This window comes from Budorcas taxicolor, chromosome 3 (genome assembly GCF_023091745.1).
Source record: "Budorcas taxicolor isolate Tak-1 chromosome 3, Takin1.1, whole genome shotgun sequence".
Lineage (NCBI taxonomy): Eukaryota > Metazoa > Chordata > Mammalia > Artiodactyla > Bovidae > Budorcas > Budorcas taxicolor.
Window position 1 is genome coordinate 67821226 of NC_068912.1, and position 576716 is coordinate 68397941.

Sequence of the window (576716 nt, forward strand, 5' to 3'; positions counted from 1 at the left end):
TATATGCTGTGGAGCAACTAAGCCCGCATGCTATGATTAGAGAAGCCGGAGCGCCGCAACTACTGAGCCGGTGGGCCCCGAGAAAGACCCAGCCTAGCCAAAATTTTAAAGAAAGAAAGAAAAGAAAATGGGCTGAAAAGACAAGTCTCCCTCTGTAGAGTTTGCACAGCAAACTCCAGTGTCTAACGTGCCCTGCTCTAATTTCACTCACTGCCCTGCTCAGCCCACACCTTGGACTGTCATTCAAATTTCAACTTGAGGTTTGGGTCTGGGTTCAAAATAATATAATGCTTACCCCATTTACTCTTTGACTTGATTTGCTATTAGATTTTATTCCCTTGAAATAGTTGTTGGTGTTTCCTTGAGTAAACTCTTTTATTTTGGTATGCAGTCCCCACCTCCCTACCTCTGCAATCTAGAAAGAGGGCCTAAGAGTGGCCTTGAACTTGTGCTTCTTGACAAGGCTCTGCCGTGTGTGAGGACAGACAATAGGAGAAAGGGAAACTGTTAAGTGGTTATTAATTATATGGTGATTATTAAGATGGGAGAGGAGAGGGGGTGAGGGAGGAGGGTACTCAGTTGACATGTACACAAAAGTCTTCAAATTTAAGCTTCTGGCTTCTCACATAAGACAGGTTAGAAAGAGGTTAGAAACTCAGGTTAGAGAGAGGGCAGCCTTTTAACAATTTGACACTTCTGCATTATTTCATATCACAGTGCACTGAAATAATTCTTTTAAAATATTATAATTATCTTATGAATAGTGCAATTATATTGCAGCATGTGTGTGAAAATTGTCAATTTTTTAAGTGAAAACATTTATGTCTAGATTTGTCACTTTTTAATTTTTATGTACTTAGAGCCTCAAAAAAGAAAGAAAAAAATACCTGAAGCCTGAGAAGCCCTGGAGAAAGAAAGAAAAGGGGAAGGAAGGGAAGAGAAAATTGGGAATAGAGAAAAAATAAAACAGAAATTTACTTCTAGTTTAGATGCAGAAGAGACCTAGTCTACCTTTTTCCTGCTGTCCTTTCCATTTCTTCTCACAAAAATTGAAATACTCCTCTCCCTATTGCCTGATGATGAATATATGCAAATTAAAATATGCAGAGGCCATGGTGTGGCTTCCATGAAAATATCCTCAAGGATTTTATTAGATGCTAAAAAAGGAAGTGCCAAAATTCCCTGTCTCTGTGACTTCACAAATTCTCTGTAAGCATTTGTTATATTGAAATTCAAGTGAATAAGTTCTGAGATCAGTATTTTTTCAAGTTCCTCTGCAACGTCTGTTGCAAATCAATGAATAGCTTTGCCTACAGGTATCCCCATGAATCACTTGGCTAGTGAATGAGCCTCCATTCACTCATGACTTGTCTTGTCAACCCTCTGCATTGCACGCACAAAAGAAATGTTGGACTATTTGAAAGACCTAAATTTCTAGCCCCAGATCTGTCTCTGACTAGCTATGTGATTTTAAATAAATCAATTTACCTTTCTGAGCTCTGTTTCCTTCTCTGAAAATAAAGGCATTGAATGATGACAGTGTAAGAGATGTTTTCCAGATCTAAAGTTTTGTGATTTTATGATTTTAATTATTTTCCAATATGATGCTATATGACCCAAACACTCCATCCTACATATTTTGTTGTCTGAGTACACTGTATCAACATTGCTCAAGCAAACTAATATCTCTTTCCATGTATACAAATTGTGAAGCCTTTGTTTTTCTGAATACATCAACAGCTTATTTTCATTCGGTGTGTCATTAAAGAGGTAATAGAAACTTGGTTTGAGGGACGATTGGAGAAATAAGGCTAGTGATTATTAAGGAAGTTATGCAAATTTCTTCCCAGAACCTGGTCCCTTCCTAGATTGCCATGATGAGATTTTTAAGTCTGAAGCCAGCCTTAGCTAACCTCTGGAGATTATGATTACGTGTTTAAACATGTCTTATCGTATCACAGTGGGAGCTGGTTGAAAGCACCAAGCAACTGTGCTTTCTTGCTACACAGAAACAGCAACAAGCTATTTTCTTCAGGAAGTGCATTTCACTGATTAGAAAATACAAAAATACAGCCAAAATCTTGCAAACAAGGAGCTCAGAGAGGTGATTAATAAGAAAGAGGAAATTACACTGCAAGAACATATCTTTATGAATGTGTACTCCCTGTAGCTAATATCAGAAGCAAATATTTAGGATTTTGAATTGGCTCATAAATGCAGCTATCAACAGACTGATAGCAGCAAAATTCTTAGAGAATACATGTATTACTTAAAGAATAAACATAGTTCTTTCTTAATAAGTAGTGAAGCTTTGCTGATTATTGACAAAAAAAATTAAAAAACAGTAAGGGAAAATTTTCGGAAGAAACCCTTCCAGCTTATGCCACTCTAGGTAAATTGTATTTTACCAAAAAAAAAGAGAAGCACAGAAACTTGTTTATTACTATGTAGTATCATGTTTTCAATATTTTCTTTGGCAGCATTCAGTGTTCATGGTAAAGAAAGCAGTTGTTTGCATCCAGTGTACTCTGTTCTTGACTTCATTCTCTTTAGCAGACTTTGAGAAGGGAACCTATTTCTTTTACAAACACCATACAAAAATTCCTGCACTAGGGAATAGCTCTAACCCTCTCAAATCTACAAATTGATGCAAAGCCTTTATTGTTTTCTCATTTATTCTCCCAGTGGCATATCAGTGCATATATCACTACTGATATATTAATAATATTTAATGATAATTACGTTAGCAACATTAATAAAGTATTTTAATTCTCTTTCCCAGTTAAATCAATTCCCTTGCGCTAGAAAGAAATCATTAGTAATTCCACATCGACTCACAAAATTTTCCAATTATGTTAATGTTGGAGTTTCAGACTTCCACTGAGATGTGGTAAATAAATAAGTCCTTTGTAACAGTTCATCTTCCATTTCAGCTTCTACATGTGGCATTTTTTGTTTATTTTAATTAATTAATTTTTATTGAGGATAATTACTTTACAATATTGTGATGGTTTTTGCCATACATCAGTGTGAATTGGACATAGGTGTACATGTGTTCCCCCATCCTGAAACCCCCCCACCTCCTTCCCAACCCTAGCTCTCCAGGTTGTCACAGAGCTCTGGCCTTGGGTACCCTGCGTCATACATCAGACTCACACTGGTTATCTATATTACATGTGGTAATGTATATGTTTCAGTGTTATTGTGATCAGTCATATGGAAAGGAAGAGCAAACCACTGAGGTATTAAGAGGGGACTGGGATCTGCACCTTCATTTGCCAATTTCAACAGAAGGCTTCTTTAGGAATATACAAGTGAGATTGAGATTGTACTTTTTTCCATGTTTTCCTTTCTAATCTTTTAATAAATTGCATTACCTTTTGCTGTTTTCCTTTTTCTGAATACATAGTACAGAGCCTTTTATTTATAAGGAAGAAGTTCTTTAAATAAAGCCCTAAGTTGAGTTCAGTTCAGTCACTCAGTCTTGTCCAACTCTTTGCGACCCCATGGACTACAGCATGCCAGGCTTCTCTGTCCATCACCAACTCCTGGAGCTTACCCAAACTCATGTCCATTGAGTCGGTGATGCCATCCAGCCATCTCATCCTCTGTCATCCTCTTCTCCCACCTTCAATCATTCCCAGCATCAGAGTCTGTCCAATGAGTTAGTTCTTTGCATCAGGTGGCCAAGATATTGGAGTTTCAGCTTCAGCATCAGTCCTTCCCGTGATATTTAATACTGATTTCCTCTAGGATGGACTGATTGGATCTCCTTGCATTCCAAGGGACTCTCAAGAGTCTTCTCCAACACCACAGTTCAAAAGCATTCAGTACTTTGGAGCTCAGATTTCTTTATAGTCCAACTCTCAGATCCATACATGACTACTGGAAAAACCATAGCATTGACTAGACAGACCTTTGTTGGCAAAGTAATGTCTCTGCTTTTCAATATGCTGTCTAGGTTGGTCATAATTTTTCTTCCAAGGAGGAAGCATCTTTTAATTTCATGGCTGCAGTCACCATCTGCAGTGATTTTGGAGTCCGCCCCCCCACCCCCGCCCCACCAATCGTCGGACACTGTTTCCATTGTTTCCCCATCTATTTGCCATGAAGTGATGGGACCAGATGCCATGATCTTAGTTTTCTGAATATTGAGTTTTAAGCCAACTTTTTCACTCTCCACTTTCACTTTCATCAAAGGTTCTTGTTTGTCTTCACTCTCATCCATAAGGGTGGTGTCATCTGCAGATCTGAGGTGACTGATATTTCTCCTGGCAATCTTGATTCTAGCTTATGCTTCATCCAGTCCAGCATTTTGCATGATGTACTCTGCATATAAGTTAAATAAAGAGGTTAACAATATATAGCCTTGACGTGGTCCTTTCCCGATTTGGAACCAGTCCGTTGTTGTTAAATTAATACAATCAATGTTTATTTCTTACTTATGGCACAGTTCAATGCAGGCCATGTGGCAATCCTGTGTGGCTCTCATCTGAGCTATGACTCAGGGACCAGACTGTTTGCATCTTGCAACTGGGGAATCCCAGAATCTTTTGCTTTGGGCTTCTTTTTTGGAGAGAGAAAGTATGTGGAGAGGGCACATCTGCCCTTCTCTGCCTCAGGTTAGAAAAGAGGCAGACTTCTTTTCATTTTCCACTAGCGGGAACTAGTCACATGCACCCACCTAAATACATGAAGACAGAAAATTAGTGAAGCTCATTTTGTGAGTGAGGATATTTTTTGATAACAACACTCTCAGCCATATAGTTAAAAAAAATAGAATTATTTTTATTGAGAGGAGGGAAAAGGAAAGTTCAAGGTGAAGAAATTGCCCTTCCTCTCAAGAGTGCGGAGGGTTTAGGGGATTAATGAATTCTAGTTTAGTGTTTAGTCACTCAGACATGTCTAACTCTGCAACCCCATGGACTGTAGCCCTCCAGGCTCCTCTGTCCATGGGATACTCCAGGCAAGAATACTGGAGTGCTTCAGTTCAGTTCAGTCCAGTTCAGTTCAGTTCAGTTCAGTCACTCAGTCATGTCCGACTCTTTGCTACCCCATGAATAGCAGCACGCCAGGCCTCCCTGTCCATCACCAACTCCCGGAGTTCACTCAGATTCACGTCCATCGAATCAGTGATGCCATCCAGCCATCTCATCCTCTGTCGTCCCCTCCTCCTCCTGCCCCTAATTCCTCCCAAGGTCCAGCATCAGAGTCTTTTCCAATGAGTCAACTCTTCGCATGAGGTGGCCAAAGTACTGGAGTTTCAGCTTCAGCATCATTCCTTCCAAGGAAAGCCCAGGGCTGATGTCCTTCAGAATGGACTGGTTGGATCTCCTTGCAGTCCAAGGGACTCTCAAGAGTCTTCTCCAACACCACAGCTCAAAAGCATCAATTCTTCGGCGCTCAGCCTTCTTCACAGTCCAACTCTCACATCCATACAAGACCGCAGGAAAAACCATAGCCTTGACTAGACGGACCTTAGTTGGCAAAGTAATGTCTCTACTTTTGAATATGTTATCTCGGTTGATCATAGCTTTCCTTCCAAGGAGTAAGCTGAGCCATTCCCTTCTCCAGGGGATCTTGCTGACCCAGAGACTGAACCAGTGTCTCCTACATTGCAGGCAGATTCTTTACTGTCTGAGCCACCAGGGAAGTCTGTTATTAATTATTGAATTCTAAACATTCACTAATTCCAATATTATAATACTGGACATTTCCACTTTGGAAGGTACTTTTACAACCCTTATCCTTAGAACTTTTACAGTTTCCAACACATAGTACATAGTAATTGCTCAATAAACACTTTTGCTGAATCCATGAATTTATGTCAATTCAATTCAAACTCTTCATAACCTTACATCTTCTCCCTGGTCGGCTGTTTAGCCAGTGGTGATAATACAGCTTTAGTAACAGACAGCTATGCCGCAGTTTATAAAGATCACTGGGCAGCAAATGATCAGAGTTGCCTCCCGTTAGACTTTTGCCCAGCCACTTGATGTACATGGAACTGCTCTAGATCTGTTCTCTCGAGAGAAGAAAAAGATATCCACCTGCTGCCTTGTCCTCTGTGCTGGGCTTAGTCACTCAGTCCTGTCCAACTCTTTGTGACCCCATGGACTGTAGCCCACCAGGCTCCTCTGTCCGTAGGGTTCTCCAGGAAAGAACACTGGAGTGGATTGCCATGCCCTCCTCCAGAGGATCTTCCCAATCCAGGGAACAAATTCAGGTCTCCTGTATTGCAGGCAGATTCTTTACTGGTTGAGCTACCAGGGAAGCTCATCCTTCTCCTTTTCCCTTAAATAGCTTTCCTAATATTGATTAGGATAAATTCTAACAACTGTTACAGATAAACGCCAACATCTTTGAAGTATTTTATCACTGAACTTATTCTTTACTCATGGCATCCAGGGCAGATGCTCCTGGTCAGGTAAGCTTGTTTGCAAACTATGTCACAGTGACTAAGGCTGTTTTCAGCTTAAAACCCCACTGCCTCCCACCTATGTGTCCAGGTTATACTGTGGGGTCACCTTCATTCAAGTCAGCTGGAAGGGGAGGTTCTTATAGTATTATACCTGGGATACCTGGGAGTATATAAGTAGTATACCTGGGAGTTTCTTATAGTAGAATTTCCATAGACCTAGAAATTGTGTACATCACTCCCACCTATATTCCACCACCCACTATTCAGTTTTACAACCATATCCAGTTTCAAGGGAGGTCAGGAAATGTTTTTGAGCAATTATTCTAGGAGAAGAAAAGCAGGTAGTGTCTGTCACAATAGTCAACATAGATTAAGTAGACATGGTATTTTTAAATTATGAGCATGTAAGATACTTATATTAAGAGGACTAAAATTTTATTCACACTATACACAGATATATATGTTATCTATTAGCTATTCACTCTCTTTCACAAGCTGCCACCCACTGGTAAAGGAAAAAGAAAAGAAACTAGATTTTAGTTCAATTGAGTGATATAATACCACAGAAGCCTTCTTATCTGATGTTCTCATTATCCATATTTGGTTGGCTACTTGAAAAAGCTTAGCAAAGCAGGAAATCACAAAAGTAGAATCATAAATATGTTAAGGATTGCAACTTGAAACATATAAATAGGTGTAGTTTTGCCTAGCTTTTGATATAAACTCAAGGACTTTCATTTGTGTGTGGATTATTAATTCGTGAATCTTATCTTTTTTGCATAAAGTATACCCTCTGTGTTTTCTGTGTTTTTAAGTTTCAATTTTCTTAAAAAGAGCAAATTTCCAACTCCCTTTCATAGTTGTCTCTCCCACATCTAATTTGATAGTCATTTTAAATGTCATTTATCTTTAACAAGATTTTCCAAGACATTCATATTCATTTCTTTCTTGTATGGTGAAATGCTTCAAAGAAATAAAAATATTGGGTTGGCCAAAAAGTTTGTTCAGTTTTACCAGAAAACCCAGATGAACTTTTTGACCAACTCAAAATATATCTACAATTTTAAAATGCACCTACCATTCGGCTTTGGACTATAACATTTGCTGTATCCTAGAAGCCCTACTGATTCCCCTTTCCAACAGGCTACTCACTTTTCTCCTGCTTCAGAGATAAACTTTATCTTGCACACATGCTACTTACTTCAGAGTCTCACTCTTTGCAACCCTGTGGACTGTAGCCCACCAGGCTCCACTGTCCATGGGATTTCCAAGTAAAGAATACTGGAGTGTGTTTCTATTTCCTTCTCCATATTGCTTGCGCTTTACATACATGTGATAATAAACCCTATCAATGACTTACTTTTTTTCATTCAAATTGTTCTCTTAAAAACCATCCATGTTCATATGTACTCTGCTGTTCACTCATTTTAACTACTGTATATTGTTTTCTATTTAAAATACAATTATCACAATTTATCCATTCTGCTGTTGATGGAGAGTGAATTGTTTCTAGGTTTTGCTACTATAAATATTCTTGTACCTGTCTCCTCATACACATATACAATATTTCCTTGAGTACATGTGGAAAATACATGGTCACAGATACTGGTCATAGATGTTCAAATTCACAGTAAAGTCAAAGAGTTTTACAAAGAGGCTGTACAAATTTATAATCCTACCAGCTCTGTCTGAGAGTTCTTACTTTTGCACATTATCATCTACATTTGATAATTTCCTATTATTTACTTGGGATACTAATCCATTGTTGGATAAATGTAATAACATCTTTTTTTCAGTACTAGGAATCTCATATCTCTATTCATTGTATCTTTTAGTGAACAGGGACTTAAAAATTCCATTTGATGAGTTGTATTACTTTTAGTTTATAAATTGAGTTTTAAGTTTTGTTTAAGAAATCTTTATTGCCCCAAGTCCTAGAGGAATTTTCCTATATTCTGTTTTAAAAGTTTTATAATTTTCCTTTTACATGTAGCTATTTAAATTATTTGAAGTTGATTTTTGTATCTGGCATGAAGTAAGAATCCAATTTTATGTTTTGCTCAGTGAAGAGCCAATTGTCCCAGTGCCTTTTATTAAATAATCTGTCATTGTCCCCACTAATCTGCAATGCTGGTTTTCTCATATATTGTGTTTCTATATTAAATGAGTTCATTTCTAGACTCTTGCTGTTCTGTTATTTATCTATCGCTAAGCCAAAACATGGAGAAGACAATGGCAACCCACTCCAGTACTCTTGCCTGGAAAATCCCATGGGCAGAGGAGCCTGGTAGGCTGCAAACAATGGGGTTGCTAAGAGTCGGACACGACTGAGCAACTTCACTTTCACTTTTCACTTTCATGCACTGGAGAAGGAAATGGCAACCCACTCCAGTGTTCTTGCCTGGAGAATCCCAGGGACGGGGGAGCCTGGTGGGCTGCCGTCTATGGGGTCGCACAGAGTCGGGCACGACTGAAGCGATGAGGCAGCAGCAGCAAGCCAAAACAAACCTCATAATTGTTAAAGCTTTATAAAACATTTTTAAAATATATTTTAGGAATCTTGCCTTAATTTCCCTTTGTGGAAAAGTAGGCAACTGTATGATATTGAATTCTCTTATTCATAATCATGGTAAAGTTCTCCATTTTATTTAATATTTTAATATCTCTCAATAAGAGTTCATACTTTTACCTTTAAAAGTCTTAATTTTGTTTCTTGCTTTATTGAAATGCATTAAAGTAAATTTATTCTGTAGTCATTGAGATGTTTATATCATTTTTTTCTCTTTGTTATTGTAGTCAATCATATTTATCAATTTTCCAAAGTTAAGTCAGTTTTGAATTTCTGAGATAAACACAACATGGTCAATCATGTTTGAATTTGGTTGGCCAATAATGTAGCACTTCTATATTTGTGCTCATAAGAAACGTTGGAATGTAACTTTTCCCTCTTGTGCAATAATCATCAAATTTTGATATCCAAGTTATATGAATCTTAATAAATTAAAAAGATAATGTACTCTTTTTTTTCTTTGCTGGAGATATTTTACGTGAGGTTAGAATTATAATTTGTCTCTAATACCTTACAGAAATATCAATAAGACCAGCAAAAATATCTGGTCTTGTTTTACTGTTGGTTATGTGACTATTAAAGGAGTATGTCAAGGCTGTATATTGTCACCCTGCTTATTTAACTTATATGCAGAGTACATCATGAGAAATGCTGAACTGGAAGAAACACAAGCTGGAATCAAGATTGCCAAGAGAAATGTCAATAACCTCAGATATGCAGATGACACCGCCCTTATGGCAAAAAGTGAAGAGGAACTAAAAAGCCTCTTGATGAAAGTAAACGAGGAGAGTGAAAAAGTTGGCTTAAAGCTCAACATTCAGAAAACTAAGATCATGGCATCCGGTCCCATCACTTCATGGGAAATAGATGGGGAAACAGTGGAAACAGTGTCAGACTTTATTTTGGGGGGCTCCAAAATCACTGCAGATGGTGACTGCAGTCATGAAATTAAAAGACACTTACTCCTTGGAAGAAAACTTATGACCAACCTAGACAGCATATTCAAAAGCAGAGACATTACTTTGCCAACTAAGGTCTGTTTAGTCAAGGCTATGGTTTTTCTAGTAGTCATGTATGGATGTGAAAGTTGGACTGTGAAGAAGGCTGAGTGCCGAAGAATTGATGCTTTTGAACTGTGGTGTTGGAGAAGACTTTTGAGAGTCCCTTGGACTGCAAGGAGATCCAACCAGTCCATTCTGAAGGACATCAGCCCTGGGATTTCTTTGGAAGGAATGATGCTAAAGCTGAAGCTCCAGTACTTTGGCCACCTCATGCGAATAGTTGACTCATTGGAAAAGACTTTGATGCTGGGAGAGATTGGGGGCAGGAGGAGGAGGGGACGACAGAGGATGAGATGGCTGGATGGCATCACTGACTCGATGGGCATGAGTCTGAGTGAACTCCAGGAGTTGGTGATGGACAGGGAGGCCTGGCATGCTGTGATTCATGGGGTCACAAATAGTCGGACACGACTAAGCAATTGAATTGAACTGAACTGAACTGAACTGAACTGATGTGACTATTCAATTTTCTTATTTATTTGTGAGTCAATTTGATAAGTTATAAGTGTTAAGGAATTTGTCTAATTCACCTTAGATTTCCATTTTTTTGGCATGAAGTTAATCTAAATATTTTCATTTCCTAATCTCTCCACGTGTTATTATACCTAATGCCTTCTTAAAGTTATTCGTTAGTCAATCTTTCAGTTTATTCTTTCCATATTTTTGCCTCTTTTAAGGAACTTACCTTTCTTAAAGAACAGATATTTGGTTTGTTCACACTGTTTAAAGTACCTTTTCTCTTCTCCATTTCATTGATGCCTACTCTTATCCTTATTATTTCCTTTCTTCTGCTATTTTAATGTTTACCTTGGGTTCTGTTTCTAACCAAATTTATTGATTTTCAGTTGTTCTTATTTTCTCATAAGGCATTTAATGCTGTAAATTCTGTAAGTATAACACATTAGCTGCACACCACAAGTTTTGACAACTGTTGTTCCAAAAATATTTAATTATAAATATTGCTTTATTTCCACTGCATTTTTTTTTATTATGAATTCTTTTAATATTTATTTGTTTGCTTGCTTGGCTGCACCGGGTCTTAGTTGTGGCACTTGGGAATTTTAGTCATCACAGGTGAACTCTTAGTTGCAGCATGTGGAATCTTAGTTCCCTGACCAGGGATCACACCCAGGACCCCTGCATTGGGAGCCCAAAATCTAAGCAACCAGGGAAGCCTTACTAAGAATTCTCTTGAGATATAATTTCCAAGCATTTAGGCTTTCTTTAAATTTTTGTTTTTATTGTTGTTAACTTCTAACTGTGTGCATTGTAATCAGGAAATTATGTTTGCTACTACTTGAGAAATCTGTATGCAGTCAGGAAACAACAGTTAGAACTGGACATGGAACAACAGACTGGTTCCAAATAGGAAAAGGAGTACGTCAAGGCTGTATATTGTCACCCGGTTTATTTAACTTATATTCAGAGTACATCATGAGAAACGCTGGGCTGGAAGAAGCACAAGCTGGAATCAAGATTACCGGGAGAAAAATCAATAACCTCAGATATGCAGATGACACCACCCTTATGGTAGAAAGTGAAGAGAAACTAAAGAGCCTCTTGATAAAAGTGAAAGAGGAGAGCGAAAAAGTTGGCTTAAAGCTCAACATTCAGAAAATGAAGATCCTGGCATCTGGTCCCATCACTTCATGGGAAATAGATGGGGAAACAGTGGAAACAGTGGCTGACTTTACTTTTCTGGGCTCCAAAATCACTGCAGATGGTGACTGCAGCCACGAAATTAAAAGACACTTACTTCTTGGAAAGAAGTTATGTCCAACCTAGACAGCATATTAAAAAGCAGAGACATACTTTGCCCACAAAGGTCTGTCTAGTCAATGCTATGGTTTTTCCAGTAGTCATGTATGGATGTGAGAGCTGGACTATAAAGAAAGCTGAGCACCGAAGAATTGATGCTTTTGAGCTGTGGTGTTGGAGAAGACTCTTGAGAGTCCCTTGGACTGCAAGGAGATCCAACCAGTCCATCCTAAAGGAGATCAGTCCTGGGTGTTCATTGGAAGGACTGATGTTGAAGCTGAAACTCCAATACTTTGGCCACCTGATGTGAAGAGTTGACTCATTGGAAAAGACCCTGATGCTGGGAAATATTGAGGGCAGGAGGAGAAGGGGACGACAAAGGATGAGATGGTTGGATGGCATCACTGACATGGGTTTGGGTGGACTCCGGGAGTTGGTGATGGACAGGGAGGCCTGGCGTGCTGCAATTCATGGGGTCGCAAAGAGTCGGACACGACTGAGCAACTGAACTGAACTGAACTGAATCCTTTAAAATGTATTGAGGCTCTCTCTATAGCCCAGAACATCATTAATTTTTATGATTATACAACGTGTACCAAAGAAGAATATGTATTCTGGAGTTTGAGCGTACAAAAACATTCAGTGTGCTATTTAAATTTCATCTATGTGTGTATGCATTGTATGTATGTGTGTGTGCTTCAAATCAGTTACAGATCAGTCGTCCCCTTCTCCTCCTGCCCCTAATCCCTCCCAGCATCAGAGTCTTTTCCAATGAGTCAACTCTTCACACGAGGTGGCCAAAGTACTGAAGTTTCAGCTTTAGCATCATTCCTTCCAAAGAAATCCCAGGGCTGATCTCCTTCAGAATGGACTGACTGGATCTCCTTGCAGTCCAAGGGACTCTCAAGAGTCTTCTCCAACACTACAGTTCAAAAGCATCAATTCTTCAGCACTCAGCCTTCTTCACAGTCCAACTCTCACATCCATACATGACCACTGGAAAAACCATAGCATTGACTAGACGGACCTTAGTTGTGTTCAATTCTTTGCAACCCTGTAGCCTGTTAGGCTCCTTTCTCCATGGGATTTCTCAGTCAGAATACTGGGGCGTGTTGTCATTTCCTTCTCCAGGGCATCTTCCCAACATAGGGACCAAACTCAGGTCTCCTGCATTGCAGGCAGATTCTTCACCATCTGAACCACCAGGAAAGACCACTTTACCTTCTAAATTGTCAATATCCAATTTTAGTGTAATGACAGACTTTCAGATAAACTCTTGAGTAAGCAGATGCCTAGACGAGCCTGGAGTTCAGAAGAGAGGTCCAATGTGGAAACGCAAATCTAAGAATCCTTGCATATATGTGATCTTTCAGGCCAAAGCGCTGAATGAGATCACACACAGATTGAAAACAAGAAAGAAGTGTAGACTTCTGAAGACTGAATCAAGGGGAACTCTAATGTTTATGGGATAGGGAGATGGGGAAGAACAAGCGAAAATGACTGAAAAAAAGAAAGAAACTAGTGAGATAGGATATAAAATAAAAAATCACCTGCTGAAAGCTCATGAAAAAGCTTTTCAAGGAGTAAGGACTTAATTAACGGTGTCAAAAGTTACTAAGTTAGATGAGGACTAAGAATTGAATAACAAACCCAAAGGATCTAGTGATTGTATATTTCAGTTGATGGGAGCAGATGTAAATGAATGAGTGAGAGCAAAAGCTGCTACTGCTAGCTTCCAGTATTCAGGGCACTGGGCTCTTGTCCTACTGTCAAGGAGCCAAGGAGAAAGGGAGTCTGATAAGAACATTCAGGCTTCCCCTTTCTGCTAACCTTAATGGCCATCTATGATGGGGCCATCCCCACTGTGGTTAGCACAAGCCTGTGAAGTAGCCTCCTCAACACTACTATAAAGGGAGTGGGATGGCAGTCTTTGTGCCTTCAGAGCTCTGGTCCATAATCCAAAGCCCTTCCCCTTCCTTCCAGGGTGGAGCTCACAGCACAACACTTTCACTGCCAACCCTTCTCCTTGCTCTGCTGGACTCCTGCCCACCTTCCTTTCACACAGGAGAGGCAAGGCTTTTTCTATGTCTACCTTGTATTCTTTTATTCCCTGTCCAGTCTCAGTGGTGAAAGAAGGTATGGTTCTGTGGACTAGTGGGAAGCACAGGGTAAACTATGAGCTAAAGAATTTTGGAAAGTGCTTAATGTTTGATAATAATCTATCATAATAATTTAGTTTGGCCTGCAAGAAAGGTGAATCTTCCATTCCACTCTTCTTTCCCACACATACATGCACAAACTGCCTGTTAACTCTTACTTGGAGGAAGATGGTTGCAATAGATAGCCCTTTGTTGTCACTGCTGTTTAGTCGCTAATTTGAGCCGGACTCTTTTCCAATCCCCTGGACTGTAGCCCTCCAGGCTCCTCTATCCGTTGGATTTCCCATGCAAGAATGCTGGAGTGGGTTGCCATTTCCTTCTCTGGAGGAACTTCCTGACTCAGGAATTGAACCCACATCTCCTGTGTCTCCTGCTTTGGCAGATGGATTCTTTACCCCTGAGTCACCAGGGAAGCCTCAAAGAGGCCTTTAGGGAGACATTAAAATGTAACAGTTGAATGAAGGAACCATTTTATTGGAAACTTTAGTAACATCAGCATAGAAAATCTTCAGTTGTCACCATCAGTGCTGTCCTTAGAAAGGTAAAGGACTCAAGATAACTCAACCACTGCAAGGTGGATTGGGGAAAATACCACCCTTAGAACTGAGAGAGAGATCTCCCTACCCTTCACCCCTGTGTCTTGCACTTTAGGGAACCTAACCTTGGCCCTGTGTGTCTTTATTCTTCCCTACCCTGGGAAGAAGTACCAGGGGCAAAGGAACAGGCCCACCAAGAACCTGAATATCCCCAAACACTGACTCCTAGGCTTCACTCTGGGGACTCATCATCCATGTCTCAAAGCCCATTACTAAGCCTTATGCAGAATTCTACCTTGACATTATGCAGAATGTCCTCCCAAGAGTGGACCAAACCTCAGGTGAAGATCCCTCTAGGCCTTGGTGTGACCAGTGAGTGGCTGGTTTTGGTGGAGGAGGGAGTGTGATGGAGCTCGGCAACTGACAGAACTATTCAGGTATATTTGACCATCCCACAGTGTGAGATGGAGTCAAGGATGGAAGAGTTAGCAGTAGGCTATTGATGAGATTTTCCCAACCACCAAATTCCAGCATGGAACTTGGAGAGTACCAAGAACTCTTAAATTCAAAGCTGATCTTTCAGATTGTTATGAAGTCATATTTTTCAAGGTAGAAAGATAGAACAACTTTCATGTGACATTTTGTTACATTGATTTATGAATTATAAATATTTAAACATACTGTATTACTTGGTCTGGGTGCTATAGATATTAGGATTGCAGTACAAGGGGTAGAAGGATATTATTAGGGCTGGTGTATATATAAAATCATGTCACAAAACAATGCAAGAATATGTAAAGAAAAGTTATGAAAAATAAATGCTTTAGGTATCTCTTTTAAATATTATTTAAAAAAATTTTATTCATTTACTTATTTATTTTTGGCTGTGCTGAGTCTTTGTCGCTATGCATGGGTTTTGTCCAGTTGCTGTGAGCGGGGTTGTGGTGCACAGGCATCTCCTGAGGTGGCTTCTCTTGTCGCAGAGTATAGACTCGAGGTCTGCAGGATCAGTAATTGTGAAGCACGGGCTTAGTTGCCCCAAATCATGTGGGATCTTCCCAGATTAGGAATGGAACCCGTGTTCCCTGCAATGGCTGGATTCTTAACCAGTGGACCAACAGGAAAGTCCCCACTTTGAGTCTCTTTTAGTGAAGCACAACTTCTTGCTGCAAGTTTTCCCAACACAAGGTCCTAGGAACACTGTAACTGCTGAATCCCTGAGGTGGGCCTGCGAATCAGGCTGGCTTCTCACTCCTCTGCTATGTAATCCCCCTGTAAATAAAAAGCCACTTCCCTCCCCAGGCTGTGTACCTTACCATCCTCCTATATTTCTCATTTCCTCCTGCTGAACTGAACTGTACCATCTCACTGGCTCCTTTCTTCTCTGCATCAAATAAAACCCTACCCATCTTTCCAGGCTTAACAAAAAGCTTGGATTTCTGTTCATGGCATAGTGGTTTCTGATCATCTGTTTATGTTTCTCTCTCTCAGGAGCATTCACGCCCCTGAGGTCAGGGAGTGTATCTGATTCATCTTTGTTTCTCCAGGCTTCCTCCAGAATCCTACACATGCAGGCATTCACTGGCTGTCTTTAGGATAAATGAATAAACTATGTGATTCATATGGCATATGTATCTAGCATGGTGGGTTCCGTCCTGGAAGAGATACTGAATATATCAGTAGGAGGGCTGTTCCCTCTCTGTGTAGTCTGCTTCACCAACTGATTTAAAATTCTGAAAAGAATAGTGTGGCTATCTTTCGATGACTCTTTCAGTGTAACTTGGATAGTTGTAAGATCATAGTTGGTTTCTGATAATAACCTGTAACATTGATTAAAGAAGAAAGGATGTGCAAAACATGATTTAAGATGGAAATGGAGCCCAGTACTTCTTGGTAACAAATGTGTCTATAGATATATTTTGGTAAGAGGAAAGGGAAAGAAAAATTGGAGAAGATTAGAAATTATCTCAAGATCCTTCAGTGAGAATTCTATTTTTTCCCTTATCACTGTCCTTATTTTTAGGATTCAAAGTGATCTTTGAGGTGATCTCCACTGTCACTACACCCTTCCCTCTTAGTACAGGCTGTCATACCACTTGACAGTTGCATATTTCTATCTGGTTTATACAACTTGCAAATACCTTGCTAAGCATCAGGCAGTCTTGAAAAAATAATGCTGGCAGTTTTGACTTTGTATCATCCCCTAGACCAATAACAGAGCTTTAAAAACCCTTCTACTTATTCACATTGGCCTTTGGAATAATTTTTTTGAACACTATTAGTTTGACAGTGAATTAATTTCATTATGGCTTTGATTAAGCTTTTTTAAACCATCATCTCAGATGATACAGTTGAGATGGCTAAAAAGAGTCACTATCAAGCCAAAAGCTACACTATTATTAGACAATATATCAGGACAACATCTTTCTTCACAATTCAAGTCAAATAAAAATGAGGAATAGGGAGTGAGGTGGCTGCTGAAACAAGGCAATCCTCTGCAGTCATGCCCTTTTCACATTAGTGTGGAGACCAGGGCTTGAGCAGGAGGCAAGTCAGAAACAGATGCAGTGAAAAGCAGATCTGGGAGCAAGAGTGAGCAACTGGAGTGTGCATTTTTTAAATTTAAATTTTATTTTATATTAGAGTATAGTTTATTTAGAATGTTGTGTTAGTTTCAGGTGTACAGCAAAGTGATTCAATTATGCATACACATATATCCATACTTTTTCAGATTCTTTTCCCATTATAGCTTATTACAGATTATTGAGTATAGTTCTCTGTGCTATACCATAGGCCCTGGTTGCTTAGTATAGTAGCGTGTATATGTTAATCCTAAACTCCTAATTTATCCCCATTACCACCACCTTTCCCTTTTGGTAACCATAACATTGTTTACTAAGTCTGTGAGTCGGTTTCTGTTTTGTAAATAAGTTCATTTGCATGTGTGTGTGTGTGTGTGTGTGTGTGTGTGTGTGTGTGTGTATGTAAGTTACAGAGAAATGAAAATGAAATGAAATGAAAGTTGCTCAGTTGAGTCCAACTGACCCCATGGACTATGGAATTCTCCAGGCCAAAATACTGGAGTGGGTAGCCTTTCCCTTCTCCAGGGGATCTTCCCAAACCAGGGATTGAACCCAGGTCCCCCACATTGCAGGCGGATTCTTTACCAGCTGAGCCACCAGGGAAGACCAGAGAACTGGGTGCAAATTCCGCTTTCTAAATCCTTGGGCAACTTAATCTCTCTAAGCTTCGATTTCTTCCTGTTTTATTATTTAATAACATGAACCCAGCAGTAGATCTCAATAGGTTGCTGCAAATAGGCTCAATTTTGAAAGAAATTTAACAAGGAAATATAAAATTCTATTCCTATGATTTAAAAAAATTATATCTCCAAACACACAAATACAGTGGTAATTAAATACAGACTTGGAATGAGACCAATAGAACTCACAAAAGAAAAAAAAAATACCAGCTTTTAATTGCAACACACAGAAACTTAATGGAGAACTGACTTAGAGATTAAGTCACAGAGGAGAAATTTGAATTCCCAGGAAAAGATTTTTAACAACAGACAGATTAAACATTTTTATTACTCCAGAGGACTCAATGGGTAGAAATATTAGAGTCTTTGGAAGACATGTCCAACCACCATAATGGACAAGAATGAAGGAGGCTGTTTCTGGGGCTAGTAAACTCCCCACTTCTGCAAGTGGTCTAGCAAAACCTGCATTTAAGTCAGGAGAGAGTAATGAGTAAAGACAGATTGCCTGGGTTCAAGTCCCAAACTCTGTCCCTGACAAGCTGTGCCTTTTTGTGCCTCAGTGCAAAATGGAGATAAAAGCAATGCCTGCCTCATATGGTTGTTATGAGGATTAAATAATTAACAAATGTAAAGCACATTAGTGCAATGTAAGCTTTAGACATTATTAGTCTAATATTTTAGACATAATTAGTCTATTAGTAGTAGCATTTCATGGAGAGATTGTTGTAGAAGAAATCCATGCTTTAAATGAGTTTCACTGGACAATCAATAAGGGATCTGCCTCTTCTGAGAGTCCAGGATCCCGTGTTTCTATATTACCTATCTTTAAGAGATTAAAATTGCCAATCAGTTGAGCATAGACTGAGACACTGTTGAAAAACAAAACAAAAACAACAATTCATGATTCTTTAAAACAGTTTGACTACCTGTGTTTGAATATTAATGAATAGTATGTTGGAACAATTGCTCATATAATTATTTTATGACTCTCAAATAAAAAATATAGCTTTCCTCAAACCAGTACTTGGGCACCTAGGAGCATCAGGGATAGAAATGGAAAGAAGAGGGAAACGGGTGTCAAAATCAAATTCATTTCTAAAGAAACCAGGTTATGCAATGACTTAACAGTGTGATGGATACAGAATGAAGGATGATTGCCTTGGGCCATGGTGAATACATCCCTTTACTGTGAATACTGAGCTTTGTCGGGCATCAGGATGGCAGCCTTAATGGGTGCCCCTACTTTGAGATAATGTAATAATTCCCTTTGGCATTGCAGCTTCCTCACTGTTCTCACTCTCTTTGACTTCTCTGTTCCCATCCATTTGTGTACTACTGCTTGAATATTCCTTAGAAAATGCCAGTTCATCTCTACCTAATGCCTCTTACTGGCTTCCCTCACGTCTAAGGTATGACATATACTTTGTCTAGTGACTCACCAGCAACCATGGTGAAGTCTCTGCATCTTAATTCCTGTTTTCCAGCTGACCCCCTGTAGTGTCTGTTAATGGTGGCTCTGTGGGCTCCACCTAGATGTACCAAATCAGAATCTCTGCAGAGAAACCCACAGGTTAAGCAACTCAAATCAACCATCCATCCATATTTGGTCTGGCTGCCACTGCAGGCCTTGTGTGTGTTGGGGGAGGGGGGTTTCTTTTCCTTGCAGTTTTAATGGAAGGATGGTTGGCCCCAGCCTTCACATCTACCTCTCTTATCAATGGCAGAAACAGCAAGCACTTAACAAACCTGAGATTAAGGCAAACAGCCAAAGACAGCTTAGCCCTTTTTCTCCGGCACTGTGTCTTCCAGCTGCACCAGAGATATAATTCCTGGCAGCAAACCTGCAACTGCAACTCTTGACAGATTAATTCCATAACAAAAATCAATCATGGCACTTGTTGCCGGCATACATAATATTTTGAGCTTCCTGTCTAGCACCACCGAGAAGCAGACCTCCTTGACCTTGACTACATTAAATGAATGCACTGATACATTAATGCAATCAGCTGCTCATGCATGAGCCGTCATCCAGGTCTGCATAATGGTGATCAGCCTTGAGCTCTGTTTCCTATGGCACCTCCTAAACCAACCAAATTGCCATCCTTCCTAGCAGAAAGGATGTCTCTTCTGGCTGAAAATAGGAGTTTTAGCAACATCCTGAAAGGTCTTATTTTTCGACTGGACACCTCAGGCAGTATATGTCAGCTGATTTGTCTGCTAGCTTTTCCCTGAGCAAATATAAGCCAGCCAAGAGAAAAAAAGAGCTCACACTGGAAATTGCGGTTTGACCACAGATAAAATACTCTCTTGTTCAGAAAACACCTTTGTTCCCTCCTAAAGCCAAAGAGGGCTTTCTGGTGGCTCAGCAGTAAAGAATCCGCCTGCCAGTGCAGGACACACAGCTTCAATCCCTGGATTGGGAAGATCCCCTGGAGAAGGAAATGGCAACCCACTCCAGTATTCTTGCCTGGGAAATCCCATGGACAGAAGAGCCTTGCAGGCTACAGCCCATGAAGTCGCAAAAGAGTCAGATGCCACTTGATGACTAAACAACATGGTCAAAGAGGCTGAACAGGAAAGGTTCAGATGGTTGGCTGAGCACATCATTTGTATAAGGAGGAAAACACAGACTGGAGCAGAGGACAGGGGTGACAAGGTGGGCTGAGTGGAGGGAAGTTCTCCTCTTTAACATTAGAGCAGTCAATGGATTAAATTAGACCTGACAACATGAACTGCGTTGGGGGGCAGAAGAACCCTCCAGAAAGAAAAGTTATTGACTCTCCAACTGGATTGCCCACCATGGAGTGGTCAAGGTGGGTGAAGACTTTCACTGTCAATGTCATCTGAGAGACAAATCTAAGTAGCCAAGAGTGAACTTCACTGAAAGTATTTTCCCAGAAACCAGAATGACTCCATGTGATTTGCCTCAGTTGGTCATTTACAGATAAAGTAAGTGATTTTCAGGCTCCTCAGGAAGCAGAGCTGGTGTGGCCACTGTCCCCAGCAACCCATGCCTATAGAGAAGCCTGTCTCTCCATGTGGGACAAGAAGCAACCCTGCGTGATTATTTCAACTAGCCAAAGGTAGCTAAAGGACACACCTGGCCCTTGATACCTTTGTGCCACATAGAAATGTCTCATTTTCAAAGCTCTTAATTTACTGTTTTATAAAATGATCCTGTGGCAAAAGGAAAGAGCTAATTAAGCATTTCATTATCTGACTGATATAACAAAGCACACAGTGACAATGGAAAAAAAAAAATTCAGCATGAGGAAACATCTGTCCCACTTGAATCCTGAGAATTTCCCTGCCTAGGACAGCATCTACAGATGGAGGTTTTTAAAAATTGAAAGGGAGGAATCTTCAAATAGCATATTATAGAAATACCTACAGGGAATAAACTCCAGGTAAAGTTTGCTCTTCAAGCCTATACATAGAATTTACTGTTTTTAGAAATGATAGCACACCCTCTGTGCTAAGGAAATCACGTTCAAGTTGGCAGTGATTTAATGAATACAAGGAAATTATACTGAAATTTACAGTGTGTTATCTCTCCCATGCTCAAGACTTTCCAAAGTGTCTTACTAACAAGCAATTAAAATACGAGAGACCTGGGTTGGTAGACAATGGGAAAATGTCTGCTCTTATCCCAGGAGCTTACAAATTGCTCAGAATATCTCCTTGGTTGCAGGAGGAATGTTGATTGCTGATGTGATAGCTGTCCTTGCAGCTGTTTGAACAGGCAATGAGATCTGGGATTCTCTCTAGTTAGTGGAATTTAAGAAGAAACTCCATTTGTAGCCTTCCCATGGCTGCTATAGTAAACCAGTATGCACACAGTGAGTGTACTCTGAAAATGTGCTTTCTAAAAACAGCCACTAAAGCACATCAACAAACAAAAGCCCTCAGTTTATTCTTAATATAAAATTAATAAATGGCTAATGTAGAAATACAGACAAGCAAAAAGAAGAAATAAAATCAGTGTATCATCTCACCCTAGCGAGAGTTAACAGGCACAATGCCTGTCTGGTGCATAGTAGGCATTTCAGAAGTATTGGTTAAATAAATATTTCCTCCCATTCTTCTCTAAAGAAAATATACACATCGCTTAAATAAAAGGTAGATCGTATTGTACCTATTTTCCTGAAGCCTGATCATAAAACTTTTAGTACTAGACCATAAATAGCTTTCCAAGTCATTAAATATTCTAACAGTTTACATGATTGCTTGGTACTACCTTTGGGAACACCTTTAAAGTAAAAATAAGTCAACATTTAGTAGCATCTTCTCTTTCCTTCACCCATTCAATAAATATTTTTTGAACACTAACTGTGTGCAAGATTCTATTCCAAACACTTTGACTTCATTAGGGAAAAGACAAAACTCTTGCCTTCAAGGAACTTACACTGTAGTCGGGGGAGACAGACCACTAACTCAGCACAATAGCTAAATATCTGAAGATGATAAGCACTGTGGAAAAGAATAAAACAAAGTAAAAGGGACAGAGTATATCAGGGAAGCAGGGAAAGAGTGTTCATTTAAAAAAATAAAGTTGAAAAAAAGTCTTGAAGGAGGAGAGTTAGTCACATAGATGTTTTAGAGGAAGTGTTTCTAACAGAGGAAATGGCCGATGCAAAGGCCCTGAGGTCACAATGTAATTGTCATGTTCAAGGCACAGCAAGGCAGCTGGACAGGAGAAGAGAGTAGGACGTGGTCTGAGAGGCAAAGAGGGAAGATCAAGAGTTTTGGCTTTTTCTCTGAGGGAAATGGGGATGCCCCAGAGTGTTTTGAGCAGGGGAATGACACAGCCTGACTTCTGTTTTCACAGGATCTGTTGAGTGCTAAATCAGAAACAGACTTGTGTTTGCCAAGGGGGAGAAGGGCCATGGGAGGGATGGAGTTGGAGTTTGGGATTAGTAAATGCAAATTATTATATTAATATATAGGATGGATAAACAACAAGATCCTATTGTATAGCATAGGGAGCTACTTTCAATATCCTGTAATAAACCATAAGGGAAATTACATGAAAAATAATTTGTAAAAAGAGCAGAGATTGGTACCGCATTGTAAATTTACTATACTTCAGAAAAATAAAATACTTAAAAGAAAAAAAAAGAATGTATGGGGACAAGGTGGGAAAGGAAATGAGTTAGGAGGCTAGTGTAAAGCAGGCACAGTGCTCGTGGCTCGTCCAGGGTAGGATGGTGAGAGCTAAGAAATTCCATTCTAGATGGATTTTGAAGGTGGCATCAGCAGCGTGTGCTGATGGGTGAGATAAGGGTGCAAAAGAAGCAGCTGTGTGAGAGTCACTCGAGGTGCCTGGGTGCAGCACATGGAGGGGTAGAGCTGCCCTGTACGAGGATAGGCAGAGTGGGGGGTGGGCAGCCTTCAGGAGGCAGAGGCCAGGGTTCAGTGTGGGTCCATGCTAAGTCTGACGTGTTTATAGACATCTAAGTGGAGACTCTGAAGATGCAGTTGGATTTAAGAGCTGGGAATTCAGTGAGAGTGCAGGAAATATGTTTGGAATTGGAGTTATCATTTTGGGTAGCAAAGACATAAAGATAGCATTAAAGTCAAGTGACTGGCTGAGCTCACTTCAGTGTAAGTGTGCAAAAAAAAAGAGAAGAGAATCAAAAATGCTGAGAGGCATTCCCACATTAGCACATCCACCAAGAGAAGGTGAAGAATTAGTAAAAAGAGATGGAGAAGAGCAACTGGTGAGTTGAGAGAAAAATCAAGATGTGCGGTTCTGGAAGCCATGTGAAGAAAGGGTAAAAAGGAGAAAGGCACAATAAACTACGTCAACTACTGCTAACAGGCTTACTGCTGTTGATCAAGACAGTGCCTTGTACGAAGCTCATCCGGGGAGTCCGGTTCCTACCAACCTGCATCTAAACAGTTGCTGTGTGGGTTCAATTTCACCCCTCCATCCATTTTCCAAGCGTCTGCATAGGCACCACCTGCACATCTGTACATGGCCACCCTTGTTTTTGATGGGTAAGATAAGGACCAGGAACTGATCACTGAGTGGAGCAATGTGTGTGCCATGAATGACTTTGAGGAGGAGTTTCAGAGGAGTGGTGGTCATAAAAACATGAATGTTAGGAGATTAAGAGACAATGAGAATAGAGAAAGTGAAGACAGTGAATCTTCTCTGCTTTGGAAGATTTGGTGCAAAGAAGAGCAGAGAACTCAGGCAGTGGATGCTGGGGATGTGGAGGTTGGGAGGAACGGAAAGAACAGCAGTGTATTTGTAAGCTACTGGGAGCATCGTCAAAGAAGGCAATGGCACCCCAATCCAGTACTCCTGCCTGGAAAATCCCATGGATGGAGGAGCCTGGTGGGCTGCAGTCCATGGGGTCACGAAGACTCGGACATGACTGAGCAACTTCACTTTCACTTTTCACTTTCATGCATTGGAGAAGGAAATGGCAACCCACTCCAGTGTTCTTGCCTGGAGAATCCCAGGGACGGGGGAGCCTGGCGAGCTGCTGTCTATGGGGTCACACAGAGTCGGACACGACTGAAGTGACTTAGCAGCAGCAAGGAGCATCGTACAGCTCCATCCTCTCTTGCCTTGACCACTGCGGTGGTTTTCTCTTTGGTTTTCTTACATCTGCAGTCCTACAGACTTTTCTCCAAATATCCCCTGAGTGTGATCCTCTTATACCATAAACCAAACAATGTCATGCCCTCTTTCCTACCACACTTAAAATAAAATCCAAAGGCCCTTTCACAATTTGTCCAATTCTGCCTAACTCACCCTTTGCCCTTTTTTCCTACTACTCATCCCTCAGATAAGCAGCTGCAGCCATGACAGCCTCCTTGTTTTCCTTTGGAGGCACCAAGCATTCTTCCTGTGCAGGGCTTTGCACTTTCTGCTCCTTCTTGCTGGAACTCTTCCCCACATTTCTGTAGGACTTGTTTTTGTACCTCACTCAGGTCACTACCCAATGGTCTTTTCCTCAGTCCTGGTCTGACTCCCTTATGATCTCCCTGTCATTCACTATTTTTTAAATATGCTTTTTGTTTCTTTCATAACGTTTGTCAGTACATGTCTTTCTATAATTCTTTTTTAAATTAATTTATTTTAATTGGAGACTAATTACTTTACAGTATAATGGTGGGTTTTGCCATACACTGACACGAATCAGCCACAGGTATAATTCTTTATTACCATGTATCTCCCCTCCAAAATTCAAGTTCCATGAAGATAGGGACTTGATCTCATTTTATTCATGTTTCTTCCTAGTTGACACAGTAGCAGCCAGTACTTAGCAGGCACTCAGTAAGTCCATTTTAAATATATGAATAATTGGAAGAATACAATAAACACCTTGATTCAGTTGGCAGTTGAATGTCATTAGTTTTGAGTTCTGGTGGCCTTTGCAGATGAGTAGCGAAAATCCAGTGTGTATTTTATTTGCTGCATACATATGTACCCTAAGGATATTCTGTCCAAAGGCAAAAGACTTTTGATTCAACCTAATCATCTATTTATAGTATTGATTTAATGGAGAAACTCTGACTGAAAAAAAATTTAAGAAAAATTTTTAAAATTAGAGATGTCCTAGCACTGGACATACATCAGAAGACCTGGATCCAGGTTTCTGCTCTGCTTTTTGCCAGTGCTGTGTGACCTTCTGTAAGTCACTGTCTCTCTCTAATTTTATATTTATATACAAGATAATAACTCTTGTACTTCCATCATCTCTTTGCTTGAGGACCAAATGAAATATCTTGGATAATGCCAAACAAATGTGCATAAATATTTTCTCTGAATAGAAAGGAAGTGTTTGAAGCTAAGCTAAGGGGGTGAGAGAGAGAACACAGACAGTTCTGCTGCAGCATACGTACCATCTGGCTGTTTCAAATGTGTCCCTCAGGAAGAAAAATGAGACTGTTGTCAAGACTGCAGTAAAGAATCATTGCAAAAGGGATGTTTTCCAGCTTTAATAAGTCTATGATCAAGCAATAAGTTTCTGGGTAAAGGCTGCCACTTCCCACCAGCTGACCTGGATGCAGGTACATTAAATAGATGTATTTAATGTCAAGAGTGTGCAAGCAAAAGCGCTTCTGCCTGTGAATAGGTGGGGGAAATCATGTCCTCTAAGAGTCTGGACACTCCATTTAGCTGAGGATGGAAAGAGAAATGTGCCTTCATGGACCACCCTGATGCAACCCCTGGCAAATGCCAGCCTGTCCCTGGACTGACCAGAGGGGTATTGTAAATTCAGCATTTGTGTGTGTTCGTGGCAAGAAGAGAGGAGTTGCCTGTGAGCACATGCAGGTCAGGAATGGCAGGGAGGAGAATAGCTCAGGGTTCCCTCTGTGATCTTTCCCTCCAGGTAGCGTTCTGTTTCTGCTCTTACCTACTCCGGGCCCCTCTTCCACCATTACCTTCCTTTGCTTACTCGTGGTTCAGTCCCTGTTACCGCAGACTATGTGTATCCCACTAGGCTTGCCCTGAACCTGTGTCATTCTATTTGTGGTGGTCCACATAACAGAATGAGTCTCTCAGCTTTCCAGTTCCAAACATTTACAGAGAAACCTCGTTGGCCCACCTCACCTAAACACTTTGATCCTGGTCACAAAAGTCCACTTTGCTTTGGACTGCCCTTGGAAGAGATGCTTACCCCTGGTACCTCGCTGAGGTGGTACAGAGCCTGGCTGGACCCATAGACAAAGAGTGTGGGGTTGGGCAGATTCCCTGAGAAGGGGATTGGGTGGCACAGGCATTTTAAATGATACCTGGCATAAGTGAGAGCATGTTATGTGTGTGGGCTGCCTAGCAGTCTCTTTTAGAATCATTGTTTATTCAAAGAGCAGAAGGCTGTTACTGAGAGAGACAGGTTGAGTAGGTTACTGAATCTCCCACTTGGAATCTTTCTTTTCATCTTGTCTATCAATCTAAAATATTTTTTGTCACCTTAATTTATTTTTAAGGCTAACAAACTGGTTTCTAATGTGTCAAAAAGAGGTCCAACACTAAACCCCATTAAGTTGTAAGAGCTGTTTCATGGTACACATCTTATCCTGTAGGCTTAGGCTGCCCAGTGTATGAACTCACACAAGTATAGAACAATGTAGGATCCTCAGCGCCATAATACCCCTCCTTTGGTAACCAGCTACCCAGCTCTGATTCAGTTCTAGGCTTTTCCTGGTTCCCAGTGGTGAGAACTGGACCTCAAACCATGACGTATTATTCCCAGGAATATCCTTTTGGCTGTGCAAAGCCAAGGAAGCAATCACTGTGACCTAGGAAATGCTATAACCTTTTTCACCAGCCATATTAAATGAGGAGGATTCGTTGGCCAGATGGGGACTGCCAGGACTCCTTGCTCTGACCTTCAATGCCCCTGGTACTATTTTTTTGGAAAAATTAAATTTTGTGTCATCTCACAGAGATGGGATCTGAAAATGTTCTCCCTCTGGGCACTGAGCTGCCAGCACTGCTTGAGTGTACAGCTGCTCCAGGGCTTGGATAATCACGTGGCCTCCCGCGAGAGGTTCTCAGGATGAGAGTGGGGTTGGGAACTCTACTATCAGCTTCCTGCCAGAATCTGAAGCACAAGGAAGCACTCATCCTCCCCACCCCCACACCCCAACAAACTTCTCATCATTACAGCCAGGGGATTGAGCCTTTCAGGACAGTCTTGAAGCGGGGCTCCTATTACTTTGTCAAGGCCAGTGACAAACCCAGTTGGGTTTATTAAAAGAATGAAGATGAAGAGCTCTATGGGTCTATGAGGCTGATTGTGTAAGGTTGCCATGGCTCCCTTTCATTCCTAAATGTCTGGATTGGTTGTGGAAGGCAGTCGCATAGACAGGTTTCTGATGGGCAGACAGCCTTTCCATTTTTGAGAGATCACAGGTGAAAGATGGAGTTTCTCACCCCATCCAGGCAGTCTGCCTACCCACAAAGGGTGTTGGACAGCCTGAAGGGAGAGTCTCCCAATCATGTTTTCTCTGATAAGGATGAAGAAAACAATGAAGATAATATCAATAAAATCCACGGATACTCAGGGATATTAAATGACTTGGTAGGGTAATGTGGTAAATGGCCCCAGTAGTAGAGAGACAGATTTCCTGTTGAGAATAAATGCAGCTGTTCAAGAGTTTCACATATGTAGAGACTGGTTCACTCCCAATTTTTTCTGCCCCATTGCTTTTGTGACTAACTTTTAAAAGAAAGAATATTACATAAATGCTGTATCATATCACTTGGATGTGGATTATACAAAGTAATACAAACAGAAACAGACTCACAGATACAGAAAACAAACAAGGGGAAGGGAATGGGGGAGGGGACAAATGTGAAGTATGGGATTAAGAGATACAAACTACTATATATAAAACAGATAAGCAACAAGGATATGTTATATAGCGTAGGGAATTAGATATATTACCTTGTAATAACTTATAATGGAATATGATCTACAAAAATACTCAATCACTATGCTGTATATGGAAAACTAATATAATATTGTAAATCAACTATAGACAGTCTGTTAGTGTTAGTCACTTAGTCATGTCTGACTCTTTGCTGCCCCCATGGACTGTAGCCTGCTAGACTCCTCTGTCCATGGAATTCTCCAGGCAAGAACACTGGAATGAGGAGCCATTTCCTTCTCCAGGGGATCTTCTGACCCAGGGATTGAACCTGAGTCTCCCACATTGCAGGAAGATTCTTTATTGCCTGAGCCACCAGGGTACTTCAATTAAAAATAGATAAAGTGTGAACACTGTCATGGATTCTAGATACTTAGGGGCTAAAAGATTCCACCTTCTTTCCATCTTGAACCACCCTCCATGTGTTTATAGGATGTATTGGGAAGTTTGAAAGAGAGATTTACTAGCAGGAAATGCCCTTGAGGGCTGTGCCTGTGTTTACTTTTCAGATGTGTGACAATGGCAAAAGAATGCACACATCTCTGCAGAAAGGATGGCATCATAGGTTCTGAGACTCGGCTGCCATGTACGGGTAGGCAGTTTGGCACTGCAAAAACTAAATGAAGAATGAGCATATTAAATATCATGCCCAGGTCGTAAGTGTCAGAATTCCTGGCATAGTGCCTGAAAACTAGTAGACTATCAGTAAATACTTACTGAATGAATGAAAAACAGAGTCCAAATCCAACTTTCCATTCCAAGGACAAAGTTGTTTCCATTTGGATAGTGTCTGGTTCCACCTTAAAAGTCTTTCATTAATATCAGCATTGAGAGAACAGGCATTTTTAATTTTCCATGTTATCTCTGAAACAGAAATGTCATGTTTTGACAGTGAATAATCCCATCAGAATCATGCTAGTATGAAGCTGGTAGGCATTTTGTCAATCTGAGCCCCCTCCCCATCGTGGGTAAACAGCAGGCCACAGTCGGCCTGGCATTTCTTTTACTTGTGTCAATGGAATAACAAGTGACTGTAAAAAGAATTTCAGTGAATATTGGGGGGGAAAAAAGAATCCCACCTGAAATGATTGTGTTGCTCTGAGTATTCTATATGGACCAAAGTGTCAGTCTTCCATGCTGAGAAGAGCAGTGTGATCAGATAAGGAAACACAACTTATAATTGAGTGGGATCATTCCTGAGATTCATCAGGTAAGTTAATTTAGGATGCTCCATGGTTTAAAAACCACTGATCACCATGGAATATCACTCTAATGCAACCTGCCACAGCTTAGAGTTTAGCATAAAGTTAAATAACCTCTCCAAGGATGTTATCTTAATCAAGTAGCATAAGAGAACTTATTTACTAGTAAGGCAGGCCCTGAGCAAGGGTGGCGAGAGCACTGGATAAGCACTCTATTTAGTATTTAATAAGGGGAAAATGGCTTAATAAAGTCTCTTTTGCATTTTAAAAATCTGAGAAATTCTCCCTATTTCTCTGTCTTACTCTCAGTCTTTCTGCCTCCCACCTTTTATTTCTCTTCCCCTTTCTTGTTTTTTTTTATTGAGCTCACTGTATCAGTGGTCTCTCATGCAACGCTTCATGCAAGAAATGGAGCCATTGTGCCCACTGAAAGTTTATAAACTTCTTCCCCTTGGTTTATTTCAGTAGCAGTCACTCTTCTCCTCATCTTTTTGAACAACAGAATAAAATTTGTTTCTTATGAGTGCAGGCAAATGCTTTAATACTTACTTGTCTTCTGGCTTGCCTATGGATTTTGGGAATTGAGGTGGGGAAAACTTTGACATAGAACATATGAATGGGCAGAGGCAGAGGGTGCCAGAAACATGCCCTTTAAAATCTATGTTTCTGCTTCCCAGGCCAGAACTGATTTATCAAACCATGTAGGTATGCAAGAGGCCATCACAGCTCTAATGTGATATGTTAATTCTGACAGGTGAGAGAAGGGTTCAGTTTCATTCCACATCTGTTTCCTTCCATCTTCCTTTCATTATGATAACACATAGCCAACAGCAGGCAGCACATAGATGGGGACCAGCACCAAATGATGCACCATTCTCAGGAGGCCTGTATCCATGAAGGGACTCATCACAGCTGGTGGTCTGGTCCAGATTGGGATTAGATTTTTCAGTTTCTCAAGCTTCAGCACCCCTCTTGTTTAAAGTAAAGGAATTGGTCTAAAGTGTTAAAAGACCTCCAAGGTCTTTCTAGCTCTTCAAAAATCTATTGAGCCTGAAGTATGATTTTAATTATTCTGTTCACCTAGCATTCATCACCAACCCAGTGCCTCTGATTTTCCCTTGTATGTATTTATTGTCTTAAAGCTCCTATCTACCCATAAGTTTTAGTAACTTAAAATGGAGTAAGTGTTGTCAGATATCACATTTGAATGGTGTCTCTGTCATATAAAAGCATACAGTTCTCTCAATGGGGTAGGATGAAAAATAATTCCTTTATTTAGGTTGTAGTTGTATGTGAGGGTTTGTGAAGTGTGTAAAGGAAGATAGGAGTTGAGAAGTGTTAAAGAAAATTTGACAGGGACACACTGCTATATTTAAAATGGATAACCAATAAGGACCTACTGTATAGCTCAGGGAATGCTGCTCGATGCTATGTGGCAGCCTAGATGGGAGGGGAGTTTGTGAGAGAAGAGGTGCACGTGTATGTATGGCGGAGTCCTTTTGCTATCCACCTGAAACTATCACAACTTTGTTAATTGGCTATACTCCAATATAAAATTTAAAGTTTTTTTAAAATTATTAATTTAAGCAAAAAAAGAAGTTTCTGGTAAGGAACTTATTTCTTAAGATTGTCACTTTTTTGAGCAGTTTATTATCAGTTATATACACAGACTTCAAAATGACAATTCAGTAGCCACATTCAGGTAATTTTACTCTGTAAATGAACTTGAGGGCTAGGTGAAAACTAGATCTTCCCTGGAACCAGGCAGAAGTGCCCTCATTAACCCCACAGCCTGTGGGTGATGAATTTCAACCATGTCCCACATGAACAGGTCACATGGAGAAAACATCATCTTGTTTAGAGCGATTTTCATAGTTTAAACAACAAATCCTACAGCCCAGAGGTTACTTGTGGGGCATAAGGTCAGTGAATAGAATCTAGAGAGACTTACAAATCTGGAGAAAATTACCGTCAACTGCACAAAAAGCATTATGAATTTCAAGAAACACCCTTCTTATTTTTAGAATTCTATGACTAACACTCTACTTAACCTTGAGATGCAGATATTCCAGGAGCTATGGTGTGGTCCAGCATTGGCATATCTAATGATAAAGCTGTTTGTCAGAGACAGATTTATATGAGAGCTATTATGTTATTCTGATATTAAGATTAAGAAAGAGAAATATATGTAGGCGAGAAAGCAAATCAAGCTTTGTATTTTGATCTGAGAGAGATTGAAAGACATTTTCTGAGGCAAAGAATTCCCCTAAGTTCCTTTTGTTTGAATGAATTGTCCTCCTCCTACACTTTTGAAGCCTACTTTGAGTGCCAATTATCAGTTTAGAAAAGCTTTTAAGTGTATGGTTTTTACTTGATGAGACTGACTTCTGCAACCATCTTTTTTCCCTCTGGTTTTTGCTTCTGACACACATGTATGACCGTTCAGGTTAAGTTTTACAGCCTTGTCTGAGATGTTCAAGAAGGTGCTGCCTCCAGCCGGGAGTGAGCGGGTCTCTGGCCCTGCCCTGAATGACTGAATGACGTTGTTGTTGTTCAGTCACTAAGGCATGTCCAAGTCTTTGTGACCCCATGGACTGCAGCAGGCTAGGCTTCCTTGTCCTTCACCATCTCCTGGAGTTTGCTTAAATTCATGTCGATTGAATTAGTAATGCCATCCAACCATGTCATCCTCTGTTGTCCCCTTCTCTTCCTGCCCTCAATCTTTCCTAGCATTGAGGTCTTTTCCAATGAGTGAGTTCTTTGCATCAGGTGGCCAAAGTATTGGACCTTCAGCTTCAGCAGCAGTCCTTTCAATGAATATTCAGGGTTGATTTAGGATGGACTTTAGGATGGACTGGTTTGATCTCCTTGCAGTCCAAGGGACTCTCAAGAGTCTTCTCTCCAGCACCACAATTCTTTGGCACTCAGGCTTCTTTATGGCCCAGCTCTCACATCCATACCTGACTATAGGAAAAAACCATAGCTTTGACTATATGGACCTTTGTTAGCAAAGTGATCTCTGCTTTTTAAATATGCTGTCTAAGTTTGTCATAGCTTTTCTTCCAAGGAGCAAGCGTCTTTTAATTTTCACTCTCACCATCCTCTGTGATTTTGGAGCTCAAGAAAATAAAATATGTCACTGTTTCCACTTTTTTCCCATCTAGTTGCTATGAAGTGATGGGACTGGACTTTTGGCCTTTTCATACTTTTCATGGGATTCTCAAGGCAAGAATACTGGAGTGGTATGCCCTTCCCTTCTCAAATGAATAAGATTAGAACTCATATTTGGAGTCAGTTTCAGGAGAGCGCTTGTGTAGTATGGAGAGCATGAGGGAAGGTGTTATAGCTGGAACTTCCTTATCTGATGTGAAGTAACTTGGAGTTGTAGGCTGTTAATATCTCTATGAGCTTATTTTTCCTATTCACTTCCCTCCCTTTTAAAGGAGGGACATAAAAACCAGCAATGCATCCAGTACCCATGTGAGATCTCCTGGTAATTCCCCCAGGTCCTTTAAGATACCTCCTTTGTTCCATTTTAGCTCTTTCTAGGCCCTCAGTATCAGACTAAGGAAATCAGAAAGAAGACTGAAGGTATTCAGGGTCATTTCCAAGGATAGAAAATATGACTCTCCAACAAGATAAAGAAGATCAGAAGAGAAAGAATGTTGACCCAAGGAGACAGTGGAGAACAACAGAGTTAGACAGAGGCTAGCTGGAGGCATGAGGAAGTAGAACATTTAGACAAGAAAACAGAAAGAAATCTCTAAGAGAATTCTTGTGTTAGAGATGACCTCCCAATATTCTGCCCCCCTGATTAGTACTGCATTTTATCATCATTAATCCCCAAAACTGTTACCAGAAACCTTTGGGGTATTAAACACTGCTTTTATATAATTTCCATTTACTTAAACTTTTTTTGTATTGGTGGTGGTAAAATGTATAGAATATAAAATTTGAAATTTTAATAATTATTGAGGTACAATTCAATTCAGTGGTATTAATTACATTCACAATATTGTGTAACCATCAATTTCTAAAATGTTTCATCTCCCTAAATAGAATATCTAATGATTAAGCAATAACTTACCATCCTTCTTCTTCCCAACCCCAGTCTCTGGTAACCTTTAATCTACTTTCTATCTCTGTGAATTTGCCTATTGAAGATATTTCATGTAAGTGAAACTATACATCTGTCCTTTTGCATATGGCTTATTTCACTAACCAAAATGTTTTCAACTTTCATCCATATGGTAGCATGTATCAGAACTTCATTCTGTTTTATGGATAAATAACATACCATTACATGTGTATACCACGTGGTACTCATCTATTCATCTGTGATGAACATTTGGGTTGTTTCTACATCTTGATGCTTGTGAATAAGGTCAAAATTAACCAAAATTTTAAAACTTATAATAGCCATTTGCTAACAAGTTGTTCTTCCTTGCAAGTTTATTTCTTTAAGGAACAGTTTTATAATACCTTTTCTGGGGAAAAGAATTTCCAGATCATCCTGAATGCTTAGTATGGTGGGAACCACATTCTTGTTTTGAAGTCAGCAAAATCACTTCTGACCCTGTCCTAGTTGTACCAAGATGTGGGATATCACACCACAAAATTACTGTGCTAGAACCCCAAATGAAACTGGATGATAAACAGTGCTCAGTGTTGAGTCCAAAAACAGAAGTGAGATTCCAAGAAAATAGTGATTGGCTGACTTATACCTGAGAGTTAACTGGGTGAACTATGTGGCTTTAGAGCTAATCATGAGTCAGTCAGAGATTCATACAGGAGACAGAACTCTCAAAATACTTAAAGCAAGAAGGAATTTAAGATGGAGAATTGGTTCCTTTCAAAGTTCCCCGAAAGACTTATGGGGCGGGTACTAGAAGGTTCTAAAGTGTTCTCAAACCATTCTCCAGTGATTCCCAGGGTCACTACTATCACTGGAGGAAAGAATTCATGCTTTTGTCTCCTGTGATCCAGGGTTCTAAACCTAGATTCATTGTAGTTGGTGCCGCTCCTGCCTTGACCATCTCTGTGACACTTGTCTGCAATGTCTACAGAGTTGGAAAAATGGATTCTGGGTAGTATCTGCAGGAATTCTACAGCTTTTTCACATTCTATAACTTTGTTTGCCAGCAGAAGCAGCAAAATGGACCATCTGTCTCACTTTCACCTAAGTTCCTTTACTTGGATCTTGGGAGCATTTGCTCAGACATAGTAGAACAAACTGGGGTAACATTGCACTTTTCTCTCCCCAGATAAGTCTGATGAACACCAAAGACAATTTAGGCTGAATCAAAGGTTATTCATTGAGGGATAAATTGGGAGATTGGGATTGACATATATTCATACTACTATATATAAAACAGGTAACTAGTAAGGACCTACTTTATAGCACAGGGAACTCTTCTTCTCAATACTCTATAATGACCTAATGGAAAAGAATCTAAAAATGAGTGAGAAAAAAGCATGGATATACATAAATAACTGATTCACTTCACTTTATAACAGAAACATACAACATTTTAAATCAATTATACTCCAATAAAAAATATTTTAAAGAAAGGTCATGCATCCCCTGATGTAGTTTTCTTTCTTTTTCAACAGAATAAAAGTAGAAGTAGGTTGGGAGTTCCCTGGTGGCCTCGTGGTTAGGATTCCCAGCTTTCACTGCCATGGCCTGGCTCAGGGAACTGAGATCCACAAGCCACACTGTGTGGTAAAATAGAGTAGAGATAGATTGGATTCTCTAGGGCTGTTCACTGTTATTTAAAGTTTGGAAAGGAAATTGAAAGCTTAGAAAGGGATCTCATTACTTTGTAAATAATTTTTTAAATTACAAACTTAGAGATGGTGATGATATATAGTAGTATTTCCACAGTTCAGTTCAGTTCAGTCGCTCAGTCATGTCTGACTCTTTGTGACGCCATGAACCGCAGCACGCCAGGCCTCCCTGTCCATCACCAACTCCCGGAGTTTACCCAAACTCACGTCCATTGAGTCAGTGATGCCATCTAACCATCTCATCCTCTGTCGTCCCTTTCTCTTCCTGCTTTCAGTCTTTCCCAACACCAGGGTCTTTTCAAATGAGTTAGCTCTTTGCATCAGGTAGCCAAAATACTGGAGTTTCAGCTTCAACATCAGTCCTTCCAATGAACACCCACGACCGATTTCCCTTAGGATGGACTGGTTGGATCTCCTCGCAGTCCAAAGGACTCTCAAGAGTCTTCTCCAACACCACAGTTCAAAAGCATCAATTCTTCTGCACTCAGCCCTCTTTATAGTCCAACTCTCACATCCATACATGACCACTGGGAAAACCATAACCTTGACTAGAAGGACCTTTGTTGACAAAGTAATGTCTCTGCTTTTGAATATGCTGTCTAGCTTGGTCATAACTTTCCTTCCAAGGAGTAAATGTGGTAAAGAATTTAAAATGAGTATCTGGGTCTGCATAAGCAGATAGAGAACTCTGTGATTTTGGAGAGGAGTTTTTCCTGGGGATACTTGGATGGAGTTTTTCCACAATAGAAGACTTAGCATTTCAGTCAGAGCCCACCAAGCTCTGAAATGAACCTCACAGTTTCTGGGGAAGAGGTTCTAAGTCAAGGGCTCTGAACACAGATCGGCCCCTTTCTAAAAGGATGCAAATTTTCCTTATGTCAAAAGGGCTTGAAAGTACCCCTTCTACCTAACTTTCTCTCAAAAGATGTTGAAAAGCCCAGGTGCAGTAAGTGCTTTGATAGTATTTTATAAAAACAAGAAAAAGCTATCCATATAGATGCGAAATTCCACATGAATCATAAACTTATCTTTATTGCCTACGTATAAAATAGCAGTCTTGCTGCAGCCCTTCTGGGGGTTGGTCTACTGCATGTGTTGTAAGTGTGTCAGAGGGAGGAGTACTTCTTCCTTCCTTGGGGACATCTGCTAGAGTTTCACTGGTTAGTGAGTTTGGAAAGAGCAGGGCAGGCATGACTGAGCACTTCCTCTCTCTCTCAGAGATGGCTTCCCTCAGGAAACACACAATCTGCTTTGTTCCTCCATGTTTATAGTTTTGCAGGGAAGAGGTAAGAGCCTTCAATGTTCAGTTGCAGTCCATCATTCTTTGGGACTTTATTCTTTGAAGTTCAGTTTCTCCTTGGGAATTCACAAGGGAGATGGCTTAAGTTATAATATGTGGCAGTGTTTTTTGACTGGAGAGTCTTTAGGTTGCAGAATCAGTAAAGAGCTAAATTAGCCATGGTGATGGAAATGATTTAGGTTGGGGAACCAAATGACAGAGCAAATCAGCCTTGGGTATAGAATGACCTTGTACTGTCCTCTCCTATTTTGTTCTAGCCAACTTCAGAGTTTTCTGGAACAAAACTGAAACTGCCCACTAGTGGTTGGTAAAGGGTGATTTCTTCCTTCCATGGAATAACCTCAGCCCTGATAGACCCTAGGGTTAGGGAATATCCAGAGAGAAACTAATTTTTCCAGCTTCAGATTTCTGTAGAATGAAACCTCAATTAACCAATACAGCTGGGGGCATTAAGTTCACAATGTTAAGTCCCTTCCTCTCCCTGGAGTGTTTGGAGGCTGTAAGTGACTGAATGTATAAATTATGCTCTGATTGGCTCCTCCCTTCTAGGACAAGCCTGTGGCTATTCATCAATTCCAATGATTGTGTATGGATAAATACGGGAGTGTTAGTCACTCAGTCCTGCAGACTCTGAGACCTCATGAACTATAGCCTGCCAGGCTCCTCTGAACACGGGATTTTCCAGGCAAGAATCCTGGAGTGGGTTGCCATTGTGGATGGATAAGTCTGTTTAAATCAGGACAAAGTATGACAAGACTCACTTGGCCAGTAGACCTAAATCCCCAGTCTCTAATATCAGCTTTCATCAATAATCTGCCTGCCTTTTGAGTCTCTCTTATTTTTTTTTTCCTTTACCTACTTATAAGATTCTTTAGAATAAGACCTGAGTGTCCATATGAAAATTTTAATATTCAATGGTGGCTTTTGAGCATAGAAAGAAATTGGTTTTATTTTTATTTACCTGAGTTTTAAATTAATTATTAGTTGATTAAAACCAGTCATAATTTTAAAATCTGGTTTTCTTTCAGCCTTTAACTAGCAAGTCTTGTTATTCTAGTTATTAACTTAGTAATTTTGGCATAAAATAGAAACAATTTATCAATGTCCATTAATTCAGGATAACAGACTAAATTTGCTGTGACTGTTGTCAGTTGGACCACTCCATCCATCATTATTTGCTCTACAAAAATCAATCCTAAATGAACTCTTGAAATACTGTGTTTTTTGCCAGTGGCCTGGCATCAGCAGTGGGCTCTGCAGAGACACTGCAGCAGGAAGGGGCTTTTCCTCTTGAAAGGCTCCTGCACAAATGCAGTTTCTCCATGTGCCCATCTACCGTGCTGTGAGTGGCTTCTCCAAAGTCTAGAAATTTCTGTGAAGATTGATTCTCCACGTCCAGCTCCTCCTGTGTGCGTGGTTCCTCCAGCGCCCGCTGCCCACTGTGCACACCTGGAAGCCAACATCTCTCCTCAGAGCCCCCTCAGGTTTCCTAGCAGGATGCCCCTGGTACGATATCCCTGTAAACAGCTTTCCCTGGTATCTTAGAGAGTGGATTTCTGGAAAGTTTTACCAGTAGAGCTCCATAGCGACTTCTCTTCCATCCAGTGAGACGTCTTCACCAAGGTCTGGATCTCAATCCAGGGTAGGCCTCTTCCAGGGTGCTCTTCCTCATCTTGGTGGCCTGTAGTCCATGGGTTGAAAAGAGTCAGACACGACTTAGCGATTAAACAACAACAAAGGATAAGACTGCCTCCTGTATGTGCTATTCCTTTATTCTTTAGGGTGCTTTTTCCTTCTTACTAGACAATCCCTTCTTCAATCTCCCTTTGTAGATATAACTCTTTTAAACTTTGCCTGCAACTATTTCTGTACGAACTTTTTCTCTTAATTGGACCCTGACCGATACATACCCTTTTAAACAAGGAGTCCTCTTTACAGGCTTAATTAATAAAATATGCTTAGACTTTCCAACTTCATTTGTATACCGAAGACATTTAATTTTCTTTTATAACCTTTAAAATGCCTGATAGGGAAAACTGAAAATCCTAACCAGCAAAATCTTCTCAAATACTTAAGCAATCCTTATAAATTTAATAAGTTAAACTTGTATAGGAAATTTTGAATTCACATAAGCATTCCGATTTGTTGATAGCCAACTTCTTGTAGAGATTTCAATTTAAATCATAATTCTAAAATCGATTACTAATTTAATTTTAGCAATAGAAGGCTAATCTTCCAGATATGATATTCCAATTATCTTCAATACTATAATCATTTTTTTCTAGTACACTCTTTTTTTAACCTTTTAATCAAGATATAATTGACATATAACATATTAGTTTCAAATATACAATGTAATGATTCGATATATATATGATCATTTTACATAAAAAATATGGATTATCTTGAACTAGGCAGCAGTATTTACACTGCAGTTTTGAGTTGCTTATTCATTCTTTATTTATTTCCAAACCTTCTCAGAGTGGAAAAGATATTTAGTTAGCTATGAGACAATTTAATCTCTAGTTAGCTAAGGTTATTGTGTTGGTAATTCATATTCATGTTATACTCAACATTTTAGACAGGAAAAGCTTTACTTTTTTTTTTTTTTTTTAATAATTTTGGCTGTGCCAGGTCTTAGTTGCAGCTGGTAGGATCTTCCTTTGTGGCATGCAAACTCTTAGTTGCCGCGTGAGAACTCTTAAGATGCCGCAGGCATGTGAAATCTAGTTCCCTGACCAGGGATTAAATCCTGGCCCCATGCATTGGGATTGCTGTGTCTTGACCACCAGGGAAGTCCCCAGTCTTATTTATTGATCAAGATTTTGAGACCACAGGGGAGATATAGGGGCTAAATTCACCCAAATTATTCTTTCTGAAGCATATACAGATACATTTAGTCCTTTTAAAAAATTATTCCCTATGTCAATAAAGAACTTGAAGGTCATACCTCTACCAATTCTTTCATGTGATTTGGGTGGCAGGAATTCTATATTTTCACTCAAATTTAAAAAGTGCGTGTGTCCTAAGTTGTTTCAACTCGTGTCCAACTCTGCCACCCTATGGACTATAGGCCACCAGGCTCCTCTGTCCAAGGGAGTCTCCAGGCAAAAATACTGGAGTGGATTGCCATGCCCTGCTCCAGGAGATCTTCCTGACCTAGGGATCAAACTTGCGAGACGTAAGAGACAAATCCGCACTGGCAGGCGGGTTCTTTACCTTCTCTCAATTCTTGATTGAGTTCTGAATGTCTTTAGTAATGAGTCATAATTTTGAAGATATTTTCATGCTATTTGTTTAGATTATGCATTCCCTTTTATAGCTTTTCATTTTTTTTTTCTTTTTCTGGTTTCTTAAGGCCTCAGTTCCAAAGTGTTGTTAATGGGACCTTAAAGCTGACACAGAAACCTGGAATCCTGCCGCCTGAAAAAAAAGTAGTAGGACTGTGAAGTGAGCTGAAGGAGAGTGTGTAAACATTTTCCTCCATTTCCATTATATCTGTATTTCTGAAATCAGGTGAAACACAGTGAGCATCTGGAAAGGCCCCATGAAGACTGAGCGTTCAAATCTCGTCATTATTACTCTTTATGCTATCTAATCTGTTTACATCTCACCCTAAGGTAAGACTGCTTCTCATATCTGCTATTTCTATATTCTTTAGAGTTCTCTTTTCTTGGTTTCCTGGGTCACACTAGTCTTGGGGACCACTGAGAGCTTCTGTATTTGACTTGTAGCCCCTTGGTTTTGTCGTCAGGATCCAAAACCTGGCCTCATCCTTTTCCCAGGGTCTCAGAGTAGCTTACATATCTTTACCTTTTTAAATTGCCATTTATTGAATACTTTATCTTCTAGGCTCTGTGATAGTCACATGACATAAATTATCTCATTTAACTCTCACCACGAGGTAGGTATTTTCACCACATTTTTATAGATGAAGAAACTGAGACACACACACACACATACATGACTACATTGTGCCAGTACTCTGCAAGGTGCCAGGAGTGGAGAGCTGAGCACACAGGTGTCCCTGTCCTGTTAGAGTTTATGGCATAGTGGAGGGGGGGAGGGTGATATATATATACACACACATATATGTATGTATTATATGCATTATATATATATATATACAGATGTGTGTATATATATATATTCTGTAATCAACATAAAATTCAACCAAGGACCACAGGGTAAAGAAGGCTTCTCTATTTTAACTCAACTCCAGTATGTTTGCTAGTAAAGCAAACATAAAGTTCCAATTAGTTGAGAACTGTTAAAAGTATATGAATCCGACAGAATTGGATTAAAATCCTAGCTCTATTTTTCAATATCTGTGTTAAGCTATCTGAGCTTCAATTTCTGCATTTGTAAAGTGGAAGTTATGATGACAGAGATCTCATAAAGGATTAAGCGAGATGATATATATAGATATTTAGGACAGTGTCTGGCATCTAGATTTATTTCCTTTTCTGTTCCACGTACTATTGTCCAATTTTGTCCTTCATCTTTGTTGGGAAGTCTTATCTCTTGATTTCCAGACCCCTTCCTTTCGGAAAGACCTTGGAACCTGCGTGCAAATAAGATTCCTACAGGTGCATTCTCAAGCCCAGACTCCCTAAATTGGGTATGTAGATTAGATGCCCCCTCACAAAGGACCCTTACGACAAAAAGTTCCTCACAATGAGACAAAGACTCACAAACGAACAAACAGAAAAGCTTATCTCCCACTGCACCCTTGCCAGTTAGCTGGCTTTTTGCAGCTGGGACTGATTGCTTGGGATTCTACCACTTTTAGAAAAGTTTAGAGGTTTCTGCTCATTGCCATTCATCATGCAGCGCCCTCTGCTCACTGTGCAGGTTGTAGCAACCTCGCAGAGCCTGCCAGCCCAGGACGCAATTACTGCCAATTGCACTGGGACATTTTGTGTGAAAGAATACCCGGTTAGAGAACACACAGAGGGAAGCAAAACACTGATTATTTAATTTGCATTGTTTTTCCATGAAACTAAAGAAACTCCCTTCTGCAAGGAACATGGAGACAAAATGATTAATATAGAACAGCCAGAATAGAATGAAATAAACCTAGCTGCTTAAAAGAGTGAGGGAAACTCAGGGAAGCAGAAGCAGTCATAAAAAACCGTGTTATTTAAATAATACTATATCTCTCCTGCCTTATCATTCTGATTACATTCAACTAATCTACAAAATTGAAAGGTAATGAGCAGTATTTCCTTAAAGCGCATTAAATAATAGTGCCAAGATGCAAATTTATTCATTAAGTATAGATGAGTGTGTTAAATATTCATGAATTGTTGCTCACAGTATATAATTAATCCCATGGTCTTTGTGTCCAAAGCACTGAGAGAATAAAGGGGTTGTACCACCACTATTATAAAATGATATTGTTCCTCAAAATAACCCTCAGGACAAAGGTCAGACACCTAGCAGATCAGAGTCTGGAACTTCATTCGATCAATACATTACACTGTGTTTTAATAGAAACACAACTCTCTGATGACGTACGATTTATATTTCCAACTCCTGCTGACTGAATATCTAGGTGAAAAATAAATATTTCAGGCTTGAAAAGGCTCTTATTTGGTAAAAATATACTAGATCTGAGATTCTTTTTGTTTTTGACCTTGGGCAAATGGAAACATTTTATGGAAGTCCCCTTCTTAAGGAGAGAATTTTATGCTTCTATCTCTTTTTTTAATCCTTTCTTTCAAAAAGAAAAAAAAAGACTAGTCCTTTCATTTGGAATGGAGCACTCTTGGTTTTAGAATCTCTTGAAATTACAGCTCAGTTCCTCTACATGGTCCATCTCATCTAAGGCCCTATGGAGTCTGAAAATCATTTCTCTCCCTAAATGGCTAATATATCTTTGTAGGTTCTGGGAAGTTAATGACACCTGTTCCTTAGTGTTCCTTATTTACTTTCTAAGTTACTTGTATCACTATTTAGATTCATAAGTATTGTGGTTGAATTCTGGGGAAACTCACAGGTGCAAAGTAGCAAAAAAAAAAAAAAAAGGAAAAAAATTCAGATTTCTACCAAAAGTCAAAGAAGTTGTAAATATTTCTCTTTTTATGTCTAAGTTTAATAGAAAATTTTGTGGGCTTTGAAAGTTTTAAAACTAGGAACCAGATTATTTCAATTATGTGATTTATTATGAATGAGCTAGATATACAGGATGTCTTTTATGTAAAGATACACAAATATATCTTTATGTCTGAGTGTAGACTGGCTTCTTGTTCTTAAGTCTTTACTTTCACTTTTGGTTATACATCCAGAAGTGAAATTGTTGGATTGTCCAGTAATTCTATAACTAATTTTTTTTCCAGTATTCTTATTTTTATTTATTTATTTTTAATTTTTATTTTTACTTTATCTTACTTTACAATACTGTATTGGTTTTGGCATACATTGACATGAATCCGCCATGGGTGTACATGAGCTCCCAAACATGAACCCCCCTCCCACCTCCCACCCCACATCATCCCTCCGGATCATCCCTATGCACCAGCCCCAAGCATCCTGTTAAAATTAATTTATTTTAATTGGAGGCTACTTACTTTACAATATTGTGGTGGTTTTTGTCAGACATTGACATGAATCATTTTTAAGAATTTCCATACTGTTTCTACAGTTGCTGGACCATTTTACACTCCCCACTGGCAATACACAAGGGTTCCAGTTTTTCTACAACCTCACCAATATTTATTTCCATTTTCTTTTCTCTTTTTTTTATAATAGCTTTCTCTCTGGATGTGAAGTACTATCTCACTGTTGGTTGTGCTTTACTTTTCCCTTTTGCATTTCCATAATGACTAGTGATATTGAGCATCTTTTCATGTGCTTATTGGTCACATATGTCTTCTTTGGAGGAATGTCTATTCAAGCCTTTTCTTTAATGCAGCACTAGCTGTTTAATACAATATCTATGAACAACAGAAAAATATGTATTAAAAAGGCATAGTAGTTTTTACTTGTAGATATTCCAGTACATTTCGCTTTCTCTTTAATTCTTTTTGTGCTTTTTGAATATTTGTATATCAGCTGACCATGGACAACAAAATGTGGTTAATGCTTTCAAAGCAATGCTACTTCATAGTAGATAGAAACAGACTCTTGGTATGTAATATAGCATGAGTGAATCCCCCAAATGTATATTAAGTAAAAGAAGACAGACACAAAAGATTACATATCATATGAGAGTCAGTATGTATGAAATATCCAGAAAAAGCAACTCTATAATGACAGAACATAGATCAGTAGTTGTCTGAACTGGTGGCAAGAGAAGATCCTGGAGAAGCTTGTTGAGCTGATGGAAATGTTAAAAAACTGTACTGTGATGATACAGGACTTGTTAATTTATGTTAATTTACTGAAAGATTTTGACCTCTACACTTAAAATGGATGAGTTTTCTGCTTCAGTCATGTTTGACTCTTTGCAACCCCATGGTCTATAAGCCCACGAGGCTCCTCTGTGCATGGAATTCTCCAAGAATAATACTGGAGTGGGTTGCCATTTCCTTCTCCAGGGGATCTTCCTATCCTGGGGATCGAACCCAAGTCTCTTATGTCTCCTGCACTGGCAGGTGGGTTCTTTACCACTAGCGCCACCTGGGAAGCCTGACAGTATAGAAAGTGAAAGTGGCTCAGTAGTGTCTGATTATTTGTAACCCCATGGACTATACAGTCCATGGAATTCTCTAGGTCAGAATAGTGGAGTGGGTAGCCTTTCTTCCCAACCCAGGGATCAAACCCAAGCCTCCCACATTGCAGGCAGATTCTTTACCAGCTTAGCAACAAGGGAAGCCCAAGAATACTGGAGTGGCTAGGGTATCCTTTCTCTAGCTGATCGTCCTGACCCAGGAATCCAACTGATTGATTACCAACTGAGCTATAAGGGAAGCCCTACAGTATACAAATTGTATCTAAATAAAGCTGTATAAAATAATCAGCAAGAGGTTTGAGGTTTGAGGTACAGTAAAACAAATTAAGCAATACATTGAGAATTGATGAACTTGGGTGATAGGTAATAAGGGTTCATTACACAATTCCTTATACTTTGTGTATATTTTAAATTTCTCATAATAAAAACTTTCTTAGAAGATTTTCCTATGTGCTGTGTTGGATAAAAGAAAAGCTACAGAAAACAAGGCTGGTTTATTCTTAGGTAAACGACAATTTTGTAAGAAGGATGAGACAAATGATTCTAGTAGAAGGTAGAGAAGCCTAGCAATGATTTTCAAAACAGAATGGGGCATGAAGAAAGGCTTCACAGTGGAGATGACCTTTGAGTTGCATCTTGGGGGAGAATGGCTTTGATATTAGCCCAGGGTCAATATGGAAGTAAGAGTGTGAGAAGTTTCAGGGCATATGTGAGGGCTGCAAGGTAAATTAACTGGATAGTGTGATGCTTAGTGATACTGTGAGAACAATGATTTCATTTACTCACTATGTACTTCTTCCTTTTAATCTAAAATTTTTTCCTAGCTTTATTGATGCATCATTGACAAATAAAAATTACATATATTTAAGAAATACAAGGTGATTATCTGAAATGCCTGTACATTGTGAGATGATAACCATGATCAAGTAATTAACACATCACCTCATATAGTTTCCATTTGAGTGTGTGTGTGTGTGTGTGTGTGTGTGGTGAGAACACTTAGCAAATTTCGTTCATTCAGTATGTATTCTTTTCCCCACCCCCTGGCTTTATTGAGGTATAATTGACAGATAAAAATTATATATATTTAAAATGATCAAAACATCAGGAACATTTGTATACATTGTGATTACTACAATCAAGCTAATTAACATATTCATCAACTCATATAGTTATTTTAGTGTGTGCAGTAAAAATATTTAAGATCTATTTTCTCAGCAAATTTCAAGAGCAGTTTGTAATACATTTTTACTAACTACAGTCATCATGCTGTATATTAGGTCTCCAGAAAGTTTTCATCTTATAAATGAAAATTTGTACCCTTTGGCCAGCATCCTTCTATTTCCCCCATCCTTGTCCCCTAATAATCACCCTTCAATTCTCTGTTCTTAAGAGTTTGACCATTGTAGATTCCACATATAAGTGAGATCATATAGCATTTATCTTTTTGTGTCTGTCTTATTTCACTCAATGTAATACCGTCTACTTTTATTCAAAACCTAGTTAACCACATATATGCATCATTTTTATAATCAGAAAAAACAATATGCTTATCAGTTCAGTTCAGTTGCTCAGTCATGTCTGACTCTTTGCGACCCCATGAACTGCAGCACGCCAGGCCTCCCTGTCCATCACCAACTCTTGGAGTCCACCCAAACCCATGTCCATTGAGTCGGTGATGCCATCCAACCATCTCATCCTCTGTCGTCCCCTTCTCCTTCTGCCCTCAATCTTTCCCAGCACCAGGGTCTTCTCCAATGAGTCAGCTCTTCGCATCAGGTAGCCAAAGTATTGGAGTTTCAGCTTCAACATCAGTCCTCCCAGTGAACACCCAGGACTGATTTCCTTCAGGATGGACTGGTTGGATCTCCTTGGGGTCCAAGGGACTCTCAAGAATCTTCTCCAGTCAATCTTCACCACAGTTCAAAAGCATCAGTTCTTCAGTGCTCAGCTTTCTTCACAGTCCAACTCTCATATCCATACATGACCACTGGAAAAACCATAACCTTGACTAGACAAACCCTTGTTGACAAAGTGATGTCTCTGCTTTTTAATATGCTGTCTAGGTTAGTCATAACTTTCCTTCCAAGGAGTAAGTATATTTTAATTTCATGGCTGCAATCACCATCTGCAGTGATTTTGGAGCCCAGAAAAATAAAGTCAGCCACTGTTTCCCCATCTATTTGCCATGAAGTGATGGGACCAGATGCCATGATCTTCGTTTTCTGAATGTTGAGCATTAAGCCAACTTTTTCACTCTCCTCTTTCACTTTCCCAAGAAGCCCTTTAGTTCTTCTTCACTTTCTGCCATAAGGGTGGTGTCATCTGCATATCTGACGTTATTGATATTTCTCCTGGCAACCTTGATTCCAGCTTGTGCTTCCTCCAGTCCAGCATTTCTCATGATGTACTCTGCATAGAAGTTAAATAAGCAGGGTGACAATATACAGCCTTGAAGTAATCTTTTTTCCTATTTGGAACCAGTCTGTTGTTCCATGTCCAGTTCTAACTGTTGCGTCCTGACCTGCATACAGGTTTCTCAAGAGGCAAGTCAGATGGTCTGGTATTCCCATCTCTTTCAGAATTTTCCACAGTTTATCATGATCCACACAGTCAAAGGCTTTGGCATAGTCAATAAAGCAGAAATAGATGTTTTTCTGGAAATCTCTTGCTCTTCTGATGATCCAGCAAATGTTGGCAATTTGATCTCTGGTTCCTCTGCCTTTTCTAAAACGAGCTTGAACATCTGGAAGTTCATGGTTCATGTAGTGTTGAAGCCTGGCTTGGAGAGTTTTGAGCATTGCTTTACTAGCGTGTGAGATGAGTGCAATTGTGCGGTAGTTTGAGCATTCTTTGGCATTGCCTTTCTTTGGGATTGGAATGAAAACTGACCTTTTCCAAATCTGTGGCCACTACTGAGTTTTCCAAATGTGCTGGCATATTGAGTGCAGCACTTTCACAGCATCATCTTTCAGGATTTGAAATAGCTCAACTGGAATTCCATCACCTCCACTAGCTTTGTTCACAGTGATGCTTTCTAAGGCCCGCTTGATTTCACAGTCCAGGATGTCTGGCTCTAGGTGAGTGATCACACCATTGTGATTATCTTGGTCATGAAGATCTTTTTTGTATAGTTCTTCTGTGTATTCTTGCCACCTCTTCTTAATATCTTCTGCTTCTGTTAGGTCCCTACCTTTTCTGTCCTTTATTGAGCCCTTCTTTGCATGAAATGTCCCCTTGGTATCTCTAATTTTCTTGAAGAGATCTCTAGTCTTTCCCATTCTATTGTTTTCCTTTATTTCTTTGCATTGATCACTGAGGAAGGCTTTCTTATCTCTTCTTGCTGTTCTTTGAAACTCTGCATTCAAATGGGTATAGATTTCCTTTTCTCCTTTGCTTTTCCCTTCTCTCCTTTGCTTTTCCCTTCTCTTTTTTCACAGCTATTTGTAAGTCCTCTTCAGACAGCCATTTTGCTTTTTTGCATTTCTTTTTCTTGGGGATGGTCTTGATTCCTTTTTCCTGTACAATGTCATGAACCTCTGTCCATAGTTCATCAGGCACTCTGTCTATCAGATCTAGTCCCTTAAACCTATTTCTCTCTTCCACTGTATAATCATAAGGGATTTGATTTAGGTCACACCTGAATGACCTAGTGGTTTCCCCCATATTTCCTATTTAAGTCTGAATTTGGCAATAAGGAGTTCATGATCTGAGCCACAGTCAGCTCCTGGTCTTGTTTTTGTTGACTGTATAGAGCTTCTCCATCTTTGGCTGCAAAGAATATAATCAGTCTGATTTCAGTGTTGACCATCTGGTGATGTCTATGTGTAGAGTCTTCTCTTGTGTTGTTGGAAGAGGATGTTTTCTATGACCAGTGTGTTCTCTTGGCAGAACTCTATTAGCCTTTGCCCTGCCTCATTACATATTCCAAGGCCAAATTTGCTTATTACTCCAGGTTTTTCTCGGCTTCCTACTTTTGCATTCCAGTCCCCTATAATTATAAGGATATCTTTTTTGGGAGTTATTTCTAGAAGGCCTTGTAGGTCTTCATAGAACCGCTAAACTTCAGCTTCTTCAGCATTACTGGTCAGGGCATAGACTTGGATTACTGTGATATTGAATGGTTTGCCTTGGAAACAAACAGATCATTCTGTTGTTTTTGAGATTGCATCCAATTACTGCATTTCAGACTCTGTTGTTGACTATGATGGCTACTCCATTTGTTCTAAGGGATTCTTGCCCCAGTAGTAGATATAATGGTCATCTGAGTTAAATTCACCCATTCTAGTCCATCTTAGTTTGCAGATTCCTAAAATGTCGATGTTCACTCTTGCCATCTCCTGTTTGACCACTTCCAATTTGCCTTGATTCATGGACCTGACATTTCTGGTTCCTATGCAATATTGCTCTATACAGCATTGAACCTTGCTTCTATCACCAGTCCCATCCACAACTGGCTGTTGTTTTTGCTTGGCTCCATTCCTTGATTCTTTCTGGAGTTATTTTCCACTGATCTCCAGTAGCATATTGGGCACCTACTGACCTGGGGAGTTCATATGTAAGTGTCCTATCTTTTTGCCTTTTCATACTGTTCATGGGGTTCACAAGGCAAGAATATTGAAGTGGTTTGCCATTCCCTTCTCCAGTGGGCCACATTCTGTCAGACCTCTGCACCATATAGTTATGTAGATTAATTAATTACCAAGACTAGAACTGGCAAACAAATTGTTCCAAATCTATGTTTAGGATCATAAATCATCTTTTGAATGGCCCATATTTAAAGTTTTAAAATAAAGACATTTTATAAAAACTTTAAAAAGTAGAAAATATCATAGATATCTGACTTCTCTTACAAAAAAGCCCAAGCAACACCTGTCGACCTTCTGTTTTGTCTGTATTAACTCAGGACTGAATAGTGACTGCTAACTTGCTTTTCCTCCCATACACATCTCTGTCATGGTAGCTCTATTGGAATTTGTATCCCCTGGGCAAGACAAAAATGTGTGAAAATGTGGAACACTTAATTCCCCAAGCTTGCAAATTCCATGTAGAGGAATGGAACATAGCTAAGATTTGAAGTTAAAGAAGCCTGAAGTCAAATTATGTTTCTGTCTTAGACTCTTTACCAACTGAGCTATCAGGGAAGCACCTTGTGGCTCAGCTGGTAAAGAATCTGTCTGCAATGCAGGAGACCTACGTTCGATCCCTGGGTTGGGAAGATTCCCTGGAGAAGGGAAAGGCTACCTACTCCAGTATTCTCGCCTGGAGATTTCCATGAACTATATAGTCATTGGTGTCACAAACAGTTGGACACACCTGAGCGACTTTCACTTTCACTTAGACTCTTGGTGACTTTGCAAAAATATCTCAGTTCCCCAAAGTATCTGCTTTCTTCTCTATAAAATGGAGTTACCTGTGAAAAGTGAAAGTGTTGATTGCTCAGTTGTGTCCAATTCTTTGTGACACTTGGACTGTAGCCCACCAAGCTCCTCTGTCCATGGGATTCTCCAGGCAAGAATGCTGGAGTGGGCTGTCAAGCCCCCTCCAGGGGATCTGCCTGGCCCCGGGGTCAAACTCAAGTGTCTCACATCTCTTGTACCAGAAAGCAAGTTCTTTACCACTGTGAAGTAATATATATATATGGAAACACCTAGATAAATGCCATCAAAAGGAAGCCCCTGTATACATGCCTTCCCTTCTCAGACTCACAGTGTTTAAAAAGGACAATAGTAACATTCAGTCCAGTTCAGTTCAGTCGCTCATCATGTCGAGCTCTTTGTGACCTCATGCACTGTAGCACGCCATGTGCATTGAGTTGGTGATGCCATCCAACCATTTCATGCTCTGTTGTCCCCTTCTCCTCCTGCCTTCAATCTTTCCGAGCATCAGGGTCTTTTCAAATGAGTCAGTTCTTCGCATCAGATGGCCAAAGTATTGGAGTTTCAGCTTCAGCATCAGTCCTTCCAACGCATATTCAGGACTGATAACATTAGCAATAATAAATTTAATCTCTTAAATGCTTGTTAAATGCTAAATATTATGTTAAATACTTGATGATTTCTGCCTCTGTATCCATTATTTCCAGTAATGCCTGGGGTAGTCTTCCTTTGGATATCATGTTCCTGCCTCCTTCATATTTTTTGTTTAAAAATCAGTGAGATCCTTTCTGAGCATCCCTTTGTTTATTTTTTCTCTCCTTGTTTCATTTCAGATGGCTTTTGTTGCTATGTCTTCAAGCTGACTAGTTTTATGTTTTCTTTCCATAATTATCTACTGTTAATTTCATCCTATGAAAAAGGAATGAAAGTGTCATTACAGAGACATGGGTAAACCTAGAGACTTTCATAGAGAATGCAGTAAGTTAGAAAAAGAAAAACACCATATCATTTCCCTTATATGTGGGATCTAGAAAAATAATACAGATGAACTTGTTTGCAAAGCAGAAATAAAGACCTGGGTGTAGAGAATGAACCTACAGTTGCCAAAGGGGAAAGGGGAGTGGGATGAATTGAGAGATTGGGATTGACATATATACATTACTATATTTAAAATAAATAACTAAGTATACCTACTGTATAATTCAGGGAAATCTATTCAATGTTCTGTGGTGACCTAAATGGGAAGGAAATCTAAAAAGAGAGGATATATGTGTACATATAACTGACTCACTTTGCTGTAAAGTAGGAAATAACTCAACATTGTAAAACAGCTATACTCCAAAAAAATTTTTTTAAAACTTTCATCCAGTTGTATTTTTAATCCCATATGCTAAAGTTTTCGTGTCTAGAAATGTCAGCATAAGGAAAACAGCTATAATAATTTAAGAAATATCTTTGCTAATTCTAACATCTGTGTCAATTTTGGATTGGTTTTAGTCAATTAATTTTTCTTCATATTTTCCTATTTCTTTGCATTCTTAGTAACTTTTTGTTGAATGCCAGATATTGCAGATTTTACTTTGTTGGGTAATGGACATCTTTGTATTTCTAGAAATAATCTTGACCTTTGTTTTCGGACATAGCTAAGTTACTATTAATAAAGTGAAGTGAAGTGAAGTGAAGTGAAATGAAAGCCGCTCAGTTATGTCCGACTCTTTGCGACCCCATGGACACAGATTCAATCCCTGGGTGGGGAAGATCCCCTGGAGAAGGAAATGACAACCCACTCCAGTATTCTTGCTATGGAAATCCATGGACCAGGGAGCCAAGAGGGCTATAGTCCGTGGGGTCACAAAGAGTCAGACATGACTTAGTGACAGAACAGCAACAACACTTATTCCTCATTATTCAGTCAAGAACTTAAGTCAAATATCGTACTCAGAGCTTTATTAACAATTGGATTTTCCAGTTTTGCTAATGAGAGTGGGCAGTATTCATGGCCCTGTGTGAACTTTTGCGATTGTTCCCTCTAATACTTTTATAGTCGCTTAGTCATGTTAGACTCTTTTGCAACACCATGGACTGTAGCCCACCAGATTCCTCTGTTCATGGGACTTTTTAGGCAAGAACACTAGAGTGGGTTGCCATTACCTCCTCCAGGAAAGTCTTCCCAACCCAGGTATTGAACCCACATCTTCTGTGTCTCCGGCATTGCAGGCAGAATTTTTACCACTGAGCCATCCTTTCAAAGGTGTGTGTTTATAGCTTTCTGAAGACTCTAGGGGGCCTTCTGCAAATCCCTGAAGTTCCCTCTCTATGCATCCTTTTCCTTTCTGGTGCTCTGTCCTCCCCCCTCTAGTCACCTTATCTCTGTAGAGTCCCAGCTTATTCTCTGTCCATGGCATTCAGCAGATTTTTCTTCAGTTCCCCTCCCTGAGACACAGCCTGGAAACTCTCAAGTAGTAAGCTGGAGCAGTCATAAGACTCATCTCATTTATTTCCCATTTCTCAGAAAGTTACTGTCCTTGCTTAGTATTCAGTATTTTGAAAACTAAGGTTTTATATATTTGGTTTATCTTTTTGGTTGTTTTCAGGCAAAAAGCTATATTCAGCCTTTTCTTGTCATAGAAGAGAAACTCTTTAAATTTTTTTATCAAAGAAAAATATTTGTTAATGTATGTCTCACAAGAAAGGTCAGCTGGCTTGAATTTATTTCTGTCATTTATTGATTATGGAAATCCCCTTTTGGCATGTGTGCTGGCCAATACTATTTTACTTTTTTAATGACAAATTTAAGAATTCAAAACCAAAAATCACATGAAAACATGGAATTAATCATATTTTCTGAAACTACTACACCATTGGGCTTCCCTGGTGGCCCAGAGGGTAAAGCATCTGCCTGCAATGCAGAAGACCTGGGTTCGATCCCTGGGTCAGGAAGATCCCCTGGAGAAGGAAATGGCAACCCACTCCAGTACTCTTGCCTGGAAAATCTCATGAACAGAAAAACCTGGTAGACTGTAGTCCATGGGATCACAGAGTCGGACACGACTGAGCGACTTCACGACGACACGACTTCACGACGACTACACCATCAGTAATACAAAGTAAAATAAAGGATACTTTTATTTTCCTTTGAATGTGTCTAGAAGTAGACAGGGCAGGAAAACATCTGGACATAATTGGAATCATCAGACAGCAAGACCACAGACAGGCAAGCTGAATCTCAAGCCATCTTTTATCATCAGTCAGGTTATTAATGAGACAAAAGAATACGTTTTGTAAAGCATTAGAGTAAGATGGTGTCATTGTGAAGGACATCCCTTTGAGGTGTCATGATAGATGGAAATGAACAGTGACTGCATTGATTCTTCCCTCTGGAGTTGTGAGAACTCAGATGCCGGAGTGATAAACGAAGTACTGCGCTAAGCGAGAGCAGCAGCATTTGTGTGGTGCTTGAAGGGGAAGCTGAGCTTGGGTTACTTGGTATGACATAGTATAGGCGATGAAGTGGGTGGAGAATTGAGGCATCTGGAATTTTCTCAACTATGTGAATGTGGAGATGGTGAGGAGGCAGGTGGGAAGGGACATCTGTCTGCCTACTTATCACTAGATGATCCAGGGACCTTTCTGGTATTTTTTAAAGTGGTCCCAGATTATGTGCTTATCTTTAACCTGACACCTAAACTCATATGTTTATATCTTAAATGCTGCTTTGATAATGCAAAATGAAGTGGATATTTCATGAAACTGAAGACTTTGGTTGGAATAATTCAATTTGGTTGCAACTCTTGGAACTAGTTAATATAAGTTTTTGCTTTTTTCATATCGTATATAAACAATTCTCATAGGGGAGAGTGTAGGGTAACATAATACTAGCAGATAATACTTATTTGGTTCAGTCTAGGCCAAGTTCTTTCTATGCATCCCTATTTAATCATGTCAATGGCAACAGAAATTAGATATTTTAGCATTTGTATATGAGGTATAGAAAGATTAAGTAACTTGCTCAAAGTCATGCATTTTATGAGTAGTGAATCTGCAAAGCCTCAGATCCTCATCTGACAACGTAGGTACTTACCGAATTTTCTTGAGTTGTTAGTGCTAAGTGAGGTAATGTGGGAAAAGTGCCTAGCTACAGTGCCTAGCAGAGAGTAAGCACCCAACACATGATAGGTAAGCATCGCCTTCATTATCTTCAGTGTTTTGTTCAAGACTACACACTTGAGTAAGTTGGAGGCTGGATTTGAAAACTAAGTCTTCTGATTCCAGAGGTTAAGCTTTTTAATCCAATTCATACAGGCTTTGATGTGGTTAGAGGCATGGCTTCAACCCTTGGCAGGAAGACCTGACAACAGGAAAGTTTAAAGGAAGAAAGGCTTGATAGAATCATAGAAGAGGGATCCATGGTTTCCAGAGGAGCTGGTTTCTTCATGAAAGTCTCTCTAGAAGCTTTTCCTGTCTACTCAAAACCTAAGGCAAGATAGTGTGCTAAAAACAGACAAGCGGATGACTTGCCAACCAAGGTAGAATGCATGGAATGCCACCAGAAATTCCTGTGAATACCAGTCAGATTGGAAACATGAAAAGATCAGATGAAACTAGTCTACTGAAGGGGAACAGTTCGTCACCCCAAAATCTGCCTCTTTGGCATATGCAAGCAGAAGAATCAGGATTGCTAAAACAAAGAGGGTTGCTCACCACCCAGTTCTACAAGGGTTAAGTTGTTACCTACTGCAGTTGCCAAATAACAGTGCATTCAGCGAAGAAGTTAGATGATATCAAGATATGACACTCTGCGCTTTGAACAAGTAGGCCCCTTAAATGGTAAGATGGATATCTCAGGAAGAATTTTAGTGACTCCAGATTCTTGCATCTTTCCATATATAGAAAAGGACTAAAATCATTCCCTTGAGATATCTGTTTTTTTTTTTTTAATTAGCAGTAGTCTTTAACCAACTTATATGCTTGACTACATGTATTCCTTGCCAAAAATCATATATAAACTGGCTTTTCCCCACCTCTTTAGAGCAGTCTCCTCAAAGCTGAGTGGCTGTCTCCCAGGGTACAGTCCTCAGCAAGACCCTGAATAAAACTTAAAGTCACAACTTATGTTGTGCATCTTTCAAGTTCAACCTGATTCTTCTCTGTCCCTCCAGGTGCTTTCTTAACTCTCCCTCTAGACCTTATGCTCCCTGGTAACTTGAGAACAGCTCAAGATTTGAGGTCCATCAGACCTGTAATAAAATTCTGCTCAGTCGCTTATTAAGAAACTTTCTTAACTTCCCTGAATTTCACTTTCTCCATCTATAATGGGGGAATGATGATAGTACTTAACCTTTGTCAAGGAGCTGCCCAGAATGTGGATCTATCAATCCCAGGATGAAAGAGCTGTAGGAGAGAGGGACCTTGTGGGAACCTTTAAAGAACTCTGGTAGGAGAGTCAGCTGGTTACCATCCCCCTAACCTACATTCTGGAGGCTAGCTAGCCACATAAGAACAGGCTTATTTCTTTACTTCTCTTCTCTTCATATACCCAACTCCAAGACTCCAGTGGGGAGCCAAAACACATAGCAAATGGATGTGGAGACTAACAAGATAAAAATAGAGAGTAGAAGCCTCTAACCTAAAGCTCCAAGAGCTGGGGAGAGGAGAAGACTTGATTCCTAAATAAATATTCAGAATATTCACTGTTATATGGGACAAAGTATTTTCATTTCTGATTTGAGCCTTGTTTTTAATGACCAGGTGGTGTTATAGTACCTGGAAATGACCAGAAAAGTTCAATTCTTCCTCCTATGGAAAAGAAAACTCACCTCCATTCAATAAAATTTAAAGGGACTGTACGAAGCACAAAGTTGTGTGTTACTCATAATCTTAAATTGCTTATTCAATGTACGGTTTACCTCACCATCACAAATCATTATGACCATGGATAGGATAGAAGAAAATAGAAGCATTAATGCTCTGTGAGTGATGAGGGGTTACTAATAGCCAAATAATCCTAATAGCCAAAGGATGACAAAAATTAGAAGAAACAGTCAAAGAGAGAGCCAAATAGCATGGATTTTATAAAAAATGGAATTTTGCTTTACTATTTGTCTCCCTACTGAGGTCTTGGGGTTAGGTATGTTTCCAATCTTTTGCTTCCCTTTCATTTATTTTTGCTGTTCTTTTCTCACCTTCCTTAAATGGATGCTAAGTTCACAGTTTTTCAGCATCTCTCTTTCTCTCTTTTTTATATACACTTGAAACAACACATTTATCTCTATGGATAGCTTTAGTTGAGTTACATGTATTATTATGTCATATCTTCATTATCATTCAGTTTAAAATATTTTTACATTTCCACTGCAACTTTCATCTTTGACCCATGGGTTATTTGGAAATGTATATATATTAATTAAGCTCCAAATGCTTGGTAATTCTCTAGGTATCTCTATTTTTAAAAAAGTAGCATTATTCCACTGTGAGAAAACAACACTTGGTACAGTTTCCTGTGAAATATTTAGAGACTTGTGATGTGGTTCATCATATGCTCAATTCTAGAAAAATTTTCCATGTGAACCCTCTTACACTGTTGGTGGGAATGCAAACTTGTACAGCCACTATGAACAGTGTGGAGATTCCTTAAAAAACTGGAAATAGAACTGCCTTATGACCCAGCAATTCCACTGCTGGGCATACACACCATGGAAACCAGAACTGAAAGAGACATGTGTACCCCAATGTTCATCACAGCACTGTTTATAATAGCTAGGACATGGAAGCAACCTAGATGTCCATCAGCAGATGAACGGATAAGAAGGCTGTGGTACATATACACAATGGAGTATTACTCAGCCATTAAAAAGAATGCATTTGAATCAGTTCCAATGAGGTGGATGAAACTGGAGCCTATTATACAGAGTGAAGTAAGACATAAAGAAAAACACCAATACAGTATACTAATACATATATATGGAATTTAGAAAGATGGTGTGGTTAACATTTTGCCTTCTAAGGCAGGTGCGAGTTCAACCCCTGGCCAGAGAGGTAAGATCCCACAGCTTCGTGGCCAAAAAACTCAAATATAAAACAGAAGCAATATTGTAACAAATTCAATAAAGACTTTAAAAATGGTTCATCTCAAAAAACATTTTTTAATGTATATTCTGTTATTTTTGAGTGCAGTATTCTATATATTTGTTATGATAACTTTGTTATTTACATTAATCAAAAGTTCTAAATTCCTACCTGTTTATAAATTGCTTTTTTAAAAATATCACTTATTGAGCATAGTTTGTTAAAATTTCCCAATATAGTTGTGTTTTTTTTTTCCCCACTTCTCAGGTTATTTCAGTCAGATTTTGCTGTGTATACTTTGAGGCTCTATTATTATGTGAACACAAATTTGAAACTTTTATATCTGTCTAGTGAATTGACCATTTTATGATGAAATGTCTTACTTTATCTTTAGTGAAGTTTCTTGCCTTCAAATCTGCTTTGATGTTGGTCCAGATGCGTTAGCTTTCTTTGATTAGTGTTTGTACAGTTTATCTGCTTTTATCATTTAATGTTCAGTTATTCTGTACATATTTAAGGTGTGTCAGCTTATTTTACTTGTGTCATTATTTATCAATTCGTACATTTAATTTAGGGCTTCTCTGGTGGCTCAGTGGTGAGAGACTCTGCCTGCAATTCAGGAGATGCAGGTCTGAAGGTTTGGTCTCTCGGTCAGGAAGATCCCCTGGAGAAAGAAGTGGCAACAATACAAGAATATTCCAGTATTCTTGCCTGGAAAATCCCATGGACAAAGGAACCTGGTGAGCTATGGTCCATGAGGTCGCAAAGAGTTAGACATGACTTAGTGACTAAACCACCACCACCACATTTAATTTATTTGCTGATATATTGGACAGTAAGAGAGCAGGTTTTACTATTTGGATTCCATTTGTTTCATATGTTTGATACTTCTTCACTATATTTTATTGCCTACTCTTACATTAATTATTCTTATCATATTTTCTATTTCTCATACTTGTTAGTAGTATCATCTTTTATTATTTTTCGGTGGTTAGCTCAAGATTTCAATCCATCCTTCCTTTATTAAAGTCTGAAATGAATCTGTGCTTTTATCATTTCCTAATTAATATAAGGGATTTAAAAATTTTTATTTATCCTTTTCATGCCTATTAGTTTTGTGTCATACATTTCTATTTAACATATTTTAAATTTCACAACTTGATCATATGCTATCAATATGTATTTACTTACACATCAATCTTTCTATTGCTTTGTGTATCTAATACTTCTGATATTTCTTTATTTCCATTTAGGATAGATTTCTATCTTCTGTCGTAAGAAATTCTTTCATCTCTTTTTCATCCTAGGTTTACTGGTGAAAAATACATTTTTGTGAAAATGCCTTTGTTTTGATTTCATGCTTATAGGATATTATCACTGGTTAAAAATTTGAAGTTGACAGTATTGAAGATGGCATTACATTACTCCTGGTTTTATTATTTCTATTGAGAAGCCATCTGTCAGTATTATTGTTGCTCCTTTGAAACGATTGTTTTTTGTTTTAACCTTTTTAAAGAATTTCTCTTCCTTTTTTCCCAGCTGTATTATGAGATGTTTAAGTGTTGGTTTCTTTGTGTTTATCCTTCTTGGAGTTTAAAGTGTTTCTTGAATCCATGGCTTGATATCTTTCTTGTTTTAGAAAACTTTTGACTACATATCTTCAAATATGTACATTCTTTTCTCCTTCTAGGACTTCAGTTACATGTAGGTTAAATTTTTCCTATGCAAACTTGGATCTCTAATACTAACCTATCATTCAGTTCACTGGTCTTTCTTCTCTTCAGCTATGTCCAGTCTGCTATTGAACTCATTTCTTGAGTTTCATTTTCAGTTTTGTAATTTGCTTGTTGTAAAATTTCTACTTGATTTTTTCTGGTGGGGGGAAGAGGGGGTGGTGCTGATCTGTGATCGAATAATTCAGTTTCACTCTTTAGACACAAATAGTTCTTTCTGTACCTCAACTGTTTTCCTTCTTTAAAAAAAAAACCCACAAATTTATTTAATTTTCACTTGGTTGTGCTGGGTTTTAGTTGTAGCCTGTAGGCATAAGGTATCTCATTCCCTGTCCAGAGATTGACCCAGGCCCCCTGTATTGGAAGCATGGAGTCTTAACTACTAGATCTCCAGGGGAGTCCAAATTTTTTATTGATCTGTTGAACTGTTCATCTTGCCATATTTTTCTTGAGTTTATTGGTCATAGATATTTTTGTTTTATATATGATAACCACAATATTTGTATTTTCCATAGGTTCATTTCTGTTATCTACTTTTTTCCCTTATTGGTCTCTTCTATTGATTTGCCTATTAAAATTTTAATAAAAACTTTTTGGATCTTACATATAAAAAATAACTTAGACATAATTTGATTTAGGGTCATATGAAATATTTTCTTTAAGAGGTTTTGTTTTGTTTTCCCTGCTAGAAGGCAGTTAGCCTGGGATTACTTTAATTCTCTTTGAGAAAAGGGATGATTGGAATCTGGTTTCATGTGGGGCTGGCCTATTTCTTGTTAACCTTTTTTCTCCTGAGTGATCCTTTCAAAGATATCAACTGGAAACCTTAGATGTTTACCATAGTCTCTTCTCTTTGAGGGCCTCAAACTTGAATTTTTTTACTCCAAGCCCTATTAGTCTAAAATTTTGCTTAGCTTCTCAGCCTCTCAGAGGCTGCCTACAAATCAGCCAATGCTTTGAAGGGAAAAGCAGAGCCAAGTGTCAGGCTTATATCTTTGTACTTCCCTTCTCTAAGAATCTTGCTCCCTTGATGGCTTCCCAATGTTTTCCAACAGACACTTTTTTTTTTTTTTGGTTCATATTTTATTCAGCTTTCCCAGTTTTTCTTGACAGTAGAAGTTAGTCCTGTACAAGTTAGTATGCCATCACTAGAATCAGAACCTCTTATCATGCTTTTCAAATTGTAATTTTTGATGTACATATTTTATCTTTACTATTAAGTGATAAACTCCTAAAAGACTGGTTGATCTTTTATTTATAACATCTTTCCCTACATATAGTATATATATTACTGACTGGATGAATTAATAAATTTTTATTGACAGTCTCCCAATTAAAAAAAATATTAAACTCATTTTCTTCAAGTTAAAATTTTCCATAAAGATGCTATTGAAGAGTTATTGTGATAGGTGAATATAGACGCAGAAAAGTGAGCCAGCTAAACTACATCAAAGTTTCAAAATAATGTCAGAAAAGTCAGACACAGAAATTCTGAACACCTTTAACTCCCCAGGATTTATTCATCTTACACGAAATAGGTATTCTGCTACTGACACTTTGATCTAACATCCTCGTGTTGTCAGAGTTCAGAAGCCTTAAGGCCTCAAAGTGCTCCTCTGATTTTGATCCAAAACCATAATCACATTTTGATCCATTGCAGAAAAGAGGTCTAATCTCTAGAGTCCAACAGCAGCTATGGCACCAGAGGAACCATAAATACATAGACCAAAGGCCCAGTGAGGGGCAAACAACTGATAAATGTGTTGCTGAAAATGTCTGTCCATTTCCTTCTTTCCCTTTGTTCAATGACTCGCTATAAGAATATTTATTTTTCCTTTTCTAGTCTTTTGAATTATGGTTTTTATTATTGCTACTTTTAAAAGAAGTATTTTAATGTTAGTGAAAGTGAAGTCACTTACTCACGTCGGACTCTTTGCGACTCCATGGACTGTAGCCCATCAGGCTTCTCCATCTATGGAGTTTTCCAGGCAAGAGTACTGAAGTGGGTTGCCATTTCCTTCTCCAGGGGATCTTCCCCACCCAGGGATCAAACCCAAGTCTCCCGCATTGCAGGCAAACGCTTTATCCTCTGAGCCACCAGGGAAGCTGCAAAGGTAGTTGCAGACAGGGATATGAAAAGTATTGAAAAGAATACTTATTTCCAAAATAGGAGTGACAGGAGTGTGTGTGTGTGGTGGGGGGTAGAGGGGGGTGGGGTTGGGGGGGGTGATATATATGATGAAGAAGGTTGACAGCCTAGACAGGATGAAACCAGAACATCTTCCAAATTCCAGATTTAATTCTTACTGTGGAAAATGCATAATTATTGAATTAGTAAATGGATTTCAAGAAAATTGTTGAAGTGTAGTTCTCAGTTGCTACAGGAAATTCTTAAATGTGAGGTGCTTGTTCACAGGATTTAGCAAAGGTTATTTCAAAGTAAAGGCACCTCTGAAGTATTGCCTTTTTTTTTTTTTAATTAAAAAGGCATTCTAATACTCCAACAGATTGCAGTATTAGAATCTGATATATATGATGGAGTGTTTGGGAATTCAGAGTCTTCAAAACAAGAATTTTAATCTAAATTGAACAGTCCAGGAAAATGTGGACAGGGATAACACCAGTCAGAGTCCTGGAAACCTGAGCCAGGAGAGAGTTTGACAGTTGTATTTAGATTAAATAGCTTTAAATCAGCTAACTGGATTATTTCATATGGTGGTTCCATAGATACAATGCTTGACTTTATCCAGGACAGACTCAACTAAATCCATCATCTTACCAGGGAAGAATATGATGATAAACACTTCTCTTTCAACTCATTAGTGAAATGGTTTTAGCAATATGTTATTGCTTGCCTAACTGAGGAATATAGTATTTTGATAATTAATTGGTAACATTTCATTTAAAGTAATCTTTATTTGCCCAATAGTTATTTACTGAGTGCACACATTGTTAGATTTGGGGGGATCATTAAATGAAAGATACTGACTATATTAATTAGAATAGTTTTGACTGCTGCTAACAGAAAATCCCAAAATAATATGCAATAGAGGTATTGCTTATTTCCAGGTAATTTCCACCATCCATGCTGTCATGGTCCAAACTGGCATTCATGTTCCCAGGACAAAGTAGAAGGGACAAAGTTTGGGTATCAGCTGTCCAGTTTTGAAAGCCTTTTAATTATCATTATTTTAGTTTTCATATTGAAAAATCAACTTTTTGCATACAGTTTTGAGTTTTAGCACATATGAAGATTTGGGTAGCCACCACTGAAAACTCGGCCTCTGTGCACTGCTGCTGAATCAAATCTCAGAGACAGGTTTTTGGCCTAAGTAGAAAAGAATAGCTATACTGGTTTGCCAGGGAAAGTGAGTTCATGTCCCTCAAAAAGGTGGGTCTCAACTGGGAAGATTTGGTGAGGAGTTTTATAGCAATGGTTGAAGGGTGGAGTTGCTGATAAGAATCAGGGTGTGTGCAGGGCCTGCACTCCTTTAAGGTAGCCTCAGGTGGTCTCTTGATGAGTTCTCTGGAATGAAGAATGCTAGTATCTTCCATTCCGTGGGGGTTTTAGTTCTGTGAAAAGCTCAAAGATAAAGTTTTGGGTATCCCTTGAGGTGGAAGTAGGACCCTGCCTCTAGGGTGCTTTACTGTTTCTTGGCTGTACTCCCTTTCTAGATTAGCAACTGTTTGAAAGGCTTCAGGGGGCCCCAAAGGGTCCTGCTCAGTTTCACCATCACAGATAAAATACAGAGTAATTCCATCAGCCCCCAAATTTCTTCATACTACCTCTTTGTAATCAACTTCCTCAACAAACTCAGCCCCTGGCAACTGCTGGCCTGTTCTCCATTTCTATAGTTTTGCCTTTTACAGAATGTCATATAAACAGAATTATATATCATAAAGGCATTCAACTTTTTAGCTTTGGCTTCTTATATGTTATATGTTCAGTCACTCAGTCGTGTCTATTTGTGGCCCAATGGACTGTAGCCCACCAGGCTCCTCTGTCCCTGAAATTTTCCAGGCAAGAATCCTGGAGTGGGTTACCTTTTCCTAACTCAGGGATTAAACCCACGTCTCTTGCATCTCCTGCATTGGCAGTTGGATTCTTTACCACTTGTACAACCTAGGAAGCTCCTTCTTCGATATAGTATAATGTAACTGAAATCCATCCTATTGTGTGAATAATAGCTATTCTTTTTATTACAGAGCAATAGCCCACTGTGTAGATATACTGCAATTAATCCTTTCACCCACTGAAGAATATTTTGGCTCTTTCCAGTTGAGGTGATTTTAAATAATATTAATATAAATATTCACATACATGTTTTTGTTCTGAATAAGTTTTTTTATTTAAATGCCTAGGTCATAAGGTAGTTACATGCTTAATATTATTAGAAATAGCCCAGGTGTTTCTGGTGTAGCTGTATCATTTTAACTTTAGTCAGTGGGAGATAGAGTGGAGTGTGTTTATTCCTTAAATGATATTAGAAAACTGTTAGTTATTCTTAAAGAAAGTATCAACCTCATGTTTATACAATATCCATGTTTACATGTCACTGACCAGAATTTAATATGCTTATTCCCATCTGCAAATGTATGTGACTATATTCCCAGTCAAAAATTAGAATCTTTGTCATTATGGGAGAATGGAAAAAGCATATATTAGGGGAAAGATAGCAATTTTTGAACCACTCTCTATTTCCCAAAATTTGAAGGTCTGATAGGGGATATAGGCAAGGAAATCATGTGTTACACTGTTATATTGTAAATGCTATGAGAGATTTATCTTTGTGAGTATAGTTTCCACAGTGGAGTGTCTGGAATCTCAAGCACTTTGAGGATAGTCATGTAGATCCCAAAACTTTTGTGATATTTTGAAAAACTTCACAGTAATGGTATATTTACCTTTACTTAAACTTCCAAACTTTAGTGAAGCATTACATTTATTTTCTTTGGTTGGAATTTTGTCAGCTCAATTAGTAATTTTTGTTTTCTTATTCTTATTAAAAGTTTAGAATAGATGTAAAGTTTCTCAGTTATTAAAAATGTAAAACAAATTGCTTTTACTTAATAAATGCAATGTAGTAGACAGTATCTTTCAAAACATGGGACCTTCATGTTGTTGGTAGATTTTATTAGTCTAGATTGTTTGACAGCAAATAACAAAATAGCAGAAATACAATTTTGTTTTCATACAGTTTCTCAGAAGCTAAAGAGAAAAGGGGGCATTTATTAACTCATGTAATCCTGAGAAACATACTGGAATGACATAATTCGTGATTTTTTGAGGGTTCAAAAGTAACATCAACCAGAAAACTTTTATCTCTTTTCTTATATGCTGCTGCTGCTGCCAAGTCGCTTCAGTCATGTCCAACTCTGTGCGACCCCATCCCTGGGATTCTCCAGGCAAGAACACTGGAGTGGGTTGCCATTTCCTGAAACATGGGCATTTTTCTCATTAAAGAGGTGACAGCTATTGGCCAGATAGCCTGTTAGCATAACTTTGTAGTAACACCATTGGGAAGAGTTAATTTCATTCTCCCAGAATCTATGCATCAGTCATGAGAAAGAGATCTGATGACTTCTTCTTGGGATAGATACCCATACCAAACCAATTATCATGGCCAATGTGATACAGAACAAACTTTGGTCCATCATGGACTCCTGGCCCATCGTGGACTACAGGTCCATCCTGGAGTACCTGCATGATCACGATTTGCTGCTGCTGCTGCTGCTAAGTCACTTCAGTCATGTCCGACTCTGTGTGACCCCATAGATAGCAGCCCACCAGGCTCCCCTTTCCCTGGGATCCTCCAGGCAAGAACCCTGGAGTGGGTTGCCATTTCCTTCTTCAATGCATGACAGTGAAAAGTGAAAGTGAAGTCGCTCAGTCCTGTCCGACTCCTAGCGACCCCATGGACTGCAGCCTACCAGGCTCCTCTGTCCATGGGATTTGCCAGGCAAGAGTACTGGAGTGGGGTGCCATTGCCTTCTCTGCATGATTTCTTACTGGCTGAATATACAAGGAAAAGAAAAGCTATCTAACCTTAATATAGTGGGCAATAAGAGAACCCAATGTTATACCTGATGTAATTTTCTTATCTTTTCTTTTGGTTGAGTATTTTATTTTTTCTTCAATTTCATATCTATATCATTCACAAGTTTTTCCTTTGAGAAGGATAACAGAGAAGTTCCTGAAATTATTACTTATAGTAAAATATTCTAAAGTTAACTTTCTTCTTTCTGCCAGGAGTTCTGAAATGTCACTTTGTGTTCCCAAATCAGGAATATTTTCTATCATTTGAGCCAGACAAGAAACCTCAACTTTATTTTAGCCATAGGTGGTATAGATCTGAAAGATCTTTACTATTTTTTTTTTTCCTATCGCTTTGCTACATTCCAGCTGTGATATAGATAACCTAGCACCAGGCTTGAGTACTAATTTGAAATATTATAGTTTCCTACCTTAAAAATGCCCCAGACTACTTTTATTTAAACTTCCAACAATTACTTAGTAAAAATTTGTTAAGTAAATGCATTTTAAATGAATAATAAATGTTGTCCATTCAGAACATCAAATATCAAAGACATTTTTGTCTTTTTTGAGATCTTACAATTTTCCTTCTATATATTGACATTCATGATGCATGTTTCATCTTAACTTTTTTTAAATTAATTAATTTATTTATTTTTGGCCATGCTGGGTCATTGTTGTTACACATGGGCTTTCTCTAATCGCAGCGAGAAGGAATTACTCTAATTTTAGTGCACAGGCTTCTCATTGCAGTGGCTTCTCTTGTTACAAAGCATGGACTTTCGGGTCCACAGGTATCAGTAGTTGTGGTGTACAGGCTCAGTTGACCCATGGAATGTGAAATCTTCCTGCATCAGGATTGAATCTGTGTCCCCTACATTGGCAGGTGGATTTTTAACTACTGGACCACAAGAGAAGTTCCATATTACATTATTACTGACTATATTCCCCATGCTGAACACATTGATTCTGTAGATTGCCTTGGGCAATATGGTCATGTAGTAATATTAATTCTTCCAATTCATTCTTCAAGTTAATCCATCAGTGTCTTATAGTTTTCTGAGTACAGGTCTTCTACCTCCTTAGTTAGATTTATTCCTGGGTATTTTATTTTTTTTGATGCAATCCTAAGCTGGATGGATTTCGTAACGTCTCTTTATGACAGCTTGTTGGTAGTATAAAGAATTGCAACAGATTTCTGTATATTAATTTCATATCCTGAAACTTTGCTGAATTCATTTATTAGCTCTGATTTTTTTGGTGGCAGCTTTAGGATTTTATGTGTGTAGTATTACGTCATCTGCAAATAGTGACAGTTTTACTTCTTTCAAATTTGGATTTATTTTATTTTTTTCTATACATTCCATATGTTGTTTTCATAATAAAGTTAAAATATCTTATGACAAGATATGAAGACTTATGTGGTCTGATATCTGATTGAATTGCTCATTTATCTCTTACTGCCACCTTCCACCTCTCACCCCTGTGGTTTTTCTCCAACCATCTGTAGTAAACTTCTTTTAGATTCTTGAACTTGTGCCTTCTCTCTTCTCTTGATTTTCTGCATTAGACTGCTTCTTGTCTGCTAGTATTCTTCATACCCCTTTTACTCAGTTTGTTTCTGTTCATCTTATTGATATCAACTTAAATTCACGTTTATCAGAAAGCCTGGTTTGATAATCCCTTTGTCCAACCTGTTATCTGTGATAAGATCTCCTCTGTCATCTTCTCCAAAGCACCTGTATTTTTTCTGTCTCAGCACTTATCTAATTGTTTGTGAAAGCATATTAACTTGTTTGTCTCTATCATTATACTATAAACTCTATAAAAGCAAAAACTATGTTGAATTTTTTCACCAATATGTCCCTCATCCCTAGTAAAGTGTTCAGTTTTAATTGATATTTCCTGTTCACTATAATGTTAAACACCTTTTAATGTGTTTATTGGCCATTTTTACATCTTTTCTTGTGAGACACATGTTTAAATCATTTTAAAATCAAATGTTTGTCTTTTTATTATTTAGTTTTAAGAATTCATATCTATTCAGAATGAGTCATTTGCAAGTATCTTTTCCTCTTTGTGGCTTGTATTTTCATTTTCTTAACAGGGTCTTCCCAAAAAAGTTTAAATTTGTGTCTCATTATTAATATTTTTCTTTTATGATTTTTATATACTTAGAAATCTTTATTAACCAAAAGTCATGATGATTTTATACTTTATTTTCCTCTAAAATTGTTTGCTTCCAGTATCTTCAAAGCTTAAATCAATCATCCTTTTTAGGTTAATTTTTGTGTAAGGTGTGAGGGAATAATTGAGATTTTTTTTTTTCCATGTAGATATCCAGTTATTTCAATACCACATGTTGAAAAGACTGTTCTTTTTCCATTAAGTTACTATGGCATCTCTGAAAATCAATTAATCAAATATATGAAAATCTTTTTTTGTATTTGGACTCAATGGCCATAACTCATGAGAGCTGGTATGTAATGGAGAAGGAGAACCAACCGTTAAAAAAGAATGTAAGATAACCACAGAGACTGAGAAGAGATACGTAAAATTATTAATATCTGGTCTTGCAACTACCTCTCTCCTCTCCCTCTGCCCTATTCCCCATTCAAGGTAACTACTACACAGGACAGAAATGTTTCCCAGAGTAAGTAGGTTATTTAGGTCATGAAACTTAGTTAATCAAAGGAAAAATTGTGATTCCTTCATTAGATTTTCTTTGGAAATTGTAGACAACAGCTGACAATCAGGACAGGTACATGTTATGATTTCTGCTTTCCCAGTCTGCTTCTTAGCCCTGTGTAAGTCTTCAATTAGATGCATATTGCTACATTAGAAAATTTTCATTCAAGCTCAGTAGATAAGTATAGATGAAACCATCATGAGAAAAAGCATAATCAGGGTAATTCACATTCATGGTAACTCCTAAAGCTGAGAGTGAATGCATATGGAGAATAATAATAAAAGACTAATTGATCTACATGGATAAATAGGATAAAATGGATCCATATTTACCTACACTGGTTCCATATCTGATGTTATTTGAATTTACAGCTTACTTTGAAATGTCCTTTAAAGGTGTTATTTGCTCAATGAATACATTTAAAAATAGTACCAAAGCCTTGACTGGAGTCAAGGCTAGCAAATTTCAGACAATACAAGGGAAAAGATATTTTTATTGTACTGTATTGTGGATATATTTATTTCATTTTCCAAAAATAACCCATACATTTTCAAATAAACATTGCTATTCTACAAGATACTGCTATCAAGAAGCCTCATCTTGTTTTAGATGAAAGCATCTTTATGTCTTGGTGGCTATCTCCTATGTTAACGATTTCCAAAAGGCATTGCTAATAGTGGTTCAAAATGCTCTTCTTGAGATCTAACGTGATATAGTCATAACATGTGGTATATTCACCCTATAGATGTATTTGAACATTACTTGTACATATAATGGGCTTCCCAGGTGGCTCAGAGATTAAAGCATCTGCTTACAATGCGGGAGACCTGGGTTGAATCCCTGGGTTGGGAAGATCCCCTGGAGAACGAAATGGCAACCCACTCCAGTATTCTTGCCTGGAAAATCCCATGGATGGAGGAGCCTGGTGGGCTACAGTCCATGGGGTCGCAAAGAGTTGGACATAATGCAATGACAGTTTTTATAACTGAATCATCATTTCCTTATACTTCTTATTCTTCTATATAACATATGTTTTTGTTTACATTATTCTTTTGTTTATTTTCTTGTTCTGGGCCATCTGGTATTACCGGAAATTTTGATTTATGTTTCTAGTTCTTCAGTAAACTCCATAAAGATAAATACTACAGGCTACCCATTTCTGTATTTTCCAAAGCTTGAATGAAGTACCATGAATTTGGTTATACTCAGTGTATATTTGTTGAAATAATTTTTTATAGATATTAAAGATCAGGACTAATTCCTTAGTTATATACCAATTATATTATAGACGTTTCTCTCTAGTTACATTGCCAGGAACACAATCAAGCTTATGGCCTATCCAAGTCTCAGTAACAAGGAGACAGATTTGATGGTGTGGGATGATTAAAATGCTTAATGTTCAATTAGCCTTTTTGGATTAAGTCTAGTAAAGGAAAAGGCAGGTAATTTAAAGTTGTATCATGGAGAACATTATTTTACAAAAATCTTAAGAGGGCAATTTGAAAAGGGCATTGATGGCTCAAAACTTAAAATATCCAAGGCATCATTTTGAAACTACAACATCAGACAAAAAGACTATAAATATACTGAAAGTGAGTGGTACAGATTAGAAAACTGAAAAATGAAACTAAATTCAATATGAAGAATTTATTTAATCTAGCAGTAATAGGAAAAGGTGGACAATATAAATGACTCCTAAATCTACAGTAATATCCACTGTAATAAGTTACCAACATGAGGAATGCTATGATACTAAGTGTAATTTTCTTGAGTCATTGCATTTCAAAGACATAGCACAATACCAAGTATATAAAAATGTGGATATATAAAATGTGAACAAATTTCCCTCACAGGGAAGCAAAGGAAATTATGGCTCCTTGCGAAGTGTTACCAGAATGAAGTCAGTGTTAGGCAGTTGTAAAGCTGGGGGTGGTAGAGATGTACAGTGTGTCTGTTAGGGTGTGTGAGTGAAGAGAGTGAGAGTCACTCAGTCGTGTCCCACTCTTTGCAACCCCATGGACTATAGCCCGCCAGGCTCCCCTGTCGATGGAATTCACCAGATCAGAATACTGGCGTGAGATGTCATTCCCTTCTCCAGGGGATCTTCCTAAACCAGAGAATGAACCCAGGTCTCCTGCATTGCAGGCAGATTCTTTACTGTCTGAGCCACCAGAGAAAAATCTGCCCAAAAAGCAGATTTTATTTTTAACTTTATTTTTTTTTGGTGAAGAGGCTATGTCATGTGGCCTGTGGGACCTTAGTTCCCAGACCAGGGATCAAACTTGTGTCCCCTGCAGTGGAAGCACCCCAGAGTCTTAACAATCAGATGATCAGGGAAGTTGTGTGTGTGTACTTAGCAGCAATTGAATGTATCCGCAGAATTCAAGAACCAACTCTGAACATGAATTTGGCGACGTTTGCCATCATCAGAAACAACTTGTTTTAAAAGATGTTTTCTGAATACAGTGCTGGTAAAGCAAGGGCCTCCCAAAATACAGTCACTTTAGGCTAACTTTTACACAGCTTCAGTTTGAAAACTTCCCACTCGGAGTTGCATCCTATCTCATAGAATGTGGGCTTTGAAGGGAGTCTGGGGTAGGGTCAGTAAGTCCAAATTTCTAGTTGGGTGAAACACTGAACAAGGGGATGGTCTGATCTATCTGAAAAGATGTCACACAAATCCACTCATTCTAAAAATCCACACTTTACTTCGGGACTCTTCTGAATGTTCTCCTGAGATATAATCTGAAATTTCATTCATTGGCAATAGTTCTGTCCAATAGAGTCATAGAGTTTAACACTAGTTTTGCACCTCCATTAACTTCTAAAATGTTTGAATTTAGTTCTCCTTTAAACATTCTATAAATCCAGATAAATGTTTTCAATTCCTGGTATGATATGACTTCCAGTTCCCAAGAGATCCTGGTTCTATCTCTTTCAAATAGATTCTTATTTGTCTGTATCTTCAAAGTGTTGTGACTCTCACTGTGATAGAAAAATAGACAAAATATTGGAATGGCTAACTCATGAAAGAAAAAAATATAAAGTGTCAAAAAATGTGCAAAAATATTTACCTTCCATGATAATCAATTAAATGCTAATTAAAGCTTCAGTTCAGTTCAGTTCAGTTCAGTTGCTCAGTCATGTCCGACTCTTTGAGACCCCATGAATCGCAGCATACCAGGCCTCCCTGTTCATCACCAACTCCCGGAGTTCACTCAAACTCACATCCATCGAGTCGGTGATGCAATCCAGCCATCTCATCTTCCGTCATCCCCTTCTCCTCCTGCCCCTAACCCCTCCCAGCATCAGAGTCTTTTCCAATGAGTTAACTCTTCACATGAGGTGGCCAAAGTACTGGAGTTTCATCTTCAGCATCATTCCTTCCAAAGAAATCCCAGGGCTGATCTCCTTCAGAATGGACTGGTTGGATCTCCTTGCAGTCCAAGCGACTCTCAAGGGTCTTCTCCAACACCACAGTTCAAAAGTATCAATTCTTCAGTGCTCAGCTTTCTTCACAGTCCAACTCTCACATCCATACATGACCACTGGAAAAACCATAGCCTTGACTAGACAGACCTTTGTTGGCAAAGTAATGTCTCTGCTTTTGAATATGCTATCTAGGTTGCTCATAACTTTTCTTCCAAGGAGTAAGCGTCTTTTAATTTTATGGCTGCAATCACCATCTGCAGTGATTTTGGAGCCCCCCCAAAAAAGTCTGACACTGTTCCCACTGTTTCCCCATCTATTTAAAGCTAGTCACCCTTTTATGCATGGGTAAATTTGGCAAAGATGAAAAAATACCAATTTTGACAAGGATGCAGGGAAGCAGACACCACTGTATGCTGGAGCAATAAAAGAAAAAGATCAGAGGAGTGTTCAAAAATTCAAACACAAACTTATTTATCATATAGAGGAATAGTTAAATAGATTATGGCAAATAGAGGAATGGTTAAATAGATTATGGCAAAATGTAGCAACTGAAAATGTTGTAGGGTAATTTAGTGACATTGAGAAAATGTGATTTCTTACTAAGGAGCAAAACAGGCTATAAAATAGCCCATTTTATATTTATGTAATTTATCTAGTATCTATAGAAAAGTACCAGAGAAATACCAAGCAGTATGATAATGAGTATCATACCTTTCTGTCTTTTCAATGTTTTTGACAGTGGAAATTTACTACTTGTCCAATTAGAAATCAAGTAAAAATGAGTTTTGAAACTATTTCAGAAGTGATCTGATTAATCCTGAACCTTGCTACTTGTTCTTAGACTCTCTTAGCATCTTAGGTCTTAATGACCTTTTAAAATTGCTACATCTTAGATTGTTCTAAGGGAGAAGGCAATGGCACCCCACTCCAGTATTCTTGCCTGGAAAATTCCATGGGCAGAGGAGCCTGGTAGGCTGCAAACAATGGGGTTGCTAAGAGTCGGACACGACTGAGCGACTTCACTTTCACTTTTCACTTTCATGCATTGCAGAAGGAAATGGCAACCCACTCCAGTGTTCTTGCCTGGAGAATCCCAGGGACCGGGGAGCCTGGTGGGCTGCCGTCTATGGGGTCGCACAGAGTCGGACACGACTGAAGTGACTTAGCAGCAGATTGTTCTAATGCCTCTAAATATTTTTTTATAAATACTATTGTTAAGTCATGCTCCTTTCTCTTTTGAACCTAAGTGCCTGGTTTTACGTTTGTTCCTTTCAAATGTGATTTGGTTTCATTGAACCCATACTTTGGACTGTTAATATATATATATATATATATATATATATATATATATATAGTTTATATATATATAGTTGTTGTTGTTTCTATTGCCCCATATTGAAGAGCCATCCATACCTCTGCATGATCCACAGATGAATTTGCATGGTATTAATGTCCTCATCCAACTTTAACACCCTTTTATCCATCAAAGACTGTAGCATTTTATATGCCCTTTTTAACTAGAGATGAGACCTATTATAATCATTGTCACCAAAAGATATGTTGGACAAGTCATTTTAATTTGAAGCAAAACTGCCACCAAAGATGGAAGACCATTCTGAGTTTGTTTCATTGTAGGTGTTGTACTATGGGAGAAATTCAGGAATTTGGAGGAAAAGAATTTGGAGAGATTACAATGATTTCATAAGCATAGAAAACAGTATACTTGAAAAGTTTTACCAATGTTAGGTGCAAGAACTCTTAACAGTGCATGGTATAACATGCTACTGGTGTACACTATACTTGTGTTATTCAAGAATGTTAGCCATGGGATTAGGGTTAGTGAGAATCTTATTTTATTCTTGTCAAACATTTTAAGGTATTCTTATCACCAGTTACAACTGTTAGAAATTCCAACTTTTGTCATTTACCAATTAGGTGCTATAGTTTCTTGTCCTGAAAAGGAATTTCACATTGACCCAGAAGAAGGTAAACACTGGCAGATTCTCTTCTCTAATTATTTTGTTTTTAGAGCCTCAACTAATCTGCCTTGATAGACAAACTAGGAAAATCTATATGCTTGCAAAGTATTTTTTTTCTCAAGAAAACAGTTTCCCATTAAATGAGAAAGAATTTTAGAATGTGAAATACAATTGGTATTTGGAGAAAAAGGCTTCTATGTGGCTTATAGAAAGTAACATCAAAGGATAGAAAGTACTGGGAAGGGAATAGAAATACTGGGAGTTGAAGAGACAGTTAGAGGGGCTTCTCTCCATGAGAATATACCTGTGCCATTTTGGTGATGGACAACCCTTTTATGCCATATTTGGACCTTTTCCCTTGAACAAGTTCACATGCCAATGTGAACAGAGAATGGGAGGAAGATATGAGAGAGATATTTGTCGTTTTAAAATATTAAAACCAGCAGTTTCATTTTTTTTTTTTAATTTTAACATGTCATTGCAGCACCGAATAGATCTGAAGACCAAAGGAAAATTGAAAAGAGAGGCTAATCTTTGCAAAGGAAATAGGTGCCCCAAAAGATGAGATGATCAAAGGCAAGGATCAATCCCTATTATTTTAACCACAGATCATTAAGACGTTAAAAGTCATGTTTCTTCTACTGTTGGTAAAGTTACTTAGATATGTTCCTTACTTACTAGTTTCCCTTTTCACTTCCTCTGGAAAAGGAAATCATATCATCTTGTGGCATAATAGAATCTAAAACAACGTTTTGCTCCCTAGTTTATTTTGTCTGAGGTGTGGGTACTGACATCCATGTAAAGAAATTTTTTTCTTAAGTGTTCCTGATAAGGATCATCAACATAGATGAGTCATCCATATATCTGCACAAAATTGAGTGATTTTCTTAAAGGCTATATAGCAACATGTCTATGAATATTATGGCAGAGACTGCTGAATGTCCTTTTTGTTTCCCTCTTGGGCACACAGTTAAACAAGTTGCCAGGTCATGTGATTGAGTCAGGCCAATAGAATGTGGATGGAATTATGTACACCACTTCTAGACTTGCCTGTAAAACAAGTTCCCCATACTTTCCCCATTGGCAGGCCCATACAGAGGTCTCTAAGTATGCAGTGGAGGGCATAGCCACATGATTGAAGGAGCCTGTGTCTCTCTCTGAGTAATTCTTGGAGACAAGCTGGTTAGAGCAGATCATCTATAAGGGACTCATGTTTTAGAAAGAAAAAAACATTTTATTGTCACTGAAATTTGAGGGGTTTTGGTTATATTTATTAGCTTGCCCCAATTTGCCTCCCCAAGGCAGGAGGAGAAGGGGAAGACAGAGGATGAGATGGTTGGATTGCATCACTGACTCTGTGGACATGAGTTTGAGTAAGCTCTGGGAGTTGATGATGGACAGGAAAGCCTCGTGTGCTGCAGTCCATGGGGTTGCAAAGAGTCGGGCATGACTAAGAAACTGAACTGAACTGATTAGCTTGTCCCAACTAGGTATTGATTCTGGGTCAAATTGCCTAGGTTCAAAATCTCATTCCATTTCTAACGAGGCAACCATGGACATGTTAGTTATCTGTTATTCAATTTTCTCACATATGAAATTAAATTAAAGATTTCCTGAGAGCAGCCATGCCCATCAGAACAAGAACCAGCTTCCCCCACAGTCTCTCCTATCAGGATGCTTCCATAAGCTTCATGTCCTTATCCATCAGAGGGCAGACAGAATGAAAACCACAGTCACAAAAAACTAATCAAACTAATCACATGGATCACAGCCTTGTCTAACTCAATGAAACTATGAGCCATGCCATGTAGCACCACCCAAGACAGACGGGTCACGGTAGAGAGTTCTGACAAAATGTGGTCCACTGGAGAAGGGAATGGCAAACCACTTCAGTATTCTTGCCTTGAGAACCCCATGAACAGTATGAAAAGGCAAAAAGATATGACACTAAAAGATGAAATCCCCAGGTCAGTAGGTGCCCAATATGCTACTGGAGAAGAGTGGAGAAAGAAGTCCAGAAAGAATGAAGAGACAGATCTAAAGCAAAAACAATGCCCAGTTGTGGTTGTGACTGGTGATGGAAGTAAAGTCCGATGCTATAAAGAACAATATTGCATATGAACCTGAACTGTTAGGTCCATGAATCAAAGTAAATTGGAAGTGGTCAAACAGGGGATGGCAAGAGTGAACATCGACATTTTAGAAATCAGTGAACTAAAATGGACTGGAATGGCAGAATTTAACTCAGATAACCATTATATCTACTACTGTGGGCAAGAATCCCTTAGAAGAAATGGAATAGCTCTCATAGTCAACAAAAAAGAGTCTGAAATGCAGTACTTGGATGCAATCTCAAAAACAACAAAATGATCTTGTTTGTTTCCAAGGCAAACCATTCAATATCACAGTAATCCAAGTCTATGCCCCAACCAGTAATGCTGAATAAGCTAAAGCTGAAAGGTTCTATGAAGACCTATAAGACCTTATAGAACTAACAACCAAACAATATGTCTTTTCATTATAGGGGACTGGAATGCAAAAGTAGAAAGTCAAGAGATACCTGGAGTAACAGGCAAATTTGGCCTTGGAGTACAAAATGAAACAGGGCAAAGGCTAACAGAGTTTTGCCAAGAGAATGCACTGGTCATAGCAAACACCCTCTTACAACAACACAAGAGAAGACTCTACACATGGTCAATACCAAAATCAGATTGATTATATTCTTTGCAGCCAAAGATGGAGAAGCTCTATACAGTCAGCAAAAATAATACCAGGAGCTGACTGTGGCTCAGATCATGAACTCCTTATTGCCAAATTCAGACTTAAATTGAAGAAAGTAGGGAAAACCACTAGACCATTCAGGTAATGACCTAAATCAAACCCCTTACAATTATACAGTGGGAGTGACAAATAGATTTAAGGGACTAGATCTGATAGACAGAGTGCCTGAAGCACTATGGATGGAGGTTTGTGACATTGTACAAGAAGTATTGATCAAGACCATCCCCAAGGGAAAAAAAGTGCAAAAAGGCAAAATGGTTGTCTGAGGAGGCCTTAACAATTACAGAGAAAAGAAGAGAAAGAACGAAAGGCAAAGGAGAAAAGGAAAGACATACCCATTTGAATTCAGAGTTCCAAAGAATAGCAAGGTGAGATAAGAAAGCCTTTCTCAGTGATCAATGCAAAGAAATAGAGGAAAACAATAGAATGGGAAAGACTAGAGAGCTCTTCAAGAAAATTAGAGATACCAAGGGAACATTTCATGCAGAGATGGGCACAATAAAGGACAGAAATGGTATTGACCTAACAGAAGCAGAAGATATTAAGAAGAGGTGGCAAGAATACACAGAATTATACAAAAAAGATCTGCATGACCCAGGTAATCATAATAGTGTGATCACTCACCTAGAGCCAGACCTCCTGAAATGCGAAGTCAAGTGGGCCTTAGGAAGCATCATGACAAACAAAGCTAGTGGAGGTGATGGAATTCCACTTGAGCTATTTCAAATCCTAAAAGATGATGCTGTGAAAGTGCTACTGCACTCAATATGCCAGTAATTCTGCAAAACTCAGGAGTGGCCACAAGACTGGAAAAGGTCAGTTTTCATTCCAATTCCAAAGAAACGCAATGCCAAAGAATGCTCAAAGTACCACACAATTGCACACGTCACATGCTAGCCCACTTCAGTACTCTTGCCTGGAGAATCTCATGGACAGAGGAGCCTGGTGGGCTGTAGTCCATGGGGTTGCTAAGAGTTGGACACGACTGAGCGACTTCACTTTCACTTTTCACTTTCATGCATTGGAGAAGGAAATGGCAACCCACTCCAGTGTTCTTGCCTTGAGAATCCCAGGGACCGGGGAGCCTGGTGAGCTGCCACCTATGGGGTCGCAGAGAGTCGGACATGACTGAAGTGACTTAACAGCAGCAGCAGCAGCACATACTAGCAAAGTAATGCTCAAAATTCTCCAAGCCAGGCTTCAACACTACATGAACCATGAATTCCCAGATGTTCAAGCTGGATATAGAAAAGGCAGAGGAACCAGCGATCAAATTACCAACATACCCTGGATCATGGAAAAAGCAAGAGAGTTCCAGAAAAACATCTACTTCTGCTTTATTGACTACACCAAATCCTTTGACTGTGTGAATCACAACAAACTGTGGAAAATTCTTAAAGAGAGGGGAATAGCAGACCACCTGACCTGCCTCTTGAGAAACCTATATGCAGGTCAAGAGGCAACTGGACATGGAACAACAGACTGGTTCCAAATAGGAAAAGGAGTACGTCAAGGCTGTATATTGTCACCCTATTATTTAACTTATATTCAGAGTACATCATGCAGAATGCCAGGCTGGATGAAGCACAAGCTGGAATCAACATTGCCAGGAGAAATATCAATAACTTCAGATACACCGATGACACCATCCTTATGGCAGAAAGTGAAGAAGAACTAAAAAACCTCTTGATGAAAGTGAAAGAGGAGAGTGAAAAGTTGGCTTAAAACTCAACATTCAGACAACTAAAATCATGGCATGTGGTCCCATCACTTCATGGCAAATAGATGGGGAAACAATGGAAATAGTGAGAGACTTCATTTTGGGGGGCTCCAAAATCATTGCAGATGGTGACTGCAGCCATGAAATTAAAAGATGCTTGTTCCTTGGAAGAAAAGCTATGACCAACCTAGACAGCATATTAAAAAGCAGAGACATTACTTTGCCAACAAAGGTCCATCTAATCAAAGCTATGGTTTTTCCAGTAGTCATGTGTGGATGTGACAGTTGGACTATAAAGAAAGCTGAGTGCTGAAGAATTGATGCTTTTGAACTATGGTGTTGGAGAAGACTCTTGAGAGTCCCTTAGACTGCAAGGAGATCCAACCAGTCCATCCTAAAGGAGATCAGTCCTGGGTGTTCATTGGAAGGACTGATGTTGAAGCTGAAACTCCAATACTTTGGCCACCTGATGCAAAGAACTGACTCACTAGAAAAGACCCTGATGCTGGGAAAGATTGAAGGCAGAAGGAGAAAGGGACAACAGTGGATGAGACGGTTGGATGCCATCACCAACTCGATGGACTTGAGTTTCAGCAAGCTCTGAGAGTTGGTGATGGACAGGGAAGCCTGTTGTGCTGCAGTCCATGGGGTCGCAAAGAGTTGGAGATGACTGAGTGACTGAACTGAACTGATATGTGAAATGATTATAGTAACATTATATACCTCCTAGTATTTCAGGTCACTGAATGCAATATGACAGCTCTTTAATAAACCTGACATATCAGTTCAGTTCAGTTCAGTTCAGTCGCTCAGTAGTGTCCGACTCTTTGCGACCCCATGAATCGCAGCACGCCAGGCCTCCCTGTCCATCACCATTTCCCGGAGTTCACTCAGACTCACGTCAGTGATGCCATCCAGCCATCTCATCCTCTGTCGTCCCCTTCTCCTCCTGCCCCTAATCCCTCCCAGCATCAAAGTCTTTTCCAATGAGTCACTTCTTCACATGAGGTGGCCAAAGTACTGGAGTTTCAGCTTTAGCATCATTCCTTCCAAAGAAATCCCAGGGCTGATCTCCTTCAGAATGGACTGGTTGGATCTCCTTGCAGTCCAAGGGACTCTCAAGAGTCTTCTCCAACACCACAGTTCAAAAGCATCAATTCTTCGGTGCTCAACTTTCTTCACAGTCCAACTCTCACATCCATACATGACTGCTGGAAAAACCATAGCCTTATCTAGTGGGACCTTAGTCGGCAAAGTAATGTCTCTGCTTTTGAATATGCTATCTAGGTTGCTCATAACTTTTCTTCCAAGGAGTAAGCATAGGTTATTATTACTTTTTTCCCTGAAAGATTCTCATTTTAAGATCATATTCAAATATGGATCTCTTATAGCAGGGATTCTCAACCTCTGGGATCTAATGACTGATGATCTATGGTGGAGCTGATGTAAAAATAAAATCAATAAAGTGCATAATAAATGTAATGCACTTGAATCATCCTGAAACCATCCCCCCTCCCTAGTCTTCAAGTGATCTTCCATAAATCTGGTCCCTGGTGTCAAAAAGGTTTGGGACCGCTATATAGGTTTGCTAAAGTACTCTAATTTGTAAAATGAGAAACGATCCATATATGATATTCAAATTCAAGACTGCTGAGTTTTGTAGAAAGGAAATAAGGGAGAATGGAAGAAATGAAAGAAAAGGAAGCAATGAAAGAGAGAGGGAAGAGAGAATGCAGCCTTCTCTATTTTAAGCAGCTTGTGTACTAACTCAACTTTGCTAACAGGTCTAACATAGCAAGATAAGCAATATACCTCAGCATCAGATAGTTAATGTTGACAAAGCAAATTTTGGAGGCTGACCAACATCTTTGCCTGCCATTGTCTACAGTAGTATCCCAGAAGTTTTTCTGCCTTGGATATTGAATCTCTCCCCCCACTGCCACTCAACATTTTTCCCCTCCTTCAACATTTTTCCCCTCCTGACATACATTCTCTGGCTTTGTTCACCTCTCCTCATTTGTCTTGTCATAAAAGTAAACCAAACTGAAATATACCAGTAGTCCTCTGCCACTTAGTAAACTTTATTCTAAGGCATGATGCTTATAAATAAAGCAATATGAAGCCAGTGGAAAATAAATCCTCACCAAATGCACAACTGTGCATTTACAGTTTCTTCTATAAATAGATGAAGATTACAGGTTTTTAAAGTGAATGAAAGACTACAGCAAAAATTGTGTGAACTCAGAAAAATGAGTGAAGCATAAAATATACTGTATGTAATAGAAATGGGTATTTACTCAGTAGCAATGACAACAAAGTCAAACACAGGGAAGTGATTGCTTTGTAGGTTAGATAACAAGAAACCATGGAATGCCCTGCTTTTAGTCCCTTTGGAGTTTCTTAGAAGAAACTGCTCACTAGGTAGGTAAATATTGGCTATTTATTTGTCAAGATGTTCTTCACTTTTATGAAAGTGAGCTTCTATTTTTCTGAAGTCAAGGCAGGAACAAAAGGAAACCTATCCATGGAAAAAGAGGAGCTTTTTACTCCATAAACAAATCTTGCCTATTCTGAAAAGAAAAAAAAAAAGGTAGAGAACAACCAAAATAATAGATGTATTCTGCAGTGTTACGATGCCCAAGGACAGTTCTGACTTGATGCCTTACCAATTTACATGGAATTTTACTCTAGTGGATTCTCTAAGATTCAGCAAAAATAAGCAATAGCACAATATGCTGTCTCTGAGCCATTTCAGAGCCTGGTGCATATATTTCAAAATTCTCCTCTTCTAACAATATCACATGAATGGGCTGTAAAAAAAAAAAAAAAACAAAAAACAAACAAACAAAAAAACAACCTTTCAATCTTCATGGTGACTGAGTCTTGTGGGGCATTTGATTTACCATCCAGAGAGTACATAGACTCAAAGGTCATGTATAGTACAGAGATGAGTGTGAAACCAAAGGGTAATATTTCACCTGCCATTGTAGATGTCTTATTTCATTAACCCAGGCAGCTGAACTGCTGCCAGAGATGAGGCTCTGGGGACAATTCAATAGGACCTGCCAGTTATACCAGGTAACCTCTGTATTCAACAGCCCTTAAGAGTATCAATGACTTCATCATCCTCAATAACAAAAGATGACACAGACTTTTATCCAACCATTCTTTAATCCTTGAATTTTATGACAATAGGACGTGGCCTATAGTTACCAACAAACATCGATGATAGAAAGTGTTAGTTGCTCAGTTGTATCCAACTCCTTGTGACCACATGGACCAGGCTTCTCTGTCCATGGGATTTTCCAGGCAAGAATACTGGAATGGATAGCCATTCCCTTCTCCAGAGGATCTTCTGACCAGAGATCAAACCTGGCTCCTGTATTGCAGCAGATTCTTTACCATCTGAGCCTCCAGGGAAGCCCATATAGATAACAGAGAGTATTAACAATTACTGAGCTATTACTTCAGTTATACAAATATTTCTATAGTTCAGTGGAATAATTATTTTGATCATGAGTAGAATCAACACTAATTAGAGCCTGTGGCTTCCAGGAATAGTCTTCCAATAAGTCAGTATGCATTTTCCAGCTACTATTCTCTGCTAAAACAAATTCAACATAATGGAGAAAGTACTAAAGAAAGAGACATGAGATTAAGTCTGCTGCTATTAGTCTGGTTTATAGCCACTGGCAAGTCGTTTCACCTCCACCAGTCAATTTCCTCAAATCCAAGATGCAGGAGTTGGATGGTTTGGTCTCTAAAGTCCGTTGCAGTTTTACAAGTCCAGACAATGTACAAAGGCTGGCACAGGCTCCTTCAGTCACAGGATCTATGTATACTATGAAAATGATGAGGTCTTGCCTTTTAAAACTGCAGTCAAGGAAAAAGCATTTTCCCCTCTTGGCCCTGGGACTATAAATTATTTATTGTGCTAAGACATGCTAACAACTGACACTGGGCAACAGAGTTTGTTCTTTGCATTTGACATGCCATATTAAACACTACTTTTTTTTTTTAATGAGTCATCTGATTATATTTTCTTGCTTATTGAAATTAAACTGAGCTTATAATTAATGTCCAATTAACACCACCAGGTGAAGTATTTTAGTGTTTTTTGTTTTTGTTTTCTAAGGAAGTAATGAGTGATTCTCTTCTAGTGGCTTTATACTTCTGGAAAGGTCAGTGAGGTCCCCAGTTCAGACTCTTGTTCCCACGTGAGCTGATTCATTCCAAATCTTCAAGGAGCAATCTCCGTATACAATTTTCTCTTTTTCACAATGGTCACAGTTCTCTAGCCATATAATAAAAATCATGCAAATCAGAGTTTGCTTATGGTAAAGACAGGCTTATTTGAATAAGGGGACCAGTGTTCATTCACGTCAGTGTGAATGGAGCTTGATGCGATGTTTTTCAATGTGACTTTAGCTGAGCTGCAATTGGCAGAGCCTGTGATACAGATTGCTGTACTTCCAGGTCTGATTTGTGACTGCCGTGGCATATAATTGTGTCCTCAGTTCTGGATGTAGCAGCTTCTCTAGTTTTATTCTTTTGGCCAGCTGCTGATTGTGTTTTACATACTCTTAGCAATCAGTACACTTAATCTGGATCTTCTTTTTTCTTCAAGATTCAAATTGTAACCCAACAAATTTCAGATCAAGTCTAAACTAGATTTTCTGTAATTCATACACATCAGTGAGAAATACAGGTTTGCATGTATACCTTTGTATACACACAAACACACATGAATACACATATATACACAGAGACTCTATGTGCATATATACAAAACATCCTTCCAAATTGTTTTTTCTTTGATAAATTTGATAACAATGTAAAATCACATATTTTAAAAGGTTTCTAACATTACTACCATAAAAATATAAATAAATACTAATCATTAGACTAACTTAGAAAGGATTCAAACATTAATTTTAAAAACCTTTTAAAATTTTCTTGCTTTTCATCAAGGATTCTGCAGAATTAAAAATAACATTTACTTTATTATTTTTAGTTTGCACATTTTTATGTTCATTTCAGAAAATCATGGCCATTTTCCAGAATCCATTTGCCTAGAGCCTTGGATGATATGGAAATATTTTTACTTTTTACAAATATTAATTAACTTCTGAGATACATACATATCATTGATAAATGAGTTTAGTCAAATTTTTCAATGTTAAGATGCTGGGAAAAACCCCTTTTTAGTTAACTAGAACCTGTGATGTGGACCAGAAATTCGCACAAAAAGTTCTCTCCTTGAATTTTGCTCCTTTACCATTCGCTTCTCTATCAGTAAACCTTAGGTGGAAAGTTTCTCAACATAGGACAAATTAGACTTTGTATTTCCACTAGCAGTAGAAAGCTGAAGGTAAACGGGACTTTTCTGGTAGCCCAGCATTTAAGACTCTATGCTTCCAATGCAGGGCATGCAAGTCTGATCACTGGTTGGGGAACTAAGATCCCACATGTCATGGGGCATAGCCAAAAAGTAGAAATAAATAAAATAACAATAGGAATGATAAAATAATTTTAAAAAGAAGAAGAACAGGAAATGGAAGCAGAGAATGTTAAGACCGCAAAGAAAAATAAGTCACATAATTCTATCAAAATGATGATGGCACTGGAAGTCATTCAATTAGGCCTACACAATGAGAATAATCTGATTTTTGTTTCCCAACCCTAGAGGAAAAAGGAGATAAGAGACAACAATAAAAAGTGTAAAACTGGGGTTTAAGGGAAAAAAAAGGGAAGGGCAGGCCCCCCCTTACCCCTCCAAAGGAAACACTGCCTATTCTACACATATCTACCATCACAGAGTGAGGGATACAGGGCTTTGCAGAAGTCTCCATTAACAGAGCACCACAGTGAGGCAGGAGAACACGGATGTTTTTTGAAGTTTCTCAGTAAAACAAATAGGGTTGGCCTTCCATTTACCAGAAAACGAAATCAACTACATTATGTCATTCCTTGAAACACCCTGATAACCAAGGTTTCCTTTTTATTTAAATGTGGAACTTCTATATCACAACAGGGGGGAAAAACAGTCTGTATTACCACCGTGACATTTTCATCTGTTTATTTTTCTTTGAGTGGGCATTTCTATCCATCATTAGCTTGCAAAAACTAACATATATACAACTGAAAATCACATGAAGAAACAGCAAAAGAAAAACAACAATAACAATTTCAACAATGAAAGTGGCACTTGGTCATTTTTGCTGATGTGAGTACTGAGGTATTGAAATGGCAGAAGAGAACAGGAAAGAGGATTTTGTACAAGAGGAGCCATTTTAAGGACAGCTAATGGTGGGACTTAGCACTGGTGGAGACCTACAGAGAGCTCCTGAGGTGAAAAGTATCATCATTTGCAGCCTCTGGAACAGGCTGTGAGTTGAGCCCAGCTTTGTCCTCTGAATACTGGAAAGGATGTCTTTGGTCTCTGAGCTCCTCTCTCAGTGATTCAACCCTCTAATATTTGACAAGCAACAAGTGTCTGGAGAACAATGTACTCGTAAGATGGAGACAAGAAACTATATTTCTTGACTTCTATTCCTTCCTGTTGTCCCTTTACCTCATCTTTTCCCCAACTAAATGGAGTCATGGGGAAAATATCAAAAATACCCCTTGTTCACAGGGTTCCTAGTCTATGGCCAAGACCATCCTTGGGATACTTTCTGCATAATCTTGATATAATACATTTATTTGGCACTGAAATCACTTGGTTGCTAGTCTACACAAATGCTATTCTATACAAATATTAGCAAGGGGAGCAACCTGGAATATATTAGAGCAATTAACAAATTATAGATCGTCTGCTAATATGTCAGAATGTGTAGGCAATAGCCCAATGGAGTGTTCACGGTGTCACATGAGACAGCATACGTGAAAGACTCTACATGACAAAGCACTTTGGACATCAAGGTCATTATTATTGTGTTATTGTGGTATAGCAATTGATATACCCTGGGGAAAATAAACCCCCAAGAAGGCAAAAGCTCCAGTCAAATTAAACACAAGAAATCATTTCCTCTCCATGTCTAACAGTTGGCACTTGGCAATGATAATGTAATGTGTGGAGAGATACATCTTGGGTCTATAAAATAGAAATTTGAATATACAAATATATATTATGAAGTATGGTAGGATACAAATTGATGTAAAAATATGCTTTGCTTTCCCTGTTTCATGATTTTAAAAAGCATCAAATTTTGTGTTGTCGGATGTTGTAGTAGAGTTAGTAAACCCTTTTGGTTATGTTTTAAGAATGTTTTCACAGTATATGTTATTACAGTGTTGGTATATTATATGTTAAATAGCTTTCTGAAATATTTAGGACTTGACCAAAAATAACCAAACATTAATACAGGTCATTCTAGTAATGTGTTTAGTTATATTTGGGGGGGTAGTAAGAATGGTGATGAGAGTAGAAATTCATCAAGATTTGCTAGTTGGCCCATTCTGAACGAAGTGTTTGAGATAGTCAAGTAATCCTGATGGGTAGGGTATCCATGGTATCTTCCTTGTTAATAAGGAAATGGCCTGAGGCTTTATCTGTTGGAGGTACTGTAGGAAGAGCGGAAGTCAGAAAGAGATTTCTTCCCTGCCCCAAAGCCAAGCTGTCACTGTGGCAAGTTTACCCAGAGAGCATTTCTTGGGTCAGTGTTTGACAATCAACCATTCTTCAAGATGGTGGAGCTGCTCAGGCTCAAGAGACTAGAGTCAGTAACCTTGCCTCATGAGATCAAATCCCAGGGATTTTGGAAGTTATTCACCATCCAAGAATCCTGGGCAGCTATCTTGAAGGATAATCTTCCAATTTCTTAGGTCACTGTTGTCATATTACTGGCCTTCATTTCAATTCCAGTTAAATTATAAAGTGCAATATGTAATGTTGAACCTTCAGAAAGAACGTAATGAGCACAACCAGCCTCCACAAAATCCCAAGTTCAAATTACAGGTAGAATCACCATCCATATCTGAGAATGTACAGAAACTTGATCATCGTTTTCTTTATCATCGCCGTCATCAGTATCAGCATTGTTAGCATCACAATCTCAGCATCATGATCATGTCAGGTGGTGTGGCAAGGTCAGAAAAGCCATCATCAAGACACTGTCCAGTTTGGGTGTGTAAATATTATCCTGTGTTTCTTGGCCCATTTAGCAAACACTTTCTTTTCAGTGATAAACCTATGCCCCCCATATGGGGCATGTTCATGAAGAAAATATTCATCACATTCATCTCTTCCTTGTTCATAGTAATGGTAGGGGACTTTTCTATACCCTTCTGTCCTAGAAAAGAGAAAAAGAAAAGGAGAGAAAGACAGAGATGAAAAATGAAGCACTCATTTATTAGAATCCATTATGTGCCCAGTAAATGCATTACTTGCAAACCCATACCTTATTCTTGTCCATGAACTCAGTTAAAAGCTATTATACACAAAAGCTTTTAGAAAGACACACTAGGTCCTTAGTGCTTTAATAAATCAAATAAAATTTATGCATCACACCAATTATACGCAAACATAGAGCCATTCTTTGAGGGAGGAAATGGTGTATAATGGAAACAAACTTTGGATAACCTGATTGCTTTAGCAGAGCTTGAGGAAGCTTAATGATTTTCAGAATAAGATATTTGGTTCATCTGTACTCCATTATGCTTATAGTTAAAGTAGAAATATTTGATTATGAAGACTGTGGCTTAGGTACCATTTGACAATACGATTAAAACACTCTCTGAATGATACTATGCCAATTGTTGGTAGGGAAATCTATTTCATTACCTTGATGAAGCATGGAAGGTTTGTTTTATTATCTAATTAGAAACTATCCTACCAGCAGGGATATACTGTGGATAAACACACGCATTTTAAATAAGGATCTGACAGATTACTCACTTAGCAGTGAAATATAATTTCCAGGAATTCTTGTTAAGGTATCAGCTTCTCAGAGGCTTCAGGACATTTCGTCCTTCAAGATCAAATATAACCATTGAGTAGATAGCCATTCATCAGCCATTAGAGCAGCAGAAACAACAAACCTGTTCTGCAAATTAAATAACCATTGAACCTGTTCTGTATTTTCAAGCCACAAGTCCCTGACATGCCACAGACGAAGGGAAAAATGTTCCTTCTGACATTTGACATTAGACTGTGGTAAATATTTTCCTTTTTATCATCCCTAAAAGTCACAACTTGATGCACTGACAATAAAATGTCATGTCAGCAAAGAATGCCAGGAAAAAATTTTTGCTTTATCTGTTTCTCAGATTTATGGTATTAAAATGAATTGTGATATTTTGACAAGATATCAGAATTGGAGATGCATAAAAATAATTTCCTGTGATCTTACTTGCAGTAGGTGTCATTTATCATCCCGTAGACGTGAATGCCGTAACAGGCATCCATGGCCAGAATGAAGGTGAACCACCCCGTGCTGAGATAAGAGCCAGACTGGACTCTGTGGGGGGAATGAAAACAAACAAACAACAAACAAAACAACACAGAAGACACACACAGAGCAACAGCAAAGTGTGATGAGAAATGAGCAACCTTTTATCAAAAACATAGCACTTGTTATCAGGCAAAAACATAAGGAAACTTGACGATCTGTCAAAGATAACACACTTATTTTGAATTATCTCTGAATAGTTTATAGGCATGCTTTCACTCTTACTACCTTAAGCCTAGAAGCTATGTTGTATGGAAGAGAAGCCATATGGCAAATATCTGGAGTCAAATAATCCTGCTCCCTTCAGGTGAAAAATAATTTATTTGACTTTCCGTAAGACACAAATTAGTGCTGTATATCAGAGGACAGGTTTTCTCAAGTTGCTTGGAGCCCTGATGGGAGCTGAATGGTGTTATCTTACTTACCTGGACATATCACTTTCTTGGAGGCTTGCTGGGCTTCTAAGTGAAAAATTGGATGCAGTGTAAGTGAATGACTTGGTCTGTGAAAGCGTTTGAAAAGTTTTCCTGGCATCATGAGACAAGATTTTTCCTTTATAAGACCTGTGTTACCAATCTCCTGAACATGTTTTAACTGAGTACCAACTATGTGCCCATCACTGCTGTAGATGACACAGATATATAAACACAGTAAGTATCAAAACAAGGCTTTTTGTCTTCACAGAGCCTAGAGGATTGTATCTGAAGATGGCTATGTTATAAAGGTTGATCAGGGAAGGCCTTTTTGATAATAGACACAAAGATATGGGGAAAAGAGAGGGCAGGAGAGGTGAATGGGAAGAAACCACATGGGCCTACTGGGAAGGCAGCCTCATGGGGGCAGTCTTTCAACGCCCTCTTGGTCACACAAGAATAGGCCTTGGGCCTGGAACACTTCCTTACCCAGGAGTTTTCACAGCCTGTGCGGGACTTACCACCTTGTGTGAGAGGAGCCTCTTCTGTTCCACACTCAGCATGTACTCCTTTGCTCTGCTTATGTGACATATAGCACCTGGCCAACCTCACTGCTATAACTGTTCCCTGCAAAAAGGGGATGGGATCCTTTGTTCTGTGGTACAAGAGGGGTGCACGCAGGCCAGCAGCCCTGTGTCAGCTGCTGGGAGGGGCCTGCTGACTGCACTGACGTCCACTCTTGCGGCCGACCTTGCTCTGTCTGTTCTCTATATAAGGAGAGCACTGTTCCAAGCACTGCTTGACTGTGTTGTGTTTTCTTTGGTGAGTCCAATACCAAGACACAGTGGGCAGAAGTGTTTGGACTTCTACTCCTGATGATGAGCAACAGATGCCACTTGCTCAACAGACCATATGATGGAAAAGTGTTCCAGGAAGTGTTCAATATCACAGATAGGAGGATGTGTGCTTGTATGTTTAAGGAAGAGATGGAAGTAGAATAACTGAAGGGGTAGAGAAATTAGATCAGTGCTGATTTGAGGAGTCTGTCAAGTTGCAAATGGTTCAAGGGAATGTTGGGTGAAAAGCTGGATCTCCATATTCGTCGTTGGCCAAGACAACCCAATCCATCCAAAACAGATGACTGCCCATCTCCTTAAAACGTTCCCCATAGGGGCATCTGGGTCACCCCAGGTTGTTTGCCAACTGTGTAGCACCACTTTCTAAAAAAGACTAAATTTCCAATCTTCCACCTAGATGTCTTGGTGAACTGGCGCATTGTCATCTCTCCTCCTCCACCTCACCACTGGTACGGCATTCCCGCCAGTAGTGTTTCCCACTGCTGTCCAACATCCTTGCTGCAGTTCTCCAGGACTACAGTTAGCACTATAGTGCTACAGTTAGGACCCTGAATCCTTTTATTCTTTTATAAACAGGCACCACTTAGTATCAAATCTCAACAGGGAAGCATTTCAGGAGCAAGGAACTCACAGCAAGGGTTGGTAACTGGAATTTTAGTCTTTATTTTCATCAACTTTGGTTGATTTGCAAAGAGAAACAAACCCAGCGCATCTATATCCACCCCCTCTGCCTATTTGTCACCGAGTCTGAAATGCCAATATGTAAAATGACTTCCTTTGTATCTCCTGGTGTGTCTTCTAAATGGAAAACATTCCAGAAATAGTACCACATTGAGTTACATGCACTTTCCTCTGTGACAGGAACAGTTGCAACAGCATGGGTTAGGAACAAGTGCCAAATGGGTGGGAAGACATACCACAGGGAGGGGAAGATAGAAGAGAGCGACTTTGCCTATAATACAATGCAACCTGCCGTCAATCCTGCAATTCTGGTGTCTGAGGAGGAGCAGCAGTAACGAAAGTGCTTAAAGCACCATCTGCTAAAAAAGTCATTTGAAAATTGGGAGAGACCAGAATAGACAAGAGTCTTGACCAGAAGCTCCTAAATCAAATCTAGAAATTTTATCTACATACTAAGTTTTTTTCAGTTATTCTTCCTGTTGAATTGTATTTTTTCCCCTCTTCTTGCCTTTTCCTTCTACTTTTCTACCTTCCAATCCTCCCTATCCATTCTTCATTACTAGGCTGACCAAGCATTAGTAATGATCATAAAAAATTACAGCATTTATTTGCACATGATGAGAAAAGACAGGTCTCACATATTTACCCACTTATTCACCTTTTTTAACAAACATTCATTGGGATCCTATTATGCGCTACTGACTATACTAGAAGTTGGTGATGAGTATCGAACATTTTCTTAAAGAGCACACAGCCTAGTGGGGGAGGCCACACATGTTAAAGCAATTAATCACAATATAGGGTAACAAAGCAGAACCTGTGTGTTTCAGAGTTAATACCAAGCACAGTAAAGAACTGAGTGAAGGTATCTGGTTTCCCATTCCAGCTGTGATATGACTGGAATGTGAAGCTTTGGACAACTCAGCTTCTTTGGGGCATCTTAGTTTCCTTTTCCCTAGAATGAGATAGTTTAACTAAGGCTTATCTAAGGTTTACTCTCACTTTAAAATCAAACGATTCTGTCATCATCATCCACAATAGTCGATCTGTTTTCATCTTTAGCCATGTGGCAGTTCCATGCTCCATGCATGTAGGGTGTGTAATTAACAAGCATATAACACAATTGGTCAGGTCACAATAAATGCACATTTGCAACACGGGAATGCCTTGGAGTGCCTGAGGTATATATAGAAAGGGTGTACAGTTTTATCTGGCAGTGGTGGTGGCTACCTTCCCTCAACTTTTGGAGAGAGAAGCTCCATATTTTTCTCTTTCACACAATTGCTCATAGAAGGTGCTGGAATGGCTATCTAAAACCAAATACACTACCATTACCATTGAGGGTAAAGATTAATTCGAGTGAGAAAAAAAATCTGAATTAAGTCAAATCGGTTTTCTTTTTAAACGAAATTAAAAACAAGTCGGTGTTTTTCTAGGAACTGTTCCCTCCACATGGTTGCTGTCAAGGACCAAGATAGCATCAGAGCCCCGAGACAAAGGGAGGATCGCTCATGAGACATATGGACCCCTACTCGGCAAAATGAGCTCCCCTGGCTCTTTCTGGTCCAACCCACATAGTTGTTTCTGACAGTCCAACAGCCAGGCTTCCCTAGCAGAACCCTCAAAGGATAAATAGGGTACAGTTGTCAAAGTGATTTCTCTATGTGTTTGTCTTCTCTTTACCACAGGAAAAGAGGGTCAAAAATTTCAGGGTTTGGCCTCTGGTCAAAGATCTTTCCATCTCTCCACCTAATAAGGAAATTTTTACCCCATTTCTGATATCGATGGCTTTTAAGCTTCAACTGATTTATTTTGTTTCTGGAGAGACAGCATAATAATTAGCTCGAAAGCTCTTCCAGCAAGCTGTGTTGCATTTGATTCAGACTAGGAGGTTCATACTGCCCAAATGCCCTGTCCTACAACCATCATTTAATTAACGAGTTGCATTTTTTTTCCCCCTGGTGCCTCTGACTTATTTGGGATGTAAAATCATATGAGGTTTCCTACCCATAATACTTGCCTGGGCTAGCAAAGTGGTTTCTTCTCAATACTTCCAGCTAATATCCATATAATGATACTTTCAGTGGAAGAATGGCAGCTGCTGGATTAATAGAGGAATTCTTCCAAATAAATAAAGGGGCTTCCCTTGTGACTCAGCTGGTAAAGAATCCGCCTGCAATGAGGGAGACCTGGGTTCAATTCCTGGGTTGGGAAGATCCCCTGGAGAAGGGAAAGGCTACCCACTCCAGTATTTTGGCCCAGAGAATCTCATGGACTATATAGTCCGTGGGGTTGCAAAGAGTCGGACACAACTGAGCAACTTTCACTTCACTCCAAATAAATGCCCTGATGATCTGGGTTCCTAAGGGAATTCGTTGGCCTGGATGGCACTGCATCTGGGAATTCTTGCAGCTGCACCATTTCTAAACTCTCCTGCTGTGTGGGTATACTAGAAAGGAGGAAGTATAAATTTTACACCCCAGTTGACCTTTTGAAGGTTCAATAGAATCAGCGACAAAAAGACTTGAGCTGATATATGTGAAATTGTTTATGCTTCTTAGCTTGGAGAGACCTAGTGATAACTATCAGATGCCTTAAAAAATTCCAAAAGGGTCACCTCTTGGGCCAAATATTGTCTTGTAATTTGTCAGTCATGCACATAGCACTATGTACCAGCTGGCCATCAGCCATGGCACTTTTTATACCTTCCACAATTGGGGATCAATAAAAACAATTATTGTCACCTACAAATAAACAATCAAGATTCCCATAGGGATGATAAGAGAATGTTAGCCCCTAATTCAGTACAATAGGAAAGCTTAAATTAATGCAGCAGAATAATGAGCCATGCAGAGGAGGAAAAAAAGGCAAGTGTTAAAAGAAAGCTATCAATCATTTGTTTTCACCAGCCAACTTCGCATCCCACTGCTCCTTGGTAATCAAGATACTTACCACTTGGAAACTGCTAAAATTTACTTGCTCATCTCTTGGAAAAATGATGCTGTCAACACCTTGATGTAGCACATGCTTGAAGGCATATCATTTAAAATATGATTTTTCATTTACTTTATTACCAATAAAATATAAGCTACCATGCCCCTCAATGTTTACCCCTGTTCCTCGATGATAAAGGCCATCACATGGCCACAGGTATATGTTGTCTGTCATGCTAGCCTTATTATTATTATTTTTTTTACCAATCCCAATATCTTCATTCACCTGCACCCTTGCTTCTGAGCATGTTCCCTCATCTTCTCATTTCTGGAAACATACTGTGAAGCGTTTTTCTCCTAATGCCAGGCAAGCTGGAACTTTCTAGTGAGTGACAAGTCCCTTTGGGGTAATTTCGAAGGAGGAACTGAGGAAACAGAAATGGTTACTTTTCAAAAGAAAGCTGACTTACATTGAATTTGTCTATTTACAGAATGCTCTCATCACTGAGTGACTAAACATACGCATACACACAGGATGCTCTAATTACTGAGCACCATTAGCTCAGTGACTTGGATTCTGAACTCAAGAAGCTTATACTTTGATGGGCAAAATAATAGCACTTTCCCTATATCAGGGTTTTTCAAATCTTGGCCTGCTTTAGATGTGATAATTCTCTGTTGTGGTGTATGCCCTGTGTAATAAGTTCTCTTGCACATTTCACCAGATTCCTCTTTGTTCCAAGCTCCTCTGAGCTCTAAAAGGACAGTAGACTTCTCGACTTGCTGGTGCATGGCCTTTGGCTGAGAGAGATTTGCCATGGGGATGTCTCTGACCCCAATCCAGGCTCTCCAGGCTCTCCTTATGTACAACTCCCATACTTTCTGCTCACTGTCCCACTGGCTTTCCTTACCTAGCCAAGCAACTTGACAAGTCTATCTGAAGCCATTCAGGTTTGGTGTATACTGAAGTATTATCTTACCTTGCAACATAGCCCTAAGAATCAGCATACTTACTTGGCCTAAACCCAAAGGGAAGTCCCTAGCCTACAACGGGGGCTGTGCAATGTGGAAGGGAAACCAGTGTCAGGGAACAAGGATGAGGAGTCCAGTTTCCTCCACCTCTGTGGCTGCTGCCTCTTCACAGAATGGTTCCTTTGTTTCTACTGTTTCTAATCCATTTCTTCTATGATCCAATGCAAACAAGGCCCAGGACATTCCAAGTGAAAATTTCAAAAGTATAATAATCATTTATCAAAGCCCAAAGGGGATCCAAACCCTTCCAACAATGAAGGTTTATTGGATAGCACAACTGTGGCAGCAGTTTCTGCTGAAATCTGCTATACTCAGGAGCAAAAAGGGAATTTTTAAAAAGACTTAATCAATATTTCATATCTTATTTTAACACTATTGGGCCTCAGTTCTCTCATCAATATACTACACTGGCAGGATAAATAAAAATAGTAAAGTAAGTTTCTATATACCTTCCTAGGGAGAAGGAGTATCTGGCAGAATACAGATTATACAATTAAAAACATTCTTCTATTTTTTTCAAAAGCACATGGATAATGAAAGAATATATTTAAACAAAGAGACTGGCCAGGAAAAACAGCCGATGATTATCAGTAGCACCTTGGGATTCAATCTAATATTGTGAACCAGTCTAATGGAAGCAGAGCTCAAAGTGTGGAAACAATTTCAGCTGTCCCCAAGTCATATATTTTTGTATATCATTCGATAGTTGGGAGCTATGGTAATACTCTGGGGTTTGCCCATTATATTAACAGTATATATTTGTACTATCTATCAATGGGACGTGCCCAGCAAATCTTTAGGCAGCAACAACTTTCTGCAAATCAGGTGGCAGAATTCTCCATCTGGGCTTGAATCATTTACAGATGGACATAAACTTTTCAAATGGATAAACATGTCATACTGTGGAAGATTCCTAAAAGAATGCACTGGACAAAAGGAGTCTAGGTCTGGAAAATAATGAAATATGGACCGTGAGTAAATGGAGAAAGCCATAAGTCTTTTAAGACTGTACTACCATCCTGATCAGCTAATGCAAAAATGTCTGAGCTAATCAGTAGACACTTGGACTGTAAATATAATAAATAGTTTTCCTGCCGTAGAATCAACAGGACTCTGACTAGTGATGAATGCAACAAAATTGTACAAAAGGAGCATAATAAGAAATGACTGTGCTCTCTGCAAAATGTACATTTAAAAGTAAAATGGTTCACCTCCCAAAGGTATGATTTATGGCTGCTGTAGAAATAGAAGATACCACTCACAAAAATTACTTTGTTCATTCATCTCAGAAATTAGAAGGTTATTTTGCTCCTGCCCTTGGGCTTTAAAGCCCCTTCAATTGGAAATGTTGATTTCTGGGATTTCATTCAATTTTTTAAATGAACAATGGAACCTCAGGAATAACAGGGATGGATAATGGAGGTCTCTTTGGACCACTTCATTAAAGCAGGACTGGATCCTTAACCATTCAGTATTGGCTGAATTGTATCCCCTCCAAATTTTTATGTTTAAATCTTTACCCTCATGTTGATGGTGTTTGGAGATGGGGTCTTTGGAGGTAATTAGGTTTACATGAGGTCATGAAGTTAAGGTCCTACTGATGGCACCACTGTCCTGATATGAAGAGGAAGAGAGCAGAGCTCCCTTCATGTTACACGAGGACGTAGCAAGAAGGCCACAAGCCAGAAGGAGATTCTCACCAGAAACTGACCATGTTGGCACCTTAATCTCAGGCTGCCAGCTTCCAGCACTATTAGAAAATGAATTCCTATTCTTTAAACCACCCAGAGTATGGTATTTTATTATAGGAGCCCAAGCAGACTAAAACAACGGGTACCTCTTGGGGCTCTCCCCCAACAAACGTAACCCCCCTACTCTTTCTGAACTCCCAAGTCTAGTCACATGGGTCCATTTATGGCTCCTTAGTACATCTTGTGCCTATCAGAGTCTGCCTTTTTTTCTCTTGGCTTGTGTACATTTTCCTTCTTCCTGAAATGCTCTCCCCACATCCCCTCCAGTTTCTAATCTTATCAAGAAGCTTTGGTTCTGCTTACCCTCATCCATTCAAGAAAGATTTGGTGAGTGCACTGTAGGTGTGAGGCACTGTGCCAGGCACTGAAAAGACCAAGCCGCCCTTGATCTCAACTCAAGGTCAAGGCGGGGAAACAGACTCAGTGACTGTTTTCAAAAATAGGGCTATCGAGAGAGTAATCCCCTTACAGGTGTTATGAGAATACTGAGGGAAGAGCAACAGATCGTGCTGGAGAGAACTGGGGAAGGTAGGAGGTAAGAGCTGAGCTGCAGACTAAGGGTAAAGACTAAGCAGATAAAGGAACAGGAGGACACCTTTCAGGCAGGAGGAACAGGCTATGGGACTGCACTGAGGTATGCGAGTAACCAGAATACAGAATAGTTCTGCTCTGCCTTCTAAACTGGAGCAAACCTCAAAGCATCATCAGTACTTAATTTCCATAATAAATTATTGGTTAGAGACAGGGTGCACAACTAACGCTGATTTATTTATCTTCCTTACATTATGTTTTGAAATATTAGAGATACCTTGATGTTTTATATACCTAGTTTTTTCAGCTGAAGGAAATTTATGGATCTGGCAAAAGTATCCAGGGGAAAAATGGCAGAATTATATTTTTACTTCCTCATTAAATTCCTCATTAATTCAGAACTGAGAAAAATGTAAACAATATATGATGAAGAATAAAAACAATTTAAAAATGTGTGAGGCTATTGGAGGTACCCAGTGGTGTTCAACTGTGTTATAAACTAAGTTACAAGTCATGAGCAAATGCATCTAATCTCCATGTAGTCTCCAAGCAGACTTCTTCAGTATACACCCAAAGGCTCTCAACTTGCTGCACTTAAAAAGGAAACAGTTTTTACATAAACATTTAACTTACCAAGGGTTTTTAAATTATTATTATTGGACATGAAAATGGATACCATTGCTGCTTTAAAGACATGAACACTTTGCAGTTGCTTTCTGGTCAAGAAATGCTGAACTAAATGTTCTCTACAGCAACATCTCCTCTACTCGGTGAAGCTTCTTGGAGACGGGATTACATCATGTGCCCAATCTCTACTCTGAATAACTGTTGCCTTCCCTGGACCTGTGGTTTTTCTAAATGGCCCATAATTTTGAGGATGTGAGGTGTTATGGATGGTCCATGTGCTTTCTAGTTTCAGATTCTTCAAGCTACCATAGAGGCCTTTGTCTCAATGACCAAAGTTTTTCTATCAGCTTTCCTGTACTAGATTGTTTTGATTGTTTCTTCCTTGCACATGGCTTGCTCATGCACCAGTAACTTTCCTGCCTCACTGTTTTAGGCTTGGCCAAATGACTTGCTTTGACTCATAAACTATTAGTAGAAGTGAACAAGGAGACAGTTCTCAGTAGAGATTTTAAGTATTACATGCTTCCCATTTCTTACATTTCTTCCCTTCATCATGAGAACAACACATCTTAGATAGAGAGTGCTCATGCAGTCCGGGTCCCAGGCTGCAGATCTGAGCCCTAAACTAGAGCTAGGTTCATTGAAATCTAGCAGAGTTACAGCTGATCACAGATCTATGAGTGGTAAATAAATGTTCTTGGAAGCCACTGAGTTTCAGGGTTATTTGATAAGCAGCAAAATGCTAAGTATATTTTTTGATAAATAATAATTGCTATTATTTATGGAGAATTTATATGTACTAGACATTGTGCCAAGGGCAATATATAGGTCATTTTGTTTAATTCTCACAACAACCCCATCCTTTGGGGAGAATTAATATCTCCATTATACAAATGAAAGTTCAGGAACATATAAAGGACTTGCCCAAAGACTGTCATACCAGAGAACTCAGGTTCTTAACTAAGCTCTCTCTTGTTTACCATCATTCTCAGCATTGCCTGAGGCATCACATGTTTGACAGTTCAGTTCAGTTCAGTTGCTCAGTATGTCTGATTCTTTGTGACCCCATGGACTGTAGCACACAAGGCCTCCCTGTCCATCACCAACTTCCAGAGTTTACACAAACTCATGTTCATTGAGTCAGTGATGCCACCCAACCATCTCATCCTCTGTCATCCCCTTCTCCTCCTGCCTTCAATCTTTCCCAGCATCAGGGTCTTTTCAAATGAGTCAGCTCTTTCCATCAGGTGGCCAAGGTATTGGAGTTTCAGCTTCAACATCAGTCCTTCCAATGAACACTCAAGACTGATCTCCTTTAGGATAAACTAGTTGGATGTCCTTGCAGTCCAAGGGACTCTCAAGAGTTTTCTCCAACATCACAGTTCAAAAGCATCAGTTCTTCGGTGCTCAGCTTTCTTTACAGTCCAACTCTCACATTCACATATGACTACTGGAAAAACCATAGCCTTGACTAGATGGACCTTTGTTGGCAAAGTAATGTCTCTGCTTTTTAATATGCTGCCTAAATTGGTCATAACTTTCCTTCCAAGGAGTAAACATCTTTTAATTTCATGGCTGCAGTCACCATCTGCAGTGATTTTGGTCTGACAGACCAGCCATCAAAAGACCTCAGTTCTTCTGGTTCTACTGTTAAATATCTAGGAAATCTTGAACATGTTGCTTCTTCTTTTGGGGCCTTATTTTTTTTTTCTTGATGGCAGAATAAGAGGATTGACCTAGGTAGGCTTTAGGTCTTTCATCACTAAAGTTCTGTAATGTAGTTGTATGTAATAACCTAATCCATGTTAGAGAGATTATAGCCATCTAGCTATATTTTTAGCACAAGAATTATTATCACCACTTTATAGATAAGTGTTAATAGCTTTAACATTCAAAACACTTTTTAAAATTTTAGCTGTGGTCATGTTCAAACAATGGCTTTAGGCCATTGACATGGATATGTGCATCAACTTTAAAAAGAAATAAAGGGGTAAGTCCTGAAAATAAAGATCAAGTTCCTAGGTTTACTTCATTCCCCAGGCACGACTTCCTTTCAGCCCTAGGATCTTAACATTTTAATAAATTGTCCTCTTCGGCTTGTGTCAGCTGAAGGAGGCATCTGTTCCTTGTGACCAAAGATTTAAAGTTGGATTGGTTGACCTCTAAGATCCTTTCTAACATAATGAGTCTACTTAATACTCTGGGTATAATTAGGGAGTCAGTTCTACCAAATCCTTAATTCTTATTAGCTATCGCTATTTGATCTGATCCTAGTTCTATACTTAAGCTTAAATAAGTTGCGTCTTTCTAACTTACCCTTCAACTTATCTTGAAATCATGCCCTTCCTAAATTGGTGTAGTCTTCAGTATTCTGAATGCTAATCACCTTTCTCTACCTAAGGCATAGGTGCCTGTTCCCTGCTAACCTGATAAAGGTAATTAAAGGAAGGTTTTGACTTTCTCTCCTAGTTCTCTTATCAGGAATTCCTTCTGCATATACTTTCCTTAAGACTAAGGCAGAAAAAAAACATGAAAGGTTATAATCAGGTAGGAGAATATCTAAGTAGATAAGAGATTTTTTTCCTGCCACTTTTAGTTTTTAGAAGAGAAAAGAAAGGTCTCACTTTCCCTTAGTTTTTTAAGTTAATTGGAACTTGTGTTAAACCAAGCTTTTCCTTTAGAAATTGTTCTAGCACAGAATCAGACTCAAACTTGTTTCTGATAAAAATGCTTTCTGAGCCTTGTTTCACTTTCAAAGTGAAAATTTCTGTTTAAAAATAACTTTTTGAAAAGTTGAGGTATAACTGACATACAGCATTATATTAGTTTCAGTTGTACAACATAATGCTGTGGTATTTGTATATACTTTGAAATGGTCACCACAATGTCTAGTTATCATTCATCACCACACATAGTTACAGATTAAAAAAATAATTTTTAAACAACTAAAAGTTTTAACATGGATTAAGACAGAGACTTGAGATGGTTTCACCCCACTGGAAGAGAACTGGGAATCCAAGCTTATTGCTAAGGTCTCCAGTACCATTGGGATCATTACAAAGCCAGCTCCAGCCACAGCCAAGCAACCAGCTACACATAATAATGAAATTTCAAAAATACAAAGCAGTCATGAACTTCTGGTTAAAATGATGAACTTTGCTGCAATTTCTTGCCTATCTGAATCTACTTTTTCTGAGTAACATGGCTTAATAAATCCTGAGGTAAATTATTTTGAGGGGAATATTGGACTTTAAAACCTATTTATTTCTGCTTTATTGACTATGCCAAAGACTTTGACTGTGTGGGTCACAATAAACTGTGGAAAATTCTGAAAGAGATGGGAATACCAGACCACCTGACCTGCCTCCTGAGAAACCTGTCTGCAGGTCAGGAAGCAACAGTTAGAACTGGACATGGAACCACAGACTGGTTCCAAATAGGAAAAGGAGTACGTCAAGGCTGTATATTGTCACCCTGCTTATTTAACTTATATGCAGAGTACATCATGAGAAATGCTGGGCTGGTGGAACACAAGCTGGAATCAAGATTGCTGGGAGAAATATCAATCACCTCAGATATGCAGATGACACCACCCTGATGGCAGAAAGTGAAGAAGAACTAAAGAGCCTCTTGATGAAAGTGAAAGAGGAGAGTGAAAAAGTTAACTTAAAGCTCAACATTCAGAAAACAATGATCATGGCATCTGGTCCCATCCCTTCATGGGAAATAGATGGGGAAACAGTGGAAACACTGTTTATTTTTGGGGGCTCCAAAATCACTGCAGATGGTGATTGCAGCCATGAAATTGAAAGACGCTTACTCCTTGGAAGAAAAGTTATGACCAACTTAGATAGCGTATTAAAAAGCAGAGACATTACTTTGCCAAGAAAGGTCCGTCTAGTAAAGGCTATGGTTTTTCCAGTGGTCATGTATGGATCTGAGAGTTTGACTATAAAGAAAGCTGAGTGCTGAAGAATTGATGCTTTTGAACTGTGGTGTTGGAGAAGACTCTTGAGAGTCCCTTGGACTGCAAGGAGATCCAACCAGTCCATCCTAAAGGAGATCAGTCCTGGATGTTCATTGGTAGGACTGACGTTGAAGCTGAAACTCCAGTACTTTGGCCACCTCACGTGAAGAGTAGACTCATTGGAAAAGACCCTGATGCCAGGAAAGATTGAGGGTTGGAGGAGAAGAGGCCAACAGAGGATGAGATGGCTGGATGGCATCACTGACTCAATGGACATGGGTTGGGAGAACTCTGGAAGTTGATGATGGATAGGGAGGCCTGGCGTGCTGCGGTTCATGAGGTCACAAAGAGTCAGACACGACTGAGTGACTGAACTGAACTGAACAGTTGATACAGTGGAGTTACCCTGATAACTCAGTTGGTAAAGAATCCACCTACAATGCCGGAGGACCCCGCTTGATTCCTGGGTCAGGACGGCCCGCTGGAGAAGGGATAGGCTACCCACTCCAGTATTCTTGGGCCTCCTTTGTGGCTCAGCTATTACTCTGCCTGCAGTGTGGGAAACCTGGGTTTGATCTCTGGGATGACAAAATCCCCTGGAGAAGGGAAAGGCTTCCTACACCATATTCTGGTCTGGAGAATTCCATGGACAGTCCATAGGGTCACAAAGAACTGGACACAACTGAGCGACTTTCACTTTAACTCCTTTTAGGTGGCGCAGTGGTAATGAATCGGTCTGCGAATGCAGGATTCTCAAGCTGTCAGCTCTATCCCTGGGTCAGGAAGAGTAGGAAATTGAAACATGCTCCAGTATTCTTGCCTGGAAAATCCCAAGGACAGAGGAGCCTGGTGGGCTACTGTTCATGGTTTGCAAAGAGACATGACTGAACACACATATTTATTTTTATTAAGAAAAGTTATGCTGTACCCCTTTATGCTCATCTATTCAACTGCTTTTATGTAGCTCACTAAAGAAGGACAATTCAATTAGTAAAGGTCAGAAGCAACAACTGACACATAGGTCTTCAGGGACTGAGAATTTAAGTATCTAACTTAGAGAAGGAGGTTTTATTTGTCATTTTTCCAACATGCTGACTTTCATTGACTACCTTACGCACAGTATCTTTGCCAAATTATAGGCTATCATCAATGTGTCAAAGGGCACACTGATCTAATTCTTCTACTCCAGCACCCAGGGATTCCTAAGGGGGCGGGGCGGGGGGGGGCGGGGCAATCTGTTTGCTCTAGTGGAACACCCAAAGTCAAGTGACTCAGTGATGGAATCTTCCTTGAAATAATCAGAGCTAATGGAGTCTCACTTACTAAACAAGATTTTTGTCCACTAAGGTAGAATGCTATTCCAATTTAATTCTGCCCAGGAATTTTAGTCCTGAGAAATCCATTTTCATCTGTATTCTTGAGATGGGATAGGGTTTGAAGTCTATCCAGAGTTTTCCAACTGAGCAAGACCCCTTGCTTAGTGAAGAGAAGAATTTCTTTCATGGAGGTATGTTTTCCCCATAGTGTTGATACACAGGTTGGCTGGCAAACTGCAGAAAGGAGCTGTGTGTTTGTTGTGTTTACTTACAGTAAGTTTGTTCCTGGGAAGAAATCCTTCTAAACACATACCAAAACTTCTCCTGTACTGGGTCTTTTTATTTAAGGACCAACTTTCTGATCAGAGAAAAGATAATGGTAATAATTTCATTCTTTCCAGCAGAAGAGATGACATTTATGTGTCTCTGGAATTCTTCCAGGCCAGTAAATTTTTTCTTATTGAGGTATAATTGATTTACAATATTGTGTTAGTTTCAGGAGTACAGCATAGCGATTCAGTATTTTTGCTAGTTATTGCAAGATATCGGGTATAATGCCCTGTGCTATATACATTTTATCCTTGTTGCTAATGTATTTTACATACAATAGTTCATATCTGTTAATCCCTTACCTATACTTTGTCCCTCCCCTCTTCCCTTTCTCCTTTGTAACCACAGGTTTTTTTTCTATGTCTGCCAGTCTATTTCTCTTTTGTGTATACATTAAGCTCAGTGACTTTATGACTCCAGAGTAGACAAAATTTCATAAAATGGGAACTAGAACACAGAGCAAAAGGAATATATCTTAGAAAATGCCAAAAGAAATATGAAATATAACTTAGAAAATGCTTCTCTTTTGAGAGCATCTGATTAAAATGTGAGTGTTGTTTTCTCCACAGACTTTCCTACATTGAAACAATCACAGAATGTCAGCAATCTCTATGCCTCGCTATATAAATGAAAAGGACATAGGAAAACAGTTGAGACGGTCCTCCACCTTGCATCTTTGTTTTCACCAGTTGGTGATAACACTTTGTGCCTATGTTTCTAACTAAAGAGGCTGCAAAGAAATGACAAGAAGAGCTACTGAACTCTGAAGGCTGTTGAACAGCAGCAGGAGATGAACAGAATTGCTCCTATTTTAGGAGCCCACAAACTGGCTTCCCTTCATTCCTCCTCTCGTCCCCTTCCTTCTGCTTAGTCTTAAGTGTCCATAGTCATGCCAAGAGGATGAAAAGAATTGCATCGTTGCTTTTTGTAGAGAAGATATGTGAGGCATGAAATTTTGTGAAAGCCTCACTCCCAAATAAGAAAGTAGATTGAAGGGAATTTAGTCTTCCTGCCTCATGAACCAGATAAAGGGAAGTGGTGAGTGATGCCAACTAACTGGCCTCTTACCAGCTCCCTCCCCATCATCACAGCCCCAATCCTTGGGCTGCTAGAGCACAGTATTCCAGACCCTTCCACCATGTTCTCATTCTGAAAAACTCTTTACTGTCATCAGAGGCCAACATCTCTGATGTGATGATTTTGACTCCACAATCCTATCTCCAGGGCTCCTCTCATAGCTCAGTCAGTAAAGAATCTGCCTGCACTGCAGGAGACCTGGGTTCAAATACTGAGTCAGGAAGATCCCCTGGAGAAGGAAATGGCAACCTACTCCAGTATTCTTGCCTGGAGAATCCCATGGACAGAAGAGCCTGGCAGGCTAAGGTCCATAGGGTCTCAAGAGTCAGACATGACTTAGGGATTAAACCCCACAACCCAATCCCTTCCTCCTCCCAGGGATATCCTGTCTTCCTCTTCAGTACTTGGATCCCACTCTCTACCCCCAGAGCCTTGGCTCCACTTCCCAGACACAGCACTGATCCACTCTCTGTAGAAGCCTTGTTTCCATCATCTGCGCCTTTTCCCAAGCTCCATTTACCACCACTGCTACTGATAATGGATTCTGATTTTATTTTCCTAGGGGTAAAGTCTGGTATTCGTACTTAGGAAAAGTTATTTTGAAAAATAAAAAGCTTTCCTGGGTGATTATAATGTGATGTGTGTAGCCACGGTTGAAAATCACTGCTATAAATGCTTGTTAGGTTTGAGGATTCTATTAGAAGTTGAGTTCCATTTTATTATGAATTAAATTAGCTTTTGAGGATTAGCCTGAGAATCTAACCACCACTTAAAAAATTTGTTTCTTTAGGAAAATGTTTCCCAATTTATAAATAGCTGACTTGCAAACTGACTGGCTATTTGCCAGTGAAGGGATGATGGTCACCAAAAATATCTTGGCCTTTTTAAAAGTTTGTTTATCTAATTGAAGTAGAGTTAATTTACAATATTAGTTCATTTCTGATATACAGCATAGTCATTCAATACTTTATAGTTTATACTCCACTTAAAGTTGTACAGCAGTGACATTTTATTTTCATGGGCTACAAAATCACTGTAGACAGTGAGTGCAGTCAGGAAATTAAAAGACGTTTGCTCCTTGGAAGGAAAGCTGTGGCACTTAAACAACGTATTAAAAAGCAAAAATATCACTTTGCTGACGAGGGTCCATATAGTCAAAGATATGGTTTTTCCATGGTCATGTATGGATGTAAGACGTGCACCATAAAGAAGGCTGAGGACTGAAGAATTGATGCCTTCACATTGTGGTGCTGGTGAAGTCCCTTGGACTGCAAGGAGATCAAACCAGTCAATCCTAAAGGAAATCAACCCTGAATATTCACTGAACTATAGCCATTATTTGTAATAACTTGGTTGTTCAGTCTCTAAGTCGTGTCTGACTTTTTGTAACCCAATGGACTGCAGCACACCAGACTTCTCTGTCCTTCATAATCTACTGGACTTTGCCCAGATTCATGCCAATTGAATCAGTGATGCTATCTAACCATCTCATCCTCTGCTTACTTTTCCTTTTGCCTTCAATCTTTCGCAGCATCAGGGTCTTTTCCAAAGAGTCAGCTCTTCGCAACAGGAGGCCAGAGTATTGGAACTTCAGCATCAGTACTTCCAATGGATATTCAGGATTGATTTCATTTAGGATTGATTGGTTTGATTTCCTTGCAGCCCAAGAAACTCTCAAGAGTCTTCTCCACCACCACAATGTGAAGGCATGAATTCTTTGGCAGTCAGCCTTCTTTAGGATTGGTTGGTTTGATTTCTTTGCAGCCCAAGAAACTCTCAAGAGTCTTCTCCACCACCACAATGTGAAGGCATGAATTCTTTGGCAGTCAGCCTTCTTTAGGATTGACTGGTTTGATTTCTTTGCAGCCCAAGAAACTCTCAAGAGTCTTCTCCAGCACCACAATGTGAAGGCATGAATTCTTTGGCAGTCAGCCTTCTTTATGGTCCAGTTCTCGCATTCATACATGACTACTGAAAAAACCATAGCTTTGACCTTTGTTGGAAAAGTTATATCTCTGACTGTAGGCAGGCAATTGGTTCAACTTAGTTGAATAATTTTGGAAAGCAAGCTGTTCCTAAGTAAGAAATTGCTAACATTTTCCCCATGGAACTTTAAATAGTTTATATATATATATATATATATATATATATACACACATAAATATATATATATAAATGATATAATAGAGACGTGTATGTGCGCTCAGTCATGTCCAACCCTTTGTGAGTCCATGGACTCCTCTGTCAGGCAAAACCCTGTCCCTGGGATTCTCCCAGCAAAAATACTGGAGTGGGTTGCCATTTCCAACTCCAGACGATCTTCCCAACCCAGGGACTGAACCTGCATCTTTGGCATCTCCTGCATCATCAGGCAGATTCGTTACTACTGAGCCACCTGGGAAGTTCATAATAGAGATACTTACTGATATATCTGAGAATATATTATATGTCAGAGATACAACCCAGATTATCATACAAAATTTGATAAAACCCATACGTACCTCTTGTATCTGTTTACCTCCAGAATCAGATTTCCTCCCAGCTCTATTGAGATACTAATGACAATTAGTTGCTCAGTGGTAAAGAATCCACCTGCCAATGCAGGAGGCATGGGTTTAATCCCTGGGTCAGGAAGATCCCTTAAAGAAGGAAATGGCAACCCACTTCAGTATTGTTGCCTGGGAAACCCCATGGACAGGGGAGGCCAGCAGGCTATGGTCCATGGGGTTACAAAAGAGTCGGACACAACTTAGTGACTAAACCACAACAATGACACATATATATGAAAGTTTAAGGTGTACAATGTAATAATTAGATACATGAACACAGTGCAAAATGATCACCACAATATGGTTAGGCAACATTTCCATCCCTTTATATTATTACAGTTTGTGTGTGCTTGACATTTAAGATTTATTCTCTCAAAAATTTTCAGGTATATAATACGGTATTGTTAATTATATTTACCATACTGCACATTAGATCCCCAGCTCTTAGTTATCTTGTAGTTAAGATAGAAAAAAAAAAATCCTTTTTTTTGGTCAGTTGAACCATAGTTCAATAAAAAATTCCTATTTCATCTATCAGGATTAAATTGTGCTCTGTATTTTTTTTTTTAATAAATAACAAATCACAGCACAGGGGTGGCCATATATGGTGCTCCAAAGAAAAGAGAATAAACAAATATGGGGCTCTAGAAGGTGGGAATATATGTTTTTGTAATTGATGGGACCCACAGTGGATTTATCAACATCAAGGGGTATATTCATTGTTAAATTCCAGCAATCATGAGATAACATATCAAGTTACCTAAGTTAATTTTAGTCTCTTGAATTTGTCACTGCAAAGCAAACTCTCAGAAAATTAAGTGTCATCTGTACCTTCCTGAAGTTATAAAGCACATATTTAATAGAATCTCATGGCAATTAATGTCTTAGGTCATTCTGCAGACACAGGGAAGACTCTTTCTCCCTGTGACTGCTGTCCTGTACCCCTCTTGTCACTGCTGCTGCCACCAGTTTTGCAATTAACAAAGTCCAGAAAGTGACATTTGCATACTGGTCTCCCCTTGGCAGGAAAGTTTCAGTCTTCTTGTCAGCACAAAGCTCATTCAACTATGAGCTTTGTTCAGTCTCAGAAGTGCCATTTTATTTATCAGGAGGCCACTTTCTAGTTTTTAAATGGCTTTAGACCTGCCACTTCTTTGAGCAACCCTACTGTAAGAGTATTTGCCATTCACCTCGGGCTGTGCTGGCAATCCTCCATAACTAGCATGCTGCTAATAGGACTAATAATGCATGTAGGATGTGTCCAGCCTTACTGAGACACCTTTCTAAGACCCAAGCTTTCCATGGCCGATTTGCACATTGTAAGAGAGGAAAATCTAAGTGCTCAAAGCTGTGGTGCTGCGAGTACTGCTTCCTTCCGTTCGTGGTTGGAGAATTAATGGCGATATTAACACAGCCAAGAGAGATGTCAGATGGTAGATGGCTCCAGCTCCCAAATCATCTCATTTAGTTTGTTTGGATGATGGCTCTATGATTCTCCAGGATATGTGCATCACCCTTGACTCTGCCCTCTTCCTCATCTTTCACATTCTGTTAGTTACCAAGTTGTGTTAACTCTTCATGTTCTCTCTCACATCTGTTTCTTTGTATCCCTCTACTACTTTAAAGGACTTCCCTAGTGGCTCAGTGGTAAAAAAAAACCTGCCTGCCAATACAGCTGATGCCAGTTTGATCCTTGATTTGGGAAGACCCCCTGGAGAAGGAAATGGCAACCCACTCCAGTATTCTTGCCAAGGAAATCCCATGGACAGAGGATCCTGGTGGGCTATGACTCATGGGGTCACAAAATAGTTGGGCACAACTTAGCGACTACAACAACACACTATTTTGAAACCCTGGGTAACAAAGCAGCTTAGATGCAGGCTTCAGATTAATACAGCGAGCCACTGCGGTGCATCGCTGAAATCTGTGTATACATTTAACAGAAGGGAATGAGGTAGTGGCTGGGCTAGTGGCAAAACAGTGGATACAAATGCAGCCTCAGGGAGCCCCTACCAACAAGCAGGATGTCCCTTCACAATCTTGGCATTTTCTTTATAATCACAAAAAATAAGAAGCAGGGACAGTGGCAAAATTTTTTAAAAGGGAAACATTTAAGCACTGCTGTGGAGAAAGATATGTTTTCCTATCTCCTTATCCAATAATTTTCTCTAGTCACTGGTGACTTTATTGTGGAAACAGCCTCTCCGTATTTCCTGGTGAGGTGTTGAAACTGAAAAAGCACAAGCTGGGCTAGACACAAAATCAATATTCTTTGATTCGGTTTCAGCTCTTCACTGTGGCACTTGCCCTCATCATCTCTTTCAAGAAGGCAATGCAAAGGAAAATCAGATTTTTCTCTAATTAAGGGTAAGGAATGATTGCTAGCTTTGTTTTAATCAAGGCACTTCAAAGAACTCAGAACATCATGACCATTCAAGTCTTGATTTCATATTACAACATACCACCAAAAACATTTCGATTATGATCAGTTTTTCCTTTGTACACTAATACAAAAGTAACTATTTAATAAGCATGTTAAACATAGGCTGAGCACTATTAAGTGGAAGGAAATTTGAGTGTATGAATGGATGAATTAGTTCCTCCCAACAAGTCACCTAGACAAACGTGCTTTTGTGAAAAGTGGGATGGAGCATGGAGAAGGAACCATTTTTCTATTGACAACCATTATTTCCCTCTAACACACATACTTTCTTTCTTGGCATTCATAATATTATAGAGGGCAACTCAGGGATATGTGATCTTAGCAATTTCTTTTTGTCTTAAAAGAAATACATCCAGGATTTGGTTAGAGAATTACATCTCATGCAATTTGTACTTTAGACAAAGGTACACTAGTTTTATTTTTAGCTATCCAGCATGTAAAAATACAAAGAGAAAAAAAAATTGGTAACTTACTAGCTTATTTAGAAAGAATCACTTTTGAATATTAAGTCCATTTGAATATGCTGAAATATCTGAAATGATTATTGCACCTTGAAAGTACTGAGGGAAAGAAAACTGAAATTTAAAGATACAGTGCTAAGAAAAGCACCAGTTAATGAAGGATTAAAAAACAATATATGTTTAGCAATTAAGGAGTTATTTGATATATGTGTGTGTACATTTAAAAAGCCTGGAAAAAAAGATTCATTTTTCTCAATTTATGACCCACATTGTTTCAGGAGCATATCAGTTGCATAAAAACAGGGGAAGACAGCACGAGTGCATTTATTTAACAAGCTCTATGCAGCTACTCCACAAACACCAAGCACAGCAAGGTGCCTGCCATGAGCATGGCCCTGAACAGCTAAGGTATTTTGCTTTTTGATATTGAGTAATTCTTGTATCAGGAAGGAAAACATATAAACATCTTTGTGTGTTTTCATGCCCAAGCCCTTAGAAGATCGGTGAAGTATTTTTTTCTATGCAAGTATGGCATTTTTCTGAATAAAGGGTTCTGTGGCTGGGTGAGGAACTGGTTTCAAAAGGGAACCTAACACCCCGTTTCTTCCCTTTCAGACCATGAATGCCCAACACTGTCCCAACAGTGCTTCAGAGGAAGTGCTTTTAAAAACCTGATAGATACTCTTCGATGCTCTTCTAGGGATCCTAGACCCTCACAATCCAGCTCGCTCTGTTTCTTCTCTCCCCCTTGTCAGGGCTTCGTCCTTGTCAGCTCACTTTGTTCCTAGCATCAGGGACAAGGTGCTCATGGAGAAGTTTGATCCTCATGGCTGGGGTTCTATCATTTCCTGCTTCTCTGACCTGTCTTTGATGCCCTCCTGTTCTATGGTGAACCGGAGTGACAAGAGCAAGGAGTTATTGCTTCTAAGCAGAGGAGGCTGTCTGAACTGCTAACCCTCTGGAGCAAAGAGCAATCATGTTTACTCACAGTGAGGAAAAAATGGAGACGCTTGAAGCATCATCAGTAGAGAAAGCAGAGCTAACGCGGCGAGGGCGAGGGTGGATTCTACAAGCTTCTGACAACCAGTTAGCACAGTGTTTGGCTTCATCTCTCTTTTGGCCATTTCATAGAAAATATTTCAAATGAAGAAAATAAAATCCTATGATAATTCCTATGTTGTATAAATTGTTTTATAAACCCCCCCCCAAAAAATATGGAACAGAATTTCCCAGTTTGTATAACCAATTTAACATCACACTGATAATGAAAGCTAGGAAGGAACCAAAAGAGAGTCAGGGCAGAAAATGACAGTACAATCCCATTTATAATTACAGATTCAAAAATCCACAATTAAAATCTAAACAATATAGGACTTTCCTAATGGTCCAGTGGCTAAGATTCATCGCTCCCAATACCGGGGGCCTGGTTCAATCCCTGCTCAGGGAACTAGATCCCATGTGCCACAACTAAATGATCCCGTATGCCACAAAGAGATCCCATGTGCCACAACTAAGACCCAGCAGAACCAAATAAAAAAAGAAATATTAAGACTAACAAACAGACACAGCCAACTGATCAGAGCACTAAAATAAATAGACATACTCTATGACCAAACAGGTTCTGTTCCAGGAGGGCGGGGACAACTTAATACAAAGAAAACTATTAACATGATACTTCTCAAATGTGTTATTTTGAACACTAAATCAGTGGTATACTAACCAGTATTTTATAAGGGAAAGAAGGACAGGTAATATTTGGGAATGGTGGGTTTAACAGGTAACTGAACTTCTTTTTTTATTATGTTGAGATATAACTGACACACAGCCCTGTATATAAGATGTTCAGCATAATGATTTGATTTATACCTATTTTGAAGAGATTGCCACAATAAGTTCAATAAACATCCATCATCTCAAATAGATAGAAAAAGCATGTGGTTTTTTTGGTGATAAGAACTTTTAGGATTTACTCTCTCAGCAACTTTCAAATACAGAATTACCCTACAGCATTACGGTGTATCTATATATATGCTGAATTTCTTGACTGCTGGACTTATCATCTTCCATACGATGAGTTAATATGTCTCTAGGAAGTGAATATATGAGGCAACATTTCCCCAAGCTATTTGACCAGATGACAATTTCCTCCCTTCACATTTTTTTTCTTTTTTTGGATGAACCAGCTTGAAGAAAATGTGTTCTCTGGGAAACATCTATGGTGGATCCTATATTAATTTAATGCATTGTATCAATCATTCAAGGAGATACTGTATCATTTCTTCAAGAGATGTTAGAAAGAATTTGATACAATCCAACATTCAATCCAATTAAAATTGTTTTAATCTACGACTAAAGGGATATCTCCTTAAGGTGAGAAAAAAATCAAAACCCTCTCTCTTAGACTAAGGGCTGGAATCATAAGTAACTGTAAAATACTAAAAGGAATGTGCTGCTGAGATCAGGAATAAGAAAAATGTGTATGCTATTATTTTTTTTTCTTTAACATTGTTCTGGAAATTTTAGAGAATGGAATAAGATATGAAATGTTAATGATAAGAAGAAACAGAGCTCTTATACTTACATGAAATAATTGTTTAAAATTTATAGAAGGAAAGGACATCCTGTATAACACAGGGAACTATACTCAATATTTTTAATAACCTATAAAGGAAAAGAATCTGAAAAAGAATATATGTATATACGTACACATAGATATCTGAATCAATCTTCTGTACATCTGAATCAATATATATTGTATTTGACCATTTTATCAAACTCTCTTATTCTAATAGCTTTTAACTTTCTTCTACACTTTTTAAAATTTTTTATTTTCTTTATTGAAGTATAGTTGATTTATAATGCTGTGTTGCTGCTGCTGCTGCTAAGTCGCTTCAGTCATGTCCGACTCTGTTTGACCCCATAGACGGCAGCCCACCAGGTTCCCCCATCCCTGGGATTCTCTAGGCAAGAATACTGGAGTGGGTTGCCGTTTCCTTCTCCAACGCATGAAAATGAAAAGTCAAAGTGAAGTCACTCAGTCGTGTCCGACTCTTCGCGACCCCTTGGACTGCAGCCTACCAGGCTCCTCCGTCCATGGGATTTTCCAGGTAAGAGTACTGGGGTAGGGTGCCATTGCCTTCTCCAATAATGCTGTGTTAGTGTACAGCAAATTGATTAAGGTGTACAGCAAATTGATTCAGGGGTATAGCAAACTGACGTGTGTGTGCATTCTTTAAAATATGGGAAAATAATTTGAAAAAGATGATTATATATCTCTGAATCATATATATGATTCTGAATCACACACACACATATATCTGAACCAATTTGTTGTACACCTGAATCAATTTGCTGTACACTAATACATTTTAAGTCAACTATATGTTAATAAAGAAAATAAAATTTAAAAAAAGAAGGAAGTTAAAAGCTAATAAAATAAGAGTATTTGATAAAATGATCAAATATAAATGAGGTTTCATCTTCTTATTTTTTACCTTCTCTTTTTACCTTCTCTTTTTTACCTTATAACCAGAACTAATATTTAAAAATAAGAAGTTTCATCTTCTCATTTTTTTACCTTATCTTTTTTCCCTTATAACCAGAACTAATGGGTAGAAAATATAATGTACTAAAATATTCCTAAAATTCATAATAATGGCAAAAATATTTTAAAAATACAAAATAACAATCTTAATTAAAACTTATGGAGTATTCAAGACTGGACTACCAATGTCACTCACTGGAAAGACTGAAGGCTGTAAGTATGTCTATTCTGCCCAAATCAACACATTTGAATGCAGTTCTGATCAAAATTCCACTGATGTGCCCTATGTTCATATAGCAATAGCAGCACTATTCACAATGGCCAAGACATGGAAACAACCTAGGTGTCCATCAACAGATGAATGGATAAAGATGTTGTCGTATATTGCTAGGCCATAAAAAATAATGAAATAATCTCATTTGCAGCAACATGGATGAAACTAAAGAATATTATACTAAGTGAAGTGAAGTCGCTCGGTCGTGTCTGAATTTTTGCAACCCCATGGACAGTAGCCTACCAGGCTCCTCCGTCCATGGGATTTTCCAGGCAAGAGTACTGGAGTGGGCTGCCAATTCCTTCTCCAGGTGTGAAATAAGGCAGAAAGACAAATACCATATATCATTTACATGTGGAAACTAAAATACGACACAAATGAACTTATCTACCAAAAAATGACTCAGCCATAGAGATCAGATTTGTGGTTGCCTAGGATGGTGTTGGGGGAGGGATAGATTGGAGTTTGAGGATACAAATACTATAGATAGGATGATAAAAAACAAGGCCCTACTGTATAGCAAGGGAACTATATTCAATATCTTGTGATAAACCATGATGGACAATAATATAAAAAAAAGAATGTATGTATATGTATAATTGAACCACTTTACCTTAGAGAAGAAATTAATACCACATTGTAAATCAACTATACTTCAATAAAAAAATTCCTCTTGTGCAAAAATAATCACAAAATTAAAACACATTGACAAAGTGGAGGAAAAACATTGGTGATACACATGGAACACAAAGGGCTAATGTTTTAAAGACTTCTTTTTAAAATGATTGGAAAAAGGAAAGCACTGAAGAAAATGGGCACAGTTGCACATGTTCACACATTTCTGGCTAACAAATTTTGGTTTTCTCTCTGACAAATGCTCCTTCTTGGTGTGCTTTCTCCTCACCAACCTGTTATCAATAGCAAATTGACCTTTCCTCACCCCTAGTCCCCTCACTCAGCCTCATTCTCCTCCACACCACTCATCACCACCTGGCAAATGCCCATAGAGACTTGTTTACTCTTCTCCTCCCATTTGACTGTAAATTCCATAAATGTCATTTATTTGATTAATTTCTGCTTTTCCCAGGGTCTAGAGTACTTGTCATATAGCAGAGACTCAATAATAGCTTGTTGATTGAAAGAATAAATATCATTTAGTCTCTTCTATTTACTTAAGTATTTCCTAAATTCATTGGATGATTTGATTAATTTGTTTTATGTGTGACTGCCTTTTTCTTTCATATCAGTATGTTCATGCCTTAGGTTCATGTACTTAGGGTTACCTCACTGGCTTAAGCTAGACTTGCTATTTTGCAATGAAACTGTACTTTATATGAAGCAGGGAATTAAAGCTTTGGGTACAAACCACATTTCAATTGAAATCTGTCACAGGCCTATGAAAATTCCCATTTGTGTTGGCTGATTGGCTCATCTCAGTGTATCAGAAGATTCTTATAAACGAGGTAATTTAAGAGGCCTGTTACCTAGCAGCAGGCTGGCTGCCAGGGTTAATTAGGCAAATGTTATGCTTGGTTAGGGCAGTCGTGGGACCATATAAGGTACAGTGTTGCTGAGTCAGAACCAGAGCTGTAGGTCATGGCTGGACAGTGTGTCCCCTATACAAGGGCACAGGGCCAGGAGAGAGGCTGGGGCATGTGGGGCCTGTAATCAGCCTTTATTCTGCTTGCTAAAACTCATGCTTTGGTTCTGGCTGCATCAGCCCAGAGAAAGAGATGCCCTTCAATATTCCCTCACCTAGAGGGTGCAACTTTCTATTCTGTAATGAGGGGATATGGTAGCGTTACCTTTCCTTGTGGCTCAGCTGATAAAGAATCTGTCTGCAACGCAGGAGACCTGGGTTTGATCCCTGGGTTAGAAAGATCCTGTGGAGAAGGAAAAGGCTACCCACTCCAGTATTCTGGCTTGGAGAATCCCGTGGACTGTATAGTCCATGGGGTCCAAATAGTGGGATATGACTGAACAACTTTCACTCACTCACTCATGATAGCATTGGGTCTAAGCATGCTGAAGACTTTCCTTAGTAAATTAAGGACCAGTTCAGAAGGCAGAGAAAAAAGGAACTCACCAGCAAATCCACAGATATATTTGTTGCCAAAAAAAAAAAAAAAAAAAGGAGCCCTAGAAAGAGCCTTCCACTAATTAGCAGTTAGGAGAGCAAAATGCTTCATTTTAATAAATCCCAATAAGCTTAACTAAAAAAAAAAAAAAAAAGTTTTTAAAAACAAAGAGATCTAAATGAATAGGTTCTAAGTACGAATTCCACTAAGAACCTGTTATTCCAAAGCCTGAAGCCAAATAAGAGGCCTAAAGCCCCTCCCTGTCTGTGGAATACTCTTATAAAATCTGATTTAAAAACCTGCTTGGGATTTCCCTGTAGCTCAAAAGGTAAAGAATCTGCCTGCAAGGCAGGAGACCAGGGTTTGATCCCTGAGTCAGGAAGATCCTCTGGAGAAGGGAATGGCAATCCACTCCAGTGTTCTTGCCTGGAGAATCCCATGGACAGAGAAGCCTGGTCCGTGGAGTTGCAAAGAGTCAGACACGACTGAGAGACTAATACAGACATAATTGCATTACAATGTTGTGTTAATTTCCGCTGTACAACAACAACAACAACAAAAAAAAAACTGCTTAACTTTCTACATCATTAAATCATTGACCAAAAATTTTTAAAAGTTAAAAATAAACAGAAAAATAAAGAGACCAAAGTGAGAACAATCCTGGAAACATGACCTTGAAAAAGACCCTGAATAAGTTTATACCCAAAATTAAGTGCGGTAAGATTGATAACAAGAAAAATTTAACACACAAGTACCATCTATCCTTCTTTACATGAATTCATATGTTTAGTGACATTTCTTCAGGTGCTATGAAAATACAAGGAGGATGGAGGTAGGTGAGGAGATAGTACAAGGTGTCAGGTGTTACAATGAAAGTACAAATTGAGAATGTTGAAGAAGGTATTCTTAGGAAGGTGATATTTCTGGGTATTAAAGTATGAATAGGAGTTTGTTTGTTGAATAAAAAAGGTGAGAGCATTCCTGACAGAGAGATGGTCTATGACAAAAGACAAAGAAGTTAAACTGTGGCACCTTCAGGGGATAAGGAGTTTACTATCACCACACAAGGGAGTATACACAAGAGAGTGGCAGGAAATGAGGTGAAAGAAGCAGATTTTAAAATCTGAACTGTAGAAGAGCCTCTTTGCCATGTTTGTGTGTGTACATTGTACATTTTAACCTACAGAGAGCTAACATATGTTTGCTAGGAAATAACTTGGTTAGATTTTTATGATAAATCTGTGTTAACTATGAACTGCATTTGGGAAATAATGGTGATAAAATGACAAGATAGGAAGTCCAGTTAAGACATAATGAAGATGGTGATTAAGGTGTGACAAAGGATTAAAGAGAAGAGAGACTAGAGCTAAAGAACATTCCAGAATAGCAAAATGAATGCACGAGGATGCAGCAAAGAGTGAATTGAAGGTATTTTTAATATGAAGATTAGGTGGGATGTTGATGCCCACCTAGTAGAGAATGGAGAGTGGAAATGAAGAACCCAGAGGCCACAATATTTTAGGCTGTAATTGAACAGGGTTTGGTATAGATGTGTTAACTTTGAGATACCTCTGGGACCTGAGCCTGGGAAGTTCGAAAATGAATTTAGGATGTTTGGACAAGTCAGGTTTAGATAGAGAAGTCTTAACATAACCAGGTAATGGACTGTAGAGGAAGAAAAGAGATTAAGGAGAGAACAGGAACAATAATGAATCTTTAAGGAACTCTAACATTTGAAGTGTTGGAAGAGGGCAAGAGGTTGAAGACAGAGATGGAGAAGACACCACAAGAGGTTATCTGATGCATGATCCTTTTAGACTTGGCTAGAGATTACACTTATATTCTCTCTCCATCTCTCATATTTAAATTGTGCATAGGGCTCTTTTCATTAAAGTTTTTAACAGAAAAATTAATATAACAGTCATAGTCAGTGTTTACTTCTGAATTTCTAAGAGTGAGTATCAGTTCAGTTCAGTCGCTCAGTTGTGTCCGACTCTTTGTGACCCCATGAATTGCAGCACGCCAGGCCTCCCTGTCCATCACCAACTCCTGGAGCTCACTCAGACTCACATCCATTGTGTCGGTGATGCCATTCAGCCATCTCACCCTCTGTCATCCCCTTCTCCTCCTGCTCCCAATCCCTCCCAGCATCAGAGTCTTTTCCAATGAGTCAACTCTTCACATGAGGTGGCCAAAGTACTGGAGTTTTAGCTTTAGCATCATTCCTTCAAAAGAATACCCAGAACTGATCTCCTTTAGAGTGGACTGGTTGAATCTCCTTGCAGTCCAAGGGACTCTCAAGAGTCTTCTCCAACACCACAGTTCAAAAGCATCAATTCTTTGGTGCTCAGCTTTCTTCACAGTCCAACTCTCACATCCATACATGACTACTGGAAAAACCATTGCCTTGACTAGACAGACCTTTGTTGGCAAAGTAATGTCTCTGTTTTTTAATATGCTATCTAGGTTGGTCATAATTTTCCTTTCAAGGAGTAACTGTCTTTTATGAGTATAGCATCCAGAGTTTCCTGAACGCATCTGATTCAGTTCAGTTTAGTCACTCAGTCATGTCTGACTCTTTGTGACCCCATGGACTGCAGCATGCCAGGCCTCCCTGTCCATCACCAACTCCCGGAGTTTACTCAAGTCCATTGAGTCAGTGATGCCATCAACCATCTCATCCTCTGTTGTCCCATTCTCTTCCCTCCATCAATCTTTCCCAGCATCAAAGTCTTTTCACATGTCAGTTTTTCATATCAGGTGGTCAAAGTATTGGAGTTTCTGCTTTAGCATCAGTCTTTTCAATAAATATTCAAGACTGATTTCCCCTAGGATGGATTGGTTGGATCTCCTTGCAGTCCAAAGGATTCTCAAGAGTCTTCTCCAACACCACAGTTCAAAAGCATCAATTTTTCAGTACTCAGCTTTCTTTATAGTACAAGTCTCAAATCCATACATGACTACTGGAAAAACCATAGCTTGGACTAGATGGACCTTTGTAGGCAAAGTAAGGTCTCTGCTTTTTAATATGCTCTCTAGGTTGGTGATAACTTTCCTTCCAAGGAGCAAGCATATTTTAATTTCATTGCTGCAGTCACCATCTGCAATGATTTTGCAGCCCCCCAAAATAAAATCTGTCACTGTTTCCATTGTTTCTGCATCTGTTTGCCATGAAGTGATGGGACCCAATGCCATAATCATAGTTTTCTGAATGTTGAGTTTTAAGCCAACTTTTTCACTCTCCTCTTTCAGTTTCATCAAGAGGCACTTTAGTTCTTCGTTGCTTTCTGCCATAAGGGTGGTGTCATCTGCATATCTGATGTTATTGATATTTCTCCCAGCAATCTTGATTCCAGATTGTGTTTCCTCCAACCCAGCGTTTCTCATGATGTACTCTGCATGTAAGTTAAATAAGCAGGGTGACAATATATAGTGTTGATGTATTCCTTTCCCAATTTGGAACCAGTCTGTTATTTCATGTCCAGTTCTAACCGTTGCTTCCTGATATGCATACAGAATTCTGAAGAGGCAGATGGTCTGGTATTCCCATGTCTTTCAGAATTTTCCAGTTTATTGTGATCACCACAGTCAAAGGATTTGGTGTAGTCAATAAAGCAGAAGTAGATGTTTTTCTGGGAATTTCTTGCTTTTTCAATGCTCCAAAGAATGTTGGCAATCTGATCTCTAGTTCCTCTGCCTTTTCTAAATCCAGCTTAGACATCTGAAAGTTCATGGATCATGTAGTGTTGAAGCCTGGTTTGGAGAATTTTGAGCATTATTTTGCTAGTGTGTGAGATGAGTGCAATTGTGCGGTAGTTTTAGCATTCTTTGTCATTGCTTTTCTTTGGGATTGGAATGAAAGCTGACCTTTTCCAAAGGCCCACTTGACTTCCCATTCCAGGATATCTGGCTCTAGGTGAGTAATTACACCATCGTGGTTACCTGGGTCATGAAGATCTTTTTTGTATAGTTCTTCTGTTTATTTTTTCAACCTCTTCTTAATATCTTCTGCTTCTGTTAAGTCCATACCATTTCTGTCCTTTATTGTGCTTATATTTGCATGAAATATTTCCTTGATATCTCTAATTTTCTTGAAGAGATCTCTATCTTTGCCATTCTATTGTTTTCCTCTATTTCTTTGCATTGATCACTGAGGAAGGCTTTCTTATGTCTCCTTGCTATTCGATCAGGTGGGTATATCTTTCCTGTTTTCCTTTGCCTTTAGTTTCTCTTCTTTTCTCAGCTATTTGTAAGGCCTCATCAGACAACCATTTTGCCTTTTTTAATTTCTTTTTTTTTTTTCAATTTTTATTTTTACTTTATTTTACTTTACAATACTGTATTGGTTTTGCCATACATTGACATGACTCCACCACGGGTGTACATGCGTTCCTAAACATGAACCCCCTTCCCACCTCCCTCCTCATAACATCTCTCTGGGTCATCCCCGTGCACCAGCCCCAAGCATGCTGTATCCTTCATTGGACATAGACTGGCGATTTGATTCTTACATGATGGTATACATGTTTCAATGCCATTCTCCCAAATCATCCCACCCTCTCCCTCTCCCTCTGAGTCCAAAAGTCTGCTATACACATCTGTGTCTTTTTTGCTGTCTTGCATACAGGGTCATCATCGCCATCTTTCTAAATTCCATATATATGTGTTAGTATACTGTGTTGGTGTTTTTCTTTCTGGCTTACTTCACTCTGTATAATTGGCTCCAGTTTCATCCATCTCATCAGAACTGATTCAAATGTATTCTTTTTAATGGCTGAGTAATAGTCCATTGTGTATATGTACCACAGCTTTCTTATCCATTCATCTGCTGATGGACATCTAGGTTGTTTCCATGTCCTGGCTATTATAAACAGTGCTGCGATGAACATTGGGGTACATGTGTTGCTTTCAATTCTGGTTTCCTTGGTGTGTATGCCCAGCAGTGGGATTGCTGGGTCATAAGGCAGTTCTATCCAAAGAAGACATACGGATGGCTAACAAACACATGAAAAGATGCTCAACATCACTCATTATTAGAGAAATGCAAATCAAAACCACAATGAGGTACCACTTCACTCCAGTCAGAATGTCTGCGATCCAAAAGTCAGCAAGCAATAAATGCTGGAGAGGGTGTGGAGAAAAGGGAACCCTCCTACACTGTTGGTGGGAATGCAAACTAGTACAGCCTCTATGGAGAACAGTGTGGAGATTCCTTAAAAAATTGCAAATAGAACTGCCTTATGAATTTCTTTTTCTTGGAGATGGTCTTGATCACTGCCTCCTGTACAATGTCATGAATTTCTATCCATATCATTTCTGTCCTTTATTGTGCCCATTTTCCATGAAATGTTCCCTTGGTATGTCTAATTTTCTTGAAGAGATCTCTAGTCTTTCCCATTTTATTGTTTTCCTCTATTTCTTTGCATTGATGACTGAGGAACACATCTGATTATAGAACATTTAACCTCTGAGGTTTCATGTAATATATTCTGGAAAAAATATACTATATATTTTTAGTAATCTTGTGTTATGTACAGAAGTTAAATTGATAATACTCATTATAATAAAGTACTTCTTACCTATTAAAAATGGAACACTGAGTTGATCTGTCCTGATAATTCAAATGGTCAACCACTCTTTCAAAGAACTGTGACTTTGCTAGGACCAGTCAATTCTTTATATTGTTCATGGTGAAAGTCACAAAAATTTACACATTAAACCAAACATGTATGCTTATAGACTAGTACCAAATTTTTCCTATATATTTGAATTTTCATTTCCAACTTAATTTTGTCCCCAATCTACATCCACTACTATGAAATAATTCATATAGATGAAAGACTAGAGGTAATGTATTCATCAGTACACAGAATAATAAACTGCCAAGCTTAAAAAAAACTCAGCATTAAGAATTCAGACTCTAGTATTCCAGTCTTAGCAGGAGTAACCATTATTTTGGTTTTTGGATTTATTACTCCATTATTTTTAGTATAGTTTTAACCTACAATGGAACCCCACTCCAGTCCTCTTGCCTGGAAAATTCCATGGACGGAGGAGCCTGGAAGGCTGCAGTCTACGGGGTCGCGAAGAGTCGGACACTGACTGAGCGACTTCACTTTCACTTTTCACTTTTCACTTTCATACATTGGAGAAGGAAATGGCAACCCACTCCAGTGTTCTTGCCTGGAGAATCCCAGGGGTGGAGCCTGGTAGGCTGCCGTCTATGGGGTCGCACAGAGTTGGACACGACTGAAGCGACTTAGCAGCAGCAGCAGTATGTGTCCACAAACAGAATATTATTTGGTTTTGTGAGTTTTTCAACTTTGCATATTATATATATAATGCATGGCATCATTTTGCATGCATTTCTCTGTGACTTGTCTTTTTCATTCGACATTTTGTTTGTGAGACTCATCTCTGCTATGCTTGTGGGTATAATTCATTCATTTTTACTATTATAGTAAAATTCATTTATGAATACATAACAGTTTATTTATCCATTCTTTTTTCAGTGGATATCTGAAATGTTTCCACTTTTCTTTTTTCTTTTGCAAACATTACTACAATGAACATTCACACACCTGTACTAGTGTTTCTCTAGGGAAATATGTAGGGAGTAGAATTGTTAGGTAGAAAGGTAAGCAAATGTTCAACTACAAGGTAATTCCAAATTGTTTTCTAGAGTCTGGGACCAATTTCTATGCCTATCAATAGTATATAATCATTCCTGCTGCTCTTTGTACATCCTCAATAATACTGTATATTTTTAGACTAAAATTTTGCCAATTTGGTGAGTGTATAATGGCATTTATTTTGAGTTTGAGTTTGCATTGCCCTGATTACTAATGAGGTGTAGAATATTTTCACATGTTTATCAGCTATCCATGTTTCCACTTCTGTGAAACTGTTCAGGTTATTGTTTATGTTTTCCAGTGGGTTCTTTTTTCTTAATGATTTTAAACTAATATTTTATGTTCCTCCTGTCTGTATGAATTACATGTATCTCCCCTCACCACCATGGCTTATCTTTTTATTTTTTTTCTTTGAAAACATTTAAACTTAAAATTAATCAGCTAAATTGATGAAGCTTTTACAAATAAAATTAGAATATTAATTAAGTAATATAATGAATACGAGTAATCAAATGTATCAAACTTTTCCTTTACAGCTTGTGCTTTGGAAGCTGTTTTTAGGAAATCCATTCCTAATTGGATATCAAATTTAAGATTCTTTAAAAAGCACATTTCCTTTGCTTGCCTTACAGTTAAAAAAATCACAAATCTGTTATTATACTTGGACTTATTATGCTAACAACTTACAAACAAAATGATATGGGTGGCCTCAAGTGTAGCTTTGGGTGGCTTCTCCTGCTGATTCCCATCCTCCTCTCTGCTCATGCATCACCTCCCACGTGGACTCACACATGTGTGAAGCACACGGAGAAATAGTGCACCTGTGCATCTCTTTCTCTCCTCACTCTCAAGTCTAGAATTGCCATGCCACTGAAGTGGTCCCCAGTCATAATTTGGGTGCACTGCCAGCATGGACAGGGAAGCCTGGTGTGCTGCAATTCATGGGGTCGCAAAGAGTCGGACATGACTGAACAACTGAACTGGACTGAACAACTGAACTTAACTGAACTGCCAGCACCAAACTTTCATACTTAAGCTTGTTTCTATACGTGCTTGCTATGCGCAATTCTTAACCAAGCTGTCAGTAGTCGGGGCTGCCATTCATTTTTTTTGCAATCCTTTTCTCTCATTCTTTCTTTTTTTAATTCAAGAGCATTGACTTTTATTAATTCATATTAAGTCACTCGAAATTATACTTGTTACATTTAAATGCTTATTAATGCAAATGGCTGAACAAATCCATTTCCAAGGCCAGTCAATATAGTTGTCACTTCAATACAGCCTTATGACGACTCCCATATCAATGTAGTACTTTATTTTCTAAATTTTGACCCATTTGAACTATGTTGTATTTTTCTCCAGCAGTCAAATGTACATTTGAAAATGTTTTTTTACTCTTTCTACATACCTTATTAATGTCCTCAGATGATGTCTTCACCTCTTTTAAAAGCAATTAGAGATGGTTAAGTCTCTGAATATTTCTTTCTTCCTATCTTCCCACTACTGAACTTTCTTCATTTGGTATCTGTTTTCATTCATTTGGATTGAGAGCGCTATCTCCCACTGCACTTGGGACCTGGTATTTGGATACTGCCCCTGCCAACCTCTAGTTAGACTTCCTCCTATTCCTTCAAAATCTCTCCATTCCTGATGTTTTCTCCTCTGTATACAACTGTACTCTCCTGCCTCCCTCAGTTGGTCACTTTCACTACTGCCTGTGGTAATCCCCTTATTCCCAGCCCATCTTTAAAAAATTATTTATTTTAATTGGAGGTTAATTACGATATTGTAGTGGTTTTTCCCGTACACTGACATGAATCAGCCATGGGTGTACCTGTGTTCCGCATCCTGAATCCCCCTCCCATCTCCCTTCCCATCCCATCCCTCTGGGTCATTCCAGTGCACCAGCCCTGTGCACCCTGTCTCATGCATCTAACCTGGACTGTTGATCTATTTCACATATGGTAATATACATGTTTCAATGCTATTCCCTCAAATCATCCCACCCTTGCCTTCTTCCACAGAGTCCAAAAGTCTGTTCTTTATATCTGTGTCTCTTTAGGTGTCTCATATATATGGTCATTGTTACCTAATATAGCTAATATACTGTATTGATGTTTTTCTTTCTGGCTTACTTCACTCTGTATAATAGGCTACAGTTGCATCCACTTCATTAGAACTGATTCAAATGCATTCTTTTTAATGGCTGAGTAATATTTCATTGTGTATATGTACTACAGCTTTCTTATCCAATCATCTGCTGATGGACATCTAGGTTGCTTCCATGTCCTAGCTATTATAAACAGTGCTGCGATGGACATTGGGGTACATGTGTCTCTTTCAATTCTGGTTGCCTCAGTGTGTATGCCCAGCAGTCAGATTGCTGGGTCATGTGGCAGTTCTATTTCCAGTTTTTTTTAAGGAACCTCCACACTGTTCTCCATAGTGGCTGTACTAGTTTGCATTCCCACCAACAATGTAAGAGGGTTTCTTTTTCTTCTCATCCTCTCCTGCATTTATTGTCTGTAGACGTTCTGATAGCAACCATTCTGAGAGATGGCTGAGATGGTACCTCTTTGTGGTTTTGATTTGCATTTCTCTGATAATGAGTGATGTTGAGCATCTTTTCATGTGTTTGATAGCCATCTGTATGTCTTCTTTGGAGAAATGTCTATTTAGTTCTTTGGCCCATTTTTTGATTGGGTCATTTATTTTTCTGGAATTGAGCTGCAGGAGTTGCTTGTATATTTTTGAGATTAGTTGTTTGTCAGTTGCTTCATTTGCTATTATTTTCTCCCATTCTGTAGGCTGTCTTTTCACCTTGCTTATAGTTTCCTTTGTTGTGCAGAAGCTTTTAAGTTTAATTAGGTCCCATTTGTTTATTTTTGCTTTTATTTCCATTACTCTGGGAGATGGGTCATAGAGGATCCTGCTGTGATTTATGTCGGAGAGTGTTTTGCCTATGTTCTCCTCTAGGAGTTTTATAGTTTCGGGTCTTACATTTAGATCTTCAATCCATTTTGAGTTTAATTTTGTGTATGGTGTTAGAAAGTGTTCAAGTTTCATTTTTTTACAAGTGGTTGACCAGTTTTCCCAGCACCACTTGTTAAAGAGATTGTCTTTTCTCCATTGTATATTCTTGCCTCCTTTATCAAAGATAAGGTGTCCATAGGTGTGTGGTTTTATCTCTGGGCTTTCTATTTTGTTCCACTGATCTATTTTTCTGTCTTTGTGCCAGTACCACATTGTCTTGATGACTGTAGCTTTGTAGTAAAGACTGAAGTCAGGCAGGTTGATTCCTCCAGTTCCATTCTTCTTTCTCAAGATTGCTTTGGCTATTCGAGGTGGTTTTTTTTTTTTTTTTTTTTTTTTTGTATTTCCATACAAATTGTGAAATTATTTGTTCTAGTTCTCTGAAAAATACCATTGATAGCTTGATAGGGATTGCACTGAATCTATAGATTGCTTAGGTTAGTACACTCGTTTTCAATATATTGATTCCTCCAATCCATGAACATGGTATATTTCTCCATCTATTTGTGTCCTCTTTGATTTCTTTCATCAGTGTTTTACAGATTTCTGTATATAGGTCTTTTGTTTCTTTAGGTAGATTTATTCCTAAGTATTTTATTCTTTTTGTTGCAATGGTGAATGGAATTGTTTCCTTAATTTCTCTTTCTGTTTTCTCATTGCTAGTGTATAGGAATGCAAGGGATTTCTTTGTGTTAGTTTCATATCCTGCAACTTTACTATATTCATTGATTAGCTCTAGTAACTTTCTGGTGGAGTCTTTAGGGTTTTCTATGTAGAGGATCATGTCATCTGCAAACAGTGAGAGTTTTACTTCTTCTTTTCCAATCTGGATTCCTTTTATTTCTTTTTCTGCTCTGATTGCTGTGGTTAAAACTTCCAAAACTATGTTGAATAGTAGAGGTGAGAGTGGGCACCCTTATCTTGTTCTTGACTTTAGGGGAAATGATTTCAATTTTTCACCATTGAGGATAATGTTTGCTGTGGGTTTATCATACATGGCTTTTATTATATTGAGGTATGCTCCTTCTATGCCTGCTTTCTGGAGGGTTTTTATCATAAATGGATATTGAATTTTGTCAAAGGCTTTCTCTGCATCTATTGAGATAATCATATGGTTTTTATCTTTCACTTTGTTAATGTGGTATATCACATTGATTTGCAAATGCTGAAGAATCCTTGCACCCCTGGGATAAAGCCCTCTTGGTCATGATGTATGATCTTTTTAATATGTTGTTGGATTCTGTTTTCTAGAATTTTGTTAAGGATTTTTGCATCTATCTTCATCAGTGATATTGGCCTGTAGTTTTATTTTTTTGTGGCATCTTTGCCTTGTTTTGGTATTAGGGTGATGATGGCCTCATAGAATGTGTTTGGAAGTTTACCTTCCTCTGCAATTTTCTGGAAGTTTGAGTAGGATAGGTGTTAGCTCTTCTCTAAATTTTTCATAGAATTCAGCTGTGAAGCTGTCTAGTCCTGGGCTTTTGTTTGTTGGAAGATTTCTGATTACAGTTTCAATTTCTGTGCTTGTGATGGCTCTGTTAAGATTTTCTATTTCTTCCTGGTTCAGTTTTGGAAGGTTATACTTTTCTAAGAATTTGACCATTTCTTCCATGTTGTCCATTTTATTGGCATAGTTGCTGATAGTAGTCTTTTATGATCCTTTGTATATCTGTGTTATCTATTGTGATTTCTCCACTTTCATTTCTAATTTTGTTGATTTGATTCTTCTCCCCCGCCCCCCCCCCCTTTTTTTTGATGAGTCCCAGACCATTTCTTCCTATTCCACTGCAAATTGGCTTCTCCCATTCAGTCTCTAAGCCACGGACTCCAAGTGATTTTTCTTAGGAGATCTAAGCTTTAATCCTGGTTTGGCTACTGACTTCTAAGGTTGGGAAGAAAGACAACGAATTTTTCTCAGCCAGTGTTCTTGCAAATGGAGTAATTAGCCCTACCTCACTGAATTGCTGTGAGGATTAAATAAAACAGTATTTGAGCTTCATGCTAGCACGTGATAGAAGTTCTGAGTGTAAATTCTTAAAAAAAAAAAAAAAAGTTTAGTTGCCTCTTCTTTAATCTTCTCTTTTAACACTGAAAAATAAATTTCTGTTGCTTCTTGAGCTAGTGATTGAAATTCTTTTACCCCATAATTAACTCTTTTAACCAAGACCCAATGTCCTAATTCCTTTATTTACAAAAAATAATTATACATTTCCCTCAAACTCCATTACACATTTTATTTTTATTAATTATTCAGTTATATCTCAGTGAATACTAGAAAATAAGAAAAGACAACTGAAATTAGTGAACTTTAATGTGTGTTGTTTTCCTGAAAAAAAAAAAAAAAACAACAAACAAACCTGAAGATGGCCTCAATATTTTGCCATTTTGTAGATGACCATTGCCAGGCAATTTTTTAGTGAAATGGAATTGGAAAAAATACATTAGATAAATGGCTTCTAAAGTAGTGCTCTAATCTGATTATTAAAGCTAATACATATTCATAAATTGAAAGCTGGCAAAAAGAATGTTGCTTTGATGCATTTATTTGAGAATAGCCCTGACATGATTTAAAACATACCAAGTAGACTTCTTCAAGACACAGCACAGCACAGTCTCAGCACAGTGAAATACCACAGAAGTGGAAGATATTTATATTCTGGGTGAGATTATATACTGGATAAGATAGATTTATATGCTGGATGAGATGTATACTCAGTTCCATGAATTTCTGGTGGGGAAGGGGACACAGAAAAATAAGCAGAAACCCTTATATCCCTATATATCCTGGATACTTATATCCCTAGCTCCCCAAGAATGTATGTAGTCAGAGTAGGTCCTCAGAGAATGTTGGACCCAATAATAAGAGTAGGTTGAAATAAGACTCTTCATTTGAGAGCAGTGAAGGTGATCCCATTTTCAGATTAGTATACCTTTAAATTAACTTTTGATCAAAAATGGATTTTTAATTCCTATCTAGTTCTCTCTTCCCACAAAATCATTTTTCCAGATGTAGAGAATAGAACACAGCACACAGGCTATCAAATTCTGTGTCCTGAAAACTGCATAAATGATCATAATTTCATTGACATGCACTACCAAAAATAATAAAATATGATAGAATGGAAGTTTTTTTTTTAAGCAACACTATTTCTATCACACAAACACACTAAGCTAAAAAAAAAGTAATACAATAAGGAAATAACCTATTTTATCATAATTTCTTGGATATTCATATGTAGACATAGCACTCAGCTCTTTTTCACCGTGAAATGTTTACTCTACAATTGTTCTTTCACAATAAGTTCATACTTTAAAACCTTAAAAAGAAAAAAGAAATCTTACATAAACAAGTCAATTATTTTATGTACAAGAGAATGATAAAAGATGATTTATTTTAATGCAAATAGATGAGGAAAAATAAATGTATTTTTTAATCAAATTTATGGCAATAAGCAATTGTAAAAATATATGTAAGAAAAAAGTGATGCAATGAACCTAAAATCATGGGGGAAAAAGCAAGTATACTAATAAAAATGGATTATTTTTGAAAAATAAATATTTTAATATTCAGTTCCATAAAGTATTTTTGCCTTTCATGAAGAATACAAAAGTGCAGTGTGAAACAGATTTACTTAGATTTCACATATTTTTGTCAGAAATTTATTTTTTGTATAGATATAGAAAGAAGTATATAGTAGATATTAGTATTATTGAAACATATGCCCTAATTACTCCCCACTTAAATACTTATTAAAAAACAATCCTTCTTTTGGTCTTCCAGAGGTTGCCCATTTATTTTTTATTTTGTGAAGTATTTAAGATAGGAATGAACAGTGAAGCTCAGTGCTTGTCTATAAAAGCACTCCTGAATCAAGGGTATAGTAGGGATCAGAAGAATTAGTGGAGGTTTGAAAAGGTATTTTACTTTTTTCCATCACTGAACACAGTGGAGTCGATACAAAAAGTTTCTAGATACAGAAAGATTGAAATAGGATTAGAATTTATATTTCTTTTCCAAGGCCTCATCATGAGTTTAAATTCTGAATCTGTAAGCAACATTTTGCAAAACAGTTCTACTTGGCAGCTTGAGTCCAGTCATTCCTTTGGTCCCCAGGGACACTCTATCCTTCTGAAAGCTCTGGATACATACCATGGGGTGGGCAGATGTGCAGGGGTACATGGGATCCCTGCCCTTGGGGAGTTTGACTGGCACCCTTAGGGCTTCCCTGGTGGTTCAGATGGTGAAGTGTCTGCTTGGAATGCCAGAGACCCAGGTTCGATCCCTGGGTTAGGATGATCCCCTGGAGAAGGAAAAGACAACCCACTCCAGTACTCTTGCCTGGAAAATCCCATGCACAGAGGAGCCTGGTAGGCTACATTCCATGGGGTTGCAAAGAGTCAGACACGACTAAGCAACTTCACTTTCTTTCACTTTCACATGAAGAGTCTCCCATCCATTTTGTGAAGGCCTCTGGTTATGTGGCATCTGGTCCCATCACTTCATGGGAAATAGATGGGGAAACAGTGGAAACAGTGTCAGACTTTATTTTTTGGGGCTCCAAAATCACTGCAGATGGTGACTGCAGCCATAAAATTAAAAGACGCTTACTGCTTGGAAGAAAAGTTATGACCAACCTAGATAGCATATTCAAAGCAGAGACATTACTTTGCTGACTAAGGTCCATCTAGTCAAGGCTTTGGTTTTTCCTGTGGTCATGTATGGATGTGAGAGTTGGACTGTGAAGAAGGCTGAGTGCAGAAGAATTGATGTGTTTGAACTGTGGTGTTGGAGAAGACTCTTGAGAGTCCCTTGGACTGCAAGGAGATCCAACCAGTCCATTCTGAAGGAGATCAGCCCTGGGATTTCTTTGGAAGGAATGATGCTAAAGCTGAAACTCCAGTACTTTGGCCACCTCATGCGAAGAGTTGACTCATTGGAAAAGATTCTGATGCTGGGAGGGATTGGGGGCAGGAGGAGAAGGGGACGACAGAGGATGAGATGGCTGGATGGAATCACTGACTCGATGGATGCGAGTCTGAGTGAACTCCGGGAGTTGGTGATGGACAGGGAGGCCTGGCGTGCTGTGATTCATGGGGTTGCAAAGAGTCGGACACGACTGAGCGACTGAACTGAACTGAACTGGTTATGTGTTCCTAAACTGAGCCTGGATGACTGCAGTCTGGGCCTGTTGGACAAGAGGTATGCCAGACAGAACAAAGAGAGAGGGTGAGAGCACAGAGAGCAGAGTTGCATTATGTTAGAAAAAGCACAGACAGATCCCAGGGTTCCCAATTCCAACTCTAACACTGGTTAGTGTGAATATGCATGCATCACTCAATCTCTTTAAGTCTAAGTTTCTTCATTAGTAAAGAGACAATAAAAATACAAAAGCCCTTTACTTACTAATAGTTTAAGTTGTCAACAGCTGTTCAGAGATCCATTTGCTTGTTTGAAAGTGAAAGTGAAGTTGCTCAGTCGTGTCCGACTCTTTGCTACGCCATGGACTGCAGCCTACCAGGCTCCTCAGTCCATGGAATTTTCCAGGCAAGAGTACTGGAGTGAGTTGCCATTTCCTTCTCCAAGGGATCTTTCCAACCCAGGGATTGAACTCAGGTCTCCTGCACTGCAGGTAGATGCTTTTATCATCTGAGCCACCAGGGAAGCTCCAAAGTAGTCAATTTTTAAATTTGCTTCAAAATGGCAGTCTGAGCTGATCCTTTAAAGCTGAAAACCAGGAATATTTTCTCTACTTCTTATATTATCAGGATACCTTTTTGAAAAATAGAATCCTTTTGCCCATTGCAAATCTGGAGAGAAATGCATACAGTTTCCCCATTGCCCTCCCACCAGAAATGATGCCCACAATTGTTAGAGGGAAAACTGCCTTCTCCAGAATCTATCCTGAGTGCCAAGTCCACTTCTTCATATGGGCTTCCCAGGTGGCCCTAATTGTGAAGAACCCTCCTGCCGATGCAGGAGACCTGAGACACAGGTTTGATCCCTGTGTCAGAAAGATCCCTTGGAGACCTTAGAGAAGGGCTTGGCAACTCACTCCAGTATTCTTGCCTGAAGAATCCCAAGGACAGAGGGGCCTGATGGGCTACTGAATAGTCTACTGACCTTTGGGACCATTCTCAGAACAGGGGAGTAGTTTTATCAGCAACTTCCCCAGCTTTATATGGAAAGTGTGAAGTCAAGTAGGGTGTGTGTGTGTGTGTGAGTGTGTGTGTGTGTGTGTGTATCTGGTTTCCATTAGAAAGGGAAGGAAACTCACCACTGCCATGACCAGGACCCTGCAAATGGTAAGTAAACAACTTACATTTATTGAATAAATGAAGAGAAGATGACTGATTAGTCAAATTGAAATACCCAGACTTTCTGCTGCTATATTAGAGCTTTTCCCCATGCCCTGAAAGTTCTGGGTAGGAGTGTCTTTGGCAGGCCTCCTACACACATCAAATGGGAAAACTAATCAGTAGAAAACTGCCTACTATCTCTGTGCTTTATGCCTCCAGACTCAGACTAAACTATGGATTTTCTTTCTTTATTCTTTCTTTTATTAATGTCCCCAGAAATCTTTTAGACTAGTAAATCTCTCTGAGAACACAGCAGTGGTTAGCAAGAAGGAAGAAACAGAAACCTTTTTAACCATCTCTTAAAATGAACTCAGAGATAATTATAAGCTTACGAGTATAAACATGTTCAATCAAAATTGAATTCAGTTCTAAAGAGACTGACTAATAGCATCCCAAACATCTTGGTGTGTGGAGATCCAGATTGCGGCTGGCCGAGTGTACAATTCATTGAAAGCATCAGTTATAACAAATGTTCTGACATGAAACACAGTGGGGACGTCCTGGGCTGATGTCATTTTGGTTTTGTGTGGCTTAATGGAATTAGTCATTCACTTGTTAGCAATCCCTATGTCACTATATGTTTCTTTGTTTTTTAAAATGAGATGCTAGGCTAAACTATTTAAATAAAAGGCTTGATAACTGCCATGTATCTTATAATTATCAACGACAATACAAGTGCAGATTTGTCTATATTGAACTCCTTGGAAATTGAAATCAGTGTTGTCCAAGAAGAATTTTTTCAATTCATAATAAAACAACACTTTATATCTTTTTTTTCCAGATTTACACCCACCCTCACTTCCTAGGAGCTCCCCGGGTGGCATAGTGGTAAAGAATCCACCTGCCAGTACAAGAGACACAGGAGATGCAGGTTCAATCCCTGGATCAGGAAAATTCCTGGAGAAGGAAAGAGCAACCCTTTCCAGTATTCTTGATTGGAAAATTCCATAGTCAGAGGAGCCTGGTGGGCTATAGTCCAGGGGATCACAAATAGTTGGACACAACTGAACACACACACACACACACACTTCAATTCCTAAAGCTCTTATTGAGCAACTAGTATGTACCAGGAGCTATGTTAAAAGATGAGACTATCTCACATAGACTGTAGATGGTCTCTACTTCAGAGACTGACTATTTAACTGGAGATATAGGCATTAAAACATAACTTCACATGATAAATAAAATAAAAGAGGCATGCATAAGTTATTAAGGAGGGAATAATTAATTCTTTTTGGGGAGGCAAAGGGGAAACAAAAAGCTAAGCAGGAAGTCCTTGAAGAGTTTTGCAGAAGTCCTCCAGGCCTCATATTAATAAACAAAGCCCACATTTCATGTGTTTATATAAATTAAAAAGATAAATTTTACATTTTTAAATGCAGTGGTTCTTAGCTTCAGTTGTCTATTAGAATTACCTGGGGAGCACTTAAAAATAGGGATAAGGAAACTACAAAAATCATTTAATTCAGAGTCCCTGGGGTAAGCTTCAGTCACCCATCCCATATAAAAATTTCTCAAAGTGATGTAAATTATCACTAGGACTGAGAACTATTTTTCCATAGTAAACAGCTACAGGACAGCTTCTTTGCCCTAAGCCAAGGGGACCATTATTTTGGGAGGAAGGTGGACTAGAAATATATATATTTCTATATAAGAAATAAATAGAAAGAAAATACAATAAAAGCCAAAGGTCTTAATTACACAACTTCACTTTTGTATACCTAACTGCACTCAATGTAAAAATCAGGTCTAAAGTGACTTAATACTCATACAACCTAGACAGCCATATCCTTGTGGCTCAGCTGTAAAGAATCCTCCTGCAATGTGGGAGACCTGAGTTTGATTCCTGTTTTGCAAAGATCCCCTGGAGAAGGGAAAGGCTACCTACTCCAGTATTCTGACCTGGAGAATTCCATGGACTGTATTGTCCATGGGGTCACAAAGAGTCGGACATGACTGAGCAACTTTCACTTCACTCACATGTTTATTGATAGATACTGGGCCTTGAGAGTTACAAATCAGTGTGTGGACCTGAAGATTCTTACAGACTAAACACTTTGGGATTATAAGTACTTAGAATGATTTCTGTCTCATTTAACCTATCCTGGGTAGTTTTTGACCATTTTAAGTATGCCGTGGTGATATATTTACTGCACGGGAATTTGAACTTCAGCTAACTTTCCAGTTCTCTGCCCCTATAGCCTAATAAGGTAGAATATCAGCTATGTTACTAGGCCAACATCGCTTCTGATAAAAATGTCATCTGGTTGATAAAATGCATCTCAGCTGAGAGAACAATAAACACCTTATGGGAAGCCACAGCTTTAGGTTTACTTGAGTGTGTGAGTGTGGGGACTCCTTATAATTGGTGTGACCCTTGTGGGGGTCTTGGAAGCTACACCTATGATGTTGTTATAGGAGATAGAGGCTCCTGTGAAGCTTGAGGCTTTTAGACCAAGGTACCTCTCACATCTGCCTGGCATGAAGCTTATTTTCTTATACTTCATTGTCACCTGGATGCCAAGAGGATACCTTCTGGATAGCTGTATGGATTCTGCAAGGTGTCCCCTGAGAGGAGAGCCTGATGCTGCCCTTCTGGCAGGCTGCATTTCTTGTCCTATAGTTTTCTAAGCAACTAAATTGTCAAATGTAGCTTCTGGGAGAACTCTGAGTCTGTTAGAAGAACACTGCCTGGTGGATACTGACTATCTGTATCATTACCTTCTCAGAGAAGCTGTAGATAGATGAGAAATGGTGTTATATTTTCTCTGACACCCAAATCCACTTTCACACTTCTATTAAATGGTTGCACACATCAGTACAAAGATCAGTGGTAGTATATGTAACTGTTCAGGCAAATTATGTGCAATCATAGCTAATTCAAAGATAATCAAAGAAAAAAAAAGGGTACAAAGGGGCATATTCATCTATCTATCTTTCTGTCCATCCATCTATTCACCATTCATCCACCCATCCATCCATCTACCCATCCATTCATCCATTCATCTGCCCACATGTGCATCCATCTAACAATTCCATCAATCTATTTACCTAATGTTATTGAGGTTTCCCTTCCTGAGAAGACAATATCAGGACATAGTTAAAGACAATTTATTATAGGGTACAATTTGATAACTCAGGTCTTCTGAAAAACTAGATGCAACAAGAGGGATTACACATCTTCCGTACTTTTGAAGGTTCCAAAGGTCAAGGATATTAAGGGACAAGTGTGTTTTTTGTCCTAAGAGGAGAGTGAAAATTTTAAGAATTGGGTAGATGTGTTATGTTTTTCTTCTTTTCTGTTTATCCATAAATCATCTTGCAAATGGAAATCATGGGATCTCATGTTTGTAATACTGACTGTTGAGACTACTAGCTTTCTGTTTAAAAACAAAATCAGTTCTAGATGTGTTTAAAAAATAGCTGTTAATAGCATTTGTATGTCAGTACTTTTACATTCTCTATATTTCTTAGAAAAATATATTCATTTCTAAGAACCACAACTAAAATCACATGACCATATAACGACTTCTGCAGCCACTGAAAGTTACCCCCTGCTTTCCAGGTGGTGCTAGTGGTAAACAACCTGCCTGCCAATGCAGGAGATAGATATGGGTTTGGTCCCTGGGTCAGGAAGATCCCCTGGAGAAGGAAATGGCAACCCACTCCAGTGTCCTTGCCTGGAGAATCCCATGGACAGAGGAGCCTGGCGGGCTACAATCCATGGAGTCACAAAGAGTCGGACACAACTGAAGTGACTTATCACACATGCAGCAACCCATGTTTAGAGTCAGGTCTTAAAGGAATCCAGGAGGCCCTTCTGGATAAAATGCAGGGTGAAGGGGCATCATGAGGGCACCTTCCACTCCACGTTCTTTCTTATGCTGACTGTAATGGGCTTTGTGTGAATCAGGACAAGTCTTAAGAGATTTCTGCAGGTGAGTGGTTGGTGTATTCTATAAGAGTAAGTCCCACCTCTTTGCCATCAAGGCACCAACCCATGACCTATGACATCAGCACACTTATTCCACTGTAATGAAACCATTTATTTAAGGGCTATATTTCCCTTAGACTCCAGATCACCTGACCTGCCTCTTGAGAAATCTGTATGCAGGTCAACAAGTGACAGTTAGAACTGGACATGGAAAAACAAACTGGTTCCAAATCAGGAAAAGAGAATGTCAAGACTGTATATTGTCACCCTGCTTGTTTAACTTATATGCAGAGTACATCATGAGAAATGCTGGGCTGGATGAAGCACAAGCTGGAATCAAGATTGCTGGGAGAAATGTCAATAACCTCAGATACAGAGATGACACCACCCTTATGGCAGAAAGTGAAGAACTAAAGAGCCTCTTGATGAAAGTGAAAGAGGAGAATGAAAAAGTTGGCTTAAAGCTCAACATTCAGAAAACTAAGATCATGGCATCTGGTCCCATCACTTCATGGCAAACAGATGGGGAAACAATGGAAACAGTGACAGTCTTTATTTTGGGGGGCTGCAAAATCACTGCAGATGGTGATTGCAGCCATGAAATTAAAAGATGCTTGCTCCTTGGAAGAAAAGCTATGACCAACCCAGACAGCATATTGAAAAGCAGAATTACTTTACCAACAAAGATCTGTCTAGTCAAGGCTATGGTTTTTCCAGTAGTCATATATGGATATAAGCGTTGGACTATAAAGAAAGCTGAGTGCTGAAGAATTGATGCATTTGAACTGTGGTGTTGGAGAAGACTCTTGAGAGTCCCTTGGACTGCAAGGAGATCCAACCAGTCCATCCTAAAGGAAACCAGTCCTGAATATTCACTGGAAGGACTGATGCTGAAGCTGAAACTCCAATACTTTGGCCAACTAATGTGAAGACCTGACTCTTTGGAAAACACCCTGATGCTGGGAAAGATTGAAGGTGAGAGGAGAAGGAGACGACAGAGGATGAGATGGTTGGATGGCATCACCAATGCAATGGACAAGAGTTTGAGTAGGCTCTGGGAGTTGGTGATGGACAGGGAAGCCTGGTGTGCTGCAGGCCATGGAGTTGCAAAGAGTCAGACACGACTGAGCAACTGAACTTTCTTTTTCCCTTCAGTTCAGTCACTCAGTTGTGTCCGACTCTTTGCGACCCCATGAATTGCAGCATGCCAGGCCTCCCTGTTCATCATCACCTTGAGAGCAGAGGCTGGGTCCCATTTAACTTTGATTCCCCAGTAAGTATCATAACTGGTAGGAATTCAATAATTAATTATTGTAATGAAAATAAACTTTGGGGGAAGTAGAGCAAACAGTCTCAGACAAAGTGTCTGGGAGGTGATTTTGAAACTCTGGACAGTGTTGTTACATTCTTTACTGAAGAAGGAAAACATAAAAGTAGTTTACAAAGATAGTTTATAAAATATCTCTTTATTCTGCCAAGTTTAATTTATTAACACCATGCCCTGTTAAAGGCCAGCAGAGCTTTGGATCTCTTTTTATTATCTCTTTTTTTTTTCATCTAAATAAGATGAATAGTTATTTCAAAATGCTCACCATGCCATGATTTTGTTATCTAGTTTGGGCACTAAGAACTCAAGGTAGGAGCTAATAACGTTGTTGCTAGTAAGGAGATCAAATTAAAACTTAACAATGTGATCACATAAAATTCCAGCGATAGCATCACCATTAGCTCTGGAAAACAATACAGTTCTTTACAGAATCTTCCTTTGTTTCTATACTGCATTTTGTCTGATAATCACTTGCCAACAAAGACATCATACTAATTACAATATGTTATACCAGGGACAGGAAAACTGATAAATGATTCATTGATCATTTTCTTTCAAAAATAATTCCTCTATTCTTGTCCTTAAGTTACATATGGATTATAAATGGAGGCTTTAAGTGCTTTCCCAGAGAGTTGTTTAGAAGAAATCATGTTGACAGTTTTAATTCTTAGCAACTTAGCAACTGTGAGTGGATACCCATTGGGGGGAAAAAAAAGAATGAGGTCAACACACAAAATTAGAATCTTTTGCATGTGAGGAAATGAGTAGTTCTTTTCAAAGGAAATCTGCTGTATGAAACATTCTTTGCTTCTCTCTATGATATTTTGAGTCTTCTGAGGTGGCTCAGTGGTAAAGAAGCCACCTGTCAATGCAGGGGACACAGGAGGTGTGGGTTCGACCCCTGGGTCAGAAAGATTCCCTGGAGTAGGAAATTGCAATCCACTCCAGAATTCTTACCTGGAGAAGTCCATGGACAGGGGAGCCTGGCAGGCTACAGTCCATGGGGTCACAAAGAGCAGACAGGAGTGAGCCACTGAGCAGACATGATACTTCAGTCCCCACCTTGCCAAATCACATCAGGGGCATCTCCCTCTCCTCTACGTCCCCAGATGGATGGCCAGCAGGGCAAGATGGCATCCTGGTTTTCCTGTCTGGAAAAGGTCAACACATAGTAGCTAATTTGTCTGAGGACAATGGCTGGGCAATAGCAAGAATTTGGCTGAAGAGAGGGTGTAAGCCAGTTCACAAGGTCTTCAGTGACTCAGAAGGAGGGACCAGGAGGTCTGGGATGAAGAAGAGTAGAGAGAGGATGGATTGAGACACAGAGGTTCCAAGGTTCTGTTTGATGCCTTCTCTTCCATAAGTGAGTGAGGGAGTGAAGAAGTATGTAAGTTTATAATCTCTCCTGTGTGTGTATCGTGCTTCTCGTCGATAACAGGCCCTGAACTGTTCTTTGTGTATTGTCTCAACTGTTTTTGCATTTCTGTACCCTCATCTCAGTTAAGGTTTGTCAGCAGTCATGTAGCCAGAAACATTTCCTTGTTATCTCCATCTCTTTGTTCTCTAACGCCCATGCTCTTGCTGGATTTTTCTTTGTTTCTCAAATTCATCCTCTTTGTCTTTCACTTAGAACCTCATCATCCCTGTTCTGGACAGCTATCATCACTTCTTGACCAGTCTCTCTGCTTGCAACCTTTTCTCCCACTTATCTATCTACTAAACTGCTGCCACAGTGACTTTTCTATAATGAAAAGCTTTTATGTCATTATCTTTGCTTACAATACTTCCATTGCTTTCCACCACTAAGACCAGAGAACCAAGACTAGTATTCTTTACCTTGTATTAAGAAAATCTTCACCAATTTACTTTTGTTTACACTTCTGGCTTCGTACACAGAAGTTGACTCTCACATGATATACATGAACCATTTAGAATAACTTATAGAGCTCTGTACTGTGCCATTTGTAAATTAAACTGACATTTATTGTTTAGATGCAAAGCACCAGTCACTTTCTAGGTTCTGGGTATACAGATGTGGTATCTTTGTACAACCTGTTCTGGAATACATGTCCTGGGGAGTCTTCACTGACTCTCTCAGGCAGAGGCAGCCAGGATCTTTCTGTGCTCCTGAATATATTGCCAAACACAAATAGCTCTGATATGGCATATTATAAATACATATTTTGGAATCTCTTTTCATCACTAAACTCTAGGGTTGAAGTCCTTGAAGACAAGGGCTGTGTGTCCTTCATCTACATATCCTCAGCATATGGAGTAGGGCTTGGCAGGAGTAGTTGGCTGGAAAATGTTTTCTGAATGAATGACAAATACTGTCCATCATATGTGTCCAGGATATATGGACTTCATGCGCATCAGCCTCACACTCTACAAAGTACAGACCCCTTACCAGAGGACCCACATAAATACTTACAGCCAAAGTGATACCCTAAATTTCCAGGTAAAAATAAAACTTGTTTTGGTGAAAAATAAAAATGAACAAATCTAGAAAGAAAACAATAGTTTTCTCAGGGCGGGTGGGTTCCCAGTGGGAACCTGAGTACAGGCTTGAAATATCACTCCCCTACACACACACACACAGACACATGGACACACACACACTCCACCTAGTTAACTCAATAATCCCCATATCTTCACTCATTTGCATTTTTTCAGAAAATCTTCTGGAATCCCCCACCTCTCCCCAGATTAAGCAGTTCCCCTGTCGTGTATTCTTATAGCATCAGCTATCCTCTTAGCTGTTCAGTTCAGTTCATTTCAGTCACTCAATAGTGTCTAACTCTTTGTGACCCCATGAATTGCAGCACACCAGGCCTCCCTGTCCATCACCAACTCCCGGAGTTCACTCAGACTCATGTCCATTGAGTCGGTGATGCCATCCAGCCATCTCATCCTCGGTCGTCCCCTTTTCCTCCTGCCCCCAATCCCTCCCAGCATCAGAGTCTTTTCCAAGAGCCAACTCTTCACATGAGGTGGCCAAAGTACTGGAGTTTCAGCTTTAACATCATTGCTTCCAAAGAAATCCCAGGGCTGATCTCCTTTAGAATGAACTGGTTGGATCTCCTTGCAGTCCAAGGGACTCTCAAGAGTCTTCTCCAATACCACAGTTCAAAAGCATCAATTCTTCGGCGCTCAGCTTTCTTCACAGTCCAACTCTCACATCCACACATGACCACTGGAAAAACCATAGCCTTGGCTAGATGGACCTTTTTCAGTAAAGTAATGTCTCTGCTTTTCAATATGCTATCTAGGTTGGTCAGAACTTTCCTTCCAAGGAGTTGTACTCTTTCATGTAATCATTTGACTAATTTCTATTTCCTCTTCCAAACCATAAGCTCGACAAGGACAGGCTCCATGCCTGTTACGTAGGAGATGTGGAATGACAAACAAACAAAGGATCTGATTTAATCCTCATAATAATTATTCAAGGTAAACACCATTAGCATCTGCGTTTTCCAGAAAAAATATAGACACTGAGAACAATATCCTGACCAAAGTCACACAATCAGGGATGAAATCCTGGGACAGTTACTGGTTTCCTGTGTCACAGAGAACTAATCTAGAGCTAGTTAAAAACTTTAAGTGAATGAGCTCAGCTTTATTATTCAATGTTGAATACCCAAGAAAATTAGTAATTTTAAACATGAGTTTTTAAAAAATTGAGTGGACCCACAGAGAGTTCATCTTTTTTAATCTTTCAACTCTGATTGGAAATAACTCAGTATTAAGCAAGCTGCTAAAATCTCCACCACGAAGAGCCATGTGGGTGCCTGGAGTCTGACAATTGAAAAGGTAAGCCTATTTTCTCCTCTAATGTATGGTTCTTATATAATTCCCACCGTGAGTTTGAAATAATTAAAAAACTAATCTGATATTTGCAATGTAGTGAAACAGATCTGACTACTGGGTATTGAAAAATGTATTGTTGCATTATTTTAGAGCCTTCCTAAAAATCCTAATCCTATTCCTTTATAAAATGGATAGGTCCTTTCCTAGTAAAAGACAGACATAATGACAGGTGAACGATGGTCACAGTAAGCGGTTGCTCAGAACCTCAGTAAAGTGTGGGTCTTGATTACACAGGATTCCATGAACCCCAGGGAATGGGGAGTGGAAATAGAGGCACCTCTTGAGTATAGATACACCACATGACATGACTTGATGTGAGAGATGTGAGGCATGCGTGCTCAGTCCTGTCTGACTCTGTGACCCCATGGACTGTAGCCCACCAGGCTCCTCTATCCATGGAATTCTCAAGGCAAGAATCCTGGAGTGGGTTGCCACTTCCTCTAGGGGATCTTCCCAGCCCAGGGATCAAACCCGCATCTCTTGCATCTCCTGTATTGCACCAGCTTGGAAGCCCATAATACAACTTAGCCACACTGAACACATTTTTCAAGGTCCCTTTGCTGATCCTGCTCTTAGCTGCCACTGGATTCAGCCAGAAATGACTAAAATACATGCCCAGTTTTCAGGATACTTAGCCCAGTGAAAAGGCAGGTGCCGCAATACAAAATGGACTATAAGAATAAAACTGGAATCTACCTACTACCCCTCAGAGAGAAAGTACGGAGTATTGTTGCCCCCTGTTTGCCAAACTTGGTGTGGATAAAAAGCTATATGCCTGCAGGAGTGCTGGTCATCAAGCAAGAACTTGTTTCTAAGTCATTAAATACCTGAATGTCCAGTTTATCTGTTTCTGGTAGAATTTTGCTATCTTCAATAATAATTTAAGCTACCCTTAAGCCAGTCTTTAGTTCCCTTTGCTTCAGGTGGATTCTCTGAATATTATTCAAGCAACTGTGCAGTTAGGACCAGAGCTCTGAAAAGGCAGCCCTAGCCACCTGACATGTTGCTTCATATTAATGCTGAATTTCAGACATGAATTATTTTAATGGCCCATTTTATTAGCTACTGTCTGAATTCTTACAAAAATTACCCAGTTTTATTCTCTAACCACTTAATAAAAATCTCCAATTTTTCTCATTCAGAAGGAGAGAGTGAAAACCAGGTCAGGGCGCTTTGTCCTGCCTACCAGGCAAATCCCTTTACACCAGGGCAATGGGCAGGCAGTCTGGTGAGTAGGGCTGAACTATACATTAGAAAGCACTGGGGGAAGGGAAACCTCAGTTCAGGGCTATTTTCCTCACCTGGAAAAATACAGAATTCTTACAGGCTCCTGTAGAAGTGTCTGACTGTCACGTGAAATAGTTTAGCCCTAACGATAAGTCCTCAGAATAACAAATGGATATTTGCCAATAGCAGGAGATATTGGAGACCAAAGCAGTGCTTTGTTATGATAGAACATTTCGGTGCATTATTCATGCATTTTTGTTTTTATTCAGAGCTTTGCAGATAGACATCTACTACATTAGCTTTCCCATTCTAATGGAATCACTGTGGGCAGAAGAAGGTTCCTATCACCACGTGCAATGTATCAGTCAGGGTCTAGACACAAAAAGAAACCACTCTGTACTTCAAGTAGAGAAAATTTAACACTGGAATTAGTTACACAGAAAGACATGAAAAGCCAATCAAGGGAAGATGAGGCATCACAAATATAGGCAGCAGCAGGAAGCCAATACCCCAGGAAGTGGTATTTCCAGAAATCAGTATACTCAGGCTGGAACAAGTACCATTAGGGAGGCTGCTGAGCAGAAGCTGGAGGCCACGGAGGGAAGGGATGCCCCCTGGGGAGTGGGTAGAGCTAAAGGAGAAACAGCTTCTATTGGAAATACCCCCAAAGGCACTGGGAGAAATACCTTGCTTTCTCAGCCCTCCCATCCTCCAGTCTTCTGCTAGTACCTCTTGCTGATGAAAATTACCCAGAATTTGGTTGTCAAGGGAACCTGAAAAATGGTGTTTCCTGTGATTAACAGTAAAGCAGGGGAGGGAGGGAAATGGACCTAAGGACAAACAGGCAAATAGCCAACCAGCACACATGTGCTGCCCTCCAGCTTTCCACCCACGGCAAGTATCAAGCGCATTCCTTCTGTGCTATCAGCCTTGCAATTCAGTTAACTTTCTCTTCTCCTTAGATTTCTATTGACTATTATTGACCTATCTCTTGTGTCCTGTATAACACACAGATGCCGAAGTTTGCTGTGATAGAAAAGCAGAGATCAAGAGGGAGGTACCAAAAGTGGAAGACAGTGGCATTGTACACTTTATTTGAATATAGTTTCATTAAAAAAAAAATTCTAAGGGAATGTTTTATTTTTACTATTTAAATTTGTTTCTTTTGACAGACTTTTTTTTAAAAAAGGTACTAATGACCATTGAGCATTTACCAAGTCCATCCTTCATTTTTAGGATGGGTGTCTAGCAAGGAGCAGAATATCTATAGGTAAAAAAGGAGAGGAGCAAAATGTGTTCGCTGCATCAATCAACCCTGCTCCCTACCTCCATCCCCTTCTGGCATTCCTCAGGCTGGCTGGAGCACAGCACCCCTGGTACCCTTTCCAGGTTCCTGGAGGCCCAGGTAAATCATCATGGTAGATGCTCTTGATGAGCTCATGCTGCCACAGCCAGCAATGGGATCTGTCTGTACCTTTTGGTGCTGTGAGCCTGCCTCTTGTTAATCCCAGCCTTCCTTTCTTGCCCACCTGCCATTTCTCTTGTGCCACTGAAACTCAATTAGATTTGAATCTCATTGCCAGAAGGTTGGGGTGTCTTCACAAATTCCATTCATCAAGAGTCCATTATATGTCTGGAATTGAACCAGACACTTTTTCTGGATTATTTCATTTAATCCTCATAGGAACTCCCAGTTTAGAGATGAAGAGACTGATTCGGAGATTAAGTTGTTTGCCCAGATTCATCCAACTGGTACGTCAGAGAAGTGTGATTTGAACTGGCTTTTGTGTCCAAGCACATACTCCATTATACCTTCTGACAGCCCAGGGCCAGTACAGAGCAGCAGTACAGCAGGCTGCTCCTCATTTACACCAGGTGTCAGCATCTAAGGAAAGTGGCCTTTTAACCAGACTTCTCAAAGCCAGCCACAGCTCTGTACACAGATAGGAGCTGAGGAGAACCGGATGGGCAGTAAGGCCTTTGTGGACACCTGGCCAGCCAGCGACATGTACAAGTCCACCATGTACTGACTAGGATTCACACAATATGCTCTCCCAGTGCCTGGACTTATAATCAGCCTTCCCTCTCACAGAATGAATTGGTGTCAGATAAGCAAATACATTTCTTTCCTTGTCTCTTCTCATTTAGGGGGCTGTATCTACTTCCTACAGCTTATTTTGTACCATGTATCAAGACTAATATAAAATCATTCTAATAATAATCCACCCAAACTGGCCTTCATATCTGGTGCCTGCTGGAATATAACAGAAATCTTTCCATTTTGGTTTAAAGAATTGCTTCATCTAACCAACTGAGAGCAAACTTACACACTTTCTAACATAAAGTCTATGGGCCAGCAGGTAAATGCAAAAATTCTATTAGTTTTCAGACCTAAGGTTTATGATATTCATTTTAAATAAAATAAAAATCCTATACAGGGATAGGAGAAGTCCCAGGGATAGTTTCAGTTTTAAAAGCATCCACTTAGCTATTATATAAGGGCCAAGAAGGTAGTAGTCCCTGAGTTACCATGTAGATACTTTTTTTCCTGCTCATTTACTTTGACAAAGACAGTAAATAGCATACAGAGAATAGATATATTTGAAAGAAATATTAAAACACTGATTCATATAACATTAAGATGTATAAAGTCTCTTGCATAGATTGAGAGAAAAATTAAAGTGCTTTTGGTTCCTAATGAGACTGCACCAGGCTCATATAAATCTAAATTCCTTACCTTAACCTGAGCTTAAAATAATGGGCTAACTGACAGAGCTTTACAAATCCTAGCAATGAACATTATCATTTATTACCAGAATGAGTGATAATAGGAGTAGCAAGGAGGTATCACATATTGGGAAGTGTCCAAAGAGTTTAGCAAGACAATATTTCTTTTTCACAATACAAAGATAAAAGAGTTGTGAAACTCAGAGCTCATTTCATTCACTTGGAAGAGAAGGGCAGGTGGGTGTTCTCGTTAAAGAGATTGCAACCCTTTCCTCCAGGAGCGTAAAGGAGAATGAATAAACACAGGAGGTAATATTCACTCCACAGTGCAAGAAGGTACATGGATTTAAAGTCCATCTCAGTAATTAAATTTCACTGTTGACACAGTACATCTCAACATTCAGAGTTCTAAATATAGTTTATACAGTGCCTGTGAGCAAAACGCAACACACATGAATATTTATCTCTGTAGTGGTGATTCTTCTGTCACATGCACAGAAAAAGAAGTGTTGAGATTAGGACAGACCAGAACAGAGTCCACAGAATCTGATGATAATCATTTCACATAGCTGAAATGATATCATGGCCTTCTCTGAGGCCATGGTTTTCTACACATTTTTGGTTGCAGAACCTTTTGTACAATGAAATTTAATTAGAAGCCAAATATTTGAAGTGGATTGAAGTGGAGTAGGCCTGTAGATTTATGAGGGGCCAAGGGATGCTCCAGAACCTTGACTTCTTAATGCCGCAGCCAACCTTGAGACACAAAACCTAAATCTATAAGCCATAAATAAGTAAAATAAAAATTCGTTTGGTATCTGATTGATTTTAAGGTACTGTGGTGATTTTGAGGTGCTCACAGGTTGCTCACAGCATCATTCCTTCCACAGAAATCCCAGGGCTGATCTCCTTCTAATGGACTGGTTGGATCTCCTTGCAGTCCGAGGGACTCTCAAGAGTCTTCTCCAACACCACAGTTCAAAGCATCAATTCTTCGGTGCTCAGCCTTCACAGTCCAACTCTCACATCCATACATAACTGCTGGAAAAACCATAGTCTTGACTAGATGGACCTTTGTTGGCAAAGTAATGTCTCTGCTTTTGAATATGCTATCTAGGTTGATCATAACTTTTCTTCCAAGGAGTAAGCGTCTTTGAATTTCATGGCTGCAGTCACCATCTGCAGTGATTTTGGAGCCCAAAAAAATAAAGTCTGACACTGTTTCCACTGTTTCCCATCTATTTGCTGTATCAATAATCTTAGGTAAGGCATGACGTGGTAACAAACGTAACAAACAGCCTCAAGTACTCAGTGACTTGTAACAACTTAACAACTCTTGCTGGTATTACATGAGCATAATGGGTTTGCCTTTCTTTGGGATTGGAATGAAAACTGACTTTTCCAGTCCTGTGGCCACTGCTGAGTTTTCCAAATTTGCTGGCATATTGAGTGCAGCATTTTCACAGCATCATCTTTCAGGATTTGAAATAGCTCAACTGGAATTCCATCACCTCCACTAGCTTTGTTCATAGTGATGCAAGTCCTTTGGACTGCAAGGAGATCCAACCAGTCCATCCTAAAAGAGATCGGTACTGGGTGTTCATTGGAAGGACTGATGCTGAGGCTGAAACTCCAATACTTTGGCCACCTCATGTGAAGAGTTTACTCACTGGAAAAGACCCTGATGCTGCAAGGGATTGGGGGCAGGAGGAGAAGGGGATGACAGAGGATGAGACGGCTGGATGGCATCACCGACTCGATGCACATGAGTTTGGGTGAACTCCGGGAGTTGGTGATGGACAGGGAGGCCTGGTGTGCTGCGATTCATGGAGTCGCAAAGAGTCAGACATGACTGAGCGACTGAACTAAAATGAACTGAATGGATTTGCTAGACGTGTTCTTTATTCTGGGACTCAAACTAATGGAATCCTCATATTTAGGACATTGCTGACCTTGTCACGGAAAAAAGGCCACATGGCGGTATGCTCCATAAGGATTCTGAAAACTTTCTGTTGGAAGTGGCACACATCACTTCTGCTCACATGCCACTGGTTCAAGAAAGTCAACTGTCCAAACTGGATATCAGAGAAGTGGGATGTGGGTTTGGGAGTGTATCATTTTTCCACAGAGAGGTGTCCCATAGGAAGGAGTGGCAATATTTTCAACAATCTACTACAACTAATTATTAAGATTCCCTCCCTTACTCCACCTTTGAGGAAGCTCAATTGCATAATTTGGCTTTGTTTCTTCTGACATAATTTCAGTGATGGGTATCTTACTTCTCTAAAGTTGGCAGGACCCACGGTGCTTTCCACTGAGAGTCGGAAGTAGGATTTCTTGTATGCTCTGTTTTTCAAGCTTGATTTTCCTTTTAGGGCTGCCCATTAAATAATTTCCTGTCTGAGGTTGCTGCTAGCTTTTAAAATATTTGGAAAGCAGAGACATCTAACATGCCCTGAAAAAGAGGACTTATCTGTCTCAGTGCTGCTGACTCTCCCAGAAGGATGTTCTTATGGAATTTTATAATTATGGAAGGGCTTTTCTGGTGGCTCAGCTGGTAAAGAATCCTCCTGCAACGTGGGAGACCTGGGTTCGACCCTTGGGTTGGGAAGATCCCCTGGAGAAGGGAAAGGCTACCCACTCCAGTGTTCTGGCCTAGAGAATTCCATGGAGTGTATAGTACGGGGATCACAAAGAATCGGACACAACCAAGCCACTTTCACTTTCCCAGGTGGCTCAGTGATAAAGAATCTACCTGGGTTCAGTCCCTAGGTTGGGAAGATTCCCTGGAGTAGGAAATGGCAAACCACTCCAGTACTGTTCCCTGGAAAATCCCATGGACAGAGGAGCCTGCCAGGCTATACTCCATAGGATCATAAAAGAGTCTGACATGACTTGGTGATTAAACTGCAACATAATTATAGAATCATAGATTAAAATAAATAATTTTCATTACACATTAAGAGTGACACACTTGATTTGCATCAAGAGGAACTGGAGTATCATATGCTTTTTAGTGGACTCATGGTTGACTGACTCTTAACATATTCATTCATTCATTGGTTGAGCATTTCTGTCTTTCAAGCAAGAAGTGTCCCACATAAAGTCGTGTCCTTCTGGAGTTTATAAATATAACCCAACCTGGGAGGGATAGTTGATGTCATAAATGGCATGTTCAATATCTGATATCACCACAAGTGCTATACTGATCCCAACTCTGCCATTTGCTGACTGTAAGACCTACCTGCCTGGCTTCTATAACTTTCTCCATACCAAGGTGGGGAGAATATAAGTAACTGCCTCATAGATTTGTTGTGAAGATTTCCTGAGATAGTGGAAAGCACTTAAATGTGCCTGGAGCATGATGAATGGCCAGTAAACATTAGTCCTGGGTTTTGTCATCACCACAATCACATAAAATGTTAGAACAGGGCTGAGGAAGAGAATCTGGCTTTGCAAAATTTCATCTGAAAAGGATCGGGAAGTCTTCATTGAAAAAATTCATGATGGGTCAACGGTATAAAGTAGCTATTAAAAAAACCTAAATCCAACTGAAATAATAGATGGAAAATATTAATATTTTAGCAAAGTCAATTCTCCTTCAGCTTTCTCTGATCAAAACTCACCTAGAATATTGAAATATGCTTTTTGGTTTGAGGCCTGTATTTCTGAAAATGAATTACCAACTGAATCACACAGGTTCCTAAGAACATAGCCTCTATGAAGATGAGTTCTCGGCATTTTATGCAGGCAAGCAGTCTTCCATTTTTGTTAAATCACTAGGAGTTATTACATGCTCTAGCTTTGGTTTCTTCTTGGAATTTTTCAGACAATTGTTGGTCAATCCTACAGGGAGGCTTTACAGTGCCCTTCAGAATGTCAAAAGGACTTGCACCAATCCCTAATTTCCTGCTGATCTTTACCATCTGCTACCTTGACCTTTTAATCAAAAGCTCCTCAAGCTGCTAGAAGCCCTGCATGTTAACACCCAGTATGATACTCTTCCTGTGTTTCTTTGCCTCATCTGCAGCAGACTTGCATACATTTTGTCTGCCATTATGGTTTGAAGCCATTCACCAGAACACAAAAATATATGGCAAAAAGAGAGACTTCTGAGGGGTATATATAACGCACATTGCTAAACACTTTCAACTCAATATGATGCTGTGGCATGTTCACTGGCTGAGATTATTTGCCATATGGGGCATGAATATTTGCTACATGGAAGCATATAGAACAGTCTACCACACCAGCTCTCACTGGCTTAGAGTATGCTGGCATTCTGAGGATCTTAAAAATTATGTATTAACAATGTGCTTTAATTAATTCTTCAGTAAGTACATATGTTTTCTTTGGGAAAACCAGTTCATATGCAAATAACTTTGTAGCAACGGGCAAGCTCAGTTGGGTCTGACTCTTTGCGACCCCATGGACTGTAGCCTACCAGGCTCCTCCCTCCATGGGATTCTCCAGGCAAGAGTACCGGAGTGGGTTGCCATTTCCTTCTCTAGGGGATCTTCCTAACCCAGGGATCAAACCCGGGTGTCCCTCATTCCAGGCAGACTCTTTAACCTGAGCCACCAGGGAAGCCCAATATTAAATGGAACATGTTCAAATTTAGAAGCATTTTAAAAAGGGTTAAGAATAAACTATTGTTGATTAAAGGTCATGAGAAATATAGGAAACTTGGCTAGAGCAACTAAGAATGTGAGCATCCAAAGAAAAAGGTTTACTTGAAATCTACTTTCAAACAAAAAAGGAAACTGACATGCTCTGCCCAGTTAAAGGAGGACCAAAAACTGATAATTGTGAAACAGTATATTTTCATTTAACTTGAGAAAAGTTTTTCTAAATTTCATACTATCCAGAAAAGGAATAGTTTGTCTTCTGTAATAATGAGCTTCTTATCACGAGAGGTAGTAAACTTGGATGACTATTTGTTACAGACAAAATATATGGGACTCATTAACTGGATAGCATGGTGGTTTATAAACAGTGGCCACAAATTGTCAATTGGACAAATTGACATTCCTTCCGTAGAAATGTGGGGTCTATGTTTCTCTCCTGAATCTGGGTAGACTTGTCATTGCTTTAATTAATAAAGGATGGTTGCAGTGATACTATAGCACTTCCAGTGCTAGATCATAGTTACACAGCATCTGTCTTGTGTTCTTGGAATGCTCGATTTTAAGAGTCTCTCTCAGAACCCAGGCACCATGCTGTGAAAAATCCAAGCCATGGGGAAAGATCACATGTGGGTGGAAAAAAATTCTGATTACATTTAACCTTTCATTTATATCTATTTTCTATTTGAAAAATTAAAAATGAAGTTCTACTAAAATGTAACATTCTACATCACAGTGGCAGCATCACACATCCATATGTTAGAGAGTCAATATATTAACATTCAGCATACTGTGACACACTCTGATTTAGGTGGTCTAGTCAAATTGCGTTATACGTTTATTATTATATTTAATTTTGTATTAATTAGCCCTATTAAGTGCACAATGGGCTTAAAGATATAACTGAAAAGAAACCACAGATTGACAAAAATACTACCAATGCAAGCACAGGTGTGCAGCAGAAACTGGACAGAGCTGACATATCCCCATCCAAGGTCAAGCTTCTTGCTAGTCACAGTGCCAGGATTAAAGCTGTAACTATCTGAACAGAACTAACTAAACAATTTAGAAACTAGGAGCATATATAAAATACAGATTTATACCCACTATATTATTGGCCCTCACCTTAAGAGTTGTGCCTTGGTATATTAGTATTCATAGCATATATGTGCTTATTTGTAAATAATAGATACAAATATATGCTTAGTTGTTCAGCCATGAATCTGCCAGGCTCTTCTGGCCATGGGATTCTCCAAGCAAGAATACTGGAGTGGGTTGCCATTTCCTTCTCCAGGGATCTTCCAGACCCAAGGACGGAACCTGGGTCTCTTACATTGCAGACAGATTCTTTACCTTATGAGCCATCAGCCATCCTCTTCTTTAGGTCCTACTTATCTCCAGGGTGACTGAGGGTTCATGAAAGACCACTCAGGTTGGAAAAATAGAAATTTGCCAATGTTCAAATAGCTTGGACCCATAAAATATCCATTTCATATAGATGGCCTAATTTAACTTATTGAGATTAAATGCTCAAAAATCACTTACCTTCAGAGTGAAGGCAATAAAAAACTGTTTGTAAAGTACAGATTTAAGGAATAAGATGTATGATAAGCATGGATTTAGTAAGTACATGGGAAACCATTCAAGATTGCTCTCCAACTTTATACGTAAGCACTGACACATGACATGTTACAAAATTATTGCTATCTTTGTCTGGGGGGATAGATAACTTTATTATAACACATTGACTCGTTCCAATTAGAGTGGCTCTTAGCACCCGGATATATTGTGAAGCTCTGACTTGAATGACAATGATTATTCTTTGCCCGACTTCACTCTGCAGAGATCTATGTAGAAAATCAACATTCCTTAGAAAGAAACAAGGCTTTAAAAAGAATGATCTTTATGGGAGATGGTGGTTATAGAGAATTTTAGTGCCAATAAAAAGAAGATGAGGATAACTTGTTCCTTTGAGGCCGTGAAGTAATTAAAAAACAATATTTAGTGGCTTTTAGAACACCTATTTCCATGAAATCTCGGCACTGAACAATTCAGGGAAATCAGAATAGATAAATCACCTAAACAGAGCAGAAGAAATGGATAAAGCAACCATAATTCTAGTCTATCTCCACCCCCTTCAGATTCACTAAATTATTTCAACCTCTTGGCACAAAGTCCCATAACACTCCAAAGCATGTGTCTTGCTTTGGTGCTTGTCAAAATTAGCATCTGAAAGGCTGCACAGGGAATGCTTCTCCTACAAGGGATAGTTTCCCGTTGAAGCCCTCCTGCCAAATGGCTCAGGAAATCCATTCTCATCCTGCTCAGGTAGTATCAACTCTCTCTCATCAGGTAATATTGTGCTGTTAGCACAATATCTAAAGCTGAATTTATTCTTGAAAGTAAAAGGAGATCATGGATCTTTTTCATCTGTTTTTTCATCATTGATTCATTCAACAAGTATTGCAGTGGCTACCAGGTGCCAAGCAGTGATGAAGGAGACACAGAAGACCATAGCAAATTGCAGTCTGGGACTGAGGGATCAACAAAAGGAAAAAAAAAAAAAATCAGAATTCTAAACACCAGGTGAATTTACTTCCCTAAGATAACATGAAAATGCGAGAAGAATAAGACATGTTGTTGAAAACTAATGTGTTCTGGCACTTTTGTGTATCTCAGTCATTTACATTTAAAAACTAGCTCCTTGAAAAGCTATCCCAGAGTTGAAATCATGTGGCAGAACACCTGGAATAAACTGAAAGTGGGATGGGGAGGCTGAATAAAATGGGGAGGGAGCAGCCCATTTCCAGAGTCTCTGAGACACAAAATTGCAAGAGAGTGAATAGTGGCCATAAATGTGTCAAAGGAGCAGAGCCAGTTTTAAGGAGCTCCTACTGGGCAAAGATGGGACAGTCTGAGCATCAATAAGGATAATAACTATAACAGATAGAAATACTTCAATATATTTTAAATGCTTGTGTTCTTCATGATGTAAAAAAAAAATAATGGGCCCTGATCAAGAATGCCAGGGAGCTAAGTCATTATTTTGAAAACTATAAAGGAATGAAAATTTTATCTCTTTTCAACACTAACTGTACCACTATTAGACAAAGAGTAATTAAGGGGAATTTTTTTGATTGTAGAAATATTACATCTAATAAATGAAGAATGAATGACAAAATAAGAAAATCACTAATTTGGAATCTCTAATGAATTAGTGGATCTGGACTTTGAGCTCTAACAGCTAATATCTTTCAAAGAAAGAACTAGACATTATTGAAATATGTGAACGTGAAAGTTGCTCAGTCGTGTCCGACTCTTTGTGACCCCACGGACTATACAGTCCATGGTATTCTCCAGGCCAGAATACTGGAGTGAATGCCCTTTCCCTTCTCCAAGGGATCTTCCAAACCCAGGGATCAAACCCAGGTCTCCCACATTTCAGGTAGATTCTTTATCAGCTGAACCACACAAGGGATGTCCAAGAATACTAGAGTGTAGCCTATACCTTCTACAACAGATCTTCCTGACCCAGGAATTGAACTGAGATCTCTTGCATTGCAGGTGAATTGTTTACCAACTGAGCTATCAGGGAAGCCCTTTAAGTGTCTTAAACAATGTAGTAAGTTACTTTCATTGTAGTAAGTCCCCTACATATGAATGAGTTCCATTCTAAGAGCATGTTCATAAGCCCAACAAAGTTAGCCTAGGTACCCAACTAATGCAGTCGGCTATATAGTACTGAACTGCAATATGTTTATAATACTTTTCATAGAAAAAATGCATAAAAACAAACACAAAAAATAAAACATTTTAAATCTTAATACAGTATCTTTAAAAGTACAGTAGTACAGTTCAACAGCTGGCATACAGAGGCTGGCATCATGTGAACAGGTAAGAAGAGTTATTGACTGGAGGAGAAAGAGGAGATGGGAGATGGTAGAGCTGAAGGATCATCAAGAATAGGAGATGGAGGGCAAGCTGCAATTTCACTCACATCTGACATTGATGGCACAGGTTCTGGTTACTTGCTGAACTCAGTTCTATCTACCTCTTGAAAAAACTATACAGTGATGTCTGGTAGTAACACTTCTCTCATCATAGATGGTGACACAGTAGTCCTGGATTGCATTCTGAATGGCTGCTGCAACCTTCATGTGCCATTCTACTTTGGATCCTGTGCCTCAGAAACTAACAGTGGGGCCTCCCTGGGGGTCTAGTGATTAAGAGTATGCCTGCCAATGCAGGGGACACAAGTTCAATCCCTGGTCCAGGAAGATCCCACATCCCACAGAGCAACAAAGCCCGTGCTTCTCAAGAGAAGCCACCACAATGAGAAGCCCATGGACAGCAAGACCCAGTGCAGCCAAAAATAAATAAATAAATCTCTTTTAAAAAGCACACACAGAAAAACTAACAATGCCTCCTCAAATGAATAAATTCCCCTGCCATTTCCTGCATCATGAATCTCTTTGGCTCTTCAGTTAATTCTTTTTGTCTCTCTTTTTCCTTTCTCTGGACCTCTAATTCTATCAGGTCTTCATTAGTGAGCTCCTTGTGTTGCACAGCAAGAAGCTCAAAGTCATAAGAATGAGAGATGTCTACCATTTTTTCCACCTCACTCCACTCTTTCAATTATTTTCACTCTATTTCCATTGCTATTTCTTGGTGCTTCTTAGCAGTATCATCTACATCATCAGTGCTTTTACATTTGCTTCTGGGCATCCTGGGCTTGAAGGAAAGATACTGTACTACTGTACTCTATATACTACTATAAAGAACACAGAAGCACAATCACAGGTCAAGGATGAACACACATGACAATGTATGCCAGACATGGGAACTAACATGTGATTGGACATGAGTGCTCATGTTCACATCTTTGAAAGTTCACAACTTGAAAGTTCATATGTAGGGGACCTATTGTATATGTTTTCTATTAAGTAGACAATATCAGATATGTAGCTATATTATCCAAAAAATCATGGTCAAATCTGAACATGGTCAAATCTCTAGATCCAACTACTAATTATAGAAGTAAGAGGATCAAAGGACAGTTTAAACTATACTGTGAAGATGCAATCAGCAAAAGCTAGACTGAGAGAAGGTATAGGACACCAAGTATCTTTAATAAATGAACTAAAATGAAAAAAAAAAAGGAGAGGAGTATATATCTATTTCTAAGAATCTTAAACTCATATCAATCAATGTAATAGATGAACTTTATCTGGATCCAGCTTTTTTTAAGGTATAAATATCTATGACACATGAAATAATTGAAGACTTAAACATTGGCTGGATATTTGATAATAGAAACATGCATGGTTAATTTTTTACTGTGGTATTACTATTCTGGCCATATATAAAAACTGAGTTTTTATCTTCTAGAAGTAATACCAAACCATTTGGGGCTTCCCTGGTGGCTCACTGATAAAGAATCCACCTGTGATGCAGGAGACGTGTATTTGATCCCTGGGTCGGAAGATCCCCTGAGAAGGAAATGGCAACCCACTCCATTTCATGCCTGAGAAATCTTGCCTGGGTATTCTTTCTGGGAAATCCCACAGACAGAGGAGTATTCTTGCCTGGGAAATCTGATGGGCAGAGGAGACTTGCAGGCCACAGGCCACAGGGTTGCAAAAGAGTTGGACATGATTTAGCCACTAAGCAACAACAACAACTGAACTATTTAGAAATAAAATAATGAAAGTATACGACCTTGGATTTCCCTCAAAATAATAGAAAGTGGGTTTGGGAAATGTGACTAATGGTGAAGATGAGTTAGGATAAATTGTTTAGCTGATGTTTTCTGGGGCCAGTGATAGATATGCAGAGGTTCATTATAGTATCCTGTTCATGTCTGTGTATGTTTGGAATTCTCCACAATAAAGAGAAAAAAATAAGTGGGCATAAAACTGCATATACCCAAAAGACCACAAGGAACTGATAATTTGAGCTATTAATAGTTCAAGTTTTTCAGTCAAGTTAGCATACACCTAATGGTCTGGTTTTCTCAGGGCCAAAGCTATACCACATGAAGTATATGAATACATGTAAACATGACAGAAAAGAGGAAATTTCTCTCAAAGTGTATTGTGTAGAATATATAAAATATGTATGTCCATGTAAACACAAATATGTGTATGCATAGATATCTCCTGAGATGCATTATTTTGATATATTCTGCTTGACAATGTATTTCACCTTGCTGAAGAAGGCTGAGATCAGGCTGAAAACAAATATACCAATATTCCAATTAGCACAAAGTCACATATCAGATTATGTACTAGACAAATGAGGCATGGGTAGGTAGCATGTATGAAGTGTGTTCACATAAATGTGGACAACAGGTCTCAACGATGAAGGGAATTCTACACTACCAAATATTTGTGTCTAGGTCAATTCCAGCCTGGAGAAAAGGCACTAGATTTGGGAATTCACACTGCAGAGCAGCTTCAAGTTTCCTGGGGCTAATCTTTAAAACTGAATACATATACAATCTTCCAACAAATCAAGCAATAAAAAGATGGTTCACCTACTTTTCATATCACAGGTCAAAGCATCTATCTTAATACTGCCCTATGAAATGCTAACACAATAAAAATTTTAAAAGGAAACACAAGCAAGCAAAAACCACCACTCCCTAAACTCCTGAAAAGCAACAAAGCCCAGATTATTATATCATAGCCTCTTGCATCTGATTGCTTACCACAACTAGTTGTTTATGCAACATAGAAACTCTTAGGGGCTTCTGCATTATTCGGGCAAATTAGCATGTGTGCCATATACCTCCTGGAAACACCTCAAGGTGGCTTTCCTAATTTCCACCATTTTGTAAGAACAAAGGGATTTTTATCCAGGCATAGCCAAAGATAATTTTCAAAAAACTGAGTAGTAAACTAGGGCAAATTATTTCTGTAACTTAAATGATTGTCAACTTCCCATCTGCTACAACAAAAAGAAGCGTCTGTCATTTTTTGAAATGTTGCAAATGTTGACCATCTACTTAATTAGTCTACTGTGCTTACCACTAAACATATTGAAATTTTATAGAAGAGAAACTTGGGGAGAGTAATAAACAGTCTCTTTCTCCATCTGAACAGAATATTGTCATAAAAAATTGAGAAAGCTGCCCTCCTGGAATTGCTTGGCCTATGAATACAGCTCTGTAGGGCTCTATCATTCTGTGGAGGCAGGCTTGCAGGTTAAATCACAGTGTGTTTACAGGGAAAGGACAGCACCTTGATGATCTTAGGGTGTTGATACAAAATATCCCCCTCCTTTACCACAGCTTTATTTTTCACAATTACTAGTATGTATGCAATGAACTCTTAAGCAGCAGCTGGAGGAAGGCATGCCTATTTTTCAAGGTCTACAGGAAATGAATGCTTTTATGACATGATTTATAAATGATATTATATCTATGAAATTTTAATGCTTCAATTTTGGCCCACATGGCATGAATTAGTGAGCCAAGATTCTATCAGGCCCCCTTTTCACAAGAGAAATTACCACTAAAAGATTAAGAGGCCACAGCTCTCACTAAAGGTTACCTTCCCAGCTGAAGGATGCAATGGCTATGGAAACCTAGCATGGCCTTTCTACAAAACAATTCCCTTGGAGGGGTCAAAATGCATTCCATGTGACAGTTTTGTCATCAAAATCAAAGTAATGGGAAGATGAACAAATTCTGCTTAAATAAGATTCAAATGAGGACAAATTAAATAAAGCAAAACAGATCAGAAAAGAAAGAAAACCTCTAAAAGCATTTACCTAGGACAATCTTCCCTCCTTTAAAAAAATATTGGCCAGAGAACCAGATAGTGGAAGAGTAGGTGGACGTGGAGTACATCTCTCTCCATGGGTACATCAGGAATACACCTTAAGACACAGAAGTGCCTGCAGAACACCAGCTGAGAGCAGACAGGAGTACCTGACCAGAGGAAAGAATATATAGAACCACGCAAAACTCAGCAGGATGAGGGAACTCAGGGGAAAACAGGAGTGTTAGTAGGACTGGACCTGCCCTCGGTGGGTGGGGGAACTGAAGCGGGGGTCTGAGCCCCACATTGGGGCAATTGTCTGAGTCAGAGGCAAAACATTTAAGGCTGAGAGTGAAACAGCTGATCTGTGACAGCCTAAACGGAATGAGAATCAGACAGTCCTTGCAGCATCATACATACACTGGACTGGAACGCTGGTCCCCTGGAAAGCGCAATGGCTGGGAGCTGGAGTTTAGGGATTGTGGAGCAATCCCAGGGCGAGGGCTGCTGTTGACTGTGGAGACATGGATTGAGAGGATGTGAGGGAGGAGATCGTGGTGGAAAATGCCAGTGGAGGAAGCCAGGCAGCCATGGAAGCAAGGCGATACTGCTGAGTCACATGTAGAGGGTGGAGCCATCACCATAGCCTCTCTCTCCTCACAAGCCCCACCTGCAGCTGAATAATAGCGAGGCTGGCCCATCAAACACCTGACACACTGAACTACGGAGTAGGACCCCACCCAGGGTTCTCCTTTAAGTGACTGTTGCACCAATCTACAGAGTAGGACCTTAGTTAGGGGGGCCCCTCTATGTGCCTGACGTGCTGAACAACAGAGAAGGAGCCCAGGCAAGGGAGCCCTCTAAGTGCCTGAACATGCAGAGCTATGGAGAAAGACTGGCTGAAGAGGCCTTCTGATCACCAGCTACAAGAGACTCAAAAAAAGACTCTCATAACGCCATGATTCCTGCAGTGGAGGCCGTCTGTGTCCCTGCACACTTGGCACCACCAGGGTCCCCACAAGTCAAGCAGATGTGCCCCCTTCGTGCTCAACTCTCCCTGTGGCAGAGCCGCCACCGGCAAAATGTCTTCAGTCCATGCATGCAGGGTAGCCATGTTCATGTCCGACTCTTTGTGACCCTGCAGACTGTGGCCTGCCAGGCTTCTCTGTCAGGGAAGGGGGTTCTCCAGCCAAGAAGACTTGAGTGTGTTGCCCAATACTAGCTGCCATACCCTTCTAGAGCACTGTATTTCCTGCTGCTCTAGCTGGCAACCCCCCTGAGTACCTGGTGCTGCCAGAACCCCTGTGACCCAGGCAGCAGCACCATCTCCACACCTTGTCCTCACGGGGCAAACCCAAGTCCTCCAGGGCAACCTCAGGAGCAAACCCCAGTGGACGACCCACAGGCAGAAGTGGAAATAAAACCACAATTGAAACCCAGGGGCGGTGAGGTTAAGGAAGAAGATACAAAACCTTCCCATCAGCTGTACAAGCTGCAAATTAAGTCCTCACAATCAACTAGGCACACTCTGTGTCTATGGAATGTATAAAAGGCCACTGAGAGCTCCCACAAAAGAAAACACACTAGTTCTAATAGCTGTGGACATTGGACACAAAACACAGTGGAGTAGGACCAGATTAGAATCTGAGCTACCCCACAGTAGGTCCAGAGATCAGCAGTGTTGGAGGACATCCTAGAGAGGTAAGGTGGACTGTGACTCCCAGCAAGAGAAAAGACTGATAGCAGTGACTCAAGAAAAACATTTATCATTTATTATTCTTATTTTTTCACTTGTTCTGTAGATTCATTTGGACTTTTTTTTCTTTTCTCCCCCCCCCCACCCCATTATAGTTGTTGATTTAATTGGCACTAAGAAATCCAATTAAGTTTTGAACATTTTTTTTCCCTCTGTCACAATTTTTATTGTTCTTATGAACCTCTGCCTCTATGTTGGGCTTTCGCAGTTCTGTGGAGTTTTCCTCTTTTTTTTTACATTTTAATTAAAAATATTTTAAAACTATTATTTTTTCTACCCTTATTCATTTGTTTGCTTTTCCTACTGTTCTTTTCCCCTTGTAGTTAATCTTTAATGTATTCTTTATCTACCTCTATTTAACTTTGCATATCTATTCATTTTTTTCTTTCTCTCCTTTCCTCTCAACATATTTGTTAGTTTTATTTCATTGGTTTATTCCCCAAATGGCACCTTGTTTTAGTTTTGTTTTCCAGTTTGTGCTTAGTTAGTTTTGTTCTGGTAAACATAATTTTTGTTTTCCTTTGTTCCGCGGGTCAATCTATTGTTCTTTATTTCTGTTGGACTGCTTTGATTTTGCTTATGGGTGTATATGTACATGCTATATTCAGTCACACCTTTTATTGTTGTTATAAACCTCTGCCTCTACATTGCACTTTTGCAGTTCTGTTGAGTTTTCCTCTTTTTTCCCCTTTTATCTTTATTCTACCTTTTTTTCTTTTCTCTTTTTCATAATTTTAATTTTTTAAAACCTGTTATACTTTTTCTACATTCATTCATATGTTTGCCTTTCCTGCTGTTCTGTTTCCCTTGCTATTAATTTTTAATGTATAGAAATCTTCTTCATCTACGTCTATTTAACTCTGCATTTCTATTCTTTCTTTCCTTTCCTCTCAACATATTTGTTAGTTCTGTTTTCGTTGCTTTATTCCCCACATGGCACATTGCTTTAGTTTTGTTTTCCAGTTTGTGCTTTAGTTAGTTTTGTTATTAACTGGTAAATAAAATTTTTGATTTTTTTTTCCACTGGGTTAATCTGCTGTACTTTCTTTTTGATGGACTGTTTAGACTTTGTTCATAGCTGTATATGTATATTCCATTATTTTAAATATTATTTGCTTGATTTTGTAACTGCGATTTGTCTGGGGTTCATCTTTGATTTCTCATTTTTGGATATTTGTTTTAATCTCACTTAATTCCATAACAAACCACTTGTGGAATCTTCAATCCTGACCAGAGATCAAACTCTGAGCCTTTGGAGTGGGAACACTGACTCCAAGATCCTAGACTACTAGAGAACTAACCCTAGGGAGTATCAAATAGTGAGAATTCGCACAAAGGAAATCACTTGACTACAAGACCCCGGCATCACCCAAACACCAATAGCACCCTGTGCAGCACTCCTCCTCTAAACAACAAACAAACAAAAAATACAAGCCTAATTATCAGCAGACAAGATTACCACCTCACTCAGCCTTACCCGTCAGAGGAAAAACAAACAAACAAACAAAAACTCAGCACAAATCTCACATATTGAAGCTTACACAGACCACCAGACCAACCTTAAGAGGGCAGAAACCAAAAGGAAGAAAGAATTCAACCTTCTTCAAGGAAAGAATTCAACTTTCCTTGAAGCCTCTGACAAGGAGACCTCAAACACAAATTAAAAAAAATAATAATGAAAAGGCAGAGAAACATTATACAAATGCAGGAACAAACTAGAAACACAGAAATCCAAATAAATGAAGAGGAAATAGTCAAACTACCTGAAAAAGAATTCAAAATAATGATAGTAAAGATGATCAGAAACCTTGAAAACAAAATGGAGAAAATGTAAGAATCAATTAACAAAGACCTAGAAGAATTAAATAATAAACATACAGAGACAAACAATTACTAAAATTAAAAATACTTAGAAGAAATCAATAGCAGAATATCTGAAGCAGAAGAATGAATCAGTGAGCTGGAAGATAATGGTAGAAATAACTTCTGAAGAGCAGAATAAAGTAAAAAGGATGAAAAGAACTGAGGATAGTCTCAGAGACCACTGGGACAATATCAAATGTACCAGCATTCGAATCTTAGGGGTCCCAGAAGAAGAAGAGAAAAAGAAAAGGTATGAGAAAATTTGTGAGATTATATTTGAAAATTTCCCGAACATGGAAGAGGAGAGTAAATCAAGTCCAAGAGGCGCAGAAAGTCCCATTCAGGATAAACCCAAGAATAAACATTCCAAGACACATACTAACCAAACTAACAAAGACTAAACACAAAGAAAGAATGTTAAAAGTAGCAAGGGAGAAGCAACAAGTAACATACAAGGGAAACTGCATAGGCTTAACAGCTGATCTTTCAGTAGAAAATGCAGGCCAGAAGGGAATTGCAGGATATATTTAAAGTACTGAAAGAGAAAACTCTACAGCCAAGATTACTGTATCCAGCAAGGATCTCATTCAAAACTGATGGAGACATAAAAAGCTTTTCAAACAAGTAAAATTAAGAGAATTAAGTACCACCAAACCAGCTTTATAACAAATGTCAAAGAGACTTATATAGCCCAAGAAATAATACTTGAAAAGAAAAAGATCTGCAAGATCAGCCCCAAACAATTAAGAAAATGGCAATAGGAACATATATATCAATAATTAGTTTAAATGTAAATAGATTAAATACTCCAACCAAAACACACAGACTGGCTGAATGGATACAAACACAATACCCATGCATATGTTGTCTACAAGAAACCCACTTTGGACCTATAGATACATATAGACTGAAAGTGAGAGAATGGAAAAATATATTCCATGCAAATGGGAAGCAAAAGAAAGCTGGAGTAGCAATCCTCCTATCAGACAAAATAGACCTTAAAATAAAGAAGATTGCAAGAGATAAGGAAGGACACAAACTAATGATCAAGGGATCAATCCAAGAGGAAGAGATACAATTGTAAATATCTATGCACCCAACATAGGAACACCTCAATACCTACAACAAACACTAAGACATAAAAGGAGAAATCAACAGTAACACAATCATAGTAGGAGTCTTTAACATCCCACTCACACCAATGGACAGATCATCCAAACAGCAAAGTAATAAGGAAACATGTCTTAAATGATAACATTAGATGAGGTGGATCTCATTGATATCCTCAGGACATTCCATCCAAATGCAGAAAGAATACACCTTCTTCTCAGTTGCACGTGGAACATTCTCCAGATAGACCACATCTTGGGTCACAAATCAAACCTCAGTAAATTTAAGAAAATTGAAATTGTATCAAGCTTCTTCTCTAACCACAACACTATGAGACTAGATATCAATTTCAAGAAAAAAATTGCAAGAAACACCAACACATGGAGATTAAACAACATATTTCTAAATAAGCAACAGGTTACTGAAGAAATCAAAAGGGAAATCAAAAAAATTTCTAGAAACAAATGACAACGAACACACAACAACTCAAAATGTATGGGATGCAGCTAAAGCAGTTCTAAGAGGGAAGATAATAGCAGTGTAATCCTGCCTCAAGAAGCAAGAAAAACGTCGAGTAGATAACCTAACTGTACACCTGAAACAACTGAAAAAAACCCACCCAAAATTAGTAGAAGGAAGTAAACTCTAAAGATCTGAGCAGAAATAAATGAAAAAGAACTGACAAAAACAATAGTAAAGATTAGTAAAACTAAAAGCTAGTTATTTAAGAAGATAAACAAAATTGACAAGCCGTTAGCCAGACTCATCAAGAAAAAGAGAGCAAAGAATCACATCAACAAAATTAGAAAAAGGAAAAGGAGAGGTTACAACAGACAATGCAGAAATACAAAAGATTAGAAGAGACTATTATGAAACACTATACGGCAATAAAATGGATAACCTGGAAGAAATGGACAGATTCTTAGAAAAGTTCAATCTTCCAAGACTGAAAAAGGAAGAAATAGAAATTATGAACAACCCAATTACAAGCACTGAAATTGAAGCTGTGATTAAACATCTCCCAAAAAACAAAAGCCCAGTACCAGATGGCTTCACAAGAGAATTCTATCAAACATTTAGAGAAGAGCTAATGCTTATCTTTGCAAAACTCTTTTTCAAAAAATTGCAGAGAAAGGAACACTTTCAAACTCATTCTACGAGGCCACCATCACCCTGATAAAAAAACTAGACAAAGACAACACACAAAAAAAGAAAACTGCAGGCCAATATCACTGATGAACATGGATGCAAAATCCTCAACAAAATTTTAGCAAACAGAATTCAGAAACACATCAAATATCTCATACACCATGATCAAGTTGGGTTTATTCCAGGGATGCAAGGATTCTTCAATATATGCAAATCAATCAACGTGATACACCATATTAACAAATTGAATTATAAAAAGCATATGATCATCTCAGTAGATGCAGAAAAAGCCTTTGACAAAATGCAGCACTCATTTATGATTAAAACTCTTCAAAAAATGGCCATAGAAAGAACCTACCTCAACAAAGGAAAGACATGTATGATAAGCCTACAGCAAACATCATTCTCAATGGTGAAAAACTGAAAGCATTCCCCCTAAGATCAGGAACAAGACAAGAGTGTCCACTTTCACCACTGTTATTCAACATAGTTCTGGACTTCCTAGCTACAGCAATCAGAGAAGAAAAAGAAATAAAAGGAATCCAGATCAGAAAAGAAGTAAAGCTCTCACTGTTTGCAGATGACATGATACTGTGCATAGAAAACCCTAAAAATAGTATCAGAAAACTACTAGAGTTAATCAGTGAATTTAGCAAAGTTGCAGGATACAAAATCAATACACAGATCACTTGCAATTCTATATGCTAACAATGAAAAATCAGAAACAGAAATTAAGAAATCAATCCCTTTCACCATTGCAACAAAAATAATTAAATATCTAAAAATAAACTTACTTAAGGAGACAAAAGAACTGTACACAGAAAATTATAAGATGCTAATGAAAGAAATCAAAGATGATATAAACAGATGGAGAGATATTCCATGTTCCTGGGTAGGAAGAATCAACATTGTGAAAATGACTATACTACCAAATGCAATCTACAGATTCAGTGCAATCCCTATCAAATTACCAATGGCATTTTTCACAGAACTAGAACAAAAAATTTCATAATTCATATGGAAACACAAAAGACCCCAAATAGCCAAAGCAGTCTTGCAAAAGAAGAATAGAGCTGGAACCAGCTCTCCTAACTTCAGATTATACTACAAAGCCATGGTCATCAAGACAGTAAAGTACTGGCACAAAAATAGAAAATTAGACCAATGGAACAAGATAGAAAGCCCAGAAATAAACCCACGCATCTATGGGTACCTTATTTTTGACAAAGGATGCAAGGATATACAATGAGGAAAAGACAGCCACTTCAATAAATGGTGCTTGGAAAACTGGAAAATACATGTAAAAGTATGAAATTAGAACACTTACTAACCAAACCCAAAGATGAATTCAGAATGGATTAAAGACATAAATGTAAGACTAGAATCTATAAAACTCTTAGAGGAAAATATAGGCAGAACACTCAATAACATAAATCAAAGCAAGAACCTCTATGACCCATCCCCTCAGTTCAGAACAGTTCAGTTCAGTCACTCAGTCGTGTCTGATCTTTGCGACCCTATGAATTGCAGCATGCCAGGCTTCCTTGTCCATCAAGTCAGTGATGCCATCCAGCCATCTCATCCTCTGTTGTCCCCTTCTCCTCCTGCCCCCAATCCGTCCCAGCATCAGAGTCTTTTCCAATGAGTCCACTCTTCGCGTGAGATGGCCAAAGTACTGGAGTTTCAGCTTTAGTTATCATTCCTTCCAAAGAAATCCCAGGGCTGATCTCCTTCGGAATGGACTGGTTGGATCTCCTTGCAGTCCAAGGGACTCTCAAGAGTCTTCTCCAACACCACAGTTCAAAAGCATCAATTCTTCGGCGCTCAGCTTTCTTCACAGTCCAACTCTCACATCCATACATGACCACTGGAAAAACCATAGTCTTGACTAGGTGGACCTTTGTTTGCAAAGTAATGTCTCTGCTTTTGTATATACTATCTAGGGTGCTCATAACTTTTCTTCCAAGGAGTAAGCGTCATTTGATTTCATGGCTGCAGTCACTATGTGCAGTGACTTTGGAGCCCCCCAAAATAAACTCTGACACTGTTTCCACTGTTTCCCCATCTATTCCCCATGAAGTGATGGGACCAGATGCCATGATCTTCGTTTTCTGAATATTGAGCTTTAAGCCAACTTTTTCACTCTTCTCTTTCACTTTCATCAAGAGGCTTTTTAGTTCCTCTTCACTTTCTGCCATCAGGGTGGTGTCATCTGCATATCTGAGGTGATTGATATTTCTCCCAGCAATCTTGATTCCAGCTTGTGTTTCTTCCAGCCCAGCGTTTCTCATGATGTACTCTGCATATAAGTCAAATAAGCAGGGTGACAATATACAGCCTTGACATACTCCTTTTCCTATGTGGAACCAGTTTGTTGTTCCATGTCCAGTTCTAACTGTTGCTTCCTGACTTGCATATAAGTTTCTCAAGACGCAGGTCAGGTGGTCTCGTATTCTTATCTCTTTCAGAATTTTCCACAGTTTATTGTGATCCCCACAGTCAAAGGCTTTGGCATAGTCAATAAAGCAGCAATAGATGTTTTTCTGGAACTCTTGCTTTTTCCATGATCTAGCAGATGTTGGCAATTTGGCTTCTGGTTCCTCTACCTTTTCTAAAACTAGCTTGAACATCTGAGGTTCATGGTTCATGTATTTCATGCAAAGATGATCTCGATAAAGGACAGAAATGGTATGGACCTAACAGAAGCAAAAGATATTAAAAAGAGGTGGCAAGAATACACAGAAGAACTGTACAAAAAAGATCTTCATGACCTAGATAATCACAATGATGTGATCACTCACCTAGAGCCAGACATCCTGGAATGTGAAGTCAAGTGGGCTTTAGAAAGCATCACTATGAACAAAGCTAGTGGAGGTGATAGAATTCCAATTGAGCTATTTCAAATCCTGAAAGATGATGCTGTGAAAGTGCTGCACTCAATATGCCAACAAATTTGGAAAACTCAGCAGTGGCCACAGGACTGGAAAAGGTCAGTTTTCATTCCAATCCCAAAGAAAGGCAATGCCAAAAAAATGCTCAAACTACCGCACAATTGCACTCATCTCACACGCTAGTAAAGCAATGCTCAAAATTCTTCAAGTTAGGCTTCAGCAATACGGGAACCGTGAACTTCCAGATGTTCAAGCTGGTTTTAGAAAAGAGAGAGGAATCAGATACCAAATTGCCAACATCTGCTGGATCATGGAAAAAGCAAGAGTTCCAGAAAAACATCTATTGCTGCTTTATTGACTATGCCAAAGCCTATGACTGTGGGGATCACAATAAACTGTGGAAAATTCTGAAAGAGATGGGAATACCAGACCACCTGACCTGCCTCTTGAGAAACTTATATGCAAGTCAGGAAGCAACAGTTAGAACTGGACATGGAACAACAAACTGGTTCCAAATAGGAAAAGAAGTATGTCAAGGCTGTATATTGTCACCCTGCTTATTTAACTTATATGCAGAGGACATCATGAGAAACGCTGGGCTGGAAGAAGCACAAGCTGGAATCAAGATTGCTGGGAGAAATATCAATCACCTCAGATATGCAGATGACACCACCCTGATGGCAGAAAGTGAAGAGGAACTAAAAAGCCTCTTGATGAAAGTGAAAGAGGAGAGTGAAAAAGTTGGCTTAAAGCTCAATATTCAGAAAACGAAGATCATGGCATCTGGTCCCATCACTTCATGGGGAATAGATGGGGAAACAGTGGAAACAGTGTCAGACTTTATTTTGGGGGGCTCCAAAATAACTGCAGATGGTGACTGCAGCCATGAAATTAAGATGCTTACTCCTTGGAAGAAAAGTTATGAGCAACCTAGATAGCATATTGAAAAGCAGAGACATTATTTTGCCAACAAAGGTCTGTCTAGTCAAGGCTATGGTTTTTCCAGTAGTCATGTATGGATGTGAGAATTGGACTGTGAAGAGAGCTGAGTGCCAAAGAATTGATCTTTTGAACTGTGGTGTTGGAGAAGACTCTTGAGAGTCCCTTGGACTGCAAGGAGATCCAACCAGTCCATTCTGAAGGAGATCAGCCCTGGGATTTCTTTGGAAGGAATGATGTTAAAGCTGAAACTCTGGTACTTTGGCCACCTCATGCAAAGAGTTGACTCATTGGAAAAGACTCTCGTCCTGGGAGGGATTGAGGGCAGGAGGAGAAGGGGACGACAGAGAATGAGATAGCTGGATGGCCTCACTGACTCGATGGACGTGAGTCTGTGTGAACTCCAGGAGTTGGTGATGGACAGGGAGGCCTGGCGTGCTGTGATTCATGGGGTCGCAAAATCGGACACGACTGAGCGACTGAACTGAACTGAGGGAGGAGAGAGTAACTATTGAAGTGCAATTTTTCAGAGTGGATGATGACACTGTGTTATGTTACAGACTCTAAATAGTTCGGGGAGAAGAGAATCAAGGACACTCATAGGGATCAGGAAAGGGCTCCATGAAGGAGAGATGAGGAGTAGGGGCTTGAATGGGACACAGAAGATGGTAGAATTTTTGTGGTTACAGTGGAAGGGACACTCCTCCCAGGCTAGAGATCCTCCTAGATCAGTAATGGAGTAATGAAGCACTAGATAAGTAATGGATTTTTTGGTCTTACTTATCCTCCTATATAAGTAATGGAGCTTCTGGCCTCCAGAAAGATTGTGCATGATAGATTCAGAAAAATACACATTATATATATAGATATAGGTATATACATATGGAGAAGAAGAGAAATACATCTATTTATGTACAGATTTATCCCTATATTTATGTATCACCAATCTATTTACATGTATCTACCTATCAATCATCTTTTTATCTATCAAGAGACTGAAGGGGATTTGTTACACAGGCAAACCTACAGTTCAGCTATGAGAATGCTCTCATTTCCATGACTACCGTGGAAAGGGTGAATCAGGCTCCTCAGAGCTCATCCTTCTAGTCTTTCTTTAACATGTTATCTGTACATTCCAGAGTTATTAGACAACTTTTATGAAACTAAGTTCTATAATCCAGGCTCTAAGTTGTGACTTATGTCTCTTTCTTAAGTCAGAGAATTTGCACAGCCTGTGTCTCAGGAGACTAATATTTCAGCTTTTCTTGGGGGCATTATTACCTGTTTGTGTCTGGCTTCCACAGCACGAGGCTGCCAAGAGTCCTTGGTCCAACTGCAGCAAGGGAAAAGGCTATCATCAATTATGGATTGGGAGCAAACAATTAACTTTCCAGGAAGCAATTTAAATGAAAGCCAAATTTCTTTTTGGACATTCTGTGACATAACACCTTGGTTTATCAGGAGATACAAATATATTTCATTTTCTATAGTGTCTGTGGGTTCCATTAAGTTCTATCCCTTGGCTTTTCCCTGTGTTGCTGTAAGAATAAAAACATCATCATGAAGAAAAATATCCCTTGCCAAATAGCTAATAATCCTGTTCTCCACTGCATCTGACAGTCTCTAGGGGAGAAGGAGAGAAACTCTTTGAGCAGAGTTGCCTAAGGTTTCCCGAGCTGGCCCTGACTACGCTGGCCACCTGTTCCCTGTTTAAAGAAACTGTCCTCCCCCCTCCAACCTTCTGTTCCTTGTCTCAGACTAACGATGATATATGGGGTTCTGTGTTCCTCCTAATTATGAAAATTGCTTTCCATAGGTTCCAAGATTTTTATTTGATATCTTCTCAGAATCTTGGCTAGCCCCTGTGCCTTGGAGTCCTTATGTAAAATTAGATCTTAGAGTCCCCATATGGGATCTGACATACAACTTTTAACCAGGAGCTCTTATTTAAAAAATGAAAACTGATGCTTCAAAGAAAAGATACCAGCTATTCATCACATAGTCCACCATGCCACTGAGCCTGGGCTTCCATACCTAAAGAAAAGTTACTAGACCCTGGTGCATGAATATCATAATTGGTGAACACTCCTTGGCTCACAGCCTTTTCCCTGTAGGTCTACATCAGTGTGCTGTTGCTTCACGATTCCTCACCTATGTGGTGGGGGCACCATCATCCCCTTAACACTCTGAGTCAGAAACGTGAGTTACTTTTGTAACCTTCCCCACTCCTATATTTTGTTATCATCAAAACTCTCTCCTTGATATCTTCTAACCTAGTCTACCCCAATCCACCCACATTCTACTACTTCATTTTAGGCTCTCACTGGAATGAAACAGATGGCAATCCACCCTTGGTCCCATGTGCCCTCTTTGTTTTAGCCTTATTCCTGTTTAATTGTTTCTAGCCCCCTGTAGTTGGAATGATTGCTCCCAAATACAAATGTTCTATTATTATTCCCTTCCTCCAAGCCCTTCAGTGGCTCTCCACTACCATCAGATAACACACAAGCCAATGATGCCCAGAATGTCCTACCCTTTCTTTTTCTATTAATAAGTGATTCTGATTTGTCCTCTGGAACATGCCTTGTAGATGTTTTTCATATCCTTGTGCATTTCTCTAAATAACTTGTTTATTTGTCTCTCTCCTTGAGCTCCTTTAGGGGATAGGAGAATGCTCTGTTTGATTGGTCTGTGAATCCTCAGCACAATGATAGTGTCTGACACAGTCTAGGTTCTCAATATGTTTGGTGAGTGAATCAATGATGCAATTAATGATTCCCTCCTCCTAACTGGCCACAAAGGACATAAATGGATATGACCATAGTTTTAAGGTGTTATTAAAATCACAAGATGGAGAAAAAACTCAATTGTTCTATTTTTACCCTGAAACTGTTACTGTGTTTGTCATGGATGTTGAAAAGAAACCTAAGAATGATTATCTTTCCAATGATAATTATAATGGAATTTAATTTCCCCCGCACATCAAGATTAACATTTGTTATGGCTTAAACCAAGATATTTCATCACTGGCTTCTCCATGACATACACTGCATGTTAGAGTCTCTTCTCAGCTATAAAAATAGATATTTGGGCTGCTTCAAACTGCAATTCCGTGTTCAGAGTTTCCACTAAAATAACTCAGCTATTCAGATACCTTTGACCAAAGAGAAGTCCAGGTAGAGCTTAAAAGATCCACTCTTTTGCCTTGGGATGCAATGTGAGGCAGGCCACACATGGACCCGTGAGGGAGGAGCGTGCCACCTTTCCGACTAATTAGACAGATAAAGTCAGCTCTGCAGACAGAGGAGTGACAGATGCCAAAGCCAGACGACCTCAGTCCTAGAGCTTCCATACCCCACTGGTGTTTCCTTGCTCCCTCCACGGACTTCCTCACTTGTTTTATGGAGAGAATCTAGCACCTGGACACTTTCAGGGCTCTTCCTGGTTGCTTGACCTTTGATGCCTGAGAAAGAAATCTGCTCCTGCCTCAACTTCACTGCCTGAGACAGTTCCTGAGACGTGCACATGACTTTCAACAGAAGAAACTCTTGGTTGTGGATTTCAGCTTCGTTGAAGGAAGATCATTTTTAAAACTAGAGCTAGTGGCTGGAAGAATGGGTTGCCCCAGGAAGCAGAGAACTTCCTGTGCCTAAAGATTTCAAAGAGAAGTGAATAATGGCACCCCATTCCAGTACTCTTGCCTGGAAAATCCCATGGATGGAGGAGCCTGGTAGGCTGCAGTCCATGGGGTCACAAAGAGTAGGACACGACTAAATGACTTGGCTTTGACTTTTCACTTTCATGCATTGGAGAAAGAAATGGCAACCCACTCGTGTTCTTGCCTAGAGAATTCCAGGGATGGGGGAGCCTGGTGGGCTGCCATCTAAGGGGTCACACAGAGTTGGACACGACTGAAGCGATTTAGCAGCAGCAGCAGCAATATGCTGGGGAGAGGGTTCAGCCACGCAGTGTAGAGCAAGTAAAAACAGAGAGGGTGAACCATAAAACATTCAACTCTTTTCCCTCTTTAAGATTCTATGAACTTATCATATCATATTCTATAGATATGGCTCAAGTTATGATAAATTCTATGTGCAGGCTTAAATAACTATCAAAAGACTATAAAACACCATCTCGAAATAAGACTGATATGACTAGCTCATTTTTATGTAATCCACTATTTTAGACACAACAAATAATATACAAATTTTCCTGATTATGAATTTAACACGTCATCACTCAAAACATTCCTGATACAAGGTCCTGAACGTATTTATTTAAAACAGTTTGGCTGAAAATTATTTACAGAAGTTTCTAGGTTTGCATTAGTGTTTTCATCCTTTCCTGTTTACTTTCTGAGCATTGTTTTCAGTATCCAAAACAGTCCTTGGTACATGGTAGGCATTCAATTATCATTTATTAAATGATGAAGATTTTATTACCCATGAGATTAGACAAAAAAGACAAAGGTATCAGTTCAGTTCAGTTGCTCAGTCATGTCCAACACTTTGCGACTCCATGGACCACAGCACGCCAGGCCTCCCTGTCCATCACCAACTCCTGGAGTCTACCCAAACCCATGTCCATTGAGTCAGTGATGCCATCCAACCATCTCATCCTCTGTCGTCCCCTTCTCCTCCTGCCCTCAATCCCTCCCAGCATCAGGGTCTTTTCCAGTGAGTCAGCTCTTCACATCAGGTGGCCAAAGTATTGGAGTTTCAGCTCAACATCAGTCCTTCCAATGAACACCCAGGACTGATCTCTTTTAGGATGGACTGGTTGGATCTCCTTGCAGTCCAAGGGACTCAAGAGTTTTCTCCAACATCACAGTTCAAAAGCATCAATTCTTCAGCACTCAGCTTTCTTTATAGTCCAACTCTCACATCCATATATGACCACTGAAAAAAACAGCCTTGACTAGATGGACCTTTGTTGACAAAGTAATGCCTCTGCTTTTGAATATGCTGTCTAGGTTGGTCATAACTTTCCTTCCAAGGGGTAAGCATCTTTTAAATTCATGGCTGCAATAACCATCTGCAGTTATTTTGGAGCCCAGGAAAATAAATTCTGCCACTGTTTCCACTGTTTCCCCATCTACTTGTCATGAAGTGATGGGCCTGGATGCCATGATCTTAGTTTTCTGAATGTTGAGCTTCAAGCCAACTTTTTCACTCTCCACTTTCACTTTAATCAAGAGGCTCTTTAGTTCTTCTTCACTTTCTGCCATTAGGGTGGTGTCATCTGCATATCTGAGGTTATTGATATTTCTCCTGGCAATCTTGATTCCAGCTTGTGCTTCTTCCAGCCCAGCGTTTCTCATGATGTATTCTGCATATAAGTTAAGTAAGCAGGGTGACAATATACAGCCTTGACATACTCTTTTTCCTATTTAGAAACAGTCTATTGTTCAATGTCCAGTTCTAACTGTTGCTTCCTGACCTGCATGCAGATTTCTCAAGAGGCAGGTCAGGTGGTCTCGTATTCCTATCTCTTTCAGAATTTTCCACAGTTTATTGTGATCGCCACAGTCAAAGGCTTTGGCATAGTCAATAAAGCAGAAATAGATGCTTTTCTGGAACTCTCTTGCTTTTTCCATGATCCAGTGGATGTTGGCAATTTAATTTCTGGTTCCTCTGCCTTTTCTAAAACTAGCTTGAACATCTGGAGGTTGACAGTTCACATATTGCTAAAGCCTGGCTTGCAGAATTTTAAGCATCACTTTACTAGCATGTGAGATGAGTGCAATTGTGTGGTAGTTTGAGCATTCTTTGGCATTGCCTTTCTTTGGGATTGGAATGAAAACTGACATTTTCCATTCCTGTGGCCACTGCTGAGTTTTCCAAATTTGTTGGCATATTGAGTGCAGCACTTTCACAGCATCATCTTTCAGGATTTGAAATAGCTCAATTGGAATTCTGTCACCTCCACTAGCTTTGTCTGTAGTGATGCTTCATAAGGCCCACTTGACTTCACATTTCAGGATGTGTGGTGAAGTGATCACACCATTGTGATTATCTTGGTCATGAAGATCTTTTTTGTACAGTTTTTCTGTGTATTCTTGCCATCTCTTCTTAAAATCTTTTGCTTCTGTTAGGTCCATACCATTTCTGTCCTTTATCGAGCCCATCTTTGCATGAAATGTTCCCTTGGTATCTCTAATTTTCTTGAAGAGATCTATAGTCTTCCCCATTCTGTTTTTTTCCTCTATATCTTTGCATTGATCACTGACAAAGGCTTTCTTATCTTTCCTTGCTATTCTTTGGAACTCTGCATTCATATGGCTATATCTTTCTTTTTCTCCTTTGCTTTTCACTTCCCTTCTTTTCACAGCTATTTGTAAGTCTTCCTCAGATAGCCATTTTGCTTTTTTGTATTTCTCTTTCTTGGTGATGGTCCTGATTCCTGTCTCCTGTACAATGTCACGAACCTCTGTCCATAGTTCATCAGGCACTCTATCTATCAGATATAGTCCCTTAAATCTATTTCTCACTTCCACTCTATAGTCATAAGAGTTTTGATTTAGGTCATACCTGAATGGTCTAGTGGTTTTCTCCACTTTCTTCAATTTCAGTCTGAATTCAGCATTAAGGAGTTCATGATTTGAGCCACAGTCAGCTCTCAGTCTTGTTTTTGCTGATTGTATAGAGTTTCTCCATCTTTGGCTGCCATGAATATAATCAATCTGATTTCGATGTCAACCATCTGGCTGTGATGGAGCACGAGCGTGGGCGGCTCTGACGGTGCACAAGTGGGGTTGAGAGGAGCCACCCCACACCCGAGGTAAGGAGCAGCAGCTGCGCTTTGGTGCAGCAGCCATGAAGAGACACCCCACATTCAAGGTAAGAGAAACCCAAGTCAGACGGTAGGCCCTGAGAGAGGACCTCAGAGGGCAGACAGACTGAAACCACAATCACAGACAACTAGCCAATTTGATCACATGGACCACAGCCTTGTCTAACTCAATGAAACTAATCCATGCCCGTGGGGCCACCCAAGATGGTCGGTCATGGTGGAGAGGTCTGACAAAATGTGGTCCACTGGAGAAGGGAATGGCAAACCACTTCAGTATTCTTGCCTTGAGAACCCCATGAAGAGTATGAAAAGGCAAAAAGAGGACACTGAAAGATGAACTCCCCAGGTCAGTAGGTGCCCAATATGCTACTGGAGATCAGTGAAAAAATAACTCCGGAAAGAATGAAGGGATGGAACCAAAGCAAAAGGTGTCTGTCTACAGTAGATATTTTCCTTGTATCCTTCTCCACTGCTTCTACTAGCCATTCAGTCCTCTAAATAGTCAGAGAACATAATTATTGTAACTATTAAATATTCAAAGAACATGGCCAGATCACTCTTTATTTCCTAAAAGTATAAAACCAGAGGATAAATACAAAATGGTAACAGTGTGTATATTATGAATACGTTTATTTTTCTTTATGCTTTTTCATTTATAATGGGTTTTCTTAAATTATTACCAATGTGACCCAAAAATAAAAAGAGGTGGAACAGGAAAAAGATCCCACCCTGGCCATGCCTGAGAACAAATCTGGGCAGCATCTCTTTAAATGTGGAATCAGGAGGATGTTTTCCCTTTTTCTCTGTGTTAGTGAAGCACAGGCAATGTGACCTAATTCACAGTCACACAAAGGTGTTAGCAGAGACAAGCTGTCCAATTGGGTTCCCTGGATCAGGACAGGGTCCAGTCTAGAGTTGCCCCCTATTGTGCAACTTGCATGCAGAGCCCTGCTTCCCTGAAAATAAGAACACTGCCTCTGAGTGTTTGAAATATATGTGATAGATGCTGCTGCCTGTCAATCAACAACAGGATTTGTAATGTGAAAGGAGGAGGCAGGAATGTCAGAGGGTTTGTATTGCTTTGATGCCTCAACAAGTAACTGGATGCTTGTGAGAGGACCTGAAAGGCAGTTTCACTGAAAAAGACTGGTAATTACTTTTTAAAAGTGCCTGTAGAAATCATTAGATGCCTTGCATGCTCCGTGGATGAGACCTGGCCAAGTGACTTCTAAGGTTTGTTCAGCACTGCTTTCAGCCAGAAGTACAAGTAAAACAATGAAACCTATTTCCCCATAGCTCCCGTGGCAACACAGTTCTACTCTTGCTACATCGATCACTGAGAAAAGATTATCCACTTCTACAAAACTTAGTTAACTTTCCGGGCTATGGTCTGAGATCAGCCAAGCTTCTCTTAACTGATAAGACAAGCAATTTCATTTTCTTCTCTGGTGAGCTGAAGGTAGTAAGTCACTGCCTAGAATTGTTTAAAATGGTATCTTCTTGTCTCTTTGCCAAGCTATGAGACTAACAATACTTTTGACAAGATGAAAAATTCTTTAGCTGCCTGCTGTCTCTGCAACAAATTTCCTTCATCAACTAATTCACTAATTTGGGCCTTCTTGAGAACTCGGCTAATTTGTAAGAACAGGTGGCTCATTCCATAAGTGTTCAATAAAGATTTGCACATGATTACACACACAGCATTGCCTCAGAAACAAATGAAGAAATGTGTGTATTTATGGAGAAGCTAAAGAGACAGACAAGAGATTCTTCAGTAGCTAAGAGTGCATCTGGTGGTCTGATAAAATTATTTCAAAAACTGGTGGGGGTAGGGAGTAGAGGCAGGTGACATAAGGATATAAAGTTCTTGTCACATGGACAATTAACCATTCTTGGGAAACTACCAAGATGTGTTGGATATGAAAACAAAGAAACTAATCACAGCCTCATTCTGATTTTTTCTTTATTCTTTTTCCTGGATTTGAGTTCATTCATTCATATAGCATTTTTGAGCATCTACCATACGTCAGGCACTGTTTCAGCCACCTCAAAGTCACCTATTTTCTTTTATTATACAGAGAGGAGAAAGTATGTTATAAGGCTAAAAATATCTTAATTTTGTTTAAACTGTAAATTAGATGTTGGGCTATTACTGGAACAGGTTAAAAAAAATAAGTTCATGTCAAAAAACTGTAGAGCCAATCAATCCACTGGTTATTTGGGATAACATTTTTAAAAAGAGGGAGTCTGGATCAGCATGGTAGAGTAAGAAGGTTTTTGCTCACTTTCTTCCATGGACACAGCAAAACTACAAATACACAGAACAACTATCTCAGAATGAGCTGAAGACTAGTAGAACAGATATCATTTTTTTACAACTAAGGATATAAAAAAAGTCCACATAGAGACAAGCAGTCAGGGCAGAGGTGCAGTGTGGTCAGAACCCACAGCCTTAGCGCAGCAACGCACACTTGGGAGGGACATCAGAACTACAGGCGGAGGTCCTCTTCGAGCAGCAGGGATCTGAGTCCCACACTGGGCTTCCCATCTTGCAGGACCTGCACTGGGATGATGAGCCCCCAAAACATCTGGCTGTGAAAACCAGCAGGGCTTATGCTGGGGAGATTCAGAGGATTGTAGGAACCCGAGACTCTGCAATTGAAGGGCTTGCTCACAAGCTCACTGTCTCCAGTCCTGGCGCATATGCAGTGACTTGCAAAGCACCTCAGTCATATGAGATGGAGATTCATTGGTTACTCTTAGGGCATATGCTGGATCTGGTAGATACAGGGATATGATGAAACTTTCTCTGCGGACAGAAGCACTCATGGGTGCCTTTCTCCCCCTTTCCTTCCACCTTGCTGGCCTGGAGCTGGTAGGCACCATTTATGTTACTTTCCATTAACCTACTTACCACCATGCACCCTGCCCTGGCATTCTCCTGAGAACCTACCCCAGCCAGCCCTTTCAAAGAAGCTTCCTTCCACCAACCCACCAAACCTGGGACATAGCCCTGGCTGGCACTGGTGCCCCTATAAAGTGACTTCTATTCTGGAGGGTGAGTCCCAGCCTGCTCAGCAGTTAGCTTCACCAGCACTGGTACTTCTCTAAAGCAGCTCTTGCTCTGGGAACAGGGGAAGAGGGGCGGGGGTGCAGCGCCTGCTCACAGCAGTTGCAGTTGGACCTTGAAGACAGCCAGCCTGGAGGACAACCCTATGCCTCAGCAGGCTCACAGCAATTACAGACTAATCACAACAAAATAATTCACACAGGAGATACCACTGGAGCACCAAGCTCTGGAGACCAGGGGAATTGTGCCATTGGGTCCCTCAGGACTCTTTCTACAAAAGGTTTCTCTTTCAGGACTGGGGGGGACACAGGTAATAAACTTCATATATGAAAACAGAGAAAGTTAGGCAAAATGAAGAATAGAAGTCCTTGCTGTAGCAATCAGATAAGAGAGAGATGAAAGGCATCAAAATTGAAAAGAAGGAATAAAACTATCACTATTTTCCAAAGACGTGATGTAGCAGAAACCCTATGTGGAAGTGAAGTCGCTCAGCTGTAGCCAACTCATTGCGACCCCTTGGACTGTAGCCCACCAGGCTCCTCCATCCATGGGTTTCGCCAGGCAAGAATACTGGAGTGGGTTGCCATTTCCTTCTCCAGGGAATCTTCCTGACCCAGGGATTGAACCCAGGTCTCCCACATTGCAGGCAGATGCTTTAACCTCTGAGCCACCAGAGAGGCCCATATAGAAACCTTATAGACTCCATCAAATACATTATTTAATAAATTATTTAAATTAATAAATGAGTCCAGTAAAGTTTCAGGATAAAAAAATCAATAGACAGAAATCTGTTAGTTTTCCATACACTAACAATGCACTATCAGAGAGGGATAATTAAGAGATAAATCCCATTTACAATTGCATCAAAAAGAATAAAATACCTAGGAATATATTTAGTCAAGGAGGTGAATAATCTGTACTTTGAAAACAATGACATTGATGAAAGAAATAAAGATAACACAAAAAAATGAAAAGATGGACACTTGATCATTAATTGAAAGAATTATTGTCATTAGAATACCCATTTGAGCCAAAGACTCTTTGCAACCCCATGGACTGTAGCTCACCAGGCTCCTCTGTCCGTGGGATTCTCCAGGCAAGAATACTGGAGGGGTAGCCACTCCTTTCTCTAGAGGATCTTCCCAACCCAGAAATCGAACTCAGGTTACCCACGTTGCAGGCAGGTTCCTTACTGTCTGAGCTACTAGGGAAGCCCAAAGCAACCTACAGATCAATGCAAGCCCTGTAAGTATACTAATGATAATAGTCAAATAAATCTTAAGGCAAGAGAACAAAGTTGGAGATATCATACTCCCTGATCTTAAACTATACTACAGAACTAGAGTAATCACTAGTACAAAAACATACAGAACAATAGAAAAGAATAGAGACCCCAAAAATGAATCTATATTTATATGGTCAATTCATCTATAACAAATGAGACAAGAATATACAATAGGGAAATGATAGCCTCTTCAACAAACGGTATTGGGAAAACTGGACAGCTATATGCAAAGAATTAAACAGGACTAGTTTCTCATAGTATATATATAAATAAACTCAAAATGGATTAAAGAGCTAAATGTAAGACCTGAAACCAAAAAGTTGCTAGAACAAAGCATAGGTAGTACACTCTTTGATACCATTCTTAGCAATATTTCTTTGGATATCTCTCCTCAGGCAAGGGAAACAAAAGCAAAAACAAACAATGGGACTTTATCAAATAAAAAGTGTTTGCACAGCAAAGGAAACTGTCAATAAAACAAAAAGGCTGCTTACTCAATGGGAGAAGATATTTGCAAATTACATATCTGATAAGGTGTTAATATACAAAATATACAAATAACTCATACAACTCAATAGCAAAAAATAAATAAACTGATTTTAAAAATTGGCAGAGTACCCAAATAGACATTTTCCAAAGAAAATACACAAATGGCCAACAGGTATATGAATAGATATTCAACATCACTAATTATCAGGAAATGCAAATCAAAACCACAATAGGTGAAATGGGTGTAGAGGATTAAGAAGTACAGATTTCATGTTATAAAATAAATAAGTCATGGGACTTCCCTAGCAGTCCAGTGGTTGACTCTGAGCTTCTGGTGCAGAGGACGTGGGTTTAATCTCTGGTTGGGGAACTAAGATCCCACATGCTTCATGATGTGGCAAAAAAATAAAATTAAATTGAAATTAATAAATAAAGTAAAGTCATGAGACATTATGTAGAGCATGAAGAGTTATTCAATAATATGGTAATAACTGCATGGTGATAGATGGTTACTAAACTTATTGTAGTGATTAATTCATACTATATATAAATGTAAAATTACTGAGTTATATACTGAAACTAATATAATGTATGTTAACTATACCTCAATTAAAAAATGAAAAAGAAAAAAAGAAGAGTAAAGAATTACAGTAAAAATTCTGGCTGATTTCTTTTGTTGAAAAGAATCATTTTTCAATGAGAAAAATATAACTTGCTTAGTAAATAATGCCTGGCATGATGATAAATAATGCCTAACAGGATGAGATGGTTGGTTGGCATCACCAACTCAATGGACATGAGTTTGGGTAAACTCCGGAAGTTGGTGATGAACAGGGAGGCTTAGCTGCAGTCCATAGGGTCGCAAAGAATTGAACATGACTGAGCGACTGAACTGAACTGAACTGAATATGATAACAGTAGAAGATACAAAGTGATGTTATCATTATGTATTTTTATTAAAAGGGGAAGAATTTCTTCTAAGAGAGTTACTACAAGAGAACATAGAAGTGTTTCCTCTCTCTCCATAATAGGAGAATTAGGAAAACCCATGTGGAATTTGCATAGATCATTGCCTTACAAACTAGCAGAACCAAATAGTATAAACTACATAGTGAGAGCCACAACAGTTTTGAATTAAAATGTACATAATAGGATGATAATTCAGCCACCCTTTATGTACGGTAAATAAACAGCACCAACTCACTCATGCACAGTGGACCTTTCTTTCCTGTATAAAATTCTAGCTATTCTTTTATTCTTCTAGCAAAGAAGAAGAATCTTTTGCATTTCTAAGACAGTAAACACTTCTAGTCCTCTGAAGGTTTAAAACAGAGGTTAATGGAAGTGAAGAATTAAGCACAGTCCTCTAACAAAACACATTTTTTTTTTTAAGAAGAGGATTCAGTTCTACAACCTTGAAAAAATCATGGCTATGAAAATCCTTCAACTGTACAAAATTCAGTTCAGCTCAGTCACTTAGTCATGTCAGACTCTTTGTGATCCCATGGACTGCAGCATGCCAGGGTTCCCTGTCCATCACCAACTTCTGGAGCTTACTCAAACTTATGTCCATCAAGTTGGTGATGCCATCCAACCATCTCATCCTCTGTTATCCCCATCTCCTCCAGCCTTCAATCTTTCTCAGCATCAAGGTCTTTTCATATGAGTCAGTTCTTTGCATCAGGTGGCCAAAGTATTGGAGCTTCAGCTTCAGCATCAGTCCTTCCAATGAATATTTAGGACTGATTTCCTTTAGGATGGGCTTGTTGGGTCTCCTCACAGTCCAAGGGACTCTCAAGAGTCTTCTCCAACCCCACAGTTCAAAAGCATCAATTCTTTGGCATTCAACTTTCTTCATAGTCCAACTCTCACATCCATACATGACTACTGGAAAAACCATAGTTTTGACTAGAAGACCTTTGTTGGCAAAGTAATGTTGCTGCTTTTAAATTTGCTGTTTAGGTTGGTCATAGCTTTTCTTCCAAGGATCAAGAGTTTTTAAATTTCACGGCTGCAGTCACCATCTGCAGTGATTTTGAAGCCCCTCCAAAATAAAGTCTGTCACTGTTTCCATTGTTTCCCCATCTATTTGCCTTGAAGTGATAGGTCTGGATGCCATGATCTTAGTTTTCTGAATGTTGAGTTTTAAGCCAACTTTTTCAGTCTCTTCTTTCACTTTCAACAGGAGGCTCTTTATTTCTTCTTTGCTTTCTGCCCTTAGGGTGGGCACTGAAGAATTGATGCTTTTGAACTGTGGTGTGGGAGAAGACTCTTGAGAGTCTCTTGGACTGCAAAGAGGTCCAACCAGTCCATACTAAAGGAGGTCAGTCCTGAGTGTTCATTGGAAGGACTGATGTTGAAGCTGAAACTCCAATACTTTGGCCACCTGATGCAAAGAGCTGACTCATTTGAAAAGACCCTGATGCTGGAAAAGATTGAGGGCAGGAGGCGAAGGGAACAACAGAGGATCAGATGGTTGGATGGCATCACTGACTCAGTGGACATGAGTTTGGGTAAACTCTGGGAGTTGGTGATGGACAGGGAGGCCTGGTGTGCTGTGGTCCATGGGGTCGCAAAGTGTTGGACACGACTGAGCAACTGAACTGAACTGAACTGAATAAGGGTGGTGTCATCTGCATATCTGAGGTTATTGATATTTCTCCTGAAATCTTGATTCCAGCTTCATCCAGCCTGGCATTTTGCATCATGTATTCTGCATATAGGTTAAATAAACAGGGTGACACTATGCAGCTTTGATATACTCCTTTCCCTATTTGGAACCAGTCTGTTGTTCCATGTCCAGTTCAAACTATTGCTTCTTGACCTGTATACAGATTGCTCAAGAAGCAAGACAGGTGGTCTGGTATTCTCATCTCTTTAAGAGTTTTCCACAGTTTATTGTGATCCACACAGTCAAAGGCTTTGGCATAGTCAATAAACCAGAAGTAGATGTTTTTCTGGAACTCTCTTGCTTTTTCCATGATCCAGCAGATGTTGGCAATTTAATTTCTGGTTCCTCTGCCTTTTCTAAAACCAGCTTGAACATCTGGATGTTCATGGTTCATGTAGTGCTGAAACCTGCTTGGAGAATTTTGAGCATTACTTTGCTAGTATGTGAGAAAAGTGCAATTGTGTGGTAGTCTGAACATTCTTTGGCATTGCCTTTCTTTGGGATTGGAATGAAAACTGACCTTTTCCAGTCCTGTGGCCACTGCTGAGTTTTCCAGATTTACTGGCATATTGAGTGCAGCACTTTCACAGCATCATCTTTTGAAATTTGAAATAGCTCAATTGGAATTCCATCACCTCCACCACCTTTGTTCATAGTGATGCTTCCTAAGGCCCACTTGACTTTGCATTCCAGCATGTCTGGCTCTAGGTGAGTGATCACACGCTCATAGTTATTTGGGTCATGAAGATCTTTTTTGTATAGTTCTTTTGTATATTGCTGCAGTACAAGGATTACCAGCCTTTATAAATGTGAATGCTACTTCTTTTAAAAGCAGATGGCTACAGAAGTAGCCCACATTTTCTGATCTAAGAAATCAAGAATGGGTCAGTCATTTATTAACTTTTCACTATCTTTTGTTCATTTTTCTGAAATAATTTATTGAACATCTCACAAGAGGTAGGTAGCATGAGAAGTGCAAGGCTTAGGAAAGCAAATAGAACATTACCATTAATGACTGCAGCAAAATTTAGTAAGTGCTAAGAGAAGGATACATGAACTGGAGAGGGAGTAGATCAGACTTTCAGTGGAAGTGATAATGGGTGCAGAATAAGATAAGATAATGGTTTGAAGAATAAGTAGGACATAGCTATCAGAGAAAGAGGGTGGGTTCCAGGAAGTTTCTCCCGTGCAAAGAGAAGGCACAGACTGATGAGAAAAACAAAAGCAAAAACATAATGTATGTGTGAAAGTAAAAGTCGTTTGTTGTAGTAGCAGAGACAGGAGAGAGCCAGGTAGGTTGGAGATAAGTTCAGGACAAGTTCAAGAAAAGTCTCATCTGCTAACCCAGGGTTTAGAAACAGTGGGTGCACAAGAAAAAAGAAAGAAAAAGAGTACAAATGGCTTAAGGGACTTATGGGATACCATAAACAGATCAGTGTACATATTATGGATGTATAATGTGTTTATTATTTAGGAGAAGAGCAAGAGTGAAAGAAATCTTATTCTAAAGAATATTGGCTGGAAAATTCCCAAATTTGGGGAAGGAAATAGACACTTAGATCCAGGATTCTCAAAAGATCCCCCACCACCCAAAAAAGATGACATCCCCTCCCCACCAAATCCACACAAAAGTACAGTATAATAAAATTGTCAAAGGTCAAAAACAAAGAGATAAGCTTAAAACAGCAAGATAAGATTGACTTGTCATATAAAAGGGAACACCCATGGGACTATGAGCAGATTTTTCAGCAGAAAACTTACATGCTAGAAGGGTGCAAGATGATATATTCAAAGTGCTGAAAACAAACAAACAAACAAAAAGCACCTGTTGACCAAGAATTACCAGGAAAAATCATTCAAAAATAAAGGAAAGAAAAAGGTTTTCTCAGGCAAATACTAGACATGCCTAACAAGAAATGCTAAAGGGAGCTCTGCAGACTGGAACAAAAGGACACTAAACAGCAATAAGATAGCACAAGAAAGTATGTAACTCATTGGTAAAAGTCAACATATTAAAAAAATACACATTACTGTACTACTGAAAGAATGGTGGATAATCCTCCTTTAATTCTAGTATAAGAGGAAAAAGCCAAAGTATCAAAAATAACTATAAACAAAATTATGTTAATGAATATACAATAAAAATGGATGCAAAATGTGATATCAGTAACAGATAATGTGGGGGAAGAGGTAAGTGTGTAGTTCCTGTATTCAAGTGAAGTTGTTATCAGCTTAAAGTAGATTTTTATATTTTAGGTAGCCCCAGGGTAACTGCAAAGAAAATGCCCATAGAAGTTATACAATAGATATGGTAAGTGTGATGGTTAATTATATGTGTGAATTTGACTGGACTAAGGGGTGCCCAGATAACTGGATACAGATCATTTCCAGGTGTGCCTGTGAGCATGTTTCTGGACACAAAGAAGCAGCGGATAGTCTGGAAAAAGTGGATAAAGTCCTAGAAATATATAACCTTCTTATACTGAGTCAGGAAGAAATAGAAACTCTGAACAGAACAATTACCGGTAATGAGGTAGGACAGATAAGATCTGATGTAACATTGGATGTGGTAAACAAGGAAGAAGGATCTTAAATAACTAAGATTCTGGCTTTAAGCCTGAAAAGGATGGAGCCTTGTTCATCACCAAGGATGTGCCTCATCTTTGCTCTTTTGGAAAAATAAGCCAAGGACATTCTGGGGAGAAAAGAGAATATGTTCAGTTTCAGGAAGTTTGAGTTTTCTTCAACAGTATTGAAACAGAGACATCTAGCAGATAACTGATATTTGGGTCTCAGCAAGCATAGGCTAAAAATACAATATCTAAGTGGTACCCGAAGACACGAGCATGTCCTTAGTCCCCTAAGGATTACACATAAAATGAGAAGAGAACCGAGGGAAAATAAAGTCCTAGGGAGACTATTTCTGGATTAAGAAGAAAATCTGTAGAAGGAGATGACAAAAGAACAAAGGAGAAGAAAAGACAGTGGTGTCCTCAAAGGCAAAAGAAGAGAGCCTTTTGATAAATGGAAATGTGTCAAATGCCCCAAAAGAGAAATAAAACAAAAGAAAATGTCTGTGCACTTTGGCAACATAGAACATCACTGGTAAGTGTATTGGTGTGGCAGTAAGGAAAACCAGTTGAATGGTTTACAGAGTCAATGAAAACTTAGGGAGAGAATGTGGAAAGTACACACCTCTTTGAAGTACTTTAATATGAAATATTTTAGAGGTTTATCACAGTAAACACAGGGGAATATGAGAATGAGAAAATAAAAAATAAGAAAAATGGATGGAATTAAGCAACTTCATGGGCTGTATGGAGAAAAATCAGTAGTATAGAGAAATAACTGAAGGCATTAAAGGAAGAAAGAGGGGTGGGGAAGGAAGGAATGGAAAGAAGGAAGGGAAGGACAGAGGGAGGCAAAATAAGAACCTTTGCTCTGAGGGCATAGGATCAAAAGCACAGAACTGCCCATTTCTATACATATGTTTTAATGATATTCCATAAAGTTTTATATTTTGTAAAGATAGTCCATAAAGTTTTAAATTTCACATTGATTTAAGATGGACATTATTAACTCAACCAATATAAGTGCACACTATTCAGAAATGACTGAATTAACTATTAGATCCATTATTTCCACAGTTCAGAGCATAGCTCAGCCCTTCTTTAAGGGCTGCTTCATTACAGAAAGTGGATTTGGTTTATATTAACCTCAGGCCGAAAATGATCAATGATTTGAACCACCTAGACATGGCTGAGACAGTAAGTCACTTGATATCTTGAGATGTTAGGAACTGATTTCCCTAACTTTAAGGACATCAAATCCAAGAACACAGAAGTTTCATGACTTAAAAAAATCTCTGATGCTAATAGCAGAAGTGATAAAATATGGGTCTAATCAAAATGAGTCAGTACTGAACATTAAGCCCTGCAGCATCCAATTACTCAGCGCTGTTTCTGGTGAGAAATATGATATTTAGGGATATAACCTAACCTGCAGGCATAAATAATATACAGAGTGAAAATAAGCAGGAAGAAGCTCCCTAAATGCTGTCCTACATGATCTTAGTTGTAGTCTTATTAGGATAGTAATTATTTGTTTTTTCTCCCCAAGCAATCAGGTTTTCACATTCAGACTGCACTTCCAAAGTTGATTTGGTAATAAAGCTGCATTCGCAACCCATATTAACATGATTTTATTTTGAAAGTGTCATTTTGATTTGCCTGGGAGTCTTGTTTTGATTTGCCTGGGCTAATTTTGCAGCAGAAAAAAAAGAATTTTCTTTAGTTGTCTCAGCTCACATAGGGTTAATTTGGCAGCCCCCTGGACTGGGTTAAATAACTGACTTGCCATGTTTCCATTCAATCATTTTTGCCAGGCTGAAATCCCTTTTCAGGCTGGAATCCTTCCTCCTCCTTACAAATACATTAGTACTGATACAATAGGACTTGGAAGGAAAAGGTAACTTGAAAATAGAGAAACCCATATTTTATTTTTTATTGTCTTGTTTTTGCTGCCTTCACCTCAAACAAGTGTATATTTGGGCAGCAGAGAGAGTAGTATATGCTCTTCATTCATTTCCCTAGAGAATGATTTCTCAACTGAAAAAAAAGGAGTTATTTTATTCTGTATAATGTGTATCAGATTCTTCGACAAGCAGTACTCATTATGGGCCATTCAGTATACCTGGGATGTGTCCGTGGACAAACTCCCCTGGGGCAATTTAACCTATTTATTCTTCTCAATTTACCTCTAAGTTTCCAGCTACAACAGGAACACAATAAATTAAATTAACAAAATCCATTTGGAAAATGAACCTTTTGTAATGGGTTCCAGGAAATATTTAGGCAGGAATGAACATTACTAACATTTCCACTCACACCCAAGATGACTGCTTTGATACATGAGCAAGAGACTCTTGGCAAACCTGGGATTTGAGGCAGGGCTTATTAATGCACTTGCACACTAAGTAATGTACAGCGTGTCAGTGTTTGCACTGTGCCTTTCCATTGTCTCCTCTCCATATGCAGAACCTCAGTCTGCTATTGTTTGGTTGGGTAAAAACTGCCAGTGTAGGTGGGGAATGGTTGTGTGTGTTGAAGTAGGTGTTAATCCATGCATCAGTTCAAAGTAGTTGGGCTCCTGCAGAGATTCCAAATTACAATGCGACCGCACAGGGTTTATAGACAACTCTCATGCTGGGAATGAGATGGTCTGAGTGAGTGCCAGAAAGAAGGTACACATACAATACAGAAGCAGGCTGGGGCACAAACCTTCTATAACATTTTTGTACACGAGTTTTGGTGTGTTAGAGCAAGCTGAAATGCTTAACATATGAATCAGTTCAATTGCTGGAAAAAGTGCACAGGTACCTTGGAATGTGTACCAGATGATGGTTGGAAGTACAGGGTTCGAATTGTGTCTCTACTTTTTACGTGCCATCTGAGCTGTGGACGAGCGCCAAACCTCTCTGAGCTTCATAGGAGTCGGTGGTAACACCCACTTCACAGGAGGGCTTATCGGATGGAATGACATTACAGATAAGCAGTCTCCTAAAACCCACTGTGAGTTATCCAGGCATTCTGTGAGGCACCCGGGATACGAATGATAAGATGTGATTCCTGTCTTGAGTTTCAAGTGTTCTGTTTTTTTCTTTAACTTCTAAAGCATCTTCTCTCATTGTCATAAGACCTCAAGGGACAATAATCTTATTTTTACCAAACTGATGCAACCACTGAGAGATACATGACTATTTGTTTAAAGTCGAATACAACAGATACTCCATAGAAATCACGTGGTCCTGATACCCAACTGACAGTTCCAAGCTGAGGAAGGCAGGTCCTCCCTTATCACATGCCACAAAACTGATTACAGATTTACACACCCACCTAAGAATGACTGGAAAATTGTCAAGGTAAATAACTGAAACGCACCCAGAAGAGACAGACACACAGTAGGTTCTTAGAGCCACAGCATAAGGATTCATGAGAAACATTTATTTCCATAAGTACCTGTTTACCTTGATTTGGGCAGTTCAAAGGATATCTTTGTAATATCAAAGGAATGTAAACTGTAATATTAACTACCTCACATCTAGATATTATTGTGTCTTATGGAGTGACTGCTTAGTGGTGCAGCTTTAAAATGTTTTATTGCACAAAAGGAAAAAAATGGCATTTTATAATATTGTTTTGTTAGTTTTAATACATCATTGGAAACAATCTTTTATTTTGCTTGAGTTTTTCTAGTAAAATGTCAGAGGTAAATAACAATTGGTACTTCCCCTGTTTCTTTGATTATTGTTCTTTTGTTGGTACCTTACTTTGCCAGTCATATCAAAAGTAAGGTCATGATTGTGCTCATGAATATGCATAATTGTAGAGCCTACACCAGCTTGCATAGTATATTAAACCTGGAATTGAAATTCCAATCAGATGTGTTATGGTACTGTGAAGCATCAAAACCAAGAAAAAAGGGTCTCAAGGCTTTAAAAACATATTTAATTTGATCCAGGCATCTCCTAAAAACTGTGCAAAAACATATTTTACTTTCCACAAAAATAAGTATTAATATCCTTTTCCTCTCTCTTTTTCTCTCTCCCTCCCTCCATTTCTTCCTAGTTCCCTCTCTTTTTTCCTGTCTTCATTCTTTCCTCTTTTCCCTTTCTTTCATTCAACATTTCTTTTCATTTCCTTTCTTTCAGCTCAACACATTGAGAGTGGGGTGACCAACTGTCTGAGATTTCCTGAGACAGAATGGATTCCGAGGATGTGAATTTTTCACAGATAACCGTCAGAAATTTCCAAGCAAAGTAGAATGAGGTGGTTTCTTCATTGACCTAGAGTGGCTCCTAGCCTGATCTATTCAGGTACTACCCCCAGTGCTGGGCATTTACTAATAAATAAAGCAGATTCCTTCTCACGCTGCATATTTTCCAATGAAGAGAGACCAAAAATTAATTCTGACAAAGCAAGTAAGTGTTAGGAAGAAGAATGAAACAGGATAAGAGAGGAAGTGATGGGTAAGGCAAGGAGAGGACTCGTTTTATTTCTGGTAGTCTAATAAAAACTTTTGGGTTAGGTGACATTTCAACAAGGTGGAAGGAAATAAGGGAGGACTGCAGAGGCAATAGAGACTCCAGAAATAGGAAAGGCCCTGGGGCAGGAGTCTGTGGAAGGGTGGGAGGAACAGAAGGAGACCAGTGTGGCTGGAATGGAGTGAGAGGACGCAGGGAGTAAGAGATGGGGGACCGGCTGGGACATCTACAAGAAGGTGAGCTTTTACTCTGAGTCTGGTGAGAAGCTACTGGAGGAGTATCTGAGTTTATAAGAAAGGTTCTGGCTTCTGTGTAGAAAATAAACCATAGGGAAAAGGGGTAGAAGGAAGACTAGTTAGGAAGTTCTTGCCATAGTCCCTCTATTATTGGGATGTTTGAGTATGAATTATTCTTTACCTTCTAATTATTAAGCCACACCCCTTTGAAAGCTACTTTATATATCAAGCCAGACTGGGATAGTTAGATGGATGGATGGATGGATGGATGGATGGATGGATGGATAGAATAGATAGGTGGATGGATGGATAAATACGTAGATATAGCACACCACTATTTTGATTCTGAATTGGGGAGATACTGCTGTTTGTAATTTAACCTTTAAGGATCTCAATGGTACCTGTCATTTACTATTACCTCATTCCTACTCTGTCCATGAGAGAGACTGACTATCCAAAGAAGTCATCTTTTCTTTAAAAACAAAGTTATTTATTAGCCAAATATAAACATGAACTCACGTGACTAGTTTCTAAGTATGTCACAATACCAAACTCTCACTTAGAACAATAACTGAAATAAAATAAAAATACAACACTGATCAAAATAGAAACACTTTCACAAGAAAATCTTTTTAAAAATGACTTTTCACAGTCCATTGGGAGAGATAACAATTATGATTTAATGGGCTCTTTTCCTCTTCATTCCTTTGTGCATACCCACATATTGTTCCAGAGGCATCCATTTGCTCCAGAGAGAATTAAGATTTTTCTTAGAGCAGGATTGCAAAAATCAGAGGAAAGATGAGATGGATATTCAGATCTTTGGAACAGGTGGCAAAGCAATAATTTTTTTTTTACTTTATTTTACTTTACAATACTGTATTGGTTTTGCCATACATCAACATGAATCCGCCACGGGTGTACACGTGTTCACAATCCTGAACCCCCCTCCCACCTCCCTCCCCATACCATCTCTCTGGGTCATCCCAGTGCACAAGCCCCAAGCATCCTATATCCTGCATCAAACCTGGACTGGCGATTCATTTCATATATGATATTATACATGTTTCAATGCCATTCTCCCAAATCATCCCACCCTCTCCCTCTCCCACAGAGTCCAAAACTGTTCTATACATCTGTGTCTCTTTTGCTGTCTCGCATACAGGGTTATTGTTACCATCTTTCTAAATTCCATATATATGTGTTAGTATACTGTATTGGTGGAGAAGGCAATGGCACCCCACTCCAGTACTCTTGCCTGGAAAATCCCATAGACAGAGGAGCCTGGTAGGCTGCAGTCCATGGGGTCGCTACTAGTTAGACATGACTGAGCGACTTCACTTTCACTTTTCACTTTCATGCATTGGAGAAGGAAATGGCAACCCACTCCAGTGTTCTTGCCTGGAGAATCCCAGGGATGGGGGAGCCTGGTGGGCTGCCATCTCTGGGTTCGCACAGAGTCGGACATGACTGAAGCGACTTAGCAGCAGCAGCAGCAGCATACTGTATTGGTGTTTTTCTTTCTGGCTTACTTCACTCTGTATAATCAGCTCCAGTTTCATCCACCTCATTAGAACTGATTCAAATGTATTCTTTTTAATGGCTGAGTAATATTCCATGGTGTATATGTACCACAGCTTTCCTATCTATTCATCTGCTGATGGACATCTAGGTTGCTTCCATATCCTGGCTATTATAAACAATGCTGCGATGAACACTGGGGTACACGTGTCTCTTTCAATTCTGGTTTCCTCGGTGTGTATGCCCCATTGCTGGGTCATAAGGCAGTTCTATTTCCAGTTTTTTAAGGAATCTCCACACTGTTCTCCATAGTGGCTGTAGTAGTTTGCATTCCCACCAACAGTGTAAGAGGGTTCCCTTTTCTCCACACCCTCTCCAGCATTTATTGCTTGTAGACTTGGATTGCAGCCATTCTGACTGGTGTGAAATGGTACCTCATTGTGGTTTTGATTTGCATTTCTCTGATAATGAGTGATGTTGAGCATCTTTTCATGTGTTTGTTAGCCATCTGTATGTCTTCTTTGGAGAAATGTCTATTTAGTTCTTTGGCCCATTTTTTGATTAGGCCATTTATTTTTCTGGAATTGAGCTGCAGGAGTTGCTTGTATAATTTTGAGATTAGTTGTTTGTCAGTTGCTTCATTTGCTATTATTTTCTCCCATTCAGAAGGCTGTCTTTTCACCTTGCTTATAGTTTCCTTTGTTGTGCAGAAGCTTTTAATATTAATTAGATCCCATTTGTTTATTTTTGTTTTTATTTCCAGTATTCTGGGAAGTGGGTCATAGAGGATCCTGCTGTGATTTATGTCGGAGAGTGTTTTGCCTATGTTCTCCTCTAGGAGTTTTATAGTTTCTGGTCTTACATTTAGATCTTTAATCCATTTTGAGTTTATTTTTGTGTGCGGTGTTAGAAAGTGTTCTAGTTTCATTCTTTTACAAGTGGTTGACCAGTTTTCCCAGCACCACTTGTTAAAGAGATTGTCTTTACTCCATTGTATATTCTTGCCTCCTTTGTCAAAGATAAGGTGTCCATAGGTGTGTGGATTTATCTCTGGGCTTTCTGTTTTGTTCTATTGATCTATATTTCTGTCTTTGTGCCAGTACCATACTGCCTTGATGACTGTGGCTTTGTAGTAGAGCCTGAAGTCAGGCAGGTTGATTCCTCCAGTTCCATTCTTCTTTCTCAAGATTGCTTTGGCTATTCCAGGTTTTTTGTATTTCCATACAAATTGTAAAATTATTTGTTCTAGCTCTGTTGACAATGAGCTTCCCAGGTGGCACTGCTACTGCTGCTGCTAAGTCGCTTCAGTCGTGTCCGACTCTGTGCAACCCCATAGACGGCAGCCCACCAGGCTCCCCCATCCCTGGGATTCTCCAGGCAAGACACAGCGGTAAAGAATCCACCTGCCAATGAGACATGGTAACAATCCCCGGGATGGGAAGATCCCTTGGAAAAGGAAATGGCAACCCACTCCAGTATTCTTGCCTTGAGAATCCCATGGACAGAGGAGCCTGGTTGGCTATAGTCCACAGGATCACAAAGAGTTGGACATGACTAAGCACACACTCTGTTGACAATGAGAAGGATTTTCTAAAATCTGTTAGCTTCAGTGAACACATCAAGAACTGGACCTGAGGTACAAAACAGAAATGCTTGTGGTTTTTTCTGAAATGTAGACAAGATACCCTTTCTGATACCTCAGCTGAACTGTGAAGCTATATGTTCCAGGAAGAAACACATGACTTAGAAGAAGCTAGTTCAAGGGAGGAAGAGAAAATGGAAGGGGCTTCCCTTTCTCTCAGGAATTTAGAAGAAAGAGGAGGAGAGTGCTGGGGAAACTGATGGGAATGTATGTGTCTTGGTTTCTCCTGGGAGACTGCTGTGTTCTGGGAGGAGACTGCATAGTGGCCCCGCCAAAGCAAAACAGCCCATTTCAGCTCTCCAGAATCTTCCTCCACTCATGTTGTTGTAGATGCTGTCCAGAAACTTCCTCCTGTACTCTGGAAGATGGCAGAAGGAGGATGTGAGATAAGCTCTGAAGCAGGAATGCTTTCAGTTGGATTTATTTTGTTCACAGTGTGGCAAGTCCTGGTGAAGTTTACCCAGTGTGAGCCCAGAATAAAGTGCTGACATCATCAATGAGATCAGAAGAGCCCTCCGCCCATCCCAAACCAGGAACGGGGGACCCTCCACCCCACCCCCATATACCCAGATCACATCTTTGGGAACAGAATGAGGGAAAGGAAAAATTCTGAAAAAGTCAAGCATTTTCCTGGGAAGAAGTTTTGTTGTTGTTGTTATTGTTGTTTTGGCATTAATGGGATCTTACTTCCCCAACCAGGGATTGAACCTGGGGCTAGGAAGTGAAAGAGCCAAGTCTTAACCACTGACAACTAGGGAACGCCTAGAAAGGAGTATTTTAAATAGAATGAAAAAGAAGAAACAGAACAGTCAAGGTAAAGTTTCTCTCCTACCCAGAAGGAAGGTAAAAACTCATGAAGATTAGATCAACTTCAGAAAAATAAACATGACACCTTTACTTTGCATATTTGAATCTGCATGTTACCTTTAGATCTCATCAGCTTGGTATCACCAATAGATCTACCACTAGTTTGGTATTTAATCCACATCTGGCCTGTGAAGTTTGCAGTCATTTGTTGTAGTTTCTGAATAATTATTTTGAATTAAATTCTCTGCAAGAATGGATCCAGGTGATATGAAGCCTAAAGCTGATATGATTGGGGCCATGAAGGTCTTTACAAAAAAATAAAATTACAAACCCAAATTAGGTATGAAAGGAAATACTTAGAGGGAACAAATAAATCACAGCAAATTATTGAAAACATCAAAGTTTAGTTCCTTTTCTTTACTCCCTCCAAGAAGGGGCCCTGATGCCCAAGCTTCTTTGGCTTCATGCTAAATCTCTGGCTCTCAGTTTATACCAGTATGTTACTCTGTTTTCTCTAAGAACTTATGCTGCAAGTTTAAGTCTATGATCTCTGTGCATGTGTGCTAAGTCATTTCAGTCATGTCCCACTCTTTGCGACCCACTGGACTGCAGCCAGGCTCCTCTGTCCATGTGATTCTCCAGGCAAGAATATTGGAATGGGTTGATGTGCCCTCCTCTGGGGGATCTTTCCAAACTGGGGATTGAACCCAAGTCTCTTAGTCTCCTGCACTGGCAGGCAAATTCTATACCACTTGCACCATCTGGGACTCCCATGTCTATGGTCTACTTACAGGCAAATCAGCAGACCAGAAGAGGTAGTTACTTCCTTTCTATGAATGGCCTTATTAGAGAAAGGGGAATGTTGTCAAGTTCATTGTATGCTCCCTCCCATACCGCTTATCTACTTCTCCCTGGACATAGGATACTTAATGGATCTTTCCTGAACAAAATGGAAGAAATTACTACTTTCTTCTTCTGCTAAAGGTTATTAAGAACATTGACTCTTAACCAAAGACTCTTTCAGTTCAGCTCAATCACTCAGTTGTGTCTGACTCTTTGTGACCCCATGGACTGCAGCACGCCAGGCTTCCCTGTCCATCACCAACTCCCAGAGCTTACTCAAACTCATGTCTATCTAGTCGGTGACACCATCCAACCATCTCATCCTCTGTCATCTCCTTCTCCTCCCACCTTCAGTCTTTCCCAGCATCAGGGTTTTTTCCAGTGATTCAGTTCTTTGCATCAGGTGGTCAAAGTATTGGAGTTTCAGCTTCAGCATCAGTCCTTCCAATGAATATTCAGGACTTATTTCTTTTAGGTTTGACTGGTTGGATCTCCCTGCAGTCCAAGGGACTCTCAAGAGTCTTCTCCAACACCACAGTTCAAAAGCATCAGTTCTTCAGCACTCAGCTTTCTGTACGGTCCAGCTCTCACATCCATACATGACTACAGGAAAAACCATAGCTTTGACTAATGGCCATTTGTTGGCAAAGTAATATCTCTGCTTTTTAATATGCTGTCTAGATTGTTCGTAGCTTTTCTTCCAAAGAGGAAGCGTCTTTTAATTTCATGGCTGAAGTTTGCAGGGGCAGAAAGAAGAATGAACATGGCTGAGCACTCTCATGGAAGCTGTGCTAAGATCCTTTCTATGGCTTGTATTTTTTTATGGAGGAAAAATTATTGCTTCACATTTTTTCATAATAAAATCAATCGAAGCATATATTTCACAGTCAAAGCAGTACAGTTTTTCTCCACTGGGTAAATTAAATAAGACAATATATGCAAAGTACTTTTATAACTGCACACTGCTAAATAAATGTAAAATATGCTTATTATTGTTATTATTATTATTTCTACTGCTTTGGGGTATCAGAGTTAAATTGGTTACTAAATATGCCTAACTTTGTCTTCAGGGTGTTGCTGGGACTCTGAAATCCTAAGATTTTCCTTTGAGGAATCCTGGAGCAAATTGCAAGAGTAAAAAGAGAAACATTTTAAAGAAAGTACTGGAAACAATAAGCATGACTTCTAGGATACCTCCTGATTCTCCAGACAGGAGAGACATCAGACATCTGCCTCTCTCAGTCTGTCCCTTTGTCAGCACTTGGGAATTGATCTGTTGCTGTTCAGTTGCTCAGTCGTATCTGACTAGGCGACCCCATGGACTACAGCATGCCAGGCTTCCCTGTCCTTCACTAACTCCTGGAGTTTGCTTAAACTCATGTCCATTGAATTGATGGAAGTGATGTAGATTTTAAAATAGATGGGCCAACAAGATCTAATTTCATCTCTGGCTCAAGGCCTAAGATCCCTTCTTCCCTTTCCCTGGGTCTCCCACCTGCCTGGATTATTGAGCAGGTTACCAAACAAGATTGAAAACTGATTGATTTCCCATTTTGATACAGCTAGGTTGCTGGCTATATTTTTTTTTAGTGGGGTTAGTTAAATATTTAATGGAATCTTAAGAGAAAAATTCTGTCTGTCTAATGTAAACATATTGTTAGGTTGCCTGAAAGGGTCATCTCTTGATTAAGCTGAATGTCAAGAGTATTGATAGTATCTTCTTAGTATTCCAGAGAGATGCCGTCAGTGAAGTCCCACGTGGCATGGGGGCTGCTGTGCCTATTATGCACAGCCCAGATGTGTTCATGGTGAGAGAGCTGGGCGAGCACCACATGGGGGTTTGATCCTGTCATCTGCACATTCGATTAGCAGTATAGTTTTTTAAAAATAGAATTCTAATTAGAGAATTAATCCCTCTGACCTTTATTGTACAAACATATATACTTTCTATAATCCACAACAGGTCTTGATAGTTGGAAAATAAAGTTTTCTAAAATTATCACAGCAAAATATCTGTTTTTAGGTGGAATTAAAGACAATGGGTAGATGAGGCAGAAAAATAAATTTTGCTTCAAAACAGCAAAATGAATTGAAATGATTCTCTAACTAGGTCAGCAGGAGGATAAGAAGTGATGGACAGAGGCTTCAGCTCTGGGTGTTTCAAAATAGAGGGATATTTAACCTAACATCAGGGATGATGATGGGGAGCCTGCCTGGTTACCCCTTTATAATCTCGCATTTGTTCCCACTGTATCATCCCCATTACCACTATGTTATTTTAACCCCTACTTATCATGTCTTAGAATTCTATCTACATTCTTGAGCTTGTTTCTTTATCTACAATATGGTCTCTGACAACCTGTCTTCCACAATGACACTTAAAAATCTTTTTTTTTTTTTACCAACTTTGTTGTGATATAACTCATATATCATACTATTCATTCATTTGAAGTATACAGTTCAGTGAGTTTTAGTACATCTATTGAGTTGTGTGCCAATTGTTTGTCTACAACCTAATTTTAGAGCATTTTTGTCGGCCCCATAAGAAATCCCATACCCATTAGCAGTCACTTCTCATACCTACCCCAGCCCTAGGAGACAACTAATCAATCTGCTTTCTACCTCTATAGATCAGCCTGTTCTAGCTATTTCACATAAGTGGGATTATATAATGTGGCCTTTTGTAACTTACTTTAGCATAATATTTACAGCATTCACCCATGTTGTAGCATTGGTCTATACTTTTTATTGAGGAATAATCTATTGTATGTATAGACCACGTTTTTAAAATCCATTCATTAATCGAGCATTTAAGTTGTTTCCACTTTGGGGCTATTATGAACACTGTTACCGTGAACATTCATGTACAAGTTTTCGTTCTAAAGTAAGCTTTCACTGGGCTTCCTTGGTAGCTTTACCTGGTAAAGAATCTGCCTGCAATGCAGGAGACCCCAGTGTGACTCCTGGGTCAGGAAGATTCCCCAGAAGAAGGCATAGCCTATGCACTCCAGTATTCATGGGCTTCCCTGGTGGCTCAGACAGTAAAGAATCCGCCTGTAATGAGGGAGACCTGGGTTCGATTCCTGGGCTGTGAAGATCCCCTGGAGGAGGGCATGGCAACCCACTCCAGTATTCTTGCTTGGAGAATCCCCATGGACAGGAGCCTGGCAGGCTACAATCCATAGGGTTGCAGAGAGTTGGACACAACTTAGTGACTAAGCATAGAACATAAGCTTTCATTATATTAGAGATAGTAGATCATATACACCTGTATGTTTAGCATTTTGAGAAACTGTCAGATTGTTTTTCAGACCAGCTGTACCATTTCACATCCTCAGGAGCAATGTATGAGAATACCAGTTTCTCCATCTTTGCCAACTCTCATCTACCTTTTGATAATAGTTATCCAAATGGTTATGAAAGTGGTATCTTACTGTGGGTTTCATTTGCATTTCTCTGTTGTCTAATGAAGTTGAACATCTTTTCATGTGCTATTGATCATTCATATAATTTTTGGAGAAATGTTTACTCAAATCTTTTGTCTATTTTTAAATTAAGTAATTTGTCTTTTTGTTATTGAGTTGTAATAATTCTTTTTTTGTAAATTAATTAATTTATTTTAATTGGAGGCTTATTACTTTACAATATTGTAGTGGTCTATGCCATGCATTGATATGAATCAGCCATGGGTGTACATGTGTTCCCCATCCTGAAACCCCGTCTCACCTCCCTCCCCATCCCATCCCTTAGGGTCATCCCAGTGCACCAGCCCTGCTCACCCTGTCTCATGCATCGAATCTGGACTGTTGATCTATTTCACATATGGTAATATACATGTTTCAATGCTATTCCCTCAAATCATCCCACCCTCGCCTTCTGCCACAGAGTCCAAAAGTCTGTTCTTCACATTTGTGTCTCTTTTGCTGTCTCACACATGCAGTCATCAATCATCATTACCATCTTTCTAAATTCCATATATATGCGTTAGTATACTGTATTGGTGTTTTTCTTTCTTATTTACTTCACTCTGTATAATAGGCTCCAGTTGCATCCACCTCATTAGAACTGATTCAAGTGCATTCTTTCTAATAGCTGAGTAATACTCCATTGTGTATATGTGCCGCAGATTTCCTATCCATTCATCTGCTGATGGACATCTAGGCTGCTTCCATGTCCTGGCTATTATAAACAGTGCTGTGATGAACATTGGGGTACACGTGTCTCTTTCAATTCTGGTTTCGTCGATGTGTATGCCCAGCAGTGGGATTGCTGGGTCATAAGGCAGTTCTATTTCCAGTTTTTTAAGGAATCTCTACACTGTTCTCCATAGTGGCTGTACTAGTTTGCATTCCCACTAACAGTGTAAGAGGGTTTCCTTTTCTTTGCACCCTCTCCAGCATTTATTGTTTGTAGACGTTTTGATAGCAGCCATTCCGACTGGCATGAGATGGTACCTCATTGTGGTTTTGATTTGCATTTATCTGATAATGAGTGATGTTGAGCATCTTTTCATGTGTTTGTTAGCCATCCGTATGTCTTCTTTGGAGAAATGTCTGTTTAGTTCTTTGGCCCATTTTTTGATTGGGTTGTATATTTTTCTGGAATTGAGCTGCAGGAGTTGCCTATATATTTTTGAGATTAATTCTTTGTCAGTTGCTTCATTTGCTATTATTTTCTCTCATTCTGAAGGCTGTCTTTTCACCTTGCTTATAGTTTCCTTTGTTGTGCAAAAGCTTTTAAGTTTAATTAGGTCCCATTTGCTTATTTTTGCTTTTATTTCCATTTCTCTGGGAGATGGGTCATAGAGGATCCTGCTGTGATTTCTGTCAGAGAGTGTTTTGCCTATGTTCTCCTCTAGGAGTTTTATAGTTTCTGGTGTTATGTTTAGATCTTTAATCCATTTTGAGTTTATTTTTGTGTATCCTGTTAGAAATTGTTCCAATTTCATTCTTTTACAAGTGGTTGACCAGTTTTCCCAGCATCACTTGTTAAAGAGGTTGTCTTTACTCCATTGTACATTCTTGCCTCCTTTGTCAAAGATAAGGTGTCCATAGGTGTGTGGATTTATCTCTGGGCTTTCTATTTTGTTCCATTGATCTATATTTCTGTCTTTGTGCCAGTACCACAAGTACATATGTACTACAAGTCCTTTAATAGATAAGTAATTTGCAAATATTTTATCCCATTCTGTGGATTGTCTTTTCACTTTCTTAACAGTGTCCTTTCAAGCACAAAATTTTTAATTTTGATGAAATCCAGTTTATCTGCTTTGCTATTGTTGTTGCTAATGCTTCTGGTGTCAAGATCATGAAAATTTATTCTTGTGTATTTCTCTAGGAATTTTATAGTTTTATTTCCTGTGTTTAAGTCTATAATCCACTTTGTTAATTTTTGTTTATTGTATGAGATAGTGTCCAACTTCATTCTTTTATACTTGGATATACAGTTGTACTGGCATCCTTTGTTGAAAGGGTGATCTTTATTAAACATAAGTATAATAGTTTCATTTCATTTCACACTTGAAATTCTTTAGTAGTTCACTGTTGAGTATAGTAGTGATTTCTAGACTTGGACCCCATGAACCAGCAAAGTAAAATAATTTTGGAAGACTTAGATAAGGTTGCAAGCTTTTTATTATTATTCAAGACAGCAATAGGTAAATAGTATTTATAATTTCTCTACATAATTTAACAAGAATATATTTTATATAGATGTATAAAAATGTCAGAAGTCAAATATTTTAAGTAAATTTAGCTTTATTAAAAATTCAGCAGATTGCCCTTTTTTTTTTTTTTTTCCTTGTGTTCCTATGTACTGGTGGAAATATTTACCACAGTCTGTCATTTGTGAAACATCATGAATTTCCCTGCCTGACAAGCTTCATTTCTTGTCATGTTCCTCCTACACATCTTATGATACAACATACTGAACAAACATGACTTAGTTTATCTTCTCTGCTTCTGGCTAGAAATGCCCCCACCCAATCTCATTCTCCAAATGGCAGAAGCATACATACAAACTCGAATACAATTTTAATGGCATAATGGTGATAAAAAGGCCATAGGAGTGCAAGAGTTAGTTTCTAGCTTATCTGATCTACATTTCTTGGGAAAGGAGTTAGAATAGCCAATGCAAAACCTAATGGAATCTCAACACCACTTATTAACTATGGACAAGACTTCACATTTCTTAGATTCAGATTTACTACCTATAATTAAAGATAATACTATCTCTCCTACAGAGTTTCTGTGAGGATCAAATGATTTAAAAAATGTAAGCTACCCAGTTGCAAAGCTAGATGCATGGTAGTTGATTAGTAAATGTCATTTGCCTGCCTCTCAGCTCCAAGTTAGGGCTTCCCAGGTGGTAAAGAATCTGTCTGCCAATGCAGGAGATGCAAAAGGTGCAGCTTCAATCCCTGGGTTGGGAGGATAATATGGAGTAGAAAGTGGCAACCACCCCAATATTCTTGTCTGAAAAATTCCATGGACAGAGGAGCCTGGTGGGCTACAGTCCACAAAGCTGCAAAGAGTCAAACATGATTGAGCGCTGCACACACACACATACATAGTTCTGTATTGGTAGTTTGGAACCCTGACTATACATAGAATCACTTGGGTAGTTTAAAAAAACCCATGTCCCACTGACATGCTAATCCTAAAATTCACATGAAAATTCAAGGGAAACACTCTTGAAAAATAAGACAGAAGGTTGGAGAACCCATACTTTTTGGTTTCAAAATTTGTTCCATACAGCTCTATCAATTGATTTTTCACAAGACAGCTAACACATTTCCATAGAGGGAAAACAGTTTCTTCTACAGACAGTGTTGGGACAGTTGGAGACCTGCATAAAAAAAGAATGAAGTTCTTCACATGATACACAAAAATTAACTAAAAATTCATCAGAAGGGTAAGAGCTGAAACTGTAAAACTCTTAAAAAGACAATACCAAAGTAAATGTTTTTGACCTTGCCTTATGGCAAGGTTTCTTAGATATAATACCAAAAGCACAAATGACAAAAGAAATAATCAGTAAATTGGACTTCATCAAAATTAAAATATTTTGTGCTTGAAAGGGCACTGTTAAGAGAGCAGAAAGACTCCCAACAGAATTTGAGAATATATTTCTAGATTATATGTTTGAACAGGAACTTGTATGCAGAATATATAAAGAATAATTACAGCTCAGTAATAAAAAGCTGACTTAAAATGAGCAAAAGATTTGAATAGGCAGTTCTTTAAAGATGATACACAAATGGCCAATAAACATATGAAAAGTTGCTCAACATTATTAGGCATCAAGAAAGTAAAAATCAAACCCACAATGAGACAATGTTTTATAACCATTTGTGTGACTATTACCAAAGGTTCAATAATAATGAAAGTTGACAAAAATGTAGAAACTGGAACTCTCATACATTGCTGCTGGGGATATAAAATGATAGAGCTGCTCCAAAAACCAATCTGAGAGTTTCTCAAAATGTTCAGCATAGAGTTAGCAAGTGACCCAGCAATTCTAGTTCTAGGTATATACCCAAGAGAAACAAAAACATATGTCACACAAAAACTTGTACATGAATGCACACAGCAGCATTATTCCCAAAAGTCAAAAAAGTATCAACAACCCAAATGTCTACTGATTGATAAATAAATAAATAAAATGTATTGGTATATATCCATATAATGGAATATTTCTGTCACAAAAATTAAAGTACCAATGCATATTATGTTTTGATAAACTTTAAAAACATTAGGCTAAGTGAAAGAAGACAGTCAAAAGGCCACATATTATATAATTCTACTGATATGAAAGATTCAGAATAATCAAATATATACAGACAGACTGGAGAAGGAAATGGCAAGCCATTCCAGTATTCTTGCCTGGAGAATCCCATGGACAGAGGAGCCTGGTGGGCTACAGTCCATGGGGTCACAAGGAGACACGACTGAGTGACTAACACACATAGAGACAGAAAATAGATTAGTGGTTGCCTAGAACTCAGAGGGATTAAGGGTATTGGGAGTGACTGCTAATGGGTACAGTTTCTTTTGGAGGATGATAAAAAGTGTTCTAAAATTGATTGTGCTGATTGCTGCACAACTCTAAATAGAGGGAAAAGCACTGAATTGTGTGCTTTAAATGGGCAAATTATGGTATGTGAATTACACATGTGTGCATGCTAAGTCACGTCAGTTGTGTCTGACTCTTGGCAACCCTATGAACTGTATAGCCCACCAAGCTGCTTTGTCCATGGGATTCTCCAGGCAAGAATACTGGAGTGGGTTGCCATGCCATCCTCCAGGGGATCTTCCCGACCCAGGGATGGAACCTATGACTCCTGCATTGGCAGGCAGGTTCTTTACCAGTAGCGCCACTGGGGAAGCCCAATGTGAACTATATACCTCCATAAACCCTAACAATAACCCACTCCCAGAGTTTCTGATTCAGTTGTTCTGGCATCTTGGTCTTAAAAATAATAGATCTCTAGTAATTCTCATGTGTACTTTATCAACTTCTTCCTTTAATTTCCCCAGTCCATCTACTTTAGAAACATTTATTCAGTCTACCCCTTGTGCGCCTTCTGTGTACCTCTTGTCTTCTCACTGTTCCCCCAGTTGTTCAATGTCTTTCTCCTCCCTAACCCAAATCAGATCAACATGTTTTACCTTCTTTGGATCTGATTCAAATGACATCTATAGGAGACCTTAAATGACTAGCCCCTCTTTACTTTGCTCAGTGGGTCCTTTTTCCACATATGATTTGTTCATATGTGCTCCTTAGAATCACCAACTTAAGTTTGCAAGCAGGAAGAACATTTTAAGAAAAGGGAAGAAGTCGTCTACACCAACTCCATCATTTCGTTTTACAGCTGATACAAATGAGGTCCTGAGGAAACGATTCAGTTCCAACTGAGGAAACAATTCAATTCCAAGTATTTGCCTACTTTACACTGTTGTATTTACTGATATTAAAAAAAAATTATCTCACATAATACATTGTTGTATTTATGTTAAAAATCATCTCATGTAATACATTGTTGTATTTATTGATATGAAAAAATTATCTCATGTAACTTTTCATGTATTTATCTGCTTGATTAGATTACAGTCTTCCTGAAGATAGACAGTAATTTCATTTTGCATGAATTTTCTGTGCCTGTTAGCAATAAAATGTATGTTTAACCTAATAAGTTGACATTTCCAATGTCTTCCTGAAGTCCCTTCTTATATTATTCAAGGAAGCTTTTACTTTTACAGTCATTAAGACTATTTTATAAGAGGGAATAATCAAGTAGTCTGTTTCCATTATACAGAAGAGAAAGAATTTAACCTGTCAAAGGGGACATTTAGGCAACCTTGGACAAATCACTCAACTTTTCTGAACCTCAGTTTCTAACTGTAAAATGACAGAATATTAATCATATATGTTTTTTGTGAATATAAGTTAATGCTTATTAATATTTAGGGAGTACTTAAAAACTCCCAATACTGTGGTATCTGCTCAGGAAATATTAGTTATTTTTATCATCATAGTCTTTATGATTACTGGAAGTATTTCTAGCCTGGAATCAGTTCTTAGCAACCCAAAGATTATTATACTGTTGGAATTTATTTTTGCTTCAGAGCATTGAAACTGCTGTTCACTGGTCTATTTGAATTAATACAGTTTCTCAGACAATTTTCATTCAATAAGTATAAATGACTATAAAACGACATGCAACAAATGTTCAAGATGCTAATTTCCACCTGTCCTTGCATCATTTCATATGTCTAAAGGAACTGGTCCATCTAGTCAAAGCTATGGTTTTTCCAGTAGTCATGTATGGATGTGAGAGTTGGACTGTGAAGAAGGCTGAGCGCCAAAGAATTGATGCTTTTGAACTGTGGTGTTGGAGAAGACTCTTGAGAGTCCCTTGGACTGCAAAGAGATCCAACCAGTCCATTCTGAAGGACATCAGCCCTGGGATTTCTTTGGAAGGAATGATGCTTAAGCTGAAACTCCAGTACTTTGGCCACCTCATGCGAAGAGTTGACTCATTGGAAAAGACTCCGATGCTGGGAGGGATTGAGGGCAAGAGTAGAAGAGAATGACAGAGGATGAATATGGCTGGATGGCATCACTGACTCGATGGACGCGACTCTGAGTGAACTCCAGGAATTGGTGATGGACAGGGAGGACTGGCGTGCTGCTATTCATGGGGTCACAAAGAGTTGGACACGACTGAGTGACTGAACTGAACTGAACTGAAAGGAACTGGCTTTATTAACCAAGTAAACATCCTGATTTCAGCAACAGAGAAGGAAGAGCCTCTGTCCCCAGGTAGCATTACCTCCATCAAGCAGTAGCATGCTCTAAGGGGGAGAGGAGTCCTCATTAGTTAACTTCTTCCACCAATTTTCATGTTGAATTTCTGTCTTGAAGCTGAGTAAAGCTGGATTAATTGGGTTTTCCCCCTTGTAGCAGAAGTTTTGGGGAAGAAGTATATCTTGAAATCTAATTACATATCTTAACTGTAACTGGAGAAACTTAACATTCACAGATGCACTTCATCTGTCAAATATAAAGACAATTGCAAATGCTGGCCATAAAGGTGGAGATATAGTATCTACTTTCATAAATTGTTGCTGTTTCTCTGTGTTTATTACTCCATAGCTAAGTAAGGAGATATAACTCCCAGGAGTTTGGTATTTTTCTCCCTATGTTCTATATGATGAAGAAGGAGACAGAGTGATAAGAATATTCTCTTACTAACACGTTGCCAATTGGTATACTGTACTTGATTCACAAAACTATGAAACTAACATTAACTATTTTAATCAATTTCTGAAAATTTTTTTAAAGCTAACAGACCAAGACATCATATTATTGTTACTGTTTGTGTACAGTTCTCTTGGTACAGTAACTTTTCCATAATTGTATGAATATGTGCATATAATTAGGATTGATATTCAGAAGCAGGACTGCTCAACAACCATCACAACCATATTTCTACCTTGACCTGACATTTTACCACCAAGAGCAATTATACTGAAATAATTTTGCAATATAGAAGCTCTAATTATTGAACAGAATATAGTTTCTTTGCTGAGCATCATAACTACAAAAGGTTTTACATGTATATAAGTCTCAAAAAGGATGCAATTACCTAAGATGAATAAAAACAGGAAAAATCAAAAGTGGTGCTAAGGGAATAAGAGAAGTTGCATTCTTCACCACCCTCAGCTCTACCCAAGACAGCGTCTAGGAAGACAAGCCCTCCTGGTTCACAAGCAGTACCCAATTACCTGGATCAATGAGGGGCCTATTTCCTAAATGACTCTGGATACAGGTCTCACCAAGTTTGTAGGCAAATGGCCAGTATGAGTCACCTCAGAAAAGGTCATGGTACTGGAATAAGTTACCTCAGAAATTGTTGGCTGATTGGAAGTTCTTCTATCCCCTTACTTCATGGTCCAAAATAAGCAGAACTAATACTTGCACCCTCTTCATTTCCCACTATTCATATCTTTTGCTATCATTACACGTTTTACATATTTCATTTTAAAAATGTAGAAATACAGAAAAAGTGAAAGAAATAAAGAAACTGTGAACTAAACACATAAAGATCTAAAAAGAAGTGCATGTAAAGTAAAATAAAAATAACAATTCCTCAAAAACCTTAAGGTTTCTTGCAATTTAGGAAAAGACCCAGGTCTCTCTTTGAAATACTCTTGATAACCAGTATATATTATTTTAAGAGGTGAAAGATGTTTTAACATTAGAAAATCTATTAATATATTACATAACATTAATAAAGAATAAATAATCCATGAGAATCTTGACAGATGATAAAAAATATTTAAATTTAATATTCATTTATGTTTAACTCAGTAAATTGGGATACAAGGGAACTTTCTAAACTTGATAACTATTATCTATCAAAAATCTATAGCCAGGATCAAACTTAACAATAAAACTTAACAAAGTTACCATTAGAGGCAGAGTAAGACAGAGGCTCAGAAGGTAAAGAATCTGCCTGCAATGTAAGAAACCTATATTTGATCCCTGGATTGGGAAGATACCCTGGGGAAGGGAATGCAACCCACTCTAGTATTCTGGTCTGGAGAATCTCATACACAGAGGAGCCTGGTGGGCTATAGTCCATGGGATCCAAAAGAGTCAGACAGGACTGAGAAATTTTCACTTTCAAAACAAGGATGCCTGCCATGACTACCTGTTTTTAACACTTTTAGGAGGTCTCAGTCAACATACTTAGAAAATAAAAATAAAATGAGGTACATAATGGAAAGAAACAAAATTTTTTTTTGTTTTATAAATGATTAGTTTGTTTGCATAAATAATCCATGAGAATCTACAGACCATTAAAATTAGTCAATGTTCAGCAAGGTAGCTGGATACATGATCAACCTAAAAATAATAATGGGATTTCTACACAGCAATAATAATTCATTTGAGAATAATAATATTTAGAAGTACCTCATTTATAATAACAGGAAACTAAAGTGTAGCTAAGAAAAAATATAGCAAATATGTATTGATCTTTATGGAATAAATTATGAAAGTACTTTCTGATTGACTGAAAGAACTGAATAGATAGAGAGGTATACCAAGTCTATGGATAAGAAGACTCAAATTAATCCATGTTTGGGGGAATGACGTTCAAATTTTTGACAGCATTTTTCATGAGACATTATAAGCCAGACTTCAAATCCATTTGAAAGAGCACAAAAAGTCAATAATAGTGAAGATCATTTTCAAGAAGAAAAGGGTCAACGTGCTCCAAACTATGAGATATCACAATTAGTAGTAATAATAGTGATACTACAACTAAAAATAATAGCAGCTAACTTTCATTGAGCATTTATTAAATGCCAGGCAAAACGTTTTCATGTATTAGGAGTTTGGTACAATTATTGTCACTATTTTACAGTTAAGAAATAAATGAGGCCATAAAGAATTGAGGATTTCTCTCAAGGTACCAAGGTGAAGAGGCAATGACAGAGTTAGGATCCAAATCCAAGCAGCTCCTGAGCCCTGCCCCTAACCATAAGCAATAGAATCCATAAAGCTATGGTGATACACAGGGACATAGGGACGAAAAACAGCCACTGAAACATAGTACTAAAACCAGAAAGTGACCCATGCATAAATGGAAACTTGGTATCAATCAGTGTCGAAAAAGGAAGCATTCAACTGAGACTGTTGGTTATCCACATGAAAAACATAAAATAAAATTCCTTTAGGCTCCACCTGGACTAATAGGGAAGCAGAAACTTGAACTTTTTCACAAAAGAAAATATGATGCAATATCTAAGATTTTAGAGATAAAAGAAGGATCTTTTTGCAAGAGACATGAAAAGCCCAAACCACAAAAGTCACTGTTGGTATATTTTACTATATTACAATGCAATACTTCTATTCATAAAGCTACATTGTAAACAACATAAGTAGTCAAGCAACAGTGGGGGGAAGAAATCTGTACTGTGTTTTAACAAGAGAGGACTGTTATTCAGAATATGTAAAGAATTTTACAAATTAATAGGATTGCTATCTGGAATATAAAAAGAAATTTATAAATCAATCGGAAAAACTCAGCTCCCTGTTCCCCTCAAAAGGGCAATGGGTGTGAAAAGGAAATTTTAATAAAAAGAAAGCTGATTGCACAACAAACCTTTTGAAGGATCCTCAACCTTCCCCATTGTCAGGGAAATACACCATAAAACAATGAGATACCATTTCACACCAACAGACTGACAAAAATCAGGATCTGATACCAAGTGTTGAATACAGACACAATTTCTTTCATCTGCTACATTTTATAGAACTTTGTCAAAGGCAAAGAAAACAGAAAAAATATACCTCTCTCACCCTGTAATTTTATTTCTGGGTATATACCTTAGAACAAGAAACTCTCACATGTGTGACAAAGAAATACGTAGAAGAATGTTAGTCACAGGTAACATTATTTGGAATAAAAATAGGAAAGGACTGAAACAATAAAAATATTTACTGAGAGAAAAAATAAAACTAAATTGTGGTATATTTACACAGTGAAACACTGCTGCTGCTGCTGCTGCTGCAATGTCGCTTCAGTCGTGTCTGACTCTGTGTGACCCCATAAACAGCAGCCCACCAGGCTCCTCTGTCCCTGGGATTCTCCAGGTAAGAATACTGGAGTGGGTTGTTATTTCCTTCTCCAATGCATGCACGCATCCTCGGTCACTTCAGTCGTGTCTGACTCTGTGCAACCCTATGGTCAGCAGCCCATTAGGCTCCACTGTCCACAGGATTCTCTAGGCAAGGGTACTGGATGGAGTGGGTTGCCATTTCCTTCTCCAGGGCTACATACAAAAATATGGTTAAATATCAATAACATGATAGTTCAGAAATACTGAGTAATGATACTTTTAATATTCCCACAATTCATAACAATGAATTTCACCTTTTTCTCAAGTGCTCATGGAACCTTCTCCAGGATAGATCACATCCTGGGCCATAAATCTAACCTTGATAAATTCAAAAAAATTGAAATCATTCCAAGCATCTTTTCTGACCATAATGCATTAAGATTAGATCTCAATTACAGGAGAAAAACTATTAAAAATTCCAACATATGGAGGCTGAACAACACGCTTCTGAATAACCAACAAATCACTGAAGAAATCAAAAAAGAAATCAAAATATGCATAGAAACAAATGAAAATGAAAACACCCAAAACCTGTGGGACACTATAAAAGCAGTGCTAAGAGGAAAGTTCATAGCAATACAGGCATACCTCAAGAAACAAGAAAAAAGTCAAATAAATAACCTAACTCTACACCTAAAGCAACTAGAAAAGGAAGAATTGGAGAACCCCAGAGTTAGTAGAAGGAAAGAAATCTTAAAAATTAGGGCCGAAATAAATGCAAAAGAAACAAAAGAGACCATAGCAAGAATTAACAAAGCCAAAAGCTGGTTCTTTGAAAGGATAAATAAACTTGACAAACCATTAGCCAGACTCATCAAGAAACAAAGAGAGAAAAATCAAATCAATAAAATTAGAAATGAAAATGGAGAGATCACAACAGACAACACAGAAATACAAAGGATCATGAGACTACTATCAGCAATTATATGCCAATAGAATGGACAACGTGGAATAAATGGACAAATTCTTAGAAAAGTACAACTTTCCAAAACTGAACCAGGAAGAAGCAGAAAATCTTAAGAGACCCATCACAAGCACGGAAATTGAAACTGTAATCAGAAATCTTCCAGCAAACAAAAGCGCAGGTCCAGACGGCTTCATAGCTGAATTCTACCAAAAATTTCGAGAAGAGCTCACACCTATCCTACTCAAACTCTTCCAGAAAATTGCAGAGGAAGGTAAACTTCCAAACTCATTCTATGAGGCCACCATCACCCTAATACCCAAACCTGACAAAATGCCACAAAAAAAGAAAACTACAGGCCAATATCACTGATGAACATAGATGCAAAAATCCTTAACAAAATTCTAGCAATCAGAATCCAACAACACATTAAAAAGATCATACACCATGACCAAGTGGGCTTTATCCCAGGGATGCAAGGATTCTTCAATATTTGCAAATCAATCAATGTAATTCACCACATTAACAAATTGAAAAATAAAAGCCATATGATTATCTCAAAAGATGCAGAGAAGGCCTTTGACAAAACTCAACATCCATTTATGATAAAAACTCTCCAGAAAGCAGGAATAGAAGGAACATGCCTCAACATAATAAAGCTATATATGACAAACACACAGCAAACATTATCCCCAATGGTGAAAAATTGAAAGCATTTCCCCTAAGTCAGGAACAAGACAAGGGTGCCCACTTTCACCGCTACTATTCAACATAGTTCTGGAAGTTTTGGCCACAGCAATCAGAGCAGAAAAAGAAATAAAAGGAATCCAAATTGGAAAAGAAGAAATAAAACTCTCACTGTTTGCAGATGACATGATCCTCTACATAGAAAACCCTAAAGACTCCACCAGAAAATTACTAGAGCTAATCAATGAATATAGTAAAGTTGCAGGATATAAAATCAACACACAGAAATCCCTTGCATTCCTATACACTAGTAATGAGATAAGTAGAAAAAGAAATTAAGGAAACAATTCCATTCACCATTGCAATGAAAAGAATAAAATACTTAGGAATATATCTACCTAAAGAAACTAAAGACCTATATATAGAAAACTATAAAACACTGATGAAAGAAATCAAAGGGGACACTAATAGATGGAGAAATATACCATGTTCATGGATTGGCAGAATCAATATCGTGAAAATGAGTAAACGACCCAAAGCAATCTATAGATTCAATGCAATCCCTATCAAGCTACCAGCGATATTTTTCACAGAGCTAGAACAAATAATCTCAAGACTTGTATGGAAGTACAAAAAACCTCGAATGGCCAAAGCAATCTTGAGAAAGAAGAATGGAATTGGAGGAATCAACTTGCCTGACTTCAGGCTCTACTACAAAGCCACAGTCATCAAGACAGTATGGTACTGGCACAAAGACAGAAATATAGATCAATGGAACAAAATAGAAAGCCCAGAGATAAATCCACACACATATGGACACCTTATCTTTGACAAAGGAGGCAAGAATATACAATGGAGAAAAGACAATCTCTTTAACAAGTGGTGCTGGGAAAACTGGTCAACCACTTGTAAAAGAATGAAACTAGATCACTTTCTAACATCACACACAAAAATAAACTCAAAATGGATTAAGGATCTAAATGTAAGACCAGAAACTATAAAACTCCTAGAGGAGAACATAGGCATAACACTCTCTGACATAAATCACAGCAGGATCCTCTATGATCCACCTCCTGGAATTTTGGAAATAAAAGCAAAAATAAACAAATGGGATCTAATTCAAATTAAAAGCTTCTGCACAACAAAGGAAAATACAAGCAAGGTGAAAAGACCGCCTTCTGAATGGGAGAAAATAATAGCAAATGAAGCAACTGACAAACAACTAATCTCAAAATTATACAAGCAACTCCTGCAGCTCAATTCCAGAAAAATAAACAACCCAATCAAAAAATGGGCCAAAGAACTAAATAGACATTTCTCCAAAGAAGACATACAGATGGCTAACACATGAAAATATGCTCAACATCACTCATTATTAGAGAAATGCAAGTCAAGGCCACAATAAGGTACCATTTAACACCAGTCAGAATGGCTCCAATCCAAAAGTCTGCAAGCAATAAATGCTGGAGAAGGTGTGGAGAAAAGGGAACCCTCTTGCACTGTTGGTGGGAATGCAAACTAGTACAGCCACTATGGAGAACAGTGTGGAGATTCCTTTAAAAATTGCAAATAGAACTGCCTTATGACCCAGCAATCCCACTGCTGGGCATACACACCGAGGAAACCAGAATTGAAAGAGACACATGTACCCCAGTGTTCATCGCAGCACTGTTTATAATAGCCAGGACATGGAAACAACCTAGATGTCCATCAGCAGATCAATGGATAAGAAAGCTGTGGTACATATACACAATGGAGTATTACTCAGCCATTAAAAAGAACACATTTGAATCCGTTCTAATAAGATGGATGAAACTGGAGCCGATTATACAGAGTGAAGTAAGCCAGAAAGAAAAACACCAATACAGTATACTAACACATATATATGGAATTTAGAAAGATGGTAATGATGACCCTGTATGCAAGACAGCAAAAGAGACACAGATGTGTACAGCGGACTTTGGACTCTGAGGGAGAGGGAAAGGGTGGGATGATTTGGGAGAATGGCATTGAAACATGTATACTATCATGCAAGAAATGAATCGCCAGTCTACGTTTGATGCAGGATTCAGGATGCTTTGGGCTGGTGCGCGGGGATGATCCAGAGAGATGGTATGGGGAGGCAGGTGGGAGGGGGGTTCATGTTTGGGAACTCATGTACACCCGTGGTGGATTCATGTCAATGTATGGCAAAACCAATATAGTATTGTAAAGTAAAATAAAGTAAAAATAAAAATTAAAAAATAAAATAAAAATTAAAAAATATATATATATAATAATATTAAAATATACTATAATATGGTCCTCTGTCCAAGGGATTCTCCAGGCAAGAATACTGGAGTGGATTGCCATGCCCTTCTCCAGGGTATTTTTTTTTCCCCGACACAGGGATTGAAGCTGCATCTCTTATCTCTCCTGAATTGACATGCAGGTTCTTTACCACTAGCACACCTGGGAAGCCCATAATAAAATATTTATATACAGTTAGAAAACATATAAAATAATAGTGCTTATGGATATGTAAATAGTCATAGTATCAGGTTGACCAAAATGAGATCGTATGGAAAAACTTGAACATTTTGGCCAATGCAATATATTACACAATATTTATATACAATTGGAAAACATGTAAAATAATACCCTATAGTTTTATACTGTTCATGGATATGTATCTGTGCACGCTCAGTCACTCAGTTGGGTCAGACTGTGGCCCCATGGACTGTATGTAGCCCACCAGCTTCTCTGTCCATGGGATTCTCCAGGCAAGAATACTGGAGTGGATTCCCATTCCCTTCTCCAGAGAATCTTCCTGACTCAGGGATCAAACCTGCATCTCCTGCATTGTGGGTGGATTCTTTACCACTGAGCTATTGTGGAAGCCCTGGATATATGTTTAGTCATAGTATAAAAACATACTAGACGGGTAAACCCAAATTCAGGATACTAGTTTACTCCAGTGAGAGGAAGGAAGGAGCACATACTAGGGAAAGGGACACAGGGACTTCAATTATATCTGAGATGTTTCGTTTGTCAAAATGCAATAACCTCCACAGACCACAAGGGTGGATGGCAAAGTCTGTGAATCTGACAGAGTTGGGTAGTGAGTATTTGAATAATCAGTATTTTATTTCAATCATACTTCTTTTTATATTTGAAATATTTTTAATAAATAAAAAGGAGTTATTATAAATATACAGTTTTAATTATCAGAGTCCTGTTTTCCCATGAGGTTGTCATTATATGATTTCAGAGCTAGCTTCTCTCTTCGTTGAGAAGGCAACCAGATCACGAGTGAGGCAATATTTATTTTATGCCTGCCATTTATCTCCAACAACTGTGATGCTGAAGAAAACTCTTGAGAGTCCCTTGGATTGCAAGCTTCAATACTTTGGCCACCTGATGCAAAGAACTGACTCATTAGACAAGACCCTGATGCTGGGAAAGATTGAAAGCAGGAAGAGAAGGGGACGACGGAGGATGAGATGGTTGGATGGCATCACCGACTCAATGGACACGAAACTCTGGGAGTTGGTAATGGACAGGGAAGCCTGGCATGCTGTGGTTCATGGGGTCACAAAGAGTCGGACACGACTGAGTGACTGAACTGAACTGAACTGCCATTTATCAGGCACAGAGCGAGGTCCTGGCAATACAGTGTGAGAGACCCAACCAAGGAGAGTGTGTATATATATATTCCAGGGGGATTAAAAATGTATGTCTGCTAATCATGATAAATGCCAAGAAGGGAAGAGCAGAGAACTCTGACTGAATAACTGTGGGGCGGGCACATGCTGTGGCAGGTTTGGCTGCCAGAAATTATTCACATACCCTCTTCTTCCTTGCTTTCCTCCACGATAGAGGTTGAGAGCTAATCATGATTTTCCAGACTCTCTTGCATGCAGCACAGTTCTAACCAATTAGACATAGTTAGGTGACTCTGGGGATAGGGGCCTCTCCCAAAGAAGAAAGCCCTTCTACTCCCTTAGCTCCTTGCATGCCACTCTGCCTGCAGCACAGATGTGATGCTGGGCATGGAACAGATATCTTGACATGATGAAGATGGAAGCCATATGTTCTGGGGGTGGAGCAGAGGGGCAGGTTCCTGGGCTCTTGATGCTGTGGCTGAGTCACGGTATGGGCCGTGAGCTGTTTACTCTGAACTTCGTTTTAGCAAGTTATAAAGATCTGCTGGCTTGAGCCATTTTTAATAAGATTTTTTTCTGCAGCCCAAATCATTCCAAATACTTACCTTCTAGAAGATGTGACTTTTACTTTGAGAGGAGGGGTGTGAGAGGTAGCAAACCCTGCAGAAAGGAGTGTGGGACAGGGGAGGGGGAGGATGACAAGGCCAGCAGAGGAGGGGGCAAGTTTGAGGCCTGTATGAGGAACTCAGGAAAGACCCGTGACACTGGAGCTTGATAAATGGATCAATTTGCAACTGGCTGGGAATCTGAATATTTGACTCTCAGGTGCCAGGCTAAAAACAGTGCAGTTGATCTATAAACAAAGATGAAGGTTGTTGCTATTTTCAGAGACTCCCCTCTATAAAACAAAGAATTAACATCTAACCGTTTTGCTTGAATTTTTATGCTTGAATTTTTAAAAGTGAACTCAACCTAGTCCACCTTAAATCCAGAGATACAGCTTCCTCTACCCTTTCCTCCACCGCCAAGGAGGGGAAAAAAAAATTAGCATCTCCCAATCCCCTTGACATAAAGTAAATTGCAATGATAGGATTTAACCAGAGCCTAGCCAACCGTGTCTCAGGCATTCCCTGTGTTACAAAGGTTTCCATTTTGTTCTGTATTTGTCTGAATGGAAAGAGGCAACTTCATTGTCGACAAGAGTCTGACTTGAACTACACAACGAAATTCTAGTTGCTTTAATCCTGTCCTCACTGGGCATTAAGGAAAGGGTTGGCTTACTTTCTAATGTGCTTCCTACTGGTCGATTTCCAGAATCTTATACTTTTATAGCAAACGAAGGTTATTTTATAAGACAGCATTTACTGCGCACCTGGGTAGGCAGAGTGTCGATTCAGGCAAGTAGCCCATTGCTTGGAAGAAAATGTGCATTTTCATCTGAAAAGTCTTAATTTGACAGGTATTCTGCAAGTTTCCACTTGGCTATTTTCGAATAGACCTGTATATTTATTATTAGTTTCTGGATCTCTCCCTCCTCTTTCAGCTTTCTGCAACTAAACTCTAGCTATCTAATCTTTTTCCTCTTTCATCCGAGTCCTCTCCTCAGGTGCCTGGATTCATTCACCCTTGTTATTCTCCTCACTTCTTCCAAATTGCCTGTGCTTCCCTAGGAACCAAGGTGGCGGGAACACAGCCTGAGGGGCCAGGTGCTACTCAGCAAGAACTGGCCACAGAGGAACTGATACTCCGTGCCCTTCTGCATAGGCAGCCTCAGCCTGGACTTCCCTTTCATCCTGCCAGACTGCCTGGCTGCCCTGAATTTAATTTGCGACCACTGTGCCCCTGGGCCTACTTTGGCATCACCGCGTTCTGGTGTCGCCTTCCCCGAAAACAGCTCTATGTTTGGATTCTCTTCCCCCAGGTGTATTCACTGCCTTGCCTTTTTCAAATGCTCACAAAGTTATTATTCCCAGCCTACATCCCTCAAGTCTCAAAGGTTGTTTGCATTTTATTTCTGTTGCCTGAGCTGCTCATAATACTTTCCAAATTGGAACCATTAGTGAAATCCAAAAACATGCAGTCTCTTCCCTTTTTCCATCCAGGTCCTGAATAAGAATGTGTAAGTAAGAGTCAGACCCACAGTTGTGCCAACAGTGGATCAAGCCGCACTTATTAATCCTTCAATGGTTACCCTGCCCGCTTCCAGCAGCACTCAGAACATTCTCAGTTTAAAGGAGTTTTTCTGCTAATTTTAAACCCACGTACTCAACCTTCCAAACATTTATTGGGAATTATGCTAGGTTGCTGTGAGAGATTCCAAATCATGTAAAAAACAATCATCGCCCTTCTCTTTCAGAGGCTTCTGGAATCATAGAGTACACGTATACCGTGGAGATATTGCAGGTTTAATTTCAGACCACTACAGCAAAGCAAATATCACAATGCAGCAAGTCACACAGATTGTTTAGTTTCCCAATTCATATAAAAGTTATGCTTACACTGTGCTGTCATTGATGTGCAACAGCATTATGTCTAAAAAAACGATGTGAATAATACATGGTTAAAACATACTTTATTGCTGAAAAATGCTAACTATCTTTAGTGAGCTGTAATCTTTCTTGCTGGTGGAGGATCTTGCCTCCATGTTGATGATTGTTGGTTGATCAAAGTGGTGGCTGCTGAAAGCTGGGGTTCTTGTTGTTCAGTTGCTCAGTCATGTCTGACTCTTTGCAACCCAATGGATTGTAGCATGCCAGGCTTCCGTGTTCTTCACCATCTCCCAGAGCATGCTCAAACTCGTGTCCATTGAGTTGGTGATGCCATCCAACCATCTTGTCCTCTGTCGTCCCCTTCTCCTCCCACCTTCAATCTTTCTTAGCATCAGGGTCTTTTCAAATGAGTCAGCTCTTCAAATTAGGTGGTCAAAGTACTGGAGTTTCAGCTTCAGCTTAAGTCCTTCCAATGAATGTTAGGGTTGATTTCCTTTAGAATTGGCTGGTTTGATCTCCTTGCAGTCCAGGGGACTTTCAAGAGTCTTCTCCAGCACCACAGTTCGAAAGCATCGATTTTTCGGCTCTCAGCCTTCTCCACAGTCCAACTCTCACATCCATACATGACTACTGGAAAAACCGTAGCATTGACTAGACGGACCTTTGTTGGCAAAGTAAGTCTCCGTTTTTTTTAATACACTGTCTAGGTTTGCATAGATTTTCTTCCAAGGAGCAAGCATTTTTTAATTTCACAGCTGCAGTCACAATACGCAGTGATTTTGGAGCCAAAGAAAATAAAGTCTATCACTATTTCCATTGTTCCACCATCTTTTTAGCATGAAGTGATGGGATCGGATGCCATGAACTTTTGTAATTGGAGTCAACCCTCTCAAACTCTACTTTATCAACTAAGTTTATGTAATATTCTAAATCCTATGTCATTATTTCAATATCAAGTTGACCTTGATAAAAAGTTTGAAATATTGTGAGAATTACCAAAAGGTGACAGAAAGACAAATTGAGAAAATGACTTTTGGAAAAATGGCACTGACAGATTTGTTTGAGGCAAGTTTGCCACAAAACTTCAATTAGTGAAATATATATATGTAATAAAGCAAAAAACAATAAAATGAATGTGTGCATGCTAAGTCACCTCAGTTGTGTCTGACTCTGTGTGATGGTATGGACTGTAGCCCACCAGGCTCCTCTGTCCATGGGATTCTCCAGGCAAGAATGCTGGAGTGTGTTGCTGTGCCCTCCTCCCAGGGATCTTCCTGAATGAGGGATTGAACCTGTGTCTCTTAAGTCTCCTGCAATGGCAGGTGAGTTCTTTACTAGTGCCACCTGGAAAGCCCAGTCATCTATCAATATATTTCAGCAACTATAGTTTCAAAATATTCTTCAAACGCAACTATTCACCATCATCATAGCTGTCACCCTAGTCATATCTATTTCCACTAAAATTTCACCCCAACTGATCTTACTCTTTCTACTCCCATTTCCCTCCAGTCCATTCTCAAATAGTATCCAGAGGAATCTTTTAAAAACATAAATCCTGCTTTAAAATCTTTAATTGTTTTATATTACTCTCAGCATAAAGTTCAAATTCCTTATCATGGCCCACAAGGCCGTGTACAGTCTGAGACCTATTAAGTCCATACATCAATTTTAAAGAAGAGTGCCCTGACCCTTGCTGTCCTTATAAAATTAATGTGTAAGATGCTGTCAGAGGGCCACACTTATTTCCTTAATAGCACATTCCTCACTGTGAATTTCATATATTTTAATGTAATTGATTAATAACTAACTACCTCTCACACCAGATTATATGACCCTTGAGGGCATAGATTATGTCTATCACTGAATTCCCAGGGCATACTCTAATACCTGCAAGTAGAATGTGCTCAATAAATGTTCACAAATGAGTGAAAAGGAAAAAAAAATGTGAAATTTTGGCAAAGTTAAAAAGCGACCACCCTTCATAGGATTCCAATTAAGTAGATCCTCCCTGTACCCTCTTCCTTCTCCCAGTCTCTGAAATTCAAAGATCTGAGAATTACTGGTCTGTGGTTAAAAAGATAACTCAGCTTGGGGCTCTGGATATAATGGCCTACATGAACAGCCTTTACAAGCTTGGGGGAGGTGATAGTAGGGTGAAGCCAAAGTGGGGCTGGTCCTCTGCTCTTTGAGATGGCAATTTCTTTGATCTAATTCTAGTTCTGGAGTTCTGAAAGTCTGGGCTTAGGCTCTTGAAGCCTTAAGTAAATGTCAGAAAAGGAGCAAAGAAACATGGTACCCATCTCAAGGTTAAGCTCTGCATTTTAGAAAAGTTTATTTGTAAATCTTACCCAATGTGCTGACAAAGTCTAAAGATAGAAAAGTTTATTTACGGTATAATCTTATCCATACACCAATTAGCTATACAGCATCTCAAATCATAACCTATGGACTATAAATTAGAAAAGCAAGATTCTGAGCCAACCAATCAGATTTACATTCCCTGTGGCAGGTTGTGTTACAGCACTTGGATTTTTCTATCAGATAATTTATTGAGATCCAGATGCTCCAGTTTCTGATCTTCCCTGAGTAATTGTCAGGTACTGTTGTCCAAAAATAAGGCAGTTTGTACTTAACTGTAGGCTCCCACACTTGTCAAATGATCTCCAAAGAATATGAAATTGCTTGTCATCTCTGTTAAAATGTCACATGAGTAAGATATTGGCTATCTGTGTTGTAATTAAAAGCTCAATTAGAAGAAATTCTGAAATCATTATCAACTTTTTCAGGCATGAGTCATCCTACTGAAAAGCAAGCTGTTTATAGCTTAGGATTTTCCTAGCATTCAAAAGGTGGTTGAATAGGCCGAAGGAAAGGATAAGGTGAGACTAATGTGGAAGCATCCTAAAGGAAGGCAAAAGCAAGAGGCAGACAGTGATATTACCTTCCAGGCAGCAATTCCTGTTGCTGACACTAGTGTGCATAACTGCAAATTCTCTAATTAGATCATGTCATTTCATTAACATTGAGGACCACTGTCCCTAATGAGTCTCTTCAAAATGAGCAAACGGGAGGTAGCTTATCATTATGCTTCTCATTTATACTATGCCTATCTACTAGAAGAATATTATTGGAAAAATTAATAGTATTATAGTGGGTGCCACTCAATGTAAGCACATTTGGTTCTTAGGAAATGATTAGCCTAAGTGGTTGATCATATTCATTGACTATACAGAGTAGGCGTCAGTGATGAGAGTGAAATGAGTATGTGTGCACATCTGAAGAGGAAACTCACCATTTTATAGCCATAACTGAGGCAGGATAAGAAAGCAGCCTCTGCCTGGAGATAGTTAAACCAGGCAATTTCTTAAGTCAAAACATGAATTATTAATAGTAATAATTCAATAGCAATCTCCATTTATTGAGAACTTACTATGTACTAGCAATGAGGCTAAGCCCTTTAAATTCATGATCATACTTAATCCCCACAACTCCATGAGAATTGTGTCATAGCTTATAAGTGGTTAATCAGGAAGCAAACCAGTTTGACTCTAAAACCAGTACCAATAACCATAAAGCTGTACATGTTAGATACAGATTCCACAGAGATTAGAGCTTCTGGGCTGTTTTTATTATTATCCCAGCCATGCTATCATCCTGGATTTAGCCAGTACATCTGGGATCAAGGTATCTAGGAATGATACTGAGCTGAAGGAGCACTTGTGGGTATTTTTTCCTTCCATTCATTTGGAAATTGTTTGGACATAATGGAAAACACTATTTTCAAGAAGAAAATGACTTAACCTTTTCTTTTGTGATTGTAACACTAACTAGCAGATAGCAGTAAAGCCTGATTTTTTAAAGTAGCACCAATTCAAATTTTCCAAACTTTCTATTAAACAGAAGGGGTAAATAGTACTCCTAGTGTGTAGTTTAAAACTTCTAATGAATGGGAGTACATATATTGGAAGATGCCAAGTAAGAAGCAGCAGCAACCTTGTTTTACAGAACTGCCCATGGCATACCTGATAATAGGGACACCTCAGAAATTCTTCACTGTCTTGACTATGATTCCAACCACGTGACCTTCCTACCATGTGCTTCACTATCTGGAAAAGGGAAGACTTATGTGTGACTAGAGCAGAGGGTACATATTGATGGAGCGTGGGAAGAAATGCTGAAGATTGGGTTGTGTTTAATATGGCAAGGCTCCTGAAAGTCTGCATGTCTGTCTTCAGGGTGAATGCCTCTGGGAAGTCAGGTATAGTTGACTGCATATCAGATCTTTATATCTTTGAATGAAGTAGTTTCTAATATACTCAAAGGCAGATAAACAAGGGATATTTTAAGGGGAAGACAATGCCTATGTGTGCGTGGGTGTGGCTAACACAGCATTGCTGGAGAAAAGCTTATGCACAGAGGTGGGAGCAGCAAAAGAGCCAAGGTGCAGAGGGGGAAAGCTTTAATGGCTGGTGTGAGAGTAACCCTGAGATGGATAATGAAGGGCTTCTGAAGATGATTTCACCTGCTAAGTCAGTGGGTTTGGTCCTCAGGGGAATGAGTAAATACTAATGACCTTGTCCTGAAGCCACAAAGCAAGATCTTCCTCCACTTCCTCATCACCCACTGTCTTCCTTCCACCCTCGGAGGTATAAGAGTCCTTCCTGCACAGAGCCAACCTTTCCTGTGGATCCCATCCCCTCCACCCCTTCCACTTCATTTGGGGACATTCTCTGTTTTCTTATATATATATTTCTACTTTTCCTGTTATTTCTTCCTCCCATTCATCCTCCTGTGAATGCATGCTAAGTTGCTTCAGTCATGTCCAGCTCTGTGTGACACTACGTATCATAGTCCACCAGGCTATTCTGTCCACAGGATTCTCCAGGCAAGAATACTGGAGTGGGTTGCCATGCCCTTCTCCAGAGGATCTTCCCGACCCAGGGATCAAATCCGCGTCTCTATGTCTCCTATGTCAACCGCATTTGCAGGTGGTTCTTCACCACTAGAGGCACCTGGGGAGCCCCTTCATCCTCCTACCTTAATTTAATTTCTCTCCTCCTGAAATAACCTGTTCCTGCCCCTGCATTCCCTCTCCTCCCTCTCATCCAAAATTCTCTGCAAAGAAAGACCTGCACTCACTCTCCCCACATTTATTCTTCAGTTGATTGTAGTTGATTGCTACCTCTGCAGAGAGTTTGCTTTGATCCACTCACCTGGAGTCACAGTTAAGAGTCTTCTTGAGTCCTTATACTAAATGTTGTTGCTTTGGTTGTCCTTTGCATCCCACCACTTTCCCGATCCTCTGTCCCTCTGGCCTCTGCACCATGACGCTTTATCGAGTCCCTTCACCCCATCTCATTGTCCCCTCTAGGGTTTCAGCTTTCTCTTTGGCCTACTCTCTAAACTCTGCCCTTCCAAGGTTTCTGTCCTTGCTTCTCTTCTCTGAGGGTTTTAATCACCACTAAAATGCTCATGACTTCCAAATCTGAATTTCCTTCTCAGATCTGCTGTTCACAATTCAGGACCATATATCCAGTTGCCTCCTGGACACCTTCACTCCAATGTCTTACAAAAACCTTGAGAAAAACATGATAAAAAAATGAACATGTCTCCTAGGTCATATATCCGAGTCTCCCTCAGTATTCTGTACATAAACGACTAGATCCAGTCAGTCAGCTATAAGCTTGAGGATCATCTTCACCAGCTCATAAAATTAATCACTGTTTGTTACCTTGCTTCACTATTTTTCATATTGCCCTCTTTGTTCTATCTGACTCTCCCTGCCTAAGTTCCCACTCTCACTGTCTTTCACCTGGAGTACAGCAATACCCTCCTCTCTGCTCTCCCTGACCCTTGAACCCACATTTCATCCCCCAGAGTGACCACCTTATATCCTGGCTTTATTGGGTTTCCATCAACAATGGGGTAAAGTCTGAATCCTTAACACAGTATTCAGCCCTGCTGTAAATCTGACCTCTCAAAAACACATCTTCAGTACCATTTTTCAACTCAAACAGGGGCTCTGTATCAATTTAGAGGGGTGGGGTGGGAAGGGAGATGGGAGGGAGGTTCAAAAGAGAGGGGAGATATGTATACCTATGGCTGATTCATGTTGAGGTTTAACAGAAAACAGCAAAATTCTATAAAGCAATCATCCCTCAATAAAAAATAAATTAATTTTAAAAAGACACATCTTTTGCTATTCTCTGCTTGATATTTTAAGCTCTAGTCATATCGATCCCTTTACTGACTCAGAATATACCACACTCTTTCTTCTTACCTCAAGGCTATATTCATGCCATCTTCGTCTCCTGGGACTCCCTTCTTCTCCTCTCCTTAACTTTCTCTGAACTCCCTGACTCTAAAAACTTAGAGATCCGTTTCTATGCTCCCAAGTACATGGTATGCATCCGTTACTACTATAATACATTTACATTCTCTGTTTACAATGCCTGTTTCTCCAACCTAATTACAAATCCTTGAGGGCAAACCAGTACTATTATTTCTCTGAATCCTCAGTGCCTAAAGTATTCTTGGTACAAAGTAGGCACTCTTCCGATTTTTATTGAATGCCCAAAAAACAGAAACAAATATGTGTATAGGACTTTAGTATTTCAGAGCACCTTCCAACATATTATACCTCCTTTAATTTTCATGGCAATCCTTCTTGGCTAATCAAAATGTATATTTTTAAAATCTCCACTTATACTATATGGGAATCAATGGCAGCTTATCTGAAAGCTACCTGAGAAAGATGTTAAGAGAACACAGCCTATCTTTATTTCAATAGGAAACTATAGTACTCCTTCAATAAAGCTCCTGAGTAAAAGAAAAAAACAAACATACAAACAAAAGAAAAATCCAGAAACAGAAACAAAAGCACAGGTTTAAAAAAATAATCCCCGTTCACCTTTCGCATGTATGTAACTCTTGCAGTCTACTCCAGTGTTTCTGTTCTCTAAAATAAATGATTCAAAGCCATTTTCCTGTGCTGTTGTTGGTAACTGAACATTTTACCTACCTACTTACTCCTCCAACCTTTCAATTAGAGGTTGTACCCATTTTTGGATCAAAAATTTCATAGGGAGTCCTCAGTTCTTATTTTGTATTTTTAGCTGATTAAAAAAAAAAGTTTTAGGCAAATTCACAAATCAGATTTTATATGTAAGAGCATTAAACTGAGGCAGTGTTTAAGATTTCATTTGCCCAGTAGAATAAAATAGATATCAAATGCTACTTTTGCTCATGAAGCTAATATACCTGTGGCCCATTACTAACACCATTTAGTGCTTTTTTTTTTTTCTTTAAGACAAATAGCTTTACCTCTTGACCTGGAGAAAAAGAAGCCATCTAATGACAAAGCTCATGATTTGAATGATGTTCAGAATTTTAATAATGGTTTGTTCAATATTTGAAGTCACTTTTTTAAAGATAAAGGGAAGTAAATTACATTATTTAGTTACTTCTTCCCCACTAAAGGGAAAAATATCATCTGCATAAAATACTAATACATTCATATTCTGTTCCATTTCTAACTGACTGCTCTATAAAGGAAACTGTTGTTTTTGATAGATACCAAATACAGGACTCAAGATTCTTGTCCCAACATCTTCATTAGCTGCTGCATGATCCTAAAGGACAATATTCTTTTGCTTTACTTTTAAAAACCCATGAAAACTAGAACTTGCCCATTAACAGAAAGATAATAGAACAAGCCTAAAAGAAATCAGACTGTTGTCTGATGATTATTGTCCTATAAAAGAAAGCTATTAATTTCAGCAATGATATTGGAATTCCTGGAGCCATTTTCTGGGCACATGGAAACATAAGCTAGAAGGCTAGATTTCCATATGTCAGAAAACAGATTGTTGCAAATGCTAATAGATTTCCTTAAATTTACAAAAAATAAGAGTGAATACTTATACTTCACTTCAGACACTCTTCTAAGAACTTTACAGGTAGTCCTCATTTTGTCTTTCTTATCATTCTGGGAGTCTAGAGTCAGAAGCCATTGGACATGCTCTCACCTCTAGCCAACACCTCAACCCAGGAGAGCCTTGCATGTACTCCATGAGATGATTTCCTATTAAAGACTCTCTTCATGTTGAAAAATTTTATTGAAGTTACAGAAAATTAGCAGGTTAGAGTGAACAAAGACTCAAGAAATCATTCAGTTTAACCAAGACCTAAATGATGTGCTGGAGAAGGCGATGGCACCCCACTCCAGCACTCTTGCCTGGAAAATCCCATGGACAGAGGAGCCTCGTAGCCTACAGTCCATGTGGTTGCCAAGAGTCAGACACGACTGAGTGACTTCACTTTCACTTTTCACTTTCATGCATTGGAGAAGGAAATGGCAACCCACTCCAGTGTTCTTGCCTGGAGAATCCCAGGGACGGGGGAGCCTGGTGGGCTGCCATCTATGGGGTCGCACAGAGTCGGACACAACTGAAGTGACTTAGCAGCAGCAGCAAATGATGTGCTAAGTGTCGAACACCTAGTTGGTGGCAGATTAGAAACTAGAGCACTGCATCCTGACCCTTATTTATCCTATTTCATACCCCTTTTCTTATGTGAAAAGTGAGATACTCATTTGTATCAAACATATACCTACACCATATACCAGGCACCAATTTAGACCCTGGAGATATGGTTAGGGACAGAGAAAATGTCTGTTCTCATAGAGTCATGCTCTTCAGTTCACTACATAAACAAGGATTTACAGAGCACCAATTATGCACCAGGCTCCAAAGTTCTGCAGAGGTGGATGGGGAGGGGAGGGGTAGAGTGAGGGAGGGAAGAGTACAAGAAATATTCCCTGATGTCTAGGGAGTTACACAAAAGAAAGGGAAAAAATGAAATACTAGTAGGAAAATACAATAGAGAGCCCAGTTGTAGGGTAAATGTAGCCCAAGGAATTTCAGAGAAGGGGATATCCAGAGAGTGGGAGGGATGTGGGTGTGTACATTGTGGAGAAAACAGAGAGCTGAAGGTGATGGTTGCCTACCATGAAGTAAGCAACAGCCAGATTTAGTGACATGGAGCGACTTTAAAGGTATAAGCCTGAGTAAAAAACTAGGAGACACATGAAATTTAATATTTGTGTTATGTAAAATAAATGTACATGTAACAGAAAAATTTTTTTTGGTAAAGGTGTATGCAATAAAGAACGATGCATGTAAAATGTAATAGAATGCTTGTCTACACAGAGAGAGGGAAGGGAATAGGAATAAACAAAACCATTAATTCACTGATTAAATAATAAATAAGATCAGGTCCCTCACAAACCCATGATGAAATTGTATCATGATCTGGTTAAGTCAATTCTCTACCATCAAGCCCAAGAAAAAACTCAAGGTGGACTGGGAGAGATACAGTGGAACTTTGTAGGCTGAATAGACCATGTTAAGGCTGAGAGAGGAATGGAAAATGTGATCTAGGTGGGGGGACACTAGGAAAGGCCTTTATGCCTGAAAGGGAAGGTACATGAGAAGGGAGTGGGGGAAATATGGGCAGATAAATGGTTTGGATCTCTTAGGAGACCCTCAGAAGTCAGGCAGAAGCCTCAGAGCTGATGGTAGAAAACATGAGTAGGTGAGGGATGCAGAGAAAGAGGAGATGAAGGAAGCGGAGCCTACCAGCATCTTCAGAAAGGACCCCAATGGTGAAGCACCTAGGAATTCAAACTGTGGAACATTCAGATGTAAGTGGATGAGGGCTGAAGTCGTGGTGCTCATACAGAAGAAAGAGGGGCTTCGCAGGTGGCGCTAGTGGTAAAGAACCCGCCTGCCAAAGCAGGAGATGCAAGAGATGTGTGTTTGATCCCTGGGTCTAGAAGACCCCCTGGAGAAAGGCAGGGAAACCCAGTCCATGCAAGGTACAGGCTGTGTATCCCTTCTTCATCTACCTTTCTTCTCCATACACACCCTATGAGAAGACCACAGAAATGCTACAGGGATGTATTAGCTTGGTTCCTTGTGCAGGACAGTTTTTGAAAGTTTGCTTCAGTGTAGCCACAGCTCCTGAAAACAGTTAAGTGGGTCACTTGCTTAGCTTTCCTTAGTGGTAGATTAATTAGCCAGCTGTAACTCCCGGATCTCTATTTTTAAATAACGACTTGCATAAATCTCTGAAGACAAGAACTCACCACTAGTATACAGCATATTCCGGCAGCTGCAAGTTATTATGCCCAGTGGAAATTAAATATCTTTTAGGGAAATCATGCAAGATCTTGTGACAAATATGAAATTAACCCCTGCCACCTCTGTACCCAACTCATTTCTTCGCTTGCCTGCCATCCTATTAAGCAGAGTCTCTGGGGTTCTGAAATGACACTGGAATTGGCAATATTTTACAAAGGTATTATTCATCTATGAGCATTAGTGAAAGCTAGAGCCTTTGTCTCACACTGAATTAGAAGCTCTGGAAATCAAACACTGATAAAACACACAATAGACTCCTACTAAAAAACTATTAACCTATGGTCAGAAAGAGAAACTTATAACTCCAGGAATATAAACAAACAATTCATTTTACTTATCATTTTAAGCATCTTGTTTCCTCTGCTTAACACCTTCAAGCTCCCATTCTTTTTCCTCTGACCAAATGCATTCTCATCTGGTTGTTACTTCTTTCTTTGTTTACAAGCTTCAGGTTGCAGATAACATGTGCTTTTTCACTTTCTCTTTTCCTTGCCTATTTTTCACGTAAGAGTTCTTGTAATTTGTAGGAGATATGAAACACTGCATTCTCCATCAGAGTGAAAATAGAAGAAAGAGAAAGAACGGCAAGGGTCCTGAGGTCTGGAGCATTATTGAACATTCTGGTGCCATTTGTAAATGTGTGTTTAATTAACTGGCAGTCAATACTGCCATAATCACCAAGCGAAAGACTTAATTTGTTTGGCCATTTTCAATAAAAGACAGAAGTCAGGCATGGTTTTGGCAGGAAACAAACACATTCCTGGGTGAGTGAAAATGGATTCCTCAGATTTCCCAAGTTATTGAAAAGACTCCACAAGAAATCCTTGATTTCCCATGTAAACACCAACAGTCTAGAATAAAAAATGGATGGAAGCAATCTCATTGTCCATTGGATAGAAGAATGGATAAAGAAGATGTGGAGGATATATCCAATGGAATATTACACAGCCATAAACAGAATGAAATAATTCCGTGTGCAGCAACATGGATGGACCTTGGAATTATCACACTAAGTGAAGTAAGTCAGACAAAGGCAAACACCAAGTGATATCACTTATATGTGGACTCTAAAATATGACACAAATGAACTTACTTTTGAAACAGACTCACAGATATTGAGAACTAACCTGCTGTTGCCAAGGGTGGGGTGGGAGAGTGATGGAGGAGGAGTCTGTGGTTAGGAGAGGCTAATTGTTATATATAGAATGGATAAACAATATCCTACTATATAGCACAGAAAACTATATTCAATATTCTGCAATAAGCCATAACAGAAAAGAATATGAAAAAACTATATATATATATATATATATATATATATATCTGATTCACTTTGCTGTACATCAGAAATTAACACAATATTTTGAATCAACTATATGTCAACTAAAAAAATCTTTATATAGATGGCATACTTTAGGGTCAGAGGTGAAGCAGAGGTTATGGGTAAAGATCTGAAAAGAGAACGGACATGATAGCTACCACAGCACTCCTGCTTGGAAAGGCCCATCACTCAAGGCCATCACTGTGGAGTGCAATCTGCTGCCCTTTTATCAGTCTCCACCTTGGATCCCCAGGCCTCCCCTTAGCTCATCACATGCTAAGGGGAGTGGCCTCCCCTTAGCTTACTACACACTGAGTGTCTCAGAGGGAAGGTTTCAAACCCCAGTGATGCCAGGCAGCACTGTTTTCCTTTCATTTGAGTCCAAATGTGGGCTTTCACCTTGACCCTTTGACCTCCTATGCCAAGAAGTTAACACGGTTCCTGCCCCAGCTAATGGTTTTCAGCACTGCTGAATGAGAGTCTATCTAATCAATTATGTGAACTTCAGACTTTGGCATAAAGGTCATTATTGTGTTATGCACCTGGAATCACATTGTAATGAAGCAAATCACATTCTCTTACAGTCAATGAGGGGGAAAAAAAGCACACAAAATGGAAATCACTCCTAGAATGACCTTGCTCGATTTCTACATCTGGCTAGCAGAGCCTGTTTCTATACATCAAGGAACTGACGTTGCAGCTTTGTCATACAACCAGGCAGCCCAATCCCATGTTAGCAAATATACTATTATGGAACATATGGCATAAGCCCATTAATTTTATGCACGGTTGATGAATTCCCAGCGTAGAACCCATGATGTTTACTGATTTTCTGCCACCTTGCCCCAGGCTGCTTCCAAACATGTCAGAAAAATAAAATGTCATCCATATTTGCATTCAGAAATTATTCAATATTTACACATGCTAATAAAAACAAAAGCTTGCTTTTTAAGGAAGGGGCAAGCTTCATAATCAATTTTCTGAGAGGTTCCAGTGTTTGACATGTTCTGCATACATTTCATTCACTGGAATAGCAGCTTGAAAAACTCATGTAGGTTGTCTCTGCAGCATCTCAGCGCTTCTTGTGCTGATAGCAGCTGAGAACAGACAACCAGCCAGGAGAGCTGAAGGTACCTGCGGACCACTCACTTCCTCTACCTAAACAACTTGCCTTAGATTGTTTCTAGTGACTGAGCAAATATTTAATGAACCAGTGAATGAATTAACTAGATGAATTGCTGTGACCTGAGAATGCCCTAAAAATTCTCTGCTCCTTTCATTAATAACCAGCTCCCTCTCCAATTCTTCAGCTTTGCTCTCTTCCCTGGAATATAGTATTTGGGTTTATTAAATAGGGCATGAAATCCTGAAAATCACTGGCAATGTTATTTTCAAGAAACAAATCACTAAACTTCTTGGAGCCTTGATTTATTTATGCATAAAATGGGTGAATTACAGTATTTGTCTTGTAAGGATTAAGTTGCAAGTGACAGAAACCTAATTCAAATCACTTTTAATCACTTTTATGGCAGAAAGTGAAGAAGAACAAAAGAGCCTCTTGCTGAAAGTGAAAGAAGAGAGTGAAAAAGTTGGCTGAAAGCTCAATATTCAGAAAACTAAGATCATGGCATCCGGTCCCATCATTTCATGGCAAATAGATGGGGAAACAGTGGAAACAGTGGCTGACTTTATTTTTCTGGGCTCCAAAATCACTGCAGATGGTGATTGCAGCCATGAAATTAAAAGATGCTTGCTCACTTCCTGGAAGGAAAGTTATGACCAACCTAGACAGCATATTAAAAAGCAGAGATATTACTTTGTCAACAAAGGTCCATCTAGTCAAGGCTATGGTTTTTCCAGTAGTCATGTATGGATGTGAGCATTGGAGTACAAAGAAACCTGAGCACCGAAGAATTGATGCTTTTGAACTGCGGTGTTGGAGAAGACTCTTGAGAGTCCATTGGACTGCAAGAAGATCCAACCAGTCCATCCTAAAGGAGATCAGTCCTGGGTGTTCACTGGGAAGACTGATGTTGAAGGTGAAACTCCAATACTTTGGCCACCTGATGCAAAGAGCTGACTCATTTGAAAAGACCCTAATGCTGGAAAAGACTGAGGGCAGGAGGAGAAGGGGACGACACAGTATGAGATGGTTGGATGGCATCACCCACTCAATGGACATGAGCTTGAGTAAGCTCTGGGAGTTGGTGATGGACAGGGAGGCCTGGCATGCTGTGGTTCATGGGGTTGCAAAGAGTCGGACACGACTGAGTGACTGAACTGAACTGAAGAGAAACAGAATAAGTCTGCTGGCTCATTAGGCTGGGAAGGATTTTGGGCTATCTGACCCAGTCAGGGGATGGGAACTTGGTCCTCAAATGCTATGATTAGAATTCAAAACCATCAAACTCACTCCCTCCATCATCTCTTGACTCAGCTCTGCTTGACTTCATTCTTTCCCATTTTAGCCATGCCTCCTCAACTTGAAATGAACCTGGTCACTTTTAATACTAACTTCACATTCTTTTAGCATCATGAATCCAGAGGCATAACTGTTTATTTTTCACTTTCAAGCTGACTCCTTCTCTGGTATGTCAGAGGAGGCCTGAAATAAGCCCTCCTGGTTCCCATATTAACCTTAGGACAAGAGGCCTGATTATCTGGCATGGTGTTGTGCCTGCTCCTACACCTAGGGTGAAAGAATGTAGCTAGAGTGAATTACCAGAAGAAGGGGGATCAAAACCTTGCTGAGTAAATAAAGGAATAGAGTTGACCTTATCCTAAACCCATCTCACCAGGTTGTTATGAGCACCTACAAAAGTGCTGAACAATCATGGGTTAATATTATGTAGATCTAGGCTTTGTAAATTGCCAAATGTCATATGTGAGTCTTAGCAAATTAACTACCAATCTGATTTGTTACTGCTCTCTCTGAGTGTGGAACTGGCTTAAGTGAGTATTAACAAAACTTATAATAGCTGACATTTAAGGAGCAGTTACTGAAAACCAGGAACTGCTTTTCTGAGCACCTTATACATATCAACTACGAAGTAGATTCTATCATTACCCTCAGTTTTTACACAAATAAACCACTACAAAGAGAGGTAAAGCTAGTTGCCCAAAGTTAGTTAACCAGCAGTGGAGTGAAGGTTTGGCTACAGGAAATTTGGGGCTAGAGTTCACACTCCTAACCAGCAGGCCTCAATATTTCTTGCACTAGAAGTATGGGATATAGGTTGAAAAGCAACTAATATTTTGTGTTGTGCTTTGTTCTGACATGCTGAAAACTCTATGAGATTGGTAATTATATCTATCCTACTCACAGTTGCATAAATATGTCACTTAAGATCTACATGACTGGTATGAGACGAGTAGAGATAATTAGGATTGGGCTAGACTTTTGAGTGTCTGAATATCATTCAAATAATCATCCTTTCGAAAATGAATATGTATATCCATTTTTCTGAAATTAGGAAAAGATGCATAATATTCAGGTGCCTAATAACTTGGCTGCTAGTTAATCATGCATGACACTCATATAGCACGTCACCTTTTAAAATCATTCTAGAATATGTTAGTTTGTTAATCCTTACAATATCCATGTGAGACAGGGAAGGCTCCTGACCTGCTTTTAATCTTCCTACTAGCTGGTATCTAAATACTCAGTGGATAAATGAAGGAAGAAAAAAATTCAGATCAACCAAGTAAGGAAAGAAACACATACAACCAAGAATGACAGAGACATGTGGGCAATAAATGCAAAAAGAATATCCTCTGACTTAAGAGGTTTGCCCTTGACACATAAACTTTGATTTCCTGGTGGCTCAGACAGTAAAGCATCTGCCCACAATGTGGGAGACCGGGGTTCAATCCCGGGTTGGGAAGATCCCCTGGAGAAGGAAACGACAACCCACTCCAGTACTCTTGCCTAGAAAATTCCATGGATGGAGGAGCCTAGTGGGCTACAGTCCATGGGGTTGCAAAGAGTCAGACAGGACTAAGCGACTTCACTTTCACTTTCATCCATATAATAGTTATTATTCACCTCTGATTGGTTAAAATGTAAGAAAACAGTAATCAACCCACTTCAAATGTCTGTACATCAATCACTTAATCTTATTGCTGACTCACTTCCATTGATTAAACTTGCTTTTTCTGTGAATTTTCATAATTTTTTTATGTGTACATTCTATATCCTGTTTCTCACCCCAATTCAATTTTTCTCAAAAAGGATCTGCCTGATGTTAACATCTGGTATGGTTTTTGCTATGTTCAGTAGAGATTCTTTCATTTCTCTTGTCACCTGGTTAAGGGTTACTTTTAGACAGCATGAGATGCCGAGGTAATCCTGCCAGTCCCCTGAACAAAGATGTCTCTGGCCATTGCTTCTTCGCTTGTATACTGTGACTACTGTACATCTCCTCAGTTATGGAGGCTGATCACACTGACAACCCAAAAAAGTGGAGAAAGAAAGGTACCTGAGGATTTGCAGCCATAAGCAATACTTTAAAAATTATTGAGAAGGCAATCCCCTTAATAGAATGGCATAAAAATCAGACTGAATGCAGGTGAGCATACAATCTTGGTTAGTAAACAATCATTTTCTAGCATGAGCTCATCCTGATCTGGCTTCAAATTGATTAAACTAATTACTTAACTGTGTGATCTCAGGCAGGTTGCTCAATCTCTTGGAGTATCACTTTCCACAGGCTAATACCCACCTGGTAAAATTACTATGGGATTAAATAAGATAGTTCACTCACAGGTTCAGCCCAGTGCCAGGGATTTACCGAATATTCAGGAATACAGATTATTAACTGTCTCCAGAGTTCTTTGATGTTTTCACATTCAATTCTGAGGTATGATATTGAGACTTCTTTAAAATGATAAATCCAGGAATTCTAGATAACTACTGCCTGTGTAAAAGGAATATGCTGCAGTTTCTGTTATCACATGGTCATTTTTATCTACCCAGACTAGAAACAAAAATGCTCTAAATCACCCCAAAGGTCAGATCCTTGCCAGCAGTTAGCAAACTAATATGCAATGTTGACCCTGGGCAAAGTCAGGGAATAGATGATGTGTCTGTGATGAGCCTGTATTTTCCTGCTTGTTCCCTCTTCTGGAGATGTTATCCTCACCCTATTTTATCTGGAGCAATTGAAGCCCTCCCAGATGCCTTGGAAGTTCCAATAACTAAATGACCACTTTACCTACTCATGAGTGCTATCCCAGCAGGGCAGCTTAGGACTCTCAAGGTTACTGATGGTAGCTTTTGTTCATTTCCTATTACCACATTATTAACCTGGAAGATTTTTCAACTCTGTTCCCTCCCTTCAAACAGTTACAAAGATAATGCATGATAAAGGAACTCGATGGTGCCTCTGATTGGCAAAGGAGATGTTATCAAGTTCATGGGTTAATTTGCATTGGTACAGGGAAATCTGGGCAGATCTTTTAAGAATCAATCCACTAGGGGAACATAGACAAGGAAGCATTCAAACCACGTTGCTCAAGCGGAATGAACATTTATTTCACAGACACAATTACAACCATCAGGGGAGAAAATTTTTCTGAAACTATTTAATCTCTGAAATGGGCAATAAGCTTGTCAGCCTCTTGGGCATTTCAACCTTGGTGCAATTGGTTCATAGCAAATCTTTCTATGACCAAAACCACTAGATTCATCAAATGTCTCCATTCTCTCACAATAAAAGTCTTTTAAGGCTCTGAGGGTGAGGTAAGCTCTTTGTGGGCAATATATGCTCCTCTCTGTTACCAGTGCAAAACCTGGAGATATGATGGAGAAAGAAGCCTTGAAATAAGGATATTCATCCTGCAATTGTTTGAGATGCTATTTCTAAAGTAATTTCCCCTACGAATCAAAATGTCCGATTCAATTTAAGTCTAATTCAAGCTTGTGTTCCAGAATATCTAGTTAATCCTCAAAAACAAGTGTGTACTTGCTTTTGTCTCACTTTCTACCCATCCTCCTCTGTGCCTTGTGAATTCCTTATGGCTAAGAAAAGTATTAAGGCTAGAATTAGCAGAGAATTTGCTAGAACTAGCTGTTTTTTTCTTCCCTATCATGTCTATTAATGACTGCAACATTATAAACAATAAAGTTTAATTAGGAACTAAAGTGTCTACAGCAATAAAATATGAAGGAAGTATTAAAAAACACAGCAGGAAAGATCATATTTTTAAATCATTTAAATTATAAATGATGCTATTGATAGAACTTTTGCAAGAAATTTTGTGTTGGGAAAAAAAAGAAAAATCTAAAGTGAAGTGTTGACTCCATGACATTTACAGACAAATAAATATTTAGGATGGATCAATTTACAACCATGAGCAAATGTTTCCAGACATATAGAGAGCTAATAGGAGCCGTCCTTAATTTCTACTTCACTGAGTCAGTGAAGAAAAAAAAAAAAATCAACTTAAAAGATTTCAGAGTAATGACATGACTCATTAGTGTTATGGCCACTTCAAATTAAAGGATTCATCTTCAGTTACTGAAAGAAGAAAATTATTAATGAACTTCATGCATGAACATTTGGAAAGGGCTACAGCTCACTCTCTGGGCATGAAACTATCTGAAGTTATAATCACAGGATTTGTAATCACAGGTTTCTGGGACCAGATTCTAAAAACAAATTTTCCTCATTTTGGTCCTATAGCTCACTGCTTGACAAACAGTGCTGGAAATGGAAGTTGTGTGTCCAGTAAGCCACTGAGAAGAGCTGGAGGGTTGCAAACTACATGGACAGGGTGCATGCTGGAGAGAAAGGAAAGTTCTAGCTTCCTGGAAAGATATGCAAAAGAAGGGGGCAGATGAGCCTTCATTCCTCTAAGTTTATGCTACTCCAAATGCAGTGGCAGTAACTTGAGGACAAAATGGAAAGATGATGAAAGGTCAGGCATCTTTCTGAATGCTTTACCATACTGCACAGCTTCTGCATTTGTCATTGTTTTTGACATTTGTTCTTGAGATTGAATCTGGACAGTCTGCTTCCATTTTTTAATTCACACATTTGACCCACTCCAGAGAGATGTCCATTTGAAGCTTCTAGTAATGAAAGTTTGCTGTTTGAAGGAACTCTGTTGAATGAGTTGTCTTATTCCTTGCAAACAAGTTATATAAACAGTAGTCTCATGGAAAATGAAATATTCAGGTGTAAAGTCAAAGGAGAAGTCCAGAATGTGATGACTACAAGGGATTGGGAAGTTTGTAGCTAGCGGTGCTGCCTCCTGTACCATTTACGAAAAAGGTGTTAGATTAATGTACTCTCTACATGAATATTTGATATTAATATTTAGTCTTAATATTCAATCAGGTTTACATATTGCCAAAACAACTGGGCGTTTGTTCGCTGGCTCGCAGGATGACCTATACCCATATCTATTTCTAAATTAGAGATTAAAGGAACAGAGGCTTATCTTTAAGGAATTCCTTTCTAACGGCCAGGAATCATGGCAATTTTATCTACTTGCACAATTGTATTTCTTTCTTCTCTGTGTTTGAATTGCAGAAGAACAAAGCATGGCGTTCCCAGTTGAAGTCTTCAGGTTGACAGCTTGATACTCTGATCTATTTTCATTTACTTTAAATTTAAATTCAAAGCCAGTGTTCATAGGTGTCTTCACAACAAGCTGCAGGCCTCTGGGAAATACTCCCTGGCTCATCTGTTTATCTAAAGTTTGGCCTCCTCATTATGATCAATTAATATTTCAGAAAGTTAATCTTTTTCTGAGATTGGAATATATGTCACTTTCTGGAAAGCCATTTACATTGCTATTCATTTTCTTTTCAGTGCCTGTTTATGACTAAAAAACATGCACTGATGATTTCATAATGAGAGCATATTATGTAGAAATGAAAATATAATCTTTGAAAAGTATGACTTTTTATGTGTTAGGTAACATTTCTTTTCAATTTTCTTTTTCATGAGATTTTTTTTCTTTTCTAAAGGGAAATACGTGTTAGAAGAGAAATTAAATATATATCAGGATTTTTTTTTCTATATTTTTTGAACTACTATAAATTCTATAGGGATAAGATGATTAAAGTCCTTTATTTTTAAAGAATTCTCTTTGAGAAGTCTTAGAAGCTAGAGACAAATTGTTTTTAATTATTGTTTAAATTTTGTTTAAGGGCATCAACTATACCACGTTATTTAAAGAAACAAAATATTTGCATCTATTTCTCTAATATTCATACAATATGTTGGATTTTTAAAAGCAATACTATTCAAAATGTGAAAGATATAAATAAAGTCACTGACCATGAGTATCTCAGGGCTATTTATTCATTTACTTTATGATTTAGTTAACATGTAAATGATGAGCACCTACTACACATGATTACATATGCCAAGTGTTATAGCAAGCACGGGGCTTCCCTGGGGGCTCAGCTGGTGAAGAATCCGCCTGCAATGCAGGAGATCTGGGTTCGATCCCAGGTCGGGAAGACCCCCTGGAGAAGGGAATGGCTACCCACTCCAGTGTTCATGCCTGGAGAATCTCATGGGCAGAGGATCCTGGGTGGCTAAAGTCTACTGGGTCACAAGACTGAGTGACTAACACTTTCACTTTCATAGCAAGTAGGAACATGAATGAAGTATAGTTCTTACCTTTAAGAAATGCATAATATAGTCATAGGGACAGATATAATGAAGTAACAATATATAGGGCAGAAGGTTCAAAATGTTATGGGATTTCTAGCTCAAATGACTTACTGCAGGTACTGCCTTTCTTCTCAAGTTACTTCTGATGTGGCTTTATAGCAAACCATTACAAAAGCATGGCAGGGGACTTCCCTGGGGGTCCAATGGTTAAGACACCATGCTTCCACTGCAGAGGGCATGGGTTTGATCTCTGGTTGGGGAATTAAGATCCTGCATGCTGTGTGGCACAGACAGAAAATAGAAAAATGAAAAAAAGCATGGAAAGACTGGAAAACTGGCCATCCTAACAGCAGAGCAGTACACTGACAGGAATTTGGGAAGAAATAAATAAGAATAGATTGACGGATCTTTCTGTCCCATGTATTAATTGATTAATGTAGTTTTTGGTAGACCAATTCACTCACTGAGAATTTTTTTCAAAAAGCAGAAAAACACAAAAGTCCTCTCTTTAAATATTTATATACATAGCTTCAGAAATAATAAGGACTAGAGAGGCTAAAATTGTGGAAAGAGGACTCTTGGAAGGATGTAATAATCATCTTCAGTGACATTTTCCCTGGAAGCATGCAAGGGGAGGCCCAGGGGCCTCACGGGGCAGAGGACCACTACTAAAGACAAAGAAACCAGCAAATACTTGGTATTTAGTTGAAATGAACTCACAATTGGATACCTGGGGAGCTTCAAGTGAGAAGTGATTCCTCCCTCAAGATATATACTCTTGAAGTATGCAAGATAGAAGACTAAAGAGATAAACTACAAACTCTGAGATGTACAGTGGAAAAACCTGTCATCTCCTATGCTGAGAAGACAGACTTGCTATGGCTAATGGGCCTAGTAAATAGGGCAGGCTCTTAACTGAAAGTATAGAGGTCTCTGGATGAGAGGCAGGAGAAAACAGCAATCGACTGAGTTTTTATTTCAGTTTAATAAAAACTTCAATAAAGCCCTCAAACTGATTGATTCCTAAATGATTTAAAATAGTCCCTCACTTGGCACTTCCCTGGTGACTCAAATGGTAAAGAATTTGCCTGCAATGCAAGAGAGATGGGTTTGATCCCTGGTTGGGGAAGATCCCCTAGAGAAGGGAATGGGAACCCACTCCAGTTATCTTGCCTGGAGAATCCCATGGACAGAGGAGCCTGGTGGGCTACAGTTCCTGGGGTCGTGAAGAGTCAGACACGACTGAGAGACGAACAATTTCACTCTACCTCGCAGGAGAAAAAACAATCCTTTTCTGATGCAAGATCACAATATCTGGGACCTCTTCAATATTTTTACTCAGTATTTATATTTCAGTGGCAACTGCCATGCAGAAAAATTTCTTACCCTTCATCACACAGTTGAACACACATTTGGCTAAGAATTTAGAGAACTGAAAGAGGAGTAGTGGCTGAACACCTGACTGCCACCCAACCCCAATGAGGTGAACAGATCAGTGATGACATGTGTGAGATGCCATGGCATCTGATGTCACTGCATGACCTTCTCACTGTAAATCTATATGGCTACTGCTTCAATTCAACCTCAGATCCCATACACAATGTCTACTGTGGTCCATATGAACTAAAAACATGTAACCAAGAGAATTCTCAGAAGTGTTGTTCAGCTGAGCGTAAGTGACACAATGAAAAACCACCAAAGAAACTATACAAAGAATTAGATGGAGATTGCAGAAGTAAAACAGTCTCTTATATTACAATAAGAACTAAATTAATGCATAGAACACCAAACTGGGCAGAGTTGAGGGAAAAAAAATAGCGAACTTGGAGAGAGTCAAGGGAAAAGATCCAAATGGAAGTAGAGAGAGAGAAATCAAAGAATCCGTGCAGAGAAACACAGAGTAAAAGAGAAATATTATGACATGTATGTAATTGGTAAATCACAAGAAGGGATAACCAAAAAGGAACAACATTTAAAGAGATGAGAGAACAAAATTTTTCCAACTGAAGAAAAACATTAATTTACAAATTCAAAATGCTCAGCAAACTACAAGCAGAATAAGTAATTTTGAAAATCATTAAGGTACATCATTAAGAAACTGAGTTTAAAAAGAGAAATAAAAATAATAAATCTTAAATGAACTCAGGGGAAGAAAGAGACACTATTTTCAAAGGAACACCAGTAAGAAAACAGCTGACCTCTCAATAAAAATGAAGTAGGTCAGAAGACAATGGAATAATACCTTAGAAGTGTTCAAAATAATTGTTAATATGGCATACTACACCCAGTGAAAATGTACCTCAAAAATTAAAAAATATATATTACTATAAAAAGTAATTAATTTATTGTCATTAGGATGGTACTAAAGGGAATATCAAAGAAAGTTTTGGGGCCAAAAGGGTATGATCATAGAGGAAAATATAGACATGGAGGAAGAAATTAGGAGCAACATAGAGATATGTGGGTAGATATAGCTGAATATAGATGGCACAGAATTCATGTTGAGGTTTGACAGAAAACAGCAAAATTCTGTAAAGCAATTATCCTTCAATAAAAAGTAAATTAATTTAAAAAATGTTTAAGGAATTTAAAATATATGTAGAATTAAAATGTGTAACAACAGTAATACAAAGGGGATAAATTCTATTATTACAGAAGAGGTAAAAATAATCATTTGTATTAGGCTGTAATAAGTCATGGACAAATGTTTTGATCTCAACCATTGAAATTATTATTTTAAATGTAAAGCTGAGAATATATTCAATAGAAAAAAACTGAATGACAAAAATAACTCAATTAATCCCAAAGAAGACAAAAAAGTAAAAGGCATTTAAAAAAGCACTCAGATGGGCCAAACTTTAAAAAATAAGAAAGTGATTGTAAACCCAAATACATAAGCACATTAACTATAAATAGACAAAACAGTTTAAGTAAAATATTAATATTTTCAAAGGCTGGGTCTTAAAAAGTTACATGTGCTTACAACAATAAGAAGGTACTATGTAAAAAGCCTCTTGAAAGTGAAAGAGGAGAATGAAAAAGCTGGCTTAAAGCTCAACATTCAGAAAACAAAGATCATGGCATCCAGTCCCATCACTTATGGGAAATAGATGGGGAAACAGTGGAAACAGTGTCAGACTTTATTTTTGGGGGCTCCAAAATCACTGCAGATGGTGACTGCAGCCATGAAATTAAAAGATGCTTACTCCTTGGAAGAAAAGTTATGAGCAACCTAGATAGCATATTCAAAAGCAGAGACATTACTTTGCCGACTAAGGTCTATCTAGTCAAGGCTATGATTTTTCCAGTAGTCATGTATGGATGTGAGAGTTGGACTGTGAAGAAGGCTGAGCACCGAAGAATTGATGCTTTTGAACTGTGGTGTTGGAGAAGACTCTTGAGACTCCCTTGGACTGCAAGGAGATCCAACCAGTCCATTGTGAAGGAGATCAGCCCTGGGATTTCTTTGGAAGGAATGATGCTAAAGCTGAAACTCCAGTACTTTGGCCACCTCATGCAAAGAGTTGACTCATTGGAAAAGACTCTGATGCTGGGAGGGATTGGGGACAGGAGGAGAAGGGGACGACAGAGGATGAGATGGCTGGATGGCATCCTTGACTCGATGGACGTGAGTCTGGGTGAACTCTGGGAGTTGGTGATGGACAGGGAGGCCTGGCGCGCTGCGATTCATGGAGTCGCGAAGAGTTGGACACGACTGAGTGACTGAACTGAACTGAACTGATGTACCAGGTAAATACTACTCAAAGAGAGCTGGTATAGCTATACCAATATCAGCCCCAAAATTATAAGGCCAAAAGGATTACTAGGACTAAACAAGGTCATATAATAAAGCGCCAGCCCACCAGGAAGATAAAATAATTTCAAATCTAAATATATCTGATATAAAAAAACTTAGAACTTGTAAGACATACAGATAAAAGTGAGGGCCTCCAAAATAAGTGAAAATTTCCAGAAGAACCTCAACTAGCCAAAAGATTAGAAGTAATGATGAAGGCTAGAAGTAATAAGCTGGGTGATTGGTCAGGTACTTTTGTTCTATGTGTGTGTGTATGAAATCTACTATGGCAACCCCTGGCTCTTAGAGCAGCCAACTACAATTGCCCTTAGAATTAAGGTCTAAGTATAGCTATATAAGGAGCTTCTCAGGTGGCTCAGTGGGTAAAGAGTCTGCCTTATGGTGAGAGACCTGAGTTGGATCCCTGGGTCAGGAAGATCCCCTGCCAAGCTAAGAGGCTACAATAAGATAGAGTGCCAAGATAAGAGGCTGTGAACTATCTCTGAAGAGGGGCCTGTCTAGTTAGTCTCTCTTCCCTTGCTTAGTCCCGGGAACCTATTATCAGAGCCTGTATTTGCTGCTAGGTCAATAGAGAGATTCTCGTTTGTGCTGACTAAATAAATGTCACTATCAATAATTTTCAATCAAGATCCTCAGATACAAACATGAGCAAACATGTACAAATTGCTAAACATTTGATGGAAACAACAACATGAAGAGTCACTGACTCAACAAACAGAAAGTAACCACCAAGAAAACAGAAGTTAACAAAGGAAACAAGGAAAAATCTATGTATATTAGAGATATACACTTTTTAAATCTCATAAATATTTTAAAAATATGTTATCTGTGATAAAAGCAACTGGCTGCTATGAAAAATAAATTAGCAGAGTTCTTGGAAATTAAAAACAGAATTATGATAAACATCAGCAGAATAGTTGAAAACTGAATAATAAACTAGAAGATCAAAATGAGAGATTCTCCTACAAAACAGTACAAATGACAGAGTTGAGTATGAAAGAAAAAAACACTCTTGGAGAATGGAAGGCCATACTGAGTATTAATCAAGATTAATGAAACAACTAGCTCTATCTGCATGAGTGTAAAGCTGTATTAGTACAATAGTCAGTAGCTATACATGGGTATCTAAATTTACATTTAATTTAGTTAAAATGTAATAAAATTAAAAATTCATTTTATTTACCTACTACCCACATTTCAAAGGCTCAATATCATAAGTGATGTAGGCAGCTACTAATTTGGACAGTACAGTGAATAAAGATTACTTACAGAGAAACAAGGAACTGACTGATGTCAGTCTCTTCAGAAAATTTGGATGCCCAAAGCTTGTAGAACCAACTATGTCTTCAAAGTTTTAAGGAAACCTGAGTTTCAACCTAGAATTTTACATTCAAATTATTTTGCAAATGTGAAAATGAAATTGACATTTTAAGATACATTCTCAGGATGTATTATCCCATAAGTTCTTTTTGAAGGGAGCACTTGAGGGTATGTTCCAGAAAACAATTGGTAATAAGGCTGTGACACTTAAGGCAGTTTCCATGGATAATTACTAAGAAAGCTCTTTTAAAAAAATGAATAAACTGAATATATAATTGCTGATCACTTCAATAAAATATAGGAAGGGGCAGGAAGGTGAAGAGAAACTGAAAAAATACTAAGAATCTAGTTCAGGAGGTTAATTTGAAAAGTACTTAATGTAAACACAAAATTTGAAATTGTAGGTTTTCATAGTGTATTTAAACATATAAATTATGAAAAAAAATGAAATGTATAATTACTAAAGAAGGAATGAAGAAAAAGTCAAAAAAATCAACTAAATATAGAAAAGGAGAAATAAGAAACATCAACACAGAATATATATTTCAGTTATTATAATAAATGTGAATTAATTAAAATACTTTATTTAAAATAGATGCTGTATAGGACATGTAATTAGTTTCAGCTATATGATCTTTAAAGTAGTCAAACCTATATTACAATGGCACAGAAAAGTTGAACATAAAATTTTACCAGTAAAGCAAGACTAACCCTAGCAATAATAAATGTGCTTGAGTTTAAATGAAAAGAACTAAAATGATTATGTACTTAAAATATAAAATAAACAACATAAGGTAAACTTTTTAGAATTATATAAGGTGAAATAAATTTACAAATATATTCAGATGCTGCAATTATATCTCTCTGAAAAATCAGCAGACTGAAGTAGTCATAAGTAAATAAGAATTCAGATTTTTTGATATTAAAAATTATCATGTATTTTAAAATATATACAGCTAAAATATGATATCAACTAATGACTCAGTTTTAATACCCATAGAACATTTGTAAAAACTGGCTACATAAAGCTACAAAAAATTCATGCATTTTGGAAAGGAGAAATTACAGTCTCCATTGTCTGCCTAGATAGAATGAAAAACAAGCCATCCCTTCCTACAAAACAAAGAAAACTGATAACAAGATAACTCTTCAATTATAAATGCAAAAAATCTTTTACTTTTAATAAATCTTGACTTTAAGAAGAAATCAAAGTTAAAATCAAAATCTGCTTAGAAGTGAATAACAGTGATTACATATCAAAATGGCTAACCTAAAGGTAAAATAAATTTCTTAAAGTGTGGTCTTTAAATACACCAATTAAAAACAAAAAGAATATAGGAAATAATTAAATTATCAACTTAATAATGTTAAAAATAACAAAGCAAATAAAAGAATGTTAAAGGAAGGCATTAATAAAAGTAGAAACTAAACACCATAGCAGTAATTGAAGGTAAACTTTAAAAAAGATTGGTTAATCACAGTTAAACCTGATTCTTTCCAAGAGTAAAGAAGATCTACAAAAAATTGACAAGTCTAATAAAAAACCATATGAGATAAGTTAGGTAAAAATAAGAAATAATTAACTTTTTTATATGCCTACAATAAAACATTAAGATCAGACTTAAAAATTATATTCACTAGAACAATAAAACTAAAGCACAAGGGCATAAATCTACACAAAATATGTAAGATCTATATAAAGAAAATGATGAAAATTTAATATAAAACATAAAAGGAGACCTGAATTAATGAAGCAATATATCATATTTTGGGGTGAGAAAAGTTCATAATTTAATTGTTGATTTTCTCAATATAGCTACAAAGTTAATAAAATTTCAATCACAATCCCATGGTTATTTATAAATTTAAACAGATAATTACTTAGTTCAGGCAGAACAATAAGATGTTCAAGAATATCAAAGAAAACTTTGAAATTAGATCATAATTAATTTGGATTTATCTCATCCAATTCCAAATTTGTAAATAAAATGATAAATTGGTTTAGCAAAAATAAAGGAAAAGACTAAATGCTTTTATTAAAAATATGTTTTTAAACTTCTATATTAAAAAAGTTACAATAAGCAAAGTTAAAATATAACTAGGAGGAAATGCCTATAACATGTATAATATACAATGGTTTATTATTAATTTTGTGCAAAATTCTTTGAAAAATTTATGAAGACAAAATATTAGAAATCTCAACAAAGGACAGCTAACAGGAAAAGAAGTGTATGTGGCTAAGAAATTTAGGCAAAATTCATCAATCTCACTAACATAGAATAAAAATCAAAATAAGGTACTATATATTAGACTTCAAATGTAGAAAAAAATTGATTGATAGTATTTTTGACAATGTAGTGAAAAGAGCAAGTTCAGATACTATCCAGGCATATACTCTTTTTGAAGAAATCTGTCAGTGTGTAGCTATCAAAATATAAAATGCATATAGACCCTGGCCTTGCAACCTCACTTCTAGGAATCTCTTCTATCAAAAATATTGCATTTATCCAAAAACCATATATACTCAGTTATAGCAGAAGAAAAAAAGTAGAGAGGAGTCTTTTCAGTTCCCATTTATAGAAGCCCAACTCAACTAGTCTGAGCAAAAAGTAATCAAAACAAAAAGGAAAAATCATATATCCATTAAAAGCAAACAACAGGAGGAAGAAAATTTATATATATGTATATGATTATTTATAGTTATAATATATATGCATAAATCTGTATATATTTACATATATATTTATATGTAAATGTTCTGTATATATATCTATATAGAAATATTCTCAAGACATATTGTGAAAGAACATTTATAAAAGAACTCAAGTGGCTGGATAATGCTAATATAAATCTATCTAATAATAAAAAAGCAGCAGAAAGAACAAATACCACATAAGTGCAAGGTGTGTGCGAGTATATGTATACACATAGAAAAAGAGCTAGTGTTTTACTAGAGGTTACTTTAAAGGAGAAATGGAGGCAATCTTTCACATTTTTGAATTCTATTTTACATATTATTAAACTCCTCCCCTACAAAAATCATAATATTCCAATATGAAGTTTGCTCATGTAAGAAGAATCATTTAAGGAAGAAATGATGTTATGGCTGCACAGAAAGAGAAGAAACTAACACCAGGAAATAACTCTGAATCTGGAGCCTAAGATACAGTCCCTGCCCTTTGGAAGGTTAAGGGAGATAAATATTTTTCAGGTGGGCATGACAGAAGTAGAGAGGTCTGTACGAGAAGTGAAAACAAACTGTAGGAGAAGTCAGGAGAGAACTATTACTTCAAATATGTTACCTAATAATTCATGCTGTTCCACCACTTAATGTTGAGAGGAAAATTCAGTTCATTTGAAATCATTTATTCATATCCCTAAACTGAATGGCATATTGATTTTGATATTCATTTTCATTACCGTCAATAGGCCTTCTTTTGAAGCCCTTTCCATTTGTAAGTGTCCTTGAGTCACCCACGATTGTACTGCTACTCTCTGAATACAATAAGGCATATTTATAGTAGAGGGGGGAGGTTTTTGCTCAGTTTAGTTGACTACAACAAAGGTTTGTATACCAAGTATTGTGCAAGGGCTGGAGAGGGGAGGTCTTGGTCTAAAGACACCTCAGATCTACAGGAAAGAACAGAGGTGTAAGCTGGGGCTGTGCTCAAGGTGTTGTAGGGGGAAGCGGGGTAAGCAGCACCACACTCAGATAGAGGAGGAGGGGACTGGCAAATACTTCTGAGGAGAAGCCAGCATTTCAGGGGAGAACAAGTGCAGGATTTACTGTGGCGTTGGAGAAGAACTCTTGAGAGTCCCCTGGACTGCAAGGAGATCAAATCAGTCAATCCTGAAGGAAACTAGTACTGATGCTGAAGCTGAAGCTCCAATACTTTGGTCACCTGATGCAAAGAACTGACTCATTTGAAAAGACTCTGATGCTAGGAAAGATTGAAGGTGGGAGGAGAAGGGCATGACAGAGGATGAGATGGTTGGATGGCATCACTGACACGACGGACATGAGTCTGAGTAAGCTCTGGGAATTGGTGATGGACAGGGAAGCCTGGTGTGCTGCAGTCCATGGGGGTTGCAAAGAGTCGGACGCGACTGAGTGACTGAACTGAACTGACCTGGGGGAAGAAGGTGTAAATGTAAAAAGGCAGGCCCAAGGGTGTGAACACACAACTGTCTATGGGGAGATAGAATCCACTGTATCTGGACTGTAAATAGTAAGAGTGAATGGGGAAAGAGAGGGGTGAAGGTGAGGTCAAAGAGGTGGACCTAAGTCAGACTCTTTAGGCCTTTGAATGGAGAATTAAAAAATTTATGTCTTATATGGAAGAGGATATGAAGGGTTTTAAAGCACAGTTAGATTTACCTTATAAATGGATCTCTATGGCATAGGATAAGAGAGGGAAGCTTGGCTAAGTCACTTCAGTAGTGTCAGACTCTTTGTGACCCCACTGACTATGGCCCACCAGGCTCCTCTGTCCATGGAATTTCCCAGGCAAGAATACTGGAGTGAGTTGCCATTTCCTTCTCCAGGGGATCTTTCCGACCCAGAGATTGAACCTGTGTCTCTTCTGTCTCCTGCACTGGCGGTGTGTTCTTTACCACCAGTGCCACTTGGGAAGCCCATTAGGAAACATGGGCAAAATATCCTGAATTAAAGTGGTAACAGCAGGTAGGGGAAATGGGCATGTGTCCGAGAAACTCTGTCTAGAAGGTTAATTTACTAGCCTTGACTTGTGAGGATTAAATGAATTTATACATACAAGGTCTGAGACCAGTGAACGGCATAGAGTAAACTATTTGGTATTATTAATGTTATTCTTCAATCTCCTATGTTCTCTGCTCTGTAGTACCTTCTGCTCTGAATTGTTGGGCCATCTAGTGGCCCTCCCATCTGGTTCCATAGCTTACTCTATTGCTCCTATCATGATACATTCATGTGCTCTCTCTGGCTGAGGGCTGCTAGACTGACATCTATATATCTCATTTGTATTGCCTTCCCCAGCACCCACATACTACCTTACTCAAGGTCCTCAAGATATTTTTGGTGAAGGGTAGGAACCAAAGCCCAAAACATCTTACAATATTAGCTCAAAATCATGCCTCCAAATGTAAATAAATTCAGTATGGACACCATACTGAATACTAAAGTTCCTGTCTACAGCTCCTAGCACAATGTGGGTTAAATCATCCCATGTATTTGTGCCATGATCTGTTATTCTAATGTGGAAAATCTATGTCATTCAAGCCTTTGATTTCATCATTAGCAAATGACACACTTCAGAACAATCCACCATGTTTTAATGGTGCTCTAAAGAGCTGGGCTCAGACCTCACCAAAAAAAAAAAAAAAAGAAATAAAAACAAAACCATTTTATCTACCACCTTAAGGCTGATATTCAAATAATGAGACAATCCCTTCTTCCCAATTAGAATGGCCCCTTAAAGAGGTCTACATTCTAATCCCTGAAACTGTGAATTCTTATCTTATATAGCAAAAGGGACTTTGCAATTGTAATTAAAGATCTTGAGATGGAGAAATTATCATGACAATCATTGTCACTGTACTTTTTCAAGGAAAAATAATGGTGGGGAAGACAGGAAAGATAGAAGAGGAGATACGACAATAGAAGCAGAAGTCAAAATGATATAGGTCCATACGCCAAGGAATGAGGAGGACCTTGCATTTCTTGCTGGAAAAGTCAAGAAAGCAAAATTTTCTCTTCAAGCTTCTAGAAGGACCAGTCACAAAGGACCTTGCCAATCCATTTTCAACTTGTAACTCCTGAACTATAAGAAAATAAATTTGTGTTGTTTTAAACCAGTAATTCTGTGGTAATTTGTCACAGCTGCAATATATTCCCTTAACTAGAATCTTACTGGTACAAACAATATCCAGTTTATGTCTTCCCTTTGATGTAGTCCCACTATCTCAAGAACTGCTCTTACATTTAAGTGTCAGAGTAAGCATGGCTCTTCATTCTCTTTATGATTCTAACCAAAATATTACTGTAGAATCAGTTCAAACAGTCCCAATATTATAAATTTCCATCTATTCTTAATATGTAAGTCAATTTTACGCAAGCCAGCATTCTTGACTTTTTGCTAATATTTTTGAAATCATTCTTTGAATGAAAATTCGATAGCAGCTATAGTCAGCACACACCTTTTCTTTACCTTCCAGCTTCCATTTAATGTTAGCTTATTTGTTTACCTATTTTTTTTTCTTAGATTGAACTGAGTAATAAAAGATACTTCCCTAGACCACCAGCTTTTAAATCATTTCATAATATACCAATAATTGAAGACTAACTCTATTGGTCTTTCCAGAATAAATAATCCCATTTCCATTTTTTGATGCGTTTAAAAGTAACAATCTGTTCAAGTCATGGGTTTTTATATTAGAAGCTGTTGGGACCTAGAAAATTCTGTCCTACTTGGTAATATATTTATTCTAAATGTAATTTATTCTTACTAAGTTGTCACTGTATGCTCACGAACTCTTTTTTTCTAGCAATTTTGGCATATCTTCATGTGACAATAAAAACCTTTCCTACTGCTGCTGCTGCTGCTGCTAAGTTGCTTCAGTCGTGTTTGACTCTGTGAGACCCCATACACGGTATCCCACCAGGCTCCCCCGTCCCTGGGATTCTCCAGGCAAGAACACTGGAGTGGGTTGCCATTTCCTTCTCCAATGCATGAAAGTGAAAAGTGAAAATGAAGTTGCTTAGTCATGTCTGACTCTTAGTGACCCCATGGACTGCAGCCTACCAGGCTCCTCTGCCCATGGGATTTTGAGTACTGGAGTGGGGTGCCATTGCCTTCTCCAAAAAACCTTTCTTACTGGCTCTTAAATGAGAAATATGCTCAGTGTCTCAGACTCAACATCAATTGTCAACTTTTCATTAATGTAAAAGTGACTCTGTTTTCCAAAATCTTTACAATCTTAGACCGTAAAGTGAAGAGAATGAGAGGAGGCCATGGGGTATGCTCACCTAGAAGCCTGGGGTCCAGCTCAGCCCCTGACTGGTGCCTGCTGTGAAACCCTTCTCCCTCCCTTTTTAGGGCCTCCTCTACATGCCTTGCTCAGCAACACTTGCTTTAGTGGCAGATTTCTGGATATCATGCTTCAGCATACTGGGACTCAAGCGACAAACTTCAAGTGGGTCGCAGCTTTTCTGAGTCTTTCTGCAGACAGTCAAGGGGCTGTTTGGTCCACAGACATCAGAGGTGAAACTCTTCTACAGTATAAATCTGTCTAAGGCATGTATACTCATCAATCAAAGTGAAAGGAGTCAACAAGGGCATGAAAAGATGCTCAACATTATTAGCCACCAGGAAAATTCAAATCAAAACCATAATGGCATACCACTTCCCAACCACTGGATAGATATATTTTTAAAAATACCAGTAGATGATAGCAAGTAATTGGTAAGGATGCTAAGAAATTGGACCTTTATACACTACTGGCTTGGAGAAGGCAATGGCACCCCCACTCCAGTACTCTTGCCTGGAAAATCCCATGGACAGAGAAGCCTGGTGGGCTGCAGTCCATGGGGTCGCAAAGAGTCAGACACGACTAAACGACTTCACTTTCACTTTTCACTTGCATGCATTGGAGAAGGAAATGGCAACCCACTCCAGTGTTCCTGCCTGGAGAATCCCAGGGACGGGGGAGCCTGGTGGGCTGCCGTCTATAGGGTCGCACAGAGCCGGACACGACTGAAGTGACTTAGCAGCAGTAGCAGCACACTACTAGCTAGGAAGTAAAATGATGCAACTACTTTAACAACAGTCCAGCACTTCCGCAGGGCTTCCCAGGTGGCTCAGAGGTAAAGAATCTGCCTGTCAATGCAGGAGATGTAGGTTCTATCCCTGGGTTGGGAAGATCCCTTAGAGAGGGAAATGGCAGCCCACTCCAGTATTCTCGCCTGCAAAATCCCATGGACAGAGCAACCTGGTGGGCTACAGTCCACGGGGTCACAATGAAGTACTGATCCATGTGACAGCATGGATGAACTTTGAAAACATCATGCTAAAAGAAGCCAGTCACGAAGGACGACACGTTGTATGATTCCATTTACATGGAACACTCAAAGAAAGTAAATTCATAGAGACTGAAAATGGATTAGTTGTTTCCTAGGGCTAGAGAGGGTTGAGGACCTAAGAGATGACAGCTAAGGGGTGTAGGTTTCATTCTGGGGTGATTAAAGTGTGCTAAAATTGATTATGGTGATGCTTGCGTAACTCCCACTGTACTAAAAGCCACTGCATTATACAGTTTAAATGAGTCAATTATATGGCATGTCAATTATATCTTAATAAACCTGTTTTATAAAAAAAGAAGTGGAACAAATGAATATTTCCCACCCAATTATATCCTGAGCTGCATCAGTTGCATAACCCATGAAATAATGAATGGCAGGGGGGCATTTGCTTAATCCTGCTGGTTTCTTCCTGAAAACTCCTGCCACAGCCCAACTGCATGGGATTCTTTATTATTTCTAAAGGTATATTCACCTTAAGTATTTATTTCGGTTATCTTCCACATATGCTCCAAGGCTCCACTCCACTATGTCAACATTCATGTGTATTTACATCTGCTGATTTCTAATTATTTCTTCAGGGCCTGACCTCCAAAGAGAGGTGGTGGTTGATCGCCTTTACAACATGATCTGAGTGTTGTCATCTGATCCAAGCCTCCTGAACCAAATTGTCTCCAGTCTCCCCTTTTCACTAGCTAGCTAATCCTCATGTCTTGAACATAAAACCCCCATTATTATCTCTCCTTTGGAATAAGACACAGAAGTCCTCCTTGAACTATAAATGTGCCTTGGAAAGGAAAGCATAATGATATACCCCCACATATTTACCCCAGTACAGAGTCAGTTGTTCAGTAATGTTTCTAAAGAATAGGCTGGGAAGGTATGGAGCAAGCAGCACAGTCTGAGGAGAGTTTTGATAACCTCAGCCCTGAGAAGATGCACAGAGCCAGGGAAAGCCTCAGAGCAATGAACATCTGCTTATGCGGGTCACTGAAAAAAAGAAAGGGACCATTAAAGGAAAGATGAGGTTTTAGTGTAAGAGATTTTTCACTTAGTTCACACTTTTGCCTGGGATGGGCCCAGACTCCTTTTTGTCTTGAAACAAGAGTCTTCTTTCCTTATTCCACATCAGGGCAGTATTATTCTACTACTATAGAACTTCTGTAATATTTCAGTGATAGTAGAAGTAGCTTTTCTCTCCCTTTGGATATATATCAGCTAATAAAGATTTGCAAGAGCCCCAAGATTCAATAGGGTGCAGAGGACTACCTAATGAAAGCAGAAAACTATCCGCATCTCACAGACCCCATTTCCATGGGACTCAGCAACATTCTGAAGTTTGCTGGCATATGATGTGTCAAATAAAACTCATGTTTCATATACAGCACATTATTAAATAATGATTACGTCTCAAGGTAGGAGCTGAACATATTTCATTTTTCCCTCTGCTGTTAACTAAGAAGGTTGCTTTCAGCGGCTTTCTTGACAAGCACAGTCAAATCAACACTGAGCCTGGCATTGAAATTAAGTGATACTTCTTCCTCCCATGCACAAGCCCCTCCATGTGTCCATTTTAAAATTATTTCTGATTGTTATGATCAGCAAAGGTGAAAGATTCATGATAGTGCAGCCTCAGGCCCTCCATTCTGAGCTTTATTTCCAATGTTTTTAATACATAATGCTGCATTTCTGGTAGGCTGCAGTCCATGGGGTCGCTAAGAGTCGGACACGACTGAGCGACTTCACTTTCACTCTTCACTTTCATGTATCGGAGAAGGAAATGGCAACCCACTCCAGTGTTCTTGCCTGGAGAATCCCAGGGACGGGGGAGCCTGATGGGCTGCCATCTATGGGGTCGCACAGAGTTGGACACGACTGAAGCGACTTAGCAGCAGCAGCAGCAGCTGCATTTCAAGCCATGTACAGTCAGAGGGACTAGCTCTGCCTCTCGGAGGATGTAGAAGTGATTCCCGATCCAAACCTACTGAAGTCTTTCCCTCTTTGGAAATGAAATGACATTCTCAAATTAGACCAATTGAGCCTTGCCAGGTTTTCTTTCTACCCCCAATTTCTTGAATTCTTTTGCTGGCTTCATTTATTTTAGTGTATGGAGCTTAAACATACTAAACTTTTAGGTTCTGTTTCATGATTTCTAGCCAGGAAGTATTCTTGCCTGGAGAATCCCCATGGACAGAGGAGCCTGGCAGGCTACATACAGTCCATGGGGTCACAAGGAGTTCGACATGACTGAGCGACTAAGCACAGCACACATGATCAGACATAGATTCAAGTGTTTATTTTACTAACATAAGCATATAATATTCCTACATTCTGTCACATATATTACATTAGAAATATCGTAGTATTACTCATTTACTCTTTTCATTCATTAACTTTTGCTTCCTTATGACAGTTTTATTACTAAAAAAAGACAGGTTTGGAGCTGCTGTTGTCTTGCGCAAGTTATCTAATCTTTACTGGCTTCTGTTCAGTGGTGTTATAGATCGAATTGTGCCTTCCTAAAATTTATATGCTGAAGTCCCAATCTCAAGTACCTCAGAATGTTAACTTATTTGGATATAAAGTCAGGGTAATCAAACTAAAATAGGTGCATTAAGGTGAGCCCTGTGTTGTGTTGCTGTGTTGTGTTGCTTCAGTACAATATAACTGATATCCTTATAAAAAGGAAAAATGTGGATACACAGGCTTGCATAAAAGGTGGGTGATGTGAAGAGACCTAGGGAAAAAAAACAGCCAAGGAGAAAGATCTGGAAGAGCTCCTTCCCTCAGAGTCCTCCATCACTAATTTTGGGCTTGTAACCTCCATAACCGTAAAACAAAAAATTTCTGTTGTTTAAGCCACCTACATTGTGGTACTTTGGTATGACAGCCCTAGAAAATGAATACTGATGACAATAATAATACTTAAGGTCATTTGAGAACATTAATGTGTCAGACATTGCTGGTCACTTGCCTAAAGACCAGCACCTTTTGTTACTTGCTACCAGAGCTCCAACTTTTCTTTAGGTATTGGGAAAAGATCCCTCCATCTCAGAAATGTGGGTGCAGTCCTTGGGATAGGGTGACACAGCAGCGGCTAAGGAGATGTGAGGGGAAACTGCCTGGGGGGAGGGGTTTTGAGAAGGATATTGTTCCTGGACAAGAGAGTCACAGGTGGAGAAGCACTGCCTTTTGCCACCCTTTGTCTCAGGCTTGGAAGTGGACTGTGGGAGGATGTGATGCTTGACACTGACATCTCAGAATGCGGGAACGCTGTGGAGGCCAAAAGTATCACAGAGACGCTGAGCTGATCAGGAGCTCTGATTTCATTGATTGGCTGAATCAACTCCAGCAATTCCCTGGATCCAGACTGCTAGTTATGAAAGAAAAAGAAACTTCCACTGTTTGGGCATCTCAGCCAGGGATTCTCAAACTGAAGAAACAGGCTGCTATTGCATAATGTGCACTCATCATACATGGGTTCCCTTTCCCCTTGTTCTCCTGTCTAAGCTTCTGTGGCTTTCCTCCCGACTCTGCCTCTTAAGCCTCACTCTTTTAGGCTGCCTGCATATCCTGCTTCTCAATCTTTGATATCATTAATTTGGAAAAACTGTATTTGGCTTGTTCATAAGCATATTTTATTCTTTTCTATTCCTTTTCTCGCCTCAGTCAATTTTTTCCCTAAACTGACCTCCTCTCCTGCTGTTTTAGCACAACAAAACGGTTTAGTCTCCCTGGTGTTTGTTTTGTGTGACTTAGACTATAATCTCCTGGGATAAGGACCTTGCCTTTTGAAAGGCTTGCCTTATAAAGCATCATGTATACATCTGGGGATTTACAGATTATAGATAGAGCAGGCCCAGAGCTGTGGGAAGTGTCTGCAGTAGAGAATGGATGGGAAAGAGACTGGAATCATCGAACAGGCTCTGGCCTTTTCCAGGAGGAGGTCAATGGTTTAATTTGGCCCAAGGTAATAGCAAGCAGAAATCCAGATGAGAAATGGCCTGGATGAGGAGGGAGAGGATAAGGAAAGGAGCACATTTTAAACTAATTTCCATTTAATACCATACTGCCGATTCTGCAACAAGGGAAAAAGAGAAAAATATGTCTTCCTCCTCCTCCAGGAGTCCTCCCCCCACTACCCTAGAAGTAATCACTATGCATTAATCCAGAAAAGGTTTATGAATACATAGTCACATATAATTAGAGATAATGTTTACTACTATTGCCTTTTTATTTTGTATAAATGGGTTCACAGTAAACACTATTCTATAACCTGTTCTTTTACTTCAAAATACATCTTGGATATTTTCCCATATCCATATGCATTCCATAAATGCCTGAGTAAACAGTGAAATTGCTTTCCCAGAATTATCCTTCAAGAAGGAAGGATAATTATTTTGAGGTCCTTGCAATATCTCTCAGATTATGGAAAGCTTTCCTCATCACTTGTGTTTTAATTTAATTTTTATTTTACATTGGAGTACAGTTGATTTACAATGTTATGTTAGTTGCAGGTGTACAGCAAAATGATTCAGTTATAAATATACCCATTCTTTTTCAGATTCTTTTCCCATGTGGGTTATTACAGAGTATTGAGCAGAGTTCCCTATGCTATAGAGTAGATCCTTGCTGATTATCTATTTTACATATAGTAGTGTGTATATGTTAATCCCAAACTCCTAATTTATCCCTCCCCCCACATTTCCCCTTTGGTAAACCTAAGGTTGTTGTTTTGTTTTTTTTCTCATTATTTAATTCTGAACAAAAGATTGCTATTTGAGAAAGATGCATCAGCTTACAACAACCTCATTCAACAATAATTTTGAATGCTTATTGAGATTTCCTGGTGGAATTGATTAAAAGGAGGGCAATGAAATCAATCAATTGATCTGATAAGTTTTTACTGTTAGGGCAAGAACTCAAAATTTCAAGCTTGACATTGTGTAAATAAGTCTTTCAAAGATCATTTAATAGGTAACAGAATAAGTAGCTGTGATGTGAAATACCACATACACATCTACAGAATGAATGATAAAACTATTTTCCTGATGTTATGTGAACAGGCACCTGTGGTCTCAGATAAAATTTCTAGTGACTGTGTCCAATGATGGCCAACATATGTTGTCTCTCAAGTAATAGATGAAAATAAGTGAAATGTACTCTGGAAATTAGGGGCTTCCCTATTGATTCAGCAGTAAAAAATCTGCCTGTAATCCAGGAGCTGCAGGAGACGGTTTGATCCCTGGATTGGGAAGATCCCCTGGAGAAAGGCATGGCCATCTACTCCAGTATTGTTGCCTGGAGAAGCTGGACAGAGGAGCCTGGTGGGCTACAGCCCACAGGGTCACAGAGTCGAACAAGACTGAAGTGACTTAGCATGCATGTACTCTGGAAATTATAGGTTAGATGGTGCAGAAAGGAAATCCAGTTTATTTAACATTTAAATAATATTAATAATAATGATTTAAGAAATGCAAAGAAGTAGAGACATTTCCAAATTAACTAATATGTTACATGATATGTGATCTTAAATGCGGCCATATAACTAGATTAATAAACATAAATAGACATTTGACTATTCCATTTATAATACTGAAAGCATATACACTTAAGTTAGCCAAAGCCTTTAAAAAAGAATTTTCATGTTAGAGAGTATGAGATTGTTTTACATTTTAGGCAACTTTCTATGAGAGTTGTAATGGAAGATTTATCCCATTTTTCTTTTCTTTTTTTAATTGAAGGATAATTGCTTTAGATAATTTCATTTTCTATGAAACCTCAGCATGAATCAGCCACAGGTATACATATATCCCCTCCCTTTTGAACCTCCCTCCCATCTCCCATTCTTTAGGGCTGCCTGAGCACATTGCTGTGTGGACTCTTTTCAAGCCCACGGACTATAGCCCACAAGGCTCCTCTGTCCATGGGACTTCCCAGGCAGGAATACTGAAGTGAGTTGTCATTTCCTCCTCCCAGGGGATCTTCCCAACCCAGGGATTGAACCCACATCTTCTATAGCCCCTGCATTGGCAGGCAACTTCTTTACCCCTGAGCCACCTGGGAAGTCCAAGGGCTTCCTAGTACTCTCTAATAGAGAAGCACAATGGTTTATCTTGCTATTTGTCTATGATAGCCATTTCTATTTTATGTTCTTCAATTACAAACAAGATTGCAATAAATTTCCTCAAATCTTCATGTACTCTTGCACATACGTCTATGGAATAAATTCCTCCAAGTGTAATTTCTGGGTCAATTTATATTATAGTTGAATAGAATGTTCTAGTCCTTCTCTATTTTCTCTCTTCCTTACAAGAAGGAGTTTTATTAGTACAGTGCATTTAAGTTACACTGTTTGTGGCAATCAAAATCAGCAAGGGAAATGCTTTCCTACCTTATATATTTTCACATTGAAGTCCATAGGGCCCCTTCCTACTAAGCCCAGGACACAGGAGGATCCCAACAGGGGAGGACCTAATAGGACTGAGAATCTGGTAACTGTAAATCTGAAGGATGACTCAAAGATTAAAAAAAACCCTGTGAGGAGGGACAGAATTATGAAAAGAGGAGGTGAGAAAGGACATAGAAAAAAAGATTAGAGCAGAGGCTCCCTGATTTTCATCTGAGTTGGACTCTGTGTGGTCTGATAAGGGAGTTAAGAGGACTAGTAAACAAAACTTCTGAGTTTTTTTTAATACTTCAATTCCAATAAGGGGACTCTACCTTCACACTCTGACAGATGATGAACATGGCTAAAATGTGATAATAAATATTGCCAAATTGCCCTCCAGAAAAGCTGTTTCAAATTCTACTCCCACCTAGAGATTTTCCCCATACCCTCACCAATATTTTGTATTATCAAACTTTTAAATTATTGCCAGTTAGTGAAAAATAATATCACAGTAATATTTCTTTATATAGTGGGTTGGCCAAAAATTTTGTTTTGAGTTTTTCCTTAACATCTTATTGAAAAACCCAAGCAAACTTTTTGGGCAACCAATATAAGTTTAAGCATCTTTTCTTGGTCACGAACCAATTCTTTGTCTTCTTCTGTGTCTATTTTTTTTCCTTTGATTCTCATTGTTTATATTTTTCTTCTTAATATGTAAAGAGTTTATTACATATTTAGGAGATTAATCCTTTATCCATCAAGTGGGGCAAGTTATTATGTGTGTTTTTATGTTGTTAATTCACTAATATTTCTATGCAGAAGATTTATTTTCTTAAGTAATCAAATCTACCAACTGTTTTCCTTACAGCTTCCATTGTGAAGTGCTGATATATTTTAATGCTAACTGGTTAATGTATGACACAGGAAAGCAGTCAGAATTTCATTCTAGCCACTTACCAGGCAAGTAATTTTGGATAAGTCACATAAACTTCAGTAATTTTCTACCTCTACAGAGGGAAACTTTGTCATCTGTCTCCCTTTGTTTCTCTCTGTTGTTCTGAGAATTGAATAAGGCCAAGTTTATCAGAGGTTTTTCACCCTTCCCAGTCTACATGAGTGGTAAAGTAGTTTAGGCCTGCAAATTAAGGATGTCAAAATGTGACCTAGTTTTAGAAATTGAATTTTTCAAAAAAAAAAAAAACAACAAAACAAACCCTTGAATTAGGAAAATGTAATTCAGATTTGTGGGATCAACTATATAAAATTCAAGCAAGACAAAGAGAGGATTTTATGAGGGCTTCTTTCTCTTATTGATCAAAGCTCCCCCAACCATCTCAGATGAGTGCACAGGGCATGAGAGAGCTCAGCCAAAGTGGTGATGTTGTCCTGCCTGTGACCCAGGCTGGTCAAAGGCACTCAGGCGTTCTGCATTCTTGCCTTGTTCTGCATTCTCCCCTTTCAGACAAGGCCCTCCCTTGGGGAGAGTGAGGACACTGAGAGAGAGGAGAATATTGCCCATGTTGAGAAGGTGCTGAATGGAACTTGCTTGTCTTCTATCATAAACATGAAGAAGGAGAGAGAGAAAATCATTATTTACCCCTTAAGATCATGGCCTTTGAGGCGGACAGTTTTGGCTTCGAATCTACCAATGCTAGCTGTGTACCGTTAGGCAAGTTACTTAACCTCTCTGAGCCCTAGCTGCCTCCTGTCTAAAATGGGATGTGAATGCCTACCTGCCAGGGTAGGGGAGAGAATTCAAGAGAGAATACATGTAAGGTACTTAGCAGAGTAATTGGAGCAGAATGTAAACCCAGTAAATGTTAGTTTTCCTTCTGTATCCTCTAAATCTTTTATAAGGATCAGGCTTAGTTTTGTTCGTTCACCTTAGTGATTCACAGATTAATCTCCCATCCACGGTTTAGCTTCATGCTTTTGAAGCTAACATTGAAGCTAAACAATATTATTTATTTTGTCCTCTTTCATCTAGACTCAAATTTTCCAGACTTGGACATTATCATGGCCCCCTTCAGAACTCTCATCTAATCCTCTCCATTTCTCTTAATTTGTGGATCAACAGTTTGGGAAATGGATTTGCTCCCAAAGACCAAGAAGATCCAACAGGCACAGGTACAACAGACTTTCTTCCCCTGGCCCCTCCAAAGCCACCCACAGTTATACCTCACTCCCAGACAGAAAACGGAGAGTCCCTTTCTTTGAATTCATGTGATATCAATGACTCCTCATTTCCTGCCATTCCAATATTATAGCTTCCCCCTCCCTTCCTCAGAGAATCCCAAATTAGGGTTATTAATACTCCTGACTAGGTCCCCTGAGGGCTTCCCCAGGGCTCAGTGGGTAAAGAATCTCCCTGCAATGCAAGAGACGTAGGCAGACACCAGTTTGATCCCCAGATCAGGAAGATTCCCTGGAGGAGGGCATGGCAGCCCACTCCAGTATTATTGCCTGGAGAATCCCATGGACAGAGGACCCTGGCAAGCTATGGTCCATGGTGCCGCAAAGAGTCGAACACAACTGAAGCAACTGAGCATGCACGCACAGATATCCTGAAGAAAGCAGACCATCTGGTACCTTGGTAAGTTTCCAAATTGTAAGCATTAAAAACAAATCCCCCAAATAAGTTAAAAGTAAAGAGCTAATAACCAAACTTTTCAGTTTCTTCACCCATGTGAAGGAGGCAGATGGCAGAATGGCCTGCATTGGAGAAAGCTCCCACCTGAGGCCACGGAGCAGTCAGCCTTCAAGGCCAGTGACTTTAGGATGCAGACATATGGAGAGGTCATTTGTTTCTCATTTACCCAACAGAAAAGAATATGGAAATGGTCTCAGTCCATTTGTTTGATGGGCCTCCTAAGTCGGTAATAAACAAATCAATACAATTAGTTTTGGCCCATTGTCATTAAGGAACCTTCACTGCTGGGACACAATCTAATTATTCCTCTTGCTTCACAGGAAAGGAAACCTCTCAAGATGGGTGGTTTCTCTTGAGGTTGAAGCAGTCTGGTTGTGGGTGGGGTGGCTCAGAGGCAGTGTCTGTGTGACTCTTTGAGAATGGAGTGCATGCATCAGGCACAGCTGGGGCCTGCCCAGGATGGTTCTAAGTGCTCCTGCTACAAGCTCTTGGGAATTTGTCTGAGCAAATCGGCCTTCTGGGTGAAGCTCAGATATAACAATGCTAACAAACTGAAATAATGAACAAAGATTAAAATGAGGATGTCTAATCCAGAAATGATATCAAACCAAGAAGCCAGAATGCCTGGTATGGGTCCTCTGCATCCCTCTGTAGTCGTGACAGATCTACAGAGCTGCCTCTGCCTCAGCTTTTCCAGCTAAGTCTCTGGCACATTGTGACTAACAAGCAGCTAATATTCTGTAAATAAGATCTGTGAACTCAGTCTTGCTTGCACAAAGCACGCTTTGGACCACAGCTGATGCTCCGTGGACTTAAGGCTTTGAATACCACCTATCTGCATCTCAGAAGGATTATTTCATATGAACAGAGGAACCATTTCACATCTTTTCACTCCCTCCCCTCACTTCCAAGTAGAACTCATCCTTAAACCTAAAGGGATGGTGGTCTAATTAACATTGTTGAAATTTTGATTTGGAAGTGATCTTAGAAACATGTGAGGCCAACATCCAAAGTTTTAAAGGTAGGAAACTAAAGCACAGAGTTAACATATTTGCCTAGGTTACCTAGCTTGATGTGGATGGTTTGGTACTTGTATCTACAACTCAATTGGTGGGTTCCCTCAGCTACATCCTAACAAGTCCTTATTTCTAAAATTCCCTGCAAAGGAAGACTCTCAAATAATAAAACTTTTGGAAAGCTTAATTTACTACCTCAATGTGTAGTCTTTTCCTACTGGGTTCCACAGAGATCATCAATGGAGAAAAGTTACCTATCTAAGATTATGCAACTTCTAAGCCAGTAATCAATTACATGTATATATTTGGAGTTGATTTTATATCTCTTTCCCTTTCAAAGTACAGTGAGATACATATTGCTTTAAAAATCTATATTTAAACATATGGATATGCTTCATATGCCTCAGGTAATATGAGAGTTGCTCAGTCATCTCCGACCCTTTGTGACCCCATCCAGGCCAGAACACTGGAGTGGGTAATCTTTCCCTTCTCCAGGGGATCTTCCCAACCTGGGGATTGAACCCAGGTCTCCCGCATTACAGGCGAATTCTTTACCAGCTAAGCCACCAGGGAAGCCCAAACCACCACAAACATATGGAAGGATTCTACAACTGGAAATTACAACCTGGAGGTGAGTGACCTAGGAAAGCCTCCTGACCTTTATCAGACTATGATGTAAGTGAGAAATAACTGTTTTTATTAAGCTAGCATAATACCAGGCCAGACTGTTATAGGACACTAAGGTAACATTACTTACCTTGACAAATACTCTATCAAACAAATGAGACTTTACACACCATTATTTGGGATTACAAAGTCAACCATAGGATAGCAAGTCAAGCAGAGCAAGAAATTCCCCCCTTCAGCATCTGACAAGTTATCTGCAACAAGATTATGACAAGGATACTGTAATTTTTAGCACTTTTTCCTAATAATGGTAAAATTTACCCTTTCTATTATTCTCTCCATTTTCTAATACCAGTAAAAATGTCTATTAAGTGAGTACCTAGAATACACACAATGAGCATTCTGTGAAAGTTAATCTTCAGTGTCAACTTGACTGAGTCATAGGGTACCCCAGTGTGGCTGACTATAACTCAGTCAGCAGGCTGAGTAAAGCAGATTGCCCATTCTAACATGGGTGGGCCCCATCTTATCAGTAGAAGACCTGGAGAGAAATAAAAGATTGATCTTCTGGTGAGTAAGAAGAAACTCCCCCTGCCTGACTGCGTTGGCTGGGACATTGGGTTTTTTTCCTGCCTTTGAACTCAATATTGGCTCTTCTTAGGCCTTCAGCCTGTAAGCCCTTGGACTGGAACTAGATCACTGGCTACCATGGGTCCATTTCCCAACTGTGAATCTTGGGACTTGTCAGCCTCCATACCACAAGAGCTAATTCCTTAAAGTAAGTCATATATGTGTGTATCTATACACACACATATGTATGTATATATTCCATCTTTTTTTATTCTATTTCTCTGAAGAACTCTAATACACACCAATGATTGTTTGTAAATGAATAAATGGATTAGAAAACTTAATTCAAGAGACTTAATTAGGCCAAAATTTCTTCCAAAAAAAGAAACTTTACTTAAAACCAGGATTCTCTAATAGAACATCAGATATAAGATTCCTAAATATTTAAGGTGGTATGGATCCTAAGAAACATAGGATGTGGTTAAGATATCATTTAGGCCTCAAAATGGACAGGGGATGTATTAGGAAAGTGGAACCAGAAATATATTCAGATATGCTACGACCAAGATTGAGTCAATGTTGTGATAAATCCCAAGACATTTTGACAGATATTCTACTATTTGAAGAACATCATAGAATTGTGGAGCTTTATAGAGGTATGAACATAGACCTTACTAGGAGCCTGAGCAGAGATGAGAAAGGTGCTCAGATGAGAAAGCGGAAAAAATTTGGAGATATGAGATATCTCCATGAACTTGCTTGTGTCCAGGAGGAAATGCCTGTGTACAGACTTTTTTTGGGGAGGGAGGGGTCCAAAATCACTGCAGATGGTGACTGCAGCCATGAAATTAAAAGACACTTAGTCCTTGGAAGAAAAGTTATGACCAACCTAGATAGCATATTCAAAAGCAGAGACATTACTTTGCCAACAAAGGTCCGTCTAGTCAAGGCTATGGTTTTTCCTGTGGTCATGTATGGATGTGAGAGTTGGACTGTGAAGAAAGCTGAGTGCCGAAGAATTGATGCTTTTGAACTGTGGTGTTGGAGAAGACTCTTGAGAGTCCCTTGGACTGCAAGGAGATCCAACCAGTCCATTGTGAAGGAGATCAGCCCTGGGATTTCTTTGGAAGGAATGATGCTAAAGCTGAAACTCCAGTACTTTGGCCACCTCATGCGAAGAGTTGAAAAGACTCATTAGAAAAGACTCTGATGCTGGGAGGGATTGGGGGCAGGAGGAGAAGGGGACGACAGAGGATGAGATGGCTGGATGGCAACACTGACTTGATAGATGTGAGTCTGAGTGAACTCTGGGAGTTGGTGATGGACAGGGAGGCCTGTTGTGCTGTGATTCATGGGGTCGCAAAGAGTCGGACACAACTGAGTGACTAAACTGAACTGAACTGAATGGAACATCTTTAGATTAAGGAGATTCCTGATAAGCTTGTTGATATCCATTTGAAACAGTTCTGAATGACCAAATTCAATCCCTCTTCTTATTTAATGAACATGCTGAAAGGACAGTGTGGACCAAACAAATAAATCAATACACGTTGTTCATGTTTTGAAGTCAGAATGCTGCTGCTGCTGCTAAGTCGCTTCAGTCGTGTCTGACTCAGTGCAACCCCATAGATGGCAGCCCACCAGGCTCCACCATCCCTGGGATTTTCCAGGCAAGGACACTGGAGTGGGTTGCCATTTCCTTCTCCAATGCATGAAAGTGAAAAGTGAAAGTGAAGTCAGTCAGTTATGTCCAACTCTTTGCGACCCCATGGACTGCAGCCTACCAGGCTCCTCTGCCTGTGGGATTTTCCAGGCAAGAGTAATGGAGTGGGGTGCCATTGCCTTATAAACTGTAATAAAAAGGCAAATAGCATACCAAATTCCTGCACTGTCTTTTATTCTAAAGAGCTGAAAACATGCCTATAACATGTTATCTTATTCAAAGCTGGGAGACAGGTATTCCTTTTGGATAGTTCAAGAAGGCTCACATTTTAGAAAACTAGATGATTTCAAGATAACAGGGAACATTTGAGAAATAATTGATGTCAGGAGTCAATTAAGTACGTAGAGATCTTAATGCAAGATCAGGAGCAAAGGGTAAGGTTCAGCAGAGACACCAGAGCTGAAGAGATGACAGCAGTAGTTTCTAGGCCTTTCTTTTCAAACTAAGATCACCTTTCTACTTCTGGTGTCCCCTAAATTCCCTTGTTGTCCAAGTCCTACTCCAAAGGCTATTTTTCTGTGTTGTCTCCCTGTCAGTTTCTCTCAGTTTCTCTAGGTGCACCCCAAGGCCATGGCTTCTGGACTCTGCCAACTCTACCCAGCAGTATCTACCTCTTCAGCCACTTGAAAAACGTCTGGCACAAATTGTTTTATAATAGATATTCTTTACTTCCAAAGACAGCATTCAGTTTTGAAAGGTTACTGAATGATATAAGCAATTGAAGAAAAAAGAATATAAAATTAAACTCAACAGGGAATAAAATGATATATAAAAGTAGGTCTTGTTGTTTCTCAGTCTCTAAGTCGTGTCTGACTTTTTTGTAACCCCATGGACTGCAGCCCACTAATCTCCTCTGTCCATGGGATTTTCCAGGCAAGAATACTGGGGTGGGTTGCCATTTCCTTCTCTGGGGGATCTTCCCAACCGAGTGATTGATCCCAGGCCTCTTGCATTGGCAGGTGGATTCTTTACCTACTGTGCCACCTGGGAAGCCCAAAAGTAGGTCTAGTGGTCCTTTAAAAATAAGTCAACAAATGTAAGAAGATGTCAACTATATTACCACTCATCCTTTCACAGGCCCAGCCCTTAGGGTGAAGTAAGGGTGCAAGGTTAAAAGCAATTCAATCTCAGGGCCCCAGGAGAGAACAGAAATTCAGCTAGTTAGTAGAACAGGAGATGAAATATGGTTTATGAATGACATTACTGTGCAACAGATCTGCAGTACCAAACTTCCAAATCCACCTGCTTATTGTTGTTGTTCAGTTGCTAAGTCATGTCCAACTATTTGTGACCCCATGGACTATGTGACCCCATGGACTGCAACACCCCAGGTTTCCCTGTCCTTCACTATCTCCTGGAATTTGTTCAAACTCACGTCCATTGAGTCGGTGATGCCATCCAACCATCTCATCCTCTGTCATCGCCTTCTCCTGCCCTCAATCTTTCCCAGAATCAGAGTCTTTTCCAATGAGTTGGCTCTTTGTGTCAGGTGGCCAAAGTATTGGAGCTTTAGCTTTAGCATCAGTCCTCCCAGTGAACTGGGTAGGTTTCCTTTAGGATTCAGGGTAGATTTCCTTTAGGATTAACTGGTTTGATCTCTTTGCTGTCTAAGAGTCTTTCTCCATCACCACAACTCAAAAGCATACATTCTTGGCACTCAGACTTCTTTATGATTCAACTCTCATGCCCATACTTTTTTCCAAAGCTGGAAAACCATAGCTTTGACTAATATGGACCTTTGTCAGCAAAGTAATGTCTCTGCTTTTTAATACACTGTCTAGCTTTGTCATACTGTTTCTTTCAAGGAGCAAGTGTCTTTTAATTTCATGGCTGCAGTCACCATCTGTAGGGATTTTGGAGCCCAAGAAAATAAAATCTGCTTATTAATGTTACATATTTATTTAATCCCCAAATTATCCCTGTATTCATTGTTTTATTTTGAATCGACCTAGATTGGGGCTCAGTACTTCCCTCAGGGTGGCTTATACTGTACTCTAGGTAGCCCTATACCACAGCTTACTTCCATTCCCAAGTTAGGTTTGCATATATACTTTATGTTACCATGGTGTTACACAAGGGTAACTTGGTTTCCTAAGACACCTTGTATGGAATGGGTGGGGTTCAATGTTGGTGATAAGCTACTGCTAATCCGTTTTCTTTCAAACTACATTAAACTTTATCATCAAATAATCATATAGCTAGTTTGCAATTAGTTTGCTTTTTCTTTTTAATTTTTAATAAGCTCATATATTTTGGATTTTGTTTCTTTTTGATGTAAGTCATTTTTCTCATATAAGATTACTTACACGAAAGCATCATCAAACCTATTTTATTTTACTTCTCATTAATTATGTTTTATTTATCCAGTGTAAGGCTCTCTTGATAATTTTGTAGGCTTAAAGAACGCCAATAAAATTATTCCTATTCATTAACTCACTGGGCCTCCAGTCCATTCTTAGAAGGGCAATGAGTTAATTCACTGGCAGGGAAAGAGCAAAGATTATGGAGTGAGAAAATCTAACTAGCCACAGTGTGGGCTGCTATCTTCTCTGAAACTTAGTTTACTCATCTGTCAAACAGGAATAATAATATATGCTGCAAATGCCTTGGGACAGTGTACATTAAATTGCATATTCATATCAGGATGTTAAATTGGAAGTTTTGGCTGAAAATTCAGCTTTCATAGACAATAGACACCAAAATGATTTATGAGACAGACCAACCTGCAGGATTTGAAAAGGAGACAACTAAAACCAATTTCATAATCTTAAGCAAGTCAGCCACAGAGAATACAAGAAGCTTGAGACAGGAAAGAATATGTGCAGGAACTTCAGTGTGAGCTACGCTGTGAGGTCCCTTCCCCAAAGGGGTGTTCATCCCTTTATATCCAATCAAGTGAAAGAGACTTTGACATGGCCACTTGGAAACGTGGTATCTATTCCCTACAGCAGAGTACATGTAGTGAAAATGGCATCTAACATTCAGTGGCAACAATGATTTGAGAAGTGTCTCCCAGAATTTCTTGGGACAAAAATTTTATGAGCGTGTGTCTTAGATTAAACACAGCCCATGTAAACAAGGGGACCAGAATGAGGTTGTGTTAAGTTCTATTCTGTTTAATAGGGCCGTTGAGATGGGAAAACTCATCAAATAGAAGCTGAGCCTCATCCTCCCAGCCCTATTTCCTTGGGACTATGGAAGGAGTAAGGAACTAGAAGAAAATGAATCATAGCCTGCATCAAGAGAATTGTGTTGCTGGGAGATTCCCAATACTGAGGGTGGGAGGCGAATTCCAAATGTTCAATGGGAAAAAGTGCTTTAATATAATAGGTCAGGCCCACAGGGCCTGAGGCCAACATCCAGCAGAACTGGCCATGCAAGAGCTTGCCTCTCCTCCTCACTTCTTGCTCCAATTCCAAATGGTCTATAAATAGCAGCTAGCTAGTGCAGACAGAAGCCAGAGCATAAAAGAAACCAAATACATTACATTTCCAGGCTGTGGGCCCACTGGGAAGAGAGAGAAGAGCTGTAACTTTGAATGAAGTTAGAAGGTTTGAGTGTTATACGGGACTGGACATTTCAAGTACCAAATTGTGACAGTATTTTGTTACTTGAAGTGATCAGAATATTTTTATTTTCTAAGAGGTATCAGAAAAAGAAATGGGTATATTCAAGCTGAGGTTTCATCCACAGCAGAGGAAAAACTGTAAATACTTTAAAGAGAGAGGCGACAAAATGATTTTGTCATTATATTTCACAAACTGTTTTCAATGTACTTGAGGTATACATACATACTATATATATGTATACTTAAGTACCATAAAATATATAACATATATGCTATATTATATATACTATATATAGTGCTTCCCTAGTGGCTCAGACAGTAAAGAATCTGCCTGCAATGCAGGAGACCCAGGTTCAATCCCTAGGTAGGGAAGATTCCCGGAGGAGGAAATGGCAATCCGCTCCAGTACTCTTGCTTGGAGAATTCCATGGACAGAGGGGCCTTACAGGCTACAGTCCATGGGGTCACAAAGAGTCGGACAAAGCTGAGCAACTAACTCTATCACTTTCACTTTCATGTATACTACACATACTATATATATATATATATATATATATATACACACATACATATATATATGTTTAGCATTATATTTGGAGAAGGAAATGGCAACCCACTCCAGTGTTCTTGCCTGGAGAATCCCAGGGACGGGGGAGCCTGGTGGGCTGCCGTCTCTGGGGTCACACAGAGTCAGACACAACTGAAGCGACTTAGCAGCAGCAGCAGCAGCAGCAGCAGCATAATATTATGGTAAAAACTGAAGTATGTGCAGAGATTGCAATATAAAATATATAGGAATTTTTAAGATCAATCCATCATGTGACGATTTTCAAAAAACTGTTTCTGGATTCTACAATTTAATCCCCACTTTGAAAATCCAGGAGAGTCTAGAGTGTGGTGCAAGAAGAGAAATGGTGAAGGAATTTCATGAGAAAACTCTTGCTTTGTTGAATCTCCACCTCCTCACCTCTACCCCAAGTCTGGTGAGGGGATCAGGAGGAAGATCACTGGGAGATCTGTGGGCTGTGTTTCCTGGTCAGGAGCTAGAGAAGACTGATGCCTATCCAATCCTTGACTAACCAGCCTACCCTCCCAGAGTCATTCATGGGAGGGAGGATAAGCATGTTTCCATGGGGCAGATTTGGGTCATATAGGAGACAAAGCAAGTGTTGGATTTTCCTGCATCATCCCTAAGAAGTCTGCCTATAAGGCTCACACCCAGGATATGTACCATCCAGCTTCTAAGGGCTGAGAAGAAAAAGCCATAGGAGAGCATCTAGACTAGAATATGCTCAGGAACCTGCTTAGGATGAGAATCGTCAGAAGGGGCCCAAGTGCGGAATCTCCGAAAGGCCCACGAAAGCTTCATCAACCAGGCAGATCACTTTGAACCATTTGCAGACTCAGAGAGCTAACAGTCAAGTAAGAACTAGTAAGGCTGAGGTACTATCCCCTTTAACCTTCCTCCCACCTCTTGTTCAACCCTGTGTTGGGGTGATCTGAAATGCCCATGGTCCCCTGTTTGATTGCAGAGCTCCACCTGGGGGAAGGGAGAAGATCAAATGCAAACTCATGTTCAGAGTTTTGGTTATTCCTTAGAACCAGCGATCACAGTTACTGAATTAAGACTGTATTTGTGACTTCAAGACATTTTAGGGCCATTTTACCCGTGAGTAGGCAGAGGAATTATGAATTGTACTAGAATTTTCATCCAAAATCAAGGAAAGAGAATCCTTCTCACAAAAAAAAAAAAAAAGTAAAGAGATGGTAGAAACCAAAGTTGTATTTTGATTGTATACACTTAGTCACTCAGTTGTGTCTGACTCTTTGTGACCCCATGGACTATAGCCTGCCAGGTTCCTCTGTCCATGGGATTTCTCCAGGCTAGAATACTGGAGTGGTTTGCCATGCCCTTCTCCAGGTTTGATTGTATATTAATCAACAATATACCCTAATGCTAGAAAAGCCTTGGCACATAGTAGCTATTCAATATTTATTGGTTGAATAAATGAATAGCAAGCTAGTTTCACATATATATGCAACTCTGAAAACTAAAGCTTCCTATAGTAATACTTCTAAGTAAGTACAATGTTACAATAATTATTAACGGTGGTAGTACCCAATTCCCTGCAATCTTGATAAACAGGGTTTGCGGTGGAAAGCATTCATCCATTCATTCACTAATTGAGATAACAAATGTTGACTAAACAACTTCTTTATTTCAGGTACCATGATGGGCAGTGGAGATACTATGATGATGCAGCTCTTGTCTTTATAAGTCTCACTGTTCAAAGAGAGAAGACAGACAAGCGAAGAAACAGTGGTTTGCAGAAACCTTGACATTTTGACTGAGGAGGAAGAGAAAGGAGAAGAAAGATGATCACAGAAATTCCATGAGTGGGATTTTCCCTGGGCTTACTGAGTTTGGGGCAGCAAGCAGCAAGCATAGAGGACAACACGGGTTGGGGCAATAATAGTACCAACAAAGAATAAGAAAGAGCAGAGGCTGCCAAACAGGCATTTTGCTCTCTTCACACATTTGTGTAGCACTGATTCTAGGAGCAGAAGCAGATTGACAGGCAATCTTAGACAAATGACAAATGTCAGAATGAGCTAGAATGGATGACTGGGGAAGTTTAGTGGGGGTCAAAGGCCAGAATGCTTGCATTGTCTTACATTGTCTTACATTGCTTTTCATTCATTCATTTAGTCATTCATTCCATAAATATTTATTAAGTGTTGGTTTGAGCCAGCCTGTATGCTCTGGGATGTGGGCTCTTGAAAATGGTCCATTGGAAGCTCATCCTGGTCTTCTTATTCCTTAGTTCCCTCTTCTTGCCAGGGCTTCTTATTATACTCCTTTCTTAGAGAAGACAGTTCATAGTTGAGCAGTTAAGAACACAGACTTGGAAAGACCCTAAATTTGGTCTAGGTGACTGCAGTCAAGTTATTTAATTTCTCTGAATCTCAGTTTCCTCATGGGTGAAAATGCTATAGTAAAAGTACCTCCTTGGAGATCTATTGAGTAGATTCAATGGAACAATGCATGTGAAGGAATTGGCACAGTTCCTTGCGCACTGGAAGCCCTGGATAAAGGTTAATCATTTATCATGATTGTTCTCTTTGTTTCTTTTCTGCTCTGCTCCCTGGGAAATTGGGCACTTTATTCTACTCACTGCAGATGCTGTGGTGTTTAAAATATTCCTACTTCGTGAAGCCATTTAATATTGGTGTGTGGGCTATTTTCTCTTTTTTCCCTCTTAATCAGTGTTATTGTTAACAACTCAGAAGCAACACAGTGATTATGGCTCCAAGAGGATTGAAATCTCAGTGGCTCATAACCTTTCAGAAAATGAAAGCTCTTTTAGGTTAAAATTCCAAAGGCTGGCTCCTACTGCAAAGATGAGGGGTGTGTGTGTATGTCTGTGTGTGAAGAAAATTTGATAAAATTCTTTCTGACAAATTTCTGAGTCATTAGAGCATGAAAAAGGGTGTTTCTCATCCCTTGAAAGAAATTCTGGGTGCCTTTTTCAGTGAATGAATATCTCAATAAGCAGCTTGATTTTTAAATGTCAAACTTGCCACTAAACTTGGTTCTTGGGTAGGACAAATGCCTTTGATTTGTTTGAAGAAATTTGATTTGGAAATGGCCAAGTGATTAGTTGTCGAGACTAAGGCTTTGAAGTCAAAGAGTATGGATTTCTATTATAGGCCCTTGCAAAGCCCCAGACATTTGCATGTAAAATATTTCTAAAACTTTTACATATGCTTAGATATTAAAATAAGCATGCTTAATGCATTTATAAGATCCCATCTGTCACATACACAATGCACTTTAAAATGCTACCCAATGAGGAAATATCATCATGTTGTTTAACCTTAATCAAATAGGAGAACGAATAGACAGTGCTGATGAACTATGATTGCTGAAGTCCTAAATGCAGAGTTGTATATAATTCTGTACATTGTGCATTTAGAATCCTGTTTAATAACTTTTATGAGATCTCCATTTGAAAGAGACTCAAGAAAGGGAACTGAACCAAAGAGAGGCAAGAATCATTCAAGTATAAAAATAGAAGTCTAAAAAGGACCTTGCAAGGTTGAAACACCCAATCCTTATCTGAAGTTACAGACTTGCAGGATGTTAGGACTGGGGACCCAAGGGAGATCACCTATTCTGAATGGTTCGTTGCCAAAATCAGGAAACTGGGGTCCAAATCAGAGTTTCTAAAAATGTTATCTATGCTTTTCTTTCAGATTTTCAGGAGAGAAAATTCTACAACTTCCTCTAGCAACAAATTCTTAATTATAAGGAAGCTGTAACTACCTTCCTAATGTGTGTGGATTTAAAATAACAGTACACCATACATCTCTGTTAGTGCCTAATGGTAGGACATGACACTATGACAAACTGTTAGAAATGGGGTATAATTAATTCAGAAATGGGGAAACTCACCAGAGGGGACCTAATCAGAGTGTTTCAGCAGGTTCACAGTTACTGTATGATGAAGCAGGATCCATATGGGCAAAAGGGAGGGTTTGGAGGAGATGATCTAAGTTCGAGCTCTGTTCCTTACAAACTGGAAATGGGCAAATTACTTACCTTCTCTTCTCTAGGTCTCTATTCCTTTAGAGAAGTAGCAATGGATAGGATTGGAATGATGCTTAAAAGGACTCAGAAGAGTGTCTAGTCTGTTGAAGTATCCACTACACCTCTATGTGATATTTTGATTGTGGTTGATATTACGGCTATATCCCATATTTGCAGGGTAATAAAACAGGACAGTGATTACTGCTCATCATTACATATATCATCTCTAACAAATATGCCATTTTAAACTATACACATACATAAGAATTTACTGCTATAAAAAAGATTTCAAGGACTAGTATCTGGGTCAAGAGTAAAGGGACTCTTAAATAGATGATTGCTGAAGGATCTTTTTCCTCTTTCTTCCTGGAGATCAATTAAGTATAAGAGTTGCTAGAGGGACTATGGGGAGAAGGCAATGGCACCCCACTCCAGTACTCTTGCCTGGAAAATCCCATGGACGGAGGAGCCTGGTAGGCTGCAGTTCATGAGGTCGCTAAGAGTCAGACACGACTGAGTGACTTCATTTTCACTTTTCACTTTCATGCATTGGAGAAGGAAATGGCAACCCACTCCAGTGTTCTTGCCTGGAGAATCCCAGGGACAGAGGAACCTGGTAGGAGGCCGTCTACAGGGTCGCACAGAGTCGGACACGACTTAGTAGCAGCAGCAGCAGAGGTCCTATGTATCCCATACAGGGGAATGGAGTAGGTGACATTTTGGTATTATTCTACCTATGACTTCCTGACTTTTTTCTGTCCAAATTATCTTTGAATTCCATCTTATTCTTTTAGTTTTATGAAGCATTAATTCATGTTTGGAGTCAAAAGAAACCTAAGAACCGATAGAGAAAGCCACATATACAAGACTTATGTCCAACCTCAAGGTCCAGTTATAAGGAAAAGCTATTATTTTAATCTTCATTCAGCGGTGCAAAGGAGAAGTCTTGCATGTTATCACTGGAGATTCTGATTTATCTGCATAAAATGAATTCTAAACGATTATTAATAGTGGTAACTCTTATGCAAATCTATTTCAGATCAGTAGTTGAAAGTTAATTTTGCACCATAATGAAAAGCAAATCCTCCAAGTTCCCACTCTCATTGTTTAATACAAATTGATGTCACAACATGACCAGTAAACAAAAAAAAATATCTTTCTCTATTATTTCCATTTGTTAGTTTCACACATTTAATTATAGACGTGAGAGTTGTCAGTTTTGTTTCTTTTATTAACCAACAACTATAGACAATTTCACTACTTTCTGGTCAGTATGCTATATTAAAAAATGTGATTTTTTTTTTTTTTTGTATAGGTGGATTGACCAGTAAAAGGATAAAAAATTTGGATAATAAGGGTTTGACACTCATGTACTCAGGGAAGTCCTTACAGGCTATATATCAGGTTCTTGTTTGACTGTATGACATTAAGTGAGGTTTGGGGGAAAAATAAGATTGTTGACTTTGTACATTCCAATGACTGTCCCCCCAATCCACTTCCTGGAGTAGCCTCTTCTAAGATGTGAAGATGTATGTAGACTAGACAGTATTTTAGTTGTGCTATATGTCTCCAGAATAGCATTTTAAGCATGTTGATACTGTGTTGGCTGGAAAGAGTATTGTCAATTAGTGAATAGAGGAAGAGCTACAGCCACAAACGGGAAGAAGAAGGTCAACCAGATTATAAAAAATCTAGAACCAAAATGACTATAATATATGTATATATATGTATATATGTATGGTACTGGGAGTATCTTGATTTTAGAATGGAAAAAATTTACTTTGTCTTCTGTGAATTAAAAGCCCATTCTCTATCTGCATAGGAGTTAGAGATACTGGGCCTGATGTCAAGGAACCCAACTCCACGGAGGAATTGAAATCTCTCTAAAATTACCAACCATACAGCAGTCAGAACAGAAAAGCCTGGATACATCAAAGAAAGAACAAACATTGGTTCAACCTGGGCTTCAACAAAATTTTCTCAGAAAGTAAACCAAAAGGGCTACCACAAAACAGAAAAGGATATGTTTGCAAAAGCTCAGGACAGGGGGCCTACATCCAGTGAAAAAACATCCTTACCCCAAACAAAACAACCTTGACTGCAGGGTATGGCAGAAATGACATCTGCCAGGGGAGTGTGACAGCCATGGGCCTACATAGACTAGACTTAAAGACCATCACAAAGTCATGTAAAGGGAAATTAGCCCAGACCAAGTAAACACAATAGGCTCAGATGAAATTAAGAGATGAAACTCACATGACTGCACCTATTCTTGAGACCTGGTGGGCAGGGAGAATGAAAGATCACCATTCACAGTTTAAAAAAAAAACATGACCTGTAGGCAGGAGAGACTCACAACTCCCTGTTCATCACTTCTCCCTACCAACCCTTCCAAAAAGGACCATGCTATGGATTAGTCCAGTTCAAGGACATCTTCTTTGGCCTACAAGTGTCACAGTGCTGAACATAAGTGATCAAAGATAGACCCAAGGAAAAATGGTATCTTCAGAACAAGGTATGGAGTGAAATGATGAGATGCCTTGTTTCACGCTCACTGCTTCATTGCCAGGACTTAGAAGGGTGTCTGGCTTATGAAGCTGCTCAATAAATCTGTGTTGAGTGGATTAATGATTGAATGAAGCAGTGACTGGAGGTTGGAGGCTCTCTTTCTCTTGGTGCAACTCTTGTTCTGAGAACTTCTGGAGCAGAGGGCCCCAAGAAGTCTGGAAGAGGCAGCCCAGGCCAGCTCTGACGTGGACCCTGGACAAACATGCTCAGGCTCTTTCTTGAGCTGCTTCTCTTCCCTGACAAATGTGTTCTTCCCGATCCAGCCTTCATTCCCTGTTAGATGGATGAGATGCCAAAGGCCAGACTCTGGAGTAGGCTTAGGGTAAAAGGAAGAAAGGAAGCTGTTTGCCCTAATTTGCTCCAGGCTCTTTGTTATATACCAAGACCAAGCCACCCAAAAGGAACTCTGCTGGTCCGGCTTGGCTTACAGTGGACCAGACCTTAGCTGAGGTGCTACTTACAGCTAGTGGGTCGTGATTCCACCTGCCTCTTTAACATATCGTATAGGATTCATCAAAACATGCTTGGTTAAAACACAGCAACGGGGTCTGCTCTCAGCATGGCCAGTGCTAAATATTTGGGAATATTTTTTGTGTTTTAAAAATATTTCTCCTTTTTCTCTTTTTCGTCAATAGAAGTGGAAAAATAGGTACAATAACAGGGTAAAGAGAAGGGGAAAGACATTACTGGTGTCTCCAAGGAAGCATCTTGGGATGTAAGCCAGAAAAGAAAAGATCAAGACAATCCTAGATTATGGCTTCCAGGAGAGTATTTCTCTCCTGGGTCCACAGAGACGCAGGAGCCAAGGCAGGTGCAATGACTGAAAGAGATATTATCCACCAATGAGGATTTTGCTCCCACTGGCTGACTGAAACATGTCCTAAAAACCCCTCATCATGAAGGGATATTCAAGCTACTTGTACACAACACAAATAGATGTGTTGGCAGCCAATGGTCTGGGCCAGCTGTTCATTTTCATAAAGGGCAACAAGATTTTCAGTTTAGGGTTTTAATGGCAGCTTGTGCCTGATGCCATAAAACCCTGTGTCTAAACTTCTCCTCTGAGGAAAAAAAAGAAATCTGTGCAAAGCACAAGGATATTGTTCAGAACTGATGTGCTGAATGCTTTCCAGTCCCAAAAATCATACCTAAGCTCACTGCTTCTCAATAAAAATGGCCCTGTTCCATCAAGGAACGTAATCAGTGGTCTTATTTAAGCCAGCATGTGTGTGAATCAGAATCAGAATTGCTTACATGTTATTTACTTAATGTGTTTTCTCACTCTTTTCTCCCAGTACTCATTGGCATAAATACCCTAGCAATAAATAATACAAATTAACACTAGAGTTGTGGTCTGCAAACTATAGCCTATGGGTTAAATTCAACCAGTAACCTGTTTTCATATGAGCAAACAATGGTTTGTACACTTTTAAAAGGTTGTAAATATAACAAAGAAGAATAAGAGATAGAGATCATAAGAGATCCACAAGATGAAAATATTTCCTGTCTAGTCTTTCACAGAAAATTTTTGCTGAATCCTGCATTAGAACATTGTTTGCTTTCTTACATCCAAAATTGTGAAAAATGAAATAATGAGGAACCAGCATGACAGTTCTGGTTTGCCTAAAGATTTACAAAGATTCTGTAAAATAATAGAAACTGTCCCCCAAGAGAGAAATCATAAAGACACATAAATTATAAACTGATCTGTTATTAAATAATATTATATTAAACAAGTGTTACATTTAAATAATTGACTAAATGCACTCAGACTTCATTTCCTTATGTTGTAAACATTTCTGAAAAATTGTCTCAATAGGCCAAAAATGAAAAAGCCCCAGATTTGCACCAAGTCTAATGACCATAGGCACCACTTGCTGTGTCCTTATCAGATTAAGTGCTTCACTTACAATGTTGCATTGACTCTTCAAAACAACCCCATGAGGTAGACAGCATTCTCCTCATTTTACAGCTGCAGTGACTGAGGCTCAGAGGGGCTAATAGTGCGTCCAAGCCTCAAGGTTAGTAAGCAGTGAGACAAGGACTTGAACTCCGTTCTAGCTGATTGTGGAGCAAAGGCACATAATCTTTATACTATAGAATCTTAACATAATACTGACTCCCTTAGAAGAGATGCAGTATGCTTTAGTTTTTTGCCTTTTTTCCCCCCACAAATACTGCACAGCCTGGCAAATGGGAAGTCATGACATTGCCTGCTAGGTGAAACCTTAGGCCTCAGGGTCTCAGCCTCCTTCCTATGCACACACACACACACACCACAGACATCCTGCTTAAGACACAAAGGCATCGTTTCTGAAGGTTTAAGAATTCATAAAAGGAAAACATCTCTTGTCATTTCATTGTGATTTAAAAAGCTAAGGTTAGAGTTTCTTATTTTCATTTGAGGTTATTTAAAGGGAGAATCTGTGAATATGATAATTTTAGTTGAGTGTGTATGTTGTGATTCTTACTTTTATTTAAGCAGTATAGCCTTCCAAGAGGTGTAACTAAAATAAGGTACAATCCCACAGGATAAGACGCTGCTTGTTTCCTCTCGTGTGTGTCCTCTCCCTCTCCTTTCTTTCTGCCTTCTGCTTGATGTTTCTGCTTTTGCAACTAAACACAGAAAAAAGGAGTTAGAAAACACCCTTTAGGCTGGAACAAAAGGGAAGGAGAGCTAGTTGCATCTTTTTGTTGAAACCTCTAATGATTCTAGTCCTGACTCAGCCCTCAGCTCCAGCCTGTGAGTCTAGCTGCTATGGGAGCAGTTTTAAAGGGAAGCTGTGTTGTCATATCAAAATTAACTATAAACTTGACTTACATTCCTCAAGAATGTTCTTTATCTAGACAGATTTCTGTCCACAACCCAGACATAGAGTTTCATAATAATTTTATTTTCCCTTCTCCGTTGCTCCCCATCCAATCATCAGGTCATACTGAATCTGGCCTCCTACTGTTCTCCCACATTTTCCCCTACTTCTTTTTCTGTACTTGGCAGCTCATCACCTGACACCTGGATTATGTCCGAGGGCTTTTAATTTGACCTCCTGTCTTAAGATCTTTCCATTCGTGTTCCTTTGCAGCATAATAAAGCTTTCAAAATCTGGAGGCTTAAAGTGGAAACCACCATTTAGCTGCTCATGTTTCTGTAAGGTGGGCAGAGCTCAGCGGCAATGGCTTGTTTCTGCTCCACATGTATTGGTTGGAGCAACTTGACTTAAGGCTGCAGGAATCAAGCTGGCAAGACTAACACGTCTGGTGACACTGCTGGGGTGGTTGAGCTAGCTGGGGCTATGTGGGCCTATCTCTTCCCATGCTTTTTCATCCCCTAGGGCCTCTATCTACCTGCCTCTCTCTCCAGCAGGCCAGGGTTGTTGGACTTTTTTATATGGTAGCTGAGGAATTCTGGAGGGTAGGAAAGGAAACTGCAAGGTCTCCCAGGGCATAGGCACAGAAGTCACACTAGTCACGTTTACTTCATTCAGTTCATAAGTCTAGCCCAGAGTCAAGGGGACAGCCCAGATTTAAGGGATAAACTCCACTTCTTGTTGGGAAAAGTGACAAAATAACATTGTGAAAGGGCATGTAGGGTAGGAAGGCTTTTTGTGTGACCCATCACAAGAAGAAAAAAATCTGTATTTTAGCACTTATGTTTCTACATTAGTGGATTCCAGTCTACTCAAAAATACAATGGTCAGCCCTATAAAAACTTTCCCATGTATAAGTATATTCAAAAACATGTTGGGTGGCACAGGGGCAAGATCTAATCCAACTCTAAAATTTACCTTTCTAGTAGTGTTGCAAATTTGTAAGGAGAAAGATATCTCAATGAAGCAAGAAAAGTATGGTATAATCAATCATTTATTTGTGGTGAACAGTCATTTTTTTCTGGTGGAGAATCATTATAAATTCTAACTTCACACTATGGACCACAGTCATTTTCACATGTTCACCTTAGACTTGTCATCACCTAGAAATATTCCACCGGTGGAAGCAAACACCACTGTCACTTTGTGAGCACAATTTCTTATCAGGCCAGAATTCTCACTCCTTTGTCAGACTATACATTCTGGATAGTGTCATCTTGTCTCTGGAAGTTACTGCTGTGTAACTGCTTCATTTATCAGTCCTACTCCGTTCCCCACTCTTGCCACTTGTTTTCTCCCTCTAGATGAGCTTATTCCTGTTTCACAAAGACAGCCAGCTGTTAGTCTTGAAGGCTTTCAGCTTTCTGCTCCCCACCCACAAAAAGATCATTCTTAGTTTTTCCCCTTTTTACTACCCCCAACCTAGCCCTAGCCTTAGAAAACAAGAAACCCCTCTATCCAAGGTTCATCCATCCATCCACCTCTTCTCTAAATTCTATCTTCATTCATCTTCTCAGCAGTACTATTCCATCAACTAATCCCTAATTTTTCTACATCTTCAATCCTCACTCTTAGAGAACTGCTTCTTTCCCTCCAGCATAAAAAATATCCATCTTTCACTTATCTGGAATAAAATTCCTAACCTCTGCTCCTTACCAAACTATATCCTCATTTTCTGTCCAGTTCTCATGGTCAACCTTCAAAAGCAATCTTAAACTGTCTTTGCAGACACTTCAAAAACCACAGTTAATATTTACTGAGGACTTGTAAGGAAATAAATAATGTTCTAACCATTTTGTTCACTTTACTCCTCATTACAACTTTGAGATAGTTCTATTTTTATTATCGTTTTGTAGAAGAGGAGATTGAGGCAGAGAAATATTTGGTAACCTGTCCATAGTCAAAACCTAGTGAATGGAAGAATTTGGGTTTGAACTTGGACAGTCCAGTTTCAGAGACTGTGGACTCACTCATTAGACTTTATTGACTCTACCCTTCATTGCTTTAGTCCACTGCAATCTGCCTGTTCCTTCTCTGCTTCCCTGAAACTATTCTTATGAAATCACCAAAGCCATGCTAATTTCCAGTTTCAGTGGACACTTGTCGATACTCACCTAAAGTGAAAGTGAAAGCTGCTTAGTTGTGTCCAACTCTATGTGACTCCGTGGACTATAAGTTCATTGAATTCTCCAGGCCAGAATACTGGAGTGGGTAGCCGTTCCCTTCTCCAGGTAGCTGACAAATTACTCATGAAGAGAAATGAGGAGGAATGAAATGAAAAGAACAGAAAAGGAAGAAAGCAGAGACTTTCCATCTCCTGTTCAGGTGGGAGGGAAACCAGGTCTTTGTCCAGCATGGCTGAGACCAAGAAAATGAATCTTTTCTCCCACCTATCTATGGCTATGTATTTTAGAACACATTTCTACAGAGAAACACCTGAAATGTTAGTTCAAATCACAAACTCACAAATGGAGGCAAGTGCTCATTATACTTTTAAGTGACCCCACGAATCGAGTGTTTGCCTCCTTAAACACCAATTTTGCTAGGGCTGTTGAATACCCTTACTCACAAACACCTGCGCAGAGCATGGGCCTGCAAAGTCCTACAGCTCTTAGAAATTCATAAAACCCCATCTTTTGACAATTGGTCAACAATGTCAGTATGTGCCATACTGAAAAAAGTCCCCATTGTTTGAAAAATAACCTTCATCCTGGTTCAAGTTCGAAAAAAGAACTTAAGACATTCTTCTTTCTTTCTCTCTTGGCCGCACTGCATGGTTTATGGGATTCTAGTTACCCAACTAAGGATTGAACCTGGACCCTCAGCAATGAAAGTATGAAGTCCCAATCACTGGACTGCAGGGAAGTCCTTACACACTCTTATAAGCACTATTTGGAAAAATAAATAACAACAAAAACTTTTCAAGAATGATGCCAAAAGACTGAAGAATGTAAAGCAAAGTGGAAATAGTTCATTCTCAGATATTTGAATGTGTTTCATTTCTAGCTCATTTAGTCAACAAATGTTTATTGAATCCTAAGTACATGCACGTTGCCATACTCTATTCAGAGAGGGGGAAAAAACCAAACAAACAGGCCCTACTGTCTTCGGCTTTAAATGCTAGTGCTCACTGTATGTGCAAACTGGTGAACATTTATTCATTCATGAGGCATATGCTGAGTGCCCATGATGGGTAATCTTTGATGAGTTTATGAATCACTAGGGTAAAAAAACCAAGAATATCATGAACAATAATACAAAGTAGGAAAAATACTTTAAACACTTGGAACAGCTATAAGCATATAGTAAGCATATAACAAATATTTGTTAAATAAACAGTAATTGTTATAAGTACATGTTATGTACTATAAACACCAAAATAAGGAACTCGGTAGGTATTTCATGAAGATAGTATTTGAACTGGGACCCGAAAGAGATTCAGACTACCATAGATAGGCAGGGAGATAAATGTTCCAGGGTAAAGCCATAGAGACCAGAAAACCCAGAAGATATATAACCAATTACTTTCGCCAGAATTGGGAGATTAACCAAGGAATTAGTATTTTAATCAATAGGACCTCATGGACTGTAGCCCACCAGGCTCCTCTGTCCATGGAATTCTCCAGGCAAGAACACAGGAGTGGGTAGCCATTCTCTTCTCCAGGGGCTCTCCCTGATCTAAAGGTCAAACCTAGGTCTACCTGCATTGCAGGTAGATTCTTTATTATCGGAGCTACCAGGGAAGCCCAATAAAGAATCAGCAACATTATTGAGGAGTGATAGAAAGGGATTAGAACTTTGAGTTAAGGAGCTCAATTGGCAATGTGGTATTAACATGGAGAGGAGGGATGAGATTCTCCCTTGGAAAGAAAAAAACCATGTCATGCTTGTATTTCTATCAACAACTAGCACAAGGCCTAGCTATCAATCAGTGGAGTAGACATCTGCCATCTGTTACAGCATCCAGTTCCTGTTTCTGGTAAAACCACTTGAGTAAATCATTTCTGTCCCACATTCAGCCTAGTTGGAGCTGATCCTAGCTCCAGGGGAGAACAGTCCACCCAGGCAAAACCTTGGCCTCAGTGATGAGTTCTTGAGATGGACATGTGATCTAATTCAGACTAAAGAAATCAGAGCTTAACTTTTTGTCCGAACTCTTGGGGAAGAAAGCACTTGATTTTTCCCCCATTATATTTGGGTATATATGAGGGGAAAACTTGTTGAAAATAGAGACAATTTACGAAAGAGTATATTTTATGCTTGTGATATAATAATTCCTAAGCTGCCTAAGCCATTTTAAACTGGAATTTTCATCTAACTTTCAAATAAAAAGGATCCTGACTGGTACAATAAAAGCTTCATTTAATGAATAAACTTAAGAAAGGATGATTGGTTTCATATGCAGAAATAGAAAAGATCTAGTGGAAGAGGAAACCAGTCTTTGGTTAGACTATCTAAAACATCATGTTGGAATGTCTTTCACCCACGAGCTATAATTTGTTTCCAACAATATTGTTCCCAACAATATTATGATGTTTCTAAGTCAGTCACAGAGAATCACAGTACTAGGTACACAGTAGCAATGCAATAAATCTTTTGATGGATTTGTTGTAGAACCTAAGCTTTAGGGAGAAAACAAGTCATGAAAGATCCTGTTTTCAAAAAAAAAAAGTATAGAGTCTTAGCAAATACAAAGAGATTAATATTGGAAATGCCCCTCAGCTGTCCTGAAAAATGACCACTGGGCAAATGCTAGAGGAAACAAGTGGGGCAATTTTCTTTTTTCATTATTTTTATTAAAATTTTAATTGACAATGTTGTGTTGGTTTTTGCCATACAACATGAGTCAGTCATAATTATACATATATGTATGTATGTGTATATATATATATATCTATCTTCTCCCAGGCTTCCCTTGTGGCTCAGCTGGCAAGGAATCTGCCTGCAATGTGGGAGACCTGGGTTTGGTCCCTGGGTTGAGAAGATCCCCTGGAGAAGGGAAAGGCTACCCCCACTCCAATATTCTGGCCTAGAGAATTCCATGGACTGTATAGTCCATGGGGTCACAAAGAGGACACGACTGAGCAACTTTCACTTTCACATCTTCTCCCTCTTCAGTCTCCCTCCCCTCCCCTCCATCCTACCCCTCTAGGAACACTGAGCACCAGGCTGGGACTCCCTGTTATATAGCAATTTCAACATGGGTCATGTTCATTTCTGATCACCTGAAGCAATGGCTCCTTTAATACAGAAAAATAAGTCAAATACCCATCTGAACATTTCAAACTTTTTTCATTCTAGGCAGTTACTACAAGTTGGTCACAGCTACTCGGTATTCCCACGATAGCAATACTTTGCCAAGGCTGGCTTTGGCTGTTCTGAAATAAAGTAACTGCTCTCCTCTGCCTCACCTGTCATTAAATTGGTGGGCTTTATACATCATTCATAAGCCTCCTAGTGTTATTTATTGTGAATCTCTCTGGCTTAAGTCATATTTGACCAACATACTGAGAAACAAGTGTTCCAGCCACTAAACAAAACTTTTATGAGAAGAGAAATGATTTGAAACATGTTCTGGATTCAGCTTCCCTTAATACAGATAACTGGATTAGCTGCCAGGTATATGTCTCTTTTGTGAATTATTTGATAAATTTGTGACTCTTTCCCCCAAGGTTCTGAATTGAGTTTATTCAATATTTACTGAGTGCCTACACTATGCAAGACACTGCTGGATCCTGGGGCAATCTGATGTTTTGTACTATTAGGTATCATCCCTCAAATTCATAAGAAAGTGACAAAAATGTAAATGATGAGGACATGTAGGAGGAAACAGGAGGAGGTGTGCGGAGTTACAGTAGCAATAAACAGTCAGGAAAAAAGTCTTTTGTTAGGGAGAGATAAAAGCCAACATTTTAGCTAACCCCCAGGCTAAATCATTGCAACACATAACCAGAGGAATTTATAAGAAATGGACACAGTAATTGTCTCCTGCATAAATAATAATTTATTACCTAGTTAATAACACTGCCTTTTGTTTTGGGGGGTGTTGGGGGAGGTTTCCTTGGTTGTACCATGCAGCATATGGGATCTTAGTTCCCCAACCAGGGATAGAACCTGGGCCTCTTGCATTGGGAGCATAGAGTTTTAACCACTGAACCGCCAGGGAAATCCCAATAATATTATGATAATCAACAACTCATCCCTTGTGAGACTTTCTTTTTTATATACTGAGGCAGAAAAAGCAATGATTCCCCATCTGCAAGGCGTCTCAGGTGTCACTAGTGGTAAACAGACTGCACCTGCCAATGCAGGAGACATAAGAGATGTGGGCTTGATCGGGAGATCTCCTGGAGAAGGAAATGTTAACCCACTCCAGTATTCTTGCCTGGAGAATCCCATGGACAGAGGAGCCTGGTGGGCTACAGTCCACTGGGTCACAGAGAGTCAGACACGACTGAAGCAGAAAACACCCCATCTGCAAATACAGTGATCAAGTAAAGACTTAATTTTTTCATAGGTGATGCCAGAGCATCTCTCTACCTTCCTTTTTCCTCTGTTGCTTCCTTCCTTCTGTTCTTGCCTCCTCTTTTTTTCTACTTCAAAAATATTTACACAAAATCAATAAAAAGTTAAGCAGAAATTTCTATAGTTTTTGCTATTGATTAGAAGTGCAGGGGAGAACAAGAGAGCAGAAGAGTAGGTGGATGTAGAGTGCATCTCTCTCCACGGATATACCAAGAATATACCTTAAGACACAGAAGTGCATGCAGAACACCAGCTGAGAGTGGACAGGAGTGCCTGACCAGAGGAAAGAATATATAGAACCACACAAAAGTTGATAGGATGGCAGAACTAGGGGAAAAAACAGGAGTGTTAGTAGGATTGGACCTGCCCTTGGCAGGTTGGGGAACTGAAGCAGGGGTCCAATCCCCACATCTGGGCAACTGGCTGAGTCAGTGGAAAAACATTTAAGGCTGAGAGTGAAACAGCTGATCTGTGGCAGCCTAAATGGAATGGGAATCAGACAGTCCTTGCCACAGCTGTACACGCCCTGGACAGGGACGCCAGTCCCCTGGAAGGCTCAGTGGCTGGGAGCTGGAGTTTAGGGATTGTGGAGCAAACCCAGGGCTAGGGCTGCTGTTGACTGTGGAGAGATGGATTGAGGGGATGTGAGGGAGGAGACTGTGGTGGAAAATGCCAGTGGAGGAAAGCCAGGCAGCCATGGAAGCAAGACAACACTGCTGAGTCAAGCAAACGGGATGGAGCCATCACCAGTTCTCTCCTCACACACCAGCATTAGCAGCTGAACAACAGAGAGGCTGGTTCATCAAATGCCTGGTGCACTGAACTACAGAGCAGGACCCCAGCCAGAGTGCCCCTTCAAGTGCCTGACGTGCCAACCTACAGAGTAGGACCCCAGCCAGGGGAGGCCCTCTATGTGCCTGATGCGCTGAACAACAGAGAAGGACCCCAGGCAAAGGAGCTCTCTAAGTGCCTGATGGGCAGAGCTATGCAGAAAGACTGGCCAAAGAAGCCTTCTGATTGCCAGCTACGAGAGGCTTGGAAAAAAGACTCTGAGAGAGCCATAACTCCTACGGTGGAGACAGTCCATGGCCCTGCACACTTGGCACCACCAGGGTCCCTGCAAGCCAAGCAGTTGCGCCACCTTCATGCTCAGCTCTCACTGGGGCAGAGCTGCCACAGGTTAAAAAAAAATGTCTTGCATCTATGCTCACAGGGTCGCTTCAGTAGTGTCTGACTCTGTGACCCTGTAGACCGTGGCCTGCCAGCCTTCTCTGTCAGGGAGGGGGGTTCTCCAGCCAAGAATACTGGAGTGTGTTGGCCAGTACTGGTTGCCATACCCTTCTAGAGCACTGTATTTCCTGCTGCCCTAGCCACCAAGTCCCTTGAGTACCTGGTGCTGCAAGAACCCCTGTGACCCAAGCAGCTGCACTACCTCCACACCTGGTCCTCACAGGAACAAACCCAAGTCCTCTAGGGCAGCCTCAGGAGCAAACCCCAGTGGACGACCCACATGCAGAGGTGGAAATAAAACCACAATTGAAACCCAGGGGCAGTGTGGCTAAGGAAGAAGACCCAAAACCTTCCCACCAGCTGTACAAGCTGCAAATTAAGTCCACACGATCAACTAGGCAGACTCTGTGTCTATGGAATATATAGAAGATCATTGAGAGCTCCCACAAAAGAAAATGTACTCGTTCTGATACCTGTGGACATTGGAGGTAAGAACACACAAGAGTAGGACCAGATTAGAATCTGAGCTGGCACCACAGCAGGTCCAGAGATCCCTGGATATGTTGGGCAGCATCCTAGGGAGGTGAGAGGGACTGTGACTCCTAGCAAGCAAAAAGACTGTGATAGCAGTGACTCAAGAAAAACATTTATTATTCTTATTTTTTTACTTGTTCTGTAGATTCTTTTGAGTTTTCTTTTTCTTTTTTCTTTTCCCTTTTCCCCTCTCTGTTGTAGTTGTCGATTTTATTGGCACTATGAAATCTAATTAAGCTTTTGAGCTTTTTTTGTTTCCTCCGTCACATTTTTTATTGTTGTTATAACCCTCTGCCTCTATGTTGTGCTTTTGCAGTTCTGTGGAGTTTTCCTTTTCTTTTTTATTTTTTCTTTTCTCTTTTTTGAATTTTAATTTTTAATTTTTAAACCTATTATTATTTTTTCTACATTTATTCCTTTGCTTTTCCTACTGTTCTTTTCCCTTTGCAGTTAATCCTTAATACATATATATCTTCTTTATCTACTTCTCTCTAACCTTGCATATCTATTCTTTCTGTCTTTACTTTCTTTCTTTCCTCTCAACATATTTGTTAGTTTTATTTTCATTGCTTTATTCCCCAATTGGCACCTTACTTTAGATTTGCTTCCAGTTTGTGTTTTAGTTAGTTTTGGTCTGGTAGATATGATTTTTGTTTTCCTTTGTTCACTGGGTCAAGCATTTATAATTTATATTTTTGTTGGACTGTTTTGATTTTGATAATGGGTGTATATGTGTATGTATATATTCAGTGACACCTTTTGTTGTTCTTATAAAACTCTGCATTGGTCTTTGCAGTTCTGTGGAGTTTCCCTTTTTTCTTTTTTCTTTCTTCTTCCATTTTTTTCTTTTCTCTTTCTTATAATTTTAATTTTTAATGTTTTAAAGCTATTATATTTTTCTACATTTATTCCTTTATTTGCCTTTCTTACTGTTCTTTTCCCCTTGCAGTTAATCTTTAATGTATATAAATCTTCTTCTTCTACCTCTATTTAACTTTGCATATCTGTTCTTTCTTTCCTTTCCTCTTAACATGGTTTCCTTTTTTCACCAAGTCAGTCTGCTGTACTTTATTTTTGATGGACTGTTTTGACTTTGCTCATGGATGTATATGGATATGTGTATATTCCATTATTTTATTTATTATTTGCCTGACTTTGTAACTGCTATTTGTCTGGGGTTGATCTTTGGTTTCTCAATTTTGGATATTTGTTTGAATCTCACTTAAAGCCATAACAAACCACTGGTGGAATCTTTATTCCTGACCAGAGATCAAGCCCTGAGCTATTGGAGTGGGAGCACTGGCTCCAAGACCCTAGACTACCAGAGAACTAACCCTAGGGAGCATTAAACAGTGAAAACTCACACAAAGAAAATGACCTGAATATAAGACCTGGCATCACCCAACCGCTAGTAACACCCTGTGCAGGACGCTTCATCTAAACAACAAACAAAACAAAAATACAAACCCAGTCATCATCGGACAGGATTACCACCTCACTCAGCCTTGCCCACTAGAGAAAAAAACAAACAAAAACTCAGCACAAATCTCATCTTATAGGAACCTTATACAAACCACTGGATCAACCTTAGGAGGGCAGAAACCAAAGGGAAGAAAAATTCAACCTTGAAGCCAGGGAAAAGGAGACCTCAAACACAATAAGTTTTAAAAAAATAATAATGAAAATGCAGAAACATACTACACAAATGAAGGAACAAACTAGAAACACAGAAGTCCAAATAAGTGAAAAGAAAATAGGTAAACTACCTGAAAAAGAATTCAGAATAATGATAGTAAAGATGATCAAAAACCTTGAAAGCAAAATAGAGAAAATGCAAAAATCAATTAGCAAAGACCTAGAAAAATTAAATAACAAACATACAGTGACAAACAACACACTGAAATTAAAAATACTCTGGAAGGAATCAATAGCAGAATATCTGAAGCAGAAGAATGAATCAATAAGCTGGAAGATAAAATGGTGGAAATAACTTCTGAAGAGCAGAATAAAGTAAAAAGAATGAAAAGAGCTGAGGATAGTCTCAGAGACCTCTGGGACAATGTCAAATGCACCAACATTCAAATTATAGGGGTCCCAGAAGGAGAAGAGAAAAAGACAGGTTATAAGAAAATTTTTGAAGAGATTGTGCTGCAAGATGAAAATTTCCCCAACATGGAAAAGGAAATAGTCAATCAAGTCCAAGAGGCACAGAGTTCCATACAGAATAAACCCAAGGAGAAACACACCAAGACATACTAATCAAACTAACAAAGACTAAACACAAAGAACAAATATTAAAAGTAGCAAGGGAGAAGCAACAAGTAAAACACAAGGGAAACCTTGCTGATCTTTCAGCAGAAACTCTGCAGGCCAGAAGGGAATGGAAAGATATGTTTAAAGTACTGAAAGGGAAAAATCTCCAACCAAGATTACTGTATCTGGCAAAGATCTCATCCAACATTAATGGAGAAATCAAAAGCTTTTCAGCCAAGCAAAAGTCAAGAGAATTCAGTACCACCAAACCAGCTTTACAACAAATGTTAAATGGACTTATATGCTCCAAGAAATACAAGAGAAGAAAAAAAAATCTACAAAATCAACCCCAATTAAGAAAATGGCAATAGGAACATATATATGAATAATTACTTTAAATGTAAGTGGATTAAATGCTCCAATCAAAAGACACAGACTGGCTGAATGGATACAAAAACAAGACCCATATATACTCTGTCTACAAGAAACCCACTTCAGACCTAAAGACACATATAGACAGAAAGTGAGAGGATGGAAAAATATATTCCATGCAAATGGGAAGCAAAAGAAAGCTGGAGTAGCAATCCTCCTACCTGACAAAATAGACCTTAAAATAAAGAAGATTGCAAGAGATAAGGAAGGACATTGCATAATGATAAAGGGATCAATCCAAAAGGAAGACATACAATTGTAAGTATCTATGCACCCAACACAGGAGCACCTCAATACATATGACAAACACTAACAGACATAAAAGGAGAAATTGAGAGTAACACAATAATAGTAGGAGACTTTAACACCCCACTCACACCAATGGACAAAGCATCAAAAAAGAAAATTAATAAGGAAACACAAGTCTTAAATTGTACATTAGATGAGAAGGATCTCATTGATATATTTGGAACATTCCATCCAAATTCAGAAGAACATACCTTCCTCTCAAATGCACATGGAACATTCTCCAGGATAGACCACATCTTGGGTCACAAATCAAACCTCAGTAAATTAAAGAAAACTGAAATCATATCAGGCATCTTCTCCGACCACAATGCTATAAGAGTAGACATCAATTATAATTAAAAAAAAAGCTTTAAGAAACACAAACACATGGAGATTGAACAACACATTTCTAGATAACCAACAGGTTACTGAAGAAATCAAGAGGGAAATCACATATCTCTAGAAACAAATGACAATGAAGACACGACAACTCAAAACCTATGGGATGCACCAAAACAGTTCCAAGAGGGAAGTTTATAGCAATACAATCCTACCTCAAGAAGCAAGGAAACCATTGAATAGACAACCTAACTTTACACCTAAAACAACTGGGAAAAGAAGAACAAAACCCTTTAAAATTAGTAGAAGGAAAGAAATCACAAAAATCTGAGCAGAAATAAATAAAAAAGGAATGAAAGAAACAATAGTAAAGATTAATAAAACTAAAAGCTGGTTCTTTGAGAGGATAAACAAAATTGACAAGACTTTAGCCAGACTTATCAAGAAAAAAATGAGAGAAGAATCACATCAACAAAATCAGAAATGAAAAAGGAGAGGTTACAACAGACAAAGCAGAAATACAAAGGATTAGAAGAGACTATTAAGAACAACTATAAGGCATTAAAATGGATAACCTGGAAGAAATGGACGGATTCTTAGAACAGTTCAATCTTCCAAGACTGAACAAGGAAGAAATAGAAATTATGAACAACCCAATTATCAACACTGAAATTGAAGCCATGATCAAAAATCTCCCCCAAAAACAAAAGCCCAGAACAAGATGGCTTCATAGGAGAATTCTATTAAAAATGTAGACAATAGCTAATGCCTGTCCTTCTAAAACTCTTTCAAAAAATCGCAGAGGAAGGAAAACTTCCCAACTCATTCTATGAGGCCATCAACACCCTCACACCAAAACCAGACAAAGAAAACACACAAAAGAGAAAACCACAGGCCAATATCACTGATGAATATAGATGCAAAAATCCTCAACAAAATTTTAGCAAACAGGATTCAGAAACACATCAAAAAGCTCATACACCATGATCAAGTTGGGTTTATTCCAGGAATGCAAGGATTCTTCAATATATGGCAAATCAATCAATGTGATACACCATATTAACAAACTGAATTATAAAAAACATATAATAATCTCAAAAGATGTAGAAAAGCCTTTGACAAATTCAGCACCCATTTATGATTAAAATGCTTCAAAAAATGGCCATAGAAGAAACCTGCCTCAACATAGGAAAGGCCATGTATAAGCCTACACAGCAAACATTATTCTCAATGGCGAAAAACTGAAAGCATTGCCCCTAAGTTCAGGAATAAGACAAGGTGTCCATTTTTACCACTATTATTCAACATAACTCTGGACGTCCTAGCTATAGCAATCAGAGAAGAAAAAGAAATAAAAGAAATCCAGATTGGAAAAGAAGAAGTAAAGCTCTCACTGTTTGCAGATGACATGATACTGTACATAGAAAACCCTAAAAATATTATCAGAAAATTACTAGAGTGAATCTAGCAAAGTTTCAGGATACAAAATCAATACACAAAAATCACTTGCATTTCTATATACTAACAATGAAAAATCAGAAAGAGAAATTAAGGAATCAATCTCATTTACCACTGCAACAAAAAGAATTAAATATCTAGGAATAAACTTACTTAAGGAGACAAAAAAATTGTACACAGAAAATTATAAGACACTAATGAAAGAAATCAGAGATGACATAAACAGATGGAGAGATATTCAATCCTGGGTAAGAAGAATCAATATTGTGAAAATGACTCTACTACCAAACACAATCTACAGGTTCAATGCGATCCCTATCGAATTACCAATGGCATTTTTCACAGAACTAGAACAAAAAATTTCACAGTTCATGTGGAAACACAGAAGACCCCGCATAGCCAAAGCAGTCTTGAGAAAGAAGAATGGAGCTGGAGGAATCAACTTTCCTGACTTCAGATTATACTACAAAGCCACAATCATCAAGACAGTATGGTAATGGCACGAAAACAGAAATATAGACCAATGGAACAAGATAGAAAGTCCATAAATAAACTCATGCACCTATGGGTATCATATTTTTGCCAAAGGAGGCAGGAATATACAATGGAGCAAAGACAGCCTCTTCAATAAATGGTGCTTGGAAAACTGGACAGCTACATGTAAAAGAATGATATTAGAACACTTCCTAACACTATACACAAAGATAAACTCAAAATGGATTAAAAACATAAATGTGAGTCCAGAAACTATAAAACTCTTAGAGGAAAACATAAGCAGAACACTTGATGACATAAATCAAAGCAAGATCCTCTGTGACCCATCTCCTAGAGTAATGGAAATAAAAACAAAAGTAAGCAAGTGGGACCTGATTAAACTTAAAAGCTTTTGCACAGCAAAGGAAACTATAAGCAAGGTGAAAAGACAACCATCAGAATGGGAGAAAATAATAGCAAATGAAATAACTGACAAAGGATTAATTTCCAAAATATACAAGTAGCTCATACAATTCAATACCAGAAAAACAAACAACCCAATCAAAAAGTGGGAAAAAGACCTAAACAGACATTTCTTCAAAGAAGACATACAGATGGCTAACAAACACATGAAAAGATGCTCAACATTGCTCATTATTCAAGAAATGCAAATCAAAACCACAATGAGATATCACCTCACACCAGTCAGAATGGCCATCATCAAAAAGTCTACAAACAATAAGTGCTGGAAAGGATGTGGAGAAAAGGGAATGCTCTTGCACTGTTGGTGGGAATGTAAATTGATACAGCCAATATGAAAGACAGTATGGAGATTCCTTAAAAAACTAGGAATAAAAGCACCATATGACCCAGTGATCCCACTCCAAGGCATAAACCCTGAGGAAATCAAAATTGAAAAAGACACATGTATCCCATTGTTCACTGGAGCACTATTTACAATGGAAGATGGAGCAACCTAGATGTCCATCGACAGATGAATGGTTAAAGAAGTTTTGCTACATATACACAATGGAATATTACTCGGCTCTAAAAAGGAACACATTTGAGTCAGTTCTGAAGGTGGATGAACTTAGAACCTATTATACAGAGTGAAGTGAGTCAGAAAAAGATATATATCATATTCTATTGTATATATACAGAATCTAGAAAAATGATACTGAAGAATTTATTTACAGGGCAGCAATGGAGAAACAGACATAGAGAATAGACTTATGGACATGAGGGGAGGGGAGGAGTGGGTGAGATGTATGGAAAGAGTAACATGGAAACTTCCATAACCATACGTAAAATAGATTGCCAATGGGAATTTGCTGTATGCCTCAGGAAATTCAAACAGGGGCGCTGTATCAATCTAGAGGGGTGGGATGGGGTGAGAGATTGGAGGGAGGTTCAAACGGGAGAGGATATATGCATACCTATGGCTGATTCATGTTGAGGTTGGAAGAGAAGTGAACTCAGTCTCTCAGTGCAGTCAGACTCTTTGCCACCCATGGACTGTTGCCTGCCTACCCTGGCACAGTGTACACTGGACTTGGATTCTACAGTCCCCCAATCTCAAATGATAGGGGTCTATATCTCAAGTATTACAAGCAACGACAAAATATTTCGGTATTTCTACGGGTTGCTCTCTCTAGAACCCCCAGGGAACTATGTGTAGGTTTCTTACTTGGTGAAGTGGTAGTCGGAATAAGCAGAGACATAAATAAAATGGGTCACTCCAGAGCAATTTCAGCTCATTGTGACATCCCTTCTAAATAAAAGATCATCTCTGGAGTTGATACAGGTTTATATTTCCTTATATCTGAGTCAGTGTCACCATCACAATGATTTAACCCAACTATATGAAATTGAAGGTCAATTTTTCTGGAGACTAACAATATTCAACTTAGATTTATTTGATATTAGGGCTATTACAAACCATGACAGGGAAAAATGTTTGTTACAACACAATTTATTTTATATGAGCATCCTTTATGCCAAGAGTCATAATACATTTTACAGTGATACATAAGCTAATGGTCCTTGTACAATGCTGATTTTTTGATGTTTATTTCATATGGGATAAAAAATTGGTTGTTTTATTTTCTGGCAGGTAACAGCTGACTTTTCAACAGCTGTGTTAAAGAAAATAATCCCAGAGGTTAAGAAAAGACCAGAAAGACCACAGACCTGGAACATCATGATTTACCCTCTCCCAGTGCCTCATATGGAACTGAGGAAACAGCATTGTGGTGAAAACAAAGGAGGAGAGAAAAGAATAGGAAACAATAGCATTCCTCACTAACAGGGAAAGTCTGTCAACCAAGGAATATTTGTTCCTAAAAGAAGTGAAAAACACTCTCTTGTATTTTTCCAGTAAGTGTGCAGCTCCTCAGCTGCTTTCAGGGTATGGCTGTTCTAACATTTAAATGATAAAGTAAGACAATTTGAAGTTCACCATATCAAATATAGCAACAGCTCCCCAAGGAACAAGAAAGAAGAATCAATGGCTGTACTGTTGAATGCTTTAGGCCTGTGGTAGTATTTTCATAAATTAAATTTATGACCAACTGGTTTGCTTTCTTTTGCTCTTTCATTGAAGTGAAAACATCATAACTCCCCAAGAAGAGAGATGATACTGACAGTTTTCAGACAGATTTTTTGACTTTCTCTTTTCTTTTAGCCCCAGTCCCTCATCTTAGCATAGAAACTCTGGGAAATTCTTGCTTCCAAGGGAATAGAGGGTATGTAGAGTTCTTCTAAAACCACATAGAAGTGACCCAGCTGGTCAATGATAAAGCCTTTTATCCCCCAAGGAAACAAATTCAGGAGAAAGTCTCATTGGGTTTTAGGGCAAATGACTCAATATCTAAAGTGCAAAAAATCCAATGCTTAATTGCAATTCCTTGTGGATTTCCAAAATCTCTTGCTAATATATATTTCATTTATTCCTCTTCCTTCTCCTTCAAATTCCATGCTCTTTAGTCTTTTATCACTCAAAGGGAAGATATAGATCCAATCAGATTTATTATTTTTTCAATTTATAAAATGCCTGCTTGTTAAAACACATTTGAATCTTTAAGAAGATCAGATATGATGGCAAATGAGATTTTTGGCAAAGTTAATGGAAAAAACAAAGAGGCTTTTGGGAGATAGAGTAGTGAAAAGAATGTTTCTGAATTAGATGAGGCTAGAGTTTGACCCTTAGTCCTGAAACTAGCTGTGTAATCCTGGACAAGTCACTTACCGTCTTTAACTCCCAGATTCTCCATCTATAGAATGGAGTTAAGAGACATCTTGTAGAGTGATTGCAATGACTAAAGGCAATGATAATATAAAGATTCTAGTATGATGCCTGTCATAGAGAAAGCCTGGCATACAGCAGGCAATGAATAGATGGCCACAGGCTTTGTCATTGCTGCTGCCAGAGGTTTAAGTTATCACCCCATACTTTTGCATTCTTCCTTGAGAACAGATGACGGACAATACCCAACTTGGACTCACAAAGTGGGGTATAGTTGTTAGCAAGGTGGTCAGTTCTCTCATTCTTCCACAAGACTCCTCCTCCCAAGATACTTACTACAAAGCCTAGTGAACTGGGTAATTAACAAGGAAAGCTATGATCACTTCATGGGTCATGATCAACATCACCCACAATGACAAATTTATTGAGCTTTTCAAGTATTTGTTAGATAGAGATAAAGTATTGTGTAGGAACCAGAGGTTGTGGTTTTAAACAATTTTTCATATTGATTAATAAAATAGCTTCCTGGAAACATATATAAAAATAAATAACTCTTTTGAAATTGTTTCAAATGTGTCTGTCATAAAATTAGCTGAAGCATAAGTCAGGAGAGCTGGAAGGTCTTACAGGGAAATGTTAGAGTAAAAGTGGAGCTCTGTCAAGGCATACAATGCCAAAGGGGTGATCTAGAAAGATGTAATCAGGGTAGAAAAACCATAGTGATACACTGTACCCCAGGTCTAGCAAAAGAGGGGCATTGGAGGAACAAGAGGAGGGGGAATGGTTACTGGAATGCAGAGACAGAAACAACTGTGTGGAGAGAAAGCCTGAAAGGATCTCTGATTTTCGATATTGTAATAGAGCCTGCCTGGCATGACCTTGCAAGGAAGGAGAATAAATATCCCTTCTTCATTGTCCTTCCTCCCTCTGATCTTCTGCTAGGGCATCCATTGGCTAAACCCAACCAGATGGCAGAGAGCAAGAGAGTTCTTGCAATCCGTGTGGACCAGTCTTCCAGGGCAGAGAGCAAGGTGAAGGTCATAGAGTGGGCCTGGAGGGCAGATGGAGGACCTGCGGTCTACCCATAAGCCCAGGCAAGATGAAACCAAGTCTTAAAGTGGGAAAACTCGTAGACCAGATGGTCCTTGATAGAAAGAATCGCATCTGGCTCACTTTGTAATCTTATTGTCCAACAATTACCTCACTCAGAGTAAGCTCTCAAAAATATTTGTTATAGGTACAGTGGTGTCACTTGGGTATTCTTCACTTCAGTATGGGATTTTTTTAAAGAAGAATATTTTCAATTTGCTACTAAACTGATCAAAAGCTTGTCTCTATGGAGTCATGGAGAAATAGGAAAATAGACAAAGTGACAAAAGTTTGGCATGTGAAGTCAAAACTGTCTTATCTCCAATGAGCTGTGCAAGGCAGCTCTGCACATGAATGCATTCCACAGCAAAGTCTGGTTCCTTCCCAGCAAGTTGAAGTTTAAATCCTATATTAATGCTATTGACTGATGTAAACGGATCCCCACAATTTAACTAAAGCAGCAGTACTTTTAGGTTAACATTTGGAGAAGCAAATTTAAAGAAGAGTAAAAAATGAAATAATTCTGTGAATTTCAAAATTAAGCTTCCACCATTACATTTTAAAAAACTTTCTATATTTTTCCTATTAAAATTCTCTGTGGTATTTTTATTTTTGATCATGTAGCATGCTAAGTCACTTCAGCTATGTCCAACTTTTTGTGACTCTACAGACCATAGCTCACCAGGATCCTTTGTCCATGGGATTCTCCAGGTAAGAAAATTGCAGCGGGTTGCCACGCCCTCCTCCCGGGGATCTTCCTGACTAGGGATTGAACCCATGTCTCTTATATCTTCTGCATTGGTGGGTTCTTTACCTCTAGTGCCATCTGGGAAACCAGTGTTAAAATAATTGTACTAGGGTGAAACTTCCTAAGCCTTGACCATAGGTTTTACGAAAGGTGACTAAATATAAAACTTTAGGAACTGTTTAAGCAGGACAGGTAATTCTGGGTCAACTGTGACACAGTGGGATGTCATTTAGGACAGTGCATTTCAAACAGTATGCAATTGACTTCACATAGCAATCTAGTACACACCCAGATATATACTGAATCACAACACAAAATGTTTTTCTTAGTGTAGACAGTGGTCAAACGTTTTGATATGCATTTTCCTAAATGTTAGTGTGGCATTTGCTCTGCTTAAAACATGCCTTAATGTATGATACTTAAAAAGTACTATTGATATACATGAAATCTTCTATTTATCCATCCATCTGAAACAAATACTGTATCTTTCTATTTGCCATGCATGCTGATAAGCTGTATCCTTTTCTGGTCTATTTATTTCTTTAAAAACTGCTGACTACTACCCTCTAAATTAATTTCAAGACCCACTAATGGATAGAGACCCACAATGTTAAAAGTCTTGATTTGGCTTAGCTTATATATAAATTCCAATTGTGAAAAATAAGAAAGTACAAGGCAGCCTTAAAAAAAAAGTGATGGGGACTGGAGAAACCAAAGAGAAAAACAACAGGGTCATTTATTCAGGGACCTATGGAGATGGCAGGGCCCATTTTACATTAAGAGTTGGGACAGAACTCAGGAAATAACCTATTAGTTCATTCACACACACATTTTTCTTCCATTAGTTCAACCACTCATTCCACAGACTTTGAGTTCCTGCTGTGTGTTATTCTCTCTATATAGAGAGGTAAAGACTCAGTACCAGTACTCTCCAGAAGTTCACAATCTGGGAAGACAGAGACAAGTATGGAGATACTTGTTGTACAGATGACATCAGCTGCTGTAGACATACAGGATGTCAAGTAAACAGGAGGTTGTGTGGTCAGCAAGACTGGAAAGTTAGGTACACTGTCCACAGGAGGCCATGCTAAAGACATGCTAGGTAGCCTCAAGAACCTGCCCAAGTTGCTTTTTCAGGGCTTCAGTTAAGGTAACCAAGGTCTCAATCCTTATTCTGTCTTTTATTACCTGAGTGACCTTGAACAACCTTTTGAGCCTCAGTCTTTCCATCTATAAAATGAAAGTTAATGATACCCACCTAGAGGAGTTGTGATGAAGATTAAGGAGGACAATGTACAATAAGGACCTTAGCATTGTACCAGGAATCCAACATATGCTCACTGCCACTATCACTACCACTGTCAACATCAAGCTCATCCTTCTGCTTTCTCCCTCCAAGATAAAAGCTCCCTTGCAAAATGGTATCCCGAATGATTGGACTTTCTGAGGCTGTGTCCTCCTGAACTTGTACAAGCATGGCAGTTGTCCATGCTGAGACAGAGACCATGGCCTGAAGTCTTAGAGAAGGATGTGGACTAAAGGCTCCAACATTAAGCATCATTGGTCTGGAGTATCTTTTCCTGAAGTTTTAATACTGTTGTTTGAATAGTTTAATTATGTGATTTTAAATATTCTGATGCTTTTGGGGCTTAACAGCACATGGTATAATTACTTAGAGATGAAATGTAAAATAAGGAGTGAATAGCTATCAAACTTCAAAGTCTGCCATGAGCAACCACCAGGGAAGAGACAACTTAAATATAAAGCCCAACTCATTAAATTGAACTAAGATGCAAATGATAACTGATTGTTGATCACTATGTGCTTAGCATAGTTAGAGGAGTCTTGGATAATATGAATTACCAGTAGATACGGGATATTACGAAGAACAGTTTTATAGGTGAGAAGAAAGAAGAAGAGCCAGATTAAAGAAGACAATGACCAATCTTGACTGCTAAGATTTAATTTCCACTTGCATGTTTCCTAAGTTATATTTTTTATGCTCTGATCTTACTTCAATAAATGAGACATTCAAATAAAACGATCACAAACATTACTAGTATACATCTCACTACAGAACTCTGACCCAACCATGGTAAAAATCTGCTACCATTCCTTCTTCTACCCACTTACCCAAAATACTTCAACAGAATCAGAAATTCTGAGTCACCAACTTAGTCACTGGATCTAAAAAGGAATAGATCCCCATTATCAGGCTAAATGTTCCATTGAGAATGATTTTGGTGATGTGAAGAAGTTAAGTGCTCTTTAAAAGACTCCATCTCTATGTGTTAAATCAAATAAATGAACGACAACAGAATGCTGGTTTTGGTTATAATCTTGTTCCAGCTTATAGCAGTTGCTAATGCAAATGAAAAAGAATGAAGTCAGGCCCTGGTAACAATTGTCTTTGAAGGCAATGCCAGCTCCTGGAAACCCATAGTGATGAAACCAGGTGCAAAGTGAGACTTGGTTTTGTAGTGCATCATTTATTTGCTGGAATCTAATGTTGCCTTGTTTCTTGACAGATGGAGCCAGGGGACTAGTGATCAAAGGGAAAGAAATAAGAAAGGCACTTCTTAGTGAATGGTGGACAAATAACTTAGCAATATTTATCCTTGAGACTTTTCCAAATTGTTTACTTCTTAATAAAATAGCCAAGAAGCTTTAATTTTTGTCTTGAGTTTTATGCTTAAAATATTATAGCACAAAGGCAAGTGAATTTTAAAATGGGCAAAAGACTTGATATGTCTCCAAAGATATGTAAATGGCCAAGAAGCACATAAAAATATGTTCAATCTCATTAGTCATTATGGAAATGCAAACCAAGCCACAACGAATGCCAATTCACAAGGATTAGGATAGCTATTAAAAAAAGAAAGAAAAAATAATGTGTTGGCAAGGATATAAAGAAGTTGGAACCCTCATACTTTGCTAGAAGAAATGAAAATAGTGCAGTTACGTGTGTGTATGTCAGTCACTCAGTCATGTCCAACTCTTTGCAATGCCATGAACTAGTTTGGCAGTTCCTCAATAAGTTAAACATAGAATCATCATAAGATGGATTCAACTCCTAAGTTTATACCTAAAAGAACTGAAAAATAGTGTTCCAACAAGGACTTTTCCAAAAATATTCATAGCACAACTATTCACCATAGCCAAAAGGTAGAAACAATTCGAATATTTATCAGTTGATCAATGGATAAACAAACAAAAAAATGTAGTATATCCAGACATAAAAATGAATAAAGTACTGACACACACTAAAACATGGACAAATCTTGAACATATGCTAAGTGAAAGAAGCCAAATACAAAGACCACATATTGCATGATCCCATTTATACAAAATACTCAGAATTAGCAAATTCATAGAAACAGAAAGCAGATTAATGAGCAAATGTCAGGGTCTGGAGAGGGGATAATAGGGAGTAACTGCTTTATTAAAATATATTAAAAAATTAATTTAAAAAAAGGGCAGAAGACCTAAATAGACATTTCTCCAAAGAAAGCATACAGATGGATAACAGGCACATAAAAAGATGCTCAACATCACTAATTATTAGAGAAGTGCAAATTAAATCCACAATGAGGTATGACCTCGTATTGATCAGAATAGCCATCATCAGAAAGTCTACCAATAATACATACTGGAAAGGATATAAAGAAAAGAGAACCCTCCAAAACTGGTGGTGAGAATGTAAATTGGTAAATTGTGATGAAGAACATGGAGATTCCTTTAAAAAAACTATAAATAGAGCTACTGTATGATCTAGCAATCCCTCTCCTGGGCATATATACAAAAGAGATGAAAACTTTAATTTGAAAAGATACATGTGACCCAATGTTCATAGAACTATTATTTATAATACTCAAGGCATGGAAACAACCCAAATGCCCCTCAAAAGATGATTGGTTAAAGAAGTTGTGATATATATATATACACACGTATATATATATACACACACATACATATATACTATATATCTAATAGAATATTATAGTCACATACATAATGGAATACTATATATATATATATAAAGAAATATTACTCAGCCATAAACAAGAATGAAGCTGCCATTTGTAGCCTCATGGATGACCTAGAGAATATCATACTAAGTGAAGTAAGGCTTCCCAGGTAGAGTAGTGGTAGAGAATCTACCTGTCAATACAGGAGACACAGGTTCAATCCCTGGGTTGGAAGATCCCCTGAAAGAGAAAATGGCATTCCAGTATTCTTGCCTGGAGAATGTCATGGACAGGGGAGCCTGGAGGGCTATGGTCCACATGGTCACAGAGTTGATATCACTGAGCACCATGTACATGCACACACATGAAGTAAGTCAAACAAAGACAAATACGCTAACACTTATATGTAGAATCTATAAAATAATACAATGAATTTACATACAAAACAGAAACAGACTTAGAGACATAGAGAAAAAACCTCTGGTTACCAAGGGGGAAAGGAAGATAGTAGGAGGGATAAATTAGGAGTATCAGATTAACAGATACAAACTACTATACATATAAAAGGGCTTACCTGGTTGTTCAGACCATAAAGAATCTGTGTGCAATGTAGGAGACTTAGGTTCAGTCTCCAGGTTGGGAAGATACCCTGGAGAAGGAAATGGCAACCCACTCCAGTATTCTTGCCTGGGAAATCCCATGGCCAGTGGATTCTGGAAGGTTATATTCCATGGGGTCACAAGAGTCAGACACAACTTACTAAACCAAACCATACATAAAATAGATAACAAGCATTTATGCATAACACAGGAATATATTCAATATCAACTTTTAATAACCCATAATTAAAATAATTTGAAAAAATACATATAACTGAATAATCTTACTGTACACCTGAAACTAACACATTATTGTAAATCAACTATACTTTGATAAAAGAATAAAAAAACTGTGTTTACTAAGCATGAATATAGTTTTCTCTTAAAAAGGATGTTTATTTAGGCTTAAAGTAAATCCTAATTACTGGCTGGAAGTCAGAGGATGATGGAGATTTAGGAAGGAAGAAACATATGAGAAGTATTCCACAGCACTACCCATGTTAAAACATCTTATAGAAGTAGCCAGTTTTTCCACTTTTAAATAGTCAAATATGAGATGCTATTTTTTGCTGTGGATGCACAGAAAGTAAAATAGATGTGCATTCAACCAAGTTCATATTTTGTTACCTGTATTTATTTAAATGAGCATAGCCTATAATTTCTGTTCACAGCATCACCACTTTTCTCCTCAGTAATACGGAAATGCTGATAATTTTCTTCTTGACTCCCCTTGCAGTTGGTATAGTGACAAGGAGCAAGCATGTTTACATACCTGTAATAAGCTCCTCCCCTCAGCAGCCCACCATCAATTGCAGTCTATCCTCATATTTCTCTCTATTAAATAGTGACACCTTATTGTCTAAGGACACTATTTTGATTCTTCAGGCCATCTTGAATCTGAATTAAAGAACAAGGAAAGGAAGGAACCCAATTTCTTAGAACTGATAGTTTAGAAGTTGTTCCTGTACAACTTAAGCAGAAGTATGTTCAGTCCTTGGAATATTTATTGACAGGCTGGGACTATATAAATACCAGAAATAATACAGTACATCTTCCTGAATTGTCAATTTTTTCCATGATAAGTGATCTAAGAACATTATTTTTATACGAAAACAGATATTTTACGGAGCAAGATGCAAGAAATATAATCTTAAAAATGTGTATTTTTAACACTATAAAGACTTAAATTTCCCATCAGTTTTCAGTCACTGAAGGAGCAAGTTCATTCTCTGCCTTCAGAAATAAATAAAAGCACTGTATAAACTGCAGCAAACCAAACAAACTTTTGGCGACATAGCACGGGGTATGCTGGTACAGAAGTATGAGGATCTCAGCTAATGCCACACAGAAAAGTGACAAACTTATTTCAAAAAATATATTGGGATGGCCAAAAATTTCACTTGGGTTTATATCTGAATGAACATTTTGGCCAACTCAAAATTATTACAGTTAGTTCACAAAGTGTTTTTACATATGCAATTCACTCAGTCCTTACAATGCTCTTGTGAGGTTGGCATTTTATACAGAAGGGTAAGGAAGCTCTGAAAATTTAAGCAACATTCATCAATAGGGGTAGTAATAGTTAGACTAAGAATTCGAGGTACACTGAGGCAAAGCAAAACACCAGGATGAAGATGGATGGAGAACTGATTCAAAGTCAGTAGTTAGATGACAGTGATGCAACTGCATTTATCCCTCAGAGGGGAGGCAGAGTTCTCATCTAGAGTAGCTGAAATAGAGAGAGCAGTGGTACAACGGAAAGTGGGGGCAAAACCTTGTAACTAAAAACCGCCAAACATGCACACTAAGAGAAAAGATCCTCAGCATCCCAGAAACCAAGGTTATATCCCAATTCCCTGAAGAAATCATGTCTCCCGAGAGTAAAACCAACATATAGGGCTTTTCTGGGGGCTCAGTGGTTTGATCCCTGATCCAGGAAGATCCCACATGCCGTGGAGCAACTAAGCCCATGAGCCACAACCATTGAGCTTGTGCTCTAGAGCCTGAGGCTGCAACTACTGAGCCCACATGCCCCAACTACTGAAGCCTGAGCACCCTAGAGTCCACACTCTGCAACAAAAGAAGCCACCTCAATGAGAAGACCATGCACCTCAACTAGAGAGTAGCCCCCACTTGCCACAAATAGAGAAAAGCCCATGCAGCCAAAAAAACCAGCACAGCCAAAATAAATAAATAAATAAAATTATTTTTAAAAACCCTACACATACAAAATTAAGAGTCCTCAAAAAGCTGGATTAGCAAGACCAAGTTACAATGAATGCAAACTCCACCCAACATGCAACTTTCAATCAGCTTTTATTCTTTGCTTTATTCTTAAATACAAATCAGCAGCAGAAGATGCCATAAATTGAGGAACGCTTCCAAACTGAAAGTCAAAAATCAAAACAAACAGAAAAAAGGAAATGGTAAAAAGTAATATGCATACATAATATGTGCAGGAAACATAAAAATGTAATGACATGATATAAATAAAAAAGATACTGCATCCATAAAATAAGAACAGATTGTTATGGGACAGAAATAATCTAAGAATGCAAAAGAACTCTTGAAAAGGAAAAATTTAATAGCAGAATATTAAAAACCTATTCACTGGAATATACATATAAGCCAATCTGCTCTAAAGCAGAATTAAAAAGTGAAAAGAAAAGAGACCCAGAGAATAAAGCCATATCTGTAATCTGAGATTAACAGAAAGAGATCTAAAAAAATAGGTAGGATGAATTTATCAAAGAAATAATTCAAGAAAATTTCCCAGAGTATAAGATCAAACTGGAATCTCCACGCTCAATCTGTTTACTGAAGTCGAGCACAATTCATTTAAGAGGATATACATTTTAGGCTACTACATTTAAATATCATAACTCCAGAGGTGAACAAAATTTCTTAAGGTTCCTAATGAGAAAAAAATCAGGCACAAAGGAGGGAAAAATCAAGATAGAATCAGATCCCCAACTATAAAATGATAGAACAATTCCTCCAAAATTCTTAAGGAAAAGATTTCCTAGCTAAATGCTATTCTTAACAAATATCAATCTAATAGGAGGTTAGAATAAAGACTCATTCAGGGAGAAAAAATGCAAAAAAACCCCCTAACTTTCTTGTCACTTTTTCTTAGGAAGTTCCTGGAAGAGGTCATAGAGCAAAATAAGAGATTTACCAACAAAGAGAAAGAGTAGGAACCACATTTTTTGTGCAACAACAACAAATGCAATCCTATAAAGTCTACCCTGTGATTGGCCTGGAGGACATATGTTTGAATGTTCAGGTAAAAACACTGATGTGCATATGGCAGTGTTGATCGACTGATTAGAAAACTATACAAGTAAACATACAAGGCAATTAATATCACTGGAAAAAAATTTCAAGAACATAATCATATCATATTTCTTAGTTTTGCAATAAAGATAAAGTTATACAGTTTTAAACACTACACTTTTGCTTTAACTAAAAATTATCTTAAAGCTCTACTGGGAAAATTGGTGCAGAATGTGTGTGGGGACATGAGAGAGAAAAATTCTCAGCTGCCATCACAGGAATTTAACAGGACATGTCTAAAGTTGAGACAACAGAGAAATATATGTATGTTATTTAGAAACATGGATATAAATAGCATCATCCACAGTGGAGATGTAAATGCCACTAGAGGTAAGAATAAGAAGTGGGGAGAAGTGGATGGGCTGATGTTTTTAAACAGAGTTTTAAATATGCATATATTATTTTCATTAATTAAAAAAATAACTTCATGTTGTCCTATAATACAGAATTGAAGAATTCTGATATAACCAATATAGTAAGGTGTTATACAGCCATCAAATACCATATCACAAAACATTTGCATCCAAAAGAAAGAATGTTCATGATATATTGTTGAGAAGAAAATAAGAGTAAGATACAACAGTCTATTTTGTATAATTCCAATTTTGTAAAACATGGGTATGCACAGACACACACAGTGAATACATGCTGTAGATATAAAAGCAAATAGGCCCTATCCTCAAACAACTTCCAGTCCAATATGGAGGCACACATATAAGAGGACAGCTTTGATATGATGTGCTTTCCAATAAGATGCAGGGGTTCTCAGACTTGAGCATGCATCAGAATAACCTGGAAGGCTTGGTTCAACAGACTTCAGTGTTCCACTAAGTGTTTCTGATGAACAGATCCATGGCGGGGGCCAAGAATTTGTTTTTCTAACACATTTCCAGGAGATGCTGATGCTACTGGCCTTGGACCACATTTTGAACACTAGCTGGTTTTAGAAAAGGCAGAGGAACCAGAGATCAAATTGCCAACATCCGCTGGATCATCAAAAAAGCAAGAGAGTTCCAGAAAAACATCTATTTCTGCTTTATTGACTATGCCAAAGCCTTTGACTGTGTGGATCACAATAAACTGTGGAAAATTCTGAGAGAGATGGGAATACCAGACCACCTGACCTGCCTCTTGAGAAATCTGTATGCAGGTCAGGAAGCAACAGTTAGAACTGGACATGGAACAACAGACTGGTTCCAAATAGGAAAAGGAGTACATCAAGGCTGTATATTGTCACCTTGCTTATTTAACTTCTATGCAGAGTACATCATGAGAAACGCTGGACTGGAAGAAACACAAGCTGGAATCAAGATTGCCGGGAGAAATATCAATCACCTCAGATATGTAGATGACACCACCCTTATGGCAGAAAGTGAAGAGGAACTAAAGAGCCTCTTGATGAAAGTAAAAGTGGAGAGTGAAAAAGTTGGCTTAAAGCTCAACATTCAGAAAATGAAAATCATGGCATCCGGTCCCATCACTTAATGGGAACTAGATGGGGAAACAGTGGAAACAGTGTCAGACTTTATTTTTGGGGGGCTCCAAAATCACTGCAGATGGTGACTGCAGCCATGAAATTAAAAGACGCTTACTCCTTGGAAGAAAAGTTATGACCAACCTAGATAGCATATTCAGAAGCAGAGACATTACTTTGCCGACTAAGGTCTGTCTAGTCAAGGCTATGGTTTTTCCAGTGGTCATGTATGGATGTGAGAGTTGGACTGTGAAAAAGGCTGAGCACCGAAGAATTGATGCTTTTGAACTGTGGTGTTGGAGAAGACTCTTGAGAGTCCCTTGGACTGCAAGGAGATCCAACCAGTCTATTCTGAAGGAGATCAGCCCTGGGAATTCTTTGGAAGGAATGATGCTAAAGCTGAAACTCCAGTACTTTGGCCACCTCATGCAAAGAGTTTACTCATTAGAAAAGACTCTGATGCTGAGAGGGATTGGGGGCAGAAGGAGAAGGGGACGACAGAGGATGAGATGGCTGGATGACATCACTGACTTGATGGACGTGAATCTGAGTGAACTCCAGGAGTTGGTGATGGACAGGGAGGCCTGGCGTGCTGCAATTCATGGGGTCACAAAGAATCGGACACGACTGAGCGACTGAACTGAACTGAACTGATGTTATGTGTAGGCTTCTCTGATACACTGAGACCAGCACAGGCATCACAGGCTTCCTGGAGATGCTCCCAAGTCACATTGTAAATGGTTCCAACTAGTTTCTGAAGTTCTCACCAGGTTGAAAAATCATTTTCAACTGCTCATAAAACTTACCATAAATTCTGGATTTACTAATGACAGGACTGTACATACTAACTACTAGCATCATGTCTTCCTGCTTGGGGCTAGAATTCTCTAGTCAATAGTGGTCATTTCAGATAAATCAGCATCTGTGCTTAGTATTTTCTATGTCTTTGATGCACAAAAAAGTATTGCTTAAGAATTATAGTTTGATGAGCAAAATCTTCTGAACTAGGGATGACTGGAAGGGGCCTGAGTAAGTCTGGGGTCCTTAAAAATAAGAGGAAGGAAGTCCTAATTCAGTCTAATAAGCTAAGGACTCAAGACACACCAACTGGTTGAGTCAGGACTACTCCCTGCTGTTGCTCTGCTCACTGCTGGATGCTGTTCCTCGGATCCTTTTTCAGTGCAGAGGGAACAGTGGAGAACTGGAGAAGGACCAACACTAGCACCTCCTACCAGAGCTCAGACATGATCCTGTGCCCTTGATAGTCCCTGCAACAGAAAGGGCATCCCCAGGTGCTTACAATGATAAGAATGCATCAAAAAAGAAACCAGTCTCTGCTCACATGTTGGCCAGCTAGTTTCTCCTCATTAATTTTTTAACATTTATATTATTTCCTAAGGACGAAAATAAAGGGGACTTATGATGTGAAACTCAGACTGTGTAGAATACATCACACAGAAAGTCATTTACTGAGCATCGACTAGGTTCAAGGCATTGTGGTGAGCACTGCCAAGGAGACAGAGATGACCCAGTTATCTTTCAGATAACATCAGCACTTGCCCATGAACAAACAGGTAATTAGTGGGAATACCACTCCCTCCCCTCCAAGTGCGTAAGCAGAGGTTGACGGATGAAATGCCTCTGATCTGGGAATCCACAGCCTGTTTCCTCATGGCTGCCTTGTCTCTCACCAGCTGAGTGATCTTGGATAAGTCTCCTTTTTCTTATCTGTAATCAGGAGACAGAAACATCCCCTCTCTTTACTTCACAGGGTGGACATAGATTTCCAATGACATCAAAAGTAAGAAACTAACTTAGAAAATAAAGGTTCTCTGTATATGTATTGTGACTTTATGGTCATGTTCATCTGCCAGGAATTTTCAACATTATTTTCAAGATGAGAATAGGAGTCTCTTCATGAGCTGATTTCTGAAAACTTCTCCACACTTCAGCACACTTCACTACAGTGTTTCGTGAATTTGCCTGCCTCTCACTGGACTGTGTGCCTAGCACAGAGTATAGCCTTGAACTGGTACTGAGTAAAAATTATCAAATAAATGGCAAGCAAATATTGTAGTTGTATGAGAGAATTGGGGAGTACATTTAGAGCATCCAGCCCCAGAAAATTGGATGGATTGAAAAAAATACCTTCTAATATCCCTTTAATTAACTCAAAGGATCAATCAGCAGACTAATTTTTAGATAAATAAATGCTAAAGATCGGATGTTATGCTAGTAGCTATCAGCTGACTCACTGGAAAAGGAAGAACTCTGGATATGATGATGCCTGTAGTTGGCCATGTCTAGCATAAATTATGGAGAAGGAAATGGCAACCCACTCCAGTGTTCTTGCCTGGACAATCCCAGGGACGGTGGAGCCTGGTGGGCTGCTGTCTACGGGGTCACACAGAGTCGGCCACGACTGAAGCGACTTAGCAGCAGCAAGCAGCAGCAGCATAAATTAAGAGCAACCTCCTTCTCTAGAAAGAAGCCAACTTCTTCACTTCTGATTCTGTGAAGAGTAGAAAGTCAATTCCAGTTACCTGAAACACTGGTCTGAACTACTCCAGTAAACTACCCTAATGAAAATTTCTCTTAAGAAATGACTGGAAACACTATCTCCAATAGTTGTCAAGATGCCAAATTGTACCCATTACAAAGTCTCACTCTCTAGAGTGAGAGTAAACAGCATTTATGTGAAATATAAATTGTCTTGCCATCTCTCAAGTGAGAGCCTGACATCTTTGTTATGCAGAAGTCAAGATCGGAAGGCTGCAGTCTTCATTCATTTTATGTCTGAATAATATTCCAATGTATATACGTACCACATTTTCTTTATCCACTCCTCTGTCAGCAGACATTTAGGTTGCTTCCATGTCCTGGCTATTGCAAATCGTGCTGAAATGAACATGAGAGTGCATTCATCTTTTTGAATTATGGTTTTCTCTGGGTATATGCCCAGGGTCATATGGTAGCACTATTTTTAGTTTTTTTAAGGAACCTCTGGACTGTTCTCTGTAGTGACTATACTTAGAGATTGTCACACTGAGTAAAATAAACCAGAAAGAGAAGGAAAAATATCATATGACATCACTAATATATGGAATCAAAAAATGGTACTGATGAACTTATTTACAAAGCACAAATAGAGTTACAGATGTAGAAAGCAATCTTATGATTACTGGGGGGAAATGTTGCTGTTCAGTCACTCAGTTGTGTCTAACTTTTTGCAACCCCAGGGACTGCAGCATGCCAGGCTTCCCTGTCTTTCACTATCTCCCAGACCTTGCTCAAACTCATGTCCATCGAGCTGGTGATGCCATCCAACCATCTCATCCTCTGTTGTCCCCTTCTCCTCCTGCCTTCCATCTTTCCTAGCATCAGAGTCCTATTTTCTAATGAGTCAGCTCTTCACATCAGGTGGCCAAAGTGTTGGAGCTTCAGGTTTAGCATCAGTCCTTCCAATGAATATTCAGGACTGATTTCTTTTAGGACTGACTGGTTTGAGCTCCTTGCAGTCCAAGTAACTCTCAAGAGTCTTCTCTAACACCACAGTTCAAAAGCATCAATTCTTTGGCGCTCAGCCTTTATGGTCCAACTCTCACATCTATCCATGACTACTGGAAAAACCATAGCTTTGACTACTGGAAAAACCATAGCTTTGACTAGATGGCAAAGTAACGTCTCTGCTTTTTAATATGCTGTCTAGGTAGAATTGGACATGGAACAAAAGACTGGTTCCAAATAGGAAAAGGAGTACGTCAAGGTTGTATGTTGTCACTTTGTTTATTTAACTTATGTGCACAGTACATCATGTGAAATGCCAGGCTGAATGAAGCACACACTGGAATCAAGATTGCTGGGAGAAACATCAATATCCTCAGATATGCAGATTACACTGCCCTTATGGCAGAATGTGAAGAAGAACTAAAAAGCCTCTTGATGAAAGTGAAAGAGAGTGAAAAGTTAGCTTAAAGCTCAACATTCAGAAAACTAAGCTCATGGCATCCAGTCCCATCACTTCATGGCAAATAGATGAGGAAACAATGGGAACAGTGACAGACTTTATTTTCTTGGGCTCCAAAATCACTGCAGATAGTGACTGCAGCCATGAAATTAAAAGATGCTTGCTCCTTGGGAAAAAAGCTATGACCAACCAAGAGACAGCATATTAAACAGCAGAGACATTACTTTGCCAACAGAGGTCCGTCTAGTCAAAGCTATGGTTTTTCCAGTAGTCATGTATGGACGTCAGAGTTGGACTGTAAAGAAAGCTGAGTGCCGAAGAATCAATGCTTTTGAACTGTGGTGTTGGAGAAGACTCTTGAGAGTCCCTTGGACTGCAAGGAGATCCAACCAGTCAGTCCTAAAGGAAATCGATACTGAATATTCATTGGAAGGACTGATGCTGAAGCAGAAACTCCAAAACTTTGGCCACCTGATGTGAAGAACTGACTCACTAGAAAAGACCCTGATGCTGGGAAAGATTGAAGGCAGGAGAAGGGGATGACAGATGATTAGATGGTTTGATGGCATCACTGACTGGATGGACATGAATTTGAGCAAGCTTTGGGCGTTGGTGATGGATGGCGAAGCCTGGTGTGCTGTAGTCCACGGGGTTGCAAAAAGTCAAACATGACTGAGTGACTGAACTGAACTGAGGTTTGTTATAGCTTTCCTTTCAAGGAGTAAGTGTCTTTTAATTTCATGGCTACAGTCACCATCTGCAGTGATTTTGGAGCCCAAGAAAATAAAGTTTGTCACTGTTTCCGTGGGAGATGGATAAATTGGGAGATTGGTATTGACATATATACACTACTATATATAAAATAGATAACTAATAAGAACCTTCTGTATAGCTCTAGAAACTACTCAATTCTCTGCAATGGCCCATATGGAAAAAGACTCTAAAAAAGAATGGATATATGTATATGTATAACTGAGTCATTTTGCTATACAGCAGAAAGTAATACAACATTATAAATCAACTATATCCCAATAAAATTTTTTAAAAGATCAGGAGGATATTTTCTACCATAATATCTTCGTTTCAAATCATTTTGTTCAAACTTCATAAAATAATTTTCATAGAGCATCAGACTGTGCTTAAAAACTTGACAAAGCCAAGAAAGCTAAACTACAGTCTCCTTCACACTTTAGCCAAAGCTATTGAAAACAGGAAGTAAGATACTTTTGGTGTAGAAATTCTTGATGTGTATATATTACGGAAGGGGGGGAATGCTTAGGAATTACAAAAGGCCATGAGTTCCCATCCATGATCAAGACTTCGAAGACGTCCTGCCTTGTACTCTGCAACATATTCTAGCAGACAGGAGGCAGGGCCCTCCCAATTCCAGGCTAAATGAACTGATAGAGCCATCACTCTTTAAGGCCAGGTTGAATAGCACTGCTTTAACTTGTCCCAGAAACTGTTTTAATTAACAATAATAGCTCTGCTTTTGGCTTTGGTCTGGCCAAGACACTTGGATCTTATAATTCAAAAGTATATCAGTAAATGTGCTGGAATAAAACCAAGTTGGTGCTCTCAAGACACATGTAAGAATTAAAGATTTTAAAATTAAAAAAATAAAAAAACTTAATACTAAAAAAAAAAAGACTTTAGAAATTGAGACTTCAAGGAAGAGAAATCTTGAGCAATCATAATTGTGATACTATAGATGTCAGAGATCACAGAAGGAAGCTATAGAAAGCCAGTAATTTAAAGAGAGAGAGAAAAAAGAGAAAGATCTAAAACACGGTAGGAGACCATTTTGACTTTCCTTATCTGTCCTATGTGTGAAGAAATGAGGGCTGCATTCCCCAGGAGTCTGATGAAAGAGGAAGAACCAAGTTGTTTCCGCTCAGATTTCAGAGTCTTTAATTCCATGAAGGTACATTTTTGGTTTGGCAGTCACATTCTGCTGGTGAAAGTCAAAAGAGGGATCCTAGAAAGAGTAGTGTCAAAATGCCCACTGAGTTTTGTCCCTTGCTGGGGTGTTAGAATAATGCCAGGCTGAGTACAAATTGGAAATTCCTGTCACATAACAGATCTAGTCTGTGAACGGATGGGGAAAAATAGGCAAGTGTTCTTGGCAGACTGAGCAAAAAGAAAAAGAAAAAAGAAAGCACTTAATACATTATTCCCTAGTCCACATCATTGCTCAATAAATCCTGAGATGAATTATCTCACAACACAGATAGATTAGCTCTTGGACGTGCATGGAGTAAAACCAATCTAGTCAACTCTGAACTCTGTGATGCTAATGAAACAAAACAGTAACATGGATAACACAACAGAGTATAAAATCAGAAGGTCCCTTTCTTGGGTTTATAGAAAATATTGTATTATTTGAGAGGCATCATGTTTATCTTTGTGTTTGTGTTTTACTTGTGGAAATGCGAAAATTAGTGGCTAGCCTCTAAGTATACATCAACTGGCCGTGGAGACAACTGATGTGGGAGGAATAAATCAGCATGGAATGGAGCATTTCTGTAGATAAATTCCAGGTGGCAAATTTAGAGCTAATGGATCATTCTATTATAAATGGGAATGGACAGCAACTCATTATCTGAAAAGGGAAACTACAGCTGAGGTTACTTCACCTGACCCAGATCAGAAAATTAGAAGTCCCTTACCTCTGACTCTAATATCCTTCCCACTCAGTCCTACTATGTTTTCCATGCATCTGCACATTAATACTTAGAGTGGACTGAAAGAATATAAATGCACTAACAAAAAACTCTTCTAAACTGATGAATGAGAGATCATCAAAGGGCTGTTTAGAGAAATTAAAATGCTTTATGACTGAGACGGGCATCGGGGGAAGCTTACCCTGCCAAAGTACATCTTCAGAGATCTTGGCCAGAGAAAGAGCCTATTTGATGAAGGATAATGACATTTGTCTCAATTTAGAATTGCTTTAGTGCTTCACATAGTGTTTCCTGCAATGTTTCTTGGGGTCCTCTTAGTATAGGACCTGTACATGTGTGGGTTCTAGGATTAAATCTGGGTTGGAACCCTGCCTTGAGCACGTTTTCTCCACTATGGTTCCTCCTCCTGCTGACTTAGGTGAGTAACATAGTCTTCTAAGGCTTACTTTCATTACCTGTAAAATGAAGTTAACACTTATATCTGTGTCATAGGGCTATTGAGACTATCAGATGAAATGATGTATGTATACACAGCCCAGGGTCTGGCATATAGTTAAGTATTCAGTGGTGCTGGTGGTAAAGAATCCTCCTGCTAATGCAGGAGACCTAAAAGATGCAGGTTCGATCCCTGGATTAGGAAGATCTCCTGGAGGAGGGCGGGGCAACCCACTCCAGTATTCTTGCCTGGAGAATCCCAAGGACAGAGGAGCCTGGCAGGCTACAGTCCATAGAGTCGCAAGGAGTCAGTTATGACTAAAGCGACTTAGCATGCATGCATGCAAGTGTTCAACAAATTATATTTATTATCATTAAAAATCATAGGTCCACACACCTTTATTCTTCCTCCTGATTTCAGCAAGCTCACGGTGCTCTCATAATACCTCAAGATTTGGTGTCCACATTGCATTTTGCTCCCTTTCTATTCAGTAGCTCTTGGAAAAAAGTACATCTTTTATCTTACTTCCTCTGTGTAGTTACTGCCAGACAAGGACTCTCACGAGAAAAAACAAGTTTAAAATTTCCATTTACTTTAGAGAGTCATAAGATTAATCAATTATAGTTTATGAAGCTATAACGTTCCTGAGTGATTTGAAGGCAAAAATTTGAAACAGAATTTCATAAGGAACAATAAGATTTTATCAAACACAAATCTATTTTCTGGAAAAGTGAAGGGATATACCTGTAGTGGGTATTTTCCCCTTGATATAATCTGTTTTCAGATTCTGGCATTTATTGCCTTTCCATAGACAGCCTGGCCCCACCACCTCTAATTTGGGCTGTTGTAATAATCAGTTATGGACCATACTGGGATCCTTGGTTGTATCTTTTTATAATATGTCATTCTCTGACACAACACTCATTTTTTGAAAATATAAACATCAAGCTCAGAAATTCTTGGTCTAGCATATGATGCTCTTTTTCATCTGGCACCTAACTTCACTCCCAGGACATCTTCTCAATATTTTTTGTGAAAAGAAAGATCTACCAACACTGAACTTCTCTTCAGCATACTTCCTAACTTCATGCCTTTGTGATTTTACTCAAGCTATTACCTCTGCCTGGGAAGTCCTTTCTCATCTTCCCTTCTAAAAAGTCCAAAATATCCTTTGTGAAACCACTCATGTTTATCATCTATTGAGCACATACTGGGTGTCAGGGACTGTTCTAAGCACTTACAACATAAATGTTAATTCAATCTCTATTAAATTGGATGAGTCGGCACTAATATCATCTCTATTTACAGAAAAGTGAGGTACACAGAGTTTAAATAATATGTCCAAAGTCACGCTACTGGTAAGAAGGAGCTAATTCCAATCAGTTAGATTTAATTCTGCCTTCTTTTCTAGTATAGGATATCGTTTATACTGCCAATTCTGTCCTTTTTACAGTTTGATGTGTTACAAGCTCCTTTTCTTGTTTACCTTCAGATTCTCAGTGTCCAGTGCTGAATCTTAGACATGTAGTCAGTGCTTGTCTAATGGTTATCAACTGCATGAATCCAAATAAGAAAACTATAGTTATGCTCTCTACAGATCTCCTTAACATCATGTATGCTATTGCATCTTTAGTGGGTTTCAAAAATGGGTTTAGTGGCAACTGAATATAAGTGAGAGTGTGTAGATGAGAGGAAATAACGAGTTTCAGAGATGGCATACTTTTGTAAAAGTACACGCTTCAGCCTACAGCACTCCTAAATCCTGAAGAGTTTCTGAAACATCTAAGGAGAAATTGAAAACATAAAGCATAGCTTTTCAAAGCCCAAACCTTTTTAAATAAATGTCCTTTTTTCATTTCTATCCATTAGATTTTATATTAAGCTATACATATTAGAGAGAGTTAAGAGCCTCTTGAAACAGCTTAGTTTAGTTTTGACAGTAACTCTTTGGCAAAGATTTTTACTACGTCATTTCTCCAGGACTCACTTCTACTAAATGTCACAAGAAAACAGATAATATATGATATTTCATGCCCTCCATGGACATCACTTACCTTGACCAAAGTTTAGCTGAAGAATTATTATGGAAGAGTTACTGCGTTATTATAGAAACCTTTCAGATATTTCTAAAGATATCTCAGTATCCACTCAGCCTTTAAGAAACGTGGGTGGCAAAGAGCAACTGTGTCCTTATTTCAAAGAAGAAAAATAAACCACGGGACACTTAGCTTATGGAATCACTGCTTTTCTCATTTCCAAGTTAATGTTTATTGAGCACAATGTTATAGATACCAAAAAAAAAAAAAAAAAAAAAAAAGCATAAAACTGCCCTTTGCTCTCAAGAAAGCTCATTTTCTAACTGATCAGGAAGACATCTACCCAAATAGCTATTCCATTCTATAATCTGGCCTCTATTTAAGAAGTATCGGAGCCCAGATGACAGAAGGAATCACCCTGCCTAGGTGTGGGCTAGAGCAGGGAGGGTTCCTCAAAGAGGTGCCACTTCTGACCCTCAGGGAAGCACCCTGCTTGACCTGGTAGGAAGGTATGGAGGATGCCAGTTGGGACCACAATTACAGGTAGGATGAAAACCATTTAAAAACTTCAAGGCAAAAAGAGAATCTTTAAAATATTGTTTTGTTGGAGCATAGGGTGTCTAAAACAATTAAAGGAGGAGAGAGGTGGGAGAGGATCATAAAAAAGATTTTTCCTACTACATAAAAGGGAGGCAGAGGCTATAGCCATGAATCTTATGTATGAAGGAAGAAGTCAGAGGTCTGCAGGAATCAATACAATTAAATGATTTATTACAAAGTCAGAATATGTTGTTTGATAGCATATCATGTAATGATGATTAGAACTGATAATTTAAGGAAAATCATAAGGTTATTTAAATGATCCAAAAGTCATCAGTATTTGAAAAATCAGTATCCAGGTTTGGTTCAAAACTTTGGAAAATGAATTATCTTAGGCAAAATAAGCTTACATAAGCTTTGATCACACTTAGAATACTCAGTTCTTTATATTTTGGCATTAATTTTTAAAATAAATGCTATCAAGAGCCTATTATTAGCCAAGAAAATTCTTAAAAGTGATTTTAAGAAATTAAGAAAATACAAAAATGGAAAAAGTTCCAAAGGAAACTAAATAATCAATCATTATTAACACAAAATTACATGTAACCTTCCTGTAATAAGAAATTCAGCAAGTTAAAAAAAATAGGCATCATTGGAAACTAAGAGTAAACCAAGGATATGTTTATCAGAAAACAAATTCATTTTAGAAATCAAAAGAGTAATCTGTGAAAATAATCAGGCAATAGAAAATCCTATTGAACAGATTGCCAAAAGGCAATGATTGAAACCTAACCCAGGGTTAGGAAGCGTCTTCCTTTTTTGTGTATTACACTTTCTGTTGTGTGTGGGGACAGAGACCTGGGTTCGATTCCTGGGTTGGGAAGATCCCCTGGAGAAGGGAAAGGCTACCCACTCCAGTATTCTGGCCTGGAGAATTCCACTGACTGTTTAGTCCATGGGGTTGCAAAGGGTTGGACACGACTGAGCGAGTTTCATTTCACTTCATTGGTAAAAAGAGTTTTCAGAACCCTGTGTTGATAATAGTAAGACTAGGTCAGCCAAATGCATAGCAAATCTCATCCATGCTAAACCTCTGGTCACAGCAAGGGTTCACTTTCCATTATGTCACCTGGATTGAGGATTGGAGATAAAATTCTTAGAATATGCAATGGTTCATTTCCTAAAATTGGCAATGCTATAATTAACAGTTGGGTTAATTTTCAAAATAGGGACAAGTTTTTAAATTAAAAAATCTTCAAATATGTTATAAATCATTTTAGGCAAAAATAAATTTGGATTATTATGTAAGGTCCTAATGTTTCCATTCTCTTATCTGTGTGTGTGTGTGTGTGTGTGTGTGCGCGCGCAGGTATGCAGGTGTGTGTGTGGAAGGAGAGGTATATTTTTCCTTATGAAACTACTGTAAGAATTAAATGAGATAACATGAAAAAAAATAATTGGCACAGTATCCAGTACAAAACTAAGGATTTGTTAAATAAATTTTAAAAATGAAGCCCTAACATTAAAATATCCACTGTACATTTGGTTAAGAGCTTAGTTCCAATATTTAATTTATTAAGTAATGACTGAAATACCACAAACAAGTAAAACAGAAATGTTGACCCTGATTCCTGAGATTCCTCATTAAATGAAAATATTGTGATTCAGGATCACTCAATAGTAACACTGATTAATTCAATTCTAAAAGAAAGCCACATCCCTTTAGGCTTAAATTTATAACCTGATAGCCTTAATGGCCAACAGTTCTCAAAAGTGATATTCTGATGGGCTTCCAGGTCCTTGGGGAATTATTACCATCCTCAGTCATCTATCCTTTAATCTAGCTTAAACTCTGTCTCATTTGATTATTAAAAGTCTGAGCTTAAGGGAATTTAGAAAATTATATATTGACACACAGAAAATTTATAGCTTTTTTTTCAGTCAAATGTTTTAATGCAAAAGAGATTGGATTATAGATTTCATTCAAAGGAGTTTTAAAAACAAAGAAAGTGATTTTGGTTTTCACTCCAATTTGAGGAATTTTAGAAGAGTGAAGCATAAGATACTAGGTATGTTATCATTTGATATTCTCTGAATCATTGACATTTAATCATCAGTGGAAAATAGTTTGCCAAAACAACCACAAACATGACAAAACAAATATTATTTTAAAGTTATACTGAAACATTAACCATAATCCTATGTAAACTATTTCAGAAAGGAAAAGAATTCATTTTAGGAGATTTATAGTTAAGTCTTTTTTGGTGGTGGTGGTGGTTTAGTTGCTACGTCGTGTCTGACTCTTGCAACCCCATGGACAGAGGAGCCTGGCTGTCCATGGGATTCTCCAGGCAAGAATACTGGAGTGAGTTGCCATTTCCTTCTCCAGGGGATCTTCCCAACCCAGGAATTGAACCCAGGGCTTCCCTGGTGGCTCAGAGGGTAAAGCATCTGCCTACAATGTGGGAGACCTGGGTTCAATCCCTGGGTTGGGAAGATCCCCTGGAGAAGGCAATGGCAACCCACTCCAGTACTCTTGCCTGGAAAATCCCACGCCTGGTAGGCTACAGTCCCTGGGGTCGCGAAGAGTCGGACACGACTGAGCACTTTCACTTTCGCTTTTCTCCTACATTGTAGGCAGATTCTTTACCAACTGAGCTACAAGGGGAGTCCTAAGTCTTTTTAGCTTTGGTCAAATAACTGAATAAATCTAAAAATGTGAAGTGCACTGCACCAAGGCCTTGGTAATTCTTTCCCTGAGCAATGTTATTTGACCAAACATTTTAGATTTATTCAATTATTTACCCAGCATTCATGACAATCATTATCTGTGATGTCTCATTCAAACATAGGAATGTCAGGCTGCTAAGCCTTCCTTTAACCTTTGCTCTAGCAACTAAATAAGAATGTCCCTTATTTCTGAAAAAGGAGATATGAGATTTTTCTCACTGTTTGCTACAGTCATACTTTTCATAAATTGGTCTTCCATAAATAAGTATATATTTATTTAATTACTTATTTTTCCCATATATAGCCTAATAATAACAGCTACATTATCTTTTATCTTATGTGTGTATGTATACATATATATGTATTTTTTAAATTGCGTTTAGATTCACAGACTTGATATTTTCAATCAACTCTTTGATATATATTTTTAATATCCTTAATCTATATACTTATTGCACATTGAATTATTAACTCTACTTTATAAGTAAAGACAACTAGATACTGAAAAAATAAGAGTACTAAATGTGAATTACCAAAACATGTATGCCTGTGTGCTTAGTTGCCACCCAGTCTTATCTGATGCTGTGCAACCCCAAGGACTGTAGCTCGTCAGGCTCCTCTGTCAATGGGATTCTTCAAGGAAGAATACTGGAATGGGTAGTCATTCCCTTTCTCCAGGGGATCTTCCCAATCCAGTGATGGAATCCATGTCTCCGGCATTGCAGGCAGATTCTTTGCCAACTGAGCCACTAGGGAAGCCCAACCAAAATATAAAATAGCAATAAAAAGTCATCTTCCAGTGACAGCTCCTTGTGTGCAGTTGTACACATATATTTGTCAATTTCAGTTAATTCAATACAAAGACATATTTGTTCACATGATGATAAAAAATAGTTTACTATGTTTTAATTTTTCTCTCTACTGTGTTCTGTAAATAGCTACCTCTTCTAAAATACTTTTTACAATCTTGTTTTGCATTCATTTGTTAAAATGTCTGCATCCCTCACTAGAAGTGCTTTAAAAAAATGTCTATGTTATTCATTATTGCAGGGTTTTTAGCCCATAGTAGATGTTCAATAAATCTTGTGGCATAAATAGATAAAATGCTTACTTGTCATACTATGTGAGCTGATTCCTTAGGACAAGCTTCTGTTTAGTTAACAGCCTGATAGACCAAAGTGTTTAGACCATGCCAGTTTATAGTCATGAAACACCATGTCTATGTTCACATGTACACAATGAGAGGTGGCAATTTTACAGGTGTGTAAAAATGGGCTTGCTCTCTGGCCAAAAATAATCTCTGCCGATGACTCTTCCCACCTAAGACAAGTTCTAACCCATGTTAATGATCACATCAGTTGGAAGGAAATCTGGGAGCCCAGATTTTATCCAGAGCCCTACCATCTTGGTTCCTAGGGGGCCTGCCCTGGTTTGCTTTCTGATGTTGTTATCTGTGAGAAGTGAGCAAGCAGTAGCACTGGTCATGCAGCTTAAATGAGCATCCAGCAATCAATAAGAGCAATCAATAAGAAAGCTAACATAAATAAATGAATGAATGAATGAAGGGATAAAAGGTTTTTTTTAAAACCTCTGCAATCACAGTGTGATACTATCATAATGAATGTCTTGCTACATGTCATCTCTATGTGTTATCATCAGCAGCTTTTAAAAATAATTGTCATATTTAACAAAGGGTGCTGGATTTCTTAAGGTAGTCAGTGCTATTTCTTTCCATTTCCTCCATTCAAGAACAGTTGGCAGCAAGAGTCTAGCCTTGGGGAATTCAATGGAAGTGACCCATGACTCACAGTTTTGTCGGCATCTGTTAACCATTGGATCACTTCCACAATTCCTGGGGACTGCTGTCCATCTCCAGCTCAGCCAGCCATTGCAGTCACACTTGGTGGTGATGACAGACAGAAAAAAGGAGATTTGATGGAACACTAGAAGCAAGACCCAAAGCCAGGCACTCATTACGATATTTTTCCGTGCCAAAATTAAAATTGCTTCATTGCCTTTTCTTTCTAACTATAAGTATTTGTACACATGTACCATGAAACAATTTCAGAAAATATATAATATAATACTATAATGAAGAAAGTAGAAATCATGCATAAGCCCACCACCTACTCTGCCATTTCTCAGACTTTAAGGCATAATGCTTCTCCAAAGTACAAAATGTACCAGAAAAGAAAACCTGGAATAGAGGAGGAGTAAAATCTTTCTTTTATAGAGTTAAGAAAAACTTCACTGAACTTCAAATCAAAACAAGAATAAAATCCTACAAGAATGATTAGTATTACTAGAAATATGGATGATACATAGGACAGAAAAAATTTTTAAAGGGAAGGGAAAAAGACAGTGATCAGATCAGCTTGTCTTATAAAACCACGGCACCGAAAAGCACTGAGTAGCAGAGTCAACAACTCTGAAGAAGAACATAGAGAGAGAGATCCACAGGGAACAGAGTAAGCAGGTACCCAGAGGAGAGGGTGGGCATGAGAGGCAGAAAGAAGCAGGGAAGGCAGAAAGGCGTCACCACAAGAAGAAAAGCATCATTAGACTAAAGATGCCAAACCACCCCCACCACACACACACATTTCACCTTCGAATACCACCTGTGCAAGGTTGTGAGCTACCCAGTTATTTTGGCTTTTTGTTAAACCATAAAAATGTTTTTAGGTGATACAAATGAAAGAAAATGACTTGTACTTGTAGTCAATATTTCTAACAAAACAAAATCACTCAGCACTATAAAAGAGAAAAAAGAAAAACTAATGAAGGCAACTTAGCTTCCTTTAGCTGGGATTTTTCAGTGTATGAAATAAAACCTGCTAAAAGGAAATCACGTTCTTATCCCATTTCCATATCTTATTTAATTGCCAGCTTTTTCTACATGGAAGAGAACTTAGGGTGCAAGAGATACCTTAGAAAAAACTGACTTGGTAGAGAAGTGGTGTGTATGTGTGTGTGTGTGTGTGTGTGTGTGTGTGTGAGAGAGAGAGAGAGAGAGAAAGAGAGAGAGAGAGAGGGACAGAGAGGCAGAAAATGACACAGAAGAGAGAAGTTGAGATAGATTTGCCGCTATGAAATGAAGAGCTACAAAAAATCAGGTGATTTTGTCTTGAATTTTACTTTTTTTTTTTTAACCAAAATGTGATTTCATTTTATTTGGATCTATCTAGCTACTGATTAAACATTAAAAAGTCATCAAATTTTAATGTTTGAGCTCTTTACCCATTTTAGAATGAAGGAAACAGAGGCTAGAGACTATGGGAAGTGACTTGTCCAGGTTTATCCAGTTAGTTAGTGACAAAGTTGAGGCAAGCACACTCGGCATTCACTTGCTTTTGTTTCTGGGGTTTGCTAAGTGGCCTCAGCTACAGATGATCCAGCCCCTGCTCTTTCAGAAATGAAGTTAAGGGCCCCACTAAGATGGGAGATTGAGAAAGCTGCCCTCAGGCGGAGAGGGGTTACCAGAACTGTGATGCTGATCTGTGTGTTTCTGTCCGTTTTCACAAACTCTCAGCTAAATGGATACTTCCCCAAGGAGAAGGTTTTTGAATTCAGGGCAGAGGGGATTGTGCTTAATTCTGCCAAGAGGTTTCACAAGACTCCTATAAGAAGGAGGCTCAGAAAACATTCCTTCTATGTAATGAAATCGGCTCCAGGCAGATTCCAGTAGTTGCAAAAAGGCTTTTGAGTGCTGTCCCCAAGTGCTTACAAAATTGACATTCTCATCAACAAATGTTTGTTGAGGATCTAATATACCTAGTACTCTGCACAGAGAGATGGAAGGCAGCCTTGGGGTGGGGGTGGGGGACTTCCAATCTGGCCAATCACGTTGATCAGCCAGAATCATACATAAAGGATAAGAAAAAGTCAAAGCAACCTGAACAAAGTGTAAGATATAGGGCAGGAAAAATAAATGCCTGAAAATTCATAGGAGGGCGAGACAAACATGGCTGTTAAAAACAGCTGCATGAAAGAGTTGTCTCTTAAGCTGTGACTGAACAAATTTATATGACAAGGATACAGAAGGAAGGGCATTTCAGCTGGGGAAACAGTATCAGCAAAGATACAAAGCTCAGAGCATGCAGGTAATGAGCAGACTCATTTGGTTGGGCTAGAGAATATTGGTAAAGACGCTGGTGACAAACTTGGACAGAAGACAGGGCAAAACTCTTAGGACAATGATCCAGATGAAAGATAAAACTGGCATGAGGAACCATCAAAAATTTGTGAGTAGGTGAATGAAATGTAGAAGTGATTTAAGATGACAAATGTGGTAGATGTATAAAATGTGGATTCAAGGACAAACGATGGGAAGGAGAGAACAGATGGAGAAAATTCTAGTAGTCTCAACATGAGATGATGGGAACCTTGAAATAGAAGTAAAGCATATAATCAGTGGGCTTCCCTGGTGGCTCGGATGGTAAAGAAACTGCCTGAAACATGGAAGACCTGGGTTTGATCCCTGGGTTAGGAAGATCCCCTGGAGGAGGGCACGGCAACTCACTCCAGTATTCTTGCCTGGAGACTCCCCATGGACGGGAGCCTAGCAGGCTACAGTCCATGGGTTTGCAGGGTCGGACACAACTGAGTGACTAAGCAGAGCATAGCACATATAATCAGTATTATGAAATAATATATGGTAGACTTGGTAATTAAGTCAAAGCTTGGTTTGGAAAGATAAGCCAAGTTTTAGACATATTAAGTTTCACCTAGAAATTGCATAACATATAATTTAAGACACCAATGTTCAGAAGTGATGTCAGAGTAGAGATAACATATAATACTGATGGTCAACACTATGAAATTGAATGAGTTCTCTCAGGGAGAGAATGTTTCATTTGTGCTTAACATATCAAGGGATCAGAAGAAAAATAAAGACCAGTGTTACAGCTTCTTGGATGTATAGTAACAACTGACCAATGTACGAACTTCTACCCAGACTGCCTTGAGTAGCCTCTGCTTCCTAATGACCAAAGACAGTGGTCAAGGGTCCATCATTCTGAAAGTGAAACCCGAATAGCTAGAAACACTGGTGACCTGACCGACGTCTTCCAGGGCTCAAGTGTCTTAAAACTCCATTCTGGAGAACATGTTGATTGCATATCATATGCATATTATGCTCTTTTCATTATGATACATGTAAGGACTTTCTTATACTTTATATATAAAAAAATGTTGGAGGAAAAGTGATACTAGCTTGGAATTATTCTCTTGATATTGTAACATGGATATAAAATAACTCATAATAATAACAAATCTTTATTAATGTTTACCATGTGCCAGGCTCTAGCTATGACATTTATAAATATTACTTAGTTTGATTCTAACAAAAGTACAAAGGGCAGATATTATTATTCCAACCTTACTTTTCATGTAGGAAACAGTGTTACTCTTGGCCTTAGTCACACGGGTTAGATGTTGGGGACAATCATGTGCTATAATCTAAAGCAAAGAACCAACACTACCCCCATTTCAGCAAACCTCTTCTAGCTTGAAAATTTAGTAAAGCTAGTCTATCGTTAGAGATAAAACACAGATCTGAGTCAAACACACATACACACATTTCCGGGAGGGGAAGGGCTAGTGGGTATTTTAACTATTATCAAACACATAATCCAAGAAATTTTTTTTTATAAAGCTACCCTTAGTAAGAGCTCACATTTGCAGTTCATTTAACAAAATGGCATTAAGGTATGGTCTCTGCTTGAACTGATGGTTGCATTTCAAAGCTCATAATAGAGATGGACGTTGGTTTCACTAATGTCTCCGTATACACTGTTTTAAGCAAACTGTAGTCCGTTTACAAGAAGTGCGGAAATGTTGTTAAACTTAATTAGATGTAATTGTCACACTTTCATTAGCTATTAACATTATGTAAAGATAAACTAATGCATAATGAGTTCTTTCATTGTCACATAATTATAATTTAAATGATTACATTATGACCACTATAGTACAGTGCATATTTTCAATTTTCCCATTAGTGGGCAATTATTTATAAGATTTCCTATTACAATCTGTCCATGGAGACCAAGTTATTAATGCCTTCATTTTCCTATAATGATGACCGCAGTGTTGAAATCAATATGATGGCCACAGGGAGAATTGCAAAGTAACATAGAAAGAACAACAAAACTACAACTATGAAGTCAGCTCATTCAATACATGCCTGAGGAAATTTCAAGATGGAGAAAAATAATATATTAATAGTCTTATAAGAAGTTCTAGTTTATAAGATTTCTTCAAGTGTGTTTCCTTCCATTTTTGTGGCCTTAATTCTCCAACTCTCTCCCAGACAGTCTCCATGGTATGAAATATTCAATAGCCTAACCTCTAAAAAATGTCTTACACAGTTTTCGCGCTTCAGGGAATTAAATTAACATCTCACAGAGCCATTTTGAGAAATTTTTTTGAATTGTTCAGTCGCAGGGTTGTATGTCAAGAAGTAAAATGCTGATGAACTGTGTGATACATCCCCAGAGATGATGAAGAGTGGGAGACATTTATGAGAACAAAGCCCGAGGGCAATGTGACTGGGCAGTTGATTATGGCAGCAGTAATCATGGGTCCTGAAGCTAACAATAACAAAAACAATATTAATAACCTAATAGAGATTTTGCTTCTATCCCTTACTTCTGAGAACTCACTCATTATTGTTTCTGTGAAGACTGACACTGTCTGGGGGACCTGGAGGGATACCCAGCGGTTTACAAAGAGATTTACAAATGAAGTCTGCTAACCCTTCAGCCTTAGCTGGTATAGCACTTGAGGCCTCTAGAATTCCAGGGATGGGGGAGCCTGGTGGGCTGCTGTCTATGGGGTCGCACAGAGTTGGACACGACTGAAGCGACTTAGCAGTAGCAGCAGCAGCAACATGGAGACATCACACTCTTCAGGGCTTCCCTGTAGCCCCTGAAACCATGTATGTCTCCCCTAACTACACTGGGCCTGTCTCAATTATTTGTGACTCCCTTAAGGAAATTATTGAACTAGTTAGATTTAAACCCCAAATTTCAAAGTAACTTGTAGCTCATATTATCTAACTTGATGATTAAAAGAAACAGATTTTAACATGCCCCAGCATCCCTCTCTGAGAAAAAATGTTGGTTAAAGTGTTCAATAAATATGTATCCATAGAGTTTGGCAAATAAGACTTGAATGGTTTATTTTTTTCTGTTCAGATGAAGGAGAATCAAGAATCCTGGCATATAATAGATTACTGGTTCTTAAACACTGCTATATATAAGACACACCTGGGGACCTGATTAAAATTCAGGGCCCCCAGTTCTATTTCCGGAGATTATGAATCTACAGGGCTAACAGGCTATGTTTTTGTTAGCACCCTCCAGGAGATTCTGAAACAGGTGGTCCATAGGATATATATGTGAACTGGTAAACATGACACTTTTTTAGGATTCAGAAGACTCTGTGATCAAAGCTTCACACAATAAGCGATGCAACCTTGAGAAAGTCACTAAACCTATCCTGGTCTCAGATTTCCTCACCTGTGAGATGTATGTGTTGGGCTCATTTTGGAGATTCCTTACTGAAATCTCTGGATAAGGATACATGAAATTGGCAAGAGAAACTCTTAAACTATGTATAAAGTTTCAAAAGGTCAATAGGAGACATTTATTTATCCAACACAAAGTTTTATTGACACATCCACTTTTTCAGTTTCCAGCTGGAACTATATCATCTCTGGCCATCAGAATTTTTAATGGCAGTTTTATTAGTCTCAGATTTATAAAAATGGAGAAGGGAATACTATTGTACTGTGTGTTTTTTGTAGATCACATATTTCAAAGCATAAAGCCCACAGGGGTAGAACTGCATAAATGTTGGGACACAGTGGGATAGACATTTATAAGTTACAGTCAGACCCTAAGAGTTCTTATCCGATGTTGCTTCTTAAATGAAGGAGCTAACAATTCCAAACAGACACTTTATCCACTCAATAGCTGCATAATGAGCATCACCTGTGTGCCAAGTGCTATGTGAGTGGGCAGAGATATAGCACTGGGTAAAACACAGGCCTACTCTCATGTTACTTACAATCTAGATGCGGGGATGGGGAAAACAAGAACAAAACCATAATGTCTCCATAACCAGACAAGGACAAAACTCTCATGTTACTTACAGTCTGGATGCGGGGATAGGGAAAACAAGAACAAACCATAAGAGTGACGTGAAGGACAATAGAGTTTGGTAAGCAGGTTGCGGTGGGGGATCAGAGGGAGGGTGTTGTCTAAGAAGGGCTCTCTGATAAGGCAACATTTAAATCAAGACCTAAAGTAACTAAAGGTGAAAAATGATACAGGTCCTTGGAGATCTCCAGATTTATTCAGTTATAGAATATATGCTTTTCAAAATAGGAAGATGATTCATCTTTTATATTATCATAAGCCTTACTTTAACATATTTATAAGCTCATGTTTGGGCAGACTCCAGGCTTCTAGAAAAGAACATGATCATGTCTTCTTAACAGGGCTTATAGATAGCATAGGTAAAATCTCTAGGCCACCAATTTTCCAACAATAAAGTAAAGCCTGGACTTGGGCACAGTGTTTATTTTTGCTGCTTCAAGAACACATGTTGGTTTGCTGCACATCCTTGTGGTCCACATATTTTTAGTTCACTCTGGGATTTGTTCTATCTTGGCAAGTTTTCTCAGTTGCTTTCATTTCCTGTCTACTGACAACCTGATGAGCATGATTTATAAATATTAAAAATAAGGAGGTGAGATCAGATGCAAAGAACGTGCCAACACATGTCAGAATATCTGATGAGTTCCCAGTAAAACTAGAGAACACATTTCAAATGCCAGAGGATCCCCCACATGGAGGACACTGTCTGGCACCTAGTTAACACCCAGGGAATATGTGCTACAAGAATGAATGAAACATTTGTAAGAGACTTGAATAATGCTCTACTCTAACTGCCTATCTCAAACCAAAATAAAAGTTCTGCTTAAATAGCAGAGCTTGGTGTGAGTGTATGTGGGTGGGTATGTTAGTAAACAGGATGTTTTCTATCCTTTATGAGAAAGCATGGCAGCTGCTCACTGAGCTCCTAATAGAGGAAGCTGTGAGTTTTACATCCTTGAAAGTCCCCATTTGCATAGACACCATATAGAAGGCAGAAGTTAGAAACGGAAACAGTATGTGATTACTAAATCTCACTTTTGCTAGAAAGTTCTGCCTGTGGTTTGTGATTTTTCGAAATGTGGCTGTGCTGACAACAAAATTAACTCCTCCAAAGAACTGAGAATTGCCTCCTCTCATCATCCCCCTCACTGTAATTTATATGACTTGATAAAATTAGACTGTTATTTTCATTGGGGTGATCTGCAAAATCATAAAATGATGTGTATTTTGGGAATGCTTAATTAACTCTCGTTAGTTCCACTGAGGTCTTAGCTACTAATATAAGCATTGCAAATATCACAGAGGTGTTCACATCCAGTGTTAGTAACCCAGAGATACTGAAAGGACTTAAGAAAAATTTCTTTAGAAATCAGGCAATAATGAGGGTTTTAATCATTTGGCCAGCCTACAGGATAAATTCAGATGGACCCTGATTTGCCAAGACTTGCCTTGCAGCAAACAGCAAGAAACATTTTATAGTTGAAGCCAATAGTAATAATCAAAGGAGCCAAATTACAGACCCATACACACAAATTCCATCCCTATTGACAGTTCTTATCACAAACATTAACTAATATCGATCAAGCTGTTTGTCACAAAAGTTTGCTTTAACATCTAATCAGCATACGAGGTGAGAGCCACCTTTCCTGACAATTGCCAGCACCTTGTGTCATACTTGTAAATAATGGGCTACTCCTATTGAGCACCATCTGCTTAATAGAGGAAAATGTTCATCTTAATTAGGAAATTCTTCTTATTATTTAATATTTATTGAACACCCACAATGTGCTTGGCAAGTAAAAGCACCAGAAACACACACTCTACCCACTAAGAATCCACCTGCTAAAGAGAATATGATGAACCAGTTAGGCAGTCATTTCTGTTTTTAACATATTTTATGTAATTCTTTCCAGGTGACAGACTTGCTAATGCTTCACTCTCTGGAAGGATCTTGTCTCCTAATTAAGGTGGGATGGTAAACTATGAATTATGGGCAAAGTGGACGATAAAGAATGAATTGATTATGGTTGCTATGAAAAATAAGTGAAATTTGCTCCATTGATGGAAGAAAATTTAATGAACGACTAAGTAAACCCAACTGTGCTTGTTATGGACTGACAGATTAGGACTGCATAACATTAGCAGAAATACTGAAAGCATCGTGGAAAAGTCACCTTGAAAAAGCAAGCATGCTTTGTTTTCATTTACCTTCAGTGCTTCAGCACCTCCACAATGATACAACTACACTGCGTAGTAGGAACGTCTTAGTTAATAAAGATCTAATAGTCGAAGATCTATTCTCAACTAGACGAATTCAGACAAACTGACAACCTCTCCCAGAAGCCTTCAACTATATCCCCTTATCTTTTTCCTATATCCGAATCAACAAAAGTTCAGGAAAACTTGACATGTTCAATATTGCAACTGTGTGGAGAAGCATTCTTGGAGAGAAAAAAATGACCTATTCACATCAAGAGACTGCTACATGGTGATAGTGCCTGGGCTTCCCTAGTAGCCCAGTTGGTAAAGAATCCACCTGCCATGCCGGAGACCCCAGTTCAACTCCTGGGTAGGGAAGATCCCCTGGAGAAGGGATAGGCTACCCACTCCAGTATTCTTGGGCTTCCCTCACGACTCAGCTGGTAAAGAATCCGCCTGCAATGTGGGAGACCTGGGTTTGATCCCTAGGTTGGAAAGATCCCCTGGAGAAGGGAACATCTACCCACTTCAGTATTCTGGCCTGGAGAATTCCATGGACCAGAGTAGGACACGACTGAGCGACTTTCACTTTCACTTTTCATGCATTATTTAGTAGTAACTTGAATTATCCTTTTAGAGAAAATTACCAATTTTTAAAAATGTGGTTTTGTTCCAGTAATTGAATAGCACAAGTATGTTATTTTTTTTCCATATCTGGAGTTTTAACTAGTTCTTCGCATCACATGAGAAGAGCTTCTCCATCCACATTGCCAGTCTCACTAAATGTTTCTAGTTTCCTTTCTTTACTGTTGTTGTTCAAGCACTAACTAAGTCATGTCCAACACTTTGTGATCCCATGGACTGCAGCACGCCAGGCTCCTCTGTCTCCACTGTCTCCTGAAGTTTGCTCAAATTCCTGCCCATTTAAGTCAGTGATGCTATCTAACCATCTCATCCTTATGCATGGGTGTGTGCTAAGTTGCTGCAGTCGTGTCTGACTCTGCAACCCTATGGACTACAGCCTGCCAGGCTCCTCTGTCCATGGGATTCTCCAGGCAAGAATACTGAAGTGGGTTGCCCTGCCCTCCTCCAAGGGATCTTCCTGACCCAGGGATTGAACCTGCGTATCCTATGTCTGCATTGGCAGGTGGATTCTTTACTACTAGCACCACCTGGGAAGTTCCTCATCCTTTATTCTTCTCATTAAATCATATAGGCTCCTCCTGCTGGTTTCTTCTAAGAAAAACATACAATGAATGAGAAAGAAGGTGATGACATTGGTCATAATATAACTTATTGTCCTTAGGTTTTATGGTTTTCCACAAATCAGCAACAGCAATTGCCCCACTTATCCCTTTAGAATATTGAGTCAGAGAATGGAATATTATCCACTATCTTAATTTTATGGATATACTCTCCAGATAACCACCTGACCCAGATAATTTGGGCAAAAGAGAAATTACCTGTTAGTAGAGATAATGCTATGATGATGGCTGTTGTCAAACAGCACTGATATGAACTTTAAATGAATATAATTTGAGAAAAATACATGACAGATAACGACTAGCTCATATACTGTCAGGGTAATAAATACCTAATGAACAAAATTGTAAAGCAAATAGTAGGTTGAACATACACCCAGATGTTGATTCTTGACTCAGAATCAGAGAACACAATGATTTGTCTCTCTGTCTAGAATGATAAAGCATCACTTCTTCATAGGCTAATGAGTAGCACCATCTGGCATGATTACAGAGGAGCAAGATTGTGGGAAAGGGAGAGTAAAATGGCAGAGCTGCAGTAGGATTTTCACAGGAGGCTAAAATATTCCTCACCATTAAAAATAATCATAATAAAAACAACTTTGGATGCTGACAGAACACTCTGCCAACAGAATAAAGATTATAGGACCAAATGTATTCAAAACAATTGAATATGATTCCATTTCAAAATTTTTCTCTATCCAGTGGCTCTCAAAGTGTGGTCCCAGGGCCACCAATGACAGCATTATCTGGGAACTTGTCAGAACTTCAAACTCCAGAATCTTGTCCAAGAACCATCAACTCAGAAACAATCGAGGTAGGACTAGCAATTTGTGTCTTAACTAGCCCTCCAGAAGATTCAGGTGTAGGCTCATGCTTGAGAGCTATTGCTTTACAAGCCCAAAAAAGAGTGAGAGATTTTCGGTAGATACAAAAAAAATTAGCTAATTTGGTCTATTATGTTTAAACAACTGGTCTATATGCTAAACAATAAAAATGAGTCAAACTGGTTCCTTGAGTAACATGATGATCTCTTCAAACAAGAGAGCTGCCATCCTAGTATCCTTTAGTAGAACAAAAGCAGACGAATTTGCCTTAAACCTTTACCTTGATATGGCAAACAACTCACGGTTACTAAGGGGGAAAGGACGGAAGAATAAATTAGAAGATTGGGATTGACTTATACACACTCTCTACTGTTTAGCACAGGAGACTGTTTAATACTCTGTTATGACCTATATGGGAATAGAATCTGAAAAAGAGTGGAGATATATATATATAACTGATTCATTTTGTTATATAGCAGAAACTAACACAACATCGTAAATCAACTATGTGTGTGTTAGTCGCTCAGTCATGTCCGACTCTTTGCAACCCCATGGATTGTAGCCCGCCAGGCTCCTCTGTCCATGGGATTCTCCAGGCAAGAGTACTGGAGTGGGTTGCCATTTCCTTCTCCAAAATCAACTATACTGCAATTTAAAAAATTAATTTAAAAATCTGTACCTTAACTGTATGGTTTCTGAACACATGTATTTTCTTCCTTTCAAGCTAAGTTTTTAAGCTTCTTTGGCAGACCCCATGAGACAAGTTTTGCAACTTTGCCAGAATCCTTTATTGACTTAATTGGTTTTCCATCCCTTGTTCATTCATTCAGCAAATATTAAGTATCTACTATATGCCATGCACTATTCTAGGTGCTGGGATATATAAGTCACAAAAACAGACAATGATTCCTGCTCTGAAGGAGCTTACATCTTGGTAGGGGAGAATGACAAAAATAACAAATGATAAAATCCCTAAGTATATAAAATGTTAGAAGGTAAACAATGCTACTGGGGAAAGAAAGGAAAAGTTAAACAAAGTAAAGTGAACTGGGAATACTGCTTATGAGGTGTGGGAATTTCAATTTTAAATAGCATCATGGTAGACCCACTGAGTGGGTGACAGGAGCAAAAGCTTGAAGGAGTTGATGGAGTTGATTATGCAATATATGAAGAGAAAGAAGATCCAGCAAAGAGCTGAGATGTGGGCCTGCAGGAGGGAGCTTGCCCAGTGTGTTTGGTTCACAGAAGTCAGAGAGGAAACAAGAGGTCAGATCACCCTGGAAGGCATTATAAGTCGCTATAAAAACTTGTGCTTTTACTGTAAGAGAAACAGGGGACTAGGCAGAAGAGTGACACGATCTGAATTCTGCCGAAGCACTTATTAGTTTTCCTCTATGTATGATTTCATCAACCATTTATGACTCAGGTTAAAAGACACTGCTACTATTTTTTTTTTTTTTCTTTTATGTTCTTCCTGAAGTTATGTAAAAGTATTTTCACTAAGGCAATTCACTTTCTTTGTTGTCAGTGAAGAAAATGTTATCTAGGAAACAATTAGAAGATAAATTGGGCAGTGATCAGTTCTCCGTTCCTTGGGTTTTCTCTTTTCTGCCTTCTGTGGTGGTTGTTGTGTTTGCTGTCCAAGGTCCAGGAGTACAACCTTGGGTCCTAGGAATGGTTTTTTCATTGGGCAACTGACAGCTAACAACGGTGAGTGAAGTCTTGGAAACAGCTTTGTCACTGAAGTGAAACTAAAATGGAAACCTGTATTTGAAGAATGGCTCTGTCACTGACTTATTAAAAAACCAGTGCCCAGCCACAAAATTTCTGGAAAAGGTAATAGTCTTGCCAACCTTTGGGTAAGACAGAGCAAGGGGTGTTCTGTCTGAGTAGAATTGTGGAAACTTTTCTATCAAAAGCCAATTCTATAGCTTGCCTCACTTGGTATTACTGTGACCCCTATATACTGAAGGAAAGTGTTTGGAAGTTCACTAGTGTTTCAACAGGTGGCAAAGGGACTTGAAAACTTAAACACTATTGGTATTATTTCTTTCACTCTTTACTCACTCATTTATTCATTCACCTATTAAACATTTACCAAATACCTAGGATTGTCAAACATAGTATCAGGTGGTGGGGAAACAAATATATAAGAGCTGACATTACCTTAAAGAGTGTATGGACTACCTGGAAGATTAGACATAAATGACAATAATGCATGGTAGAGAGTGATGACTTTTATTTTTAAAAAGTCCAAAGTCTATGGACTTTCAGAGTAGGAAACAAGTTCTAATTAGAGGTATTTCAAAAGGCTTCATGGAGGAGGTAATATTTAATTTAGTCATAAAGAATGCATTTGTGTGCATGGTGATGGGAGGAAGTAAAATTTAGACAGAGGAGCAATTTCTACAGAAACATAAAGGCAAGGCTGTATTCATGGTCACCCATGTGAGAAGCAAAGAAGACTTGAACTAGAGCAGTACTTGTGGTAATGATAGAAGAAAGAACATGAGTAATTGGCTGAGGTCATTTCAAGGAATCCTGAAATATCTGTGGGCCATTTAGCTGAAAGAACTAGAGTGAACACACATTTCTATGCTATTTGATGGTAACCCAACACTGTACTAGGTCTGAAAATAAAATGCTAGGTCTGGAAATAAAATGGAGATAAGCAACATCCCTATTCTTATGAATTGTGTTGTCTAATGAGAGAAATGGACAAATAAACACAGTGAGGTCAGATAAATAAGACCCTTATTGAATTCTTAAGGACTTCAGGGCACTACGTTTAAATGGCCGGGAACAGGTCATAGTCACAAAATTGGAATCCAATTGCAAGCAAGTTACCAAGGTTATTTGAGAAATAGCTAGTCTTCCATTATACATTTCTCTGATTCAAGGAACAGTGAAATATCCTGTCTCTTCATTCAAAGCAGTCTCAAATAGTACAATTCAAAGCATCATCTGGAGATTAACAGCACTGGCCTGGAGTGGGAGCTTATTCAAAATGCAAACTCTCAGGATCCACTTCAAATCACCTGAATCAGCAGGTGACTGAAAGCACACTCAAGTTTGAAAAGTACTGTACTAAACAGAAAGAAGGGGAGGGAGGGAGGGAAGGTGAGAGAAAGCAAGGAAGGGAGGGAGGGAGGAAGAAGGAAAGAAAGAAAAGTACTGTACAAAGAAGACTCATTTCTTAGAACAAAAAGCTAAGAGGTAAGTCCATCAACAATACCATGTCTAATAAGATCTCTCAAGTTTCCAGAGAAGTAAAAATTCAATTCAATAAACATTTGTAGAGCTCCTAAAACATCTCAGACACTGTGCAAGGTACTCTGAAATGGTACCAAACAGTTAAAAAAACTAGTAGTACAGATAGACATGGTATAGACTGAAAAGTTTCAAGGAAACCAACTCTGTCTTGAGTCCAGGCATATAAGAACTGAAGAAGAAAGAAATTGCCCCTGGTTCATATGTATTATGGACAAGTATATAATCTTTCTTAATTTTTTTGGTTTTATCTAAACTTGAGATGATTTTTTTTTTTAAAGGAGAGGAGAAATCCAAATTATAGTAGGAAGTAAAACAACTGATAAATCTTATGACTTAAATAAAAGTCCGATGGCTTTAAATTAATAAATAAACAGGAAAAGAAAATGAAAAACAAAAACCTTAAAGCCTTTATAAAGATAAAAGTGTAGATATACTCTAATGAATCTTCTGATTGAAGGCCTATTTGTCTTTGAGTTTCACACCCTTTGTAGTGTTCAAAAGCCTTTATATTGAGGGAGTGTTCAGCATAATTGTCTATTGGGATGTCTTTCTACACAGCATAATCTCACTATGTATGGAGCTATTCAGTCAAGTCATATCCTAAGGCCCAGAAGAAGATCAGTCTCCAAAGTAGACTGGTTGCAAGTCTTGATTTCTACAACTACCAGTAGTCTGATACACTTCCTTTTAAAAATATGGTCACTGAATTAAAGATGTTTCTCTTGTTTTAATCCTAAACTAAGCTGTCATGTCAAATATAGTTTTACTTAGTATGTACCTGCGTGCACCCTTGCCCAAATGTGTGTATTTTTAAACATGCAACAGTTCAGTACTGATATCTTGATAAATTACAAACATCCCTTCCATCTTCCCATTAATACAATAGATTCTTCCCTCTTTTTATTGAAATTTTAATTTCCAGTCCATGTGTATTATAGAGGAGGCTTAATGTAGGTCACTAGGATGCCATCATGAATAATGGGAAAAAGGAAGTCTCCTGTTTCCTAATGCCTGTTAGCATGAAAACACAGCCCTGGATGCCTTATTATGCTTTTTGACTCGGGAGTCCTATGGGTCTGCCATAACTGCTGTGTGAACTCATTGTTTCTGCCAAATACATCAGCTGGGGTGAGAACATTAATTCATGTTAACAGAGATGTGTCAACGTTGCTCCTGAAAAAAGTGCTGAGATGTTATATTTGCAAAGATTGTCTTTAAAGGAAAAATACTGTTTTTAATATTCTGTCTGTTTCTCAATCCAAGAATTTTTCTACTTTGCCTATTTTCTTTTGGGCCAGGTTTTCCTAGGTTAGTACCCATTTATCCTGAGTTAGAAATAATTAGGCATCTTTGTTTTTGGAGTCCAGATAGAGTAACAGAACCTTTTTGGGCAACTAAGCATGGGTCTGTGCCTTGTGGCTGGCTCTCTGGCCAACACAGCTTCTGAGTTTTGTTTCTGCCAACACCCCCACCTTGCTGTACTGCATTTGTTGAGACAGTTTGCCTGTTTTGTGTCCCAACAAAGGGGGACATTCAGGGAGTTCCCAAATTCTCAAAGGAGAGGCTTGAAACCTCTTTCCACTCTAGGAACTACTAAGGTTTGCAAACCTAAGGGATGTGAGCCAATTTAATCCCTAAAATCGATCACACAGTAGCACAAAAGACTTTCAAATGGTCAAAGCTATGCCAACTATAAATTGGCTCTTGACAAGAGCATTTGCTAATGAGTGAACAACCACAACAAGGGCATTTCCCACCTGCCTCTGTGGAGATTGAACCCTGTGCTGCTACAGCTGCTGACCTTCAACACCCCTTTAGGGAATTTAGGGTGAAGTGAAGCGCTCTGCTCCAGGGATTCTGTTGGAACAGGTCTTTAGGTAGTTAAATATTTTCAGAAACTGATTTCATGATCCCAATCCGTGCATCTCTTCATATCTAGAAAAGCACTAGATTTTTCATATCTAGAAAAATCCCTTCTTACTGACATTAGCTTCTCGTGGCTAGTAGAAAACCTTTTGTAAGTAAAGACTTGACTGCATTGAACTCCTCCATCACCAAAACCTTATATATTGACATTCCCCAACTGCCTCTTTGGAGCAGTCTCTCAGAGCTATCTGAGGTGCTGTCTCCCTGGCTGCAGTCCTCATTTTGCCCCAAATAAAACTTAACTCACTACTTTTAAGTTGTACATCTTTTTACTCGACAGCTAAAACAGCGAAGCTGCACTTAAAACCCACTGGGCTGCACTTAAAACCCACACCGGATGACAAATCCATCTCCAATATCAGACGGTGAGAAACAACACATTGCTGATTTCTTTTTCTCTCTGCAAGATTGAATGGGAATGGATGGAGCACACAGACAAAGCCTAGCCATGCATGGCTGATACTTACCAATCCGTTTCTCACTTTGACAGTGTCTTCTGAAAGTGACTTTTGTATATCCTGTTTTCTAAATGCTTTAAAAGTAACTCCTTCCCTTCACATCCTTTGAACCTAAAGCAGTAACATCTCGAAACACTGATCTATTTGCTGCTAGCTTTCATTTATTTCATCCATTCCTGAAGGCAGAGCCACATTGGTTTCCACTTAATGAAGACCTATTTAGGGCAGCTCAGGCCCTTTTATCAGGCCTGAATTAGCTTTGCAGTTTTAATAAAAACTATAGCTTTCTCAATTATTATTTAATTCCATAATGTGTCTGCATTTGCTAATGTATTTCTAAAGTGGGAGGCAAGCTGCAACTGCCTATCTGTCCATAGGTAAGCAGAATGTCTCACATAGGCTCTGCCACTTCTCCGGGAGAGTTAACATTCATTTTGCATCTGTGCATGGCCAGGCGCATAATCCCATTCTTCACATGCTGAAAGCAGCACCAGGAGCCAGTGTTAGCCCCGCAGCACCTCTAGGGTATTTCAGTCTCAAGATGTATTAATGCAAATGTGTAAATGTCAGCGAGCTATTATTATGTATGCACACCCATCATACAAAGGGGGAAAAGAGATCCATTTTGGTTCAGATTATTTTCACTACAAGGCCTTTAATTCCAGTTTCCTGGTTTGTTGAAGGTGTTTGTTTTACAGAAAAAAAATATTTGGTAAGTGAAGATATAACGATGACCACCACCCAAAGGGCCTAGAATTCCAAAGAAACCTGAGCCCCAGAAGATGAACAGAGAAAGAGCAAGCAGCCTCTCTTTCTATTCTCTCAGTCCTTCCCACAAGGTCACCCTTTCTAATTGACAAGCCAAATAATTTTATTCAGTAACTGACAAGAAAGCAAATTAAATTTCATTCGGTTTGAAAAAGTATTCCAACATGTGTATGAGTTAGTCTAAATTCATTCTAAGAAATTTAACAGGGTACGTATTTCTTTCATTACTTCATGTTTTCTCAATAACGAATTCCTTGAGATAAAAATTAAAACAGCTAGAAAAATGGAAAGATGCCCACTGTAAATGGAGGAGGGGACTTATATATTATTTTAAAGGATTTTGATAATTTGAAGAAACAAGTTGAGAGGCAAATAGGTCTTTGAAGAACTCCATTTAATCATTTTCCTATCATGAATCACGTTAATGACTAGGGACACTTTTTTTTTTAAATTCTATGAATTATACCCTATAACGGTGACATAATGTCACCACTAAAAACCTGATGATGAAAATTAACACTTACCTCCAGAAAGTGCAGGCAAATCAACCAAATAGTTTACACAAAAGTCAAATTATACGGACATTCCTTTTCCCTCACCCCTTCATACCTGCAATGATGTATTCACTTAATTCTATTTACTTCGGAGAAAAATTTTAAAACTTTTGTTAGGATATAACCAATACACTCTTTGTGAGCATAGACTCACACAAATGCTTGCATTAAAACATCTTCTTTGATGCAGAATAATCTTAAATGTTTACAGTAATCATATTTCTGGTTGCAGTGTTACTCTTAATTCTAAGTGTTGTGTGTATACTGTGGGATAAAGCAGGTGAGTATTTACATTGGTGTTTCTAGAACCTGTGATTGCCAGCAAGGCAGAAAGAAGACAAATGTAAGATAGATGAGATAAAATAAAAACCTGATAGTCCTGAATTTGAATTGGAAGTTTCAATTTAAACTCATAATCATTTTATCTTTAAACAGTATATATAGCATATGTTGTTTATATACTAGTTCAGTCTAATGGAAAGACCAAGAAACAAAGACCAATCCAGTAGTTATGAGTACCTGTAGAGCCAAGATTATGTTCTCTTCATTACTATCAATAAAAGGACCCAAGTTATTTGGGAAAAATATTTGGATATGGCATGCATCAGGATATGTACAAGAAAAGCCTTAAACATCATATAATATTAGGAAATAAAAAATAATTTACAAGACTTTGTTTTATAAGACTACTAAAGACATGCCAAAAGTATGCAAAAACCAATTTAAAGAGGTTCCTATCGCTCAAAATAGGACGATTTAAGCATAAGAACATAATTTTAATGAATTAAAGTATTTCAAATAGGTTTAAGTACCTAAGTCGATATGTAAATACTGAAAACAATAAATTTACTGGTCCTTTTTTGGAGGATGATGGTGTCAATGCCTTTAAACTAATAAACGAAGAGAAAGAACTTGTACTATCTTCTATCTCACAGTAACCAAATGGTTAATGACAGCAAGTTTATAATGCATATCAGCTAATAACTGAAAAAGATATGAAATATCACCATTTTGTACCTAATGAATTATTGGATCTGGACAATGATCATTAATGACTGCTAACATAAAAAGAGAGAAAACAGTCTTCATTCTGATAGAAGTATTACCTAGTAATCTTGATATAAAAAAAAATTTTAAATTAGACCCAGATCCAATAAATCCTCAATATCAGTAAGTCCCCTACATAGAAACCTTTAAGTTGCAAACTTTCAAAGATGTGAACATGTGTTTGAATGTCCAATTAAGTAAGTTATTCACATGTCTGGCATACGCTGTCATATGTGTGTGTATCCTCTACAAGTGGTTGAACAGTGCTGTGTAGAGTACTGTAGTACAGTATCTTTATTTCAAGCCCGGGATGTCCAGAAGCAAGGGTGAAAGCAACAGTGATGTGGCTGGCACTGCTAAGAAGTGCCACTTGTTGTACTGCAATACTGTACTTTTCAAGGTACTCTAAGATTAAAACCATTTTCTTTATTTCTTGTGTTTGTTTTTTATGTATTATTTCTGTGAAAAGTATTATAAACCTATTACAGTACAATACTATATAACTAATGGTGTTAGTTGGCTACCTAGGTTAACTTTGTTGGATTTAGATGAACAAAAATTAGACTTACAAATTCACTCTTGGAATGGAACTCATTCATATGTAGGGGACTTACTGTACAAAGGTATCAAAGCAGAAGTAATATAGGGGTGCAGTCAGCAAAATATAGATTGTGGACAAATGACTAGATTTTCTTCAATAATAAAGGGAGAGAATGAGAGAAAAGAAGCCATGCTGCTGCTGCTGCTAAGTCACTTCAGTAGTGTCCGACTCTGTGTGACCCCATAGACGGAAGCCCACCAGGCTCCCCCATCCCTGGGATTCTCCAGGCAAGAACACGAAAGTGGGTTGCCATTTCTTTCTCCAATGCATCAAGGTAAAATGTGAAAGGGAAGTCGCTCAGTCGTGTCCGACTCAGCGACCCCATGGACTGCAGCCCACCAGGCTCCTCCATCCATGGGATTTTCCAGGCAAGAGTACTGGAGTGGGGTGCCATTGCCTTCTCCAAAAGAAGCCATAGATTAAGAGAAATATAAGAGACATATCAATTATTTATAATGTATAGACTAATGCTAATCCTTATTTGAACATGTATAGACCTTAATACTAATCCTGAGTCAATTAACTGTTAAAAATATTAATGAGATCACTGGAGAAATTTGAAAGCAGACTAGATATATATTGTTATTAAGAGAGTATACTGATATTTATGTGGGGCAATGGCATAGTGTTTATTTTTAAGAGTCTATCTTTTAGAGATAAATGCTGAAATATTTATGAATGAAAATAATATGATGCCTGCCATTTGGTTCAAAACAAACCCTGGGAAAGGAGAAAGCAAATAGAGGTATAGATGGAACAAGACTGTCTATGACTTAATAATATTCAATCTGAACTGTGGGTACACAGGAGTTCATTACAGGATTAGTCTCTCTATAAGTGTGACATTTCCCTTCATAAAAAGTTTAAAAATGTCTCTGTTTGAAATGTGGCAATGTACATCAGGTCACCATGGGAAATCTTTTTTTTTGGGGGGGGAAATCTTTAACAATCAAATCAACACAGCTATATTTAGGACACAGATTAAAATCACAGTGGAGATAGCAGCACTTGAGATCATTTTGGTCAGCCTTTTGTCATTCAAATAGATTTTACCAAACTATCCTTTCTGCTCATTTCTATTACTTGGTTGTCTTCTTTGGTCTGGTTGCAGTATTCAGTGAAACACAGGATTAGATTTGGGGGAGAAAACAGCTACAAAGTATCATAAAATCATTTTGGCTTGATTTTTATACTTCTATTTTGGTAACTCTATGAAATGAATGATACCTGCAAAATTAATTTTAACAACTGAGTTTTTTTCCTACTATATAAACAGTTTTCCTCCTTAGAGACAGTAGGAAAATGAACCTCCCAAAGCTACTCTTTCCCAGCACTTGTGGCCCAGTCCACAGATCCGTGACAGTGCTGTCTCTGAAAGCTCACAGCTAACCCAACATGATACAAGCAAAACACACGGGAACAGACAGCATGCTGAGTTATTTTCTGATACCCCTAAATTATTCAAGGGCCTATAGTTTTGACTAGGTGATACCCCAAGGGCAAACTATTACTAATGAAAAACCAACTATACTTAATTAACTGCATTGCTCTGGGCTAGTGAAAAATCAGAAATTTCTGAAGCCACTTGAGAATGATCATATTTATACAAAATGATGATACAGGTGACCATATTTCTTTGAAGCACATAACTCCTCCTTTTATCCCTACTGCCTATCCCTTTGGACCACTTACACTACACTGATTCAAATTTAAACACTGGTAATCTTCTCACTAACTCTAAAGTGGAAGGGGCTACTATCAACAGCTATTTATCTTGCATTTCATTAGGAGCTATGTATTTTTGGTGCTTGGAAGTAGAAAACACTAAATTTGACCCACATTATCAGTAAGAGAGTTGGTCCACATAAGATTTTTAAAATAATTACCAGCATTAAAACTCTATCCAGAGATGTTAGAAACTCCCTTTCTCAAACACATAATACAGTTAAAGGTTTAAATTTGATAATAATAAAGGATAAAAGATATACAGCTTGAGGAAATCAGAATGTTAATATTGGAATTATAGTCAATGCTCAATTTATCCATGATATTGCAACCAGTCCATTCTAAAGGAGATCAGTCCTGGGTGTTCTTTGGAAGGACTGATGCTAAAGCTGAATCTCCAATAGTTTGGCCACCTCATGCGAAGAGTTGACTCTTTGGAAAAGACTCTGATGCTGGGAGGGATTGAGGACAGGAGGAGAAGGGGATGATAGAGGATGAGATGGCTGGATGACATCACCGCCTCGATGGACATGAGTTTGAGTGAACTCCGGGAGTTGGTGATGGACAAGGAGGCCTGGCGTGCTGTGATTCATGGGATCGCAAAGAATCGGACACGACTGAGCAACTGAACTGAACTGATTGCACAAGTAAGCAATATTCAGTGGTAATTCAAAACGTTAGCAATCAGTTTCAACATTTTTCCTTCAGCAGTTCTTTATCAGTACTAGACATATGAACTAAAATAAAAGATAGACTGATTTACAACTCTGCTTCTCTGCCATATACTGGTTACCTTTCTAAAGAAGAAGAAAAAAGTAAGTTATATGGAGAAGAGGAGAAGGAAGAGGGAGCAGGGAGGAAGCAGGAAAAGTAAGGAGCAGGAGAAAAGTTAAGACAAGCAGACCTTGGGAAAGGTAGTTTACGGAATGCTGCAGAAAACCAGATGTAATAAAAATATGCAAATTGGTTTCTAGCTAATTGAGTGAATGGTGTATATATATATATATATATATATATAGATCTCATTTCTCATCAAGAACCCACTGTTAATGATTTTAAGTAATGCTTAATTTCAACATAATATTCTGCTTAACATGTTAAATGCTAAGTTATGGTGATCACAAGTTCACAAGCGCAGGGCCTACTTGCAGGCAAGAAACTCTGCAACCTTATTACAGAATCAATAGCCTGTTCTGTTTTGTGGTCTCAGTAAATTTTTGCCACAACTTTCAAAGGAGTTTAGGTCCTAAAGTTAACATTTCTATTTTGAGACAAAAATGTGTAGACTTCTTTCAGCTTATATCCAGTTTAATCAATAGCAAATTGAACTAAATAAGAACAAACCTAAAGATATCTTGGTGAAGCAGTCAGTGTTTGTTTGTTTGTTTGTTTTTGCGGTGGAGGGGGGGGGGGCGTTCAATCCAATCAAAACGAAGAGAGAGAAGTTGGTGTAGGTGGACTAAATGGGGCCTCACTGCTGGCTCATCAGGTAATCATAATAGTCAAAAACATATAACAACCGGTTTGAAAAATAACTGTTCATTTAATAGCTGGCAAAAGAATTCTGCAAAGACAGCATGAAAGACAAAAAGGCCACTTCTCAGGGGACTCACCTGTCTTTCCCAGTTTCCTTCTTAAACACTCCATCACAGTAACTCATGCGCTTCTCTGTGGTCACATAAATTTGGGCATTGGGATAGATGTCAACAGTCTTTTTCAACATGTTGTACACAATGCCATTGCCATCTTTCCTCATATTGCGGAAAGGGCCCCAAATAACATAAATAGTAGTGTTTGCTTCCTTGAAAAAATAATCAGGGTTTTTCAGCAAAAGAGGAACGCTGGTATGGGATACGACACGAATCATTGTCATGCGGCCAACATCCTCTTCATAGCCCTTGGTGGGTGCATTGTTCATTCTCCAAATGCAGGATGACTGATCTATCTCATTCCCCACCTTCTGGCCGACCATCTGACCTGAGTTTGACACGATGGCACAAAGATTACAGTCCAGTTGCAAAGGCTGAAAAACAGAAACAGAAACAGGGCAAGTGGGGGAGAAATGTGTAAATTAGAAAGTTCCTCATATCCCAACAAGTTCTTCTGGGAAAACAGAAATTCCAGATATTGTGCATAATTGTGGAGTGTGGGAATATTGCTGAAATATATTTATACTAATCCAACACTAGCTCCACAGGATATCAAGCTTGGGGCATGCCTCCATTTAAAAAGTGAATATGGATTGCTAAGAAATAATTTTCATTTCTCTTTCTTGTGTTGCTTTGAAATTCAGTGAAAAAGCAGTCATTTGTTTCCCACTTTATGTCTTTTCATTCAAAACTGTTATTTCAAATGAAATAAGGAAATACAGAAAGATTTGCTCTCTTTAGTAAGGATGATGGCTAAAAAAAGAAATGCAAAAGGAGTATATATAGGCATCAATTCTGAAGTTTACTTATATGTATGAATGATTATGTAGTGGTTGATAAAAATATAAAAAATTCAGCAAATGATGAGATTCTGAATTTTCAAACCCCAGAACTACTGAAGATAAATTTCAGGCTAGCAAAAATATTATAGAGATTCTTTAAAAATTCCCTTGCATCACCATGGTTAAACAACTGCTGTGCTCTTGTTTATTCTAGTTGAATAGGAAAGGCTTCTTTTTAAGAACTCAGGGAAGGCACATACACAGAGTCTCCACCATCCTTTTATTTCCTTATTGGAGTTTAATTGCTTTACAATGCTGTGATAATTTCTGCTGTACAATGAAGTGAATCAGCTATACCTATACATATATCCCCTTCCTGCTGGACTTCCCTGCCCCTATTCTCCCCACCGTCCCACCCATCTAGGCCATCACAGAACACTGAGCTGGGTTTCCTGAGCTATACCGGAGGTTCCCACTAGCTATCTACTTTACAGATGGTAGCGTCTATTCGGCAATCCTAATCTCCCAATTTGTCTCACTCTCCCCTCCCCCTGACTCCGCCCAGTGTCCACACGTCCATTCTCATCTCTATTTCTGCCCGGCAAATAGGTTCATTTATATCATTTTTCTAGATTCCACTTACTTTAACCAATGAGGTAACAGAGACTCAGAGAGACTAAGCACCAACTTTCAGGGCTGGCAGGTGATACAGTTGCATTGGTAGATTCAACTCTAGATCCAACTCTAAACCCACCGCTCTCTCTCTTATTCTCTGCTTGTTTTTTCCCTTCCCAGGTGGCGCTTGTGGTGAAGAACCACCCAGACAATGCAGGAGACAGAAGAGACACGGATTCGATCCCTGGGTCGGGAAAATCCCCTGGAGGAGGAGACGGCACCCCACTCCATTCTTGCCTGGAGAATCCCATGGATTCTCAGAGGAGCCTGGCCGGCTATACACTCCATGGGGTTGCCAAGAGTTGGACGCGGCTGAAATAACTTAGCATACTCGCAAGCAAACCAAATACAGTTGACGCTCTGCGGATAGAAAATACCACACCATCCGGTTGCTTGGATCTGTGGATGCAGAATTGGAGCATATGGAAAGCCCATGGCATGGGAATTGAGCATCTGCCGGTTCTGGCATCCACTGGGGTCCTGGAATCGACCCCCCTCGGGTATGGAGGAATGACTGTAAATTCCTTTTACAATTCCCCACACCTAAAGAAGAGCGAACTTTTAAACAGTGAGTGACAAGGGGACAATGCACTTTGCTGATACATGCCTTTCTTCTTTTCTTTCTGTGAGATTCTACATTTATATCTGATATGTGATCCCAGATTTCTTGGTGCCTATTGGTCAGTGGCCTCTTCCACACTGTGTATTAGTTCTGTTACAATTTATTATTTAATTATGTCTGTCCACTAGAAAGCAAACTCCATAAGAGTAGGCTCAATGTCTGTCTTCACTTAACCCCACTCCTCAGAAATCTCTGGAATACTATAGTATTTCAAATACACAATGGTCAAGTTAGGAAATGAAAGCAATTTAATGAAAAGAATTTATTAGGACTCTAAACATAATATTAGGGAAGAAGTGGACTTTTTCAATTCATCTAGAATTGCTGATTTAGTTAAAAAGAGAAAGCAATTCAGAAGAAACACATCAACATACCCACAGGTTCAATCTAGGCAAGTGAATCTATTTATCTGAGATGTCAAAATTAAGAATTTTAAAAAACCTTACTTATACAGCCCACAAAGGTCCATTTTGAAGTGCCTTAAAAGTCTGCTATAAAATGGACTGATTGTCCCTCACTCCTGCTCCAGTAAGATTTCTAAACCTAGGTGGGCAGCAGGTGGTCCAGGCACCAGGTCAGAATAGCTCCTTTCAAGGTGGGTGACTGTATTAGGGCACTTGGCAATGGGATTTTCTAGGTTGGTGCCATAGTGAAGACTTCACCAAAGGGCAAATGGAGGCACAAGAGGATGCCTCGTAGAATAGGCATTGATTTAAGCCCCTTCCTCATGCATTTAAGCCCCTTCCCTACAATCTTTGGGAAGATTGTAAGGAAGAATACAATGCTCTTCCTGACATCCATTAGACTTAGCTGAGTCCTTCAAACTCAGTCACATAAATCAATGCCTTATTTGTGTATCACATGACACATTCCAATTTATCACCAAAATGCATATGGTGCCAGGAGGTTAGGTTCCATTTAGTGTTCCAAGAAGTTGCTTCCCTGTATACTAAAAACATTTTAGGGTACCACCCCCACACATTAAAAAAAAAATCAAAAAGAAAGATATAAAGAAAAAGCCTTGGAGGTATTCTAATAACCAAAATGCAGCAATTTGCACTGGATTTCCAAGTCATTAAAGTGAATTAGCTGGTTCTGCTACAACAAGGCTTCATTTAACTAATAAGAATCAGCATACTGGTTTCACCTGACAATTGTAACCTCTGAGAGTGATCACTTAAGACATCACAGTCTGTTTCATGACAACATATCAGCTGTGCAACTATGAGGTCAGCAGATGACTGATAACTTGAGGGCAAATATGGGGAACAATGGCCTCTTGTTTATATGACAAATACATAATTGGGCAGGGTGCTATGAATATAATACCTTTGGGGGTAGGTGGTGATCTTTAAATTGCCCCTTTCTTTTATACTATTCACTTGGCCATATTGCCACCAAGGCCAGGGTTGTATGAGACTTCCTCATGTTATACTGCTTGGTCTCAGAACTGCCTAGCTGTCTGGCTTCCTGAATGGGGTACCAGGAGTCGTGGCTGCAGGTGTGACTATTCTATTTACCACATGGTTGCAGGAACCATCTTTGCAGTATGATAGGAGTGCAGGGCTAGATGAATGAAACATTCCTAATCATAATCAGAAGCTTTAGGTAACACAAAGAGCTTGTTAAAGCACAAGGGACTCATCTATATATTTTAAGGCACTTTCAAACTACAGTAAGCCATGATAAAAAGAAAGACACACCTGGGCACGAACGGATGTTTGACCCAAGGGCTGCTCTTATCTGGTTATCTCAGTTCCTTTTATTAGCTTTATCACTGCATCTTGTGATCTCAACTTTCTTTGTTAAAATGTCCTGCTGTTTCTTGAGCTCATTTATGTTATTTGATTTGGGGCTTTTGCTTGAAAATTTATTCCATGTGTGTCCACTCGCTCAGTTCTGCCTCAGTAAGCAGTTTCTTTCTAAATACAGGCCCTGGATTTTCCGAGACCTTTGGAAAGATTTATCTGGCTCCACTTTATCAAGCCCTATCATAATTTTGAACTCTCTTTTTCAGTTGACTTGTCTCTATTTTTTGTTTCTTTTCATTAAAAACAAATTTGACCTCTTTGTCTTTCCCTCTCATACACTCAAAACATCATCAAGCCAAATGCTTGAGCTTTGGCTGTGTCTATAAACTGAGATTACCACAAATATTCAGCCAACCATCTGGGCAGCTGTGTTCCTAAGAGAAATCTCACAAATGTCAAATGCTTCCTTTCATCTGAAGTCTAAGATACTGAATTTTTTTTGGGGGGTGGGTAACATCATTATATAGGCATAACTTACTTTACTGCATTTCATTTTATTGAGCATCATAGATACTGTGTTTTCTTTTTTCTTTCTTTTTTTTTTTAAAACAAATTGAAGGTTTGTTCAGTTCAGTTCAGTCACTCAGTTATGTCCAACTCTTTGCAACCCAATGAACCGCAGCTCACCAGGCCTCCCTGTCCATCACCAACTCCTGGAGGTTACTGAAACTCATGTCCATTGAGTCGGTGATGCCATCCAGCCATCTCAACCTCTATCGTCCCCTTCTCCTGCCCTCAATCCCTCCCAGCATCAGAGTCTTTTCCAATGAGTCAACTCTTCACATGAGGTGGCCAAAGTATTGGAGTTTCAGCTTTAGCATCATTCTTTCCAATGAATACCCAGGACTGATCTCCTTTTTAGGATGGACTGGTTGGATCTCCTTGCAGTCCAAGGGACTCTCAGGAGTCTTCTCCAACACCACAGTTCAAAAGCATCAATTCTTCGGTGCTCAGCTTTCTTTATAGTCTAACTCTCACATCCATACATGACCACTGGAAAAACCATAGCCTTGACTAGACAGACCTTTGTTGACAAAGTAATGTCTCTGCTTTTGAATATGCTGTCTAGGTTGGTCATAACTTTCCTTCCAAAGAGTAAGCCAGTGTCTTTTAATTTCATGGCTGCAATCACCATCTGCAGTGATTTTGGAGCCCAAAACAATAAAGTCAGCCACTGTTTCCCCATCTATTTCCCATGAAGTGATGGGACCAGATGCCATGATCTTAGTTTTCTGAATGTTGAGCTTTAAGCCAACTTTTTCACTCTCCTCTCTTACTTTCATCAAGAGGCTCTTTAGTTCTTCTTCACTTTCTGCCATAAGGGTGGTGTCATCTGTATATGGCTGGGCCATGGCTCAGGAGCAGCCAAGGGGAGGTACCCCATGTCCAAGGTCAGGGGCAGCGACCAAGAGGAGTTACCCCATGTCCAAGGTAAGAAGCAGTGGCTGCAGTTTGCTGGAGCAGCCGTGAAGAGATACCCCAGTTCCAAGGTAAGAGAAACCCAAGTAAGACAGTAGGTGCTGAGAGAGGGCCTCAGAGGGCAGACAGATTGAAACCACAATCACAGACAACTAGCCAATTGGACCACACAGACCACAGCTTGTCTGACTCAATGAAAGTTTGTAGCAACCCTGTTTTGTCAAATGATGGTTAAGTATATTTTAGCCATAGAGTATTTTTTAAGGTAATGTATGTACTTTTTAAAGACATAGGCTATTGCACGCCTAACAGACTACAGTATAGTATAAGCATAACTTTTATATACCCTGGGAAACCAGAAAATTCATGTGACTTTATTGTAATATTCACTTTATTGCAGTGGTCTGGAACTGAATGTGCAATATTTCCAAGGTTTGCCTTATTTGATTTGGGTATTTTCTCCCTTTACAAGATATACTACCACTATACTATATATCTGGTAATAAATACTCAACTTGGGGAAAGTTAATTCAATGATATCTAGTAAACAACTGTCAACTACAAATTGGCACTTACCAAGAGCATCACCAATGACTGAACAACACAGCCGTTTGCCCTGCCTCTGCAGAGACTGAATCCCATGCTGCTATAGCTGTTGACCTTCAACAACCCCTGAGGGAGTTCAGGGTCCAGTGAGGCACTCTTTACCCCAGGGAATCTGGTGGGACAGGTCCTTAGAGAGTTGGATGTTTTTAGGAAAAGATTTTATGATCTCAATCCTTGCATCTCCTCATATCTAGAGAAGCACTAAATCCCTTCACGGTGACATCAGATCCTCATGACTAACAAAAACTTTTTATAAAATGAGTGCTTCATGGCATTGAACTCTCCCTTCACCGAAACCTTATACATTGACTTTCCCCCATTGCCGCTTTGGAGCAGTCTCTCAGAGCTATGTGAGGTGCTGCCTCCCAGGCTGTAGTCCTCATTTTGCCCCAAATAAAACAATTCACAACTCTCAAGCTGTACATTTTTTTTTTTTAGTCGACACAACCAAGTAATTTTTACCATGCACTTGTTCCGTGCAAGGCTATGTTAAGGGTAAAATAATTTTAGGATTTTAATTACTGTGAATTTTAACCTCAGCATACAGCTCTGTGGTAGGTGGGGATGTTTTATGACCAACTAGAGTTGGACACAACTGAGCGACTTCACTTTCACTTTTCACTTTCATGCATTGGAGAAGGAAATGGCAATCCACTCCAGTGTTCTTGCCTGGAGAATCCCAGGGATGGGGGAGCCTGGTGGGCTGCCGTCTACGGGATCGCACAGAGTCAGACACAACTGAAGCGACTTAGCAGCAGCAGCAGGGTCAATTCATATAATATTGGTTGGCTGAAAAGTTGGTTTGGGTTTTTCCATAATATCTTATGAAAACCTGAATGAACCTTTGAGCCAACCCAATGTTTTAAAGGTCTAATGTACTGCCTTGAAAAACTCCTTTCTCTGCTAAAACAAATCTTGACATTTGCCTCCTTTTTGAAAAAGAATTTGATTACTATCTGACATGCAGGCAGAGGATGAGAGAGGTAAAAAGCAGTGTGATGGAGACATATGAATACAGAGTATTATATTTATTGACATTAACATGATTAAATACCTAATATGGGCCAGTCATCCTGCCCAGCACTTCATTACATTATTCCATTCAGTAAATTCTTCTAAAGTTAGTTTTTACTTCATATTATTGAACTGAAATTGAAATGAACATGATGTCCAGTGAGTACTAGATATCTTTCAGGTTAAAAAGACAGCACATATTATCTTTCGTGAAATGCATTCATGGCACTAATAAGAAGTTGGAGGTAGTAAAGAAATATTTATTATGAATTTGCACCACCCCTAATAAACATGTAGGCAAACACCTCAACTTTCACCCAGTGTTATATTAAAACTATTATAAATCAATGCTTTTAAATATGCTGGTGGCCAAAAATTTCACCAAAAGGGGACAAAGTTTCCTAACTGATGAAAGTCTCCTCAGGAGTGTTAGGGTTTTGTATGGGGATAGACATAATCTCTCCTTTCTGGCAATGACATTATGATGGCATAAGAAATTATGTGGATATTTTTTCTTAATCTTTAAGTGTAAAATATGGCTGAAATTTCAGTCTAAGATAAACTAATCATGACTGATTTTATTAGCTTTAAAATTGTCCTCCACATTTTTTCACTCAATTTGCTTTTCAAACTTTTTTTTTTGTAACAGGAGTGAGTTGTGTTTCTTTCTGAAGCATTAAATTATTACAGTCCACGTCTGAGAAAACACAAAGCCATGGCAGATGCTTTTATAAGCTGGGCTCCGTGGCTAAAGGAATACCTCTCCCCAGTGCAAAGTCTCTTGGAGGTAAATTCACTTTAGAAGCTTACAGTGGCTACTGTCAACTCCTTGGATAGCAAAGATAGCTGAAATGCCAAGCCCTCCTCTAACTCTTTGAATCTCTCCCCTCTCCATACATATGAAGATTCTAGGACACTGACTGCCTAGGTACTATGTTCATCCTTAGGTCATTTTACAGTCATGTGGATTTTTATTTTTAACTTATCATAAGCATGGGCATTCAGTACAGAAATGAATTCTTGTCTGCACAAATGCATAAGAATATAAGTGCAAGAGAATCCTTAATACTATGGCGGTAAGAGAGGAAGATGAGGCTATTCTAATCTCTTTTGAAGAGTCTATGGTATTTTAATAATTAGCTTTATTTTCCTGTGACTAAATATTATTTAGGCAGACTCTAGAAACCAATTAGCCATGACATGCCCAATTGATCCTTGTCTGGTTAAAAAAAAAATGACCAAAACTAATAGGTTATTCACTCTGATCAGGAAGTCTCACCTTTTATTGAGTCACAGTCACTTTTCTCTTCAAATTAGGACACATATAGTTAAAGACTTCTTTCTGTTTCTCTGCTCTAAATTTACACACACACACACACACACACACACACACACACAGAGTCACCCTCATCTTGCAAATGAGACAGCTCATTCTCCTAACCACTTTTTCCATCCTGCTCCTTACCAACCAAACCACTCTGGAAAATGTCCCTTCTCTGTTCTTTGGGTAAGAAACTGACAAATTGCCCTATCCTTTTTGAATGATATATTGGGACAACTGCCAAGCACTTTACATTTTAATCAGTAAGAAGAATGAAATATTTAACCTTTACTTTTTTCTCCATGAATAGGCTTATAGACAATAGAATAGATAATTAAAATCTGTGAATTAAAACTTGCAAAACAGTGTGGTTTCCCCAGCAAAGAGAAATGGCCATGTACGAAAGGTCACCTGTCAACTAGTTCTAGTTATTAAATCTCCGCATTTATCACTGTGGTGGCTCCATGGAAAACGAAGGTCAAGACATTAAATTATGAAATAGTCAGGATTAGAAAAGGTCACTAAAAACTCAACTAAAATTTAACCAAACCTGCTAATTCCACATCCTTTGAAGCGAGCAGACACAGCCAGGGATGAAACACACACTGGATGGAACTAATCTATCTCCCTATTTTATCCTTATATTCAAAATGAATTTCCATTTGATGTCTTGAAGTCTAAAATGAAACTTGCTCATCTCAAATAAAATCAGGAGCGTCGATAAATATTTCAGAACAAAATCATGTTTGAATCGAACCAACTTAAATTATTAAAAATGTTGTTTTACACCACTCTAAGGGTTGCTTTCACTTCAATCATGAGAATGCAATTTAAAATATTAGCAATGGGGCACTCCTGGCATCTTAAATGCTTTATAGGACAATTAGCAAATTCACCATTCACTAATTTCCTACTTTAATGTTGAAACAAATGAGATCTTTGCTTTTCATCATGCAATTTGAATGAATTTGAACAAAGCAGGTTGAACAAAGCTCTAGAGACACACTCTTCAGTTTGCTGTCATTTATTTCTCTACTTTTCCTGAATGTCTTTAGAGTTTTAGTTTTAGAGGCTTCAACATGTATAATGATGCCATTGGGGAATAGATTTTGCCTTTATTCTCCTTGATGTTCTTTTGAGGTCTTTCAAGTGAAAGGTACAAAAAAGGCATTAACAATCTGGCATTGTTTTTATTGCTTGACAAAGAAAAAAATGTATTTTAATTTTTCCCATGTTTCAGGAATGATTAAGCAAGCTGTTTTCATCCACACTGAGTCACTTTCAGCAGACCTCTAACTGTGAGCAAAGACTTATAAAGATGGTTCTAAAGAGAATTCAACACAGTTCAACCAAGCCAGCCTGTATATGTACTTCTTTGCCCCTCCACAAACCTGCTTCTTTCAGTTAATGCAGCTTTCAAAAGCAGTGTGTATAAATCATACAGTATGAGTAACTGCACATAAAAAGACTGATTTGCTAACCCACGGTTTGGCTCTGGCTCTCTGTGGGTTTGGGATATGGCATTTACCTTGATTCCTACATGGTGGCGTTATATCCAAGCATAAAACTTAACAGGAGGGTGCATAAAAATGTTAATGTCAAGAGATAATTCTAAAACCAGCAACATAAAACTCAGTTTCTCAGTCACCATAGATGATGTGTTCTCTTCATTTGGAAGTTCCTGTGAAAAATGGATCTGTATAATCATGCAGGTATGCCAAATGAAAGCAGTTTGCTTTCTCTGGTGCCTGTGTGCTAAGTCACGTCTGTCATGTCCAACTCTTTGCGATCCTATGGACTGTAGCCTACCACGCTCCTCTGTCCATGGGATCCTCCAGGCAAGAATACTGGAGTGGGTTGCCATGCCCTCCTCTGAGAGACCTCCCAGACCCAGAGATCAAACCTGTGCCTCCTCCAGCTCCTGCACTGAAGACGGATTATTTACCGCTGAGCCACTGGGGAAGCCCCTTGCATTCTCTGGACTAGAAGACAAATGAGTCTTTCCAAACCAAAAAAGAATTTTTATCTATAGACTGAGAAAATGGGAGTAATTTTCACTGTCAGGTCATAAAAAAAATTGACTAATTTTGAGGCCAGTTTCAGTTCAGTTCAGTTCAGTCGCTCAGTCACGTCTGACTTTGCAACCCCATGAACCACAGCACATCAGGCCTCCCTGTCCATCACCAACTCCCGCAGTTTACCCAAACTCATGTCCATTGAGTCAGTGATGCCATCCAACCATCTCATCCTCTGTCGTCCCCTTCTCCTCCTGCCCTCAATCTTTCACAGCATTAGAGTCTTTTCAAATGAGTCAACTCTTAGCATCAGGTGGCCAAAGTATGGGAGGCCAGTTTACCTCTGGATTTTATTTCTATATAGCTATTGTTCTGGCTAGAATTTGCTTTGGAACCTAGGAAACTAATGTTACCTCATAAATGTTTTTAATTGTCATGTAGAATTTTTGCCAGATATATAAAGCTAGCGATAAACTGAACATGTGTTGACGAATATTCAACACAGGTTTTTTTTAAAAATCTTGTTCTATTTTCTAAGCTGAAGGATGCTTTAGTGGGTTTATAGTTTGAGAGAAAGGGCTGGTGAAGATGAGCAATTGCAAATACATGACAAAGGCCCACTAAAGGAGTGAGAACCTAGAAAAGAGAGGAGTTGATAACTTAAGGAATATTACCGATGTTGTTTAGTTGCTAAGTCATGTCTGACTCTTTTGTGACCCCATGGACTATAGCCCACTACGCTCTTCTGTCCATGGGATTTCCTAAGCAAGAATTTTGGAGTGGGTTAGCATTTCCTTGTCCAGGGGATCTTCCAGACCCAGGGATAGAACCCAAATCTCCTGCATTTGGCAGGTGATTCTTTACCACTGAGCCATCAGGGAAACTCTTGAGGAATATTACTTGGTCATAAAATGAATGAAATATTGCCATTTGCCACAACATGGATGGACCTAGGGATTTATCACACTAAATCAAATAGTTAGACAGTGAAAGACAAATATTATGATATCACTTATATGTAGAATCTAAAAAACAATATAAATAAACTTATTTTTAAAACAGAAACAGACTCACAGTCAGAGAAAACAAACTTATGGTTATCAAAGGGGGAATGGGTGGGGTGGGGATAAATTAGGAGCATGGGAATAACAAATACATATTACTTTATATGAAATGGGTTTCTCACGTGCAAGAGATGCAGGAGAGGTGGGTTTGATCCCTAGGTTGGGAAGATCCCTTGGAGTAGGAAAAGGCAACCCACTCTACTATTCTTTCCTAGAAAAGTCAATGGACAGAGAAGCCTGTCAGGCTACAGTCCATGGAGTTGCAAAGAGTCAGACACAACTGACTGACTGAGCATGCATGTAGTATATATGAACTAGATAAACAACAAGGATTTACTGTATAGCACAGGGAACTATATTCAACATCTTTTAATAACCTATAATGAAAAAGAATCTGAAAAAGAATAAATATATATATGGTATATAACACAAGAGTGAAGTGAAGCTGCTTAGTTGTATCCAACTCTTTGCAACCCCATGGACTGTAGCCTACAAGGCTCCTCTGTCCATGTAATTTTCCAGGCAAGAATACTGGAATGGGTTGCCATTGCCTTCTCCAGGGAATCTTCCCCACCCAGGGATCGCACCCAGGTCTCTCGCATTGCAGGCAGACAATACTTTACATCAACTAGTTCAACAATAAATAAAATTTATTTTATCTATACAGTTGGATGGACAGCCTTTGCAAAAATAGACACTTCTTCCCCTAAGGCAGGAAAAAATAATTAAGAATGACAAGAAACTGTGACCTTACAAGAGTGAAATACAACCAGAGTTTACCTCAGATTCCCTTACATTTCTATAAAGCAAGTAAGGGTTAATTGAGAGACTTAGAGGTAAAGTTAACAGGATTAAGGAGAGATATGGACTTTTGAGAAATAGAGCATTTTGGGCAAGAATCAAAAGGATTGCCAATTGTGCCACAGTTAGAATTTAGAAATTGCATATTTTTGATGATGATACTGTAAGATTCTGTATTCTTTCTAAGTACTGTTTAGGGGCACAGAGGCAAGGATGAAGAGAGCTTATCCAGCTTGATCCAGGGCTGAAGCTTGGGGCAAGTGGTATACTGAAAGCTTGACACTGAAAAATAATTATGGGCACTAATAATATAAATTTCAAGCTGATAGTGGAAGGAAATAAATGGTAGGAAAATGAGCAAATGGAAGAGATAAGGAAACAAGAATGTCTTAGTGGGATTATGTTCATTCAGTGGACATAGGGAGAGAGATGCTTGTATCGTATACCCTAAGATTATGCTTATTTGGAAAATAAGGAGAAAAATGTGGCTAATTTAGGCTTTAAATTAAAGGCCTATGATTTCAATTGAGAAAAATTTCAGGAAAGAAGCTGTAGTGTAAGTCATTCCTTCCAGTTTGGAAATGCGAAAACCAAAGAATAGAGAATATTCAAATTCATTAATAGTTAAAAAGTACCGTGTACTTGCATTGAAAGAATTAATATTGTTAGATGACCATGCAACCTAAGGAAGTCTACAGATTCAATGCAATCTCTATCAAAATATTAGCATCATTTTTTTTTCACAGAACAAAATCAAGTAATTTAAAAATCTGTATGGAAACACAAAGACCCTGAATAGCCACAACAATCTTGAGAAAGAAGAACAGAGTTGAAGGAATCATGCTCCTGACTTCAAAATATACTACAAAGCTACAGGAATCCAAACAATATGGTACTTGCACAAAAACAGACACATGGGTCAATAGAACAGAATAGAGAGCCCAGAAATTAACCCACACACTTATAGTCAATTTATGGTAAGGAGATAAAAATATTCAATACTCAAAGGGAAGACAGTCTCTTCAATAAGTAGCATTGGGAAAACTGGACAGCTATATGCAAAAGTATGAAATTAGAACATTCTCTAAAACCGTATACATAAATAAATTCAAAATGGATTAAAGATCTAAATGTGAGACAAGAAACCATAAAATTTCTAGAGCAAATCATAGGCAGAACACTCTTTGACATAAATTGTAGCAGTATTTTTTGGACTTCTATCCTAAAGCAAAGGAAATAAAAACAATAATAAACAAATAGGGCCTAATTAAACTTAAAAGCTTTTGGATAGTGAAGGAAACTATTGACAAAACAAAAAAACAACCTACTGAACGGGGAAAAAATATCTGTGAATAATATAGCAAACAAGGGGTTAACATCATATATATATAAAAACAGCTCACACAATTCAATATGTAAAAAAATCTGATTAAAAAATGGGAAGAAGACCTGAATAGATACTTTTCCAAAGAGGAATGCAGATGACTGACAGGCATGTGAAAAGATACTCAATATTGTTTATCATCAGGGAAAAGCCAATCAAAACCACAATAAGATATCACCTCACATCTGTCAGAATGGCTATCATCAAATTACAAATAACAAATGTTGATGATAATGTGTAGAAAAGGGAACTCTTGTACATTATTGGTGGAATATAAATTGGTACAGCCACTATGGAGAATAGTACGGAGGTTTCTCAAAAAACTAATGATAGAACTACCATGAAAAGGTGAAAGTGTTAGTCACTCAGTTGTGTCCACGTGGAGTATAGCCTGCCAGGCTCCTCTGTCTGTGGAATTCTCCAGGCAAGAATACTGGACTGAGTAGTCATTTCCTTCTCTAGGGGACCTTCCCAAACCAGCGATTGAACCCAGGTCTCCTGCATTGTAGGTGGATTTGTTACCATCTGAGCCACCAGGGAAGCTCATTGGTGGGAATGCAAATTGGTGCAGCCACTGTGGAAAGCAGTATGGAGGTTTCTAAAAAAAAAACCAAAAAATATAACTATCATATGATCCAGCAATTCCACTTCTGGGTACATATCTGAAAATAACCAAAACACTTTTTTGAAAAGATACATGCATCCCAATGTTCACAGCAGCACTATTTCCAATTGTCGAGATACGGAAGCAACCTAAATGTCTATCAACAGATGAGTAGATGAAGAAAATATGGTATATGTATCCAACAGAATATCATTCAGCCATAAAATAGAATGAAATTTTGCTATTTGTAGCAATGTGGATGGACTTGGAGGGCATTATGTTAAGTAAAATAAGTCAGACAGAGAAAGACCAATATTGCATGATATCATTCATGTGTAGAATCTAAAAAAATACAAAAAACTAGTAAAATTAAAAAAAAGGAGAGAACAAACTCGTGGTTACCAGTAAGGAGTGGGAGAGGGAGGACAATATAGGGATGGGGAATAAAGGATTATTATGAAATTATATGAAATCATGCGTGTGAAACTTTTGAAAATTGCAAAGCACTATGGAATTTAAATAATCTTTTATTCAATAGAAATAAAGAAAGAACTAGAATGAGAACCAATTCTGCTTCATTATGTTAACCTGCAGAATTCAGACCACCCTTTCCATGGCAGATAGCTAAAATAACTAGCAAAAAAAATAAAAATCATCTCTTGAAGACTATCCAAGAACTAACAAGATAGTGGAGAATTGCCAGCCTGGAGAAATCTTGAATTCTAGGAGGTACATCAACACTAAGGAGTATTTTTGCCCTGGAGGTATTTGTGGCTCTGGAATAATTAGCAAGATTCTGCTTCTGTCGGTCTCTTCGGTCTAAGTAGACACAGATCACAATCCAGAGCCCATAAAGAGTAAATCAACATCCACTTTGAATGAGGACTCCTAAGATGTATTCTAAAAATAAATTTTGAAAAAAAAAACAGTCTTGTAAAATCTGTCATCTTCTTTAACGTCAATTGGTTGATTCTGAAAACCTGTTTTGGAAATAGTATAGATAGAGTGCCTGATGAACTATGGACGGAGGTTCGTAACATTGTACAAGAGACAGGGATCAAGAGCATCCCCATGTAAAAGAAATGCAAAAAAGCAAAATGGCTGTCTGGGGAGGCCTTACAAATAGCTGTGAAAAGAAGAGAAGTGAAAAGCAAAGGAGAAAAGGAAAGATATAAGCATCTGAATGCAGAGTGCCCAAGAATAGCAAAAAGAGATAAGAAAGCCTTCCTCAGGGACCAATGTAAAGAAATAGAGGGAAAGAACAGAATGGGAAAGACTAGAGATCTCTTCAAGAAAATTAGAGATACCAAGGGAACATTTCATGCAAAGATGGGCTCGATAAAGGACAGAAATGGAATGAACCTAATGGAAGCAGAAGATATTAAAAAGAGGTGGCAAGAATACACAGAAGAACTGTACAAAAAAAGATCATGACCAAGATAATCATGAAGGTGTGATTACTCACCTAGAGCCAGACATCCTGGAATGTGAAGTCAAGTGGGCCTTAGAAAGCATCACTACGAACAAAGCTAGTGGAGGTGATGGAATTCCAGTAGAGCTGTTTCAAATCCTGAAAGTGCTGCACTCAATATGCCAGCAAATTTGGAAAACTCAGCAGTGGCCACAGGACTGGAAAAGGTCAGTTTCCATTTCAATCCCAAAGAAAGGCAATGCCAAAGAATGCTCCAACTACTACACAATTGCACTCATCTCACATGCTAGTAAAGTAATGCTCAAAATTCTCCAAGCCAGGCTTCAGCAATATGTGAACCGTGAACTTCCAGATGTTCAAGCTCATTTTTAAAAAGGCAGAGGAACCAGAGATCCAATTGCCAACATCTGCTGGATCATGGAAAAAGCAAGAGAGTTCCAGAAAAACATCTATTTCTGCTTTATTGACTATGCCAAAGCCTTTGACTGTGTGGATCACAATAAACTGTGGAAAATTCTGAAAGAGATGGGAATACCAGACCACCTGACCTGCCTCTTGAGAAACCTATGTGCAGGTCTGGAGGCAACAGTTAGAACTGGACATGGAACAACAGACTGGTTCCAAATAGGAAAAGGAGTAAGTCATGGCTGTATATTGTCACCCTGCTTATTTAACTTCTATGCAGAGTACATCATGAGAAACACTGGGCTGGAAGAAGCACAAGCTGGAATCAAGATTGCCAGGAGAAATATTAATAACCCAAGATATACAGATGACACCACCCTTATGGCAGAAAGTGAACTAAAAAGCCTCTTGATGAAAGTGAAAGAGGAGAGTGAAAAAGTTGGCTTAAAGCTCAACATTCAGAAAACAAAGATCATGGCATCTGATCCCATAAGTTTATGGGAAATAGATGGGGAAACAGTGGAAAGTGTCAGACTTTATTTTTGGGGACTCCAAAATCACTTCAGGTGGTGATTGTAGTCATGAAATTAAAAGACACTTACTCCTTGGAAGGTAAGTTATTACCAACCTAGATGGCATATTCAAAAGCAGAGACATTACTTTGCCAGCAAAGGTCCATCTAGTCAAGACTATGGTTTTTCCAGTAGTCATGTATGGATGTGAGAGTTGGACTGTGAAGAAAGCTGAGCACTGAAGAATTGATGCTTTTGAACTGTGGTGTTGGAGAAGACTCTTGAGAGTCCCTTGGACTGCAAGGACATCCAACCAGTCCATTCTGAAGATCAGTCCAGAGTGTTCTTTGGAAGGAATGATGCTGAAGCTGAAACTCCAGTACTTTGGCCACCTCATGCAAAGGGTTGACTCATTGGAAAAGACTCTGATGCTGGGAGGGATTGGGGGCAGGAGGAGAAGGGGACGATAGAGGATGAGATGGCTGGATGGCATCACCGACTTGATGGACATGAGTCTGAGTGAATTACAGGAGTTGGTGATGGACAGAGAGGCCTGGGGTGCTGCACTTCATGGGGTCTCAAAGAGTCGGACATGACTGAGCAGCAGAAATGAACTGGACTGAAACTTTAAATAACCTTAGATACCTGGAAAAATTGAAGGAATTCTTCCCTGTTGGGGGGGGGGGGGGAAATAAAGCACCCCTAGACCTCGAATTATTGCTACAAATAAAATTTCAAATACAGTTCCCAACACACAATCTAAAAAACCCAGACATCTGAAAAGACAAAACATTATTAGAAGAAACCAATAGAGGTAGTCCCATAGGAGCTCCACATTTGAAATTACATGGCACAGACTAAAACAACGATGTTCACTGTGTTCAAGGAGATAAAAGCCTAGTGAAAATGTTGGCAGGGAAATGAAAACTATACAAAGTGATGGACCATATGTGAAAAAGAACAACTTAGAAGTTCTAGAACTGATAAATATGGTGCATGACATAAAAGATTCAATGAATGTATTTAACACCAAATTAGCTAGACAAACTTGCCAGAAAAGTTAAAGAGAATCAGTGAACTAGAAGACAGAAGCAACTATTCAGAAAGAAACATGAGATTAAAAAACGAGAGAGAGACAGACAGACAGAAATGCAGAGAATACAATATAAAGGCCTAATACAACTTTACTGAAATACCGAAGAAGGAAAGAGAGAGAATGGACAGAGGTCAGTAGCTGAGAATTCCCTAAAACTTATAAGACTCTCCAAATTCAAAAGGCTCAGCTGATACTTGCCAGGAGAAATAAATAAAAATAAATTCACATCTAAACATATTACAGTGATGCTTCATAAAAACAAAAACAAAGAGAAAATTTCAGAATTAAAATTACCATAAAAGAGCATATAATTTGAGATGGGGGTAAATGGGCTTCCCTGGTGGCTCAGAGGATAAAGTGTCTGCCTGCAATGCAGTCGACCCAGGTTCAGTCCCTGGGTTGGGAAGATCCCCTGGAGAAGGAAATGGCAATCCACTCCAGTATTCTTGCCTGGAGTATCCCATGGACAGAGGAGCCTGAGTGGGCTACAGTCCAAGGGGTCACAAAGAGTCGGACAATTCACTTCAAAGAGTGACTTCAATTCACTTCAAATGGAGTAAAAATATCTTAAAGTTCTTATATTGTCATGGGAAAAGGATAACATTATAATTTTCTAAACTTAAGACGTCTGGTTGGTATTCCTAGGGCAGTAGTTCTCACACTTTTTGGTCTCATTACCATAGACAGTCTTGATAATTATTGAGTATTCTAAGGATCTACTGTTTATGTGAGCTGAATATACATCAATACTTACCATATTCAAAATTGAAAATGAAAAGACTTTGAATATCCACTTATTAAAAAACCCAATAATATGACCATTTCATATTAACTTACATTTTTATGAAAAGTAATCATATTTTCCACAAAAATAGTGAAAATAATACTATTATTTATATTATAGTTTTATAAATTTCTTTAATGTCTAGTTTAATTGAAAATAGCTAGATTCTCACAAATCTCCCTGCTTTCAATCCATTAAAATATGCTGTTTTGGTTGAAGTAGATGAAGAAAATCCAGTTTCACAATGATATATACATCTATAGTAGGAAAAGGGAGATAATTGTGGATCTTTTTATTTGAATTTATACCAAATTTGATCAGGCAATTTCTTAAAGTTTATTTGCAATATGAAATCTAAAACCATATCAATAAAATTGTCTCCTGTTATGTTAGAATTCATTTGTTTAGCATCTTGCATAGACCTTTAACTCATGCATGATTTTATAGCATCATACACTGCTAATGTGAAGAAATATGAGTCCAATAAGTTATGCAGTGGAGAAGCCGGTGGCACCCCACTCCAGTACTCTTGCCTGGAAAATCCCATGGATGGAGGAGCCTGGTAGGTTGCAGTCCATGGGGTCGCAAAGAGTTGGACACGACTGAGTGACTCCACTTTCCTGCATTGGAGAAGGAAATGGCAACCCACTCCAGTGTTCTTGCCTGGAGAATCCCACAGACGGGGGAGCCTGGTGGGCTGCCATCTATGGGGTCGCACAGAGTCGAACACGACTGAAGCAACTTAGCAGCAAGCTATGCAGATATTTGAAACACTGATATTTTCCAATGTATATTTTAAACACATTAATTGATATTACCAGTGAATTCATCAGAAAAGCCTTTAAGTTTTGGAAAACCAGAAAGCTGAAGGTGAAAAATAGAAATTTTCCAAAATGCTAATTTTGACTTGAAATTTCAATTCTTGTCATTAGCTAAATATGCTGCCTGTTATTTTCTTGAAGTGACAAGCTCATTTCATTCATGTGAGAAAATGTCTGCCAAATACCTAAATCTGAATATTCATAATCTGGCTGTTATGAATCTTGGCTGTTATTTCAAGCAAAAATGATGTTCAGTGAAACTTGCAAATCATATGAAATTTTTCATAATAAAAGTATTAGGAAGAAAAATCAATATAACTTGCAACATTAATAATAAAATCATATGATCACCTCAAAAGGAAAATCATATGATCATGTGGTCATCTCAGTAGATGCAGGTAAAGAATTTGATAAAATTCAACACCAACTAAGGATTAAAAACTCTCAGTAAAGGGAAAGTTACAGGGAGATTCCTTAACCTAATGAAATGTTTCTACAAAACAAAAATTCTATAGCAAACATTGCACTTCACATTTAATGGTAAAATGCTGGAATCTGACTCTTTGAAATTGGGATTTCCACTAACAACATTGCTATGCAATATTATGCTGACGTCCTAGCCATTGAAGCAAAACGGTGAAAACCATATAAGGACTGAGAAAGAAGAAACAAAAATTTAATTATTCACAGATAACAATGGTGATGTGTTTAGGGCAAATCACCCCAAAATATGTCACTTGGCATTCTGATTATTTTGAATTAAAGCTACTTAAGAAATTCATTGCTATTTTTTCTAAAAGATATAAAAGCTGACTCTTTTGGTCATTTCTTTGACTCCCGTATTTTTATGAACTGCTATATGTACAAAATTAAGTTTGCTTTTCTCCTGTTAATCTGTTACATATCAGTTTAATTATTAGTCTGGCCAAAGAACCTAGAAAGAAGGGAAAAATTTTCCTCCCTTAAAATGGTATCCACCTATAGTTTGTTATCATTTTTATTAGAGTTGGAATTGTTAGATACAAATTAGAATGCAAATCAATTGTATTTCAATACAGCAGCAACCATAAAAAAATTTTAAGTAAAGCATTTACAATGACATCAAAATATAAAATACCTAGGAATAACCCTCATAAAATATGGGCAAGACCTCTGTGGAGAAAATGACCAAAATTTATCAACAAACATTTTTAAAACTCTACATAAATGGAGGGTTATAACATGGGCATAGAATCGAAAACTTAGTAAGCAAAGATGTACATTCTCCTCATATGGGTCTACAGTTTGAAGGCTGTTGTTACTGGCACAAGGATAAACAACAATACCCAAGGAACACAGTACAGGGCTCACAAAATTGTGATGAAAGCACCAAGCGGAGTAATGGAGAAAAAAGTCAGGCTTTAAAAAAAGTGGAGTTGGAAAGACTGGATAATTTTATAGAAAAAAAGTACATCTAGACTCTTAATTATATTTAAAAAAATCTGTTTCTGGTGAACTGGAAACCTGTATCTGAAAGACAAAACAGCAAGCTTTAAGAAAAAAAAGAAATGAGGAAAACTTTTATAATATCAGAATAGGAAATTTTTTCCTAAGACATAAAAGCTCTAACAAGAAAGAGATTGATAAACTATGTTAAACTTAAGAACAGCTGTTCATCAAAAGATGGCACTAAAGAGTGAAAAGGCAGGCCACAGAGAAATTTATAGAGTTGACCCTTGAACAACACAGGTTTGAACTGCGAGGGTCTACTTACACAGGGATTATTTTTTCAACAGCAAATAATACAGTACTATATGGTCTATTCTTGGTGGCATCCACAGACATGAATCCAGGAATATGGAGGAACCATGTCCTTGGAGAACAGAGTATAAATTAAGCCTGAATTTTCAACTGCATGGAGGGTTGGTACCTCTAAGCTTCTTGTTGTATATGCTTTCCACTGTATATACTTTCTCCCTCTCTTGAGGTGCACGCATGCATGTGTGAGTGTGCATGTGTGTGCGTGTATATCCTAGAAAGAGTTAATATACAAAATATATAATGAATTCATACAAATTAATAATAAAAGACAGTAAGTAGACAGCCAAAGCAATTGGAAGACTACAAAAATTCAGTCATTACATAAAAGAGGAAATTCAAACAAACAAATATAAGAAAAGGTGCCTATCGTAAGTAATCAGAAAAATGCAAATTAAAACAATGAGAGGTACTTGTTCATCTACCAGGTTGCCTGTAATTAAAATGTCTGACAATATCAAGTGTTAAAAAGAATGTATCAGTTCAGTTCAGTTCAGTCGCTCAGTCGTGTCCGACTCTTTGCGACTCCATGAATTCCAGCACACCAGGCTTCCCTGTCTATCACCAACTCCCGGAGTTCACTCAAACTCACGTCCATTGAATCGGTGATGCCATCCAGCCATCTCATTCTCTGTCGTCCCCTTCTCCTCATGCCCCCAGTCCCTATGTATAGTAACAGGTAATCTCAAGCAATAACTGATAAGAGTGTGAAACTGTAGCTTGATCCTATATACTTGAATATATGTATATACCCTAAATCCAGAAATACTACTTCCTGCTAGGTATATCCTATGAAAATGCATTCTTTTGTGTACCAGGATTCATTTACAAGAATATTCAGAGAAGCAATTATATAGAATCTTTAAATGCAAATAACACAAATTTTCATCAACAAACTTGTACAAGGGAATACTATCTAATATCGAAAACAAATGAACATGAATGAATCTTAAAAACATTATGTAGAGCAAAAGCCAGCTACAAAGGAACACATAGTAAAAGATTCTATTTATACAACACACTTAGTAAACTAGAAATAGGATTTTTTTTTTTTTTTTTTAAGGACTTCCCTGGTAGCTCAGATGGTAAAGAATCTGCCTGCAATTTAGGAGACCAGGGTTCCATCCCTGGGTCAGGAGGATCCCCTGGAGAAGGGATTGGCAGCCCACTCCAGTATTCTTGCCTGGAGAATTCTATGAACAGAGGAGCCTGGCAGGCTACAGCCTATGGGGCCACAAAGAGTTAGACACAACTGGACTGAGTAACTAGCACATCTGCACAGGATGCTTTTTAATGTGATAAGGACCATCGTTCTGAAACCAAAACCAAAAGCCTAGTGAACAGTGCCATATCAGAATAGAAGTCACGTGTTGTAGGACAGTAGTTAGTTCAGTTCAGTTCAGTCGCCCAGTCATGTCTGACTGTTTGCGACCCCACGGACTACATCATGCCAGGCCTCCTTGTCCATCACCAACTCCCAGAGTCTACTCAAACTCATGTTCATTGAGTCGGTCATGCCATCCAACTATCTCATCCTCTGTCGTCCCCTTCTCCTCCTGCCTTCAATCTTTCCCAGCAATTGGGTCTTTTCAAATGAGTCAGCTCTTCGCATCAGGTGGCCAAAGTAATGGAGTTTCAGCTTCAACATCAGTCCTTCCAATGAACACTCAGGACTGATCTCCTTTAGGATGGACTGGCTGGATCTTCTTGCAGCCCAAGGGACTCTCAAGAGTCTTCTCCAACACCACAGTTCAAAAGCATCAATTCTTCGGCACTCAGCTTTCTTCACAGTCCAACTCTCACATCCATACATGACCACAGGAAAAAACCATAGCCTTGACTAGATGGACCTTTGTTGGCAAAGTAATGTCTCTGCCTTTTAATCTGCTGTCTAGGTTGGTCATAACTTTCCTTCCAAAGAGTAAGCATCTTTTAATTTCATGGCTGCAATCACCATCTGTAGTGACTTTGGAGCCCAGAAAAATAAAGTCTGACACTGTTTCCAATGCTTCCCCATCTATTTCCTATGAAGTGATGGGACTAGATGCCATGATCTTCGTTTTCTGAATGTTGAGCTTTAAGCCAACTTTGTCACTCTCCTCTTTCACTTTCATCAAGAGGCTTTTTAGTTCCTCTTCACTTTCTGCCATAAGGGTGGTGTCATCTGCATATCTGAGGTGATTGATATTTCTCCCGGCCATGTTGATTCCAGCTTGTGCTTCATCCAGCCCAGCATTTCTCATGATGTAATCTGCATATAAGTTACATAAGTAAGGTGACAATATATAGCCTTGACATACTCCTTTTCCTATTTGGAACCAGTCCGTTGTTCCATGTCCAGTTCTAACTGTTGCTGCCTGATTTGCATATAGATTTCTCAAGAGGCAGGTCAGATGATCTGCTATTCCCATCTCTTTCAGAATTTTCCACATTTTATTGTGATCTACACAGTCAAAGGCTTTGGCATAGTAAATAAAGCAGAAGTTGATGTTTTTCTGGAACTCTCTTGCTTTCTTGATGATCCAACAGATGTCAGCAATTTGATCTCTGGTTCCTCTGTCATTTCTACAACCAGCTTGAACATCTGGAAGTTCACAGTTTACATATTAGTTAAGCCTGGCTTGGAGAATTTTGAGTATTACATTACTAGTGTGTGAGATGAGTGCAACTGTGCAGTAGTTTGAGCATTCTTTGGCATTGCCTTTCTTTGAGACTGGAATGTACAGTGACCTTTCCCAGTCTTGTGGCCACTGCTGAGTTTTCCAAATTTGCTGGCATATTGAGTGTAACACTTTCATAGCATCATCTTTTAGAATTTGAAATAGCTCAACTGGAATTCCATCACCTCCACTAGCTTTGTTCATAGTGATGCTTTCTAAGTCCCACTTGACTTCACATTTCAGGATGTCTGGCTCTAGGTGAGTGATTGAAGTGATTGACACTATCATGATTGAAGGGTGGTGAAGATCTTTTTTGTACAGTTCTTGTGTATTCTTGCCACCTCTTCTTTATATCTTCTGCTTCTGTTAGGTCCATTACCGTTTCTGTCCTTTATTGTGCCCATCTTTTCATGAAATGTTCCTTTCAGTTCAGTTCAGTTCAGTTCAGTTCAGTCGCTCAGTCACGTCTGACTCTTTGCGACCCCATGAATCACAGAACGCCAGGCCTCCCTGTCCATCACCAACTCCCGGAGTTCACTCAGACTCACGTCCATCGAGTCAGTGATGCCATCCAGCCATCTCATCCTCTGTCGTCCCCTTCTCCTCCTGCCCCCAATCTTAATTTTCTTGAAGAGAGCTCTAGTTTTTCCCATTCTATTGTTTTCCTCTATTTCTTTGCACTGATCCTAAGAGGAAGGCCTTCTTATCTCTCTTTGCTATTCTTTGGAACTCTGCATTCCCTCTTCTCCTTTACTTTCACTTCCCTTCTTTTCAGAGTTATTTGTAAAGCCTCCTCAGACAGCCATTTAGTTTTTTGCATTTCTTTTTCTTCAGGATGGTCTTGATCCCTGTCTCCTGTACAATGTCATGAACCTCTGTCCTGATTTTGACAGACATCAGGCACTCTGTCTATCAGATATAGTCCCTTAAATCTATTTTTTCACTTCCACTGTATAATCATAAGGGATTTGATATAGGTCGTACCTGAATGGTCCAGTGGTTTTCCCTACTTTCTTCAATTTAAGTCTGACTTTGCAATAAGGAGTTCATGATCTGATCCAATGATCTTCCAAAACAGTGCTTTGGTAGCTCATCTGGTGAAGAATCCACCTGCAATGAAGGAGACCCCTAGTGGATTCCTGGGTTGGGAAGATCCTCTGGAGGAGGGCATGGTAACCCACTGCAGTAACTTGCCGGGAGAATCCCCATGGACAGAGCAGCATGGCCAGGCTATAGTCCAGGGAGTCGCAAAGAGTCAGACATGACTGAAAGATGAAACACAGCACAGGACGTGCTGAGAAAAGTCACTACATTCTCCACCTCTTGAAGACTGCCAATGCATTTTAAATACTAAAGTTTATATAAAGTCATTCACTAGGAAAACCTGTCTCATTTTGTTTAATTCAGTTTCAGAAATTTATTTGGAAACCTCATCTCATTTTTTTCTGGTAGGAAACTGTTTTATATTTTATGGGGTAAGAATTTGGAAAATAGTATGGAAACTCTACACAAGATATGTTTTTTGTTAGGGCTGGGAACAAGATGTGAATGCCCACTGATACCATAATTATTTCACATTGTTCTGGAGTTCAGCAAAGTAACTGGAGATCACTGAAATAACTGAAGCCCAGAGGCAGGGTTGGGGAGGTACAATACTGGAATAGAAGAGAAAAATCATCATTATTTGTAGATGATATGATAATCTTTCTTGCAAGCACAATTAATCAGAGAAAAACAATTAGAATAGCAGAATTTAAAAAAGCTTGTAGCCACAAATGTACAAAATGACCAATAGCGCCATCAGGAAAAACAAAATTAGAATTAAAAAAAGCTCTAATGTACAGTAGCAACCAACATGAAAAATACCTAAGGAAAAAACAATATGAAATTTATGAATGCCCTAAGAAAAATAAGCACCTTATATAAGAATAAATAAGCTGTCTGGATATAGAATTGTAAGTAGTTTTTAAGAAAAATAAGCATTTGAATTTCTATATCCATGTTAGATGCTTGCAGAAGTTTATTTCAGATATAAGGTCTTGTAAACTACTATTGGACAAGCTAAACCCTTTGAGTTAAAGAATCTGATATTATATTAAATATAACATTTATGCTTGCTTTGGAGTCTCTTTTTCCTTTATTGCTGTGGTAATTATAATTTGAAATCCCTTTCTTGTTTGAATAATTATTTTTAAACTATTTTAAATCTTCTTTTAGATATCATGGGTTATTGACCCAGTAAATGAAATTACTGAGCCCACAGTATTTTAATGCATTAATGAAGTGGTTTTCTAAAATGCACAACCATGTAAAGCATAGCAATTAGCTAAAAGTGAAAATTACCACTCTTCTAGGACCCAAGATTGTAGAAACCAGACAAACTAAAGACTCCACTCAGGCCTCAAAAGATCAAATGACAACAATAAACAATTACTAGAATGATGAGTAAACCAGAATACTTTGTTGAAAACTATGGTACATCTTGGCCACAGTTTTAAGAGCAGATTTCAGACTTTCTTAGTGTCTTTCCTAAAATCTATACAACCAGATTTTAGAACTAACTCTCCATGAGATCATTTGGATAAAAAGCAATTTGGGCATCTCCTGCTTGTGCAGACATATTAAGTCGCTTCAGCCATGTTCCACTCTTTGCAACCCCATGGATTCTAGCCTGCCAGGTTCCTCTATTCATGGGATTCTCCAGGTGAAAATACTGGAGTGGGTTGCTATTTCCTCCTCCAGGGGATCTCCCCAACCCAGAGATCAAACTGGCTTCTCTTACTTCTTCTGCACTGGCCGGCGGATTCTTCACCACTAGCGCCATCTGAAAATCTCCATCTGAGCATCTCATAGGCATCGAATATTGTAGCAACCTTACATATTTTAAAGCTGAAAAAAAAAGAGCCCTCAAGTGAAACCAGATCAATTGCCATAAAATGCAAATAGCCAATGCAAAATGGAAACAAATTTTTAACTTTTGTTTCACTTACAATATAAGTTTATTGACAGGCCACGAAGAGAATGGGTTTCCTTTTCACCTTAAAAGAAGGAAATCTGAATCTTGCAAGAGTCGTGGCCGCATGCTATAAGTAACATTCAAATCCCCGTTCCAACATCCCTGCCTCGGACCTGGGCTCAAGTCTGTAGCTGCATGTCTGAGACACAGGGCCTAATTAGCAATCTAATGAATTAGATAGAAATGTAGTATCATAGGGCTTCCTAGGTAAAGGGCTCTAATAGGTAAAGGGCTCTAATGGTAAAGAACCAACCTTCCTGTGCAGGAGACATAAGAGGCTTGAATTTGATCCCAGGGTTGGGAAATCCCCTGGAGGAGGGCATGGCAACCACTCCAGTATTCTTGCCTGGAGAATCCCACAGAGGAGCCTGGCAGGCTACAGTCCATGGATCCTAAAGAGTTGGACATAACTGAAGCAACTTAGCACACTGGCATGCAGATTATCATAAAAACAGATAAACTTTCAGTATCATATAATTCATTTGGTGGGGAGTAGAAGGTTGGGGAAATGAGGTGGGTGAAGCAGAGAGGGAGGGTGTGAAGAGTCAAATTATTTTTCTAATTCTAATTTTTATGAAAATGTTTTGTGTATGTGTAAACAAACAAGTGCTAATTTTATAATAGGCAAAGTGTAGGTGACACTTCAACATATGGGATTTGCTCCAACTAAGTGTTTATTTCTTGTTACAGGAGACAAAAAGTTTATGATACCATGGCCATATCATTTCTATACCTTTTTGGTTCCGAAAGCGTACATTTGCTTATAAACCATTTTTCCAAAATGGGTTAAACAATGAAAACATAATTTAAAATAAAAGCCATTAATATCAGGACTTTGAAAGTTTAATATACAAACATTTATATATAAATGTATATAATTTTATAGAGTTACTTCAATACCATCAACCTTTAATCATATTCTGCTTCTAGCTCATCTTAAAGAACTTAAGCTGTTTTAGGAAAATTGTAATGGAACCAGTTCCTAGCATCATAATAGAATAAAAGTAATCATTGGCTTTTCATCAGACTTGCATTCAACTCCCTCTCTGATCCTTTCTATCTGTGTACTTTAGCAAAGATTTTTCAGCTCTTGATTCTGTTTCTTAACTTGTGCAACTGATTTATTACTTATCCATGAGCAACCTCTGTATTTGCCCTATGGCAAACCTGAGTAAAAGTCAATATAACTAGTCACCAAAAGTAAAAAAATAAAATAAAATAAAAAATAAAACAGAGTTTATCTGGAGAATGCAAATTTAGTTGAAAATGGTTTGGGAATATGGAAAAGGTTCTCCCCTTCCAGATCTTCATTTCTTCCCAAACAATATACCCTAGATTCTATCTCTCTCCACTTTTTACAAAAATTATTTATTTTTTTATTAGTTGCACTGAGTCATCATTGCTGTATGTGGGCTTACTCTCACTGCAGTAAGTAGAAGGGGCTACTGCCTATTTGCAGTGCATGGGCTTCTCACTGTGGCAGCTTCTCTTGTTGTAGAGCACAAGCTCTAGGCATGTGGGCTTCAGTAGTTGTGACACACGGGCTGCGTTGCCCTCTGGCACGCAGATATGGGGACTGAACCCATATCTCCTGCACTGGCAGGCAGACTCTTAACCACTGGGCCACCAAGGAAGTCCAATATATCTCCTTTTTTTTTTTTTTTTAAACAAAGCCGTGTATTTCTCTGGGTTCCTTCAAGCTTGAATGCTCACATCTTCCACTCCCCAGTCCCCTAAATACTGTCTAGTTATCAGGATCCACCCTTCTTAGAGGGCTTCCGTGATTCAGATGGTAAAGAATCTCCCTGCAATGCAGGAGCCCTGAGTTCAACCCCTGCATTAAGATCTTTTGGAGAAGGGAATGGCAACCCACTCCAGTATTCTTGCCTGGAGAATTCCATGGACAGGGGAGCCTGGTAGGCTATAGTCCATAGGGTCACAAAGAGTCAGACACGACTGAGCAACTAACTATTTCACTTTCACTTTTTCACCTTTCTTAAGTGAAAGAAGTTTCTCACCCAAGAGATGCATTGATAACAAATCTTGTGATTAATAAATAAAAGTACACACGCACACATTTTCAAGGGGAAATAAGGGCTTTTTATGTCCTGCATTATATCACGTGAGGATTCCCTTCAGAACTTATAAAATACTTCTGTTTGGGCTTTGTGCTTTGCTATTTTTCTGAGAAGATGTTAGGAATAAATATAAATGTGATTCAGAAGCATCATACACTTGTTACCTTCATTTTTTTTCACACAATCTGCTTGGTACAAAAATGCTACTTAGAAAACATCAGGAGGTAAAATGTCAGATGCAACTTAAGGACACACAGAGCGAAGGCTTCTGTGTGAGTTGGATCATGTATGTGGAGTATGGATGGTGAATAAAATCATTCTCCATTCATGATGAGAATAATTTCTCAGACCCGAGTTCTCCCACTGTCCCACAGAGGAAATCTAAGTAACAATTGTGACCCATTCTTAAGACTGCACTGCAAGCTTCAAAAGACGACCAAGGCCAGGAAAATTCCATTAATGGTTGTCTGTCTCCTCTGAGTGACAATCAGATAGTCCTAAATCAAACAGCTCAGGCTTTGTTTCTTTAACAAAAGGATAAGTTAAACTATTTTTTAATTAATTTCAAAATAGATTCCTGGCTGGATGTTAGGAAGACTGTTCTCAAAAAAATAAAGTGCTATTTGTAGTCTTTTTGGAAAACTAGTTAGGTTTTATGTGTAGTATGAATAACCACAGATGGCAGTAAAGCGTATAATGTATGCAAAGGGGAATGGTTCCAGGTTGATTTTTTTTTTCCCTGAAAAACTTTCTAATATTCCCACATCAATAATGGACCATTATTTAGAAATTGAAGGTGCTAAGTCCAAACACCACAGGACTTGTAGTTATGCTTTGAATGTGTTCTTGCAATTATCCAGCTGCAAGTTAAATGCAGTGTAACCTATGGCTTCCCAAGCTAAATTCTGACTCTTATTTCTAGCCAGTTGACCTGTGCTCTTGTTTTTGACTGCAACATGAGTTCAATCCACAAAAATATCCTGGATGAATGAGATGACATTGCCACCAAACTCTGAGTTCCAACTCTCAAGCTGGAAGTCTAACCTCTAATTTACTCTAGTCCCAGAATGATTAGACCTATTATTTAATGAAGTCTCTCTTGGTTGCCTGTCTATCAAATTATTTGTATTCATGGAGACAAAGTGATAAGCCAAAATGCTAATTATCCATTTTTCTAAAATAAAATATCCATGCTAAGAATAACAATCAGTTATTAAAATAGCACTTTCATCTGACATTATATATCTTAACAAGTTCTTTATATCCAGGGATTTTCATTGCTGGACATCTTATCTAATAAAAAGGAAGATGCTTACTTTCTATCTCTTCAGGCTTTGTTAGCATTGGGCATAAGCTTTTGAATTTGAAATACTGTTGGAAACAATGAGATAAGTTGGGGAAATCTAGTCTTTAAAAACAGACAATTTTTTCTTTTTATCTTTTTGTTGAAGGATAATTGCTTTGCACAGTTTTGTTTTCTGTCAAACCTCAACATGAATAAGCCATAGGTATACATATATCCCCTCCCTTCTGAAGCTCCCTTCCATCTCCCTCCTCATCCGCCCCCCCCCCCCCCCCCCATCTAGGTTGATACAGAGCCCTTGTTTGGGTTTCCTGAGCCATACAGCAAATTCCTGTTGGCTATCTATTTTACATATGGCAATGTAAGTTTCCGTGTTACTCTTTCCATACATCTCACCTTCTCCTTCTCTCTCCCCATGTCTATAAGTCTATTCTCTATGTCCTGTTTCTTCATTGCTGCCCTGTAAATAAATTCTTCAGTACCATTTTTCTAGATTCCATATATGTGCGTTAGAATACGATATTTATCTTTCTCTTTCTGACTCACTTCACTCTGTATAATAAGTTCTAGGTTCATCCACCTCATCAGGACTGACTCAAATTTGTTCCTTTTTATGGCTGAGTAATATTCCATTGTATATATGTACCACAACTTCTTTATCCATTCGTCTGTCGATGGACATCTAGGTTGCTTCCATGTCCTAGCTATTGTAAATAGTGCTGCAGTGAAAAATGGGATGCACGTGTCTTTTTCAGTTTTGGTTTCCTCAGGGTATATGCCTAGGAGTGGGATTGCTGGGTCATATGGTGGTCTTATTCCTAGTTTTTTAAGGCATCTCTATACTGTCTTCCATACTGGCTGTATCAATTTACATTCCCACCAACAGTGCAAGAGCATTCCCTTTTCTCCACACCCTCTCCAGCATTTATTGTTTGTAGACTTTTTGATGATGACCATTCTGACCGGTGTGAGGTGATATATCTCTTTGCAGTTTTGATTTGCAGTTCTCTATAACGAGCGATGTTGAGCATCTTTTCACATGTTTGTTAGCCATCTGTATGTCTTTGGAGAAGTGTTTGTTTAGGTCTTTTCCCCACATTTTGATTGGGTTGTTTTTCTGGAATTGAGTTGTATGAGCTGCTTGTATAGTTTGGAAGCTAATCCTTTTTCATTGCTGGACATCTTATCTAATAAAAAGGAAGATGTTTACTTTCTATCTATTCAGGCTTTGTTAACATTGGACATAAGCTTTTGAATTTGAAATGCTGTTAGAAATAATGAGATAAGTGGGGGAAATACAGTTTTTAAAAACAGATTAAAAAAAAAAAACTACACTTAATGTGCTTCTCAGGTGACTCAGTGGTAAAGAATCTGCCTGCCAATGCAGGAGGCATGGGTTTGATCCCTGGGCCAGGAAGACCCTCTGGAGAAGAAAATGGCAATCCACCCTAGTATTCTTGCCAGGGATCAAACCCAGGTCTCCCACATTGCAGATGGACTCTTTACCAGCTGAGGCACAAGGGAAGCCATATAGCAAGCCCAATAGCAAGGCTTCCCTGATAGCTCAGCTGGTAAAGAATCCACCTCCAATGTAGGAGACTCTGGTTCGATTCCTGGGTTGAGAAGATCCCCTGGAGAAGGGATAGGATACCCACTCCAGTATTCTTGGTCTTCCCTTGTAGCTTAGCTGGTGGAGAATTTGCCTGCCATGTGGGAGACCTGAGTTGGATCCCTGTGTTGGGAAGATCCCCTGGAGAAGGGAAAGGCTACCCACTCCAGTACTCTGGCCTGGAGAATTCCAGGAACTGTATAGTCCATGGGGTCGCAAAAGGTTGGACATGACTGAGTGACTTTCACTTTCAACTTTCTTTTGAAATGTCAATACAATGCTGAGGTTGAAAATCTCAGGTCTAAAAGAAATCAAGGAATTCTAATAACTGCTTATCAATAAGTCTAATAAAATTAAGCCATACAAATGCTATGAATTTAATCTTTTCTGTGCTCCAAGTTTCACCAATTTTTCACGAGACTACCCTCTTAGAACAATACTAGTTGTACTTAATGTAGCTCAAGCCCTAACGTCATAGTATCCCACATTTACATCTCAGTCTTGTGCTAGATTAAGTAGAAAACTTTCCTTCTGATGAAAACTGGATGGAGAAGAGTATGTACTGAAGGAGAAATACGAAATAATAGAAAGAGAGGAAATAAGAAGAGACAGGGACAGTTGACTAAAAGTGAGTAAAGTCAATTCCAATGTTATAGGTCAAACATGTATATTCCAAACAGCTTTGTGATTTATTTCTAAAGAATATACAATCCTGCAAAAGGTTTTGTTAGCTAGTGAATTTACATGCTATCAATATCATAAGCATTACCTGCCCATATAACCCATATTAACCCCGCTGGAATAATTTCCACCCAGTCACAGGCTCACATCACCATTTACACTTCAGGCCTTTCACACACAGGGACTGCCTTAGTACAAGAGCTGAAATAACTGTTACCACCACCACCATTTTATTAATCACTTAAAAAGTTAACAGACATTTTTATAATTGGGAATAAAATAATTTGGGGGAGCATAAATAATGCACCATTTTGTTTCTGTATGAAATTGTAGTATTAAACTTCCAAGGTAAAGCCCTAAGTTCTTTTTTAATCTAAAGGAACTTATAGGTTCAGCCTCTCATAGTCTTCCTAAAGGAAAAGTCAAGAGAAAACAGTTTATTTTCTAGGCAGGTTTCTATTTCCTTGGCACACAGATTCCTGGCACTAGAGAACTGTGAAGAACACAGTGGTTTGGGGCTGGCAAGCTCTGAGCATTTCAGTTCCCAGCAGCCGGGCTCCTCTGATGGCTGCCAAAGCCACAAAGCAACACTTCGTCACTGGAGCCAGAACCCCTTGGGAGGGAACCATCGTTCTCTGTGCAAAAGCCCAGTATATGCTCCATTAGCTAAAAGGTTGATTACCAGTAGCAGAATCTTTAATAAATCATAGCTAAGTTTTAAAATTTGATGGATGCTAGTGTTATAGAAGTTCAGTAGTCAATAAATTATCGATAATGTAGATGCCAGAGAGGAGCAGCCATCTCTATTAGTTAACACCAACGTCCTTCTCATCTAATTCAATAAATTCCTTAAAAAATTTTTTTTAATGTGAAGATTAAAGATAATAAGAGCTACAGATACAGGTAGAAAGAATAATCAGTATTTATTTATATGGAACAACTTTTCTAAATTTCATGTATACCCAACACAGAATTGTTTGTTAGAATATAAGGTGGTTCCTTCAAAACAAAATGAAACACAGAAACAAAAGTACCATGAAAACAATATAAATAATAAATCATTTCTAGAAATAAATGAGTACAGGGAAATCCATCAAAACCCATTAAAATAAGAATCATACATAAAACTGATTTTGTATGTAAAGGCTGGATTAAAGGTCAGTATGATATAATGATAGGAAGTGGTAGCAGACGAGTGATAGGAGAGAAAGCAAATATCCAGCTGTATTATATCATTGGCTATTACAAAAAATTAAATTATATACATTCTTAATAAACAGTGCCAAAAAGTTAAGCTGAATGTACAAACAGTATTATGCAAAAACAGAATGGTTCCCTGGTGGCTCAGATGGTAAAGAATCCACCTGCAATGTGGGAGGCCTGGGTTCAATCTCTAGGTTAGGAAGATCCCCTGGAGGAGGGCATGGCAACCCACTCCAATATTCTTGCCTGGAGAATCCCCACAGACAGAGGAGCCTGGCGGGCTACAGTCCATAGAGTTGCAAAGAGATTGAGAGACTAGGCACACACATTACACATGTAAAAACAATACTAAATCATCGAGTAAATAAATGCATTGGGATGTTTGGCACTTGATCTTATTTTCATTATTTTCTCAAAGTATGATCATTTTTTTTCATTTCCTCTTTGACAGATAAATCCTGTCTAAGACAAATATCTTCCAGAAAAAAAGTAATTAAGATGTGGTTGATGTGTGCCATACTTTCTTAATAGAAAACACTTTTTAACAGGATGAATTAAAAGTGATCTAAAAGGTTAAGTGTAATGAAGTGTGCTAAGATATAGTTACCAATTAAAAACATATTTGTGGTAATTAGCATTCAAAATAAACATGGAGATCCTGAGCTTGAGAATCCATATTTCACACTCTCAAAAGACACATGGGTCCAGGAAAGTAACTGAATCCAAACACAAACTACGTAAAGCAAGACACCGTCAGCTGGCATTATTTGAATTGTCTCCTTAAGGAGACTTATTATTTCATTTTCTATGCTTTCTTATTTTGTTTAACCCTCAGATCAACAAAGTTCCTACTGCATGTAGAATAAACTCCAAACTATTCACATGGCTTTAGGCTTCAGTCATAATCAGCCAGCAAGCTTAACTTCTGTCAGTTTCTTGACCAGGTCATATTCTCGTCTCAGTCTCAAAATTTGGACTATTCTGTTTCTTTTTGTCCTAGAATATTTGCCCTCCATGTCCCTTGCTTTTTTTGCAGGTACCTTCTCATCAAGCAGGACTTAGCTTAAATGTCAGCTTCTCAAAGAAGTCTTGTTCTGACCAGCCATCCAGCTCAAAGTAAATCCTCTCCATTAGAGCTTTTCATCGCTCACAGTATTGCACCCTCAGAGACACTACCATAAGTTTACTTATGTGCTTATGAATCCATTTACTCGTTTATTGTCAGTCTCTCCTATTTGACCCTAAATTTCTTGGAGGAATAGAACAATCTATTTGCCACTGCATCAACAACACAAACAAGCTACCTGCCCAGAGCAGGTGTTAATAAATATTTGAATTCATGAAAACAGACTCAGATGTACTGTAAATATCACACTGGCTATCCGTGATGTTTACTGATAGGGTGGTTTTAACACCATTACCCAACATCAATGTTAAATAGGGTTTTGCTTTATTTAGAGTTGTTAGAAAGTAAGTCTTCAATTTTTTTTTTAAGTGCAGTGAATTCTGAGGATTCTCCAACAATGTAGAGATCTCTGGTACTACGGGGATATACAGTTCACGAACTACTTATTGAACTGGGAAACAATACAAAATGTACTCAGTGTCTAAATCACACAAATAAATGTCCTTATGTACATAAGCATGTGTGCACATATATCAAAACATACCTATAAACAGATGCCCACTCAGCTCTGTGGGACACTGTCTTGATAAAGATATGTAAGGATTTAGCTCCTGAGTTCTCTCCTCTCCTTCACATTTCAAAACTTGCTTTTTTAACCTACATTTTACTATAACATCCAAGAGGTCTAATGTGAAATTTCAGATAAAGTACCATATTGAGTTAGAGGGACTGAACCTAAAACAGACTTGAATCTGTAATAAAAAGGTTATAATAGCAAGAGAATCCAGAATCACAGGATTTTTTTTTCTTGGTTGAACAGATCAGTTCAGATGGATAAAACATGAAAATAGAAGAGGGGTTTGAAAGCAAGACAAATAAAAACTAACAATACTGTAGGATTATTAATCTATACCTAAGACTATAAAACAATTTTAACCTTCACGTTTAATAAAAGAAAAAGGCAGATTTTAAGTGTTATTTGAAAAGGGTATAAAGTGTAATATTCAATTGCAGTTTTAATGATTATTAATCAGTGAGTTTTATAAAAGCAAGGTAATTGTTTTGTTCTTTGTATAACTCCAGCATCTGAAATAGTGTCTGACATCTAGTAGCAATCAGCAAATATTTGTTAAATGAATAATAACAATAATAGCAACTCCTATTAACACTGTCAAATATTGTGCTAAACAGCTCATAAATAATATACCAATTAACTATCCCATCAACCTTAGGAGGAAGGTGTATCATTACCATTGTATAAATGAATTAAAATAATTCAAATACTTTTTTCCAGAATCTGAGAGAAAAGCTAGCATTCATATCCAGGACTAGTTGGCTACAGAGTCTGCTCTCCTACCCACCATACTAAACAGGTTTTTGTGACTTTCAGAAATGTATGGAGGAGAAATGCAACCACATTTAAAAGGATTTGCAGAAAAAAATATCAGAATGTAAGATGAACTACAGAGCTGGAGAGCAGGGCCTATTTCTGTGCAATCAGTTCACTGAAGCTGCAAGTACAACACTATAGGATATTACAGAGGGGGCTAAAGGCAGGATTGGGGTAGGAAACGGAGCCCAGAAAAAATAGATAGCAGGTAAATAAAAAGCTTATTCCTTTCCATGGTAACACTATACTTCAAGCCGCAACACTGTCAGTGTTGTCAGAAGAACCTTATAGAAATGAGGCAGAGCCTGTTTGTCAAAAGAGTAATAATGAAAAAATAAAGTCCTGTGGTGCCTTTTCTCTATCGGCCCTGCTTATAAATTCATAGCACAGCATGGAGGTTATTAAAATCCCATATGTGAGAACCACACACAGCACAAAGAGATATGAATTGGCGTTCCATGGAGATAATGCTATCTAATGGGCAAAACAAGTAGTAGGGTTTCATTTTTATTCTGAGTACATTTGAAAAGGGCTCAGCATCCAACTACTGCACATGGATAGCTGACCATCCAAAGACCATTTCTCCCCTTCTTTCCTATGGATTAATAAGTGGGACATAAAGAGCAGGGTTGTTATCTGCCCAAGTCTGGATATTCCCATGACACTTTTTCTTTGCTTGCAACTGTTTGAAATACAGTGGATTAAAAGTGTCTCCAGTTGTCTTAGCACAAAAGGGAAGCCGAACAACCTTCCCCTGCTCCCTGTATAGCATTAGGCAGGCCCAGGAGTCTGAAGGAACTCATCATTTCTGGTCCAGAGAGCACCAGAGACTCCTCTGGAGACCCAGCACAGGCTAGCTTACATGAGGTTATTTGGTGCTCATTTGTTCACAGGTTTATTTGTTTGTTTGGTCAGAAAAGGCTATTAAAAGTCTTATTAGGGGAAATCAAATATGGCTCATAGAGGCAAAATGCTATTCTGTGCTCTGGCAATGAAAGTGGAAAGTAGCATCTTACGAAAAGCCAATTTTGAGAATATCCTATGACCTTAGTCATCAGAAAACTTACATCTGAAGTTTTCCAAGTATTAATAATTTAATAACTTAGTGCTAGAATTTAATTAAAACAAACTAATAGCTTCATTTTTAATTCATTTACTAAGAAATCTAATATTCAAAAGCAGGTAACTTCATGGCCATAAACACTTGGACCAGGGTATGGGTAGAAGACAATACTTTATGGAGCCAGGAAGTTTGAAATTAAATTAGAATATAAAGCAATTCTACATACTTTCCAAATAACTGGAAGCAACTCTTTTGCCCCTTTCCTGTTTACCCATTTCTATTTCACTCTAACCTTAAAAACCTAACTATAGGGATAAGATCACTAATCAGTTGAAACTAACTCCTGACTTATGCTTTCCTGAATGAACACCATGCCTTGCCTAACCTGTCAGTTCTTTTCCTAGATAAAAAGAATGAAGAATTAAGGAGTGAAACAATGATTGGCTCTCTACTCTGAATGGGCTTCCCTGGTGGCTCAGATGGTAAAGAATCTGCCTGCAATGCAGGAGATCCGGGTTCGATCCCAGGGTTGGGAAGATCCCCTGGAGAATGGAATGGCTACCCACTCCAGGATTTTTGCCTGGAGATTTCCACGAACTTCCGGATTACAGTCCATGGGGTTGCAAAGAGTCGGACACCACTGAGTGACTCATACTTTACTTCCATTACTCCCACCAGTCCCCTAAAGAATCCTGCAGGTAGAACACCTGGGCAATATAACACCTGAAAAGTGAGTCAACCAGTCTGTATGCAATGGAGAATGATGCAGAACCCAGACTTCTGTCTCAATGATTTCACTGAGATTCTTCCCCCCATTTTCCCCTTTGAAAAATGTAATGGCTAAGCAGAATCTTTGGAGCTGCTCTCTGGACACAAGTCCACCTCCTCCTCAGACTGCCAGCTCCTCTGGGTAGAACACCTTTCCTTTCTGCTGATATTTGCCTCTAAAATTATTGGCTTTTGTACACTGAGCAGCTAGACCTGAGTTCATTAACATAATCAAAATTCCAAAAGCATCCAAACAGAATCTAAACCAAAAATTTGAAAAGTATGGATAAGGGGATACGAAAGATAGGAAATCAACTAAAATGTGAAGGGTTTCTGAGTCAGAACATCATTCATTCACTGAGGAACTACATAATGAGTCTTTGTAATGTTCCATGCCCTGGGGGATTCTGTCAGGAAGCTCACAGTTACTGCTAAGAGGGAAGGTAGAATTCTAGAATGCTTCCTGCAGCCTTAGAAATACGTTAGTTTTTTAAAAATACTTAAATAGCTTGCCTGTTTACCTAAATTTTCTTCGAGGAAACCCCGAGCTCTAATGCAAAAACTCATTGCTGAGTTGATGGTTTTGAATGAGGAGCAACAAATGTAGGAGTCACAGTGTGATAATCATCTCCAGCCTGGGAAGCAGAAGAATAGAAAAATCTCACCTGAGAACAACAAGAATTCAGGAAGATGAAAGGCCATTCTAGAGAGAGGTTGAGGCTAAAATGAACTATAGCGTGGGAGAGTGAAAATGTTGGGTCCTAAACGTGGGAGCATCCCTAAATGAAGCTTCTGTATCAAACCTCTTAAATCTCCTAAAAACCTCTACTGATTTATGTCAATCATCTAACTACTACATCTGAAAAATGGGATATTCTTGTACTGATAATTTAGGAAAATAATCCCTCTCTTTCAAGAAGCCTTTACATAGGTGCTATTCTCTCACTGGATATTTGGAGATAAGAATGTAGAAAAACAGGAAGGAATAAAAATCTCATTGCTAGCATTGAGGAGGCCTGGTTTCTAGGTTCATCTCTAACAGCAATAGTTATGAAATTGTTAGGGAAATCACTTTCTTTCTCTATCTCCTATGCCAATTGCAGATAATAGCCCCTCCCTATCCATATTAAGGGTTACCAGGAGAATAAAATGGACTTTAAGAAAGAGGGAAATGAAATATTTGGAAAGCTCACAGCTCATTTTCATAAATCAGGTCAGCTTGGTTTTAGACTCTTGGCTAAGGGTAATTAAGAAAATAACATCTACAATAATGATAACTACTGTTTACTGAGTATTTAATATATATACCAGACACATATCTCATTTAATCCCTACAACAACCCTATAATCACTGGTGTTCCTATAATCACTGCCCACATATTACAAATGAGGAAGCTGAGGCCTTGAGAAATTAAATGCTTTATGAAAATTCACATATCTGATAAATTCAAATCTATCTGACTCCAAAGTCTATGAGTTAAACCACTCAACTAGCTCTTACTATCTCTGAATAGTCAATTCAGTTCGAATTAATATAATTAAATTAAATTAAAATCACAAACTTTTTTTTTTTTTTTTCAAATACATAGGTTCTCAGCATTCAGGAATCTGACACATTTGCAGAAACTGATATATGCATGCCATTGCTGTAAGTTTCCAACTTACTTAGCCATGAGTTCTTAGCAGTGGATGCAAAGTAAGTGCTTCAGGAAGGGACTGATGTTACATGTCTTTGCACTTACTGTTTGGGTGCCTAACACAGTGCCAAGCTGCTCTTGACACTCTCCTGGGTTATAGAGTCCTGCCAGGATTAAGAAAACAAATTCTTCTCATCTTATTCTTAACACTTAGACTAATTTATGCTGCTCTATTTAAGCTTCTGGTTCACGAGCCAACCTTGTCATCAGTATAAGTTCATCCTCATCCATAGACAGAAAACAGAGTCAGTTCCCAAAATAACTATGCCTCTAGCTTTCTGGAAATCCCAGCTTCCTGACTGCTGAGTACAGTTCTAGGTATTAGATGGATTTTAAACAAATATAAAGAACAGTCAAATCCCCCAAGGTAATAATATTGACAATCACAAACTTTTATAGAGTGCTTACTCTTGTGCCAGACACTGTTTGAAATAATTATTGACTCATTTAATTCTCAAAACAGCACTATGACATAGGTATTACTGCTACCATGATTTTACAGTAAAGAAACTAAGACACAGAGAGTTCAAGTGATTTGTCCAAGTACTAAACTGAGATTTAAACCAAATAGTCTGTCTCCAGGGCTTTCTCTTTAACCACTACATCATGCTGCCCCAAGGATCTGAGACAAATAATACCATTAGCTGGTATGTTTATTTCCATAATAAATAATAAATGAAAATGCTAATGGGGTTTAAAAAAAGTAAGACATTTTATTAGGTAGAGGAGGATTCATGAAAAATACAGAACTGGAACCCAAGAAATTTCCTGTCTGTAATGTTTGCCCACCATTTTCAAGGAGAAGGCACTTCATTTTCTTATCTTGAGGTTTTTTTTTGTTTGGGGGGAGTTTTATTAAAAGACACATTTAATGAAGTACTATATATATATATAGTAAGAAAATAAAACACTATTCTGACATATCATTATAGCTTAATTTTACCTGTTTTGGACTTTATAGACTTTCCTGATAGCTCAATTGGTAAAGAATCTGCCTGCAATGAGGGAGACCTAGATTCAATCCCTGGGTTGGGAAGATCCCCTGGAAACAGGAAAGGCTACCCACTCCAGTATGCTGGCCTAGAGAATTCCATGGACTGTATAGTCCATGGCATCGCAGAGTCAGACATGACTGAGTGACTTTCACTTGGAATTTATAAATGGAATCACATGTGATATGTTTTTTTGTGTCTGACTTGGTTTGCTCATCATTGCATCTACAAGACTCATTTTGTGTACATATAGCAGTGTTTCATTCATTATTCCATTGTATAAATATATGACATAATTTTTTCATTTTACTGTTGATAGACAAAGGGTTATTTTATGCTTCATGAACATTATTGCACATTTCCCTTCCTACCAAAAGTACACATTTGTGTTATATATCCAGGAATGGAATTACTGGGTCATAGGATATCTGTGGGTTTCACTGGTAGCTCAGCTGGTAAAGAATCCACCTGCAATGCAGGAGACCCGCATTCAATTCCTGATTTGAGAATATCCATGACAGAAGGGATAGGCCACCCACTCCTGTATTCTTAGGTGTCCCTGATTGCTCAGATGGTAAAGAATCCTCCTGCAACGCAGGAGACCTGAGTTCGATCCCTGAGTTGGGAAGACCCCCCTGAAGGAGAGCATGACAAACCACTCCAGTATTCTTACCTGGAGAATTCCCATGAGAGAGGTGCCTGATAGGCCACAGTCCATGGGGTAGAAAAGAGTTGGACTCAACTGAGCAACTAAGCACAACACAAGATATATGTATGTTCTTGGTATCTTTTTGCTATGATTTGTAGTCTAATTCTACTGTGATAAGAGGAAATACTACATGTAACTTCAATCTACTGAATTTTTTGAAGATTTACTTTATTAATTGGTGTATAATCAATTTTATCACCCATGTCATATTTATCTGAAAATGTGTATTTTGCAGCTTTGGGATGTAGAGTTCTATATATGTTATTTAAGTTAAATCTGTTAACTGTGTTCTCAAATATAATATATTCTTAGTCATATTTTTGTCTGCTAATGCCAACAATTAAAGACAGAGTAAGATTTATTAAAATCTTCAACTATGATTGTCAGATTATTGTTCTTTCAGTTTTTGCTTCAAATATTTTGTGTTATTATATACATATCTTTTAAGATTATTGAAATTCCTTTCAAATTCCATTTCGTTTCGAATTCTTGGAATTCCATTTCATCACCATAAAATGGCTTCTTTCATTTTCAGTATGATTTAATTTCCTTAAAATCGACAGCATCTATTATCGGTATACTTAGACCAGCTTCCTTTTGATAAGTGTTTGCATGGTTTATCTTTTGCAATCTTGATTCCAACTTGTGCTTCATCCAACCCAGCATTTCGCATGATGTACTCTGCATAGAAGTTAAATAAGCAGGGTGACAATATACAGCCTTGACATACTCCACTCCCAATTTTGAACCAGTCCGTTGTTCCATGTCCAATTCTAATTGTTGCTTCTTGCTACAGTTTCTCCTTTGCCCTTAGACATGGGGTATCTTTTTTTGGTTGGTTCCAACATTCTCCTGTCTTTGGTTGTTCAGCAACTAGCTGAATTTTGGTGTTCTCATAGGAGAAGATGAGTACACATCCTTCTATTGTACCATCAGCCAAGTCAGTAACCTGTAGTATATCACTGTCTTTGAAATTCAGTTATTTGGTCTTATTTCCTGACATACCTGGACACATCCATTGACTATTATACATTTAAGGATGTTAAAGCTTTGGATGATATCTTCCTACACAGAGGACTTCACTTTCTTCTGTAAGACAGTATAGAAATATTATCTTGATCCTGTAGAAAATGGTCTATTTCCAGTTTTACTTTTCTTTTAGAATCTAGCTCTTCCGAGTCTCAACTGAGAGTTTTCCATTTTTACCAGGGCCCTTCTTCTTTGGGGATTTTGTTCCGAACTCTAATTTCTGCCCTTAAATTCTATGGAATGCTTAAATCCCTGTTTGTACTTTTGGTCTCTTAACTGTAGCATTCTTCTTGGCTTCTCAATTTTTCACTCTGCATGTGCATAGTTCAGAAGTCCACAAATTCCTAGGGAAAGTTGCATGCAGAATGCTGGCTCAGCTGTCTCTGAGTTCCTTTTTCTGTGGTGTCTTGGTCCTGCATATTACGGCTATTTTAGTATTCCTGAATATGAATTTTTCTCTCCTAGTTCCACTGAAATTCCTGTGAGATCTAGGGCACTACTTTTTCTTCAGTTCTATGTCCCTTTTATGTATTGCAAGTGCATCAAAAGGGGGGAACAAAGCCACAGAAAAGATCCTGCTCACATTCCCTTCTTTTATTTGTCTTGACCCCTCAAATTCTGGCGCCTTTAGGTGTGCTCTGAAGCCTTCAAACAATAATTGACCCAGATTCTTAGTGGAAGAATAAGTCTGATACCAGCTACTCCTGTAAGCAGTCTGCTTACAGGATTAAATATTGTAGAAAATAGTTAGCATCACTAAATAATCGTAAATATTTAATCAATATTACTGTTATTATTATCCCTTTGTTGTTGTTCAGTTGGTAAATCTTCCTGGACTCTTTGCAACCCCATGGATTATTATAGCATGCCATGTGCCTCTTTCCTCCACTGTCTCATGGAGTTTGTTCAAATTTATGTCCATTGAGTCATTGATGCCATCTAATCACCTCCTCCTCTGCCATCCTCTTCTCCTTTTCCCTTCAATCTTTCCCAGCATCAGGATCTTTTCCAGTGAGTCAGCTCTTCACCTCAGCTACCAAAGTACTGGAGCTTCAGCATCAGCAACAGAGCTTCCAATGAATATTCAGGACTGATTTCCTTTAGGATTGACTGGTTTGATCTCGTTGCTGTCCAAGAGACTCTCAAGAGTCCTCTCCAGTAACCATAATTCAAAAGCATCAATTCTTCAGTGCTCAGACTTCTTCATGGCCCAGCTCTCACATCTGTACATGACTACTAGAAAAACGGTATCTCTGCCTATATGGATATTGTCAGCAAAGTGATGTCTCTGCTTTTTAACACACAGTCTAGGTTTGCCATAGCTTTCCTTTCAAGGAGTAGGCATTTTTTAATTTCATGGCTTGCAGTCTCTATCTGCAGTGATTTTGGAGCCCCAGAAAATAAAAGCTGTCACTGCTTCCACTTTTTCCCTATTTGTCATGAAGTGGTGGGACCAGATGCCATGATCTTAGTTTTTTGAATGTTGTTTCAAGCCAGTTCTCTTCTTCTGCCCTCATCAAAAAGCTTTTTAGTTCCTCTTCAGTTTCTGCCATTAGAGTGGTATCATCCGCATATATGAAGTTGTTGATATTTCTCCCAGCAATCTTGACTCCAGCTTGGGATTCATCCAGTTCAGCATTTCACATGATGTACTCTACATAGAAGTGAAATAAGCAGGGTGACAATATATAGCCCTGTCATACTCATTTACCAATTTGGAACCAGTCTGTTGTTCCATGTCTGATTCTAACTGTTGCTTCCTGACCCACATACAGGTTTTTCAGAAGACAGGTAAGATGGTCTGGTACTCCCATCTCTTTACGAATTTTCCACAGTTTGTTGTGATTCACACTGTCAAGAGCTCTACATATTAGCTATTGTTTAGTTCAGGAGCATCTTTTAGTTAATGTTCCTGGGAACTCTTACTCCAAACTTCCAATTCCAGGTGCTTTTATTCCAACACTTGTCCCTGGCATTGCAAGTGCATATATATTGCCTTTAGGTTACATAATATCAGATTTTCCTGGTGCCTGGTAATCTTGTATCGCCATAAAATGTCCTATGAAGTCCTTTAAAATTTGATAAAGGGGTGTATGTTTGTGTGTTGTTTGATTTTATTTTTGGTTTTAGTAGCCCAAACTATTTTCAAATAAATTTTACGTAGATTCCCAATAAACACATCTATACCTGCCTATTCTGATTACTTTTATCTCAACCTTCCTTTTGACAGATAGATCAACAATCTTGAGTTGTATACTCTTAGAGCCCTAAAACTCTAAGGAACCCAGTTTAAAAATTGCTACCAGAGTGACAATTTCTTTGACACTGTAGTTCTTCCAACAAAATAATCCTTAAATATTAATGCCATAATTTTGAAAACATTGCCAAGTGTTTTATCTTCCTTAAGTCCTACTATAGAAAGGCCCTTCATGGCTCAACCAAAATTTCTAGTGAATTTTATTCCTCACTTTGCTTTGCTTGCCTTTTCAGTTAATTTTAGGCTTCCTTGGTAGCTCTGTGGGTAAAGAATCTGCCTGCAGTGCAGGAGACCCGGTTTCAATCCCTGGGTTGGGAAGATCCCCTGGAGAAGGAAATGGCAAACTGCTCCAATATTCTTGCCCAGAAAATCCCAGGGACAGAGGAGCCTGGCGGACTACAGTCCATGGGGTTGCAAGAGTCAGACACGACTTAGAGCATAACCACCACCTCTTTAGTACTCATAAGAACTCAAGTTCTTATGTATTTCTTCCACAATATGCTAAATATACATCATGGCCTAAGTATTCTGTCTGTTTACATCTGAATAAACAAGTATTAGATGAGGCAGCAGAGTTATCACATACAATCAAAAGTAACTCTGACTCAGAAAGGCTTAAACGTCAATACTAGACTCTCCATTGCTAGAAGAGAACCACACAGAAGGAACGTGTGTAGTATGAAAGGGCTAGGAAGGAAAAAGCAAAAAGAGGACTAACTGAACACATTATACAGAAGGGTAGATATTCTAGGTCCCATGTGATATTGTTTGGGCACAATGGCACAGTTAAAAGAATAGAGTTGAAAAATATAATCATTTAAAAACAAAAATAAATTTAAAAATAAATAATAGCTAAATAAACAAATGAGATGTAAGACATAACCCAATACTCCTCCTCCTCTTTAATAAAACTTTTTAAAGTACAGAATAAGAAAAAGGCAAAAATCATAAATGTATAAGCTACTGAATTATTTCAAATTGTTCATGATTATGTAACCACCACCAAAAGCCATGAAATGGAAGGTTACAAGGACCTCAGAAAGCCCTCTGTCCTTTCTCAATTACTGTCTTGTCTGGTCCCAAAAGACAACCACAAAGCCAAACACATTTAAATTTCATATAAATGAAACACACAGTATGTAGCTTTCAACATCTGATTTCTTTTTTATCATCTATGTGACCCCATGGACTGTAGCCTGCCAGGTTTCTCTGTTCATGGGATTGTCCAAGCAAGAATACTGGAGTGGGTTGCCATGCCATCCTCCAGGGGATCTTTCCAACCCAGGGATCGACACTGATTCCTAAATTGCAAGCAGATTCTTTACCAACTGAGCCACCTGGGAAGCCCATCTATGTGAGACTAACCCATATTTCACCCCTTTTCAGTACCATATAGTGTTTCACGATATAAATATACATTTGCTTATTCACTCTACTGTTGATGGACCTTTTTATCATTCTCAAATGTAGCTATTATGAATAAAGTGGCTATACACATTTATATGCATGATGTTCAATGCTCACATGTACTCAGTTTGTTTGAGTAGACATCTAGAAGTAGAATTGTTAGCTTATAGGATATAGGCATACCTTAGAGCTATTGGGAGTTTAGTTCCAGACAGCTGCAATAAAGTAATACTGCAGTAAATCCAGTCACACAAATCTCTTGGTTTCTCAGTATATATAAAAGTTATGTTTACACTCTACTGTGGTCTATTGTGTGCACAGCATTGTCTAAAAAAGGAATACACATGTCTTAACTTAAAAATACCTTATTGTTAAAAAAAATTGCTAATCATTATCTGAAGCTTCAGTGAGTCATGTTAGTAACATCAAAGATCACTGAACACACAGCACCACAACAAACAGAATGGTGATAAAGAAAAGGTTTGAAATACTGTGAGAATTACCAAAATGTGACACAGAGAAAAGAAGAGAACAAATGCTGTTGGAAAAATGGTGCTGATAGACTTCTTTGACATCAAGTTGCCACAAACTTTCAATTTGTAAAATAAACAATACCTCTAATGTGTAATAAAGAGAAGCATAATAAAGCAAGGATTGCCTGTATGCATATGTTCAATTTAATAGTGATGACTGAGCAACTTCACTTTCACTTTTCACTTTCATGGATTGGAGAAGGAAATGGCAACCTACTCCTTGCCTGGAGAATCCCAGGGACAGGGGAGCTTGGTGGGCTGCCGTCTATGGGGTCGCACAGAGTCGAACATGACTGAAGTGACTTAGCAAACAGTTTACCAAGGGGGTTGTGTTAATTATTTCACACCAGTAGCATAACAAAGTTCAAATTCCTGCATATCCTTGCTAACACTTGGATTTGTCAGTCATTTCGGTTTGGTCATTCTGATAATATTTTTATCTCATTGTGGTTTTAATCGGGGCTTCCCTGGCAGCTTAGCAGTAAAGAATCTGCCTGCAATGAAGGAGACCCAGATTCAATTCCTGGGTCGAGAAGATCTCGTTGAGGAGGGCATGGTAACCCACTCTGGTATTCTTGCCTGGAGATTCCCATGGACAAAGCAGCCTGAGGCTACAATCCATGGAGTCACAGAGTCGAACTTGACTGAAGCAACTGAGCACGCACACACGCGGTTTCAATTTGCATTATCCTGATGAGTAATGAGGTTGAGTATCCTTCCACTGATTCATTATCCATTTCACTATCCTTCACTCTTTCATGAAGTGCCCATTCCGTTTCTTACCCAGTTTAAGAACAATTCTCAAAAGTCTTCTTTCCTTCTCAGGAGCCCTTCTCAGGTGGTTAATTCAACACCCTCCTTGCCCCATCACCTTCTTCCATTTATTTTCTTCACCAGGATGATGTGGTCATACTTTGTTGCTGCCATACTCTCCTGCTTACTTCTTCACTCCATCCAAGACTCAGACTCTCCCCAACAGAGGACAGCCTGGGATGCAGCCAGCAGGAATCCTCCCGCTTCCTCCCCTGTCACCACTCTATACCATCCTCCTGCTCCTGTATCACCAGAAGCCTGGAAAATGTTTGTTTAAAAGTTCTTTGTTAGTTCTATGAGGTTTGTTTTTTTTTATTTCCTCTCATGACTCTACTACTTTCCCATGCCATGTTGGGCACCTTGTACTAACTGAATTCTGCAGATGGACTACAAAAGGAACATACACAGGAGGCCACTCTACAGTCTCGGAAGTGAAATTTGACCATTTGCCAGGAGAAGCCTGTTTTTCTGGGAGATGAGCCACACATTGCAAAGAGAACGAGCAGCCTACCAGCTCTCTTAATCTTCCTCCAGGGTAGTATTCCTCATTTCTCAGTAACCTCAAACCAAAAGCCATTATCAGATTCTCCGTCTTTCTCCACCATGGAAAACTATTTGGCCACAGTTTGACAAGCACAGATGGTACCACCAGCTGCAATTTTTTTTTCAGTTCTTGTTGACTCTAAACTGCCCTTAGTCTTAATCTCTTTTCAGTTTTGCTCAGTCGAATGGGAGATGTGGCCAAACTTCTAATCTGGGAATAAAATTCACGATGGGAGATTTAGTAGGATCTAGTGAAGGGTGAAATGGGATTAGGGACACTGGCAAGATATATGAGATAAAAGCCCTAGGGAAAAAATGTACAGATAGTCAAAATGAATCAGAAATTGTTTAAATAAAGGATAAGAATCCATAAAGGAAAGAGCCACAAGAGGAGGAAAATATTTTTAGGTCTCATAAATATTCTGCTGGTTTGAAAATGTATGTATCAAGTTAGGAATAAGGAAGATAAAAATCATTTCAGGGAAGTGTGCTCTGTATGGTTCAGTTCAGTTCAGTTCAGTTGCTCAGCTGTGTCCGACTCTTTGAGACCCCATGAATCGCAGCACAACAGGTCTCCCTGTCCATCACCAACTCCCGGAGTTTATTCAATCTCATGTCCATCGAGTCGGTGATGCCATCCAGCCATCTCATCCTCTGTCGTCCCCTTCTCCTCCTGCCTGCCACCAATCCCTCCCAGCATCAGAGTCTTTTCCAATGAGTCAGGTCTTCGCATCAGGTGGCCAAAGTACTGGAGTTTCAGCTTTAGCATCAGTCCTTCCAATGAACATCCAGGACTGACCTCCTTTAGAATGGACTGGTTGGTTAGAATAACTTAAACTCACACATTCTGATTGTGTAATGTGTTATCTAACAGACCTGGATGATCTTCTATACAACAGAAAACACACAAAAAGAGCAGCTCTAAGAGTCATTTACATATACTCTGGGTCCTGTATAAAGTAACTAAGCGTCACTGATGTCCTGCAAGAGAGTCTACCCAAAGATCTGTCAACAAAGATGCATGGAAAGTTGGAAAAGACTGATTTATGTATCTTATTGCTAGGGACAGTGCCACCAGTTCTGAGATCTTTTCATCCTCCCAAGTATGAGCCTATGAATCCATATCTATCTTTTTGTTACCCTTTGCTTTTATCAATACCAAGACCATCAGTCTAAGCATAGGAAATGAGCCATGAGGACTGGAGGAAGCCCTCTTCACTCTGACATATAAACATATGGTAAAATCTGGCCTTGTTGGCAAAGTGGAAAGATGGTACCATCTATGCCATCAGAGGAATTAAGAGCACAAAAAGGCATGTCTGGGGCCACTAGCTTCTCGTCTGAGGAATGGCACCATGTCATTCTACAACTGCAAACTCTGAGTCAAAGTAGGCACTGGGGGGATGAGTTACATAATAGCAATGCTTTATTTGAGTTTTTGTCATGTGCAAGATATGATACGAAGAACTTTACATACATTTTCCCAGCAAATCCTCATAGCCATTCTATGAGTTTGGTTCCATTACTAACTTCCAAAAGTTAATAAAGGAAAATAATACTAACAGATTTTGCAAATTTATACATGTATGTGGTAATACCCAGGACAACCACTAAGAATACTATATGAAGTGATACAATCAAAAACACTATAAATCAATATATATGGAATCCTAAAAATGTTCAAGTAACCCTCAGGATGAGAAATGGGATGAGAAATGGAGGAAATAAACAGAAAACAAATAATAAAATGGTAAACTTAAGCCCTAACATATCAATAAATACCTTCCATGTAAATGGTCTAAAAACACCAATTAAAGTCAGAGTTTTTTGTAGTGAATAAAAATAACAATCCAACAATATGCTGTATATAATAATAGACACATGCAATGACTTGGATAGGTCTCAAGGGAATTATGTTGCTTTAAAAGCCAATTTCAAAAGTGATTTACATACCATGTAATTCCACTTATGTAACAGTCTTAAAATGGTAATATCATAGATATGGAAAATAGATTAGTTGTTGCCAGGAGTAAGGAAGAGGAGAAAAGGAGGGAGGTGGCTATGACTAAGAAAGGGCGGTGGAAGCACAAGATATCCTTGTGATGTAACTGTTCTCCATCATGACTGTGGTATTGGTTATGTAAACTTGCATCTGGGATAAAATTGCATAGACATAAACACATACACATACACCTGTGCATGTAAAACCAATAAAATCTGAATAAGCTTGATGATCTGCATCAACTGTCAAATTTCTGGTTGTGATATTATACATTTGCAAAATGTTACCATTGAATGTAGCTGGGTGAGGATATACAGAATCTCTCTGTATTATTTCTTACAACTGCTGTGAATCAACAATCATCTCAAAATAAAAAATTATTTTTCTCTTTTAATATATACACTGAAAAGGAAGGCTCTCCTTTGCTTCTCTCTCCCAATCCCACCATTCTCTTCCCCAGCAGTAATTACTGTGGCTATTTTTTTACCTATCCTTCCAGAGATAGTCTGCAGTCTCTCCATATAGAAATCTGTGTGAATGAACACACAGACTTTTACACAGTTTTATCACAGGCTTTAATATCATATCTACTTTCCCCCACCACCCACATTGCTTTATCAGTTTAACTTTGAGCTTTTAGTAAATAGAGCACCTTGTTTTAACAGGTGAACAGTATTCCTCCTACAGATTAATCCTGATTTACTTCATCAATTCTTTCTTCATTGAAAAACATGATCCAACAAAAAAGAGTATTTAGTTTATTTCTAATTAGTTCCTATTATAACTAATGCTTCAGGGTGAGCCAGTGAGCACTGAATTTTTTTCTAACCACATCAGTCCTGCCCTATACATGCACACACAACCCTTCGTTCTGCAGTCTCGGAAGTCAGCTCTAGATCTTTTAATCTCTTCACAGTGTGTTATGTCCTGAACTGAACAGACACTAAGCAGATGCTTATTTATCTTTGTTGCCATGTCCCTGGCTTTGCACCACTCAGCTTCCCATTTTTACTTTATTTTTAGACTTACAACTTTTTTCCTGATAAAAGTGAACCTCTTTATAATTTCCTGTAGAAAATTTTCTCCATTTTAAGAACATTTTTCTCCACTTTCCTCTAGACTGCCTCCCCAAACGTAGAGCACTCTCCTTTATTCACCTCCCTGCCATCTCTGCCACAGCTTGTCCCCCTTGAATGAGCAACTACTTTTTCCTACAACCCCTATCTGACAAGCAGCTCAATCAAAAGTATAACTGCCCTTTCTCCTTGAGGACAAGGGAGGTAAGATGTTCTAATGTGCTTTACAGACATATGAAAAGTGAGTGTTAGTCACTAAGTCGTGTCCAACTCTTTGTGACCCCATGGACTGTAGCCTGCCAGGCTCCTCTGTCCATGGAATTCTCCAGGCAAGATTACTGGAGTGGGATGTCATTTCCTTCTCCAGGAGATCTTCTGATGCAGGGATGAAACCCATGTCCCCAGCATTGCAGGCAGATGCTTACTGTCTGAGCCACCAGGGAAGTCAGGTATAAATAGCAGACTGTGCACACAAATGTGGAGCAAAAACTCATAGTTTGACATCATATGATCTCTCTCCCTTTCCTCTTCATGTATCACTTCACCTCACCTTTACAGAATTTCAAATCTCTCAAATAGACACTTTAAAAAGGTAGCAGTTATAAATTCCTATGTATAATATTAATTATATAACAGTATAACATATATGTAATATATAATAACAGCAAACACAATATTCTAGTAAATATAAATTTTTTGCTGTAAAAAAACTTGGAAGAAAAAAAGAAAATGTGGCCATTTCCCAACTCCAAGTGTGGAAAACCATAACCAAAAGCATTTTTTAGTAGTTTGTTTCTTTTGTTTTCATAACCAAAGTCAGAGCTCAGCTCATGCACTGGTATGTTAGCTCATTTCTGCCAGTGAATCAACAAAGGAAAATGTGGATAGAACTGAATATGTTTGTGTGCATGCAAGTATGTGTTGACATTAATGTAAAATTAAAGCACAATAGATAAGTGACATACCAAGATGGAATCATAGTTGTTTTAAAATTGTTCCCATGTAATTTTTAAACATACATCTCCAATGTCTGGTAATTGCTCAATGCATATTTGTTGAGTGAATTTGAATGAATAAATGAGAATACCTGCTTATATCAGTGATTTTTCTTAGTGCATCTTACCTATTTGTCAGATGTCTGTTTCATTAGTGTTGCATATGCCTGAGATTATGAAAGCTTAATGAGCAGTGATGAGGCTTTTCTTTGACTTTTCCTCTCCAGGTAAATATTCTGTAACCTTTGCAAGATTCCAGTGTGTGCAAGCTCTGCCTTATCCCTAACCATTATTGCTTTGGGGCAGGACTATTTCAACATCTGATCTATTCCACCAGGTGAAGCAAACAAGTAAGACAGAGCACCACAGCTGCTTGATATAGGATGTCCTCATGTTTTTGCTCCCGTTTTTAATACACCCAAGCATCACATTTATTTTTTCAACAGCTGCTGCACATTGAGCAGACTTCTTAATTAGCTAATGTTTAGAAAGCCCTTTGAAGATAAAAAGTCCTATATACTTGCTAAGTGTTATTATTACCTTGACAAAAGAGTTCTCTTTTACCTTGGCTCATTGCAAAATGTATGAGGTTTCCTTTTCTCTAGTAGTCGAACCACAGGCTACATAAATCTGAGAAATGCAACTGTGGCCCTTGAACATGGGCAGCTGGGTACCTTGAAGTGTTCCTTCACGTCTTAATGTAATCTTGACCAGGTACCAGAAGAAAAGAATGCTGGGGATAGGAAGGGTGAGGCTATGGAATGCTTTGGCGAAATGCAAACCTTTGAATACAGGTTTGCCTGGCCACACACCTGAGGTCTTTCCTCAAGTGATAATGCTTCAATGTCATAATCACTAGAGCCTCAAGAGGATGCAAAATAAGTATGGTGTCATTACAAATACAATCTTTTATCATTATAGAAAGGGAGAGGAGGCCAGGAGTATGTCTGGCTGGTCTGATTAGGGAAATCACTGGGAAAATGACCTTGATTGCTTTCTTGAGGAGACAGCTATGCTATATCCCACAGAGTAGGAAAACTGGCACACTCAGATGGATTAGCACTTGATATCATTTTCATTTCAGAATGCATTCAAGAGATAGGTGGTGAAAATAGTGGGAGATCAATTGAAATAACAAATACCCATACCATGGAAATCAGCTCAGGTCTTCACTGTTCATTTAAATGAATTGTTCTCAACTGTGTTTTAAAATAAATAAAGTATTTACATTTATTTCAATAAATTATGTTATTACCAGTTTTTCCTAAAACTAAAGTTTCAAATCTGAGTACCTAGAAAGATAGGACACTCAAGGCATTCATTGAGAGGGAAGGAATTTAGAAGTAAAGAAACTGGGAAGGAGAAAATAATAAATTCTACTCAAAAGATTCAAAATTGGAAAAATTTCCATTAAAACCACCAACTGTTAGGCAAGGACTCTGCAAGCAGCTTTAGTACCGTCTGGCCATGCAGAGCTCTTAATCAGCCTGCTTCTCCTATCACTTGAAAGCTGCTGCCTCCGCTTCCTGGTGCCAGAGTACACTTATGGAGCAAGGACACACTCGAGAAGCTCACATGCCAAGAGAAAAACACTTTTTGGTGTCCTCCTTAAATGCTACTTGAAGTAGAAAATACTTTCTGTAATTCACAGCTCTAGGGCTGAAAGACACATAGAAATCCATACTCCAGATCAACTTTGAAGTAATCTCTTGTAATGGAGTGAGGATGGACAACACATAGCTCCCTCCTGCAAGACAAGAACAAGGGTAGTGAGCTACTTAGTGGTGAAAGCTTGTTTGTAGCTAATATATTAGATAAATTATTCAGGAACAACATCCTTGTGAGCCCTGTAATCACTGCCAAGTGAGTGAGCTTGTTGACCTACAAAACGTAGATCAAAGACCAAATCTGCATTTCACACAAGATTCCTCCCAGGCTCTAGGAACTGGGTTGGCCACGCTGCAGATCTGAAACCCAAAACCTGGAACACAGAATATAGTCACTCAGAAGCTATAATGTAGATGAAATAGAGAGGTTCAGAAAATTGAGAAAGAGAAGCTTAGACTCACCACTGCCACCAAGTGATGTCAAAATTCTCCATAATTTGATCCAATCACTCTTTCCAAATAGGTCTTCCATTGCTGCTATTCAGGTTTCCAAGTTTCCTTTGATTGGAATCACTTGCTTTTCCATCTCTTATATATCCTGTATTTCCCACCTCTACTTGTTAATCCTTACTATCTGGGTTTTTTTAAGAATGTGGTTCCACTACAACTCCCCATTTCCAAATCCCTGTCCCCCATTCCAATTCAATGGTTATCTCACATGTCACTTCCTCAGGGAAGTCTTTCTTTCAGCAAGAAGCACTTCTGCTTTGTTTCTCATATGGTAACAACTACTTTCCCTGAAAAGTGATGCTATTAAAAGAATACACTGTGATGATGACTTATTCATCTAGAATCTCCTTAAGAGTGAGATCCATATCTCTTTCACCTTGAATCTTTTTAGACTGTCAGTCCAGTACTTGGAACAGTAGAAGATGGTAAATAAGTATTTATTTACTAAAAAGCCACTCAACAGACCTCACATTTATCATCACTTACAGCCAGGTACTATTCTAAGTACTGGGAATATGCTATGAACAAAGGGGACTAGCATTCTGACCTAATAGAATTTACATTCTAAAGTGTGAGGCAGAGAATAAACAAAATAAATCAGTTGTGGAAGGGTGGGTAGATGGATAGATTACAAAGTGGAAAACTGTCTTTATCAGTGGGAAAATAAACTTTCCCAGAACATTTTCTATTCTCTATATAAATCAGTTTCTCAGGCCAAAAAAAAACAAAAACAAAAACAAAACAGTGATGGTTCATCTCATCCACAATAATTTTAGAAAAACAGAGGACAGAGAATCTGATTTCTCAACTTATTGCTAAACTGACTTCAAAAGCCCCTGCACAAGTTACTTCTGGTGACCTTGTAAAAAACATTTTAATGCCCATGAGTTTATGAAGAAACAGTTTCTTTGGGTCAGAAAGAACATCTTTTAGTCTGTGGATTTTCCTATAAAAGGAATGTTTTGTTTTGTTTTGTTTTCAAGTGAGAACTAACCATTGGAGATGAAAATATGAGATGGCAAAAGTTTGGAAGAAAAAGGGAAGATTTTTACATCAAAAAATGGATATCTGTTTATGCTAATTTAACCATCTATCATGAAGATAGTTTTCACAAAGCAGTTGAGATCTGAGATCTTCAGATCCTTAGTGATCAATTTCTGTGTCACATGTGAGTTTGTTAAGCTTATTATTATTAAGTTTACTAATTTTTCTTTGCAACATGGAATGGTGAGAATCATTCCATGCATCACCATTCCATAGACGGAGTTAGTACCTGGTCCAATAAGGCGGCTACATTTCTCATGCTTGGTCTCTGTTGCATTGTCACTAGGAAAAATAGCATTATATTCTCTACATTATTTCATAAGTTGATATCAATTTTAGAAAAAACATCTATTTGCGGTTAAAACTCTACTTCAAACTTTGTGAAAAACAGTGAATAAGAACATCTTTTCAGTGTTCCAAGCAAGCTCTTTGAAAGGAGAAAGCAGCCTAGCCATTCAAGGGCGTTTTCATTTCCTTCCTGATTTTCAAGGCTCACAATATCCTGATTTGGAATTTTCTGCCTATTGCAGAGCCATTGTTGCCTGATTTCTAATGTGATCTCTGAACATTTCTACTTGTCTCAGCTTCTAGATTAAATCATGGACGCTTATTTGTTTCCTGCCCCTTCTTTATCATTATTTTCTGAAAATTTAAAAGAACAGTAGAATGGAGACTATAGATGCCATGGGAAGGAGTAAGGCTAAAAGGTGAATGATCATAGCATCAGTGAAATGACTGAATGCACCAACTCAGAACCAGCTTATCCAAGTTGAACTTCTAGTTCCACGATTGCCAGCTGGGTGACTTTGGGCGATGCAGCTAATTTCTCTGTGCTATAATTTTTTTTAGCAAAATAAAGATACTGCAATCGAATTTTCATGAGGGTTAAATAAGTTACTATGTGTAGATAGTGTATGCCTGGTGCCTAGTGAGCTCCATTAAGTATCTATTAGTTATTCTTCCTGCAAGTGGAAGGACTCAAAAACAAAAAAAAAAAAAAAAAGAGAGAGAGAGAGAGATTCTCTGTGGCCAAGGTCTCAGCTTGCTTTGGATAGGATTCAAAGTGATGTCTGGGCATGTTGACAAACTGGGGGTGGACTTTTTGAAGTGTGTGCCTGTAAGGGCTAGAGGAGTTTCCTGGCAAAGAATTCTTCCCAAGGGCTAAGCTTCATGATTTAGATCCAGTAACAAAGTCTTGATCTTCTTGGAGGACAGGATTATTCTGATTACATCTGATCTGACTCCAGGCTTGTCTCATAAGTCAAAGAGACTTATTTGGTTCTACAGAGATAATGAGCTATATTAAAAAGGGAAGAGACATTTTACTAAAATCCTATTAAACACTGGAGCACAGACAGCACGTTCCTGGGACCCCCTCTAAGTAGTGTAAGACACTATTGGAGACAGAGAGGCGCTCTTCTCCACTTCAGGAGAGCAGTGGTCTAGATGGAGGAAGGGGAGGAGGACAAATTGTCAGTGGTCACAGACTCTCCAAATGGCACTCAGCTAACAAAGGGCTACAAATATTGATGTCCACAGCCCTCTGAATGCCATAGGAACCAAGATACAGGTAAACTGTAGCTTTGTTACAATACAGAGAATAAAATGTGACATGGCTCATAAACTATAAAACCAGAAAGAAATTTCACCTGCTAGATGCACAATCCTAACAGAGTCAGGGAAGTCATAAATACTTTCATTCCTCAAGCATTAAACACACAATACTGATTCGGCCCCTTGTATGTCCCAGGCACTGTGTGTTCGGTGCTGGGGATACAGGAGCACAAAGCAGACAGGTTTCTGCCTTTGTGGAGTTCACAGTCTGGAGTGGATGGAGTGGATAGACCAGTCCCAGGATGACTAGAATCAGTCAGTCCTCTGGAGGGAAAGTTACACAGTGCTGAGGGAGCTCGTGAAGGCCACAGCCTGGATTTGGGGCACTGGTGAGGGCTTCTTCATTGAAGGAATGACTTCTATGCCAAAGAGTTGAAGCATAACTACAATCCAGCTGGGCAAAGAGAGGGAGGAGCAGCATTCTAAGCCTTGGCAATCGCATGGGCCAGGGTCCAGATGCCATGCATTACAGAACCATTAAGTGTGGCCCACCGGCCACTGACTGCTCTTGTAAATCAACTTTTACTGGAACAGTCGTTTACATACTGTCTATATCTGGTTTCATGCTACAAATGGTAGAGTTGAGTAGTTGTGACAGAGACTGTATAGTCTACAAAGACTAATATTTACTATGTAACATTTACAGAAAAAAAAAAAAATTCTGGAGCATAACAGGGCAAGTGGCAAAGTGGTGAGCTCTCTCTCCCAGTGAATTTCCTTCAGCATTTTTCTGATGTCGGATTGGACAGTAGTATAAAGCAAAATGGAATATGTCGACAGGTTCACTTTCCTGTGCAGGCTACAAGTCAAACTTGAAGCAATGCTCTTGTGGCACTCTGAAAGAAAGAGGTGCTTTTGTGGTATGTTTTTACATTTGCGTTTTGTGTATATTTTTCATAGGACATACTTTTCTCCAAGTTACTGGCAGGCACTAACTCATTACACGCTGCTGAGACCAAAAACTGTGTTTCTAAACTATAGCCTCAAATTGTCAGCAACATGCAGAATAAACATACTATCTGACAAACTATGTGACATGTCCTCTTAAGATGAAATGCTGGAGGCAGGTGGCATACCCAGTGTGGTCACATCGTCAGTTCTTTTCTAAAATCACAGTTGACAGTCATCCAGTTCAGAGAGCTATCAATAATATATGAGCAGAAAACCTTTCCTTTAGAATTTTAGGAAGACAGCAAAAGCTTCAGTGAACTTTAGCACATTCAATATTTAGTGTCTGCTTCTGCCTGGAACCATCTCCCTTACTCTCTGGTAACCCTACCATCTTTTGCTCTTAAGTTACATTTATTTTCATTGCCTAGAAGGATTCAGATAAACATCCCCACTTCCTGTTCCCATCATGCACTGTGCTCACACACAGTAACAGTTCTTTCTTGCCACCACCCCATTCCTGTAAGATCCCTGAGGGCAATGCTGTATCTTTCTTACCACTGTAAGTCAGTGCCTGAAACATTGGTGGGTGCTCAATATGTATTTATTTAATGTATAAAAGAAAAAGGAAAGACCAATATTGATTGAATTAATGCTCTGAAATGAGTTTTACATATAGCTCACTCTTTAGGTAACAAGTATAATTGCATGAATAATGAGCCATATGGTTCTGATATCAACCACCATTTCCCTCACACTGAGGAATTACCCAGGTGTTGCTCAGAGAATATTCTGCTTTCTGGTGTCATTTATAACTTGTTCTACTTTATTTTGTCTAGATTTTGCAGTCCCACTGATTCTCTGCCCCAGGGTCCAACACTGCCATTTTCTAATACTGATCTGCTAGAACAGATATTTCTTTATGTCAGAATTTTTAATATCTACTCTGACGACTTCTAAATCTCTTTTGTATAACAAAGATTTAATGAGCTGCTTTTCTATGGAGTTTTGTTTATTCCCATTGTTCCTGCAAAGTGCTAGCTTCCAAATCTCATGCCTAGCAATGGTACTATTTATCTCCTATAGTTTTCTGTTTTCAGCACTTGTGCCTTCTGCCAGACCAGGGAGATGAGAATTAGTTATTACCCAGAATAAAAAGTGATTTTCTGACTGATTTGAAGTTATGATATCAGGGGCACCTTGATATTTGCTGGATGAGAAGTTCCTGTTTAATCATTTTATATCCAGGATCACACAGAAGAAATCAAACCAAGAGGGAAAGCCCTAGAGCTTCTCAATGAAGTAAGATATTCAAAGTGGGAGAAAGATCATGGTACAAGGCAGTCATTTTGCAACCTGTGTCCTTATATTCATTTTTATTATTTACTTCTTTTTGGAAGTAGATAATGTGTGGAGGGAAAAAAACCTCACAGGTGATGTTTCAACAAACTCAGGAATCAAGTAAAATTGACTGTGTACATTGTTTGCACTTAATATCTACTTTCAAATGTCTTAACAATATAAGCAGTAGATACTTCATTTTAGAAGCTAAATTAAAAGTCAGGGAAAAGAATCTGGAGGGGCTAATCAGGTCAGATTTTTAAAAGAAGATCCATGGACTTGAATTCACAGATTTCTTTCCAGCTTTGAAAGCAAAAAAAAAAGTGCATTGGACAAAATTAAGCTGGGTTAAAAATTGAATATTTCATGCACAGATTGATTTCTAAAGAAGACAATGCATTTTGAATGCCTTGAAAGGAATTCTGAATGTATTAAGAATCAGCATAGAGAAAAAGAAATTCAAGATGTTAAATCTGAAAATAAAGAAACCATCAAATGTGAACTGAGACACAAGAGGGACTCAGTCTGAAGTAGTAAGTAGTAAGTAATAAGTCAATAACTTTTTCTGATGCTGGCAATTTTGCAATTTCACACCTAATGCATGTTTTACTGGGAGCTGTGGATAATATAACGATTTGAAGGAAAGAGTAAAGAAAAGAGAAAAAGCAAACAAAAGTGGAAAATTATATTTATAGATACATATATTCTTGCAGTTGACACAAGAAAAATGAATTAAAATAATGAACATAATCTTCAGAAAATAGAGACAGTGCATATGATCTGTTACTTTATCAATTTTAAGAACATAAAAAATGGAAAGATTATGTTTGTCATTATTTTTAAAGAATTCTATGACTTACTTTTACATACATACTCAAAGTTCTTGTGAATTCTTTGAAAACATCTTAACTATGTGGATGACACATTGGTTTTCACTACAAATCTCAGAGCTTCAGATGCTACACTCTGAAATTATTTAAAATATCACATAAAATTCTACTCAGTACCCTTTTAAAACAAAAACAATAGCCTTGTCTTCAGTAACGGTGGAAAAGAATTTAATTTTTAAAGAGTTTTTAAAAGGGACAGATTTTTCTTAATAACTCTGTCCAGTCTCCTTGATCCTTCACAAGGTCATGAGTCATTCATTTCCAGAGCCTATTCACTTATCTGTCAAAACATCCAATATCTCTTTCTAGAATTTTAAATGTTCCTTGCACTGAGTTTTACAATGTTTTCCTGATTAAAGAAATATTTGGTACCACTATTGTCAAAGAATAACAATGTAGAATAAGCAGACTTGAATGACAAAGACTTCTGATAATTTTTCAAGTGTATTAAATAAAATATTCTTCTTTCATTTTTACAAAGGGAAAATTGAAAACAAGTCTTATCTAAGTACTTTATATTTTAAAATACACTTAGTTTTAAAATATCACAATAGCCAAGAGGTAGACGTAATGTCCATCAACAGATAAATGGATAAACAAAATGTGGTATATGCATTAGCTGGAATATTATTCAGCTTTAAAAAAGGAGGAAATTCTGTCACACACTACACCGTGGATGGACATGGAAAACATTATATTAAGCCAGTCACAAAAAACAAATATTGCATGATTCTACTTACAGAGCTATCTAAAGTAGCTCAATTCACAGAATAAAGCAGAGTGGTGGCTATCACGAGATGGGGGCAGGGGCAGGAGAAAGGGAGTTGTTTGATTGGTATATAGTTCCAGTTTTACAAGATGAAAAAGTTCTGGAGAACTATTCAAAAAATTAATGTGAAGGTACTTAATGCTACTGAAACCATACACTTAAAAATGATTAAAGTGGTAAATTTTATGTTACATATTTTTTACCATAAAAGGCTATGGTTTTTCTAGTAGTCATGTATGGATGTGAGAGTTGGACTATAAAGAAAGCTGAGCACTGAAGAATTGATGCTTTTGAACTGTGGTGTTGGAGAAGACTCTTGAGAGTCCCTAGGACTGCAAGGAGATCCAACCAGTCCATCCTAAAGGACATCAGTCCTGGGTGTTCAGATCTTCGCTCTGTTACTGGCTAGTTGTGTGACTTTGGGGTATGTAACTTATTTGGCCTCTCCCTTTTTATATATAAAACTGATAAAAATGGTATCTGCCCCATGGGATTATTAAGGTTATATAAGTTGCTGATTATGAAGTGCTTACAGAAGTCCCTGGTCCTTAGTGAATATTATAAAGAGTTCATTAAATAAATAAAATAAGGAAATCTTAAAAAAAAAACCCAACCCCCCCTAAGGTATGTTTCTGACTTATTTACAATTAATTCATCACTCATTTGCAGATAAATCAGAAGCCTCTGAAACCCTTGCCATCAGTCCTTTAATTAGCCTATAGCTCTTTCTCCTAAGACACAAAATCTCCTATTTTGACAGGATTAAATGAACACGCATACATGAAAGGAAAAGTTTAAATTTTCCTTGAAATTGAGACGCTGACACAGAAGGCCAATGAGTTTCTAAACTTGAAATGTACACTTGATGATCACTATTAACAATTAAGATATACCATCAGGCAAATTCCCCAACCTACTTATTATGTATGAACACAAGCAATTATGCCTTTGCACAATACACATACCACAGACTGCAGAGCACAGAATCAAATTAATGCATAATATATTCTACATAGATAATTGATAACAGGAATATTGATTAGCCACCAGAAATATTTCATCTCAACACTTTGCATTTTCATTATTAAGTAAGGAAATAGACAAGTATATTTATTATTAAGCTATTGAAAGAACTAGCTGGGGTAGAGAATATTTGAAATTAGGGCTCAAACATGTTCCTTCTCCACAGAGCAGCAGTTTTTAAGCAATACTGCTTAGTGCTTGGTACAGTTATTGGCAAAATAAACCATAGTCCTTGCTTTTAGAATTTTTATAACAAAGTGAGGAATTTAGCTAGGCCTCTATGTAATTAAAATGTAACGAGAACAATATAAAAACAATAAACAAAGGACTACAGGAGTTCAGAAGAGAGAAAAATAGACTGAAGTCATAGACATTGTCACTTAGACTTTGATCAAAGATATTAGAGATGAAAATCTACCTCCCAAGAGCATTCATTCCATTTTGGGAAGTTCTGTTTGATTAAAAACTTTTTCTTAGGTTAAATGATGTATATCTTCCTTCAGCATACAATTATTTGGAAGGATGGATTATTTATCTATATGTAACCCTTATTATAATTAGTAATTAATTTACCTAATCAAATATCATCAAAGTGGATGTGGAAAATCCAGGTGGAGCTCACCTGGCATTGGGTATTAGAATCTGGAAGACTGGAAAGAGGTCTTAACTAAAGGTACACATTTGGGAGTCATCAACTAATAAATAGAACTTAAAATCCTTCATCATTTCTCAAGGTTTTCTTCTCCTCTCTCAACAAACCAAGACCAATCACCCATGTGTCCTAGTTGATTCTACTTTAAAATGAACTCTCTAATCTTTCCCCAAATCAGTATCACCTTTTATTTTACTTCTCTCCCTGTAATCTAGTTTTGCAAACTTCCAAACCATTCTCCATACTGCATCTGGGTTTATACTGACTCCATCAGATTGTTAGTCATATTGGCACAAAGTTCTACAAACTGAGTGGCAAGACACCAGAAATTTATTGTCTTTTAGAGTTGTGCAGTTAGAAGTCTGAGATCAAGGCTCTGATTTCAAGATACAATCAAGCCACACCCTTTTTTAAAGTCACCAGGCAAGAGTCTTTTCCAGGCTTCTCTCCTAGCTTCTACTTTCTTAGCTTGTGGCAGTATAACTCCAGTCTTGACATGGCATTCTCTTTGTGTGCATATCTAGTCATTCACATGACATTTTAAAAAATAAAGACACTAGTCATATCGGAATAGTGCCCATCCTACTCCAATCTGACTTTTAACTAATTACATCTGCAGTGACCTTATTTTCAAATAAAGTCTCATTCTGAAGTTCTGGGGCTAGGACTTCAATATATGAATGGCAGGGGTGGGATGGAGAGGACACAATTCAACTCATTACACTTACAAAATATAAACATGATACTGTCACTTTCTCTTCAAATAATTGAATGTCTCCTCACTACTTCTAGGATAAAATCCCTGTTTTACTAAATTCTTCATAATCCAGCCCCTAGAATTCTCTTGTTTTACTTCTTGTAACTCTCTTTCTCCCTGTATATTTTTTCTCCCAGATATCATCAACGATAAATGTAAAATTACAATAGCAATATGTGCTTTCTAATAATAGATTTGAACTAATCAGATAGGTGAGAAAAGGCTTCCTCGAGGATGTTATGATTGATCTGAGAAGTGAAGTACCTGAAAGGTAGGTAGTTGAAGAAGGGAGAGAAAAGCATCCTGGATAGAGGCAGCAGCTCGTTTTCCATGCTTAAAGGAGGGACTCAAGGAGGTGAGGGGAACATGACATGAGATGAGGCTGGAGTGGAGGGAAGAATAAAACAGAGTCCCGCAGGCCAGACCCACAGGATTGTGGGGAAGCATAGATAAACACTGAGAGTCTCACTCAGGGAAATGAATCAATAAAATCTACATTTTAAAAAATCACCCTGGTCAAAAGAGAAAAACAAATATTGTATAATATCACATATATGTGGAATCTAGAAAAATGATACAGATGAACTTATTTGCAAAGCAGAAATACAGACACAAACATAGCGAACAAATGTATGGATACCAGGGGGGAAGGGAAGTTGGGATGAATTGGGAAATTGGGATTGACATATATACACTTGTTCTTTAGTCACCAAGTCTGACTCTTTTGAGACCTCCATGGATTGCAGCCCATCAGGCTCCTCTGTCCATGGGATTTTCCAGGCAAGATTACTGGAATGGGTTGACATTTCCTTCTCCAAGGGATCTTCCCAAAGCAGGGATGGAACCCGGCTTTCCCTCTTGGCAGGTGGATTCTTTACCACTGAGCTCCCACTACTATGTATAAAATAGATTCCTGTTACAAACCTACGGCACAGCACAGGGAACTCTAGTCAGTGCTCTGCAGTAACCTAAATGGGAAAGAAATACAAAACAGACAGGATATATGTACACATATAGCTAATTCACTTACTGTAGAGCAAAAATAGAATATTGTAAAGCAATTATACTCCAATAAAAATTAATTTAAAAATTACAAATCACCCTTATTACTGTAAATAACAGTGAAGAACAAAGGGTGAGAGGCAAATGTGAATCAGAAAAGCCCAGTTTGAGGCTATGTGTGTGGTCCAGGCAAGAGATGATGGTGTTCTCTTGCTTAGAAATGATTAGTCTCTAAGTGAGTTCTAGATGTGTCAGGAGGCAAATCTGAGCTTGGAAGTGGATTGTTTATAAGGAGTCAAGAGAAGGGAATGTCAGAGATGACTTTTAGAATTCTGGCTTGGGTACATGGAAGGCCAACAGTGCCATTCATTAAAATTGGAAAGAGCAGAAAAGGCTCATGAATTCTGCTTGCACATGTTGGGTCTAAGAATCCCTTGAAGGGAATTTTCAGTTGGCAGATGGAGGTTCAGAGCCTTGTCCACAATGGAAAAATAAATAAGAGATCTCCACCATATATATTGCAATTGCATAAGCAAGTCAAAAATGAGGAGAATAAAGCACCTAAGATACTAAGCTTGAAAGTGAAATTTAGTTGCACAGTTGTGTCCAGACTCTTTGCAATCCCCTGGACTATAGCCTGCCAGGCTCCTCTGTCCATGGAATTCTCCAGGCAAGAGTATGGGAGTGGATTGCCATTTCCTTCTGCAGGGGCTCTTCCTGACCCAGGGGTGGAATCTTGGCCTCCTAAATTGCAGGCAGGTTCTTAACCAACTGAGCTACTAGTTTAAGCTTAAACTGCAACATTTAAACACCAGCTAAGAGAAGAAAAGCCAGCAAAAAAGAGGAAAAGGATCAGTTAATATCTTGGATATGGAAGGAAGAAAATGTTTCAAAAACTAGGAGTGGTAAACACCTAAAAATATTGCCAGAATTTTAGCTAAGAAAAAGAAGGAAGAAATGAAAGAAAAAGAAAAGGGAAGGTGGAGGAGAAGAAGAAGGAAGGAAAAAATTTAAAAACTTATCTGTCATTACCTTTCTCCTCTCAAACCTAAACATCTCCTGTCTTTCATCTATCAAGCATATCACAACATTCTTCCAGTTCCAATGTCTTCATATGAAGGCACTCTGTAATGGCAATATTTTGCTTGAATATGCCCAAGAGCACTGTTTTTAATCATTCCCTCATCCCTGCTGCACACTTGCTGGGGGTGAGGGATGATACAAGATCAGTCAGGGCAGACACTCTCAAAGAGCTTTCAGTTCAACAGGAGTGTTAAGGCACACTGATGTATAAGTAAACTCAACGCAAAGTGCCCCCAAAGAATTTGTTATTAACATTCAGAAGAGGTGGTGGTCATTGTTTTCATTTTTATAGGAAAAAAAAATTAAGCAGAGTCCAGTAGGGTGAATAAACTGAAGAGATGGTTAAAAAAAATAAAAGGCCTTCCAGCCAGGGTAAAAAAAAAAAGAAGACAGCAAGGAAGGAAATCAGAAGATTGGCATTAAGGAGTGTGAACAGAAGCACTAGGGGAAAAAGTTGGAAAACTAGTTGATGGAGGACTATGCATATTAGGCTAAGCATTTTAAAGTGTTTCCTATTGGCAGTCTGAGTTCACCAAATGTTATTCTTGATTTCCATCTGTGTCTATAACCTTTCGCTGTATTCTTTTTTCCATGACATCCCTTTAAGTTTTAATTAAATGTCATTATCATCTCCATTACCTGCTTTATATCTAATACCTTCTTTGTCCACCCCAGCTCTCCTTATGTCCCTTCATTGGTTTACAGTTCTTCATAGCACTTAACAACCTCCAACATATTACATTTTACATACTTATGTTATATTTTTGGTCTCTCTCCCCGGTCCCCACTAGAATGTAAGCTTCATGAGGTAAAAAAAAGTTTTTTACTCTATCGTTCATTGCCATTTCTCCAGAGCTTAGAAAAGAGTTTGGCACCCATAGGCATGCTGTGTTACTGAATGGGTGAACTCAACAAATATCCAGGAGGTAGAAAATCCAAGGGATTTGATAATTCAATAAACATTGGGAAAAGGTGAGAGAAAGAAATCAAAGGTAGTTCAAGTTTTCAGAGTGAGTAAGTAGAAAAAGTAGGGTCTCCTGGCAAAAATGGAACCAGTAATACTAGCAAAGAAGCTGGGTTGGAGACTGATATTCTAGAAACTGATTAACAGTATTATTGTTTCCTATAAAATATCACTTTGCATCATAATATATTATTTTGAAAAAGCAGAGAAACATGGTAAACTCTTGCATTCCAAATAACCTTCTTTAAGCCAACAGTATACATTTACAGTACCATATGGGAAGCCAAGACAGAAGAGCAGAAAAGAGAAATTCTGACTTTGATAGATTAAACCCTTGTCTTGATAAATGGTTCGTGCAGATCAGGAAGAGGAGTCCTGAATGCCAACACAAAGAGCCAAAAATAATTTTGCAATTTAAAAGAGTGAATGAATGATACGACAACTCAGCTTGGAAAAGCCTCAGCTGTGATCATGAAATATGTATCAAAAGCACTGGCTCTCCGGGTGATACGTAAAATTTCCTCTCAGCCTGTGATGGAAGCTATTTTTTCTGATACAGAATGGGCCAAATTCAGATTACAGATTCTACATTTTATAATTCTTCTAGCATAAATTGCTGCAAACCAAGCGGAATCCAGAATACACTTTTTCTTGGTTGGTGGAGAAAGTGGCAGTCTATAAAAGGAAACGAGCCAGCAGATTTATCCTCTTTATCACAAAGTGAAATCACAATGCATAGCTCAAAGTGAAAGAGAAAAAGATCATATATCAGAAAAAAGGACTGAAAGGAAATACACTCAAATGGAAAATTTCTTTGCTGGGAATATGCATATTTTCTATTTTATTTCTTTAAAATAAATACATACTACTCTGCAATTTGAAAAAAAATTAAAAACAGGCTGATTTAAAAGACAGATCACTGGCTTGAAACTATTTGACAATAAGCTCATGGGTCATTTTAAAGTTCTGTCAGCTTGCCATCTCCACCAAAAGAAGAAATTAATTGGGGAGGGAAGAGGATTTTTTAATATCAATTCAAGTCATTTTGAATTTAAACAAAAAAGAATCCACTTGATTGTTTTGAGATGACTAAACCACAGGCAATTCTAATCACCCTGCTGAGATGCTAAATATATTAAATTATACTGAATTCATAGATACCTCTTAAACGCTGTTTTAGTCCATGAAGTCAGTCTCTGCATCCAAAGATTATTTCAAACAATTTATATTGTTTAACCTCAGAATTTCCCTTCTTAGTTCAATAAGAAGTCTATAAAAATGTTTTGTTTTGCTTTGCTTTGTTTTAAAGGACCATAATGAAAAAAGAAACATAAACCATAAATAACTAACCAGATAGCTAAATATAGATAAACATAGAACTCAGTACTGGCTACATTCCCCAAACCAACATTCATAGAACTTCTGAAGCAATACTGGCAAAGCATAACTAATCATTTGGAAGGAAATAAAAAGGAAACCTCTCCTCTATATACACAGCCACATAAGTACACATTTCACATAAATAAAAACTGATTTGATTTTCAAACTGACAGATCAATCATCCTTTTAATACAGCACAGCCTTGGCATTTAATAATTTAAACTTCATTATTTGGCTCTATGAGAATTAAGCCAAAAGTTCATTATATAAAGTATGAGATAAATATTGATACCTACTGAGGGGCTGGTGCTGTTCTAGCTATTGAGGGTGCATTTTACCTGGAGCAACAAGATCCCCTCTTCTATGGGGGTGATAAGATGAAAGTGAAAGACCAACAGGAAAAAAGGAGCCATGCCCCAAACTAAGATAAACTCCAGGACTACTCTACAGGATACATGGTGGCCCAGCGGGTAGGCAGGGCTGCCAAGACCAGGCAGCCTAGGACAGGATGTCAATCTGATTTGTTCTCAGTGGGGCAGCCACTGGGCGTCTGTAGTCATGACAACAGTAGGAGCAGGACAGCCACCAGAAGGAGGCAGGACTCACAGTTTCAGGAGCACCTCTACACCCTCAAGGTGGGAGATGTCACCCTGGCCTTGGTATGGCCTGAAGAGAGCCTGGAAACCAGGTGAACCTGGCAGAGCTGTACACAGGCAAGAAGGGCATCTTGAGCCTGGGATTTCCCAAGATCCACTTGCTGGCGTTTGTGGAAAAGTATGGGGCTGGAAAGGCCAAGGGGGCCCATTTGAGGGTCAATACCTCTGTGACTGGAAAGTAGGGATGAGCCCACAAGATGGAAGGCAATGTTCAGCTCCTAGCTGACCCCATATGGCCTATGGAAAAAGGACAGATCGATCCATTACTCAATAATTCTCTGTAGCCACTCTTTGAGATAGATGACACAAGAGATTCTCCACAGCAATAGATGACAACATTGTGAAGACCATGAACCTGGAGCCCAGGAGTAAAGTCCTCACCTACAACCTGGCTCCCAAAACCTTCCTGCAGCTCTAAGGCTCTCATCCAGCTGCCCTCTTCCTAACCTTTTCTGTCCCACCTGCCCAGCCCTGGCAGGGGCCCCAATCCAAACCATATGGAGCCACCCAACTAAAACTATGGTCAAATTTCTGAAATTATCACTCTTGTTCAAAACACACACACACACACAAACTGGACAAGCCTACCCACTCCAGTATTCTGGCCTGAAGAATTCCTTAAAGAGTTGGACATGACTGAGCGACTTTCACTTTTCTGATACATTTTTGAAAGGAAAGGGTGTTACTGCTAACTGTATTGGGACAGTAGGCAAACACCAAAATGTCCCAAGCAAACTAGTATGTGTGATCCAGAGATCATCATGAACTCTGAAATCGACTGTAAAGATAAAAATGGCAATACATGAGTTCTAAAATGGACAAATCAATAAATCTAAGAGCTGGCTTGTCAGAAAAATGAAAAAAAATAAGCAAATATGGAAAAATCTAAGACAAGACAAAAAGAGAAAACATAAAATAACATAAAATATAGAAATAACAGATTTAAATGTGTCATAGAAAAGTATATACATTCTATACTAAGAAATTTGAAAGTCTAGATAAAAGGGGGGATGTATAAATTTTTAAAATGAACTCAAGAATGACTTAAAAAGTGTATGGGAAATCATGAAAGAAATTAAAATGTCATCAATGAAATATTTTCAAAAGCAAATTTAGACCATACATTTCTTTGGAAAAATATCTTTTGAAAACTTCAAAACACACATAATAATATGCTACATAATATATTTCCAAGCTGAACAAAAAGATAGAAAGTTATCCAATTCATTTTATAAAGCTAGCATAAGCCTAATGCCAAAACTTGACAGTTAATATACAAAGAAGTAGTCTCTCATACGAACATAGACATGCACATCCAAAGAAATTCTTGCAAATTAATCCACCATCACTGATTAATGGTCAAGCTGATTAATATGCATGATTCAGGACAAAAATCTGTCTTACTTCTCAGCACTAGGTTACACCCTAAACTTTTGTACTTAGTTTAACACTTTTCCTAGTCACAGGAGCAAGAAGTTAGAGAAGAATGTGATGCTGCAAATCCTTAGAACTATAAAAGTGAAAAATGTGTCAGAAAATTGAGATGTGGTGTTTAAAATCGTATGATCATATATCAGAATAATAATGCTTAGGAAATCTCCAGTAACGCTATGTTTGCTTCACAACTGTCAGTACCCATATTAGTGTAAGCACTAAAAGATTTTATGACACTAATATTTCATGCTTTAGATGAGATAAAACAATACTTTTAATCCATTATCATAATTTTAATCTATGTCACAGAGTTGGTATAATAGAAAGCTTATCTGAGAAGCTGGAAAATATGTTTATTTTCAACCTGTCTTGTTTTAAAAATCTAAGACATGGTTCACACATTTACCTATTTTATTGATGATACTTTTAGTAGACTATTAATTCCACTTGAGCTGAAGAATCTGACTCTAACGAATGCTTTTAAAATGTGTCACTCAAAGGACATTTTCATAGTTTTTCTCTTAGTCTTATTAATTCTCAGTAGTTACATCTTAAAAAACTTAAGCTTAAAATCTCTCTTTTTTAATTTAGTACTCAGTAAATCTTGTGAAGGAGATATGAACATTTAACACATTCATCTTTTTAAACTTGTTCAAATTTCTGGACTTTGAAATAGACTGGTTTGTTTCTTTCAAGTTTTTATTTTGAAAAACTTAAGTCAACATCAAAATTACATGAGTAAGAGAATGAACATGTTTATCTTCTGTACCTAGAATCACCAGTTGTTAACATCTTGCCACATTTACTTTATCTCTTTATCCATCTAGGAATCTTTCCATATTTCCCTATATACATATTCTTATTAAAGTATTTGAAAACACAGTGCATGCCTCTGGACCCTTCATCATATATACTGCAAGTATAATGATGGTTCCTTTCTATGGTTCATATTTAGCAAATGAGGAAATTTAATAGGTAAACAGTAATTTTTCTAATATACAGTCCATTTTCCTTTTGCTAATCATGCTGTATTATAAATCCTGTTTATTAGTTTACAACTTTTATAATCAAATTATATATAAAACCTGGAAACTTCAAGTATGATTACAGAACAGAACGCTAGCAACCTTGCCAATGTAAAAAGGGAGAAAAGAGCAGGGGAGACAACATGCTCGTCTTGGTGGAGAGACAAGACAGGCTGCCTAGTGGTGATGGAACAAAGATCAAAATCTAAGTTTATTATTTAAAATTAAAAAGAAAACAGGGTTCCCCAGATGGCTCAGTGGCAAAGCATCTGCCTGCATTATAGGAGATGTGCAGGAGATGTGGGTTCAATCCCTGAGTCAGGAAGATCCCTCGGAGAAGGAAATGGCAACCCACTCCAATATTCTTGTCTGGAAAATCCCATGAACAGAGGAGCCTGGCGGGCTCAGTTCATGGGATCATAAACAGTCAGACATGATTTAGCAACTAAACAAAAAGAACTAAAAGAGAACTAGCAGAAGAAATGAAATATGAACATAGCCATCAAACTTTGGAAGGGAAGGAGAAGAAAGTTAAGGAGAAAGGATGAGTGAAATCCCACCTGTTCATAGAGGGAAATCAACAAATAATGCCTCAAGTTGAAAAGCCAAGCAAGGGCAAATAAAAAAATAGGGCAGGATGGGCCTATCTCAGAATGCTAATTTAGTTGTTCCCCGTGCATTTCTCTCCCCATCTTTTCTCTTATTTGTTCCCAAGTGTTACTTTCCTCATTCCATCCTTACCCTCAGACTATACCAAAGGGGAAAACAAAGATTCAAAGAGCCAGACTCAGATTTGCAGGGCTTTTCTTCTAGGAGAGGCTGAGTAAGGCTGGATGCAGAGAAAAGTATGAGAGAAGGTGAGGGGTGACACAGAGAAAGGAAGGGGAAGATATCCTGGAGGGACAGAAAAGGATCAGCTCCCATGAGGTCTGGAAAGCAGTGCAGAAAGGATTCAGATGAGCTGTCCTCAACTGCGGACTACTTCACACCAAGCCATCCACCTGGACAACAGGTCTCAGTTCAGTTCAGTTCAGTCGCTCAGTTGTGTCCGACTCTTTAAGACCCCATGAATTGCAGCACCCCAGGCCTCCCAGTCCATCACCAACTCCCGGAGTTCACTCAAACTCATGTCCATCAAGTCGGTGATGCCATCCAGCCATCTCATCCTCTGCTGTCCCCTTCTCCTTCTGCCTCCAATCCGTCCCAGCATCAGAGTCTTTTCCAATGAGTCAACTCTTCACATGAGGTGGCCAAAGTATTGGAGTTTCAGCTTTAGCATCATTCCTTCCAAAGAGATCCCAGGGCTGATCTCCTTCAGCATGGACTGGTTGGATCTCCTTGCAGTCCAAGGGACTCCCAGGAGTCTTCTCCAACACCACAGTTCAAAAGCATCAATTCTTCGGCGCTCAGCTTTCTTCACAGTCCAACTCTCACATCCATACATGACCACAGGAAAAACCATAGCCTTGACTAGACGGACCTTTGTTGGCAAAGTAATGTCTCTGCCTTTCAATATGCTCTCTAGGTTGGTCATAACTTTCCTTCCAAGGAGTAAGCGTCTTTTAATTTCATGGCTAAAATCACCATCTGCAGTGATTTTGGAACCCCCAAAAATAAAGTCTGACACTGTTTCCACTGTTTCCCCATCTATTTCCCATGAAGTGCTGGGACCAGATGCCATGATCTTTGTTTTCTGAATGTTGAGCTTTAAGCCAACTTTTTCACTCTTCTCTTTCACTTTCATCAAGAGGCTTTTTAGTTCCTCTTCACTTTCTGCCATAAGGGTGGTGTCATCTGCATATCTGAGGTGATTGATATTTCTCCCGGCAATCTTGATTCCAGCTTGTGCTTCTTCCAGTGCTTCTCATGATGTACTTTGCATAGAAGTTAAATAAGCAGGGTGACAATATACAGCCTTGACGTATTCCTTTTCCTATTTGGAACCAGTCTGTTGTTCCATGTCCAGTTCTAACTGTTGCTTCCTGACCTGTGTATAGGTTTCTCAAGAGGCAGGTCAGGTGGTCTGGTAGTCCCATCTCTTGAAGAATTTTCTGCAGTTTATTGTCATCCATACAGTCAAAGGCTTTGGCATAGTCAATAAGGCAGAAATAGATGATTTTCTGGAACTCTCTTGCTTTTTCGATGATCCAGCGGATGTTGGCAATTTGATCTCTGGTTCCTCTGCCTTTTCTAAAACCAGCTTGAATATCTGGAACTTCACGGTTCACATATTGCTGAAATCTGGCTTGGAGAATTTTGAGCATTACTTTACTAGCATGTGAGATGAGTGCAAGGTCTAGTTCCACAATCATGAACCCTTGTAAGGCCCCCACCTGCAAAAGGGTAAGCAGGAAATTTGCATCTGACCCGGGTGAATCTAGGTTGACCCAGCAGGGAATTTATCCATGGGAGCTCAGTGGAAAATGTATAACCACTGGTACCTGTATCATTTAATGCTGTATAGGCAACTATCTGCAAGGAGATCCAACCAGTCCATCCTAAAGGAGATCAGTCGCGGGTGTTCATTGGAAGAACTGATGCTGTAGCTGAAACTCCAATACTTTGGGCACCTCATGTGAAGAGTTGACTCATTGGAAAGGACTTGGATGCTGGGAGGGATTGGTGGCAGGAGGAGAAGGGGACGACAGAGGATGAGATGGCTGGATGGCATCACTGACTCAATGGACGTGAGTCTGAGTGAACTCCGGGAGATGGTGATGGACAGGGAGGCCTGGCATGCTCAAAGAGTCGGACATGACTGAGCGACCAAACTGAATGGAGGCAACTATCCGAACGATTTATTTTTTTTAAAACTAAAAAAAAAAAAAAAAAAGACTGGGAAAGAACTGAAGCAAAACAGGGTATTTTTGCTTTTTATTTCAGTTCTTGTGTACTATTAGATTCTTTACATGTATGTTTATTACCTTTGTACAATTTTTAAAAGTTTTAAACTCTTGACTTTTACCACTGAATACCTACTATAAGCTAGGCACTATGGTAGGTGCTTTAAATACATTATATTCCTTATTTTTAAAAAATTAAGTATTGCATATATAAGGGTAAGGGCCCAGTATTAATTTAATGCTCAATACATGCACACAGATATGCAACATAAATAACAAATGTGAGAAAAACTTTAAAAATTCCAAAACTACAATCTTGTCTCACCAACCACCTCATCTATGATCAACTTGCTTCAGTTGCATAAAATTGGCATCATTTTTTTCAAAGTTCTCATTATTTGGAAAACAAAAAAAAGGAAAAATCTATCATTCACTGATAATTTCAATTTATGCCTCACTTTGTCTTGGAACTTCATGGTCTCCAATGGTTCAGAGGAGAGGAGGTTCTTTCTGGCACAGAAAACCTTAAATTAGAGTGAATAAATGGAGACTTGGCATTGCATTTCTGAAAGGTTGCCAACCTCTGCTCAGCTGCCTTTTCCACATCAACTCTCATGTGCAAAGAAAATAAGAATGCACAGGTTGCTGGAAAGAATACTTCCACATTCTGAAACATACAAAAATCACAGGTGGTCTCTCACACTAAATTAGAGTTTCAGGGTAAATCAATAGGGTCAAAAAGTGCACAAGACAATAAAACTACAGACTAGACAGTCAGTGCTAAATAATAAGTTGACTCTGTAACACAGTATATATAGAAAGTTAGAAAATAAATAACAGAAGCTACTTTTCAAGTGCATTCAGCATGGGTGATTTTGTTTTGTGGGGTCCTCTAAGAATAGAACATCCTTTACTATAAAAACTTATCTCAGAGCTACTGGTTCATAGGCTTCTGGAAAACCAGGAGAAAGTTGTCTCATTATACAATTACTGCCACGTTTGCAGAGAGAGTATTAAAATTAAATGCTATCATTAGCATGTAAAGTTCCATTTTCTTTAAGTTTCTAAGATGAACATCAGGCACATTTCATAATAACTATTATATGTTAAACCACGTACCAGACACCATGCTAAAGAGTTCGTATACACTACTTGAAATGTACTTCTAAAAATGCTTTCTGAGATAAGACATACAAATAAAGCCCTACAGATAAGCAAATTGAACTTGTCCAAACTGTATTAGTATGCGTTTTCCAGAGAAACACAGCTAATAAGATGGACGAATAGATAGATGGATAAATAGATAAATAGATATAGATAGATGATAGATTAAATGGATTAATGGATAGATTGATAGATACATCTAGAGATGTAGAGATAGGTAAACAAAAAGATTCTTTAAAATCAGGAACTGACTAACATGATTGTGGAGAATGAGAAGTCCAAGATCTACAGTTAGCAAGCTAGAGACCCAGGAGAGCTGCTGGTATTGTTCCAGCTCCAGTCCAAGTCCAAAGGCAGGAGAGGATTAATAATCCAACTTGAAGACAGGTGGAGAGAAAGAATTATTGGGTGAGGTTCACCACTATTGGAGAGGGTAATCTCCTGTACTCAGGCTACTGATTTAAATGTTAATCTCACCCAAAAATACCCTACAGGCACACCCAGAAACAACATTTAACCAATCAAGTTGGCCTAATCAAGTTGACACACAAAATTAACCATCACAATCACAAAAGCTAATAAATGCCAAAGCAAGAATTTGAATGTCAGCAATCTGGCACCAAAACCCTGGTTCCTAACCACTCTGATCTACCCTTCTCATACCTAGTAACCAAAGGTATAGTAAACCCTGCTATAAGCAGTCAACTGTATCAGCGGGTAGCACCATGAGAACTAGACAGTTGTTAGGGTTCACCAGGATTTAAATCGCTCAGATACCACCAATTCCTTGCTAGGAGACCATATTATATTATATTATCATTCCATCTCAATTCTATTCTGTTCTATTGAATACATCACAAAGTTAAAAACATAATTAATCTCATACAAATACAGACTAGGCCTGTGTCAAAGATATGTTAAAACCATTAGTGAAGGAACCAGAAGGCAATAAAGCTAATTCAAAAGAGAATATAAGAAACTGACAGGAAGGTAGGTAGGTAGGGGGACAGGCAGGTAGATGGATGGAGAGATAGATGGGAAAAAAGACTGCTGAAATGACATTTCTAAGATATATATCCAAAAGTGTTTATGGTCTAGAGAGCAAGAAAACCCAAACATTTGGGGTTAGCTTCTCTACAATTAGAAATAATTTGCTTTTCTATTGGATGGTAGTGATTTGCCTCTCATACTTTTCTATTCATTAACTTCAACTTTATAGAATTTTGACTATAATTAATGGTAAAGAATAAGCCGAAGAAAATTATATTATCCAAGAAAAGTCTACTATGAATCAAGAAGAAAGCTGACATAGTCCTGGTATTCACAGTCTAGAGTCAAAAGACAAACAATTGATATAAAATAATTTGTGCCAGGTGAAAATAAGTAGTACAGAGAAAACTAAAGCAAGGTGAGGAAAATGGGTTGCAAGAGGATGTGATGGCAATGGGGAACGAACATTTTACAAGGAAGAAGGAAGCAAAGGAAGAAGAGCCCCGAAGGAATCAAGGGAGAAAGTTATAAGGACATTTGGGAAAATATTGTTTGGGGAAAAATAAGATCCTGTGCATAGTTCTTGAGGCAGGACAAGACCAAGAATTGCAAAGAGGCCAATGTGGATGGAATGAGGTGAGCAAGGGAGGGAATGAGAAGAAATACTGACATGGGGGTGAGAAGCTGATGCATCTGAGAGGTGGGGATGAGGAGTGGATACCATAAGTATATTGGGGTTTACTCTAAGATGGAACATGGTTGAAGAATATTGAGCATAGGAATGACAAGAATTTACCTTCAACTGAAAGAAACATGTAGAAGAGATAATGTATATAAAACTCTTAGCACTGTGATTAATGAACGTTATTGTATTATTACTTTTAGCTATAGAAATAATATTCCAAGTTGGAGATACTACCCTGATAGGGTTATCATGGACCTCGCTGTCAGCATCTTCTCCGTGGGTATGAGATATGCTTATATGCACACAGCAGGCTTGTTTGCCCACTGCCTCTATTCTCCTTCACTCTTTGATTCATTCTCTGATCTCCCTTCTCCTCTCATCCCTCGCCTCTCTGCCTCTGCTCTCCAACCTTGTTTTCTCATTCTTCCATACTGCCTCATTCCCCTGCTTTTCTCTAAGGAAAAGGGGTGCAAAAAGGGATTTAAAAAATTAGCAACAAGAAAGTGGGATAAGTAGAAGCTCAGAGGTGCAGTGTCTGTTCCTCACTGCCAGGGGAGAGGGAAGCAGAGCCCACAAGCAGGTTGATGGTGTCTGCTTGCTTTGCTCATGCTTACACAGAATAGGTAAAGAGGGCTGGCATGCTCCTGGGAGAGCAGTCATAAGCGTGGGGTTCAGCAGGAATCGGTTTCAGATTAACCAGCTGTTCCCTTGAAAACCAGAGCCAGTGGTCCTGAGGGCCTAGGAGTACAGACACGCGTGATGTGTGATAGAGAAGAAGGCTAGAGGAAAGCACTCAAAAATACTAGGGTAGCCAAACCAGAGAATGGAGAGATTTTTAATACTTTGATTCCTTCTTCTACCTTACAATGTTTACAGCTCTCACCCCCAGAAGAGAGACGGGGAACCATTGGAGAATGACGACTACTCAGGCCTTACAATATACCAGCATGGAACTCATTTTTACATATATTTTCTTCATTCAAATCTCACAGTAACCCTTAAGTATAGCACGTTTTTCCAGATCTGGCAGTTCTCAAAATTGTTGATCTTTCTTCCAAACCGTACACCTCTCTAGGGCCAAAAGAACTAGCTTAGTATAGCAGAAACGGTTTTCATCGGGCTATTCTTCTAGGAATCAGAGACAGTCATTGTGAATAAAGTGGACAGAATGCAGGTCCTTGTAGACTCACATTCTACTGGGGTATCTAGGCAATAAATTAGATAAATGAGCAAATTAGAAAGCATGTCAGATATTAGTAATAGTTAAGGAGAAAAAATGCTGAAGAAAGGGAATAGTACTTCCAAAAGACAAGGGGTAGGTGGGGAGGGGGCCAGATAAAGTCTCCTTAGAGGCATAAGAGGACAAGCTTTTCTTAGCTCATGTGACTCTGTCAATCAAAATCTCCTTTTGACAGGCTTTCCTGTCTTTCAAAGTAGTTAGAGAAAAATTGTTTCCATCCCTAGTCTGTTACTATATACCTTGTTCTTCCTCATCATTCAGGTCTCAGATAGGCCAGTCCTGGCTACACAAAGCTGGTTGCCTCATCATTTACCAGGCAGTCATCACTCTCTAGCATATATCACATCTAACACTTTCTACAACTTGTAATTTAATTGCATGTTTATTTATTTGCATGTTTGTCTCCCCACCATTTATATTTATGAGCAGGAGGCCCAGGATAAGGTCTTGCCACACCTGCCCACATCCAAGGCTCAGCTCAGTGCCTGACGACTCTGTGAAGATGAATGAATATACCCTTCTAGCAATCATCATGGATAGCCTTAATTCCTCTGTGAAAAACCTGTTGTTTTACAATTACTTTTCACCAGCACATTTATCATATAATGTAAGGGAAACCTGCTATTCCGTGACAGTAACACACAATCAAGGCTTTAAGAAAATAAAAGGCAAAGAATATCAAAGCACTTCAAAGTTAGAAGGAGGCATTTGGTCCTCTCTCCTCCTCTGTAGTCTGTAGGGTTTGCTATAGATGTCAAAGAGAGGAAAGAAGTGAAGTAGGCATCTGTTCTGACCTTGAGGACAGGGGACGCCGCCTTCATACCAGTCGTTGACAGGCCGTGGTGCCTCAGAGTTTTTCTAGCTGCTCATCCTGGCTGCGTGCCTGGTTTCTGTCTGGTCTGGACTACTTTCCCAAGCCTTCTAGGATGTTGACTCAGTTCCCATAGAACTCAGAGAACATAATGATCTCACATTTTTTATATTCATTTATCCTGGTTTGGAGTTGTCTTTATGCTTAGCCTCCTGTTCCCCTGCTTTTTTCCTTAACAATCCCTCCAGACTGCAGAATAAACTGATATTAAAGCATAAGTTTTATAAAACAGACCCTGTCACTGAAAAGTGGTAAAGCTAAAGATGTCCATTTTAACTTTTGTTACTGTGTGTCTGAAAGGAGAAAGCTTTAGAACTCAGATGATAAAGCACAAGCATTAATCTTTCAGTTCTGAAGATACTCCATTTATCTATCAAAGAGTGGGGAAAGGCAGCTTAGTGAAACTCATTGAGGGAAAAAATCTAACAGAATAATCAAATTAATGACTGAAATGCCTTTCAGCTACAAGTGGCTTATTCAGCTAAGGAGGATGGAAGACACACACATCATCTATGACCTTGCCATCGTCATTACGAGATTAGAGATGCAAAGTACATTGACAAAGCCCCCTTAAACCTAAGATGTTAATGAGCAGGCAGACAGGCCAGGTCTAGACTCCCAGGGCCTTTGGGGTGCCATCTCCAATCCTGCCCCCAGCTGTCAAGTCTTACTCCCAAACACAAAGCCTTTCAGCATTTTAATTTTCTCAGCCTTTTATAAAAAATAGACCATTTCATCACCTGCCTTGGGAAAAAAAAAAAAGTGTGCAGATTATATTTCAAATATTTCAATTTTATCCTTTGGGAGAGCTTGATTCCTCCTGGGGATTAGTTGTTGGCAAGCCTGGGCTGTCAGAGGCTGCCCTAACTGCTTCTCCCTGGTCCCTGGCCATGCAGGGACCAGGTCTTTAAATTCCTCAGTGATTTCTGTCCCAGTATAGCTGGGTACCTTTGTGAGAGACTAGTTGTTCGCCTGAAGCCTCAGCTGGCTTGTGGTGAGCACTCTGCTGAACCAGAGAGGTGTACGCAGTGAGACTGGTCACAGCAACAGTGATCTTCCATCCATCGACTCTGTCCTCACCAACCTAAAAGATTTGTCAATCTGAAGGGCACACATAGACTCGCCATCAGCTCCATGTTGGGAAAATACTCCTATTTCTGGGCCTCTGTGCACAATTACCAGAGTCTGGGGCCAACAGCTATTCCCTCTTTGCTTTTGTAGAGACTGAAAATGAAGCTTAACCTCCAAGTCACTTGGCAACCCCACTATTACACTCTGAGGGACCACAGAAATGAAAATAATGAGTATTTGCAAGGTGCTTTTAAATTTACCCAGGGTTTCCATGTTTGCTGCCCAGAATTCTCGTGGCAGCTCTGTGAGGTAATAGTATCGTTATACACCCTGACCCCTCCCTATACTTTAAATCCCTGAAACAAGCTCCCAGCTCAGGCCATGTGTTCTCGCCTTTTCTTCTGCTGAGAACAGTCTTCCTCCAGGTATTCACATGACTTTCTCCCTCACTTTCTTGAGGTTGCTGCTACATGTCACCTTTTCACAAAATCCTTCCCTAAACACCTCCTATGAATAGACCGGACTCCAACTCCCTTTCCTGCTTCAGTTTTCCTTCATACCACTTATCACTTATGTATCACTTACACATTTATATATTTTTTGTATTTTATTGGCTCCCGCCACTAGATTAGAGCTAGAGGTAGTCTGTGTTGTTCACTGCTCTCTCCCAGGGCCTTAGAATAGAGCCTGATACATAATAGGTAATCAGGATAATTGTGAATGACTGAAGGAACGAATGAATGATCGAGGTCCATTTTACAGTGGATCATACCCTGTGAATGGAGTAGGACATCAAGAGGGGTGGGATGGGGTGGGAGGGAAGTTCAAGAGGGAGGGGACATATATGGCTGATTAATGTTGATATATGGCAGAAACCAACACGTTATTGTAAAGCAAGCATTCTTCAATTGAAAATAATTTAAAAAAAGAAGTAAAAAATAAATAGGAGCCACTGCTATAGAGGAAACACATCTAAATGCCACAGCCCAGGTGCGAGGGAGCAGGGACATCAAGCCTCCGGCCGCATCAAGTGTCCAGGAATCTAAAATTGTAGGTGTCATTTTGTTTATCTACATTTAGTCCCATCACTTACAATACAGAATTCTGGCCGAAATGCTTTTGGCTGCACCAAGCATAAAGTGCTTCTCCAATACTGCTGGCAAAACACAATTAACCAAATGACAATGGCTTTCACATACACATTGATTCCTGTAATTTCAAGTCTCCATTACTAGATAAATCAGCAGCAGAATTATATTTATCAGCAAAAGCTTCCTCTCCTGCAGACTTTTTGTCAAAAATATTAATCCTAGAAGAGTAATACTTTCCCTCTGCTTTGAAAAGCAGTCCAGCCATAAAAATGTTAATAGCCACATCATTTTCAGTATGCTTTTCCTCCATTAGCTGTGTAGCTGCCCCGACTAGGGCTGTTGTGGGTTTTTCTGACTATAAGGTGTGATGTTGGAAGTGGCTGGTCCACGGAGGGCCATGGCCTCATGGACAGCCAGGAGAAAGCCATGCAGTCCTTATGCAACTACTAATTCCTTGTCTGGACATCACCACTTCACACAGTCCTCTGGAAATGTCACACTGGGCCAGAAAGCACAGAAGGGTTAATATCACCCCACGCTCCAGTAATGGAGGTTAAACCCCATTCGATGTGACCAAGTTATGCTAGGAAAGGACACAGAAAATGTCACAGCTAAGTGCTGAGCAAGCCCCTAAGATTCTCTCCAGGCCCCTGAGTGTTGTTTAGGTTAGGGCTTCTCAAACATGCTAGCAAACCTTCTGTAGATCTTGTTAAAATGTAGCTTTTGATTCATTAGGTAGGTGTGGAGTGGGCCCCAGAATTTCACATATCATCTAACCAGCACCTTCAAGGAATGGTAACCTACAGGTCACACTTCCGGTATCAAATACTAAACAACCTGCTTTTAAACCCCTTACCCTGAAAAGGACCTCATTCCGAGAAGAAGACATCCTTGAACAGATAGAACCACTGGCACACTAGATTCACCTCAGTTACTCTGCATTCCAAGCCTAGTGGGGAAAGAATTTCCCAGATCATTTCTGTATCGCTGTAATTGCACAGTAGCTTCTGCCATTTGGTTGCAAGCACATCTGGCAGCCCTCTTGCCTCCGGGCCAACAGGCTCCAGACTCCAGAGTCCTGCAGAGCCCAGGCAAGCATTCAACTGCTGACAGAGCAGCCAGAGGGGTCTTGAAGACTGCGAGAATGACTGTGCTCCTCGTCCAAGGGGGTACAGCCTGGCCCCTGCTTAAGCAGCAGGAGGGGACAAAGCTGGTAAAGGAGAGTCGAAGAACAGAGGCTGGCCTCTGCTTGAACCAACCAGCATCTCCGCATTTTAGAGGTGTGAGCAGATTTGAATAATTGGGGCTGCAAGGCAAATGCAGATTTCTTTCTTGGTCTGCGAGGGGAGCCCTGCTAGTCTGCACTCTGGCGGCACATTAGCTCATCTGGAGGGAGCCCTGGATACTTGCTAGTGCAGCTGCTGTTCACAAACCTGCAGCAGCCCAGACTAAGAGGGGAGGAAAGGGATATAAACTAAGGAATCCCTTTGACATGGCAGGGTGGAATGCGTTTCTACTTAGATTCAGGAGATGCACTTCCCCAGTGAATCAGCTTTCACCCCTGTTCACACCACCCCATCAGCCTTGCCCTTTGGCCCTGATCTTGCCCCTGCCTCATATTTTTCTTCATCAGAGAAATGGAAATAAAAGAAGCTATGCTTTACTGAGGTGTGGGGCAGTACATTATCCGGAATCTGGCATTGAGCAAGGGGTAAATAAATTTGAGATGTCACAGCTCTTACCATTGATAGTTGTTTATTTTGGACAAATCACTTAAACTTGTAGTGACTTAGTCTCCATACCTATATAATGTGGCTAAAATCCCAAGGATTATCTCCTTAATTTCTAATGGAGATCAAATCTGTGTATGATTGCTGTAAGCTGCCCCAAATGCTAAGATTCTAGCATTGATGCCAAGCGAGACACAATAGCCTTATTTATGCAATAGAGATACACTACTGTTAGAATTGGAGATCTCTGTACTTAAGTGTCTTGGGATTCACTTATATGGTCAATGTAAGGGCATCTATGACAATCATTAGAGGAAAACAGAAAATATTCTGTGCTTTGCCAGGCTAAGAAATACGATACTAGAAAACATGTTTTAGATCAAATTCTTATTATTCTAACAAATAATTGAAATGATGCCAAAAGAATATTAAGGTAACTCAGCTCCACATTGCTTCTTTTATGTAAATGTAATCTAGCTCCAGTTCTTCTTGGTAAGCTAATGGCACTCTGAGGAAATCCACAGTGAGAAATTGCACCTTCTTCTCAGCCTTCTCAGCCTGCCCTAGCATTTTAATCTTTGCCTTTGAAAGAGTGACCCTGCCCTCCACACTCACTTATTATCCTTCCTTGAAACAGGAGTCCTTATTAAAATCTATGCAGCCCATTCAGCTGTGGCACTGCTGGCTGAGCCCAGATTGAAAACATTGAAACAAGTAAGAAGAGAAAAATAATTTTACATGGCTCTTTTGGATCAATAAAATTAATGATTTTTTTAAATCAGAAATAAGTTATCCCTACTCCAGCATGGTTAGAGATATGTGGTAAGTCAGTCTAGCCTGGTAGAATAAGGTTTCCCCATAAGAGATACTCATTCACTTAACAAACATTCTTTGAGCATCTGCTATATACGTTGTATGAAAACTGCAAAATATAATTTGGAAAAGGAGGTATTAACAGTCTCAATTATTTGCTTGGTCTTTTCCTATGTAGGCATCAAGCAGATTTCTACTCCCAAATGACTTTTTGACCAAGTAGATGCAGGCATGTTATCAAATAGTGAAAAATGTAGTGTTCTGGGCCAAACTAACAGAGTCAGTAGAAGACTGAATGGCATCAACGCAAAAATTGTGAAAGAGTTGGGATAATACTCTGAATGTGTGTAACTCCTGGGTGTGCTTTAGAAGTGTTCTAAAAACATGCATGATATCCGTGAAACACCCAACCTCTAAAAAGCCTAGCCTCTCAAAGTATGGTGCCAGGACCAGAAGCATCAGCATTATCTGGGAATATGCTACACATGCAAACGCTTGAAACTGGCCCCAGATCAACTGACTCTGAAACCCTGAATTAGGGCCCCAAAATGAGTAGTTTATCCAGTCCTTCAGGTGAGTCTGATGTATGTTAAAGCTTGAAAATTGCTTCTCTAAATCTTTCCAGGGACTTGGGTGGGCTTATGAAGTGCAGTGAAGTCGCTCAGTCGTGTCTGACTCTTCGCGACCCCATGAACTACATGTAGCCTACCAGGTTCCTCGGTCCATGGGATTTTCCAGGCAATAAATAGTACTGGAGTGGATTGCCATTTCCTTCTCCAGAGGATCTTCCCAACCCAGGGATTGAACCCGGGTCTCCTGCATTGTAGACAGACGCTTAACCATCTGAGCCACCAGGGAAGTCCAAGTCCAAGGGTGGGCTTATAGAAAAAGTCAATTTGTCGTTGAATTATTTGATACTATTTTGGTTTCCAAAGAAACAAAAATATAAATGGAGAAGTCTCACAGAGGATAATTAACATAATCCTGAAAATAGAATCACATCCTGTGAGTTCAAACTAAAGATTTGAAAAGATACGTGCACCCCAATGTTCACTGCAGGACTATTTATAATAATCAGGACACGGAAGCAACCCAAATGTCTATCAGAGGAATGAATAAAGAAGATGTGGTGCGTATATACAATGGAATATTAGCCATAAAAGAATGAAATAACGCCATTTGCAGCAAAGTGGATGGACCTAGAGATTGTCATACTGAGTGAAGTAAATCAGACAAGGAAAGGCAGAGTCATATGATATCACTTTGTATATGGAATCTAAAAAATGAATACAAATGAACTTATATACAAAACAGAAATAGAATTACAGATGTAGAAAACAAACATGGTTATCAGGGGTTAAGTGGGGGGATGGGATGAATTAGGAGATCGGGATGGACATATACACACTACTATATATAAAAGAGATAACTGATAAGGACCTACTGTACAACACAGGGAACTCTACTCAATACTGTGTAGTGGCATATATGGGAAAAGAATCTAGTGGGTAGATTTATACATATAACTGATTCACTTTGCTGTACACCAAAAACTAACATAACATTGCTAATCAACTACACTCCAATAAAATTTTAAAAATAAAGTTTTAAAATAAAGACATATAGGTAGATAGCAAATTTAGAAAATCATAAATGGTATAGTTAGCCAATGCCAGTATAACAACAATATGAAGAAACAAAAGCAACAACAATAAAGAGAAGTTTCAAAGAAGAAATCTTTAGCAAAGACTGCCTTATCCAGTGTATAATAAACACAGGTAATTCTACTACATGAAATCATCTTTGAAGTAAGAGATATTATCTTATTAAATTTATTGACCAAAGGTCAACAATGCTTACTGGTTATAGGTTAGATTTCAGATCAGATTGCTTGGGTTCTTCCACCTAGCAACCTTATGATCTTGGGCAAATTAGTAAATCTCTCTGTGCCACAGTAATCTAATTCATAAAATGGGAAGAAATATAGTACCAACCACATAGGAATGTTCTTACAAATGTGTTCATATGTGTAAAACCAGTAAACACTTGATAAATGTTAGCTACCATAATCATTATCATATGTTCTTTTTATCTCCTGCTGCACTTGGCCCATTCAGGTATTTGCTTTCTTAAATTGAAAGATATCAGAAAAGTTTTGGGAATTTTATAATACACATAGACAAGGAGTAAAAACACACACAAACAAGGACAGCTGGACTCATTGGAAAATGAGGTAGAAGATAATTTTTTCATTGACTTTGATTAATTAAAAATTTTAAATGAAGACTGAGATAAATTGATGGATGTCAAATCCATAATTAGCAATTATGAGAACTTAATGGTGTTTGAACTAAATTACAGATAAAAATAGAATCTTAAAATTAGAAAAGAACTTGGCAAAGCATGTATTCCACATCAATAGGAGAATATATATTTGGTAGCATATCTGTGAGTCTTGGTACAAATACTTTCAGTCATTGAGACCTGATTATTTGACAACATAGCACATTTCAAATTCTGAAGAGTTCTAATGCCCAGAAAGTTATTACTTATATTGAGTTCAAATGTGCCTTCACAGCTCCCAATCACTGTCCTCCTTCCTGTGATTCTTATGAAATACAAATCTTCCTGAGAATTCACACCCACTGAACATATCACAACTGAGGAGAGCCACATCTTCTGATAAAACAAATTTGTTTCTCTGTTAGGGTTGAAATAAATATTGCCTCTAAACTCAAAATTTAAAAATATTTTTTGGATGTGCTTCTCTCTGTCTGGAGGCATCACTACAGACAGGAAGGGAATAGAGGGGATTTGAGACAAGAAGAGGATCCTAACTTTAAGGAAATTATGGGTATATAGAGGAAGTCAGCTCTGCACACAAGAAAGGGTAATAAATGGTTATAAGTGCTCTATCAGAAATAGGTAGAAGCTACATTAGGAACCCAAGCACTCCAAGGAGAAGAAGGTAATCAGAAAAGTCCTGGAGGGTGAGTAGTTCACCAGGTAAGTGAGGGGAGGTGCAGACATTTAAAGTCAGAAAGATATGAATATATAGGGTATTTTGGAATTCAAAGTGATTCATCATAGTCAAAGCATCAAGCACCATTCGGAAGAGGTGCATGAAATGAATGATTAGCTGAGAGGCAGGAAGATGTCAGAGTCTATAGACCGAATGGTTTTGTGTGTGTGCGTGTGTGTGTGTGTGTGTGTGTGTGTGTGTATAATAGTTCCCTGAACAAGGATTGAACCCATGTTCTTCTGCAGTGGAAGCACGGATTCTTAACCAACAGACTGCCAGAGAAGTCCCTCGAATGGTCTTAAGGACTAATAGATTGGTTCACAGCACAGGCTCTACATTGTTGCCACCCTATCTGCTGCCTCAAGTGATGCCATTAGCCCTGAGACTCTTAGTGCAGACTACATGGTAAAAATCTGACTCATCACAGCCTTATTACTTTCCAAGGAAGTGGTATTGACTCTGTTCTATAGAAGGTAACTTAGAGTTCAGTGACGTGAAGTACCTCATCTCAATCTGAACACTATGGGAACAACATAGGAAAAGCAATCTCACAATTTGCTGAGTCCCAAGTTTTCCAAATGTCTCCAGATCTCTTTCATGAGTTCAGTTCAGTTCAGTTCAGTCGCTCAGTCGTGTCTGACTCTTTGCAACCCCATGAATCACAGCACGCCAGGCCTCCCTGTCCATCACCAACTCCCGGAGTTCACTCAGACTCACGTCCATCGAGTCAGTGATGCCATCCAGCCATCTCATCCTCTGTCATCCCCTTCTCCTCCGGCCCCCAATCCCTCCCAGCATCAGAGTTTTTTCCAATGAGTCAACTCTTCACGTGAGGTAGCAAAAGTACTGGAGTTTCAGCTTTAGCATCATTCCTTCCAAAGAAATCCCAGGGTTGATCTCCTTCAGCATGGACTGGTTGGATCTCCTTGCAGTCCAAGGGACTCTCAGGAGTCTTCTCCAACACCACAGTTCAAAAGCATCAATTCTTCAGCGCTCAGCCTTCATCACAGTCCAACTCTCACATCTATACATGACTACTGGAAAAACCATAGCCTTGACTAGACGGACCTTAGTCAGCAAAGTAATGTCTCTGCTTTTTTAATATACTATCTAGGTTGGTCATAACTTTCCTTCCAAGGAGTAAGCGTCTTTTAATTTCATGGCTGCAGTCACCATCTGCAGTGATTTTGGAGCCCCCAAAATAAAATCAGCCACTGTTTCCACTGTTTCCCCATCTATTTCCCATGAAGTGATGGGACCAGATGCCATGATCTTCGTTTTCTGAATGTTGAGCTTTAGGCCAACTTTTTCACTCTCCTCTTTCACTTTCATCAAGAGGCTTTTTAGTTCCTCTTCACTTCCAAATGTTTCCAGATCTCTTTCATGAGTTAGAAAATGAGAAGAAGGAAATCGCTGGATAAAGAAACTGCACCACATCCCACAGCTTCAGTGAAGGGGAATGAGGTGCAGGCTCCTGTTGTTGGCCAATTAGTGATGAGATCCCTATAAGAGCATTCTAGTAGGTTCAGATCCCACAAGACATCTGAACTAAATGCCTTGTTTTCCCTCTGGGGACCTCCATTGTCATTAATCTGGGAAGATCTATTAAAAACACTCATTTGGTGAAAGATATGCTGTCCACATTAATACACTGTCACAGAATTAACTCCAGGTTAGAAAATCATGAAAGTGAGCACAATAGAAGTTATAGCACTAGTGACTAACAAATCTGAGCTGAGTAACAGGATGCCATGAACTGAAATCCTTGTTCCAATCAATCTTCCAGGAAACTTCATTGAAAGTACACTTGAGGGAGAAATTCCATGGGATATTGTAGGCAGGTTTCTTTATGAAAAGAGAGGAATAATCAGAAAAGACCTAAGACAATGACAAGTGGGGTGATTATTAGCTAGTAATTCCTAAGTCCAGACTCTTTGGTAAACAAATGTCTACATTTACATTAATTCCCCATAAAAGTAGTGCCACTTTTTCAAACAAAGACCCACTTGAGACACTTACTCATCAGAGCCAATTTTGCCCTAATCAGTTGGAAGTCACTGGGAAAAGACAGTCATGAGACATTTTCATGGTAAGACCATTACCAGAATAGGAGTTCACAAGTAATTGGTGAAATGAGTGGCTGGTCAGATGAGGAACTGATAGCAATTTATCCAATATTTAAATCAGGAAGTTGCAGAATATTTAGAAAATAATTGGTTATGGGCAAAAGTAATGCTAATGACATAGCATTTAAACAGAAAAGGGGAACAGAGTTTCTACCCAATCACTACTTAGAAAGTTGAAGGATTAAAGAAGCATTGAGTTAGTCACATATTCACTGAAAGATTGCAAAAGTATATATCTAGATATAGCCTTCTGAGCATTTGCTTCTGTTCTTAATTTTCCAGTAAAGATAGCATAAGTTTCTCTTCATGAGCTATAGGAAACATCCACTCCTTTCTCAGTCCTGTATTATACTACTTGTTAAAAAAAAACAACTGTTCCTTACATCAAACTATGCAGTGATTCATCTCTTTCTTTTGGTTGAGTGAAACCATTGCAAATTTGACTTACTAAATATTCAATGAACATCTTAACAGCATCTTATTCAAAAGGAATAGCCAGTAGCTACACGAAATTATCACAGCTGTGCTAGCTACTGTCTTTTGGTCTTTTACCTCCTGCTATGCTCTCCCCCCATCCTACATAGCAAGAGCTGGAAAACTAACAACTACATTTCCCAGATTTCCTGGCCACTAGGGTCCTGGATGCCATGCTGATTCTGGTAATGGAATGCACTCCTGCAAGTTTTGAATTGGGACTCAATCTTCCTGTAGCATTGGTGACTAAAGGGTAGCCTCTGGCAGTTGTGACCTGTAGCATTTTCGTTAATTAGATACCACATTTGTGATGTGGAATACTGACACTCCCAGTAGTTTCTCAAAGTTACCTGACCTGGAATAAGTTGTGTATCACTGTCCTTTGGATTGGTGGTGGTGGTGGTTTCATCATTAAGTCATATCGACTCTTGCAACTGCATAGACTGTAGCCTGCCAGGCTCCTCTGTCCATGAGATTTTCCAGGCAAGAATACTGGAGTGGGTTGCCATTTCCTTTTCCACAGGATCTTCCCAATCCAGGAATTGATTTCAGGTCTTCTGCGTTGCAGGCAGATTCTTTGCTGAGTGAGCTACCAGGAAAACCCCTGCCCTTTGGTTTCAGTTCAGTTCAGTGGCTGAGTCCTGTCCACCTCTGTGAGACCCCATGGACTGCAGTACACCAGGCCTCCCTGTCCATCACTAAATCCCAGAGCTTGCTCAAACTCATGTCCATTGAGTCCGTGATGCCATCCAACCACCTCAACCTCTTTCATCCCCTTCTCCTCCCACCTTCAATCTTTCCCAGCATTAGGGGTCTTTTTAAATGAGTCAGTTCTTCACATCAGGAGGCCAAAGTATTGGAGCTTCAGCTTCAACATCAGTCCTTCCAATGAATATTCAGGACTGATTTCCTTTAGGATTGACTGGTTTGATCTCCTTGCAGTCCAAGGCACTCAAGAGTTTTCTCCAACACCACAGTTAAAAAGCATTAATTCTTCAGAGCTCAGCTTTCTTTATGGTCCAAGTCTCACATCCATGCATTGACTACTGGCAAAAGCATAGCACTGACTTAACGGACCTTTGTCAGTAAGCGATATCTGTGCTTTTAATATGCTGTCTAGGTTTGCTGGAATCAAGATTGTTAGGAGAAATATCAGTAACCTCAGATATGCAGATGACACCACCCTTATGGCAGAAAGTGAAGAGGAACTAAAAAGCCTCTTGATGAAAGTGAAAGAGGAGAGTGAAAAAGTTGGCTTAAAGCTCAACATTCAGAAAACGAAGATCATGGCATCTGGTCCCATTACTTCATGGGAAATAGATGGGGAAACAGTGTCAGACTTTATTTTTTGGGGCTCCAAAATCACTGCAGATGGTGATTGCAGCCATGAAATTAAAAGACGCTTACTCCGTGGAAGGAAAGTTATGACCAACCTAGATAGCATTTTAAAAAGCAGAGATATTACACTGCCAACAAAGGTCCATCTAGTCAAGGCTATGGTTTTTCCAGTGGTCATGTATGGATGTGAAAGCTGGACTGTGAAGAAAGCTGAGAGCCGAAGAATTGATGCTTTTGAACTGTGTTGTTAGAGAAGACTCTTGAAAGTCCCTTGGACTGCAAGGAGATCCAACCAGTCCATTCTGAAGGAGATCAGCCCTGGGTGTTCATTGGAAGGACTGATGCTAAAGCTGAAACTCCAATACTTTGGCCACCTCATATGAAGAGTTGACTCACTCGAAAAGATCCTGATGCTAGGAGGATTGGGGGCAGGAGATAGGGACAACAGAAGATGAGATGGCTGGATGGCATCACTGACTCAATGCACATGAGTTTGGGTGGACTTCGGGAGTTCATAATGGACAGGCAGGCCTGGAGTGCTGCAATTCATGGGGTTGCAAAGAGTCAGACACGACTGAGCGACTGAACTAACTAAGGTTTGTCATAGTGTTTCTCCCAAGAAGCAAGTATCTTTTAATTTTGTGGCTGCAGTCACCATCTTCAGTGATTTTGGAGCCCAGGAAAATAAAATCTGTCACTGTTTCCATTGTTTCCCCATCTATTTGCCATGACGTGATGGGACCAGATGCCATGATCTTCGGTTTCTGAATGTTGAGCTTTAAGCCAACTTTTTCAACTCTCCTCTTTCACTTCCATCAAGAGGCTCTTTAGTTCTTCTTCACTTTCTGCCATAAGAGTGGTGTCATCTGCATATCTGAGGTTATTGATATTTCTCCCTGCAGTCCTGGTTCTAGCTTGTGCTTCATCCAGTCCAATATTTCACATGATGTACTCTTCACAGAAGTTAAATAAGCAAGGTAACAATATGCAGCCTTGATGTCCTTGTTTCCCAATTTGGAACCAGTCAATTTTTTCATGTCCAGTTCTAACTGTTGCTTCTTGACCTGCGTATATATTTCTCAGGAGGCAAGTAAGGTGGTCTGGTATTCCTATTTCTTTAAGAATGCTCCACAGTTTGTTGTGATCTCCACAGTCAAAGGCTTTAGCATAGTCAATGAAACAGAAGATGTTTTTCTAGAATTCTCTTGCTTTTTCTATGATCCAAAAGATGTTGGCAATTTGATCTCTGGTTCCTCTGCCTTTTCTAAATCCAGCTTTAACATCTGTGAGGCTCTCAGTTCACGGTTATTGAAGACTAGCTTGGAGAATTCTGAGCATTGCTTTTCTATCATGTGAGATGAACCCAATTGTGCAGTATTTTGAACATTCTTTGGATTACCATTTGTAAATAGAAGGATAAGAATATTGCATAGAGTTCCTTTGAAGACTGTGAGAATCTGAAATGGAGGCGTTAGGTATTACTTTTGCTGCATTTACCCACCTAGAGGAATGCCTGGTGAAAAGAAGTGCTCGGTAAGGGCTAGGTAAGATGATGGTGATTTGAGAGCAATTGAATATAGCTGACAAAGGAAGAAATTTGATGTCAGAATACAGAGGACAGTTGTGCGGCACTTAACAAATTACTTAACCTCTTTGTGCTTCTTTGGTTTAGTGTTTTCAATTCAAAGTGGAGAATATCTCAAGTTCACAAACTTATTAAATGGGATAATATGTCTATAAGCTTTGTAAAGCTTAAAGAACTATGCACGTGTTTATCACTATTAGTTACAACAAAAAGTGTTGAAGAGGGTCACAGGAAGGAGTCATGGCTTCTATGGAGAATCAGGCTAATCACCATGGAGGAACAGCTTTTGGACTGAGCTCTGAGGAATGGGTAGATTTTCTACACGTGAAGATAGCACAGAGAACCTTGCCAATTTGAACGAAGGTATGAAGGTGAGAAATGGAAGGGCCAATAGAGAATACATTATTTTTCTTTTAACATCATTTTTTTCTAGTAGTTAGGCCAATAAGCGTTGAGAAATGAGTAGGAGAAGAAATCCTAAGTGCAATCTCTTAATTGGCTTTCTGCACACTTAACATCACTTACGGAAAAACAAGTCATGGGGGCAGGATGCATTGGAAAGAGAAAGCTCATGGGCATGATTATGTAGCCTATAGAATTTGAGGCATTCTTCTATCTTAAAAGTAAAAAAGAAAAAAGAAAGCTTCCTGCTAGCAGGAAAATGTCAAGGTAGTTCAGATGGTGAATATCATTCTGTTGCCATGATTCCCATGTTTTTGTCAGCATAAGTGTTTCTAACACAGGCACACCACCCACTGAAGAGATAACCTCATGTTAGGTAACCCCATTCGCAGCTTCTAAGTGGGGATAATAACAACAGGCCGAGAGTGGGTTATTTAATGAAAAGGAGAGTTATAATGATCATGCTGGTTTTGAGAAGCAAGTAAGCAAATTAACCACAGACCCATGCACTAAAAATAAATAAATAAATTCTGGAGATGATGAGGGTAATTGGAGTTAGTTCATATTCGTGTGGTTCCCAGGGATATCAAAGACAAATCTGCCTCTTTGAAGTAGATATTCGAGGAAGAAACACAAGGGCTATTTGGCACATAGCTCAGCACCTAAAACTTTGCCTCATTTTCATCCTCAGTGGATCCTGACAGACATTATCAATTTCCACCTAATTTAAAATCAAGAGACTATATTACCATATTCCGCCAATTCTTTAATTTGAGAAAGTCAACATATTCACTCTGAAAGGCTGTTCTGAACACATCCTGTCTGAAAGCTTATATTGTTTCAAAACTACAGGGTTAAGAGGCTCAGGGCATCTAGAGATGAAATACAGTTATCAGCCATACTGTTTTTGAAATGGAGCTTAAGTAACTCACAAAACAGCAGTTTCTTTTAAAAAATGCAAGGAGGTAAACAGGAGGTCAATTCATCACAAGACAGCAAGAATGGTGGTCTTGTGGTTGTTATGCCTAGCAGTACAATACAGTAAAAAGTCAAGAGGTGGGCTTCACTTTTGTACTCAGTCCAGATGTGGACTTCACCAAGATAATCGACTTATATCAGTTTTTACCAGTAAGTACAATTCACAACTCTTACACTCATCATCTGGCTCAACAAAAGCAATTAAGTCACATATGAAAGACCTAGGCAGTTGACCTCTGAGCAAATGAAGTAGGATCAATGTAAAGAATAAGGTTCCAGTACATTGGATGTTCTGGAGTCTGGATTTTAAGACTCAGTCCCACCATTCTGAGCAAGTATGACCTGGAGCAAGCTGTATAATCTGTTCTTATTTCAGTTTCCTTATCTACAATATAGGAGAATGATTTTACATAACTCATAACTATTCATGGGAAATTTTCAAATTCAATGATTCATTAAGAGAGTTACACACTGTTATGGTTAATTGCAAATGTCAACTTGCCTAGACCATGATATCCAAGTATTTGGTAAAACATTATCCTGGATGTTTCTGTGAGGTTGATTTTTGGATGCAAGTATCACTTGCATTGAGTGAAGCAGATTACCCTCTATAACATGATGGACTTTATCCAAACAGTTGAAATCCTAATTAAACAAAGACTGACCGACTGCCTCTGGACTCAAACTGCAAGTCTTCCTTGAGTCTCAAGCACACTGAACTATTTCATCTCACCAGGCCTCCACAACTGCAGGAGCCAACCCTTTAAAAGAAACCACTTTCTATATATACACACATCCTGTTGGCTCTGTTTCTTTAGAGAACCTTGACTAATACATACATCATGAAAAACACAAAATTGATTGGCAAAGATGGTTCAAAGCAAGAAAGTACTATCTTGATACATTTCAAAAGAAAAATCATAGTCATGACAATATAAGCCCCAAAGCCATTTGGTAAAATTCAACATGTATAATTTTAGAAAACATAATTCTAAAAGCAATTGAGTTCTTCCTTAATATGGTAAAGAGTCAGGTCAACATTATGTTGAGTCAGCAAACATTAGAAGCATTCTTTTAAAAAAATTCTCTTCAGAAACTGTTATTCGTAATTTTTGATAAGCTTTGGTCAATGTGATAAACATTGAAAAAAAGTGAGAAAAATCATTTAAAAACATTGAGAGTGCAGACTGGAACAGACCAAAGGAAACGTCTACACCTTAATTAGAGTTTTTCAGTATAGCAAACAAATGCAAGACAAGTATGTAAAGTTAATATCATTTCTGCATACAAAAATTAAATGGCTATAAATATGATTTCAAACTTGTACTAAAGATAAGAAAAGTAAAATGGTTCAGCAAACATTTATTGGACTTCTATTAGATTCCATAAGAACTTTGATTAAAAGGTACATACATGCTCTTTTTCAGAAAATTACTTAAAAATTACTTGTATAGATAATATATTCTTAATAGAGCAACTGTTATTAAAATGTCTGTTTTTATTAAGTTAACATATAATGCAATTCTAATCAACATGTCACTAGCGTGGGTTGATAAAGTTATTTGGAGCAAATATTCATTCTCTCTATTCTCACCTCCATAGGAGGAGTACAATTTCCATTCCACTGATTTTGGCTTTGGCCATGTAATTTTCCTTGGCCTCATGGTGGGTGAAGTGTCCTTTCTGGCCTCTTCTTTTGGGCTTGGCTCTGTGACTTACTTTTGGACAATGAGATGTCAGCAGATGTGAAGTCAGTAGAAGCTGGCAGTGTGCCTCCAAAGTTGGGCTTAATCTCTTGCGCTTTTGCCTTCCTCATGAGAATATACTCCAGTTGGCTCAGAATTCGTCAGTGAAGAGTGATGCAGAAAGCAGACCTGAACCCAACTTGCAGACTTGAGACTAAGCCCAGGTGATCCCTACTGACCCACAGAAGACGGAGCAAGAATAAGTGACTATTCTTTAAGCCACTGAGTTTGGGGGTGATTTGTTACAAGCACTATTATGCACATAGTTGTGTGATACAACCAAGAGTTTCTATTTTGTTCAAGAAAATGATGTAGACGTGAATTTATATAGATGCGTGCTCAGTTGCTTCAGTCATGTCCAACTCTTTGCAACCCTCTGGATTGTAGCCCTCAGGCTTCTCTGTCCATAGGATTTTCCCAGCTAGAATACTGGAGTGAGCTGCCATGCCATCCTCCACAGGATCTTCCCAGCCCAGGGATGGGACCTACATATCCTGCATCTCTGGCAATGCAGGCGGGTTCTTTACCTGCTGAGCCATTTGAGAAGCCCATATATACATATATGTGTGGAGCATTAATTAGCCATTAAAAAATAGACTGTTACTTAGCCATACACACAATGGAGTATTATGTGTATGGCTATGGACACACAATGGACTATTAGCCACAAAAAATAATGAAATACTGCTATTTGCAGCAACATGGATGGACCTAGGGAATACTAAGTGAAGTAAGTCAGATAAGGAAAGACAAATATTATATGATATCACTTATATGAGGAATCTAAAAATAATACAAATGAATCTATATACAAAACAGAAAGAGACATACAGACATAGAAAACAAACATGGTAACCAAATGGAGGAGAGGGTATAACTAGGATTACGAGACTAACAGATTCAAACTACTATACATAAAACACAGAAATAACAAGGAATAACACAGCAAACAATATTCAATTTTGTAATAATCTGCAATGGAAAATATATATAACTGAATCACTTTGCTGTATGCCTGGAACTAACACAATATTGTAAATTGACTCTACTCTAATTAAAAAATGGAAAAAAAATTATGGGCAAAACAGACACTTTTCAGAAAAGTGTTTAAAATTAGTATAATCCTTTTCCTCTTCTTTTTTTTCTTTTTTTATTGTATCTATATGAGAAGATGGATATTAACTGAACCTACATTAGTAATCATTTCACAGTTCATGAAGATCAAATGATAAAAATATCCCAAAACAAAGGGATAGAGAAGATTGTAAAATAATGTAATGATAAGTAGTTTAGTATTGTAAAAAGAAATATGCAAACTTTCACATACACCACAATTACAATTTCATATGTGTACATAAAGATAAAGAATATATAGAGAATGATTGCATAACAGCATATTTAAATAAAAATACATTTGTCTCAACTGTTTTGGGGAGAAATAATAAAGACCCAGAAAAATATAACATTTGTGCACAGCATTTCCATGTACTAAAACTACAGTCAAGATAACCTATATAGGATATTTTTAAATTATCAAAATGCTTCTGTGAGCATTTGCCTATCTCCGGCATATATAAGAAATGGAGAAGAGGCAATTTTTGAGGGAAAAAATAATCCCTCTCTTTATCCTCAACTTTAATTCCATCACCTCCACTAGCTTTGTTTGTAGTGATGCTTCATAAGGCCCACTTGACTTCACATTCCAAGATGTCGGGCTCTAGGTGAGTGATCACACCATCGTGATTATCTTGGTCATGAAGATCTTTTTTGTACAGTTCTGTGTATTCTTGCCACCTCTTCTTAATATCTTCTGCTTCTGTTAGGTCCATACCACTTCTGTCCTTTATTGAGCCAACCTTTGCATGAAATGTTCCCTTGGTATCTCTAATTTTCTTGAAGAGATCTCTAGTCTTTCCCACTCTATTGTTTTCCTCTATTTCTTTGCATTGATCACTGAGGAAGGCCTTCCTATCTCTCCTTGCTGGTCTTTGGAATTCTGAATTCAAATGGGAATATCTTTCCTTTCCTCCTTTCCTTTTTGCTTCTCTTCTTTTCACAGCTATTTGTAAGGCCTCCTCAGACAGCCATTTTGCTTTTTTGCATTTCTTTTCCATGGGGATGGTAAAGAAACACCATCCCCATTGAAATACTCTGCACAAATGTTACAGATGGAATTCCAGTTGAGCTATTTCAAATCCTGAAAGATGATGCTGTGAAACTGCTGTACTCAATATGCCGGCAAATTTGGAAAACTCAGCAGTGGCCACAGGACTGGAAAAGGTCAGTTTTCATTTCAATCCCAAAGAAAGGCAATGCCAAAGAATGCTCAAACTACTGCACAATTGCACTCATCTCACACGCTAGTAAAGTAATGCTCAAAATTCTCCAAGCCAGGCTTCAGCAATATGTGAACCATGAACTTCCAGATATTCAAGCCAGTTTTAGAAAAGGCAGAGGAACCAGAGATCAAATTGCCAACATCTGCTGGATCATCGAAAAAGCGAAAGAGTTCCAGAAAAACATCTATTTCTGCTTTATTGACTATGCCAAAGCCTTTGACTGTGTGGATCACAAGAAACTGTGGAAAATTCTTCAAGAGATGGGAATACCAGACCACCTGACCTGCCTCTTGAGAAACGTATATACAGGTCAGGAGGCAACAGTAAGAACTGGACATGGAACAACAGACTGGTTCCAAATAGGAAAAGGAGTATGTCAAGGCTGTATATTGTCACCCTGCTTATTTAACTTATACACAGCATGAGAAACGCTGGACTGGAAGAAGCACAAGCTGGAATCAAGATTGCCGGGAGAAATATCAATCACCTCAGATATGCAGATGACACCACCCTTATGGCAGAAAGTGAAGAGGAACTAAAAAGCCTCTTGATGAAAGTGAAAGAGGAGAGTGAAAACATTGGCTTAAAGCTCAACATTCAGAAAACAAAGATCATGGCATATGGTCCCATCACTTCATGGGAAATAGATGGAGAAACAGTGAAAACAGTGGCTGACTTTATGGGCTTTTTTGGGGGGCTCCAAAATCACTGCAGATGATGACTGCAGCCATGAAATTAAAAGACGCTTACTCCTTGGCAGGAAAGTTATGACCAACCTAGACAGCATATTCGAAAGCAGAGATATTACTTTACCAACAAAGGTCTGTCTAGTCAAGGCTATGGTTTTTCCAGTGGTCATGTATGGATGTGAGATTTTGACTGTGAAGAAAGCTGAGCACCGAAGAATTGATGCTTTTGAACTGTGGTGCTGGAGAAGACTTTTGCGAGTCCCTTGGACTGCAAGGAGATCCAACCAGTCCATCCTAAAGGAGACCAGTCCTGGGTGTTAATTGGAAGGACTGATGCTGAGGCTGAAACTCCAATACTTTGGCCACCTCATGTGAAGAGTTGATTCATTGGAAAAGACCCTGATGCTGGGAGGGATTGCGGGCAGGAGGAGAAGGGGAGGACAGAGGATGAGATGGCTGGATGGCATCACCTACTCGTTGCACATGAGTTTGGGTGAACTCCAGGAGTTGATGGACAGGGAGGCCTGGCATGCTGCAATTCATGGGGTCGCAAAGAGTCGGACACGACTGAGTGAGTGAACTTAACTGAACTCTTTATCCTCAAGTTTTACAAGCCCTTCCACAGCTGAAATGTGATTATTCTATATAAATGTTAGCTATTATTACAAGAAGTGGTATGTGTGGTGGTCAAGAGCAGGAACTCTGGAGCCATGGTATAACTTTCAGCAATGCCACTTAAAGACAATGTAACCTCTGGCAAGTCTCTTTTAACCTTTCTTTTCTCATTTCCTCATTGAAAAATGGGATGATAATAATCGCTTCTAATAAGCATTGTTATGAGGCTTAAATAAATTAGTATACGTAAAGCATTTAAGAGGAGAGTGAAAAAGTTGGCTTAAAGCTCAACATTCAGAAAACGAAGATCCTGGCATCCAGTCCCATCACTTCGTGGCAAATAGATGGGGAAACAGTGGAAACACTGTCAGGCTTTATTTTGCGGGGCTCCAAAATCACGGCAGATGGTGACTGCAGCCATGAAATTAAAAGATGCTTACTCCTTGGAAGAAAAGCTATGACCAACCTAGACAGCATATTCAAAAGCAGAGACATTACTTTGCCGACTAAGGTCCGTCTAGTCAAGGCTATGGTTTTTCCAGTAGTCATGTATGCATGTGAGAGTTGGACTGTGAAGAAGGCTGAGCGCCGAAGAATTGATGCTTTTGAACTGTGGTGTTGGAGAAGACTCTTGAGAGTCCCTTGGACTGCAAGGAGATCCAACCAGTCCATTCTGAAGGAGATCAACCCTGGGATTTCTTTGGAAGGAATGATGCTAAAGCTGAAACTCCAGTACTTTGGCCACCTCATGTGAAGAGTTGACTCACTGGAAAAGACTTTGATACTGGGAGGAATTGGGAGCAGGAGGAGAAGGGGAGGACAGAGGATGAGATGGCTGGATGGCATCACTGACTCGATGGACATGAATCTGAGTGAATTCCGGGAGTTGGTGATGGACAGGGAGGCCTGGCGTGCTGCAATTCATGGGGTCGCAAAGAGTCAGACACGACTGAGCGACTGAACTGAACTGAACTGAAAGCATTTAGAACAATGTCTGATACCTAGTAAGCGCCATGTGTATTGGTTTATTATCACTTGTAACATCTCTATTATTACTGTTGTTATGTTACTGTTACCATCCTTTGGGGACATGCTGAAAACATTTTCCCGTGAGCTTTGGGAAAAGTAAGTAAATGATAGCTAAGTGTTCTCAATCTAGCAAATATTACTAAACTTTATTAGAAAGAATTATTGGCAAAATATAATACCATATGGATCCACCAAAAAGTTGTTTACTTTGTACATTTTCTTCCCAGGAATTCCATAAATAATTTACATTGCCAAAAAGTGGTTTGCCTTATAATAAACTGCTCAAGTGTATGAGTACAGCTAGAAGGAATTTAAAAGCTCACACTGACCTCCACATGTACTCTTGGGGGAATACTTGAAGAACTTATATTTCATAAACTTTTTGAGAAGGCAGGAATTATTTCTATTAATATAATACTATTTTTTTTCTGAAAGTATGTTGTGTTCAGTATGCAAAATTAAAACAATGATGTATTTGCAATGCATTTGTCTTATGCAGCCCTTCTGTATGGAGCTAGACTAGTATATATTTTAAACTATTTTCAACCGTTCTTTCTGTGGGCTTCCTCAATCTCAGTTAATGACAATTCTGACCTTCCAGACACATACGTCAAAAACCTAAATCCACTTTTTAAAATAATTATCTTATCTTAGAACAGTTTTAGATTTATAGAAAATGAGAGGGCAATGTAGAATTTCCATATACCCCACATCCAGATTCCCCTATTATCAAAGTGATATTTTGGTATGATACATTTGTTATAGTGAATGAAACAATATTGGTAAATTACTACTAACTAAAGTCCATACTTGATTGATATCTCCTTAGTTTTGACTTAATGCACTTTTTCTGTTCCAAGATCCCATCCAGGGTACCACATTACAGTTAGTAGACATATCTTCTTAGAATCCTCTTGGCTTTGGTAGTTTTTCAGATTTTCCTTCTGTTTTTTTTTTTTTTTTTTCTTTTTCCCCCTAGATTTTTCTCATTAGCTAGGGTTTACAGGCTTGGAGATAGAAGACCACAGAGGCAAAGTGCCATTTTCATCATATCCTCCTAAGGGAACATGCTACCAACATGATTTATCACTACTGACCTTGATCACCTGGCTGAGGTAGTGTTTGTCAGGTTTCTCCACTATAAAATTACTTTTTTCTCCCTTTCCATGTTTTTGGAAGCAAGTCACTATAAGCTACTCACAAAGGAGAAAACGAATATTCACTTCTGAAATTGCTCTAAGTAATAGATTTATCTAGACATTTCAACTCTATTTTTTGATAGACACAGAGTGTTTCATGGAAAGATACTGCTTAAAAAATAAACTGCTTAATTCTAATAATTTGTTGTAGTAAGCATGCTGCTGCTGCTGCTAAGTCGCTTCAGTCGTGTCCGACTCTGTGCGATCCCACAGACGGCAGCTCACCAGGCTCCCCTAACACGTTTATTGTATAAAAACTAGAAAACGCGTTTAAGCAAAAGGTCACCTAAAATGTAACACTTCAGACAGTGCTGCAGTCCTCAGTTGCTCAGTCGTGTCTGACTCTTTGTGACCCCATGAACTAAAGCCCACCAGGTTCCTCTGTCCCTGGAATTTCCCAGGCAGGAATACTGGAGTGGATTGTCATTTCCTTCTCTGGGGGATCGTCCCCATCCAGTGATTGAAGTGTGTCTCTTGCAGGCAGATTCCATAGACCACTAAAGTTAATATTTTGAGGCACTATCTTCAAACCGTTTTTCTATGTCTACATTTAGAGTTAAAATAATCCTCGGCATATACTACTCTATCTGGCTTATTACCATTTCACATTAACCAAAATTAGTCTGCATTGTTTTTAGACTAAGTGTTTTCTTCTCTACAATTCCAGAGCCTAGCATAGTGCCCAGCATATAGTGGCTTCAGCAAGTGTGATCCAATGAGCTTTCTGACTTGAACAGAGGAAGCCTCCATGAAACAATTTAATGGAATTTGCTGACAAAATCAATCTTCTTCTCTTCCTTTGCCCTCACAGGATAACCAAAGTCACAGGCAAAGCATCACCAATCTGGGGCCTTGGACAATGAGTTAAATCAATGAAATAGTGTGTAGTTTGTAAGGGCTAAAAGATAATGGTATGCGAAGTATTTAAGTACACAGGCCCATGATTCCTTACCCCAAACCCTTTTGACTAGGTATATTTTGGAATTCAGAATTCTTCAGTTGAGGAGGACGATAGAGCAAATGTGCAATGTATTATGAAACACCATGACTGGGCACAGGGAAACACACTGTAGTCAAGCAGTCATGTTTTCTAAAGCCAAGCAAGTGAATCATCACAATAAATAGACCAATTCCTTATAATTTTTTAAAGTAGATTCTAAAAATCCCTTGTGGCTGGACCCTAGAGGAGTCCCAGTTCCTTCAGCCTCAATTTATTACCATCTAGGGACCAACTTGTAAAATTAAAAGGCCCACTAGCATTCAGGACTGGCATTTCACATTTCCAGGAATAACTTTTTGTTATCTAAAGGCCAAAGATATAAATAAGCTTCCTTATCTGTTACCTGTGCCAGTTTTCACGATTTCCTTACTAGCCCACCCTTTCACTTAGGGAAAGCTTGTTAAGGGCCCAGCTTCAGGTTGGAAGGGAGGAAGGGATCCTCAACTCTCTGCCTTTGCTGGACCCAGGCCCTGCCCTCCAACCTATAGGGTGGATATTACCCATCCCCTCAGTCACTGATGCTGATAAACTCCCAGGAAACAACACCATCAGTTTTCCTGCTTATATCTCTCTTTCCATTACTTCTCAGTTTCTGGTGCCAGACAATTTTCCTTCTTTTTAGCAAAGCCAGCTGAGCATTAAATAATAATTTCTATTTTATCCACATGTCCTTGGGTTATAGCAGAGTCGTGAGGTTTTCTTAGCCTACCATATTTCCAGACCAGAACCCTTAATTTCATTTTTCTTTTAAATAATCTATTTATTAAATTCTTAAAATATTCTATTAGCCAGATTTTTCATTAACCAGGTATACCACTTCTCAAGCCTTGTGGAATAATATTTGATATAGGCATTATATAGTTACTTTTGAAATAAAAATTATTTAATGAATATTTTTCTTTTGTAAATAAGTCTCTGGAAAATGAGAAATCACAATTTGATGCCGTCTACTTAGTGACAAATTATCTTCCAGACATTGAATACAATTGCTTAGTTGAAATGACTCGAATGCTATCTATTCTTAACAGCAACAGAATAAATTTGTTATGCTGAAATGTCAATGCTGTCTAGGTAGTGTTGTTCCAAGATACTTATGATTGTATCAAACCTATTTGGTTCTCTTCCTTGTGTATGCATGCATGCTAAGTCATTCAGTTGTGTCTGACTCTTTGCAACCCTATGGACCATAGCCCACCAGGCTCCTTTGTCCATGGGATTTTCCAGGCAAGAATACTGCAGTGGGTTGCCATGCCCTCCTCCAGTTTCTTCCTTAGTGAACTTCAGTGTTAATTTCTTTTTTGAATAGAGTTCATTGTTGATCCTTAGCGCATTGTCTGGAACTGAACAAGGACATACTCAATATTCGGTGACTCAACTTCCACTTGATGAATAGTTTTGTGCTGGTCACTCCCTCAGGCTATTAGCTGGAGAAAAGATGAACAAAAATTCTTACCATTGGAGCCCCAGTTCTATGATCTTTTTCAACTTTAAATTCAGGGTGGTCTTTGTGGCTACCCTCCTTTGTTTTTCTTTGCTTGTCATGAATGAGGCAATTTGATATTTGAATTCTCGATAAGCCTTTTTCAAGACTGTTAACATGACAATTGGCAAATGGCATTTTTCTATCTGAGATAGGATAATGAATAAAATTCCCTTTTATCTTCCTGGGGAATCAATGACTACATTGGAAACTATGATAACACTGGATCTTTCCTCAATAGCAGATGTGATTTGTAAAGTGAAAATCAATGTTTAGACTGATGATGTCTCTTAGAATAAGGAAGATTTCATCTGAATAATTATAATAAAAATATATGATTAATCAGTTGAGCAAGACTAGAAATTCAGTAAATAATGAGCCTTCTTGGGCCATTTTTTGGCTTTACAATCTGGGGAAATTGTGAGCTTCGCACTTCTCCCTCAAAAGCACAAGCTAATTTCCTAAACACATGTCCCTGATCAGGGAGACATACAGTGTGCATCTCTGTGGACACCTGAACCAACTGATGGACTGACAGATATTTCTTCTTATGCTCAGCCTCCCAGCAGGTTTGGAGTATGGGCTTGCAAGGATAGATCCTCACATTCTCCAGGCAACCCCTTCTTGAAAGGTGAGTTTCACAATGTTTGGTTTCTGTTGCTGTAAAACAATTATCACATATAATGTATGTACCAGCTAGACTCTTTTGGTTGTGGATGACCAAAACATAACCCACACTTGCAGACATGAAAGGCAGGAATTTACTGGCTTCACACTCAAACCACAAAAGAGGGTAGGCTGGCTTCAAGAACGGCTGGTCTCGGTACTAGAGTTCTGTCCAGGCCCTTGCTTGAGCTCTGCTTCTCTCAATGTCTTGGTCTCATTCACTCCAGGGAACACAGCCACTGACAGCCAGAGAATCTTATCTCAACATCTCTTTTCCTAAAAGAAAAGAGTGTCTTTCTCACAGCATTACACAGAAGAACAATAAGCTTTTGGAAGGGTTAAGAATGGCTCATCTGGGACCATGTGTCCACCCCTTAAACCATCACAGCATTGGTCAAACACTGGTCTGAATTTTCTGCTCACCACTGTAGTCAGAAGTGAAGGGATTGTTTCTGTAACGAAGGGACAGTGGCAAACATAAAAGGCACTACATACACTTAATCAGGGAATTATATACATTAATCATTTTATTATGTAATATAGTTATATGTATATAGTCTATGTATGTTTGTCTTTAAGAAAGTCTTGTGACTTATCCTGTCCTTATATATGTGAATATATATTTTTTGTATATCTGTATATACTAGTTCATGAATATAGATGAATGCATAAATTGTACACACGTATTACTGTTTTGCAAGTAAGAGTGTAGTTTTTCCTTTTCCGGGGATTCCATTTACATCCCCACATCATAATTACCCAGTGAATGTATCCTCTATCTTCTATCCCCAACAGTAAAATGCATTCCAGGCAGATTGACCTACTTACTGCCCCTACATGTGTCTGATTTCCTTTTTTGGAAAGTCAGAGAATCATGCAGACCTATAGTAGTATCTCAGGGGCCCCATGGGCATGGGGTGCCATATCCAAGTCAGGGGTACACAGAATGAAGAATTATTAAAAGTGACCTTATATGTACTTTTTGTGGCATCAGGACCAAGATATGAATACTCCAAGACTGCATAACCAACCAAAAAATATGGGGAGCTGGAAGGTAAGAACTAAGGGTAAGGGAACCAGAGGGAAGTTAAGAAAGGAATGCACAGAGTGTGAGGTGGTGGGGATTCCTAGTGCAAACATGAGCTCACTGTGGCTTCTGTGTAGAGCTCTTGGCCTATTGGGAGTGGTGGGAGCTGAAGGAACATGGACGATTTACCGTCAGACCTTCTGCTTTAGCTCTTTTCCCCAACTCTGCTTTCTCTTCTCTGTCCCATCCAAATCCTTAGCCTATGCATGTGTCTCAGCTCCCCAACAATGCCTCCTAGAATTATAACCCACAGCAAGGTCTGTCCCTCTCCTTTGGCAGTGGTGCCCTTGAGATTGCCTTGAGATCAGCCACTGTTTGGGAGCTGCTATTTCACAACCAGAGTAGGAAACATAATCTTTTTTCCACTCAATAAATATATGTCCTCATACTTAGGAAAAAGATAAATTATCTTCCAAACGACAAATTCAATATGCACATGCCAAAGAAGTCATCTTTGCTGTATGTTAATTTAGTTGTTTCCTTTTCTATAACAATCTAATAGTTGAAAGTTATTTTACTTTACGGTTATACAAATGGAATGTTCAGATTTTAATTAACAATTAAATTGATGAGTTTTAAACTTCTGGAACATATATTTGCATATAATTGCTCTCAGTATACTTCTGTAAAATCCAAAGCTCATATTCCCAAAAACAGAAAGCCTATTCGTGTCAGCTTTAGTTACATGTGTACATTTATTTGAATGTGTAGAGTGTGTGCTTTTATTGCCAAGAAAGTCAGCTCTGTTTCTTAATTGTCACTATAACCACAATTTGGGAAATTCTATTACAACATCAATATGGTATGCACATCTTTAATTAGGCTAGTATGGCCTGTCATAGCAACTGATCCTATGTATTCTTTTTAGTCTAGCTGAGGTTTTAAAATGTCCTCCTTTTTTAAAGAGACATATTTCGGCCGTATTAAATTGTTAAATCAATATACAGCCCTACAACTTGATTGCTATGTTTTAGAAATCCTGTGCCTCTTCACTTAGTGCATCTTTAGCACCATCTGAATGGGCATTCTTCCCCAAACACTCGAAATCCTCTGCAGTTCTAGTGTGTTAGGACTCTCTTATCAGATCTAAAGGAGACACCTGTCACCCTCCTCCCCATTACCAGGAAGATCTAGCTGTGGCATCCTATTGATCCCCAGAGCTTGTCTCTCTTATTTAGTAGTTAATGCAAATACGTTGCAGGTTGCTTGCTCTAAGCAATGTCTTCACATCAGGTCACCAACCAAAAAGACAACAGATTCCATGCTCTGGAGATTGCAAACAGAATCTAGCCTAGAGTTCATTTTCCTCTCTTTCCTCCAGATCTGCCATGATCTCAACAGGGAGAAACAATGATTACTTGTAACCAAGCCCTGCAGTCCCTTAGTCTTTTATATCTTTTATTCTGTCACAAAACAAATCATTAAAATCTGCATTAAGGAGAAAGGAGAATTCCCATGATACTGACAAGCATAGATGTGTCTTTTTGAAACACATATGGGTGTTTTATGCTTTTTGCTATGTCCAAGGTCAAATGATAATTCAGAAACTGCCATAAAGCTATAGGTGGAGTTTCTCAGATTTGGTCCTATTAAAATAGAAGGTTGCATTATTCATCAGTAGTGACATGAGAGGGCAAGTGTGAGCAGCTTGGGGGTCAGGGATTAAAGTGGGGGTGGGACACACGGGAGCTATAGGACCTATTGAAAATCTAAATCTTTCACAGTCTCAGCTTCAGGATGGCACTTCCTCTTGCTGGTTGTCAGCTCAAACAAGTATTGATGAGGAATTCTGGGTTCTCTGGCCAGCAGGGACTTCCTGAATTTCATCACTCACCAGGTTAGTTGACACTCATTTTGTTACCCTGCTTCTCAAGATTTCTCATTCCCCAAATATAAGAACTTTAGCCTATATTAAGAAAGGGAAGGGAGACAGGGCAAAAGATGGGAGCCAATATTTAGACTGTCATTATTATGATGGGATGTGTATTTTAATTCTTTCAATTTATCTCCTCTAGACTGGCCCTCATAATTTTCACTACATATTCCTTTTTATGGATCTAGACCAGGAAAAGAAAATACTCCAACCATATGAAATGTGATGGTTGGATAACATCAGTGACTCAGTGGAGTTTGAGCAAACTCTGGGAGATAGTGAAGGACAGGGAAGGCTGGCATGCTGCAGTCCATGGGTCACAAAGAGTCAGACAAAACTTAGCAACTGAGCAACAACATATGAAATATAAGCAAATATAAGCAAGTCCATCTATTTTTCTCTCGTGTTCTTTGTACTGTTACTTCTTGTACTTCCTTGGGGAATAGATTGTTCAAAAACTATGTGAGTTGATCAAATGAAGCCAAGCTCCAACTGGGTATAATTTACCATATGAGGGTTCTTCATGACAGACTGTCACAGATTCATGAGACAACTTATTCTTCTACTTGTGCCAAGCCTAAAGGACCAGAACTCAGCTCACTTTTAAAGATAACAAAAGAATCACAGCTTGCTCCCAAGCAACTCAGCTCTCTGGTGTCCACAAAATCTTCAACCTAATTCTGCCACTCCCATCCCACATCTTTATTTAGACAGTAGTGGAGAGACATCCTTTCTTGTAAACATTTCTGCTCATAAAATCTTAGTCTAGTGGCAGTAATGTCTGATTCAACTGAAACACTGGGCAATAAAACCATCATTGACAGTGTGATGTTTGCAGCTGCTCTGAGTCTGGAAATCATTGCTGGCAAGTCTACATGTTCAAAAAAATTCTTGGACATCTGGTGGTGTCTAGAATGCATGTGCTTTCTTCTGAGAAACTTCTGAGAAAACCTCAAGGACCAAGACCTTGAAATAAATAAATCATCTTGTTGACCACTCAGCTCAGCCATAGCCTTGACTCTTTTTCCAGACTAGAACTGAGTGAATAGGAACACAGGAGTGTGTGGTTACCTTTGAAACAAAATTTAAGGGCCACTAATATAGCTATTTGCCCCAGAACATCAAATCTACCACTTACCATTTTTACTGTATTACTTAGACTCCTGAAGAATTTTCTTTCTGAGTCTAATAGTCTAATGTAACTATCTCTGGGAAGACCTGCACTTAAAGCCATTATTTCGTGAGGACCCAGGCACAGAGCATTCGGGAGTAAGGGAATGCAGACATGCAGTGGGAAGAGGAGAATTTTGAGAAAGATGAAATAACGAGGATGGAGGTAAAGAACCACCAAATTTTGTTTTCCTCCCAATTTAGCCTTACAACTATCAGAATTCAGAGGTAAATCTGTCATTCTTTCGGGGTGTTATACATTGTTTTTCAGCTTCCATGCAAAATTTTCTGCTTATTACTTGCACTAATGTTTCAGCATTCTGAAACATCTCCCTTAAAGTCTTCCTGTGATCTATAAATTGAATCACACTGTTTGTGTTCTTTTATTTTTGCATCTTTTGCTCAAAATTATGCTTTTCTAAATCCATACATGTTGTCATGTGCATCCATGCTAAGTCACTTCAGTTGTGTCTGACTTTGCGACCTTATGAACTATAGCCTGCCAGGCTCCTCTGTCCATGGGATTCTCCAGGAAAGGATACTGGAGTGGATTCTCATGCCCTCCTCCAGGGAACCTTCATGACCCAGGGATCAAACCTTCATCTCTTAGGTCTCCTGTGGTGGCAGGCAGGTTCTTAACCACTAGCGCCACCTGGGTAGCCCAGGTTGTCACATATAGCTGCAATTTCCTCATTTCCATTGATTTAACCATTTTCCTACTAAGAGACATGTCCAGGTTCTAGAATAATGCTGTTATACATGTAATCTATGCCTCCCACTATATGTGTTCATGTATGTCTCAAGTGAATACATGGATGATTAGAAATGCTGGGATGTGACACCACCCTTATGGCAGAAAGTGAAGAGGAACTAAAAAGCCTCTTGATGAAAGTGAAAGAGGAGAGTGAAAAAGCTGGCTTAAGGCTCAACATTCAGAAAACAAAGATCAGGACATCTGGTCCCATCACTTCATGGCAAATAGATGGGGAAACAGTGGAAACAGTGGCTGATTTTATTTTGGGGGCTTCAAAATCACTGCAGATGGTGATTGCAGCCATGAAATTAAAAGATGCTTACTCCTTGGAAGGAAAGTTATGACCAACCTAGATAGCATATTCAAAAGCAGAGACATTACTTTGCTGACAAAGGTCCGTCTAATCAAGGCTATGGTTTTTCCAGTGGTCATGTATGGATGTGAGGGTTGGACTGTGAAGAAAGCTGAGTGCCAAAGAATTGATGCTTTTGAACTGTGGTGTTGGAGAAGACTCTTGAGAGTCCCTTGGACTGCAAGGAGATCCAACCAGTCCATTCTGAAGGAGATCAGCCCTGGGATTCCTTTGGAAGGAATGATGCTAAAGCTGAAACTCCAGTACTTTGGCCACCTCATGTGAAAAGTTGACTCATTGGAAAAGACTCTGATGCTGGGAGGGATTGGAGGCAGGAGGAGAAGGGGAGGACAGAGGATGAGATGGCTGGATGGCATCACTGACTCAATGGACGTGAGTCTGGGTGAACTCCAGGAGGTGGTGATGGACAGGGAGGCCTGGTGTGCTGCAGTTCACGGGGTCGCAAGAGTCGGACACGACTGAGCGACTGAACTGAACTGAACTGAACTGCGAATATCCATATCCTTGCCTCTACTAGAAAATGGAAAGCTGTTTTCCCAAAGCAATTATTCCCTCTGCTAGTGTATGAGTTCCTATTGTTCCACATCATCATCACCAACACTTGGCTTGTCAGATTCTTGATCTTTTTGTCAATCTGATTTTTAGTGAGCGTTCACTTCCTTGTGCTTTTTTCTTCCTTCTCATTGTGCTTTTAAATTTGCAAAACTTTGATTTCTAATGAGACTAGGAACTCTTTCATTTATTTGCTGCCCTGAATCCAGATTCCTTAAAATTTCACATTTCATACTCTAAACTTTTGTAGTTTGGTGTTGTTCATCTAGGCATTTCGTGACATAACTGATAAGTACAAAGCAAGCAAAAGAAACTCATTCATTGAACATCAATTTAGAACTGGGCACTTCGTGTACTTTGTCCTATTTAATCCTCGTAATAATTTGCTGTGGTGGTTTAGTCACTAAGTCGTGTCCGACTCTTGCAACCCCATGGACTGTAGCCCTCCAGGCTCTTCTGTAGATGGGATTTTCCAGGCGAGAATATTGGAGTGGGTTGCCATTTCCATAACTTGCTAGTTGACCTTGTTTTTCTAAGTGTGAGAACTAGTACTCAAATCATGCCTGTGTGCATCTGTAGTCTAAAAACTCTTTCCAGTAATCATGTTCCCTCTCAAGAAATTACCTTCACAGGATCAAAATAATGATCAATATCTTGTAGCAAAGTCATTGTATTACAAATCACACTAAAAGAATTTCAAAAGTGGCTAGTTAATATGAGTAATTAAATAATTGCAGCCCTAGGTCAGTTTTCCTCTTAACATTCCAAAATCCAATCTATTATTATATAAACAAATGAAAGGTTCTTTGATATTTGGTGAGATTTCTCTCATGAGAGTAATTCATGAGACAGTTCAGTCACATGTTTCATTTTCTACCCATGAGAGGCACTTGTGAAATGATTAACATAATCCAGTAGAGTTATAGAATATTAAATGACAGTCTGAAATAAAGTAACAAAAGACAAAAGTAAAACAAACTATTCTCTAAGAGATACATTTTTATATAAGTAATCAATATATTAGGACATTCAACAAATTCAAGCAATAGACACTTTAAAAAATTAATTCAAAGCCAATTAAAGGATAAACACAAGCAAGGCTCCTAAGAATTTATATGTTATTAACGGTGCCTTTTTCTTTTTAACTATAAAAGTCTAATAAAAGCCTATAAATCATGCATATATAGAAACAATCTTCAAAGAATCAAATTAACCAGAAGCAATGACTCATTCATGATATTGCCTACAAAAGGGGATGGACAAAGCCAGTTTTCAACATCCCTCACTGACGCTAAGAATAATTCTTGGGATGGGATTTGCATTATGTAGGTAACTCTCTTCTCTAGCATTTTTGCAAATATGCCCTTTCAGTGGGATCTGATCCAAAATTCTTTCCAGTGATGTAGACACGCTCATGATTTGTACCTTTGTCACCAACAAATTCCAAAGGCTTGGACTTGGCAGCAATGAATATTAATCTCACACTCATCACACTCCATGGAAACAAATAGTGAAAACAATTCTATTATCAGTTCTATACACTGCATATATTTTGTGAAGTTTTTTATTTTTACTTCACTCCATGACACAAATCGTTGCTTGCAAAAATGCTAGCACAGTGTGCACTTTCTACTTGTCAATATACCTCCATCCTCTTCTGTACCATCAATGGGCTACAAAGATTTAGAGGTTCAGTGATTATAGGATTTGAATGATTTTAACCCCTTTAAATTTGGAAATTCTTTAAATCCCATTATCTCTGCAGCCACTGAGAATTTTTAAATCAGCTTGGCCTTTTCTAGCTCCAGGTCTAAGGATTACAGAGTTTTAAAGAGTATAAATGCCTCTTTGCAGTTCTACAAAGAGCTGTCCCCAACCAGCTGACCTCCAGGAAATAAAGCCAGCCATTTCTCCAGCTGGCGACTGCTGATCAGAGTTTCTAAATGGAAAGATATGTATGTTATGCCACAAACCACCAGGAAAACAAGCAATTGCTTCCTCAACTCCACATGAAGCCAGTGAATCAGAAGATCTGATGCAGGAGGGGGCAATAGACTTTAGATATGTGTCAGAAAGTGTCTGAGAATCAGAAACCAGGAAATGTCAGGGGCCCAAAGAAGCTCACTGGGCCATAGTGGAAGTTCAGTGATGGGAAGCCACCTTGCACCCAAAGAAAAGTGGTTACCATGGACACCTTCAAACCCTATGTGACCCTCTGAGGTCTTACCTCTTGTGTCCTCACATTTACGTATCCATAGTGAGTTCGAAGGGGCCGCCTGTATGTATAGGAGAATGGTATCCATTTCGCACCAGGTTGTCCAAAGCAGTTTAGTAGCAATGGGAAATTCACTTCATTTACAAGGCGCACCACCAGCAGGAAGAGAAATGCTGCTATGAAGCTCACTGCAATCACAGACTTTCTCTACAAAACATTAAAAAGAAGAAGAAGAGTGAATGACTTTCAATCAAAAACAGTCTCAGAAAAAGGATATTTCAGTTGGAGACAGGAAACAATTATTTGATGCCCAGATTGCCCTAATGTGCTGAGCCTCTGAAAACAAACCGAGTATGGATTACATTTCCATCCCATTCCTATTTCTCCTTACCTTCCTATCATCCTCGGTGATTCCTATGCAGCTTTCAAAAACCAAGTCAGACTTTCCCGTCTATAGGAAGCCTTTCCTACCTGTTCATTTTCCTGCCCAGTATCGTCCCCTCACTCCTAACCTATCTACCTTAATAGAGGTAAGAAGTCCCACCCTTCCAGTACTTTGAAGGCCCTTCTCCTGTTGTACATTTTTCATGGCATAAGTCCTTACGTGACTTTTCTTTCATGTAATTTTGAGTTTCTGGAGAACTGAGCTGCACTCTGCCATACTGCTCTGTATCCTGGGTCCTTAACACAGCACATACTGTAGGCACTCACAAACATTTGTGTGAATGAATAAATGGATTTTGCACATTCTGGTGGATCCAGTCTCATTTTAAATCATTATTCTGTATCTTTATCTAGCACCCTTTACAGGCAAGAAACTTTGTGCTATAGGATATGCAAAAGTAAGATTCAAAAAAGCTAACACTCACAGTAGGGACAAAAACACATCAAGCAGCGTAAGAACATCCCCTAAATGTGTTTGTCATCAAAGCAGAGTAGGAGCAACTGCATCAGACTGCCATGGGGAAAGGAGAGCTGTATTTGTGCTTGAACTTGATAAAATGCATGCATTTTTCACTAGACATGTGTGAGCAGAGTTTTCTAGGAAGAGAGAACAGAGTAAGGAGGCAAGAAAACATGAGGTTATTCATAGCCACATAGCATTTTGTTTTACTGTGACACAGAGAAGAAGAAAAAGCTGAAAATAAAGATGATAACTTTATAGACTGTCTCAGATACCAAGCTAAGTCTCTACTGAGTTTGTTAGATGATGGAAAACTTGAGATTTTTTGTTTAATTATTTAATTTTTGAAATGTGACTGTTATGTCATAATCAGACGCCAGTGTTTGAGGCACTTTGGAGCAGAGTAAAACCAAACACAGGCAGCAACTAGTTAGCAGACTATTTCAATTGGCTAGGACAGAAGTAATGAGGAATGAAAATGAGAATAGTGGCGGGGGGAGCGGGGGCGGGGGGTGGGTAGTAAAAAGGTGAGAAAAGACATGAGAAAAACTCAATTTAGGTGGAAGACAGAAACCTTGGCTTCTGACTGAATAGAAGTGGCAGACAGAAAATTCAGAGATGCCTCAGATGTTGAGTTCAGGTAGCTGCAATAACACTAATCATATCAGGAGAAATCAGGGTGGTCAGGGCAGGAAATGATTTAAGAGAGTAAGTGGACAAAGAGCTTGACTTTCTAAGTCCTAGTTCTCAAGGGCAAATGGGTCATCAAGGGGTCAGACAGAAAGTCAAGTCTAGAGTAAGAAGAAAGAAGAGAGCTGAGGACAGATGTTAGGAACAACACTGCCTTCTCTCCAGGGTGAAGACACAATGAAATATTCCTTCCTGAAGGAAGGGCTTTGCCCTTGACTCTTCTTCAAACTTAAGGGAAACCAAATCACTTTCTGGGAAAGACTGAATGCTTGTTGTTGGTGCTGTTGTGTTTTTAGCTTGCCACTTTCTGGTAGAGTCAGCTTCCTTTTACTTCTCACAGAATATCCCAAAGGAGAAAAGAAGCCCAAAGCTGGCCCCTGAATCCTCCCTGGGCCCATGGTCACAGTCTCTGAAAGGGCAACAGAATAAAGCCTCAAAGTCAGACACCCAAAGGAAGTCTTCTCTCTTGCCCAGCTCCCAGAATTTGTAAAAGCCCCATCCATCCCCCTGTCTAGCCAGCCTAATTTTCCAATCACCTGAAAGTCCCTTGAGTTCTGCTTCCTTAGAACCCCTTATCTCACTACTTACTACCACAGCCTTACTTCATTTAACCTTCTAATCATGAAAAACTGTTTTAATTTGTTCCTCTGTGGGAACATTATGTCCACAACATTGCAATGTGTCAAGGTAACAGCTTAAATGAGGTGATGGATCTTACAAGTTTAAAGGGACATAGACCAGAACAGATGGCTAAATAAAAGCAAAGGGGCCAGTCACCCATTAAGTAAACAGGTAAGAACCTTTTTTATCGCCATCCGGTAGTTTGTTGCAAACCAGTAGCTTGTTTTGAAGGAAACCAGGCGGGATTTGTGCCCAGCGTGGCTCTCTGCTCTTCTTAGCTGCTGCATTGCACGGCATGGCTGGGGTTGATGGACAAAAGCGTGGAGGGCCTGTCTGAACTCACTGATCTCACAAAACAACCCATACATAATGCACCCATGGGAGGAAAATAAATCAGCCACTTTGAGAGAAATTGCAAAATGGAATGAAATCATAGTTGTAAAAGCCTGCTACCTAGCAATCCATGTCTGCCTCCCATGTTCTGTCAAAGGGAACCAAGTAATGAGCACAGAGAGGATGAGGGGGGCAAATGAGGAGTGAAAGCCAGACGCTCACTCCTCCGCACTGGACCTACCCCGCAGTCTATAGTGGCCAGACAGGATTCTTCCATGGCTCCGGCTTCCAGCCTCGATTCTACTGCATTGTCTGACACTCATTCTTTGCCTTCCTTCATATTTCCATATTCTTGTTTAACATAAACTCATTCCCATAGTTCTAATATGAAGCACCCTGATGTTTCACTAGAAAAGGTCTACAAGCATATTCTGGACTCAAGGACAGCAGGACTTCATGTGGAGCGCATTCTTCTCGTAGTCCCTTCTGCCAGATCATGACCTTGAGTTTCAACAGCTAAAACAAAACCACAATGAGGCTACTCGAAGTTTCCACAGACCAGAATGCAGTGAGAATATGTATGTGTGTCTATACAGGGACATAGGAGCTGGGGAAGTTGCAAAATACCAACATGATATGTTGTCATTTAGTTGCTAAGTCATGTCCAGCTCTTTGCAACCCCATGGACTGTAGCCTCCTCTCTCCTCTGTCCATGGGATTTCCCAGGCAAAATACTGGAGTGGGTTGCCATTTCCTTCTCCAGGGGATCTTCCCGGACTAGGGATTGAACCCATATCTCCTGCATTGACAGGCACTGGCAGGAGGATTCTTTACTGCTGAGCCACCAGAGATGTGCCTTCATGATATATGTGAATATATTTACTCCAAGTCATAACTGCACATTGAGTCCACACTCTCTATAGACTTGGCGAGGTGCTGAAAAACAGAAATAAAACTACAGAAGATAGACCATGCTTGCAAAGAGTCACAACTTAGTGTACCTGGCAAGTGAACAGAAAATTAGAATACCACATATCAAATCGGGTGACAGAGGTATGCACAGGGCGGTGTGGTACCCCAGAGGAAAGAGAGGAGAGCCATGCATGAAACAACCTAAAGAATGCTTGTCTGAAGAGGTGATGTTGAAATGGAGTCCTGAAGAATGAGGAGGAGACAGACAAGTGGAGATGAGAAGGGCATTCCAGGCAGAGGGAACAGTTTAGACAAAGGCACAGAAGTTTTTTAAAGGCCTGAATTTAGTCAGAAACATGCAAGTCATTTGATAAGACAAATACATTTGATATGTAGTGGGAGATATGCTGGGAAGTGGACAAGGTTCAAATCATAACAAAAAATAATAAACCAAATGCATTGTCAGATGCATTTATTTGTCCCACTTTCCATACATTAGGATAATGAAATGATAAATGCATAAAGTGCTGTTTTATAACTCTAAAGTATAATTCACTTTCCAATCTAGTGGAAATGTGTCCATCACTTTATATTACAAATTGCCAGTTAACATACCACAACTTGTTTCCAGTTGTTTGACTTTAGTTTATCCAATCAGTTGCTTCTTCTTTTAACTGTTTTAAGTCCATCAACAGTCAGCAAATGACTCTACTTGTTTACACGTGTGTTCTACATCTACCAATTTGTTTATGGAATTGATCACTGCTGTTTTTATTGAAGTAATCAGAGCATTCCCCAGATTCAACAACCAACAATTATGTAAGAGAAGGCAATAGTAAGTACTTGTCAAGTTAATAATGCATATGATTCAGTTTAACAAACTTTTCACACTGTAGAAAACAGATATAAATTTAATAAGTCATTCCCCTAAGCTCACACAGTGAACACTAAATGATATAATGGGTGGAAAAAGCAAAGCACAGGTCAGGGAACCTAGTGAACACAAAATGGAAGATGTCACTATTACAATATGACCACTAACTGTGAAATCCTTGGAGGACATGAGCCAGTGATAAGCACAGGCTAGCCCATGGGAACACATGATAAGAACTGAGAGATACCTTTTTCTTAAATATCCCAAGGAGCTGCAGAGACATGAACATTCAGCACAACTCATCCATGCGAGTTCTGAGAGAATGTCACCATGCCCAAATAGATCTGATGAACTGCTTTACGAAAAGCTTTCTCCTTCTTTTGGGCGAGTCTGAAGGGACCTTTAACAGCTGAGATATTTAGAATTTAATCCCCTCTGTGCTGCAAAAATATGCATCAAAAAATGTGGCATTCCAGTTGCTTGCTCTTTAGGGTAGAAATATCATTTATCAGACTTTATAGCAGAAATACCTATTTCAAAATAAAACCCACAGAGAATTCATGATTTAAGAAGAAAACAATTGCAGATATGTGGACCTAGCAATTTTGCAACCCATATTAACATTTTTATGTTTTCATTCTTTTTATCACAGACTTTAACCACAGAATATGTTCTTTAACTTTTAGGTTGGTTGGTTGCTAGATTTTTTTGGGGTTTATTTTCTGTAAATGATAGACAACAGTATAAAGGTATATTTTTCTATTTAAATTGTATTATTTAATGACTGAATTAGCTGTTTATGCAGTAAAATGGAGCGCTTTTGTCCATATGCTATCACTTACTCAATAATAAATATGAAACACAGTGTCAATTGTATTATTTATAACATTACTTAGTAACCTCACACAGCAATGGGAACCTCAGTTCAGTTCAGTTCATTTCAGTTGCTCAGTCATGTCCGACTGTTTGCGACCCCATGAATTGCAACAAGCCAGGCCTCCCTGTCCATCACCAACTCCAGGAATTCACTCAAACTCATGTCCATCGAGTCAGTGATGCCATCCAGCCATCTCATCCTCTGTCGTCCCCTTTTCCTCCTGCCCCCAATCCCTCCCAGCATCAGGGTCTTTTCCAAGGAGTCCACTCTTTGCATGAGGTGGCCAAAGTTTTGGAGTTTCAGCTTTAGCATCAGTCCTTCCAATGAACACCCAGGACTGATCTCCTTTAGAATAGACTGGTTGGATCTCCTTGCAGTCCAAGGGACTCTCAAGTGTCTTCTCTAACACCACAGTTCAAAAGCATCAATTCTTCAGTACTCAGCTTTCTACTCATTGCTTATTTGTGACTTATCAAATACAATTTCTTTTCCTGTATAAAAAGCTATATCTTCAATGTAATTCTACCTTGTCCCATTGGCCACGCTCCAAATCTGGTCTCCCTGAATGCAACAAATCTTCATCCCTTTTGTATAAGGATGAATTAGCAAAGCTCAGGGTATATAAATAAAACCTTCATTTATTTCATTTTATTTATTGAATCAACAAACTGGATCCTGACTGCTAAACTATGGTAAACTCTGGGGAAAATCTCACTCATGTGTTAGGGGGGATAAGAAAGAGGGTTAAAAAAAAAAAAAGTGGACAATCCTAGACTGGTGGAGTCCACACAAGAGCTTATCAAGGGCAGCCTTAGGCAGCTCGCTGGTAATAGAATCACTGCGACCATCAAGAAGAGAGAAGTGAATGTCAAACAAGATCAACAGGGGAGAATAAGCAGCACTTCAGAATCCAGGAGGCTAATGAAGAAAATGTGATAGGAAAAAGCAATACATTTTGGGAGCAACTTTGAAGAGGGCGGAAGAGTGAAGTTAAAAAAGTAGGAAGAGATTTGGTTACAGGAAGCTATACATCATGCCAAAGAGTCTGCACTTTCACTATAGACTCTGAAAAAGGGGTCTAAGTGTGGGATAGAGAGGTCAGACTTGATCATGGAAAGCTCACTCTGGAGGTAGTGTAGTAAGTGAATGGAGAGGCTGGAAAGATCCTTCAGGAAAGACAATGAAAAAAGGCAACAATGGACTACTTCTTCAGATATCACTAATGGACACTAAAAATTCTCAATATGAAAACTGCAATTATTACATTCAATGACTGGCTTTTCTTTCCCTAGGAAAGCCAATGGGAATAAAGTCCAGATATAGCAGACATGGGTGAATAACCATCATAAACTTAACAGAAGATAGCATTTAATGAGTGATATTAGTTGGAGAAATATTTCTGTAATCCCTACCTTCTAGATTAAGAAATAGAGATATAGAGAGGTTGAGTAAGGTGTCTAAGGTCACAGAGCAATAAAATAGTAAAGACAGCTATGGAACTCAGATATTCTGACTCTAGAGTCTGTCTTTTAGTGTATGAATTAACTAAGTTGTTAATTGTTACTCATACCAAGAGGAACACTCTTATAGGACTGGTTCAGAAATTTTAAAAACTGGTATTAGCCATAGGCAGATTTTTAAATACATTTTGTCAATAAGGAAAATACCTAATTCATATGGAAAATTAAGAGGCTGTTCTGAAACATGGTAATTATATTTATTTCAAAATCAGTAATTTGTGGACAGATTTAATTCTGGCTCTATTCCCAGTATTAAAAATACAACTGCAGGGTACCATTCATTAGCTCTAAGGGAAAAAAAAGCAATTATCCTTCCACTTGTGATAGAGAATATTAGGTACCCTTAGTCAATCAATAGTATGAAGTCTTAATTCAGGAAGTCTACAGGAACCAACATGACTGAATGGGTATGTCTTCCCTTCTCAGCTCCACAATTCCATAATCTTTTTATTCAATGAAGCTGCAGCCAAACAGAAAAATATTGATGGTTTCTTTAAATAACTGTACACATAAATACATAAATAAATAAAGTCAAACCATTAAAGTGAATTTTTTAAGTTGTAGAACATCTTCAATACAGTGATCTATTTTAAGAATGTGGAGCCACATCAACATGTCACTTTAAGACATGGGTACAGTCCAATGACAAATACAAATCCAATCAACAAAAACCAAAGCAGTAGAGGTCTCATGGGCATCCCCACTGTAATAATCTATTCTATACAAAATGCTAGGAAAATTACATGTGGCCAAAATTGTATTTCTGCTTTATTGACTATGCCAAAGCCTTTGACTGTGTGGATCACAAGAAACTGTGGAAAATTCCTGAAGAGATGGGAATATCAGACCACCTGACCTGCCTCTTGAGAAATCTGTATGCAGGTCAGGAAGCAACAGTTAGAACTGGACATGGAAGAGCAGACTGGTTCCAAATAGGAAAAGGAGTACATCAAGGCTGTATATTGTCACCCTGCTTATTTAACTTCTATGCAGAGTACATCATGAGAAACGCTGGGCTGGAAGAAGCACAAGCTGGAATCAAGATTGCCGTGAGAAATATCAATAACCTCAGATATGCAGATGCCACCACTCTTATGGCAGAAAGTGAAGAAGAACTAAAGAACATCTTGATGAAAGTGAAAGAGGAGAATGAAAAAGTTGGTTGAAAGCTCAACATTCAGAAAAGTAAGATCATGGCATCTGGTCCCATCACTTCATGGCAAATAGATGGGGAAACATTGGAAACAGTGGCTGACTTTATTTTTCTGGGCTCCAAAATCACTGCAGATGGTGATTGCAGGCATGAAATTAAAAGACGTTTACTCCTTGGAAGGAAAGTTATGACCACCCTAGACAGCATATTAAAAAGCAGAGACATTACTTGGTCAACAAAGGTCCGTCTAGTCAAGGCTATGGTTTTTCCAGGAGTCATATATCGATGTGAGAGTTGGACTATAAAGAAAGCTGAACACCAAAGAATTGATGCTTTTGAACTGTGGTGTTGGAAAAGATGTTTGAGAGTCCCATGGACTGCAAGGAGATCCAACCAGTCCATCCTAAATGAGATCAGTCCTGGGTGTTCATTGGAAGGGCTGATGTTGAAGCTGAAACTCTAATATTTTGGCCACCTGATGTGAAAAGCTGACTCATTTGAAAAGACCCTTGTGTTGGGAAAGATTGAGAGCAGGAAGAGGAGGAGATGACAGAGGATGAGATGGTTGGATGGCATTACTTACTCAATGGACATGAGTTTGGGTAAACTCCGGGATGGACAGGGAGGCCTGGTGTGCTGTGGTTCATGGGGTTGCAAAGAGTCAGACACAACTGAGCAACTGAACTGAACTTACTGAAAATCTTTTTGGGGATTTTTTTTTTCTCCAAAGGAAACTTCCTGTAGCTACAAACACTACGTACTGTGCTTAGTTGCTTAGCTGTGTCTGACTCTTTGTGACCCCATTGACTGTAGCCAGCCAGGCTCCTCTGTCCATGGGGATTCTCCAGGTAGAAATAATTGAGTGGGCTGCCATTCCCTTCTCCAGGGTATCTTCCCAACCCAGAGAACAAACCCAGGTCTCCTCCATTGCAGGCAGATCTTTACTCTCTGAGCCACCAGGGAATCCCAAGAATACTGGAGTGGGTAGCCTATTCCTTCTCCAGTGTATCTTCTCAACCCAGGAATCTAACTGGGATCTTCTGCATTGCAGGCAGATTCTTTCAGCTGAGCTACCAAGGAAGCCTATAGAGAAGTTCAAGTTAACATGAGCATTATGAGTATCAGATGGCATGTTAAGAGGTCACACTGAACTTTCTAACACTTATTTTAAAACCTAATGAAAAATGTCAATGAGTTTTCAATATGCCTGCACATTTTTCTTATTTTATTTGAGGAGGATGTTTAGGTTTCCTGGCCTAATTTGATTTTCAAACTGCTACAATATCAAATGAAAACAATCATGGCTACATTCACTGAGTTTATTTTGTAAAAGTATATAAAACCAGTTTTATATCATTTTGCTTCTTCATCTTAAACATATTGCTTCAGCATATATCCTTTCATATAGAGAAAGAAATCAAAGTTTTTCAGAAACACAAGATATAACTGAAGATGGATATTGAATATGTAAAATGAAAGACCCAGCAAGCAAAATCTCTCAGTGTGGCTGTACAGATAGACATAGACAGATTTAATCCAAAAGGCCAGTTCTCATGGTGAGAGCATCAGAGATTGGGGCAAATGAACCTCAAGTTATGTTTTTTTCCTTAAATCTTTGTACTTATAGGAAGAAATATGTTCCAGTCTACCTGCTGCTCTCTCCCTATCCCCTGGCATTCTGTTGAGGGAAGAGAGGTGCTAACTAACCAGGGGCAATGAAGACAATCAGGTCAGCAGACCAAAGTTTTTGTTTTATTCTCAGCCATCACATAGTCTTCATTGGCCTTACTAGGTTTCTACAAACATCAGCTTGGCATCATTCACTCTTAAACCATTGAGTTTGTCTTTTAGAATCCAATTCTTACTGTTTAGGACATAGAAGTGGAGCATAAGGATAAATTCTGGTGGTCCTGATGTCATTAGGGCAGGGCTCCTGCCCAGAAGCATCATGATAATGATTAGAATGACAAGGATGAGTCTATACAGCATTACAGTATACAGCACTTGCCTTTAAGCACTTTCAGACTTACCACCTCACATGATTTTCCACATAGCCAGTGAAACAAGAAGCGATGGTCAGATGCTTGAAAGTTTCACCTCCCCTCTGTCCTTTCATTCCCTTCCTGTTTCCAGCTGGACTTCTCACTCTGCCCCAACACCCCTTGGCTCCCAGTTCCTGTGACTGGGCTGCTCCCCACTATCGCCCTGCTGTGTTCTACCACCCCCATCTCTATAAGTTCAAGTATAACTCAGCCTAAATCATGTAATCTTCCCAAAGCTCTCTATTTCTCCCTGACTCCCAGCTCATAAATAACGGTGGGGTGGGTAATGAAAGAAGATAGAAGAAAGAGATTAGCAGAAATGCAGAGTGAAGAAGGGAGGGGGAATGATTCTCCTATAATTCTGTTCATAAAAATTCCTCGAGGATGTGAACAAAGTCTGAGAAACATCTTTCATATAGGCAGCACGAAACACACTGTCTTGAATTTAAAAGAATGAATATCAAATATTTGTTGAAGAATAAAAGAGAGAAAGAAAGGATGGATGGATTCAAAGTTATTCTCTTCTAAATATAGGCAGTAAATCATGCAAAAAGTTGTAGTTTAGGGTCATTAGGAAAAAAAAAATGTTTTCTTATGAGCGGAAAACCCACAAATTTTTCCTTTCTTTCTTCTTTATAATTCACTTTACTTAAAACTATCTGTGCAGATTTGATGTGAGCGTGGAGAGGAGACAAGGGAGGAATGGAGGAACACTACGATGGGGGAACTTAAAGTGGGAAGAATTCTAGTCCTTGTTAAACTGGACTTTTCGATGAGCATTGCTTCGAAGTTCTGATAGAACTCACAGATCTGCTTAGAGCAACATCCTTTTTACAGCACATAAAGAAAAGACTTACAATAATTCACATTTTAGGCATTCTAACATGTATACTATCATGTAAGAATCGAATTGCCAGTCTATGTCTGATGCATGATACAGCATGCTTGGGGCTGGTGCACGGGGATGACCCAGAGAGAGTTATGGGGAGGGAGGTGGGAGGGGGGTTCATGTTTGGGAATGCATGTAAGAATTAAAGATTTTAAAATAAAAATAAATAAATAAAAAATAAATAAAAGAAAAGAAAAGAAAAGAAAACCGGCTCTTATCTGAGGAAAACTCTTAAAGCTAGAATCCCACATCATGGAATAAGAAGTGGATAACAAAAGGGTAGCCCATCCTTCTAATAAGGACAATGGCCCATTTTCTGAGAGGAGGAACCTGCAACTGTTAGCTGTGTGCTCAGCAAGTATCAGGTACTGTGCCAGGAATCTTATAGGGATGAAATTAGATTCTCACCAGCAGCCTATCTGTAGACCCATGGTGGTCAAGTTACACTAAATGAGCCAATATAGGTAACCTTGGGCACACTGTATAACTTGTTTGTGCTTCTGTTTTCTTACATGAAATTGGCAGGGGCGGGGGTGGATAGCACCTGCCTAATATGATTGTAAAAGGTTTAAATGAGTTACTATATATGAAGGGCATTATAGCACTGCCTGGCAAAAGGAAAGTACTTAACACATGCAGCTTTTATTGTTAGAGTATCTCATCAGATCTAAGACACCATCCATTGTTCATCACAATATTACTCTAAATATGTTAAGAAAGGAAACCAAGGTGGGGAGCCGACACCAAAATGCTGTTCCTTTCAAGTGACAATATTCTAGAAATAAAGGTGCCATCCAAAAAGGCACAGCAAGAAGACAGAAAGGAAAAATTATCTCCTCCAAGAACCTGAACCACAGTCAGGTACTCAAGCAGTCTTCTGATACAAGTTCACCTTACCACTGTGATTCAAGGAAAAAGTCAGTAAATAATTCAACTTAAAGTGGTCTCCGGATGGTAGGTATCCCCAGATGACCATCTGAAACAACACACAAATCCCATCTGGATGAATTAAACTTTATTGTAGGGAAATAGCAAATGCTAGGTACTGTGTATAAAACTGTTCATTTTCAGAGAGGCAAAAAAAATAGAAAGGTATTTTTAAATAAATGAAATATGATGGTATTCCCTGGAGAAGGAAAGGGCAACCCACTCCAGTATTCTTGCTAGGATAACCCCCTGGACAGAGCAGCCTGACAGGCTCCAGTCCATGGGGGTCACAAAATATCAGACATAACTGAGCAACTGAGCAATGGTGGTATTGCTGATATAGGTGTCAGTGTTATCATCATCGTCATCCTAGGGAACAGAGAACCAAGAATGGAGCTTGGACTATTTTAAACACCTGTCCCTCACCCTAAACTCTAAAGGAAGCATAACCACAAATCCGCAGAGTCTGACAGAGCCCTGGAACTTCCCAGGGCAATGGAATTCACAAATGTAAAAACGCTCAAGGGCTTTTTTCCCCTCTTGTCCAGATTGCACAAGTTCAAAAAATAAAAAGTCACCTTCTTTTTTGGAAAATGTTTATAAAAAGTCACCTTCTTTTTTGGAAAATGTTTAGACTACCCTGCACACACATGCATATGGGCCCCATCTCCATGCACCGATATCAACTGTTGCACCTCCTAGTATCTCTTTAAAGAATGCTCTTGGAGGTCAAAGTTGAACCTTGGCAGAGGAATGCATACATATTAAACAGTCTTTTTATGAACAGAAATAGAGTTTTGCCAGAGCATAAGTTTCATGATGATAATAAATAGTACTGTGTCATGAACATTTGAATTTCTAAGTAAGACAGGTTTCCTATCAATTCTTGACAGTAATTTGAATTGCTCATGAAACATAAAGTCTATTAGTTTATTACTTATAGTTTCCTGTGCTAAAATAGCAAAGGCAGAAAGATCTCCATTGTTATGCACAAGGTCTGTTATCAGTGAGTTCCTGATATATTTTTTATCATAACCAGATCAGTCAGTGCTGTATTTCCTATAGCCTAGTAGCCATCTCTATTTGGACGTCTGAGGTAACTCGAATGCAATAGCAGTAGTCCAAATCCAAACTAATGATACCTTCTCTTCCTTACCTAGTGCGCTTCTGGGTAGCTGCCATTAAAGTCTCTTTGGAGTGCCAATACTTAAAATCTCACCTCTGCTTAGTAGCTATACAACATGGGACATCTTAATTTTCTTTGTCCTTCTTCCTCCTCTATAAAATCATAGAATCATACTGAAAATTAAATAATGAGAAAACACATAAAGGACCAAGCTTAGGACTAAGCATAGCAGGCAAAAAATGATCATTAATTTCCTTCTGTTCTCCACATACTAGTCCCCTACACAAGTTGTCATTTTTTCATGGAATGTCTTCTTTCCTTTCTCTGTCAGAAAAGTGAAAGTGAAAGAAAGTAAAAGTCACTCAGTCATGTCTGAGTAGCCTGCCAGGCTCCTCTCTCCATGGAATTCTTCAGGCCAGAACACTGGAGTGAGTAGCCATTCCCTTCTCCAGGGGATCTTCCCTATCCAGGGATTGAACCCAGGTCTCCCCCATTGCAGGTGGATTCTTTACCGTCTGAGCCACCAAGCAAGCCTCTGTCAGAAAACCACTACTTATTCTTTGAGACCAAAGCCAAAAGGTCATCTCTTCCAAAATGATCCTGATCACCCTTGAAGATTTCAGAACACTTTTTTTTTTGAGGCATAATTCATGAAGATAATTCATCTAGTAATTATTTAATTACCAGGCAACCTTCATCATTCAACCAAATTCTGCAAACACATAGCATACCATGCCTCCACATTCTTTTTCCCCAGACAGACATTACTAATCAACCATAGTATCATTTCTCCTTGGGTAAGGATGCAAGTTCAAAACCCTTTCAACACAATGTTCCAGGCAGTAGCAATGCTAATATATCAGCCTGGTATATTTACCTCTGTGGCATAAAACAGGTAGCAACTTAAGATCAGAGGCTATGTCTTGATAAGTCTATAACCCATGTGACCACAGATATGATTGTTATCCTCTCTAGGTCTTGATTTCCTCATCTGTTTGACAGACTATTTTTAGGAAACTAGCTGGTGGTCAAGTCTAATGACACTGTAATGATGACCAGGGACCATGATTGGTCAAAACTGATGTCAGTTCAAGAAAGGTTTGCAGCATAGCTCTGCACAAGGCCCCCATTCTGGGTCCAGGCCCATTTCTTATCACAGAGTTAGGCATGCCTTCAGACACTTGAAAATTGAACCTGGTGTCTATGTAATTGAAATAGAAATGGGGTGAGAATTTGTGATCTTTCAGCTTGGTAGATAGCAGCTGCCACTTACCAAAGCCTACCTGATTGCAGCTATTTTGTACCTGCTGAGAAAAAGTTTGCAGCAAAAGAGATTATTTCCTTTTTAACCCCTGTCTGAAAAGAAGTTTCCATGTAATTTGACCCAGCTGTATAGAACAGGATCAGGTTCAGTCTTTCACATGTATATGGACACTAGCGGGTTAACACCCCTGGCCAAACCACTTCCACTGAGCCCTGACCCTCCCAATAGGAATTTTAAATGTCCACTGAGTTATTTTGTTGAAAACTTGATATCAAAGCAAAGAGAGTCTGAACATTTTCAATTCTATGTACATTTATTAAAATAAAAAAAAAATCTGTTTTTGTATCTTATGTGTATGTATGTGTTAGTTGCTTAGTCATGTCTGACTCTTTGCAACCCCATAGACTGCAACCCACCAGGCCCCTCCATCCTTGGGATTCTCCAGGCAAGATCACTGGAATGGGTTGCCATTTCCCTCTCCAAAAGGAAATATAGAAAGAAAGAAAGTGAAGTCGCTCAGTCGTATTCGATTCTTTGTGACCCCATGAATGGTAGCCTACCAGGCTCCTCCATCCACTGAATTTTCCAGGCAAGAGTACAGGAGTGGGTTGCTATTTCCTTCTCCATTGTATCTTATAAGTGACTGCATTAAAGATGAAGTTTCTCTGGAGATTAGTTCTATGAGCCAAACATTCAGATTTATTCAGTAAACATTATCATAAAAATATATACCATGATAGCTCCAGGAAAAGAATTACCAATAAATATTTGTGAAGAAACAAAGGCCATTTCCCCAGATTTAGAAGCAGATTCAGTGGATGAGAGGTAAGCTTGTGCTAGATCTTAATATTTAAACTAAAATTTCAGCTCTGGTGCCCAAGACCCTGTCTAGGTGGGTATTCTTTTACAGAATTAGGTCCCAATGATTAAATTTTCACAACCGCTAAAGGGTTTACCACCATCCCTAACACCGAACTTTCTATTTACTAAATGTCTCTGTTCACTGTTGGAATGACTAACTTAACATCTCTCTTTCTGCAGGACTATGAACTCTTGAAAAACCAAAGCTCTACCTCTCATGTTCCAGTGCTTCACCACCTGCAAAAGCAACCAAGCCAGCAGCCTTCTGTAAACAGACCTCCAAAACACATGAGGAATCTGGAAACAGTTTTGGAGGCCTGCCTGAGTGTGGCACAGATCATCTTCTCAAACTATATGTCTACTGGTCTCAGTCAGCTACAGGACTTCCCTGGTGGCTGAGATAGTTAAGAATCCACCTTCCAATGCGGAAGACTCGGGTTCCATCCTTGGGTCAGGAAGATACCCTGGAGAAAACGACAACCCACTCTAATAATCTTGCCTGGGAAATTCCATGGACCAAGGAGCCGGTCAGGCTACAGTTCATGGGGGTCACAAAAAGTTGGACATGACTTAGCGAGTAAACAACAAAAAGTCAGTTAGAAAGGTGAGGCCACCTCCACACCCTTGTTTGCTCTCTAACCATCTAACCACCAATGACCAGGATGGTGCTTAGAAAACACATCATTTCTGTTCACTTTAAAAAAAAACAGTATTTGCTGATTTTGTTCGATAATTTCCCAAAGCATGAAGTTGGACCATAGTCAGCATATTTTGACATTTTTCCGTGATTTGTTATTTTTAGGTGATATTTTGCAAATCAGACTTTGCTCCTGATTTTAACAAAGCCTTTTCTTCCTGAGCAAAACAGATGAGCAGTTCAGCAAGACAGGGCGGCTTTTATCTGCAAAAAAATCTGCCTTTCAGCAGAGCAGACAATACAAGCAAAACGGAGGCAAACACACACAATATTTCCTGTATGTGAATTGTGAGTCTTTCCTCCTGTGGGATGAGCAAGTGGCAAGATAGTTTATTCCCGTGTGGCACTGATAGCAGGTCCTGAATACTTCTGAATATATCACTTTTATTGCCTTTTATATTGAATTACTGTGAAGGAAAAAATACTTTTGCGAGAATTCAAAATCAAAATACTTTAGGAGCTTTTAGAATCCACCTCTGGGACATAAAGAAAACCTTAAGAAAACAAATAAATCTGCTCTGCTGAGGGAAACCACATACCACTCCCACTGAGAGAGGGCCCCTTTACAGAAAGGGAGACGTTATCAAATATTTATGTTGACTTTCAGGGAAAAAGGTAAGTGTTCTATTTGGGGTCCAGAAACTCTGAACCTGTCTCTGCTGCTTTAGAACTTGCTGTGTAAGGGATGAAATTTGCCCCAGGGTGCTTTGGCCTGCAGCATTTCAACACCACATGCTTCTTCTGGTACTTGATTTAAGATGCTTCCTAATGGTATATTTCACTAGAACTCTCACCTCTCCATTATCCACTGATTATAAAAATTCCTAGTCAATATACATCATTTTTTGGGTTTTCAAATGCATTTTCAATACATTTCCTCTCCTTTCTATGCAACCAAGAACTCCACAAACCAAGGTAAGTTGTTTCAACCGTTTTAGTTCTAGCCTGGTCCTTTTCTCTTCAGGTGAGAAGTCGCTTATATGGTAAGTAAAGTCCAGGTGGCTTAACATGACATACAAGCCCCTCTATGATCTGACCTGTGACTGTGTGTCTAGCCTAGCTCTCAGTATTCCCAAAGCCCATTCTTCATACTTTGGCTACAGTAAGCATCCTGTGCTTCTTGAAAGGCTCTATGCTTTTTGATAGCTCCATACATTAGCATAATTCCTTCTATTCAAAAGTTCAGTTCAGGGGTAAAAAAAAAAAACAAAAACCCCACAACAAAACAAAACAAACAAAAAAAAATCTGTCTTCACACTCTAAAAAACTTCACCTCCTTTTGGACAGTTCCCCTAGCCTTTCTACTACCTCATCAGGAAATCCATCCCTAGATCTTGGGGAGTTCCTGGCCAGATGAGAGGAAAAGAAAGAGAGATAAAGAACAAATAGAGACATAAAAACACACTATATATACATATATATGCATAATTTTCCCTGGTTCAGTCATCTTGTAATTGTAGTAGCACTAATTGAGCATCTATTACTTGTGTGGAATTGTGCTAGACCCCTTACATACATTTCCTCTAATATTTACAGCTGAAATACACAGAAATACTTTTATCCCCCACTTTACAGTTGAGGAAACTGCTGGTCAAAGGGGAAAAGTGATTGTCTCAAGATAAGAACTAATAAGTAGTGATGTCAAGATTCAAACCAGACTATCCAAGAATCTAGTAATCTTTCCATTATACCTCAAGGATATCTAATCTCATAGCTCTGTATTCATTAAGTTATATCTTTGTCTACTTCAATGAACTATAATACTTTGAAGGAAAAGACTGCATTTTGGACACCTAGTTTTGGAAACTCATTCTTTGGCATATACAAGGTGCTCAAGAAATGTTGGTGAAGAAAAAGAAAGAAATGTCGATGAATCAATAAATTCAATGAATGCCTCTGTGCTTTTCAAATGAAAAATTAAAAAACAGTTATTATGAGTGGAAACTGAGATGCTTATACATATCCTGATGCTTTGTTTTAATCATTTTTCAAGAGGCAGTGTAGTCAAAAGATGATTTGCAGACAAGAGACTATAATCTTAGCTCCAGAGTGGACAAATTAGTTCCTATCTACAGATTCCTAAAGTGTAAAATGGAGATTGTAAGAGCCCTTTCCTCAAAAATTTGAGGTTTAACTCTTACGAAAGTGAAAAATGAAAGTGTTAGTTGCTCAGTAGTGTCTGATTTTTTGCGACTCCATGGACTGTATCCCACCAGGCTCCTTTGTCCATAGAATTTTCCAGGCAAGAATACTAGAGTGAGTAGCTATGACCTTTTCCAGGGGATCAAAGGCTATCAAAAGCCCTTTCTTCATAAACACTTAATTTCCATACAAATGTTGACTGATTTTGACAGTCAACTACACAGGATGATTTTCCTTAAGGACTATTTATTTTTAAAATAATACTTTTGTAAGCAGAATGATGAGGGCTAAAGAATTTAATATTTTCTATAAATCAATGCACACTTATTGAGCACCTACACCATGTCTAACTTTTTTGAAGCTTCCCTGGTGATTCCGCAGTAAAGAATCTGCCTGCAGTGCAAGAAATGAGGGAGACACTGGTTTGATCCCTGGGTCAGGAAGATCTCCTGGAGGAGGAAATGGCAACCAATCCAGTATTCTTGCTGGGAAAATTCCATGGGCAGAGGAGCCTGGCAGGCTACAATCCATAGGGTTGCAAAGAGTCAGATACAACTGGGTGACTAAACACATATATACATACACCATGTCTATACATGGTCTGAGTTCAGTCTGTTCTCCTAAAATAAGAAAGCTGGTGATAGCAGAAAAAATATGAAGAAGAAAAACTAAAGTATTTCTTATAAAATAATTTAATGTCATCTTTTCTTATTACGTTAAAGTTCTATAAGGGGTGGGAACTATTTCTCTTTTTGTTAGTACTACATCATCCTCATATAGTACCTGGTATAAAGATGGTGCTCAAGATACATTTATTGAATACACATTCATAGCTCACTGTTTAGTAAAATACTATCATGGACACTTGGGGTTTCTAAGATAAGACATGGTCTGGAAACGGAGGGCAAAAGTTAATAGAGAAGTGAATTTTCCACTTAGGAAAAGCAATAGGAGTTTGCCAGTTGAAAAGATGTCCAGGAAAGTAGGAGAAAGCCAGGATCTAACTGGAGTGACCAAAAGACATTTCCTTAGGCAAGAATGAATTTTCACCATCTACTGATAATACAGTTCTCAAGGCATTTATTTTATCCCATGAAAATGTATTTCTTCCTTTCACCTAACATATAAACACAGACACACACACACAGAGACACACACACATACACACACAGACACATACACATACACACACACACACACACACACACACACACACTTTGGTTTTGATCTCCAGGATTTATTCTTCCCTATGTATAATTCTTCCTCTCTGAAGCCTACCCAAGTGGAGACTCCAAAGACCCTAACTATGGACATTAAAGAAACCTAAGTTTGCTTCCAGACAAGTGCACTTTACCACTCTGAATTTGTAATCTGGAAAATGAGGATAGTAACCTACCACTTCTCATAGTAACATTGAGGATTGAAAAAGTAATAAGTAATATATATTACATAACTGGCACACAGTGAGTATTCAGTAAATGTCTCTTCCGTCTCCTACTCCCTAACCTCTCTATTCACACTACATCATGAGAGAAACAATTTGTAACTGCTAAGTCTCAGTTCAGCAGAGGTGGGAACACACATACACACACACACACAGATTCAAATACCTTACCTTTACCAAACGCAAGAGTACTACAACACCTCCAAAGAATAATACACTTGGTAGAACATTCCGAGTTTTAAACTACAAAGGCCCATGCTAGTAACACCTTGAAATACAACCTTTGGGTCTCCTTAGTTGGAAAAATCTTCAAGAAGCTCTTTGATATCAAAGAACATACCTATTTTCGGTAGCTTTAAACTATAATTGCTCAGGCTCCCTGGTGGGTAAAAAAAAATAAAGTCTCATACAGAGAAAGAAAACATCTCAATAAAGTCTTCAGGAGGAAAAAAAATCTCTCACTGGTTTGTAAAAATTCTTGACAGAGCTTTTTTCATAGCATGGAGTGGAGAAGCTGCCAGGAAGAAGAATCAGATTGTAATGGGAAGAACAATAAAGAATTACAGTGCTCCAAATCCTAATCACTTTTTACAAACTGAACATCTTTCCTTCCTCATCCCAAATTTTGGAAATTTGGTTTATTGTACCTTCTAACGGGGAATGAAATGTATACAACAAATAGAATCTTCCCAGGATATTTCCCTTTCTTTAAATAATAGACGCATACATTAATTTCACATAAATTATATGCCTAAATGCATCAGCTAACAACATGCTATACACATCCATCACTCTGCTTCTCTTAAGTCGGTTGAACTTGACCTTCAAAGCCCTTGAAATGCAAAAAAATTTACTCTTTTCTGACATTTATGAGTGTCTTTTCTGCTTGACTGCCTTTTACCACTTGGAAATAATAGTGAAAGCATTGTAGACAAAACCTGCTATAAACACTAACAAATAATAGGAAAGGCAGACAGTTTTATTCCAGGCAGGTTAAAGCTAATCTAATCAAATCTAATACTCTCTTTCTGTAAGCCTACCACTATGTTCAATTTATTTTTTGATTAGAAGTGCAATAGGATAGTCCTCTGTTGGACCACAGTTAAACAATACTGAGTTTACATTTTCCTTACAAACAATTCTGATGAAACAACAGATTTTAAAGGTGCTTTTTTAAAAAACATTGTCTAATACTAAAGCTAAGTTCCAAGAAGATTTTAAGGGGAACTTCTTACCGTTTTTTTACTTTGAAAATTTATGGATGGTTCTATTGTAACCCGTAATAAAATACACCTAAGAGAAATGTGTTCTTTGGTCCTGGATTTCAGAGATTTCAGAAAAAGAGCTCTTTGCAAATACTGACTAATGGTAGCAAAGACATTATGTGTATTTAAATACTGAATAATGGGAACAATGAGACCTGAAGAATAGTTAGGAATTCAGTCAGCAAGGTACAAAGAGCTATTTTCTTTCCATTGAACAAATGCACAGTCTCATCAGAGAGAGAGCTCCCCCTTAGTGAGCATGAAGCAAGGCTACATTCACCCCAAATGGCTTTGCATAAATGACCAGTTTGCCTTTACACGAAAAGTTTTCACTGACCAGTAAATCATCCTGTTTCTCCTAGTTTTTAATTGTGGTGTTGAGCTATGCACACACACACACGCATACACACATGCACACACACTTCTACCTATAATGTACCAGTTGTTAGAAATGGAAGGAATTGTACTGATGGTCTTAGAAAAAGAAAAGGGGAAAGACTACCACCTTATCTCCAAATTAACATTAGTATATGACTTTCACCTAATAGACTAGGAAATTTCAAGAAGACATTTAAACATTAAATGTCTATCTAGTGTTAAACTCAAGAATGATATGAAGAACAACAGTTGTGAAAGATAGTGGTTTCTTACAAAACTAAATATACTATTACCATATGATCCAGCAATCATGCTCCACAGGAGATAAGAACCATATCCACATAAAACCTGCACATGGATGTTTATGGCAGGTTTATTCATACTTGCCAAAACTTGAAAGCAACCAAATGTCCTTCAGTATGTGAATAGATAAATGAACTGAGGTACATTCAGAAAATGAAATGCATGTATGTATGTGTACTTGATCACTTCAATTGTGTCTAACTCTGGAACTCAATGGACTGTAACCGACTAGGCTACTCTGTCCATAGGATTCTCCAGGCAAGAATATTGGCGTCTGTTGCCATGCCTTCTTCCAGGGGATCTTTCCAACCCAGGGACTGAACCTACATCTCCTGTATTGCAGGCAGATTCTTCATCACTGAACTACCAGGAAGCCAGACAAAGGAATATTCAGCACTAAAAAGATGCATTCCAAACCATGAAAAGACATGCAGGAACTTTAAATGCATATTACTAAATAAAAGAAGCTAACTAGAAAACGCTACTTACTATGATTCCAACTATATGACACTTTGAAAAGGCAAAACTATCACGATAGTTTAAAAAAAAAAAAAGAAACTTCAGTGGTTGCCAGGAGTTAGGAGACAGGGAGAGAAGAACAGGTGAAGAACAGAGGATATTTAGGGAAGTTAACTACCCCGTATGTTACTGCAATGATGGATACATGTCATTATAAATTTTTCCAAACCCACAGAATGTAGAATACCAGTAATGAAGCCTAAATTATGGACTGTATCGATAATGATGAGTCGATAATAATAGGTTCATCAGTTGTAATCATTCTGGTGAGGGATGTAGATAGCGGGGGAGGTTATTCATGAATGGGGACAGAGAGTACATGGAAAAATTTTGTATGTTCAACTTGATTTTGTTGTGAACTTAAAACTGCTCTTAAAAAGTCTATTTTACAAAGTGGTAGCTGTAATAAAAAGGAAACAGCACCGGCACTTGGCCCTGGTTCTAATCTGGGTGCTTCTACTAACCAGCTATGTAACTTTGGACTTGTTGGGATTCAGTATCCTGATACACAGAAATGGAGAAGAAAATCAACATATTTTATATTTTAAAAAGTCACTTTTAGCACAGTATGGAAATTTAGTAGGCCTAATGATAAAATAAGAAAGGTAAATGATGAATTAGTGCCACCACAAAGGGAAAAAAGACCCTAATGGCATATACCAAGGTACAAATACCCACAGTTATCTGTTACCAACTATACTGATCAAATCTTAAAAATTTTAACATAACAGCAACAATGCTGTTGTCAAAATAAGCAATTAAAAATTCTCAATAAGGTAGAAAGATGGGGAAAAACCAATATGATTAAATTGTACAATGATAATGGGATAAATAACAAATTGGGGTAGGGGAGGAAGCATTGGTCCAATAAAAGATGGCAGGGAAATGTTTCCTTGATATTACTAGAAGGGAGAAATAGGCCTAAGGTTTTAGTTGATGAGAAAGTTCAAAATGATTGACACAGCAGCTCAAGAAAATAATTAATTGAGGGAAATAAGGATTAATCTAGAGCAGGGAAAACTTGATGAGTGATTAAACATCAAAACACTCTCACTCAGAGGAAGAAGCTGACACATTCTGTTCTGAGTAGCGTATAGACCTAAGGGGAGCTTCCCTGGTGGCTCAGTGATGAAGAATCCACCTGCAATTCAGGAGACACAGAAAACGCAGGTTCAATCCCTGGGTTGGGAAGATCCCTGGAGAAGGGCATGGCAACCCACTCTAGTATTCTTGCTTGAAGAAAACCATGGACAGAGGACCCTAGTGGGCTATAGTCCATAGGGCTGCAAGTTGTTGGACACAACTGAAGCCATTGAGAACTCTGAGAACTAGGTCTACCAAGTGGAATTTCAGGGAGGTAGATTTCGACTTCATACAAATAATAACTTTTGTTTCATATATTAGAAACTGTTTCTACAGTATTTACTATTTCCCAGGAATAATCAAGATATGGAGCTACAGAGATAGGTTGAGACTCATGCTCAAGTCCTGAACTGGATTCCTCTCAAAGTATTGATGAAGTGAAAACTCCAAAGGAAGAAGCCTTCATGCAAAGGGTTACTGGTGAGTTGGTTTTTTTGTTTGTTTGTTTCCTAACTTCTTATTTTGTATTGGAGTATAGCCAAAATGGCTGCCTAAGGAGGCCTTACAAATAGCTATGATAAGAAGAGAAGCAAAAAGCAAAGGAGAAAAGAAAAGATATAAGCATCTGAATGCAGAGTTCCAAAGACTAGCAAGGAGAGATAAGAAAGCATTCCTCAGTGATCAATGCAAAGAAGTAGAGGAAAACAACAGAATGGGAAAGACTAGAGATCTCTTCAAGAAAACTAGAGATACCAAGGGAACATTTCATGCAAAGATGGGTTCAATAAAGGACAGAAATGCTATGGACCTAACAGAAGAAGAATATATTAAGAAGAGGTGGCAAGAATACACAGAAAAACTGTATAGAAAAGATCTTCATGACCCAGATAATCATGATGGTGTGATCACTCACCTAGACCCAGACATCCTGGAATGTGAAGTCAAGCAGGCCTTAGAAAGTATCACTATGAACAAAGCTAGTGGAGGTGATGGAATTCCAGTTGAGCTATTTACTAGAAAGTGCTGCTTTCAATATGCTGTAAAGTGCTGCACTCAATATGCCAGCAAATTTGGAAAACTCAGCAGTGGCTACAGGACTAGAAAAGGTCAGGGTTCATTCCAATCCCAAAGAAAGGCAATGCCAAAGAAGGCTCAAACTACTGCACAATTGCACTCATCTCACACACTAGTAAAGTAATGCTCAAAATACTGCAAGCCAGGCTTCATCAGTACGTGAACCGTGAACTTCCAGATGTTCAAGCTGGTTTTAGAAAAGGCAGAGGAACCAGAGACCAAATTGCCAACATCCTCTGGATCATCGAAAAAGCAAAAGAGTTCCAGAAAATGATCTATTACTGCTTTATTGACTGTGCCAAAGCCTTTGACTGTGTGGATCACAAGAAACTCTGGAAAATTCTGAAAGAGATAGGAATACCAGACCACCTGACCTGCCTCTTGAGAAACCTATGTGCAGGTCTGGAGGCAACAGTTAGAACTGGACATGGAACAACAGACTGGTTCCAAATAGGAAAAGGAGTATGTCAAGGCTGTATATTGTCACTCTCCTTATTTAACTTCTATGCAGAGTACATCATGGGAAACGCTGGGCTGGAAGAAGCACAAGCTGGAATCAAGACTGCCGGGAGAAATATGAATAACCTCAGACATGCAGATGACACCACCCTTATGGCAGAAAGTGAAGAGGAACTAAAAAGCCTCTTGATGAAACTGAAAGAGGACAGTGAAAATGTTGGCTTAAAGCTCAACATTCAAAAAACAAAGATCATAGCATCTGGTCCCATCACTTCATGGGAAATAGATGGGGAAACAGTGGAAACAGAGGCAGACTTTATTTTTGGGGGCTCCAAAATCACTGCATATGGTGAATGCAGCCATGAAATTAAAACACGTTTACTCCTTGGAGGGAACCTAGACAGCATATTCAAAAGCAGAGACATTACTTTGCCAACAAAGGTCCATCTAGTCAAGGCTATGGTTTTTCCAGTGGTCATGTATGGGTGTGAGAGTTGGACTGTGAAGAAAGCTGAGCACTGAAGAATTGATGCTTTTGAAGTGTGGTGTTGGAGAAGCCTCTTGAGAGTCCCTTGGACTGCAAGGAGATCCAACCAGTCCATCCTAAAGGAGATCAGTCCTGGGTGATCATTTTAAGGACTGATGCTGAAGCTGAAACTCCAATACTTTGGCCACCTCATGTGAAGAGTTGACTCATTGGAAAGGACCCTGATTCTGCGAGGGATTGGGGGCAGGAGGAGAAGGAGATGACAGAGGATGAGATGCCTGGATGCCATAACAGACTCGATGGACGTGAGTCTGAGTGAACTCCGGGAGATGGTGATGGACAGGGAGGCCTGGCATGCTGTGATTCATGGGGTCTCAACAAATTGGACACAACTGAGTGACTGAACTGATAGCCAATTAACAGTGTTGTGATAGTTTCAAGTGAACAGCAAAGGGACTCAACTATCCATGTACACGTATCCATTCTCCCCCAAATTCCCCTCCCATCCAGGCTGCCACATAATATTGCGCAGAGTTCCATGCCCTATAGGGGATTCCCTGGTGGCTCAGATGGTAAAGAGTCTACCTGCAATATGGTCGATCCACGTTCAATCCCTAAGTTGGGAAGACCCCCGGAGAAGGAAATGGCAACCCACTGCAGTATTCTTGCCCTGAGAATCTCATGCACAGAGAAGTCTGGCAGGCTACAGTCCATGAGGTCGCAGAGTCAGACATGACTGAGTGACTTCATTTTCTTTATTTCTTTTCTCTCAATGTGCTATATAGTCAGTCAGTCAGTTCAGTCACTCAGTCATGTCTGATTCTTTGCTACCCCATGAACTGTAGCATGCCAGGCCTCCCTGTCCATAACCAACTCCCGGAGTTCACTCAAACTCGTGTCCATCGAGTCAGTGATGCCATCCAGCCATCTCATCCTCTGTCATCCCCTTCTCCTCCTGCCCTCAATCTTTCCCAGCATCAGGGTCTTTTCAAATGAGTCAGCTCTTCACATCAGGTGGCCAAATTATTGGAGTTTCAGCTTTAGCATCAGTCCTTCCAATGAACACCCAGGACTGGTCTCCTTTAGGACGGACTGGTTGGATCTGCTTACAGTCTGAGACTCTCAAGAGTCTTCTCCAACACCACAGTTTAAAAGCATCAATTCTTCAGCACTCAGCTTTCTTTATAGTCCAACTCTCACATGCATACATGAATCCTGGAAAAGCCATAGCCTTGACTAGATGGACCTTTGTTGGCAAAGTAATGTCTCTGCTTTTTAATATGCTGTCTAGGGTGGTCATAACTTTCCTTCCAAGGAATAAGTGTCTTTTAATTTCATGGCTGCAATCACCATCCACAGTGATTCTGGAGCCTAAAAAAATAAAGTCTGCCACTGTTTCCACTGTTTCCCCATCTATTTGCCATGAAGTAATGGGACCCAATGCTATGATCTTAGTTTTCTGATGGTTGAGCTTTAAGCCAATTTTTTTCACTCTCCTCTTTCACTTTCATCAAGAGGCTCTTTAATTCTTCTTCACTTTCTGCCATAAGGGTGGTGTCATCTGCCTATCTGAGGTTATTGATATTTCTCTCAGCAATCTTGATTCCAGCTTGTTCTTCCTCCAGCCCAGCATTTCTCATGATGTACTCTGCACATAAGTTAAATAAGCAGGGTGACAACATACAGCCTTGACGTACTCCTTTTCCTACTTGGAACTAGTCTGTTGTTCCATGTCTAGTTCTTACTGTTGCTTCCTGACTGGCACACAGATTTCTAAAGAGGCAGATCAGGTGGACTGGTATTCTCATCTCTTTCAGAATTTTCCACAGTTTATTGTGATCCACACAGTCAAAGGCTTTGGCACAGTCAATAAAGCAGAAATAGATGTTTTTCTGGAACTCTCTTGCTTTTTCGATGATCCAGTGGATGCTGGCAATTTGATCTCTGGTTCCTCTGCCTTTTCTAAAACCAACTTGAACATCTGGAAGTTCATGGTTCACGTATTACTGAAGCCTGGCTTGCAGAATTTTGAGCATTACTTTACTAGCGTGTGAGATGAGTGCAATTGTGTGGTAGTTTGAGTATTCTTTGGCATTGCCTTTCTTTGAGATTGCAATGAAAACTCACCTTTTCCAGTGTTGCGGCCACTGCTGAGTTTTCCAAATTTGTTGGCATATTGAGTGCAGCACTTTCACAGCATCATCTTTTAGGATTTGAAATAGCTCAGCTGGAATTCCATCACTACCTTTGTTCGTAGTGATGCTTCCTAAGGCCCACTTGACTTCACATTCCAGGATAGCTGGCTCTAGGTGAGTGATCATACCATTGTGATTTTCTGGGTCATGAAGATAAGGCCCTTATTGGTTATGCATTTTAAATATAGTTGTGTGTAGGGAAATCTTGTATTGGGTGATTTGTTAAGTTAAACTGCCTTTCAAGTGTCCATCAATGGATGTACAGATAAAAATGTAATATGTGTGTGTGTGTTATATGGCTGTGAGAAAGAAAGAACTTCAAGTTCAAATCCTGCTATTTGCAACAACATCGATGAACCTAGAGCGTATTATGTTAGTAAAATAAGCCAGACAAAGAAAGATAATTACTCTGTCATCTCATGTAAATGTAGTATTAAAAAAAAAAAAAAAAATGAAGTCAGAATCAGAAAGTAGAATGGTGGTTACCAGAAGCTGAGGAAGGGGCAGAATGAGAAGATACTGAAGAGTACAAACCTTCAGTTATAAGATTAAAAAGTTCTGGAAATCTAACATACAGCATGATGACTATCATAAATAATACTGTAATATATACCTGAAATTTGCTTTGAGAATAGATCTTGATCACACACACACACACACACACACACACACACATACACACACACACACCCACAGAGTAACTGTGTGAGGTCATTGATGTGCTATTTAACTTGATTACACTAATCATTTCACAATGTATATGTATATCAAATCATTACTCTGTATACTTTAAATATATACAACTTTATTTGTCAATTATACCTCATTAAAACTGAGTGGAAAAATGAAATTTCTTTTCAATTTTAATTTCATGTTACTGGTCCATGATGTGGCAGGGTATTTCTTTTAAAACTTAGATTTAGTAAGCTGATTTTACTTAATGCAATTAATATTCCAAATGTCAGAACTTCAGTCACAGCAAGTACTTAAATGAAAAGAGGAGGACTCATGGTAACCAGTTGATTAATTCTTTCAACAAACATTTCGTAAAGTCTCCTTACACTTGCTCTGTGGGAACCTGCCCTTATGATGCTGAAAACTCACTGGTTTTTCATGGGCATTCCTCAGCACCCAGGCACATCATTGCATAGTCTCCCACTAGACTGAAGTCACCTTTTCTAACAAAATAAATAGGGATCAAGAATGTTTTAACTTCCTATGACATGGGGTGCCAACTGTCCATTTCCAGTGTTGCTGTCAGAATATCAGAATATTAACTTCCTGAGAAGTTTCACTCCTTATTACTGGTTCAGCCAATATTTTATGACAGGCTACAATGAATATAAATCCCCGCAATTGAATTGGAGAGCTCTCAAAATAGGACTGTAAGATTTCCTTGGTGAGACTGCTAAGCCTTCTGGCTATAAATCTCCCCCCAATAACACTGCTTATTCAATTTAAGGCTGCAAGCCTAGAGAGATTAACGAGATGAGTTGTCCACTAGTGAAGGGAAGAACACAAGATCTAGCCTATCTTATTTCATCTTCTGGTTTTATCATTATAAGTGTTATGTAATGTGACATTCACACATTATTGAAGATATTCAAGGAACAAATTGCTATCACTAATCAGCAGATCATTTTTTATTTTCATTTCTTGCAGACTCTAAAATTAATGATGCCCTCCCTTTTCTATTAAATATTTTTTCCAAGAAAAGTTATATTGAATAAGAAATTGAACATGGGAACCATAAGTATTCCTTTTTTTCTTTTGCAACTTCGGTGCTTTTCCCCAAGCTAATGAACCCCAGCGGTGTTAGAAAAAAGGCTTAAGGAGCAGCAACTTATTTTGTCTCGGTTCGTTAAATCTCTGACAAGCAATGTGCTCCTTCAGGATCCAAAATGTTCTTTTCCCACTTGATTCTTTCATGTCTGCTATTCCTCTTTAACTTAGTGGATGCAACACACTTGGATGGTATTTCTAATCTGCTAATTGGGTCCAGGGGAGTGTCCGGATGGACTGGGCCAGCAAGGCCACAGTGAACTCTCGGGGCTCCATGCTCTCTGCCGGAATCTGCTCCACTTGGAATCCTCTCTGCCGGGGCTTGCAGGCCTGCCCAGGGCTGGGGCAGCTGATGGAAGGGAACACCCTAGCCTGGGGCACTGCAGGCTAGAGAAAAGAGGGCTGATATCAACCATCCTGACCTGCACCCTCTCCAACCACATCCTGGGGGACTTTAATTAAGCAAGAAACTCTTTCAACAATATTATAAAATATTGAAGAAGGCTCATCAAAAAGAAGGTCTGAAATTTCAGAATTCTCTGAAATTTAAACTTTTTTAGTAGGCTCTAGGAACCCTTTTTATTTTAAAGTAAAAGTCAATTAGAACATCCATCTCCTCCTTTCCAGTTCAAAATAAGCCAGTCTCCACAAGTTATTATCCTTCACCGTCTTTGGTATTCTCTTCCTTAATAATTTATGAATTATTTCATTCTGACATTTCTCGGTTGGAGCTTTCAAATTCAGCCATGGATGGATAACTCCGTGCCTGCTTTGGCACCACAGCTTGGTAACTAGGTTGGGTTTTACAGTCTGCGCAGTCTCCTCCACCCCTTTTTATTCACACAGAGCTGTCCATCTCCTGAAAGCCGCCTTCCTTCAGGGAACTTGCAGTAGCTGGTCTATCACTGAGTGAGAAAATGAAGCAGCGATGTTTGGGGATACCCCTAAAATGTCACTACTATGAAGAAATAATATCTCCAAGGGCCCAGTCTTGGGAGAATGTCAGATGGCTTTGGAAGTGGAGGGGAAGAACAGCCACCAAACTTGAATTTGGAACAAAAAGTCATGGATTCCCATCCTGTGTCACCCCTTGGGACTCGGTTTCTGCTGCTGTAGGACAACATCTGCTTCAAAGACCAGCTATAGAAATACATCAATCAAAGAGGCTATAGTCTTTGCTGCAGTTAAAGGAAAAACCAGAAATAACATAAATATCTCCCAGAAGGAGAAGTGGGCAAGTAAATAATGAAATATTCATTCCATGGGCAAGCAGCAGTTCAAAAGAATGAGACAAACCAGCGTGTTTTATAATGGAATCATCTCCAAGACATACTCATGAGTTTAAAAAATAAAAGTGCTAGTAGTAGAAATTATGTATGGTATGCTATCATTAATGTAAAAAGAATTAATGTACAAAGTTAACATTGTACATTTTTTATACTTACTCTGCATGCAAATGAATAGAACTGTATTGGGTATAATACAATATTAATGGTGACCAACCCTGTGAAGGGAGCAGGAAACTGAGACCGGAAGTGCTGCTCCAAGGGAATATTTACTCTTATGTATAATATGTTAATTTCCCTATTAGAGATTGTGTTTCTTTATTGAGTGTGCAATTAATTAAAAGATATTTTTAAAGGAAAAGAGTGCTTGTGAGATACGTGTATGAAACTACTCTGGAAAACAAAAAAATAAAATGCTTGGTAGACATGAACTTTTCCTATTTAATCTGCCCAGGCCAAACCCCACATGTCCTGGCCACTTTCCTCTTGGACAAGATGGGCAAAGCAACTCACTCTCTCCTCAGTTCAGCGCTTCCACCACCTCTGACTCTAAGGAAGGACCCAACTGAAGGAGGGTTACTCCCCTTGGTTATTTCACTTTGCAAATGACCAAAAAGTGAACAGGTGGATCCCAGACTGAGCTTCTAACAGGCCCTCATTAGATGCCTATTAACTAAAGACTCTGTTGATTATTAGGCCTCAAAGTACATCTAGCTTACTTTTTTGATTTTTTTGGTCAGTGCTTCATTGGGTCTAATTTAATGGAGTTGATTTAAATCAGAGTTTCCTAGTACATTTTTTTGTGCACACATATATCCCAGCCCCTGCCAAAGGGCACTTTTTTCCCCCAATCACACCATTCATGAATTTTTGCCCTTGTGAGAGTGCTTTCATGCCTGTTGAGGATGCATGACTTCAGCTATTTATTCTTTACTAGGTACCAGGTACTGCTTAAAGCACTGCACCTGATTGGACATACTTATTCATCCACATGAGCTGAGAAGTCCGAGGTACAGATAAGTTAAGTGCTTATCATAGGTTCCACCATCGTTTGTCAGACCTGGGTCCGAACTCAGTCTGACTGAGGAAGACAGTCTGACTTGCTTCTGTGTTCATGCTGCTTCTCAGAAAAAATGTGCCCTCACATGCCTCATAGACAGAGATCAATGGAGTTTATTCCAAATAAAAGTGTCACTTTTCCATCATGTTTACAGCACACAGAGGTTGAGATTAAAGATAACACATTGGAGTGTAAGTAACATAAGGTCCTGTAAGCACAGGTTTCAAGAACACAAGTGGAAAGACAAAACAAACCTGTTTTTACTGAGTTCGTGGCACCTAAAAATAAAGCTTCTTGAACAAGAAGAGAACACACACACCTTCACTTCGGAGGGTGAAGACTGGTTCCACTCAAAAATCAGATTTTTGAGCTTCACGCCTTCATCCACCAGTGAGCAAAGTATAAGTTTTCCTCCTCCCTGTGGGAGAGCCTGGGTCACTAGGTATCTTTTCAACCTCATCTCCTAGGACTTCTGAAACAATTCTCCCTCCCTGGCTCTGGCCATGCCTGTTTCTCACATTTCCAGAGGCTCTGCACGAGCAATGTCATTCTCTCCAGTCATCCAAGTCCAACCTGCTTCTGAGGGTCTACCTCAAATCCAATCTCCTTCCCATCTAAAACAAGCCCACACTCTGTTGCCTCCTTGGAGAATCCTGCCTACCCAGCAAGATCTGATTTGTCACTTGTTTGAGCTTCCTGGCATATAATGAGTACACTGCTCATCTGAAGCTCTTTGCTGTAAGGGTTGACCTGGTTCTGCATGCCATTCTTTCTGCGACCATCATTAACTGGCAGAAAGGCCTGGCTAGCACTGACACTTCTAGGTACTTGCCACAGAGCCCAGCAAATAGTGCCTGATGGGTTGGCATGTTTGGGGAACTGGGGTCTGATGTGGTTTGTTGCTTACAATGTGTATACCAAAACATCTGTTTAGAGGGTTATGGAAAGACATTGCTTCGGTCACTCTGAAAGCAGACACTGGACCACAGGACTTGAAAAAACATTTACACTGGATGGGAATTCCCTGATAATCCAGTGGTCAGGGCTCTGCACTTCTACTCCAGGGAACATAGGTTCAATCCCTGGTTGGGGAGCTAAGAGGCTTCATGACACACAGTGCAGCCAGAAACAAACAAACAAACAAAAATCATTAACATTAGATATAAGGCTGAGGAGGATACAATAAGCACCATTTCACTTCCAGCTTCCACAGTGATTTTATCTCCTTTAACCCAAAACTTCTAGACAATAGTCACAGAGTTGGCCCACAAGCTATAAAGATAGCAGATAAAAGTCCTAGTGAGCAGAAGGGCTTGCTCTCTCAGTCAAATAATGCTACCTCTGAGAAAGGCAGTGGAGTGTAACCAATAACAGCGCTAGTTCCTAAGGCAGTCTGTGTTATTCCCAGCTCTTCTGCCCACAAGCTGTGCAGCCGTAGAAAACTTACTGAACAACTCTGTGCCTCAGCTTCTTCACTTGAAAGTAGAGCTAATAAAGTATTCTCACCTCAAAGACTGTGGTAACAAATATGCTACACTTAGAAGAGTGTTGTTAGCTGCACTACTGTTTGCACAAGTGCAAACACTATTGTTTGCACTTTTATATATAAAAAGTGCATATAATCAGGAAAGAAGAAACTTGAAGATGCTCTTTATGTCTGTATAATATGGAAGAAAAACAGACTCATCTAAGGGACTAACTCTTAACAATGCTTGAACTCTTTGGGCATCATTGTGTACATTTCTTGCAGGAGAGTATAAAGCAAGTTGGCTTTTATAGCACCCACAATCTGGGCTAGAGATGACAGAGTCACTCTTTAATTAACCTGCTGCTACCAGATATCCTAGATAAACTATTTATCTTCTAAACAGATGAGCTTTTCACACCTACCAAAATGAGTCCAAAATAACAGCTATTGGCTTGAGAAGGGCGAGGGAGGCTTCAATGTGATCCTATAACTCCATTTCTGATGGGATTTATGCCCCATCCCACACTCCATTGGTGTCAGCAAATGGCGGAAAAATAGCCTTCAATAGATAGAAGGCAAACTTATAACTTCAACTGTCCTTATTCTCTTAACTAAGCAAATTATCTTCATAATGATGCTGGATGGTGGCTATGAATGAATTTACAAATAGACACATACTATGATCATTTGTGCAAAATAAGCAATTACTTCACCCCAAAACACCGTTCACAACCAAGCACATGTGAACAGTTCTGCCTCAAGACTGGCACTGTATCACTGCCTATCACTTCCTCTCTGGCCCTGTAAGCTATAAAGGCCAAGCTTGTCCTGGTTTAATAACTTCTCTCTCTCTCTCTCTTTTTTTTTCTTTATTGATTTTTTCCTACAACCATCTCCTGGCAAGATTAGAAGACCAGAATTCAGAGAAAATTGAAGTAGATACACTTTTTAGTGTAAATTATTTCATTTCACTGGAGTTTCTTATAGGACACTTCAAATGGTGTATATCTCCCTGGATCTTTTATAAGCAACTTCCAACCCTATTTTCCAGAGACAATATAAGTGAAAAAGAACTGTGTGACTTTCAATTAGTGACAAGGTCTTCATGTTCCAATCGTCCCACTCTCCTGGTACATTCACAATCAAGGCAGCCGTCCTAGGGTTCAGGCTGTGGAAAGACTGTCCCCAGACCAACCTGAATTTTGCAATTCCCATCTGCTTTGGCAGAAGCATAGCCATGAGCTTGGTGGCTTTGGAGCATCAACCATGGCACTTTTTGGAGGAAGGGCCAGGCCACTGAATCTCATTCCACCCACAAAGAGGAGTACAGCCCAAGGTCAAAGCCAAGGACTGGAATAAGCCTTACTCTCAGGACTGCTATGTACCCAGGAGCACAGGAACCAAGAAGGTCTGGCCCTCCCTTTGCTCTCACTTGATCCTCTGTGACTACAGACATGGGAGTGGTCAGAGAGGCCTGTGACTCTTCAGACACATTTGCTCCCAGGATGTTGGAAGCACCACACTAAGGTGATGCTGCCCCTTTTCAGCAGAATGCTTCCTGTGATACCTTTGTCTGTCTGTCTGTCTAGTTCAATGATGTCTGTCCTGGGTCTCCGTCTATTTCACTCTCCCTGCCTCTCTGCATCTGTCAGATGATTTCTGAGTATGTGTGTGTGTGCACGCATGCATGTGTACATGTATCCGCCTGTCTCTCCCTCCAAGTGTGTGTCCTTCCTTCTCTCCTTCTATCTGTCTCCCTCTTTTTCAGTCTGCGTGTTCTTCTTGTCTCTCTCTCTCTGTCCTGTCTCTGTCTCCCTCTTCCACAGTCTGTCTGTGCACGTCCATCTATGACTATCACGATTGTCCAGTCAACCAGGGCTGCATTTTGACTTTCATGGGCCCAGCACTTTTGCCTTCATGGGCTCCTTCATGTATGAAAAAAAAATTACAACACATTTTATGATTGCATTGGCATAGAGGCAAATATAATCCAGGATGTTCTCATAACTGTACACTCATTATTATTATATTTAGCTTTTCTCCTGATTAAGAAAATTTAATATTTTATAGATTTCCTAAAATTATTGTGAGGCTGCAGTCAGAGTCTTTATTTATACACACACCTCTGCACACATATACCACACCCTTCCAATAGGTGGTTGAGGGGGGACCTGCATTTCCAGCTTAGAAAATTCTAAGCAAGACCATCTAGTTTACTTCTCCTCTAAGCTTTGAGGCTAAAGTTATTTTGTTCCTGTACATTCTTTACTCCTCACAGATAGGGTGGTAACACTTGTCTTGTTCTTATCCAGGAAGGTTAAGATTGAAGCTTCTGGTGAGAGGTTCCGGATAGAAACAAAGTGGGTGTTCCTGCACGCTTAGTTCTAGGTTAGCTACAAGGAGTTCTCCATGCAGCCAAGTCCACTCCACTAGACATCTGCCTTGGGAATGCAGCTGAAGCTCCAGCAGGATCAGATGCTCCTTTCCTCACCTCATTTCCTGCCTCTCCTGCTGGGAGACCTGGCTGGATGAAGGCAGAAGGGTGTGCAGCCATGCATCTTCCTATCCACAACCATGTACTGGTGCCCCATGGTGACACAACTCACACCGCCATCACCTGAGGATGCCTCAGCACCTCAAACATAATAAAGCTTCTTTGGTCTTCTCAGAGAACTAGCAGGGCAGCGACATATGGCGTGCCTAAGAGCAGGCAAATTTGATCACCTTGGCTCATGAAGACTGAGAATAATCATTTGACTCCAAACCTAACCATCATCCACACTATCCCCAGAGATAGTTTTCAGGTGTATTATTTGGTTCTTTAACTCATTTCTATAATAGTTGTAATTAAAAAGTCCTCCCCAAATCCCTAAGCTTTTTGCTATTTTCTTGGGAAATAGAATAAAATAAAATTGATTTTCTTCTTTATCAGTAAAGCTTATAAATTGAAGGCACAAATCCCAGGAAGCCAGCACTTTAAATTTATCTTAATGTTACTAATTGGACCAAAAAGATGTCCTCTTTTGCTTGTTAAAGATTTGAAAAAACAACTAAATCCCACCTGTTTCAATTGTACTTTCCTATTTATTTCCATTGGCCCCAGTAAAAAAAAAATAGGTCCAATGTGGTCTTTTAGATGAGATTTCTTGCTTTTCAAAGGATCACTTGGCCCTGAACCTTTTTTACCTGTTTTGTTTACAATAATGCCCTCTTCCTATTCGCTTGTATTTGCTAATGGGTTTCTCTCTCTGATCCTTCAGTGTTACCTACACACATTTACCTTCCAATTTCCTTCTGGTCTCAGAGACCTGTCAACAATTCACCTTATCAAAGATGAGAGGAAAAGTTAAAATTATAAATCTAATAATGGTAATACCTTAAGGCATAAATTTCTGTCCTTTCAATACCCTATGCATATCTAACTCAGTTCTCTGATATTTCCATTGGTTTAAACCAATCACAAAATTCTCGTCTTTCAACAAGCAAGGACACAAAAAGGATGAATGACAAAGAGATCACATTTCTAATAACATATTCATAAAGGTTCCCTTTTGCATGGTCACATGAAGTCTGTAAGTTAGGCTCAACACGTGATTTTCTAAGAAATTCAAACCTCATCATCTGAAAAAAGAATGACACCTTTTTATTTATTAGCTACCTGTGATCACACTCGGATTCACCTTGGAAGAAACATACAAAAGAAATGCAATGAAAACACAAAAGTGGATGCCTGTGTTATATTTCCCGACTCCTCCCCATCTCAGTGGCATCAAAGAAACATAGAAATCATAGAGAAAACGGACCTTGTTGCAAAGGAAAATAATCTATTTAAAGTATGACAAGATGTGTAGGGTTAACATTTCAAACCCAAACTTAAGATCAAAAAGGGCAAGCCATGGAGAAGTAGGCTTCCCTGATGGCTCAGAGGTAAAAAATCTGCCTGCCAATGCAGGAGACATGGGTTCAATCCCTGACGGAGGATAATCCCACATGCCTCGGAGCAACTAAGTCCACAGGCCACAACTATTGAAACTATGCTCTAAAGCCTAGGGGCTGTAACTATTGAAGCCTGAAAGACCAAGATGTGCTGCGCAACAAGAGAAGCCCCTGCAATGAGAAGCTCGTTCACCACAACTAGAGTATAGTCCCCACTCACAGCAACTAGAAAAAAGCCTGCACAACAATGAAGACCCAGCACAGCCAAAGATAAATAGATACATAAAATTATTAAAAAAAAAAAAAAATCCTTGGAGAAGGCTAGTTGTACCAGCCAAGCCAGATTTTCTTTACATTGTTGGTTTCAGGAGACACATCGGTCCTGATCCCTTGGGCCCTCTGCTAAATTGATGGGACAAAGGAAAGTGAATGGACTTCCTGTTCTGCTCATACATATCAATCCTTCAGGGAGCTCTACCCCAGACTGCCTGAACATGTCTGAATTTGTTTAAATATAAAGGCTCTATTATAATATATAAAAATGAACATTATTATCAATGTGTTTCATTAAGTAGTACATCAAAACTCAACCTGTTCCAAGTGGGAATTTGCTGTGTGACACAGGGAGCTCAACCCAGTGCTCTGTGACAACTGAGGTCGGGGGTGGAGAGGGAGACGGGAAGGGGGTTGGAGGGATGGGACATATGTATACTGTGGCTGATTCATGTTGATATATGGCAGAAACCAACACAATACTGTAAGGCAATTACCCTCCAATTAATATATATATATATTTTTTTAAATTTATTTATTGTAATTGGAGGCTAATTACTTTACAATATTGTAGTGGTTTTTGCCATACATTGACATGAATCAGCCACAGGTGTACATGTGTTCCCCATCATGAACCCCCCTCCTACCTCCCTCCCTATCCCATCCCTCAGGGTCATCCCAGTGTGAAGGGACTTCCCTGGTGGTCCAGTGGCTAAGACTCCACGCTCCCAATAGAAGGGGCTCGGGTTCAATCCCTGGTCAGAGAACTAGATCCCACATGCCACAGCTAAGAGTTCCTAAGAGTTTGCATGCCACAAATAAAGATACCACATGCTGCAACTTGGACCTGGTGAAGTCCGATAGATAGATAAAAATAAACATTAAAAAAATAAACTGTGAGTTAGAAAAAGAAAGTAGACTTTCTTCTTTGCAAGCAAAAAACAAATTTTCAGTCCTGTGTAACATAAGCAAATACTAACATCACAGAAAATAAAGTTACTACTTAGCTCAGAGTCCTGGAGCATTCTGAGGTACTGTGGAGGCTCAGGGGTCACTACAAGGCAGAGGAAAATCCATGGAAGCAGGTGCCATTTCTATGATTTCAACACAGTGGTTCTCCCATAAAACACTGTTGCAAGAATGATTCTAGTACTTAAAAAAAAAAAAAAAATTAGCTTGAAAATAGAGATAATGCCTCTGACTTAAAATTAAAAAAAAAAAACAACAACAATAAAACTTTTCCCTGAAAAACAGGAATTTGTGCCACTTAAAACAATTTTTTTCTCCAAATTTTTCTTGCAACAGTGTTAATAAAGCTAAAAACTGGAGATGACCTAAATATCCAATAATCAAGTTTTAGCATATGGTTAGTATAGAGTTTTAAGCAATATTAATAATGATAGTGTAGTTTTAAACATTTTGACATGGCAAGATGTTCATAATAAACTTGAAAGTTCAAACAGATTTTTAAAAAGATTAAATACGGCATAATCTCATTTTATATTGTCTATGTATATATAATGTATGAAATTATGTAATTATGTTATATAAAATATAAATACAATATGAATATGTATTTGTGTCCAGTAACCTCTTACTGTCTCTCTCTACCCTAAAATCCATACAAAAGCTTAATAACACCAGTATCTCAAGGCAAGACAAAAAGAAGGAAAGGAATTGAATTGAACAAATAAAGCTGTACTCCTTCAGCAAGCAGAAAGAGAGGGAAAAAAAAATGAGAAATACACATAATATGATTCTTGTCTTCTCACACAAGGTGGTTATATATTGTTTCTAATCACTTCAGATGACTTAAGCACATGAATTTTGGAATCAAAAAGGTTTCGAGGCATTCTACCTTTTCCACTTCCCTTCCCGTGCATCCTACCCTCTCCATTAACCTTTTCCTTCCTTTTCCATTACTGCTGAAGGTATTTCTGCTTCTCTCCTGTCATCAATTCAGCGAACACAAGTAGAAATGCTGTCAAGGAACCTGGCACCTGCTGTGTGCTCAATATACAGTCTCTTCCTCCCTCTTCTTACTGTCAATTGTGTCTAAAAACATGTTAATGATCTTCAAGAATAATGAATGTAGGCCATTTTCTTTGAAAGCTCCTAAATCGGCAGTATAATTGTGTGGCAAAGTGAGGTTTGGGGCCTTCCCAAGGACCAAACATTTGAAAATGAGAACAAGATGCTGAATAAACCCAAACCACAGCCAGTTTGTAGTCATTATCCTCTGGACCTGGCTCCCGAGTTCTGGTTAAACAGAAGGGTGCTGTCTGTTGGCTTGGCTTCACTCTCCAGTGGTTTTCCCAGTGATCTTGGCCCCACTTGAATTCCCATCTGTGTGCCTTTGAACGCTGCGCTCACTCTGTGCCGAAGAGAAGCGCAGGCAAATGACCGCAGCAGCTGGCGCCGGCTCTGCCCCACAGGCTGCAGGCGTCACTGTCTGGCCAGCCTCACCACTGACAAGCGGCGGGGGCTGCAATCCGCTGCCTCTCTCAGACTGGAACGAAACAAAGTCCACTCACCCCTCAACTCCATGAATACAGAGAATAAACTCATAATTAAGTGCAGTTTTGTTTCATGTTGTTTTATTCCTAGGAATATTTGCAGACTCAAAAGAAAAATCCCAACTGATTCTAGGCAATGTCTCAGGGTAATAACATCTTCAATTAAAAGGATGAAAGCTCACAATCAGGTACCTTTACACAAGTAACAGTGGCTCTGCCAGTTACTATCCTTGTGGCTCTGGGCAAGTTATTAAACCCCTCTGTGCTTTAGCGTCCCTATCTGTAAAATGGGGCTGTTGCTGTTTAGTAGCTGAGTCATGTCTAACTCTTTTGCAATGCAATGGACTATAGCCTGCCAGGCTCCTGTGTCAATGGGATTCTCCAGTCAAGTATACTAGAGTGGGTTGCCATTTCCTCCTCCAGGAGATCTTCCTGACCCAGGGATCGAACTTGTGTCTCCTGCATTGGGTCCTTTACTACTGAGCCACCTGGGAAGCCCAGAAAATGGGGTAAAAACATAATAATAGTAAAGGGTTATTATGATATTAAAGAGTCAAATCTACAAAACACATCATCTTAGATGGGGAGAAAAAAGGCAATTTCAGTGAGCATTTTCTTTGTATTAGATGATTTCATATATGATCTCATTCATCTCTATGAGCAAACTATAAATGCGTGCTATTGATCTCAATTTACAAAAAAGAAAACAGAGTCTCAAATAGAATAAAGTGACTTGCTAGCATGTGACTGAGTTGGAATTTGAACAAGAGGTTGATCTGAATCCAAATCTCTGTACCACACCATGCATATAACATTAATAATGGTGATAGCAGCTACCATTTACTTCATTCTCAATTCTGTGCCCATTATTTCACTTCATTCTTACAAGAATCCTTAGTAATAGTACAAAAGACCAGCCCCTGCCACTGCCAATGGTGCCGCCAACTCAATCCTCTGTCACTGGTGGCATCAATGACAGACATGCCAACCGAAGATCACAGTCCTCACCCTTGTTCGAAATGATTATGAATTTAGCTCCCACAATAGCACACTAGGTATTCATTTGCTAAAAATAGTAAGTGCTGAAAGAATCATACAAAAAACGTAATTCATGTACCCAAACTGGAAAGGACTCCGTAGTTCTCAAATGAAAACAGAGACATTTGTGAGCAGCAGTCTCCAGTATATCTTTATTAGCAACATATTTTTAAGAACATATTCTTGGTTTACTCACACCGAAGACTTAAACACCCAATGAAATATATAGGAAAAGGACTTCTGGTATTGTTCCCAAATTTCTACTTTGGCATTGTTGACTCAGAACATAACAAGTGGTAGAGGGGAGAAAAGAGGAGACAGAGGCAAGAAAAGGAAAGAGAAAGAGAAATGGGTGGGAGGGAAGGAACAGCAAAAATGACAGATGACAGGAGAATGCGCAGAAGAGAAGGGGTGAGGCAAGGCAAGAGAGGAAAGGAAACAGAAAAAAAAAATGATTTCTAACCATCTGTTTTCTCAAAAGCTTTTCTGGTAGGAAAGTATTTAGAACTCTTCTGGCTAAATAACATATATCTACCATGTTTCTGAAATCACCTCTATGTTTGGAAACTTTCAACCTAATTCTTCCTATTTCATTTTTGGATTCTGAGGCGACACAGGTGAGGAGACCCAGGTGAGGCCCCTGAGGTCAGCATGGCTGGTACAGGAATCACAGTTGTGCTCTGGCTCCAGAAAGCAGGGAGACTGACTGAGGCCATGGCCCCCACGGACTCCACTTCTGCCGTGGACAGCTGGCAGACATTACCCCGGGTGCCACAGCTGAAGCCAGCACTTTCATATGCTGCACTCACTAGATAATGGCCGCTACCTGTCTCTAACAAGCCATCAAGATCACTAGTCATCTCTTCCCCACAAAGGCTCCTCCTGTATCTTCTGTAACAACATCCCGCCAAAGCTTCCGAGGCCTGCTGAATAGTGTAGGTTGATTGATAACAACTGTGTCTTCCAGCGGACGATTTCACCCATGAGGATCACAGATGGCCAGATGACTCGAGGTAATTTTCTCACCAAAGAACATTGGGCTCAGGCATGCAGGCCATATTCAGCAGAGAATCCTTCCCAGTCAAATCCACAGAGGAGATTTTTCACAGCCGTAAGCTTTTACTTGAGTTGTTATCAGAGTCTTCCATCACTGACTGTTTAAGAAAATATTAAAAGACTCCACACAGACTTCCGCATTACTATTTCAGTTCCCCAGACTGGCTGTGCACATCGACAAGCAGTCTAAGGGAAGCATGCCAGTGATGTCTGCTATCTGCTTCCTCAGGTGTGTAAAAACTCTTCCCTAGGGGCCACTTGGTCTCCTCAGCCAGCAACAGTGACAAGAGGAATGGGACAGAGTGCAATCAAACCTCTGCTGACTTTGCGGAGGGGGCGGAATGTCACATAATTGGGCTACAGAATGAATTATTCATTCCAGTCATTGTATTCAGCACTTAGAAAATTCTGAATATACTTTTTGCCTGAGGGAAAGCACAATATGATGAGTAAAACCATTTTGGAGTGAAATTCACTTACTTTTAAATCCTGGCTTTGCCATAAACACATTAACTTCAAGCAAGTTACTTGGCTTCTCTAAACCTTGGATTCCTTGTCATTGAAACAGGAATAACATCTACCTTGAGAGGTGAGGGTGGGTTTCCCTGGTGGCTCAGACAGTAAAGAATCCGCTTGCAAGGCAGGAGATCTGGGTTTGATCCCTGAGTCCAGAAGATCCCCTGGAGAAGGGAATGGCTATCCACTCCAGTACTCTTGCCTGAAGAATTCTATGAACAGAGGAGCCTGTTGGACTAAGTCCATGAGGTTGTAAAGAGTCAAACACGACTGAGCAAACTAACACTTTCACTGAGAGGTGAGGGTAAGATCATATAGGTGTGGCAGACAAATTAATTTAAATTACTTCCAAATTGTATTGTTCTCCATTTCTAAAAATTTTTGTACCTTCTCCTTTCTGACAAGTAGGTAAACTCTAACATTCTTTGACACATGGATTTGTGCTCATCAAAAAGTGGAGGTAAGAAGATATCAAAGGTTGTTCTTGTCTTATGTAAATGCTGAAGTTCAGTGAGAAAAATGCCTAGCAATAATTAGAAACTTGATGTTGAAAGATATCATTTCTAATAGCAACTAAGGACACAAAGACCTAAATTGGTCAAAGATATGAGTAGATAAAGCTACAGATAGAAAGATTCAATATATAAAATTATAAAGATTCCAGTTCTCCCTCAAATCTATAATTTTAATGTAATTCAATAAAAATACTGGAAACTTGCACAGCAATAATAAAACTTATGCAAAAGAGCAAAAAGCCAAGAATGGCCAAGGCACTCCTGAAGAAAAAGGTATAGAAGGTGGAAAGGTGGTGCCTAATCAGATGCACTGGTCATAGCAAACATCCTCTTCCAACAACACAAGAGAAGACTCTACACATGGACATCACCAGATGGTCAACACTGAAATCAGATTGATTATATTCTCTGCAGCCAAAGATGGCTGCAAAAATAAGACCAGGAGCTGACTGTGGCTCAGATCATGAACTCCTTATTACCAAATTCAGACTTAAACTGAATAACATAGGGAAAACCGCTAGACCATTCAGGTATGACCTAAATCAAATCCCTTATGATTATACGGTGGAAGTGAGAAATAGATTTAAGGGCCTAGATCTAATAGATAGAGTGCCTGATGAACTATGGAATGAAGTTCATGACATTGTACAGGAGACAGGGATCAAGACAATCCTCATGGAAAAGAAATGCAAAAAAGCAAAATGGCTGTCTGGGGAGGCCTTACAAATAGCTTTGAAAAGAAAAGAGGAGAAAAGCAAAGGAGAAAAGGAAAGATATAAGCATCTGAATGCAGAGTTCCAAAGAATAGCGAGAAGAGATAAGAAAGCCTTCTTCAACAATCAATGCAAAGAAATAGAGGAAAACAACAGAATGGGAAAGACTAGAGAACTCTTTAAGAAAATTAGAGATAACAAGGGGACATTTCATGCAAAGATAGGCTCAATAAAGGACAGAAATGGTCTGGGCCTAACAGAAGCAGAAGATATTAAGAAGAGGTGCAAGAATACACAGAGGAACTGTACAGAAAAGATCTTCATGACCCAGATAATCATGATGATGTGATCACTCATCTAGAGCCAGACATCTTGGAATGTGAAGTCAAGTGGGCCTTAGAAAGCATCACTACGAACAAAGCTAGTGGAGAGGATGGAATTCCAGTTGAGCTGTTTCAATTCCTGAAAGATGATGCTGTGAAAGTGCTGTACTCAATATGCCAGCAAATTTGGAAAACCCAGCAGTGGCCACAGGACTGGAAAAGGTCAGTTTTCATTCCAATCCCAAAGAAAGGCAATGCCAAAGAATGCTCAAACTACCACACAATTGCACTCATCCCACATGCTAGTAAAGTAATGCTCAATATTCTCCAAGCCAGGCTTCAGCAATATGTGAACCGTGAACTCCCTGATGTTCAAGCTGCTTTTAGAAAAGGCAGAGGAACCCGAGATCCAATTGCCAACATCCGCTGGATCATGGAAAAAGCAAGAGAGTTCCAGAAAAACATCTATTTCTGCTTTATTGACTATGCCAAAGCCTTTGACTGTGTGGATCACAATAAACTGTGGAAAATTCTGAAAGAGATGGGAATAGCAGACCACCTAACCTACCTCTTGAGAAATCTGTATGCAGGTCAGGAAGCAACAGTTAGAACTGGACATGGAACAACAGACTGGCTCCAAATAGGAAAAGGAGTACGTCAAGGCTGTATATTGTCTCCCTGCTTATTTAACTTCTACGCAGAGTACATCATGAGAAATTCTGGACTGGAAGAAGCACAAGCTGGAATCAAGATTGCCGGGAGAAATATCAATAACCTCAGATATGCAGATGACACCACCCTTATGGCAGAAAGTGAAGAGGAACTAAAAAGCCTCTTGATGAAAGTGAAAGAGGAGAGTGAAAAAGGTGGCTTAAAGCTCAACATTCAGAAAACGAAGATCCTGGCATCCGGTCCCATCACTTCATGGGAAATAGAGGGGGAAACAGTGGAAACAATGTCAGACTTTATTTTTGGGGGGCTCCAAAATCACTGCAGATGGTGATTGCAGCCATGAAATTAAAAGACGCTTACTCCTTGGAAGAAAAGTTATGACCAACCTAGATAGTATATTCAAAAGCAGAGACATTACTTTGCTGTCTAAGGTCCGTCTAGTCAAGGCTATAGTTTTTCCTGTGGTCATGTATGGATGCAACAGTTGGACTGTGAAGAAGGCTGAGTGCCGAAGAATTGATGCTTTTGAACTGTGGTGTTGGAGAAGACTCTTAAGAGTCCCTTGGACTGCAAGGAGATCCAGCCAGTCCATTCTGAAGGAGATCAGCCCTGGGATTTCTTTGGAAGGAATGATGCTAAAGCTGAAACTCCAGTACTTTGGCCACCTCATGTGAAGAGTTGACTCATTGGAAAAGACTCTGATGTTGGGAGGGATTGGGGACAGGAGGAGAAGGGGACAACCAAGGATGAGATGGCTGGATGGCATCACCGACTCGATGGACGTGAGTCTGAGTGAACTCCGGGAGATGGTGATGGACAGGGAGGCCTGGCGTGCTGTGATTCCTGGGGTCACAAAGAGTTGGACACGACTGAGTGACTGAACTGAACTGAACTGAACTGGTAATGGCATAAAAGCCAATGACATTATCATATTGACACAGACACACAGATAATGGCACACAGGAGTCCAGAAATGAATCCACACACACATGGAAACTTGGTAGATAACAGTGAAGTCATTGCAGATCACTGGGGAAAATATGTGGTGCTGAGACTATATAACAATCATATTCAAAAAATAAATGGAATGGTGCTCGTTTTTCATGCAAGATTAATTAAGACTGCAGTATTTATGAGTATGTATGTGCGTGTGTATGATGAAGCTGGATTAGGAAGTAATTTGGGAGAAAATAATTTTAATAATAAGACACTAATCTATAAACCATAAGGAACAGTTTAATATATTTAATCATCTTAAATTTTTAAATTTATTAACAGACATTACTTTAAAAAATGCAAAAAGTGAAACTATAAATCACAAAATAAGGGCAGAAACTGCAACATAAATAACTGACACTTGATTTATAAGCAGAATATATAAGAACTTGTACAAATCAATTTAGAAGAATAAAACAACACCATAGCAAAATAGGTAAGATGTTAAAAGATATTTCAGAAAAGAGGAAATAAAACTACCAATAAACAAATGAAAATCTTCTGAAAGTATATTAATTTGTCAAAAAAGCACACTGAACCACAAAATGTAATCTTCACAGGCCAATTTGGTAACTATTCAAAATTCTGACAAAACCAAGTATGGAAAAAAATTTGTGAAACAACAGGATTTCTGCTATTTTATGCATATTGAAAATTATTTTAATCTTTTTGGAAAATAATTTTGCATTATCTAGTAACATTAAAAATTGTGCCTGATCTCATTCAGCAATGTCATTCTTAACTATACATATGTATATTTGGGGAAAACCTTCCATGCAGGCACCAGAATGTACAAGAGAGCTGCTTGGAAGCATTATTGATGATAGGCTTCACCTGAAACCAAAAAACAAGGTTCCTCAAGGGTAGACAGATGAATAAAGTGTGGCTTAATTACACAGTGAAATGCTAAGTCACAGCAAAAATTTCCATCAACAACGGCAAACCTCACAAACCATGCAGAATGAAAAAAGCAAGTTGCAGAAGAATATACATAAAGTATATCATTAATAAAAAATTCAAAACTATACATTAAACAATATATTATTTAGGAGTATATATCTATGGACTAGAGTTATATTAAAAAGCAAGATATTAATAAACACAAAGAAACCTTAGCTCAGTCAGTGAATGTTGGAGGCACAACTAGGGAGGTTTAGAAGGGGCCTCCAACAGAACTGGTAATACTATATTTTTTAAACTATATGAGAGTTTCCATTATATTATTTTCCATAGAGATAGAAAGGTCAACCCACTGCAGTATTCCTTTTTTTTTTTTTTTTTTTTTTTTTTTTTTTTTTGCAGTATTCCTGCTTTCAGAATCCCGTAGAAGAGCCTGATAGGTTATAGTCCAAGAAATGGCAAAGAGTTGGACACGACCTAGCAACTAAACCACTATTCTCCATGTATCTTATATGGTATATATATTTTAAAGTTATAAAATGATGTTAATGGACTTATGGTATCCAACAAAGACCAGTATGATGTTTTGAGAGGTTTGATAGGCATTATTACAGGAGAGTTTTGTCTTGTGCTCAGCTGCGTCCAACTCTTAGCAACTCCATAACTGTAGCCTGCGAGGCTCCTCTCTCCATGAGATTTTTCGGGTAAGAATACTGGAGTGGGTTGCCATTTCTTCCTCCAGAGGATCTTCTTGACCCAAGGATGGAACTCATGTCTTTTGTGTCCCCATGTGTTGGCAGGCAGATTCTTTACCACTGCACAACCAGGGAAACCACTTACTGTGAGAGAAGGATTTTTTATATTCTCAGAAGCTACCCAAAGTCAACAGTCTCTACTTCTGGAAGATATGGTATGCAAACATAAAGCCTGGAATCACTTTAGCCATTTTCCTCCTGACAAAGAAATACATCTTAGCCTCAAAAGGAAGAATGAAATTGGTGCCATGATGATACTATTTAACTGCTGAATCAAACCAATCCTGGTCCATTATCAGTGAACCATGCAGGAGTATAAGTCAACATACCCCCCTGGTTTTTTAAAAATATGTAAGTGTTAGAGGGATAACTTTATTAAATACTAAGAAACCATCAATTAAGGAAAAAATAAAATGGGAGAAATTAATGGAAGATACACAAAAACAGACTTACAAACATAGAAAACAAATTTATGGTTATCAAAGGGGAAAGGCAAGGAGGGGAAATATAAATCAGAAGTATGGGATTAACATATGCAGACAACTATATATAAAATAAGAAAGCAACAAGGATTTACTGTTTAATACAGGAAACTATATCCAATATCTTGTACTAACCTAAAATGGAAAATAATATGAATATATAAATGTATAATGGATTCACTTTGCTATATACCTGAAACTAACACAATATTGTAAATCAATCATGTTTAAATAAAAAAAAAAAGAATAAGGAGGAAAACACATTTGGAGTAAAGAGAGAGAGCAGAAGAGGAGAAAGATTTACATCCCTATTTAAAACTAAAGTATTGTCCAGGAAAGACCTCGAGATGGTTATTAGGCACTGCCTCAGTTCAGTTCAGTCGCTTAGTCGTGTCCAGCTTTTGCAACCCCATGAACTGCAGCACGCCAGGCCTCCCTCTCCATCACCAACTCCCGGAGTTCAGCCAAACCCATGTCCATCAAGTCGGTGATGTCATCCCACCATCTCATCCTCTGTTGTCCCCTTTTCCTCCTGCCCTCAATCTTTCCCAGCTTCAGGGTCTTTTCAAGTGAGTCAGCTCTTTGCATCAGGTGGCCAAAGTATTGCAGCTTCAGCTTCAACATTAGTCCTCCCAATGAACACCCAGGACTGATCTCCTTTAGGATGGACTGGTTGGATCTCTTTGCAGTCCAGGTGACTCTCAAGACTCTTCTCCAACACCACAGTTTAAAAGCATCAATTCTTCGGTGCTCAGTTTTCTTTAGAGTCCAACTCTCACATCCATACATGACCACTGGAAAAACCATAGCCTAGACTAGATGGACCTTTGTTGACAAAGTAATGTCTCTGCTTTTCAGTATGCTATCTAGATTGGTCATAACTTTTCTTCCAAGGAGTAAGCGTCTTTTAATTTCATGGCTGCATTCACCATATGCAGTGATTTTGGAGCCCCCAAAATAAAATCAGCCACTGTTTCCACTGTTTCTCCATCTATTTGCCACGAAGAAATGGGACCAGATGCCATGATCTTCCTTATCTGAATGTTGAGCTTCAAGTCAACTTTTTCACTCTCCACTTTCACTTTCATCAAGAAGCTCTTTAGTTCTCCTTCACTTTCTGCCATAAGGGTGGTGTCATCTGCGTATCTGAGGTTATTGATATTTCTCCCAGCAATCTTGATTCCAGCTTGTGCTTCTTCCAGCCCAGCGTTTCTCATGATGTACTCTGCATAGAAGTTAAATAAGCAGGGTGACAATATACAGCCTTGACGTACTCCTTTTCCTATTTGGAACCAGTTTGTTGTTCCATGTCCAGGAACTGTTGTCTAACTGTTGCTTCCTGACCTGCAAATAGGTTTTCCCAAGAGGCAGGTCAGATGGTCTGTTATTCCCATCTCTTTCAGAATTTTCCACAGTTTATTGTGATCCACACGCTCAAAGCTTTGACATAGTCAATAAAGCAGAAATAGATGTTTTTCTGGAACTCTCTTGCTTTTTCCATGATCCAGCAGATGTTGGCAATTTGATCCCTGCTTCCTCTGCCTTTTCTAAAACCAGCTTGAACATCTGGAAGTTCATGGTTCACGTATTACTGAAGCCTGGCTTGGAGAATTTTAAGTATTACTTTACTAGCATGTGAGATGAGTGCAATTGTGTGGTAGTTGGGATTGGAATGAAAACTGACTTTTCCAGTCCTGTGGACACTGCTGAGTTTTCCAAATTTGCTGGTGTATTGAGTGCAGCACTTTCACAGCATCATCTTTCAGGATTTGAAATAGCTCTACTGGAATTCCATCACCTCCAGTAGCTTTGTTCGTAGTAATGCTTCCTAAGGCCCACTTGACTTCACATTCCAGGATGTCTAGTTCTAGGTGAGTGATCACATCATCATGGTTATCTGGGTCGTGAAGATCTTTTTTGTACAGTTCTTCCATGTATTCTTGCCACCTCTTCTTAATATCTTCTGCTTCTGTTAGGTCCCTACAATTTCTGTCCTTTATTGAGCCCATCTTTGCATGAAATGTTCCCTTGGTATCTCTAATTTTCTGTAAGAGATCTCTAGTCTTTCCCATTATATTGTTTTCTACTATTTCTTTGCTTTGATCACTGAGGAAGGCTTTCTTATCTCTCCTTGCTATTCTTTGAAACTTTGCATTCAAATGGGTATATCTTTCCTTTTCTCCTTTGCTTTTTGCTTCCCTTCTTTTCACAGTTATTTGTAAGGCCTCCTCATACAGCTGCCTAGGACAAGAGAAAACGGCTCAAGTGTAGACAAATGAGCAAGAAATTTGGCATAGCACTAATAGCTAGGGGGACAAATTTTTAAAATTAAAATTCTGATTTTAAAGGTAGTGGGCTTTAAAATTAGAAATTAATATTTCTAAAAATAAAAATGCTAATCCTTACATGTCTGAGTTTGTAGACTAAGATTCAAATCTGCTGCACCTGCAAGGCCCTGAGATAGAATTTCCCAAAGTAAGCTTTCGAAAACATTACTCTCTCTCATGAACAAAGAGTTCATGTTAATATAGGTTTAGGAAATGCTGTATGTTGCCACCTGTTATTGATTCACAATGCACCCTAGAATTTTAAAGCCCTGCAATGAATCTTTCTCTAAACTCATGTGAGCAATGAACTTTTCCAGAGGGACATCTACCACAAGCTGAGAAACTATAACTGCACCAAAGAGATTTTGGAAAAACACTATCTCTATGTGGGCAGGAGATCAGTCTGTCTACCAGGATGCTATGTCATTATTCTCTCACTCAGTATATAAAGCAGAATTCTAGACCACACTTAATGCAGTCTTAAAGAGTGACATTTTTCCATCTCCTAGTGAAGTGATGGCTTTGAATCAGGTTTGAATTCACCACAAGGTGAAACTCAACATCCTCTGGATTTGAGTGCTTCTGCTGTCATAGTAACAAACTGTTGATGAAAGTTTCTCCCAGTAACTGTTGAATCACACAACTTTGCCAAGAAAACAGTAAGAGAGCATCCTGCAATAGCATCCCAATTCCATGCCTGTCCCCTTAAACTAAGGGGCTTCCCAGGTGGCTCTAGTGGTAAAGAAGCTACCTGCCAATGCAGCACACATAGAAGACGCAGGCTCGATTCCTGGGTCGGGAAGATCCCCTGGAGGAGGGCATGGCAACCTGCTCCAGTATTCTTGCCTGGAGAATCCCATGGACAGAGGGGCTACAGTCCCTAAGGTTGCAAAGAGTTGGACACAACTGAAGTGACTTATCATGCAAGCACTCCTTAAACTGCTTATGTTTGCATTTACTGTTTGCTTCATAGATTAGAAATCAGACAAGGAGGACTGAGACTAGCATTTTAAAAATAATATCAGAATAAAATTAGAATTTATTAAGTTCTGACTATAGAACTGCTGGCAATCTTTTATCGATTGAAGAAATATGGGCCAAGGAAATAGCTTTAACTCATGCTCCACTCAAGGTCCTTGAATTGCTTGCTTGGAGATTCCTGACATGAAATAATGAGTAATGGGAGAAGAGGCTGATCAGAGATCAGGCTGTATTACTGGAGGTTGAGAGAGCTGAGGGCAAACTCATGAAAGCCCGCCACATGCTTGCTCCAGGCCACCGAGTGGTTAAAAGACTTACAGAGACAGATTTCACAGCTGGGTCCTCCAACTTCACTTTGCACAGCAGGGTGTGTTTTTAAAAGGCTGCGGGTAAATTATAATCTTTATAAAAACTTTAAAAAATTAATATAAATTGGAATAGGTTCAGAGTCTATATTAAGTTAGAGAATTAGAATGAAACTTGCTCACATATATACATAAATATATCTGTAACCAACAAGTATACACATATATAATCTATGCATAGTTTAAAAGAGTTGTTCATTATTGACAGATGACAGTTAAGCAAAATTCCCTCTAACTATGAATACATTTTACAAAGATTAAAAAAAAAAAATATCAAAATATGTCTGACTTTGGAAGTCATGATTATGACTGGTCTTTTTCTTTCCTTTAGTTTTATGTTCCAAAGTTTCTGTGATAAATGAGACTCTCATCTCTGAGCCATATGACATGTTCCCACTGAATCAAGCAGTGAGGTGCCACTGGCTTTGGAAACGGTCCGAGACACTTAACAATAGACCTCCATAAGATATAAAGCACAAGAGTGGCATAAGGACTGTATGTGGTGAGGAAACTTCCAGAAATAGCATTCTACCATCCCAGGCAAAGTGGTAAGGAATCCACCTGCCAATGCAGGATATACAGGAAACGCAGGTTTGATTCTTGGGTCAAGGAAGATCCCCTGGAGGAGGGAAGGCTACCCATTCCCATATTCTTGCCTGGAGAATTCCATGGACAGAGGAACCTGGCAGGCTACAGTCTACAGGGTCTCAAAGCATCGGACATGACTTAGCGACAGAGCATGTGTGATATAGCAAAAACACACCTTGAGCAGATATTTAGATTGTTTCCAACTGTTCCCTATTATAAATATGGTTGTGATGTAAACCTTTTGCTCAAATTTTAGCTTTTTCTTTTTAAGAATAAAAGTAATATTAATGAGTCAATGAATATTAATATCTTAAGCCTTTCAATGAATATTGCCTATTGCTTTCCAGACTGATATAGCAGGAAATATTTCTATCAGGAATATACAAATGGGTCTATACTAGCTTTAAGCATTAAAACTTGTATTTTACCTTTACCAACTTGACAAACAGAAAATGACATCAGAGGAGTTTTCATCTTCTTTGAATACTAGGAAGGCAAAAGCTTTTCCTGTAAATTCATTTGCCATTTAGATTTCCTCTTTAGTGAATTTTGAGTTCTTCCTCTCAATTATCTATTAATGTTTGGGTTCTCTCCTTCAAGATACAGATAAACTTTGGCTTAGCCATTGAAGAATTCTCCTGCAATGCAGGAGACACAGGAGAAGTGGGTTCAATCCCTGGGTCAGGAAGATCCCCTCGAGGAGGAGATGGCAACCCACCTCAGTATTCTTGGCTGGAAAATCCCATAGATAGAGGAGCCTCACGGGCTACAATACATAGGATCACAAAGAACCGGACATGACTAAAGTGACTTAGCACATAAACTTTTTACATTAAGGTTATTAACTTTTATTTAAATATGTATTATGAATATTTTTCTGGTTGTGTTTTAATTTTTATGTAATAAATGCTATGTTTTTTTTACTCTTCCTGGTAGTCAAAATCCTTCTACATTCTGAGATCAAATAAAAACCCATTAAATTTCCTTAGAGTTTTTTATGATTTTTTTCATTTATATTCTAATCCTTGGAGGTTTTTATTTCTGTCTACAATATGAGATGAAAATATAACTTGATGCTTCCCCAGATATCTAATTTTCTCAACATTTTTTCCCTAACAATGCCTATTTTATGAAATACATTAAATTATTCCATATACCAGGATATATTTCTTTTATAAGAGAAAAGACTATAATTTTTTAAGTTTATAAATGCAACAAACCTCACATCACTGAAAGGACTATAAGTGAACCTTTGAACACTTTTATAAATGGACTCTCTTCTCCCCACAATAATCTCTGTTATCTGTTTTGTAAACATTGATACATCCACCAAGCTGCTCAAAACAAACTACAGCCCTCTGTCCCATTCTGTATAGATTCTCTCTGTTACTCTTTACCTCACTGCAGTGTACACCAAACTAGTGAGCATCTTGGTTACCCCTGTACTCTCAATATTCACAATCCTTAGGGCATGCACAGTCGGTCCCAAGGGAGTTCTGTAGGGGGCTGGGACAGGAGAGGGTTTGCAGGTTTAAGAAGATGATACTTGATGATAGAGATGAAAGGAACAGTAAAATGAACACATCATGCTGCCTCAGTGGGGGAAAAAAAGCATTCTACTCCATTGGCGCTTACTCAGAGAGTGACATGAAGGTGGAAAAGCTGTTCACGTTTCAAGTACAGATGTAATGAAAGAACATTAGACTAGAAACAAAGAAGCCTGAGGTTCCAATCCTGATTCTGCCTCTAATGACCTTGGACAAGTCAATGGAGTTCCTGGGACCTTGAATCACTCATCTGTAAAATGAAGGGCTTGACTATTACAGGATGCAGTTTGGAAGTTCACAGCCCAATTATGCAAATATATTTAGTTCGGTTCACATGATGTTTTAAATTTTAATGTAATAGGGTGTAGCACTCTGTTTCTAAAAAGCTCTTTTGTCACGCAGCTAGTTTCAGTCACTTCTGTTCCCTATTTGGCTTCAGATGAGGTCTAAATGATCCTTAAATTCCCTCCATATTTCATAAATGTATCCAATCATATAAATGTATGAATCTGTCTGCTTCTTACCCCTCCATTGCTGCCACCTGCTCCAAGTCACCAGCCTCTCTCACCAGGATTATTGCATTGACCTCCTAATGGGTCCCCCATGCTTCCATCCTAGCTTTTCTGCAGTCTGCTCTCACTGGAAGCAGTTTTATTAAAGCATAAATAAAATTGCCACTCCATGTCTCCTAGTCAGGCGCATCTGCTCTGACCACTCTGTTTTAAGTAGCAGTCTCTTTTCCCATGCTTCTAATCACCTTGAACTGGCTCTGCTTTCCACATACAATTGTCTCCTCTTTACATACTATGTAATAGTACTCCTGTGTTGTAGATTTGATTTTGTTTTGATTTTGTCTGTTTTGTCCCACTGGAGCATAAGATCACTGAGGATAGGCCTTTGGATCTGTTTTATCTAGTGATTGCTTATAGCTCCAGTGCCTGGAATAGATCCTGGGATAAAAGGGGTCCTCAATAAATTACTGTGACTAATTTTGAATTTATGAATAATTTCTCTCAGTCCAAGAATAAGTTCTTCTGGTTCTAAGAAGTGACATTACTTAAGTATCACTTCAAAATGGAGATAAGGAAGTCCAGTGGCGAAGACTCCGTGCTCTCAATGCAGAGGTCCAAGGTTCAATCCCCAGTCAGGGAACTATATCCCACATGCTGCAGCTAAGTGTTCACACAGTGCAACTGAAGATCCCACATGCCTCATCTAAGACCTGGTGCAGACAAATGAGTAATGTTTTTAAAAATGGACATAGGATCCTCTTTTCTAACCTTTCCCATTATAGCAAACCACTTTACACCCACTCTACAGCTTGCAAAATTCTCAGCAAGAAAGTAACTTGCCAAGTCATCAAGGACTAGGGATACGCTTATTTAATGAGCAGGCTGATCCTTATGTCCCCACGGAGACATGAGTATAAACAAGAGGGAGACTTCTCTTCCACAGCCATCAGTTAAAGAATCTATATGAGGATCAATTTATAAAACAAACATGGCAGCCAATTCCAAAAAGCAGGCTCAGCAACTCTCACATGAAATAGGTCAACATTATGTGGTATCATCCATGTTCTTTGCGCCCATCATCCCTGGATGGGGCCATGCCAGGTGTGTTTGCTGAATTCAAACATGCTGACAATAAGATCTTTTGTTTCTCAAGAGTCATACATTCTCCTTCCAAAACTAGAAAAGGTCAAAATCACCAGTAGCCCCCCTCCTCGCCCCCGCCAACAAGAAAACAAAACCCTGACCTGCTTGCAACAGCTTTCAGGTAAATTTCTTCCAAGCGTGGACTGAGTGAGGACAGGCCCCCCCTCACAAATGTGATCACTTTCACTAAGAATGGATGTGGTCTTCCTGCACTGGAGTTCCCTGCCCCTCTCTCCTCCTCTCTGCACCTTCCATCAACTAAAGGCTTTGCTCAAGTCTGGTCAAAGACTTCCATTTCAAAGACCAGCACAATCTAGAAAAAAAGAGGGGAGGGAGGAACCGTTCTAAGGTTGTCAATTTTTCATTATGTTGAGCAAAGGCACTCTTCAGGGTGTTTTGGCACATTCTGGGGAAATAAGAAGTATATAATATAAAAATAAGTTTAATAATTTTAAATTCATGCAATACTTGGTTTTTCTCACAGTGTCGGCTATAGGTCAGAGAAATTTTCTCAGGAGCCAGCATTTGGAGAGCACTGCTGTAAATGCCCCCTTATCTAGATAAATCCCTTATCTAAAATGATAAAGCCTCAGAGGGATTCCGACACTGGCAAGATGGCTATGACTCTAACTGAATGCCTCACTGGGCTTCAGACACATATACATTCTAGAGCAGTTAGAGTCTGGGAGAGAAGACAGCACTCGTTAGCAAGGTCCAGGATTTTGTGTCAGGTATATTCATAGTGAATGTGACAGTCCATGGTCTTTATGGAACTAAGCAATTAGCTTTCCTTTTTTCTATTCTTTCAGAATCCTTCAACAGCTTTTGCTGATCAGCAAATAGCACTTGGCAAGTGACCAGATATGCATGGCTTTATACGCAGAGAGCCACAGTAGGACAGTCAATCCTATTACAACCGGGTAGCTACCAAATAAAATTCTAACACAGTGCAAACCAGTGGTGCACTGTGACAGCTAAATACCGGGGTTGGGCGGGGGGGGGGATTGGGGGTGCACCTAGGAATATATATATATATATATAAAACATACATACACACACATGAATTGCTATGTTTAAAAAATTGTAGAGTTTACTTAAGATTCTATCTGACTTGTTTTGAAAAATCTAAAAACTTGGCAATAACCAGCCCTCCTTCCAGTGTGGCCACTGCTGCCCGGTGCTGTGAGGAGACAGGCCATGCCCTTTTCCCTGGGCTAAGTCATTTCATTACCTACCTGGAGGCTGCAAGCCCCTGTGTTGACCTCTGGCTTAGCGTATGGAAGGTTATTTATACTCGGCCTAATCCCTAAAAGGATTGAAAGAGGTTTAGAAGAGACAGACAACAAGGAGAAAGGAGAGGAAGAAAAAGAAAGCACACTATAAAGCCAGGAATAGGGCCATGACCCAGTGTCTACCACACGATTCTATCCACTTAGCTGGAGGTGGGCTGCAAATTTGGTTCCAAACTTCTTCACAGCTGACTGCAGCTTATAGTCTAAAACCAAAGTCAAATAATCTCCTGTTAGTAGAATACAGTCTTTCTATAGTAAAAAACATTAAATCCTGTGAAGGTATTAAACATGAAACAGCAATACAAGGCCACACAGTGCCAAAATGTGTAGTATTGGTGACAAAGTGATCTTACAAAGGAGCCCTTGGTTGGGCCAGGGAAAGACAGGAACATCACAGTTAGGCAGAGCGTACCCCCAGCTGCATAAAGTGAAATGCAATCCTGTCAAAACAATGGGAACAAAGCTGTGTCAAGTTCATTCAGTCGACAGGTACTGCCCATAATTTCCAGCAGCTCTGCTTTCTTCCTGAAGTATTTTCTTTGAGTTGTTGTGAAACCAAGGGAGACATGAAGCTAGTTAAAAATGAAATGCCTTTTACAGTTTACTGCATAAGTACCTCAGCTCTGAGACTTCAAGACCCAATTTCTTTCTCTCTTCAAATCAAGATCACCCATGTATGGTTTTGCTGACGAGTTGGGTGTGGGAACTGAAGGGGAAGTTGAGGGTCAGCTGGCTGGGCTCAGGGAGGAAAGGGTCAGCTCAGAGCACCCTTCCCCGCCAATGGCTCCGGCGCCCCAGCACAATGTATTGCTTTTGCTTTCTCTCTCTCTTATATCTGCCTCAAGTAGCATCAAGACAAACTCTGGCAACCACTTGACAATCTTACCTCTATTCCTGCATGTTGCTGATGGAGAGTTTTGCATGGCCTGAGTGAAATTAATGGCAAATCCATTTGGCAAAGCAAAACAAATCTTGAATTAACAAACATCACCACTACCACTTCTCGGTTATTAGTGGAGAAAGATATATTTCGTACATTTTCCTCAGTCAATATCTTCTCTGTGTCAAAATGGGGAACAAAGAGCTCATCACATCAATAATGGAATTTCAAGCAGCCATGGGGATATGACTACAATTTTCTCTCCTATGTAAATGGAGATCTATGAGTTCTACAGGGAACGGACTCTATCCAGATGAATCAATTAAAAAATTATAAAGCATTTTGGTCGCTGAGTCAGACGGACATGAGAACATCGAGTACTTCCTCCCCTCCTCTCTATACTGCTGAAGGTGGAAAGTTGAAGTCTTTTTGCTGAGATATTGACTACATCCTCATTATCAAAGCAGCCACAGTCATTACAGAGTCTGCCAGTATTTCTGTAAGAAACCCTATCTGGGGAGGATTTACAGAATATTGGCTGCTTTTGATTCACAAAGAGCTGATTTTAAAGCCGGGGTCTCAGTAGCCATGAATTCACTACATTTGCATATCACACATAGTCAGAGCAAAGTCATTTCCTGGGCCTCTGACCTCTAGCAATTTTACAGAGGTGATAATTAAGATAATGGTCTACTTTCTTCAGAAAATACATACTATTTTCAGATCTGAGAATTATGAAGATCAGATTCACATTCAGCCTCAGTGCTGACACATTTTCCTTCAGAATCTTTATCTGATTCTCAGTGGGGCCCTGAAGAAAAGGTGGTAAAGCACTTTGGTGGGGGGGGAGGGGCGTTGGATGCAGGTGCTCTTCTCTGAAACAAAGGAGGAAAGAGAGAGGCAGGGGGGAAGACAGTGAGAGGAATGCAGTTCTGCCTCGTCTGACTTTGGACCCCAGTGGGACAGAGCTTGGGTGGGATGGGAAGGCAGGCAACAGAGCAGATGATCTATCAAGACACTAAACAGCCCAGTGACCAAGTCCAAGAGAAGAGAGGTCAGTGCAAGCTGGAAGAAGGAGGCGGATAGTTCCATAGGTTCATCAAGCAAAGGGTCATGATGCAGAGGACAGACCTTGAGGATCCATAACTGGGGACAAGGGCTCAGGAACCTGAGTCAAAGTGTGTCAGAAAAGCTCTCAATGCAGACACTGTCTGCTCCTGCCCCACAGCAGTCCTAGAGTGGAAGAAGAGTTGGAATTCTCCAGAAGGACGGGGGACTTGGCCAAGGGGGGTCAGCTGCCTGGTGCAGAGGGGCTTTTGCTAGCACTACTGACCCCTAGCCCAGTTCTCTCACCATTTACCATGCTATCTCTCAAGGACGCCTGAGCACAACTCTCCATGGGGCACAACCCAATGATAACACAACCCTGGGCCACTTGTGACTGTTTCCCCCAGAGCAGCTGAGCCTCAGACCGTATGTGGTCACCAAACTTAAAACATGGCTGGAGAGTCAAATGAGGCCAAAATTGATAGTTTCCAACTTGCCAACATGCCGGACTATCCCTGCCTCAAGTGGAAGAAAAGAGAGTGTGGTTAGTGACTGTTAACACTCGCAGGGAAGGTGGCAACGCGAAACTCACATGGGTGGCTCGAATCAAGATAGAATAGGGAAATGAGACCTGGAGATAGCACCCACTGAGCCAGTTGTGAGACATGCCCTCAGTAGCTATCGTTTTGTTTCTAGAGACCTGACCTTGCCTCTAGGCATTAAAAGGCTTCACCTCTAAAGGTGCAACCTCAAAAGTGAGAGGTTACACCTGTTGCCCCACATTGGATGATAAGAACAAGTAAATTCCTGGTCCTAGCCAAGAATGCGGGGTCTGATCCCAACAAAGTGGAGACTTCCAGCTCTTCTTCCTCTGAAACAGTTTCTCTCATGACCCAGCATATTTGTGAAGCAAGAGTAGAAATCCTAGAAAGTGGGGACTTGAAAGAATCTATAGACCTACTTGATAGAGTCACCATGATGCTGAAAAAGAGCTGTGCTGGGAAGTGGAGCCCAGGGTGCCCAGGAAAGGCAGGTGGTCACTGAGTGCTCCGCCTTCATGCCTACCTTGTCTCCCCCTGATTTGCCTGCAGCTGGGGGAGGGTTTGCCAGAGAGAAGGTGACCAATAACATTTGGTAAGTGACTACATTCCCCAACACCCAATTTTCTACTACTAGCTATTTGCAGTCAGTGACGTGACCCCTGAAAGTTATAATTTCTGCCTCTGAAAAATGGAGGGAATTTGACCATAACCCAGAAAAGTTTGAAGAACTCATTACACAGCCCATTTGCTTAGAACCTGAAGCATGATTTTCCTAACTATGATCCTCAGATCATCTATCTGTAAAACTGTAGGTTTCTAGGCTTTAATCAGATTTACTGCTCCCAAACCCTTGGAGGGGGATGGCTGTGAGTATAAGAATCTGAAGCTTTCATACACACTGCAGGTGCTAGTCAGGCATACAATGATTTGAAACACACAGAAAGATGTATTTACTGAAAAACCCTCTATCCTAGGTCCTAAGCTTGAGACTTAATACACACTTTTCTTTAATCCTTATAATTAGGCTATGAGGCAAGTATTATCCTCCTTATTTTATAGAGAAGGAAACTGACCTGAACAAGGTCATGCAACCAGTAAGTAGCTGAGCTGGGATTCATCCCAGGTCTGCCAAAATCCCAAACCCTTGCTCTTATGCATAGGAATGAGTTCAATGAACACTGGACACAGATCCAATAGGAAGTAGAATGTCCTATGCCTCATTTTCAGTCTACCTTCACTTTAATTTTGATGAAAGTATATGCTTAGAGTAAAGACCTGAGAGGAAATGTAGTTGCATTTGTGGGCACTGTTGTTTTCACAACCTAGGAACATGAGGAGCAGTAGAGGCTGAAAAAACACACGGAGGAAAGAAAATAGCAATACAGATGAGCACTGTGATGTTTGTGCACTGAAGTGAAATGTTACAGTTGAATTTTCATGGCCTTGATTTAAGATGGTTAGCAATGCTGGGTTACTAGCCTGTAACATTCCTAAATCGTGACATTGTATTAGTATTGCCACTCCACATAACTATAGTGACCTGCCTACAGGTAACCTTGATGTTCGGGGTAAACATAATTGGTTTCAAAAGGTTGAATTATGCCCCCAAAACATGACACCCTGAAAGATGATGTGTCAATTTTTAATTGTCCTTCCTCTAGCCAAAATGTCTTTTCTTCTTTCTTCAAAGCAGTTGCCAGAGTCAAATATTACCTATATAAACATTCCTGGAGCAAAATGGCATTGAGTGCTATCTTTTACAAGCTGTGTAAATGGTCTCTTGAAATTCCTGAAAGAGCTAACTTGCTTCATATAATGTGGTATAGGTAATTTATTTTTTGTAATCTAGAGGTGTAAAGGCCACTTCTTAAAAGTGGAAAACATTTCTCTAAGTAATATAATCCAGCAGACAAAGCCTTAGAGTTATAGTCAAGAGTCATGGGGTATGGTTTTATCAATAATCAGATTAGTGCCAAATAAGTCTTCCCTATCTTGGACTGCCCCAGTGGCTCAGAGGTAAAGAATCTGCCTGCAATGCAGGAGACGAAGGAGACACAGGTTTGATCCCTGGGTTGGGAAGATCTCCTGGAGGAGGGCATGGCAACTCACTCCAGTACTCTTACTGAAAAGATCCCATGGACAGAGGAGTCTGGTGGGCTACAGTCCATGGGGTCTCAAAGAGTCTGAAGCAACTGAGCACAATCTTGTTTTAATCAGCTAACACAATATCTACTGCTATTATTTCAGAGGCATTTAATGAGAATCTATTAATTCAACAAATGTGAAATAGTCTTGGACACCTAAGTTCTTATTCTAATGTGATTAAGAAGGATGTCATCTGAACAAGACCGGGTTTTGATCCAGATTATAGGAGCTCCTGAGACTCTTCTCCACCTCGTTCTGAGCTACTCACAGTAAGCTATTCCACACTCCATCTCAAAGGATGGATTTAAGTAAGGGATTCCTGCAAAGTACTTGGAGCAACTCAGAGAAAGAGACATTTGAAGCACAAATTATTATTTTTATAGAAGATATTACAAGAGTAGGGCAGCACTTACTACAATTACCATTCAGTGAAGAATCTCCTTAAGTGCATATGGCAGACGTGCTCAGTGAACCAAAATATTTTCACGGGTCTTAAACGTTTAAACTAATAACACCTATCTAGTTACTGAAGATAATTTGATGGCTGTAATATATATAGATAGATAGGTTCATTATAACTAATGAATCCACTGCAGTATGAAGAAAAATTGAAGTAACTACTATTATGCTGAAGTGGCTGCCTTGAGCTAACCCCAACTCCCTTCAGACACATTCTCTGCTGGTTCTAATAGAATTTCAGGCTATTACTTAAGGAAGGTTCCTCATCTGTAAAATGAGGGGGACGGAGGTAATCTGTGTGGTTCCTTCCAGCTCCATGAGTATGCAAAGGTTTCTGCATGTTGTACAAAGTCACAATGGTATTATAATGCTATGTCATTGCAAGATACCATTCAGGCACGAAAGATCATCAACAGACAAAGGAAAGAAAAAGAACACTCACCAGGCCCACAAGAAGGATGACCCTGACTTTGGTTTAATGAATAACACTAACACATCGACAGAAGGAATATGTCAACTGCCAGGGATTAGCATTAGAGGAACATGATGTTCAGAGGGGCAAATATCTTTACGTAGCAGTGTCCAAAAGAATGAGACATTGGAGCTGAGAAAACTAAGACAGTTCCATTACCAGACGGATAACCACCATTCAGAGGTTTGGCTATTTTGTCACTTTTCCACAGCTTTAGTATTATATGCCTAAATTACCTCTTTTCTTTGTTGACTCCATGTCCCTTGAGCTACCATCTGACTAATGATATAGTTCCCAGTAACCTTAATAAGAGAATGGGGGTGGAAGACAGAAGAAGTGACAAGGAGTGGGGCACGGAGAGTCCTTGACATATGAATTTATATATAAAGGATACTGTATAATAGAGGACAATCCCCTGGAGGAGGTCATGGCAACCCACTTCAGTATTCTTTCCTGGAGAATCCCATGGACAGAGAAGCCTGGCGGGCTACAGTCCATAGGGACATACAGAGTCAGCTACAACTGAAGCAACTTAGCACACAAGAAAGCAAGCACAAATGATAAGTTAATTCTGACTTACAGATCAGTCATGATAATACCAGTATGTAGCGTTTATCAAGAACTTGCTATGCTGCTACCACTACTATAAGGGCTTTACACACATGAGTCCGTTTAATCAGCATAGCATCTTACAAGGAAGATACCATGCTAGTGTGAGGAAACTGAAGCTAAGAGACATTAAGTAACTTACCCACGGTTACACAGTTAAATGGTACGGACCTAAGAGAAGCAGAAGATATTAAGAAGAGGTGGCAAGAATACACAGAAGAACTGTACAAAAAAGATCTTCATGACCCAGATAATCACAATGGTGTGATCATTCATCTAGAGCAGACATTCTGGAATGCAAAATCAAGTGGGCCTTAGAAAGCATCACTACGAACAAAGCTAGTGGAGGTGATGGAATTCAAGTTGAGCAATTTCAAATCCTATAAGATGATGCTGTGAAAGTGCTGCACTCAATACACCAGCAAACTTGGAAAACTCAGCAGTGGCCACAGGACTGGAAAAAAAGATCAGTTTTCATTCCAATCCCTAAGAAAGGCAATGCCAAAGAATGCTCAAACTACCGCACAGTTGCACTCATCTCACACACTTGCAAAATACTGCTCAAAATTCTCCAAGCCAGGCTTCAACAGTACATGAACTTCCTGATGTTCAAGCTGATTTTAGAAAAGGCAGAGGAACCAGAGATCAAATTATCAATATCTACTGGATTATCGAAAAAGCAAGAGAGTTCCAGAAAAATATCTATTTCTGCTTTATTGACTATGCCAAAGCCTTTGACTGTGTGAATCATCACAACCTGTAGAAAATTCTGAAAGAGACTGGAATACCACACCACCTAACATGCCTCTTGAGAAATTTGTGTGCAGGTCAGGAAGCAACAGTTAGAACTGGACATGGAACAACAGACTGGTTCCAAATAGGGAAAGGAGTACATCAAGGCTATATATTGTCATCCTGCTTATTTAACTTATATGCAGAGTACATCATGAGAAACATTGGGCTGGATGAAGCACAAGGTGGAATCAAGATTGCTGAGAAAAATATCAATATCCTCAGATATGCAGATGACACCACCATTATGGCAGAAAGCGAAGAACTAAAGAGCATCTTGATAAAAGTGAATGGAGACTGAAAAAGTTGGCTTAAAGCTCAACATTCAGAAAACGAAGATCATGGCATCTGCTCCCATCACTTCATGAGAAATAGATGAGGAAACAGTGGAAACAGTGGCAGACTTTATTTTGGGGGGCTCCAAAATCACTGCAGATGGTGACTGCAGCCATGAAATTAAAAGACCCGTGCTCCTTGGAAGGAAAGTTATGACCAACCTAGATAGCATATTGAAAAGCAGAGACATTACTTTGCCAACAAAGGTTCGTCTGGTCAAGGCTATGGTTTTTCCAGTAGTCATGTATGGATGTGAGAGTTCGACTATAAAGAAAGCTGAGCACCAAAGAACTGATGCTTTTGAACTGTGGTGTTGGAGAAGACTCTTGAGAGACCCCTGGATTGCAAGGAGATCCAACCAGTCCATCCTGAAGGAAATCAGTCCTGAATATTCATTGGAAGGACTGATGTTGAAGCTGAAACTCTAATACTTTGCCTACCTGATGCAAAAAGCTGACTTATTTGAAAATACCCTGATGCTGGGAAAGATTGAAGGTGGGAGGAGAAGGGGAAATAGAGGATGAGATGGTTGGATGGCATCACCAACTCAGTGGACATGGGTTTGAGTAAACTCCAGGAGTTGACAATGGACAGGGAGGCCTGGCGTGCTGCAGTCCATGGGGTCGCAAAGAGTCAGACATGACTGATCAACTGAACTGAACTGAACACAGTTAAAAGTGGCAAGAACTTGATCCATAACATTTATATTGTTTTTCCAATTTAGCTTTCATGAGGCAGAGACTGAACTGGGTGACCTAAAGATAACCATTTTTTCTATACCCATTAGACAGAAGGTCAGGTCTGAACCATGTTGGCTCAGCTAAGATACTGTTGCTGAGAACACTTGGCTGAGGTACCCTTAGACAAGATCCTCACCCAAATGGCCTTCAGATCACCACATAACCCTGGACCCAATAAGCCCCAGATAAAAGGAACTATTGATACTTCCTCATCAAGGACATGACGGTCACCACTCTGAGAGCCTGGAAAATACCACCTGTGAATATTCCCTAAAGTTTTAAAATGGGAAGTAGGAAATACTCAGGCACACCTTTCCAAACTCCAGGGACAGATGACATCCTGAAGGATGACGAACCATGTCCCGCCACCCAATCCACTCCAGGATGAAGATCTAATTACCACTGTTAAATCCTACTACAAACATTTTTCACATTTGCTGATTTGCTTCTATTTCCATTAACATTTCTCACCCCAGATTTCCTTGCCTCATGTCTAATAATGCAACAGTCTCTTAGCCGCTTTCCTCATTTCCAGCATTTATCACCTCTACCTCAATCTACACAAAGCAGCCAGACCAGGCACTTGAATATTGTATTCATCTTATCCCAACTTTGTTGACAAACTGATTATAAGTTGATTGCTTAGACAACCCATCTGTTAACATCAAAGAAGAGGCATTAAATTTGACAAAGCAATACTCTCCTATATTAGCCCTTGTATATCCCTCTTTTAATACCATATGTATTTTATTAAATATTTCCATATCTTTACCAATACAGATTTCCATAAAAACTGAGCCAGTAATTCACAGTTACAGCTGCATGGCATGGGATTGGCATGGTGGGCTCTGGTGTTGGGCAGAGCTGAGTTAGGGTTCTGGCCCCACCAACCTGGGCAAATTCGATATATCTCAACGAGTCTCCATCTCCATAAGTATAAAATGGGCATGCATGCATGCTTTAATCATCTCCAATTCTGTGGGACCCTATGGACTGTAGCCCACCAGGTTCCTCAGTCTATGGGATTTTCAGGCAAAAGTACTGGAGTGAGTTGCCACGCCCTCGTCCAGGGGATCTTCCCAATCCAGGGATTGAAACTGTGTCTCCTGCATCGCCTGCCCTGCAGGCATATTCTCTACTGCTGAGCCACCAGAGAAGCCCATAAGATATGCACCATGAGGGTATATTCCTCACAGGATTGTTGTGCTGATAGGAGATAGTTTGGAGAGTGTGCTGGGCACAGTTTGTGGCACATGACAACTGTTCAGTAAGTGTTGGCTATCAGCATATCATGATTATCACCACACTGTGGTTTAGTGGTTAAGAGCTCAGGCATAGGAGCCATAAACACATGGTTTGGGCACATAAAAACTGTGAGTCAAGGTCTCTAAAAATTTCACCCTGTCTTCTTTCCATGTGAAAAATATTTTCTTGGTAAAACTATTGAAACTGCTAACTTCTCCATCCCGGACACTCTTGAACTGTGGTCCAGCAATAGTTAGAATAAAGATCAAAGGAAGAAAAGACAAATACTGCCCAGAACAGTAGTGTTTTCGGACCTCTCTGATCAACAAATACTTACTGAGTCTCTGTTATGCAGCCAGCCTAAAGATGAATGGCGTGGTTCTGCGCTCAGAGAACTCATGTTCTAGTTCAAATCAGAGAACATTTGGTTGGGTCCTGGTGATATGATCGCCCCCGTTGGATAGCAGCTACTCCATGCCCGGCTCTGTGCTAAGCCGTATTCATTGGTCCTCTGGGTTATCCTTTGAGAGCAACAATATTTCTCTAATTTTTCATGAAGAAATTGAGACTTAAAGAGACTGGATGTCTTGGCCAAGGTCACACAGCAGGTGGCCAGGATCTAGCTGACTTGGCCATCTAGGTGCTCCCTGCGGGACTTGTGTCTCCTGCTTGCCCAAGCATCGCCAATACTCCCTTTTTATCATAGAGCAACCGAGAAACAGACAGCAGCAGCTTTCAAGTGGAAAATTTACCTAATTGGCAAAATCTGGAATACTGTGAATGTCCATCAACAAAAGAATGATTAAATAAATTATGGTGTATACAATCAATAAAAGAATAATTGAATAAATTATGGTATATCCAAACCATATCATGCAGCCATTAAAACTCAGACAGATATGTATTAACCTAGATGGATGTTCATGGTATTTTTTTAACTTTTGTTTGCTTTTTTAAAAAGAATCCCTTAAAAAAATGTTAAGTGAAAAAAAATGAGCCCAAGGGAAATAAGACAGAGCTGGACACACTGAATTTAACCTGAGTCTGTACCTAATTTTCTTTAGACCTAATTTCTTTGATTTACCTGCAAACCAAAATACTCTTTTAATAGAAACTGTACCCCTTGAAACAGACATGAAGAAACATAGGAAAGTGGTTATGAGCATAGGCTTTGCAATCAGACAAATGCAGGTTCATATTTCATCTCTGAAACTAACAACCTGTGACCTTGGGCACATTATTTCTAAACTTCAGCTGCCTCAACCAAAAATGATGCTAATAATATCCCACTTTCTAGGACTATTGTCCTGATTGAATGAGATAATGCAAAGAAAGTGCTGAACACAGTAGCTGGCACATAGCAAGTGCTCAATAAGTGGTGGCTCTTACTTTAACTATCATCTAATTGCCTTCAAAATCAGCCTTTGCTAAAAACAGAAATCCTTCTGCAGATTGACATTTAAAAGGCCACCACCACAAAGAATATGCTAAGGTTTCCAGGAAGGTACTTGTGAAAGCGTGGGCCGATGAATAAATGACATTTGGTTTTTTATTCCAACATCTTTCCATTTCAACTTCTGATTAGGCAGCTACATGCCACTCTCTAGCTGCGCAGCTTTCCTCCCACATTTTCAAACCAGAATGATTTCAAATGTGCAGCATGGCCCCCAAAACTTCCTGTTTGCCATGATCACAGATCATCCACAGGTCTTTGGGTTATAAGGCCCTGAAGCAGGTGAGGTTAATTAGCTCGATGGATCAGCCCAGTTATTTCATGCTTCAGTTGCAAAAAGAAAGAAAAAAGAAAAATGAGGGCAAGAGAATGAGAAAGGACAGATGAACCAGTCTTCTGGTTCACCGTCTGGAGTGCTGCTGTAGGTTCTAGAGCAACTGTAGGAAGGAAGGAGAAGATTTTAAATTTGGAAAGAGATTCTTAAATTTCTGGACACCCCCAGCTACCTTGTAAAGCAGAGCAAATAAAGACAAGCTTATCGATAGTAAAAAAGGCCACTGCCCAAGTTTAATTAAAGTCAGCTTCAGACTGTGTATACTCAGCTCTGTAGTATTTATATGCTGATATAGAAAGAGGCATCGTTGCCAATACCATGCAGGTCATAGCACCCACTTCAGTTCCAATTTCCCCACAGCAATCTATGGAGTACCGGATGCTTTAAAACTATTTAAAGGGAGGTGCTAGTATTAGATTATGGACTTATTCAAGAAAGAAAGGAAGAATGATAGTAGTGATGGTGGTGGTCGTGGCGGTATTAGCAGCTCACATTTATTGAGCACTGACCAGGTGCCAGGCACTATGCTGAATGCTTTACCCAGCAATTCATGGAATAGATACTATCACATGAAATAGACTAGAAGAGGTTAGGTAACCACTCCAGCTCAGTGATAACCCACAGTTTAGACCTAGGCAGTCACTCTTCTGAGCACAAGCTCTTACGCTATGTCATCTTCCATTTAGGTATCTACATTCCTTAGTCCCTCCAGTGTCTGGTATTTGATTTTTTCTGCCATTTGAAGTTTCCATTGTTGCTTCTAATTTCTTGTAAGCAAATAGTAACCTAGAGCATTTCATTCTAATGCTTCTCACCTACATATTTAATTTTTTTCATTTCCTAAAAGAAATCATGGCCATTTGAGCTGAGTGTCATAATACTATATTTTTCAGAGCATGCATTCATCTTCTATTTTCTTGAACAAGATTTTGTTTATAGCATATATGATAGAAAAACAGCATTGAAAAGGCAGGAAGACTATAAATCTTCTCACAGAAACAAGACACCCCAATCACACTGGAGAGTTTGGAGTTCTTTGATGCCCTGGCTTCACTAGAAAATTTTTGAGGAAGTAAATTTTGAGGATCACAAGTATGTCTAAAACAACTTATCAGCTTTTCTAGGTCTGATGTGTAACCTGGTGATTTCTATTTCTTCTACCACATTATGCATCATGCAGTATGCAGAGTGTAAACCCTTTATTTGGATTCATTGTGTTTTCTTTCTGCCAGATATTTATTTTCAGCTAGACTGCAAGCCCCTTGTGAGCTGAGCCACATCTTACAAGGCCATGTACACCCAGCCCTCCCAAAGAATCTTATATATATAGCCAGCACTCAAAAGAAGTTTAAGTCCAAGATCACTTATCTTTTAAGCAAACCCCAAACCTCTGAAAAGTTGACACTCTAGACTGCATCGCTTCCTCCAATATTTCTCCATCCCAGGGGAGCCTTCATGTGAACAATAAATTGATATCCTTCCACAGCAACCCAAAGCCCTGATGGCTCTGGAGTTATCATCCAGATATAAACCCATCTGTGCTAAAGGTGCTGACTTCTTTAAAAAGCTAAGAAAGTGAAGACCTCAAGAAGCAATTTTAAATGATAATATCTGGCCTGCCAATTTAAAGATCATGCAATTTTATAAGGAAGTACAATAGCACTTTTTAAACTGAATTGTGTCATACTTTCAAAGTGCTTAAAAATATTTATTGAAAGAATGTCTTCTTCCAAAAAAATTAAACTTTACACTTCATCCTACTTTACAATCGAATCTCATGCTAAAAGCTGGAGATAGGTTTATGATAAAAAGGCATTTTAAATTCTATACAAATCATTTTAATCAAGGACAAATTCTACTTTGAGAACATACCAGTTATACCAGATAATTTAAACATGATAAAGCCATGGCAGTATACTTTATTGCCTTTAGATGGAACACAAAAGGTTAAAGGTCACAGCAGTTTTCAGGTTCGTGAGAGGCATCTGAACACCAGTGTCTTAGTCAGAGGGAGGCGCAATGAGCAGGGCTGCCAGCCAAAGAGCTCCACATTCATCTGCTCTCTAGAGGAAGGTTCTGCGTGAGATTCAATCTAATGAAAGGAAAAGTACCTAAAAGTGCAAAGATACTGAATAGAAAATAAAATAACATCCTTAGGCTTCTTTCACACTCCTTTTCCCCAATTTCATTCAACAGAATTATCTGTCATTCTTTCTAGGCTGAATACCATCTGTGAGTTAACCCATTTCAGAAGCTACTGGTTTTCATTAGTGAACAGTGGATTTAGGGACAGAGCATAAGCAGAGACTCAAGTAAGGTAATTAACAAGCAAATGGGGAAGATTGACTGGAACCTACACTCAGCAGGAGTCATACCGGGGATAGATGTTATAAATGTACAGAATGTGGCAAGGCCTTTATTAAGGGTTCTAGTCTTAATGCTTTTGAACTGTGGTGTTGGAGAAGACTCTTGAGAGTCCCTTGGACTGCAAGGAGATCCAACCAGTCCATTCTGAAGGAGATCAGCTCTGAGATTTCTTTGGAAGGAATGATGCTAAAGCTGAAACTCCAGTACTTTGGCCACCTCATGCAGAGTTGACTCATTGGAAAAGACTCTGATGCTGGGAGGGATTGGGGGCAGGAGGAGAAGGGGATGACAGAGGATGAGATGCCTGGATGGCATCACGGACTTGATGGACGTGAGTCTAAGTGAACTCCGGGAGATGGTGATGGACAGGGAGGCTTGGCGTGCTGCGATTCATGGGGTCGCAAAGAGTTGGACACGACTGGGCAACTGAACTGAACTGAACTGAACTGAGTCTTGATGGCAACCCACTCTAGTACTCTTGCCTGGAAAATCCCACGGGTGGAGGAGCCTGGTAGGCTGCAGTCCATGGGATCTCGAAGAGTCGGACACGACTGAGTGACTTCAATTTCACTTTTCACTTTCATGCATTGGAGAAGGAAATGACAACCCACTCCAGTGTTCTTGTCTGGAGAATCCCAGGGATGGCGGAGCCTGGTGGACTGCCATCTATGGGGTCGCACAGAGTCGGACACGACTGAAGCGACTTAGCAGCACACTCAGTAGGAGGGGCTACTGCTGCTGATTTATTGTTGCTTAGTGGCTAAGTCTTTTGCAACCCCATGGACTAGAGCCCACCAGGCTCCTCTGTCCATAGGATTGCCCAGAATAGCTAAAGACACTTGAAAATTCTTTTAGCTAAATCAGGTGCTACCCAAACAAGTGCTTTTCAAACCTCACTGTGGTTCAGAATTGCCCATGGGGCTTGCTGAAAATATAGATGCCTAAATTCCACCTAGATTTACTAAATCAGAATCCCCAAGAGTGGGGAGGGACCCAAGCAATATTTCACAAACACCTCCAAATTATTCTCATGCATACACAGCCTTCAGAACCACTATTAAAAGCCACATCAGCATCACAATGTAAATTCTTGGCAACATAAAATGAATTTCTTTAAATTAAGAAATATGAAGGCACCTTGATTGGTGATAATAAAACCACAATTGTGTGTGTGTGTGTGTGTGTGTGTGTGAGTCACTTAGTCATGTCCAACTCTTTGTGACCCCATGGACTGTAGCTCGCCAGGCCTCTCTGTCCATGGGATTCTCCAGGCAAGAATACTGGAGTGGATTGCCATTTCCTTCTCTACCTTCATGTAGCATAGGTATTAAAATGCTTCCCAACATCCCACACAATTAATTGTCACTTCTTAAAATTCGAGGTTTAAACTATATGCTCCAAAATCTTCTTTATAAACTCAACATTATAATGCAAAGTCTCCCATAATAGTTCCAAACTTGCGGATAAGAAAATTTCCTCTCTCACTCATAATAACTAGCTGCTTTTGACAACTGTCAAATTTTCTCACTGCTAAGACTTGGAGATTCATCAAAACCGATTGCCAGACAGACATCTGGTTTTGTAAGTTTCTTTAGAAATATAATCAGTAGCCCTGGATATGGACAGGATATTCAAAGCATTGTGAATGCCTCAGATTACTCTAATTTTAACTTTTGTGGCTGAGGTATTTTTTTCTCATTCTTGTGAAATCACTCTTTAGGGTGTCCTGTTTATAACTTACACAGCACTTGTTCAAGTTTCCTGAAGACTAAAAAAAAATAATCCCAAGCAATTTTGTTTTCAGAACTTTATGAAACACTCCAAACCATTCCACAGGAGATATCTACAGCCATCCTATAACCCATAATAAATACCAGAAGGAGATATTTTTAAATCTTACTTACAAAAACACAGACCCAGTTCTAACCTATACACATGTATCTTCCAAATTCTAATTTTTTAAATTGTCTTTTATTTTTGGTTGATACAATTTAAACTCATGGAAGCAATAGAATGCCACTTATGATACCACTTTAATATACAATGATCTGGCTGGAAAACAGCTTGTTCAGGAACCTTCTTTTCTTTCCATTGCTACTCTTTGCACCCATAATGGTCATCTCTTGCTGCCTCTGAGTTTCAGTGTCTTTTTATTATGATTAGGGAATATTCCAAATAGTTGCCCTTCTCTAACATGAAAATTGTCTTTAAAAATTACTACAATTTCAAACAGTGAATGGATTTGCAATGTATTCAACAATGGCTGTTTCAAAGAAATAGATTTGAAGAGAGAGAAGGAAGACTATTACCTTTTTTCTTTCCCTTTTTAAATTGCAAAGGTAATTTAACACTTGTTATAACAAGTGAAATGTACATGAAGTAAAAATATATTTTTAAACTATTTTAAAGTACCTTAATTTTTACCTTTAAAATTAGATAGTTTGAATTTTGCCAAGTTTTTACATTATAAGTACCTATATTTTTCCACACTAGTTAAGTAAGTTAGATTTGGGGGCCCTTCATAGCTTTCCTTAATTATATCTTACCATGTGTGTATGTGTGTTTTACCATTAAAATTCTTTTCACTTCTTTAATTCTATTTTTACCCTATATCATTTTATTTTGTTTTTTCCTTTTCCTTTACAGGAGTTCTCATGGAAAAAAAGACAACTGACTTTTATTTTATTTTCCTTATATTATTCTTTTACTGACATTTATATATTGCCTTTTGCTTTTTTTTCTATTATTGTGGTAAGAATACTTAACATGAGCTCTACCCTCTTAACAATGTTCTAAGTATACAATACAGTATTGTCAACTATAGACACATGCAATGTTGTTCAAGAAAATCTCTTGAACTTAATTAGTTTGCATAACTGAAACATCATACCTACTGAATAGCAACACTCCATTTCTCTCTCCCCTCTGTCACCTTTTGCTTTTGTCTTTGCTTTCTTTCTACCCTTTCAGTTTCCAATTATTGCTCTGGCATACATAGATATGAACTTCCCTGGTGGCTCAGTGGTAAAGAATCCACCTGCCAATGCAAGGAATGAAGGTTCAATCCCTGGGGTGGGAAGATCCCCTGGAGAAAGAAACGACAACCCACTTCAGTATTCTTGCCTGGGAAATCCCATGGACAGAGGAGTCTATAGTCCATGGGGTCGCAAAGAATCAGACACAACTTAGTGACTAAACAATAACAATACATAAATATCCTTTCCTGCCATACAGATCAAGCCCTTAGCATAGACACACACAGCTTCTTAGTAGGAATGAGTCTTTCAACAGGGACTGCAAACTCATTCAGGGAGCAGGAGGCAATAAATGTGGTGAGACAAGAGTATGAGACATTAAGGAGCAATGGGGACTATAGCAAACTACACTGGAAAGTCACTTAAATGCAGTTGTATTTAAGTTTATAACATCTGAACAGAATACCTACAGGGGCTGGGTTCAGCTTTACAGGGCCAGTTTGCACCCTTGGCAAGACTGCGTTACCCACCTTGTTTTATCTCCCTCCAAACAGGAAGTTCAATTGGTCCTTTCTTATTGGCATCAATACAAAAGTACTATAGAATATATAAAACAAAAGAGCAGATAATCCAAAATCTGCATACGCACATCCGCAACGTGAACTTCTCTTCCTGAAAATTTTATCATTTAACTATACTTTGTTCAAGTTAACCCTGCATTAAGAATAGTTTGGTATTCCTCCCAAGCCCAAACAATTCAGTGGTATAAGGGAGGAGGTCGATGAAACTGAAACAGGTAATGAAAATCAACACTGAAATGTAGTCAGCATCACAGGGCAAAAACAGTGTAATGCAAAATTCAGTACATCTTTAAGGCTAGACATTCACAGGCAGATCGTGGCAATAACTATGGGACAGTCATTGAATTTAGCCTTTGGAGATGACTGAACCTGGTGAAATAAAAGCTAACTCTAGTCTCTCCCCTACCATTTTGTCAGTGTCAAGAAGAATGATTTTTCACAAAAATAGCCTTTTAAATTCTATCCAATGTAAATTCTGCCTACTGCTTACCAAAAATGGAAACAACACGAGAGGAAGATAATTGTCATTTTCTCCTATCACAAAAGAGAAACTTCTAACAAATTGAATAGGGGAGAAAAATAAAAAACCCGGCATGAGACAGCTTTGCCATTCTGATGAAGGGTGAGTCAGTCCCTAAAGCCACAGCAGCTTATTTAATTGTAGCTAAGCACACCAGTACCTAGCTTAACACCTGTTTCCTTCTTAGAGCATCAGAATACTATTCTTTGATCCACTTGAGCCTAGAAATAGTAACTGCTCTAAGAGCAGAGAAAAATCACACTTTCAGTTTAGTTCAGTTCAGTCCCTCAGTCATGTCCGACTCTTTGCGACCCCATGAATCGCAGCATGCCAAGCCTCCCTGTCCATCACCAACTCCCAGAGTTCACTCAGACTCACATCCATTGAGTCCGTGATGCCATCCAGCCATCTCATCCTCTGTCGTCCCCTTCTCCTCCTGCCCCCAATCCCTCCCAGCATCAGAGTCTTTTCCAATGAGTCAACTCTTCACATGAGGTGGCCAAAGTACTGGAGTTTCAGCTTTAGCATCATTCCTTCCAAAGAAATCCCAGGGCTGATCTCCTTCAGAATGGACTGGTTGTATCTCCTTGCAGTCCAAGGGGCTCTCAAGAGTCTCCGCCAACACCACAGTTCAAAAGCATCAACTCTTTGGTGCTCAGCCTTCTTCACAGTCCAACTCTCACATCCATACCTGACCGCAGGAAAAACCATAGCCTTGACTAGACGGACCTTAGCCAGCAAAGTAATGTCTCTGCTTTTGAATATGCCTTATATAGTGTAAATCTAGCATCTCTATAGCATTTTGTGGTTTCAAGGTTGTGGCTGACCATTTGCATGATTCCTTTCTACAAAAGTAGAGAAGTTTTCTCTGCAAAGGCAGAGAAAAAGTCATTGGCAAGGTCACAGAGAAAATTAACAGAATGAGAATCCAAACTTATAGGCCCTTCCAGATCATTATCTCATCCACAGAAGGCTTCTACCTCATTTACCACCATTTCCCCCTTAACTACTGATTGGCTACTGAGGGCTTTGAGAGTCCTTAGAAGAATCCCAAGATCTGTGCTGCACACACCATCTTTCCATAGAATCCCACTGAAAGATGTGCGTCAGTGCACAGAGAACTGATTGTACTCCAAGAACCTAGGCCATCTGCTAGGATATTGGAAACTAAAAAAAAGTCAGGATGTTCTGCAAAGAGAAGTTCCCCTGTGCTAAGAGTAAATGATGCCCAGTATGCCTGCCTTACGGTATTTTCAACCAGGCTTATCAGTATATGTCACCATGGTGACCAGGGTTAATGTAATTGCACCCATAATTTTCCATGGAAGTATGCTCCAATTAAGCCCATCTTAAAAAAGGAACAGAAAACAATTCGGTAATTTGACCAAATTTGAGATGCATCCTAGCAGGATCATGATATATACCAGGGAAGTCCAATGCTTTGCAAACATTTCCAAGACATGGGGTGCTGACATAATCAATCTCTTTCTGTCATGCTCTCAGAAAAGCTTTGATTCTGCATCACTTCAGCTTCATGTGAAGTTTTCATACTGAAAGGCTTCATTTTTTAAATGAGCTCCTCCATCTTCATCCAAGCCCAAAGACATCAATGACAGTATTTTTTAATCCAGGATTTCAGAAAACTCAGAGAACACTTATCTCTCCTTTTAAAGGAAGGGAATCTGTAGTCAATTTACTAATAGATGGACAATGCAGAAGAAAGTTCAGAATTGAAAATAATTCTAAACACAGAAACCCAAGGCTCATTGTAGAACAAAATTATGCTTTTCTCTATATTCTATTTTCTTCAGATTTCCAGCCTTGGGATGTGTGCCTGTGTCTGTGTGTCTATAAGTGTGTTTCTGAGTATGTATTGCATCATATGAAAATGCTGACTGATAATACCCCAGCACAGTAAGACAAAGCCTATCCAATCTATGAAGTGAGCAGCGCAATACAGAAGTCGTAAAATTCTATTTTATATCCTCACTTTGTCTACCCTTCCCGCCCCCACTAGCATTCTACCATCAAAAAGAGAATCTGATCGATCAGTTCATGACAGTAGAGAGTGATTTAATTTCTGACACATGGCAATAAGGTAGACTTCATCAGCAGTCTTTGATCCATGAAAGATTGCCTTATGATCTCCCACTCCACAAACCTCATTTAAATTGAATGCTATCACAGAGCAGCTTACCAATTAAATCAAGATGTCTTAATATTACAGAAAAGAGATTCTTAAACGCAATAACAGCATTTCTCAGCTGTGTTTACAGCCTTGGACATTGCTATTTAAATATCCCCAAGGATATAAATTCTAGGAAGAATTCCACTTTGCACAATTTCAGTTCACTGGCTTTAACTGCACATCTCTCTCAGGACCAGTAGTAGCATTCAGGAATCTGAACCTAGTCCCTGGTTGAAAAAATTATGAAAAGAGACAGTGCTTAAGGAAACTAGGTCAGATGTATTAGAAATTATCATTTATACATTTCCAGACTAGTTAAATAATACATACATACCTTTTCAAAGATACATATGAAATAGCTCCCATTTGACAACCACACACAAGGACTTGGCACACATATTATCCTAGTTATTCCCACAAAAACTTTGAGAGGATTGCTTGTTTCATATCAGTGTTAGATAACAAAGTGCAGAGAAGTTGGGCAGATGACTTAAAATGAGACCTATAAGCCTGGATTCCAATCCCAGTGTCCACACAACTGCTACACTACAATGCCACCCATTCACTAAGCCAGCTCTAGGGGACTGGGTGCCACAGTTACAGAAGCTGCTGAATCACATGCAGGACCATATGAGCCTCACCAGGCTTGGCCCCTGGCCCTCCATGACCAATTCAGCATCACTAAATTTCTCCCACTGGTTTTCCTGGGTTTTGTCATGCATGTGCACTAAGTCCCTTCAGTATGTGCACTAAGTTGCTTCAGTCCTGTCTGACTCTTTGCAACCCTATGGACTGTAGCCAGTTAGCTCCTCTGTTCATGGGATTTTTCAGGCAAGAATACTGGAGTGGGTTGCCATGCCCTCCTCCAGGGGATGTTCCTGACCCAGGGATCAAACCCATGTCATTTAGGCCCTCCTGCATTGGCAGGCAGGTTCTTTACCACTAATATCACCTGGGAAGCTGGGTTTTCTTACACTTACATAATAACTCTTCCCACCATCCAAAAGACCCAAACAAAGCCGATTAATACATGAAAAAATATACTGTGGACTAATTCAAAATTTGGACATGTTTGCCTTTAGGTGGGTGAGGAGTAATCATATTTGAGCCGGCAAACTCATTCATGAGAACCCTTACCTAACATCTTTTCTGAGTGAGGCACTTGGCTAGGTGCTGTAGCAAGGTAGTCTCTGCTTTTCCAGGAGCTGATAGGTTTGTAAGTGGAGTCTGGGGACTCAAAGATTGAGAGAGAAAGGAAAGCAAAGGATTAAAGAATGCACTGGTCAAAGTCAGAGAGAGGGACTGGGACAAGAGAGAAACTTGTGACCAATGACAGAAGTATGACAAGAACTGCAACTCCAATTAAAATAATTTTATATTAAAAAAAAAAAACTGTAACAGAAGCCAATGCAAGATGACATGAGTGTCAAGGAAGGCTTTCCAGGGTTTATTTTGGGTCTCGGAACTTAAAGGTGAGTAAGAGTTCATGGGATTCTCTGGAATAAAGAATCTGCCCGCCAATGCAAGATTCAGTCCCCGGGTGGGGAAGATCCCCTGGAGAAGGAAATAGCAACCCACTCCAGTACTCTTGCCTGGGAAATTCAAGGGACAGAAGAGCATGGCGGGCTACACTCCTTAACAGCTAAACAAAACAAAGAGTTCATGGAGTAGAGAAGCAAGAGAAAGTTTACTCCAGGCAGACGAAAGAGAGCGGACAAAGGCATGGATGTATAGCAGCCCATAGTGTGACTGGATAACAGAGAGGAAGTTAGAGCTAAGTGAGAACAAGGTGATTTAGAAAGGGAGGTAGAGGTAAGAATTAACAGGTCTGCATAAGCTACTTAACAGACAGCTGAGACGTCAGGCTGTGGGGTCACTGGAGATGCAAACAAAGCATTGGCAGAATAGAGCTCAGGGTTTTGAAAAATAGTTTTGGTAGAAATGTCGACAAATGATTAGAGAGTGTATTAGTGAAGAGCAGCTTTATACTGTAAATTCAGGAAAGAGACAATCAAAATCTGAACTAAGACAATAGGGCTGGAAAGGAAAAAACAATAATAGACTATAACTAGGGACACTGAGGGGCTTCGCAGGTGGCTCAGTGGTAAAGAATCTGTCTATCAGTACAGGAGTCACAAGAGACTCGGGTTTGATGCCCGGGTAGGGAAGATCCCCTGGAGTAGGAAATGGCACCCTGCTCAGTATTCTTGCCTGGGAAATCCCTTGGACAGAGGAGCCTGGCAGACTACAGTCCAGGGGGTCGCAAAGTCATCAGACACAACTGAAGTGACTTAGCATGCACCGGGACACTAGGGTAAAAATAGTAGAAATTGGTAATTCACAAGGTAGGTGATTTTGCTATGATCAAGAGTAGAGTAGACGGGTGAAGATAGAAGGAGTGAGAAAGAAGGGAGAAAAGAAGCTCAATTTTAGTTGTTTGAAACTTGTACTGCCAAGACTTCCAGGTAAAGATCTGTGATAGACAAGTGGAAATTCAGGGTGGAGCCCAGAAGAATGGTCAAGGCTGTAGACACCAATTGGGAATTTATCAAGTTTGGCAACAAGTAGATTACATGCAGAGTTCATCATGCAGAATGGTGGCTGGATGAATCACTAGCTAAAATCAAAATTGCTGGGAGAAATGTCAACAACCTTGGATATGCAGATGATACTACCCTAATGGCAGAAAATAAATAGGAAATAAAGAGCCTAATGATGAGGGTGAAAGGAGAGTGAAAGGCTGGCTTGAAATTCAGCATTCAATAAACTAAGATCATGGCATCCAGTCCCATCACTTCATGGCAGATAGAAGAGGAAAAGGTAGAAGCAGTGACAGATTTTATTTCCTTGGGTTCCAAAATCATTGCAGATGGTGACTGCAACCAGGAAATTAAAAGATTCTTGCTCTTTTAATTGCTCATCAGAGGACAAACCTAGATAGTGTATTAAAAAACAGAGACATCACTTTGCCAACAAAGTCACTATAGTCAAAGCTATAGTTTTTCCAGTAGTCATGTACAGATGTGAGAGTTGGACCATAAAGAAGGCTGACTGCCAAAGAATTGATGCTTTTGAGTTGTGGTGCTAAAGAAGACTCTTGAGAATCCCTTGGACTGCAAGGAGATCAAACCAGTCAATCCTAAAGGAAATCAACCCTGAACACTCATTGGAAGGGCTACTGCAGAAGCTAAAGCTCCAATACTTTGGCACCTGATGTGAAGAGCCCACTCATTGGAAAAGACCCTGATGCTGGGAAAGACTGAATGCAAAAGGAGAAGGGGTGGCAGAAGACAAGATGGCTAGACAGCATCATCAACTCAAAGGATGTGAATTTGAGCAAACTCTGAGAGATAGCACAGTACAGAGGAACTAGGTGTGCTGCAGTCCACAGGGTTGCAGAGTTCAGCTTGACTGAGCAACTCAGTAACAACAGGTTATTGGTGACTTTCCTTGTTCTCTGAGAAAAGAAGTGTGTGTACAGTGTTGATTGAGGCCAGAATATACAAAGTTGAGAGAATAGACAGTATCTTACATTATTAGTGAATTTCTTCTCACCATTTCATGTGTGTATTTTCTATTCCTTCCAATGAGTAGAAGCCCTTTAGGGCAGACATCATGACACACCTTCCTTGCATGCCTCATGGCCATGTTACAGGTACTAATAAGCATTTGCTGAATTAAGGAAGAGTGGTGGAGAGAGAGTAGTTAGGGAAGACGATCTTTTTTCCAGACAGCCCTTGGAAGTGAACTTGGAAGCTTCTGAGATTGCACACAACAGCTCTTTCTCTTTCACCTCTGCAATGTGATTCAGGTTTCCTCCTGGCTGAAGGCCTCTGCTTATTTTCCATGGATTAACACTTCCAAGTGAGCAAGAATTGACTTGCCAAATAGTCTAATTCATTTGGCTGGTGTGTCTCACTTAAAAAGCCATTAACAAGCCAGACTGGAGAGGTGAGGAATGCCCGATTAAGGCAATTGCTTCAGTGTCCAAATGCCTAGCAGCTGTGCCCTCCTCGCACCGCTGACCTGCTATGACAATAAGATTTTAACAATTCTTTGATAGCACAGCCAAAACTTTGTCTGGAAGCCAGTGAGGCCTGACAAGGGCAGGTTAGAAATTATAAACTAGACTATCTTCTTCATTATGTCTCTGTTTTTAAACCCTGAAAGAAACTTTTATGAATTAAGTCATGATTCCTTAGACATGACACTCAAAGCACAAGCAACAATAGTAAATAGATTAAGTGGACTTCATCAAAATTAAAATTTTGTGTTTCAAGGAATACCATCAGAAAGTGAAAAGATGATCCACAGAATCAGAGAAAATACTTGCAAATCATACATCTGATAAGGGACGTATGCAGAATATATAAAGCACTCTTACAATTCAACAATAAGAAGATAACTTAATTTTTTAAATGGGCAAAGCATTCAAAAATTGTTTTCTCCAAAGAACACATACAAATGGCTCTTAAACACTCAAAAAGTAATCAACATTACTAATTACCAGAGAAATGCAATTCAAAAGTCACAAGATTTCTTCACCTTCACTAGGATGGCTAAAATCAGAAAGACAGAAAATAACAAGAGATAGCAAGGATGTAAAGAAACTCTACACCTCTTACATTTCTGGTAGGATTGCAAAATGATACAGCCACTTTTTAAAACAGCTTGGTGGTTAGACACATGGTTACCTCATAATCAGCACTCCCACTCATAAGTATATACCCAAGAGAATTAAAAACACGTTCATACAAAAGCCTATACACAAATGTTTATAGCAATACTATTCATAATAGCCCAAAAGTGAATACACTTGATGAATGGATAAACAGTAGGTGGTAAATTCAGAGAAGACAATAATATTCGGCAATAAAAACAATGAAATATTGACGCAAGTTTAAATACAAATGAACCCCAAAAAGATTATGCTAGGAAGCCAGTCACAGGAAGCCACATACTGTATGATTCCATTTACAGAAAATGTCCAGAGCAGGAAATCAATAGAGATAAAAACAGAGATTTTAGGGAGTATTTATTAGTACTGCTAATATATACTTCTTTGGGGGTGATCAAAGAAATGAAGAAATTAGGAAATGATTGTACAATTCTTTGAGAATACTAAAAGCCATTGAATTGTATACTTTAAAAGGATAAATTTTATAGTAAGTGAATTACATCTCAATTAAGTGAAAAAGTGAAAGTTGCACAATTGTGTCTGACTCTTTGTGACTTCATGAACTGTACAGCTTGCCAGGCTCCTCTCTCCATGGATTTCTCCAGGCAAGAATACTGGAGTGGGTAGCCATTCCCTTCTCCAGATGATCTTCCCAATCCAGGGTTCAAACCCAGGTCTCCCGAATTGCAGGCAGATTCTTTACTGTCTGAGTCATCTGGGAAGCCCAGGAATACTGGAATGGGTAGTCTATCCCTTCCTCAGGAAATCTTCCTGATCCAGGAATCAAACCGGGGTCTCCTGCATTGCAGGTGGATTCTTTTCAGCAGAGCTACTAGGGAAGCTCTATATCACAAAAAGTAAATATATCACTATTATTTTAGAAAGGAAGAAAGAAAACTTACAAACACGTACATCAGATAGATGGTCCAAGTTATGGATCATCAACCAAAATCAAGGAAAAATAAAACATTTCTGGGCTTAGAATATCTGAGGTTATTGATATTTCTCCTGGCAATCTTGATTCCAGCTTGTGCTTCTTCCAGTCCAGCGTTTCTCATGATGTACTCTGCATAGAAGTTAAATAAGCAGGGTGACAATATACAGCCTGGACATACTCCTTTTCCTATTTGGAACCAGTCTGTTGTTCCATGTCCAGATCTAACTGTTGCTTCCTGACCTGCATACAGATTTCTCAAGAGGCAGGTCAGGTGGTCTGGGATTCCCATCTCTTTCAGAATTTTCCACAGTTTATTGTGATTCACACAGTCAAAGGCTTTGGCATAGTCAATAAAGCAGAAATAGATGTTTTTCTGGAACTCTCTTGCTTTTTCCATGATCCAGCGGATGTTGGCAATTGGATCTCTGGTTCCTCTGCCTTTTCTAAAACCAGCTTGAACATCAGGAAGTTCATGGTTCACATATTGCTGAAGCCTGGTTTGGAGAATTTTGAGCATTACTTTACTAGCATGTGAGATGAGTAAAATTGTGCAGTAGTTTGAGCATTCTTTGGCATTGCCTTTCTTTGGGATGGGAATGAAAATTGACCTTTTCCAGTCCTGTGGCCACTGCTGAGTTTTCCAAATTTGCTGACATATTGAGTACAGCACTTTCACAGCATCATCTTTCAGGATTTGAAATAACTCAAATGGAATTCCATCACCTCCACTAGCTTTGTTCATAGTGATGCTTTCTAAGGCCCACTTGACTTCACATTCCAGGATGTCTGGCTCTAGATGAGTGATCACACCATCATGATTATCTGGGTAGTGAAGATCTTTTTTGTACAGTTCTTCTTTGGCCACCTCATGCGAAGAGTTGACTCATTGGAAAAGACTCTGATGCTGGTAGGGATTGGGGGCAGGAGGAGAAGGGGACGACAGAGGATGAGATGGCTGGATGGCATCACTGACTCGATGGACTGAGTCTGAGTGAACTCCAGGAGTTGGTGATGGACAGGGAGGCCTGGCGTGCTGCGATTCATGGGGTCGTAAAGAGTCGGACATGACTGAGTGACTGAACTGAACTGGGCTTAGAATAATAGCCTTTTAGTTCCACCCCCTTCTTTTAAAAGTTGAGGTGGTGATTTGATTAAAGAAAAACATTAGCTAAGCATGGGGCTTTAAACAGGAATTGCTAGACTTGAAAAACATTTCCATAATTCCAAGGAAGCTAATTGCTCTCAGTTTCCTTCGATTAGATCCAGAGAGAGGTTAGCTGTTATAACTATACTTAGGGAGATGGTGACATTAAAAAGAAGCTGTAAAGGAGAACAAAAGCAGTCTCAGCTTTGATAATGCAAATACATTTTAGAAGCATTTTTAAAAGAGGAAACAAAAGAATGTTTTCCTTAATGAGAAAATGCAAAGCCAGTCACTGATGAGCGTGTAAGCTGCTTTTGGGTGAAACAAAAAGGTAGGAGAACAACAGCTGTCATTTGCTGAACATCGTTTACACACCAGGCACTGTACTTATACAGTCTTCAACCCCAATAACAGCCCAGCAAGATAAAAACGATCCTCTTCATTTAATGAAAACTTGCTTTCCATTTCCCACTACTCAGGTCCCATGTTCAGAGATACTAAAGGATATCGAGTATACTAAATATATATCTGATAACTTTAACGTTCAGAGCAGCACTGTCCAATAATGTGAGTTGTATCTATCATCTTAAATTTTCTAGTGAAAGTGGGCTTCCACATTCAAAAAAGAGAATTCATTTCAATAATGCATTTTATTTAACCTAATATATCTAAAATATCATCACTTCAATGAGCAATCAACAAATAAAATATTTGAGCCACTGACCTTCATTTTTTTTTCAAAATTCCTGTACCAAGCCTGTAAAATCCAGCATATGTTTTATACTTATAAATTATCTCAATTCAGATTAGCTGCATTTCAAGTATTCAATATCAATGCATGGCTAGTGGCTACCTTTTTGAATGATAATGTTCAATTTGTGTTGCTATTCAGTCACTAAGTAATGTCTAAATCATTGCAACCCCCCTGGACTGTAGCCTGCCAGGCTGCTCTATCCATGGGATTTCTCAGGCAAGAATGCTGGAGTGGGTTGCCATTTTCTTCTCCAGGGGATCTTCTCAACCTAGGGATCGAACCTGTGTCTTCTACACTGGCAGGTGGCTTCTTTACCTGAGTCATCAGGAAATCTCAGTAGGGATCTATACATTTAAAGTTTATGACATGCATATTCTTAATTAATATTCATAGTAACCCTGTGACATATTTTGCAGGTAAATAATCTGAGACCCTAAAAGTTAAATGGTCTACCAAAGTCATATAAACTATCATCATCTTTTTTTTTTTTTACAAGAAGAAGGGTTGAATAAGCAAACAAAAAGATCACATAGCTGTTAGGTGCAAATCAAGTCTCAAACTCAGTTCTACTTTTAGGTCAGTGCTCTTTCAAAAGTGCTTACAATGTGACATTTTCCAGCTTTGTCACTTAAACTTGGGAGATCAAATTTTAAAAATATTATCAAGTTAAGCTAAACTGCCAGAACAAAAATGTTCCAATTCTTTCTTTCTCTGTGTCTGTGTGTCTGTGTGTCTGTGTGTGTGTGTGTGTCAGTGGTGGTGGTGGAGAGTTTACTCTGATCAGTAGTTATTCAGGGACTCAAGTTGAGGGCAACTTAGCTTCCAAGATCACTCTGGCCTTGGAAGGTCACTCTGGCCTTGGATAGTCAAGCACCTCAGTGGTCTGGAAGGGAGGGAACAGCACAGAGGATACTTGTGGGAAATGGATGGTCAAGCCTGGAAGTGGCACACATCACCTGCACTCACATTCTGCTGGTAAACACTTGTCAAACAGCCACGCTTAACTACAAAGAGGGCTGGGAGATGGAGATGGTCAAACTAAAAAAGAATAAGAGAATTGATTGGGGTGATCAGTCAGAAGTTACTGCTCAGCATGGCTAACTAGATATAATTCTGCAAGGAACTGAGGAAGAATACTATCAAAGATTAAACTGAGTTAATCTATAAATTAAAAATAGACTTGAAAGAGGAAGAAAGGCTTGCATTTTAAGCTCCTTTTATGTAAAACACCATGCTAAGTATTTAATGTAGGTCTTCCCAAATAATCTGCACAAAAATTCAATGAGTGAGTGAGTAAAAGTCACTAAATTGTGTCCAACTCTTTTCGATCCCTATACAGTCCATGGAATCCTACAGGCCAGAATACCGGAGTAGGTAGCCATTTCCTTCTCCAGGGGATCTTCCCAATCCAGGCATCGAACCCAGGTCTCCTGCATTGCAGGTGGAGGTGGACTCTTTATAGGCTGAGCCACATGGGAAGCCCAAAATTCAATGAGATGGGTACCATTTTCTTCTTTATTAGTGGTGTGATAGACTGGAAAGAACTTGAGACTATAAGAGTGCTCTTTCTAACAATTATTATCTGTTTGTCCATGGAAAACTTATTTAACCTTGACTAATTTCAGTTTTCAGATAATAATTGTTGGAGAGAGTGCTCTTACAGTCTGAAGTTCTTTCCAGTATATCACACCACTACTAAAGAAGAACTACAATGAAAAAAACATTGTTAGTGTCCATCCTAGGGTTTGCTCAAATTTGTGTCCACTGAGTTGATGATGCCATGCAACTATCTCATCCTCTGTTGTCCCCTTCTCCTCCTGCCTTCAATCTTTCCCAGCATCAGGATCTTTTCCAGTGAGTTGGCGCTTTGCATCAGGTAGCCAAAGTATTGGAGCTTCAGCATCAGTCCTTTCAGTGAATACTCAGGGTTGATTTCCTTTAGGATTGACTGGTTTGATCTCCTTGCAGTGCAAGGGATTCTCAAGAGTCTTCTCCAACACCACAGTTCAAAAGCATCAATGCTTCAGCTCTCAGCCTTCTTTATGGTTCAACACTCACGTCTGAACATTACTACTAGACAAACCATAGCTTTGACCATACCAGCAAATCTAAAGATACAGATTTATTTCCCAATTGACATTTAAGGAAACTAAGACCCAGAGAGGATAATTAACTTTCCCAAAATGACAGTGCTAATCTAGTAATAGTTCATAGATTTCAAAGTGTATATACTTTTCCCCATTAATCTATCAATGGCTATTTTAATAGGGAAAAGCTGAAATGATGCAGAGGATAAAATGTTGTAACTGAGAGGCAGAAATAAAGAGTAGGAAGATTTTTTTTAAATGGAGAAGAATCCAGAAGAAAAAGGTTAAGGTGCTAATAGCAGAACCTTCTATTGGCACAGGGCTTTCTTAACATCTCACCTCAGCCTTGCATCAGATTTCATGACAAAATTGTTTCCTTCTAGGAGAAATCAAGCCTCCTATTTCCTCATTCACCTCTTCTCTGCCATGGAAGAAAATTAGGGTTACTGACAGATCAAGTTCATGGATGACGATTCGGACCACATATTAGGAAACTGGAAAGTTAGAAAGAGCATCACTGAGGCAAAATACCCCTTCTTCCATCTGTTCTCTCCATGTGACCAGGGTGGTAATAAGGCTGAACCATTTCCTTCAGATTCTGCCCTCTCTTGGGCCAACCTGAGAACCACAGGAAACAGATCGTGGCCCACAACAGCTCTGCTAACATGCTAGAGGCTGAGCATCCTTGCTCTTGTGCTTACTTCTTGCTTACTGGGACTTATATTTTCTTAAACAGTAAAAATCCAAAATACTGGAGCAAGCTGAGTAAAAAAGATAGGCTGGTTATCTGCATCGTCCCAGACTGAGAAAGACTTTAAATGTTTGGATAAAAAGTCTGGACCAAAAAAAAACAACAATCCCTAGACATGTCAGTATATTTTCAACCCAGCATTTGTGCACATGCTGTTTCCTGCTCATAGCAAATATTCTCACTCATTTATTTCAACTCTTCCACCAGAAAAAAAAAATTCCATATCCATATTTTATGGTTGAAATCCAATGTCATCACTTTTATGAAAGCCTGTCCTCTGCATAGTCGGTTTCTTCCTCCTCTGAGCTCTCCAGGTATCTTTGTTTATTGTCTACAGAGGCAATGTCATTGCATTACAATCAGCCATGGCTGCATCACCCATCTCTTTGGCTAAATTGTTGAGCTCCTGGATACAGAATGCTTCTGCACATCTAATTTCCAGCACCCAGTCTGGCAGGACACAGATCTTCAACAAACTTCTGTGGATGAACTAACAATGGAGAAACACTTCAAAATGCCCCCAAGACACCTATGTCTTTGGTGTTTCAAGAGGATCAGCGTCTCCTGGCTGAAAGTTGACTCATGCTGTGGGCACCCTCTAGTGCATTTTTTTCACTTGCCATAATGGCCTCTTCTTATCATGCATTTTATTGATCTGCCTGAGCACTGAAATTTATTATTTATTAGATTTCTATAATAGTTTTGCTCCAAAGAGCACAGTGTGATATGTAGAAAATTCCAAGGCAACAGCAAGGAAGACAGAACAGTGACAGCACAGTGTGGGAAATGAAGAGGAAGAGCAGAAGCCAAAATCTAAGAAAGAACGGAAAGGAAGGGAAGGCCATTCCCCTCACAAGAGTGGCAGCTAGGCTGCTGAGAGTCCCAAAATACCAGTTCTCGTCTTAGCCCAGACCCTATTCATCTGCGCTTTTGTATGAGAGTCTGGCAGGAAAAATAGTATGGGAAAGCACTTTGAAAAGTTAAAAGCATCCTACAAATGCAAAATAATATTATTCCATTATCATTCATCAGCATAATTCATTCAAGAGCAGGAAGTGTTTCATATTCAAACCAATGAGGAGGAAAGTTTGGAGTTGCTCTGTTCTCCAACTAGGCCATACACTCTTCTAAAGCAAGGACCATGCCATATGCATTTTTGCATAAGGCACCAAACAGCATTGCCATATACAGAAACATATTCATTTTGTCAGGAGTCCTGGTGGGTAACTGAGTGTTAAACGCCCTCTAAGTAACTTTCTTTCATTCTCATCTGAATTTCCATGGGAGATGGCCCTAAGAGAAAAAAAAAAAAAAAAAACTAGTTTCCTGTTTTCACTTACACTGATTACCTCATAAATTCTGAGCTAAAAACCATTTAACTTCTACTGCATTTCTGGGAAATCAGGGTTGATGTAAGTAAGCCTATAGAAGACCTTTTAGCTTTGCTGACTGGCTCCCTCAGTGAGGCTAAATATGCAACTGAAGTGGGTCCCCATCTCTCTACTTATTGAAAATAAGTATCAGAGTGCCTGAAGGGATGCATGGGTTCCATGTGACCTTCTACATCCCTCCCCCAGATACCATCACTCTGACTCTTCCTCACCATGACCCTCACCATGCACTCAGCTCGGCCAATCCCAAGTCTGGCCAATGACTCATCCCCTTCAGTACACTCAGGAACCCAACATAAGTTCCCTGAAGGCAAGAGACACGTTTTATTGGTCTACTGATTCCTAATATGGTATCAGGGACCCTGTTCACTGAGTGTTAACTAAATCAGGAAACCATCAATATTTTAAAGAAATTACTGACAAAATCAAAATGACTATTTTATGTTTGTCTAAATAACAGTTTTTATGCGGCAGCTGATCTTTCTACATAGAAAATTGTGGCAGAACCTTGATCATGAAAACTCAATACATTACATGGAAAATTGCATTTACATTCAAAGGAACTAAGAAGTTATAAATTTTTAAGAATTCCATTATTTCCATTATTCAAAGTATTGCACAATCGGGTTGAGATGACAGTCTTATTTACAATGATAAACTAGTTGGGGGGCTTCAACCACATTAAAATCATTTCACCTCTATAAGCTTCAGTTTTGTTGTCATTGTGCAGTTGCTCAGTCATGTCTGATTCTTTGTGACCCAAGGACTACAGCATCCCAGGCTTCCCTGTCCTTCATCATCTCCTGGAGTTTGCACCAACTCATGTCCATTGAGTCGGTGATGCCATCCAGCCGCCTCATGCTCTGTTGCCCCCTTCTCCTCCTGCCTTCAATCTGTCCCAGTATCAGAGTCTTTTCCAATGAGTCGGCTCTTCGCATTTGGTGCAGAGTATTGGAGCTTCAGCTTCAGTATCAGTCCTTCCAATGAATATTCAGGTTTGGTTTCCTTTAGGATGGACTGGTTTGATCTCCTTTCAGTCCAAGGTCTTCTCCAATACCACAGTTTGAAAGCATCAGTTCTTCAGTGCTCAGCCTTCTTTATGGTCCAAATCTCACATCCATAAATGACTACTGGAAAAACCATAGTTTTGACTATACTTCAGTTTATTCATTTACAGAGCTTCAGTTTATTCATTTGTAAACTGGGGATCCTGAAGATAACGTACTTTGAAGATTACTGTGAGGATTAGAAGGAAGCATAACAATATAGTCCCTGACACATAGTAGGGCCTCAAGTAGTAATAATAATTATTTATATTGTAATTCTGTCCTATATCTGCTTGCCAGTAACAATCAGAGTAAATTCTCACACAGTACTTTACCTGAGCGTGTGCTAAGTCGCTTTTGTTGTGTCCAACTTGGTGCGACACTATGGACTGTAGCCCGCCAGGCTCCTCTGTCCATGGATTCTCCAGGCAAGAATACTGGAGTGGTTTGCCATGCCCTCCTCCAGGGTATCTTCCTGACTCAAGGATCAAACCTGCCTCTCCTGCGGTTCCAGCATTAGCAGGCCGAATCTTTACTGCTGAGTCACAGGGGAAGGCCAGTACTTTATCTGCTGCTGCTGCTGCTAAGTCGCTTCAGTCGTGTCCGATTCTGTGCGACCCCATAGATGGCAGCCCACCAGGCTCCCCCGTCCCTGGGATTCTCCAGGCGAGAACACTGGAGTGGATTGCCATTTCCTTCTCCAATGCATGAAAGTGAAAAGTGAAAATGAAATCGCTCAGTCGTGTCGGACTCTTCGCGACCCTATGGACTGCAGCCTACCAGGCCCCTCCGTCCATGGGGTTTTCCAGGCAAGAGGACTGGAGTGGGGTGCCATTGCCTTCTCCAGCACTTTATCTACTACTCCTTTTAATCCACGCGATAACCCTATGAGGTGGTATTACTGGTTAAATTGTGTCCCTCTCCAAATTTATGTGGTAAAATTCTAAATCCCAGTAACTAAGAATATGACTTTGTTTGGAAATAGGGTCCCTGCCGATATACTGGGCTTCCCCAGAGGCTCAGTGGTAAAGAATCCACCTGCAGTGCAGGAGACCCAGGTTCAGTCCCTGGGTTGGGAAGGTCCCCTGGAGAAGGAGATGGCAGCCCACTCCAGTATTTTCAGTATTCTTAGCAGATGTATTAATTAAGAGGAGGCTATACTGGAGTAGGATGGGCCCCTGTTTCAATATGATCAGTGTCCTTATAAAAAGCAGAAATTTGGATACAGACTTGCATATAGGGCTAAAACCATGTGAAGATAAAGGCAGAGATCAGAAATGCCAAATATTGCCACCAAGACATCAAAATACCTCAGAAGGAACCACCTTACCAACACCTTGATCTAAGATTTCTAGTCTCCAGAGTTGTGACTCAATAAATTCCTGTTGTTTAAGCCCCTGTTTGTGGTATTTGTTACAGCAGCCCTTGAAATCTAATATATGTGGGTGTTCTTATGATCCCCATTTTAAATAAAGATGGAGAACTGAGGCACAAGAGACTATTATTCTGGCTTTAATAGACCTCCCAGGTAGGTAAGGAATTTACTCACATGTGTGAGTCTGGGTACTAAATACATGGGAAGTAGCCATTTTTCTCTTTTGAACAAGGGCTCTGAACAGTTCTTGCTTTTCCCTTGAGAGCCAGAGACCATCAGCTGAGGGGCTGCCTCTTGCCACCCCCTACAGAGGGTACCCACATTGGGGCTCCAATCCCTCAGGTTTAAACACTGGAATCTCTGGAGAAGCTGAAGCCCATCCTTCCTGGTTCTGACCAGAGGTGGGCTGTATTGGATGGAGGAAAGGGTAGGCTATCGGTATTTGATTATCTAAGTAGGGCCCTCTGGGGTGCTCTTGTGAAGGAAGCGTTTAAAGGTAAATTTGATAGATTTGCTATTATTGCTTAAATTCCTCATCATCCATGGGCCCTCTGGGAAGAAGAAAAAGAAATCTTATTCCTGATAAACTGATCCTAGAAACCCTGGTTAAAAAGCTGAGACTGTCTATTCAATTTTTCCAAAGCAACAACCTTTCACAGCGACTACAAAGTGTTTCTCATGGCTGCCTCTGTTAACGATGAAATGTGTTTGAAGATTGAATGTTCTTGGAATTGCTATACAGAGAAACTCAGGTGTAGAGTCTAGTTTATAAAACAGCAGCAGGAGATTCTAGTCAAGAGGGTCAGATGAAGGTATGTGGCTGACAAGGCGTCGGTCAGAGACAAGCATCTGCTTTCTGTTATGATTTACGTGGGTCCACAAAGCACTGGTGGCTCAGACAGTAAAGAATCTGCCTGCAGTGCAATAGACCGGGGTTTGATCCCTGGGTTGGAAACATCCCCTGGAGAAAGGAATGGCAACTCACTCCAGCAGTCTTGCCTGGAGAATCCCATGGACAGAGATTGGCAGGCTACAGTCCATGGGGTTGCAAAGAGTCAGACATGACTGAGACTAGCACTTTCACTTTTAACACAAAGCACAGTTTCAAATCGCTAACTTTGGGCAATTCTTCAGCATAATATTCAAATGCAAATATCCATTCCTCCAACCCAGCAGCCAAAATTTGTCCTGGAGCACTTCCTGGCTAACAATGATACCAAGGAGGTGGGATCTCAGATCCTACCAGGGGAAAGCAGTAACAGGACCTAGGCCAGCACAGAGGGATTTGGGAGGAAGCAAAGCAGGAAAATACCCAGAGAAAGGTAGGTCAGAAAGTTCTTTCCCCACCCTCAGAGCAAGCCGCCAGGAGGCAGTGTGGGGTAGTGAATAAAAGCACAGGCTCTGGCACCACAGACGTGGGTCTGAGTCATAGCTTCCAAAACCTAATCATTTTGTGTTCATGGGCAAAGTATTTAACCTTCCTCTCCATCTACATTTTCACATCTATTTAATTAAAAAAAAAAAAAAAAGCAGGTGGCTGTACTTCTTATATTTTTAAAAATTTACCAACACCTTAAGGAGCCTCTTTGGACTTCCCTGATGCTTGAGTGGTAAAGAATCTGCCTGCCATGTAAAAGATATAGGTTTGATCCCTGGGTCAGGAAGATCCCCTGGGGAAGGAAATGGTAACCCACTCTAGTAATTCTTGCCTGGGAAATCCCAAGGACAGAGGAGCCTGGCGGGCTACAGTCCAGAGGGTCGCTAAACAGTCAGCCATAACTTAGCAACTAAAACAACAACAAAGGAACCTCTTTAGACTTATCATTTAATTGCCCATCCATTAAATTTTGAAATTAAAGATACACTCCATGTCTGTTCATCTGTGTTTGAGCTGGGACATCAGTCTTCTCCTGCCTTTGAAATCAGACTCAGACTAGACCTATACCATCAGCTCCCCTGGGCTTCCAGTTTTGGGATTTGCCAACTGCAAATCCTAGGACTTCTTAGCCTCCATAACTGCCTAAGACAAATCCTTATAATAAATATCTTTATAAGTCTAGATCTAGATATCTCCTACTGGTTCTATTTTTCTAGAGAACCCAGTCTACTATAGCCTCACTGAAATATCAAGAGGCTAGTGCTAGCTCTCAGCTGGACCTCCCAAACTATGTGGGCTTTCATCCTAGTCCTGTGTTCCCAGGGTGAGACAAGAAGTGGGACCTCTCAAGACTCTGACTTGCAATTGCAAATGTCACTTCCACCATAGTCGGTCAAAGAAAGTCTCAAAGTTATCCTAGATTCCAAGAGTGGAAAAATAGATTCCCTTCAGGAGTGGGGAAGGGTACACATCAAATCTAGACTGCAAATGTGCATGCATAAGTAGTGAAGAAATTATAAAGACCTTCTCAAAGAAATTACCACTTAAGGTGACGGGAGTAAAATGCTAAGGACAGTGACCAGCAGTACAGTATTATACCAGTACAAGTATTCAATACTGGGTTCTTATGTTTTGTTGTTATGCTTGTTATTGTTATAATTCTTCAAATTCCAAAAATGTTTGCCAATTGACAAATCAGTTGATGCTGGTATCTTTCCAATGTATTTCTCCTGATCACAGAGATGAGGAAGTCATCAACTGCTAATAGGCATATATATCTCAGTCTTTATGTATATATCTAAATATACAAGCTATATACCATTTATAGAGATATATGCCTTTCTATATCTAAAGTCTTTTTTAAAAAGGCAAACCAAAGCTAAAATATGAAATTTAATAATGCTAATGTCACAGTTCTTCTATAAACTGATACAATCACTACATTTACCTGCTAATAATTGAAGAAAATTATTTTGAAAGAACACTTAGACTCTAGTATATAGTCATAGGAGCCTACAAGCTCGAGTAACAAAAGATAATGTGAAAATAATGTATATCTTTCATCATGAACAATGTTTAAGTATCTTTGTACCTTTCTTTTGTTTTATCAAAGCTCCATAATTGCAATTTTTAAATATAGTAATAATGGAATGAACACAGATAATGAACTCAATGCTGAAAGAACTAAATACAATAACAAAATAAGGTGTGCTATGGTTTCAAACGGCCCTTAGGCCATTGTTCCAACTCTTATCTTAACATTCATATGTACTCCAGGTTTGAGGAGAGGTCACTGTTGAAATGTCATTGAATTTTCATTAGGAAAAGAAAAAGTAATAACTTGGCTTTTGTTTCTCAGTCCTGTCATACTGGGTCCTATTATGAGTCAAAACAAGAGTATGAGGAAGTTGGAGCTTCTAAGCCAACTCATCTATAAGCCAAGTATTAGCCTTTTGGTGACCTGCTAAACTCAGATCTCCTATTTCCAAATCTTTTGAGGATAATATTTGAAAAGGTTTTCCTTTATATTTTAACATTAAAAAAAAAAAGGCATTGGCCATTGATCTCTGTCACAAAGAAGCCCTCTGCACCTCCCCACTCAGTGCCATGAGAATGTGGTCCTCCGCTGAATAGTAATACCTAATGCTTGCCTTGACATTTAGTAATGTGCTTTACTGCTCTGCCCTTTCCACACGTAGAAAGGCAACGGGTGGGGTGGGGAGGGGGAGGCATGGTGTATCTCTCTCAGGCCAGCCACAGTCTCCTCTAGAGCCAGGAAATGCTAATGTATCCTAAAAGCAACATCCACATAGATTCACCCACCTACAGAGATTAAAAAAGTCCTCCTGGATAATATCATTCCTTATCCAACTAGGCCCTGTGGAAATAAGCAAAGACCAACCAAATGAGCACAAGCACAGACTATTTATTCAGCACTTACTACATACAGAGAGGGAAAGCCAGCCACAGTTGCTTGTGTTTTGGCAGAGACTTAAAGGCAGGCAGAGGAGTGGGAAGCGTCATAGGGGGCAAAAGGGAAGGCTTCGGGTGCGCTCTGATTGTTGCAGGAGGTCAGCACCAGCACCAGGAAGCTAACTAGAAATGGGACATCCTATGTGACTGGTTAGATGAACTTATTTAGCTTTCTCTGGCTGCTCCTTAACCAGAAGTGAGAAGAAGAAGTAGGGAAATTGTCAATCATCAATAAAGTCCTGGCTTGGCCTGATTGTCATAGAAGTTATCATTTAGCTTCTTGGGTTGTTACTAGAGATAGTAGAATGATTTCCAAACGTCTAATTTACAGCAGTAAGATAGCCTGAGCCATTTATTGTAGATAAGCGGTTGGTTTCCTGGGCAGGTCGCTGCAGGTCAAAGGTCAAAGCTCTATTTTCTTATGTGGGCTGGCACACTGTCTGTTTGAATATTCAGTCTCTCAGTGCAAAATGAAACCTAAGCAGGTACAGTGAGAACTGGCCTGGTGGATCCAACTTGAATCGGATAAAGCCAATCTGAAGGGCAGCTCCCTTCCCCAAGCTGTTTTATTCTCTGTTCAGACACCCATCAAGATTTATCATCTAAGAATGACCATCCACACACAGGGCTCTGTCTCTAACTAGCATGAACTTCTCCAGGCAGAAACAACTGTTTATGTTGCTTCATTTTAACCTTATAAACTGATATACACTAAACAATTTGGATCTAAATGTACTCACAGCTAAAAATAAAAGGGTGACACATTTTGTTTTCTTACAATAGGGAGCATGTCTCATTTACAGAGATAACGTTTTTCCAGAAATAAACCAAGTGGGACACCGAGGAATGGGTAATTAAAAAATAATTTGCAAGACTAACATAATAGTTTGTCAGCATTCTGAGACCCACTTCCTACAAGGTTTTTAAATGTGCAGTAAAACTGACCCAGAGCACAGCATAGACATCGAAATTTGGTGGATTAAGTCAGATGTAAAATAGAGCCAAAATGAATTAGAAAGAACTTCATATGCACTGGTTCCAAACTGACCTCTCTTTCTCGGGTTACCAGATCACCTCTGAATTAACCTGGTTAGCACAAGTGTTTAAGGAAAAGAATTGAATTTGTGCCATAAATTTCTCAGTTTAATGCAAGATAGAGAAGAAAGCTCAACCTTGGTCAGAGAGCTTATTTTCATAGCAGTCATGATTTGATTCACAGTATTACTGAAATCTCAAGGCTTTGCTTAAAATTTGGCACTCTTGAACTATAGTGTTCTTGAAAATTCCTAAGTGGTAGACAAACCTCTATGACATGGTTTATTTCCAACATTTCAATAGGAAAATCCATCCTCATCTAGAGCAAATGTATTTTGCTACAATATGCATCTTTCTGCCATGACATCCTAACCTCAATTCTCTTGAGCCTGAAGCATAATTGTGGCTGATTGGTGTTTACCTCCAGGAACACACTTTGTTAACAAAGTAATGAAATTAAATGTTCCACAATTGAGTACTTGCAGGTTTTAGATATTTTTCCCCAAACAGAAATTCTGGAAACCAATCCCTTACAAAAAGTTTAGCATAGTATTTTCCAAGGTTTAGTGTAGTCCAGCTGCAAATCTCTTGCAGCACTCTAATTATATGCTATATGGTCACATGAGAGCAAACAATACTAGACATACCCTCATACTCAGTAGATACTGATTATTAATATAATAGAACTTTTAAAAAGAGTACTAAGGAAGTTTTGGCATCTTCTTCCCTAAATATTTTTTTAAATATAGGTCAGAAATTCACCCAGTTAATATCAGGCTGACAACCTAAATTGCTGCTAAAATGTACTCCAATAAGTGGGATCTTAATCCTGAAATGTGCGCAAGACAAAGACATGTTTGCATTTATTTAGATTAAAGTTTTTATTTTTTAAATATTTTTTGGAGTATAGTTGATTTACAGTGTTGTGTTAGTTTTGGGCATATAGCAAAGTAAATTAGTTATACATACACATATATCCACTCTTTTTTCTTTAGATTCTTTTCCTATATAGGTCATTACAAAGTACTGAGTTGAGTTCCCAGCAGGTTCTTATTAGTTATCTATTTTATATATATTGGGTTGTATATCTTGGGCTTCCTTGATGACTCAGATAGTAAAGAATCCACCAACCAATGTAGGAGAGGGGGGTTGGATCCCTGGGTTGGGAAAATCCCCTAGAGAAGGGAATGGCTACCTACTCCAGTATTCTTACCTAGAGAAGAATTCCATAAACAGAGGAGCCTGGCAAGCTATAGTCCATGAGGTCACAAAGAGTCAGATAGGACCCAGTGATTAACACATGTACTACTCAGGTGGCACTAGTGGTAAAGATCCTGCCTGTCAATGTAGGAGACATACAAGATAAAGGTTTGATTCCTGGGTCAGGAAGATCCCCTGAAAGAGGGCATGGCAACCCACTCCAGTAATTCTTGCCTTGAGAATCCCATGGATGGAGGAGCGTGGCAGGCTACAGTCCATTGGGTCCCAGAGTTGGACACGACTAAAGCAACTTAGCACGCATATGTCAACCCCAGTCTCCCAATGTGTCTCTCCTCTCCCAGTCCCCTGGTGACTATAAGTTTATCTTCCACCTCTGTGACTGCTTCTGTTAAATTCTAAACATCCTCTATAATTGTAATGCATTTTTCAGATATTTACTAAAAGCTGTCTCTGTGTTATGCATCATATTGGTGATGAAGATACAAAGATAGATAAATACAGCCCTTGCCCTCAGGACTTCACTGTCTAGTGATAAACTCAGATGGAAAAACAAACAAACAAATAGTTTTAATACTATGTGATAAATGCCACAAGAGATTGATCTTGAAGTTCTCAGGCATATAAAATGAGAAGGCAACAACTTCTTCCAGGAAGGACCTGGAAAGGCTGCCATTCAGCCTAGACCGCCAACACCACACTGGATATTTATGGCAAGAGTCAACTTTGATTGATCAGAGCCACGGTACTACTGAATATAGGGGAGGGAGGAATTCCAGGGTTCAAAACAAAAAGAAAATAGGGATAACGCTTCTTGAATTTACCTGTCAGTTTGCACATCAGCTGACATTTCCAGTTGCATCTGGTTTTAACTCCACTGTAAACTCAAATTACTTTCAAGAAAACAAAAACAAACAAAAAGCAAACTTGTATTTCCTCATGATAAATAAGTATTTCTCTTTTTATACCAAACCCAGAAACTGGAATAACTCCCTGGTATGTTTGAGCAAGCTCTGGGAGACGGTGGAGGACAGAGAAGCCTAGCATGCTGCAGTCCATGGGGTTGCAAAGAGTCAGACATGACTAGGCAACTGAAAAACAACAATTTCCACTTATGGGGATTCTAGTAAAACTCTATTTGCTATCTCTAACAGGATTCTTAATATTCATATTTGTAACTATTTTTCATTGAATGCAACCCTTTGGTAGCAAAAAGAGGTCATTCCAGCTAGGCTCCTTTGAGAGCAAAGAGGCCTCAGCATTAGAGACACCCGCCCCTATGTTGGTACTAAACGCCAGGCCAAACACTAATCCCAGATGTGCTTTAGGGTACAAAACAAAGTGAATTCTCTCTTTCAGAAAAAAACATGCAGTATTAAGTCAAATTTCAATATTTCTCACCCTCCACTATCTGCCAGACAGGAAGAAAATCCACAGTGAGGTATTTTATACCCATAGTCTGGGTGCAATTGATTTACTATCATTGGAATCATTCATCCATCAGGGCTGAAAACATAAATGTCAAAGCAGTCATAATATATTTGTACCAATAAAGTCATTGGTTATGCTTTCATACCACATAGAGAGAGAAGACTTTATTAACCTTCATGAGGATTAAACACAAAAATAACATTAAAAGAAAACACTTGGGGCTATTTTGGGTTACTGATGTGTGGGTGTGTGGTGGAATGGGGTAGGATGAAGCAAATAAGTATTAATTGGTGTTCTAAGATAAGTACAGAAAGAGAAAATGACTGTTAAAATAGCTCCTTTCAATACTTAAATCTTTGATTTCCATATAACATTCATAGCCCTCTCATCCCAATTTGTCATTATTTTCTCTCCACTGTGTAATTGTATGCAACTTCTTAGTAAACACTTTCCCCACTTTTCTGTGAGCAGTTGTCTAAGTAATACTGAAGTGAAGGGAAGTAACTCAGTGGTGTCTGACTCCTTGCAACCCGGTGGACTGCAGCCTACCAGGCTCCTCCCTCCATGGGATTCTCTAGGCAAGAATACTGGAGTGGGTTGCCATTTCCTTCTCCAGGGGATCTTACCGACCCAGGTATCGAACTAGGGTCTCCCACATTGTGGGCAGACACTTTAACCTCTGAGCTACCAGGGAAGCCCCTAAGTAACACTATTCCCTTACAAAACAAGAGGGCATTTAACTAGGCCATCTAAATCCAGTGAAGCTAATGTTAGGTTAGAAACGGCCTCCAGGATAAATAGTGACATCGGCCACACTACCTCTGATGGCCTTAAATGCAATTGCTGGCTGGGGAGGAGGAAGGGTTCTTTTCTTTCTTTAACGGGTCTGGTTTTCCCCTCATGTTTATAATAGTTCCTTTTCTCACCTCCGTCAGTGTCTAATCTCAGGAAAAGGAGATTCTGATAAACTCATCTAACCAACACACATTACATAAAAAGCATAATGCATTCTTCACAGGGGACCGAACTTTAAGCTAAAGTAACAAGTTTATAATTAAGAAATTTGTAGCATCCACACACAGCTATGAGTGTTGAGGAAGGGTTATTCCTTGGACAGAAGGCATGAAATTCAATATCAGATTAAATCTCATTTCAGGAAAGTTAGAGTCTCTTTTAAGTCTTTTCAAATAGCGGGTTTTGATTATATTGAACATACTTTGAAATAAGGAAGGTTTTGTCTCATAGATACACAGGTAGGTGCTCAGTTTCTCAGTAGAAAAAATAAAAGATGGCTTCAGAAGAGCATCGCAAGAATCACTGCACTGACTGCTGCTCAGTCCCTGTTCTGGATCCACAAGTCAGGAAGTGGCCATATGTTTAGGTAACTGCCCATATTATAATGCCAGGTTGGCATCCATGAATTCAGAAATAAATCAAACTGACCCTTCAGGGTTCTCTGTTGTCATCAGATGCCCCCAATATAAATCTCCAGGGGACCACGGCTCCAGATCAGATCTCTCTTTTCATAAGAGATTCACGTACCGTCCAAAGTCACTTGGTGAGAAAACAGTGTATTTCAATACAAGACAAAGGCTATCCTGTGATGCAGAACTTTTTAATCAGGCTGATTTAGGGGAAATCTTTCTATCTGTCTAGGCCTTCTGCCCCCTTCAAGATTTACTGAGAAGCTTATAAGTACTGAAATCAATCTCCAACACCAGAAATCTTTTGTTTCATGAAACTTAGATGAATCAATGATAACCTGTTTGTGTTGAACAGAGAATCAATGTACACTTATTTAACATGAGAGACCATGATACCTCATCCAGAGGACAGGCAACTTGATTCTAGATTATATAAACCATTTACCAGCAAGATGGCAATGTTGATTCCAGCTCTGTAAGGCAGTCTCAACTGCATCTGAGTAAAGAAGGTGCTTTCCAACCAACCATTTGCCTATTTGTTAAACAAATATTTAACGAGCATTTACTTTGGGCTGGGCTTTCCTGGTGGCTCAGACAGCAAAGAATCTGCCTGTGATGCAGGAGACTTGGGTTCGATTCCTGGGTCAGGAAGATCCTCTGGAGAAGAAAATGGCAACCCACTCTAGTATTCTTGCTTGGAGAATCCCATGGACAGAGGAGCCTGATGGGCTACAGTCCACGGGATTGGAAAGAGTCAGACATGACTAAGCAACTAACACTTTCACTTTACTTTGTGCCAGCACCATCTTCTAGGCTGGATGTACACAGATGAACAGAATACATTTCTTATCCTCAAACTTAGGGGGCAAATGTGATGAGTATTATAAGAGAGGCAAACAAATGAAAGAATAACATTTTATTCCTGACAAAGGATATAAAATCTCTCCAGAGAAGGTGGCCTTTGAATAAAATCTTGAAAGTAAAATAGAAGTTCACCAGACAAAGCCCAGGATGAAGAAAAGGCATTACAACAGAATGATCATCAACGCCCAAAGCAGGAATGTATGGAAGCAAAAAAGGCCCAGAACTATTGAACAGGTCAATGTGAGGCGACCATCACATGATGGCTGGAGATTGCATGTGAAGTTGGACAGGTGTGTTTCTTATTAAAGAGTTACAATATTCTAGAGTAGATCAAGAATGCCTTTCTGTAAAGCAATTATTCTTCAATTAAACATAAATAAAATGGCAAAAAAAGAATGCCTTTGAGACTTAGACTAAATCTCTGGATCCTTTATACCTAAAATTTTGCATACATATTCAGAGAGTTCACCAGTTTCCTGACTGTAATTTGTAGACCCAGGTTTAAGAATCCCTAAAGCTAGAGAGGGCTGCCATCTATGGGGTCGCACACAGTTGGACACAACTAAAGCGACTTAACAGCAGCAGCAGCAGCAGCAAAGCTAGAGAGGTTTTAGCCAGAAAGTTTACTTAACTGAGTTTTTTATTATTATTACTATTTTGGTTGGGGAGCTGGAGGGGTAATCATTCTGGCATCAAAAAGGAGAACAGAAAAGTGAATATTACTAGAGTCTGGACAATGGAAAAAAGTGTTGAAATAGTGCAGAAAACACCACTGCACAGGTTCTTAATTGTACTGGCCAACATCAAGACAGTAACATGGATTTTTATAAGCTCTGGCCTGTCATACTTCCTAAAGTACATTTCACATATTTAAGTTTTAACACTTAAGAGATAGAGCTTTCAATGAGGCCAAAAATCAGGGAAATAAAAGAGATGAAAAGAGAATTTCAGAATTATCTTCTTCATGAGGGTGGCCACCCAGCAACAGAGCAATCATTCTCCTATTCATCACTCACATTACAGTCAGAAACATAAGTTGATTCTTTCAACACAAAGTTCATGCCAAGAGCTGGATAACAAAATTGCATGGAGTGTGAAATGGCAGAGATATTCCTTGAGTCAAAGTGTTTTTATCTCAATAATCTTTATACCAATAATCTGCTCACTTCAGTTAAATTAAGTGAAGAATCTATCATTTGTTACAAGGAACAAGCAGCTTATTCCAAAGATTGCATTCAAATCCAATGAGAAATGCATATCATACTGTTTTCCTCTTTTGTTTTGAATTGTTGAGCACATATTTCATGTGCTTCTTTCATTTCGAAAGAGGGAAGGCAGGAAAAAATAGGGTAGTCAGTAGGTTCTCATTGCTGATCCCTTAGTCAAGAATCTAGGACTTGGGATGATGGATGGAAGACGATCTGAACAACATACAACAAAATATATTCCAGGAAGCACTGGGTGACAGATGCTATGAAGACCAGAAAATGCTACAGCTGGGTGAGAGCCATAGTTGATCCTATAGTAATTTAGGGCCCCTTACAGCCAAATCTATGTTGTGGAGGTAAAAAGTAAAAGTATTAGTCGCTCAGTCATGTATGACTCTTCTTGACTCCATGGACTGTAGCCCACCAGGCTCCTCTGTCCATGGAATTCTCCAGGCAAGAATACTGGAGTGGGTAGCCTTTCCCTTCTCCAGGGGGGATGTTCCCAATTGTGGCAGTGGCACATAACAATAACAGCTGTGCTGCTGGTTATTAAATAATTGGCCCCAAAACACATGGCTGGAACTAGAACCCAGACCTTTTGGACTCTTCCCAAATTCAGAGCTCTATGCATCATAAAACAGGATCTGGTTTCTTGGGAGATTAATCAAATTATACTCGAGAACTAATGATCCATAAGCCTCTAAAATTTATTTTCATTAGGGGTTCCAGAACACAAAAAGTTTCTTGATATTTACTCTTACATCTCACACCAATCAATTCTATCTTCCCAACAGAAGCAGTCCTGTAATCTTGGATTTACAAGGGCTTCCCACCTCATCACCAGGAGGACCCATATACCAACTGCATCAGTCTGCACTAATCAATTCAAAGCCAACCTGACCACTGGGTGAGAATAAACTGCTAAAAGCTAAAGCTCGTGCCCCAACTAAGGGCAGGGCATCAGCCGGGTGACAGGTTTTATCTTTGGACATATCAGACTATGCACCTGTCAAGACTGAGATGGTATTCACCAAGTTTTTGCAATACTTTTGAAACTGTAAATGTCACAATCAGGAACAATTTGAAGTTCTTGCTCTCATAAATATCTCTGATAAAGACTCCAATAACACCATGTTATGTTCCCAGTTCCAAGCATATGAATAAGCTATTTCCTCAGTCCAAACCCTTCTCCCATCCCAACAGCTTAACCAGGTTAATTTTCACTGCTCCTTCAATTTTTTTTTTTTATTTTAACTCTAATTTTTTCAGGAGGAAGCCCTTGCCAACTTCCCCATGTCAGAGTTAGGTTACCTCTATCTACTATGCGTTTCCATGGTGCTTTCCCCTAAATTGCAATGATCTGATTACTTATTTATACCTGTCTGTCAATAGATTACAGGATCTGTGAAAGCTTAAGTAGCCCCCCTACCTGGCATATGAAGTGAAGTTGAAGTGAAGTTGCTCAGTCGTGTCCGACTCTTTGCAAATCCATGAACTGTAGCCTACCAGGCTCCTCAGTCCATGGAATTTTCCAGGCAAGAATACTGGAGTGGGTCACCATTTCCTTCTCCAGGGGATCTTCCCAACCCAGGGATCGAACCATGGTCTTCCACATTGTAGCCAGACGCTTTACCATCTGAGCCACCAGGGAAGCCCACCTGGCATATAGAAGACACTAAAGTATTAAATAAATGGAATGAATAAGACAATTAATCAGGCATACAGATAGGAGATACCTTAAAAAGTGAACCAAACTACTAAAATATTTTTAGTTTGTGTAAAATACATGCATTTAAAGAATAACTATAAAAATTGACAATTTACTTGTGTTATATGTATACTTTCAACACTTAATTTTTTCTCTTTACTGTCTGCCCCAAAATATAAAACTATTGATAGTATAGGTAGGCCTTTAAGAAATTATTTATAATCATACTCCAAAGTTTCAGGGCAAAAAGTTAAGAAGTTTTACCCTCTGTGCACACTTTTGACAAAATTTACTAGATCATTAAGTAAGTTCTTTGAAATGTGAGAACCTTCAAAAAAATTGAGAAAATTACAGTAAAAAGAAATTAATTGGGGGAAAAAGCTTCTACTTCAGTAGAGTTTGCCGTTATAGATGTTCAAGCAAAACGGTGTTCACAAATAATAATAAGCTTCTTCTTCATTCATTGATAAGCACTTTCTCTGTAAGAACCATCATGAGTCACAGGAATGATGCAGGGCTATGACAGGCTACAGCTCAGGAGCCCAGAGCAAGATCTAGAACCATTCCATAGGCCTCTAGAGATCCAGTTCTTCAACCCCAATTGGCTTACCACAAGAACTAAAACAGAATTAGAGGATGCAAAATCTATACATCAAATGGGTCATTTCTACCACAGAATTCTGTTCAGTTACAGAGAAAAGTTCAGACTATCAAATAATGCCATTTCATACATCATATGACATGTTCACCATATTCTATCCCACCACTGCCTCATGCCACTCACAACACGCACTTAATAACATATGGCCAAAGCCCAACCTCCCATTCAGTCTTCAGGGCCCTTGTCACCGGGAAAACCCCCATGTGGCGCCTCTAGGGAGGGCTCACTTCTGTGCAGGAAGAAAAAGACCCACTTGCCCCCAGCACCTGCTTGGCTGAAGAGACAGGCCAAGAAAAAGCACCGGCAGAGGTATCACATCTACGAGCCTGGAGGCTTACATTTGTGCCCATTCTGCATTAATCATGGGACCTCAAAACCATTTCGTGAGTTCTCAATACTTCAGGCATCACAAGTGATCTAGGAGGATGACAAGGACAAAGTCCAAACTTAAGTAAGAAGACAGAAGAAAGGAAGCAGATTATTCAGTCTTCAAAACAGACCACTGAAGGCAGACTATATCAGCCATATGCCTTGTGAGCACTTCTGTTATCATGTGCCAAGAACCAAACTGCAAATGTGAAACCATTCGTCTCACTGAATCATCCAAGCAGTTTCCATGGCAGGAATGAGCACCTTTGCTTTACGAAGGGGAAACCAAATATCAGAAAGTTCAAATCACAAAGCTAGGCTGTTTCTTACTTAACAATCATGTGACCTTGAGCAACATATTATAGAAAATCTCAAGGCATAATTTCCTTAGCTATAAAATAGGGACCATAGCATTATCTACATCACAGGACTGTTGAAAGAATTAAATACAAAATGCATGCAAATCCCTTGGGGTCTCTGATACAGTTAAGTGGCAAATACAAGCAGCAGAAGTAATTGTTATCTGTGAAAATGAAAGTGAAAGTCACTCAGTCATGTCCAACTCTTTGGGACCCCATGGGCTATATAGTCCATGGAATTCTCCAGGCCAGAATACTGCAGTGGGTAGCTTTTCCCTTCTCCAGGGGATCTTCCCAACCCAGGGATCGAACCCAAGTCTCCCGTATTGCAGGCAGATGCTTTACCAGCTGTGCCACAAGGGAAACCCAATTGTTATCTATACTAAAAATAATAACAACAAGGATAACAGCAGTAGTGATAACAAATACAACAATATTACTATGAAGTGCCAGAGCTAAAATTCACATATAGGTCATTCTGATTCTGAAGGCTTTACTCTTAATTCTTATATCTGCAATATAGTACTTAGGTAATAAAAATCAAGATGCATGAATGGATGAATGGAGGGTAGAGTGAGAGGGAAGGAGAGAGGAAAGAGGAGAAAAGAAGGAAGGGAGAAAGAAGGAAGAGGAAAGAGGAAAGAGTGGGGAAAGAAAAAGTAAATTAATATTTGATAAATATTGATACATATGAATATATTGCGTATATATATATATATAACATTTTCTGCAGAAAATAAACATTTTTTTTCAGCTTTTCTTTATCTCCAACAGGCAATATGCACATGTTGCATTCATTCTTTAGGCTGAGGAAATTCCTCACCACTGTACCTCTAGCCCCAAGCAGACTTTGACAGGCACAAGTTCTCAATAACAATAAATACTTGTTGACAGAGTTTCCTCTCAAAGGAGCTTCTGATGAGAACGGAGGTACTCATCAGAATGAGTTCAAGCCTCGAAGGTCTCTAAGCTGGAGAGGAGGCCGCAACCTTCTGGAAAGGCTATGGTGCTGCTCTGTCCAAAGACAGCCTCCTGGGCCAGGTCAGGCAGTGAGAACCTGCCCTGACCTTTGGTCTTCTCAAATTTATGTTTGCAGAACACCTTTAAGTTACAAAAGAGCTAAGAAGCAGTCACAATGAGCAGCAGTGAGGAGGCACTATTTATGCTAACAATGAGAAATTCAAAAGTTCCACTGGATGTAGGAATAAAGATTTTGCTGGATCTAAGACAATAATTCAGACCATCTCATCATGAGAGAGATAAAATACTTGATTCACAGAGCTTTTTCAACCTCCTTCTGGACTATGATTAAAAGAAAAATCTGCTTCAAAAAATGAAAGGGATTTAGGATCACAATTTAATTTCCTCTTCTCCTTGAGAAAAACACACAAAAACACAAAACAAAGTAACTGAGGATTTCTGAGAATTCTCTGTCAATAAAGGAAAGTTATTAAAGAAGCCGAGAGAGGTTTAAGTTTTTCCACGGGGAGTTAAAGAGTACTATTATGATTTCAAAACTTATATGTTAAAAGACTTCTGAATTGATAGATTTAATTGTGTATGAAATTAAAATGAGGTGTTATCTTAAAAGGCTGAATTTATTTTAGGAGAATTCAAGCATTTTAATATATGCCCAAGGCTGACTGTTTATCAGAGCTGGCATTTTTAAAATAACAAGGGATGTTTCTAATACTTTCTTCCTAACAAGATTCGTAATTTATGTAGCAGGAACAACTTAATGTGCCAGTGATTTGTCCTCCTGCATCTGCAATTGATGACAAAGCACTAATTTTTACACATCAAAGACATTAAACCCAGATTTTCTGTGCATTATTGACCTTTACTGTGCCCAAAGTGGTACAGAAGAAATAAATTTCACTGCAGTAAAGTTTCACATTTCCTTTTCACATTGAATTTCATTCACTGGTTGTCTCAAAACTACTAATCATTAATAAAGTTTTATCTTAGAAGATGCTATTCCCATATGACATGGGGAAGAAAGGAAAAAAAAGGAAAACAGTTTGAAAGTGGTTATTCTGCCTGTATATTACTAAATTTATCTCTCAAAGATATAAATTAGGTGACCTCCTTCCAGGAAATTTATCCAGGCCAGAACAGAAAATGTGAAACATAAGTGGTGCAACAGCAGATGTTTCTTGAGCAGTATGAAAGCCCAGCACTTTTCTGGCCCTAGGGATTTATCAGTGCACACTGCAGACAAAAGTTCTGGACCATGTGAGGCTTACAGTCTATTGAAGGAATGGTTTCTGTTGTTTAGTCGCTCAGTCATGTCCAGCTCTTTTCGACTCCATGGTCTGTAGCCCATCAGGCTCCCCTTCCATGGGATACTCCAGGCAAGAATGCTGGCTGCTGCTGCTGCTGCTGCTGGAATGGGTTGCTACTTCCTTCTCGAGGGGATCTTCCCAACCTAAGATTGAACTCGCATCTCCTGCATTGCGGGTGGATTCTTTACCACTGAGCCAACAGGGAAACCCTATAGATATAGACAGACACATCGGTATCTGTGTGTGTGTGTGTGTGTGTGTGATTTCAGATGGTGACAGAAAAATAGAGATAAAGAATAGAAGGAGAAACTGTAATGTGAGCAAAATCCTAAAGAAAGTGAGAGTAATTGTGCACATATCTGGAGAATAAATATTACAAGAGGAAGAAACAGCAACTTCAGAGACCATGAGATGGAAAAGGTGCTTGGAAAGCATGGGGGCAGGGCTCAAAGAACAGCAATGAGATCAGTGTGCCTGAGGCAGGGGATGAAAGAAAACTTGGAGGTGGTTGAACCTATCACCCAACCTGTTTAAATGCCTTTAAATTCACCATAAAATCTGTGAGGTCTCTGTAAATTTCCAGAGCCTGGCAATCCTGGCCACCTCCAGGATGCACTACTGTCAGCCAAGCACTTTCCTAGTCCTTTCCTGGGGCTTCCATTCAGAAGATCTCTTTCTACTCTCTGAAATGCCAGAGAGGAACTAAGCTTAGCCTCCTATGACAGGACAAGCAAGCAATGTCCAAGACTCTTACCTCTTCCAACTCCTCTCCACACAAAGGGCTTTGTTTCCTCCAACTTGCCCTCAGAATGTTAGAAATGCCAGTCCACCCATTGTCCTGACATCTTCCCTGAAGACACTGCAAGCCTAAGAAGGACATTCTGAACTTCCTGCAGCAGGCACTTTTCCATGCAAGTAATATTTAAAGACTGTAAACATGGAGTGAACATATGGAGAGACTCCCTCAGCTTAGACCTGTGGTTCCCAAACTTAGCTGCACATTAGAAGCACCGGGGGTAAGGGAAGGGAAGTTAAAAATCCCAGTGCTAACACTGAGTCCCACACCAATTAAATGAGAAACTGTGCCAATGGCTCAGTCATCAGCATGCTTAACTTCCCAGGAGTTCCAATGTGCAACCCTGGATGTCTTATCCTATTGCTAAAACTAACTTCTGGCAGCCACAGCACTGTAAGCCGCAAACTCTGTCCATGACCATTGCAACATTTCTTTAAATCAAGTGTAAATCATCATATTTCTCCTGATTTCACCTTAAAGGATTAGATTTAAACTATCTTTTCAGTCTATTAAAGTCTCTTTGAATTCTGATTTTTAGTTCAGCTTAGGTCATCCACAAATCCAATCAATATATCCCTACGGATATCAGAGATATGAACATTAGCTAGATTGAAGTGAAGACTCACCCTTTAAAATTCCACTAGAGACCTCCTTTCATGCTGTGTTCACAGTAGCCTTTTATATCACCATATCTGACATCCACAACAACCTCATAATGTCGAAATTATTATGCACAATCTGAAGACGGATGAGAAACCAGTGATTCAGAGAAGTGAAATGACTGCCAAGGATCACACAGATTAAGTGAAAGAGCCAACAACTGAAGCTAACTCTAAATCCAACTGCAAGTTGAAAGCTCTTTTCATTAGCTGCTTCTCGTGGTTATCTAGTTCAGTTCAGTACAGTTCAGTCGCTCAGTCGTGTCCGACTCTTTGCGACCCCATGAATCGCAGCACGTCAGGCCTCCCTGTCCATCACCAACTCCCGGAGTTCACTCAAACTCAAGTTCACCCAGTCAGTGATGCCATCCAGCCATCTCATCCTCTATCGTCCCCTTCTCCTCCTGCCCCCAATCCCTCCCAGCATCAGAGTCTTTTCCAATGAGACAACTCTTCTCATGAGGTGGCCAAAGTATTGGAGTTTCAGCTTTAGCATCATTCCTTCCAAAGAAATCCCAGGGCTGATCTCCTTCAGAATGGACTGGTTGGATCTCCTTGCAGTCCAAGGGACCCTCAAGAGTCTTCTCCAACACCACAGTTCAAAAACATCAATTCTTCGGCACTCAGCCTTCTTCACAGTCCTACTCACACATCCATACATGACCACTGGAAAAACCATAGCCTTACTAGACAGAGCTTTGTTGGCAAAACAATGTCTCTGCTTTTGAATATTGTATCTAGGTTGGTCATAACTTTTCTTCCAAGCAGTAAGCGTCTTTTAATTTCATGGCTGCAGTCACCATCTGCAGTGATTTTGGAGCCCCAAAAATTAAAGTCTGACACTGTTTCCACTGTTTCCCCATCTATTTCCCATGAAGTGATGGGACCGGATGCCATGATCTTAGTTTTCTGAATGTTGAGCGTTAAGCCAACTTTTTCGCTCTCCTCTTTCACTTTCATCAAGAGGCTTTTTAGTTCCTCTTCACTTTCTGCCATAAGGGTGGTATCATCTGCATATCTGAGGTGATTGATATTTCTCCCGGCAATCTTGATTCCAGCTTGTGCTTCTTCCAGCCCGGCCTTTCTCATGATGTACTCTGCATATAAGTTAAATAAGCAGGGTGACAAAATACAGCCTTGACGAACTCCTTTTCCTATTTGGAACCAGTCTGTTGTTCCATGTCCAGTTCTAACTGTTGCTTCCTGACCTGCATACAGATTTGTCAAGAGGCAGGTCAGGTGGTCTGGTATTCCCATCTCCTTCAGAATTTTCCACAGTTTATTTACTAGTTAGCAACACACCCAATTGTTTTATTACCCAGCAATGACTGCTTCATAGATAGCAAAAGAACTGTTCCCTTTGTCTTGATAAACTAAAACTAACTGCATCCACCTTATTCTTCTAATAGTGTTTCAACACATATTTACTGAATACCTTCTATGGTATAAGCAATGAAAATATGAGAACTCAGCAATGAAAAATAGATTTAAAAATTTCTTCTTTCATGAAGTTTATATTGTTATGCCAATCACAGAGGAAAATGAAAGGAATCTGTCATAATTTCACTTGTGAATCCTTGATGGCTTCTAATTGTCAAACTTTCTTTTATGAGTACTCGGAAATCATCCTTTTGTGACTTGTTCTAGAACCTTTTCCAGAATTTATATTACAACAATCTTAAAAACATTTCATATATTTTAAAAAAATAGCATAGTGCTGTTAAAAAAGCAAAATTCAACCGAGTAAATTTTAAGATCTTACTGGCTTTATTCAGTGATTCATGAAACAGGCAGCATTCCAACTAGCAGACAGAAAGGAGCTTCAAAGAGCTATAAAAGGCAAGAGATTTTATAGAAAGAAGGGAGCAGGAATGAGTAAGTTGCACTGAACAAAAAAAGCAGATTGGTTCTTGCAAGGTTGCTTCCTTTAAGGATAGCAAGGGTTTATTAAACAGATTGGGCTTCCCAGGTGTCTCAGCGGAAAAGAACCAACTTGCCAATTCAGGAGAGGCAGGTTCGATCCCTGGGTCGGGAAGATCCCCTGAAGGAGGAAACAGCAACCCCACACCAGTATTCTTGCCTGGGAGATCCCATGAACAGAGCAGCCTGGTGGGCTGCAGTCAATGGGGTGGCAAAGAGTCGGACATGACTTAGCAACTGAACAAAACAACAGCAATCAATTCTATTACCTAACTAATGCTGATCAAATGATTCCTGATTGACTGGTTTAGTCTTCCACTTCTGAAAGAGGCAAAAGTGTAATTAAGTCTCAGTTTGGTGACACTGAGCTTACCATAAATGACTCCATTTGGGGCCTGTTTTTTTTAAGAGTGCTTTTAAATAAAGGAGAAGTGAGAAAATCTGGAAATTTAGTTGCACCATGAAAGAATGAAAATACAAAAGCTACCTCTCTGTACCAGTCCTGGCTAATAGAACTCTAAGGACTGATGGAAACATTCTACATCTGAGCTGTCCAAATACGACAAATAGGGTAGCCACTAGCCTCACGTGGCTGCTGCTGCTGCTGCTGCAAAGTTGCTTCAGTCATGCTACTGCACACTTAAAATGTGGCTAATGTGACTGAGGGAATAAACTGTTCAGTTCAGTTCGGTCGCTAAGTCCTGTCCGACTCTTTGCGACCCCATGAATCGCAGCACGCCAGGCCTCCCTGTTCATCACCAACTCCTGGAGTTCACGCAGACTCACGGCTGAGTCAGTGATGCCATCCAGCCATCTCATCCTCTATCGTCCCCTTCTCCTCCTGCCCCTATTCCCTCCCAGCATCAGAGTCTTTTCCAATGAGTCAACTCTTCACACGAGGTGGCCAAAGTACTGGAGTTTCAGCTTTAGCATCATTACTTCCAAAGAAATCCCAGGGCTGATCTCCTTCAGAATGGACTGGTTGGATCTCCTTGCAGTCCAAGGGACTCTCAAGAGTCTTCTCCAACACCACAGTTCAAAAGCATCAATTCTTCAGCGCTCAGCTTTCTTCACAGTCCAACTCTCATATCCATACATGACTACTGGAAAAAACATAGCATTGACTAGACGGACCTTAGTCGGCAAAGTAATATCTCTGCTTTTCAATATGCTATCTAAGTTGGTCATAACTTTTCTTCCAAGCAGTAAGCGTCTTTTAATTTCATGGCTGCAGTCACCATCTGCAGTGATTTTGGAGCCCCAAAAAATAAAGTAAGACACTGTTTGCACTGTTTCCCCATCTATTTGCCATGAAGTGATGGGACCGGATGCCATGATCTTAGTTTTCTGAATGTTGAGCTTTAAGCCAACTTTTTCACTCTCCTCTTTCACTTTCATCAAGAGGCTTTTTAGTTCCTCTTCACTTTCTGCCATAAGGGTGGTGTCATCTGCATATCTGAGGTGATTGATATTTCTCCCGGTAATCTTGATTCCAGTTTGTGTTTCTTCCAGCCCAGCATTTCTCATGATGTACTCTGCATAGAAGTTAAATAAGCAGGGTGACAATATACAGCCCTGACGTACTCCTTTTCCTATTTGGAACCAGTCTGTTGTTCCATGTCCAGTTCTAACTGTTGCTTCCTGACCTGCATACAGATTTGTCAAGAGGCAGGTCAGGTGGTCTGGTATTCCCATCTCTTTTTCATTTAATTTTAATTAATTTTTACTTAAATTTAAGTAGTCATATATGACTAACAGCTGCCATATTGGATCACACAGCTGTAAAAAGGAAGGTAGGATATGAAATGACTACCTCTCAAATGGTCTGGTATTCCCATCTCTTTTTCATTTAATTTTAATTAATTTTTACTTAAATTTAAGTAGTCATATATGACTAACAGCTGCCATATTGGATCACACAGCTGTAAAAAGGAAGGTAGGATATGAAATGACTACCTCTCAAAGTGGAGAGGGGGACAAAAAAATTTCTAAACTCAATCTTCATGGCCCTTGGTTATTTCTTTTTCCTGGGTTTCTTTCAATGACATTTAGTCATTTTCTCCTAAAACAATTCTGAGGGGCAAGAAGTCCATTATTGCATTCATAAAAAAGTAAGCATTCACTTCTGACCTAAAATAAATTAGGTAATGATCATACCTAATCGGGGCTTCCCTTCAGCAGTAAAGAAACCCCCTGCCAGTTTAGGAGATGCAGGTTCTATCCCTGGGTCGGGAAAATCCCCTGGGGAAGGAAATGGCAACCCACTCCAGTATTCTTGCCTGGGAAATCCCATGGACAGAGAAGCCTGATGAGTTATAGCCCATGGTGTCACAAAAGAGTTGTACACAAATGAGCGGCTAAACAACAACAAATCACACATGGAACTCATGTGCTGTGTCTCTGCAAATGCATCTCTTTTGTGGAATTTTCACAATTGAGAACACGTGCCTGAATTGGTGCCTGCCTTCCCTTAATCAGATGGTGGTGGCCACCAGAGGTAGATAACTTCACTTGCTGGCTTATGTCTAGAAAAGGCAGATTCCTCAACAGATTTTAGAGGAAGAATAACACCTGATACTATTCCCCTCTCTAAAAGTTTGTTTTAATGTGCATGTAACTTCACAGGACCTCTGATAAGTATTCAGTAGGCTTCTAAATTAGCATATCCCTGTGGTTCTACTTGGAATGAGTACAACAAAAAAATATGGTCTTAATAGGTCAGAAACTGACATAGGTACATTTTGTTGTGGTGGTTGCTTTCAGGTCAAATATTTTTCAGCCTAAATAATGAAACAGAGCAGGATACTATGATCCTTGCCTCCCATGTCCTCAGCCCGTCTTTTGTTTGTGGAAACATTTTAGCCAAATAATAAGTTTAATCAAACAAGTGAGAAACTGTGGAATCAAAGGAAAACAGTCAAAGGAGACCAAATAATAATAGTTTAGTCATTAAGCAAGGGCTCCCCTGGTGACTCAGGGGGTAAGGAATCTGCCTACAGCATAGGAGATCCAGGTTCAATCTCTGGGTTGGGAGGACCCCCTGAAGAAGGAATCGGCAACCCACTCCAGTATTCTGGCTTGGAGAATGCCATGGACAGAAGATCCTGGTGGGCTACAGTCCATGGGGTCAAAAAGAGTCAGACATGACTGAGAGACTCTCTCTCTCTTTCTATCTCTCTAAGCAAAGTCGAGGACCTTCAGTTCCCCCTCAAGGGCTATAGATAATATTCTGAGCCATATCCTGTGAGCTGTCTTACAGATACTGAAACCCTGACCAGGCGGAAGAAGTTAACTACATGATGACCAGACTACAGCCATGATTTAAGCTGCCACAATTCCAAGAATTAGGGACTTCCTTGATGGCTCAGATGGTAAAGCGTCTGTCTACAATGCGGGAGACCTGGGTTCGATCCCTGGGTCGGGAAGATCCGCTGGAGAAGGAAATGGCAATCCACTCGAGTACTATTGCCTGGAAAATCCCATGGACAGACGAGCCTGGTAGGCTACAGTCCATGGGGTTGCAAAAAGTCGGACATGACTGAGCGACGTTCCAAGAATTAGCCTGAAGGAAATGGAAACAAACTGACCCTGGAACTGAAGATTAATTGTACTTAATCAAGATGATGCTGGTCAGATCACCAATGACCTATTCCAAGATGACTGTCAGAACTGACTATACTGTTCCTGCTTGTAGCCACCCCCTCCCCCCACCTGTAAAAGCCGTTGCCCTCTGAATGTTAGTGGGGAGGAGTCGACCTTCGGACAGGCATCCCTCCACCCCTACAGTTGCCGGCATTCAAGATAAAGCAAATTTTCTTTCCACCAAATTTGTCTCTTTATTGGTTTGAGTGGCAAGCTGATGGACCCCACTTTTGATTACAATAATACTGAGAAACAAAACCAAGATGAAACTTTAACATAATTATTGTAATACAAGCTACTGTAACATAACCCTAAAATCAAATTAAAGTGGCTTACAACACAATAAAGATCTATTTCTTGTTCAAATCACATCACAGCTTCATGTGAGTTGATGGGGGACTCTTTCCATGCAGTGTTTCAGGGACCAGACTGCTTCCGTCTCTGGCTCCACTATCCCTGAGCTTTTCCACTGTACCCTCTGAATCCAATCATTGGACAAGGTAAGAGACAATATGTGGAGGATCACAAAAGAGGACTTTTAGGAAACAGGTTTTGAGGTGCCAAATGTCATTCCCACCAAACTTCATTGGCTAGAATTCAATCCCATGGCCCTATCCAACAACAGGAAAGAGTGAGAAATGCAATTTTAGCCATGTGGCCAGGAGGAACAGGCTTGATGAACACATCGCATTGTCTTTGCTTATCACTAAGTTGGGTTATTTAAGAAACAGTCCATCCTGAATTAATGAAGGCATTCATTTATCCATCGAGTTATTCATTTTAAGCATATGAAACAGATATAGCTATTTACTAAATGTTTCCAGCACAGAACAGATCAGGTTTTACCATATAGACCTCAGATACTCTCTTTTTCTCTTCCTGTGTCTTAGACCCATCAGTGGTACACACAGATACTATCCAGCCCAGAAAGTAACTGATCACATAGTGCAAATGAAAATTCAGTACCAAGAAAGTGGTCCTAATTTCACCAGACTGATGAGCTTCCTTGTAACAACCCTGAAACATTTCATGATTAATCCCCAAAGAATTTGCACTTTTTAATTATGCACCTGCATTTCAAAATGGTCTTAAAAAAAAAAAAAAGAAACCTCTTCTCATGGAAATCACTCTCATGCCCAGAAAAAAAAAGAAAAAAATCAAATTGTGGAATTCTTCAATATTGCATGATAGACATGAAATAAATTGTAATGTTCCATAAATTTTTAAAGATCCTTGGTGGATGATCAAATCCTCCCCATTACTATCATTAGCAAAATTGACCATTAATACTATATATACTAGGGACTTCCCAGGTGGCACAGTGTTAAAGAATCCACCTGCCAATACCGGAGAAGCAAGAGAAGCAGGTTTGATTCTTGGGTAGGGAAGATTCCCTGGAGAAGGAAAATGGCAACCTGCTCCAGTATTCTTCCCTGGAAAACTTCATGGACAGAGGATCCTGGTGGGCTACAGTCCATGGGGTCACAAAGAATCAGACACAACTGAGCATGCATACATGCATGCATGCACTATACAGTGCTGCTGCAGCTGCTGCTGCTAAGTCACTTCAGTCATGTCCGACTCTGTGCGACCCCATAGACAGCAGCCCACCAGGCTCCCCCATCCCTGGGGTTCTCCAGGCAAGAACACTGGAGTGGGTTGCCATTTCCTTCTCCAATGCACTATACATTAGGCAGGTGTTTTTTTCCCAGGAAAAATTGCTCTCTGTGATCCAGCACCTCTTTAAGTTCAGTGAATTTAAACTGTAAACCATCAAGAAGCATTTTTCAAATGATCAAAAAAGAGAACCTGCCAAAATAAGGCTTTTGATTAAAAATCAATATGATTACTACAAGCATAGTCTGGAGGCCCCAGCCTGCTGAGCCCTTTGAAAATGCTGCTTATGGGACAAATATGGTCCAGAGAACACCAATTTAATTTTAACAAAACGAGATTGTCTGGAAGCATTTCACTATATTTAACGTAGGGGAGCAGTTTCCAAAAATGAGGCTTAGATTTTTGGAAGCAACAATTAGGACGCCATCTAATGGGCAAGGTCTGAAGTGTAATTACTGTGATATGGAGCATTTTTCTGACGGTGGAAATGAAATCTTTAATATGGCTACATGAGGCCAAATGGACCCAAAAAAGGTATCAATGAAATGTTGTTAATGTCTACTTGATATGTTTAAATGAGAAAGGCTTGCAAGTGTGGGCTGTTATGGAGTGAATTGTGTCCACTCGCAATTCATGTTGAAATCCTAACCCCAATGTGACTGTATTTGGAGATGAGGCATTTAATTAAAGTTAAAAGACGTCATAGAGGTGAGACCCTAATCGAATTGGACTGATGTCCTTATAAGAAAAGAAAGAGACACCACAAATACACACACAAGGAAAAGGTTCTCACCAGAAACCAACGCTTCTGGGTTCTTGATCTTAGATTTCCAGCCTCCAGAACTGCGAGAAATAAGCTTCTGTTGTTCACTCCACACAGTCTGCGGCATTTTGTTATGGAGCCCTAGTGTACTAAATAGAAGGATGAATACAGAGAGCCTCAGGCCATGTTAGAACAGGTGTCCAGAAAAGATAACAAATTCAGTTCACTATAGATAAGGTCTGAGTCACAGATCTCAGAACAAAGGGCAACATCAAGAAATATTTGCTAAGGAAGTGTACTATCCCTTCAGCATACAAGTCGGAGAACGGGTAGTTATGGCTCATATGAGGGCGGAAAAATGAAATACCTAAGGTATATGCAGCTCTCAGATGCAATTACAATGTGGCAAAGGCTGCCAAGTTACTGAGTTATTGACTTCTAGAAAATGCAGTGGGGCTGCTCCAGGAATTAACCCAAGTAGGTGGGAAATGGAAGACCCTGGGGACAAGTTTATCTTAAAAGAGCTAGGCTGCTTGAATACAATTTGGGGGCAGCAACTCTCTAGGGAGAGTAGGACATAGCAGGCAAGGGTGACCAAAGGGCTACACGGGCTGAAATCAGATGGTGGCTCTCACTGCAAGACCTCCACTGAGTATTAAATAACTGATGGAACATAAAAATCATCCTGGGCATAAAAAGCATGAGCACATGCTATGTGGCTCTTTACCAACTTTTATATAGCTTGCTTTGGCCTTTAACAACTTCTCTTATTTGGGGTACTTCAAGATTGGAGAAGGAAATGGCAACCCACTCCAGTGTTCTTGCCAGGAGAATCCCAGGAATGAGGGAGCCTCGTGGGCTGCCATCTATGGGCTCACACAGAGTCGGACACGACCGAAGCAACTTAGCAGCAGCAGCAGCAAGATTCCGGGTGAGTAAGCAGATCTTTGTTCCCCACAAGAAATACCACTACCTCTTCTTCCAGCTTCTCCCCTGAAGGTAAGTTAAAGCAGACAGGATACCAGCCCACATGACACCTTCTCGAGTATTAGAAAAAGGGTCCTCCTTGAGGGTGCAGCCCTGAACCAGGTGCAAAGCTTGGTAAGGGAAACAAAGGCTGGCAGTCAGCCCCTATTTGTGCCCTTGGGCCAGCATGTTTGAGCAGGAAGCAATTTTCATGACTATGAGAAGCTCTGATGTAAAAGATAGAGTTTTTAAAGCCTCCTGAGCCATTATGGTCAACAAAAGAGTCCGAAATGCAGTACTTGGATGCAGTCTCAAAAATGACAGAATGATCTCTGTTCGTTTCCAAGACAAACCATTCAATATCACAGTAATCCAAGTCTATGCCCCAACCAGTAACGCTGAAGAAGGTGAACGGTTCTATGAAGACCTACAAGACCTTTTTGAACTAACACCCAAAAAAGATGTCCTTTTCATTATAGGGGACTGGAATGCAAAAGTAGGAAGTCAAGAAACACCTGGAGTAACAGGCAAATTTGGCCCTGGAATACAGAACGAAGCAGGGCAAAGGCTAATAGAGTTTTGCCAAGAAAATGCACTGGTCATAGCAAACAACCTCTTCCAACAACACAAGAGAAGACTCTACACATGGACATCACCAGATGGTCAGCACCGAAATCAGATTGATTATATTCTTTGCAGCCAAAGATGGAGAAGCTCTATACAGTCAACAAAAACAAGACAAGGAGCTGACTGTGGCTCAGATCATGAACTCCTTATTACCAAATTCAGACTTAAATTGAAGAAAGTAGGGAAATCCACTAGACCATTCAGGTATGACCTAAATCAAATCCCTTATGATTATACAGTGGAAGTGAGAAATAGATTTAAGGGCCTAGATCTGATGGATAGAGTGCCTGATGAACTATGGAATGAGGTTCGTGACATTGTACAGGAGACAGGGATCAAGACCATCCCCATGGAAAAGAAATGCAAAAAAAGCAAAATGGCTGTCTGGGGAGGCCTTACAAATAGCTGTGAAAAGAAGAGAGGTGAAAAACAAAGGAGAAAAGGAAAGATATAAGCATCTGAATGCAGAGTTCCAAAGAGAGCACGGAGAAATAAGAAAGCCTTCTTCAGTGATCAATGCAAAGAAATAGAGGAAAAGAACAGAACGGGAGAGACTAGAGATCTCTTTAAGAATATTAGAGATACCAAGGGAACATTTCATGCAAAGATGGGCTCGATAAAAGACAGAAATGGTCTGGACCTAACAGAAGCAGAAGATATTAAGAAGAGATGGCAAGAATACACAGAAGAACTGTACAAAAAAGATCTTCATGACCCAGATAATCATGATGATGTGATCACTCATCTAGAACCAGACATCCTGGAAGGTAAAGTTAAGTGGGCCTTAGAAAGCATCACTACGAACAAAGCTAGTGGAGGTGATGGAATTCCCGTTCAGCTGTTTCAAATCCTGAAAGATGATGCTGTGAAAGTGCTGCACTCAATATGCCAGCAAATTTGGAAACCTCAGCAGTGGCCACAGGACTGGAAAAGTCAGTTTTCATACCAATCCCAAAGAAAGGCAATGCCAAAGAATGCTCAAACTACCGCACAATTGCACTCATCTCACATGCTAGTAAAGTTATGCTCAAAATTCTCCAAGCCAGACTTCAGCAATTTGTGAACCGTGAACTTCCTGATGTTCAAGCTGGTTTTAGAAAAGGCAGAGGAACCCGAGATCCAATTGCCAACATCCACTGGATAATGGAAAAAGCAAGAGAGTTCCAGAAAAACATCTATTTCTGCTTTATTGACTATGCCAAAGCCTTTGACTGTGGGGATCACAATAAACTGTGGAAAATTCTGAAAGAGATGGGATGCCAGACCACCTGACCTGCCTCTTGAGAAATCTGTATGCAGGTCAGGAAGCAACAGTTAGAACTGGACATGGAACAACAGACTGGTTCCAAATAGGAAAAGGAGTACGTCAGGGCTGTATATTGTCACCCTGCTTATTTAACTTCTATGCAGATTACATCATGAGAAACGCTGGACTGGAAGAAACACAAGCTGGAATCAAGATTGCCGGGAGAAATATCAATCACCTCAGATATGCAGATGACACCACCCTTATGGCAGAAAGTGAAGAGGAACCAAAAAGCCTCTTGATGAAAATGAAAAAGGAGAGTGGAAAAGTTGGCTTAAAGCTCAACATTCAGAAAACGAAGATCATGGCATCCGATCCCATCACTTCATGGGAAATTAATGGGGAAACAGTGGAAACAGGCAGACTTTATTTTGGGGGGCTCCAAAATCACTGCAGATGGTGACTGCAGCCATGAAATTAAAAGACGCTTACTCCTTGGAAGAAAAGTTATGACCAACCTAGATAGCATATTCAAAAGCAGAGACATTACTTTGCCGACTAAGGTCCATCTAGTCAAGGCTAGGTTTTTCCTGTGGTCATGTATGGATGTGAGAGTTGGACTGTGAAGAAGGCTGAGTGCCGAAGAATTGATGCGTTTGAACTGTGCTGTTGGAGAAGACTCCTGAGAGTCCCTTGGACTGCAAGGAGATCCAACCAGTCCATTCTGAAGGAGATCAGCCCTGGGATTTCTTTGGAAGGAATGATGCTAAAGCTGAAACTCCAGTACTTTGGCCACCTCACGTGAAGAGTTGACTCATTGGAAAAGACTCTGATGCTGGGAGGGATTGGGGGCAGGAGGAGAAGGGGAGGGCAGAGGATGAGATGGTTGGATGGCATCACTGACTCGATGGACATGAGTCTGAGTGTCTGGCGTGCTGTGATTCATGGGGTCACAAAGAGTCAGACACGACTGAGCGACTGAACTGAGCCACTGCACTCACAAAAGTAAAAAGTCCATGCTTTTATCCAAGCACAAGCTCAATAGTTAAAAGAAGCACCTCAAGTGCAATGGACACAGGGTAGAAGCAGCCATCATGATGGGCACAACATCACACACCTACTCTCAAGAAAGTGCAATTTAGAATTCACCAAGTCAATTGTATCAGCCCAGCAAATTCTAAGACATCTTTGAAAAGAGGAGAATCAAGTAATAAAAGACCTGAGAAAGCACTAAAATATGTGCAGAATAAGCCACTAAACACAAAAGCTTTTAGAAGTACAAAAGATAAATTCAGCTCTAAAGATGAAGCATGGAAGATTTCTGGAGACCAAAGAAATTTGAAACTGGGCCAAGAGAAGGAAAGAAAACACCAAAGAGAGAGTTAAAAAGAGGCAAATAAAATCCTTACCAACATTCATCATCCAGAGAAATGTGAAAAAAGTAAAAAAAGCCTACAAAATATAGACAACCCAGTGCAAGAGAACATTTAATGTGAAAAAGATTTATGATGTATACTACTCTAGGTACAATGTGACTGCAAAATGGTAGAGGCAGATATATTAAAAAAAAAAAAAAAACCACGGGGGGTGGGGAATCAACAATTATTCAGAAACACCATCATCAAAACGGAAAGAGAATCCTGCTATGTATAACAGGGCACTCAGATCCCAGTCACAGATGAGTCAGCAACAGGTATGGCAACCCACCCTACCTTTTCCAAGCCCATCCTTGGCCTTTGAGGTTTGACTCAATGGCTTGGCACTAAAAAGTTCCCTGACTGCTCCCCTCAGAAAGTTTTAGACTCAGAGTCCTTGGATTTCATCCACAGAAGCACCTCCAAGGTTCTGGAAGACAGAGGCACATGGTTTGAGTCTCTGTTCTCCTTCCATAGATTTTGTTGCTAATCCTTTCACAGACTAATTCTCCAATCAAATGTTGGGTTGTAATCCTGAGCTTTTTCTGCTCAAGCAGGTATAAGATTATGATGGCTAAACTTGTATAACAGCTGCTATGATCTGAGAGTGTGTGTCCCCACCAAAATTCACATGTTGAAATTCTACCCCACAAAAGGTGATGATATTAGCAAATGGGACCTTTGGGAAGTGCTTGTATCGTGAGGCTGGAGCCTTCACAAGGGGGATTAATGCCCTTATAAAAGAGAGTCCAGACAGATCCTTTCCCCTTCCACCATGTAAAAAGACAGTGAGAAGTCTGCCACCCCGAAGAGGGCCCTCATCTAACCATACCAGCACCCTGATCTTGGACTTCTAGCCTCCCAAACTATGAGAAATATAATTTTGTTTTTTGATAAGCCACCAAGTCTGTATGACATTTTGTTATAAAAGACCAAACAGATTAAGATAACACCTTATCATCTGTAGAACACTTTGATACAGAAAACTTGGTGTCTTAGTGATTGTCAGGACATCCTGTAAGATGCAGCACCAGCCCAAGAGCTGCCCCAGAGAAAAGGACCCAGCAGGTCCTGAGATGGGGTGGAGAGTTCTGGGGTCCTGGGTCCCTGTGTTGCAGAAGGGGTGGTATAGTTTCCAGGCAGTTCATCACTTTGCCTGTGAGGACCCCTCACTCCATGGGTGGGAGCAGCCACAAAGGAACACTCAAGTGTGTTCCTCTGAAGCACAGGGACAGTGCAAAGGGTCCAGTTCCTCTTGCACAGGTCTAAGGACAGTACAGCTTCCTCACGAAGGAGGTTCCAAGGTCAACGTATATGATAGGCACACTGGAGCATCCAAGGTGAAAATTGAACAGCTAGTAAAGAATATGGACTGTGCAGAATCAACACCAGAGAGGAGATTAATTTAATATCCATCCTTTAGCATCAGTTTGAAATGGGGGCGGGGGGGCAGATAACTACCCTTACTGTGTAGTTTCCTAAATGGTGCTAAACCCCATAAGCGCACAGAGCAGAGGGAGCAGCCAGCCAGGCACCATGGGGGAGAAGCATGGGCTCTAGAGCAGAACTACCAGAATTCAAATCCCACTGTATCACTCTCTGGCCAGCTGTGGATCTGGTTTCATAATTTATAAAACAGGGCTAACAACCACCTCACAGGACTGTTAGGAGAATTAAATGAGATTAATCATGTAAAACATTCAACACAGTGACAAATATAAAGAGGAAAAAACTTATTGTTATAAAAAGACAGAAAGATAGAAGAACTAGAAGTCAAAAATATTAGATTTACAACCCTCTCTTAACATGGGGTAGCAACTAACTGAGGCTTCCTTCTTTGGGAATTCTTAAGAAATGTCAATAAAATAAAAAATGGAAAAAGAAACATATTGCTTCCTCAAGGAAAGCAAGCACCACTCCATGATATATTGTCTAATGCTGCTAATTTAGGGGAATGAAAAGTACTAAATCTGTCATATAAAGAAAGACAGGTTAACCTGAGCAAGGTGAATGGAATTGTTTTGCAGGAAGGAATCACTTATGTGTGAGTTTAGTGGCCCAGTAGAAATACTTTTACTGCTACAATTGTTGTTACTAACCATCACCACCTACTGAATGCCTTCTAAGTGCCAGTATCTTGCTAACTGTGAGCATTAGTGCTGCTCTTTACATATCTCTGAAAGTTACAGATGTATTTAGTTTTGCTCAGAAATATTAAGTAACCTGTCTGTGTGCAAACATGCTAAGTCACTTCAGTCATGTCCAATTCTTTGCAACCTATGGACTGTAGACCACCAGGCTCCTCCAACCATGGGATTTTCTAGGCAAGAATACTAGAATGGGCTGTCATGCCCTCCTCGAAGGGGTCTTCCTGACCCAGGGGCTGAACCCACATTTCTTGGGTTTCCTGCATCGGCAGGCAGTTTATTTACAACTAGCGCCACCTGGGAAGCCCAGGCAACCTGTTGAAAGCCCTACAGTGGAAGACTGGCAGGGCCAGTCTATTTGGATTCAAATCCAAAAATAGGTCAAAAATAGGTCAAATGACCTACTCCTAATTCTACCATGCCACCATCTTCCACACCCTAGAGGGAAATTAAAAGCCACCAGCCCTCAGCTATCTAAGGCTGACAACAGATGAGGAAAGATTATATTCATGCCCGAAGGTGGTATTATTTTCTGTGCTGTTCTCTCTTCACCTGAAAAGATTCCTTCAACATGGCTTCATAAACCTTCATCATGTAAGATTTCATGGGAGTATCTTACGGTCTTGTTTTTCTTTACGACCTCCTTTTTCTATCTCCTGACTTATAAGCTTCTAGAATCGAAAGACCAGTCCTCACATTTTGTTATATCTTCTCACTAGCTAGAACCAAGCCATTACACGAAAGGAGTTCAAGAAACCACTATTTGAATGAATGAATGATGTTCTAAAGAGAGAAATAATGTAAGAACCAAATTGGGAGGATGTAATGGCACTGGCTATAGTGAGAAACATAAAGGCAACTTCGTTCCGTTCCAAGATGGAAAGTAATACTGACATTTGTTGTTTGGGGAATCCATGGTCTAATCTCCTTTAACGTCCCCAGTGCTTAATCTGTCAGTCACCACACACAGATTTAGTACTTGCTGCCAGGTATTCATTCTCCATTGTTTGAAGCATAAAATCGGCAGCATCGGATAATACAGCTGTGGAAATGCTTTTGGTTTCTTTGGGAGGAAAAATATATATATATTCACTTTCATTATTTCTCAATCCTATTGTAGATTCCCCTCCTCCTTGACAACATTAAAGTAGTAGCAGCAAGGGTCCCATTCCCAAACGCACACTTATTTCCCTCAGAGAATGCCAGTTGGGACCAAACAAGATGCTCTTTTGTATGGGGCTCAGATGTCCAGGAGGCACATCACCAGCATCTCGCCCTCCCCACAACTTCCTCTACCACGCTTCTGGCCCTGAAGTCAGTCTTCCAGAAGGCATGATGACCTGGGGACTGACCTGTGATCGGGGGACGCAGGGAGGCGTAGTGGAATCTCCACATTAAGAAGGCAAAGGAAGACCGTAAATCAGAGAGTGGACAGCAAGAAACTGCCCTTTCTTCTAAAGCAGTCGTTCCCCACAGTGCTAACATGACACAGCACGAGCTCTTCACACAGGTCGAACCGAGATGCTGATATACTACGCTTAGAAAAATTGCACAAGTCTTTTTGGCCAATCAGATCTAAGCTGGCCCATCTTTCGCTCACCACACATTTAGTGAGTCATGATTCTGAGCCAAGCACTGTGGTGTGGGACTGGGAAATGAAAGACAAGGGAGAGATCTAGCCTGCCCTCAAGGTCCCCACAGCCCAGGAAACAAATGATGGGAGCAACTCTAGTAGTGAGGAAATTATAGAATTGCTAACATTTACTGCAAATAGATGGGGAAACGGTGGAAACAAAGACAGATTTTATTTTGGGGGGCTCCAAAATCACTGCAGATGGTGATTGCAGCCATGAAATTAAAAGACGCTTTCTCCTTTGAAGAAAATTTATGACCAACCTGGAGAGCATATTAAAAAGCAGAGACATTACTTTCCCAAAAAAGGTACGTCTAGTCAAGGCTATGGTTTTTCCAGTAGTCATGTATGGATGTCAGAGTTGGACAATAAAAAAAGCTGAGCGCCAAAGAATTTATGCCTTTCAACTGTGGTGTTGGAAAAAGCTCTTGAGAGTCCCTTGGACTATAAGGAGATTCAACCAGTCCATCCTAAAGGAAATCAGTCCTGAATGTTCTTTGGAAGGACTGATGCTGAAGCTGAAACTCCAATACTTTGGCCACCTCATGCAAATAACTGGGCTCATTTGAAAAGACCCTGATGCTGGGAAAGATTGAAGGCAGGAGAAGGGGATGATAGAGGATGAGATGGTTAGATGGCATCACCGACTCAATGGACATGAGTTTGAGTAAACTCCGGGAGTTGGTGACAGACAGGGAGGCCTGGCATGCTGTAGTTCATGGGGTCACAAACAGTCAGACACGACAGTGACTGAACTGAACTGTACTGAACATTTACTGAGTGTTTGGCAGGAGCCCAGCATTGTCATAAGTGCATTCACATATACCAATTCACTTAAGTCTCAATGCTGCTAAGTCGCTTCAGTCGTGTCTGACCCTGTGTGACCCCATATATGGCAGCCCACTAGGCTCCTCTGTCCCTGGGATTCTCCAGGCAAGAACACTGGAGTGGGTTGCCATTTCCTTCTCCAATGCATGAAAGTGAAAAGTGAAAGTGAAGTCGCTCAGTCATGCCCGACTCATAGCAACCCCATGGAATGCAGCCCACCAGGCTCCTCCATCCATGGGACTTTCCAGGCAAAAGTACCAGAGTGGGGTGCCATTGCCTTTTGACCCCTATAAAGTAAGGTACAATATTATACAAGATTCCAAGGCTACTGGCATTCTGATGGAGTGCTATGGAAATCCAAAGAAATCTCCTGTGTCATCCCTCAGTTCAGTTCAGTTCAGTCACTCAGTCGAGTTTTCTTAAGAAACTATAAGAAGCAGTTACCAAAGCGCTAAAAACTTATGGCAGTAAAATTTATTTATTTACTTGTTTTAGGAATATAATTGTTTTACGGTGTTATATTAGTTTCTGCTGTACAGCAAAACCAATCAGCCACACATATACATATATCCCCTCTTCCTTGGAGTTCCTTCCCATTTAGGTCACCACACAGCATTGAGTTCTCTGTGCTATACAATAGATTCACGTTAGTTATCTGTTTTTACACCACTATGTATAAAATCTGTTGCTATTCAGTCACTAAGGCATGTTCAACTCTTTGCAACCCAAAGGACTGCAGTATGCCAGGCTCCTCTTTCCTCTGGAGCTTATTCAAATTCATGTCCGTTGAGTCAGTAAAGCTATGCAACCATCTCATCCTCTGCCACCCCCATGGCAATAAAATTTAACTTGGGAAAATTCTATCAAATCTCCCTACACGTGATAGAAAAACACTGCTATTACCTGATCTTAGTATTAAAACACACATCCTGCAATATGGAGTATTCTGAACAGTGCACATTTGTTCACTGGATACCTAGGAGAAACATGCTCCTAGGGATCCAGGCCAACAACTACGCCCCCCGACACACCCCATCTCCCACCTCCACAGTGGGATAAAAAGAACTCCTTCTACCTTCATGGCTCTCCCAGGGCACCCAGCTCCACTCTTCTCCACAGACACTAGGCTTTGTTTAGAGACCAGATTAAAGGGGCAGTGTCAATTCCAGCTCTTTCACTCTAGAATTTAGAGTAATTCTGGAAGGTGAGAGCATTAAGATTTTATCCATAATGTAGAATAAATGGTGAAAATGTATGATGGAAAAAAGGATTTCCAAGAATTCCTACACTTTGAAAACACAATTTCCATCCAAACAACATGCTAAGTATAAATCATTTAATTATCAAACATTTACTGCCTATGTTTTCTTGTGACTCCTTGGCTTTTATTCAAAATTTTCAGTATTTGAACATAGACTTTCTTGTACTTTTGTACAGGAAACTGTTAAGGAACAGGTTCACATGTAAATTTCCTTCTTCTCTCTAGTAACTATATGCTCTGGAGGGCAAGGGTCCATTCCATTGATTCTAAACCCTCCATGTGTATCAGAATCACCTGCGGAGCCTGTAAAACTTACCAATGACTACTCTAATCCCCAGAGGTTTTACTTAATTAATACTGGGTCGTTTTAACTCTCCAGAGCTTTGACTGAGGTCTCACACATGGCTGCACAGTGAAATCACCTGGGGAGTTTTATTAAACTAGTGATATCTAGGTACATATCCACAGACTCTGATTTAATTGATATGAGTTCTACCTTCATTGACCTGAGTGCAGCTTCCATTGATCTAGAGTGTGTCCTTCATTGATCTAAGTGCCCCCTTTATTGATCTGAGCACTACTTTCGCTGATCTGTGTCCTTCATTGACCTGAGTGTTTCATTCATTTATCTGAGTGCTGCTTCCATTGACCAGAGTGAAGCTTTCCTTGATCTGAGTTTCACATGGGTCTCCCAAATTTTCTTAATAGACTTTAAGCTCCAGGTGACTCTACTTTGAAGCTGAGACTGAGAACAAACAATTTCTTTGACACATATCCTAATACCAAGCACAGTACTTGCATTTGGCTGACAGCCATTAAGTTTTCTTCCAAATATAATGAAATTTCATTTAAAACTTTCTAAACCCTGATTCAACAACTTCCCAAAAATTAATGAGAAACAATAGTCTAATTATACATTAAAAGTGACCATACTTGGATCCTATAAAACTATAGACCTGATTATCTGAGGAAGTATTTCCTTCCTTGACAGAAAATTTCTTCACAATTAAGATGAACTGATGAACTTTCAGATCTCCCTTTTTAACACCAACAGCCCAGAGGCCACATTGATATACACCTAACAAAACAGCACTTTGAAAATGCAATGCACTAAGGCCACATATGGATGACAGGCTTAAATTTTTAAAGGCTCTAGGCAGATTTTCCACTGGGGAAAAAAAATGTATCTCAACATCTAAGACTAACTGGTCTCATCAGCATAAAATAGGCAGTCTCTGATTGCAGGCTCTTCACCTCTTCATCTGATCGTCTAAGTATCACCTCTACTTCCCTTTCCAATAACTCACTGTGCACATCCATCAGGTCCCATGCAGAGTTTCAACAGAGCCAGGACTGGAAGAGGATGAGGCAGGAGGACTTGGGGTAGATGTGGGGGCACTCTTCACCTTCCTCTAATGCTCAGCTTTCTGAAAGCAGAGTTTAGGGTTCCATCCATGTATGTATTACCTCCACAACCTTTCAGAGGCCTTACACAAAGGTTCATAATAAATACTTCTGTTGAGTTTCTTTAAAACCTTGGAGCTAATTGTATTTTATATATGCACACACAC

The 576716-nt window shown here is 39.1% G+C and overlaps 1 protein-coding gene and 1 non-coding gene across 2 annotated transcripts; both read right to left on the reverse strand.

Annotated features, from left to right (window-relative positions):
* Positions 1-85046: 85046 nt before the first annotated feature.
* On the reverse strand, positions 85047-450052 carry ST6GALNAC3 (ST6 N-acetylgalactosaminide alpha-2,6-sialyltransferase 3). Its single transcript, XM_052638050.1, is given in 5 exon segments — positions 85047-85233; positions 86293-86400; positions 337486-337895; positions 449297-449527; positions 449948-450052. Coding segments are annotated over 5 exon segments (1041 nt in total).
* Positions 256674-256745, reverse strand: TRNAY-GUA (transfer RNA tyrosine (anticodon GUA)). The gene has a single exon. It is a non-coding gene; the product is annotated as a tRNA-Tyr (tRNA).
* Positions 450053-576716: the final 126664 nt, after the last annotated feature.